At 37.9% G+C, this 412,245-nt stretch overlaps 2 protein-coding genes across 6 annotated transcripts; both read left to right on the forward strand.

Annotated features, from left to right (window-relative positions):
* Positions 1-9,299: 9,299 nt before the first annotated feature.
* Positions 9,300-30,502, forward strand: Rxylt1 (ribitol xylosyltransferase 1). Of its 4 annotated transcripts, none has more exons than XM_063255058.1 (6): positions 9,300-9,596; positions 10,605-10,760; positions 14,302-14,404; positions 24,438-24,752; positions 27,727-27,897; positions 30,075-30,502. In XM_063255058.1, the coding sequence occupies exons 1-6, from the start codon at positions 9,428-9,430 to the stop codon at positions 30,490-30,492; spliced, it is 1,332 nt and encodes a 443-aa protein (XP_063111128.1). In that variant the 5' UTR covers positions 9,300-9,427; the 3' UTR covers positions 30,493-30,502. The 4 variants fall into 4 exon arrangements, with proteins under 4 accessions (XP_063111128.1, XP_063111129.1, XP_023423421.2 ...); XM_063255059.1 differs by having other exon boundaries at positions 9,301-9,596; positions 10,608-10,760; XM_023567653.2 differs by lacking the exon at positions 9,300-9,596 and adding an exon at positions 9,778-10,018 and having other exon boundaries at positions 10,608-10,760.
* A 59,761-nt stretch (positions 30,503-90,263) lies between these two features.
* Positions 90,264-379,203, forward strand: Srgap1 (SLIT-ROBO Rho GTPase activating protein 1). Of its 2 annotated transcripts, none has more exons than XM_003476114.5 (22): positions 90,264-90,455; positions 223,207-223,402; positions 228,198-228,360; positions 253,247-253,309; positions 279,109-279,291; positions 279,772-279,900; positions 293,944-294,165; positions 296,585-296,686; positions 307,962-308,159; positions 308,555-308,639; positions 315,827-315,854; positions 319,318-319,420; positions 323,273-323,333; positions 323,885-323,962; positions 325,868-326,002; positions 336,900-337,005; positions 340,157-340,381; positions 343,062-343,141; positions 350,086-350,266; positions 351,527-351,661; positions 351,799-352,135; positions 374,091-379,203. In XM_003476114.5, the coding sequence occupies exons 1-22, from the start codon at positions 90,389-90,391 to the stop codon at positions 374,466-374,468; spliced, it is 3,255 nt and encodes a 1,084-aa protein (XP_003476162.1). In that variant the 5' UTR covers positions 90,264-90,388; the 3' UTR covers positions 374,469-379,203. The 2 variants fall into 2 exon arrangements, with proteins under 2 accessions (XP_003476162.1, XP_003476163.1); XM_003476115.5 differs by lacking the exon at positions 319,318-319,420 and adding an exon at positions 319,920-319,953.
* The last annotated feature ends 33,042 nt before the right edge of the window (positions 379,204-412,245 follow it).

The raw sequence follows: 412,245 nt of genomic DNA on the forward strand, positions 1-412,245 counted from the left end.
TAAACTTGATCAAATTGATCAAACTTGTAAGAAAATGGACTTAGTAGAGTGTTCTACGCAACAACAATAGAACATACATTCTTCTCAGCTTCACATGGAACATTCTCTAAAATAGACCTTATACCAGCCTGTAGAACATACTTAAGTGAGTGCAAAAAAATGAAATTATCCCATGCATATTATCTGATCATAGTGCTATAGAACTGAAAATTAATGATGAAAGAAACTGCAAAAACTCCATAAACACACAGTAACTAAATATTACACTTCCGAGCAATCAGTAGGTCACAGAAGAAACTAAAAAAGAAGTTAAACAATATCTACAAGCAAAAAATGAAATAATGGAACCTGTGGGAAGCAATGAAAGCAGCCCTCAGACGGAAATTTATTGCAGTGAACTCCCATATCAGGAAAATGGAATGAACAGAAATAAACAACCTAATGCTATACCTCAAACATCTAGAAAAAGAAGAGAAAAATCAAACCCAAAGCCAAAAGAAGGGAGGAAATTATAAAACTCAGAACAGAAGTAAACACAATAGAGACTAAGAAAACAGGACACAGAATGAATGAATCAAAGAGTTGGTTCTTTGAAAGAATAAATCAAATTGATAAGCTCCTAACCAACCTTATTTTTAAAAAAGGAAAGAAAAAACTCAAATTGATTCAATAAGGAATGAAAAGGAAGAAATCACTATGACCCTGTGAAAATACAGAAGATCATCTATATCTATTTTGAAAACCTTTATTCTCATAGATTTGATGACACAGAAGAAATGGGCAGATTCCTAAAAACATATTAATTACCAAAGCTGAATCAAGAAGATGTAAAACTGAATAACCCAATTTCAATTAATGAAATTTAATTGAAACTTACCAACAAAGAAAATTCCAGGTCCTGACGGATTCACAGCTGAATTCTACCAAAAAAAAAATTCAAAAAGACTTAATACAGACACTCCTCAAACTCTTCAATGACATTGAAAGACTTTTTTTAACTCGGTACAGGAGATGAAGCTAAATCCCCAGCCCCTCTAAAATGAAACTGAAAGGGAAGAAATTCTTAACTCAATCCTGGAAGAAAGTATTACCCAAAAACCAAAACCAGAGAAAGACCCAACCAAATAAGAGAACTACTGGCCATAGTGAATCTCCCTAATGAACATAAATGCAAAAATCCTTAATAAAATACTGGCAAGCAGAATTCAGCAAGTCACCAAGAAGATTATACACCATGACGAAGTGGGATTTATCTCAGAGATGTAAGCAAATCCACATAAGCAAATCAATAAGTGTAATATATCACATCAATAGAGTCAAAGACAAGAATCATATGATCATTTCAATAGATGCAGAAAGAGCTTTTGATAAAATCCAACACTTATTCGTGATAAGAATCCTACAGGAAATCGGAATAGATGGTATCTACCTCAATGTAATAAAAGCCATTTATCACAAACCTACAGCCAGTAGGCTATTAAATGGTCATTAACTAAAAGCTTTCACTCTAAAATCAGGAACAAGACAAGGATGTCCACTATTATCATTGCTGTTCAATACAGTGCTGGAAATATTAGCCAGAGCAATTAGACAAGAGAGAGAGAAACAAAAAGAATATGGATAGGAAAAAAAGAAGTTAAATTATCATTATTTGCAGATGACATGATACTCTACATGGAAGACCCCTGAAACTCCATCGAAAGACTTCTAAATGTAACAAGCAAATTGAGTAATGTAGCTGGATGCAAAGTCAACACTCAAACACCAATAGCTTTCTTGTACACAAAAAAACTCACTGAGAGAGAGAGAAATCACACACATTATTATAGCACCCAAAAAAATGAAATACTTAGGAATCAATCTAATAAAGGAAGTAAAAGATCTATTCAGTGAAAAGTGCAGTACTCTACAAAAGAAATCAAAGAGGATCTCAGAAAATGGAAGACATTCTTTGTTCATGGATGGGAAGAACAAATATTATGAAAATGGCCATTCTCCCAAAATTGTTATACAGATTTAATGCAATTCAAATCAAAATATCATTAACATACCTCACAGATCTAGAGAAATCATTCCTAAAATTCTTTGGAACTGGAAAAGACCTAGAATAGCAGCAGTGCTGGAAAAACTGCTTTTCATATGCTGAAAACTAAAACTGGATCCATGTCAATCACCATACACTACACTAAAGTGAAAATGGATCAAAGATCTAAATATTAAAACAAAAAAACTAAATATCCTGAAGACAGAAAGGTCAGCAAAGAATTCATGAACAAAAATCAAATTGCATGAGAAATATTTTCCAGAATCAACAACTAGGATCATATTTTATTAAAAAGTTTTAGCATATAAAAAGAAATCTCCAACACAGTAAAAAGAAAACCCATGAATTGGGAAAAATCTTAGTCAACTGTGCCTCAGACAAAGGACTTCTATCTAGAACATATAAAGAATTAAGAAAAACCAGATCCCCAAAATTCCAAGACCCAGCCCAAAAATGGGCATCTAAAATGAATACACACTTCTCAGATGAAGAAATACAAATGACAAATAAATACATGAAAACATGTTCCACATCATTGGTCATTACAGAAATGCAAAGTAAAACAACTCTGAGATTCCACCTCACTCCAGAAAGAATGGCCATGCTCAAGAAACTACCAACAACAAAAACTGGAGTGGTCGTGGGGAAAAAGGGAACACTTCTACACTGTTGGTGGGTGTGTAGACTGGTGTAACCACTGTGGCAATCAGTCTGGAGGCTCCTCCAAAAGCTGGGATTAGAGGTCTCATTTGATCCAGCTATTCCGCTTCTGGGAATAGCCCCAGAAGAACTGAAAACATCATACTACAGTAATATATGTGCATCCATGTTTATAACAGCATAATTTGTAATACCTAAATCTTAGAAACAACCCAAATACCCATCAACTGAGAAATGGATAAAAAATATGTGATATTTTCAAGTAATGGAATCCTACTCATATAAAGAAAGACCATATTGAGGCATTTATAGGTAAATGGAAGTGACTTGAGACCATATTGAAATAAATCAAACTCACATGAGTAAGTACTATATTGTCTCCCTAACATAAGAAACTGAAAGAGTAAAAAAGATACAAAATCTTCAATAAATATTGTGAGATGTTTAGAAACTGTTCAAAGTGGAAAAAAATAACTAGGACAGGGAAAAGGTGAAAAAAAGGAAGAGAAAAGAAAAAAGAAAATTTGTATATACACTTAAGATTACTAAGCTGGGACTTCCGGGAGAACATGGCGGACAGATAACAGCAACTGCCGGAGGCTCTCTGAAAAACTAGGCTCAGAAGCCAGGTATGGTGCGGACTAAAGAGACATAAGCTGGTGGAGTTATGCTCTGCTGACTCAGGAACGAACTCGGCTGAGAGAAACCAACTTGGAATGCAGTCCTGGTGCTAAAACAGGAACAGAAAAGCCTTGCTGCCGAGGCTGGACCCCGCGCCATTGGAAGCCGCGATTTGGGTTTCCCGCCGCGCGGTGGCTGGCTGCCTCTACATCGGCTCGGCAAGGAGAGAGACGCGCGGAAACTCTGGGAGCGGGAGTCTGCGAACGGAGTCGAAAACAGGACGGGCAGGGAGGCATGTTCTGACTTGTGGCGAGGTGAGTGAGAGAGGCTGACACTCCGCCACAGTTTGAGCCACAGTTTGACTCCAGCGGACTTTCTGGGCCGGAGCAGTCCTGCTGGAGCAGGGCGCGGTGGCGACTCCAGCCACACATTCCCCTCTCGGGCGGGATTGGTGAAAAGTGCCTGGCCTGCGTGACGCTGCTGGCGGATCCCGTAGGCTGTCCCAACCCAGATCCCAGAGCCTGACGGTGGCCGGGAGGGGAGACGCGTAGGCTGCCTGGTCCGTAACTCCCTGGTGCGCAGCGGTGAGCTGGAACACTTAACTGGCGCAATTCGATCAGGCTGTGGCTGACTGGGAGAGAAGCTGGGCCTCTTATATAAGCTTACTTATATAAGGAACAGAGAAGAAGAGGCAGCATGGGAAGAGGCAGCAACAAGAAAGGCTCCTCGGCCCCCAATTCTGAGAATCAGGCAATAGCAGACACCGCACCAATACACATAAGGCGCCATATAGAGAGCCTCATAGACCAATTCAGGAATGAAGTTATCAACGACCTGAAGCTAGAAGTAGGCAAAATAGTTAGAGAAATGCTAAGTACCACCCAAGAAAAAACAGGTGGTGGAATGGAAGAACAGAAAAAAAGGGGAGAATTGTTTGATGGAGAAAACAGAGAAAGCATAGAATACGTGAAGCAGGTTCAAAGGGACTACCAAGATACTAAGAAGTCTATCAAAGACTGGCATAACAGCTTGAAAGAAACTAAGGACAGACTATCTGAACTGGAGGGCAGACTTGTAATATGGGAGAATGAAATGAAAAACTTCTTAAAAATAACAAAGAAACAAACAGCAATAATACAAAGACAAGAAGATGATAAGAGGATCCATAACTTAAGGATTAAGAACATAAAAGAAGAAGTAGGGACACAAACAAGTGAACTACAAAAGCTACTCACAGAAATAATCCAGGAGAATTTTCCTAATTTAGCAAAAGGTAAAGATACTCAGATGTATGAGGCATACAGGACCCCAGCCACCTACAACCCAAACAGAGCAACACCCAGGCATATAATAATAAAAATTCCAGAAATTCAATACAAGAACAGAATATTAAAAGCTGTCAGAGACAAGAAACAGACCACTTACAAGGGAACACCCATCAGAATTACAGCAGATTTCTCTGCACAAACCATCAAATCACGAAGAGCGTGGGGGGAAATAATTCAAGCTTTGAAAGATAATAATCTCCAGCCAAGATTGAGATATCCTGCACAACTGTCCCTGGAAATTGATGGAAAAACAAGGTGCTTCCAGGATAAAGAGGAACTGGGGGAATTTGCAACCACCAATTCAACTCTACAGAGAGTATTGCAGGATATTCTAAAAAAAGAAAAATACAAAGAATCCAGAAATAGTGGAGGCCACAACGAATGGAGCAGAGAACAAAGTGAAGAAGACAAACTGACAGCTACTGACAGAATAAGAGCTCAACAGAAATGAGACAGAGAAGATTGGATGATAGGAACAGCTTTTTTGGAGAAAATGACATCTTAATAGGTAATACTGATTTAGTATCATCTTGTTTTGAAGTCTCATCTAGCTTTTGTCCTTCTGTCTCCAATGGTCTAAATAGGTTGTATCTTACTGGATTTTATTATGTACGATAGTATAAGCAAAAACCTTTTAAAGACAAGGAGATTATACAGAAACCATTGTTCATTTTCTGTTAGTCGATTCGAAATTCTCTGTAATGCTGTCATTCTCTTAAATGGTTTTACATTGTTTTGATATACTTAATGCTACAGTATACGAAGTTGTACTCAAGGATTTCAAGGAAAGAGACAATATGGTAACTACTTTTAGGTCAGGATTATCTGGTGGTGAAACACTATTCTGCGTAAATGGTTATGTTTTGATCTGTGCTGTTTCGTTGTTATGCCCTCTTTTATCTCAATCTCCACTCCATTATTTACTTTTTTATTTTTATCCTTTTAATTAAAGGAAAAAATAGCAGGATATATTATAGTAACCCACTTTGACTTTCCATTACCTCGATTTAAAGCCCTGTATTACTCTCACCATCTGGTTTTTAACTGATGTTCCCCTATTCTGTTTTGCTGGATAGTATCAGGTTCGAAAATTTAGGCATCAGCTGTGAAGATAATGAGATTCATTATAACGCCCATTCTCGTTGACTTTTATCTACTTTTGAAGACCTGCAATGTCTCCAATGTTTTGGTTTTGTCGGTTTTATTCTTTACTGTTTTGTTCAATTGTATTATAACTAATGATATAGGCAATTCTATTAGAGATAGCGGGAGGCATTATGGTAACCATTGTTGATCACCTTGTATTATGTTTTCACATTATCTATTATGTCCACCCTTTTGACTTGACCGATTCTGTTCTGTTATGTCACATTTGGTTTTACTCTCTTCCAAAAAAGTAATAAGAACCGTGGGAGCAATGAAACCCAAAATGTGTAATAGTCATTGTACAAAAGAGAGGAAAAGAAAGTGCTCTAAACTATATAACTGCATGTATATTTAAGTGTATAAGATAAAAAATGATATCACAGAGTTTTATTGGATCATTGAACAGAACTGTTAGCAGTATCATTGTTGGAATGTCCACTCTACAAGCTTTAATTTTGTGACTTGAACAATTATTTCTAAGATGACAATATGTAATCCATTAACTAGTGATTTCCTACTGTTCATTTTTTTTCTGCAAATCTGTATAACTTGTACCCTTTCTCTGTTTTTTTTTTCTTTTCTCCTTAAATAAAAAAAAAAGACAAAAAAAAATTACTAAGCTGATTGTACTACTAATTCTATTAGTTCTTGGGAAAAAAAACAGTTAACATCCATCGGATTATATCAATTTTGCATGACTATGTCTTGTAATTTGAGTAAGAATTTTGATGATAACTATGCAAAACAACAGAATTTGTCATGTTCCTATCACATTGTTTTGAAAGCCTATACTGTTATTCTTTTGAGCTCTGTTATAGTTATTTATTTGATGCTCCTTTCTTGTTTTTCTTATACTTTTGTTTTGTTTTGTTTTGTTTTTCCCTCTAATACAGAAAGGATAGATGTACATGTATAGGTTTATATGTACTTAGAACTTCACCTAAAGAGTTTACAAGAATTGATTTTATTATATATCATGGAATTAACAGCTATATTGAAGAAAACAAGACATCATGGCAGCCATTGATGATTTCCTATCCTTTTGTTTTGAAGTCCCGTAATGCTTTTAGTCTTGGTTTTGGTTGGTTTTAGTGTGTTTTCAATTATTTGATTTCAATATGTATGAAGGCATGGATAGGTATTTTGAAGAAAACAAGCGACATTATAGTAGCCATTATTCATTTTCTAGTGTCTGGTTTAGAAGGCCTGTGAGGCTCTCCTTCTTCTGCTTTGTTTTTATACTATTTTGAGTTGTATTAATTTATTGTGTGTGAAGGTATGGACAACTATTTTGAAGAAAACAAGAGACATTGTGGTAGCCACTGTTGATTTCCTGTTGACTTGTTCTGAAATCCTGTGTTTTTGCATTGTTTGGCTCTTATCTACTTTGTTCTGTTTTGTTTTGTTTTGTTTTGCTTTGTTTTGTTTGTCTTGTTTTATTCTCTTTAAAATTAAAAAAAAAACCTGGATACTACACAGTCTACCCTGAGATAAATAGCAAGGTTATAAAAGTAAAACAACTTCAGAACTGAGTGTGCATTATTGATCAGAAGTATCTACTCTGTTGGAAAAGAAATCTACTACAACGAGTTAATAGAAATATAAATATGTGGAGTTGATGGATATGAACTTCCAACAAGATTTTGTGAGGTGAAGTCAAAATTAATAGGGGAAATATATTATCACAACCACATAAATGAGGTGAGCGAAAGAGATTGAAACATTTTTAGATCACTCCTGGAGCCCACATTGGGCTTCTTTCTCAAGAAGAAATGATGAACAACAGCAGTGAGTTAGAGAGTTAGAGTTACTACCCACACTGTTGCCCACTGAGAAGGGCTTGTCCTATAACAGAGTTCACAGATACTGATGGCACTAACCAATATGTAAGTAATTATCCTAAGTAGCTTTTTACTAAAGCTGGTAGATAGCATGCAATGTATGAACACACTTTTGATGAAATGTCACAGCAGTGATGGATTTGTGTGTAGAACATAGAAGGTAAGGCAGGAAGGGGAGGATGAGAGGAAGACTATGACGCTTACACAGTAATGTTTCAACCCATCCACATCAAGGATGGGTCACCTCAAGGATGTGCTTCACCCTCCTGATCTAATCACTTGCCACAGCTCCCCATCTCCAACATTCAGCTTGGAAAGATTCACCTTCAGAATTTGGACATACGAATCTGAGCAGAGGTGGACCCAAGTATGTTGTCCATAGCAGACATAAGTAATTCATTGTTGTGCTCACACTTTGGGAGTTCCTTTGAAACTACTGTCATGAACTATGCAACATTGTTTTAATATCCTCAATGGTTTTATCTTTCCAGAATGGATTTTATTTGGAAGAACAATCAGATTATTTGGAATCAAATAATATAATTTAGCTGTGTGATTACATTCAATAAAGCTAGATGAAGTCAGCCATAATTGTTGTAATGCAAGAACAGAGAACAGACCTAAGGATTCTACTCCCAGCTCAGTCATGAACAAAGTGTGCAAACTAAAATTCCTTCCAGTTGTAGAATCCTCATCTAATTTACATTTGGAAGACAGAGAATATGACTCCAATAGTGTAAAATGCAGGAAACCTGTATTTTTGCTAAGGAAAGGAAAAGGAAACTTTATCCAGCAGCGTGAAGAGAACTCTGAATCACAGTAGAGCTGAACCAGTCACAGGGTAATTCTGTGGCTGTGTCCTACAAGTTGTCTACCAATTCTGCCAGATAATTTGACAAGAAATTCTAGCTCAACTTCAGGTTTGATATAGAAACTTTATTGAACTACTCAATTTTACAGCTCCTAATTGACAAAAGACTACATGACTATGTGGGTTCTTCTCTTATCACAGTAATAAATTTTTAAAAATTCTTTTGTGGTAAGTTATATACAACAAGTTTGCCGATTGAACTATTCCTAGACACATAGTTGAATGCCATCCTTTATTCTCATGATGTTCTGCAACTATGATCACTTTTTAGGAATACGGATAGTCACTCATCTATCAATGTAGCAACCTTGTTCTAGTGGAATAGGGATTCCGTGTTGAACAAAAAAAGACATGGTCTGTGTCTGCAAGGGCCGTGGTGTTTTTTTCTAAAGTCTCTATGTACACGCAGCCAGGGCCGAAAAATGCAATAGGGTACACCAGGGATCACAGAGGTTCCCAGAGCGCCCCACTTTGGCAAGTCGCACTGAGAAGTCCGCCTTCCTGATCTTTTCCTGAGTCAAGGTTGGCAAGATCTCCACGCCCTTCGCGGGGCGGGATCTGGAGGTGTGGGCGGAGCCTTGTCGAGGGGAGGGGCCCTAAGGCGGGGCCTGGGCGGGGCTCCACTTGAGGGGCTTCTCTGGGACGGTGGTGCGGCGAGCCGTGGCGGGGAACGGGTAGGGCAATGAGGGACGGAGCCCTGCTGTTGCACACTGACCCCGAGGCGGGGCATGGGCGGGACTGTGTGGAGAGGCCGCCTTGAGGGCGGACCCGAGGCGCGCGCGGCGCGGCGCGGCGGGCGGGGAGGTGGTGAGGAGCCGCCCCTCCCCCACGCGCCAGGCTGCGGCGGGGCTGCCAGCCGCGGCCTCGTCCCGCCCGGCCCCGGGGCTGCGGCGGCCAGACCCGAAGCCCGAGTGGGATGCGGCTGACGCGGAAGCGGCTGTGCTCGTTTCTCATCGCCCTGTACTGCCTCTTCTCCCTCTACGCCGCCTACTACGTCTTCTTGGGGTACCGCCGCCGGCCGCCGGCCGCGATCTCGCGGGGCCTAAGGAAAGGGGCGGCTCCGGCGCGGGAGAGGCGTGGCCGAGGTAGGGGAGGCTGCGGGTCCCCGGGTGCCAGGGTCCCCCTTGCCTGCGGCATCCTTGCTGGCCGCGCTGGGCTCGGGGCTGGAGGGTCCCCGCCGCCGAGGCCGAGGCCCGCACGCCTTTGAAACGCGCGCTGAAGCCCGAGAAACGATGCGGGAGCGCTGCAGAGCGCGCCGGCCTGGAAACGTCTGTACACCCAGGAACAATCTGCTGGGACGGTGCACGCTTCTGGAGGCCCTGTCGTCTTATTTTCAGACCGTAGTTCCCGGCCCAGTTTTTGTTTGAGACGAGGTGTTAAGTTGCCCCTGTGCAGTATTTTTCACGTGTTGGTCTCACACTGTTTTATTTCTCCCTTTATTCCCAAATTTGCACAACAGTATCTTAAATTGGTGGACACTATATTCCGAACTAGATGCCCAGGTTATGTAAGTACAATCTATAAAGACTTGCAAAAGTTAAACCTGCCTTGGTGGCGCTCACACTGAGGCCACAGAGACAGGTGCATTTTGAGTTGGAGGACGCCTATGTCAAAAAAATAAAAAAAGAGAGAAACACCTAAATGTAAATTTATCTGCTTATTTTTGTTTGGGGAAGAGTGGAACAGGTTCTTGCTAGGTAATGCAGGCTGGCTTTAAACTCACTGTGTGGCCCAGACTCTCCTTGGACTCCTAATCCTCCTGCCTCGGCCTACCCAGTGCTGTCATTAGGGGCATGTGCCACCAGCCACCACACCTGATTGATCGAGTTATTTTTAAAAGTTTTCTTTGGGAGGAAATACTTGTTCTGTTTCAAATTAACATTTTATTTGTAAACTTTTACAGCAATGGCTTAATAACAATTGCCGATTTATATGAGTCTAACCACCTCAAATTCAGTTGCTTTATCACTGAAAAATTGAAATTAGGATGAAATTAGAATTCAAACATCTCATTTAAATATTAATTTAAATGACTTGAATTTATCTACAATAGCAGTTTACCTTACTGATAAACACTGTTACTCTTTTAAAAGCAGAATCTACTTTGGGAAGTGAAGAATGGAATCCTTGGGAAGGAGATGAAAAAAATGAGCACCGACATAGAGTTAAAACTAGTCTTCAAATACTAAATAAATCAACAAAAGGAAAAACAGACCACGGAGTACAAATCTGGGGCAAAGCTGCCATCGGTAAGACAATATAAGGGGAAAGATGTGAAAAGCATGGTAAGGTGAACTTTAAAATTCATTTTAATGTTTATTTCATCATTGTTTATCAAAGCATCATAACACATTTGTTTTCACATTTTCTCAGTAGTCCTTGCCATTTGATAACATCTGTGTACAAACATTCCATCACTGGTCTTGAGCAGAGCACACCATCATTTGTAGATGCAGAGTAGATTGTGTAACAACATTATATGAAACACATGTGTCACCTGAATTTTCATGAGTTGGTGTATTTATTGGATACTTGATAATCGAGTGCAAGATGTGACCCTGCTGATAATGGCCAAACATTTGTGAGTATTCAGCAGGGGCATATAGAACGTCGTTGACCAAACATGATTGACTGCATAAGTATTTCTGCTCTCAGTGTCATGTGAATCTAGTATTCCAGAATATATACTGTGCTCAGTTAGAAAACAGAGTCTTTGGTGAAGGATGGAAAACTAAAGTTTAGTGAAAAAGAGGGGACTTTATTTGGGTTTTGAACATGAGTTAGGTTTATTACAATAAGGGATATGAATAATTATGTACCAAATAAAAGTAAACAGAACATAGTGCCTGACTCATGATGTTTCTTAAATTAATTTATGCTTAAATGCAAATATACAACCTTAAAAGATTACTACTGACCTCTAAATTTCAAGTACCCAGGCCTGTAATCATCAAATTGTAGCAATTTTTTAAAAAACTAAATGCACTAAATCAATTTCTTCCTTTAATCTCTTCTACATCCCCATTCTAGTTTTTAGTTTTACAAAACTCTTTACAGATTTTCATGTTTCTAAAACTTGCCTTTCAATCCATTAGCACAAAGTAACCAGCTGAATTTTTCCAGTGCTTCTTTATTAAGTTATTCCCAAATACAGTCAGAAGATACCAGTTACAAACATTCCTAGTCAAAAAAGGAAGAAAATGGAAATGAAAAGCAGTTACTAGCCAAGGCAGTTTTGAAATTCAGCCTGGCAAACCCCATGAGGTTTTAAGGCCTGAGAATAATCTCTGGTTGGCAGTTTTGCCTTCTGAACTCTTAACTCCATGCGTGGACTCACCCTGGTTTTTTTGGTGACACCTGATTGTAGCTCAGTAGTTTTGTCATAGGGTACTGGGAGCCCAACAGCCTTCGTTTCATTTCAGCCTCTCTCTGTCACTTGTAGTCCAAGGTTTCTACTACTGTAACAGTCAAGAATTAGTCTCCTGTATATTCCATAAGGATTCACTCAATTCGACTAGAAGTTCACAGCTCTTCCCTGAATAACTCCATCTCTGTTTCTGGCCTCTGCTGAAATGATAAAAAAGATCTATAAATCATACACATAAAGTCTTCTAAGAGCGCTTCATGTGAATGACTTGATCTGATCCTTGTGAAGCACTAGCAAAAATGTTGCCTAGCAACTTGATTGACCTTCCTGATAGTAAGTAAATGTCTTCCCCTGGCAGTCTGGATAATCCAAGAATATTCCAGATCATCAAATTCTGATGTTACTTTTGTGTAACATTTCTTTACTCATTCACTCTGTTCTCTTACCTTTTATAATAAGCACCAAAAAACCAGTTTACATCTTTTAACACTTTGTTTAGAAATCTCTTCAGCTAAATGCACAAGTTTTATCATTTGTAAGTTCTGCTTTACACATAATACAGTACACAATTCAATTAAGCTGTTTGCTCTTATGGGAACCCTCTTTCCTCCAGTTGCTAATGACACATTGCTCATTTCCTTCTGAGCCTTCACCAGCACTGCCTTTAACTACCAACAGTCTGCTTATGACAATTTAGATATTCTCAAAGATAATGTGGGTTTACTTTGTATGCTTTAATCTTGTAATTTGGACAACTGTTTCTAAGATGACAATATGTAATCTACTAACTAGTGATTTCTTACTGTATATTTTTTTTCTTGAAATTCTGTATTACTTGTACCCTTTTACTGCTTTGTTGTTTTTTTTTTTTTCCTCTTTAAATAAAAAAAATACTTTGGGTGAAAAAAAAAAGATAATGTGGGTTTTCTCTACTGTGCTCCTCATTTTTTCTGAGTTTTCACTAGCTGAGTTATTAATGTGTATTTCTACCTTCAGTCTATTCAATGAGATCTAATAATCTAGAACTTGTTTAATCATGTTTAAAATTCTTCTAGCAAGCCGGGCCTGGTGGCATACTCCTATAATCCTAGCACTTAGGCGCCTGAGGCAGGAGAATCGTTGCAAGTTCAAGACCACCCTGGGCTACAAAGTGAGCCCAAGGCCAGCCTGAGCTGCATAGTGAGACCCTGTCTCAAAAAGACCAAAAAAAAAAAAAAAAAAAAAATCTTCTTACCTCTCATTTCTTAATTCCAAAGCCACTTCCACATTTTAAAGTGTTTGCTGTACTAACATCTCATTTCCAGTCACCATACGTAATCTGTACTTTCCTATAGCTGCCAAAACAAATTACCACAGTTTTACTATCCTACTTTTGTAAAGGCCAAAGTTTGACGTGCCCCTTGGGCAATGTTTTGGAAGCTGTGTAGCAGAATCTGTTTCCTTGCGATTTTTCTTTCTAGACTCTACACATGTTCCTTGATTTATGGCCTGACATGACTCTGACCTCTATTTCTCTGTTAGCATCTTCCCTCACTCTGGCCTTCCTGCCTTCCCAGGTGAAGATCTTGATGATAACATACACTGTCCCAGATAATCCACAATAATCTTTCCATCTCAGCATCTTTAATTTATTCACATTAAGAAAATTTTTTTTTGCCATATAAGATAACGTAATTTACAAATTAGAGATTAGGACATGGAAATCTTTGCGAGGAAGCATTATTCAGCCTACCATATTTGGAAAGACAGCCTGGCCAAGTTTTTAAATGTGGCTGTCTGGGAATCATTTAGTGCCAGGTATAATGAGAATGGAGCAAAGTACTCCTTTTTGGTATAATTAAAACAAGGATCTCAGAGGTTTTAGGTGGTTATGGTACATTCTTAAGGTTTTCATTTAGATGAAATTATGATAAAACTTCAGGAACTTCAGGGGAAGTAGCGTTTGTTTGCAAAGGACATGCAGTCAAGGAAGTATAAGGAAAGAGGAGGTATGACATGAATGCTTATCTGTTAGCTCCTCTGGTTTGTTTGGCCCAATTTTAAATCTCTATTTTGTTATAAAAATTGTTCTAATCATAGAGCTTTTTTGTAATGTAATACATTTCATTTTAGAATAAAACATGGAAGTAAAGGTCAGTGATACTAGAAGATTCTCAAATATAGAGGTAAGAGATTATTGTCTTGAATATAATTCACAGTTAGCCGCATTTTACACTGAAAACCCCTGAATTTCTCTCAGACATTAGCTGCCATATGTTGATTTTGAGCATATGTTTGGTAGCACTGCCTGCCAGCTAACCAAAGGGGAAACATCTGTTTCACAGTCAGATATATGAAAGACAAAGCATAAGTTCTTTTTACACAGTTGGGTGTACCAAAAAGTAAATATTTTATGTTTCATATCTTTGTTTTTTGATTACCAGGTTTATATCTCTGGGAGCATATTTTTGAAGGCTTACTTGATCCCGCTGATGTGACAGCTCAGTGGAGAGAAGGAAAATCAATGGTAGGAAGAACACATTACAGGTATTGTACAACAGTAACCTTTGTTATATTGCTCTATTTTATGTAAATGCTATAAGAAAATATATCTTTATAAAACATTTCCATTTTAGCTAGTGAAAATAGAGAAATCTTGTGAACATACATTCATAGTTTAAATTTTAATGAAATTGTATGTTACAAAATACATCTCTTTTTGTCTTTTATTTTTATTTGACTATATGGAAAGTTCATACTCCATGTTTTGTACCATTTGCTTGGCAAGCGGCATTTAACATTTCATATGTCAAGGACTAATACATAAAATTGAAAAGTTTTTTTCATATAATAATGATGTTCAATTTTTATAATATTCAGAAGATATCAAAGCTATTGTCATTTTTTATATTTTTATTTACTAAGTAATACATATGAGTTCTTTAAGGGTTTAATATGGATGACAATTTTTCTACTGTGCTTAGAAATCTTATTTTATTTTTAATTTTTCTTTTAAAGAAAGAAAAATAATGGTACAAAATTTAAAAACAAGATTGTAGAGAGTAACTGTTATGGTTGTGTCAACTTGAGAAGTTTAGAAGTTTAAGGAAGGACTCAGAAAGGAGCAGGATCTTTACTTTGTAAATATCCTCATCATGTGCAAGAGGAGGGTACACAGATTTTGTGAGTGCAACATCTGCCCTGAAGGAGAGAGATGGCCTGTGTACAGTATAAAGGAAGAAGAGGCTTATTCCCCCCTTTTGCTCTGGCTGCTGCCTTAAAGTACTGCCCCAGTGCCATGCCGCCCTGCCTTGGAGCCAACTGAATATGGAATGAAACCTCCACAAACAATGAACTAAATAAACCTTTTCTTCATTTTCGGTGTCACCTGTTTTGTCTCAGCAACCAGAGAAAAGTAATCAAGACACTAACAATGGTTAGTACATCGTGTATTGTTGTCTTCAGAGTAGTTGCTCATATAAGATAGAGGCATGAAAAACTGATCAAACCATATAGGGACAAACCTTTCTTTTAAATGAACTAATAGCAATTAGTAGTATAACTGTCTTATTAATGTTTGTCTGTATGTGTATATATATGCATATATATTTATTTTTCATTTTCTCTCCTTTCTTTTCTCTTTTTCCCCATGCCAGTTTCTCTTTCCTCTGCATGTAATCATTATATGTTACAGACATGCATCATGGGGATTTGGTACATGTGCATGAAACTCTTGATTCTTGTTACTTTGCCTTTCCCTCCAGTTTCTCCCCTTTTCCTGTATCTCTTTGTCCTCTTCCAATTTGAAAAAGCTCTATCTCCCAGTTTCCTGTTATCTTTTTATTTTGCTCTTTACTTATATTTGTGTTTCCACATAAAACTATATTTAAGCCTATGCTTCTGATTTATTGCAGTTGACATTGTCTCAGGGTAGATCCCATTTCCTACAAATAACTCAAACTTATCCTTCCTTGTAATGTATATCATTGCTTTCTTTGCCTCTTCTGATCAGTTTTGGCTTGAAGCTCCTTTTGTTTAAAACTAGTATAGCTACTCCTGCTTGTTTTCAGGCTTCTGTTACATGGAAGATTAGTTTCCATCCTTTGATTTTTTTTTTTTTTTTTTTTTTTTTTTGCCTATCCATGTCTTTTTGGATTAAATGTATTTGTTATATACAGTGTATCAGTGTATTGTTGGATTTTTGTTTCTTGATCTAATCTGGCAAACTATCTTTTGATTGATTGAGACCAATAACATTGCAATATATGTTATTACCAAAAGATATTCATTAATTCCTGTCATTGCTTTATTTTCCTGTTGCTTTTTTTTTTCTTAACTCTCACCCAATTTAATATATTCCTTCCACTGTATTTTTTTGGCATTGTTGGCTTTATTGTGTGTATAATTTTTTGGAGCGTAGTCTTGGTAGTTACAAATTTCCTAAGATGCTGTTTGCCATAGAAATATTTTATTTCTCTATCCATCTTGAAAAATAGTTTTATAGAATATCATTCAGGGTTGGAAATTTTCTTCTGGGGCTCAAAACAGTTCACTCCAGCATCTCCTAGCCTTTAAGGTTTATGTCAAGAAGTCTGCTATAATTCTGATGGCTTCACCTTTCTAATTGATTTATTGCTTTTTTCTAATAGCTTTTAAGATTTTGTCTTGTGTCTAACATCTGTAATTTTGCCTATGATGTGTCATGAGGAAGTTCTTTTCTTATCCTGGATATTTGGCGTTCTATATGCTTCGCTTATTGTGTGATAAATTCTTTCTCTGTAATTGGAATATTTTCTGCTATTCTTTTTTTTTTATTTAAAGAAAAGGAAACAAAAAAATACATGGAGATTTAAAAAAAGGGGTAGAAATAATATAAAATTACAGAAAAACAAATGGTAAGAAATTGCTGGTTGATAAGTTACACATTGTCATCTTAGAAATAGCTGTTCAGGTTATAGAATTAAAGTATTTAGAATGACATTCAAAAAGTGACACTATAAACCGTTCTGCTCTAAGATTAAACAAAAGCTCAGTAATATGGTTATCAGTCCTACACATTTGTTTTACATCTCAAAGAGGGTAAGATTAAACATATCAAAACAGAACAAAACAGTTAAAAAAAAATTTAAAGAAATACAGATTTCAAAGCAAATCCACTGGAGATCTTCCCTGTCTATCAAACTGTCTCTAGTTTCTTACAAATAGTTGTCCCCATCTTCACCCACTTTATATACTTATTGCATATTATAGAACTAATCAAATCATTACAGGATGATGAAGGCTTTTTAGGGCCACAAGTTCCAAAATTAGGGAAGACAATAATAACTACCATCACATCTCTCATTCTCTTTGTGATAGCTGTCCCCATCTCTACATATGCTGAAATTGAACTCAAGAAACCAGCCCAATGTCATTCTAATCAGCGAACAATAGTATTGCTAGAATTTATATCATAGTGCTACAAAATTAGCCTTGGGTTTCTTAGCGTCTCTTCCTCAGAGTATCTGTTCATTACATCTTGCATTATATAATCTGTTCCCATAAATAATTAAAAAAAAAACCCATGTGTGAATTTCTACATATGTGTCTATCCTCTCTGTATTATAGGGGAAACCAAGTCATAGCAAGATAGCAAAACAGTTTCCTAGAAAAACATGCAATGGATAAGATATATAAGACCACTATATAAATGATCTTCCGTAGTTACTATGTTTTCTCTTGTTATTTTCAATAGATTTGTCCACTACACGGGCTTATTATAGTTAAACATAGTATCACCTATTTTTATAAAAACTTAACTTTGACAGCATTGTAGGATTTGAGAGCTGTTACTAGTTAATACCAGTATGGATATCCTTTACATCTTGTCATCTTCAAAGTAGTTGCCTCTACTTTTAGGGTTGATACTAACAAGCATACCAAATTCAAATAAAATCAGCCAAGGCCAACCCATAGTCTTATGATTCAGATTCAATTAAGATCAGTCATAGTAAGACAATGTAAGTAATACAGGATTTCAGTTTAAGTTAATAGGAAAGTAAGGATAGTTACCATGGTATAACCTGCTATTTTGGGGTCAAGATGTCTATGCCCTCAAATCTGACATGAGTGGACAGACCAGAACAAATTAAATTCAAACTAAATATGACGATAAGACTACTGTGTCTTTTAAATCCTTATACACCATTAACAATGACCTCTGCCTTTTTTTTATAGTGTTTCAGAGCTGTCTATACTAAAGACTATAGCTTACTGTCTCTGCCTCATGTCTGCTATTCCACTTTTCTGCTATAATTTGTCCACCTTATTCCCTTATTCCACTGTCTGCCCCATTCATTGAGGCCTCTCTGCCACTGTTGCTGGAATCCTGGTATCCCTTCCTCTCTTTCTCTGTAATGTCCTTCAGCACTCTCTGTAGGGTTGGATTGGTGGCCACGAACTCCCACAGTTCCTCCTTGTCTTGGAAGCATCTTATTTCTCCATTAATTTTGAGAGAGAGTTTTGATGGGTATATGAGCTTTGGTTGCATATTATTTTCTTTCAGGACTTGGAATATTTCTCCCCACTCCCTTCTTGACTTAAGAGTTTGTGTTGATAGGTCTGATGTTATTTTGATAATTTTCCCATTGTAGGTAATCTGCATCTTTTCTCTGGCTGCTTTTAATATTCTGTTCTTTTGGTGGATTTCTGGAATCTTTATTATTATATGTCTAGGCGTAGATCTGTTTTGGTTGTAGGTAGCTGGTGTTCTGTACGCCTCTTTTATCTGGATATCATTTCTTTTTGCTATACATGGGAAATTTTGCTTTAATATATCTGAATATTCTTTGTATTTCATTTTTGGTTGCTCCTGCTTCCTCACTCACATTCTTTATTCTTAAGTTATGTATCTTTTTGTCATCTTCTAGTTTTTGAATTGTTTCTTTACTTGTCTAGCTTATTTTTAAGGTTTGTTTGAGTGTATGGCTACCTGCATCAGCCCTGTCTTCTAGTTCTGACCTGCTCATGTCATACCATTCATGTCTGCCCATACTTAACAATAGAATTTTTTTTACCTCCTGGATTTTGTCTGGTACCTTTTCATACTCTTTGATCCTTTGCTAAACGGGTCATTCATGTTTTGTGTCATTTTGTTTAGTTCAGCTAGCTTTACATTGGTGTCTCATGTAAGCTCACTGACCATTTTATCTATTCAATCCATTATCTGTTTAGTTATATATCATCTTTGAGCTCACTAAGCACCTTTTTGATGTGTTTTGTTTTTTGTTATTGTTGTTTTGTCCCCTCTTTTTATCACTTGATGTAATTCAGTTATTTGGCTTTTGGTCCCCCCCCCCCCCCGCATCAGTCCATCAGTGAGTGTCCCGTGAATCAACTTTAGGGAGTTGGGAATTTGGGGAGGCATTTTGTTGCTTTGATTTCTCATGTTTCGTGTGTGTGTGTGTTTAGGGTCATTCATAATGGAAAAACATTGCTGCTAGTATGAGAATCCCTTTAGTTAGTTATGTGCTCTGTGTGTGGCTAAGTATGGACCTTTGCCTCTATCCCAGGATTGTCCCACTTCCATTAATTTGGGGAGGGGAGAGGGCAGTGTGATTGGCCTCGCATCTAGTTATCCAGAGATGAACCAAAGCATTGTTGACACAAAGACAAGCCAAGTATTGGCATACAGTAAAAAACAGTAACAACAACCATTCTACTATGGCAGTAGCAACAAAATCAACAACAATAACAGATTCAGAGACAAATTGGATATTGACAGATTTTAAGGACCTATAAAAGCTACTACCATACCATTCTTAACACTAGAAACAAGATCCGTAATAACAGTTCAGACCCAAAAACAAATCAAATATTGACATACAGTAAATAGGTACTAAATAAAACAACTATACCACCATTAACAATAGAAAAGAATTCAGTAATATAGAGTCAACTACATGTCTAAGGACTAAGATAGCTTAATAGTAATACTAATAAAAATGGAGGGAAGAGGAAAATTGAAGGAGTAAAATTTTTAAAAAAGGGAAATAGGAAAAAAAGTGAGATAAAGGATCCAACTGAGTAACAGAAAATTAATAGAATTTGATAAAAGTAGCAGAAGAGATGAAGAAAAAGAGCAAAAGAAAAAAACAATGAAGAAAAAGAAATGAGTCCCCAAAGCCCCTCTCTGTTTTGGAATGAGTGATGTCTTTCCATGGTCTGCAGTACTGGAATCAAGCGGATATGAGAGAGGACTGTGAGCCACCATTATGCCTTGCTTTGCTTCCACACTCCGGCTTCTGTGTGTGAGTGCCGAGTCCTGCCATGTATTTCCTCTGGGCATGGCAGTCACTGGTGTCCGTCCTAGAGTTATATTCACTGTAGCTGCTGTCAGCTTCTCTGTCCCTCTGTACCCAAGTCAGTGCTTTTTCCATCTACCTTTGTAGCCTATGGGTTTGTAAGGTGCTCCCGGTGCTCCAAGAGCTCCTCTGCCTGGATGCCACTGGCTACAATGTGGCAGCCATCCAAGCTGATGTGTATCCCTGGTCACGTTGGCAGATAAGAAACCAAACAAACCACCCTGCATTCTATGCTGGGTGTAGACATTGAGGCAGGATAGAGAGGGTGCAGTCAGTCTGGACTTCATGCCAGAACTTTCAGACCCAGCTGTCTCTGAAAACCACATGTGACTGGCCTGGCTTCTCACCTACCAGGGCGGCACCTGACTCCTTCCCAGACTCAGTTTAAACTTCCCGCAGATCTGTGTCTCAGCCTTTGACCTCTCCATGCCTGCCTTTTAAGGACTTCTCCCATCCTGTCACTGACATGGTTACTGCAGAAACTCTAAAGTATAGTCATTCTGTAATTATTTTGTAGCTCAGTCTTGAACTATTTGCCCTTCCCAAAAAAACTCCTGATTAAACAGTCTCAAGTACAGCAGCACAGCAAAGGATTTCTTCTGCTCCAGCCTGCCATACATTCAGAGTAAAACCCCACACTAATTGGCAGATTACAGTAATCACAGACTTTCATGAAGCTAGGACTACTAACCCAGCCAGTTGTTTCTCGTTAGAGTTGCCAACCCTCTCTGGGGTTTACCTTATGTTAGCAGAGACAGGTCCTCCTCCCTAGAAGCCTGGATTGGTGATCCAGACTGCTTTCTTTGCTCTGTATCAGTTTCTCCGCTTCTCAGTAGTTCCTAGTTTTCCTTTCAGCTCTTAATCCCTGGTGATTAGGGATGTCAGAGAGGCTGTACTTCCAGGTCCCAGAGAGGCTGTATTTTGGTGCTGGTCTTTATTCTGCCTGTTTTTCTCTTAGTCCTATTTTTAGACTATGTAGACATTTCCCTTGTTAGGAATTACTGCTCACTTCACCCTGAGGAGTGAAAGCTTTTAAAAATAATGTCCTTGGTTACTGACACTAAATTTAAGACAGATGCAGGTCTCAAAGAAAATTTTCATCAATAACAAAGACAATATAGTTAATTCTTCATAACACCTTGGATATTCTTTTTAACATTAAAATGTTCTTTAAAAGTACAGTTCTGATGGTGCCGACTGAAGTTCTTACTTTGTGCCAATTACCATTCTGTACACTTAGAAAAATTTACAATTTTTAATGTGAAACACTGTTCTCAGTGTTTGACTTTTGTAATCCTCACAGCAGTCCATGAAGCAGCTACTGTGATTATTCTTTTACAGATGAACTGGAGCACTAAAAGGTTAAGTACCTAGGCTCAGTTTACACACTCTAACTTAGTGGGTAGAGCTGGAAGTCAAATACTCTTGACTAAGAGGAGATCAGAGAATTTTTCCTTTTCAACATTTTAAACAGTTGGTGATACTACATTGATTGTCTAAAGATTTCAGGTTTTTTTGTAGTACATGGAATTTTAAAATCCAAAACCTGATAAACTAAATTAACAGTGCCCTCATAACAACTCTTGACTTAACATCTTACCCAACTTAATGTTTAAGATCCTTCTTTACTTGAAAAATACCTCAGTTGGTTTGACAGAAGAGTTACTCTCATTCCCTTTTGTCTCTCATCACTCCTATGAGTGGCCAACGTCTCACTCCACTCCAGTCCATACCGTTAACATAAAGGAACCAGCAATGGGCAGCTCTTGGCCCTTGTACTCATCCAAGGATGAATCAGCACTCAAGCTGCTTAGAAGACCTCCCAGTGTGAGTGAGAATGGCCCCCAGCCTAGTAGAGTGGACACCGAGGTGCCTGGCCTTGTTCCCGCCCATGCTATGAGGGCCTCTGCCTTCTCAGGGCTTTTGTATTTTTAAATGAAAAGAATCCTGAATCAACAAAAGCAAACGGAACTGTTGCTTCCCTTAATTAGCTGCTCTAGCCTTTAGCTATTCTATCTGACCCGTCACCCATACAGTACAAAATATTTTTGTCTGGTTTTTCTGTATAAATATACTTTATTTCTAGTTATTGAGGGACTGTAATTAAAAGGCCTAAGATATTCTCAATTTTAAAAATTTTTTATGAACTAGAAAATACGAAGTTTAACTTTCCTGACTGAATTATAAAATGTCTTAGATTTTTTTACTTAGAATTTTAATTTATGTGAAAATACAGTACTTGAAATTTGCAAGTTAATTTATTATTAAAATTAGAGCTTTTTAAAGATAGATTTATAATAAAAAGACTAATCAGATACGATAATTTGGAATATTCAGAACAAGTGAATTTTTAATAACTTGTAATTCTCTTTTCCTGGAATTCTAAAACTGAAAGTTTTACAGTTAGCATTTTATCATGTCTACTTCTAGGCTCCTTTCTTAAATAAAAGTTTGCTTTTTTGCTATTTTACATACTATAGCTGACATTTATCAAGGGCAACACTGTGCCAGAATGTGTACTGAAGTTTTTTGCAAACTCTTTTATTGCTTTTTTTTTAACTGAGGATTGATCCCAGAGCCTGTACACTAGCTATATCCCAGCCTTTTTGGTTTGTTTGTTTTCTACTTTGAGGTTCTTGCTAAGTCACTGAGTCACCCAGACTGGACTCTAGCACACAATCTTCCTGTATCAGCCTCCCAAAGTATTCCCCGGTGCACTTGGCTTCCCTTGTCTTTATAACCCACTGCTCCTCCTCAGCTACGTTCGCCTGCCTGAATGTGAGCAATCTCATTCTCTGGGCACTTGTTTGGACCCCAAGCCTCTCTACCTCTCTGCCTTCATTCACATTACTTATACCCCAACTGTTACACACTGTCCATGTGCCTCCTTCATGTAAACTCAACGTTGCTGGCACAGGCCATGCAGCTAAAGTCTGGTTTCCCTAACACAAAGTGGGGAAGTAACTCGCCCTGCAGAGTTGCTGTGGGGACAAATGATAACCTGTGTGGTGTTTGTGTGTCGTGTAGAAAAGACATTGAAAAAGCATTAGTTTTTATTCACAGCAATAATAAGCAATAAAACCTGGAGTTTGGTATATATGTGTTAAAAGATTAAGCTTCTTGCAAGATAAAAAGAAATGCTTGAAGAACTTAGCTTTTAAAGAATCCAGGATCATCTAATTTTAAGGTGAATTTAACAGTATTTTTATACTTAATACATATTAAAGATTGTCCCAGACAATATATAATATGAAAATGAGTTATGAAACATATCTTCCTTTTATGAAATTTTTCTAAGTGATAAAAAACAGAAATACAATAAATTCCCACCAAGAACTAGCATTTGCAACTCTGTGTTATTTGCTTTGACATTTAACTTTTCCCTTAAAAGAAATATTTCCAACTGGACATGGTGGTACATACCCATAATCCCGGCACTCTGGGAGGCTGAGGCATGACAGTGCTAAATTCAGACTCATCCTCGGGAACTTAGCAAGGCACTATTTCACATAAAAAGAAAGGGCTGAGGGTGTAGGTCAGTGATCTGCAGTGCCACAGTCAAGTGTTTTCATTAAAAGTAGAGTTCTTTCTTTTGTTCCCCCCGTCCATTTCCTCTTCCCATTTGAGAGGCCATCATCATCATGAATTTGATATGTATCTTCCCTTTCATTTTTTTTTTGTTTTTTGTTTTTTTTCCTGAGATAGACTCTTGCTATGTAGTTCAGTCTGGCCTTGAACTCTGTGTGGCCCAGGTTGGCCTCAAACTTGCAGCAATCCTCCTGCCTTGGCCTCCAAAGAGCTAGGATTATAAAGCATACACTGCCACACCCATTACCATTCAAGTTTTTATATTTATGCTGATACTAGTTATATAAGTATTTGTGTATGTACTTTTCAAATTCACATAAAATTATCACACTGCAGGAGTGTTACAAAGCTTGCATTCTTCCATTTTGAGAACTAACCTTCAAAGAATATTTAAATGAAGTTAAAGAAAAAAAAGTTCTCACATTCTGATGGAAGTTAATCCGTCTCCAACAATAGCTTCCTATTAATCTGCTGCCGTGTCTGATCATCCAAATGTGTTCATAGGAACTTGTATTATAGAAATTTTAATTCTAGAGAGAGAATGCATTAAATGTCATTGTAGATTTCTAAGTAAAATGGCTAAAAACTTAAGATACCAAATACCTTTGTTCTGCTTTTGTTTGTCTTATTTGATTTGTCGTTTTCAACAGTTTCATCACAGGGCCAGCTGTAATCCCAGGGTACATCTCTGCTGATGTGAATAGTGTGGTACTGGTGTTAAACGGAAGAGAGAAAGCGAAAGTCTTGTATGCCACCCAGTGGTTACTTTATGCACAGAATTTAGTGCTGTCTCAAAAACTCCAGCATGTTGCTGTTGTTCTGCTTGGGAATGAGCACTGCGATAATGACTGGGTGGCCCAGTTCCTCAAAAGCAATGGAGGCTTTGTGGAGCTGCTGTTCATAACATACGACAGCCCATGGGTTAATGATGTGGATGTTTTTCAGTGGCCCCTAGGAGTAGCAACGTAAGTATCAAATGTGTTTAAACATTTCTAGACTCTTAAGACATGAATATCTGAATCGGGAAGATTGTATTGTAAATTATAATATATGCAGTTTTTCTGGGATCAGAGACAATCTTTTCTAAAGATGAAACATAAAGTGTCTCATGCTTCAGTGGCAATATTTTTAGAGTATTTTATCCTTTTATAAGAGAGCAGATAACAGTTACTTTTCTTGTTGTAAAATCCTAAGGAGTACCTTAGAGAGATGTTTACTGAAGAATTAATAATGATAGTAGACAGTATATAACTCATAGTTTAAACTTAGTTTTAAGGCAATGTTATAGCAAGAGGATACTATGCCCTTGGATATAGAATGGCCGCATTTGCACAAATCTTTTCTATAAAAGGTTCATTAAATTATAACTAAGCTTTTCTCAATACAGTCTTTCCCTGCTATAAAATGGAAAACATGCCAGGCATGGTAATGCACACCTGCAGTCCCAGCCCTCCAGAAGCTGAGAGGAGGATCTCTGTAAGTTCAAGCTCAACCTGGGATACATAGTGAGTTCAAAGTCAGCCTGCACTACATAGTGTGTGCCTGTCCAAAAGGTGGGGCAGGGGCTTGGATTTAGCTCAGTGGTGTAAGTGCTTTCCTGGCAAGCTTGAGGTCGTGAGTTTGATCTCCATACCAAAAAAAAAAAAAGTAAAACATCTTTTAGCTGTGCTATTAAAAGCTTTTTAAGGAAAAGCAAGTTGACTTTAAGACAAGTTGCCACTAGTAGAAAAAAATACTCCTGAAGACAGGGGGTTTTTTCCCACTCTTATTGACTGTTGCATCCACAGAGCCTAAAATAGTATTTGCACACAGTAGCATTCAGCAAGTCTTTGGTGGATGGACTTATCTCACTACCATGATTTTGAATCAGATATTCATTATTCTGTCACTGATTACCCAGATGTAGTTTTAGGATACTGCCTAGTTAAGCTGCACCAAGCATGCTTTGGAGACACATTCCCAGGCCTGTTTTTACAGTGTCCTGACTCAATAAACTTTCAGTAGGACCAATCATAAAGAGCTTTGTTAAGTACATCCTGCTGAAAGTCCTCTGCAAAATCTATCCTTTGAGAAAAGACCATATTTGTAAAATGTTTTGAAACATTTTACTTTTCCACAATAACACTCGTGTCTATTCATACAGTATAAAATGGAAACTCATGCTAATTCTGCTATTGCTGTACTAGGCCAACATATTTCTGAAAGATCAGTAGTTATCCGCTAGGAGCAATCCTGCCTCCTTCCCAGGAGATATTTAACAACATCTGGAAAAATGTTGACTGTTGAAAGTGAAGGAAGGAGGTTGTCACAACTGGCAACTGAGGAATAGAGCAGAGATGCTGCTAAATACCCACAAAGTATGGGGCAGCCCCCACAGCAGACACTGCTGTCTCAGTGTCAGGAACGCTGAGATTGGAACCCTGTGATAGGCTAATAGTTATTTATAAACTGTGTTCTCATGTGAAGATAATATTTCAGACACACAGGTTGATCCTTCTTACAAATTCTCATAAGAACAGGGCACTTGCAGTAGGCCTGCTTTATGTGGCATACCAGGTTTCTGTTTGGTTGGTTGACTGATTGGCTGGTTTTTAGATAAGGTATCTCTGTGAGTTCAGGCTGGCCTTGAACTCACTGTACCCCAGATTGGCCTCAAGGTCACAGTGATCCTCCTACATCAGCCTCCCAAGTGCTGGGATTACAGGCTTGTGCCACCACATCTGGCTGGGTTTTTTTTTTTTTTTAATCTATTTGAAAAGATCATTTTAGAGAGCTCTTTACTATGGTAACATATATTCTATAATCTTTCTCTTTTTTCTTTTTCGTTTGTTTAATGGACAAATAATGATTATATCTGTGGAATATGTAGTATCTTGGTATGTATTTGCAATACATAATGTTTAAATCATGTTTAAAAAATCCAACAGTTCACATACTTACGTTTTTTGTGGTAAAAATATGTTAAAATCTTTTTACCAATTTTGAAGTATAAAATGCATAATCACAATTGTTTATGATAGATTGATAAAGCATATTCCTATGTGAAACGTTATACCTTTGGATCAAAATCTCCCTTGTTACAAGTATTCAGTGTCTTCCCATTACCAGACTGAAACATTGATTAAACTATGATCATTGTGAAAGCAGATAAACCTTTATATTTTGAAGGTCTTACATTCACCATGCATAATAACTGCAAATGAGTAATATGAGTTGTGAAAATAAATATTTAATTTTTTAAAAAAATTATAATAAAGGACACGTCTCCATTAACTTCACTCAAAACATTCCCTTCACTTTAAACACACTTAGCTCTTCAGTGCCACTTTCTGAAGCAATTCTGTAAGTCCTCTTTCATGAGTGTTTTTAGTTGCACTATAGTAGCTGCCTCAGTGTCCTGAATCAATTGAAAACATTTACCTTTCATGAGCGTTTTGACTTTGAAGAAGAGCCAGAAGTCACACAGTGCCGGATCCAGTGAATAGGCAGGTGAGAACACACAGTGGTGTTTCATAAGCCTGCCTTTCTATTAGACGGCATTCAGCAGCAGCATTCACTATATTTTTTTATCACATCTTAAGAAGACATAAAAGAAAGAACCACTTGAAACAGTGGCAAGGACAATGCAGTAAGTGTGTTCCAAGCAGTTGAGACAACAGTATTTTGAGTGGGGTTAATAGCAATATGTCTTTTATGGTAATAAAATTTTTTTAATTATATGTTCACTATATATTTTGATCAGACCTTGTAGGCATTAAAGAATGCCAAAAACAGAAGACTTTAGGCATGAAATCTTTGATATTTTTTAAAGAGATACCAGTGTGAAAAAGTGAATCATTTTTATGTCTTTTCTGTATACATAGTGCTACCTAGGAAGTTGGGTTATGAAAATTTTGCCAATCCTGTATCATGTAATAACTCATATACTTGTTTTTATAGATACAGGAATTTTCCTGTGATGGAAGCAAGTTGGTCCATGGTGTATGATAAGAGACCATACTTATGTAATTTCTTAGGAACTGTTTATAAAAATTCATCTAGACAGGAACTAATGAACATTTTGAAACAAGATGGGAACGATAAGCTTTGTTGGATTTCACCAAGAGAACAGTAAGTTCTGTGTTTTCTCAATTAATCTATTTTGTTCTCCAGTCTGAGAGTAGCTTTATATGAAAGCACTGAAGGTTTTAAAGAAAAAGTATTCACTCCATTTATACCATTCTTTCTCCAGAAGATACATTGGTAATTAAAACTGTGAAAGACCTTGACTGCATAGGTGTTCATGGGGTGCAGGAAGTCCTGGGAGCTGAACCCAGGGCCTTAGTGAGATGCAGCCCATTTCATTTTTTATTTTGAGACAGAGTCTCACTAAGTTGCCTGGGCTGGGCTCAAATTTGATCCTCCTGCTTTAGTCTCCCAGAATGCTAGGATTATAGGCATGTACCATTATACCCAGTTTCATTTTTTTTTAATCATAGAAGATATTCTCTTGTATGTATAACTCCGTACTCTACTGTAAACATAACCATTATATTCACCCAACATTCATTAAGCAAATACTGTATACCAGAAACTCGTATCCATGATAAATACAACAGTGAACAAAACAGCTCTTGCCCCACTGTCACTTCTGTGCTTATTGAAGGAGGCAAACAAGTGAGATGCATCAGAAAATGATCCATGCCATGAAAAAGAAATTAAGCAGAAGAAGGGCAGAGAGAGAAATGGGAGTTGGGGACACATTAACTGCTGTTTTCAAATACAAAGGAAGATATTAGTTAGAAAGTGACACTTAAGCACGGTGCTAAAGAAGGTGCAAGGGTCATCCTTGTGTTTATTAGGGAGAAGTGTTCCAGGCAGAGGAAAGCAATTGCAAAGGCCTTAGGGTAGGAGTGTGCTTCCTGGGGCAGGGGAGATGTCTGGTATGGAATGAATAATTCAGTGCAGTGCCCCAAAGTTTGGTAAAGGAATACTCTTATTCTTATAACTCCCTCATTCCTTTGAGCCTGAGATCAAGTGGGCATCTTCCTTGCTGCTTATTCTTCTTCCAGACCATTCTTTCCTTTTCCTACCTAACACCCCCAGTTTTCACTCTCATGCTGGCAGGCAAAACTGCCATTACTTTGTTCTCTAAAATCATAGTCTGATCCTTGAGCTTCTCCCACTAGTTCCCTGAAGAGTATAACTCCTGGTACACTCACCCTGTCTCACACTAGCTTGGTCTTAATTCCTGATGACTGAGAAATCTGGGTGTGGTTCTCCCATCATCTTGGTCTTTCATTTCTTTAACTCCTCTCCTCCAGTGAACTGACCTCAGGCATTTCCTATCATACTCATTTTCTAGATCTTTTCATTATGCCTGGACATCTTTTCAGCATGGTCTTAAATTCCAGCATCTCTCTCTCTGTTACCACCATATCTCGACCTTCTAGCTCATTCATGACTGAACCTGAAATGTCCCTAATCATATGTCTCCTTGGCCATGTCTTCTTTCACTCTCTGGAAAACTGTGTCATGCCTTTTTTCTCCTCAACTCTTAACACCTCTTCCCCTAGTCTCTCTTACTTTATGAGCTATTGCTTATTTCACTGAAAATATAAATAAAGGGAACCATTTTTAGTCATAACTAATTCTCAGCTTCTGCCCTTGTCCTGTGGTACTATGTTTTCAACACAACAGCCAAGTTGAAAATGATGAAACCTAAGTCAGGTCACCCTTTGACCAAAGTCCCCAGAACCATTCAGACCTTGTCTTCTGTCAATCCCCTTGGTTCCTTTGCTTCAGCCACCCTGGGCTCCCTCCTGTTCTTGAAGCCCAGTGCTGTTTACTTGGTCTCCTCCCAGATCTGCACGTTGTGTTCCTTCATCTCCATGTCTGCCTGTGCTCACAGACAACTGAGTGAAATATTCCCTAGTCACCTGTTTCAGATCACAGCTCCAAGGCCTCCTGAAATTCTCTCTCCATTTTCTGTTTTATCTTTCTGCATGGCATTTAATACCTTTAGAAAACTTCCTGATTTGATTAGAACCAGAATACAAGTTCCATGCAGGAAGAGAACCAGGCATTGAGAAAGTAGGCATTGAAGTAATATTATTTATTTAATGAATACCACCATATTTTTTAAATCAGCAGCTATAAAATGTTCAAATTTTTAAGAAATCTGATAACTATCATCTCTGATGTTTGTATCATTTTCTATAATTGACATTAAAAGATAAAATATCTCCTTTCACAAAAGATAACGCTTCCTAAAATAAAATCTACAGTTGTTTTTTCTGATATTCTAGGTGGCAGCCTCAGGAAACAAACGAAAGTCTTAAGAATTACCAAGATGCATTGCTTCAAAGTGACCTCACGCTGTGCCCAGTGGGAGTCAACACAGAATGTTACAGAATATACGAGGCCTGCTCCTCTGGCTCTGTCCCTGTGGTGGAGGATGTGATGACGGCTGGCAGATGTGGAAACACATCTACTCAACACAGTGCCCCTTTGCAGCTGCTCAAGTCGATGGGTGCTCCCTTCATCTTTGTTAAGAGCTGGAAGGAACTTCCTGCTATTTTAGAAAAAGAGAAAATTACAAATTTACAAGAAAAGATTCAAAGAAGAAAAATGTTACTTCAGTGGTATCAACACTTCAAAAGAGAACTAAAACTGAAATTTACTAACATTTTAGAAAGGTCATTTTTAATGAATAATAAAGGTTAGCTTAATACGGTTTGTTTGTTTGTTTGTTTTGGGGGTTTTTTTTAGACAGATTCTCACTGTGTAAGTCAGGCTGACCTTGAATTCAGTATGGAGTCCAGGCTGGCCTCGAATTCATGGTAATTCTGCATCAGTCTTCGAATGCTAGGATTACAGGTTCGTGCCCCCACACCTGGCTAATCTTTTGAGATAGATGTGATATTTTAAAATCATTTCTAATGCAAAATATATGGATATGTATGTGTGTTTGTGTGTATTTGTGTCTGTGTTTGTAAATGTTCTTTAAAGTACTTCTCTTACTGGACTAGTCCTGTGTACAGGCTAAAAATGAGGGCAAAATACTGCTCAGATTCATTTCTACCAAGTTGAATGATTAACATTTATCAACTTTCCTCACTCATTTAAACCCTCCTTATGGAATAGTGGTTACCAGGAGCTGGAGAATTTGGGTGGGTAGTTTTAAGAATCAATACTATTCAAAGACAAAATTTCAGTTAGGAAGAATAAGTTAATAAGCTCTATTATACAACACAATGACTGTGTTAATAACAGTATAGCCTTAAAATGCTAACAACAGATACTAAGTGATAACTGCATGAGGTACAGTAGTTTATATGTTAGTTAGTTAGATATGGTCTCTCCACGGTCACACATAGTAGTGCACGTATATAATCCAAGCTGTATGGGAGGCTGACGCAGGAGGATGGCAAGGCCAGCAGCCTTGGCAGTTTAGATCTTATCTCAAAAAGGAATAGATACACCTTAGTGGCAGAGCACTTCTCTAGCATACAAGAAGTCCTGGGTTCCATTCACAGTGTAGCCAAAGGGGGAAAAAAGTACACAATAGTTCATGTGCTAATTTAACTTTTCATTCTGGGAAAGCACCATTATATAGTCGAAAACCTGTACTTTCAGACACAGTGTGAGGTCACTCCTCAAAACTACACAGCCCACCTGGCTGCTTACCACAGAGGGCAGTAACACCATGTCCTTCACAACCTGCTGCTGCTGCAACTTTTCAGGGGATCTCCCACTAACCACGCCTTCCCTGTGATCTCTGACCATCTCCCACCCAGTCTGTGCGGTAGGGTGATCCCCAGGGACCCTGCAGTGACATTCTGTGACTTCTTGCAGAGAGTAGCTCAGTCTTAATAAACTCCTTCCCAAAGTGGCTTCTGACTACATAATTACAGGCAGATAACTTAGGTAGAAATTAGTATATAGTCAGAGGAACTGGACACTCAAGTCAGTGAAAATAAAGATACCAGAATTATGGCTGGAGGCACATCTGAAGAAGGCAAGGCCTCCAGGTAAAGTCACAGTGGCCAGACTTGCATGCTTCCCTAAGGGAAAAGCACAATTTGAGACTACACTATAATTAGTACCACCTAGTCTATTTGTAACATGATTTGAGAAAGTTACCCATGAGAAACTGAGTCAAGAAACAAGTGAGTTTTATTTTAGAGCTGCAGTGGTCAGTAGCAAATTAAAGCAGTTAAAGCTACTGACCTTGATTTTTTGTTGTTTCCTTATATACTCATGTATATGAGTTCACAAAGTAGGGGTTCCAATGGATACCACTTGCAGCACCATCATTGCTTTGGAATGTTATAAGACCTTACACATTTGGTTAATTGACACACAAGATTATAGGCACTGGGTAGTTTGGTCACCTTGAGATAAATCTATTTGTTCTCTTTCTGTAGTTTTTATGGCCAGTTGAGGAAAAGAAGGGATTGGACCAAAGTTCATTTGCTTCTTAAAGTATAACTGCTAGCTAAGCATCTACACTATAATCTGTAGGCTGTAAAATAAATGAAATTTTCAAGAATAAGGGTTGGGGGTTTCAAAGAGAAAAAAAGTAAATAGGATTATGAATGCCCTCACACATTAAAATCCAGATATACATCAGACTCCTGAGTGGGTGAGCAGCACACCTGGACCCATCCTTTTCCCAAATGTTCCTGTCTTAGAAGTCATAGATAAACAGGGTTAATGATGTCAGCCATGTGCCCTAGGTGCTGTGCATCCTTATTGGACCAGTATTAGCTAAGTGGCTATACTTATAATCCTGTAGGTTGATAGTAGTTTAATCCATGTGGCACCCACATTGCAACTTTGCTGTACAAATTATCCCTGAAAAAGGGCCTTGATAGCAACCCACTCAAGACCCTTTCTGTATCAGGAGTTATTCCTAATCCCCAGTAAACCTTTCCTATTCTTAATCTCCATTGTCCTTTGGAATTCATTCTTTGATTTCAGAGGACACAAAAGCTGTACATCTGACATCCAGCAGGTTGGGAGTTACATTTTTCCTATGTCAATACCACTCCCAAGTATGGCAAACACTGAAGTGGGTTTCTTCTCCAACTCTGTCTAACCTGCTGCATGCAAGAAAGCACTTTCAACCCCACTCACAATGGCATGGTGGTGGGGATAGTGCTGCTCCCCGTTGTTTCTCCTTGAAGCTGCTGACCCTCTCTGTACATACCTTGTGTTGAAAGAAACAAGCCCCCTCCCCAGGGTGTCAAACTGTCTTACTCTTTTCTCTTGTCTTCAGTTTCTCTGCAGTTTTTTGGGCTCAATCAGTAATTTTGCCTGGCTTATGTTTTCTCAGGGAATAATTAACTAAAGAATCCTCAAGGCTGTTCTATAGTTGAACTCCTGAAAAGCTAGGGAACGTCAATGTTTCTTTTTCTGATCTCATCATATAATTGGTCCTGAAAAGCTAGGGAACATCAATGTTTCTTTTTCTGATCTCATCATATAATTGGTCATAAATATTGCCCTATACTTTCTTAGATCTTGAGTTCCCAGAAGTGTATCCCTTTATCAGAAGGATAAAGGACCTAGCTTTGTCATCACATTGGAGATTACGGATGCCTGTCCAAGTGTTACCAATTCTAAGGGCACACACTCAACTGATTCCTCCTGCTAAAGGCAAAGGGATAGACCATATGCTAGGGCATGAAGAATGGCATGAGATAGAGACCAGCCAAGACCACCAGGCTTGTGGAAGGGCAATGTGGCATGGACTTTAGAGTACCTGGACATAGGCAGATAGTGAAATGTCCATCTTTAGGGAAAAAAAAGCAATAGGCTTTTTTAACAATAGGGCTTCAAAGAAGACAAGGAACATTAAGCAGAAAGATCTTAGTAAACATCAGTGGTCAAAGTTCTCTAGGTGTTTCATGCTTCAGTGAGCAAAGCCCTTGGGGTTTCTGCTATAAATGTTTGGGTATCTTCAAGTGTCCAGGTATTTTGGAAGATTCCGTGCTCCATCTTACCTCTTTTATGACATCTTGCATTTGCCAAGGACACCGGTGCTGAGTTGAAAACAGTGCCTCTCCTGGCAGAAAAGTTGGTACTGGGAGAGTCATGTCTGAATTGAGCCTTACACAGGAAAGGCACTGGCTGTTTTTTTGTTTTCTTTTTTCTAAAATGGATGATACCATCCAAGCCCCTCTCCTTGAAAAGGTGCCATTAGCAGCCTGCGAGGGGAGAGAACCAGGCCTCACAAGGAGGTAATCCCCACCTGGAAACTAGTGCCATGCATGGACTGCTGCCAGAGTAGGGACAGCCAGACCCAAACTTCTCTGTGTGAATCAGTGCCATTCACAAACTGCACGGGGGGGGGGTGGGGGTGGGGGGTGGGATGAGGCCTCACCAGGAGGCCTCATGGTGATCTGCACCTGGAAATCATATCATTTTCATTGTTTTCTTGGGTTGGATTTTATTCTCTTTTGTTCTGTTTGATTATGTTAAATCTGATGGCATGAGCAGCTATTTAAAAGATAGCAAGACATTATGGTAGCCATTTTGGATTTACTATTAGCTTATTTTTAAATCCTTTATTACATTTATTATTTTGTTTTTATTATTTCTGCTCTGTTCTGTTTGATTTTTACTATGTCTGAAAGTATCTGCAGCTATTTTGAAGAGAACAAAAGACATTATGGTAACTATTGTTGGTTTTGTAAGGTTTTGAAGTCCTATATCACTTGTACTGGTTTATTTTGATTGATTTTATTCTGTTTTATTTTCCTTGGTTTTATTCTCTTTAAAATAAAAAAAATTTAATGAGTAATATACTTTTCCTAAAAATACTCTAAAACTTTTGATGGTTTCTCAAGGATTCACAGCCTGATGGAGTAGATGATTACATAAGTAGGTACAAAATGCATAAAGAATTCCACTAGATGTTTACAAAGAGCTATGGAAATTCAGAGAAAGGACTGTTTAAAAGTACACTTGGTATACTTGTCCTGCATGGAATTTAAAGGTGAACAGATATGGTTGCATCTTTCAGTACCAATAAAAGGACAATGGGGCACCTTTGGGGTTTGTTTGTTCATTTATTTATCTCCTTTGAGACAAATTAAGGCTAAGAACTCCCAGGAATGTTGGTTCAGGAAATCAGAGATAAGAAAGGAGATGAGAATAGGGTGCTCAAACCACTGCCTATGGATCTACAGAACCACAAGTCAATGCAGATGGGGTTTCAGACACTTGTATGCAAGACATATTCCAATATTCCCTGTGGATGCCTAAACAGACAGTACTATATATGCACAACTGTGTATTTTTTATATCTACATTAAAATTGAGAACTTTCTCCTTTCCTTTTAAAGGAAGTAGTCTACAGCTTCTCTTTAGCTTGCCCAGCTTCTTGTTGGCTGTTGCTTTTGGGGCAAAGATAACCAGCCAGTGGACTGTAACTCCTTTTGACTATATAGGTCCCTGCAAGGCTCCATTAGCAAAAAATCAGGCAGCATGGCATGCAGACTGAACAACATTCTCTTCTGTCTAATTTTTGCTGGGATGTTATTTAATAGGGCACATAAATCTATCTTAATTATCCCATGGACAGTAGCATTGGCTACCAATAATTCACCAGTGAAATAGTAATTTTCCAAGTTCCAAACAGTGTGTTATGAGGTATCTTCTTAGGGTCTCCATAAGGAAGAACACATAAGAACAAGATTATCAGATACATTTGTCAATTTAAAGCTTTAAAGAATCATTGGAGGGAACAACAGTCCACTTAACTGTAGGTTGATTGCTGTTGGAGACTGGAACCAGATTGAAGTGGGAATGATGAAGCCAGGCAGGCTTTCCAGTGACTTTGACAGTGGTCAGAGTGCTGAGGACCACAGTGTAGGGGCCTTCCCACTGTGGTTTGAGGGATTCATGGTGATGTCTCTTGATGAGGACTAGTGTCCCAGGTTTCACTGCAGGGCATTCATCTTCAGAGTGGACCACAGGTGGGGGATGTTGTTGTCAGAGTAACTGGTGGATGGAAGTCAGAACTAGATGAAGGGCCTGGAGGGACTTAGCAAGATCTTGATTAGCCAGAGCAGCTAATTTTTCCTCAGAAATCTTAGCAATAAGAGGAGGAGATCTCCCATATAGAGCTTCAAAAGGGGAAACACCTGCAACATAGGAGGTACATCGTGCATGCAAGAGGGCAAAAGGAAGGAGACTCACCCAGTTCTCACCAGTTTCCAATGTCATCTTAGTTATTACCATTTTTAAGGTCTGGTTCATCCTTTCTACTTGTCCTGAACTTTGAGGCCGGTAAGCACAATGGAGCTTCCAATCAATCTGCAAAGCTTTAGTTTTTGAGTTATCTGGGCTATAAAAGCCAGGCCATTGTTGAACCCCATGGATAAAGGGAGGCCAAATTGGAGAAACTGCTATCAGGGGTGACTCAGACTTAGTAGAAAAAGCTTTGACCCATCCAGTGAAAGTATCTACCATTACTAATAAGTACTTATTCCCTTGAAGTCCAGGCTTTTCCATTTCTGTGAAATCTATTTCCCAATGTTTTCCAGGCATAGTCCCATTATAATGAGTGGTTTCCATTTGTTGCAGTTGCTTTGGGTTCACCAATTGGTACTAAGGACATCTAAGGCTCACAGACCGAGTAGGCATCAATAACTGAGGGATAAAGAAATGATCTCAAAAAAGAGCAGCTAGTTTTGATCTTCCTATGTGAGTGGACTGATGAGCTTGTTGAATGAGTTCTCGTCCCAAGGCCTCAGGGAGGAGGACTCGCTCATCAGGGAGTTGGTACCAGCCCCTGGGGATATCAGGCTTCGCTTGCAGTTGAGCTGCCAAATTCAAGTCTTTTTGAGTGCAAAAGGGCTCTGACAGAGTAGATGGAATCAGCAGCAATGCCAGGGCTGTCTCAATCCCTACTAATTTTGTGGTCACTTTTTGGGCAGTGGTGTCTGCTAGATTATTTAATAGCCACCTTCCTTGGCATCCAAATGACAGCTAACAAATCCAAAATTTGGGGAGCATTTTTGCTCTTTTGGCCCCCTGAAGTCAATAAATCTCATTCCTGATAAATGGCCTCATGAACATGGGCAGTAGCAAATGCATATCTGCTATCAGTCTGACAACTTGAGGACCTCAGTGAGGGCAATGAGTTCAGCCCATTGGGACAATGTTCCTGACTCCAAGGTTTGTTCCCACAGAATCTGAGAGTCCATAGTAATGGCAGCTCCCATGACCCACTTTCCTTGATAGATGTAACTGCTTCCATTGGAGAAATACAATGGAACTCTGGATAGTGGCTCATTTGTCAAGTCTGGTCAAAGCCCCATGAGATAATTAGAGGGGCAAGAAGGGGTTATCACCAGGTAGCAGAGTAGCTGGGTTCAAAGCCACTGTCCCCTTGAAACTGATGGTAGCAGGACCCAGAAGTAATGCCTGATAGTGCATGACTTGGGAGTTAGGCAGCCATGGATCCAGCAGATCCTTGATGAAAAGTCTCCAGTAAATGAGAGGAGATAATTAAAAGTTTCCCTCTAAAAGTCAATGCTTTGAGCCTCCTTTACTAGGAGGGCCACCAAGAAAATCACCTGTAGGCAAGGCAGCCATCTAGCTGCCACATTATCAAGTCTCTTGCAAAGATAGGCAACAGGCATTTGCCGTGGTCCTAAACTCTGGGTCAGTACTCCTTTTGCTATCCCTTGCTTTTCATCAACATAGAGGGAAAGAGGTTTTTGCAAATTTGGCAGAGCCTGAGATGGAGCTTCTGTTAAGGCTGATTTCTTAAAAGCCTGGTCTTGTGAGTGTAATCTAAAGCAGGCAATATCCTATGGCTCCTAGAAATTCTCACACTTGCTTTCTAGTCACAGGGACTGGAATCTGTTGGATGGCTTGCACCCACTGGGAGCAAAGAGTCAGTTTTAAGCAAACTCTAATAAGGCTGTGGGGAAAAAGGAACTCTTCTACACTGTTGGTGGGAGTGTAGACTGGTGCAGCCTTTGTGGAGGTCAGTCTGGAGATTTCTCAAAAAGCTGGGATTGGAAGTCCCATTTATTCCAGCTATTCCACTTCTAGGCATATTCCCAGAAGAACTGAAAGCATCATACCACAGTGATATATGTGCACCTATGTTTATAGCAGCACAATTTGTAATCGCCAGATCTTGGAAATAACCCAAGTGTCCATCAACTGAGGAATGGATAAAAAAGTTGTATTTCTATACAATGGAGTATTACTCAGCTATAAAGAAGGATCACATTGAGATATTTATCAATAAATGGGTGCAGCTTGAGACCATACTCATAAGTGAAATAAATCAATCTTGCATGTGTGAATACCAAATAGTTTCCCTAATGTAAGTAATGATTCAAATATATAAAAATATGTGGTAATCATGATTCCCCATTATGTGGCCTTGAAGCCTTATAAAGTTTTCACTTATTAATTGGAAAGGCTTTATTCTGGGCTTCTTGATATGGAAATATTTGAAGCTATAGTATTTGAAGTTTTATTCAAATATTTCAAGGAAAAAGACAGACACTATGGTAACTACTATTAAGTCGGGTTATTTGGTGGTGAAGCACTAGGTTGCTGAAACAGTCCTGCTTTGACCTGTATTGTTATATTGTTATGTCCTGTTTTATCTCAATCTCTCCCTTATTCATTAAAAAATTATTTAGTTATTTCTTATGTTTTTTTAATTAAGGGGAAAAATTTTAAAAATTAGCAGGATATATAATAGTACTTTTTTTTGATTTCCTATTAACTTGTTTTTAAGTCCTGTAAAACTCCCACTATCTTGTTTTGACTGATTAGACTCTGTTCCATTCTGTATGATAGTATCAAGTTTGAGGGTATAGGCAACTACTTTGACGGCAATAAGATTCACTAAGATGCCCATTCTGGTTTGACTATTGTCTCCTTTGGAAGTCCTGTAATGTTTACAATGCTTAAGTTTTATTGGTCTTGTTCTCTACTGTTTTGTTCAACTTTATAATATCTAATGAGATAGACAATTCTTTTTAAGGAAACAAGAGACATTGTTGATAACCATTGTTGATAACCTTGTACTCTGTTTTACATCATGTGCTATGTCTATCCTTGATTTTGACTGATAGCTTTGTTTTGCCATATTTGACTTTATTCTCCCCCCCCCAAAAATAATAAGAACTAAGGAGTAATAAAACCCAAAATGTGTAAATTTTGTTGTAAAAAAGAGCTCTAAAGGATACAACAGCAAGTGTGTTTAGGGGTGTTAAATAACTGACCATATTAATGTTTTTGGTTGGATCACTGAACACAACTGTTTGCAGTCTCACTGTTTGAATGTCCACGTTGTATGCTTTGATACTGTGATTTGAGCAACTATCTCTAAGATGATAATATGTAATCTATTAACTGGTGATTTCTTACTTTTTCTTTTTTTGTAGTTCTGTATTACTTATACCCTTACCGCTTTGTTTTGTTTTGTTTTTTCTCTTTTTCCTTTTAAATAAAATAAAATAAAGCAAACTCTAATAACTAACTGAGGGGCACTCCCTCAAATCTCTCAAGCCTTTGCAATTTTCGCTTAATGTCTGGGGCCGACTGAGTTACAAAGGCAGTATCAATGGCCCTTGCATTTCAGGTGCTTCCAAATCAATGGGTGTAGAAATGTAATAGGCCTCTAGTAATCTTTCCAGAAAACGCTGAGGGGGACTCATCAGCCAGTTGTCTCACTTCTACTATCTTGGACAAATTGGTGGATTTTCTGGCAGCCCTTAAGGGCTTCCAAGAACAACTGGCGATACCGATCGATACCGATCGATACCGATCGATTGATTGTGCCTCCTTACCTCTCTCTGGTTGTCCAGTGGGGCAGGACAAAGGGAAAACATGGTTCTGGCATTCGGGATCAGAGGATGAGTTTTTATCTGGAAAGCATACTGCTTTTTATCTCACAGTGTAAATTTTATCTCTCTCCTCTGCTGTAAACAAAGCCTGCAAAATCTACTGGCAGTTGTCCCAAGTGGGGCCATGAATAAAGAAGCAGATTCCAAAAGAGAAATAAGGCCCTGAGGGTCTTTTGAGGAAGAGGAGTACAAGCAATTCTGGATGCTGATGGCTCCTACTCTGGATGGGACTGAGAATTATAGTCCTTTTTAATTTTTATTTTCATTGGCAAATATATTTTATATATGGTCAACACTGACATCATCATTATATAAACTTGGGATGACAAAGGGCTCCAGTTGGTCCTCCCCCTTTTTGGAATATAATATTATTTTAATGGAAACATTTTTCAGTAAAGGTTTACTGATCCAATTCTGTCAAATTCTGAACACATTTGTTTTTCTCTGTTTTTTACTTATTACCAGTCAATTACCTTTTTTCTGTAGACAACACTAACATTTTTAACAGAATCCTTGAAGTAACTTTCTTAGTAGTCTAAAATATATTGAATCATTTTATGTCTTTTTGCCACCTTAAAATGTCACACTTTAAAAACTGTAGCTTTTAACTGGCTCAATAACAGTATGACCTGGTTTCACTTGGTAAAATTAATGATTTTAAAAACCATAAACATATATATGTGTATAAATATATATGCATATATATATACATCTTAACCAGAAAGAAAAATACTTTTTAAAGGTTGTAAGTAATCAGTTGAGGACTAAAACATTAAACAAGGTGCCACAAAAGACAAGACCAACACTAACGACACAAAGGTTTTTCTGTCCACAGTTCAGCGATGTAAAGGGAAATAAATTTTCATTATGACCTTTAAGTCCAATAAGCCTCATGGAACCTGCAACAGTAGTTTAAGAGAAATAAAAGAAACCTGAATGTTAGTACTGAGGTAACAGATTCAAAAAAGCAAATGGCTCCACAGTAAAAATATACCAAGCACAAAACCAAATGGACAAAAATTCCAAATCACAAATGGGCTATAAGCCCTTTCTCAGAGGGTGTCCAGCTCTGGTGCAGAAAGAGCCAGCCAGGTTCATCTGCATCTTCAAACATGCGCACTCAAATTACAAAAAACAAAATACCCAAATACTTACAGATAGTTCAAGCTGATCAATCATTGAAAAAAAGTGGGGAGAGGTCCCCATGTAATCCTAGACAGGCCTCCAAATATTGTAACCCTAAAAAAACAAGCCCCATGATGTTGTCTGTTGTCAAGAAGGGGGCGGGGGCAAGATGTCTATAAAAGAGTGCTTTATTTAAGATGGTACCCAGCGGCACAGTGCACATGGAGTTTGCAAAGCTGTGCAACTGAGTTAGAATTTTGACAGATTTTTATAGTTCATTTATGATTAGCTCATTGATCATTAAGTACATAGTGATGAGTAATAGAAACAAGGTGGGCCTTTGCTTGAGGTCAGAGGCATTTCACAGTGGTGGTTAGCCAATTCATAGCCCTTGGTCTGCCAATTTCAGGAACATTTGTCTCTCATAAAGGGAACAATGGTTGACACAGTATCATTTGTCTCTTACAAAGGGAACAAAGGTTGACACAGCAAACAGGTTACTAAGGTAATGACACATACAGAACAGCGTAAGGACAAGGTCAGTTAATCTATAACTATGTAGTTGGTGCTTCGTAGTTACTAGGGTAACAAGCACAGCATAGAATGACAATACTGCTAATAACTATCTTTTTAACTAACTATTTTTGCTAGTAATAATAAAATGATATCTTTTTAGCATTTTAGTACAACAGACTTAAATGTTTGATGAGACTTAATTTTCACATTCATCACCAATTATTGACATTTAGGCATTAATTGTGTCTGTTACTGAGAATACTAGTTAAAATATTTTATGAAGGGCAGTAGTTATTTAAGTAAATCAGTTAGATTAAAATACACCTTTGAGTTTTAGACTTTGGAGTTGGGTTGTTTTCTGCAGCAGAAATACAGATATTTTTAATAAGGAATGGCTCAAGACAGAGACCAGCTAAGATCATTGGACTTGTGTAAAGGTAACAAGGCATGAATTTATTGTGCCTGTGCGCAAGTAGACAGAGAGAAAAAAGGCAGTCTGTAGGGAGCAAATAGAAGTGGGCCTTTTAAAACAGAATTTGAAAGAAAACGAGGGACACTAGATCTTACCAAACATCAGTTGTCAAAGTCTTCTGGATGATTTGTTCCTCAGCGGGCAAAGTCTTTGGGGTGTCTGCTGTAAATATTTGGGTGTATTCAAATATCCAGGTATTTTGGAAGATTGTGTGCTCCATCTTCTGTCTTTTATGACATCCTCTGTTTGCTGAAGGCAGTCCAAATGCTGAGTAGAAAATAATGCCTCTGCTGACCCACAAGTTGAGTATTGGGAGAGTCATGTTCAAATCGAGTCTTACATTCCCATCTCTTTGTTATTATAAACAAAAAGGGAAAAGAAGAAGAAGAAGGCAGATGGACACTGTTTCTCATGGCTGCTTCCTGTGTGGTACATGGGTGGAGTGGGCAACCTAGTGGAAACGAAAGCCTTGGGGAACTTTTACATTGAGAGAGAGAGAAGAGCAACAACTGCTGACTGGATAGCGTCTTGTAAGAACTGTGACAGGAGTCTGAAAAGACAAGGCCCAAATAAGATAAGGAGATTATACAGACTGACAGGCCTGCTAAGGGAAGGAGCCGTGAGGCCCAGCTGGAGATTGGTGAGACGGGCTGGAGAGAAGGAGGTCATTTATACACTGCATGAGGTGGGAGACGGATGGGCAGAAGGAGGGCAAATCAAGGCCATGAGCCTGACTGAGGTAAAGGTGAAGAAAGTGTTTGGAAGAGTGTAAGGAAATAGTGTAGAAGGCGTCTTTCAAGTCTAGGACTGAGGGATAGGCAATAAAAGGGAGATAGAAGATAAAAGGGAATATGGGTCGGGTACCAGGAGATGAATAGGAAGGACTAACTGGTTGATAGCATGGAGATCTTGTATTAATCTGTAAGTGCCATTTACTTTTTGGACAGGGAGATTTGGAGTGTTGGAGAGTTGATAGGAAGCGAAAGACCATATTTAAGCAGACAAGAGGTAACTGGTTTTAGTTCTCTCAGAGTCTGATTGGGGACAAAGTATTGGTGCAGGGAAGGATGGTGATACGGCTTTATTGGAATGGCAAGAGGAGTTGGACTGAGACCTAGGGAAGGGGAGGAGGTATCCCAGACCCTAGAGTTTAGAGGTGGGGAGGTAACAGGGGCTTTGGGCAAGGCTGGAGAAGGAGAGAAGAGAAAGGCTGAACTGACAGAAGGGGTCCTGTGAGTTATTTAGGTAACAGTGATCTAATGGGGAGTAAGTCACAGAGTGAGCAGGCATGGAAAGACCAAAGAGCTTTTCAGGTAGGAGATGATCTGGAGATCTTGGGTGTCTACTGGGGTGACTGATGTCTATGTAGCCTGTATTAGACCAGGTGTTATCATTTATCTCATCCTTTGTGGAGTATGTTGGCCTGGTATTTTTTGTTATTGTTATTATTGCTTATCTTGAGGCCTGGCCAAAGAAATAGTTCAGTAAGTATGGGCCAAACAATAAAATCAATAAGACTATAGAACCAACAAATATTTTACTAGGAAGACCCAATAATAACCTTCTATAAAGAGGGTAAGGAGAAGACCCAGGGAATATTAGAATATGATGTGGCCTTAAGTTGCCTAATATCCTAAATAGCCATAGAGATATTAAAACAATCAGAAATAGCTTTTAGCTTTTGCAATGGCACAAGCATCCTCTTGTGCTCTTGTTAGAATGCCTAATTTCATCTAATTTTGGAGGACAACTTGCCTTACTATTTTTTTAATTTAGAAATCAGAGATCAGTTATTGTGTCTTTTACAATGAATAACTGCTTTTGGAGGTCATATAGACACATGACACAAGTTTATTTACTCTTTTGATTGTACTTTTCTGCTGGCTATTTAAATAAAAAATGAGACCTGCGTTAAGAAAATTGGCCTGTTGCTGTCTATCAAGGTCAGGTAACCTCTTTAGACATTACTCTCAGAAACATGTGTGGAGCCTCTCAGCTCCTCTGTCAGTGTCACCTACCAGGATAGGACACAGTCTTGCTTGACCATGTCCTGGTGACCCTCCTTAAGCATACTGCACATCTCACTCATCCCTGTCCTCTGGGATGAGTAATTTTTCTGCTCAGGAGATGGGCAACTTACCAGAGTTGTAGGGTTCTGCAGGAAAAGTTCTCTCATGTCCTGGGTTTCTGCTGATCTGGGAAGGCCAGGGCCAATTGGCTGTTTTCTTAGCCCAGGTTTCTCTCTAGTTTTGGTCTCTGAACTGTAGTTGTTGGACACCAGAAGAGAAGATTAGTTATATTATTCATAGAACAGATGTAGCAGATGCAAAGCATAAATGAAAATTATTTTTGATAGCTATTGTCCTCTAACTTTTTAGAGAGAAGGGTTTAAAGTTAACTTTGGGAGAGTTGCAGAGAAATTGAGATTTTAGGAGTCTGAAGAGAAGGAGCTCAGATGCTGGCTGACCTGGGAGAGGTTGGACAGAGCGGGAACAGGAGGACAAGGAAGTGAGGAGTCTGGACAGATACCATATGCCTGAAGGTTAACAGAAGCAGCAGGCAGGGCAGCCTGAGCCTTTCGGCCTCTGCCTGCAGCACCATGAGCAGCAGTGGCCTTCAAGAAGGCAGCCTTGGGTGGGCTTGGGCTGAGCATGAATCAGTTCACTCATGGAGCCAGGCAGACACAGTGTGGCAGCAGTAGGGAACAGGGGCTGGGGGTGGATTACAGGCCAGCCTGAGGTGCCATGGCCTGGGACCTGGTGCAGGCATGGCCTGCTGCACTCCTGCGGAATGGGGTAGGGCAAGGGGGTCTGCCTTGAAGGCTGGTATTTTTCTTACTTAAGCTGGGCTCAGGCGCGAGGGCAGAGGCTGGGCTGTGTGTACAGGTGCCATGGTCTGTCCTGCTGTGTGTATGAGAGCTAGCTGGATCTTGACTTTTATGGTAGCCCATGTGCCTGCTGTGCCATGTTGCCAGGGCTGAGAGGGCAGCGAGCAGGCTCTAGCTGGGGAAGGCTGGGCATGCCAGGCATGGGTGTTTAGCACTAGGACTGCACAGCCTGGGACCGCCGGCCTGGGACCAGTGCACAGGTGGGGCAGCAGGTGCATAGCAGGCCCCTGGGCTGAGAAGTCGCAAGAGGGAAAAGTTGGGGAGGAATCAGCATGCGAGGGAAGTGAATGGGAGGAAAGGAGGAGAAAAATGAGTTTCTAACCTATTAATAGAGGGAGAAAAGTCCACACCTGTAGCTTGACGCTTGATGGAGGCTTGAGCAAAGGCTGTAACAGCATCATTTCAGGTCACTCTGACGCAGAGGATACTGATGATCACTGCAAGAGTTGTCTTTCACCCTCCTGGGGAGTACAGGGGAAGGTAGATGGTGTCTGCTGATCACCCTTCCAGGCTGTCCAGGGTGAGCTTCCACTGAGAGACCTTTGGGTATCTGCTGGACAGCTGCCCCTCAGTTTTTGCTAGCTCTGTGTAATCAGAAACCTCTGTCTGGAAAGGAATCCAGTTGCCCATCTGGTCAACATTTCACTGGCCACTGGTGTCATGGGCACTGAAGAAACCTGGGCTCTGCTTTGACAGTTGCAGCTGCCCTAAGGACAATCAGTAGCTGGCAGAGTAAGCACTGTTTGGTTTTAGCATTCTATAAAGGACAGATAAAGCCTGAGCTGAAAATAGACAAGATTTTATAAAGACCCCTTTTTCACAATTTCATCAAAGTCCACTAGATGGCACTTTAATATTACTTCTCTTTAGTGCTAAGCTAAGATTAAAAACCACAGAAGTCCCAAGTCAAACAGTTCAAGTGAGTCTTAAATTTAACAAATATAAAACAGAAATATAAGACCTTGTCCACAAGAGTAAAACATCCCTTTAAAGAAACATCATAAAGCGATTTAGAAAAGGGACAAATAGTGGCAAACAAATGACAATCATGAGTACCTAATATAATTCAACAATCAAGAAAGAAAAGCAAACTCTTATCACCTGTGACTTGTATGTTATCTTGCAAAATGGAAAAATTAAAGTGTCATGTTCTGATCCCCGAGAACCACTGTCTAGCAGAGAGCTCTGCCATGCCATATTACAGAAAAGGATCAGCCATTCTGGGCTTCAAATAGGGAGAGAGGTGGAGAGGTTTCAGATCCTGCAGGAAGCCTGCTAGGATGGACGGAGGTGGGTGAAGATGGACAGTTCTCCCCTGGAGTGCAGAGCGGGATGGGAGCGGCAGCTAGATCTCCGGTGGACGTCTCCAAGAAGGACCCAAAGCTGTAAATGTGAGCAAAGCATGTGTCTTTGTGGTTGGTCAGATACTAAAGGAAGGCAGTCTACCTAGAGGGCTTTTCAAGGCCCATGCTAGAGTTTTAAAAGCCCAAAAAGCAGGCTGAGACTCTTTAAGTTCATGGGGGAAAGTAAAAGGCAGGCAGGGCAAAGAAAGAGGGAAAGAGAGGTTGGGGAGCTTACCTGATCTGAAACACCCCATGAGATCTGGCATGGCAGAAGTGGTGGGGGCTGTAGGGGACCAAGGCCTGAGAATCTAACTGTGTGTTCAGAGCTGGGATGAAAGTTTGAGACAGCTTAAAGGGCCTTGGAGAGAGCTTTGTCTCCCTCTTGGGTTTTGGCTCCAGATGAAAGGAATAATACAAGGCATAGACCAGCCTAGACCACGGGCTTGTGTAAAGGCAACATGACACGGAATTTATTGTCTGCCTGGGTGTAGGGAGACAGAGGGCAAAAAGGCAATCTGTAGGACACAAAGAAAAGCAAGCTTTTGAAAGGAGTTTGAAAGAAAGTAAGGGACCAACGCTAAGCAGAAAGATCTTAGTGAAAGTCACTGGTCAAATTACTCTGGATGTTTTGGGCCTCAGTGGGCAAAGTCTTTGGGTGGTCTGCTATAAATGTTTGGGTATCTTCAAACGTCTGGGAGTTTTGGAAGATCCCATGTTCCATCTTCTCTCTTTTATGACCTCCTGTGTTTGCTGAGGGCAGCCCCAGTGCTGACCTGAGAACAAAGCCTCTGCTGGGAGATAGGTTGGATACTGGTACAGCCATGTCTGAACTGAACCTTATATTTTCAAGCTACCATTGATAGGAAACTACATTCTTTCTTTCTGACTCCAAGTCTCCTCCTGAAAAGTCAGTCTCCTTCTAGAAAGACCCACATTTATGTAGAAAATGACGATATTGCCAGAGCAGCTACAACGGGAATATTATGATCGAAGTTGCCAGGAAAACTAGTGAAATAATTTTATTGCAATGGTTCATATATGTCCTGATTTATTTCTAAAATTCTATTTCCTAATTGGAGCACATTATACAAATGAATACAGAACATTTTTACAGTCTAGGATGTGACAAACTTCCACTGAAATTTCACTAAAATTTCACTGGACACTTCTGTTGAATTTCTACTATGTCACAGGCCGCATTTTAGGCAGTAGATCACAGATTCTAGGAATTAATCTCGTTCTCAACCTTTGAGGTTTGCACAAAGTATGTAATATTTTTTAAAAGTCTACCTTAAGCACTTAAGAATGAGAGCCTGATCCTTTGTCTATGACTTGCTTTCTAGAGTATACATTTTATCTCTTCCATTAGGATAACTTTTATCAATCCCAGAGTAACTGAAATATTCTCAGATTGTTTGCTGAGAGAAGGTGAAACAGTTTCACTTTGTCTGTTGGTCAAAATATGCAGATGGCTGCATCAATCTGGTATTTAACCTTGTCTTTAACTAGACTGTGACTCTGTGACTTCTGTGGTCTATCTTGCTTAAAACAGATTTGAATGGCTTTATATACATTGTCTTATTTAACTTTCCTAAAATGGAATGAAAATGGAAAACACAGTGAGACTGAACTTCTGGTAACACCTACACTAAAGTTTTAGTTTCGAGAACCACAGAAGCGACAGAAATTCCCCTGCCAGGCTTCAGGGCTTTCTTCAGCCACCAAACTAGCTCCGTGACCCTTTCCCAAATGTAGGTTAGGCCTAGATTTCTTTTCTTTCTCACTTTTTTTTTCTTTTTTTGGTTTTTTGAGACAGCATCTTGCTAGGTAGTTCAGGTTGGACTTGAGCTCATTATGCAGTCCAGGCTGGCCTCGAACTGGAGATGATCCTCTTGCCTCAGCCTCCCAAGTGCTAGGATTACAGGCCTGCACCATCACGCCTGGCTCAGGCCTAGATTTCTAAAATAGCTCTCATTTATTTTTTCTTTTATTGATAAGCTCTTCTTTTGCAATCTAGTATTTGAGATGCTTAATGTATTTAAAGCCATTAAAAACTCACAAAGAGGGGCTGGGGATTTAGCTCAGTGGCATAAGCACGTGCCTTGCAAGCAGGCGGTCGTGAGTTCGATCTCCAGTACCGATAAAAAGGAAAAAGACAAAAAAAAAAAACCTCACAAAGAAAAAAATACAGCCCATAACAGTGCAACATTAACTCAGATGCAGGCTTCTAACTTACGCTGACCGTGTGTTCATGCATCTTCACTTTGTTTTGCTGAAACTAGCTGTGGTTGCTCTGAGCTGCAGCCTGTTACCTCTGCTGATCCTCTTGTCTCAATTCAAACTATTGTGTTTCTTTTGCATTAATTTTAATGCTTTTTTAAATGATGTGAATATATCACTCACTTTGTTTCCTGCATTATTTGTCACCTGCTAAAATTTACACCCAAGGAGCGTATAACTCTAGTTCTGTGTCGATCGATCATAAGCTCCCTGTGTCTCAGTGGCTTCCAACATTGAACACTGCACTTACTTCTTATTCACATTACATTGAGGTTGTGTATCAGCCGCGGCTCTGTGGGATCAGCCAGTGTCTGCTCAATTTGGCTCCAATGTCATCGCTTTCTAGAACCTAGGATGAAGGAACAGGTACTCACCGGGACATCCCAGACTCATGGTAGAGGGTCAGGACAGGACAGAAACGGAAATTACTGACATATGCTGGGATATGTCCATTTTAAGCTTCTGTCCAGAACTGTTCATGTTCTGGTGGCCAAAGCAGTCACAGGGCCAAACCTGAGCTGAAAGGGGAGGAGGTTTATAACGTCTTCTGAAAGAGCAAAAATCCTGGGACAAATAGTTCAATTTACATCATTATATTTGGTTGAAACTCAAACTCCACTAGAGAGGGCACTGGTTTCCTGGGAGCTATTTGTAAACATTCTGAGCTCGCGTCAGTATTACGTTCCCTGTGCCTTTCTTTTTTTTTTTTTTTTTTTTAATTTTATTTAAGGAGAAAAAGAAAAAAAAGCAGAAAAAGGGTACAAGTTATACAGAATTTCAGAAAAAAAAATAAACAGTAGGAAATCACTAGTTAATGGATTACATATTGTCATCTTAGAAATATTTGTTCAAGTTACAAAATTAAAGCTTATATAGTGGACATTCAAACAGTGAGACCAAACAGTTCTGCTCAATGATCCAACAAAACTCAGTAATATCATTGTCTATCTTATACACTTAAATATACATGCAGTTATATCCTTTAGAGCACTTTCTTTTCCTCTCTTTTGTACAATGACTATTACACATTTTGGGTTTTATTGCTCCCACAGTTCTTATTACTTTTTTTGGAAGAGAGTAAAACCAAATGCGACATAACAGAACAGAGTCGGTCAAATCAAAAGGGTGGACATAATAGATAATGTAAAAACAAAATACAAGGTGATCAACAATGGTTACCATAATGCCTCCTGCTATCTCTAATAGAATTGCCTATATCATCAGTTATAATAAAATTGAACAAAACAGTAAAGAATGAAACCAACAAAACCAAAACATTGCAGACATTACAGGTCTTCAAAAGTAGATAATAGTCAACCAGAATGGGCATCATAATGAATCCCACTATCTTCACAGCTGTTCCTATACTTGTGAACCTGGTACTATCAAGCAAAACAGAATAGAGGAACATCAGTCAAAACAAGATGGTGAGAGCAATACAGGGCTTCAAATCAAGTTAATAGTAAATCTAAGTGGGTTACTATAATATATCCTGCTATTTTTTTATTTATTTTTCCCTTAATTAAAAGGATAAAAATAAAAAAGTAAATAATAAAATGGAGATTGAGATAAAAGAGGGCATAACAGCAAAACAGCGCAGGAAAAAATATAACCATTTAAGCAAAATAGTGTTTTACCACAAGATAATCCTGACATAAAAGTAGTTACTATATTGTCTCTTTCCTTGAAATCTTTGAGTATAACTTCGTATACTGTAGCATCAAATATATCAAAACAATGTAAAACCATTTAAGAGAATGACAGTATTACAGGGTATTTAGAATCAACTAACAGAAAATGAACAATGGTTTCTGTATAATTTCCTTGTCTATAAAAGTTTTTGTTTGAGCTTCCGCGCCTGGCCACAGGTCTGCAGAGGAGGAGCTGGGCAGATCTGGGGTGCCCTCACTGGCCTCGCTGCATGTCTGTAGGACTCTGGATTTCTGCGCCCAGACTGCTGGAGTTCCCTCAGGCTTCCAGGTGCAGTGAAGGAGAGAGGTGGGTTTGAGGCTCCCACATCAGCCTCCCCATTCCCGGCTTCATTTGGAGACCTGCTGAGCTCCCGATAGGTGGGCTGGCCCACACTACCAGCCTAGCCCAGCCTGTTTAGCTGCCGCGCCTGGCCACAGGTCTGCAGAGGAGGAGCTGGGCAGATCTGGGGTGCCCTCACTGGCCTCTCTGCGTGTCTGGAGGACTCTGGATTTGTGCGCCCAGACTGCTGGAGTTCCCTCAGGCTTCCAGGTGCAGTGAAGGAGAGAGGTGGGTTTGAGGCTCCCACATCAGCCTCCCCATTCCCGGCTTCATTTGGAGACCTGCTGAGCTCCCGATAGGTGGGCTGGCCCACACTACCAGCCTAGCCCAGCCTGTTTAGCAGCCGCGCCTGGCCATAGGTCTGCAGAGGAGGAGCTGGGCAGATCTGGGGTGCCCTCACTGGCCTCTCTGCGTGTCTGGAGGACTCTGGATTTCTGCGCCCAGGCTGCTGGAGTTCCCTCAGGCTTCCAGGTGCAGTGAAGGGGAGAGGTGGGTTTGAGGCTTCCACATCAGCCTCCCCATTCCCGGCTTCATTTGGAGACCTGCTGAGCTCCCGATAGGTGGGCTGGCCCACACTACCAGCCTAGCCCAGCCTGTTTAGCTGCCGTGCCTGGCCATAGGTCTGCAGAGGAGGAGCTGGGCAGATCTGGGGTGCCCTCACTGGCCTCTCTGCGTGTCTGGAGAACTCTGGATTTCTGCGCCCAGACTGCTGGAGTTCCCTCAAGCTTCCAGGTGCAGTGAAGGAGAGAGGTGGGTTTGAGGCTTCCACATCAGCCTCCCCATTCCCGGCTTAATTTGGAGACCTGCTGAGCGCCCGATAGGTGGGCTGGCCCACACTACCAGCCTAGCCCAGCCTGTTTAGCTGCCGCGCCTGGCCATAGGTCTGCAGAGGAGGAGCTGGGCAGATCTGGGGTGCCCTCACTGGCCTCTCTGCGTGTCTGGAGGACTGTGGATATCTCTGCAACCAGGGAGGGTCCACAGGTTCCTGAAGCACTGCGGCCTGTGGTGAGTACCCTAACCCGGCTGCGATTGAAGAACTGTGGAGCTTCCAAGGGGCAGGTGGGCGCACAGTGTCCCTGAGGCCCAGCTTGTCTGGAACTGCGGAGTTCTGAGCAGGCAGAGGAGGGCCACTGGTTCTGTAGGCCTAATGGCTTGGAGTAGCGCGGCGCCAGAGTCCCAGTAGCTCCAAACATAGAAGGGGATTTTCAACAGATCCTGAGGAAGCTTTCAAATAACACTTGAAACACAGAAATATAGGAAAATGACAAAACGAAAGACCAAATTACAACCTCAAACCTCCAGCCCATCTCAAGAAACCCTAGGAGCGATGTATATAGAAGAAAATATATCCCATCCACCTCATATATCGGACACAATAGCCACTGAAATTTACAAGCAACTCCAGGAAGCTTTAAAGAAATTCAAACCCGAAATAATCTCCCAGATAAAAGAAGAAATGATAAAAGAAATGAAAGAGATTCTAAATATATCTAAAGAAAACACAGATAAAAAATTGGAGGAACTAAACAAAAAGATAGAATCCCTAGACGAGCAATATAAGAAACAAACAGAATACATAATGCAGATGCACAGAGATATACAGGAAATAAAAAACTCCACTGAAAGTTGTAAAAACCGCCTTAATGAAAGTGAAGATAGAATTTCAGACCTTGAAGACAGGATTGCAGCTAGTGAACAGGAAAGGAAAGATCTTTTAAAAATAACAAGGAACCAGGAAACAACAATTCAACAACTGCAAGACGATGCAAAGAAGAATAACATAAGAATGATAGGGATTAATGAAAGAGAGGGAGACAACATGAAGGATGTCAGGAGGATATTTAGAGAAGTAATAGCTGAAAATTTTCCAAGCATGAGATCAGAAACTGACATCAGGATCAGTGAAGCATATAGAACTCCAAACAGTCATAACCAAAATAAAACTACACCCAGACATATAATAATCACCATCCCAGAAATCCAACACAAGAATAGATTATTAAAAGCTGTCAGAGAGAAAAGACAGATCACTTATAAAGGAAAACCTATCAGAATCACAGCAGACTTCTCAGCACAAACGATTAAGTCAAGAAGAGCATGGAGTGAAGTATTCCAGATCCTAAAGCAAAATGATTTCCAACCAAGACCGATATATCCTGCAAAACTATCATTCAAAATAGATGGTGCAATATGATACTTCCATGACAAAGAACAGCAGAAGAACTTCATGAACACCAAACCAACTCTGCAAAAAATATTGAAAGACAGTTTAGATACACAAAGGAAAAAACCACTAAGCAAAGCAAATAATTAAACAGAACCGAAAGATAAAGATGCAACAGCAGAGAGATAACATTCCCACAATTAACCAGCATTTAACAGTAATAACCATTAATGTAAATGGTCTCAATGCACCAATCAAAAGAAACAGACTAGCAGAATGGATCAAGAAACAAAATCCAACCATATGCTGTTTACAGGAAACCCATCTAACCCAGAAAGATACTCACAGACTGAAAGTCAAAGGATGGAAAACAATTCTTCATGCAGCAGGAATCCAAAAAAAGGCAGGAGTAGCCATTCTGTTTGCAGACAACGTGAACTTTAAACCAACAATGACCATAAAGGACAAAGAAGGTCACTACATACTCGTAAGGGGAAAACTCCAAGAGGAAGAGATAACTATCTTAAATATATACGCACCAAACTCCAGAGCACCCAGTTATATAAAACAATTATTAACAGAAATGAAAACTCAAATTATCAGTAACACAGTTGTAACAGGAGACGTTAATACACCACTGACACCAAGGGACAGATCAACCAGACAGAAAATGAGCAAAGAAATAACAGAACTGAATCATACCTGTGAACAAATGGGTTTGATAGACATATACAGAATGTTCCACCCAACAACATCAGAATACACATTCTTCTCAGCAGTACATGGATCATTTTCTAAAATAGACCATATATTAGCTCACAGAACATATTTAAGCAAATGCAAAAGAGTTGAAATCATCCCTTGCATATTATCGGATCATAGCGCTCTGAAATTAGAAATTAATGACAAAGGATACTGCAAAAATTCCGCAAACACATGGAAACTAAATAACACACTCTTGAGTAATCAGTGGGTCACAGAAGAAATTAAAGAAGAAATTAAACAATACCTAAAAGAAAATGAAAATGCAGATACAACTTACCGGAATCTGTGGGATGCAATGAAAGCCGTTCTGAGAGGAAAATTTATTGCACTGAGTACCCACATCAGGAAAACAGAATGAATACAAATAAATAACTTGATGCTACACCTCAAACAGCTAGAAAAAGAAGAGCAAGTCAAGCCCAAAGCCAAAAGAAGAGAGGAAATTATAAAAATCAGAGCAGAAATCAATGCAATAGAGACTAAGAAAACAATCCAAAGAATCAGCGAATCAAAGAGTTGGTTCTTTGAAAGAATAAATAAAATCGATAAGCCCCTAGCCAACCTTATTAAAAAAAGGAAAGAAAATGCTCAAATTCATGCAATAAGAAATGAAAAAGGAGAAATCACTACAGACCCAATAGAAATACAGAGGATCATCAACACCTACTTCGAAAACCTCTACTCTCAAAAGTTTGATAACACAGAAGAAATAGACAGATTCTTAGAAGCATATGAAGTACCAAAGCTAGATCAAGAGGATATAAAACTGTTGAATAACCCAATCTCTGCTAATGAAATTGAGAATGTAATTGGGTCCTTGCCCACCAAGAAGAGCCCAGGCCCAGATGGATTCACTGCAGAATTCTACAAGAAATATAAAGAAGACCTAATGCCGACACTCCTCAAACTATTCAATGAAATTGAAAGGGAAGCAATCCTTCCTAAGTCATTCCTGGAAGCAAATATTACTCTAGTACCAAAACCTGAGAAAGACCCAACTATAAAAGAGAACTATAGACCGATCTCCCTAATGAACACAGATGCAAAAATCCTCAATAAAATATTGGCACATAGGATCCAGCAAATCATCAAGAAGATTATACACCATGACCAGGTGGGATTCATCCCAGGAATGCAAGGATGGTTCAACATACGCAAATCAATAAATGTAATCCACCATATCAATAAAGCCAAAAATAAGAATCACATGATCATCTCTATAGATGCAGAAAAAGCCTTCGATAAGGTCCAACACTTATTCATGATAAGAACTTTACAGAAAATTGGAATAAATGGTCTTTACCTCAATATAATAAAGGCCATTTATGACAAACCAACAGCCAGCATCATACTAAATTGCCAAAAATTGAAAGCCTTTACTTTAAAATCGGGTACAAGACAAGGATGTCCTTTATCACCACTCCTATTTAATATAGTACTGGAAGTACTAGCCAGAGCAATTAGGCAAGAAAGAGAAATAAAAGGGGTAAAGATAGGAAAAGAAGAAGTTAAATTATCATTGTTTGCAGATGACATGATACTCTACATAGAAGACCCCCTAAACTCCATTGAAAGACTCTTAGATACAATAAATAAATTCAGTAATGTGGCTGGATACAAAATCAATACTCAGAAATCAATAGCATTCCTATACACGAACAACAAAATTACAGAGAGGGAAATAAGAGAAACTGGACTATTCACATTAGCAAGCAAAAAAATGAAATATTTAGGAATTACTCTTACGAAAGAAGTGAAAGACTTATACAGTGAAAATTATAATACACTGAAAAAGGAAATTGAAGATGATCTCAGAAAATGGAAAGACATCCCTTGCTCATGGATAGGAAGAACAAACATTGTGAAAATGGCCATTCTCCCAAAACTGTTATACAGATTCAATGCAATCCCAATAGAAATACCATCAACATACCTTATAGATCTAGAGAAATCACTCCTAAATTTCATCTGGAACCAGAAGAGACCTAGAATCGCAAAGGCAATTCTAAGCAGCAAAGACAAAGCAGGAGGCATCACAATCCCTGACTTGAAGTTATACTACAAAGCAACAGTAGTAAAATCAACATGGTATTGGAATCAAAACAGAGCTGAAGAATAGTGGAGAACATGGCGGACAGACAACAGCAACTACTGAACGCTCTCTAAAGGCTCGGCTCAGAGGCCAGGAATGATGCGGACTAAGGAGATATGAACCAGTAGAGATATGCTCTGCTGACTCAGGAACAAACTGGGTTGAGAGAATCCAACTTGGAATACAGTCCTGGCGCTAAAATAGGAACAGAAAAATCTCGGTGTGGAGGCTCGACTCCGCACCATTGGAAACCGCGGTTTGGATTTCCCACCGCGTGGCAGCCGGCTACCTCCACAGCAGCTCAGCAAGGAGAGACGCGACGCCGAGCTCGGGAACGGAGTCGGAAAGGCGACGGACAGGAAGGAAGGCTGACTGGAGGCGAGGTGAGCGAGGAACTGACTCCCTACCGCAGTCTGACTCCAGCGGAGGATTTTCTGGGCGCGGGCAGTCCTGTAAGAGCAGGGCGCGGCGGCAACTGCAGCCGCACGGTTCCCTCTCGGACGGGATTGGTGAAAGGTGCCTGGCCGGAGGGACGCTGCTCGCGGACCCCCTAGGCTGGCCTAGCCCAGATCCCAGAGCCTGACGGTGGCCCAGAGGAGCGACCGACTTCCGCGTAGGCTGCCTCCTCCGCAACTCCCTGGGGCGCAGCAGTGAGCTGGAACAACTAGCCAGCACAATTCGATCAAGCTGTAGCTGACAGGCAGGGAAGCCGGGCCTCCTGTGTAAGATTACATTTCATAAGGAACAGAAAATATGGGGAAGGGAAGCAACAAAAAAGGCTCCTCGACCCCCAATCCTGAGAATCAGGCAATAGTGGACACTGTACCAATATACATTAAGCGCCATTTAGAGAGCCTCATAGACCAATTCAGGAATGAAGTTATCAATGACCTGAAGCTAGAAGTATGCAGAATAGTTAGAGAAATGCTAAGCACCACCCAGGAAAAAGCAGATGGTGGAGTGGAAGAACAGAAAAAGAGGGGAGAATTGCTTGATGGAGAAAACAGAGAAAGCATGGAGTATGTGAAGCAGGTGCAAAGGGACTATCAAGAAATCAAGAAGTCTACCCAAGACTGGCATAACAGCTTGAAAGAAACTAAGGACAGACTATCTGAATTGGAGGGCAGACTTGAAACATGGGAGAATGAAGTGAAAAACTTCTTAAAAATAACAAAGAAACACACAGCAATAATACAAAGACAAGAAGATGATAAGAGGAGCCATAACTTAAGGATTAAGAACATAAAAGAAGAAGTAGGGACACAAACAAGTGAACTACAAAAGCTACTCACAGAAATAATCCAGGAGAATTTTCCTAATTTAGCAAAAGGTAAAGATACTCAAATGTATGAGGCATACAGGACCCCAGCTACCTACAACCCTAACAGAGAAACACCCAGACATATAATAATAAAAATTCCAGAAATTCAATACAAGAACAGAATATTAAAAGCTGTAAGAGACAAGAAACAGATCACTTACAAGGGAAGACCCATCAAAATTACAGCAGATTTCTCTTCACAAACCATCAAATCACGAAGAGCATGGGGAGAAATAATTCAAGCTTTGAAAGATAATAATCTACAGCCAAGATTGAGATATCCTGCACAACTGTCCCTGGAAATTGATGGAAAAACGAGGTGCTTCCAAGATAAAGAGGAACTGGGGGAATTTGCAACCACCAATTCAACCCTACAGAAAGTATTGCAGGATATTCTAAAAAAAGAAAAATACAAAGAACCCAGAAATAGGGGCGGGGAGGCCACAACGAATAGAGCAGAGAACAAAACGAAGAAGACAAACTGACAGCTACTGACAGAAAAAGAGCTCAACAGAAATGAGACAGAGAAGATTGGATGATAGGAACAGCTTTTTTTTGGAGAAAATGACATCTTAATAGGTAATGCTGATTTAGTACCATCTTGTTTTGAAGTCTCATCTAGCTTTTGTTCTTCTGTCTCCAATGGTCTAAACAGGTTGTAGCTTATTGGATTTTGTTATGTACGATAGTATAAGAAAAAACCTTTTAAAGACAAGGAGATTATACAGAGACCATTGTTCATTTTCTGTTAGTCGATTCTAAATACTCTATAATGCTGTCATTCTCTTAAATGGATTTACATTGTTTTGATATACTTAATGCTACAGTATATGAAGTTGTACTCAAGGACTTCAGGGAGGGAGTCAATATGGTAACCATTTTTGGGTCAGGATTAGCTGGTGGTGAAACACTATTCTGCTTAAATGGTTATGTTTTGATCTGCCCTGTTTCGCTGTTATGCCCTCTTTTTTTTCTCAATCTCCACTCCATTATTTACTTTTTTATTTTTATCCATTTAATTACAGGGAAAAATATAGCAGGATATAATATAGTAACCCACTTTGACTTTCTATTATCTCGATTTGAAGCCCTGTATTACTCTCACCATCTTGTTTTTGACTGAGGTTCCTATATTCTGTTTTGCTGGATAGTATCAGGTTCGAAAGTTTAGGCATCAGCTGAGAAGATAATGAGATTCATTATAACGCCCATTCTCGTTGACTTTTATCTACTTTTGAAGACCTACAATATCTCCAATGTTTTGGTTTTGTCGGTTTTATTCTTTACGGTTTTGTTCAATTGTATTACAACTAATGATATAGGCAATTCTATTAGAAATAGCGGGAGGCATTATGGTAACCATTGTTGATCACCTTGTATTATGTTTTTTATATTATCTATTATGTCCACCCTTTTGACTTGACCGATTCTGTTCTGTTATGTCACATTTGGTTTTACTCTCTTCCAAAAAAGCAACAAGAACTGTGGGAGCAATGAAACCCAAAATGTGTAATAGTCACTGTACAAAAGAGAGGAAAAGAAAGTGCTCCAAACTATATAACTGCATGTATATTTAAAAGTATAAGATAGAAAATGATATCACAGAGTTTTATTGGATCATAGAACAGAACTGTTTGCAGTATCATTGTTGGAATGTCCACTCTACAAGCTTTAATTTTGTGACTTGAACAATTATTTCTAAGATGGCAATATGTAATCCATTAACTAGTGATTTCCTACTGCGCATTTTTTTATTCTGTAAACCTGTATAACTTGTACCCCTTCACTGTTTTTTTTTCTTTCTTTTCTTTTCTCCTTAAATAAAAATTAAAAAAAAAAAAAAAAACAGAGCTGAAGATCAGTGGAATAGATTAGAAGATACAACCACAACTACGAACACACTCAACCACCTTATTTTTGATAAAGGAGCCAAGCAGGTTCACTGGAAGAACGACAGTCTCTTTAATAAATGGTGCTGGAAAAACTGGCTCTCCATTTGCCGAAAACTAAAGCTAGACCCATGTCTATCACCATGTACTAAATTAAAATCTAAATGGGTCAAAGATCTGAATATTAAAACAGAAACACTAAATCTATTGGAAGACAAAATAGGTAGAAACCTTGGAGACATAGGAGTAGGTAAAGAATTCATGAACAGGACTCAAACCGCACGGGAAATACTTCCCAGAATCAATAACTGGGACCACTTCTTATTAAAAAGTTTCTGCATGTCAAAAGAAATCTCCAGCATAGCGAAAAGAAAACCCACAAACTGGGAAAAGATTTTAGTGAACTCTCTCTCAGACAAGGGCCTCTTGTCTAAAACATACAAAGAATTAAAGAAACTCAGACCTCCGAAATTCAAAGATCCAATCCAAAAATGGGCATCTGAGATGAATATGCAATTCTCAGATGAAGAAATGCAAATGGCAAATAAATACATGAAAAAATGCTCATCATCATTGGTCATTAGAGAAATGCAAATTAAAACCACACTGAGATACCATCTCACTCCTGAAAGAATGGCCAGGATCAAGAAAACCGACAACAAATGCTGGAGAGGCTGTGGGGAAAAAGGAACTCTCCTGCACTGCTGGTGGGAGTGTAGACTGGTACAGCCTTTGTGGAGATCTGTCTGGAGATTTCTCAAAAAGTTGGGACTGGAAATCCCATTTATTCCAGCTATTCCACTTCTAGGCATATTCCCAGAAGAACTGAAAGCATCATACCACAGTGATATATGTGCACCTATGTTTATAGCAGCACAATTTGTAATCGCCAGATCTTGGAAACAACCCAAGTGCCCATCAACTGAGGAATGGATAAAAAAGTTGTGGTATTTCTATACAATGGAGTATTATTCAGCTATAAAGAAGGATCACATTGAGATATTTATCAATAAATGGGCACAGCTTGAGACCATACTCATAAGTGAAATAAATCAATCTCGCATGTGTGAATACCGAATAGTTTCCCTAATGTAAGTAATGATTCAAATATATAAAAATATGTGGTAATCATGATTCCCCATTAGGTGGCCTTGAAGCCTTATAAAGTTTTCACTCATTAATTAGAAAGGCTTTATTCTGGGCTTCTTGATATGAAAATATTTGAAGCTAGAGTATATGAAGTTTTACCCAAATATTTCAAGGAAAAAGACACTATGGTAACTACTATTAAGTCAGGTTATAAGGTGGTGAAGTACTAGGTTATTGAAACAGTCATGCTGTGACCTCTATTGTTATATTGTTATGTCCTGTTTTATCTTAATCTCCCCCTTATTGTTTCAAAAAAAATTATTTAGTCATTTCTTATGTTTGTCTTAATTAAAGAAAAAATTCAAAAAAATTAGGATATATAAATAGTAACTCTTTTCGATTTCCTATTAACTTGTTTTGAAGTCCTGTAGTACTCCCACGATCTTGTTTTGACTGATTAGACTCTGTTCCATTCTATATGATAGTATCAAGTTTGAAGACATAGGCAACTACTTTGAAGACAATAAGATTCACTAAGATACCCATTCTGGTTTGACTATTGTCTTCTTTGGAAGTCCTGTAATGTTTACAATGCCTAAGTTTTATTGGTCTTGTTCTCTACTGTTTTGTCCAACTTTATAATATCTAATAAGATAGACAATTCTTTTTAAGGAAACAAGGGACAACGTTGATAACCATTGTTGATAAACTTGTACTCTGTTCTACACCATGTGCTATGTCTATCCTTGGTATTGACTGACAGCTTTGTTTTGCCATATTTGACTGTATTCTTCCCCCCCCCCCCCAAAGAAAGTAATAAGCACTAAGGAGTAATAAAATCCAAGATGTGTAAATTTTGTTGTAAAAAAGAGAGGGAAAAAAAAAAAAGAAAAAGAGCTCTAACGGATATAACAGCAAGTGTGTTTGGGGGTGTTAAATAGCTGACTTTATCAATGTTTTTGGAACATTGAACACAGCTGTTTGCAGTCTCCCTGTTTGAATGTCCACCTTGTGTTCTTTGATACTGTGATTTGAGGAACTATTTTCAAGAAAATAGTATGTAATCTACTAGCAGGTAATTTCTTACTGTTATGGTTTTTTGTTTTGTTTTGTTTTGTTTTGTTTTGTTTTGTTTTGTAGTTCTGTATTGCGTGTACCCTTACGCCGCTTTGGTTTGTTTTGTGTTTTTCTCTTTTTCCTCTTAAATAAAAAAAAAAAAAGTTTTTGTTTATACTATCACATATAATAAAATCCAATAAGATACAACATGCTAAGACCAATGGAGACAGAGGAGCAAAAGCTTGATGAGACTTCAAAACAAGATGATACTAAATCAGCATTACCTATTATGACGTCGTTTTCTCCAAAATAGCTGTTCCTATCATCCAGTCTTCTCTGCCTCATTTCTGTTGAGCTCTTTTTCTGTCATTAGTTGTCAGTTTGTCTTCTTCATTTTGTTTTTGGCTCCATTCATTGTGGCTTCTCTGCCACTATTTCTGGATTCTTCGTATTTTTCTTTTTTAGAATATCCTGCAGTATTCTCTGTAGAGTTGATTGGTGGTTGCATATTCCCCTAGTTCCTCTTTATCCTGGAAGCACCTTGTTTTTCCATCAATTTCCAGGGATAGTTGTGCAGGATATCAATCTTGGCTGGAGGTTATTATCTTTCAAAGCTTGAATTATTTCTCCCCATGCTCTTCGTGATTTGATGGTTTGTGCTGAGAAGTCTGTTGTAATTCTGATGGGTGTTCCCTTGTAAGTGATCTGTTTCTTGTCTCTGACGGCTTTTAATATTCTGTTCTTATATTGGATTTCTGGTATTTTGATTATTATATGTCTGGGTGTAGCTCTGTTTGGGTTGTAGGTGGCTGGGGTCCTGAATGCTTCATACATCTGAGTATCTTTACCTTTTGCTAAATTAGGAAAATTCTCCTGGATTATTTCTGTGAGTAGCTTTTGTAGTTCATTTGTTTGTGTCCCTACTTCTTCTTTTATGTTCTTAATTCTTAAGTTATAGATCCTCTTGTCATCTTCTAGTCTTTCTTTATTGCTGTTTGTTTCTTTGTTATTTTTAAGAAGTTTTTCATTTCATCCTCCCATATTACAAATCTGGCCTCCAGTTCAGATAATCTATCCTTAGTTTCTTTCAAGCTGTTATGCCAGTTTTCGATAGAGTTTTGAGTTTCCTGGTAATCTCTTTGAACCTGCTTCATGTATTCTATGCTTTCTCTGTTTTCTCCATCAAACAATTCTCCCCTCTTTTTCTTTTCTTCCATTGCACCATCTGTTTTTTCTTGGGTGGTGCTTAGCATTTCTCTAACTATTCTGCTTATTTCTAACTTAGGTCATTAATAACTTCATTCCTGAACTTGTCTATGAGGCTCTGGAGATAGCACTTTATGTCTATTGGTGCAGTGTCCACTATTGCCTGTTTCTCAGGATTGGGGGCTGAGGGACCTTTCTTGTTGCTCCCTCTTCCCATATTCTTTGTTCCTTATATATGCAAGCATATATAGGAGGCCCAGCTTCCTTCCCTGTCGGCCATAGTCTGATTGAATTATGCCGGCTAGGTGACTGCACACCAGGGAGTTGCAGACCAGGCAGCCTATGCAGGGCCCGCCCCTCCAGGTCACCTTCAGGTGCTGGGACCTGGGCTGTGCTAGTCTACTGGGTCTCAGCCAGCAGCGTCACATAGGCTCACCAATCCTGCTTGAGAGGGGGATATATGACTGAAGTCACTACAGCGCCCTGTTCCGGCTAGTCTGCCCAGTCCCAGAATGTCCTCTGTTGGGGAGCCTCCTAGATCATGGAAGAGTTTCTCTCACTCACCGCAGGTCGATGCACGGCTCCCCGCCTGTCCTGCTCTCAACTCCATTCACCGATTCCCATTCTCAGAGCTTTTGCGCGTCTGTCTCCCTGCCGAGCAGATTCAGACGCTGCAGCGGTGGCAGGAAACCCAAATCGCAGTTTCCAATGGTGCGGGCTCTAGCCTCCACGCTGAGGCTTTATCTGTTCCTGTTATAGCACCATGATTGCATTCCCAGTTGGTTTCTCTCAGCCCAGTTCATTCTTGGGTCAGCAGGGCATATCTCCTCTCTTGCTTGCTTAGGATTCCTCACTCCACACCATTCCTGGATTCTAAGCTGGGTCTTTCAGAGAGCCTCCGTAGCTGCTGTTATCTGTCCGCCATGTTCTCTCGGAAGCTTTCCCTGTGCCTTTCAACCAGGTATAGCTGCGTGGTTTACTTGACCTGTGAGATATAGTATAGCTGATGTGTTCTAATTCAGCAGATGCTTAAAAGTCAGATTACAGTTTACCCCATTCACTTTTTTACCTCACTGGTTGTGGGAGCTGGGTCAGAAGGACTTCAGTCAGCCTCTAGGGGAGTGAGCAGACACCCTGACAATACACAGGGAATGTGGAGAACCAGACAAACCATTGCTGTGTTAGGTTTCTGAGATTTGAAGTCTATTTCTTATCACAGCATCCCCAGCCTGTCCTGACCAAACATTTGACTTGTTATAATCTGGCATAGGCATTTTTAGAAAACAAAAGATAGCCACTCTTTCCTGATAAAGACCTAGTGGTTCTAATACTGAGCAAAACTCAGGTAAGAAAAAAGAGATTTACATGGAGTATCTCCTCACAATATTCTTATTAGTTACAAAGGAAAAAATAGCTGAAGGTAAGAAATCTGACAAATACCAATATTTGTCAAGTGATCAATACCAATAAAAATATAAATAAATACATGCCTCTTACTAGGATACATTGAGAAAGATATATTATTTCTATACCAATCCAGGTAAACATTTCAGAGTGGAAATCTCTTTCTGAGAAAACACTAGAAGGAAGCAAATTGAAGAGAATTATTAAAACTATCAAGGACAAGAAAGACCAAGATACAAATGAGCAAGAAATACTTATGGAAACTCATGTGAGTCAGATACGGTAGATGACTGGGAAACAGTGCCCTATTGAATAAGTGGTTTGAGGACAGCTACCCCTTTGGAAACAATAAAACTACATGATATCTCTCAACATACACAAAAATAATTTCTACACGGATTAAAGATACACATATGTTAAACCAAAGTATAAGCCACAAAGCCTTTAAAATACTTTTAAGGAAAAATAACTTTATAACCTTGGGTTGGGGAGAAATTTCTTTTAAAACACACAAGGAGCAAAAGCCACAAAAGGAAAAGCTGATACAGTTGACAACATTGAAGTGCAGCATAAGAAGAAAGAAAAACCAGCCACAGATGGAAGACTTACAGAAAGACTGTAACAGACAAAAGAATCAGAATTCAGAATACATCGCTGACTGTGACTCTAAAAGAAAAAAAAAAAACAACCTAGTAGAAAACTGAACAAAAGAAATTATGTTTAGCCAAGAAGAAAAAGATAAATGACCACAAATCTCGTAGTAACTGGGAGATGTGTAATGACTGACAGGTCGTGGCTGGCCTGAGGTATTCACTGCTGCCGGGAAGATGTGGGAGAAAGACTGGCCCCGACACCTGCTCGCAGCCTCAATACCCTCCTGCTCGCTACAAATTCATAATCCGGAAATACAGTTTTTTTAAACTCAAGTACAAAGTGGTGTAAGTTTCAGGAAAAATAAGAAGCAAATGTTAAATGAGAAAGAAAACTCTGAGTCAAATATATGCTTTCATAGAGTAAAAAAAGAGAAACTTCACAAGTGGATATTTCTGTTATTGTAAAAATACAAACACCTGAGGATTATATTGCCCCTTTCTATTGAAGCATTTGACTCTGGTTCAGGGAATTGTCATTCACCCCAAGTGTGTCTTCAAGGTGATTACAAACAAAATCAATTGATTTCTTTTACAAAGCAGAAAAAAATTGGCAGTGAGCCCTGGTGCAGACAGAGTCAGTTAAAATTGACAGCAATGACAGTTAATTATGAGGGAGTCTCTTAGAAACACCACAGTGTTACACACCAAAGTGCGTTCCTTGAACTGGTGAACTCTGTATGCTGCAGTTCTCTCAGGAGAACACGGACACCACTTTCCGGGATGCGCCGTTTCCCACTAGCAACTGACTTGCAGACTGATCTGCGCACGACTGACCACCTGTGATTACTCGCTGTATTCACTTATTCACGCACCTCTCCTACTGACTGAAGTTTATAAATCATTAAAGACGCTCAGCACCCAAACGCCTAGGGATGGCAGGGTAGCAAGACAAAAGCTGTGCTGACCAGGGATTCCAAGCACACTGGCTTTAATGTTTAGCTCTGCCAATAATCAGTCACTTTCCCGGAGCAAGTAACTTAATATTTTCAAACCACAAGCTTCTCATAGGTAAACTGAGTGTGCAAGTTGGGCAGGCAAAGCAAAGCCCAGCCTGGGTTCTCAACTCAGTAGATCTGGGACAAAACTAAGACTATGCATTTCTCTTGGGAAGCTGAGGCAGGAGGATTGCAAGCTTAAGCCCAGGCTATGTCTTTAGCAAGATCTTGCCTCAAAGTAAAAGATAAAAAAGGGCTGGAGATATATCTCAGTGAAGGCCCTGGGCTCAGTCCCCAGTATTGTGAAGAATAAAAAGTCCGCATCTTTGTCGAGTTGGGCAAACGAGGTTTGTGCTTGTAACTCCACATACTAGGGTCGAAGGTGGGAATCTTGTCTCAGAATAAAAAGGACTGAAGATGTGGCTCATGCTACATTGGTAAAGCACATGAGGAGATCTTGGATTCAATTCTCAGTATAGTGAAAACATGAAACTTTTATTGAGGATATTTCCATGTCACAAAAAGTTAGAAGACAAAAGAAAGAAAATAAGTCTACAACCTTACCTATATTTTCTGTATTTGTCTATAGCTGTGTTTATCTATAACAGATGATATAGACTGATATGTCTAGATAAATATACATGTAGGCATATATAAAACACATTAATTTGAAATCTTTACCAATTAAATATAATTCTGCAGTTACAAAGTAGAAACGCAAAAACAACTTCTTTATTCTGCAGTATACCATGATCCTTTTTCAGCTGCAATTTGGACTCCTTCCACTAGAGGGCGCAGGGCCACCGCGGAGACTAACCTGGTTTTCCCGACTCTGCTTCCGGCGTTTCTGATCAAGGTCCAGAGAACTGGAGGACAGAAGCCCAAAGAAAACCTTTTGGGTCCGTCGGTCTCTGGAATGTGCGACTCTCCACGCACAGCAGCGTTAGCAGCTTTAGAGCCGCTGAAAAGAACACCCTGGCGCTGCCACACACAAGATTTTTCCAAATCCCTTTCTTTATGAACTAAGCATTAAATACTTCTGAACACGATCAAAACGGCAGCCTTATTTTTGAAGCTTTTTCATTCCTGTTAAGTGAACTGATTAGAATTCACAATAGATTCATTGTTTAATGAAAAATGGGTTGTGTTATTTGAAGTTTGATTGCAAAATTAGAAATGTAACAAGTAGGAAAGAGTGGTGCACCCTTGTAATCTCAGATACCCTGAAGGCTGAGCCTGGAGCCTATTTTAAGTTATAAGATAAATTGAGCAATTTGTCTACTTCCCTGTCTGAAAATACAACTGAAAAAGGGCCGGGGTGTAGGCTGATAAGGCCTAAGGCCTTGTCTAGCATGTGCAAAGCCTTGGGTTCAATTCCCAGTAGCACCAAACAGAAAAAAGAGAGTCACTCTCAGATCTCTCAAAGCTTCAACAGTTTTTCATTCTTGACATAAAGAAATCAAATAGGATTACTTGTATTTTATTCCGTGAGATTCAATAGGTGTTCAGTACATCCTCGTATAAATTTCATCTTGTTACTTAAATTTAATAAATCCTACTTAGATAACCATGAAGACCCCTGAGGGAGTAATTACAGTTTCCCACGGGGCATTGTTCTGGGAAAGTCAGGATTGGCTCTCCTATATTGTACCATTAGCCAGACATGCCAGGAAGGGGAAAGACAAACGGCCAATAAACATATGTAAACAAGCTCATCACTGCAAGTAATCAGGCAAATGCAAATTAAAAGGAAATGCTGTTTTACATTCATTATATTGGCAAAACTTTACAAGTCAGATTTGAGTTTGTAGGGAAATTGGCGCCATCACCCACTGTTGGAGGAGTTTAAATTAGTCGAACCACATTGCAAAGCAATTTAGCATGTATAATAAAGTTAATGATGCGTGTGCCCTGCAATCCCACAATTCCACTCCCCTTAAGTGAAAATCTGGCTTCCTATTAGACTCATTATCCCAATGGGTTATCACTCGTACACATGTACAGAAGGAACCAAATTCAGATATATTCATTGCAACATTATTTATAATAGCAAACAATTGGAAACAAACAGTGTTTCTCAGTAGGAGGCTAGAGAAATAAATTAAGGTAGAGTCATTCAATGGAAAACTAATGAAGCTGTATAAACTACAGGTATATGCAACAGCATAATTGAGTATTCCTAATATAATTTCAAAACCTAGGCAAAGAACTTCTACAATGGCATTCTATAATTGCAGTAAAAATAAATCAGCTAAACCTTTGTATAAATCTTAGACCAGATTTTCAAGGCTGCTATTTAAAAATTAATAAAAACTTAATGACTTAAAATAAGACAGAATCTTAAATTTTTTTTTACATTTTTAGAGAGGAGAAGTCCAGAATCCAGCTCAGAGGACTATACTCACGGTGCTCTCAGGGCTGCATGCACTTTGGAAGGCTCAGGGGAAGAACCCCCGTCTCCTGGTCAATCCCAGCTTCAGAGGCTCCTCGCACCCTCCTTCTTTTGTGGCCTCTTCCTTTTTTTTCAAAGCTAGCAACTCCATTTCCAAGCTTAGTTAACATAGTCTTAATGTAGGAAAGATATTTTTTCCTCTAGTTTTGTTTGTTTGTTTTGAGACAGGATCTCACTATGCAGTTCAGGTTGGCCTTGAACTCACTATGTAGCTGTCAGCTGATCAGGGTGGTGGGAGAACCCAAGGGAGATTTTTCTCAGGTGAGGTCCCCAGGTTCAAGGATGAACATGGACAAGACAGCAGCAACAGGCAGCACTGAGCATCGCAGAGTGCAAGTGTGCAAGAGCAGCGTGTCTTTATCCTGTGAATCTTACACAGGTTGGTACCTTATATTTACATTCTTACACAGTGCCATAACTAGCACATGCATGTTTATCTGTGCTAAGTCATAGTTATATAACTGTGTCCCACTGTTGGTCTGCACTAGACAAATCACATCCACAAGTGTCCTTAGATGCCCCAAGCTTTGAAGCAGTCTAAGTGGTTCCCCACAATATCCCAGGCTGGCCTCCGACTCACAGTGTTCTTCCTGCCTCAGCTTCCCCATGGTGGGGAGTTAGCTGACTTTTTAAGAAGCAGGAAACGTTTCTTCTGCAATGGAAACCTTCATGTTCTGAAACTCTTGCTTCTTGGCTAACGCCAAAGGAAAGATATCAGTCAAATGTCCTTCTGTTCAAATGTGCCTGAAATCTCACTCTCCACACAACCTTCACCCGATGGTCATCCATGCTTCTGCTTCCAGCTCAAATGTCCTTTCTTTGCAAAGGCCTTTGGTGACCACCCCATCCACGGGTCCCTAACAGTTCATCACAGAACCCTGCAGCGCCTGTCAGGCTGCATGTTAGACACCAGTTTCTCTGCTTGTGTGCTGTCCATCTTCTGCACCAGACTGTAAGCTCCTACAAGGTAACAGCATCCTATGTCTGCTTTATTCATCTACAGATGCTCAGCATTAGCACAACTCATGATACAAGCACATCCCCATAAAGTGAAATCTCCATAAAGATCCACTAAATAAATAATGGGTGAATGGCTTTTCCTCGCACTGTTTGTGACACGCGTTGTCCCTGATCAGTTGCTGTTGGTGTGGATTGAAACGTGATTGGTGTTTCCAAGAGTACACAGGCTATTAAGACTTTTGGATTTCATTTCCATCGTGGCCAGTGGAAAAGAATCCTGGGACATCCTTCAGGTTCCCCAAGTCCTCTTTTTTTCCTTTTTCCTCTCCTCTGAAAAGCCCCTTGTTTTTGTTTTGTTTTGTTTTACTTCTTATGTAAAAGGCTCAATTCTGAGACAAAGGATCACTCTGGCAGCACCGCAAGGGAAAGCAGAAAATTCCTCTTTGTTTTTCCCCATCACTAGCTGCAAGCTTGTAGGCAGCTCTGCTGGACCGTGAGGATCACACACACAGCAACCAGGGCCACGAGAAACCGTCACCAAATCCTCTGGTATGAGATGTAAGCTGACAGTAAGCCAAAAACTCCAGTGAGACACATAAATGTCACTCAGAGAAATGCCCAGGGGATGTGATTTTTCTAGCTGCTCCTGTAGCTACCCTTGTCTAAAAATCTTAAGAAAAACCCTCCTCGTTTCCTTGTGTAAACTTTTCAAGTGTGTACTGTCATCCCAAACCCATGTGTTACAGCATCACACTAATGAGGCTCAGAAGAAGTTCTTATATCTCTAAATTTAATTTCCCCCTCTCTGGGTGGTGTGTGTCCGTGTGTGTGCATGTGCATGTGTGCATGTGTATGTGTGTGTGTGTGACAGAACTTCCCTGTTAAGTTTTTTATGGATCTGTGGGGCCCAGCTCCTATCTACTGTGGCTAATAACAAAAACTTAGGTTACCACAGGTTTCATGTAGCTTGATTTATTTATTTTAAACAAACTCCTGTAAGTCTTGCAGCACAAGAGGCTGCCCTTGGGTCCTGTCCTGTCTTGCAGATCATATCGTCTTGGTGTCAGCGTCTCCCTGCAGCTGTACCTCTAAGAGGTACAGTGGCTCCTGACCTGGCCTAGAAGACTTGGCAATGTGATAAATGGATCAGAACTGGACTCTATTGCTAGGAATAGCTGTGATGGTTTAGTGTCCTCTTCTGGGTAAGGAGAATCTCTCTCTCTGTCTCTGTTCATCTCTGTCTCTCTGTCTCTCTATCTCTCTGTCTCTTTGTCTGTCTGTCTGTCTGTCTGTCTCTCTCTGTACCAGGAATTGAACTCATGATGTCCTCATACTTGCCAGGCAGGCACTTACATCACTGAATTAAATCTCCAGCCCAGGACATTTTTTCTAACAAAGACTTCTCATGCTTAATGCAAGTATTATAAGATCTGCCAGACTTGACTTGGACTCTTTTTTTAAAGTTGCAATTAGATCATAACAAATAGAAACAGAAAGCCATAGACTAGACAGAAGATCTCTGCCCAATATTAGTTCTTGAAACAAGAACACCAAGAATGAAAGATATTATCTACTATGCTGCTGCCCTCCACATTAAGGAATCCAGATGGCCCAGGGCTCAAGACTGGTTCTACTCATGGGTCTTTGGAGACAGTGAGACAGGGGCTGCCCTCTACTGCCCCTGAGCTACTGCCAGCACAGGTGGGTAACCATACAAGACAAGGAAGTGTTAGGGATCGCAAGGGGTGCGGCAGATATCTGGGTCTTTTTCCCCTTCTCCAATAGATGTTGTTTGGCTAATGATAACATCTTGCCACAATTCATTTGTTTAGTTTTTTCAGTCTTGAAGCATGAAACTAGGGCCTCACATACGCTACACAAGTGCCCAAAATGCAGTCCACAATTCTTCTGTTTTATTGGGACCACTGAGGAGGAGAAGGATGATTTCCATCTATAATAGAAATATTAGAAGCAAGCAAACACAACTCCTTATTTTAAAAAAGTGGAGCAGGGAATAATTCCTAAAAGTCTTAACGAATGATCATGTATGCTTTTCCATTGCTAAAATACCAGATGTGTTTGAAAACTATGGTGAATGTTTTAAAATTCTAAAGAAGTGATTACAATAAAAGACACTTTGCCATTAACTCTCTTCAAAACATCCTCCTTGCTTCCATCACAACTTGGGTTTTGCCACTTTCCGAAGCAGCATTTTCAGTTGCACTGTCATGGCTGCCTCAGAGTCCTGAATCAGTTCAAAACATTGACCTCTCATGGCCATTGTGACTCTGGGGAACAGCCAGAAGTCACCTAGTGTCAGAAGTCTGATGGTGCCAGACCTGGCGAATAAGACAGATGAGGACACACCATGAAGGCTTTACAAACCTGCCTTTCTATTGGTTGCACGGGCAAAGCATTGCTTTCACTATACTCTTTAAAATCATGCCACAAAGAGGACTTTTTCAGAAGTGTTTCAGAAAGTGGCAAGAATGAGGGGATGAGTATGTTTGAAGGCAGCAAGGGGATTTGGGAGGATTAATGACAATGTGTCTCTTACTGTAATAATATTTTTTGAATGTAAACACACACTTTTTTTCTTTTCTTTTCTTTTCTTTCTTTCTTTCTTTTTTTTTTTTTTTTGAAACAGAGTTTTGCTATGCAGTCCAGGTTGGCCTTGACCTTTTACTATGTAGCTTAGGTTGGCCTTGAACTCCTGGTGATATGCCTGCCTCAGCCTCCCCAGCGCTAGGATTATAGATGCTCACCACCACACACCCAGCCTCACAACATATTTTTTATCAGTCCATGTATATAAGCATACATAATGGTTAATTAGACTTAGTAGGTGGACTGTCCAGATTCACAGTCCACCTTTTCTGCTTATAATCTATCTTTCTTCAAGACAGAGTTGTGATCATCTGTTTCTTCAACTGGGCATGGTGGTTCACACCTGTAATCCCAACACTTGGGAATGTTGAGATGGGAGGATCAGTTCTCTTTTTTTTTTGACTTTTTAGTTTTTTATCAGTACGAGGGATCGAATTCATGACCGCCTGTTTGCAAGGCAGGTGCTTATGCCGCTGAGCTAAATCCCCAGCCCCCGGGAGGATCAGTTCAAACCCAGCCTGGGCAATTTAATGATTTTGTCAGATTCTGTCTCAAAATTTAAAAAAATTAAAGGCTGGGCAGGTACTCAGTGGAAGGCTCTGGGTTCAATCTCCAGTACCACACAAAATAATAATTATTGGGAGCTGTTGAAACTGGAAATTGAACACACATGCAGGGCTACAATATAAGGTCACAGCTGAGGACACCTGGCCTCCAACTCCAATTAACTAAAGACTGTAGCTGCAGGCCTTTCACTCTGGTAGTGAAATGCAACATGGAGATCTTCTCCCATGATACTTCTCCTAAGTTAGCATAATTTGTTGCTTGGAAAGGTCTCTGAACCACTCCCAAGGTCTGTTTAGTTCCCTTCATTTTCCACTCTAACCTCTTCCTTGTTTGGAAGGAAAATAAATATGAGCCACCCAGGGGCATTCCTTGTCTTAGCCACCAGAATATCGAACTGTGTAGAGGGTTTTGATCTTCCTGGAGCCCGAAGACCACATCACTTATCTCATTTAGTTGAAGCCTTCGTCACAGACTCATTTGGGAGATTGGGGATCTAGGCCAGGTGCTCAATAACTAGCACCAGGAACAAGCACCCGAAATCCTTCGACTAGGCATTTTAGTCCGAATGAGTAAGTTTGCTTAGAGAAGAAAGTGTGGATAACGGAGAAGGCCTTCGCAGGATTGAAACTTCGCTGGAAAGGCCTGGAGAAGGGAGGGAACAACAAGGGTGAGTCTTACCGCTGTGAACAAACCATTTTATCTGGGAGTAACATGGGTCAAAGGACTTCAGTGAAGGAGCAAGGGTACTTACAGCTGTTCCAATGCCTGCTTGAGTGCTCAGAGGCTTATGTGTCAAAGAAAGACAACAAAAATGTTAAAAGAGGTAACCAAATATAATCCATGGTTTCCTCAGACAGGCACTATAGATATTGATTATTGGGAAAGAGTTGGAAAAAATCTTTAAAACGCACATAGTGCAGGAACAGTCATCTCCCCTGAGACGTTCTCAACTTGGAATCTGATTCCTTCAGTCTTGAGTCTGTTACAGAACTCGCAGCCAATGGCTTCTGATTCAGACACAGACCAGGGTAAGAAGAAACAGTGGGTAAGGGACACCTCTCATTTGTGCACAACAGGGGGAAGAAGTGAATAGGTCAATATTCATCACTGGAGTTGATTGATATTGACATCATCAGGTGTAAATCTTGGGGATAAAAACGAGTCCATTAGGACTGGCAGGGGAAAAAAAACAAGCCAGACAGTCTTGAGAAAAGCCAAAGAGACAAATAAGCTTAAAAGAATTGAAAGGGAAAATTGGCTTACAAGAAACCAAAAGGAAAATAAATGTATCGGTGTTACCAGTTGTTAGGCATGGGGCAAATACATTCCAAAGAATCACAAATGTATATGGAACTTTTTGTGGTATGCTTGATTCTAGTATTTGCTCTTCTTTTGTGGATTTTGATTTAGAAGTGTCTTGATGATTGTGGGCTTGTTGGGATGGCCAGGAGGAAACTGGCTTGGAGCAATATTTTAAAATCAAGTCCCAAGCAAGGGAGGGAACCGAAGAGTTCCACTGAGCCGGGAGCTTGGCCGAGACAAGGGAGATAAAGAAACAATGTTGCTTATTTTAGCTACAAAGGGAAATAAAGGTTACAGCTCAGTCTGCTCCAAACACTGTTCAAATCTCCCCAGATTCTTGCTATTACAGATTAAGAACTGGCCGTCAATTTAACACCAGCTGGATTACATCTGCATGGCACTGCGCATAGATGCTCCACCTGAAGAAAGTTGCCAGCATAAATAGAGAGGTGGAGAAGGAGAAGGAAGGCGTTAATGTGTTACTGCGTTGAGGCACTGTGGGTTCTCCTACCTGTTGCTGTCTGAGCTGTTGGTTCTCCTGGAGAACCTCCGGTCCTCATATCCAGCATTGCTTCCTGGCTCTGGAGGAGAAGATGTGTGCCTCTTGGTCTCCAGGATGAACTCATCACGCTGGCTTCCTGGCAGATACTCAACTCTGTTGTCAGAGGAGCTTGGGGCCTCTGTGTTGCTGAGGATGGCTGTGGTGCCTTTCAGGACAGCCCTGGTCTTTGTTGTGAGTATGACTTCTCAGCTCCAGCATAGAACCCTCAACCTACCAGCACAGCTCCTTCACCCCACTGGCATAGACCCTAGCTTCCACCACTGACCTTTGGGCCTTCTCAACAGGGATCTGTAAAAGAGACTGGTGTGAGTCCTTCTTGTGGGCTCTGGACCTCCATTGGACTCCCTGGGAGGTATTGTCATGAGCTCTGGGTTTTCATCTGGACTCATGTGGGACACTGCTGTGGAATTTAGGCCCTTAACTAAATATTCTATGTCTTTTGTATTGCAGATAGATTTCCTCCAGTTTCTTGTGTTAACTCTGGATGACCGTCATAAAACAATATTATAAACTCTATGTCCTGATTCTAATTGTTCTTTGTGTACAACCCCTAAGTACAACACTTGCATTGATCAATTGGTTATTCTTCCCTTGACAAAAATTGAAAAATCTATAAATAAAGAGTACCTCAGGGTTTTGGATACTTATTGGGTTCAACAGATTAAGCAGGACCACCACAAGATAGAATTGATAATTAATGAAAAACATTTAAAGGGCTTTTAGACACAGGAACAAATGCTTCAGATATTTCCCAGTGCCATTGGCCTGTGACATGGCCTCTGGATGTGACAACTACAATTTTACAGGTGTGAGTAATGTTTCTCATCCTAGTAAAACCTGGAGGGATACAAAGTGTCTTTGCTGCTGCAACTGACTTTTGAGTTACCAATTTATGGTCAATTTAGAATAGCCACAAGGGTGTGGAGATTTCCTTCAATGGGTAAGAACTTTCCTTGGGGCTGGCCTGGCCTGGCCTGGCTTGTAGGTGGAGTCCGTGCCTGGAGTCGGGGTTTGCAGCCCATATGCTGAGGAGTGGACTCCTCCAGGGACTGCCAAGCCTATCAGTGCTGGGCCTACCACCAGTAGGCCTGTAGGGCTGGGCACAGGGCTAGGGATTTAGTTCAGTGGCACAGCGCCTGCCTGGCAAGTATGAGGTCCTGAGTTCAATTTCTAGTACCAAAAAACAAAACAAAAAGTGCTGGTAACATGAGTAAGAAACAAAGTTGGAAAATCTTCATACTGGACAATAAAAGCACCCAGTCCAGTATGAATATGGAGTCAAGGGTATGCTTGTGTTTTTCCAGAGAATGCTGAACAGCCTATCTGGGTGCCAGAACACACTGTCTGGCTGTATCATGGACCCAAATCCACAGATAAGGAGTTGATTCCACCTCTCCAAAAGCAGACAGTCCTACAACAGTGATACCTCAGCAACTACATAATTGACAGAAAAGGATAAATCTAAAATAAACCTTAATTGACCCAGGACACACGGGAGATGATAACCAAAAACAAAGCCAAAGGTCTAAATAGTTGTTGAGTGTATAAAGATAACAAAACTGAAAGTTTAATGGAAGAAAGGGACACATAAGTTACTAGTATTAAGATAAAATATAAAAAAATGTTAATCATAGAAAAAAATTTTGTTTTTTACTAAATCCTTTTATATGAGATCTCTAATTGACCTATAACAAATCTGGCTAGTCAATTTATAGTTACAAATTCTAAATTTGTAAAAAAAATTACTGTAATTCAATTTAGCTAAAAATATATTTGAGTTCACTCTGATGTGTAAGATGTTTGTTAGTCTGTCTATGTACCTACTGTCTGTCTGTCCAGTGTTGGAGACCACTACAAAGTATCTCTGAGCAGGATTTAAAATTAATTAATTGGCTTTCTACATTTATCTGTGAATCTGTCCTAGGCCCCTTGCCTGGTGATGGGAGCTGATTCATAGTAAGTGAACCTCTATGAATCATTGGTCCTTGCTGAGGCCTGTAGAGGCTTGTGATGCCAGAGATAAGGCCACAGCTGAAGACACATGGCTCAAACATCAATTAAATAGATAGAGACTGCAGCTGCAGGCATCTCACCCCTGCAGGCTCACTCCTACCATAAATGTCATCGTGGAGATAAGAGGGTTCTCCTAAATTGGCATAGTTTACGCTCGGAGAAATCTTTGAAGTGACTCCCGAGGTCCTGCTCCTCTCCCACACTTTCCTCAGTATCCCCGCTCTTTGTAAATACGGGCAGTCCAGTTAATCTCTTTGTCTTACCCTCATGATAGCTGCAGAGTCAAGAACTCTGCAAAAGAGTTTTGATCCTCCTGGAGCTGTAAAATCATACCAGTTATCTTACTTATTTGAGCCTTCATCGTACACTCATTTGGGAGCTTGGGGATCTAGGTCAGACCCCAGTAGTCCAGTCTATTTGTAAGCAGTTGTTGGGAATCAAATGAGCTAGTGATCATTCACACATGTGGAGTCAAATGTACAAGTGCTGTACAGGAGTGCCCAAGTGGCACAGAATGCCTGGTAAATGTCTGAGGGTATGGAATTCTGGGGGTGAACAGGTGTTCCAACCCCCAAAATATGGGATATAAGAAGTGAGCTAGTTCAACAAAGGAGTATAATAAATAGTCCCCTGGGAACTTACAGTTTGCATGGACATCAACAAGCTGTGTGCTGGTTTGTATGTCTGTCCCAATCTATACAGATCATCTGTCCATATTTGTCCATTTGTACGTTGAACAGCTGTTATTTTGAGCTCAACAATTTTTTCTCTTTTCCTTTTTCTCTTGCATTTATGGATCATTTGTTCAAAGGTTTATTTGGATTACAAAATTACAGAGCATGCTTCAACTCAAATGCAGCCTGGGTTGCCCTCTGGCCCACATGGTGCAAAGATTGATTACTATAAATGTATATTTGTTTATTATTTACTCAAGTCTCTCATTTAAGAATTAATGGATTAAGTGATGTGATTGGGTTTTTCATAAGTCATCAAAGAAATTAAGATGAGTAAGCATCTTAGGGTTGGGATTGTGGGACTCCAATTGATGAATAAGAAAGCAGCTGCCTGGTCACATTTTTAACCAGTTCTTGTTTATTGATCAGAGGCTGCAATAATCTCTCTAGCCTTTTGGGAGATACCTGAACTAAAGTTATGAAATATGTTATTGTAATATGTTCACATTTGTCATCATAAAAGAATGCTTTTTATTTAAAGATGCTCTGATACAAAGGTTTCATATGGCTGTGACAATTGTTGTTAACCTCATGGTATATTAATGTATTCATGCTTCCAGATATACTGGTTTTCCAAATTGTAAAATGGGGGTTATTTATGGTAATAGACTTTTTTTTTTTTTACATTCAGATCTCTGTTAGTACCAAAACTTAGGAGATTCATATTCCACTAAAGGTCAAGAAGTTAGATAAAAGCTTCTTATGTATTAGGTAGGTATGATTGACTAAAAGGGATATTTTATGTCAAAATGAAAATCCAGATATGTTACCAAATGTCATAATTGTCATGCTATAATGTTGTATATGGTTTTGATTTCTGATTTTTTATGTAAAATATGTAACTGTTAACACTCTATAGGTATTCAAATATTAAAATATCCATGAACAGTAGAAAATAAATTTCATTTAACGTTTTAAGGTATTTCATATTTAGCTAAGATAGTAATGTTAGGCTTGCTGCCTCTAGTACACCATATTGTTATCAATCTTTTCTTCTGTATATCCAGCAGATGAGGTTTAGAGACCAAAAATTACTGAAACAAATAGGCTAAGAGGGCAGCCGATATTTTGACCTCAGTCCTTCAAGGTCAATGAGGACTCAGGACATTAAAAAAACCTCTTCTTGCATCATCCATAGATATTCAAATAGTCCCTAGTCTTCTGATCAAGATTATGAGACCACAGAGGAAAGTGACCTTCAATATATGGTGTACCTAAGGAGAGTCAGCAGGAGAAAAAATCTCACAAGCTTTCATGGAAAACAACTTTGTCAAGCAATGGCTGTGACTCATCCTGATGACTGATACTGACTGTAGAGCCAAGAGAATTGCTATGTATGGGTCCAAGGCAATTCCTGAGGAGACCTAACTGACCTTGACAGATAACAAAAACTGATTGTATTTAACACAGTCTCACTTTAACTTGGTAAAATGTTAGCTGTAAAAAAAAAAACTCAAAGCACTAACAATTTCTGACAGTTGCTGGCTGCACTGGTAACTGATTATTGTTATAGACTGGTGGGCTGCACAGGGTTTAAATTGCAGGAGTTCTCCTATCACAGTTTCTCCAGCTTCAACTGATTACCCATCTTGTGAAACAAAAAGGAAGAATATTTTGGAAACTGGAAACTGGAAATTGAACACATGTGCGGGGCTACAAGATAAGGTCACAGCTGAGGACACCTGGCCTCCAACTCCTTAACTAAATAAAGACTGTAGCTGCAAGCCTTTCAGTCATTTAATGAAATGCAACATGGAGATCTCCTAAGATACTTCTCCTAAATCAACCTAATTTGTTACTTGGATAGGTCACTGAACCAATCCCAAGGTCTGTTCAATTTCCTGCATTTTCCACTCTTAACCCCTTGTTTGAAAACTAAAATAAAATATGGGCCACCCAGAGGCATTCCTTGTCTTAGCTACCAGAGTATCAAACTCTGTAAAGGCTTTTGATCCTCCTGGAGCCCTAAAATCATACCACTTATTTATTTTAAACCTTTGCTGTACACTCATTTGGGAGATTGGGAATCTAGGCCAGGTCCCAAACATATAGTAATAATAATTATAGAGATTAACCACGGTTTTATTGTACCATGCTGAATGCCAGGTATCATCAGAGTTCAAGCATTGTAGGTACTCTAGGCAGCAGGCAAAGGCCCGTGGGAGACAACTCCAGTGACTCCCCTTGAATGCAAAACAGTTACTGGGACTTTGATTATTTGATTATTTATTTACTTATACTGATATGTAAAGAGCTGGCTATGGTATTTCCTTCTCTCTTCAGTTGGCTCCAAGCATTGCAAATAAGGCTAGCCTAGGTGCTGGTATGTAAATTCTAAAGCCAACAGACAGTCCTGTTTCCTCACATAGTGTTCTCCATACCTGATATAAACACAGCAGGATATTTAAAGCCAGTCAGCTCCGGAATGTCAACTGGGTATGAGCCTCAAGGTAAAGAAGCTATGACTCCCCAGGGCACAAGAGTTTGCATATCAGAAACTGAAGCAACACCCTCCCAAAACAATTCAGTTGATACTTTAATTAGATTATGTGAATTATCTTTTGCATATCTTTATCTCTGCAATTTACAGAGGTGCCCTTCTCTCACCTGGCCAGCCATTTTAAGTTTTGTAATTCCCACCATTCATACTGTCACTCATCCCTGAGCCATCCCACTTCTTCACAAGATAATAAATTCTGGGAGAGGCCTAGGATCAAGGCCTTTGTCCGCATGACCTCAGGGGGATTGGACTTAGGACCCCTTGGCTGCCCTTCACTTGGAATATGTCTTGTTTTTACTCTCACCATGGGTTTAATTGGCGGTGGTAGTTTGGAATTAGCTTGCTGGGATTCCAATAACATCTCAGTGGGATTACAAATCTAGCTTTTTGGATTGTGAGGGAAAACTAGAAAGGATTACAATACTTGGCTGACTGAACTCAGTATCTGAAATTACAATAAAGGCCAATTGGAGATCATTTCAGGCAAAGGACTTCTCAGGCCCCTTGGGTGATGACTTGCACTGCCTCCTCATCTCAAAAAGCAAAAACACACACAAAAAAAATGTGTGATACTGCTTATATGTAGAATCAAAAAATTTCAGATCACAGGAACAGAATAGAATGGTTATTGACAAGTTTAAGCTTGGATCAAATGGGAAGATGCTGGTCAATGTGTGCAAACTTTACCTGGATAAATATATTCGAGGAATCTAATATCCAGCACGATGACTATAATTAGTAATTATAAACTTGAAAGATAACTATATGAGCCGGGGGTTTAGCTCGGGGGCATAAGTGCCTCCATGGCAAATGTGAGGTCATGCGAGATCCCTGGTACAAAAAAAAAAAAAAAAGGTAACTGTGAGGTGATGGATACATCAAACCAGTTTGATTGTATTGTCTTCTTACATCTCTGTCTATAATATTAAATTATTATTGCCCTTTGATTTATAAACATTTATATCCCACATACCATCATAAGTTGAAGATGTTATAAATAAAAAAAGCACTTAGTGACCTAACTAATGAAGCTTACAAGTAAGCCTTGCCTACTTTTAATGTGCTCAGAATACTTACAAGTTATTTGCAAGTGGGCAAATAACATAAAGTCCATTTTATATTTATAATAAAGTTTTAAATATGCCATTGTAATTAAAATCTGTACTTAAAGTGGAAAATAAAATCACTTTATCAGTCTATTTTTTAAAAGCAATACAGGACTTTAAAGCAAGCTCTTTAGGGAATTAACAATGGATACCCCTTCAGAAGGAGATTCCTCAATAGATATTATATTGCATATTATTATCTTCTAAATAGATGATCAGACTACCAGCTTTAAGCCTGCAAATTCAATAAAACACTAAAAACTACAAGCATTAACTTGTATTGTACTTTGACAGCTATCATCTCAGCCTGTGTTCTCTGAATCAGCTGCTTGCTTACTGCAGGGGAGAAGGGGAACTTGGGCTTGTTTTTGTCTCCCAGCCTATGCACCAGAAGGGGCTTGCTACTGGTTCTCCCTACAGCCCACAAATCCTTTTTAAAAACATTATTTTTTTTTTGTACCAGAGATTGAACTCATAACCTCACACTTGCCAGGCAGGTTCTTATGCCACTAAGCTAAATCCCGATATATTGGTTTATTTTTGTAATGTCATTAAGTCAAAAAATTAGAAGTCAAAACATAAAAAATCAGGACCGTAAAAATAAATGAGGACTGTTTGTAAATGTATGTAAAATAGTTCAGAGTCTACCCATGTATATATAGAAAATAATTAACTGTATATATAAGCACAACTGCATATATTTACCATGTACAAGATACATTCAGTTCTACTTCAGTAAAGCTTAAAAGGTTGTCTGCGTGATCTAATTACTTGGACTTAAGTGTATCAAGGCTGCAGCTTCCTGAAGAGACACAGGCAGTAGACTGCAGTCACTGTGGTCAACACCTTATGTTCTGCCTTTTTCCCAGGCAACTGTATGTGCAAAAGAAGCCTCTTCTCCCAATGTTGGGAACCTGTACTCTGCTGACTGCTGCTTCTGATCACAAAGGTGCTGACACAGGAATGTCATCCACTGTCGCTGTGGATGACCTCAATTGTTACCTCCTGGTCCTTTTGGCTGTGGTGACTTCCAGCAAATTTAAAGGATCTAAAAAGGGTTTTCTCTCTTTCAATTTTTGGTTTTTAAACACCAGGTCATTCAAAGGAGACTACTTAGATGAGGAAAACTAAAAGTGAGCAAGTACTCCCAGGAGAAAACAGTTTCAGAGAAAACTGAGGAGATGTAACGTTTATATATCAGCCTTACCCTCAGCACAGGGGCAGCCTACAACAGGAAAAAATCAAAATATTAAACAGAAGCACTAACAATAACAAAAACAGCAAATGCTGGGGAAGGTAGAAAATCTGATTTCTGGAGTAATCACATTGGTAGATTCAAATGTCCAGTTTTTCAGCAACAACAACAAAATCACAAGGCATAGAAAGATCCAAGAAAGTATGGCCATTCAAAGGGAAAAGTAAATCACAAGATGCTGCCTGTGAAAAAGACCTGACAGCAGATCTAGCAGACAAAGATTTTTAAACAACTGCTTTAAAGGGACTCAGACAACAAAAAGATGTTTACAAAGTCAAGAAGTAAATGTACAAACAAATGAAAGTACCAATAAAGAGATTTAAAACAAACTTTAAAAAAACTGAAAGAAATTCTAAAGGTGAAATTACACTAACAGAAATGAAAAATTCACTAAAGAGATTCAAATTCAGATTTGAGCACCTAGAAAAAGAATCAGCAAACCTGAAGATAATATCATGGAAATTCTCAAGGCTGAGAAACAGAAAGAAAATGTTGAAGAAAAGAAAACACAGCTTAAGGGATGTGTGAAAGACCATCAAGCGAACCAAGACACACATCGTGGGAGTTCCAGGAGGAGAAGAAACACAGAGCGGGAAGAAGGAACAAGCCTATGCTGTTATTTCGGATTTTATGGTTGCTCTGGTAGTTGTTGTTTATTTGTCTCTTTTATTTTTTGTTTTTCTTTTCTGTGTTTTTTTCCTCTTAAAGAATGGTTGAAAACATGTCTATTCAAGTCTTTTGCAATAGGCAACAAAAGAAAAAAGACAAATTAGATTTCATGCAACATTTAAAATGTCAAAAAAACACTATCAACACAGTAAAAAGTTAACCCACAGAATACAATAAATATTTGCAAATCATATTCTCAGGTTATATAAACAACTTCTTAAACTTGACAAGAACAAAAGAGATACTGTGGCTCAGAAATGGGTAAAAGACTTAAAAGGCTTGGATATTTTTCTAAGAAGATATGAAACTGATATAAACACATGGAATGAGAGACATTGCTACTCACCGAGGAAATGCAAATCCACGCTAATTTATTATTTCTCACCTACTAGGATGGTTTTTATAAATAAACACATATACATGCACAAATAATACGCACTGGTTGAGTATGTGAAGGAACTGGAACCCTGGGTGCTGTGGGTAGAAATGTAAACTAGCATAGCAAATAGGGAAACAGTATGACGGGCGCTCAAAAAAAGTTGCCTCGGCTGTGCTCCTCCTGCCTCATCCTCCTAAATAGGTGAAATTACAGGCATGCACCAGCACACCCAGCTCTGTAGCTGGGTTTAAAATTGCTTTTCTTTTTCTTTTGAGGGAACTTTTTGAGCCATGGTCTTACTTTGTAGTGCAAATTTGAACTCAGTTCAAGTATGTAGCTCAGTTTGGCCTCATACCCGTGGAGATCCTCCTGTCTCAGCCTTTCAAATTCTGAGATTGCAGGCATATGCCACCACACCAGTGCTGAGTTTTAACATTTGAAAAGCTTGGGCAAAGGATAGGGATCAGGTGGTGTGTCTGTGCATCTGTGTGTGTGTCTGTCTGTCTGTCTGTGTTTGTGTGTCCATTCAGAACCCAGGTTCAGCATGAAGATTAGTTCATGTTGAAGACATTTGCTGTTCAATACAATGGAATCAGAAACCTCCAAACTTCGCTTCCCTGACTGTGAAACAAAGCTGCCAAGAACTCCTTCAAGGTAGTTTCCTCATCCTGAAGAGGATGGAAAGACTACTTTTTTTGTCATACCAAATATGTATTTTGCAAACTGTATTTTGCTACTGTAACTCACACACTGCCAAGGAATGTACCTCCCAAGACAGAGAAAGTTTTCCTCTATGTTTGAGGCAGGAGAGTGGCACTTGCAGAAGCGTGCAGGTGAGGGAGTGGCAAAATGCATGTGGGGAACAGTTAGAGTCCAGCGTGGCAGAAACAAAGACAGGGAGGGGTTGTGGCAGGAGATGAAGCAGTGTTGCTAGGAAGGTCGGTTGTGCAGGGTCTTCATGGCGATCACAATGTATTTTATTCAAGAAATGTTTGTGCTGCCTCAGAATTCTAAAGAACACCAGATATGGCTGAAAGCAAAGGCAGGTTATATCTATTCCTCTAGATGTGACTTGTATTTATATTTAGGGACCTGCAAACTTTTTCTGTCATAACTTCTAACAGTAAAAAATATTTGAGCATGCAACTCAATATCTGTACATTTGTTTATAACAACTATACACATAAACTACAATGGGAAAGCTTTGTTTACAAAATTATGACAAATTTGAAAATATATGGACACTGTAATGTTGCCTCTCCAAAGTCCAACACCTAGTCATCTTACACACCCCAGGGGTAAAATTCCTTCACTGGACAATACCAGCCTGCTGTATATGCAATAGAATTCATCAGTTCTGAGTGTTTTCATGGAAATCAGAAGATGCAAGGACAACAAAAAAAATTATCTAAAATAAAGGTCCAAGGAGACAATGGTCACACTATCTTGACAGTTACACTCAAATTTTAAGAGTGTGATTCTCAGGAGAAGCTGAATTTCTTCTTGCTTGCTTTGGAGTGAGAATTTGGGCTTTTCTCAGTATTTGGAGGTGGGGGTATTAGCATGTAGTGGGCTAGCGCTTTCCTGGGTGTCCTTCATTGGCCAAGCCAATCTTGCAAACGGAGAATCATCAGGGCATTCATGTCTGTGAAATATTGGTTTAAATTGTCTGAGTCTTGGATTTACTCCATTTTACCTGTTAAAGCCTTTTTACAGATTTTTGATATATAGCCTTTTTACAGATCTTTGATATATATCATTTATACTAGTTTTTATTTTGACATTCATGGATACCTATGTCTTATTTTATGGTCTTATACATCTTGCACGGAATATCCTCTGGTCTTACTATTTCTCATCACATAAATTTATTCTTCATGAGTAACTGCCAGCCTCTTCATTATATAGAATTCAAAACCTCCAGAATTCCATTGTGGGCTCCACCCTAGTGACCTTATCTAATCGTAATTCTCTCCCAAAGGCCTCAGGTCTCAACACTGTCTTCAGATTAAGTTTCCACCACCATAACACCTTGCAACCTAGATGAAATTCAATCTTTAAACACTTTGGGAACACTCAAACAATATCCAAATCAGCATGTGGGTATCTTTTAGGATCGTAAATGAAATGTTATAAAGTATTTATTATAAAAAGTATCAAGGCAGTGAAACTATTCTGTACGTTCTGTCTCCATAGATGTCACTCTTCATTGGTCAAAACCAACGGCGTGTACAACACAGCCACTCCTAATATCAACCATGGGCTTCAATCATAGAAGATATTAGTGTTGGTCATCAGCTGAAACCAGGGTACCTCACAAACACACACAATGTTAACACCAGGAGAAGCAGCAGGAGTGAGAGCACCCACAGGAACTCGGTACTTCTGCCTAATTTTTCTATCTATTTAAAACTTCTCCAAACATGAAGTTATAAAAGTTTAAACAGCAAGCATTGATTCAGACTGGTTTGAGTGTTGCTGCTTTAGAGAAAAACTGAGTTCATAAAACTTTAAACTTACACCAAAAAATTAGGTCAGCTGGTAACTGTTCTCCAAAAACATTCTTTGCTTTACAAAAAGTGATATTATGAGGTTCTTCTAAGTAGCAAACTTCTCTAATATATTTAAGTAGGACTCTACCAATCTTGCACCCTCACTAGTCAGGAGCAGATCTCTGAGGAAAATGAGGAAAAACTCTACAAACTTCTATCTCTGAGAAAATCAGACAACCTCAAAATGTCAGCTGCTGAAGATTAATGGTCAGACAGGAATTTGTAGCTATTTCCTTAGCTGCAAAGATTACAGACACATGTATTCCTTGATACAATAAATCTTTTTGTTACGGTTTGCTATACAACAAATCCATCCTTGATTTTGACAACTGAATTGCAGCTGACATTTCTTGCCTAATTTCTGCTCTTTCCTCTGAGTAATAATGCCACTTTTTATAAGTGATAAGATTTAATACTTCCGTCAGAACGAGCTCATCGAATATTCATATTCTGCTTATTTTGTGTAGCAGCCGCATGGGAAGTCATAGTAGGATTTCAAAAGCAGAAAATAGTAGCTCTGATGAGAAGGCTGATATGTGTGGGTGTGTAGAAATTATGAATATGAGATGAAAGAAAGCAAATTCTGTTTTAATAATGATTTGTGCAAAAGGGAAACAGGTGATTTTGAGCAGATGGCTAAAAATATATAGCGGCTTTTATTTGTAGAAAATTAAAAATCTTAAAATTCTGATTTATTTTAGCTTTATGCACTTCTCTTGAAAATGAGAGACAAGTTGTTTGGGAAGCAAAAGGAGCTGAATGATGCAGTTGAAAATGTAGGAATAATCTCAATCTTATGCTTCTCATGGGCCACTTTTCTCCTTGTGATGTTTTGTTTCTTTGCCTCTTTTTCATCTATCATTCCTCTCTTCCAGTACTCATTACCTTCTCCTGCACTGATCCATCCAGGGCTTCAGCTAAATCCACCTTTCTTGTTTGGCTCTGTCCTCTCCCCTGCCAGGAAAAATGCCTCAGAATGAAATTGGCAAAATCTTTTGACAGCTTGTCTTTACTACCACTGCTGCCAAAAAAAGTGAAAATGATTATTTATATGGTTCATTTCCACAAGCTGCTCTTAAATTATGGTCCAAGTGTCTTTTAAAACAATAATTAATATTTCATGATTGACCACCTGGCCAACCATGCTAGCCTAATCCAATCTGTAAGGGAATGGGATTCCCCTAGAAATATGCCGGGTTCAACACAGCCTGCATCTGTGTATCCTGAAGTAGGTTTTATTGCATTTTGTTGACAACATTCAGAGAGTTTTAGACTATTATTAAACTGAACCATCCAACACTGTTATTTTTGTGTAAAAAATCAAATATCAGTAATAGCATATAGTTGAACTTAACAGATAATAAGTATTTGTTGATTAGAATTGAATACACTTATAGAAATCATTCTATCAAGCATTTGAAGTGCAGAAATACAATAAATTAAAACACTATACAACAAACCAATTAATTCAAAGAAAGTCTCAACATTGCAAGTGCCAATAAGGAGGCAAATAGGAGCTGATTAACAAGCTATAAAGTCCTCCATGATTGCAATGATTTTGCCATGATTTGAGCCTTCGCTTTCTGCACCAAAATAACAATAATGACAACAGCACTGATTAATATTACTTAGTACTTATTACTGGCATTGATGCTAAATGTTTGATGTGCACTTTGCATGTAATCCCTTCCACAAATCTATTAGAGTAACTATCTCCATCTTACAGAAGAAAAAGAATAAAAATTCTTTTTATCTTTGAGAAAATAGTCCCATTTCTTAGAGACACGTTAAATTGAAAAAATCTTAACAATATCCTCAATGTTAATTGAATAACTGTAACAAGCCTTTTATAAGAATATTCTTTTAAAATGGGTGTGGTGCACATGCCTGTAATCCCAGCACTCAGGAGGTTGAGGCAGGAGGATTGTTGCGAGTTCAAGACCAGCCTGGGCTACAAAGTGAGCTCAAGACCATCCTGAACTGCATAGTGAGACTTTGTATAAAAAAAAAACCAAGAAAGAAAGAAAAAGAAAATTTAAAAAAAAGAGAAAAGAATATTCTTTTAATATCTCTTGGCCTTGAACAAAGATTTTCAGGCATGGGAGTGGATATTTTATAGCTAAGAGCTGCCACCAGGTGGAGCAAAGTCACAGAAAATTGGGTGTGAAAATCTAAATCTTGGTCTTCTCCCATATGTGGGTTACTCTGGCTTCCTGGGTTGTAAGTCACAGACATTCTCTGTGTCTACATTTGTAAAGTAAGGTAGGCTCTAAGACAAGGGAAAGATAAAGAGAACTTGAAAAAATATGAAACGAATAAGTCACTTTCTAATTCCACTGATAGCTGGATCAGAAAAGGGATCTTCCAACAACAACAACAGAACACCTAATTACCAAAACACCTAAGTAAAAACACTTTTTACTCTATGTGAACCTGCTGCACAGTTTAAAGGAATCATGAATCCACAGGAAGCAGAATGGAAGACTAAACAAAGCTCTTAGTTGGAAGGCAGCTGTGAACTGGAAATCTGGCCTTGTCAGGCCTTCTGACATTCCCTGAACTTTCTCAGGCTTCAGACTCTCATCTGTAAAATGAGAACAATAATGTGCACTTTGTAGTGTTCCTGTGAGAATGCATGGAAATTCTCACCTTAGTGGGTAAATGGCCAATCTTCAATAAGAATGAAATGTTGGTCTTCTAATATTAATGCATTAATATTCAACATGTTTTATCGACCATTTATTGGACATTAAGATATTTAGGAATTTATATTTGATTTTAAATTTCTTTCTATTAAAGATGATTAAAATTGAGATTATAGCAATACAAATAACCAACATTTATTTACATGATGTGTGCTATAGATTGTAAGCATTTTTTTTTTTGAAATACTGTCTCTCTGTTACTTGGGTTAGTCTTCTTAGTCTTCCTCATAGCTGGAAACAAAAGCCTCAACTATGTGACTGGCTTTAAGCACTTTTAAAAAATCATCTCAGTACGTGCTTATCCCACTCCCAGTAGCTAAGACCTAATCCGTTTAACAGATGAGAAGACTGAGTAGTGAAGCTTGGATGCACAGCTGGATACCCTGTTTCTGGGCTTTTTTGCATGACACTGGCTTAGCTATAGACCCCACCAAATAATTCATTTCTAGGGGCTGCAAACTCTGCTTTCACACTGCACTTCCCAGGTACAAACAGAAAATAAACTCCAGTGACTCCACGGATGATAGGAATTCACATTTAGATTTGAATAAATCGCATTTAGATTTGACTGCAGTTACCACCTAAGTGGACTGGCTGCCTCCGGTCCCTCTCCTCCTGGCCAGCCCACCCTTTCACACTGCCAACTGTTATCTTTATACAACACAAATCTGATGATGACACTTCTCTACTTAAAAAGGCTCCCTGTTGTCTGTAGAACTCTGGCCAAGTGCTCAGCATGGCACAGGAGGTCTCTCCCAGCTGGGCCTGACCTTCCATTCCGTCTTGGCTTTGGACACCAGGCTCTTCACTGAAGCTCTTATGTAACACAACGCTGCACGCAATCAGGGGAGCCCAGGGTGCAGCAATCTAAACTCCAGAGTTGTAAAAGTGAAAAAACTTTTTAAAATGCTTGGAGTTTCCTCCCTTACATTCTATTCTGTTGGTATAAAATAAAAAGACTTGCTAAAAATGGAAGCTTTAAAAGATTTGCAATTAAAAACTGCCCACATACTAGCAGTTGGTAAATTATATAATATGTAATTATATATAATACATGTACATGTCATTTTTCACCTCTCAGAACTGGTATTTGGGTGGAACATATCGGTAACCAAATCTATAGTTTCCCAGGTAAAATGGTTCTTTGCCCTGGAAAGCATTCCTTTTCCTCCCTAAGGAAGTGAACTACTTTCTCTTCATCCTTCATATTTTGGCACTGGGTGTATAGTCAGTATAGAAGCACTCACTAGCATTCACAAGGTCTTGGGTTTGATTTCCAGGACTAAAAACAAACTCACTTAAACCCTGTTCAGGTTCCACTCTGGAGAATCCTTACTCCCCAGCCTCTTGCGCAGGCCGATTTTCCTTGACCAGATCTCTTAAAGCTCTGTACTTAGTTATAAGAGATTCTCTCAGATAGCATTATCACACTGCTTGGAATTATTTATTTATATGTTAGATATATTTGTACAACATTCGATTATACCTTAGAGCTGGTCTCTCATCTCTGAAACCCTAGCTCTTAGCTTGGTGTACAGTGCACATTAAGAATTCCAGCGTTCATCACTGAATGTATAAGTGAATGATCAAAGTCTCAAAGAACTCCCTTTGGATCTCTCTAAACATGCTGATACCAGACACGCCTTTGGACACATCACTGTTATAAATTAGGACCATACTATTTGCCAAGTAATCTGGAAGGTGCTGAGAAAAGTCCTAAGCGGTAAACATCTGCTTAAAAAGGCTACCAACATCCTAGGTATGACTTGCTCCTACCCCACGCCTTTCCCACCATCCTACTAGTTGGTACTTCTAGGGTGGTGAGGATAGTGTTCAAGATGGGTGATTTTCTCCACCTTGACTGAAGAGCTTCGCCTTCCTTGATTTTCAAGAGCCAAGTCAGCCACAATTCCCTATTCAATTTTCCTACCGGTGTAACATCTTGAAGTTCTAGCCCTTTCTATTGCAGGGACACTCTACTCCGGACTTCCCCACTGGATTCAGTGAAGAGGCTGAGTGCGGTCTCCGCAGGAAGGGGCTTTCCAGCCGCCGAGCCGTGGGACTGAGCCCCGCGGACCGAGGCGCAGGGACACCGCCCACGGCCGCCCGGGCGGCTACGGTTGGCCACGAGAGGTGCCTATCTTTCCGGGCAAGCCCAGCGCTTCCTCGCCGCGCAGAGAAGGGGCGAGGGCGGAGGAGGGCAGGGACCCAGCGTCCGGCCCTCCCGCGAGCCCGGCCCCGCCTCGCCGACCCCTGGCGGCCCCCGGCACGGACTGTGCGCGCGCCCTCAACTTCGTGGCCGCCGGGGGCGCGGCTCTCCCGGCTCGTGTGCGAGTGTGCGTGCCAGCGGCGGCCTCCGGGGGGCAGCAGCAGAAAAGGGGACCCGGAGAGGGAGGTATCCTGGGCGTACTGTGGCCGCCGAGGCACAGGACCCTCGCCGCGCCGGCTTTGGAGACCTACACCCCGGCGGGGCTGCTGCGCCCAGGGCGCCCTCGAGCATCGCGGCAACCGCCCTCCGTGTGCAGCCGCCGGGACTCGCGTTAGGATCGCAGTTTCTGCCTGTCCGGGAGGGAGCAGCAGTGTTTGCAGGCGGAGGAGCGGCGGCCGCGGCACCAGCATCCCGGTTGGGTGGACCACTGAGCGCGGAGCCAGCGGCTGGAGGCCGGAAGGGAGGGTCGTGGCGCCGAGGCTGAGTGCCTTCCCGGGCGCCCGCGCTCCGCAGCCCGCCCGGCCCCGGCTGCCCGGTGCAGGTCTCGAACAATGGTGCGGAGCGCCGGCGCGAGCCCCGCGTCCGCCCAGCGGGCGTAGAGGAAGTGGCCGGGCTCCGGGTGGGGTGGGCAGGGAGACGCCCCCCGCCACTCGCTCGCGGAGTTTGCGCGTCTGGCTTCTCGGACCTCGGACCCAGCTCCGGATCACCGACGGCTGCTCACTCTGGAGAGTATGGTGCCGGCGCCCGGGTTAGTCTAGTTCTCCGTGCGCTCCTGTTCCTCGTCTCCTTCCTCCTGTCCCTCCTGCCGGGGTCGCCTCTGGGTTCTCGGCGGCGTGTGGGAGTACAACTCTGCTTCTCCAAGGAGACCGGCTTGTAGCCACCGAACTGAATTTGCCCATTGAAAGCGAACCCAGAACAGCCGGATAATGTCCACTCCGAGCAGATTCAAAAAGGACAAAGAGATCATAGCCGAGTATGAAAGTCAAGTCAAAGGTAAGGATGGGAGCGGCTGCCTGGCTCCTTTTGTGTGGCTCCTTGTCATTGTGCTCTCGGAGTTGCGTTTCTAACTTGGTGTCTGCGTTGGAGGAAGGTAGTGAGGGACAGCTCGAGCCCTGGCCGAGCCAGCTTGCAAGCCTGTCCCAGTTCCGACCCTCGTCCCGTCAAACCCACCGGGACCTGGACGCTGGGTGGTTTCCTCCGGCTGCCTGCCCGCACCTCCAACCGGGAGAGCACTGGCTTGAACTTACCCACCTTCTGCGGGCTGTTTACACGGGGAGGCCGGCAGCGCTCGTGGTTCCTGCTCAGTTACCATCCTCATCGTCATTCTTTTTACGTGAAATCATTGTCACAGCATAATTTTTCTTTGGAGTCGTTTTGTAAAATCTGAACGCCAAGTGGTCCAGAGCTTCATTGAGTGAAGGCTATTTCAGACATTTAAACTCTTCACTATTTAATTTATTAGGGCGAGTTCCTCTTTTATAAAACAGCTCCCTAAAAAGCCAGGCAGTTTGACCCAGCAGTGACTAGTGGAATCTGACTCCTCCTTTATAATAGGCTAGAATTCAGTGCCATCTTTTACACTCACATCAGAATATTGCTTTATCATTTTCTGGAAACCACTGGCATGTAAAATGAAGGTTTGGCTATTTTAGTAGTTTCAGTCCATTTCCATTGTCAGCCAATGAAGGAAACCTAATTAAAACTGATAAAGCATTTTTACTTTCTGTGCCTTGTGGTTTGAAAAATGTATTTTCTCTCCAGTATAATTTTGCTGAAGTGGTTATATATACATAATATATATGCATATATAACACATGTGCATATATATGCTGTTTTTTCCCCTCTTGTGTGGTCTCTGAATTAGCTTTTCTGATGGAGACAATGGGTGGAGTGTTGAGATCACTGGTGTTCTTTGGTGTATTCAATGCAAAGTTCAAAAAGATTGTTATGTCCACACCTGTGTTTGCCTGTATACAAGTCTTATGAAAAGGCTGCTGAGAAAGGCATTACAGTGCTTGCCTTGGGAGAGGCAGGAACTGCCTGAGCTGCTTTTGTGTGGTCAAGTTGTGAAAATGCCTGGGGTCCTGGAAGAGGCGTGGAGGGGGGAGGGGTGCCCCATCACCTGTGTGTGTGAATGTTGACCAGCTCTGGCCATACCAGAGACTTGGATTTCCTTTAGCTTGTCCGGTACAGTGAGGGTAAGCTAAATGTCATTCAGGAAACACACATAATTTCTGCCAGTAATTAGGGTAATTAATTTTAAAAGAAAAAAAGATAATTTATAGTTACAGGAACTTGTTATATTGATATAGAAGTTATATTAGGAAGGAGTAATTATTTCCTTAGAGCCAGATGAACTTTCTGTTGAGGGTAGCTTTTCTTTTCTCAGTCCCATGCAGCCTAAAACCTTTCATTCTAAGGAGATACTCTTGTTCACAATCACCATTTCCACATGGTTCTTTGTGGCAGGTCTTTGAGGGGTGGAGGTCTGGTTTTCTTGCTTTCTGGAGTGCTGATTGGCAGAATCCACTTTGTAGTGCTAGTTGTTATCTCTGCTCTAAGATCATTTTCCTATTAATGAGACTTTATGTGAAAAATGTTTTTAATCAATTTTTTCTAGTGTATGTGTTCTACAGATAAGAGATTATTTGTATATCTGAGGATATAAGGATTCTCCATTGAGTCAAATCAATTAAATGGGATCTGTTACAATGTTTTCATTAAATCTAATTCAAGGTAAAATTATGAATATGGTGAAAATTGTTTCTGAAATTAACTCTTTCCTACAGAAAGTAACCTTTGCCCTCCTCCTTTGCACACACCCAGGAGTTCTTAGGCTGCTTTTGGTCTCCTCCCTGTATCTGCCCTGCCCTGTGGCCAGATGTTGCCTTGACCTTGTGGGCCACTTCCATATCTGGGGGCCAACCTCCATCTTTACATCCCTATGCAACCAAGGGAATAGGGTGAGTGAATGGAGTTGAACTACACATGCTAATTTGCAGAAATTCACCTGTGTCCCTAGACATATCTGAGACAGTGAACAGTAGTGCTGGAGACCAGCTGTGTGATGTGGCCCCTTAGTGAAGATAGCATGGGAGCTAAGACTAGTTTTTTCTTTCATTTCCAGAAAGCCTCTTTAGGGTGAACATCTTACCTCTGCAGACCACAGTCCAGAATCTATAAAGATTTGGGGAGGAATGGGGGGGGGGTGAACCAATCTTTAATTCTAGGCAGCTACTGCACTGGACAATGAACAATAGGAACTGGTCTGTTTGTTCCTGAAGTAAAACTTTGCTGTGTTAGACTCATTAACATATAGGTCTGTTCCCGGTGAAAAACATTACATTTCTTGGATTCCAGTTGGCTTAGGCTTATAGGTAATTCAGGTCATTTTGATTATGTATATGTCATTTTTTCACCTTTTAACTTAAAATCTAATACTCTGGGCTGTTGTCCTTTCTTACTTTTTCATTTTCCTGATAACAATTATGTTTATCTCAGAGTTTCTGAAATAATATTATAATTTTTTCAATCTAAAAAAATGACTTGGTTTTGAGATTTTATCAGTACCTGCAAAGATTTTTGGGAACAGACTTAATGGGGCTGTCCTCAACTGTGTAAAGAACCATCCCTGGTGATGATGTGTAATTTCTGTTATCTAGTTACATGCATCATTGTGGGCAAGTCACTTATCTTCACTGTGCATTTTGGTTTTCTTTTCTATAAGATGAAAAACTTGGATTCTCTCTGTCCTAAGGGTCTTTGAATCTAATTGAAGATGTCATGTGAATTCATATTAATTGCTTCATAACATATTCAAGCATTTCACATTTTTCTCTTGGCAGCTCTATTTGGGGGATAATAATCTTTGCTTGTAGTTTGCCCAAAATCAATTGAGTTTTGCGGAAATTAAAATTATGAAACAATGAATATAGAAAACTACTAATCAAAGCCATGCTCGAATAAGTATAGCACAGTCATAAGAGGGAAACATAAGAATTTCACAAGTCATTAAAGAAGGGGTAAGTTTAAGTCTGAGACAAAAGGACTTAAAGCCATAATTTCAAAAAAATGTGTTAACTTGGAGTACAGAGACTATTTCATACATGTTGGACAGCTTCCCAAAGACACAAAATTGGGAGACATACATCTCATTTGTGTGGACGCTTTAAAAAGCATACTTGTCTGAAACAGTGTATGAAACTCAAACCAGTTGACTGCAGCTTGGAAGCATCCACTGCTGAGGCATGGAAGAGACTGGTTGACAGATCTGTAATTTATGTAATTTATGTAATCTGCAGCAGAAATATTATGGAATTACACATATGGAAACCAAAAGAATTAAAAATTTTTTAATATTTGAACTCACTTTTTATTTCCATCGATTGATTGTGGTCCTGGGGGTGGAATCCGTTTCCCTGAGAGAATCCATAGGTAAGTGCTCTATCAGCTACACTCCAAGCCTAAAAGACATTCTAGAGGTAGAGCTCACAGGTGAGACATTGTGTTCATTGTTAATAATGCATGTTCTTAGTTGCTAAGAATTGATGACTGTTATTTACAGTGTTTTCCTGGTGACAGGCTCATATTCCTCTTCATGCAGTATATACACAAATGCCAAGAAAATACTTTCTTTGATCACTGTACTTCTTGAAATAAAAGAGGACGTTTTGGTAGCAGATGGAGCCTGAAGAAATTCCAGTTAAATTTGAGAGGACCCCTATCGTACCATGGATTTTAATAAAGAAATTAAAGATGCTACAATTGCTGTTATGGAAACCATATTTACTTTTATTGTTTTCATTTAATGCAAAATGGAAAAGGTTACTGATTTAAATTATAAACCAGAACTTTATAGCTGGGAGGTGCTTTAAACATTTCTTAGTCAACTCTTTTGCATGACCCACAGAGGCTTAATAACATGTATAATGTAATTGTACAACTAAGTGTAACACCCTTGGGACTAGAACCTGGGGCTTGTGCTTCTTGGTGGTGATTTGCTTTCAGATAGCAGATAGACTATTTAGTCTTTACATTTATTAAAGAAATTATACCAGAGAATAACAGCTTTAGTCTGTGAACAGGAGTTAATTAAATTAAATACAGCTAAATTTTATTTTTTTACCAAGATAGTTTCAGGGGACTGTAATGCCCAAATAGTGCTCTAACTTCATATTGTGGCTTTTAAAGACCAGAAAAACATTATAATAAATATATGTAAATGTAAAACATCTACTTGATGGTTTGTTGAAACTAATTGCACCTACGACAGTGAGTCCCTTTACCTGATTAGTTTTCATAAACTCTAGAGTATATTAAATAATGATTCTGGAAGATTTTTGTTTTGTTTGGGTTTGGGTTTTTTTCAGACAGGCTGGTCTTGAACTCATGGCGATCTTCCTCCTGGAATTACAGGCATGCCCACCATGTCTGGCTCAGTAGCATTTTTGAGCAGAGCTTGTCCTGCAGCACCGTGAGGGGTGGAGTATACATAATACAGGAGGGCAAATCTCAGCCCGATCATCTGGATTGTTTTGCTGACTACTGTGCTATATCTGTGTTGATGGGTTTAGGAGTCAGACATCTTCATTTCTGTTCCAGACTTTAGAGCCGGCTTCATGACTTTGCCCAGATCCTTCTTTCATTTTGCTCATGCTAGGCCAATTTCACTTAACTTCAGACAAGGAAGAATTAAGATAAATGTAAGGAGAATAAATCGTATGTCTCATCAGGCTGCTTTTGTTGTGATAGTTTGAAGGCAGATCTTGGGATTAGAGACAGTTATGTGAAGGTATTTTTATTCCTGAGTTCAGAGTTCCCTTCTGACTTACTGACAGTGTGTCTCAGAATGGGAAGGAAACAGAGCATAGTGTTTAACAGTGGAAACTTCAGTGTTTCTCTGTCTGGCCTGGCCACTAATTAGATGTGTGACCTCTAAGGCTCAATTTCTTCATCTGTAGAATAGAGATAATAATAGTTCTCACCTTGATGTCTTTGTGAGGTTGCCCGCGGGGCTATCATGGAAAGCATTTATCACAGGCTTGACACACAGTACATACTTAGTAAATGTTAGTCATTGCTATCTGTTTAATTTTGGTTTTCTTTGGAGATCAGCGGGTTCTTGTTACAGTCTAATTTAAATAAATCTTTTGAAATTCAAATACATAAGTGTCAATCTTACTGAGTGGATTCCAAAGTGGACAGACCTTGAATTTCCCTCAGAAAGTGCCCAGACCTTTTTTTTTTTGAATGGATAGAGTTTATAATAGAATTAAAAGGAAAATACTAGTAAGATGGACTCCCAGCCCACTTGCCTATTTATTTAGGACAAGGTCTTGCTCTGTAGTCCCTACTGGCCTTGAACTGACTATGTAGCCCTGGCTAGCTGTGGAACCCAGAAGTCCTCCTGCCTCAGCCTCCTGAGTGCTGGAATTATAAGTGTGTTTCTACCATGTGCAGCTCCCAGCTTCTCATATCATGTTGTTTTTTTTCCAAGTGCAATTAACTAACCCTAAAAGTGTATTTCCTGGGCCTAGGCTGTCATATGTTTGCTTAGAACTTTGGTTTTTAATTTTCTCTTGTCTGTTACGATGCCATGTGGAAAATAAAAACTATAGGCCAGTCCATGGATTTCATTGACCTGTGAATGAAGATTCTTAGGACGTTGCTACAGTCACTGTCTTAGTTACTTTTCTCGATGTTGAGACAAAATACCAAACACCCAACGTTAAATGACAAAAGGTTTATTTAGCTCACGGTTTGTAGAGGTCTTAGCATAGTTGGCTGCTGGCTTCATTGCAGCTCATGGCTTGTCGGACAGCAGGCAGTGAGCAACACACAGAGAAGCAGCAGCCTCCCCTTCCTTTTGTTGTTTCCAGGCTACCCACCTTTCAGCTGATGCCACCACGCCCAGGGGGCCTTCCCCTTTTATTCATACCCAGAATTCTGCCAAACCAATCAGCGGACTAATTTAGTTATCACACATCCTTAATCCCAGCATCTCACACCCTAGATCCAGCTACCTCTGAAAAGCCCCGCCTGTGACCACGTAAGGCTTTGGGGGGACATTTAGTTGTAACAGTCACTGATTTAATTTTATAGTCTTTAAAAATACTGTTTTCATTTAAAGTTGATGCAGCAGTGAGAAATTCATGTGTCACTAACCATTTACTCCCGCTTCCTAGAAAGCACCTTGGTATTAGAAATCATAGTCTATGTAACCTGTCATCCCCTACCCCCAGAGTAGGGCTTCGTTAAATATTTAGTGAGTGAAGAAAGTATTAATTTTGAATACTGATTCTTTTGTAGTGAAATTGATGTGGTGATCATTCAGTGTTATCTAGTGCGCCCAATCAAGTTTTATAACATCGTGTGAAATTGAAATTGTTTATACCTTCTTTAAAAAGTCTCAAAGCTGGAAACAGTCTTAGTGTTCAAGAAAGAAACTGTTAACTAGGTTACACCAGGAAATGGTTAACTCATTTATACACATGGGATATTGTGGAGTCTTTCATGGTGGCTCTTGAAGAACATTTTGTTACGTGGTTAGTTATTTGCTAGTAAGTGAATAGAAAAAGCTTATAAGAAAGATGATGTAATAGTTATTAAAGGTGGTATAACTGCAGCTACCACTATGAACACTCACGGAGAGCAGGCTTGACTGTGACCCTTTTAACCAGTATCCCGAGTTTTACATGACTATAAAGAGCCACAGTGCATGGTAGGAGGAATTTCTATTTGTTTTTCCTGCTTAGTATACCTTATGCTCCGTATATTTTGGGGCCACAGTTACTGAATCTTGGTAAATTTTCAGATTCACCCTCCATGAGAATGGGAATGGGCAAGGAAAATCCAAGCCAAATTACAACTGATTGACATACTTTGGTTTTTGTTTGAGTGAATCTAATGTGGTGTGTGTGTGTGAGAGAGAGAGGGAGAGACAGTCAGAGTCCATCCATCCTCTTCTCTTTTGTTTCCATCCCTTTTCCCTTCCTTCCTTCTGAAATAAAAATCTTAAATGGCTACAAAGAATATTTATTTATAATTAAAAGAAAAACAATAAAATGAAACCCTGGGTACCAGCCAGCCAGCAGGGTTTAAGAATGTTACTAGTACCTTAAAAACACACATTTGCACCTTTTCCAACAATTTCCAATGCCTCTTCCCATTGCCAGCCAAGAATAGTTTTGAGTTTTGTATTAATCACCCTGTTTATGTTATTATACTTTTATAGATTTCTTCACAGTTTTTCTTTACAGTATGCCATATTAATATATTAATATAGTTATTTGAATACATATTGGATTTTTAATGATATTGAAGTGGATGCTTATTTTAATTAAAAAAGTAATAATATTTTGGCTCTTAATCTTTGAAAGAGCCATACTGAAATATTTTTTCTTCATAATAATCTTAGTAAGGGAAGAAGTAGATAGAGATACAGATGAAATAAGATCAAGCATGAATTGATAGTCACTGGGTATATACATTCTTATGCTTAATTTTTTGTTCAGTATTATGTTAATTCATCTACATTAATGTGTGTAGTTGTAATTTTACTAGTACACTGAAATTTTTACTGGTGTATCTTAGTGTATGAAAATACTACAAGCTATTTTTCTTTTAAAAAATTTTTTTTGTTAGTGCATATTTGTTATATACATATTAATCACATTCATCACAGGGCATTTGTACCTGTACATAATATACCTGAGTTCTTTTTTTTTCTTCCCCATTTCCCTCCCCTCCTTTAGGTTATTGTTGAAATTTTTTTTGCCTTCATGAATAATAATATATAAAGTGTTGTAGGTGTTTCCTGGTATACATGTATGTGCAAGAGTTTCTTTTACTATATTTCCTGGGTCAGAGGAACGTGCTTGTTCAACCTTACTGGGTAATGTCAAACTCTTCAAAATTTTTGGTATTTGGAGTCATATCAGCAGGGACTGAGAATTCTACATTCCGAAAAGTGTTTAGAATTAATCAGTGTATTAGTTAAGATAGAGATTAACCTGAAATAAAGAGAAACCAAAAAAAGAAAAATGAAAAGACAAAAACCAGGACTTAAATACGTACAAGTTTCTTTCTTGTTCATTTAACACTCAGGAGATATGCTTGCAATGTAGTCTGCCGGGATGGCTTTGCCCCATTAAATTATTCAGGTTTCTTCCATCTTGTGGTTCTGCCATCTCTTAGAAAACTGAACTTGTCTATCTGTTTGAAATTGGATGTTAAGTATGTTTGTGTTCTAGTTTGTGGCAAAGTGCACATGACCTGAGCTTTGAAAGCCAGACCATTAGTAGTACACACAATTTCCATTGATATATCTGGTGAGATGCTCTCCACAGCGCTACATCGTTCTGCAAGGGATGCTGGGAAATGTAGTCTATTGGGATGGTCCTATCTACTTGGTAGAAGAGAACAGATTTAAGTGGACACAACAAAGCAAAAATAAAAACACAGTTTTTTTTAGAGACAATCATTGAGTGGAATTATTATACTGTATGTTTTTATTTTGCTGTATATCTCTTAATTTCTAGTGAGATAAGAGCGTCTTATATGTTTATGTACCATGTTTTTGTTTTTTAAAGGAGGAAAGTTTAGTTAGCTTATAGTTTGTAGATGATTCAGTCCATAATTGGCTGACTTGAAGGCAGGGTGGCACATGGCAGACTGTTTGTTTTTGAAGTTATACTCTTACTCATATCTTTGCCCATTTATCTGTTGGTTTATTTGGTGTATTGATTTGTAAGTTTTAGTTTTGATTTAGTGTCTTCTTGATACTAATCTCGTCTGTTAAATCTGTTATAAATATCCTTCTCTAGTTTGTAACTTTTATTTTCACTTTTAAAAAAAAGACAGCTCTTGCTAAATAGCTGTTACTCATTTTAACTTGTTCCAGTGTTATCATTTATTTGTTGTTTATATGGTGCCTGCTGTTTCCATCTTGATCAAAGCTTTATAATACATGTGACCATTTCTAGACACTGTTATGTTCCATTGGTTACTTTACTTCTGTACCATTACTACACTATCTTACTTAGCTTTGTAATAAATTTTTATATCCAGTAAACCAAATCTTTCCTCTTTATTGTCATTCAGAAGCATCATGGTGATCAGGGTCTTATGTCTTCCAAATACATTTTAGAATCAATTTGCCTTCCATTAAAAATCCATTGGCATTTTGATTAAGATGGCATGGATTATGACTCGGGGAAGAATTGGTGTCTATATGATATTAGTCCTGTGTACCACGAATATGAATATATTATTTATTTAATTATTTTAAATAATTAGGGGAGTGTATATTAGGGGAGTGTAGCTCAGTTGTGGAGTGCTTGACAAGCATGTGTGAGGCCAGTGCTGCAAAAAAATGCGTTATGTTACTTACTGTCATAGTGATTGTTACTGATATTCATGAGCTCTTTAAGAGTTTTCTAGTTGTTTTTTCAACCTCAGAAATGAAGTATATTTTTGCATATTAGTCTTATATCTAGCCACTTTGCTAATCTGTATTTTGTTAGGACTCAGAAAAATAATGATGACTCAGACCTGACCATATGTGACCTCGGACTACAGGATTAGCCTCAGGTGTTCTCTCATTTTCTGTTCCTCCTTCTACTGTTCTGTCTCCTACTCTGTTTGTCTCCCACATTGTTGGGAGAGTCCTTCTGTCTGAGACAAGTTCCCTTCCCAGAAGAAAAACAGTTGTGAAATTTACCAGGCAAGATTAACTGCCAGGAACAAGAGACTCAGGATCCTTGCTGGAGCATACCCTCCAGACGGACTTTTCATCTATATTCAGAGGACTGTTACCTTGGCAACTTTATCTACATTACAAGAAAATCTTCCTGCACCTCTGCATTTCTTTCTTTGCTCCTTGTCTTGTCCTCTGGAACACCTAAACCCCTAGCTAAGTGATTATCTCTTTCTCCAATGTAGAATGGTATAAACTTCAGCCTTCTAACCTTCTCGGAGGCTCAGGGTTTGTGTGTGGCTGCCGTGGCATGATTTTTACCCTGTGCACATGATTGCGTTTTCATGCCTTTTTCTCCTGTGTCTGTAGCCATAGTCAGGTCATTTCAGCAAACCCTCAGAAGATGGAAGGGAATTTTTTTTTTTATTCTTCTGTAATTTCAAATAATTTGTTTTTAAAAATAAAATCCCATTACTTATAAGGAGCAGTGATTTTTATTTTTTTCATTTGCAAACCCTATAAATTTATTTTTCTTGTATTTTGCTGAAGGCAGAATTTTGATTGCAAATTAATAGAAGTACCTATAGCCTCATTCTTTCCTGATTTCTATTTAAAAGGAATACTTTTTAGCAACCTCCCCCTTTAAGGATGATTGTTTTCATTGTATTATAAACAGTCTTATCAGATTAAATAAAAATCTCTTGTACAGCATTCTTTATTTACTTAAAATTTTAATCATTGGTAGGTGGTTAAATATTATCTTTTAAAAGCTATTGCTATTAGATATATTTCTTTTTAATTTGTCAACATATATTTATAGATTTTCTAATATTAAATCAACTTTCCATAAATCCATCTGCATCATTGTAGTGATATGTATAGTCACAGTTGGTGAAATTTTTCTGTGTTTAGATCAGTATTTTTGTCTCTGAATTCCTGAACAGGCCTATAATTTTACTTTCCTGGTTTTTTAAATATGTATACTGTTTTAGAGGATGAGTTAGAGTATTGCTTATCTTTATATTTGTGGAAGAGTGTGAACTTTGAAATGTTTTTCTCTTGGAAAATTTAGTGGAACTGTTTAACATGAATTTTTAAACTGTTAATCATTTTCTTAGCACTATGATTTAAATACAGTTTGTGTTCCTGAGAGATTCATGTGTTGGAGGCTTGGTCCTTCATGTGGTGATGTAGAGGTGATGTAACTTTTAAGAAATATAATTTAGTTGGAGGCCCTTGGGATCCCTACCCTTGGAAGAGATTAAGGCAGTGGAAGGGGTGAAGGTGGTTTTCATGGGACTCTAGTTAGTTCCAGAGAGGCTTGGAACTAACAGATACTGATATCTGTCTGGCCATGTGATCTTTTTCTCTTACATGGTACCCCCTACCATGGTGATGTCATTTATAATCAATCCTCACATGAGTCCAGTTAATGTTGGTACCATGCCTTTCAGCCTTCAAAACTGTGGACACTTTTCTTCATAAAGTATTCAGCCTCAAGCATTGCAATATAGCAGCAAACAACTAGAACAGCTGGTTATAATACTGTCTGTTGCTTTCTCATCCCTGAAACATGGCACCTGACACAGCTTACAGGAAGGAAGGTTTAGTTTTGCTCACAGTTTAGTCACCTGGCTCTAAGGCAAGGTGTATCATAGCAGAGGGACCAGGCAGACAGGAAGCGTGGTAAGCTCAAGAAAGGAGGGAAGGAGATAGAACTTTCAAGGCTGCACCCGCCATGACCACCTTCTCCAATCAAGCTTCACCTTCCAAATCACATGTAGCTATAAACCCATCAGTAGTGGGACTGATCCACTTAGCCCATCAGTGAAAGTGATAAGGCTTTAGGAGGTCATCCACATATAAACCATAACAAGTCTTATTTGCACTTTCCTGTGTCTTCTGAGGTCATTTTTAATAAAAATATTTTTCTAGAAATTTGTTCACTTTGACTAAATTTTAAGTAGAGTTATATAATATTAATGGTACCATTCTGCTAGTTTAAAAATAGGGGCTGATTATTTTTATTTAAATTATAAATATTTTTACCCTGTTTCTTTTTCTTGTTGAATCTTAAAATGGTATTATTTTTGTTAGTTTTTCTTTTTTGTTGATTCCTGCTGTGATCTTTACTATTACCTTTCTAGATCTTTACTATTACCTTTCTAGTTTTCTTGGAGGTTAGTCTGTCTTACATCCACTATTAAAATTAGATACATAATCCTTTCATTTTTATTCTTTTCTATTATAAACAGTTAAGGCAATAAATGTACTTTCTGCTATAAATGCTATTTGTAATCTAAATATCTTTTAAAAAATGTTTCTAACAGTTACATTTTCTTTTTTTTAACATCAGCTTTAGAAGTACAATTTCTAATAAAAGTATTACTTCTAATGTAAACACTATTACTAGCAAAGCCATCTGTTCTCAATCTCTGTGTCTCTTCCCTTTTTCCTCCATTTCATCTTTACTTTCTCTAGTTTTGGGGCTTTAAACATTCCTTACTGGCTGGGCATGGTGGTGCATGTCTGTGATCCCAGCACTCAGGAGGCTGAGACAGGAGAATTGCCATGAGTTTGAGGTCAGCTTGGACTACATAATGAGTTCAAGACCATCCTGAATTACATAGTGAGACCTTGTATCAAAAAAAACCTAATAAAATAAAACAAAATTCCTTGCATATATGAAAGGTCAGTGGTATGATTAAAATAATACTTTAAAATATTTTATGCAGCATTTCAGCTTTAGCCTGAATGGCCATGCAGGGCTTTTTGTTTTTATTGTTATTTTTGTTTTTGGTGCAGAGAATTGAAACCAAGGCACCACCAAACTATACCTCCAAAACTGTTTAATCTGTTGTGGTTTTTTTTAGCCATCATAAGTATTTTAGATGTATCTAGTATCTAGTTCTGTTTTAGCAAGAGAACTCGTAGTTTATATTGCTCATATTATTGTGAGGTGAGTACATCTGTGTGTTTTTTTTTCTAATGAGAATTACATGGTTTCTTCAGTCCTTGCCATCTAGAATGATGTTTGTGAAACCTCCAGACAGACCTCCACAAAGGCTGTACCAGTCTACACTCCCACCAACAGTGCAGGAGAGTTCCTTTTTTCCCACAGCCTCTCCAGCATTTGTTGTTGTTGGTTTTCTTGATCCTGGCCATTCTTTCAGGAGTGAGATGGTATCTCAGTGTGGTTTTAATTTGCATTTCTCTAATGACCAATGATGATGAGCATTTTTTCATGTATTTATTTGCCATTTGCATTTCTTCATCTGAGAATTGCGTATTCATCTCAGATGCCCATTTTTGGATTGGATCTTTGAATTTTGGAGGTCTGAGTTTTTTTAATTCTTTATATGTTTTAGACAAGAGTCCCTTGTCTGAGTTCACTAAAATCTTTTCCCAGTTTGTGGGTTTATCTAATGAGATAGACAATTCCTTTTAAGGAAACAAGAGACAATGTTGATAACCATTGTTAATAACCTTGTACTCTGTTCTACATCATGTGCTATGTCTATCCTTGGTTTTGACTGACAGCTTTGTTTTGCCATATTTGACTTTATTCTCTCCCCCCCCAAAAAAGTAATAAGAACTAAGGAGTAATAAAATCCAAAATGTGTAAATTTTGTTGTAAAAAAGAGAGGGAGGAAAAAAAAAAGAGCTCTAACGGATATAACAGCAAGTGTGTTTAGGTGTGTTAAATAGCTGACTATATTAATGTTTTTGGATCATTGAACACAGCTGTTTGCAGTCTCTCTGTTTGAATGTCTACTTTGTATTCTTTGATACTGTGATTTGAGCAACTATTTCTAAGATGATAATATGTAATCTATTAACAGGTGATTTCTTACTGTTATGTTTTTTTTTTTTGTAGTTCTGTATTATGTGTAACCTTACACTGCTTTGTTTTGTTTTGTGTTTTTCTCTTTTTCCTCTTAAATTAAAAAAAAAATAGAATGATGTTTGTAATTCAAGAGTTAAATCCTGAGAAGGATACATGTGCAGGAGAGCAAAATAATATTATATGAACACTTAGATTCTTCATTTATAGGATTGTGCAAATGAAAAAATTCAGGCTCTTATTAAGATTTGTGGAATGGAATGTGTAGGGGGAGGGTCAGTGTCAAGCTCTGACACAGGCAAAGCGTACAAAGGTGTGCAGAAACACTTTTCTGAACAATCCAAGATGCAGTAGGGAAATTAATGGATGACTGCAGTCATCCACAGTATGGTTTTGCGGCAAATGCTGGGGACCGCTTTCCTTTTTCTTGAAGACTTTGCCTGTGCTGTCTTCTGATGCTTCAGGCCTGCCTGGAGAGCCTTATGTGGGCTGTGGGGAGATGGTCTGCTCCAGGCTTCTTGGCATCACAGCAGAACAGCTAACTGGGAAAATGATGTTTTCAGAGTAATGCATATTTCTGGACTGTCACTTCTAACTTCCTTCTTAATGGTTCTGTAGAAGATTCTGGACTTCTGCCATTTGGTTTTTTTATTCTGTAGGTGAGGTGTACAAAAACCTCTTCCTCCCACTATCTCCAGCAATTAACATAGAACAATAGGTGTCTGCTTTCCTCAAGTCAGATCATTTTCCCTTTGGACAACTGGCTCTGAAATGAGCATGTTTCAATAGTGGAATGAAACTTTTAAACAGTATTTTCCAGGAAAGAGGAGTAGGTGGAAGTCAGTTGTTCATCTTGTTTTGCATCTGCAGTGGATCCCTGCACTGTCTTTTGCTGTCATGTCAGTGCCACTCACAGAGTTTTTCTTGCAAGGCTCGGTGACAGCTATATTATTGCATTCCTGTTGGTCTCCTGCAGTTCAGTCCAACTCCATGCCATTATCATCCCCAAATGCCTGGAGAGAAAGACCAGAAGGTAGTTGGTCCGAAACAACCTGGTCCTAGTCCTAGAGGACCAGCTCCAGGTGCTGTGAGACTGAAGAAGGAGAGATAGACAGATCTAGAGTAATTCAGAATGTAGTTTATTGGGGGATTATAGAAACATGTCCTGGGTGGCAGCAAGACTAGTTGAATCCCCACTATTTGGGTCAGTATTTATGAATTAAGACAAAAGTGACTTCATCCTGGCTGAAGTGTACCTGGTTATCTTAAGATAGTCAGTTACATCCTGGAGCCATGGTCCAATTGTAAAGCTTCATATACTACTCTGATGGGAAGCTATGCAGGAAAAAACTAGCTAGGATCATTCCTGGGCAGTTATTGTGGTTACCATTCAAGATGGCGGCAGTTATGTCAAACCGAATCCATGTATTAGTGAACCAAAGAGTTGATTATTGGTACAGAATCAAATTCTGCTCATTCTCAGTCTTTAGAGGAGAGGTAGGTAGACCAAAAGCCCCTTATTAGGTAGAGTAGAAATTTAGAATTGGTTTTTCATTGGCTGACTCGAGGGCTTTAAGTTGCTTTCACTTCTTTGGCTGTTATGTGTTTTCACTTTTAACATTATAGACAATGGATGTATTTCTTAGGCTCACACTGTGGTACAGAGGGGATTTAGATTTTGAGAATTTAGAGAATTATCAGTTGTTGTACTTCTAAAAGATTTTCCAAATACAGTGTTCCAAAAAGAGAAAGTTCATGAATGCCTTTTAAACTCTGCCTCCATTGTTAATGGAATTTCTATAGCAATTATATTGATAGTGTTTATGGACACATCTGAATGTGTTACCAAAAGTCTGTATTTGAAGGATTTTCAGACAGAATTTTCCTAGAGTTTAGGGTTTAATTATATACATCTGTCTTTATTCTATAAATTTCTAATCTACAAATAGCTTCTTTGAAGCTGGGAAATCTACTTCCCTATAATTAGACTAGCATTTTAGTTTCTTGTCTGTCAAACATCTCATTTCTTTCAGTGATCTTAGAACTAAACTGTGGAATAATGTACAGAAAGCATTGTGTACCATGTAGTACAATAAAAATTACTTTTATTGCCTTTGTGATCATTCATCTTTTGGATGTTTCTGACATCTTCATAATGGTATATCCCATTTTCAGGTACCATATAGCATTCTGAAACAAACACACTTCATAGATTTTGTATGTTTTATGTCCTCAATTGTTTATAGCATGGCCTCAGGAACTATGATGTGAGGATTTCAATCTTGACTCAGCCATTTTCCAGCAATTTAATTGTGGGCAAATTCTTAATCTCACCTTACCTCACCTTCCTTGCTAGTAAAATAGTGGTATTAATAAAAGTACCAGCTTCTGAGTATTGTTAAAATAGAGTATTGAGTGAACATCTATTACACAAGCAAGACACAAAATATTTTAATGCATTACCACTTTTGTAAACTCTGGCTCTGGAAGCAATAATAGTGAACTTAAGGGCACAAAAGATTTAGCAGCCCAGCGGAGCCCGAGGGAACATTTTGACTAAATGTAGCATGGTATATTCTATATGGGATCCTGCAACAGGAAAAGGATATCAGCAGGGAACTAAGGGACTTTGAAGTCCATAAAATATGGTCTTTAGTTCTTTAAAAAAAAACAACTTAGTAAGACGGAGAGTAAAATGTTTTCTGTTTAAAATATCCCAATCCTCTGCTGGGAAATTTTAACCTTTTTCTTTTCAATCTGAAGGCTCAATCATTTTAGACTAAAATGAACTGACAACAGAGAATCTAGGGGAAAGCACATGCAAATAAACACAGGAACTGTTCACATTCAGTCTGAGACCCAGAAATGGCAAAGTGGCTGCAGCTTATGTAGGGCTGAAGACAGGGATAGAGAGATTTGGGTCTCTAGGAAAAAGGGAACTGGCAGAAGAAGCTGCTGTGGAAGACGGTGCCCAGCAAGTAAGAGTTGTCTTACTATGTGGGTGAAATCCCCAAGTGAAGGCCACTTGTGGCCACTAACTTGTGAGCCAAGTGTCAGAATCCCAATCTCTTTTTTGTTCAGAGACCTATCCTGGGCAGAAAAGGAGGTACCAGATAGAACATCCACTGGCTGTTTACTTCATTAGTGTAAATTTCCTTTATAAAAGGGCAGCCTTTCAGACTTCATCTTCTGGTGCAGAGATCTGCAGGTTCAGGATGTTTGAGAGGAGCACATTTTAAGATCCCACACTGTTGAAAATAGAGAATCGATGAGGCATAAGTGGAAGTTGTCCCCTTTTCAAAGACAACCACTCTGAAGGGTTTGGGGTACATCATTCTAATTGCATCATTTGTATTTATGTCTGTAAGTTTTGGTCTATTTATTTATTCACTGAACAGATGAAAGCACATGTGGAGCTGGGAATGTAGACTTCCTTTCTCCCCAGCCCCCCTAACGATGTGCCATCAATGTGCTCAGATGCAGCCTGTCCTGCGCTGGTCAGCCAACTATTAGTTGCCAGTCCATGAGGAATAAACAACAACAACAACAAAAAAAATCATGACTCTGTCTCTTTTATCCAGAAAGTCTTGCTACAAATCAAGGTCAGCCAACAGTACTAGGTGATGTGATGCTTTAGATTCTGATACAAACTCTTCTCATTGGTGATTGGTAATGAACAGTTCACTGACCTTCGTGTGAGTAGTACTGGTTTGCACCCTTCCATTATAGATACACAAGAGCTGACTTATCCCTTTGGTGGCTATTACTGTTTCTTTTTCTTAATTTAGAGTCGAGGTTGTCTATCAAACGTAATAGTGGTAGTGTGCACCAATCCCGTCTTTGTACTTTAATCTGCATCAGTTTCAGTTTCAGACTCCTTTTGGACAGGTGACCGGTATAGAGACTGAGATCTTGGAGAAACCCAATTCAAATTATGTCTACCCTGTAGCATCAGGTTTTTTGGATTTGTTTTTGTATGTTTGTTTTTTGTTTTGCAGTACTGGGAATTGAACCTAGGGTCTTTACACTGAGATACATTGCTTTCTCTTTTTATTTTTATTTTGAGATGGAGTCTTTTAAATTGCTAACTTGTCCAGGCTGTGCTTGAACTTGTGATTACTCTGTCTTAGCCTCCCAGAGTGTGCTACCATATTCAGCTCAGATCCTGTTTTTTAACCTAAGAATGAATGTGATGACTGTATCTATGTTTTATGAGTACTGTGAATTTTAAAGGAGGTCATATTGCCAATATATGGGGTCCAAGGCAGTCCCCACCAAAAGGAGATGAAGACTTCAACTCTGCCCACCAGCAGAATAGGTTCTTAACTCATTTTAGAAAAGAGTGACAGGATCCAACGCTGAAAGGCATGAACTGGTGTATTAGGCAGAGTTAAACAAGTATGTACACTCTCAGGGAAAATAGAGTGTAAGTGCTTAAGAAAGAGGTACATTATGATCTGGGGCTGGGAGTATTTATGTGTTTGGGGGGTGTTTTCAGAACAGATGGTCTCGGCAGGGATGGTGAACCTTTTAGAAATTGCAGTGACACAAACAGTCCCCTGTTCCATGAAGATTTACCACCACTGGTCTAGGGTGTGTGTATTTCTAATGTCTGTGTGGTAGTGGGCTAGGTTAGGGTGCAAACCGTTTGCATGTGGTTGAAGATCAGAGATGTATTGTATTCATAGTGCTGTTTCCTGAAAGCAGGAGGCTGTGGAGTGTATGGATCTCAGCTATCAGAGGAAAAATAGGAGCACAGGGGGCTGGAGATTTAGCTCAGCAGCATAAGCGCCTGCCTTACAAGCAGGCAGTTGTGAGTTCGATCCCTGGTACCCATAAAAAGGAAAAAGACAAACAACAACAACAACAACAACCCCCCCCCCAAAAAAAAAAAACGGGAGCACAATTTACTGCTGAAAACAAGGGCCCAATTTTACAGGCTTTTTAAGACTCTTAGTTAATTTGAGTGAGTTTCCTGGAAGTAGAAAAAAAGCATTTCTGTAACTTTGTATGGGGGCTACAGGTTTCTTAAAAGTAAAATTTAAAATTAGGGTTTGGGCCTGAGGTTTAGCTCAGTGGCGTAAGTGCCTCCCTGGCAAGTGCAAGGTCATGAGTTTTTTCCTTCTCTCCTTTGTGCATGTTTCTTCTATTCCACCGCAATGCTTGTAAGGACTTTAGCACTGTTTTGCCATTCAATAAGGGCTCAGTAACACTGAGCTCTAGGATATTATCAGACACTGTGGTCCAAATTAGTGATGGTTCATTTCTATTTTTATTTTATCTGAAAAACAATAAAATGAAGGAAAATAAAACACAAGAAAACCAATAAAAAATAAGCCAGTATAAGTGACACAGGACTTCAAAACCTTGTGAACAACAATAGTACCATAATGCCTTTTGTTGTAATAGCTGCACATACTTTTGGACATAGTAAGAATCGAACAGATCCGAATGGAATAGAAACAATAAAGCCCAAACAGTGAATGCAATAAAGGACTTCAAAACAGGCCACTAGTAAATGAAAAATGGCTACCATAATATGTCTTGTTATCTTTCCAATAGCTGCTCATGCCATCAGATTTAGCATAATCAAACAAAACAAAAGAGAATTAAAACCCAACCCAACCAAACAATGAAGATGATGTTTCCCTGTCGGGATTGCTTCCTGGTGAGGCCTGGACCCCTCCCCCGCCTCTGTCCAGGGATGCCCTGGACTCTCCTAGAGAGGCTTGGGTGTGGCTGTCCCCACTCAGGAAGCAGCCAGCGCATGGCACTGGTTTCCAGGCAGGAATCACCGCCTGGTCAGGCCTCTGATTCTGTCCCCCTGCAGCCCGGGAATGGCACAGACTCACGGAGAGAGGCTTGGTGTGGCTGTCCCCATTCTAGAGGCCGCCCGCACTTGGTCCCTAATTTCCAGGCTGATGGTTTATTTCTGAAAAATTTAAAACTTATTTCCCAAGAAGTTGATATTTACTTAACAGATTCAAATCTTACAAAGCAGACAGCAAAAATTTATATTTCAATGATTGTTTAGAAAAGTGGTGAGACACATTTAGCCTCTCACCTTAAGCTGTACTGAGCCCCAGTTGTGGTATTTATTTGTTTTATTTATTTTTGTGGTACTGAGTATTGAACCTAGGGCCTACACATTGAGCTATCCAACCCTTTTCATATTTTTATTCTGCTGAACTGCCCAAGCTGAGCTGGCAGGATCCCCTGTCCCAGCCCCCAGAGTGCAGGAATTACAGGAGTGTGCCATCACACACAGCTTGAGCCCAGTGAGTTGTGCTGGGCTCAGTTAGTTACAGAGGTATAATTCGTTTCAGTGTCTTACATCATTGTTGTCAGAGAGCCTCTAGGGTTAATGAAATCTATTTTCTCTGTGTGTATGATTGCAGCTCTTAAGTGTGGATCTCCCTGAGTTGTTCATTAGGGTTGCCAAAAATAAATCATCCGCCAAACAAATGAACAGAATGCTTAATTATTCCATTTGTCTGTCAAAGACATCAACTTCTTTTTTGCTTCCAAGTAGAATATGTATGTATGGTGTTCTAGACCATTTAGTCTTTCTGCAACCGAATAAGCACAGACTGGGTAATTTATAATACATGTGAAATGTATTGGCTCACTGGTATGGAGGCTGAAAAATTCAAGATGAAGGGGCTAGCATCTGATGAGGGCTTTCTTGCTGTCCCATCCCATGGTAGAAGAACAAAGAGAAAATGTGGGGTGAGGGGAGAGTGTGCAAAGACATTCCCAAGCAGGTGAGTGAAAATCAACTTCACCTTCCCTAAGATGCTCACTCCAGCCATAACAGATCAGGATAAAGACATGCATGCAATCATTCAGGAAGGTAGGGTCCTCATGGACCAATCATTCCTACAGGTTTGGACTCCTAATGCTTGCACTGAGGGTAAAGTTTCCAACACGTGCTTTTTGGGGGGACACATTTAAGCAATAGCATGCGGTGTGTATATACACATTGCTGGGTGTGTATAGTTCATCCTTTCCTTTTGGCAGGGCAGCCCACTTCCTAAGGAACACTCAAAATAGATACTCATTAAATATCTTTGATAGCAACTTACTCTCGTACGCATTCCTTAACTGTGATTTTTTTCTCTGTGTTCACCTATAAGTATTCATGGTGCTAATGAAACTTCTGTACTTTTATTGTCTTCCTAAGAATGAAGCAGAAGAAATTTTAGGTGTAGGCAGGTATTTGTGATCTGATGCAAAATGTGTGTTGTATTTGAACAGTATGTTACCTGGAGGTTATTGCTGTTCCTGTCTTCAGTATCAGTGTCTAATAGTTACCATATGCTCTTTTTAAGGAAGGTGATCTTGGCATCCTATTTCAGGTAGGGAAAGTGAAATTCAAAACTCAGAAACTTTGTAGTTTCTTCAAGGTCACAAGGACCATGAAATTGTGGAGCCACCAGGTTCACTCCAGCACTCCAGGGATCCTGTGGAGGTGTGTAAGGGTGTCACCTTAAAAAATGTAAGATGATTTAATTGTGTGTCATTCTTTCCCCCAATAAACCTGAAGAAAAAAACAAAAAAATGAAGAAGAATGATTGCCATTTTTATCTTCATATACAGAGTTTATATCAATTCAGATAAAAGATTGTATTTTTTGTTGTTCAGTAATTATATCCTAACATTAAGTTGTTTATTAGTTCATTATAGTGCTAGCTCTGTGGGTTCCTTGAGGAGTATCTCTATATGTGCATTGGTGAAGGCAGCTTGGAGCTGGGATGTAGCTCATGGTTAGCATGTTAGTATGCTCCCGGTCCAGGTTTAATCCTCAGCAATGAAGACAAAAGAAAGGGGGGGGGGAGGAGTAAAGAAAGAAGAGCACTTTGGGGAGAAATATTTAGCAAGTCATAAATTGGAATGAATAGCTGAAGTTAGTGCTGTGCTCCTGGGGATAAGAATCACTATCTCAGCTCCTTTGTTGCTTGCCAGCAAAATTTTATAGTTTTCAAATGAAGGGCCCTCTCCCTATCTGGATTGTCTGGGGCTAAAAAACATTGTATCCCTTTAGCTGGTTTTCTTGTTCCTCTTTGCATGGGACCAGGACTTCAGGTAGAACCAATAGCACAGAATAACCCGAAGGGTTTGTTTAAGCATCTTCCCAGGCTTCTCTAGGTCTGGTCTGAAAATTTGCATTTTGGACAGGTTCCCAGGTGATGGGTCACTGTGAGTTAGGGACTGCACTCTGCAGACTATTGCTGTAAAAACAAGGCAATTTTGTGATTTTCTTTGGTTAAGCAGTTTAGATGCTAATTTCCTTAAAGTCTTTACCTTTCTTTTTTGTTTTTAAACTGTTCCCCTCAATTCCTGTGAATGGGTATCCCATCATTGCAATTTAAACTAAGATTATGGACAATTCATGCATCATCCCCTACCTCTTGCTTTGCTTTTTCTTTCCATTTTCATATTTTGTTACTCCCGCAAATTATAAAGACCCTTTTCACATCACACCTGACTAAATTGAAAACTAAAGTGGGAACAAGATGAGCACTTGAGGAATAAAGCTTCAATTTCCCTTTAAATTCAGGGGTGTATTTAAACTAAGGAAAAGGACTGTGGGGCAGTGTTCACGCCGTGGATTCCCATTAACTTGCTTTGGTTTCCTACCATCTCCAGTGACTCTTAGGGTGTCGGTGGACGTGATATCTGACTCTGGAACACCTTAAGTGCCGGTGTTTTGTGGACTGTAGCTATAAGGTAGAGAGGACAGGAGTTTTTCTATAAATAGACATTTTTATTATATCTCATTGAGAACTTTGATTTGACTTGTTTTTTAAATCTTGGTTCCACTACCAATTGATGAAATCACTTTAATAATAGTTACATGGTATGTTAGTCACCTGTTTCTGGAGCAAAGTACCTGACATACACAGAGAGAGGAAAAAAGATTTATTTTGGCTCACGATTTCAAAGACTTCAGTTCATGGTCAGCTGGCCCCAAGGCAGAAACATCATGGCAGAAAGATATGGTGGAAGAAAACTGCTCACATTATGTAATCCAGGAAGCAGGAAGAGAGTCAGAGAAGGAGCCAGAGAGTCTCCAAGGTCACACCCCATGACACACCCAGACACACTCAGAAGTGTGTTTTACTAATCTCCTCGGCATCTCAGTCCAGTCAAAGTGACAGTCAAGATTAGTTGTCATACATGGGAACTATAATGTATGTGAGGACCGAAATCCCAAATCAGACAGTAAGGAGAAAACTTGAACACAGTCACCTTTGAAAATCCTCAAGTCACCTGATGCAGTGATGCACACATGTAATCTTACCTACTGTGGAGGCTAAAACAGAAGGATTGTTGGAGACCAGGAATTTGAAATTAACCTGGCAGCACAGCAAGATCTTATATCAAAAAGAAAAAACGAAAAACCATCCAAGTCACTGAAGACTGCATCCAGGAAAGCTCAAAAGCCAGAGATTAACTTAGTGCCTCTTTACTTAAAGGCTGTGGCCTCATACTTTTCATATGGCCAAGCTCCACTTGAAAGAAAACATGAATGTTGGGGAAAATAAGATTTTCCCTTCAGTTCTTTTCAAGTAAGCATAGGCATGTAGTTAAATTCCAGTAAGTGAAAGGTGCTTGTATTCAAGTAGTTGAAGCATTTGACGCTGGGCCACTGACTTAATTTTTTTTATAGTCATGCTGGATTTAAATATCATACAGTGATTCATGCAATCAATAGTAATTGAACACCACCTTTATCAGACTTAGACTACTTGTCTTTGATTAAGATACCTGATTTGGTTTATAGTAGTTGCTCAGGCAGGTTTTGTTGGGTGAAAAAATTAGTGAACAGTAGCCAGGTATGATGGTGGATAGTCATAATCTGAGCACTTGGCAGGCTGAGACAAGAGGATTGCCTCAAGTTTGTCACCAGCCTGGGCTACTTTGTGAGTTTAGGGGTAGCCTGAACTACATAACTAGGCTGTGTCTCAAAAGAGAAAAATTAGTGAAAAAAGTCCTTATCTTTTTGTGATTCATGTTTCAACTTTAGAGATAGAGAAATAAAGATTAACTATATAACGCATTTTAAGTTTCTTACATTTATGCAAACAGTGTGGAGGAAGAAATTGGTTCTGTGTGGGGGAGTGTGATAGACTCAAGAGAGAGACATTTGAGCTAGACTTTGATGGATGAGTAGGAGTTCTCCAAGACAGGAAGAGCATTCTAGGTAAAGAGGAGGATCCTCCAGTGGTTCAAATATGTTTCCTTTTTAGGGATTTATTCCTTGAGCTGAGATAAGAATACAGAAGTCATACTGTAATGCCTAGCAGTTACTTGATGTGCATCACATGCCTGGTAGTGTAAGTGTACTTTATACGTGAGGCAGACACTACTAACTCCATGTTCCAGTTTGGAAAATAATGGAGAAAGTTTTAATTTTCCAGTGATGGCGTCACTGGTGAGATGACAGCCGTTATGTTATCTGTGCCCTGTTTGAATGCCACGTAGAAGTTTAGGCTTTGTGGGTGCACAGCAGGGAGCCCTTGAGGTGGGTGTAGTCAGATGTGGGTGTACAGCGTAGCCTTAGAAACCCTGAGAGAAAGGAGGGCAGTTTAGACATCTCGTGCTCTTCCGGAGCTTCTCGGGGCTTCAGTTCCACCTTGACCTTGGGAGGAGAAACCTTGAGGGATACAAAGACAACACAAGAGATGAATCGAGAGGCTTGACCCAGGAAAGAGGAACCGACTAATCTATCAGGCTTGTAAGATGGAGAATAAGACAGATGGTGATGTGCTGGAAGGAAGTGGTACCTACCAGGTTCATGTTGGTTTTGGTATATGTACATACGTAAAATCTAAACTACAGAAGTAGATTAGCCTGTGTGCCTGATTTATAAATACAGAAGTTGACACACATTGAAATCATGCTCAGTTTTCATTTATGGGGTACACCGCCAAAGCAATTTGGAGGTACCGATCCAAGTGTAGCCAAGAGCTGTATCATCTCCCCGTGGTCAGTTAGTCACAGGGGTAAGAAGGATTGAAGAGGAGAGGTGAACAGATGATGCACTGTACCTGTGCTTCTGCAGGTGACAGTTTTCTTTCTTACTTTTTGAACCACTCTCTCTCTCTCTCTCTCTTTTTTTTTTTTTTGTATTTTGAAATAACCAGAAAACATCTTTGAAGCTCACAATAAAAGCACTAAGGAACAAGGTGTTCCATTCCTAGGGGAAAGATTGCGTCCTGACCACTTCCTGGAACTGGAGAGTGTTGGGAGTGGAATAGGCATTAAGGGCATCACGTGGCTATTTCTTGCTTCACTTGGAGAATCTCAGCCATGTGGTCATCTGGCTTTTGCTTGAATCCTTTGAGGGGGCGGCAGTTCTTTACAGAAAGTTCAGACAGATGTTAATTGGTAGAGTTCTTCCAGTTACGAGGCACAATTTGTCTCCCAACGTCTAGGCGTTTCCTTCCCTTAAACAGTTACAGAGCTAGTGGTCTTATCTGTGGTGCTTTACAGTTTTTCGAGGCCTCCATCCATGTCATAATTTATGCTCACAACTCTTCTATGGAGTGAGTAGGCATGTATTTTCACTGAATAAATAAACGAGGCAATTGGAGATTATGGTCTAGCTGCTGAGCATTCTGATTATTTTATATACCAACATTTGTCATGCCTGATTTTCATGTTCTATAGAGGAGGCATTATAGCACCGGAAACCAGCTGGCCTGAGTTTCAATTCTGGTTCTTCCACTTTCTAGTAAGGAGACCTTGGAGAAGTTATATTTCTCTGGCTGCAATCTCCGATTCATCTATAAAGTAGGAATAAAGTTCTCCACCTCTGAGCCCTATTGGGATCGTCGTCGTATTTCATTGTAAATGTTTAATTTAAACTAAGTGTGCCATAAATGTGAAAAGCAAGATTGCTTTTCCTATTCTGGTCCAAATAAATTTTTTAACTCTTTGGGCAGCATGATGTGTATTTTTGTTAAATTTTCTATCAGGGGCTCAGTTCCATTGTATCCGTGAAGAAAGGTTACTTTGAAATTTAATTCCGTCACTTATATTTTTTAGATGTCTTATAATCATGACTATCATATTGATTTTGAAAAGGTGAGAAATGTATTTCAAAGTCACTAAAAGATGTATGTCAGAAATTTAAGCTATTTCCATGCTAAGAAAATTGACTCTATTAATAAACATTGAATTAATATGACATGAAATGGGTCATCTTGCTGCCGTGTAACTACATTGGTGCTAAATGAGAAGGAGTGAGGATTGATTTTCTTTTTAATTTGGAATTTTTCCTTCATGCAGTGATGCGACGGTTTGAAATTAAACATAGAAGAAGGAACAGTTCCAGAGAAGTCTTTTATCCCTTCGTTCTTCTAATGTTCTGTCTGGAAGAAAAACATTATTTTCATCATGAGAAATCTGCTACTTTGAGGAGTTTGTATTTTGATTGAAGTGAAGGCCTTTTGATACTTGCTGGCTAACATTTAAGTGTGTTTAATTTAGTCTGCCACACTGAGCTTTCTAAGGACTAAGATCCAGTCAGAAATTTTTGCTGTTATTGGCCCATGGCTCAGTTCCTGGTATTTGTAGTGAAATCGTGGCTGTTAACTGAATTAAATGTTACTGTTTGCTCTATCTGTTGAAATTTAATTTATGTGGATTTTGGGGTACATCATGGGAATTTACTGCTGTATCTTTTAGTCAGAAAAATACATGTCAGATAAAATACATAAATTCAGAAAAAATACTTTTAAAATTTTTTTCACAACTTTTGTGATGCCTTCAATATAGACAGTGAAAATGTATATATATGTGTGTGTGTATATATATGCGTGTGTGTGTGTGCCTTAAGATCTTTTCATAGCTGCTCTTCAGTTTTTATCTAATGTCACGTTTCTCCAAAGGTAAAAGGTTTTGCCACTGTTTGTGTTTTTACATTTTTCCTCAGTAAGATTCACAATCCATTTTCTAGCAACTTCTTTGGCTCTTGAGGGACATTAAGTGTGGAAGAAATCAACACCAGACCCAGCGGTAAGGGTATCTCCAGTTAGGATCCTGGTGTTTTGCCACAAGTAGTAATGAATCATTTGGGAGTGATGGGTTATTAATTCTGTGTCTTTCTCCTGTCCATGGTGCAGTTGCTCATGCATCTGACTTTTGTTAGGACAGGTGCGCTGGTAAATGTCCTGCTCTTACATTTTAGTCACTGTTTCTAAAGCAGTGTGTTCTACACGTTGAATCACTGGTTCTTCCATTTTCCTCCACCACTTTGGCGTTTAGATGCCTCAGCATGAATTTAATCTAAGAGGGAAAACTTTCCTAACATCCTGACTTCAGGCATTTGCATTAGAGAACGCCAGTTTTACTGACTTCTTTAAGTTCTAAAATATATTCGTATATTTGTCACTTAAGTATTTCTCTATAACCCCCCCAATCCAATAAACTATTTTCTTTATAAACGTATTACCTGTCACACAGCTGAGTGTTGTTTGTGCACAGGTGGGCCACACCCAGTGAGAGGCAATTTTATATTTTGAGGGGAATTTTTTTAAAGGATAATCTTTGATGCTTTGAGGATGTGGTATGATAAACATAGTTTATTGCTAGGAATGGAAGTGTAAATTGATGCCATAGTTTTGCAGTGTAATTGGAACCTGTAATTTCACTTTTTGAAGTATATAGAGAGGCCAGGACTATAGCTTAGTGGTAGAGTAGTTCAGTGCTACAGCATGTGCTTAGCCTAAGTGGAGCCCTAGGTTTAAGAATCCCAGTACCCTCCCTCCCGCGGACAGGGATAAGGATATATGCATAACAGTATTCACCATAGTTCTGTTCTGTTGCCTTCCTTCCTTCCAATGTCTTGCTGTGCCCTTCAGGGTGGCCTTAAACTCATTATGTATCCCAAGCTGGCTTCAATCTTGTGGCAATCCTCCTGCCCCAGCTTCCTGAGTGCTGGGATTATAGGCATGTGTCATAATACTTGGCTCATCACAATTTTCTTAATGAAGATTATAAAACACATAGAATAATTAAATCAAATATGGTACATAAAAGTGCTAGAATATTATGGGACCATTAAAAATTGTGACTTTGAATATTATTTGAGTACAAGGGATAAAAAATTATACTGTAAATGAAATATGATGTACACCAAAGTATTACAATTATTATTCCTGAGAAAATGAGATAGGTAATTTAAAAATAATCTTCTTTGTACATTCTAGTATTTTCTACATATTCTCTAATAAAGTTGTGCTATATTGATGATTAAATGAATGAGTACATTTAAACTACTAGTGATCTCTGTTACAATGTTATTTTATAATAAGGAAAATATTTTTAAATTCTGTTCCAGTTGTAATTATTTGTGTAACTGTTTGTTTAATTCTGTTTTCCATAGACTGTGATCCTTAAAGATCATATTTGTTATATATATATGCCAGCTCTGGCATCAAGCATAGTACTTTGCAAATAGAAGGCGCTCAGCAGTATTTGTTTGGGCCCACAAAGACCAGATTTCTGATATTTTCTCTTATAGTTTCTTAGCAGGAAAATTAGCAAGAAGAAAGCTGTTAAAGTGTTAATGCTCCTAATTGAGAATTTCTGTGTTCTTATTAGCATTGGATTGGGAATGCATGTAAACAAAGAAATTGCAAGGTGTTAAAAGATGTGTTGTTGAACCAGAAGTATATTTATTGATATATGTTTTTAAAATGTTTATTATATTATGGTGGCTTTGAGATCTCTTTAAAATTTTTTCCAAAAATTGTAGTTTTCAAAATTTAGAATAAAAATTCAATAAAATTATGACAGAGCTGCTTCAGACATCCTTTTGGACTGGGACTAATGTTGCAATGTTAAGCAAGAATATGCACATTTTTTAATAGCCTGAAAGGCATTTTGGCTATATAACAGGAGTATAGTTGGTTATGGAACAAGCCATAGTTCTATAAAAGGACATAATTTGAATCTGTTGCTGATTATTAGTTTAAAGGTTCCTATAGTACATGAAGTTTCTTAATGTAAATAGTTATTTCCTAAAGCTAACTGATGAAGTAAGGAAACTCAGCAAGAATTACCAGCTGCTGTATGTAAAATCAAATGATAAAATTTGCTTAATGAAAGTAAAGTTTGACAGTACTGTTTACTCTTCAAAACATAATAATCATTGTATCTCTCCTAGACAGCTTTGTAGAGTATTTCTTAAATATACCAGAGGAGATAGAGAATAATGTGTTTTTTCAAAGAAATGTGTGTTTACTGACATGAAACCAACACAAGCAGTTTAAAGATCCCTTTAATAGAGATTTCAGTTTTATAGTTAAACTCGGAAGCCCGAAGAAATGGAAAATAACTATCATTTTTGGAAATTCAAGAAATTTAGAAGCACAAACTAAGAAACACATTTGGAAAAATATTAATATCATGAAATCTAGATCTTGTGAACTTCAAAAGACCTTCATATCTACTTAGTGCTTTTTAGAATCCTAGAAATAGTGTTGAGATAGCATAGGATAGAAAAGAATAATCAGGAAGCTTAATGCAATCAGAACCTCGTAGCCTGTTATGGGAAGCAGCATTTGGCAAAGCCTGCTAAGCTACTGTAAATGAATGTTAATTGTATTTTATCAGCCGCTTGTACTATCTTTATTACATAATTTGAATATTTATGACCCTGGAAATATGTTTAACGGTAAAATTAGAGTGTTTATGGAACTCAAATTCCAAAAAGCATTCAACCCTTTGATGGAGAAGAATTATGTTTAAATGCTACAGAATTTAAGCTGTTTCTACCATTTAGCAGTAGTTTATATCCTTTGGGACAACAGTCTTTCCTGACTTAAAATTCTATGACAAACGGAATAATGTATGAAAAAATTGACTTTGAAGATGAACATGATTTAGATAATTTATTGCTTATGCAAAATAGGTCACCAACTATAGCATTTTTAACTTTTTAGGGCCGGGCACACTTTTGGACATTATTAGTGAACCTTCCCCGCACCACACACACGCCATGTCAGTTGCACTTAGGAACTGAACAACTTCTACTAAAGATCCACTGAACCTGAAAATAATGGATGGGAATGCCTCTTAATTTTGTAATCTGTACTTAAATTCTCTATGTATGTATTTTGGGGAAAACTTGACTCTACTTTCTTCTTTGTAAACATAGACCCACAAAAAAGATATTTTTTTTTCCTTTGGAAGTATTTAAAGCTGCTTGTTTTTCTGGAAAATGTATCTAAAAGGAAAATGCAGTTCATATTAGAACTTTAAAAAGCCTATAATTAGGATTGTCTCAGTTACATTTGTTTTCTGTCTTTTGTTAAAATGGAAACAAAGACTCATTCAAGTAATAAAATTGTGAAAGGTTGTCAAAGACATAGTAATGTTACACCTATTTGGTTACTTTACTTTTAATTGTGTAGAATATTAGCATATTATCATTTTATAGCAGTTGGGTGTGAAATTTTTAAAATATTTTACTTTTGAGGTTAATTTAGTTGTGTGGTAATATTTATTTGGGACACTTGGGAGATGATTAGAAGGGTGAATTTGAGGGCCAGACTATTGAGACCCAGTTCCAGTTCCAGCATCATTTAGCTCACGTTCCTTATCTGAATAATCAGGTTAGTAAGTCTCCTGAATTACCGGATATCTTCACCAATACATGGAAAATATACCTGGAGTGAAAAAAATGTACATTATTACTTAGTTGATGCTAGAACCTCTTTACGTTGTGAGATGCTTCTAACCTTTTGCCTGTCCACCATCCACGTTGGGAAGAATTAGCTGGTCAGTGCACCTTCCTTTAAAAAGTACGAATGTAACTCAGACTCTCTTTGCCAGCCTGATAGTAATGTTAGGGAAGCTTTGTTGCGCTTGATCCTTCGGCCTAAAGTGAGACAGGGTATTTGCTTGTGGATGTCATGCCCTGTGCTGTGGTCTGCTTTATTAGTATGAATCAGCAGTCAGAAAACTTATCCTGTAATGAGCCAAGTAGTCACTGTTTCAGGCTTCACAGGCTGTCCAGCCTGTCATGCCTCTTCCACCACTGTTGCCAAGACGAGTGTAAACAAATGGCAGGTCTGTGTCCCAGTAAAACTGCAGTTGTAAAAATGGAACAATTTGGGGCTGGGGATTTAGCTCAGCGGCATAAGCGCCTGCCTTGCAAGCAGGCAGTCGTGAGTTCGATCCCTGGTACCGATAAAAAGGAAAAAGACAAAAAAAAGGAACAAATTTGCTGACTACTGGTACAGATAATTGAGAATATGTTGTGATACTCTTTTTAAAATCAGATATACATTCTTGCTCGCAAAGGTGTAAAACTGCACATTATTTGGTTCCTCTAAGTTATCTGTAGGAACAGAGTGGGGATGGTAAAGAACCATTGCACAGTTTTAGTTGTAACTGAGCAGATTCTGTGATATATTGGAAAGTGTGGCTTTCCAGTTCATGTCATGCTCTACCTCATTCTAGCTGTAAAGTCCTTAGCTTCTGGTGTGGCTTTTGTAGGGCTAGGATTTCTCATTGGGAAATAGTGATAGTTCTTACCTTACTGAACCCATGTATTGACAGTGAGGGATTCAGTGCCTGAAACAGATGACCCCAATAAAACGTAGTTTTTAAAAACTTGAAAAACAGATACATTCTAAAAGCTAATTTTTAAAAAAATGTTTACTATTTTACATTTTTTTGTTCTTCTTAAGGGGGAAAATGTGCCCCTCTGACTTACATAATCAAAATTATTTGCAGCTGTGTCTTTCAGATTGTGGTGAAAGACTGTTTCATTTTTTTTCCCCAATCTGTCAGGAGTATTTTATAAAATACAGTGAAATGAATTATTACAAAATCGAAATAAAGACATAAAAAGCACATGCACAACCCTCAATTTTTAAAATGAGGTCTAAAAAAACAATGTTTCCAGAGACTGCCAGTTTTTCTGCTTATTCTTTTGGGGCTTCTGGTAATAAACAATTGAAGACTGGTACTGGGCTGCAGGCCACACTTTTAGGAGCAGAGGACTGGGAAGCAAGTTTATGGAAACTCATAATATACCCTTGTCAGGCACGCTTGGATAGAATTAGTTATTAAATTGATGAATCTGTCTCTTCTATAAATGAGTTACCAACTGTGAGTGAAAGTTATTTACTTACTGAAACCCACATTCAACTCTTACCCATTCCTCATAATTCTAGGTTGTTTGGTTTGGGGTAATAGAGTCTTTTAGGGAAAGGGCCTCAGCGGTTTGCACCACACCACGATGGCCGGAGTTGAAGTGTCCCCAAACACGGAGTCGTTCCTGTACTTGTGCGGCTGACCTTGAGGGCCTAAGCTTCACAGCAGAGAAATGTGAGGTCTTCAGTCTCCCCTGTCTTTTGTGTCCTGGTAGCACCTCCCATTAGCTCTGCTAAACTGTGTATTGCTATCATTTTCTCTGACTTATCCACAGACCGGTGCCTTTTTGAGAAGAGGAACTATTTTATTCCCTTTTTGGCTCCCTGGTTTCTGCTACCCACCAGCTTGCTGTAAATGAATGAGTGGATGACACTTTCCAGGCCTCTCACCAGCCTGCCATCTCTTATCTGGGTGCTCTTCACTTTGCGAGGGTCCCTCTCAAAAATATAACCAGATTGGAGGTGGGAGAGGGCAGAGGAAGGGAGGCGCTCCAGAAGAACACATTGCTGTCAACACTTTTTTCAGTGCCCGTAACCCAAACAAGTGCTGTGTATTTTGGGAACGCAACTGTTTTTCTTATCCCTCGGTTTTTGTTGCTGATTGTATAACAGTGTTGTAGGAAAGCAGCCAGTAGTGGTGCTACTACCTTCAAAGCAGTCACATTGTCTTTCTGGAAACCATCAAGGCCACACCTTACCTTAGTTGAAATCCAATGGCATTGAGCTCTTGAGATTATAGATAGTAATTTTCTGGTGTGTGAATGTATGACTGGGCTGGAATGTATCAAAGTGTTGCCTGGGTATCACAGATCACTGATGTGTTACAGTAAACCATTTTTGGATGTTTATGATATATATTCAGAATAATAACTAGATGTAGGGCATAGAGAAGACCATTGGTATTTCATTTGCAAAATATCAATCATTTGCAAAAGAAAAGGATCTTACCAAAAATAAATTGGTAGTATGTAGTAATGGATTAGGGTTTTGATCGTGTTTTGTTTGGGGAACTGGTAAAACCTAATAGCCTGTTGGTGAAACACTGGATTTGGATCAGGATGTCTGGATTTCTATCCCAGCTCTGTGAGTGTGTCCAAGTTACTTAATTTCTTTGAGTCTCACTTTTCTTATTTGTAAGATGGGCTTAGGTTATTGTAGCATAGGTTATTATAAAGACTAAATATAGTAATTCATGCAGAGCACTTAGTGGTGCTAATAGTTCTTTAGCACTTTTTGTTACTATTTGATCTGTGTAGATTATTGGTCAGCATAGTAATTCTTTTGAAAAAAAAAATAACATCTTCCACAGTACAAAAAGCAGTTGCATTTAAAAACCATTTGCATTCATAGAGCTCTAATTTAACATTTCTGCCATTCTGAACAATTGTATATACATTGATGGTTTTTTCAAAATTTAGTTTTAACTTATAAGATACTTCAAATTGAAAAGTAATTTACATTTTACTAAAATAAATTACTAAGGCTCTAGCAAAATAATGAGCCAAATAAAAGACTGAATTCAATGGAATACAGTATAGAAAAGTTATGAAAATTGCTAATATAGAAAGGAAGTAAAAAATCAGAATATAGAGTTGAATATATAGTATGAATAGAATACTAAGTAAATATATGAATTACAAGATGAATAGTTCTTTTTCTGCTCCATTTCCACTATGATGTTGCTGTGAGATGTTTATAATTAAAAATCTAAAATATCAAATAGGCTATTTACTCTAGTTGCTCAGATTGATAATAAAAATAATATTGAATCTAAGCACAGTATATCTTTTATAATAAATGGCAAATTTATCAACAGGCATACAAGATGTTAGTTAAAATCAAGTGACTATGTAAATTAACTGCCTAGAAGGATAAGAAGGAACAACACCTGGCCTTGTAGGTACCCAAATATTAATTGTTACACAGTTTCTGCATTAGCTATACAGGGTCAAGAACAAGTCTCTTGAAACTCTCAGTGTGACACTTGCTAGCTGGTTTATAAAGGGACTTTCAGGCCAGCAGAGCTCCTTTGTACTCCGTGCAGGAGATCCCCCGGGATCACACTGCTTCCTGAAGCATGTGTGGACGGATCCAATTACAACCCTGGCCCAAAGATCTGGCTCATCATGTGACTGCAGTCAGTGGTGACAGCCTGCCATATGCACATCTGCCAAGCAGGGCTTGTGGGCCCACCTGCCAGCCCCATTATTCCCACTTGGGGTCAGGCCAACTCATTTGACCCTGAATGCCTTCATTTTGGTGAAGCTTTCAGAGCAAAATGAAAGACATGGCACAGGATGATTGTGACTGAGTCTACTTCAGCTTCCCACAAGGCAGGACTCTTCCAGGGTTGCAGATGGGCCTCCCCCTCCGCCATCCCAGGATGCCTCCAAAACTTCTCTTGAAACTAGACTCATTTTTATAACAGCAAAGGTAATTGACCTAGGTAGGTCTTTTCACCAGAAAGTGAGAAGACCAAAACTTGGTTTTTTAAAAAAATAAATATTTGACTAAAAGTGGATGCCATTTCACACCTACAAAACTGTTGAATGCCATCAAGATGCCTCTAGTAGCAGCAGATGGCTTCCCACTGAAAACCCTGTCCAGGACTTGCTCGGTGTGCAAGGAACATGCCTCTGTGGTGATGGCTTCAGTCCATGCAGTAAAAAGTCTAGAGAGCACCGGTCACCAAAACTTTTATACGTTGCAGCGGAATATCATTGTTGTTGGTTTTGATTATGTTATTTGAGTAGGTTTTGTAAGTCAACTGAAGTTTGTGGAGACTAACAGGGGACTTTTAGCGTGCTCTGGCTATTGTACTACATAGAGCCATTGACAGAAAATAGCATTTTGCTGTTTGAAATGCCATAGAACCTGAGCTATTTGTGGAATATACATTGTTTGTAGAGAAATGGTCTGGTTCATCAGGTTAGAGCCCGGAGTTCAAGCTCCAGTACTGAAAGTTAAAAAAAAAAAAAAAAGAAAAAAAAAGAAAAAGCTAACTTTTTTCTTTCTCCTCCCCTCCCCTCCCCTCTCCCTCTCTTCCCCTCTCCTCCTTTCCCTCTCTTCTCTTCTCTTCTCTTCTCTTCTCTTCTCTTCTCTTCTCTTCTCTTCTCTTCTCTTCTCTTCTCTTCTCTTCCACCCTTTCCTCTCCTCACCTTTCCCTTGTATCTTCTTTCCTTTTTTTCTTTTTTGGATGGTTTCCCTAAATTGCCCAGGTAAAACTTGAACCTGCAAGCCTCCCTCCTCTACCCCCATAATTCCTGGGTTTCCAGGAAATTGTTGTGCTTTTAATAATGTTTCTTGTCTTTCTGTGTAGAAATTCTTTTCTGTTTTTACCAACAGAAAAATTCTGCCAAAAGCTAAGGGAATTGTTAGCCGTGCATGATAGTACATACGTATAATCCCAGCTACTCCGGAGACTGAGGCAGGAGGATTACAAGTTTGAGGTCTACTCAGGCAGTTTAGGGAGAATTTATCTCAAAATGAAAACTAAAAAGGGCTGGGGAAGAAGGTCAGTCACCCTCATATATAATAAAATAAGAGAATTTCTACTACAGCAGCTATCCCAGGACACACCACCATCTTCATTAATATTCAGGGAAGCTGAGACCTGGACTAACACTGTTAGATGATTGTGCCACAAAGCAATACAGTGTCCCACAGCTTGGCTAAAAGTGCAGCTCAGGGCCCACTTTATAATACCACAGGCTGCCATTGAGCCCATGCAGTCCTCCTGGCCAGCTGTGTCACACCGTGCTGTGATGAACACCAGGCAGGTGTCTGCTCTGAACTGTGCTTGCATCTGGCTGCAGGATGGAGCACTAGTGGAGAACATTCAGGAGGAGGAGGCAGGCCTGGTTCAAGGGGAGCACACGCCAAGCTTATTCATGGCTCTTCCTTTTCTTAAACTTTGCTTTCTGTGGCCCTTAAAGCACATCCTATGCTCCGCATGCATTGTGCTCTATCTTGTAGCCTCCTGCCCTCAGCAGTTGCAGAGCTGGGCCAGACACAGCTCAGGAGCCCGCAAGTCTGCAGAAGGAACAAAGGAATACATGAAAAGAATGACAGAGGGACAAAGCCACATTTGCCGGCCGGCCCTAAAGACTCACACACATCACCCTGCTGACTCATCACAGAGTTCCCACAGGAGAGCTTTGAACTCTTTCCAGGCTTGTGTTGGAAGACAGAGAGGAGAGGGGGTGGCAGTTGTGGCCTGGGTTGCTGATCCCAGGCCCTGCCCCCGCCCCTCTCCTCCCAGAGATTGGAAAGCAGCATATCTTGTGTGAATTCCCCAGTCTAGGTCATAAGTCACAGGAGCAGCTGCTGCTACTGTTAGAGATGGTAATGCCATACAGCTCTGGAGAGGTTTGCTGCATACAAACAATGGAATGCAATGCAGCAGAGCTGATACCACACATACAGCATCAGTGGCCCTGAGGCCCTTAGGGAACAAACAAGGAACTTTGTAAGCTGACAGTGAGTGGATAGGGTGGGGAAGAGCATAGCTAATCACCAACATGAATTTATCTCACGAAGATACAGTGCAGAACAAACCTGTGTCCTATCAAACAGCTGCATCCCGTCCAAGAAGTATATAAATTCTGCCTGGTACATACAGGGTAGGCGTGTAACAGACATTTGTCATATAAACAAATGTAAATACTGTAATTCTTAGTTACAGATCATTGAAAGTATAAGAATGTCTGATGATAGTTGAGTATTTACCATGGACTGATTGTTCATTTGCTCTGTCCACTTTTCTATGCCATGGTGGCCTTTGGTTTATTTCATCTCAAACAACTAGAAGCTCACATTTGTTATGTACCTCAACTTTGTAGGTATTTCTAGTGCACTTCAGGCCCAGAGGAAAACAAAATTAACTCAACCTGAATCTTAGATCAACCCTCTTTCTCCCAACCCTAAGACACCAGCGCTGTTTTACCATAAGAGAGCACAAAGAGCCATGTTTATACTTTGGACGTGAATGCTGATAAAACAAGAAACCACAGAGCCGAAGAAAGTGAGCTGGCAGCAAAGGTTTGGTGAGGGTCTTGTGAATGGATATTTCTCTTTGAGAAGGTGCTTTTCCCTCCTTTGAGCCACTGGCTCCAGGTGCCACTAGTAGAAGTTTGAATTTTCATTCCACCATAGGAAAAACAATTCATTTAAGAGGATACAGTGTTTTTGGTCATGACAATCTAGGGAAGTGGCTGGCCACTGACCATTGAGCTTGAAGCAATTAAGAAGCAGAGGTGGTGTGAGCAGGTGGATAAGCATGGCCAGCTGCAGCTGGGATGAGGAGAAGGAGAGCCATCCAGATGTGAGTGGCACCACCTGAGTTCTTCTCCAACAGTCCTTGTTGAGCACCCTCCCTGCAAAATAAGTTCTTCACCTAGGTTATAGCAGGTCCCAAGACGCACCTCTGCCCTTTCTGTCCACCCAGTTCTCTGCTGAGTGTCCTTCCCTGGGAAGAACCGGTTGCATTATGACTTGCACACCCCAGCCTTTGATCCTTTTCAGACTGCTCCTTCAAGTTCTGTTTCATTACCTTGTCCACTAACCCTCGGGCAAGGATTGCAGCTCCTGTAGTCTTTTTTAGCAGAGCCTCTGGCTCTCCCAAGTGCAAAAGGATAAAGGGCTTGCCTGCTCCTTGTCTCTGATTCCAAACACCTTTCTCCATTCCTTGTGCAGAAGTCCTTCCTCTTCAGAGAGGCTGCTGCCTGCCCAGGTGATACCCTCTCTTGTTCTTAGTGACTTTCACATAGGTGGTTCTGGGGCTCAGGCCTTGGAGACTCTCTTGAAGACCTCTTTATTGCCAAAGCCAGGCTCCCTGCTAACATAGAGCAGAGCTGTCACCCTGTGATTGCTGGAGAAAAACAAGCAAGAAAACTTGCCTAACCATGCTGCAAACCAGGGGCCTGTTTGTCTCTTGAATCCTTTCTCTGCTTTCCTTCTGTCTCTGTGCCGCATGGTCATTAATGCAGTCCTATCTCTTGATGTTATTTTTGACCCTCATCAAAGTCCATCAACCCCAGTCAGGCATGATGTCACATGCTTATAATCCCAGCAGATTGGGAGGCTAAGGCACAAGGATCACAAGTTGGAGCCCATCCTCAGCAATTTAGGAACTTAGTGAGACCCTGTCTCAAAATGAAAAAACAAATGTTGGGGATGCAGGTCAGTGTGAAGGCCCTGGGTTTAATCCCCAGGACTTAAAAACAAAAAACCCCCAAACTGATCACTTCTCTAAAGCCCTTCTTTGGTCCATGTTACTCTTAGTGCTTGTTTGTTTACAGTTTGGGGGTTACTTGTTTCAATTTTTATTGGATTCCTAGTGCCTAGTCAGTCTCATACCACTTACATGCAGGGAGAACTGATTAAAATTGTCAACAGGTAGTTAAAATGTAGAATATATTATTAGTTTTGGAAAAAATATTGGCAAAGGAGGTAAATCCTATTCCCCTCTTGAAAAACATATGCTATAGCTATAAAGTTGTGGGGGAAAAGTTCATCCCAGAAGCTCTGCTGTATAGACTCTTTTCTATCTTGTAAATTAAATAAAAAGCTATTATCAAAGTAATAAACGTACATAATAAAACAAGATTGCCATAAAAGACACCCTTCCTTTCCCTCTGTTCCCCCGGTCCTGAACTAGTAGGTCAGCCAATTTTAAGTGTTCTCTTTTTAGTTTTTCTGGCTATGACTGATGTATCTCTGAATTCTTCAGTTTAATTGCAAACAGCACTAGTGAAAAATACAGTGTCTAGAGACAGTGTCCTTAGAAGAGTTATAAAATACATAACACTGAATTGTTTACAGTGAATCATTATTACCAGTTGCATTATGAAAAATTATTACTATTTTGGTTTTAAATTTATTTTTATTTTTTTGCTACTGAGGATTGAATACAGGGCCTTCATATGACCTACCTTCCGAGGACATACACATGACTTTTTTTTTTTAAATTTTGAGAAAGGTCTCCCTAAATCACTAAATTACTCAGATTGGGCTTGAACTTGTGATCCATCTACCTTAGCCTACCAGAGTGCTGGGACTACAAGTGCACCCACCACCCACCCTGCTCCTTAGTGTGAAAATTATTGAAAAAATGCCTTTAAACCATAATGCTGTTGAATCAAAATGTCCACCTTTCACTCTACCTTTTAAGGTTAGGAAAGGAATTTTTAAAATGTGTATTTAATACAAAAAAGTAGTGTTTTTTCCTCTGCCTACTTCTTTCCCCATGGTCTTTGTGTTTTGTGGAAGACAGTGTGAAAAATCGATAGTACTTGATTTATATAACCATGCTGTGCACCTCCTGTAGCTCCGCCAAGCCAAAGCTCACTGGTCTGAATCTCTGGAGGTGGGCTTAGAAAAGTAGTTACATTCCTACCCTGTACCTGGGTTCCAGGAAACCAGACTGAGAAGGAGTGAAAAAAAGGCACAGTCCATATGTCTCAGTTCAGCTTGCAAAATGGCTGCCTGTGGTAGAAAATAAGTTGGTAGGTAGAGACTAGTACGTTTAATTAAAAGTACTAGACTAAAGGAAATTGTAGCAATTATGTATTATTAACCTAAGTGGTGCTGAGGCTTTGAAGTTCTTTGCTAGGTCCCATTATTTTCCTTGACTGCATACCATCTGAGATGGAGCTGAGCTGCTCAGTTATGCAGTAGATATTCTGAAGAGCCACATGGTAAATCCAAGTATAATATTATGATCTTTTGCATGCTGTTGCTAAGTGAATCCAATCATTTGCTGGTACCATTATTTTTTATGGTGATTCTGCTATTTGCCATGATCTTCTATCAGATTGTTTAGTTTATTAGGAAATTTATGTTATGTCAGCTAAAAGCAGGATATCGTTTTTGAGCTTAGATGCAGAAGCTTTTTATTTCAAACTGAAGTAAATGAATAAAATAAGGAAACTGAAGATCTGAGGACAGAGCTGGACTCATTATCATAAGAAAACTAGGCTTGCCATTTCCGGGCTTTGTAGTCATTCTATATATGGTAGTTAGCAGGGAGGCATCTCTGGCTAAGAGGGCACAGAATTGTACTTTTTAAAATTTTAATAACTACAGGTGGCAAGGGTTTCAAATTCAAAGAGAATCACTTGATCTTAGCCAAAAGGCTAAGAAGCAATCAGTGAAAAGAATAAAATAAGGTTCTGGATTTGATTGTACATTTTTATAGAAATAAAGTGGAAAAGGTTTACTGAGTGCCCATAACATGTCTGAGAGCTAGAATTTGACAGCTGAAAATGACTAGGATTACCTAGGAGTGTGCTTTACTGATATATTAGGCTGTCTTAATCCAGACAGGTTGCCATGCTGGAATATATTGGGACTGTCTAGTGCCTAAGTATACAGTAAATTATTTTTGTTAATAATAGGATGAGGATCTATTGATAATACAGTTACTATTCATGGATGCTACAGAAAACCACATTGCAGAACATTCTAGTTGAATCATGTAGTAGGAATATGAAGCCCAGGTACAAATCCTGAGCACTAAAGGAAATGTATGACTTTAGAAATTTTGAAGCTTCCTAGAGATGAACTGTCTTACTACATCTATAGTTGATCAGCTCAGTTAAGGAAAGAAGCCTGTTACTCTCCATGTTCTCCTGTCTTCTGCATAGGGTCTCAAAGGCAAATAATTGCCTAGGAAAAGCAGGCAGGCAATGCCCATGCATAAAACATACGACAGGTGAGAGATGGTAGAGGGTACGAAGGACTTTGTCCAACTGGTGTGTACCCTAAGTGGCACATCCCATTATCCTAAGTGGTCTCAATCTACTCCTGAGCCTCAACCAATTAGGACTGTGCAGCAGTGAGATGTTACTGAATCTTTGATGTGAAATGTTCAATATTGGCTTAATTTTTGTTTAAAATTATGGATACCAGACAGAGTGTGTCCATGGATAGGAATTGGCCCCTGGGCCACCATATTTTGATCTTTTGAAAGTGACATGTCTCAGCACACCAAGTGACATGACCCTATTAAGACAGCCTAGCATGTGAATAGAGCACACTTGTGTGTGCATCTGGGTGAGTCATGGGGCATGACTTTGAGGACAGGATCTGGTCCTTCCTCTCAGGTGCTTTTCCTGTGTGTTTTGCTTTGTGACCACCATGAAGTGAGGACTTTACACCAACACACTCTTCAGGCATGATGTTTCTGCTTTGGGCCAGCTGACTATGGACTGAAACTTCTGTAACTGTAAGCCAAAAATAAGTCTTTTTTCCTTTAAATTGTAGGTGTCAAGTTTTTGTTCTCAACACTGTTATTAATTTGGAATCCCTTGAAAAGAAGTTTCTATAGTCAAATAAATGTAGGAACCTTGTTTCTGTGACTAGTACATTTAGAAAAGATACTTCACACTGGATTTGATTCGCTGATTTTACTTGGTCAGGGAAGGCTGTGTTGAAAGAATATGTATAGGACCTCTTGTGCTATTTGGCTTGATCTGTATAGGTATAAATATTGAGAAGTTTGCTTTTGTTTGGAATTTAGACTGTTATGCTAGCATAGGAATCTGTGCTGACAAAGTAGAGTACAAAACAGAATGAGAACCAGGACAGATACTGATGGGAATACTGTTTGGACATGTCTACTATACTGTTTCCTACTTCTGCGTTTATTGTAACAGCTTGGTTATTTGGAACAAATGGATATTTTCACTTTCATCAATGAAGTCAATGTCTATGAGAAATACCTGCACTAAAAGGAATTCAGTGAACCTTTTATTTAGGCAGTAACTGTTTAACATGCTCTCAAGAATATCTTCAGTAACAACCTCAATTTACCTTGCCTGCTATTTCAGATATGTCTTAAAATAGCATGATTTCCCAGCCCTGTTGAAATTGTGGTGCTTCACAGTTAGTGAAATGTTTCTGCATTAGATTTCATTTAATTGCATTTTCACATGTCTTTATTCCAAGGCTTAAATTTAATTTGGAGACATAGTTAACTAATAATAATCTTTCTGCCAATTTCATTTTGGTTAGCATTTGGAATTAGGGGAGAGATTTTTTCCTTGTTACTTTTCAAAGGTATTTCTAGATACTGATATAGAAGTCAGAGAATAAGAGAACACAAAAGATTCACTCATCTGAAGCTGAATATATAGCCAAGTACTCAGGAAAAGAAAGGGTTGAGTTGATCAAGTGGCAGTGTCTCCCACCCTTAGCACAGCTGCTTCACTGTGATAAGAAAGCAGAGTTCGATTTACGCCAGTCTTGAGTCTAAGTGAAGTTTACTTTAAAGACTCGTGGGTTGGGAGGAGGAAGAACTTCCTGTGAAATACAGCTAATGTTGGCCTTTCAAAGGGCACAAAATGGAAAGCCGTGAGCCTGACCCATACTTGCAAGGGGACTCCAACAGAATTTCCTGTGCTGGAAAGGAAGCTTGTTGGAAGCCTTTTAATTCATTCAGAAATGTGGAAATCAATATGGCCAAGAGCTTGGTTTCATAGCTACAGAATCTCTCATAATGTCGACAGTCAAGCTCGAAGACATTCCATTTCTAAGAAAAGTATACATTCTGCTCTCACGCTAATCAATCATATTGCTATGTAGAATGAGAACATTTTCCCTTGAGCATCTGATGTATTCTCTTCCAATAATTTCAAAATGTAATTCTGCCGGATACAGTGGTCACTTCACTTGGCACTTTAGTCTTCATTCCAATATAGGAAAATTCTCCAAAATAAAATTTAAATCATGCTGCATTTTAGACTACAAGTGTTGCTGAGACTTTGGGAAATTTATATTGCATAAATATTGTAGAACTAAAGGAGACACAAATAATATAAATAAAAAATTATGATCTATTAGATGTATCTTAATGCTTTTCAGTTCACTCCTTTGGTGCCTTATTTGTCTTTGTCAGATTGATTTTAATTCTTTTTTAAAAAGAGGAAAGAAATTGCCAAGGAAGCCTTCCCTACTTGACTCTGCTCTAAATTGTATCAATTTGATGGTTATTGGAAGATAGTCAATGTGTGTTTCAGTTTTACTGCCTCATTGATCATGTATGTTTTGGTCAAGTTTCAAGTTTTTATCCCCTTATTTGGAACCCTCTGGCTTACTCTGGTTACATTAAAAATTAAGAATGTGTGCTATACTGTACCTTAAAACTTCCTGAATAATGAAGTTTAATTTCTCAAAAATAGAAGCATATTTGCCTCACGATAATACAAGTTACATTTTCACTGGTGTTGCACTTGATTTTTTATTAATAACTATATTCTGTATGTGTATCAGAGTCTACATGTGGAGCCATGAAATTTACATTTAAAGTATCTTTGCTCTAGTATGTCGGGCTTTAGAAAAACTCATTAATAAACGTGAGGCACTGAATTAGATGCCAAAGAAACAGCAACGGCAAAGGACTGTAGAGTCCTTCATGGTGTTATTTAGTCCTTTTATTTGACTTGGGGATTGGGAGGCATGTAGAGGGGAACATGTACTAAACGATGGCCTAAAGTGATATACGAAAGGACTCCCCAGTGTCTCAAAAAGACCATTTTCCCTCTTATTGGTAAATAAATGATGTAGGGCACTCTAGCTGTAACTATACAGTGTTTCATAGCTCCATTTTCTTTTTTCTCTAGTTAAAAATAACTAAATTTAAAGATGTTACTTAGAATTTTGTGCTAGCAAGCCTAAATAGGAAATCATGCATACTAAAGAAGAGCTTAAATATAATAGGAATGGCTGGCGGAGGTCATGAGATGCTTCTTTTGTGGATGTTAATGGCTTGTGAACCTCAATCATACTTATGCACTGTTTTTTAAAATTAGAGACAGTCATGGTCTGCTGGTTCTGGCTGTTGCTGTGTGGTTATTCAGTCGTGTATTTGCGAGGCTTTTTTTTTTGCTTTTGGTGTTTTGAGGCAGAGTCACACTATGTAGCCCAAGCTGGCCTCAAAATTGCAGTGATCCTTGTGCCTCAGCCTCCCAAGTACATAGGCCTGTGTCACCCTGTTTGCGAGGCATTTTGAAACTACTCTTCGCTAGTTACTGTCCTAGGTACTCCCAATTGAAATCCAAGGTACTCAGGATTGGGAGATACATATAATTAAGGTCCCTGCCCTGAAGAAATTTCATAATTGCTCTTGGAAAGCACTATTCCTTGTATGGTTTTTTCTTACTTCACTGTACTAAAAGATAAGGAACCACAGGACAAATAACTCCAATAGTGGAAAAATCCTTACAGAAAAAAAAGAAAGCTATTCATCGTCGAGTTCTGTGTCTCACCCCACATGTTTATTTTCCCCAGTTCTCCAAATTGTAAACTCTTCTTGAGCTCCAGCACAGTGTCTCTGTTTGGTCTCTCTGTGGTCCACTCTGACCTCACCCGTCTTTTTGTCTTTTCTACAGCTTGTTCTCTTTTCTGTCTGCATTGTACTTGTGCTTGAAGGCTGAGCGGAACCTTACTTGGTGCATGGCCCCATGTCTTTGTTTCTGGTTGTTCCTACTCACGCAGAGCTCCCCACAATCCTGACCACCCCTGGTTGGCACCACAGAGTGTAGCACACAATCACATAATGTTCTGCATCGTGGGCTTTCACTGCACCTCCCAACTTGATTATCAGAGCTTTGCTGGAAACTGAATGGCATGAATCCCTAACTGCTTGAGGAAGAAAGCTGGACTGTAGCCTTTCATGGGTGACAAGAAAGCACCCAAGACTTTAAAAACTACCTAGACTAACGTCAAAGACTATAACCCGTATAAGAAATTGCCATAGAGTCGAAGATAGAATTTAAAATTCAAATCATGGATTGATGGTTCCCCTGGAGTCATCTTGTAAAGCTGATTTTTTTGCCTTTTATGATATTTGAAAGAAATCAAGACATTTCACAAAATTCACATCTTTAATTTATCCAACATAACCACTCCTACTGCAGTGAACTCTGGGAAAAGTGAATAGATGCGCTGTTTTTCAAAAAGTCATACAAGAGGCAGATAATAAGCACTGAATGTTTACTAGTTACAGGCACTGCCCGGAGAAAAGTATTAATCCTCCCAGTACCTACACTAGGTAGGCATTGTTGTTACACATATGTTGCCGAGGAGGAAATAGAAGTAGGAAGAGGTTAAGCAGCTTGTGATAGAGCTGCACAGCTTGCAAGTAGTGGAATGGAGGGCCACACCCAAGCAGACGATGACACGCGTCCACCGTCATTGGGCTTTATGGTCTCTTCAGTGGGATTGAAGACATGTGCAAAAGTCTACCCTAAATTGATGAACTAGGAAGGCAGGCATGGTGGTGCATGCCTGTAATCCCAGCACTCTGGAGACTGAGACAGGAGGGTTGCCATGAGTTTGAGGCCAGTGTGGACGACATAGTGAATTCAAGGCCAGCCTGAACTACAAAGTGAGACCCTCCCTCACAAACCAAACCAAACACAAACAAAAATACACAAAAGGAGGATGAAGTAGGTTTGGTTATGAAGTAACAATCCATTTTAATCTATGAAAAGGGAACAGCAACTTTTTTCTATTTCCTCAGTTTTCATTTAACTTGGTTCTAAACTTTGAAACAAAGACAGTAGCTACTTGAAGAAGACTGTAAAAATCTAATTGCTGAAAGTTAGTTTTACATGATTAATATTATTTTGATTAGCTGCTTCTATTTTTGTCACATTTGCTCATTTCCTAGAGTCATGGCAACCTCATTTTTCCTCAAGCAAACCGATTTCTCCTTTGTCTGGATTCTGTCTATACTTCCCAATGTGATCACTCCATTATATCTGTATTATTTTAACTGTCCCTTCCCAGTTGGGTTTTAAACATTTTAAGGCTAGCACAGTTCTTCATTTCTCATGCATGTGTAACATAGCACTACATTTAGGGCAATAATTTTTATAAACTAGATTTTTAACAAGTACTGTCTGTCTGAAAAGATATAAAGATGAAACTGCATGTATGTATATAAAATGTATGTGTGTTTTTTCTGGAAAATTTTGAGCGTACTCAGAAGTATAGAGAATAGTATGATGAATCCCTATATACCTATACCAAGCTTCCATAAGTATTTGTTTAAAAAATTGGGAAATATATACAATGGGTATATATTTATATATCGTGTATGAAAAAAGTAAACCCCATATTGTAATAACCTGGCTTGCAAAATAAAATATTCTAATATTACTAAAGCCCCTGGAATGTTTTCCCTTCCCTCCCGTCAGAAGTTACGCCTACTCTGAATTTTATATTAATCATTTCTGGCTGATCTGGGCACATGTGTTGGTGTATCAATGCACATGCTGCTTTCTCCTTTAGTAATATAATTTCTCAGATCTTAGCTGGACACATGCCTTCCAAAAACGATTTTTCTCAAGTTCCCTTGAATCTATATATTATCATGGAACTAATTTCTTGTGAACAGAAATGATATGCGCAACTTTTGTGTCCTTAGAAGGACCGTCCCCTCCTTTGCTCTGCTTTGTTCTGCTCTGCGGTCTCTCCTTCTCTTTCCCTCTTTTCCTCTTCTCTTTTCTCCTCCCCACCATACTTCCCTCCTCCCCTCTCCAGCCTTTCTAGATGGCAGGAACTGAATCGATGTCTTACAATGAGCTAGAAGCCAGTTTGGAGAGCAAAAAGATAAAAATAGATTTTTTTCCCCACCTCAGAAGCATAGATTATGCACGGCATTCCCACGATCATTTGGCTTCTAAAATGCCTGGTAGTTTTCATTTATAATAAAAATATGCAATTTGGGGGCTGGGGATTTAGCTCAGCGGCATAAGTACCTGCCTTGCAAGCAGGTGGTCGTGAGTTAGATCCCTGGTACCGATAAAAATGAAAAAAAAAAAAATGCAATTTGAAAACAATACTTATTTTGATAATGTCAGAGTCTCATGTCCAAAAGTCAAAAGGTATTAAGGTAAAGAGTAAGAAGTTTCTCTTTTACCTCTGTGACTTGTTACTCTCACCTAAAAGCAAACAGCTCTACAAATTCTTTTAAAAAATCATTCCAGGGAAATGTATGTAGCACTGTGTATTTTAAGTATAGTTAATTAGTGGTAAAATAGTTTTAGTTCCTAAGCAGAAATATATGAGGACTCTGCTTTTGGCCGTGGTTCTGAGTTTCACCTCAAGTGAAAACTCTTTATGTTGTTGACGACTTACTGAAGAGCAGTAAAAAGAATTCAGAAGCCTAGCCCTGCTGTGTTCAGTTGAAAAACAAAATGTTGGGATCATTTGTCAAAGTCTGCTTTGGTTACAGGAGCTGATAGTGGCCATCCGTATCCAGGTTATCTGATGACTAAGCTGTCATTTCTTTAAATTCTGTTTAGTTGATAACAGCTTTGGGGAGTGCCAGTGCAATAATGCTGGGTGGTCCAAGTCCCTGAAGTGCAGTACAGGACTAACATCCTTCAAAAAAGCCAAGTGCATGCACAGAGCTTATATATTCAGCATACTAGGAAGTGAATCTAAAAGCTCTATCAAAATCTCATTTATCTTGCTTTATACACACCCGTAAACTAGCAAGTTTACTAAGTCAGTTTCTGTGTTTTCCGGACAGTGGAGTCAGTACATTGTAAAGAGGGAAGAGGATGCATGCTCCAAACATGCCCATGTTTGAAAGTGTGAAGTCAGAGTAGCCTGGGTGACAGCATAGGAGAAGCTTAAGCAAAGGTAACCTGGGGCCATTTAATGCAGGGCTTAGTCACTCTCACATGCCTCAGTAAGCCCTTTGCTCTGCTGGAATTCTAGCAAAGCAAAATGCAGTAACTCATGTTTATGAGTCGTTTGGGCAGTGTGTTAGATATACTGTAGTTCAAAAGGTGGCATTAAGCAGAACCACGGAGGAATGGCAACTCGTAGCCTTGAAAAGAAAAAATTAATTAGCTGAGAAGACTGACGTGTTCAACGTTTGTTAAAATCGGTAATTTCTGCACTGAGAGAGAGAGACAGAGAGAGAGAGAGAGAGAGAGACAGACAGAGAGAGAGAGAGAGAGAGAGAGAGAGAGAGAGAGAGAGAGACCAAAAGAAAAAAACAAGGGAATCAACAAGACTAGTTTTACTGTTTATAACAGGCAAAGGGTTAGTATTATAACCAGAGATCAGTCCAGAATTTTTTCCAGAAAAAGAGAAACAAGAAGAATCATGCAACTGATAGGACTTTTTTTTTTTTAAAGAAGGAAAAGATTATACTTACAAAGGCTGTATAGCTGCATTTATTTTTAAAATACGTAGTTCTATGGTCTTCACAATAAAGGCATATAAGGCTAAATGAAAGCAGAGCAGAAAAGGCATGTGAGTTTGTATAAGCTCATCAGAATGAGTGTGAGAAATTTCTGATCTGTTTTGTCTTTCTGTATGTGTGCAAATGGGCCCCAGAAAATGTTGTCGAAACTATCTTCTATGGTTGGTCAAAGTTTTCTTCAATAACCATGCAGGAATCCGAGAGATCTCTCAACTTTATAGAAATTTTATTTTAAATACTATAAGAGTTTTCTCTGTAACTGTCAAAGCCACATTTTGATGATCAAATAGTCACCTCCTGAGAGGTTAATTCTTTGTGCTTGCTTTCACTAGTTGTTTATATTCCCTAAAACTCATTCAGCATGTTCATCTTAGCAATCTTTGTGAGTTTGCGGGGTTGTGCAGCTGGTCACCGCCACCCAGGTTTAAAACACGTCCATCATTCCCACACGTTGTTCCTTCTCCACCTTGGGCAGCGAAAGATCTGTTGTCTGTTCATATAAATCTGCCTTTTTAGATATTTCATGTAAACAAAATCAAACAATAAGTGGTCTTCTGTGCTTGGCTTCTTTTACTTAGCATAATGTGTAAGGGTCATCACATTGTGAATTATTAGTTCATGTTTTTACTGCTGGGTAGTGTTCCATTTGTGGACTTCACAAATTGTTTAGTCCTTCAGGGATGGATGGACATTAGATTGTTTTCTATCACATTCACTCTTGTGTTTACAGTTAAATTGATACCAAGTAAAGTAATAATTATAAGATTTCTCAGTTTGAGGTTTTGAGCTATTTCTCAGGGACCTTCAGTATTGAAAGAGTCCTTCCAGTATTCAGACTGAAGAGACACTGTTTAAGGATATAAAGTGGATTGGTAGTACTGTTTTTAGTTACTCATTCATTTTCTAAAGTGATAAATACAGGACCACTGATATAGCTCAGTGGTAAAGTATTTGCTTGGCATATGCAGGGCCCCTCAGTGTCATCCCCAGTACTAACTAACTAAATAAATAAATAAAGTGATAACTATAACTATTTTTGTCTATCTAAATATGCATGGTTTGTTTAAATGCATGACCAAGTGTCATTGAAAAAAAAAAAAAACCCTGATATGTGCCTAGTAAGGTAGAAAAATTTGTTACAATAATTTTTCCATATCATTATATGATCTGTTAGTAAAGAAAAGTTTATTCTATACCAGAAATTGTTTGCAAGAAATTAGTTTATATCCTGTACTTGACCTTAGTAAATCTCATGGTACATATACTTACTCTCTGACTTTCTGTTAATATCCCCAAAAGAATATCTTCCTAACAGAACTGATGTAGATCACTAAAGCAAAGAAGAGAGGAAATTATTAGAATTATAGAATTCTGTAGGTGAAGACAGACTCAAAGAGGGGCGTTAACTAAGCAGGATCCAGGGTAGCTCTGGAATCACAGTAATGAGGATTCAGTGACATTATCTCTCCAGTGCTGGCATTGAAATAACTCCGCATCAGATGCCTTCAATCTCTGTGTGATTCTGCTCAAAGTGAAATTTCTGAAAGGCTGGGTTACCTGTTTGTCCTTGCAGGGCTGGGCGTGGAGAGTGACCACAGGATGCCGGCTGAGGGAGCATCCAGTGACCCTCACTGTACTTCTGCATTTCCAGTAGTACTTTGTCTTGATCACATCTGTGCAAAAGATTTTCATCTTAATACAGATTGATCACCTAACTGCCTTCCCCCACTTTTTCATAGCTTTACTTAGATATTTTCTAATGTATCAGAAAAGTCACTCATTTAAAGTGGTTCAGTGATTTTTATAGTATATACAGAGTTATGCAGCAACCACTACAGTCTAATCTTATGTATTCTTTTTTAATTGGTATATGTTTATAATATAATATATATAATTTACATTTGTTTTGAGAAAGTGGCGCATATGCATGTCTCATCATGGTCATTTTTGGTCTACTTTCCCTCCTACGTCATCCTCTTCTCTCCTTCCACAGTCTAATTTTGCATCATTTTCCACCATTCTAAAGGAAACTCACGCATTAATAGCCATCCTAATTCTTGCTCTGTATTTACCCTGCCACCACTCTGGCCCTCAGCGGTCACTGTGCTATTCTTTATCTCTATGGATTAGTCCATTTTAGACATTCCACATACGTGATTATACAAATGCGTGGTCTCTTGTAACTGGCTTCTCTCACTAAGTCCACATTTCCTGGCCCATCCATACTACAGAATGGATCAGCACCTCATCGCTTTCAGACAGGAATAATATTCCACTGTCACATGGTTCACATTTTTTTTTACCCATTTACCATTTAATGAACATTTGCGTTCTCTCTCCGTTCCCTCCTCCCTCTTTCTCCCCCTCTCTTTCCTTCCCTCCGTCTCATCCCTCTGTCCGTACTGTTGTGAATGGTAAGGCTGTGAAAATTTGTGTCCAAAGTTCTATGTGGGCTTATATTTTCATTTCTCTTCAGCATATATCTGTGAATAGAATTGTCAAATTATACATTTTAGTATTTTGAGGAATTGCCAAACTGTTTTCCATAAGATTGTATGCCTTTACCAGTAGTGTGTGAGGGTGCTAATTTCTCCACATCCTCATCAACACATTATTATATGATTTATTTTAGCAGTTCTAGTGGATGTGAAGTGATATTTCATTGTGATTTTGGTTTGTTTGCCCCTGATAGTTAATGATATGAGCATCTTTTCATGTGCTTAATGACCATTTGTATATTGGTTTTTTTTTTTTTTTTTTTGTCTTTTTCATTTTTATCATTACCAGGGATCGAACTCACGACTGCCTGCTTACAAAACAGGCGTTCATGCCGCTGAGCTAAATCCCCAGCCCCTGTTTGTTTGTTTTTTTTTTTTTTTTTTGATACCAAGGGTTGAACTCATGACCTGGCGCTTGCAAGGCAGGCACTTAGGCCACTGAGCTAAATCCCTAGCCCCTGGTTGTATATCTTATTTGGAGAAATCTCTATTCAGATTGCCCATTTTTAAACTATTTGTCTTTATTGTTGAATTATGAATTCTTTATATATTCTGGATATAAATCTTTTGTGAGACGTATGATTTGCAGATACTTTTATTCTGTGAATTGCCTTTTCATGTTATGAGTGGTGTCTTTTTAATTTTGATGAAGTCTAGCTTGACCTATTTTTTTCATCGTGTCATGTCTAAGAAACCATGTCTAACCCAAGATTATAAATATTTATTTGTGTGTTTTCTTCTAGTTTTATGGTTTGAGCCTTTAAATTTAGGCCTCCTTCATTTAGTGTTAATTTTTGCATAAATTTGAGGTAAATGCCCAAATTTATTCTCTTCCTTAAGAATATTTAGTTATCTAGCATCATTTGTTGAAAAAAATATTCTTTTCCCCATTGAATTGTTTTGATACTCCTATTAAAAATCAGTGAACTATCAATGTAATTGTTGGAGTCTCAGTTCTGTTCTGTTGATGTGTACTGATGTATCTACCCATTTGTCATGATCAGACTATCTTGTTTACTTTATCTTTGCAGTAAATTTTGAAGTGTGAGAGCTCCCCCTCTAAGATATAATTTCTTCATCCTAGATAGTTTGTGCTTCCATATGGACTTTAGGATCGACTTTTCAATTTTTTGGATAAAAAAATAAACTCACTGAGATTTAGGTGGGAGTGACACTGAAGCTGTACTTCAACTTGGAGATCATTGCTTTCCTAACAATATTAGGTTATCCAGCTTATGACCATTACATGTTTTTCTATTTATTTAGATTCTTTAGTATTTTTCAACAGGGTTTTTTTAGCCTTCATTATATAAGATTTCTTCTACTTTAGGAAATATTTCTCTTAGGTATTTATTCTTTTTGATTTGTAATATTATGATTGAGATTCAGTTTTATTGTCAAAAATTGTCATTATTAGCACATAGAAATAAAATTTAGTCTTGTGTTTGACTCTTTTAGCCTACCACATTGCTGGACTTACTTCACTTTATACAACAATAGCATTTATGCCTTCATGAAATCAACAAAAGTTATTTGAATCTGAAATGCATGTAGGATCCAACGATTTTGGCTCTGTCCTCCAGGATCTCACAGCCTTCCTCAATGCAGTTATGATGCTTCTGATCTGTGCGTCCTACTGTATCTTCTGTCACTTCACTATCTGTCCCTGGACCTCAGCCTCTTTTCACTTTATGTTCTATGGGTAGACTTTGCATTTAACATCATTTTTCAATTATGTGTGTTTTTTTCCATACCATGTCACAGATTCCTCATGTGTCCTTTCAAATGCTGACTGTGCTTGCTCAAAGCAGAGATATGTTCCTACTGTATTTTGGACTTGGGATCACTGTAGCCATTGTACACTTGACTAGACTATGTGTCTGAGTACTCTTGAGTGTGACTTGAAAGGCGTCTTTGAATGAATTTCTTCCTACTTCCTATTTGCTTGTAGTTTCTTATAAAAGTGTGTATTGATCATGATTCAGCAGGGAAACAGAATCAATAGGATATATTTTGGCTGGTTGTAGGGCAGGTTGGCAGGTGAGAAACTTGCGCAGGAGCTAGTGTTGCAGTCTTGATCACAGAAACTCTTCAGAAAATTTTAGTTTTGCTCGCTCAGACCTTTCAGCTGAATGAATGAGGCCCACCTTTGTTATGGACAGTAATCTTTATTTAAAGTCAACTAATTTTAGATGTTAATCACATCTACAGATTTTCTTCATAACAACACCTACATTAGAGTTTGATTAACTTTTTAGGTACTATAGTCTATCCCAGGTGATGTTGGATGACATATAAAACTAACCATGGTGGTAAATTTCTGTAGGAAAGAGTCTGTGTCTTCTGTTTCTCTTTTCTTTACACCAGGGAGTCAAGTGTATTGCTACACAATTGATAAGTGTTTTATAAATGCTTGACTGAGTGACTGAATGACTTGAACAAGGTTAAGTCCAAAATCAAACTTGACAATTTGAGAGCAATAATTTTGGCAAGATTATTTCTCTGTAGCAGGTGTTTTTTTTTTTTTTTTTTTTTTAATTGTTAGATATTATTAGCAGGAAAATTTTCCCCCAATCTCTCTGGCAGCCCAATTATTTTAACTAAATACACCATGCCTTCTGTTCTGGGTTTATTCCTACCTCATGTCATTGGTATATAAACTATTGTTTTATTTTTTTTAGTTGACTAAATGAAGCATGACACTATGTAGCCCAATTACTTTCCTACCCTATTCTGCACCATTTTGATCTTGCAAGCACTGGGATGCTCTCTTCAGGCAGTAACACTGGGTGTTCTGACACATGCTAAAATGGTACCTTTTTGTTAAGGGGGAAATTCTTGGAATCTTACAGTAATATTTTAGTGAAATCTTTAAGACATGGTAGAAAGCAAAAATTAGAGGCTAAAAACCAGCCAGACATGGAGGCATATATCTTTAATCTTAGTTCTTGGGAGGCTGAAGTAGAAGAATCATGAGTTCAAGGTCAGCTTCTGATGCCTCCTGAGTTCAAGGCTGGCTTGCACTACGTGGTGAGACTTTGTTTCAACTGTCCACAGAAGGGCTAGAAACATAAGAAAGCAGATATGGGTAGACAGATTCATTGGTTAAAGGCATGGGTACTGTAGTATTTTCTCATGTGCTTCTGTATTCTCTGTAGGTGACAGTAAAAGCCAGTATAACTTTTAGTGTTTAAGGTCCAGTGCCTTTAAGGGAGATAGAAACAGTGAAGAGGGCTTCTCAGCCTGATCTTTAAGAGTCACCTCCAAGCGTGGCATGGAAATGCACACCTGTGATCCTACCATACTGGGAAGCTGAAGCAGGAGAGTCCCAAGTTCAAGTACTGCCTTGGTAATTTAGCAACTTGGTGAGATCTTGTCACAAAAAGGCGGGAGGGTGCTGGGGTTGTACTAGAACCAAAAAACCTCCACCTCCAGGGTTGAAGTGCTCTTTCATTTTCTGCTGACCATGTGGAAGAGAATAGGTCTCAGAAACAATACAGCTGACGAAACATTTGAAGTATAAAGAAAAAACCCAAAGCACCCAACACCTTAATAACTTTGAAGTGCTTTAAAACTCAAAAGTGTGTGAAAACTCTGGCCTCTGGATATTCTGCTGAGCTGCAGGCAGCAACAGCCCCACCCAGTCTCGGTGCATGTATTTGGGTGTTGAGGAGCCCACGTGCCACCTGTGGAATGGTGATGTCCCGTTGTCTAGACTGCTGTGCCCTGAGCTGATCTCCCTGAAAAACATTTGGCTAGATTTGGTTACTGCCCACTCTCCAGCTGCTAAATTAAGATAAACCCTTACATTCCTGACTCAAAATTACTATCTCCTGGCTCAGCCTTCTGTGTGAAGTGGCACCACATTGCTTATTCCACAGTCCCCAGTTGTTGTCAAACTCTTGGTGAACTCTCCACAGCCACCTCAGACTTTAAAATATTTAAGCAGCTCCCCGGTTACTTTCCATTTCTAAGAGGTGCGAAATGTTTTAAATAAAGCCTGTCTAAACAGTCTTGTCTTATTCTAGTTTCCCCTGCAGAGGAAGCATCTTTCAATAACCCAAAACTACTGGCTTCTAATTTTAGGGATCACTAAGGTAGGATCAAGACAGAAAATAAGCTCTTCTGTATTGATTTTCCTTAGTCATTTTACTCCAGGGCCTGTAATTAGCTCTATTTTCTCCACCTGTAATACATGTTTAGGTTTAAAATGATGCTGGAAAAATAGTGGAAGATGTACAGGATTAGAAATTGGAAGTCCAGCTGGCCCCACTTTTAGGTACTTATGTGAATTTTATGGGGGAGGGAGGGAAATACAGAAGCCCTACACTTGTAGGAAACCTTCCAGGACCCCCGTCGGTGCCTCAACCCGCAGATAGCACTGAGCCATGCACTGTATGTATACACGATACTGTGCTTTTCCCATACACACAAAACCACAAAACCTAGTAATAAAATGGAACTATTATTTCAAGCTATGTGAATGTGTGTGTACCTTCCCCCCACTTTGTCTTCCTGGAATTTTCAAATTGCTTGCACCTTGGGCCATTATTAAAGTGAACTAAGAATTACAGTACTTTAACGTAAGCACAGCACCCAGAAGGGTTATATTCACTTGTGAGTATCTTTGGAGTTGTTTGCAACAGCATCTGAAATACCCAGTAGGAAAACTAACTGCATTCTTTTCTCAGTCCTCTCTATGAAATTTAACCAAAGGGAGGCTCGTATTCAGCTTATCGAGGTCCTCCTTAATCTGCCTCTTTTCCTCCCTCACTAGGCAATTACATAGAAATCTTTTCCTTTCCTCCTCCTACCTGGAATGCTGTTCCTTCTGCCCTGAGTATTTTTCAAACAAACCACCCCCCTTCTGATGTTGTTTAAAGGTCATTTTCTCTGCCCAGCTTTTATTAGATTAACTCTCTCTCCCTTTTGCCATAAACTGATAATTTCCTCCAATGTGACAGTAGCATATATAATTTTATTTTAGTACTTGTAACACTTTATTATATTACTTGTGCGTTGATTGCAATGTGTGTTATTGGTCTTCTAGAGAATAAGTACTGAAATTGAAGGTGAGCATTTCGAAATTTCATAGCAATTTCACAGAGTCATTTTATGGACATTGCATTTATACGACCTTTCTGCCTTTTTGCTTCATTATTCTAGGGGGTTTTGTTTGTTTGTTTTTGTTTTTGAAACAGGATCTCAATGTGTATTCTAGACTGGTCTTGAACTCACTCTGCAGACCAGGCTGACCTAGATGTGGAAGTAACCCTTCTGTCTCAGCCTCCTGAGTGCTGGAAGTACAGGCATAAGCCCCTGTGTCCAGATAATATTTTAGGTTTTTGAAAAAAAAAAAATCTCACAAACACATCAGTCTGAGGATGGTTCATATGTGTGTGTGTGTGTGTGTGTGTGTGTGTGTGTGTGTCTGTCTGTCTGTCTGTCTGTCTGCCTACTGGGCTAGACTATAAGCAACAATAAAGGCAAAGGTCTTTATATGGTAGTTTGATATCAGTAATGAATTTGGCACTTGGAATAATGACAGTTCAATAAAACTGTTTTCACACACGTCACTTGTTCCTTTATAAAGACTGAATTACACTGTTTTATGTCTCAGCTTTTGTGCTTGTATCATAATGTAATCATGTTGATGGTTCTGTCTTTCCCACTAAATCCTTAAGGGTGATTGAGACCAGCTTTTTGTCACTTTTCAATTCCAAATGCCAGTGTCTCATCTAAAGTGAATGTCCTATAACTGTTTAATGAATGAACAAATATTTGAGTTTTAGGTGCTTTTCTCTTTTTTAGTGACTGTGCTTGATTCATTAACTCAAGGATTAAGGAAATGTCTAAAACACTACAGAAGAATTAATTTCTGATGTATAACTACAAAAATCTAAATTTAATATCACTAAAAGAATTATGAGCATGAATTTAGGTAGCTTAGATCCCTTACATGGAATTTGCATTATTACCAGACTACCAATAGACCTCCAGATCCCACTGCCAGGTACTGACAGGGCTGTGAACTTGCTGCACAGCCGTGCCCTCCTTTACAGGTGTGAATTACGAGAATTTTCTCTTTTCCAATGATATAGTAACTAAAGGAACAACCACACGTTTCTGAGACCCTTTCCCTATGAATGATTCATTTACATTATTTTTTTCTTTTAAATATATTCCCTATTCATCAGATCTACATAATTAGGACTTTGAAAGCTCTCATAAGAGATCTCTTTTTTAACTTATAGTTTAATTCTATATGTCAACAAAGCATTTGACCTTGCTTGGAGGCTGTTTGTTTTAGGATGTTGCTTTTTAGCTTTTCCTCTTTTTCACAGTCAGTATTTAAATTTTGTTTTAGCCTACTTACCATTTTATGTTCATGAAATAATTCATAGATTTAAAATGCAAATAATGAATATAGGTTGAGCAAAAAAGTATATTTGACTTAATTCTAGTAAAGAAAGGAAAAACATTTGTGTGTATTTCAAATTAATCTTAAAATGCTTGGAACCAAGATCTTGTTAAATAGGCAATGTAAAAAGCCAACCAGGATGGGTGTTTTCATTGTCAGCATTAAGTTTATTCCAGTGCAGATTAGTATTTTTGAAAAAGAAGTAGAAGGGCTGACTGCCATATGAATAATTTACTTTCAGGGAACCAGGAAATGGAAGAAGTATAAATGGTATTCCTAATACACTAGACTGTTCAATGCTATAATCCAAATAAAAGCATTTCCAGAGGAACCAACACAATGAGATACTGTTTGCATACAATATAATGTGATAAAAAATCATGCATTCATACAGAAATAAACTGTGTGAGGCAAAAAACAGCTAATAAAGAGGAGACAAGAGAATAAAAGCAGTGATCTACATTTTAAAGATTTTTAGCTGGGGACACTGAGTGATCATAGCAACCATCTCCAAGGAGACCTGTGGAAATGTAAAAAATGCTGAGGTCACACAGACGCTCCAAGAAATTCCATATGATTAACAACTTCTAGATGTATCTTTCTCTCTTCACCTCCCATGCCTCCAATCTTTTAAACAGCATTTATTAGAAAGATAAAGGAAAACCAAATGGGATTTGCCCTAAAGAGAAAGAGTAATTCTTAGAACAGAAATTCTGCTCAAAACATTGTAAGCAGCCTTTCACTAAACTTCAAAAGCTATTCAGAAACTTGGGTAGTAATGAAGTGAGAAGTCCCAAGGAGTAAATGCAAGCCCTAGTCCTAAGCGGCAGTAGTGGTTATTGTTTTATTGAAAACAGTCGAGCTTAAATTCTGGGGCTGGAAGCAAAGTTCTCAGCAAGTGTTCTCTTATAATTCCTCCATTGCAAACCAAGCAGATGCCCAGAAGTGCAGGGCTCCTTCCTTTTCTGATTTTTCCATCCTGCGGGTTTGGCCAGGCCGTTGTTTAGGTGGATAGTGAGCAGTTATGCAATGGTTATGAGGAGCGATGGTTTCCTTAGTTTATTTGCTCACTAAACATTTATCACATGTCTGCAGCATCTCTGCCAGCTTCATTCCAGGGACTACAAAAAGAAACGATGGGCTCTAGATGCTGAAGGTTTAAAGGCAAGAGAAACAGACTAAAAAAATCAAATGACAATTACACGTTGTGGGAAACATGTACTGTGGTAGAGCACAGAGTAGCTGTAGAGAGAGATGGCAGGAGGATATTTGAGTCAGGAAGAAATTTCAAGTGATTGTGGCTATGTTGAAAGCTGAGAAGAGGAATAAATACTCTGGATGATGTGAACAAGAAAAGGAATTTAAGAAAGATCTGGGAATTATATGCAGTCTGGTAGGCTTGGTGAGAAGACATGGGATGTGATGAAATCTAACCATTCTTCTGTGCCATACCCCCTTCCCATTTATTTCTCCTTGATTAATTCTACATAAATAATTTGGATTGGAGAGAAGGTTCCCCACTTAAAACCATACACAAGAGAATTGGGAGCCACTGACTGCTCCTACTGTGATCGTTTGTATGTTTATAGTGGACTGCTGCTTTCTGCACTGGTCTTACCTTTCCCTTGAAAGGTCAGGCTGCAGGTGGATGACATGCGCTTACTTCTGAGGGGCCTCATCTGTGGGATGTAGTCATATTGTACTCTATAGAGCTATTATGACGATGAAGTAAATAAAACACAATATATATAATTAGAATAAATTTGCCTGACACACAGTAAGCATTGTATCAGAGGTTATTATGGATATTATGATATCATCATCATTATTATTAATCTTGAATCCTCTCAAGTCATCAGAGTCATCAGTTTTCTGCATGGAACCTGGCAGAGTTGTAGATCTTTCAGAAGCACTTAGAATTTTCCCAAAGGGTATGTCCCATCTGGAGAGAGAGATGCTTGGACTTTTGGCTAGAATCTAAGATGGGTCATTTCATGGAGGACTCATTTTTGTTGTGAGTGTGCTGGGGGCATTGTGAACCAACAGTGTTGAAGGGTTTGGTTCATTGAAAGAACAGGTGTGGCCATGCTGATTTTTAGCAGGTTCACAGTACTAACAACTATAAAATAAGGTATGATTGAGGATATGAAAGATTTTGCTTTTTGTTTTGTCTTAAAAGGATGGGTTACAGTTGACAGTACAACTGTTCTCTCAAAATTGCTGATTGCTATTTTAATCTGATTGCCATTCTAGAACATGCATGCGTAGGGCTAAAGTTGAAAACAGTTGACGATAAGCTGTTTTGTGGAATTTCTGTACACACCAACTTCTCAAGCTGGCTGTTAATAAGATTTTTGTGTGTTGGTGATCATGCAGAACACCCTCAAGAAACAGCAGGTCCAGCTTTCACTATTCTCATCCTGCTGCTTTGCTAAGTGGGTGGTGAGGGCAGGGATGCAAGATTGTATTGTACTATCCTCACTAGAAGTTTGGTGGTTATAAGATTTCCCTGGCGGGGGCTGGGAATTTAGCTCAGCGGCATAAGTGCCTGCTTGCAAGCAGGCAGTTGTGAGTTCGATAAAAAGGAAAAAGACCAAAAAAAAAAAAAAAAAAAGATTTCCCTGGCACATCTCTTTAGTTTGGTCAAACTGTGCAGAAATAATTATAGCATTCCAAATTGGTCCATGTTTTAAGTTGGGTGTGGAGGAAATCAGTTATAGAAAAATGCCCTGAAGAATTCAAATAGCTCAAAAGCACCTAGAAAAAATATCTTGTATGAGGAAATTGTGTTGCTGTTGCATAATAACAGTATGCACTGGGCAAAGTGCTAAATACATTCTTTAATCATCACAGCCACCTCATTTCTCAGTTTTATGGATGAGGAAACTGAGATTAAAGTAAGTAACTTGAGGTCATCCAGCTAACAAGACTAATTAGAACTTGGATTTTTAACCCAGAGGAGTCTGACTTCAGAATCTTATACTCTGCTGTTTTGCTTGCATTTACCAAGCCTTTCAATTATGTATTTGTTTATTCCGTAGCTGTTTACTGTATATGCCAGTACTCTTCAAGGCCTGTGGACGCTGTGGTAGACATGAATGTCAAAGATTCCATAGCTAAGGAATTTACATTCTATGGGAAGACATTTGAAATTTGAAAATGAATAAGGGAAAAGGTGAGAGGGGAGAGGTGCAAAGGGAGAGGCAGAATGCAATTGTCATTTTACATAGTCAGCAAGAAGCATCTCAAAAGTTACCAAAAGTGGTACTTTTTTCCTAGTCCCGGTTCAGCTGTTAAAAATTAAAAATTTTTTCTTGTCAACCGTGTGTATGTATTTAAACTGTAGCCATCACAGTACAGTACCTGAGAATTAAACATTTCAAATTCTTTTGCACCTTTCTCTGCTCTACTGCCTTATACCTGCCACAGCTTCCTGTTTTTTAATCTTTCCCTTGCCATTGTTTTTTTTTTAAAGTGTTACACTAAGCCCTATGTATTGTTTAGTATCACTTTTTGTATTGATTTGTAAAAACAGTGTTACTGATCCACATTCCTGCATGTCGATGTAGGTCATTCATTTTAATAGCTAAAATATGTTCAGGGGTGAATATGCAAAATTAATTGATTCATTGCTGGATATTTGGATTGCTTCCAGCTTTTGACTATTTGAACAGTATTGTTAAAAATGTTTGTGTGTCCCTGTTAATGCACACATGTGGGAATTCCTCCATGGCGTGTTTCGGAAGCAGAATTGTTGAGTCATAGCCTAGGATATGCCAGTGCTCAACTTTACAATTTTATGTGAGGTCATTATATTGTTTTCCAAATGGATGATACAAGTTCACATGTCCACCCATAAAGTAACTAAGAGTTAATCTACTTTTTATCAACTCGATATAACACAACTTTATTCTTTCCAGTTTGCTGTGTATAGATCATGTTTTGTTGTTGTCTTCATTGATATTTTATGTTGCCATTGCTGTTTTATTTCATAAGTAATAAGATTGGGGCTCTGAGGAAGAGACTTTGGAGGCAGAAACCTGAATAAAATGAAGGAACCAGCCAGGCATGGCTGGTGGTAAAATAGTCTAAGACAAAGTTTCAGAGAGTGAACTCTCCTGAGATGTCACTAACCAGCAAAAGATCCGTTGTGATTAGAGAGAGGTGAGCTGGGAGATGATGCTGGGAAAGAGGGTGGAGCCTAGTTCTCCTAGAACCTGGGGGCCGTGGTAAACAGTGTACTGTGGACTTGAAGAATTACCTAAAGGCTATTAAAAAAGGAAACGTGATTGGATTAAAATTTGCAAAATAACACTAGCTTCTGTGTGAATAAACCCTAAAGATCGTGAGACCTGGACCATGGAGAGGCAGTGAACATGTAGACAAGACAAGCTTCCTTCATCAGAGTGTTAGTGAGGAAGGTCACTGGTAAGCAGATGGACTCTGGACATAGTTTAGGGTAGTGTGGCTGGTAAGACCTGTTAGTGGTTTGGACAGAGGTATGAAGCAGAAAGGAATTAAGGATGTTATCTTGACTTGGAAGTGAATGGCAGGGAATGTAGGCACATTAACTGAAATAGGAAAACCACTGGGGAAAAGGGCAACGCTGGGGAAAGAGAAGAAGGATCTTTACAATGGAGAATGTATCTTTTATTATATAAATTACTACCCACTTAACATGTCATCTGTTGATAACTCAAAAGCATTTGCCATTTGCATGTACAGAACCGAACAGATACTTTTTTTCCCCACCCTGAACTTCTTTCTTATCTCAGTGAATAGTGGCTCTTGAATATAGTTGGATGCACCGGAAATCTGAGGATTAGCTCTGATACCACATTTGGTTTATCACCATCACCACTCCTTTGCTAGTTTTACCTCTGACGTTTCTCTGGACTTTGTTTAGTTCTCTCCATCTCTGCTACAACTACTCTAGTGCCAGCTACCACCCATTTTTGCCATGATGATGCCATCATTTCCTGTTGTCCCCTGACCCATTGTTCACCTTGCAGGCAACTCATTTTGAACTATGAAGTTTAAATCTCCCAAGGCTTTTAAAATTGTTTTTAGGATTCATCTAAAATATGACCCAAGGCCATGGATGAACAGGCCCCTGTGTATGTCTCTAGTCTTTCCTCATTTATTGCTTCCTCTCCAAGCATCTCTTAGTTCTTTGAAGGTCAGTACCTTCCCTTTTTTGTTCTTTGCTTGGGCAGTTCCTGGAATAGCTATTTGTATATTAGGGATGCCTTGCAGGGAATGAGGTTTTTATTTACACAGTTTGCTACTTTACAAGTGAAACCTTCCAGATACTCAGCTCGATGCACCTAATGGTTCAGGTTTTCACCAGGGTAGATTGTGCCTCCGTGATTCTTCCTAACTAGTTTTTCTAGAATCTTCTCTTGCTACTTCTGTTGCTTCTTCCTGCCCACCCACTTTTGCTCCATTCTTCACATTCCAGTAGCACCAAACTGCTGGAGGTGCCCAAGTTAGATCAGGTGCTCTTCCTCTGTCCTACTATACTGCTCTGGGCATCTGTTGCAAGGTGGATATCCGCTTGTTTCTCCCTATGAAGTGTGAATTCTTCAAGAGAAGAAATAGTGTCATTTCTTTCTTTTATATACTCAGCACCAGTAGGAAAGAGGCTGGTACTCTGCCTTCTATTCTGTGTCTGCCTCTCTCCCATAAGTCATTGGGGTTAGCTTTTGCTTAGAGACTGTCAGACTACATCTCAGTGAAATCCTATTCAGAAGGTAAGTCGACCAAGGGAAACTTTGGTGACATCTGCACTGCATTTGCAACTATTTCTTCCAAGATCTCATCTTCTTAAGTCCGAAATCATGTGCTGACCAATCTATGAACTCAAGCACTCATCCTATCACCCAGAAGTAAACACCATTAGTATTTTGTAATGACTTACCAGTTCTTTCATCTGCGTCTGTATGTATTATTGTCCTAAAATAGGATACTTTCTCTAATGATAGACATGAATAGACCAAGATAAATAGTGCCCATGTTGCTTTATTTTCTTCCATTCTTATAAGCATTTTATAAAGGCTTTTAAATATTTTATTCATACTTTAGTGTTTTAATTTGGCATGTTTTTATTTGAGGGATAATTGCAATGAGGAAATCTTTAAAAATTTTTAAAACTTTTTGTGTAGTTTTACAGAATGCAAAAAAAATTGAGATTATAGTTGCTTGAGTACATAATTTAAGATGGTGCCTAATCTGGGTATGATTGTGCATGCCTAAAATCCCATTACTTTGGAGCCTGATAAGGAGGATTGCAAGTTGAATGTTGCCTGGGCAACTTATTAAGACCCTGTCTTAAAATAAAATAAAAAGGACTGGAAATATAGTTCAGTTCAGTCCTTAGTACCAAAACAAAAGGTATCCAATAGTTATCCTTATTCTTTCTCTCTAATCAAACGTGTACATCTCCAAATAGCTATTTAAAAATATCTTGGTAGTGTATTATAGTCAAGATACTATCCTCTCCTATTAGGCTAAGTGTGACATTTTGGTAATAGTCTCCTTTGAGTGTCTTGATTTTATACTAGAACTGTTTATGATGGTTCTCAAAAACTTGTTAATTTCAGTAGGAAGTTATTACAGAAAAGACTCATTGTAACACTGGCTCTTTGTCTCCTCATTTTTTTATCTTTTATTACTACTAATCTGTAGTACATAATGATTAGGTCCCTCATGGGACCATTGGCTTTTGAGAAATGAAACTAATTGACAACTTGAACACTAACTACATAAGACATTTATACAATTTGATATAAAAATGTGCTATAAAACCCTTGTCTTTAGGTTTAGCCATATTGGTTTTACTTCTGAGGTCCTTTAGTTTGTTAGTCTTCCATTAAGCCTCAGAGAATGTGGGTGCCATCTTATTTTGGTCTGAGTTATTGGTAAGTTGAGTTTCTGTAAAGCAACCCCCAACATTTTCTCTTCTTGTTCAAGGGTAATGCAGATCATAGATTCTCCACTAAATTTTGGTAATTATACTGTGTTTCCTGTGTCCATATTTTAGTAGATCATTTGATTCAGGCATTATCTGAATAGTATTATTTTGGAAGAGCATCAGAATTTTAAAATTGGCAATAGCTGATTTACGGTATGATTTTCAAATATTTCCAATTGTTATATATAAAATACAGGGCTGAGAAAATGGATCCCATAAATTACTTCACTGCTTAAATGACAAGGGCCTTTCATCACTTAACTCTTCTGCTGATACCATCTTTTTTTGAGGATAGAGTAGGGGCCAGTTCGGGGAACTCCTCAGAAGGACTGGGCATCCTCTTAGGGGTCAGATGGTTGCTTTGGGGTTTGGTGGTTGACAACTGGCCCACTTGAGGAAGTGTAACTTATGAAATGCATGGGTTTCTCTAAAACAGTGCTCATCTTTAGGCACCATCTTGCTAGTGTCTGGCAGTACCTGGCACATGATATTTAGGGAAATGCCAAATGAATGATCAAATTAAGGAATGGATTAATTTAAAATTTCTGATTTACAAAATGAGATCACAACTTGAGCCAAGCGTTGCCATCTGGTCGATGGCTGTTTGTACCCCATAAGTGATGTTATTCTGCCATGGCACAGGAGGGGTGGCTGACTGTACTTGATGTGACCCAGGAGTCTGTAATGTTTTTAAGATCAGATGATGTAGAGTGGGCATGATTTGTTACCTGGATCCTGATTCAGCAGCTGAAGTCCATGTAGAGTAATTGAGCCGCCTTCCCTTGGCTCAAAACCAGTGATAGGCCATGTTGAATGAAATAATACCAACATTTATATTCAAGATGATTTTATTTCTGACATTGCTTTTTATTATAAACAATTTGATAAGAACTTTCATGACTTGGTATCTCATCAGGGCAGGTAGATGCTAGACCTTCATATTTTGTGCTCATTTGGAAAAATAAATGAGATGTATAGTATCTTAATTTTGATGATAGCTTTAAGTTAGAAGATAAAATTAATATTTATATATATTAAAACCATCATTATTAAAATTATGCCAATTTGGAGGATATATTTCTGGTCCAGAAATTAAAATTTGTAAGTGACATCATCATACCACTTTATGTGTCCTAGAATTCAAATTTTTGGGGAAGGTATTACAGAAAGGAGATATGGGGTAAAGTGCTAAAATTTACTGTGAACTTATGTTACTTAATGTGTATATTAACACCAATGTGTTAGTATCAAAAGTAGAAAATTCCAGCAGAAAGGAAAAGAGAAGTTTAAATGTGATAAAAAGATAAAGAATAAAAATAATTTTAAAGTCTGTCACCCATCCTCTCACCAAACCCTGTGTATCCTATTCTCTCCAGTCTCTAGTAACGTCTACTTTCTACTTCTATGAGATCAACTTCTTTAACTTTTGCCTGTATTTATCTTTCTATGCCTGACCTATTTCACTTAACATAATGTGTTTCGGTGTCATTTATGTTGCCACAAATGAATAACATTTTATTTTTTTATGGCTGAATAACATTTCAGTGTGTGTATACACATTTTCTTTATCCATCTATCAATGGGCACATAAGGTCATTCCATATCAAAACTATTGTGATCACTGCTACAGTAAACATGAGACTATAGATACCTCTTTGACAGACTGATGTCTTTTGGATGTTAGTTAACTGTTCTTTTCTGTGACAAATACACATCAGTGTAAATCAGTGTAAGAGGAGGGAACATTTCTTCTGGATCGTAGTTTTATAGGTTTCAGTACATTAGTGAATGGTTGATTGACTGTGTTTTTGGACCTGTGGTAAGGCAGAGCATTATGGCAAGGAGTGTGTGGTGGTACAGAGCTGCTCAGCTCTACTGGAAGCCAAGAAGGAGATTGAGAGAGAGAGAGAGAGAGACACCCAGTATTTCCTTCAAGGGAACTCCCCAAATAACCTAAGTTCCTTCAGCAGTGGAATTGCCAGATCATAGTGGCAGTTCTGTTTACAGTTTTTGTTTTGCTTTGTTTTTAGGAACCTCCATACTGTTTGCACAATGGCTGTATAATTTACTTTCCCATAAACAGTGCATGAAAGTTCCCCTTCCTTTGCATCCTCTCAAGTATTTGTTATTTTTTGTCTTTTTGATAATAGTCATTCTTATCAGGATGAGATGATAGCTCCTTGTGGTTTTGATTTGTGTTTTCTTGATAATTAGAGATGTGCATTTTTTTCAGATGACTTTTAACCATTTGTCTTTTTTGGAGAAATATCTGTTCAGATAAGTTGAATTTTTTTTTTTTTTTTTTGTACCAGGGATCAAACTCATGACCTCATGCTTGCCAGGTAGGTGCTTATGCCATTGAGCTAACTCCCTGGCCCTTGTCAAATAGCTTGCAAATGTACTGTCCTGTAGGTCATCTCACTAATCCTTGATCATTTCCTTTGGTGAATAGAAGCCTTTTAATTTTGTCAATTTTTGCTTTACTACCACTGCTTTTGGGGTAATCTTCAAAAAAATTCTTGGCCTAAACCAATGTCCTGAAGCATTTCCCCTCATTTTCTTCTAGTATGTTGTTTCCTAGGAGGATTTCCATTTAGAAGTTTGATCCACTTTGTGTTGATTTTTGTAAGAAATGGGAGTCAATTTCATTCTCATGCATTTGAATATCCAGTTTTTCCATCACCATTTTTTATTTACATGTTTTTTGAGACAAGGTCTTGGTGGATAGCCCAGATTGGCCTCAAACGTTTAGCAATCCTCTGGTCTTAGCCTCCCGAATGCTGGGATTACAGGCTTGTACCACCATTTCTAGCCCCCATCACTGTTTATTGAAGATGCTATCCTTTGTCAAAGTAGGTACTTGGGGACTTTGTCGGAAATCAGTTGACTGAAAATTCAGCTTTACTTCTAGGTTCTGTGTGTTGTTCCATTGGTTTATATATCAGTTTTTGTGCCCATAGAATGCTGTTTTGGTTACTATAACTTGGTAGTATGTTTGGAAATCAGAATTAATGGTGCCTCTGGCCTTCTCCTTCTCCTTCTCCTTCTCCTCCTCCTCCTCCTCCTCCTCCTCCTCCTCCTCCTCCTCCTCCCCCTCCTTCTCCTCCTCCTCCCCTCTCCCTCCTCCCTTCTTCTGAAGATAGACTTAGTTATTTGGGATCTTTTTGACGTTTCACACAAATTTTAGGAGTTTTTGTTTTGTTTTGTATATGTATTTCTGTGAAGAATATCACTAGTGTATTGATAGGAATTGAACTGACTTTTTAGATCACTTGAGTTTGATGTTTCAGCCGCATGTACTTAGTAATGTATAATCTATGTAGTTTTCTCAGAGGTAATTCTTGTTGGTGATGTCTATAGTTACTTCAGTGGCCTAAACTGCAGATATTTTGTGACTGTGATGGCTTAGTGCAGTTCTGCCCAGGGCAGGACCGCCACCTGGATGGTTATTGGGTCCAGCAGGGGTGCCGTGGGTCATCTAGGAGTGTTGTACGGCAGGTTCTCTGGCATGCTGTTTAGCTGGTTGTAGGTGCACATGGATGTTGCAGGTTGACCAGCTATGTAGGTTCACTGCAAGAGAGGAGGGCTGCTCCATGCGGTCATGTGCTCATGGGTTCTGTTGGTCAGTTAGTTGTATGGCAGGCGCACTGGGTGCAGGACTGCCATCTGGTTGATTCTCAGGCCCTACTTACTCATGCAGGCTTGGTGTTATAGGCCAGTTGGCTGTGCTGTGGGCTATTTGGAGGCGGTGGGGCCTCTACCTGAATGTCTGTTGAAGTAGGTGCAGGCACATTTGGGCATGTTGGGCCACATTGGCTGTGTCATCTGTCCTTCTGTGCGTATCTCTGTATGTTGCATGGGAGATAACATACAGGTTTAGAAATCTAAGTCTCTACCCTTCTGCTGGCCTGTATTCTGAACAGTTGGGGTCATAGTTCTACGGCTACCTCTTTGAGTAGGACAGTGTCACTATAAAGTCTCAAGAATGGAGATATAGTGTGGCTCCTAGCCCCCAGAGAGGCCACACTCTAGCAGTTTCAAGTACCTGAGTCATTGAAGCTTAGGTCACAGTTGGCCAGAGATGTACAAAGCAGGATTTTACCCTGGGGCAGTACATATAATGTGTTACCTGGGACAGTAGAGCCCTGTGTGCTCTATGCAACCCTGCAGACTGTGTTTAGGAGGACTGCAGGATTCTTCTACTGTAAAAATTGCAGGTGTAAACTGTTTTCCGTCAGGAAAAGCTCATCTTGGCCTTAAGCCAGTCTGGGAATAGGAACATTGTGAGATAGGGGTCAGTGTGGGAAAAGTAGGGTCCTTCTCATTCATGGGGATCTCACCAGTTTTCTGCTTCTTTCCAGCTTACTTTTCTAATCACTCTAGTCGGAATATAGTCGTTTCTTCTTTGTTGTAGTCCCTTTTTGTGTGTGGGGCAAGTGACAGGCAATTCTATTTGATTATCTTACAGATGTCACTCACAAATAAGTTTTTGTGTGAATATTACAGAAATCATAAGGTGGTCCCTTGTGGCAAGAAAAAAATTACTTTGGACCCAGGAGAAAAGAAAACTTGGCTGAAATATCAAGAGGATTTTCTTTTTGTCTTTTTGTCCAAATTCATAGTGTGATTTCAAATTCTAAAATGACTGGAAAATTTAAAAATATAATACTTTGATGTCATGCTAGTGGTTTAAGGGCTTTGAGTCTCTGTTCCTCACACCATCAATTGTACGGACTTTTTGAACATTCTGAAACATGACCCTTTAAATTGCATCTTAACAACAAGCAAATGTGGTTTTTCAGGATATAAATAATAATACTGGAATGTTACTGAGTCTGAACTGTGTGTTAGATACTTTGCTATTCTGTGTCATTCGGTGTTCATAGCATACCTCTGGGAAATGTGAATACTGTTACCAATCAAGTTTATGGCTGAGGAAAGTGATCGAGGCCCAGAGAGGATGGCTGTTTGGTCAGAATCACCAGTGATGAGCGACTTTGTCTCCCTCCTGAGTCTCAGGTGTCTTCTTTCTAGTAAGTCTGTGTTTCTCTCTGTTTGCTTATTTAAATATAAGTTATCAGCAATTTTAAAACTATTCCACTTGTCATATTGTGTATTAACAAGCCCACACCTTTTAACTAGAGCTTTATTCCATTTCCTTAGCATTTCTTCCTGAATATTTTTCCAGTACAAGTTTTTTATCTCATTACTCTACCTCACTCCCCAAGTATATCATGAGGAAGGGGTATAACATGCTTATTTCATTTTTATATTTGTTAATATTATATTTGGAAATTGTCCAATAGATTTTGCTCTCATGGTTCAAGGATTTTGCATGATCCTGTGTTCTTATTCTTAAGTTCTCAAGTTACTCTTTGTAAGCAGCTGCAAACCTCTGCCATTCTGTAAGTTTCACGAGAGCAGACATTGCATCTGTCAGATTATCACTGTGCCCCCGGATTCTGGTGCATTCTCTGGCTGGCTCGGATTAGTTACTCATAACTATTTATTGATCACTAATTGTTATCTTGAAGCTGTTGCCAAACAGCAGACTAAACATGCAATGGATAGAACATCATCACATGTACATGGCGGATTCCCAAGTCTGACTTTACTCTCCCTTAAGCCATTCACAGAGGTACAGTTCTTTGGGCAAAAGAGTCTGTATGCTTTATACTTCCCATTTTGTCTCTCAGCTCACAATATATCATAAGCCTACAATGAGAACTTTTCTTCTGCCTTCTCCATCCATGTCACAAGTCTAAAATGTTATTGTCCAGCAAAATACTTGCAAAATACTTTCTCCTCCACAAATTATATATTCATTCTTCTCAGACAGGGGTGATTTTTATCTGTGCTTTGCAAAGGCTATAAAATTGGTAACATCATGCATTTCTGTTTTTTATTTATTTCCTTGGAGAACCGATGACCCTTGAAAATAGCTGGGTTAAAAATGATTCAGCAGTTCACTGATTTTCTTGTTGATTCTTTACTATGGGATTTCTCAGAGGCAATGTAAAAGTCAGTATACTGAATGCATTGTGAATCTTCAAGTGAGGGCTCTGTGTTTGTGTGGTGTGTTTTGCTCCTTTGTTTTGTCTGCCTTAATATCTAGAAGAACTAATGTTTTCAAGTACCTATTTGGGATGTTCTGCTCTAAGAGAACTACTTGCTGATGTTTAACTTGTTTCTTTCTCTTTTTTTTTTTTTGTCAAAAAGTCGTTGTCAAATCTTAAACTTCACCTTCTGGATGAATGCACTACAGAACTAGAGCATGCTCTTTCAGGGTTTCAGTTATTAGCAAAGTGCTTTTTGTTTCGGTGTCAGGGATTGAACTCACGACCTTGCATTTACGAAGCAGGTACTTATGATGCTGAGCTAAACCCCCAGCCCCTAGCATGCTCTTTCTAAAAAGCACTCTTGTTGACAAGAATGTTGCTGATAAGAGTATAAAATGGTGCTACACTTCTGAAAAATGTTTTGTTAGTTTCTCTTACAACATTAAATATTCAAGGGTTGAGCAAAAAAATGGAGAATGTTTAATTTTCTAAAATTTACTATAGTAAGAGATACATTGCCATTTACCCTAAAGTACTGCATCTCTCTTAGAAAACTTATTCCATCATTTTTTCCACTTTTTTCCCTGGCTTTTTAAGCCAGGGTCTCACTATGTAGTTCAGGTTGGCCTTGAACTCACTACTTAGCCCAGGCTGACTTTGAACTTGAGTTGATCCTCCTGCCTCAGCCTTACAGGTGTGTACCACCATTCCTAGACGATGTTTGCTACTGTCTGAAGTACTGCTTGAACTGCAGAGGGCCATGCAGTGGGAAGGCAGGCTTATGGAAACATTACAGTGTGTCCTCATCCAGCTTATTCACCAGATTTGGCATCATGCAATTTCTGGGTTTCCCCTAAAGTCAAGATGACCAGGAAAAGTAAATATTTTGAACTGATTCAGGACCTCAAGGCAGTCACGGCAGCACAACTGAAGACACTTGTGAGAAGCTTCCAGATGTTTCAGAAAGTGGCATAAACAATGGGATAAGTATGTTGGAAGCGAAGGGGAGCATTATGAGGGGGAATTAATGACCATGAATGTTTTATTGTAATAATTTTAAAAACTTAAACATACATTTTATCACACTTCATATATATCCTCTAACCTAATAGTTGCATTCTTACCGTTTAACTAAGAAAAAAGATATACATCCTCAAAAGCCTTAAAAAGAATATTTTTATGATCCTTCATAACAACTAAAAATTGAAAATAATTCACAAGTTCATCAATAGTTGACTATATAAATAAATGTTCCTGTACATATAAATATAACAGCCTACTTCTCAGTTGAGAGAAAAAGGAGAGAGATCACTACTCAGTTAAGCAACAACATGGATAGATCTCAGAACAATGAAAGTGTTTTAGATTGGTGGGGTAGTGATTATATTGGTGTAGACTATTATAAAGCTCATTCATTTGAACACTAAAATCTGTCCATTTGATCCAGGTGAATGTTTTTGCGAGAATCAGGCCAGCACTAGTTAAGAGCCTGGAATTTAGAGTCAGGTAAATCCTGGTTCTGCCACACACCATCTCTGGAATCTCTGGCAAATTGCCTATGTATCTGCTTTAGTTTTCTTGTCTGTCAAATGTGAATGAAATAAGATCCACCTTGTAAAGTCATTATGAATATTAAATGTATTTATTTGTGCTCTTCCAGTTCTTCTTAAATAAAATTTAAAGGTAAAAATCATTCTGCTCAAGACAGTACATTTGTGCTCACCAACCTTATCTGCCAAAGAAAATCACCTGGGGATATTTATATTATAACAGTACTTAGGCTCCCTCCCCCAGGATTCTGATATCATCGGCCTGGTGTAGGGTCTGTGTTTGTAGTGTTCTTAAAGCTTGTATGTAAGTATTTTTTTAAACTATGTTTTGATGAGTAGTCCTGTATGGTATAATTATATTCTCAATTTTCTGTAATTATGGCACTTTGTAACAGGTAGATTGTATCCGCTCCATTTCCAGTAGCATTAAAAGCCTTTCCATAGAAAATTAAAAAGATCAATTTAGTAATGAATTTCCATAAGAATTGTTGATGCCTACTCATTTGATTTTCACAGAAATAAGGGAAATCTTCACATTCAAAAGGGAGCTCTGAGATCACTTCTTTGTATTCAAATTAGATTTTTCTTTTATCAGAGACTAATATCAAAGATCTAAAGTGCTTGAGGGGAAAATGGCACTACTCAAGGCTGGAATGATAAAGAACAGAAAATTTAAAAGATGAAAACAGTACACTCAAAATGCAAATCACGAGACTGTTGACCCTGCTATTCAGAGCACTCTAAGTGTTAGATGCTTTCTCTTTTTAGATGTGAATGTAGTCAGTGCTGGAAGAACAAGAATCTCTGATTAAAGTGTAGAAATAGGTCACATCCACTCTGTTTCTGAGGAAAAAAAACAAATAGACCTCTCTTTTATTGAGAATGACTCAGTGAATTGTTTGGGCTTGTATTAATGGAAAAGATGATTTTATTCATCAGGATCAGAAGGAAGAGATTAAGAAAGTGTCAAGAGTGTCAATAATGAAAGAAACGCATATGGCACTAGACTAATAGACACTTTTGGTTACTATTATAATGCTATTTTTACATTAGAAGATGAATATGGCCAGATGAGTTTTACATAAATGTGCACTTTGCTTCTCTTTATAAAACTGTTTTTGTTTGGACTTGCATGCCTCTTAACGAGTTGCTAGTGGACTGCTTTGTGGTTCTCACAATTTAATCCTCATTCGTTACTGTAGCCTGTATATTTCCACCCCCCCCCCCCCGCCACTTTTGTTTTTGAGTGAGAAAGAACCCAGTCACGTAAAAGATATCTTTTTCAATTGTTACAGTGTGTTCCTGTATCAATAATGAAGTTTTGTGGTAGTTTGATTTTTGTAGCTTTTGGCAGATGATTCTCATTTGTACTGTATTTTGGCTGATTTAAAAAAAATCCATAAAAAAAAAATCGTTGGTAGGCAAGATGAAATGAGTCTAGTGCTCCTTGCCTGCCTCTCTTCTTTTTTCTTGGCCTTAATTTTTGCATCTTTAAAATGGATTGAAATTGCCTGTGTTTTGAGCAAAAGAAGATGATTACAAAAGCAATATTGATCAGTTGGTGAAACCATTTCATGGAAAAACATTTTTTCTCTCAAGTGAACTAGACATACCTCTTGTTTGAATGTATTTCCATTCCACAGTTGAAAGATAAACTCATTATATACTGCAACCATAAAGTAATAAAAAGATAGTCAATTTTTTCTATTTTTTCCCTTTTAACAAATATTTACTGAATACTCACTACTATAAATGGGCAGATTGCTGTGTTGAAGCCATGAGTAAGATATCAGTTGAGAAATTTTCTGCCTGCATCACCAGAATTATTTTTGATCTGTTCAACAGACCTTATTGTGCCAACCATAGACAAAATATAATGCCAGGCACTGTGTGTCTTGTTAGATGAGTAAAGCCAAAATGCTGTGTTTAAAAAATAGAGATCCTACTGTAAGGGAGAGAGTTTGAGATAGAGTACTATTTTACAGAATAGAAGACATTTGGATTATGCCTTTGACTAAAGTGACAAGTTTTTTTTTTTTTTTCCAGAGGGGGTGAAGTATTGGGGATCAAACTCATGACCTCATGCTTGCCAGAAAGGCGCTTGTACTGCTGAGCTAAACTCCCGGCTCTAAAGAGTAACTAAGTTTTTGACAAGTACCCTCGGAGAGTGCGTTTTAGGAGGGAGGAAGACATAGGCAAATGTATGAAGGCAAGAGAGCTAGTCTCCTAGCGGGAGGGCTGGTATACACAGGGATGCGGATGGGGTGGTCGGGGGAACAGATTATTGAATGCCTTGATTATTGTTCATACAGAGTTTGGATAAATATCTACTTGTCAGTGTGAGTCTGAACTAAAGTGTTGAATCAGGGACTAGCAAATATTAAGAAAAATTCTTAGAATCTGAGTTTTAAAACAATTGACTATGTCTACTCAGGTACACGATCTATTCTATGTTTATTTGGGATAGTTTACCTTTAGCTCTTCTAAATTTATTTTAGATTGGCAAAAAGACCATACAAAGCCCTGTGGTATACAGGTATGAGTATTTCCCAACATATGTTATATAAATTCATACTCAGTTTCAGTCTTTAGGGGATATGTATGGGAGTCATGCCCAAAATACTGAGCATTAATTCTTTTAGTGGACAAATGGATTCTTGTAATAAAAAATAGTTTTTAAAATTAGCTCTCTTAAAGACTCTTTTGGGTTGTGATTCCAGTGTCCTTGCTTATAGGAACCCTTAGACATTGATAAATTTTAATAATGTACTAGTCTGAAAAAGACTCCCAAAACTTGTTTTTACCTTTGGTATTCTAGATTGTGCTTGCATTATGCTGCCCTGAGTATTTGTGTGATGAGTCCTTGTATTCTTTGCCCCACTCTCATCTCTGAATTCCTTTGCATTTTCTCTGCTGTGACCCTGGTTGAGGTGGGTAATCTAGTGGCAGTCAACAGTGTGCCTGTGTTATGGCTAGAAAGCATACTTGCTTGCAGACAGAAGGATAGCTTTGTCAATCGTAAGAAATCATAACTTAGAAGAGCAGTTCATCCTTTAGTACTCAAATAATGTACAAGTTGAGGGACAGTAGGTAGATGCCTAGATAGTAAGTGTTAGGGAAGCTAAGGGTTCAGGGAAAACCATTTTCCTCCAGTAAATTGAAGATGGGGCGGAAGCATATCAATGCCTGTGAACCTAGATTTTTTTCTGGGGTTAGAAAAGAGGAGAGGGACATGAAAGGAGGGGACAAGAGAGGATAAAGCTAGTATGACCAACTCTTCCTGTCAGTGCTGATGAGAAGACAAGAAAGAAGACAGTATTCTAGCCATTTGGAGTCCATTTAAAGAACTGTGCTAAAAGTTATCTTTTTCTTCCCTTCATTTTGAAAAAGATACACAAGTACACTAAAAGAAAACCATTTAGGACAAAAGCTTGAGTAGATAGATCTTAAATGTAATATGAGAAAATTCATGGAGCTCATAAAACCTTAATCACAATGTTTTAATGAAGTGATCTTGTAATTTTAAGTGAACCAATAATAATTCATAGACACTCTGAGTATTGTATAGGATAAAATTAAAGTCAACAGTATCACAGGAATGTTAATAAAAAGGAGAACATGTACTATAAATACAAGTAATTCTGGTATATTTGAGAAGCTGCCCAAGGAAAAAACCATCACGTCCCTTTAAGACAGCTTTTTGTGCCAAAATCAAGCTTCAGGTTGATTCTGTTGTACCTGATGTCCTTAGAAATATGTCCTTTGGCCCAAGATTTCTATTTAGTTCAGTTGACCAGTGCCCATGCAGAAGTCCTGTACTCTGCAAAGTAGAGTTCCACTGGATTGTGCTGGCTGTCATCTCCTGACTGCCTTTCCCGTTGGTCAGGCTGCTGTTGACCTCCTACCTGAACCCTCCTTCATACTGCCAGCCACTTTTGAATCAGTTCCTTGGATTGGCCTTCCAAAGCCATTCTGCCTCTCCATTTCACCCACACTAAGACACCAGCCCATTAAATCTTTGGAACATGCGCGGGCCCTGAAGTTTTCTTGCTTCCTCTGAACTCATCACATCCTTTACTCTTCCATTTTTTGCCATACACATATCCCATTTTGTAAACACTCCTCTATTTTTATCTAGTCCTATACATAATTTCCCTTTAGTGCGTTGTAAAATCTGATTCTAACAAGATCTAAGCATAAACTTCTCTATGTGTCCAATAAATATCTATAGCTGATGAATTCCCTGAAAACCACAAAGATACAAACTGCAATAAAATAATAGTGAAATAATAGTGAAAGGGAACCTGAGGAATCTTAGCCATTGCCTGACTTTTTTCCTGGACTTTCAGGTGGTTTATGCATATTTTTATACATTTCATGGGGAGGTTCTATTACCCCCCCCCCCTGCATTTTGAGCTTATCCACCCAAACCCACTTTTCTGAAGCTATTATTTTAGTATATAAATTTCTTGTGTTCCTCTTTAAGGTTGTTTGTCATAGTTTCAGTAGTGAAGATGAAGAATAGAAAGGCAAAAATGTGATGCAGAGAACCCGATGCTTTGTCATTGGGGCTTGCTGTTGGGACAGTCTTACTTTCTCAGAAGCCCTCCGGTCATGTCCTTGACTCTCCCCCAGCCTGTGAACCCCATAAGAGCAAGATGTGTCTTGGTTTTTGCCACTCAGTCACACTGGCTGGCTTATAGTCTGGCACATATGAGATATTTAGTAAGTAAATACTTGATAAATAAAAATAAGCGCATGAAGTTCTAAGGATGATTTGAGCAAAGGAAGTTTTATTGTATGGGTCTTATGCCACATAGAATTGTTCCTTCACTTAAGAAAATCGTGTTGGCAAAATCTGAGACCAAATAAACAGGTAAGTTAGTAGGTTATTTATTTTGTAATAATATTTACATTTTATTTCCTTCAAGTAGCTACTTGCTCTAATGCTTTGAAAATGTGATTTAGATATATAGAAGCACTGTTTTGCACAATAGTTTAGTGAATTAATTTATTTATTGATGGATTGATTGATTGCTGCTGGGTTTCAAACTCAGAGCCTAATACATGCTAAACATGCTCTACCAATGAGCTATAAACTCAGTTTAAACTTACTATTTTGAAATGAATTATCTGGGAATCATGCTTCCTAAAGTTATATTTATGTGACCTAGTTTTCTGTCATATCTTTAAATGAAAATATGGTTTTAATTAAAAGTGTAAACAAAATGACCAAACATCATCAGGAAAAATACACAGTATTTTATAGTCTAAAAACATTTACTCATATAAAACAAAATTTTATTGCCAGAAAGTTTAATAAGTTTTAAGTGTTGGTAAAAAGGAACCAATGAAAAAAATCACTGGCTATGTTTTGTCATACTGCTTGTATTATATTTTTTCTTCTTAAAGAAGAAAATTTTTCGTCATAAAGGAAAATAATTTTCCCTCTGTGATTGCAGAAATGTGAATTAACAAGTGCCTTTGAGACATTGTAACTATTATGAGGGACTTTTAAGTGTAGAGAATCTAGCTTCCTGTGGATTGAAATTTTAGTTGGGGAAGCCAAAAACATATATGACAAAACAGAAACAAAAAGATGCTTTCCTCACACATAAACATAAATAAGTAGTAAACAAGGTGAAAGATAATATTCCAAAATATTAAGAATCATCATTCACAATGAGTTATTTTTATCTTTCGTATACTATATTTCTGAATTTGCCTCCATGAGCATATATTAGTAGCAGAATAAAAATGTATTATTTGACAAGGAAACTACTTAGGAGTTTGCATAGCGAGGGATACAGGAATTCACGGCGTACCCTCCCCTGGGCTCTGATACTAGGGATGCACAGGGGAAATGGGACTTGAACTGGCCCTTGGAAAGTAGGCAATACCATACCAGCAATGATACCCAAAGGGCATTATTGCATCAGAGAATGGCTCCTCTGTGAACATTTTCTTTATGGAGAAGAGACCCATCTTACATGGATATGCTAGTTTCTTTTCAGTTAACAGAAACTAGCATAAAACTGGATCTATAACCCAGTCTTGCCCATTAAAACACTAAGAGCACATGTGCTCAGGTGCTTGGGAGAGTTTCTGTAGCCCCTGAAACAATTGATCTTCTCTTCCCTGTGGACTTTTCCTTGTGTGATATAACACCTGGAGCTGCTGCACAAGGAGAACCAGACTTGAGAAAAACAAGTATAGAGAGACAGAGAAAGGAACCACTGTCCTCAGTAGTATTACTAATTAGTGCCGTTACCAGCCACATAAGTAGGCTAATCTCTACTCACAGGTGTGTACGATAACTGATTTCCTGATTTGGACTGGGATTTAATTCTACAAATATATCTAACGTTGATTTTGGTATGAACAGCACTCTGTGGTGTAGCAGAGATGTACACACACACACACACACACACACACACGAAACTGAAGTTAAAACCAAGTTTAATGATCTTAAATCTTTCTGTGTTCTGTATGTTCCTTTAAGTGGAAAGCTCCAAACAAACTGAGAGATGTGTTTACAGTTTGTTAGTTTAGGATTGAACGTCTGCTGTATGCTAAGTGGCAATCTAGGCGTTGAGCATACAAAAAGAAGGAAGGGGAAGAAAAGACAGCCAGTGAAAATGTGCTTGGTGTTTGGCAGATGAATCCTGTGCCAGCTTTCATAGATGCTGCATATGAGTGGCAGGATAACTGGGTCAAACAGTTAACCTGTGCTCAAATTGTGGAGACCTAAGAATTCTAGACTAGAGTTAATTTCTTGTAGAGTGGGGAAAGCTGTGGTATTGATAATATTCCAGAATCAGAACAAAAAGAGAGGAGGCTTTTTAAAATTATTCTTCTCTCACTCACAAATTCTTTATCTCAGTGTATGCCATTTCATATATAATCTATAGAGGAGATGAAATAGTGTAGATCCAGAAGCCATCTAGAACATGTCTTTTGGATGATTTAGCGTTATCCATCCATACCTCAAGTGAAATTTAGCCTGTATTATTTTATGGATTATTTACTTCAAATCAAACGTGGCTATGACATCTGGGCCCCATATGGTAGATTAATTGAAGCAGGGATTCTGAATTTGGATAGTTTGATATCCTCTTCAAAGACAGAGCTCCCTTAGGACTGAGACAGGAAAATCCTGACATTTTGATGTCTCTGTGTACAGGGACCTTTATCATGAGAACAATAAACAGCTTTTTGTAGTTTCTTAATAAGACATGTAGTGTGTTATATTAACACTTGGGAGCTTGCCTAAACTGCTCTCCCGTGCCAATAACTAATAAAATGGGTGAACTCTAAACGCACAGCTACGGTGCTTACTTTTCCTTGATTCTTTTCACCCACGTTGGAAGCCTTTGCTCTTTCTTCATATTGAGTCCAACGCCTTCACAGAGTGTTGAAACAGCAGACTGGATTGAGAAGCATCCTTGGCCTGGTTGTCCTGGAATCTCTGTTATCTCCCATGGGACGGCAGGCAGCCTGTATTATAGGTCAGCCAAAAAGCAAGTCGAGTGTTTTACACATTACCACACCACATATGTGGACTAAGCAATATGTAACAGGCTCCAAGGACAACCCTCTGTATTTTCTGCTGAGAAAAGTGCACCAGGAGAACCCAAAATTGGTCCCATGGCCTGGCACAGGGCCTTCTGAAAGGGCCCAGAACAATGGAGCTGCCCAGGGGATTCAAAGAGGGAGCCACAGGGCCTCATGGAAGCCTGTTATCTAGCAAGTTTTTGTGTGTCTGCGCTAGGCTTTCTGACTTCTCGGCTTATAAGTTTAAATTTACACGTTAAGCTTTAAGTTTAAGCTTACACGTTAGCTGGTTCACATTTCACTTTTCCTTGAGCCATATAAATTATGTAGGGACCTTTAAGAGCTCTGGTAGATGTGGAAGAGCAGATGCCACCCTGGTTGGAGAGAAGTCTGCCAGGTTTGAAAAGGTGTCTGGTTATGTTCGCCTGGCACCTGCTTCCTGCCATGCGGTGTTACACTTACTTTTTTGTTTTTTCGGGCCCAAAGTTTGAGAAAGACCTGTCAATCCAAACCCAGCCCATCCTCATGAGGAAAAAAGAATATTTGATTGCTTTCCCTGTTCCTCCTCCCTGCTGTTCTTCCTTTCTAGTAATATTGTCCAAGTAAAAATGATGACTTGAGCAGTTGAATAGCTGGAAGTGGTATAAATTATTATGCCATTTGCACACATACAGAAATAGAATGAAATAATACTTTTAATCCATGCTGGCATCATGTTTGTGAAAATCCTTGACAATTGTGTTTAAATTTTATTTTTTCATTCCAAGAATTTAAATTTGAATGAAAATGTACCTTAATGGTATAAGGTTGGCTAATGTACTTCTCCATTTAATTTGAGACGTCCTTGACACAAAATAGCAGCACTGAGTGGTCAGTTAGTATGCCTACTATTTTTACTAAAGAAGAAATATATTGTGAGGGAGGTAAGTAGAAGAGTGCAAGTCCCAAGATTGATATCAGACTCAGTGGAACTGTGTGAAGTAGAAGATCATTTAATACTTGACCTCTCTACTCAGCAAACTCCAGTGAGACCATATAAACAAACACCCATGAAATATGCCAAGTTCCTTGGAATGACTAATGTTATCTAATGTCCTTGTCATTTACTGTTTTTGTTCTAGAAGAGTTTAAGAGAACTTGCAAGGATTCATATAATTCAATAGAACAAAAAAGGGTGCTAGAAACAAGGCTAAGGAAAAGCCCCCCGCGTGCTTCCTGGGGTGCAGGTTAATGAGTGAACCCCATGAAACTTCAGTGGAGGTCGTTTCTCCCAGTGAAAAGGGAAAGCTGGTCTGTTAAGCACTTCACAATAACCATGAAGTAAAAAACAAGTTATTTCTCAGGAGAGGGATCATTATTCATAGTGTTAAGGTAGCAGTGTCCCCCAAGGGTGCTCATGGTTAGAGAAGCTCTTATTATGATAACAGCGTGACATTGTGACCCTGGGAAGGTAGTTTAATGGCTCCATGCCTTATTTCCTTCCTATGACATGGAGAAATTGAACTAGAAGGTTTGTAGAGTCACTGCAACTCTCAGATCCAGTCTGTGTGCTCTCCTCTCTGAAGCATTGTTTTTCTTTAGAAAATGAAACATTTTCTTACTTCAGGTCAAGTATCCCTTTTTCCAGAAGTATTCAGATTTCAGATGTTCAGAGTTGGGCTGTCTACACACATACACATAATGAGACATACCGGAGATAGCACCCCAGTCTAAATACAAAAAAATCCATTTATGTTCTATATACACATGATACATCTACCCTCAAGGTAATTTCATACAGTGTTTTAAGTAATTTCATGTGTTTAAGTGTGACCCATCACATGAGGTCAAGAGTGGGCCTTGCCACTTGTGGCATCATGTCTAGGCTCAAGAAGTTTTGGACCTTGGAGCATTTTGCATTTTGGATTTTGGATTAGAGATGCTTAGTCTGCTCTGAGTTGTCATATTTCCTTCATCCCCCACTGCAGTCCTCCTTGTGTTGCTTTGCCTGGGAGTCTGTCGAACTTATCTTTCTCAAATAGCTTCTTATCTATTTTCCTCCTGAAAGGAACAAAAATGCTGAGCAGAAGAGCTCTGACCAGTCAGTGTTTGTGTCAGAGGAGGAGGGGAAGGGCAGGCCTGTGTTGATGGGACAGGAAGCGCTCGCTGGCACTGAGGTCAGCCAGGAAATAGGAAGCAACTTTTCTACTGCCTTTGCTTGCAGGATGATTGAGGATTCTGCTTGGAAGCTTGGCTTCTTGTTTAAAGTATAGGCCACATGGAGAAGTGTCTGCTGCTGAATGGCTAATTGTGCTTCATTATATTCTGTGTTCAGCAGGCCACTAACTACAGTATGAGTTTTAAAACAGTGTTTAGGGCAATTGCTTGTGCCTGCTTTTGTTTCTTACGTTCCACTGTTTTTGTAGTTGGAGGCAATGTACCACAAGGTCACTTGCTGTTGCTCTGGGTGGCATGTGCGTCCCCAATGAATTATGCAGAGTTGGCATATGGAGAGCGGAAGCCACTGGACCCGTTATCATGGCGGTCTTTATGTGTTGCCTTATTGACATGTGATGAAGGCTGCTCTCCTTGAGAGGGAGGCTGTGATTGTTCCTCCCAGGTGTTCTCTGCAGAGCCAGTGTCAGAAGCTAGTGATTGGAAGTGATGTTTTGGTGTCATTTAATGTTACTGGTCTATGAAATACTGGCTTATCATGATAAATAAAATATTTAAGATAGAGTGAATGCCTAAAAATGCTTATTAAATTAGTGAACCTTTTCTTTCACAACCCTTTTTTGCTTATTGTTTGCTTATTTGCAGTTTGGTACATCTGCCAGATTAACTGTAATCTCTTGTCCTTCTGTTTGAATTTTTTAAAAAAAGAATGACTGTTTGCTTTTGTCACCACGCCAAAGTGAACTAATTATCCTTTTTAAAACGGGGACCTGGATAATAGAATAGGGCTTTTGTGGCTAAGAAATATCAGTCAAGTCCATTGGACTTGACATCAGCTCAACTGGTAATGTATCTGGGGAATGTCTGTGAACTGCTTCATCTGCAGCTGATCAATAAGCTAAATACAGAAGGGGTGAGGCTTGTGGTTTTCTTTACACTTGTAATTGGCATTTTATTTCAGAATTTTACTTCAATTTCTCCAAAGTTGTTCCTTTAGCAGTAAAACAACATTCTTTACCCTACATCCTCAAGGTAGTCTGGTATTTTAATAGTGAGATTTATACCTCTGCTTTTTAGTATACCAATTAAAAAAAAAAAAGTTGTTCTTTTGAATGGAAAGCCTTTCCAGCATATTCCTCCCATTTTCTTGCCTGCTCTCTTTAACTTTGCAGAAAATAACTTTAACTCTGTTCTGTGGTGTAATGATGCCAACAAGCCTGGGTTCTGTTGAATGGAATGTCACTTGCTATTTTTTGGGTTTTTTCTCTGCTTTTTAAAGGAAATATATTATCATGTTCTCTTTCCTCATTGTCACTTTCTGACTCTTTCCACATTTAACTTGTCTCCAGTATACCTTTGGGAATCAGATCTGTGAGTGTATTATAATTTAAAATAAGAAGAATTGCATGGTAATAAAGGCCTGAGGGAAACTCTTTGAATGGAACCTGAAATTCTGTGCATTTATAACCACTCCATCAATCTGTAAACCACTCTCTCTCAAAAGCCTCTTTGCTTGCACTCAAGTAAGAGGAGATGCAGGTAGTCTTGTTGAAAAGATTCTCTGTGTGCATCCGTGTGCTCCTAGAAGCCCACAATACTCTGTCACACATTAAGAAAAATCATTGCAGTTCTTTAATGAAAGGCCATGCTTGAGAACAATTTTGAATGATATAACTTAGATGTAGACCTTCCATACAGCTTTATTGGCCCTATGCATATGTCTAAATAAAATGTACAATTGTAAAATAAAATTTTATTTATTGTCTTTTAGTGTAAGCTGCTTTAAATTATTTGTAACATTTGATAATAGTCTGTTGGGTAAGATGAATTTTTTTCAGTACTGTGGACTGAACCTAGGATACTATGCATACTAAGAAAGTGCTCTGCCACTGAGCTATGTCCCTAGCTCTCTTTTTAAAATATTGTTCTTTGCTTCAAATACCTGGTGATATGCTGCTGTTCTCTTTCAGTCTTAGTTGGGCCACAAAAGAGCCCTCCAAAGTAGACAGAAGTCTTAATAGTTATTAGAAAATCTATAACTAAATCTAGCCACTATAAAGAAATGCCATATTGAAGGGGAAGCTGGGAAGATGGTGAATTAATAAGCAGCAAAGTAAAAAGCCTCTCTGAGAGAAACAGCTCAGATGCTGGATTTAGCATCCTGGAGAAGACCAGACGGAAGGAGATGGGTCCTCTCAACCCAGGAAGAAACTAAAGTGAAAAAAAAAGAAAGAAAAGAAAAGAAAAACATGGACAGAAGGCTCTAGCCAGACACACTGTCACCAGAGCTGGTCCCACTGTGTGCAAAAATGCCACTGGATTCCAAAGACTCAAGATCACAGTGAAGTTGGGGGTTGGCAAGTCCAAGGGCCTTTGCTGGAGGACACGGTTGCCAAGGGGAGCGGCAGACCAGAGAACTGCACCAGCTCTCAGTGAGTGTGGGGAACTCAGTCCTTCTGCGGGAGTGGGCGATTGGCCAGGCGACATTTTGGAGTTGGGCAGGATAAGCCCGGAACCAGAACTGCAGTGGCTTCATTCAGCCACTCCTAGTGCGGAGCAGATTGGTGAAAATTGCTTGAACTGAGTCCGCCCTGTGTGTGATCCAATAGCCAAGGCCAAAGTTTCCCTGAAGCTATCCCTAACCAACCCCATCCATTAATGTGGTGAAGACTCCCAATGGTTAAGCAGCTCCTGAGGGAGGGCCCAGCCTGCCCCACCCCTGTTTGTACTCCGGTGGTCACCAGCAGACCCGGGAGAGCAGCAATTCTCAGCTAGCAAGCATCAGAGTAATTGTAACCAATACAGGAAGTGCCAGGGACCTCCACTATCCACTTGTCTGAAGAAACCAGAAACATGACAAGAGGAAGGAAGAAAAAGAAATCTCCAGCCTCCAACCCAAGCAGTACTGGCCCAGGAGAGGTAAACACAGAAGAGATTGGGTGAAGAAACAGCATCCAACATAAAGAAATATCTTCATGAAATTATAAAAGAACTTAAAACAGAAATACTAAACCAAGTAAAGGAAGATATAGGAAAAATAATAAAAGAAATGCTAAGCACCATTCAAGACACAGATGGAAGAATGGAGGAGCATAGAAAAAGGAGAGAAAGTGATGAAGAATATAAAAAGAAAACTAGAATACACGAAACAGGTTCAAAGAGATTACCAGGAAATTAAAAACTCCATTGAAAGCTGGAAAAACCTCTTGAAAGAAACTAAAGATAGACTGTCAAACCTTAAAGACAGGTTTTCAACTTGTGATTGTGAAAGGAAAGATCCCATGTAAGTTATTGGGTCATAGCACCATGAAACTAGAAATTAATGACAAAAGAAACTGCAAAAGCCCCTCATGGAAACTGAATAATACACTCCCAAGCAATCAGTGGGTCACAGAGGAAATTAAAGAAGAAATTAAACAATATCTATAAGCAAATGAAAATAAAAATACATCTTATTGGAACCTGTGGGATGCAATGAAAGAAGGCCTCAGAGGAAAATTTATTGCAGTGATTTCCCACATCAGGAAAACAATAAACACAAATAAACAACCTGATGATACACCTCAAATATCTAGAAAAGCATAGCAAGTCAAGCCCAAAGCCAAAAGAAGGGGGGAAATTATAACGATCAGAGCAGAAATTGATGCAATAGAGACTAAAAAAACAATACAAAGAATCACTGAATCAAAGAGTGGGTTCTTTGAAAGAATAAATCAAATTGATAAGCCTCTAGCCAACCTTATTTTAAAAAGGAAAGAAAAACTCAAAATTCTTGCAATAAGGAATGAAAAGGGTGAAATCACTAAAGGCCTTGTGGAAATACAGAAGATCATTAATACCTATTTTGAAAACCTCTACTCTTATAGGCTTGATAACACAGAAGAAATGGACAGATTCCTAGAAACATGAAATACCAAAGCTAGGTAAAGAAGATGTAGAAATGCTGAATAACCCAGTTTCAGTTAACCAAACTGAAACTGTAATTAAATCCTTTCTAATTAAAAAAGCCTAGGTTAACTGTGGAATTATACAAGAAACTCAAGATTTCATGCTGATACTCCTCAAATCCTTCAGTGAAACTGAAAGGGAAGCAATTCTCCCTAACTCATTCTGGAAGCAAATATTACTCTACTACCAAAACCTGAGAAAGACCCAACCAAAAAAGAGAACTACAGGCAGTCTCCCTAATGAACATAGATGCAAAAATTCTCAATAAAATATTAGCAAATCATCAAGAAGATTATACACCACGACCAAGTGCGATTCATTCCAGGAATGCAGGGATGGTTCAACATACGCAAATCAATAAATATAATCCACCATGTCAATAGAGCCAAAAATAAGAATCACATGATCATTTCTATAGATGCAGAAAAAGCTTTTGATATGGTCCAACACTTACTCATGATAAGAATCTTAAAGAAAAGTGGAATAGATGTCTTTACATCAATATGATAAAAGCCATCTATGACAAACCAACAGCCAGCATCATATTAAATGGCCAAAAACTGAAAGCTTTTACTGTAAAATCAGGAACAAGATAAGGACGTCCATTATCACCACTCCTATTCAATACAGTGCTGGAAATACTAGCCAGAGCAATTAGACAAACAGAGAAATAAAAAGAGTAAGGATAGAAAAAAGAAGTTAAATTAACACTATTTGCCGATGACATGATAATCTACATAGAAGATCCCCAAAACTCCATTGAAAGACTCCTAGTTATAATAAATAAATTCAGTAATTTAGCTGGATACAAAGTCAACACTCAAAAATCAATAGCATTTCTATACACTAAAACAAAATCACTGAGAGAGAAATAAGAGAAGCCACACGATTCACAATAGACTTGAAACAAATGAAATACTTAGGAATCAGTCTAACAAAAGAAGTAAAAGATCTGTCAAGGGAAAATTATAATACCCTGAAAAAGAAATCAAAGACGACCTCAGAAAATGGAAAGACATCCCTTGTTCATGGATAGAAAGAACAAACATTGTGAAAATGGCCATTCTCCCAGAATTGTTATGCAGATTTAATGCAATCCCAGTCAAAATACCACTAGCATACCTCACAAATCTAGGGAAATCACTCCCTGAATTCATCTGGAGCCAGAAGAGACCCAGAATAGGAAAGGCAATTCTAAGCAACAAAGGCAAGGTAGAAAGCATCACAATCTGTGACTTGAAGTTATACTACAAAGCAACCATAGTAAAATCAACGTGGTACTGTAATAAAAACAGATCTGAAGATCAACAGAATAGATTAGAAGATACAACTATAACTATAAACACCTTCAGCCACCTTACCTTTGATAGAGGGGCCAAACATGTTCACTGGAAGAAAGATAGTCTCTTTCATAAATGGTGCTGGAAAAATTGGCTTTCCATATGCCAAAAACTTAAACTAGACCCATGCCTATCACCATGTACTAAACTAAAGTCTAAATGGATCAGAAATGTAAATATGAAAACAGAAACACTAAATGTGTTGGAAGACAAAGTAGGTAGAAACCTTGAAGACCATAGGGGTAGGTAGAGAATTCATGAATTAGGATCAAACTGCATGCAAAATACTTCACAGAATCAATAACTGGGGTTACAGCCTATTAAAGAGTCTTTGCTAGTCAAAAGAAATCTCCAGCATATTGAAAAGAAAATCCACAAATTGGGAAAAAATCTTAGTGAACGGTCCCTCAGACAAAGGACTTCTGTCAACGAATTAAAAAAAAAAAATCAGACTCCTGAAATTCAAAGAACCAATCCAAAAATGGGCATCTGAGATGAATACACAGTTCTCAGATGAAGAAATACAAATGGCAAATAAATACGTGAAAATGTGTTCAGGATCATTGATCATTAGAGAAATGCAAATTAAAACCACACTGAGATTCCATCTCACTCCTGAAAGAGTGGCCAGGATCAAGAAAACTACCAACAACAAATACTGGAGAGGGTGTAGGGGAAAGGAACTCTCTTGCACTGTTGGTGGAAGTGTGGACTGGTGCAACCACCGTGGAAGTCATTATGGAGGTTCCTCAAAAAGCTGGGATTGGAAGTCCCATTTGACCCAGCTATTCCACTTCTGAGCGTATTCCCAGAAGAACTGAAAACCCCATACCGCAGTGATATATGTGCACCCATGTTTATAGCAGCACAATTTGTAATAGCCAGATCTTAGAAACAACCTAAATGCCCATGAAGTGAGCAATGAATAAAAAAAGATGTGATATTTTTATACAATGGAGTACTACTCAGCTATAAAGAATGATCATGAGATATTTATAAGTAAACGGATGCAACTCAAGACCATACTCATAAGCAAAATAAATCAAACTCACATGTAAATACCATATAGTCTCCCTAGTGTAAGAAATGGTAAGAGTATATAAGATACAAAATACTCAATAAATACACTGAAAAGATAAGAATGAAAGGGGAAAAATAATGTCTCAGAGGAAATGAGGAAAAAGAAAAAGGAAGGGAAAAGAAAAATATTTAAAATTATATAAACACACAGAATAGCTAAGATGATTTGCTACAAATGGTATAAGTTCTTGGAACAAAAAGTTAACATTCATAGGATTGGAATAATTATACGTATTATTGTATGGTGATGTGAGGAACTCTTGAAGATCATTATGTAAAATAACAACCCTAGTTATGCTCCTACCACCTTGTTTGGAAGGCCTATAGTGTCAGTGTTTTGGACTCTTGGCCAGTGTTATCTCTTTGTCTTTTTTGTGTCTTGTTTTTCTAGTAATTTGTTTTGTTTTTCTCTCTAATACAGAAAGGATAGGTATAGATGTAGAGACTCATACTAGTGTAGATCTTCTCCTAAACAGTTTATGAGAATCAACTATATAATGCATGATGAAATGAATAGCTACTTTGAAGAAAAAGAGACACGATGGTATCCAGTGCTAACTCTATAGTGTCATGCTGTGAACTCCAGCAATACTATTATTCTTTGTTCAGAGTAATTTTAGTCTGTTTTGTATTGTTTAATTTCAACATGCATGAAGGTATAGGTAGCTATTTTGACGAGAACGAAAGACATTATGGCAGCCATTGTTGACTTGCCAATTGTCTGGGTTTGAACACCTATAATGCCTTCATCATTCTGTTGTGATCAGTTTAATAATATTTGTTTTGTATGAATTCATTGTGGGTGAAGATATGGACAACTATTTAGAAGAAAACAAGAGACTGTGATAGCCATCGATGATCTGTTGTCTTGCTTTGAAATCTGTGTTACTTACATTGTTTCCTTCTGATCTGCTTTGTTCTGTTTTGTTATGTTTAGTTTTACCGTCTTTAAAATAAAATTTTAAAAAATTTTTAAAAAAAGAAGTGGCAGAAAGAAAGCATAGACCTATAGTCCTAGTTACCTCTGGAGGCCCAGGAGGGAGGATAGCTTGTGCTCAGGAGCCTCTCACTCTGTCCTTTCCTCTCTTTTTCTCTCCTTCTTTCTCTCTATAGGTTTATGCATATATTATACTATGTGTACACACACACACACACAAGAAAGAGAGACAGAGAAACAGTACATGTAGTGTGTACAAACCATTGTAGTAAGATCTGATCATGCAAAAGTGAATAAGAAATACAGAACTTCTACAATCAAAGAGAAATCCTTATATCCCACTGAGTTAACAGTAAGAGTAATTAATAGTTCATAGAGTTCTTAGCTATGCCAGGCTGATCCAAGTGCATATATGCAATAGCATATTATTTATTATGGCATCCTACTGAAACAATTATTACTCCATTTTTTACATTTGAAGAAATTAAGGTAAATAGAGGTTACATAATATGATTATGGATGCATAGCATGAAAAGCAATTAGAGCCAGGATTTGAACTTAACTAAGGCTGATTGGCTCTTGGGCCCACACTTAACTATTTTGTATTATGGGATATATGAACTAGAAGAAGAGTAGGTTTATTGGAATAGAGATGGGCAAAAATGAATGCTTTGGAATGTGTTGAGTTTGAGTTACCTGCTACCATCAAAAAATAAGGTACCCAGTGGACCATGAGGTATGAATATCTGCAGCTGAACAGAGAGCTATGGGCCAACATTTAGGTGCTTTTCATAGCATGTGACTGGTATGTGAAGTGCATAAAGAAGAAAGTCTATGAAATGTAGAGGGGATGAAAATATATTAAAAATCTACCTTGAGGGAAGCAGTCCAGGAAGGTACATTGACATTCAATAAAGATATCACTGTAGGAAATTCATGTAAGGTAGATAAAGATAGCAAGGTAAGTAGTCTTTTGGCATTTGGATATACGGACAAGTTAGGTACTGGAACTGAGCTCAGATAATGAGGAAACACAAGTGATAAACATTTTTCTCATTTGGTAATAGCCAACCGTATGTTGAGGGCACAACTTGCCTTAGATTCTCACAATTCTTTCCATAAAAGTGTTATCTCCATTTTATAGTCAAAGAAACCAATGCCCAGAAAATGATGTAATGTTTCAAGATTGCACAGTAGTGAATGGCAGAGCCAGGGTTTTGTCTTAGTTTGGGCTCCTACAACAAGCTGACAGAGTCTGGGTGGCTAGTAAACAACAAATATTTATTTCTCACTGTTCTAAAGGCCAGAAAATCCCAGATCAGGAAGAGTCAGTGTCTGACAAGGCCTACTTTCTGGTTCACTGATGGACATCTTCTCAATGTGACTTTGTATAGCAGAAATAGTAGGTGAGCTAGCTCTGTGTGGCCTCTGGGAGAAGAGCCCCAATAGCCTTTTGACCCAATCAACTCCCAAAGAACTCTTCCCAAACACAGTCACACTGGGTGTTAGGATTTAACCTATGAATTTGGGGCCACAGGGACACACATGATCTATATCCATATTAAAGCCATGGGTTTGTGTCCCTGCCCCTTCTGCACAAAGGAACAGCAGGCCAAAGAAACAGCAGTGGGTATGAAAGGTTTATTAGGGAGATAGATTTGGCAAACAGGCTTGGAGCTCACAAACATGCAGCCAGACATACATGAAGGCCCACAGTCGATTTAGATGGTGCATGAAAGAATGCACCCTGAAAAGAGTTTGAGGACCAGTATAACCAGTGCCCCACTACTCTGAAAAAGAACCCAAGCGCTATGCTAGCAATAGATGATTCCCTTTGGAGCAGGACAGAAACTCTGGTGCCTGCAGGGTGAGAGCAGCAAAGCGCTCTCCAGCCCAGCTTCTTTCTTCCCGTGTCCTGAAGGTGCTGTCATCCTGCCTAGACAGCAAGACCTTGCCTTAGGCGGGCTCCTCTCGTCTCCGTCCTCCCTGACTGTAGAGTGACACGACACGGATGGGTCACTGGGCCACCTCTCCTGAGATCGGTTACTCAGGAAGAAAAGATGACTTCCTGGCAGAGCTCTCAGGAAGCGTCCCCCAGCCCCAGGAAACAAAACAAATACAGCTCTTCCTATTTCCTTCTCTGACATCCTCTTTCTGCCCCACCCCCAACAGACAGCTGAAATTTGGACTCAGCACTCTTATTTTTAACTCTTTCTTGATGTTAATATTAATGATGCACAATTCTTTGGGGCAAAAAACTTCTGCCTTTCTCCCTGACCATCTGTCATTTCTGGTGTTCAGCTAACCTCCAAGTTGGCTACCGCTCCTTATCTCAGCTGACTTATCTTAATCAGTCCCTGTCTGTGAAGAGCTTTTATTTTCATTCTCATGCTATGGAGGTCAAATGCTTTATTATGCCATCCCTTTGTAGCACTCATAAGCTTTTATTTTTGTAGACTCAGCTGTTATTGTTTGTTAATTATAATTATGATAGTTTCTTTTGTCCATTTCAAAATGGTGCTTTCTGGAATGCTTTTCCTTTCTTTGACAAACTTTAGCAAATTCTTCCTTTCCATCTTTACTCCTCTCATAGGCCCTTGTCCATTGAAGAATTTTGGTTTTTTATAGTAAGCTTCCAAGAGCTAGTTAGATTTAGGTCCCTGGGAAACCTGGGGATTTGTGTGCGGGTAGTTTGTTGAGCAGTCCATTGGAAGTAACACCTCTTAACTGGCATGAGATGATCCTACAGGAAACTCTGAACTGGCATGGCCCTAGAAAGAATCCTAGGTGAGGGAGCTCTCTGGGTAAGGGCACTTAGTGCAGCGGGGCTCAGCTGTGAGCAGCCCCCGCCAGCACTCTTGGCAGCTGAGGAAGGTCTTCGGTCCCTGAGCAGTGATCTGTCTGGACAGGACACAGCATCCAGTGCAATTATACCCTCTGTGTCACTTCACTCACACCCTGATATTGCCAGTCTCTGGCTTTTTTTTTTTTTCCTTCCAGAAATCACCTTGGCAATAATAAGGAGATTTATTGAACTAAAAATACCTCCTCTGTTCTACCTTGAACTGCATTATGAAGTGGAGGTCTTTATTCTGAACTACAGAGGCAGCTTAAGAATGGGGAAGATTGAGATTCCGTTTTCTTCTTTATATTGTCATTATCATCTTCATTTTGGCCTTAATTAGCACTATTTGGATTTATGAGTGACTTCTGTTTCCTTGCTCTCCATTTTCCTGTTTACACTTTGATTGTAGTATAACTGACACACATAAGCTCCACATAATATTTAAAGTATACAAGTCAGTGGGTTCTGACACAGGTGTGAAGCCACTAAGGTAGTGAACATGGCTGCTGCCACCACTCCCAATGTCATGCCCTTTTGTAGTCCTCCCCCGGGCCCTGTCTTCCCCAGGTAACTACTCATCTACTATCTTACTAGATTACTTGGTATTCTGGAGGATTTATAAAAATGGTATCATACAGTAGTAGATAAATTTTCTTTTGGTGATGATCTGGCTTCATTTATTTTGTGATTCATCCATGCTGTTGTATATATCCATAGTTATGTAGTATTTCATACTTGATATAGATATATCATGAACTTCTTCATAGATCTACCTGATGGACATTTAAAAGGTTTTCAGTTTTTACTACTGCAAATAAAATTGCTACGAAATTTGTATTCCAGTCAAGGTGTAGACATTCTGTTTCATTTCTCTTGGACATTTAGGAGGCGAATGGCAGAATCACATGGGAGGCCTGTTTAACTTTGTAACAGACTGCCAACATGTTTTCAAAAGTGATAGCACGATTTTACAGTCTTGCCGGCAGTCTCTGAGTTACAGACTCCACATTATCTCCAAATTAGTATTTTGGTTCTTTTAATTCAAACAAATTTGGTGAGTGTGTAGTGGTATCTTATTGTGGTTTTTGCACTTTTGCATTTTTCCTAGCTTAAGATGGATAACTATTTCTTGTCCATCTTCTTCAAAATTTTTATATTTCAGCTCCTACAATGAGGTCTGTGGTCCACTTCAAGTTAAGTAAGGTGTTAGATTTTAGATGTAAGTTCCACCATGTATTCTTTTAACTGTTTAAGCAAAAAGCAAAAGTGTATCCGAGAGTCCTCCTGTATCATCATCCCAAGTGACTATGGAAAATTTCTGCCAGCTGAACAGAATGCCTGGAGGGAAGACATCACTGCATGTGGGACAGGGCTTTAGTTTAGACTTACTTTTTTTTTTTTTTACCTCTTAGAGCATGTGAGTATACAGAGACGAACCCTTCATAGAAATCAAGAACAAATCCATCAGTGTAAACTTATTTCAAGGGTAGAAGTATGGCATAGATGTAAGCCACTTTTTTTAATGTGGAGATACTTGTTTCAATCATATTTATTGAAAGCACTTTACTCTGAATCATTTTGTAAAATCAATTGAATATGTTTCTGAACTCCCCCCCCCTCTCTCTCTCTATATATATATATACATATATATGTGTGTGTGTGTGTGTTAGGCAGGGTGTTGCTGTACAGTTCACTACCTGTACAGTTCAGTAACCCAAGCTGGCCTTGAACTTGCTGTGATACTCCTGCCTCAGCCTCCTGATTGCTGGGATTACAGGTGTGCACCACCATGCCTAGCTGATCTTTATGTTGATGCCGTATCTATTAATGTAACTTTACAGTAAGTCTCAATTATATAGTGCTATATAAATCCTTCAACCATGTTACTTTTTTAAATTGTTCACTATATGAAATGCTCTCTACTTTCCCATTAGTTTTATAATCAGTTCATTATGCAGGCATCTAGTTCTAGCCAGATAGAGATGGTAGAGGTCGTAATCTCAGGGAATAACTTACCTATAAGTATAGGATTTGCTATAAATTTTTCATGAATGTTCATTGTCCCAATGCCAAAGCTTCTTTCTATTTTACTGAGAAATTTTTCATGAATGGCTTTGAATTTTTTAACGACTTTTTTCATTTATTGAAGTGATTATGTAGGTTTTCTATTTTATTCTGCAGACATTGCCTGAGCAATATGAGATTGTTTTAGATGAAATGTCATCTCTTGCCCTAAATTATATAAAGGAATAGAGGTCTTTATAATGTAAGACCAACAATAGCAAAGACTTTAATTCTGTTTTCTCCTTTAGTTTCCCTTCCCACCGTCTTAGGAATCTTTAATTTCGAAAAGTAGACTGGTTTCTTAACTGAATCTCTCAATCTCTCTTCTTTTTTTTCTATAATTTCAGTAAGTCCTTTGGACTTTGTGTTGTTCTCTTAGCAGAATCCCCCCTGATTTTTCATTATCTTTAGAATAAGATTCTTCTGCTTAGTAGAAGAATCTGAGAGCCTCGTAGGGTTCTGTATATGTCTCCCAATCCACCATCGTATATTTACACTTCTGTCTCAAGGGATGTCCCCATTGTTGGATGTGGTGGGCAATAGCTGTCTCAGTGATACAGAGGTATCTTGGGATACCCTTCTTGACTTAGTCTAAATGCAACCTCTTCCCTTATGTATGTTATTATTCCTTTGGACACTTAAATGGTTTATTTTTTCTTCCTCTCCTTGTATTTCATAATTATCACAATCGTATAAACACCCAAGAATTCAAAGCCTATAGTATTTATTTTTGCATATCCAGAGTGCCTCTGTGGGATACACTTTGTGTGTAGCAGACATCTTATGTGTTTATAGAATGAATAGATGAACATAGTTTATACAGTTTCCACAGTATATTTTTAATACCAAATAGGAACTATATCTTTGGTACCAATGGAGACTATTTTGTCACCTCTGCGTTTCTAAGTGCCTTGCAGTTCTATGATAGCTTCTGGATCAATGCATTTTTTGCCCTTGGTTTCTAGGAAACATAGTCTTGGATCAGATATTTTATGTTAAATAATATAATATATTCCAGCAATGTAATATATCATGCACATGAATTTCATGACGCTGAAACAATGTTTCATTTTCTGAGTACTCACAGTTATTGACAATTTACTTTTCTGACTATTACTAGAGGAATCCAATTATTCTTTTGGAGGGAACAAAAGGAAAGGAATCTAAATTGACACATAAGAATTTCCTTCACTCTGATACTGATTGAACCTAATAGCTCTTGTTTTGAATTTCATAATTCTAGAAGAGTTAAACTTGAAAATGTATCTTTAAATAATGGAGCCTCTGTTTCCACCAAAAGGCAGTGATTGTGTTGAGCATTTTAACTGGTTATCAGACCTCAGGCTGTCGGTTTGGAGAGTGAACTTTGGCAATAGGAACTTGGCTCTCAACCCTGTTTTGCAGCTGGCTAGAATGTGAATAAACTTCTTATTGAAAGAGAGACATATCTTCTCAAAAAAGGAGAGAAATAAAACTCTCAACCTAATAACCCTCCTCCTTTCTGACGGCTCCCAGCCTCCACTTACCTTTTTTAAAACCATGTTTGAGAGAGGATTGGGAGGAAGTTTTGAAGTGTAAACTTATAAAGAAAATCAGACCATTGTTTTTTCTTTGTAATTCTCATTTTGAGAGATTTGTTCTTTGTGAAATCTCTACATGGAGAGTTTTTCATTTCCACTTTTCCCTCTTTAAGTAGTTGTGCAAATGCTGCAAACATTTTGTACTTTGCCTAACTCAAACGTTTCCTTGTGGTCTTTGCTGGGATCCATCTGTTTGCAGGCATAATAGTGGTTTAAGTTTGCAGTACATGGTGTATAGGTGGCCTGATGTCACTAGCTCGTGACATACCTACAACTTTCCCCCATAATGGACTTTCAGGCAGTTTCATATCCATCTCTACAAAGATTTACGTCTTCCTCCATTCCCTCTCTTTACCCCAAAACTCTCCATCTTAACTGCAGTCTCTGAATTTTCATGTGAGAAGAACAGAAGCATACAGACTTTGGCAATTGTTAATATTCTGTCGGTGTAACAGAAATATTCCAGATGTGTTGAAAGCTGTGACTAGGATTGGTGATGTCAAAGAGCAAGCCATTCCAGAAGGTTCCTTACACAGTGTTGCTAGAGATGGTGAACCTTTTAGGGCCTTCAGTAATAGCAAACAGCCCACTGTGGCTTGCGTGCTATAGGTTTGCTACCACTCCTGCTCTAGGAGAATCTGCCTGCCTTTAATATGTGTGCAGTTTGCATTATGTGACCCACATTAATGTTTACATGCAGTGTGCTGCCTGTTGCTGCCTTCTCACTTACCCTATAGTATTTGTGCTGGTGAAGCAAGTATATTAATATAGAACGCTAGTTGTCTGATGAATTTTGTTTTTAATTATATGAGCTCCTAGAGGACAGGGAGGAATCCATTCATGATTCTTATTGTATCTCATGTCTGATCTGAGTATCTGATGCACAGTGAGTGCTTAATTCATGTTTGTGAGTGGACCAGTCTATACCATTTAGAACTAGTTTAACTTTTATACTTGCCTCATATGCTGGCTTCAGAACTGTTTGGTTTATCAAAATTTGGGCAGCATTCTTAAGAAGTATTGCCTACTCTTAAAAATACATGCTAAGGTTCCTGTCTTACAAAAGAAATAGTAGGTTTAAAAAGATCTCCATAGGGGATCTACTATGGATCTTCACTTTAATTAGAATTTTTACTTTTTTTAAACTTCACTTTTAGAGTGTTCATATTGATGGAGGGAAGAAGAACTTTCTTAAAATTATAAGCCTTAAAATTGTAAGGCTCCTCGGGGTGCTCCTAGTGCTGTCATTCAGGAGTTCTACATGAGAATAGTGGAGAAGGGATCCGCTTTTTTTTGCTAGTTAGTTAGCTTGTTTCTGTAGGTAATGTGTGATTTAGCCAACTTCGTATGGCTAACAGAGAGTGGGGAGTGGACGGGCAGCTTCTACCCTATTGATATAGAGATGATATAGAACATCCAAATGGTGTAAGGGAAATGAATCTCCCAACCTGTTGAGTATCCCATGTGCTGAGCCCATGTTCCCCAAAAACTGAAGAATAAATTCTAAGGAAAAATGGATGTTGAAAGTAGGCAATACTTCTTAAGGGAAAGATGGATTTGCCTAAGAGAGACAGAAGGGGACCTGAAAGTGAGTTGCCCATGAGCTCACTTCTCAAAGGAAGCACTATAGAGCAAAATCACAAGATGGGTGCAAAATCGCAAGGTGAGCATAAGGTAGGACAAAACTATGGGCAACCAATAAGATATAAGTATAGCTGCTTATGTAGTAGTCATTCAGTGGGGAAGCACGTCAGATAGCAAGCGTGCATGGAAAGGACAAGGACCTTTCCTGGAAGGGATGGGTCAAGGAGGTCTTGGTCCCCCATCCAGGTGACTGATGCCTATGCAGAATATCAATCGTTTATTTATTCCTAAGGGAATTATGTAAGTGTAATCACTTCATCTTTGTCTTGAGACCTGGCCTTCAGTGAGTTTACCTTCACCATCAGTTGTAAGTGTTCTCATCATCTGCACTGACTTCAAGGGCCTAGCTATCTGTCTGACTGCCTGCAGTGTTTCTAACTAACTTAGCTGTCTGTAATACTATGATTTACACAGAAAATCACCTTGGGGCCTTGATAATTTAGGGTACTTATGTAGGATATGGAAAAGTTTCAGGGCTCGTATCCTTCTGCCTGTCCCCCACCCCATGTCACCTTTCTGCTTTCCATAGTGTTGATGGGCCAACATTGCTGGATCAGATTGAATAAATAAGACCTAGACCATTGGGCCTGCATTCTCATTCCTGTAAGAGTTCAGCAGTGTAATGCATTTTGTGCCCCAAATGGTAGTTAGCTTTATACTATTCAATTCAGCGTGCAACAATATAATCATGAGACTTTGAGGATGAGAAATACACAGGTTAAGCCCTTATGAAATCCATACCTGGAGTATTAAATAAAGCTAATTTAAGTGTTAATGGTGATAAGGGAGTGATATAAAAGTTATAAAAACATTTAACTTTATATTGATATAGGGACAAAAGTATGGCCAACCAATAAGATTACATGGGAATCAAATAGGGAAGCAAATTGCATAGCAAGCACTCAAGGGACAAACAAGGACTTTCTTAGATTCTCTTTGTCCTGAGGCCTGACCTTCAATAAATGAAGCTACAGTTGTAATATGTTCTTAGCTTCTTTATTGACTCCGAGAGCCCACCCATGTCTAATTGCCTGTTATAGTTCTAAATAACTTAACTATCTATAATGTTTCCTCCTTTGAAGAGATGTCCCTTGCTGCAGTTAGGGAAGAATTGGTATAGTTTTCATCCAACTGTTTTGAGCTGAGAAGGGTTGGTGCAGGGGCCACCACAGTCAGGGACCTTCTCCAGAGACGTAATCTAAGAGTCCTCCGATAGAATCTTGTTGTAGTTTAGTACATACGAACTCCTTTGCAAGGTTGATTCAGCGGATCCTGGTAAAAGGAGTCTGGCACATTTGTCTTTGGTTCCATCTGCATAATCATTTGGAGCTTGGCAGTATTTAGGAAAAATGAACAAATTTCCAAGAAATTACAGCATCTATAATCAAACCATGGGCACTAGAATAGAAAGGCAGGTTAGAAAAGCCATGTCCAGAAAGTACTCTTAAGGGTCTGGAATAGCGATTCGATTGTATCCCACTGGCTCTTAGACCTCTACTGATGGAAGTTATCTATATATCTGATATTTCTTGCTATAAGTCCATCTAGTTTTAGCTGTAAGAAAATGGAGAATTTGGTGGTTGTGAAGGACAATTGTTGCTAAAGATATTAAAGACTTTTGATGAGCTTTTGTAGCTTCCGTTGTGGTTTTTTTTCACCTCACTGCATCTAACAGTAGTCGGCTACTGGTGTAACTGGAAATTGCTAGGAATGAGCAATTGGAGCCCTTTTTATACCTAGCTTTTAGTTCTATGGTTTTGTTTTTAATATGTCTTCTGGTTGTACTTTTCTTCTGGGTGTCTTAGGCCACATTAAAATGAGATGTGTGTTAACCAAAATTAACCTTTTGCTAGAGACATCAAGGTCAGTTAAGTTTCCTGGAGCATTACTTTTGGAGCCTCTTAGCCCATCTGTCAGTGTCAGCTGTCAGGATGGGTCACGGTCTTGCTTGACCATGTAGCTTTGTATGAAAGCATGGAAGTGTTTTTCCTCTTTGATGCTCTTTGTTAGGTACCCAGTATATTGTTGATTCTTGTTCTCTGGGGTCCAGAAATCCCCCAGCTCTGGAGAATGGGTGATTCACCAAAGTTATAGAATTCTGTGAAAATGGTTCTGTCATGTCCTGGGTCCTCGTTGGCCTTGGAGGGCCAAAGTCAAAATATTGACTGACTTCTTAGCACAGTTACCTTTCTACTTAGGTCTAGTGCATAGGTTTGAGTAAGTTCTCTAAGAGGCCTCAATGTACTTTCTATGCTTTGTTTGATCTGTTTTTAGGTCACTAGGAAAAAAGACACATGAATGTGGGTAGTTCCAGACTCCTCCACTTACTTCCTGTAGGGGATATTGTCCTTAAGGAGCTTGAACAAAATCAGTTAAGGATGGATATAGCCTAATGGAGGCTTTAATTATTGCTGTCCTTGAAGCTCTACTCTCAGGACCCAAAGTAGGGGAAGCCTCAGACTACGTAAGAGTGGACGAGGCTTTGATAAAAATTGTCATGCAAACTTTGTCTTTAGATTCAGTAGTGTGAATGCCTTAAGGTCCAGAAGTGCCTGGTTTTCCTCTGGCTTACATTCCATTCTGAACACAAGTAGGGATTTTCTTAATGTAAAGAAAGTCTGAACATAAGGCAATTCTGACCATTTTCCTCTCTCTTACAGTACGATTCTAGTGTGAAATAGCATCGTAATCAGTACTTCCCTCTGCATTCAATACTGGCATTAAGTTGTTAACAGGCTATGCATGGGTGCAGAAAAATATACTACTACTCTTTCTCAGGATGTAAGGGTTGAACATTTTCTAGTGATTAAGAATACATTACAGAGGAATGAGACATTTTGACATCAAGTATCCCATTTAAGTGAAGAGAAAGAAATTAGCATCTCCTTTAATTTTTACTTAATTTGTATATCATCAAGGCATCTCTGAAGTGACTCGCTCCAGAGCAGATGACTGTGATCTAAAGAAAAGAAAAATCAGGGTCAGACTAGCTACCTTTACTAGCTCAGGTTCTGGTCTTTCTTGGGAACTCAAATTATTATATATTATTATAGCCGGTTTACAAATTATTATAGCCGGTTTTCTTAAAGCACAGGTACAATTGATTTCAGCTATAACAGTCATATTTAACGAAGGAAACATTGTTAGCAAGCCAGTACTTAAGAGATCTAAACCACTGCATCCCAAATCTTTGCGTGAGGCAACCAGATCAAAGGGCAGCACTTTTTAGCTTGCAAAACAGATCACCTCTAGAGTTAGAGTCAAGTAAATAGCTTGGAGAAATTTTTCTGTGATCTCTAGGGTAAAGAAACCTCCAAGGCATTCATGTTGGCTGTCTTACCACCTAGGCAGTCTTCCTTAACAGATAAACAAGGCTGTGGTTTTTCAAGTCCATTTTAAAATTTTTATGTCTCTGAAGTTCCCAGGTTAAATTTACACTCCCATCAGCCAGCAATCACAATTCACATGCCAGTAAAGGCAAATTTGTCAGTTTTGTACATGCACTTGAAAGAAGAGAAAGGCTAGCTAAAATCTTTTACTTCTAGTTAGCATATGAAGTACATACAAACATGAATTGCTCCCCTGATAGTTGCTTTCCTCCGTGAAAGACAGACAGTAGCTGCAAAATGCCAGCCTGATTTCTTGGAGGGAAAGGAGACCTAACTACAAAGTGTTTCTAGAGTTAACCCCCCATGAGTTGGAGTTAGGGGGTTTCTAACTTACTAGCAGAGAGAAAAGTAAGATAAATAGATGGACATTTTTTCTGTTGGTTACCCAGTTGGGCTGTGGGGACCCCGCTTCCACTGAGGAACCTTTGGGTTCTGCCAGAGACCAGCCTTGGCCATGACCCCTCTGTTGTCCTCTAGTTGTCCATTAGTTCCACACAACTAGAGATTTATTTGCAAGCCACTGTTTGAGTTCTGTAAGGGACAGATAAAAGTCTAAGCTGCCTTAAAAATTATATAGCATTTTGTAAGTTTACAACAAAGTCTACAACTTCTTACCAAAAATATTTTCTTCCCTTACACACATAAATGGTGAGAACTAGGTGTAAGGAAGTGGGGGGTGGAGGAGGGGAGAAAGAGACTAGAGATTGTCCCCTTAAACTACCTGTGACTTGGTCCTTTAAATGATGTGCTTAGGAAATAGCTCCTTCTGGTCTCACCCAGAATTGGTTCTTTCCACAGGGTCTCAGGTTGTTTTCTGAGGAAGACTGCTGCCTATAACCCTTAAGCAGGGACACACTGTCAGGTGTGTTCTCCTGGACAGGCAAAATTTTGATGTCTCGTCTGATCCAGAAATGGGGTGTATGTTCCTCATCTAAGATGACTTTGCTGATTTTGATGTTAGCAAATGTTTGTTTTCTATAGGCTCCACTTAAAGGTTCTTAGCTGTTGGACATAAGAGAATGGTTCCTTTTTCTCTGATTTTTACGTGCCTCTCAAAAGGGAAGCGTGGAGTGGCAGGGAAAGATCAGAAATGAGATCAGAAAATGATCTTTTCTTCTCCTGCTCCTGGTGAGTTACTGAAGTAACTTGCTCAAGAAGGATCACTCTCTTCAAAAGACAAGAAGGGGGACTCTCAGGACTAAGATTGCCTCCTCTCTGAAGATCAGACCAGAAAGTAAGCTGAAGCATAACAGGCTTAACATTTCCCTTAGAGTATAGAGGAGCTGTTGGGGCCAGTCTATCTCCCAGTACTTGTCTTCCAAGTCTTAAGAATAGCTGCTGATCTATTATCTTTTAACTTGCAGAAGGACTCCTATGTTTTAAAAGGCGTGTATGTTTATAAATATGAAGTAGATCTCATAAAAAGACCCATTTTACAACATTTTGTATCAAAGTCCATGAAGAGGGTGCTCCAACATAATTCTTCCTAGTGCTGTTGTCTAATAAATCAAACAAGGAACTACAAGTAAATTCAGCAACTAGTCCAAATGCAGCATATACAAAACAGGAACAAACTGTCCCATTAAAGAAGCATTATAGGGGCTGGAGATTTAGCTCAGCGGCATAAGCGCCTGCCTTGCAAGCAGGTAGTTGTGAGTTCGATCCCCAGTACTGATAAAAAAGGAAAAAGACAAAAAAAAAAAAAAAAGCATTATAACCTTTTTATGTTTTCAAATTAAATTTATCATCATGTTTAACAGAAGACAAAGCATAAGAAATAAGGCTTAAGCAGTTGACAAAGATAAATCATAAAGTTCAAGGCATAGGCAATTGATAAAGACAAGGCATACAGTTAAAGGTATATGTAATTAACAAACCAGATTGACAGTTGTTGGTTACCTAAGTGAGTTGCAATCCAGAATCCATGAAACAAAGCAAATTTTTACTTCTGTCCAAATATCTTAGTTGGGAACCTCCAAGTGATATGGGACGTATGATACAGAGATGATATAAGACCTCCAAATAATCCAAATAATATAAGGGAAATATAATTCCTGACCTGCTACATGTGCAGTATGCTGAGTTCATCTTCTCTAAAGTCAAAGAATGAATTTTAGGTGCAATGGAAGTTAAGAGTCGGAACTGTTTATTGAGAGAAGGAAAGCTTCTGTATAAGAGTTACAGAAGGGGGAGCCCCAAGGGGGTGGCCTGTGGAACCTGCTGTTCAAGAAGTTTTATAGGGTAAAACTACAAGGTGAGGCAGATATAAGGTAGAACGTAACTATAGTTAACTAATAAGATTATAAGTATAGTTGCTTAGGTAACATTGATCCAGTGCAAAAAACATGAGGTGGGACAAAACTGTGGTCAACCAATAAGATTACAAGCATAGTCATTTAGGTAATATATTAAATGGGGGTCAAATGGGAAAGCAAGTTATGTAGGAATTTGACGTGGACCGAAAGAAAATATTCCAGGAAGGAGTGGGCTAGAAAGGTTTTGGTCCTCCACCGAAGGTAACTGATGCCTATTTAGAAAAATCAATCACAATTTAAAAAAAAAGAAGAAAATCAATCACTGCTGTTCATCCCTAGGGAGAGGTATATGAATGAGTGTAATCATTTCTCTTTGTGGTGAAGCCTGACCTTCGAAAAATGCACCCCCTGTCACAGCTGTAATATGTTCTTACCTTCTGCATGACTTTTGAGAGCTGGGCTGACTGCCTACAGTCTTTCTTTCTCTCTCTTTTTTTATTTTTTTGAGAGAGGGTCTGGCTATGTTAGTTCTGGCTGGCCTTGAACTTGCTTATGTAACCCAGGCTGGCCTGCAACTCACTTCGATCTTCTTGCCTCGGCTTCCTTCCTGATTGCTGGGATTACAGGTTTATGCCACCATCCCCAACTTGCCTATAGTATTTATAAATAATTGAGCTATCTATAACAGTATCTCAGTTAATCTTTGAAGCAGCATTGAAGGTAGGCATTGTTTCTACTTTACAAAAGAAAAAGTGCAGTTATTGCAAAAGCAAGTGATTTTATCTGAAATTACAGAACTAGTAAGTGGCGTTGGTAAGGTTCAGACTTAGATTTCTCCAGAGCCTGTACTCTCTCCATTACAATGGGTTGCCTCGCGGTTAATTGCTAGTGGCTGTGTACAGTGTGCAGTAAAGGTATGTGAGAAGTGGAGAGAAAGAATGCTCTGTCAACTAGTGACAGCCGCAAGATTGGGAGACATAAAGTGAACCACATGCAGACAGTTTGACCTCATATACTATCTTGTTAAACTTCAGGTTTTCATCTTCAGAAAGAAAGAAAAGATGAAAGAGGTCTTAGTGCTTTTCAAACTCTTTGCCTTATTCTCTTTTGCACAGGGCTCTGTGTAACTCTTGATTGTTTAAAGTTCATGGCTCCATCATCAAAAGTACAAACTATAAGGTTAAATGGAACCCAGGCTTTTACCCTTACCACTGCCACCGAGGGTGTATTAAAAACGGCGGGGAACTGATTTTTGTCTGTGCTTCCAGCAATAATGCTGTTGTTAACAGCATGAATACATGCAGTGACTTTATCATTGATTTATTTTTGAGCCCAAAACTAGACTGACCATCTTTCCAATATTTGATTGTGTGAAAATAGTATTCATTTATTTACTGATAATGTGAAAAACATATATGAAAGTACATATATGAATATATGTATGTGTAGGCACATGTGTGGTTCTGGAGCTTAATTCCAAAGCCTTGTTCATGTTAAGCATGCATTGTTCATGTTAAGCATACCACTGAACCAAACCTCCAGGCTGATCACGTACTTTTTACTATCAACTGGTTTTTCGTTTGTTTGCTTTTTTTGTTTTCGTTATATGAGATATTTCATCAACCACATGTGGTGGTACCTGCCTGTAATCCCATCTATTTGGCAAAGTAAAACCAGAGGATTACAAATTTAAGGCCAGTTTGGGAAACAGAGAGAGAGAGAGAGACAGACAGACAGACAGAGAGAGACAGAGAGAGAGACCTTTTCTCAAAATGAGATAGAAAAAGGGATACAGTTATAGCTTATGATTCCCTGGATTCTATCTGTAGTACCAGAAAAATAAACAAACAACACCATAAATCAAAAAAGCAAAACAACCCAGAAATGTATTTTATTAATTCTTTTTAGTATACTGTGACCATGTCATTACACTAACCTTCATATGTCAGTCTGAATGTTTTTTATATATTTTATATATTCTATATTTTGTAAAAACACTTTTTCCTATTTTATTTTGTTCAGCAAGCTGTGGTTTTAGAGTAGGTCCATAATTTAAAAAATTTCCTCCTTTATCTAGAAGATAAAAAATGTAGCCCTTCATTAATAAAATGCTTTAAAGGCTCAGCATATTAGTAACATGGTAAGTTTGACATTTTAGGAATTTGTTTACATAATTGCTGATTTCCAGAATAATTGTCTTTATTCTTTGTCCAGTTTTAATGAGAGCCCCCATTCATTTCATTAAAAAGGAAAATATAAAGCATTATGTAAGATTAGTTCAGGCAATTTGATTGGATGGAAGGACTTTGGTCCCACATAGGTACGCTTTTTCACAGCAGTTCTGCTTTCCTAGTTTGGAAGGCCTTGAGCAAGTCACTTATTCTCATGGAATCTTGGGCCTTTATCTGTGAAATGAGCATGGTAATTACTTTTAGGATTGTTTAAAGAAAAGGAAAATGTATTTATACATAATGGAGTACTACTTTGCCATACAGAGAGATAAACTTGAGTCATTTGTAGGAAAATGGATGTAGCTTAAGACTGTAATGTTGTGAAATAAATTAGACACGAATTTACAGATTACGTAGTTCTCCTTGATGAGAAACTCAGTGTATAAATAAAGTGCAAAATAAAAGACAGACAATAGGAAAAAAGTTACTGTAACCCAGCATGGACAATATCTCTAAACATGCACCTTGACAGTACAATTGTCTTAGGTGTTTTCTATGCTTTTTGGGCCATTAGTCTGGCTATTAATGTATATATATATTATAATTAGGTTTATAAGGACCTAAAAAATAAATGAATTATTCTGATGCTGATAAAAAGAAGGGGGTGAATGGAGAGGGAAACAAGAGGAATCAAAATGTGTGTACCAATCCCCTGCAATGAATATAATCATGATAGTGTAAATGTGTACTATTTTTTGTGTAAACATGTACTAATTTAAAAAACCTAAAAAGCAAGACAATATATGCAAAATGTCAGTGTTAGTCACCTTTTTATTCCTTCTCTTCTCTGTTCTTTTTAAATTTTTTCTTAAAAAGGGTGAAATTTAAAAATTCCATTTTTAAATTAAATTTTTTTGATTGACAAAAATTATGCATTTATAATGTGCAACGTAGCCATATGTATTGTGGAATGGTTCAGTCTTGTCCTTTATGTGTGTGCCTGTGTCTTCTGAAATATTTGATTTCATTAGACTCAATATCTCATGCCATGCTTTTTATAGGGGGCATTATAAATACTTCCTTGTTAACTAAATTAAAATGAAATTCTGTGAGGAACTCCATTGAGGCATAAAATCAGACTGGAAAAAGGGAAAGCAGTTGTGAATGTTGGTTTTCTTTGGAAGAATCTGGTCTTGCCCCCAGGGATAAAGCAGGATTGCTGTGTGTTCTCTAAGCAAATTGCAATCAATGGAGACGTCAATATTAGGACGACAACTAGAAAACGCACAAAGTTGTGGAAACTGTGCTCTCAGCCAGAGAGTAAAAGAAAAAATTGGAAACTTTTAAATGACTTAGAAGTAAGTCAAAATAAAAACTACACAACAGAATTTATGGGATACAGTAAATATAGTGCCAACAGGAAGAACTTTAACTATAAATGGTCACATAAAAAAATGATCTCAAACAAACAGCCCAACTTTACAACTGAAAAAACTAAGAAGACCAGTTAAACCCAAGACTAGCAGTATGGTGGGAATTAGAGCCAAGATACCAGAACTAGAAAAACAGTAGAGCATGTTTGAAATGAAAAGAAAAGTTTGGTTTTCTAAAAGATCAACAAATTGACAAACTTCAAGTAGATGAAGTAAGAAAAAAAGAAGACAAGATGTACATTACTGCAATTATAAACGAGAATGGGAGGATTAATCTCAATTCTACAGAAGTTTTTAAAAAGCTATAAGAAAGAAGTATGAGGAATTGTTGCCAAAAAATTAGACAACATAAATTAAGTGAATACATACATTGAAACAGAACTCATGCCAAGAATCAATCAGCTGAGATTCTTTTTTCCTGTGTTCTGTTCTGTCCTGTCCTGTCCTGTCCTGTCCTGTCCTGTCCTGTCCCGCTCCATTCCACTCCATTCTGTTCCGTTCCGTTCCGCTCTGTTCTGTGGTATATGTGTGAGTGTGTGTTTGTAAAATAATAATTATTCTTTGATAGTTTTAAGAAATGTAACTACCCTCCCCCAAACACACAAAAGAAAAAGAAACTACTCTTAGCTATTAAAAAGAATGCCTAAGGACCAGGGACTTAGCTCAGAGACACAAGCGCCTGCCTGACAAGCACAAGGTTGTGAGTTCGATCTCCAATACCCTCCCCCCCAAAAAAAATAAAGAAAGAAAAGAATGCCTAAATCTTGAGTTGTATTGTGTTAAAGTCATGAGCTACTTGTGGACATTTGAGTTTGGGATAAGAAAAAAGCATTAGGAATATTAGTAAATTATTTTCTTTTGGTTAGCATTCATGTGTCTTACCCACTCTGTAAAATCAGCTGCAGTTACGCAGCTCGACTGTAAATCATGCCCCAAAGAACTGTGTGTTCTCTCTCTAATGAAGGCATAAGACCCTGGGCGTCTGCATAGTGGCCCCATCCAGAAGTGAGCCTGTGCTTGGGAGTTTGTTATGACTGAGCTGGTGATTGTGCAACAGTCCTTTGACAAGCCACTGATGTCTGTTAGCTCCATTTGCATCACAAAATGACTCTCAGGCAACTTTGCTTTGTAAGAAATGGAAACTGCTAAGAAAATGGTATGATATTTCGCTAGCACGTTACTATGTAGGGAAGAGAATGAGCAGCTCATCAAGGTCAGGGCAAATTGTATCTTAGGACAGTGGGCCACACTGTGTTGACTTCTACACAGGATCCTGTGGGTTTTGAGTAGAGGAGCAATATGGTCTTCGTTTCTGTTTAAAGAGCTTATGATTTTAAATGGACTGTAGGTAGCAGAAATGAGAAAGGACGTCATACTTTACTAAATACAGTTATAGCCAAACATGTGTTTTCAAGAAAGTATCTGAAAAACATGTGAGTTCAAAAAAATTTGCAGTTTTCATTATGCAGTTTATTTAACAAGTTTTGTTGAGCGCGTACTATTTGCTAGGTACTGTGCTCCAGCAGGTACTTACAGGTGTTTGATATGGGAAAGATAGAACTATCAATGAGTTGGCTGGCTGTGGGATTCCCCTGGGAAGGTTTTGTTAAAGGTAAATTCAGATTTACCATTTCTAAAGGTTAAGGAATAAAAGACCCAGTAAAATTAAAGTTCTTTGTTCATTAGGTTTGTATAGTTGATTCCATGTCTTATTGATGGATACAAGTTGCTTGTTTTTTGTTGCTGCTCACACATCATCCATGAACAGGAAGAGGCACGGCCATGTCAATCGAACAAGAATTTGCTCAGTTACATTGCATATCAGGCACTGCCTGACATGGAAAGTGTGCGGGTGATTGAGGGGTAATTCCAGAGTTTGGGCAGAAGACACCCACACTTGAATTTCAACTGCATCAACCTCAGGACAGGCTCTCATGGATAGCCAGATGAAAATGGGCGGGAGGATCACACACCCATTTGGTGGGAGGCATTAGGGTAATTAGGAAGATCACAGAGGGCCAGCATCTATTCTAGTGTGACATTCTTAGATCTTAACAGGACAAAACATTATGTCATTTTTCACAATATTAGGTGTCAGTATGATTTGGCTCTGTTGTAATATCTAAGTAAAACTTGTGACTTTCAAAGATGTAGATGCATAAATTGTAAAGGGAGGCATTAGGGCTGGTCAGAACTAAGGCTATGAAAAAATCAGTTCCCAATAGTACAAACTTATTAAAGAAAAAAAGTCAAGCTGCCTAGTGATGGATAGTAGACAAGTATGCACAGAAATATATTGAAAAAGAAATAAAATAATTTTTTCAATATTACCTCTTAATGCAACAAAATATAAGGAAACTTTCTCCATCTGATCCCGAGTTATGGGCAAGCTCCTATAATTCATGGGATGTACTTGCCTTTTGAGGATTAATAAGCAAGGCACAATTTGCAGGGGTAATAGTTTTATTGTGATTTAATCTATACACCAGTCATCTTACCATTTCCAGCATACAATTTTAGGTTGGTCAGTTTTCCATCAACTTCACAAAATACCTGACAAAATATCAGTTTAAGAAGAGGAAGATTTGTTTGACTCCTGGTTTCAGATGACTCAGTCCATAGTCCCTTGTCTTCATTGCCTCGGGGCCTATGATGGCATAGTGTCCCATGACAGGACACAGGACAGAGGCAGTTCTCACCTCTTGTCAGCAAAGAGAGAAGGGATCAGGGTCCCTAAATCCTCCAGGGCCTGCCCCTCAGGGATGATCTTCTCATTAGGCCTTACTTCCTAAAAGTCCACTGTGTCCCAATTGCACCATAGTTTGGTCACCAAGCCATAAACATATGGGCTTTTGGGGATGTTTATCCAAACTATGCCAAATTAAGTGGTTTTAATTCTATTCTGAGATATGCAGCCATCACCTCAATCAGTTTTCAAAGCTTTTCTTATCTCCCCAAAACACTCTGTACCCTCACTGTGTCACTCCCCATCGTCCCTTTTTCTCAGCCGTAAGCAACCAGGAATCTTCCCATCTTTGTAGATTTTTCCTGCTCTGAACCTGTCCTATAAATAGAATCATATCTGTCCTTCCATGTCTGGCTTCTTTTGCTTAGTGTGGTATTTTCAAGTGTCCTCCTGTTGTACCATGTAGCAATCCTTCACTCCTTTTTTCCCTGAACATGATTCTACCATTTAAATGTCTGTTTCATTTATCCATGCATAACCTGCTAGACAGGTGAGTTGTTTTCCCTTCTTGGTTATGATGAATAATGCTGCTGTGAACACTGGGAAGGTATAATACATTACCAGATCCCATGATCATTGAGGATAATGAATCACAGGCTTCTGCCTACTGCAGTGAAAGGCTGGTGTTCTCATCATAACCCACTGATCCAAGCAAGGAATGGGGCATTAGGCAAGTTAGTGCCAGTGACCTTTCTGGATGTCTCTGTCGTTGGCAATCACATTGGCTGCTCAGGTTGAGCCTTCTGGCAGGATACTACCCTCCACAGAAATAGATGCCCAGAGCTTTACAGAGAGCCTGTATATGTGCCTGCGATAGGTCATCTGAAAATTTACCTGCCTTACAGAAATACAGGAAGAAGCACCCTAAGTCCAGGACATAGCACACCTACAGGGACTTCCCTTAAGGTACCTCTCTTTTCAGACTCACCAGCAACTTTTACAGAAAAAAAGCAAATTAGTGCATGTTCCTGCCCCCACCCCACTCCCAATTTCATATTGAGGAAGAAAAACCATATGGGAGCTGAGAGTGAACATATGGGTGTGAGCTAAAACATACGGGCAGATAGAGACAGGGCTGCAGTGCCCGTCTGCTTGTCTTTGTTACTTGTCTAGTTGCTTCTTAATGTGTTCATTTTCTTTCATCTCATCAATTTTCTTCTTGGAAAATCATTCTGCCTCTTTCTGTCTCTCTCTCCCTTTCTCTCTCTCATCCTCTCCCTCCCTCTCTCTCCCTGTATCCTTTTCTCTTCATCTCTCTTCCCCTGTCTCCCTCTCTCTGTTCCTCTTTCTTCCCTCCCTCCTTCTCCAGTCATCTCTCTCTCTTTCTGTGTGTGTGTGTGTGTGTGTGTTTGTCTCTGTGTCTTTCTCTCTGATTTAGTTTTGAATGAGACGAGTGACAAAAAAAGACTCTGGAAATGATACCCTGCTCAGATCTACATCTCCATTCCTCCATTCTGCATGCCTTTTTGGGTGCCTAGTCTTGCACAGTAATAAACACAGTGGCCATTGTGGAGGAGGAAGGACAGAGGACACCCATCAGCATGCTCAGTGATGACAGCAGTAGTCTCAGAGGGAGAGAAGGCAGAATCTGAGTGACTCCCTGAAGTCTTTGAAGCTAGTTGTTTCTCTGGCTCCAGATTTACGCCAAGAGGGCATTAGCATTAAAGGGCTGAGTTTCCCCAAATATTACAAAATCTATGGCTGGTTCTTTAAAAGAAAATGTTATTCAGTTTTTCCAGAGAAATAAATTTCTGAGTTTAGTGTTTGGAAAATATATTCTAATTCTCAAAATCTTGTTTGTAACGTATCTGTTCCCTCAGGGTGATGTCTAGCTTATAAATTGAGAAAACCTTTGCATTTGTTTTTTTTTCCTCATTCACTACTGATGCCAGGAAAGTTGATTAAATTTGAGGTAAGTTTTACTATGTTTCTTTGAACAGACGAAGCCCAGTGGAACATTAAAGCTAGAATACAAACTAAAGAAATCAGTTCAGCTGGCATTTAGCTGGAAGATTTAAAAATCCATGTCATAGAATATCCACAGTTATTTTATTAGGATTTATGGATAAGTTTCTTTCTGTATTTGAAATCTCTAATTATGGATTTCCAGAAACTATTCAGGAGAGTTGTATTACATTTATTAATAGTAAACAGTATGTTTTCTGATTATGATTCTTCCAAATAGGATTTAACTGATTTTCATTGATGACCTGCACTGTAGTTAGCATGAAATGGGGTATCATTTAATTCTTTCAATTACTTTACAATATTTACTATTACCTTTCATTTTAAAATGAGGATACCAGTATTCAGAGAGTTAAGTTCCTCCACATTTACCTATCCAGTAAAGTGGCAAAGGCAGTATTTGAACCCAGGTCTTTGAGATCTCAGAACCCACAGGTTTACACACTGTACCATACTTAAATGAACCCATCAGATTTATCTCCTGGCTTTAAAACTTCCAAGGCTTTTCTTTGCATTACCCAATGGTCATCCCTTTTTAAAAAGTGACTTGAAGGCCAGGCTGAGCCTCTCGCCTCCTTGTTGAGTCTGTCACATCTACATCTTTTGGTGAATGCTCCACACAGTGTCCACATGCTAGACCAACTTCTAACACTCAGGCTCTGGAAAGTGCCCTTGTGTTTTGGTTTGTGAGTGGAGTCGATGTAAGGTGACATCAGAGGGGTGTGGTGAGCATTACAGTTCTCAGTCTCCTCGTTCCTCCCACCCATAGCCTCGGAGGGTCTGTGGATTCTGTCCCCCTAATAGTTCTCTTTGTTCTTTTTCCTCCTTGCCCACCTCTGCTACCTGGTTTTAGGCCTTTTTCTCCTTCTCCTCTGATCTTTCCTTCCATCGAGCTACTTCATTGGTCTCCTCCAGTCACTGCGTGGAGGCAGGCTCTCTCCTCCACTCACTCATCCATCATAGTGACCTTTCAATGTCCTCTGCTCTCTCTTGCTGTCAGTCTCCTTATCCTATCATGCTCTGTAACCTGAGATGGGTTGAACAATAGGCGCTTAACAATGACCATTTTCTAGTCCCCAGAGTGAATCCCATACAGCTAATGATTAAGGATCTTGAAGTGAGCAGGTGATCCTGGATCGCCCGGGTGGGCCCAGTATAATCAGAAGGGTTCTGATGGGAGGAATGTAGAAAGTGAATGGGGAGATGGTGACAGTATGACAACAGAAACAGAAGTTGGAGTGTTTCTAGTGCAGAGTCAAAGAATGTCAGCAGGCTCTAGAAGCTGAAAAGGGCAAAGAATAGATTCACCCTTAGAATCTCTGCTAGCACCTCAGTGTGAGGCCTGTAAGACTCAGGTGGACTCCTGACATCCAGAACTCCAGCAGACTACACTCCTGTTGTTTTAAACCAAAGTTGTGGTAGCTTGTTTCACCAGTCATAGGAAGCAACTACAAACTTGTTCTGTGATCGCTGACTTTCTTTTCCACTGGCCTTGTGCCACCTAAGGCAGTTGACACGAGCCACACACGGGTGCTTAAATTTAAATTAGAGGGCTGGGGATATAGCTTAGTGGTGTAAGCACCTGCCTGGCAAGTACAAGGTCCTGAGTTTGATTCCCACTACCCTCCCCACCAAATTAGGTACAGAAATTAAAATGATCAGTTCCTCAGCCCTGCCTACCTCAGTCCAAATGCCCAATGGCGACATTTTACAATGTTGGTAGAGAACATTGCTGTAGCTGCATCACACTGTCACCAGTACTGCTCAGGACAGAAACTATGCCTTTTGTGCCTAGATCCACCCCTGACATTAGCAGGGACCAGGCTTAGACTCAGTTGGAATAATTGGAGGTCTGGCTTCTTTCTCTTCTCACCTCTGGTCTGATCCTCATTGCTCAGGGACTTAGTGTATCTGGAATCTGGCCCAACTGCTCTGATGGGAAATTCCAAATCCCCATGGAGGTATGGTTGGTCTTTCGCGTCACAGATTCTGCATCTGTGGATTTAACCAACCACAGCTAAAAAAGAAAAAAAAATTGCATTTTTTTCTAAAAAAACTACTGACTTTTTCTTGTCATTATTTCTTAAACAATATAGCCTAATAATTTTATATAGCACTTACAGTGTATTAGGTAATTATTAGTAATCTAGAGGTGATCAAAGTGGGTAGAAGGGTATTCATTGAATATATGCAAGTGTTTCATTGGTTATGTGGCTATATTTTGTCCATTGATTATGTGTGACGGAATTAAGCACCCTTGGACTTTTATATCTGCGGAGGAGTCTTGGAACCTCTCTCCCATGGTTACTAAGGGACAGCTATATTGGTAGAGGAGGCCCACGTCCCCTGGCCCTCAAGGAACATGAGTTGAGAGCCCCACTTTACCATCCCTTTGTACCCATCATAATGCCTAATGATGAATGGATGGAAGATGGCTGGTATTGGTCAGTGAATTTATTGAAAACCTGTTAATGCCTGCTTTGTGTGAGTATGAGTATTAGTATTTGAAATCCTAATACTCCACAGTGAGTAAAACAAATTATTTATCAAGGCCCTTCCATTCAAGGGGAGAAATAGCAGGTTAGCCTAGAAATAGATGTTATCTTTAGGGGTAGATGAGTTCAGAAAAGGCAGACATAGTAAAGGAATGGGCAGGGGGAGGTTAAGGGCTGCTGGGGTTATTTTCTTTTGGATGCTGGAGGTTGAACCGATGGCCTCTTAAATGCTAAGAACATGTTCTACCACTGAGCTACACCTGCCAGGATTGGGTATATCTTAGATAAATGACTGGATAAAACCTTTCAGGGAAAGAGACATCTGAAGATAGAGCTTGATCAAGTGACACAAGGAACATAGGCCAGGTGAGAAGAAAGGAAAGGAGGAAATTGATTGACACGGGCTTCAGTTCCAGCTTAGAACCTCCCGTCCACCAGTGTGCTCTTCCCACATTCTCTCCAGCTGCTTCGTTTTTTGTGATCCTATTAGGTATAGCACCTATCACGATTGTATTCATCTATATTATGTAGATATGGGAAGTCATGTGTATTTATCTCTATCATCTTTTTTCCAAATGTAGAATTATACTGTAATATTAAATGTTATTTTTCAGAATACATTCTGAAGGGATTCTGATATATGCCTTACCCAATGAGAATGTCCTGTTTACAATTTGAGTTGTTATTTAAATTCTAGTCAAAGGAGACTTTTATACTAAAACACTGTATATTTCTCACACAGTATAGAACTACCAATCTGTTATCATTTTCCCCTTGGCCAGTATGGTGGTGATTGGAGTGAAAAATGGACTGATTTTCTCACCCCTATTTTACTCTCTCTAGAATATGTGGCTTTCCAGGACTTAAAAAGGGAGTCCAAGCCGAAACGGGCTGTCAGGGTAAAATGCACAACAGATTTTTGAAGACTTATATAAGCAATCAGAAAAATATCGTATTATAAATTTTAAACACTGATTACATATTGAAATTATAGGATTTGAATGTTAAGTTAATATATATTATTAAAATTATTCTCATCTTTCTCTTTTCTTCATTTTAATGTTGCTGCTAAAATTTTTTTTAGTTACTTATATGCCCCACATTTGTGGTTCATGTTCTGTTTTTGTCTATTTACTTTCTGAGAGCACTCATCCATAGTTGGGGCCTGTCATTTGGGTGTAATGCCTTGCAGAGAAAATGAAAATGTGGGGAGGAATATTTTCAGCAGCAACCGCAGACCAGGATCTGTAGTGTATAATATTTAACACCACACAAGCCACTAGTTAAGAACCAGGGGTAAATTGTTCAGTAGATTAATGAATTTCTTTGAACTATGAGTGTTATCTATTTTAGAATCCTATCTCCAAGGCATATTATTGCAGTAGTTTTAAAGTTTTCCTTGGAACTGAAATTTTATATTAGCAACTGTTGTTTTTAAAAGCAAAGTATAATGTTTCAGAATGTTGGGGGGAAAGTTTCAATAAGACTCTTAAAATAGTTGTATTTAGTAATTGAAAAGAATTGTAAACCCCTTTAAAATTTTCTTATGAGATTATCTGGTGTGGCTTAGTATAGCATTGCTGAAAAATATGAAAATCATTTTTTTCTTAATCAACAGGTTTGTGAAAATAGCTGCAAGGTTATTTTTCTTGATTTTGTTTGTTTGTTTGTTTCCCTAAGAAAATCAGGTAATTAGAGCCAGCAAAAATTGCTGAGAGAATAGACTATATCTTGGTATTAATCGTTTTCTCTTAGGGGCTCGAGCAGATGTTGTTGGAAGTGAGAAAAAAGGAAGCAAAGGATTTTGGAATCCTCCTTTCCATGTAGTCAACAGCAGTCTGGAGCAAGACTGCCTGACTTCACAGGCTGTCACTTTCCAACCAAGTGACCACGGGCAATTTTGTAACCTCTTTTTTTTAATAATTCAAATTATTTTTATTATTTATAAAAATACATGTTTATAGTATATAATTCCTAACCTCATTTTGTTTCAGTTTACTCATCTATAAAACTGAAATATTACTAGTACATTTCTAATAAAATTGATGTGAGAAATGAGTTAACTCATGTAAGATCAAGTAGTGCCTGATATAATTTATATTCAGTCAAATTTAGCTATAGCAATAGGTTATTGTAATATTATAGTTGTTATTACTATTATTAGATGATATATATTTGGATGAAAAGTTTGAATTCTCTAAGTCCCTTGTCATTTGTACTTCCTGTAATTCGTTCATGACAGCATATGAATTCCTTCACACATTTAACACCTTTGTTTGAGTTCACGAAGGTAGATATTTGTCACACCAGCTCTAAGGATAAAGTCACTTGGGTTCTGCAGGGTCAGCAGCTTGCCCATTGTCACTTAGACATTTAGTGGTAAAGCTGAGTGTGTCATTCAGCTAGGTCTGTGGATTTGCAGTGCATTCTTCCCAGTAGCCTGAGAGCAGAGCTTCTGAAATCCCAGGAAAATCACTGTGCTGTGCCATACATTGAGGCCTAACTCCCTAGTAACATTGTGTGATTTTCCTCTTAAATTATACCCCTAAAATAGCTTACTAGCAATTACTTGCGGATAGGTTGAGGTTGTATTTATTTTACCTAAAGCTCCAACAAACCTTAAATTTAAACATTTCACAGCGGAAGGTTAACTCTCTATTAAAATGATCATGTCTTCATTTATCTTAACTGTATCTGAAGCTCAGCTCATGCCCCTGGTTACTGGGTGACATGGGAGTCGTTTTTGTAAAAAGAATCATACTACGTTGGTCCCAAAATAAGAACCTTGATCAGTTAGTTTTTAATTGTTTTCAGATATAGATCTGTAATTTTACTAGTTTGAGGCTGGTAGAAAAGGAGAAAAATAATATACTTGGGAGCCATACAAAGATGAATTGAAACCTTGTTCTGTCACTTAATGTTTCTTGGTCTTGAACTAGTTGCTTAACCTTTGTGAATCTCAGTTTCCTCCTGCCCAACAGAGCTGTTGCGATGTATATAGTTTGGGACTGTGCTAAAGATTAGACGTATGCTGCTGGAGATCAGGCCCTTAGGAGAGGTTCTGTGATGGTGGCTATTGATGGTCTGGAATTTTTAACCTCTGTAAACCAGAGGGATTCTACCTTCCACACCCAAGACTGTGTGTGAATAAGTCATAGGAGCTGGAAACTCAACTTGAATGTAACCTAGAATTTTGCACATTAGAAAGGTATTGGAAAGGCATACAAAATTTTTTTATCAATATTAGTCTTAGTGATAGAAAACAAATTGTGGAGTTTTATTTCTTGCTGTATTTGCTGTTTACAATATGTATGTCTGTTTTGTAAACAATAAAAGATTGTTTTTGTTGTTGTTACTTTGTTTTTCTGAGATTACTCATTATGTAGTTTAGATTGGCCTCAAAAGCCATCCTCCTGCTTTGGCCTCCTCCGAAGTGCTGGAATTACAGGTATACACTACCACGCCTAATGTAAAAAGCTATATTCAAATTAACCAAATAATTTATTTGTTTATTCATTGAAAAAACTAAGTAATTAGACTATATGAACAAGTATGTTGTCTGGAAGGGTGATTTTCCCTCCTCTACTTTTACTAATATGAGTAAATACATGTGATGATACCGGAATCTGATCTTAGATTCTCTATTTGGAGGTTATGGTTGAGTAAATCTGCACTTCCACAACAGGTAAGAAACTTGGCAACTGTCTTCTTTTAGCCTTTGATTTCTCATTAGGAAAGGACATTAGGTTCCTTTAGTAGAAAGTTTCATATGTGAATAATCATAGGTAGTTATAATTATTAAACCTTTCTGTATTCACTTTCATTAGTTGCATTATATCCTGAGCTTCTTAGTGGGTTAGTTTTATTCTCTCCCTTGAGTGCACTTGCAAAGCACTCTTTGGAAATTTGGTATTTACTTTAAAAATCATTTTGGTGAATTCCTGGAAGGGAGCGGTGACCTAGCTTATTTGAATTTAAAATAACCAGCATGAGTCGTATCATTGGCATTTGATATATTTTTGTTGAGCTAATAGATGAGTTTTTGTTTCAGTGCAGGGAGACTTTTCTAGGGTTGGTTGCTCCGGGAGATAGTGAATTCCAGGCAGCCACGAACTCAGGAATTTGACCACTGTGTAACAGGAGAGAACCCAGTAGTGGCTGAGGCTTGTTGTTAATTTGAGATTCGGTGGTTTCTCTATTTCTCTAACATGTGTCCAAGAAAAGAGATATGAAAAGCTAATTGAAACTGCAGATTATCCTGTAGGGCCTTTGTTGGCAGTGACATTTAATAGACTTCATTCCAGCAGAAGGGCTTTACTCTGATTTCTGGGGTCAGCATGAACAGCCCTCAACTTGAGAAAGAGTTCCAGTAAGAGGACTTTAGGTCCTCATCCAGATTTGGCTTGAATCCCAAGAGAGAATGCAAGGGAGAGAAACTTCTAAAATTTTCAACACTTGGAAACTAGTGTGAGAAGTTTTAGAATAAGTCAAGTCATTTTCATTCAATTTACAGATAATTTACAGGAAATAATGAATTCCCAAAATATGTCACTTCAGATGATTTTAATGGACTTTCTACACCTGTTTATATCACTGCCTCATTCACAAGAGTCCTCAAAATTATTGTTGTTCTGAATTTTCTTCCTCTTATGCTATATTTTTGCATTTAAAGAAAGTATTGATTTTGTCCATAAGCTTAGAATTCTGTGTCAGAGGTAGGGAAATTTTGCACAAAAATATGCTTTGTTTGGCCTGTGTACTAATTTTTTGTCTTAATTTAATTAATTGCTGAAGATCAACATTTTGGAAATTTTACCCAAGAATTCAGATTGCTGGCTTCTCATTCAGAAAAAAGAAATAACCACATTTACCTAAGTGCTTCCTACCTAACAGCTGGTACCTGGAGCTTGGTGGCTACATGAGGCATAAGCTCCCCTCCCCCAATTAAACAGTCATCACCTTCCTGCGTTATTTCATACCCTGTGTGCTTCTCTCATTTATAAGGCTGATTGGCGTCTGAGAACATTTGAATTTGTGATCCTTCATAGGATGCTTTACATATAATGTTCACAGTGAGATCTTAAGACTCCTAGTGACTTATTTCTAGCCTCCCAGAGGATTGCTAACCAATGTATAATGTTCTGCTGGATTTGGGCAGACTGTTCCACCTTTGGGATGACCCCAGGCAGCCAATCATGTAACCAGAGCAAAGAAGAAAAATGTATTCCTCCTGTGCTGCGCTGCTGGCATCAGGACAGCACTGGTCTGGAGACAGGGCCTGTAGTGCGCCGCAGACTGCCTGCTGTCTAAGCTCGTGGTGACTTGGCACCTGTGCTTGGGGAAGCATCCAATGGAGTGGCAACAGGCTCCATGCCATCCATTCAGACAGCTTTCTGAATGCCGGCAGCCAAGAGAACATCAGCTGTGCCTGTGAGTAGTGTGGGTCCTTGCCAGGAACATCTAAACTTCAAAGGGGAAAAAACTGTACTATGGGCTGATGTGCAAGGCTTTTGGAGTTACTGAATTGGGCTCCTTTGTACAGGGAAGGAAGAGGGTGCACAGTGTCCTGTTGGACTCTACCTGTTTTAAATGGCCTTCCACTCTGCCCCTGGAGTGGCAGGATCATTAAGAAACCAGAGTAGCCTCATTGAAAACTTTGGCATGAAAATAAAATGCACACAAAGAATTTCTGTTTGGTCTCACTGCTACCTTAGAGTTAGAGTTCTGGGAAGGAAGATCATAGATGAATTTTAGGCCAGAGTTCATTACGGTGTAGGTTGTACTTCATGATCAGTTTTGATTACACTAAGATTTTTTCAAGGGGTTTAAAAGAAACAGAGGAGAGAGCTTTCAGTGGAGCCACATTTGGCTTCTAAGAGAAAAAGAAACTGTTTTCTGTTTGACCTTGAAATTTTATTCTCACATTGGTCAAGACTGATAAGTCTGATAGCTGGAATTTGCTTAAAACTAAAATCTACTCTTTTAAAAATCTAAGAGCCTGATTATGCAGAAGCTCTCCTCAAATCCCTTACATACCCAGCTGTGATTTTACGACCTTGTCACTTAAATTTTAAATTTGTTTCATTTTCTTAACCTGTCCGTTTTTTACCTAACAACATCCCTTTGTTTGTTTGTTTGGGTTTTTTTGTTTGTGGTGGTGGTGGAATTAGGGATTAAACTCAGGACCTTCTCACTAAGATACATTCCCAACCTCTTTTATTTTTTTATTTTGATACAGGGTCTGGATAAGTTGGCCAGACTGAATTTAAACTTGCAACCTTCCTGCTTCAGCCTCCCAGAGTGCTGGGATTCCAGGTGTATGATCATGCCCAGAATGTTTTTTTGATTTTTAGTTTTTCTTGTCCTCTTGGATTATTTTCCTTTTTGCATTTTTCTTCTTCCTTTTCTGCCCTGTCTCTCCAGCCCGTGGATACACTGTCTCCTGTTTTCACCTTTTTTACTGCATTCATCTTTTACCCAAGACACAGAAAAAGGTAACATGAAGGAGTATAGTGTGGGCAGAGATCTGGGAGGGAGAGATTAAATTAAAGGGCAGTGTTAGACTGTAGATGCACAGCCTGGTGAGAGGTGGTGAGCGCTGTCTGGTGCTGACAATGTGGGTGGAGAAAGGCGGTATTTCTCCAACAGTGCAATAAGGGATGTTTATGCATCTGATCATGTTTAAAAATGTCGTACTTCCAGACAAGATTAGCTATGTAATGAGGGGGGTGTGGCAGAGGCAATAATGCTAATTTTATATTTGAGACCTTACAAAGAGGTAGGATTGTAAGATTAGAAAATGTTAGCCTTTTTACCTGAGTATTTTTAAAATACCATTTTTGTTGTTAAAATGTAATGATATATAATACGTTGTAGTCTTTTAAGAAGCATGCTTTCAAAGTAAATCACAAGTCAAAAGGTCCACAAAAAATAGGAAAGGTTAAAAAAAGTTTAAGATTATTCATAATTTTATGGATCTTAATTCAAAATTTAAATCTAATTAAATTGAGATCCAAGGACACTGCTGACCTTATGGTCATTCTTTATCTTTAGTCTTCTAGTAAATATTGCCGGCACTGCTCTTCATTTCCCTAAATCAGCATAAAACAATGTGAAGAATCTGTTGTCCAGGATTTGGCAGGAAAGGTCATTTCCTGATAATTTCATTAGTTAGGACATGGTTGTATAGCTATCTTTTCTGCATGTGAATAATCTGCATTCGTTTCTAATTTGCTCAAGAAATAAGTTGAAGACCCCATGCAATAGAGTGACAAGCTGAATCAAGGTAACATCCCTTGTCATTTTAGAATATCATATTACAGCCCCCTAATAGTTTTCCTAGCCTGAAAGCCTTATCACTTGCAATGCAGATCAAACACTTATCCTTGTAAACACATTCACTTCTCTGAATATTCACAACCCAGGGCCTTTGCACAGCCACGCTTTGTGCCTATAGTACCCTTCCCAAACCCACTCAACACGGTCAATTCCTTCCTAGTTCCTAATTCCAGTGTCGTCTCAGAGCCTTCCCTATTGACTGGACCTTTGTGTTCCTTTTTCTTCTTTTTTTTGAGACAGGGCCTTACCATGTGGTGCAGTCTATGCCTTGAACTCACTCATGTAGCCCAGGCTAGCCTTGAACTCATAGCAGTCTTCCTGCCTCAGCCTCCCAAGGGCTAGTATTACAGGTGTGTGCCACCGCACCCGGCTTTTCATACGTGTTCTGATACTGCTTTCTTCATACTTCCCTAAAGGGCTCATTACACTTGGTGATAATTATAAAAAATAATAGTTAAATTCCTTTTGTATCTGTAAACTAAGAGCAAGCCTGGAAGGTCCTGAGGGCAAGAAAATGTGGGCTTTGTCTCTCATCCCCAGACCCTAGAACCTGAAAGATGTTCAGTAATAGCTGTTAGATGGTTAATGTAAGTTTTTGTTTTTGTTTTGGAGTTGAACCTAGGACCTTACATGTGCTGGATGAATGGTCTTCCACTAAGTTACATCCTCAGCCTCAGCCTAAGTATTTCTGTATCCACTTGTTCCTTGTTGAGTATAAATTGTTGAATGGTCATGGTTGAATTCAGTTGTTTTTGGATTATGTAACTAAAAACTAGATATTCATGCAGGTCCATAAGTACTATTTATTATAGAGTTTGGCTCATAACTGAGGACAAAATAGAATAGTTACTTTGAATACAGTAGTTTTTTCCTTGGTATTTTGTGGAAATAAATTAGTGAAGAACAAAATTAATATTTTTGACATTTTAACAAAGCTGCTTGGTGTTCATTATTTGGGAAGACCCAAAAAATTTTAAAAGGTGTGTCTGGGTGTGTGCATGTAGTATGTATGTGTGTGTCAGATTATAGATAGGTAGATAGATAGATAGATAAGATAGATAATAGAGATATATGAAAAATACTGTAAGGATTTTGTAGTCTAAACTAAAAAAGCTTTTACTTTATGATTAAACTTGTGCCTTCCAGTTATCGAATGCATGTTTAGGAAATACAGGTAACTACTCTCTGTTTTCCCTTTTATTATTCCACATAAAGCACAGGTTTTGGACCCCCCATTTATTGAAATGCAGCTAAATCAAAGTAAGAAATAAAGCTGACAATACAGTATAAAGTCTCTAACAAAGGTCTAAATAAATTGAGATTATTACTATTTTCATTGATTTTCTAGATTAAGATATTCTTTTACGGGACAACTAAACATATAAAATACATCTTTATTTGTAAGATGTTCAGAATCTTAGAATATTGAATGGATTTAACTGGAGGTTTTTCCATTCCTGACCAAATAATAGTCATTTATGCAGGAAGCTTCACAAGTTTGGAGCCAGAAGGAGCACACGGAGCAAAGAGGAAACCTAGGGCTCTCGTGGGATGGTGGGGGACAGGGAGACTGGGAAGGAGAACCGTTTTGTGAATTAGAAAAATTTGGTTCCTAAGTCCAGAGGTACTTAACTAATCACTCTCTTTACTGAGACAAACATGCCAAAGACAGTGAGTGAGTTCCTCCTGCACACTGTGTGGGAGCTTAGACATGTGTTATTTGAATCAAGGAGTTTATAATTCAGAGCTTAAAACTTTATCATAACTCAGTAAAAAACTTTATCGTAACAATAACAATAATGTAATGATGATTTGAAGCACAAATTAATGACTTATAGTTTCCTAGAAAGCCAAGACACTCAGGAAATACTAGGAAATTATTTTAAGCATTTTGTTATTTTTTGAAAGGTATTTGAATGCTTGTGGGATCTTTTGGTTTTCTTACTGTTAAGTAAATGATACAAGTAGTGCTACATATTTGTCACTTACACTCCTCATTCAGTGTATGAACTCTTTGGTTAATAGCTATACATTCTAATATATTTTAAACATCCCACTGAAATATTCAGAAGTCCAGGCCAGAGCCCCTCAGCTTGATTTGTATGTGAATTGTATGTGAATTGTTGAACAATAAAGTTTTGCATCAAGGACTTTGAAGTCAGGCAGACTTGAATGAGAATATGAGCTCTGTCACCTATTAATTATCTGATTTTGAACAAATTACTGATCTTTCTCTGCTTCAAATACGTCATCTCTGTAATGGAAGGTGCCACATGATAAGATTGCTGTCAGAATTTAAATGAGATAAGCTATGAGCCTAGAACATAGTAGGAACTAAACAAATATTCTCTTGTTAGATGTAAATGGTAAACTGCTTGAATGTTTAAGCAGTTTTCTAGTAAATGATTTAGAATTGTAATTACTGCTAAAGGGAAATAGTTGCTTTAATTTGAAAAAAACTCCAATTTGTAATTAATTCAGTGCAAAGATTTAAACAGGTTTAAAAGTTTTCCATTTTGAAAACTTATTTAGAGAAAAACATGTGTAAGCTTTTGTCTTTACTCTGTAAGACTTCATGTTGAATTATATCAGGGAAGAAAGTCGACTTTTAGAGAATGTCCTGACCCTTGGTCATTCCAAATGTAAATCTTTCTATTCTCTCAGATCAATGATTTCTAACACTGTCTTTTTCTGGTAGTGGAAATCAATCTACTAATAAGGTCTTAAGTGTCCTTGCTTAATTATGGAAAGTTAATGAAACTCTGTCTCTTATGCATTCTAAATAACTGTACCGTGGTGGATCGATCAGGTATGTGCTTGCTTAAACTGCCCTTTTCGACAGTCCAGTTAAACTGCAATCATTGATTGCCTTAATTTATTGCTTTTTATCTCAGGAAGCTTTTATCTGAAAAAAGTGCAAATTTGTTTTCTACACTTTTTCTGAAAATATTAATGGTCCAAAATATAATATTTTGCTTTCAAAGGCTTTGAAAAACTGATGCTTTTGTAGTGAACCCTTACTCTAAAATAATACTGGAGTTAACATCATTTCAAATAAGCTATCATAATGATGACAGGCTTAGAGAAATGAATACAGCCCTTCTTTAAGTGTTAGGATTTTTGTGAACTTTACTTCTCACATTGTGTATAATAAGGATTACTGTATTGAACGAACAGCTTCTTGCCTTATTTTAATCCAAAAGAGGAATTCCTTGTAATTCTGCTCCCCCCATGTATGCAGGAGAGACCATTTTGAGCTCGTGATGAAAGTAACTTGGTTTCATATAGGTCTGTTGTCCTGTTTTCTCTGCTTAAGTTATTTATATCATAATTCAGAAGTAAAAAATGAGCAAATTTAAAGAATCACAGTTTCCTTAATGCAGTAACCTAGAAGGTTACTTTTGGTCTGGCCATCCTGCATTTCCCTTCTCAAAACCAAACCCTGATCCTTCAGGGTCAGGATATCAAAATTAACAGTTTGGGTTAATTTAAAGAACTACATTCCCACCCTCCACATTTGCACATCCTTCCTAATCCTGCCTGTTTTAGAAGGCATTTCAGGGACAGTCCCTCTGACTCTATATCCTTGATGATGATCCCCACCAGTTGTGCAGTGATCTTTTCTTTGCTGAAAGTCCTTTAGCCTGTGTATTCCATTCTATTAAATCTCAAACTTGTATTTTTTGTTTTTATTATATGTTTAATGATAACTGACCAATACAGTGCTTTATGTAATAAGAAGATATTTTCTATCTCATTTCATTGAAGTCTTCCGGTGCATTTGTTTTCTGTTTTCTTTTGTCATTTGTTTGTTTCAGGCAAGGATTCACTACACAGTTCAGTCTTGAACTTACTTTGTGGCCCAGGCTGGCTTCAGTCTCTCAGTAATCCTCCTGCCTCCACCTCCCGAGTGCTGGGATAACAGGTGTGCACCACCATGCTCAGCCTCCCATTACATTTGAAAGGGGAATATGACAGCTGATGGTGGCTGTTTGCAGCTGAGGAAATAAGCTCTACAGAGGGTACTTCTTCAGAGTCACACCTCCTCTCGTTAGAAATAGTGTGCTAATCTTTGCATTTTTTAAAAAAGTTTTTTATTATTTTTATTACTATATGTTTTCAGTACATAAAATTTTCATTCCTTGTGTGGCGTTGGCATGTGTATACAACATATCTTCATTTCTTTTTTCCCCCTTTCCTTTCTTTCCCTCCATCTCTTGATCTCTCCATTTGAGAAAGATCTGTCCCCCTCCTTCTATTATGTATCTTTTATTTTGCCCTTTATTTATAATGTGAATGTCTCATAAAAGAGGAAGTAGGCAATAATTAAGCTTGGGTGTCTGATTTATTTCACTTAATATCATGGTCTCAAGGTGCATCCATTTTCACACAAATGACTCCAATTTATCTTTCTTTGTGGCGCAGTATACTCCATTGTGTGTAAATACCACGTTTTTTGTACCTACTCATTGCTGATGAACACGCAGTCTTCTTACAGGATTTAGGTATCACAAATTTTATGCTACTGTAAGCATGAGTATGCATGTATCACTGTGCTATGATGTCTTTAACTCTTTTGGGAAGACACCTAGACAGAGAAGAGCTGGGTCAAATTGAGATTTTAGTTTGTTTTTATGAGGAATCATCATACTGATTTCCATTGTGGTTGTAGTAGTTTACAATTCTACCAAAATGTAGAATGGCTTCTTTTGCCCCACAGTCTCTCAAGCATTTGTTGTTATTTGAATTTTTGATGATGGTCATTCTTTCTGGGGTAAGATGGAATCCCAGTGTTGTTTTACTTTGTGTGGCCAGAAATGTTGAGCATTTCTTTGTATATTTATCAGTTATTTGTACTTCATCTTCTGAGAAGTGTATCCATCTCATTTGCCCTTTTTTACTAGTGCATGTTTGTAGTATATAATGATTATATTTATCACGGGAAGTTGATACAAGTATATCTTAATTCTTTTTTGGTTTTTTCATCCCCTTCTCTCCTCCTTCCATGTTTCTTCCAACTCGTCATCCCTTTCCCATTTGCAAAAGCTCTACTTTGATTTTTCTTGTTCAATCCCCCCATCGTTTGTTCCCCCATCCATTTGAAGATCTTTCTACTTTATATAGCTATCTTATATTTTACTTGCCCAATTTTTGACTGAGTCTTTTATTTGGGGATCTCTAATGTTTTAAGTTCGTCATATAATCTAGATTGCCTTATATATAAATCTTGTTTTCTGATCAAAGCTGTTCATTCTTGATTACAATTATGAGAAACTTAGTTGCTAGTTCACTGGTATTCTAGGAGGGCACTTTCCAATAGATAGGCCACATTTATAATTCTAGAGTTCTTAAGTAGCTACATTTTAAAAGACAAAAAGCAGGCAAATAGATAAAATTAATTTCAGTGTGTTTTATATGATGTAAAATTATATAACTTCAACATTAATTAAAGATTACTGAGACTTTTACATTTTCTCTTAATCATATTAAGATTTTGGAATTCAACTGTACATTTTATTCTTAGAGTACATCTCAAATCAGATTAACTGTATTTCAAGTGTTTCATGTGACTAGTGAACAATCTGTTGGGTAGAATGGCTCTTACAATTTCTCCATAACATAGTTGAAAATCAGCTTCTACTTCTTTATGAGAAGTTAAGTGAAAATACAGGAATCATTATTTCCACACTAAAATACACAAAGAAATGATTCATAATTTAAAAAATAGAAAGCTTAGGGGAAAACATGGATACCATTCATCCTTGTGAAGATTTGTTTTCCCATTGGTAGTGGTTTGTTTTGCCTAGTAATTTATCATTTGAATGGAAAAATATAAACTTACCCTACTTCGTGAGGTGCAGGATGCATGGAATTTTATTCATTTATGGATGTATGTATCATTTTGGGGAATGTAAGTCTGATTATATTTCTTCCTTGTCTCAGGATTGTTCAGTTCTTTTTCACTGGAGTTTTTGAAAGTTGCCCAGTAAAGACTTACTTGACATCTTACAAATAATCTTCTAATCTGAGTCCTATTATAGTAATAAAATCAAAATATACAGCATGGACAGAGGTACAGTGGTACACAAACTTAATTCATTTCACGATTCTGGAAAAGTTCGCCATGTTTGTGTTTCTGTGTTGGTCATGGTTGTGTTCTCTGCAAACAAACAGAAGAATTGCCAAATGCTTTCTGTTTGCAAACCAAATTGTTAACAAACAAAAGGATTCATGATCCGAAGTACCATTGTAGTTTTAGCAAGTACCCTAGATGATATTTAGCATCAAACATTTTGGGGAAAATGACCTAGGAAATAAAATCTCATTCCTTAAGCTTGTCATATGGGACCCTTTGCAACCTAACCCATGACTAGACCCGTCACCCATCAGCTTTAGACTTCAGCAACATAGCTATGTAGCCCTGCTTCCTCCTTCCAACCTCCTTCAGCCCACAATGCTCTTCTCCACTGTGTCTGACAGCAAACTTCTAGTAAGACTCAGGATCCCCTCCTCTGTGCTTGCCTCTCTGCCCAGCCATGGCCATTTCATCTCCACACTGCCCATTGCCACTTGACATTCTCATGATAAGACAATGAAGGTCCCTAACTTTCACCATCTGTTTACATTGGCAGCAACTCCTCACTGAGAATAGGGCTCTTAAGTTTCACTGTTAATTAGAGCTAAGGAGTCTGACCCAAGGAAGTACTAAATAAAGTACTGTTCTGATGAAAACGATACTAGTAACTGGTAACTGTAACTGGTACTAGTAATGATATGTGTACATCTGTTTCCTAGTAGGTTATGAATGTAATATATTTTTCACTTATATCATCTCATTTCATTCTCATACAGCTTTATGAGGCTGGGATGATTATTTTGCAAGATGAAACTTTGAGAGATTAAGTAATTTGTCCCATGACTTATAATAGGGATACTGTAACTCTGGGCTGGCTTCATACTGATATTACCTAATTCCTATGCAGAGTACAAGAAGCATAAATCTTTCAGATTTAAAATGAAATAGAGAAACAGCCTGTGCTTATTCAATTTATTCACTAACAAAAGTCAAAGCTCACTTTTAAGAATTTTTTTCTGCTTCAAATTTTTAGCCTAAAGAGCACATTTCACAAAATCTACACCTGGCATTAAGTTATGCAGCCATCACCAGGTTGTCTAAATATTCACATAAGCAATGAGTATGTGAATGATCAGTGGAACCAGTTAGAGTCTGATAGGGTTGTTATTCTCTTTAACATATTCCAATGACGCTCCTGCATTTGAGAAATTTCTTTATATGCTCTGAGTAAAGGTATTAACACATCTTCACAGAATGGAGACTCGTTTAATGTAAGAAAAAAGTCACCAAATGAGGAAATTAAGTATCTAAGATGATTTGTGATGTTTTAGAGCTATTATAATACTATTATTTGTTAGAATATCATGAGTATAACATCAGTCATATTTAGTAGCATGAGACAAATAGCAGTCTGGATCAGTCTTTCCGTACAGTGCATCGCAGACTGTGGTCTCACACGAGTTTATTTTAAGAGTTAGTACTTCCCCTGAAAAGAGCAATAGCAAGAAATTCCTCCATTTCTTCCATTTTTATTTTATTTGGTAAATGTTAGTCAGCAGAGTTTTTATAGACTAAAGGAACCATTTCAGTTTCATTTAATAAATTCATTATTTGTTGGAAAGCACAGTCCGGTGTAATATTCTTATTCAGTTGTTGGTTTTCTTTGTGTGATGCTCTAGTAGAATAGAAATGAAATAATAGTCATGTTTTTTAAAACAGTAGTTTATACCCTCCATTAAAACAGCCATTCAGATTACTTGCTAGGTCCTGACTTAAATTTAAATAATAACTCCCCAGATATCACATTTTTCTGCCTAAAGGACATCCTCTTGTTGTGTACAGTTATTAGGAGTCGTGGTGATAAGTTCTTCCTTGTATTCTATTAAGAAAATCTTTTCTATATCATTAGAATTTATAACAGTTAACATGTAGATGTTGCTACCCATGAATAAATTTACTCTCTGGGTCACAAATAAATTTAGATAAAAATAAAATACTTAGGCAAGAGTCATTTTAGGCAGAGATTCTTTTAAAGGGCTTATATGTTTTGTATCTAATTTGACAAAAAGTACCCAAAATACTAAGCATGGAAATGTGAGGTTGATATTATTACTGTTATCATTATTATCAGACATGTACCAACAACTGAAATTTCATGGAATTGTGATATAATTATCCTTTAAAAATATAGCTATTTTGAGATATAATTTACATACCACACTGTTTACCGACTGAATGATTTTTGGTGTATTTAGAGTGTTTTGTAACCATTACCACAGTCAACTTCAGATAATTTTTGTCATCCTGAAAAGGAACCCTGAACTCACTAACTTCCTATTTCTCCCTAAATCCCCCAATTCTTGGCAACCACTAATCTATTTTCTGTCTCTGGGGATTAGTCTGTTTCGTATATTTCATATGAATAGAGTCATAGCCTCCATTAAGAGTAATTTCAGTAACTAACTTTATGTTTTCAGGGTTCAACCATGTTTTAACAGAAACCAGTATTTCATTCTTTTTTATGTTCAAACCGTATTTCATTGCATGCTTATACAACATTTTGTTTAGCTGTTCATTAGGTAGACACATGGGTTATTTCCATTTTTCAGCTATTCTGAATAATGCAGTTATACATATTCATGCACAAGCTTTAGTGTAGAAATGCATTTTCACTTCTCTTAGACATATACCCAGGAGTAGAAATGCCGAATCGTGTAATGATTTATGTTAAGGAACCACCAAAGTATTTTCCAATATGACTGCCCCACTTCATATTCCTACCCGTGGTGTGTGCGGATTTCAAATTCTTGGCTTTCTTGCCAGTATCTATGGCTATCTTTATTATAACAATGCTGATGATTGTGAAATTGTGTCTCATTGTGCTTTTGATTTACATCTCCTTGATAACCAATCACATAGAAACTTTTCATGTGCTGTTGGCTATTTGTACATCTTCTTGGGAGAAGCATCTATTGCAATCTTTTGACCCTATTTTAAGCTGGATTTTTGCATTTTTATTAAATGGTAAAAGTTCTTTATGTACTCTTTATTCTAATCCCTTTTCCATTCTGGGTTAGTTTAAGCTCCTCTTGCCATAGCTTTCCACTACTACAGCACTTGTTGCAGTGTATTGATGCTGTAAGTCTAGGATTTGTCTATCAGAAGCAGTTGTGTCTTACAAAATTTTGTATACCCAGTGTCAGAAACTCTGCCTAACACAAAATAGGAGTTCAATAATTGTTAGGCTAACCCTAACCTGAGTCTGAAAAAAAAAGATTCACATCAGTACTGACCTAAGAAAGTTGACAGGAAGGCCTTTTGTAGACTGTCTAGACTTTGCCACTTGTGTCTTTGCTACAGGATTCGTTGTATGGAGCCCAGCTCATCACAGTCTGCTTTGATCTGTTCTGAACAGTGGACTGAAATTTATACAATCAAGGATTTATTTTATTCATTATTTAAAAAATCTTTACATTAAATCTAGTGAAGTCATATGAATAGAGCTTTGCAATTTGTACAGGGAGGTAATCTAGTGTACTGTGCTGCCTTGTGCTGTGGCTGTGCTCTGCTGTGATCTAACGGATTCCAAAGTTTTCTTTTCCTAACACAGTAATTCCTGTGGTAATAGTTTTTCATTAATTTTTAAACATGATTTTGGTAATGATCATTTTCCTATTTGTCCTAGACTTTTCTAAATTAAAGAAGTAACTGGGTGATTCTTCTTTATTTCTGGAACATATTTTATTTTCTTTCAAAGATTCTGTACATTCTGTCTCTCCATAAGTCAGTATTGTTAAAAATGTTGCAAGTGTCCTATTTTGATCAGAGAAGTATAATGACATGAAATAACGCCTTCTCCCTGTAGAATGAAGATGCAGATTTAATTGTTGAAGCCCAGTCCTTCATAGAGCTCCCTCGTTTCAAATCCTGATAGAAGCAAACAAAAGAAGATATAAAAATGAGACTTAAGAAGAAAGTCCAGATAGTTTCTGTGTAACTTTGATGAGATTTGTATGCGCTTTCTCTCTCTCTTTCTCTGTCTCTGTCTCTCTCTTCCACACACACACACGCACACACACACACACACACGATGATGGGGTAAACTAGTTGAGAGCCAGTAATGATTTATTTTTGCTTAGCATAGCAAGCTTTATTAAAGATTACTTCATCTCAAAAGACTTACTAGAATTCTGGAATGAGAAATTCCCCCACCCTGCAAAATTAGCTCTGTTTTTGGGAGAAAAAGTTTGGCTGGCATGCTGATTTTAATACCCTATTGGAAAACACTGACTAAAAAACATCCTGTTTGTGGTAAACAACTGGGATAGGAGAAAGGAGAAAAGAGAAAGAGAAGGGAAAAGATTGTGTGTGTGCATACAAGATCAATAACTATACTAATCTTTGTTAGTTCATCAAAAAGAGCAGTTTCTGCTTTCATTGTTTGATCTTTTTTTAATGCCTAAATCTTGTAATCTGAACAACTACTTTGAAGTAACAGTATGCAATATGTCAATCAGTGTTAATGTCCTATTATTTTGTTTTGAAATTCTGTGTCATCATTTTTTATTCTTTTGTTTGTTTATTTGCCTGTGATACTGTGTTCACTCTGGTGTGTACCACACTTCTGTGAGGTTAGTAAGGGGATCTCCGAGCCAGCTGTTGTAGTACACACATCCACATCGAGGTACTCATGTGCCTCAGACTGGAGAATTAAAAGTTTGAAGCTATCCTGGGCAACTTAGTGAGACCTTGTCTAAAACTCAGAACAAACAAAACAGAGGAAAGAGGGGAAAGAGGAGGAAGCACCATGAAATTCTTCTTTTTCTTCCTCCAGGACATGCCCCGTCCCAAAAGCAGATTTGCCTGGAGCATAACCTCGTTGTGGTCACAGATCTTGTGTTGTCCTTGCTAAATGTTGATCAGGCACAGCACAGCTACTCAAACATGTCAGCTAGAAGGACAGGAAGTTAAGGGTTTGCTTAGTCAGACTAATAGGTCAGGGTTGGAGGTTGAGGTCCCATTACTGCTGACTAGCTATACGTCCTTAGATAAAGTATTTAATCTCCGTAGACTTCAGTTTACTCTTTGTACAATGAAGCATAATACTAGTACCGTCTGGTAGTAAACTCTGTATTATAAGAAGTTGTTACTAAATTCAACATGTTTCCTGACCATCTCCTCTACTCAGAACTTGACTCCCTGCCTGATTAAACAAGGTCAAGTTCATAAATATAGATCATCAGCTCTGTCCTTCCCTGTTGAAGAGAGATAGTAGGAAGAAACTGATGAAATGTTATTTGAACATTGATTTCCAGTAACTGCATTAGATTAGATACACTCCCTTCATTTATGGAATATGTGTTGACACTGGGAAACATGAAATAAAGAAGTGTTCCAGTATGAAGATTCTTGTCTTTGGAGGTTAGCCTTGGATCTTAGAACAAAAACAAATCAGTAGTACTGTATCTCGTTTTCCAAAATACAAGTTTCTTTGTAACAGCCATTCAAAGATATTTTTGCATGCTACATTTTTGCTGTTAGATTTTTACTAAATTGCAAAATAACTAACCTTCATGTTCCTATTGTACTAAAATTGTCAAAGGATTCTTTCAGGTTTATGTGTCTCCATAAGAATATTACTTTAAACAGTGTATAAAAAGTAAAGGCCAAGTGAACAGGCCTTGATGCTATGAACAGAATAACAAAGTAGAATCTGAGGTTGCCTTGTTATGAATGGGTTATTTGGGTATAGAAAGAAGTTATATTTAGGCATGGCATTCCTATAAACCCCGAAGCTATGTGTTACACAAATGAGAAATTTATGTGCTAAATAAAAATCACCAGATGTCAGTTTCTGTGTGTGCCAACTGGTGAATGTGGAGTGGCTTAGAAATCCAGGAAGAGTGATGCCCATTTCTTTGCTATTAAAACTGAAAAGGGATAATTGAAGTAAAATGCTTTTGAAAAAATTACAATATATTCAGCTACCAAAGGTATCCCGTATTATGAATTGTTATCTGAAAGAATTTATTTTTTTGTTCATAATGTGTTTGTGGCATTAAAACTATGACATGTATATTTACTCTGATTGCATTTGACTTTCCTAAGTCTCATTGCATTCTTTTAAAGTGTCAGCAGATATTTTATTTAAAGAATCTACCTGGACACGGCCCTCTAATAAAGGTCCAGTACACTCTACAGTGCATATAATCTGCAGGCTCCTATCTTATATCTTGCCCACATCAGTTATATTCATGAAATTATCAGATGAATTCTCTTCTTTCTTAGAAATTCGAGCCCAGCTAGTAGAACAACAAAAATGCCTGGAGCAGCAAACGGAGATGCGAGTTCAGCTTCTCCAGGACCTTCAAGATTTCTTCCGGAAAAAAGCCGAAATCGAGACAGAATATTCTCGGAACCTAGAGAAGCTGGCAGAAAGGTTCATGGCAAAAACAAGAAGCACTAAGGATCATCAGCAGTACAAGTAAGAGAGATTTGACTCAAACGCACCTTTCCTCAGTGAGAGTCCTTGTCTTTCTATCAACATGTTGCTTTAGATTTCTCCATTTTTGTGTGAGGAGCTAAGGGTGGGCATATTCTCAGAAGCTAAAGAAACTCTCTGCCCTTATATTTTAGGGACGTTCATTTATCATATTTATACTAATGATAGTCTCTTGAAATCGTTCCAATACAATATTATTATTTATGGATAAACTTGTATAAAGAAGATATGTTTGTAAAATTCTAGGTTATGGAAAATTGGGAGTTGATTTGAAAAGGAAGGTTTTAAAAAGTTGCTTTTTTAAGTAGAGACCTCCAGTTTGCTGTAAAATGATAATAAGGAATATGGGTTACTTGGTTTTTTTTTTTTTTTTTAATCGGTACCAGGGATCAAACTTATGACCTCACACTTGCAAGGCAGGCACTTATACCGCTGAGCTAAATCCCCAGCCCCAATTTGATTTTTTTTTAAACGCATCTCACTCCTGCTCCGCTCAAGGTGTTGGTTGTTGCTGAATTCTAGACTGATTTCAAAGAAGGCCTTTAGAGAAATGCTTATGTGTGATCAGAATTAAACTTTATCATTAATTTTATTTCATTTGTTTATGTAAAAAATAGAGGTTATCCCATTAATGAAATACATTTTATAATTAAATCATGAGTAAGCAGACAGTGCAGTAACATGTACCAGTAAGGCAGAGTGGGCTTAGCATGGGACATGACAGATGTGGCTGTAATTCTTTCCACGGTGGAGGTGGGAAAGGGAAGGTTCCAGAAAGAGAGATATTTAGCAGAGACCTAAGATGGCTTGGAGAGTCAAGAAGAAGGCTACACTGGCAAGCAGACTTCCTGGGTCAGGGGCCAGAGGGCAGATCTGAAGAACAGAAATTACTCCGGCGGGTCTGAGTACAGAGTGGTGCGCTGCATAACTACTGGGCTAAATTGAAGTTGATCATGGAATTTTTATTCCTCACTGTGGGCAGTTTCGATTTTATCCTGAGGGCATAAGAGACTTTAAAGTAGAAGGCCGACCCATTCACAACTGCATTTTAAAATAATGAAAGAGGCCAGAGGTAAGGTAGTGGACTGGAGGAAGGCAGAAGAAGGACACTGAGGGAACTGTCACAGCGATGGTGGAGCCTGCTGTCCTCGAAGCAGAGACAAATAAACCTCTCTGCAAGACAGCACAAAGGCAGGCTGAGTTTCCTTTCTAATAACACAGCGCACCAGATAATCTGGAAAACACTTCTGCCACAAAACTCTTGGAAATGTTGGTTAATATATAATAGGCATGCCTTTTTAAATGTACAGTTAGGTTCAAGGAAATTACAGGAAATTTCCAGGAACAAAAGGAGAAAAGGGAAGTAAAAACCTAGGTTGCAGCACCTGCCCTGCTTTAATACCAAGGGGTATGGAAGAGGAGGTCTGTGCCAGGTGACATTTTGGCTCAAAGAACTTTACTACTGGCTTTCCTGTGACACATCCCAGCAGAGCTCCTAACCCAGTGCAATGGTAACACTTAACCATCCCTCCACCTGCACAAGGGTATGAGAAGGAAACCACCTTCTCGGTGGAAGGAGCAACTGAGGACCATGCCTTTTCTCCACTGCTGGTTTTGCAATTCCATTTTGTACCCCTCCATTACCTGGATCCTACCTGGAAACAAGTGCAAAACTATTCTAGATAAGAAATACATTTCCCTCCCCTCCCCCTCCCCCTCGCTTCACCCCTTCTCCCCTCCCCTCCCCTCCCCTTCCCTTCCCTTCCCTTCTCTCTTTCCTTTTCTTCTCTTTTTTCTTTTGTGAATGAGTTTGACCTCTGGTTTTGTCCAGCATAGAAATCTTAGTGAAGATTCCCAGGATGACCAAATGTCTAGTGTACCTAGAGAGCCTGAGGCTGGAAAAAGGAGACTGGAACCAGTGCTATACTCACATTTATGGCAACTATCTTTTTAAAAGAGCAGTTGCAAATAAGAAGACAGCCCACTCATCTATTCTATACGTATACTGAAGGGCTTTTTTCTGTATAAGTAATTAGAAATTAGTTTTGATCTGAAAATAAGTGGTAGGTCATTGCTCTGTAATCGGTCTCTTAGTCGATCAGATGCCACTTTCTGTTTCTTCAGTTTTATTTGATAGTAGTTTCCTTCAGAAGATGAGCAGCTTAACATTTTCTTTGATTTGAGTAAGTTTATTATTAAATATAAGATTGAAGATGAAATGGGTAAGTCTGTGGAAAGGATAAGCCAGAACTAGGAAAAACTTTTTGTTTATCTTTTTGAGACAGGATCTCTCTAGGCAGTTCAAACAGGCCTTGAGCTCACTTTGTAGCCCAGACTGGTCTCAAACTTGCAATGGTTCCCCTGCCTCAGCCTCCTGGGTGCTGGGATTACAGGTGTGTGCTACTATGCTTGACTGGAAGAACTTTTTTCTAAAAACAGGTTTTATTTAAAGAGTCAGCTGTTTAGTGGTGACTCCACTGTATCTTTGGTAAAGTTTCATACCCTCTCTGAGGCTTGGTGTCAGAACAAGTAACAGGAGAGATTTTATGACTATTAAGTGAGGATCATCACAAAATCCTTGATATGCCTGGTTACTTGGTGTTGGACACAAGCACGCCTCCCCCGATGCTGAGTCTTTAGCATGGCAGTGTTACCAAGCTGGACTCCGGAGTCGGCTTCTATTCAGTCTTTGCTTATTGTGCAGAACAATCTTTGGCCTAAAGTTGCCACTGCATAGTGTAAAGACCAAGGCTTAAATCAGCCAGCCTGAACACAAAGACTCACTTTGACACTAGTGTTGGTCTTTATCAAATCCCCGTGCCTCGTTAAGCTTTAATTCTTTCATTCATGGAAAGGACACAGAATCCCTGCCTTACATGGTTGTGGTAAGGATTAGGTAGAATTAATGTCAGCTTCTTAAGAGCAGCCCCTGAATAAAAATAACTAACTTTATACAGCACAGAGTATATGCCAGAGGCATTATTATGAGCATTTAAAAATACACATTAACTCAAATTACTCTCATAATAATCTTATGAAATAAGTCGTATTATTTTGCCCATTCTGCAAGAGGCACAGAGAGGTTAAAATCATTCGTCTAAGACGCAGTAAGTGCTAACTGGGGTAAGAAGCTGGAATAACTCCAGAGTTCATAATCTTGGCCTGTATCCTACTTCTCATTTTGTGTATGGTAGCTACTATTACCATTATTTTTGAAGTTATTATGACCACTATTACTAGCAGTATGGCAGTAATACATTTACTCAATGAATGAAATAATACTTATTCTTACAATGAGAGAGAACACTGGAGACATAAAGGAGAATAAAATAGTCTCAAGGGATTAACGAGCTGGTTCAATATAAAAGATATACATTAAAGTTAGCCCAAGGTCATGAGTTTGATCCTTGGTATCCAAAAAAAAAAAAAAAAAAGTTTATTAAATTAGGCAACCTTTACCCTGATGCTGACTAGATAAAGAACATCGATAGAAAGGCTCTGGTTACCTGCCACGGAACTATTACTCCTTTCCACATGGTCTCTAGGAAAAAGGGTACTCGGTAGATGGAGGGTGTAATTCTCACTGTCTCATGAGGAGTGAGGGGCTGCCCTGGGATACAGTGCCAGGACCCTGGGTGGTTATCTTTTTCCCCAGCCGTATTTCTACTTCCTGTTTCTTCTAGGGAGGGTTTTGATTGGGTGCTGTATTAAATCCAGAATCTGAGAATAATGACAGAGAAGCCATTTTACTAACTGAATTGCTATTCTGGATTATATATGATCATGAATAATAAAATAACACATCCAATTAAATAGTACTTGTGTCCCTGAGTTACAATACGCATTCTATACCATTTTGAAATTTACAGCTTACTTTTATTTATTTATTTGTTGGTACTGGGAATCAAACTCAGAACCTCATGCTTGTGAGCTATATCCTCAGCCCCCCCAGTTTGCTTTTAAAATAATAAAAAGTTGTACTCTACTTTCTTTTTTAAAGTAGTAACATCCAAATTGTTCGCTGTTTTCACTTGGAGTTTTTCTTTGAGAAAAACTTTGTGTGTGTATGTGTGTGGGGGGGGTGAGGAAGGTTCATAGTGGCTTTTAACTTTATTCTCTACAATAAAATAAGAACCAGTTACAAATCCAAAATAATTTAGTAGGTTTCAGTAGAGTAAGTGACAGGTCACAGGCCAGCAAACTTCTCGCTTCTATTCATAAGCCTTGAGACAATTGTATAAAGTTCTGGTTCCCAGAAACACTTTTGGGGAGGCTGGAGATTGTGTATCAGGGGATTAATAAATAACCACCAAGTTTATTTTCCATGGAAAGCAAAGCTAGCTAAATTTCTTTTCCAGCAGCAGTCTGAACATTCAAAGCAGACATTGTGTACAGTGACAAACCAAAGCCAGTCTCAGACGAGAGTCAATAGATTTTTACGTAAACATACATTGCCCTCTTCAGTGGGGAGATTACAGCTGAAGGGCAGCCCATCTGCTCTGCATGGTAAAGCCCTGGGCCCATGCCAGGAGTGCAGGTTACCACTGGTGTTCTGATCCAAGTATTTACTTCCACCGGCAAGTGGCTCTCTCTGTGCTGTGTATAGACTGAAGGCTGATGCACTGGCTATCAAGTGTCCTGGTCTGCGGAACCCTCAGAGCAGAAAGAATGGTGACAGGACCCATCTGTTGTGGCTCTCAGCTTGCCCGAGTGACTGCACTCAGCTGTTCAGGGCAGCTTTGAACTGGATGTAATTCTGCCCTTCTTCACTTCTCAGGAAAGACCAGAACCTGTTGTCTCCAGTGAACTGCTGGTATTTGCTCCTGAACCAAGTGAGGCGAGAAAGCAAGGACCATGCCACCCTGAGTGACATCTACCTGAACAATGTGATTATGCGGTTCATGCAGATAAGCGAAGATTCCACCAGGATGTTTAAAAAGGTATATTCCGTGAATCCTGACAGCCTGAGCTGTCTGATAACTTATTTACCTGTAATCAAGACTGAGAACAGTGCCTGAAAAAATTTAAAGGAGTAAATATTTTAAATGTTAAGTCCAAACAGGCATACTTATCCTATGTATGTGATTGTGGGTACAAAAGTTTATATAGTATGTTGTATCATTGTATGCTAAAAGGTCTTATATTCAGTAAATTACTGAATCTCTGACCTGAAAAATGTGTGCAAATTTTTAAAAAAGATGTGCCAGCAAAGATGTGCCTCGGTCCCTAGGAACTATGTACTGGTGAAAATCGAAAGGAAGAGGAAAGCTTCAGATTCTGTCTTTTGGGCTCACACATGACCAGACTTGTGAAAAACAAGATTACCATGTGTTCTGCTGCTCTCTCAGGAAAATGTTATCACAGTTTTTTTTCTTAATCCCTCCAGACCAGCAGCAGAAGCTGTGAGAGAATGATGTGAAGGGGGAAAAAAAACCCAGAGGGCACAGAAAATTCAGTTCCTTACACACCAGAGAGCTCCCTCCTTCCCAAACCCATTAAAAAAGATCTGGGGATCGGGACAGAACAAAACAAATCAGAGCAAAACAAAAAAAGGAATTGGGCTTTTAAGGCCTTTTATCATCATTAGTAGCTGCAGCCAACTCTTAGCAAATTTTTGTTGTTTGGACATTTTTGTTGAGAATAATAACAAAATTGGACTATTTCCTGTGCAGAGAATGCAGCTACTTGCTTGGTGAGGCTGTTTTTCAGTTTTTATGTTTGTAGGACAAGAGTCTCCCGTGACCTTTTCAGCTTTGTTCAGACAATGTTTAGTGTCTACATTTTACCTGTGCCTCTCTCTAGTGAGTTATGATTTGTTTCAGAAGGGGATGGGGACCCACCCTGTGGATTAATGGTATATTTATATTTCAAAGGGCCTCTTTAAAACAAAGGCGTACTGTTAGGCAGACCAGCTGGAAAACTTGGTTGTGTTTGATGTATCCACATTAGATTTGATTCTTGACCTAGAAATGGAATTTAACAAGCTCTAAGTTGTACTCAGTTAAAATAGAACAAAAAGTGTTCTGAACAAAGGATAATTTTAAAACTGGAACCAAGAAGTATATGAATTAAAAAGAGGATGGGTAGAGAAATGTCCATTTATCTTGGACAGTAGAGATTGTTTTAAAAATAATTTAAAGTGAGCTGTGAATCTGTGTGCACATCACCAGTTTTCAGTAGTGACCTTCTTGTGTTAGCCATTGTTTCTGGGCATCTCCTATGAGCAGAAGATGGTGATGTTGGCCCTCCACAAGGCCACAGAGATGAAGAAAAACCAGTCCTTGTGCAAAGGAGGTTGCAGGCAATACAAATTTGGGGCTGAAAAATGCTTCCCAGTCCTATGGGTGCTGGCAGTGATTCAGCCTGGGCCTTTAGGACCAGCGCCTCAATACAGATCATGTATTTATCCATTTACAAAGAATCTTTAAATGTCTGGCTGGCAAAGCAGAGTTAAAAGACATGTCCCTGCTTGCAAGGAGCTCATTACAATAATTAAGAACTGCCATGCTAAAGAGATGCATGAGCTGCTGTGGGAGCCTGAAGACTGGGGAGCTTCACTTCACCAAGGGTCAGGAAAGGCTTTACACAAGAGGGAACACTTGACATGAGGCTTTTAGGGGAAGGAGGCATTCATCAAACAGACAAGGACAAGGAGCTCTCCAAGGGAGAGCCAAAGCTTGTGTTCAGGGAGAGGAAAGCATTTCATGTGACCAGACCAGGGGCTGCATGGGAGTGAGTGGTGAGATGTGAGGGAAAAACAACGTCAAATAAGAAGAGATGTGTGTGTCTTGTCGAGATGTAAGGATTGTGTAAGTTAAGGGCTTGATAAAGTTGGTAGAAATCTAAAACTCAGAGTCAAATAGGTTTGGATTTGAATTCCAGCTTTTCTGCTTACTTGCTTTGTGATCATGCAAGATAAGAGAGTCACAGGAATGCCATGTTCTGTTGGAGGGTTGAGCAAGGCAGGATTAGACAGAGGGGAGACTAAACACGTGGGAACCTAAGGCTGGGGTGGCCTTTGGAGCCATCTTATATCCTGCAAGGAGAAACGTGCCGTGCTTTTCAGTCATTGTATTTAGGCTGCTCTGAGGGAGGGTAAGTAGTCCTGGGATGAGGCTGCTGCCTTCCGTGGAGGGTAGTTCCCAAGGGTAATTCCCAGAGTGGGATCACATCTGAGTTTTAGCAGCCAGCAGCAAATATTCCAGTAGTTGGGGGAATGTGTTCCTGGCTCTTGAATAGGGATCTGGGAAATGCACAGTAATTACACAGACAGACACACAGATAGCTATGTCTCCTTGTTTATTACCTCGCATTCTCTACTTATCCAGATTCTCTGAGGTTCAAAGCATTTCCGGTGGCTTTGTGCTGACTTTGGCATTTAGTGGGGGGAATGTTCCATGCTTCCTGAACAGCCTTCTCTCTCTTAGCTGTTGCTGACCAGTTGAAAACTAGCAGTGTTTCCAATGGCAGGCACCAAACTCTACCTTCCTCTAGAGAACCCAGCAACCTGCCTACCTCACCTTTCCATCTGTTATTGTGGGAAAAAGCCAGAGCAACAGAGGTGGTGCTCAAGCGTAGACCAGAGCTTACTGAGGAGTCAGATCAACCTGGAACGCATCTGTCATCTGAATGAGAAGGAGGCAGAGTCCAAGAGAGTCAGGGCCTTCACATTAGGAAGCAACTCTGCCTACACTCCTACCCACCCTGTACCCTTCTCTCCTTCCCTCCCATTTTCTCTCCCTTTCTCTCTCTCTGTCTCTGTCCCTGGCTCTCTGTGTCTTACTCTCTCTCTCTCTGTCTCACTCTCTGTCTGTCTGTCTTTCTGGTGGTGGGGATCAAACCCAGGGCAGTGCCTCTTGCGTGCTATGCTCTCAGCCCCTCTGCCTTAAATCACCAACTTTCCTCTTCTCCAGCTCTTCTTCCACTGTCTGAGTTTGGGGTAGAAGCCTATTTTCTATCAAAATGGGAAGAAGCGCCCTTTGTACCTGTTTTGGAGTCCTTCCTGGCATCATGTTTGTCTTTGTTATTAGAGTAGATTTTAAGGCTTCCTCATTTTTCCCTGTATCTGTAGGTAGATACACATAGATGCTGACTACTAGATAGTTTGGTTTAAACAGCTACATTTTATTTGATTTAGTCAACAGTAGAGAATTCTTTCACCTATTTTGTCAGATAAGGAGTCTGGTGTAGGTACTTCTAGGACTCTCTTTGTCTCCATAGAGATACAATAATTAAGAAGACAGTTGAAGGAATATGTAATTTCATGCACAGTGTTAAAAACAGCTTCAAGGCTATAGTCATAATCACATCCATCATGGCTGCTTTAGCATGTTCAAAAGTTTTTAGCAGGTAATCCCAGCACTTAGGAGGCTAAGGCAGGAGGAGTGCCACAAGTTCAAGACGAGCCCTGGCTACATACTGAGACCCTGGCTCAAAAAGACAAAAGGAAAGGAAAAAGAAAGTACTTACAAAGCAGTAAAAGGGTACAAGTAATACAGAATTTCAAGAAAAAAAATATACAGTAAGAAATCACTAGTTAATAGATTACATATTGTCATCTTAAAAAGTTGTTCAAATTACAAAATTAAAGCATACAAAGTGAACATTCATACAGTGAGATTGCAGACAGTTCTGTTCAGTGATCCAACAAAAACTCAGTAATATGGTTCTCCATCCTACACACTTAAATATACATGCAGTTATATCCTTCAGACCACTTTCAAAAAGAAACTTAACAGGCAGAAAAAGTGAAACTTCTTAAAAAAAAACAACAACAATACTCAGTTCTTCAAATATTATTTTAAGTCTAAATTTTTAAAGTTCTAAATGTAGCCTGTTATGAGAATAATAGTGATTCAGCTTTTAGGATTTGAAATCAGAAATTTTGGCTAAAAGTTTTGGCTTTGCTTAGTGAGGCACCTATCATTGACTATAATATGATTAAGACCATTATCTAGAAGCCGTTTCCTAATACTGCGTGAAATTAAGGATCCCTACAAGTGTCTTCTTGCTTATTGTATCCACTTTAGTCACTATAAGAACTTGGAAGCACTGTGAATGTCTGATGCCTGTTTCTACATCTATATAGTGCAGTAGCTTATTCCACATGGTTTTAGAAGGTTTATGACTCATGTAGGAAGCAACTGAGTCCAGTGTTTGGACTTAAGTCTCAAAATAAACTTTTAGCTAGTATTTACCTTTCTTATCATCTATAGTGTAATCATTATTCTATTGCCCTGTGATAATTATATAATGTGGGATTATGCATTAACCGTACATGAAATAGATGTGTCCTCATTCTAAGGAGGGTATATGCACAACTTTGTGGTAAATAATTCAGATCAGCATATTAGAAAGTTCCAAACCATGTTTATAAACTGACTTTTCAGAAATACCCTCACATCATTGCTTGCACTAGAATGAAAGTTTTTGCCCTCACATTTCAACAGTGAGTGAAGAACCACTGGTGTTGGTTAACACTCCATGCCTCTCAGACTCCCAGCAAATGTTTCACATGGAGAGTCTCAGCTTTGAGGCCTCACTGATTTCTTTACTTCCTTAGTGAAAGGAGTTACTTAACTCCAGACTCCCCCACTCTGTAGATATAGACCATGCAAACATGACGTGCACATAGATGCTGGGGGATTCTTCCTTCCCTCTCAAGTTCTGTTTTACCACTGTAGGAGGACATGAGAGTTTGGGGACTCCTTGTATGTAACGGTTGTCTCATTATCAAGGCTGTCTTTTCACCCAGAGAACAAAGGCTAGCAGTGAGCCTCTTGCTCTGTTTCCCAGCCCTTCTCCTGCAGCTACCCTCTTTCCACTATGCATACTGAAAGAAAGTGTTCTGTATCGGGTTAGGTGCTACGGTCAGAAAGCCTCCAGTTCTTAGGCTATACAAAAGAATTGTAATCAATGTTAGCAGTCCCAGTGGTAGGACAGGCTATAGCTCACAGTTAGTGTTTTATTCGAGTACCTACCCACAAGATTTTATTTACATTTTGAAAATGTTAGTAGAATATGTGGTTTAGAGGGAGAACCATAATACTTTGGCATTTGAATATATTAAATTATTGGTTTTGAATTATTAATGTATTTTTATCTTTATGTTTTGTATAAATATATCTACCAGTATAATTTATTTTGTTTCTTCACCATCAGTAATGGTATCTGTGAGATACCACTTCCTGCATTTCTACTTGAGCTCCTCACACATCCTCACAGCTGTGCAGGAACAGGGATTATAATTCACCTTCAGGAGATGAGGAGAGGAAATGCTCAGAGATACAAGTGACAGTGTCCACATGTTTTAAGTAGTTGATAGCTACTCTGGACTTCTGGTATTTTTTGGTGATAATTGGAGATGTCACTCAGTGGGTAGGGCCATAAACTTCTGACAAATAAGACACTGTTGTTCTTGGGCTTATCATTTCTTCAAAATATCCTGAAGAAATGTATTCCCTGGAGGAGAAAGCAAAATCTGTTAATTATCCATATTATAAACAGGGACTCAGAACAGTGGGACCAGCCCCAGGCCACCAAGAATAACTTTTCTTTGGCATAAATAAATAAAATAAATCCCTAGGTTATCATATCTGAATTTAAGTCAAAGGAGTTAAATCAGCACGCTTTTGGTATTGCTGATTATGTGGTTTAAATTGAAAGGGAGCAGAGATTACTAGTAAGACTCATAGTCATATTCATCACACAGCTATACTCCACTTAGATACTTTAATATGATAAAAGGGAAGATACTCATGGGGGATTAAGCTTTGCTTTCAAATAGAGCTTTTGAAATAAGGTAACATACAAACAGTCTTCAACCAAAGTTAATAAAAGGTAACAGTCAACTTCTAATCCAATCGGCTCTGACGCTGAAAAAAGTCCATAACTATTAAAACATCGAAAACTGATCTTCATATGCATATGAAGTCTGTTTTAGTATAAAAATATATACTCACTATAAAACATAAGAGGTATATTCATTGTAGAAACTTAGAAAGCAGGGGCTGGAGCTCAGCGGCATAAGCGCCTGCCTTGCAAGCAGGCAGTCGTGAGTTCGATCCCCAGTACTGATAAAAAGGAAAAAGTCAAAAAAAAAAAAAAAAAGAAAGAAAAAAAAAGAAAAAGAAAAATTTAGAAAGCTCTCGAAGTTTAAAAAAGAAATAATGATTCTCCATATTAATACTCAAAATATTGAACTCTATCTTTTCAAAAATTATATGTGTACACATATATGTATAGGGTAAGCACATACATATCTATGTGCTTTAAAAAACTGCAGAATCTCACTTATGTAAAAGGACCCTGTATTTTTCAAGTTAAATATTACAAATATTTCTCATTTCAGGAAGTAAGTTTTTAGGATAAGATACTTCGGGGCTGAGGATTTAGCTCAGCAGCATAAGCGCCTGCCTTGCAAGCAGGCAGTCATGAGTTCGATCCCTGGTACCAATAAAAAGGAAAAAGACCAAAAAACAAAGGATAAGATACTTCATGTCCACATCATGCTTCCCTGACTATGTGGCCCTATTTTATTTCTGTGTTACTGCATTTAAATATTTCACACATCAATGATACATTTCTTAATCCACTTTCCTTGAAATAGAGTTTTTGGGTCAAAAGATGACCTTGGAACTCCACATCTTAGATGAAATTCTTATCTTTTACCTTTCTGGATTAATGATCATCTTGGCTATGATTTGCCAATGACTAATTTATTTCCTGAGAAATAAATGTACTGTTTCTTAGCAGAGTATTGTCAGATGAGATTTTGTATGCTTATGCAACAGTGGTAAATAATATAACAAGAAAAACTTTTTCAAAGCATTTTAGTGCAGTGTAGCAGAAGAATTAAATGGTATTCTAGAGGCCTTCAGGGACAAACTTAATTATTGATAGGGCCTGGATAAATAAGTAAGAATAGCTCAGGCTAACACTACGAGCTGCTTCTCTTTGGGTTTTGCCAACATGATGGCTACCTTATTTTCCTTTAAATAAGCCAAGCTTACCAGTTCTTATAATGATATAATTCTTTTTGAAGAAATTTAGAAAATATTTTTGTTTTTAGGGATAGCATAGCAGGATGGCAGGCCCGTAGTAAATAGTCAGTGACTCAGATTTACATTGTTACCTTTATCACTAACAATGGAATATGTATGCTTGGCCTGGCTGTTAATTTAGCTGGTGAGTTACTACGTAAGTGCATTTACCACCTATTCAGAAGTTTTATCAAAATTTCATAAATAGGATATTCAGTAACTACTAGTATATGTCTGTTTCCTCGAAAACTTGCTGTCACAGTAATAAAACCAACTGATATCAGCTAAGTTGAATCTTTTGTTATGTAGCATGATACTTTGGCACAGAACACTCTTAATGTTCATAATTGAACACATAATTGCATTAAGAATATTTATCCTAAAGCACCCAAAAACTTATTTTTGGTTGTGTAAGTTATTTTAAATGGACAGCTCTAAGTCACTTATAATTCTGCCTGTTTATTTATAACTTCTGAAATTTGTGCATGAACATACTGTGTAAGAAGTGAAACAAATTGGATGTGTTGGTGCATGCATGTAATTCCAGTACTATGGAAGGCTAAGACAGGATCTTAACTTCAAATGAAGTTGGGCAAACTTAGCAACTTAGTGAGAACCTGACTTAAAATTAAAAAAAATAATAATAAAGACACAAAATGAAACATTTATTATAAATTAAAACTTGAAAGAAAATAAATTGTTCCAGAGTATACCATTGTTTCGTGTAGAAATATAGAAAAACTTCCAAAAAGATATCCATTCTCAAATCCTGCTTATAATGAAGAATTGGCCTATTTACCAAGTCCAGTTGATAATTACACTTTGAATTTCTAGTAGTACAAGTGAGTTGAGAAGTTATAAAACAAGGGATTTCTGAACACAACAGCAACCTGCACACGAGCTTCGCCTGCCTTACCTCTCGAATTATCTGTGAAATGATGAGATACATAAATAGGTAGAGCTAAAACAATCCTTTTAACTTCAAGTAGATCTCTTAACTCCTGTCGAAACCTTCTAACGGCTCCCACCTCACTCAGAAGAACCTCTGCTCCCCACTTCCCATCCACACCTTTTTCTCTACAGCATTTAAATGTTTACTTATTTGTTCATTTTCTGACTCCCTCAGTTCCAGTGGAAATTGGTGAAGGGAGAGATCTTTTCTTCTTGATGTATGTTGAGCGGCACATAGTAGGTCGCAGCAAATATTTATTGAATAAGTAATGAATAAAGAATGTGAACAACACATCTATTTAGAAGCCAGACAGGAGTGGCATCCACAGAACAGAAATTTTAGAGTATTTCAGCAAGATTCAAGACCAACAAGGCCAGATTTAAGCAACACCATAATGCCCAAACTATTTTCCAAAAAGAACTCAAAGATAGTGTTAGTAACCCACCTTTGAAGTCAAGGATCAGAACAGATGCTGAATATGGCTGTCAGGTTTATTTTAGTAGTTTTTAAGTTTAAGGGGAAAAAATATATTCTTCTTATTAGAAAAGCAATTAAATAGAAACAAATCTTACTAGTTGTTTTGTGAGGTCAACCTAGAAACCTATAAAAATGAAAGATTTTTATACCAAATATGAGGACTATTTAAACTGAGAAAATCCTAATAATTTTTTATAATTAATAACAAATAAATGAAATATGTGTATCATTTTTACTGTTTAAACTTCAATGGTTTTAAGTGAAGACATAGAACTATACTTGGCTAGTGCACTGGCTTTTATTAAACACATCCATAAATTTTTTATTTCTTTATTTTTAAAATGAAAATTGTAAGTATCTCATAAAATAATTAACTTTTATTATTCAACAAGGTCTAATTCTACTGAACAATCATGACTAATTCTTCATAACTTGTATTTCCCTTTTAATTTTTTCTGAAACCTGACTACTGAAATCTACTTTCTTTTTCAAAATAGCATACACATTCTATTTTATTTTTCATTCAACAAACTTTTGTAGATTACCTTTTTGTAATAGGCACAGTGACGGGTGCTAGAATCATAAAAATAACACACAAATCTTCAACTGATATCCTACAGAAGCTTACAATTTAGTAAGTGAGAGAAATGTAGACATGAAAATTACATTATAAATTGAAAACTCTTCCTAGAAAGATAGAACGTAAGACCATGAAAGCTCAGAGGACTAAGGCATTCTGCTGAGAAAAATGTTCAGAGCAACATTTGGTCGAGCTCAAACTTGGTGAGATTGTACAGAAGAATAAGGCAAAGTACATTCTGTACACAGAGACCAGCAAAACCAAGGGCCTAGACTTCCGATCACCCCTCATAAATATGTACAAAATAGTTCTAGGGAAACATGATATAGGCAAGACTCTTATGGTGGCCCCAAGTAGTGGGATTGTAAGGGTGGAGTAGGCATCCTACACCCTTACGCCTGTTAAACAGCTAGGGTTAGACGTGTAACCCATGACCGTGAAGGGTAAATTGTAGGAAATTGTCATCTGAGCTCTAAATAAGAAAGTTGTGGGAAGACACAAGAATTCTCTGAGGAATTGGAATGTGACATATGAGTAACTGTATAAACCACGACAGCTAAGAGAAACATTCAGGCAGAAGTATGAATGCTTTGACTGGTTTTGTTTTTTGAAAACACTGTTAAGGGTAAATTAGAATGGAAAGAAACTTGCCTTGGGGAAGCTACTCAAGAGCTGTTGAATTAGTAATCTGTGTGGTGATATTTACTCTGTCATGTGAGTTACGGCCAAACCTTAGTTCATACTTGAAATGATTCTTTTAAAAGTTCTCATTCGTGCAGATAAAGGATGAAAGGGATGAATCAGATTTTTGTTGTTTTGTGAAATGCTTGAATATTGCTATTCAGTTCATCTAAATCAGTCAGATTTTCTTAAATCTTCTACTCTTTTAACTGATGGCTGTTTAACCTAGTAAAGGAAAAAAATCTAATGATGATTCTGAAATTCTTGGGCTTACAGTAACTACACAGACCTGGGTTTGCAGTGACTGAAAGTCACCATGCAGTACGTGTTGCCTCCTTATCCTTTCAGGTGTAGGTTAAGAAACCTACACCTTTGGAATATGAAGAAGGTGCACTTAATACCCTTGGTGCAACTCAATGAACAGTTAGTTATCTGGGAGGCTAGGGGAATTCATTCTGATTTCTTTAAGCCGTGTCTTGTTAAGGACAGTAAAGACATTGGAACTCTTTACTACTGCGAAAGGAGTCTTAGGTGGGGCACAATAGCATCTTAAAACGTTTGGAGACCTGATACAGAGCTGATAGCACTATCGTGCTAACTCTGTAAGGCTGTAGGTGAGTCAGTTGGTGGCAGTTAAGGCAGGGATGCTTTAACTATGCAGTCTGACATCAGCAAGAGGTTGCAGAATTAGTGTTCTACTTTGCTGTAGTTTATAATATTTTCTGGAAGGGATTTTACCCTCCTAGATAGAGACCACCGTAGAGCATTCCAAAATACAAGCTTTTACTTACAGTGGTGCTTTGGTACTTATTGTTTTTAGTTGGTTCCAAGGGGACATAACAAATCCCAAAAACGATGAGTATCAAATCATTTTGGCTGAAAGCGTAATGAGTCACAAGGCTGTCAGCACTGGCTATTCTAACTTGTGTGTCAGAGTAGCAAACACTTGATAAATACTGGGACAAAATCACCAAATTTGATGAGTTTCAAAGCAGTTGAGTACCAAAGTACAATTTCACATTGAATTGATTATCTAAGAAATTCTGATTTGAAAGTGGATATGATTAGACTGTTTTATCTGTACTTACAAAAACAAAAGGACTTCACAAGATAAAACAAGCAAATGACAAAACCTAAGTTGATAATAACATCAAAATGACAGAAAACTAACATAGACTTCACAGTGTATACCAGTAACAATGTGCATTTCATTTAATTAGTATAACAATACAATAAAATATACAACTGTAATCTCTGTTTTACAGATGAGGAAACCACTCAGGGAGTTAAACATACCTAAGTAGTCTGACGCTGGGCTTATCTTAAGTGTTGGGGATTCTCTCCCTTTCGTGTAGGCTGACAGTCCACATGCAGTCACACTCTAGCCACGCTTGTTTTTGTTTTAACTTTTCTGGTTGTATTCAGTGAGCCAAGTTATTAGTGAAAAAGACAACTAGACCACAGGAATTTCTTTTTCTATTGCTTACCTACCTGTAAGGTCATCCACTGTTAGTTCAGCAGACTGATTAACCACCAGTAGTTCTGAAATGGTACAATCGGGCTAAATATCAATCTTTGAAGGATATTTCTGACATAGGTTAAATTCTTGAAGATGAATTAGTTCATTAAAAAGTTGAGATTTGGCTTAGACTTGAGTAGAAATTTTGTTTTGTTTAAGTTAGTTGAGTAAGCATAATCAGGACTTGGTTGCAATTGTTTTGCTTACTTCCTATATTAGAATATAAAGTTGGTTTTCTACTTGGCACATGGGAGGTACTCAGTACAAAGTCATGGGAATGTATAAATACATGAGTGTGTGAGTGAATGGATTTATATAAATATCTCAGAGTCTCCACCTTTTGTTTGCCAGTTCAATTGATGACTTTCAATTAAGCAAATCTAATACTGATTTATTTTTATAGATAGTCTTTGAGTTTTTCTTACCCATAATGCTAGGAAGATTAGGGTCCTAGATTTCCTACACTGTGTAGTACACTTTGCTTAAAACAGTCTCTACTCCTGACCCCAGCCAGCTGGATCATAAATGTGAGCTTTTAGTCACACAAGGGAACAATGTGACTTAGGGTCTTTGCACAATCATTGATTTGGTTTTAGATAGTTTAGTACACTTAGGTTCATATTATGGAGCAGAGTATATCACTTAGTTGTAGAGTATTTGCCAAGCATGAATAATAAGGCCCTACATTCAGTCCCCAGCACTGTATAAGTAATAAATAAATAAGGAAACATTATGGAAATGATAAGAAATTACTAAAAAGCTGAGTTACTAAATTTTTGTAAGTTCAGCATATTGAAAAATGCTTTTGAAAATTACATTCCTGATTTTTTCTCAATTATATTACAGACTGAGCCAGAATATTATAATTCATTCTGATTTTTATCAAATGTACTTAATTGATTATTCATTTAGTGACACTGAAGACATTCCCAATTTGTTGCCATTTTGAATAAATAACCTTAGTGTGAAAAATTGTTTCTTGAATAATTTAGGAAATGAAAGATGAAAATCGGACTTTAAATTTCAGTCTTGGGTTGTTAAATCTGTTTGGTCTGTTCAAGTGCATTTTATGCCTTGCAGATTTCAAGTGACTTTGAGGTTGTGGACTGCACCATTCATGTTGACACCCACAGACTCAACACAGTAGAAGCAGAGCTTAGCATTCTAGCAGTTGCTTACAAGTTTCCCTTGAGGGTTAAGTTTTGTCTTGCAGAAAGCAAGCTCTTGTTCCACTGTATCTGTGATTCTAATTTTCCTACAATTGCTAGAGTTTATCTACAAGGGTACCTATTATTCTTTTTCCTTGGGATAAAGCTGATAAAGCTAATTTTATGTTTTCATCTTTAGTTTTAATTTTAATAAGCATGAATTCACGACCTTTGAGAGACAGAGGATGGTTATGCATATGTCTTCTGCAGAAACTTGGTTTAGTCCATTAAAACCAACTCAGCTTTCACCATTGGCCATTTAGAAAAAAAAAATTGTTCCCTCTATCTCAGAGTTTACATGAACTAAAGGAATCTACTGTAATAAATTCATATGGACATGAGCTTTGGAAACTTACAAAAACACTAATGTCTTCTTCCTGACCCCTTTAACCAGAATTTAGATCCAAAACTGATTGAGGGAGACTCTGCCATCATTTGAAACACTATCATTAAATATTTAATCTGGCTTTCCTTTTCTTTCTTAGTCCCATTCTGACTCAGCATAACATTAGGATTGCTTGACTGGTGGTCATAACAGATTTACTTCAAAAATACCTCTGTGAGAGGCCACAGGCTTTCTGAATTGGTCCCTTAATCCAACAATATAGATGACTGGATGGACTGCTCAGTATGCTCACATGTGTTGGTATTAATCAGACTTCTTGCTATATTCTTTCTCTCCTTTCAGGGAAGATCTGAGAGCAAGTTTCTAGCTTCCAGCACCAGGCATCTGGTAAAGGCCCTCCAGTGGTGTAGCACTTACTGCAGCTTCCTTAGACAGAGCCCTTGCAGCCTGTGCTGTGGTTTGAGTTTGTTATCTAGTGGCTCATGTGTTGGAGGCTTTGTCCCTGTGTGGTGAGTGTGTGAGGAGTGGGGACCTTGAAGAGGTGGGGGGGCCTCATGGGAGGTTCTTAGGTGTCTGGTGGCACCCTTGGAAGAGATGATGGTAGGTGTCACAGGACTCCTGAGTTCTCATGAGATCCATTTGTTACAACAGTGAACCCACCCCCTGAACCACTGTCTGGCTTCCTGTGTGATGATGTGATTTCTTTCTCCTATTACTATGACCCCATCTATAATGAGGTCCTTTCTAAAGCCTAGCCAATGCTAATTTCATGTCTTTGAGTCTCTAGAACTGTGAACTAAGTAGACCTCTTTTTTTATAAAATAACTGAGCTTCAGTTATTTTTTGTTTCACTACAGCACCCCAAACAGGTTAATACAGCCTGTCTGGCTCCTCTGAAGGTATGAACTCTAGAGGGCAAAAGCCAGGTCTGAATCAACTGTGGGCTCCATTATTCCCCAAACGTACATCCCACACTCACAGTGTGCTGAGCACCAGAGAAGACCTGGCAATATAAAAAGGATTAGGATGTCATCCCTGCTGTCGAATAAGCTGTTTATGAGGAGGGAAAAAGTGTGCTAAGCATAATAATATCTTACATCAAGTGTTTAATAAGGATCGTCTTAATAAGAACCCATCACGTAGAAACTAATAATGTCTTCTATTAGTCTCTCAGAAAACTGTTTAGCTATAAAGCATAAAAAAGCACAGGGATGAGAGAGCTGGAATTGAGGTTGGCAGTGATGGCCAGGCAGAAGGACAAGGCTTCAGATTTGTAGAAAGTGAAGTCGGTGAGTCAGTAGAGGAAATTATGATGAGTTAAGAAATTTAAACTACCCTAACAAAATAGAGCAACCTTTAAAGGATTTTTATCAGAGGAAGCCTGTTTAAGTATTTTTTAAATTCTAATGACACATGTTAAAATGGATCAGCCAGAGTAGATGAGATTGGTGACTTTCCTTCAAGGAGAAACACCAAAGTTTGGATGAACCTCAGGTTTCTGATTTCAGTAACATTGTTGTCATGGAAACAGAGTAAACTCATAATAAACATTTAAAAACTAATCTTCCAAAATGTGTCAAGGATCTTTAAAATGCTTATACTTTTATTGTAGTAATTTCGTGTTCAGAAAGTGGCTTAACACAAAATATAAGATACATCTCTAGACCAGCATTTATGATAAGAGTTCAGAATACTTAAAACATTGGTGAAGTTGAAGGGCCTTGCAGCCTGCCAGCTGAACAGATGTACTCTCTGCTTCCTCCTGGGATTCACCGTGCTAGACCAAAGTGGAAAAATGGTTGACCTCACTCAGCTAATGGAAATGAAGAATTCATGGTGCTTGCTGCCTATGCAACAGTTACTCATTCAAGCATGATGCTTGATGAGCACTGCAGCTGCACCCTATACAATGACAAGGAGTGGTTTAACCAACCCCCAAAGATTGCATAAGCTTTGGCAAAGGACAAAATGCTAAGAAATATGTTTGAACAGATGGCAAGTGCAATGTGTGCACCAAGAACCCACCTGAGCGACCTTGAAAATACTGTTTCATTTCTTGGTATTGGCCTTCTGTATTCACTGAGTGATCCAGTTCTCTGCAGCCATCCTGCACATTAGACTCTGTTGGAGAACAGATCTACACAGAACTGTATATTTACACTGTCTGCAACTAGATAAAACTTTGGCTTTATTGTTATTGTTGTTGGAGTTACTTTTTCAGTGATTTGTAGTTAGTAGATTATATTTGTAAAGAGATTCTTAGAATTCATTACCCTATTGGTTGATTCTAAACTTTCAAATTATAATAAACCACTTTGAATATTTTTAGGATTTTAGGAGGAGAGTAACGCAGAAAATAAGAATTTGGAAGAACCTATTTTAAATAGTATCATCACTGATAACCCTCCTTACTTTATGTGTGTGTGTGTGTGTGTGTGTGTGCTGGGAATTGAATTTAGGACCTTGTGCTCTCCTTATGCCACTGGGTTATATCCCCAGCCCCTTATTTTATTTTTGTATTAGAAATTTAACATAATATTCTCAAGTCTTTGTTTTTTCTTGTAATACTGATATAAATTTACTTCTAAAATTGGAACCATAATGTAAGAGTCATTGTCTTGGTTACTTTTCTCATTGCTTGTACAAAACACCTTCCAAAGCTTAACGAAGGAAAGGTTTATTTAGCTCACAATTTTGGAGATTTCAGTCTGTAATCACCTGGCTCCAAGGAAGACTTGCATGGTGAGGGGCCACAGTTCATGGCTGTAGAAGTCCCAAAAGCAGTAAGACCAAAAAGGGGGCGGGCAAGCCCTTTTCCTCTTTTATATTCTAAGCAGGTTACCCATCTAAACAACTTCTCCTTCTCTTCCTCCTCCTCCTCCTCCTCCTCTTCCACCACCTCCTCCTCCTCTTCCTCTTCCTCCTCCTCCTCCTCCTTCTCCTCCTCCTCCTTCTTCTGTACTGAGAATCAAACTCAAGACCTCGTGCTTGCCAGGCAGGCCTTGAACCACTGAGCTGTAACCCTAGTCCACTTAGTTAAACTTGGGAATTTCTCAACAAAATGAGTCATCCATTACAACATTATAGAGCATAAACAGGTGCCCTAGGGCATGTCCTCTATACCCTGGGATATAGAACTGTGAAGTTAGTTAAGCTTCTAAACCTCTCAAGTTGACACAGTGAATCAATCATAACAATAGTTGATTACATTCGGGGCTGGGGGTTTAGCTCAGCGGCATAAGCACCTGCCTTGCAAGCAGGCGGTCGTGAGTTCGATCCCCGGTACCGATAAAAATGAAAAAGACAAAAAAAAAAAAAAAACAAAAAAAACAATAGTTGATTACATTCACTAGGTAGTTATTGTGACTCGGTTGTGTACCAAGAAATTGTAGTGGTTCTGAAAATTATATAAATATATGAAAAAATTAGAAAAATAGAAATATACTTGACTATCACAGGATAATTACAATTCAGACCTATATCTAATAAACAAACTTGAAAGAAATGTACCAAATCATAATCATGGTCTTTTTGTCTCTTTGTCAATTTTCTAATATTCTTCAATACTTAATTCATTTTCATAAATAAAAAGATAGAATCTTCAGAACTGTTAATATGAAACTTATATTTCAGATCTGAAAGATCAAAGTGGCAATAAATAGTAAATAATTGGAAATCATTAGAATTTAACTCTGGGTTTATATACCAGAGACATTCAATAAATGTTAAATCAAAATTCTAACCATTTTTCTTTTCCATGCACCAGTTTTCCAGAATCCTAATAAAGCATATTAGAAGTGTTACCATTGTTTCAACCTTTGTTGGGACAAGAAAAACAAAAACATTGGGGCCAGGGATTTAGCTCAGTGGGGTAAGCACCTGCTTGGCAAGCGTAAGGTCGTGAGTTCAATCCCCTGTACCAAAAAAAAAAAAAAAAAAAAAAACAAAAAAACATCTTTTTAGCTCTTTTCCCTAATGTAATTAGAAGACTTTTTCTTTTTTTCCTTATAAAAGTAATTTTAGCTAGCTAATCTGAAACAATGTAGAAAATAGTTGGTTTCAAACATATTTTATAATTTTTACACAAAAGGAGCATTCTTTACTTTCCTTGAGTCAGTGTCAATTTTCATAAGTAGCAGTTTTATTCAAGGGTGACAGATCTCCTGTCACTGTTTTGAATTTTTTTTTTTTTGTACTGGGAATCAAACTCAAGGTCTTACACTAACAGGCAGGCACTTGTGCCACAGAGCTCTGTCCTCAGCCCTTGAAATTTTTAATGAAATAGAATCTAGAGGCATCTACATGCTGTTGAATTTTGATAACTTTTAACAACCTGGATATTTTCTAATTAGAAGATTTCAATTCTTTAGTACGCTAACTCTACTAATTGTGTTGTAGTTACTACTTTTTTTGGTTTTAAAATTGCTTCTCAAGGTTCAGAGTATTATTTAAAAGAAATTATTGTTTCTTGTTGTATAGAAACAACCTGACAACATTTAAATTGGTGCTGGGAGTAACATAATATGTTTCTTTTATTGTTTTCATGCTGTGAGGACAGGAGCAGTGACCCCATCATTCAGACTAGCACTTAATATTGTGTCCAGCCCAAGTATCTGTGAATAGCATTGTTTGAATTTGTGTTTCAGACACTAGTTAAATTTGGAGTACAGTCCAGTTCCTTGATAATCTTTTCAGGCTAAAGTAATGTAATGGGAAGAAAACCTGGTTGATTTCTAGGTTACTTGCTAGATCACAGTGTGTGTGGACTATGACTCAAAGTTTCTATAGACAGAAACTTTGGTGCTCTGTCATGAGAATAAGGAAAGAAACTCAACACCAACTTAACAAAATCTAAAATCCTCCCTAGAGCCAAGTTTCTTAAGCACCTCTTTCATGAGTTATTTATATTTTATTATGTTGGCTTGAGGAATTATCCATTTCCTAATGATGTTTCATTCATTCACTGTCATTCATAGAAGGAACCCAAATAAATGGAGCATAGAAAGGTTAGTGTATACAAGGTTAGTATATAGAAAGGTTAGTATACACTGAGAACACAGGGACGTAAGAAAAACCCAAGGATTAACACACAATATATGGGCCTTCAAAGTCAGGGGATACCTGTACCTAAAGGCCCAACGCGTGGGGAAGGGTGTCAAATCAAGCAGTATCTACCAAGTACCTCCTACATGGAAGTCAATGGAATAAGTACCAGAAGTGACCCCTCCCCAAAAAAGAAAATAGGAGGTGGCCCTTCCACTTAAGAGAGTTGTCTAAGAAAGGATTAAATAGCTATCGCATTTATAGAGTATTTAGTGTGTGTTAGATTCCATCTTAACTGTTGTGTATATTTAGTTTCGTTGCTGCTTACAGCAACCCTATCAGATTAGCTCAATGACTATTCATTTTACAGATCAGGGAACTGAAAGATAAGGAATTCCAAAGTCTTTGAGACTTCAGACTAGGCTATCTGTCTCCAGAGTCCTTACTTTTAAGCATTATAATATAGTGTTTCCCAGACAAACTTTAAATGTTTCAGGGCCTCTGGAGAAAAATTAAAGAAAAATAAAAATATATGCTTGGCATAAAACAGCCTATTATGCCAGATTTCCTCTACTTCATTAATTGAAGTCTTGTAAAATATGGAACAAACAAAGAATTGTCTTACTTGTATGATATTTGGCCCAGAGAACCTAGGTTTTTAATCTGACCCTAGATATTCACGGTTGAAGGTTTATTGAACCTAAGGGATTTTTGTTGCTGTTTTTATTATTTTAAAATCTTAGCCAAAAAATGCTTTCTTTTTGGACCTGCTACCTGAAATGTGGGTAGCTGAGCTGAGGTACTTGGTGGCCTTTGATCCCATTAGAGAGTTCTAAATTGATGGTCTGGATCCTTGAATGAAATCTGATACTAAAATAACACCAAGCTGAAGTCATAGGAGATTGTAGTGTAATGTATACATTCAGAATAACCAAGACTTGGGGAAAATAAAATGATTTTCAGTTGGCTTCATTTACCCACTTGTGACTTTCTTTTCCCTTGGGAGTGATTCTTAGCCAACGTGCTCATATATCAGGGACATACCAAGACCTCAAATACCGAACTTTAATTTAGGGATTTTAGAAGCTGTCACAGCTTGGGTGAACAACAGCACTGTCTTCAATATTCAAAAAGGAAAAAAAAAAAAACCCACTTACAAATGCTGGTAATGAATTTGATTTTTAAAGTTCAGCTACTACTCTGATATTGTCCTCGTAAAGTATTTTATTATATACAAATCTTTGACTAATTTCATTAGGTCTTTGCCCAGTGACCTTGTGTTTGTACGTGGCCTCAGTTTCATCTGATTGCCCACTTTTTCTTAAAAGGTGGACTGTGGCTTTTCCTTTGCCCTTTCAGCAGTGGCCAGCAGACTCTAGCAAATGTGACGACTGCAGCTCTGGCGTGCACACAATATCTCAGCTTGTTTTTGAATTAATTCAATGAATGTTTGAAGTTTCTTATGAGGTTTAGGTTCACCAAGGGTAAGTGAAACTAAGTGCCTCCTTAAATTTGTGCCCTAGTTGCCCACTTGCAAGGTAAAGCATGTAAAGTTAAAGATATGCCCCTTTCCCTCAGCACTGACTGTCCAGCGTGAGCACCGAAATGATTCCATTCATCACACTGTAGATGAAGCCACAGTTTTTTCTGTTTCTTTGTACCTGACTACATAATGAACTCAAAAGATGGAAAAAAGCAATGTTTAGATAGCGTTTCCTTTAAAATAACTTACATATTATGCTGAAAATAATATTCAGATATTCTCAGAATATGTCTAGGAAAGAATATTTTAAATACTATTTTATACTCATAAGGGAGGAGAAGTCAACTTCTTTTTTAATTAATGTAAAAGAAAGCAAAAAAATCAGAAAAGCAATACCAGAGTTGAGCCAAACCTTCAAACAAATGGACTTAATAGATGTAGACAGAGTGTTCCACCCGAAAACAGAATTTACATTCTTTTCAGCTGCACATGACTCTTTCTCCAAAATAGACCACATATGAGTGAATAAAACAAGCCTAGGCAAATGCAAAAGAGACAAATTTTACCATGCATCACAGTGGAATGAAACTAGAATTCAAAAGCAAAAGAAATCATAGAAACTATGCAAACATATGGAAATTAAGCAGCATACTCTTAAATAATCAGTAGGTCACAGTGGAGATTAAGAAAGAAGACAGTTCCTAGAATAAAAAGGTAATACCAGTACAGCATACGAGAACTTAGGGGACACTGTGAAAGTAATCTTATGAGAGAATTTTATAGAGGTAAAAGTCATACCACAAAAATAGCATGAGCTGAAATAAATAACCTAATAATGCATTTTAAGGTCCTGAAAAACAAGAACAACCCAAACTAAAACTTTTACAATGAAAGAAATTAAAAAGATCAGAGTATAAATTAATGAAATGGAGACTAACAAAATACAAAGACTCAATGAACCAAAAAGTTAGTTTTTCAAGAAAATAGACAAACTCTTAGCCAGTCTTATTGCTCCCCCCCCAAAGGAAAGAAAAAAACACCAATTTTTATGCAATTAGAAATGAAAATTGTGACCAGGTGTGGTTGTGAACCCTTAATCCCAGCAATCAGGAGGCTGAGACAGGAGGATCACCACAAGTTCGAGGCAAGCTTGCGCTACATAGTGAGTTCAAAACCAGCCCTGACTCTATAGCGAGACCCTGTCTCAAAAGAAGAAAAAAAACAGAAAAGAAAATGAGGACTCAAAATGGAGACCACTGAAAATTATTAGTAGCTTCTTGATAAACACTAATGCCATTCAACTGGAGAACTCAGAAGACATGGAGAGATTCCTAGGTATATACAAATTGCCAAAACTGAACCAAGAAGACTTAAAAATGTTGAACAATCCAAGAATGGGCAGTGAAATTGAAGCAGTAGTAAAAAATGCCTACCAATAAAAGCCCAGAACCTAATGGATTCACAGCCAAATTCTTAACTTAAGCAAAGATGTAATACCAATATTCCTCAAGCTGTTTAATGAGATTGAGAAGAATAGAGTTCTTCCAAACTCATTCTCAAAAGCTAACATTGTCTTGATCCCGAAACTAGACAAGAATCCAACCACAAAAAAAGAATCATAGACCAATTTCTGTCATGAACATCGATGCAAAAATGCTTAACAAGATATTGGCAAACAGAATATGACAAATCATCAGAAGGATTCTACACCATGACCAATTAGGTTTCATCTCAGAGATGCAAGGATGATTCAACACATACAAATCAAAGAATAAAATTCGCCACTGTTAGGGCTTGTATCTACATGTTCCCTCAAAGCCTCATGCACTCATAGATAGATCTTTCCAGAGCTGGCTGGATCTATGACATATGATACTGGAATTAAGGTTATATGGTATTAAATTTTTCCACTGATTGGAATTAGCATAGTTGCAGGTCTGGTTGAATGGATTTACCGAAGATGGAAACCCCCACACTTTGTGGATGGCAACACCCAAAAATCTTGTAGCTTTTAGAATAAAAAGGGAAAGGCAGGCTGACTGCTGTTGCCACCACTACCACATCCTGCTGTGTCTGCCGTGGAGTGTTCCTCCTGAGCTATTCCTCTCTGCTAGGCCACCATGCCTGGGAACCAGCTGACTATGAACTAAAATGTCTATATACTGTGAGCTGGCATAAACTTTTCCTCTGTTAACTTGTTGGTTTAAGGTATATTGCCCTAGCAATGAAAAAGTAACTAAGATAACCTCATAAACAGAAAAAAAGAACAAAAATCACATGATCATTTCCATAGCTGCAGTAAATAATAAATCAATAAAATGTAGCATCTATCATGAGAGAAACCCTGAAAGAAATAGGCATAGAAGGTCTGTATTGCAACTTGGCAAAAGCAATTTATGACCAACCTATTGCCAATATCATATTATATGAGGAAAAGCTAAAAGCTTCCCCTCTAAAATCCAGAACACAAAGATATCCTTTATCACCCCTGTTCAACAAGTTCTCAAAACATTAGCCAAAAAAATCTAATAAGACAACGAAATAAAAAGGACATATTTTGGAAAGGATAAAAAGTATCATTACTTGCAGATGACTTGATCTTTTACTTATCAGACCCAAAATATTTTACCAAAACACCCTTAGAATTTAATAATCAAATTCAGCAGTTTATCAGAACATGAAGTAAGCACACAAAAATCAATAGCATTCTTATATACTAATAATGAACTCACTGAAAGATCCATTAGGAAAACAATACCTAATTCACAATAGTATCAAGAAATTAAACATCTAGTTGATAATCTAACTACGTAAGTGAAAGATCTCTACAAAAAAATCACATAGACTGAAAAATCAAAATGGAAAAATGTCCCCTGCTCCTGATTATATTTCCAAAACTAGTAATCAAATTTAATTCAATCCCAATCAAAACTGTCATTTCTCACAACAATCCTAAAATTTAAATGGAATCAAAAGAGTTCTGGAAGAGCAAAACCAAATAGCCAGCTAGCACACGGACTGGGAAACAAGAACACTCTTCTACCCGCTTAAGCAACCAGCTGATTCAGAGGAACACAGGCTGAGTTGTTAGCAACTGAGGGACATAAATAATTGAATGCTTGTTTTGTTTGATAACTTTGCAGGCCTAAAACCAGTAGTCTGAGCATTTATTAAGAGAATAATACAGTATATAGAAAATATGGGGGATTTCCTTTTGCCTTATTTTTGAAATCCGGTATTGTTCCCACTGTTTGTTTGTTCCATGTTATTGTTTTGTCTTATTCGACGTTTTATTTTGATTGTTTTATTCTGTTCTTTTTTTTTGGTCTTTTTTCCTTTTTACTGGTACCAGGGATCGAACTCACGACTGCCTGCTTGCAAGGCAGGCGCTTATGCCGCTAAGCTAAATCCCCAGCCCCTATTCTGTTCTGTTTTGCTTGATTTTATTATGTCTGATGGTATGAGCAAAAATTTTGAAGATAACAAGAGGCATTAAAGGTAGCCATTGTTGATTTCCTATTATCCTGTTTTGAAGCCCTGTATCACTTTCACTGTTTTGTTTTGATTGGTTTATTCTGCTTTATTTTGTTTGGTTTTATTCTCTTTAAAATAAAATGTTTAAATAATTGCAAAGCAGTTGACATTATAATCCCAGACATGAAGTTATACTATAAAGTTAAAGTGATTAAAGCAGTGTGATACTGGCACAAAGAGGGAATGTGAATCAGTGGAACAGATGAAAAGAAGCAGAAACAACCCAGGCACATACAGCTATTGGGTCCATGACAAGGGACCCAAAAGCATACACTGAAGGAAAGACAGCCTCTTTAATAAATGGTAGTGGGAAAACTGGACATCCATATACAGAAGATGAAGTCTAGACCCATGTATCTCATCATGTACTAAGCTAAAGTCAAAATGGACCAGTGAACTAATATTAAAACAGAAACACTTAATCTGATGGAAGATAAAATAGATACAACTCTAGAAGACATAGGTGTAGGCAGGTCCTTTCTGAAACAGAATCTCGGTAACAAGAAATAATACCAAGAATCAACTAATGGGGTCATGTTAGATTTAAATCTTCTGCACAGCACAGGATACAACCAATAGAATGAAGAAACAATCTACAGAATGAGACAAAATTTTTGCCTGCTAATCCTTGGACAGATTTGCCTGCTATTCCTTGGACAGAGGACTAACATCAAGAATATATAAAGAACTAAAAAAAAAAAATTAGACCACCTCCAAGTAAAAGACCTAATAAATAAACACTTCTCAGAAGAAAAGGCACAAATGGGCAATAAATAAATGAAAAATGCCCAGTATTGCTGGCCATTAGAGAAATGCAAATTAAAACTGCACTGGGATACCATCTTACTTCAGAAACAATGGCTACCGTCAAAAATCTAAAAATAACAAATGCGGGTGAGTATGTGGGCACAAAGGAACTCTTCTACATTATAAGCTAGTACAACCACTATGAAAGTCACTATGAATATTCATCAGAAAACTAAAAACTAGCATTTCCATTTGACCCAGCTATCCCCCTTCCAGGTATCTTCCCAAAAGCACTAAAATCATGTTACAGGGATACACACATACCCATGTTTATAGCAGCACAATTTATAATAATAGATAATAGGTAATAATAGATGAGTGAATAAGGAAAATATGAGATTTACATACAATGAAGTACTATACTACCATAAAGATTAACTACAGAGATTTGTAGGCAAGTAAGTGGGTGCAACTTGAGAGCATAATGTTACATGAAACAAGTCACAAATTATAGATTCTTTTGTTTTTAAAAACATATCATTATATATGCTTTGTTTCATTTATACTAAAAGTTTATAGTTCATATTATATATTTGTTCCCCTTTTTCTAGGAATCTTTTGGGTTTATATCTTGTACTGATCAGTTACTTTGATGATAACAGTACACAATGTAATAACTTGTTATTCTCATTTGGTTATGAAAATGTTTTTTGATAAGTGAAAGATGCAGAGATAGAAATATGTAAATCATAAATGAATTTACTGTCTTACTTCTTTGAAAGAGTTTTCTTAAGACCATAGTCAGTCAAGTTGTTGGATAGGGAGAGTTCATTTCTCCTCTAGATTTTAGGTTAGCATTTTGGGAGTCACAGGGAAAAATTTCCTTGTGAAGGAGACCAGACCCTTGAGTTCATGTTTAATGACTTTAGTCCTGTAGATCGACTTCTAAGGAAACACAAGGCTTTGCCTTGCTTACTTTCTGTCTTTCTAATAAAGTCTGGTACTGGTTATGGAGGCGACCCCAGTCTGTGGGAACCGTTGGTGCAGATCGCCTAGTACTAGATAGGGTTACGCATGCAAAGATGTTTGTTTCTTCACACCTTTTTATTATGCTGTACATACCCCTCCATTTCTAGTCAGCAGGTTTTGGAAACATAATTTAGAAAAAAGTTTCTGTTCTGTTTTTAAATATTCTTAATTTCTTCTTAATTACAGAGCAAAGAAATTGCATTCCAACTTCATGAGGATTTAATGAAGGTTCTTAATGAGCTTTACACGGTAAGCATGTAATCTTTCTTCTCTTGCATGAATTTTTGGTTCCCATTTCACATTTGTGGAAATGCCGCTCATCTTAGCTGTCCTTCACTGTGACACAACACCTGAGAAAATCAACTTGAAGGAGCAGAAATCTGTTGGGGCTGTGCCTGCAGAGGTTTCAGTTCAGCTGACCTCATGGCTCTGGGCTGGGGGTGAGGCAGAACATCATGGCCAGGAGCAATAAGCCCCTGAACTGCACCCTTCAAGGTAGTCAGGAAACAGGACAAAGAGAGCTGGATCATGTACAAAGCTCCTCTCCTCACACTTAATGATACTCAGAATCTGTAAATAAATTAAACCAATCACGAGGCTAGTACTCTCATAATCCAGTCCTCTCTCAAATGCCCCTCTTCTGAACATCTCACACGGGGCACCAGACTTTCCATACATGAACTTTTGGGTGACATTTAAGCACCAGACATTGAAAAAAATGGTTTTTACTTATATCATTTGATCAATTATGCATGCCTGTGTCTTATAATCTGAGCAACTACTTTGGAGATAACAATATGCAATATATTAACCATTGTTAATTTCCAATGATTTTGTTTTGGAATTCTGTATCATTGTGGTTTTTTTCTCTTTAAAATTAAAAAAAAAAAGAACCAAATATTAATACCTCTCAATTTAGAACTTGCTCCAAACCAGAGCATCAATAGATGACATAAACAGTTTATCTATTTGAAATAATAGAATCAATTAGATGAATGCATAATCCTATATTTTCTTGCTACTCTCTCATTTTGAGAGACCTTGTTGAAGTATGTGTGGGGATGGATATAAGCATAGTTTAAGAAACTATTGTACAGATATCACAAACATGTTTTTAACTAGTCATATGGGATCTTTATGTATGTTCAGTACCAAAATACTCTGTTTTGAACTGTTGCCACTCTGGGACTCAAGGAATTTAGAGTTGCTTCATTATGTGTATTTTAATTTCTTTGTGGGGGAACATTTTAGCTCCGTATTATATTAAAGTTACATTTTTGTGGTCTACTTTTTTTTCCTTACAATAGTTTTCTTTTTGTAACTTATATTTTATCTAGGGTATTGGTTATAAGTATAAAATAGATGTAGTATTTTTTATACAGTAGAGTACTACTCAGCTATAAAGAAAAATTCAAGGCTTTTACAGGTAAATGGGCGCCACTAGAAAACATGCTCACAAGTGAATAAATGAGACTCGCACGTGTAAACACCATATTGTCTTCCTAGTGTAAAAAACTTAAAGAGTAAAAAAGATCTTAACCCTACAATAGATATTGTGAAAGGGGAAGAGAGTGCTTAGAGGGAAAGAACAACTGGGATGGGGAAAAGAGAAAAGAAGAAAGGAGGTGGAGCTAGATGTGTACACACACATACAAGACAGCTAAGATAGTTACACTGCTATTCCTGCTAGTTCATGGAAAGAACATGTGAGTGTTTATATTGTTTGATCTGTTTTACATGCCTGTATCTTGTACTTAGAGCAGCTATTTTGAAGATAATAATATGCAGCATAATGACCATTGTCTATCATCTTGCTTTGAAATTCTATCATTTTTTTTGCTGTTTCATTTTTACTGTTGTGTTTTCTTTGGATCTCTTTAATAAATAAATAAGAAAGAAAGAAATTAAATACTTCTAGATGCCTTTGTTTAAAAAGAGCCAATGCCGGTGAAGTTACAAGTTGGAATTAGTAATATGTCATGTAATTTTTTATACCTGCTGACCATATTTTGAAATAAAAATTTCTTTTTGAAGTTTTTAAGTAGTTTTCGTTTCAGAAAAGAATAAAATAATGTACTGAGAAATGAATATTACTAATTTGTACTAATATTTCCATTGTGCAAGGTTATTTGAATTTTTATTTACAGAAAAATTAAACCCAGAACTTATTAAAATATGATAGATGATTTATAATTTCCATTTGTTCTTTAAAAACCGATGCATGTGCAATATGATTTGGTGAATTCCATTTTTAATGCCCCGTGGACACTTGTTAAAGGAATCTATAAATTAAAATTATACATAATAGTGACATCTCTATAAAATGAGCTTTTTATTTTTTTGTATGTATGATACATCTGCATGTTACAAACTTACTAGAACTGTATTTATGCATCAAACTAACAATTTATGTGTTCATTTCTCCTCCAGAAATTTTTCATTTTACATGCAATCTCCAAAAGCCACATTATTAGGCATACATATGTACCAAATACCTAACTGAGTTTTAGATTACAAGGGCAAATTACTTGCATATGCTTCATATGATTTGTTAATTTCTGATAACCCAAGACATCAACCATTTGTAGAAGCCCTGTAATTTAAAAGTTAATTGAGTGTTGTGCCTCTTGAGACTTTTAAAGAAGAAGAATAGCCGAAATTCTGTGTCCTCTTTTATTATTTGTTTTATTTAAAACAAAAATGTCTTGGTACTTTCTTTTCTGGTTCACTTTGCTTGGGCATTGTTTTATCTAAAATAAAAACTCATCGTAAATGCTTTAAACAAACAAGCCTGCTGGTTGTTAGAGCATCATGGACAGAAACCTGCTGGTGATGGCCTGAAAGTAGGTGTGCTCTAAGAATAGCAGTAGCCAAGGTAAACTTGATCTTCAGATACAAGAGAAGTCAGGAGAATGGCATTCGATCTGTATCTTGGTGAAGGCTATGTATAGTTACATTCTCCTAGATACATTCTATTAACTGTACTTAGACGTTTAGCAGATTCTGTATAGTTGGATCAAGTCACATTGTCAAAATTCTCATCAACATCAGTCTGAAAGCCTACAGGTGCTGGAATCTGGAAATGGTTACCAGAGTTTGAGTGAGCTTGTCAGTCTTTAACCTCTTAAAATCAGTAGAGGAATTAAAGCTTAGAGGAGACAGGTGATGAGATTTTAATTATGTCATCTGTAGATTGCTTTGAGCTTCTGGGAAAATTTTTTACTTTAACCAGAAAGCGTGCTCAAATTCAGAGGTCATAGTTCATAGGGAAAAGACTTCTGATCCCCCTTTCTACCCCTGCCCCTCTCTCTCATGAATGTAAATATATTCTTTTGTTCCAATAGGAGATGGCATTTGTTCTCCTTATACTTCATGCTCACATACACAAATTCTGTCTTCTTCAGATGAAATCAATGCATCCTATGCAGTTGATAGCTGGGTATGTAGTTCAGTGGCAGAGCTAGGTGATGGCACGTGCAAGATCAAGGGCTTAATCCCCAGCACCAAGAGCAAACCAGACTGTCCAGTTTACAGTAGGAAACAGTAAAGATGAGATGTGTTTAAACAGTGGACCAGGAGTTGAGGAAGTATAGTTTAGGACAGTGCTGGCAAACTATTTAGAGCTTTCGGTGATACAAGCAGCCAGCCCACTGCAGCACACATGCCATAGGTTCACCTCCACTGGTTTAGGAAATGGTTTATTTTCCTTATGCAAACATTGACTGGTATTTTGGCTATAAATGAATAATCTGGTTGCATTGTGCATAGAATTTTGTGCAATAGAGTGTGCAATAGTCTGATAATAGAGTAATGAATGCTAAAATAGCAGACATAAATTAGGTAACTGAGAATGCTGCTTAATTGCCTTCTCAGATTCGTTCATTCTTAATCTTTGAAATTCCTTGGTAGTTGAAGGTGAACATTTCAGAAGTATATTAACTTCTTTATACCAGTGGGATATTTGGTTAAGTTGCAGTCAACCTTAGCAATAAGTGAGATTCTGATTAGTGGACTTCCAAAATAGGACATCCTAACTGTAGTCTACACAGCGATTGTTGATATTCCTAACATTCCATCAGAAGGCTTTGTTCCAATAAGACATAAATGCCCACGAAGATGAAAAGAAAGAAATGCTTTATGATTATTTATTGTTAGAGTGAACTGAATCTGATCAGTCCATGATGTGATAGCTGTCATATGATAACATGCCAGATAGGTGCTATGGATAGGGAAGAGAATATAAAATTGAGACAGCCTGAAGCCTTGGTCTTAAAGCAGGGGAGGATGATGAGTGGGCTTCCAAAGAGGAGAGGAAAGGCTTTAAAGATATGTAAGTCCTCTTCTGTGTTTTTGCCCTATTTTGATTTTATTTGCAAAAAAACCCGAAAAGGTCTCAAAACAGTTTCAAACCTCCATTTAGATATGGAGAACACAATGAGGGACAGCCTGCAGTTAAGATTTGTTTGACCATGAATTATGGAGGTACTCAAAATAGTGGCATGAATAAGTTGTAAGTTTATATTTTCTTACACATAAGAGAAGTCCAAACTATGTCACCCTACTGCTGGTACTTAGATTACACAGAGCCCTTCAAGAATCAGGCTCCTGTCTATCCACTGTTCAGAAAACCCCAAGTTGCACCATTTGTCTTCACAGTTCCAGGTAGTTTTGTGAAGTTCAGCAATTACCTCCACATTCCTACAAACAGAATGGAGAAAAGGAAGGGCAGGCTCCTTGCCTTAAAAGGAAACTGGATGTAAATCTTTCATTACACTTTGAAATACAGTCCATTGATTCACACTTATAACAGGATCTCAGAAAGTCCCAAAGAAGTCTGGGAATGAATCTTTTAGTTAGCAAGATCATTGCTAAGCATTTTTAAAAATGTAGATTCCATTAATTTGAAAGAAGAGTTATTTATACATAACCAGCCGTGGCTGCTGGAGGAGCTAATGTTTATTGGATGTTTACAATATTTGTGCTAGTACTGTGCTCAGTACACAATTTACATTGTCTCAACTAATACAGTATCATCATGAGGTGTCATCGCTGTCATTATCCTCCTCCAACAGCCAAGGAAACTAAGGGTCGAGAGGGACTTACCCACGGCCGCACAGCTCACAGAAAAGGGAGATCTCGGGCTAGTCCTGGGTCCAGTTGCCTATGCCCTTTACTGTCATCTTGCCTCCCTCCCTCATTTAGGAAATGTTAACGCCACTCCTGCAATACAGAGAAATTAAGAATCGTATCACCTGATCACTCATATTTTTTACAATCAAGGGCATTAATGTTGTTTTAACAAAAATGTAAGTGAAAATTTGAGCATGTGGCACGATGGCAACCTGTACTTCTTAGAAATGTTAATTTAAATATCTAACAGATGGGTTTGTTGGGCTAGAAAGTGAAAGAGTAAACCAAGATCCACAGACTCCCTTGCTGAGTCTAATATGCTCATTCACTTCCTTTTGAGTTGAACATTTGAAAGAGAGCTAAAGGGTAGAATTAGCAAGTTTGAGCATAGGGTTAAGAAACCAGGGAATGTGTAATGCTGTAATGAAACAAAAGTGACTAGACTGGCAGTCAGCAAACCTGTGTTTGAATCTCAGTTTCAGCAATTGCTAGTTGTATGGCCCTGAAAAATTATTTAGCCTCTGTATTTGTCTGGGTTCACCATGGCAACAGAACTGTGTGTGTGTGTGTGTGTGTGTGTGTGTGTGTGTGTGTGTGTGTACACACAAGGTAATTTATTATAAGGAGTTTGCTCTCAATTGTTATGAAGGTTGAAAAGTCCAAAATTCTTTGGTCGGTTGGGAACCTGAATCTCAGATAAGCCAATGGTGTAAATCTAGTCTTGAGTACCAAAACTTTGGAACTTGGTGAGCCAGTGATGTAAAGTTGCACACCAACTCCAGGTCTAAAATCAGCAGACTTTGAGTGCCCCCCTTCAAAGACCAGCTGTGTTTGCTAGAGTTGCATTATTGTGACAAAATACCTTATATTATCAACCTAAAATAGGAAAAATTTATTTTGGGTCATAATTTCAGAGGTTTCAGTCCATGATCAGGTGGCTCCATTGTTACTGAGCCTGTGGTGAAGCAGTTCATCATGGCAAAACAGTGTAGTAGGTCACCGCTGTTCACCTTATGGCACTCAACAGGCAGGGAGAATAAACCAAGAGAGGAAAGGGATAGGGACAAGATAAGAATCCTTGGGTCATATCCCCATGACCCACTCCCTTCACCTAGGACTCACCTCCCAGTAATGTTTCCATCACCTCCCAGTAATGCTGCAAATTGTAAAATCCAATGGGTTAATCCATTGCGACAGTTAAAGCCTTCATGATCCAATCACCTTTTTAGGGCCCACTTCTGAATATTGTGGCAGTAAGAATCAAGACTTCAATCTTTAGGAAACACTTCATATTTAAGCCACAAGGTCATCATACAGAGTCAATTCTCTCTTAACCAGCATTCATGTTTCATGTAGACCATGAATGGATTGAACAGGGTCCAGATACCTTAGGGAGAGCAGTTTGATTTACTCAGTATCCTGACTCACTTATTAGTATCACCCAGAGTCACCTTCACAGGCAGACACAGAGCAGTGTTCCACCAAATAATGGGACACTCTGTGGCCTGGTTAAGTAGACACATGAAATTAGCAGCCGTGGAAGGGTGAGTGCTTTAATCATAGCCCTGTTACTTTCTGGCTGTGTAACCCTTTATCTCAGGTTTTCGTGTATAAAGTGGGGACCATAACAATTTAGAGTAAAGACTAAATGTTGTGAAGACCAGTTGTTTCATTCAACATGTATCTTTTGAATGTCTCTTGAGCCAGGCACTGTTAGATGTACTATAGATATAACTGAATAAAAACACCATGTATTTCCTCTCAAGGCCTTTGTATTCTAGTGAGGAGATAGGTGGTAAACAAGTAACTGTATAATATGGCAGATATAAGTGCTAAGAGGACAAATAAAGCTGCGTTAATACAGATAAAGCATTCAGAACAGTGCCTAGCACATACTAAATGTTTAATAAATGTCAATGTTAGTAGCATCTTCTTTATTATCAGCAAAAAAGGATGTTAACTGCTACTTCTGACTCAGAGTAGAGAGGTAAGGAATGTATATATATATATTTTTTTTTTCAATATACGTGTGTGTATATATATATATATATAATGAATATTTGTTACAAAATAGTAAGAAAGGTAACTTCCTAAGAATGCTAATTCATAGTAAATGTGATTAGGGCTGCTGCACTGGTGAAGGGGAAAGTGAAAAGGCAGAAACAGAAAAATGATGACATAGAAAGTAGAAGAAAACACTCAAAGCAAAAGTTTCAATTCATGGGGAAACAATGATTTCAAGTGTTAAGATTGCCCCCATACTAAAAGCTCAAAAGATTGTACTGTGTTTTAGCTGCACACTGTGTGCCATTATTTGATCTCAGTTAATATTTCTTTACCATCTCTAGGCTTAGTAGCAATTACAAAACAGTTTGCTGTCCTCAGTAAGCTAATTTTAACAGAAATGAACAGACACCATGATAAATACATGACATTGATTGTTAATTGTGTGTAACTGATTATCACACTGTCTGTGCATCAGCGGGACACATAGCCGTCCATTCTCAAGCGCCATTAAATCATGGGCTAAAGAGCTGGGAAAATGAAGGCTTATTGAGTCCTTCCCTTTGTGCTGGCACATTATCTTCCTATTCCTTTCTCACAGCAGCCTTACGAGGCAGGTACTAGTCATAATCCTAGTTTTACAAGTAGGAACTGGGCCTCTGAGCAATTAGCTAAGGATCACACATACAATAAATGACTCATCCAAACTCAACCCAGGCTATTCTCAAAGCCCATCAATGCCCATCAGTGCCCATCACCGGTCTCCCATTAGTCAGCTGCCTGAGGGAAAGCTGTGCATCAGAAAGGAGAGGAGGAAGGGCAGAGCCAATGAATAGATGGAATTCACAGGTGAAGCACTTGTTACTTGTAAAACCTGATCCTGCTTTCCACACCTGTATGTGGATTACAGAATTGATAAACCCAAAGGCTTTGCCTATTCAGCTTTACTGTAGGATATGCGTATTTTGAGTGCCTCTGAAAAAGATTTTTTATTCAGCTTTAATGTTGTATGTGTTGGCACTACCTGTCAGGTGTGTGTTCATATGCAGTAGCTCAGCAAATACCCATTGTCTTGTTCAACATTTTGTCTTGCTCGACTCACCTTTGTGTTCCTTCCTAGAAAAATTCTGATTTGTCTAGCAAATACAAACAGCAGTCAAAGCTGTTCCTAGTACAAACCCAAAGGCTGCTCAGCAGCTTGTCCGAGGAGATGTTTGCAAAATGGACTTGCCAGTGAAGCAGAATCCACGCTAGCCTTGGCATCTTTGGGGTACTTATTTCTTAAAAATATTAAAATGCAGAGAGCCAGTTATTTTTTAGAGGGACTGAGAGGGAAGATGCTGTTTATTATTTTGAGTCCTGAAAATTCAGGCTCAGAGAACAGCAGAAGCCAGCTCTGAGAATCTCTCACAAACCTAGAGCTAGCACTGTCCTCTCTAAAGAAGAAACTCGCCCCAGGCAAGGTGGAAGAGTCTTTGTGAAAGAGCCCCAGAGGCTTGCCCCCTTGTATCAGAAGATTTTTTTCTGAGTGAGCCTCAAAGAAGTTTTTAATTTTTTTTTTTTTTGGCTAAGTATTTATTTTAGCTCAAGGGCATTTTGAGTATTTGAAATATGCATTTGTATAATGAGAAGGAAAATTCATTCCTTGGAGATGGACTACAAAAAGGCCTGAATTAGAACAAAACACAGAATAAAGGGACATACGGAGTAAAGAATATGTAAAAAACTCCCCCAGTGAAAAATCTCTTTTGAATATCACATTCTCCAGGGTGCCACCTGGAAAACTTTTTTAAAAGCTGTCTATTTAGAGCTCTTGGACTGACGATGTGTTCCTGTGTACCCTGCTGCCCTGGACTGATTGCTAGACACTTGGATGGAAAGAAAGAAGTGTCAGGATCATCTGACTCCCTGCCAACAACCTCTGAATTCTAATCTTGGCTTTGATACTGACTTTGGAGATTAGTTAGCAAATTTAACCCACTGCATTTTCCTGGCCAAGTGATGGGATTAATAAAATTACCATTTCAAGGCAATTTTATGATGACAGCTGTTTGATTAAAAACTTTGTTTGTAGATATCTTTCAGTACATCCTGCCGATTAATGATACCAACTGCTCCCTAGCTCCTGCTTGGTCATTTGATTTTCTTAATAAAACCTGAGAATTAGTTATGGTGGGAGCTTTTTTTTCTCCCATGGTTAAATACACATATTTATCCTATATGATTTTTGAAGAGGTTCAATATTAAATGTTTTTACAATTGTATACCTGATCTGTGACTTAAAATATGATTAACATTTTGGTTTATTTTTCTAAAACATAAACGAATTATTCCACGATTTCTATTCATGATGGTTATCTATTCACAAACTTTAGCCATCCACTTGTTACTGACTTTTTTATTAGTAATATTCACAGAACATACTGTTTATGCTCCTCGTGAGGACTTGGCACGTGTACCTATACATATTTATACATCCCCCTTTCCCCCCTTTCTCCTCTCCCTTCATTTCTCGAGCTCACTCCTATTTGAGAAAGAGCAATCTATTTCTGTTATCTGTCTTTTATTTATTTAAACTTGTGTGTCTGATTTCTTTCATTTAACATGATGATCTCAAGGTGCATCTATTTTTCTACAGATGACTGAGTTTATCTTTCTCTGTGGCAGAGCTGTGCTCCATTGTGTGTAAACATTTGCTTTATGCATTTACCTATTGATGGGCATACAAACTGTTTGCAAGATTTAGCTGTTATGAATTGTGCTGCTGTAAACATGAGCATGCTAATTCCTATGAGTAAGCGATTAGAGCTTCCCCTCTTAAAAATTAATTTGGCTAGGAAATGAAAAAGTGTAGTTTCCTAAAACCAAAAACTCTATAAAATGTTTCACTTTAAGAATCCTTAACAATGAAATACTCTGTCCAAACACTACATTCTGAAATACAGTATTGTGACTTTTAAATGATTACAATGCTTTAATAGCAAGCATCTTAATTATATGCTTAATTGTTTATATTTGGTAGTTAAGGTGTGTAGTTTTGTTATCACTACTTAGCAAACCCATATATATGTATATAACATATGTGGTATAAATGTGGGATTAAAGACAGATGGTACTTGCCAAAACACAGAATACATTATGGTCATTTTCTTTGGATTTACTATCTCAAAATCAACCAGAAATGTTACAGAATGGAAATGTTAAAAAAAAAAAAAAAGTCAAGGAAATCAAGATCTAAATCAGGTGATCCAGTTCACATGCTTTCCCAGCTCATCTGATTATCTGACTTTAAGACTCACAGGCTGATATTTTAGCACTAAATGAACCTTTAGAAATTATTGAATAAACAAGAAATAATCAAAGTAACCTCATTTAGAAGAATATCACAATATGCAGAGATATTAAGTGATTCACTAAAGTTTCAGAGCTAATTCGAGGCCAGGTTAGAACTAAAATTTGGATTTTATTTAAATTCAAGGTAGTAGTTATGTTTCTGTGAGGTGCTTGCTGCCAGGCCAGGAGCTTGAGGTGATATGATACCAGTTCAGGAGGCTTTCAGCATAGCGAAAGTGCCAAAGCAAAGGTGGATTATTAGCTGATCCTTCTATTCTAAGCATGTTATGTAATTAGCTCTTTAAATTCATGCAGCAGCCCTATGAGGCAGGTGAGGCACAGAGATGTGAAGTGCCTTGCCCAAGGTTACACCGCTAAGTCTCAGCAGGTTGTCCCACACACTGTACTCCTTTTAACTGATGACCCTAGTAGAAAACAGACAGTTACTGTTAGCCCTGTATACCCATGAGTTCTCCATTTGTGAATACAGCCAAACATGTATCAAAAATATATCATCTGTGCTGAATATATACAGACTTTTTGTTTTTTTCATTACCCCCTAAATGATATAGTATAACACCTATTTACCTAGAATTTCCATTTGATTAGATATTATAAGCAATCTAAAGATGATTTAAGATATATAAGAGGAGATATGTGTAGGTTAGATGCAAATACTGCATCATTTTATAAAAGGGCTTGAGCATTTACACACAGATTTTGGTATCTATGAGGTGTCCCGGGAACTGTCCCCTGTGGGTACTAGGGGATGACTGGTCTGTGCCTATGGATAAATTCAGGTAGAAAGCTTTGGTGATCCAGGGAAGGTTATAGTGAGAATTGAGAAAAATCACAGCGGAAAGGGTCTTAAAAGGACTTAAAGGGACTTGAAAGGACAGCCAGGCTCTCAGTAGTAGGGGCGATGAAAGAGAGGTAAAGGCTTTGAGGCAAAAGGAACAGCGTGAGTCAAGGCATAGAGCTGGAAGAGGCACAGGATACATTCATAGGATTTCCCTTTGGTATCACATCCATACAGGGAGAAAATCAGAAGTTGAATGATTTCAAGACATTTACGCTAAAATGAGATTGTAAAAAATTATAGGCACAAAAATAATGTCTGGGCTCCCAGTCAAAAACAGCTTGAAAAGTCAAAAAGCTTCTGTGTATAGATTAGCAAAGGCCACTTGTATTTTTTTTTTCTTCTTCTTTTTCTTTTTTGATAACTGGAGGGATAAGTATTCAGTTTGAAGCACAGAGGATATGTGTCACATTCTAAACTATCTTTCATTAAAATGTCCCCACACTAGCTTTCCTTTTAATTGAAGCTGCCATTCTAAGAGTATGGAGCTTTTGTGATTTTAAGATCCCAAGTGTCTTGTGTCCTCTCTTTAAATATTTCATATACTAAACATCGTAACTCAGATATCTAATACACACATGCAACATTGAAGAAGTGTGAGACATTTCCCTGAAAAGAACTAAATAGTTAAGCTACAGGTGACTTTGAAAATCTAGTAGTAAACTTGGCGGCTTTTCATTAAATATGCCCTTCAACATAGCCAACTACTTGAAACTTTCCTTTGCTACCGAAGACTCTTGCTTAGCTTCTGCTTCCGCTGTGTTCATTGTGGCCTTGGTGATGTGTACTCCGTGTGCAAACTCTTGGACATATTCTTTCAGTAGATTAAACTTGTATTTCAGTGCCTCCAAAGACTTCATAGGAAAACCTTTTTTGATACAAGACCTTTTTGCGTGACCTTCTTTTTCACTGACTTTCTCTATTGACTTGTTGAGTAAGGATTAAGTCTTTGTGGCTCAGTTTCTTTGATCCAGGAAGCAAAAACCATCCCTTTGCTTCCCAGGTATGTAAAAATAAACAAGTGAGCATTAGCTGGCTGGGCTATTATGAGCTTAAAAGATACTGCCCACGTCTGTTGAGCTGCTGCAACAAAAGACCATAGATATACAAAGAATAAAAAAATTATTTCTCGCAGTTCTGGAGGCTGAGAAGCTCAAGGCTGACCATTAGCAGGTGGGAATGTCTAGGGAGGGTCTGATTCTGGTGTCACAGGCAGCATCTGCTTACTGTGTCCTTGCATGGTAGAGGGAAATGAAGTCTGTCTCAGGCCTCTTTGTAAGGGCACAAATCCCATTCATGATGGCTCTGCTCAATTGGCTAATCACTCCCATTGTATTTTCCTAATCCCATCACCTTGGGGGTTAGGATTCTAAGATATTAATTTGAGGAAACACAAACACTCAGATAGATGTTTTAGATATGATAGAAAGGAAGAGGAAGTTATTAATTATAATAGCATCCACTAAACATGTACAGTGTACCAGTTACCATGGCATGTATTAGTTTATTTTATCTCCACAACAACCTAATAGTACTATTATTCATAATTTAGAGGTGAAAAAACTAAGGAGAAAACAAGGCAAGCCAGACCAGGCAGCCTGACTTCTGAGTTTAATTATTAGATTATTTATATGTTTTATGTATTCTTATTTGGAGAAGTTTGCCCAGCAAATATGTAGAGAGGTGTTGCAAATTGTAAGGTTCTAGAATTTATGGAGTTCAATTCTGTCTGGCCTTTTCCCAAATCTCTGAACTTGCATTCCATCTCGAAGTCAATTAAATGGCAAGTCCTCAGAGCCCTGCGGCTTTTGCTCTAAAATTGTGGTAGCATAATCTCCATTGCATCCAGGTCATGCACACTGAGAGTCTGGAAGTAGTGGATGACTAGCACAGTCCTGTCCTCAGGGAGCCAGGTGGGAGAGAACCCATGTATGGAATAGGGATAGATAAAGAGGTCTTCACTCTCGAGGCTTTCTGAATGCGTGGATACCTGAATTTAATAATAATGGACTGTTGAAAAGGGTGTGTGAGGTATTGTGAGGAAAAACACAGGTGTGTGAAAAAACACTGCCTAACAAAGAGTTCCATGTGTCTTGCTTGGTATTGCAAATCTTTGTTGTAAAAATGAGTAGACTGTTGCACTGGGCTTTCTTAAGATCCTCCCTGCCTTTACGATTCTTTCTGTGCCCCACTGCAATGAAACACTTGAGAGAAAAGAAAGGAAAATAAGTCTTTGACAAAAATAGAATTTATTGAATAAGATGACATCTATTTTTTGTTAGAATTCTGTGATAACTACAAAGTGGGTACATATTAGAAACTATCCTATGAACTAGGCATATCCTATGAAGTAAGCATAAGCTAGTAAAGAATAAAACCTAATCGGCTTTGTAGTGACATTAATGAAGTCATTTAGGAAAAAGCCTACTTGTGCATAGTAGGGGGATTGAAAAATTTTTGCTGAATATGAATGTTCATCAAAACCGATAATCCCTGTGCATGGTTCAAAGCCTTCAATTAGAAACTGCCTCTAGTAACTGCTAAAAATACAATAAACTCAGATTAAGATAAATAAATATAGTTTACTCTTGTTACAAATAGAAACATTTTCTCTTCAATGAAGCATAACATAATTCATCCTCTTTAGGATATACTAATCAATTTTTATTAAATGGTTTTATTAAAATAAAATATTTCTTAACTAATTGTAATTTATGCTGTTTAGAAATTGGTGTTCAGTTTAGCATTTTCAAAATGTCTAATGTCCTGCACAAACTGAAATGTAACAGTTGAAAAGAGAAGGATGTACTATGTCTGTGTCAGGCCTGTCCCTACCAAAGAGTTCTTGGGTTTTCCTCCTTAATGAGCACTTGATGATTGATCAATAATCAGTTGCAGAGCTAATTAAAGTCACTACAGTGATAAATAATGCTAGGCTAATTCCCTCAATGTAACAGTGTGCTAAACAGACTATAGGAGCATTGTTCATTGCTGGATATTTTCCATGAAGTAAAGCAGATGAGTTATGGCCTCAGAGCCTATGAAGAATTCTAAAGGGGTCTTACGCCTACCTGGCACAGTAGTCGCAGGTCAACAGAAGCAGAAGGAGATAATTAGTTTAATTTGTTGCTATATTAGCTTTTCCTTTCAGTGAAAACTGTATCTACCATCTACCCTGACAATGAAAAAAATTCAACCGCATATAATATTCCCCACGTAATAAATTCTTACACTTGCAATATAGTTGTTACATGTCAGATTAATATCTGAAATCCTGTGCTGAATATTAATAGAGTCTTAGAGTTGGAAATGGCCTAAGAGATTACATGGGCCAACCTCCTCCTTTGTAGGGAGTGTGATCACTATACAATAAATGTGTAGACTTTAAAATTTATTTCAGTAAAAACTGTGTTGTCATTGATCACCCTCAAAACTCTTCCTCTCAATTTAAACACATTATTCTTGCCATTTTCTGAAGCAGTTCTCTAAATCCTCTTTTTAAGCATCTTTACAAGGTGAAAAAAAAAAAAGGAAATATATATAATGAATGCAGCTGTGGAAAGACAGGTTCATTGTAAAAACATTACAGTGCATCCTCATCCTCCTTATTCACCAGCGCTGGCACCCTGTGACTTCTGGCTCTTCTCCAAAGTGAAAATGAGCACAAAAAGTAAATGTCAGGGGTCTATTCAGGGGATTGAGGCAGCCACAATAGTGCAACTGAAGACATCAAAGAGAACATCTAGAACTGCTTCAGAAAGTGGCGAGAAAACGGAATAAGTGTGTTCAAAAGGGGAGTGTTTTGAAGAGGATTAGTGGAAATGTGCCCTTTGCTGTGTATAATATATGATTTTTAAAAAATAAGAATTCACTGTATTTTTTAAAATCACACCTGTGTGCTGAGAAAGCTATGGGCCAGAGGGTTCAGGAAAGCTTGTCTGAGGATCCCATAACCATGCACATCATCTCAGGGTGGATTCGGATCCCAGATATCTAAGGTAGGACTCACCTTCCAGGAACACTGAGCCCTACAGATGAAGAAGCAAAGGTTCACTTTTATGCTAGCAGGAATGACAGTGTGGATGCTATTCTTATGTGCAGACAGCCCCTGACTTAAAACAGTTAAGCTTAGGGTATTTTCAATTTTATCATGGTACAGAAACAATAGGCACTTAGAGGAAACCATGATTTGAATTTTGAATTTCGATGTTTTCCTGGGCTAGCAATATGTGCTACCATCCTCTCTTATGATGCCGGGCAGCAGCTGTGGGCCAAAGCCACTGTCAATCACATGATCTGAAGGAGAAACAACCATTCCTTTTCTGTGTAGTGTGTTTCCAGCAGTTTTAGGGTATAGTGTATTGTTTTCACATCCCATCATGTCTACAAAGCATCCATCTGTGAAGTAGGCTCTGTAGTGATGACTTTGCCCAACCATAGGCTGAAGCAAATATTCTGAATATGTTTAAGGCAAGCTAGTTATGATGTTAGAGGTGAGGCATATTAAATATATTTTTAAATTACAGTATCTTCAATATGTAATGAAGCTTATTGGGATGGAACCATAGGGTAATTTGAGGGGCATTTCTCCTATGGCTAAATGTCATCCTGCTCTAGTTTCTCTGAGCTTTATCAAGTTCTTTTTTTTTTTTTAGCTAATCTATTAAAATACTAGAGAAAAAAGCCTACTACACACAGATGTTATGTGATCACTTTTTCCTTCCATGATTATGCATCTATTTTGTCCTTTGTCTTTCATTCCACACTTCTTAAAAGGTATGAGGTGTGTGGCTTAATTTAATTGTGCTTCTGATTTTGGTCCTGTAGGAAGGCCTCATGCCTACTTGTCACTGCTAATAGATGAGACCATGCTGAGGGTCAGAAAGGCTGAGGTTACAAGAGCTATTTTGCAGCATAACGCAGACCAAAATGCAGGACTATTGTTTCATAGACTGAAGCTCTTCCCATTAAAAATACTTCTCTGTGTAACTGCCCCTGAAACAAAATCCTTAACACTGCACTGGATAGAATGTAATTGTGTTCATGATTTTTATTAGCCTTATTTCCTCCCTGGGTGCATGTGCTATTTCCCACTTTGTTTTGTTTATTCTCTGCATCTCCATTGCTCTGTTGTTTGTTTGGTTGGCAGTCCCTAGTCAGCCGGGTCCAGGGTCGGAGACAATGCCTTTTGTGTAAAGCATTTGCTTGAATTATAAATATAATTTGTGATAAATTCAGACTGTTATGCTAATTTCATTTCAATTTAGCCACAATGAACTTCAAGTTTTCTTTGCTAACCTGGCTATAACATCCTATTTGATTATTCATCTTGGTCTATTTGCTCATTTAAAAACTTTGATAAAATTCTTAATATGTACATAGATAGAAATGTGCTGATTTCTCTCCTTTTTAGAAATGTTAATCCTTCCAACCTTGGAGAAATCATTACATATTAAAATGAATTATTTTGTGGTAGTTGTTTTTCATAATTCAGTAGCTGACATTTACTACACAGTTATTATATGTCATCCTCTTTTTTCTGTGTTGCATGTAACATCTTTAATCTTCATAACTACCTTACATAGTGAGTAATAGTGTTTTAATTTACCAGAAAGGAAATTGAGGCACAGAAAAGTTATATAAGGGTGAAAAGAACTTTCTTTCCACACCCTGAACATTCAGTAACTTGAATCTATAGCACAAACTTAAAATAGCCAAATTAATGATTGGATGTACAAATGTATTAATTTACAACTATACAGGAGTTACACTAAATATGAAAACTTAAAATAGGTCTAGATGGTTGAAGCTTAAATCCCATCTTCACAAAGAAGCGATAACTGGTGGTTGTAGGAAATTTTAAATTTTTTAAGTTTTTAAATTTTTTTTTAATTTTAAAGATAGTAAAATCCAACAAAACAAAACAAAGCCAATCAAAACAAAACAGCAAAATTGGTACAGAACTTCCAAGCAGATACTAAGAAAACAATGATAGCTACCATGGTATATCTTATTATCATCACAATAGTTGTCCATTCCATCAGTATAGCAAAATCAAACCAGAAAAAAAAAACAGAAAAAAAAATCAAAACAGAATATTGAATGAAGCAAAACAATCAGAACAAAGCAAAACAGTAAGAACAATATTGGATTTCAAAGACAAGATAAAAAGAAATCCCCCATATTTGCTATATTACATACTGTCATCCTCCCAAGAGATGCTCAAGCCTACAAAATCAACCAAACAATACAAGCATTTAGTTACTTTATGTGCCTTAGTTGCTGTCAACTCAGCCTGTCCTCCAAACTAGTGGGTTCCTTTGGTGGGGTTGAGGGGTGTTGGTTCTCATCCTGTCTGCCTGTAGGCTCACGGCAGGCACTGACTTTTCTCTTCCTGGAAGCCGTGTAGCTTGCATGGCTTACCAGAAAGGCTGGCTGGTTGGCTTCTTGTTGGATCCTCCCAGTCCCAGCATGGCAGATTCTCGGGAAGCGCTAACTTTTTGTAGGAAATTTTAGAAGGAGTAAGTGTTTTTTATAAAACATACAAATGGGATCAAAGAATAGATTCTGGCCAAGTTCATTTAAGTTCTGGGTATGATGTTAGACCCTCAGTCCCTTCTCTGATCTGCATTTAATCTTTCCTGGTTGGTGGAATCATGAGGAGGAGCTAGAAGGCAAGTGTGTTCCCTTTGTGGAATCCAGTGGAGGGAGAAAAGGGAGCTCCTAAGAAAGGGCTTCTCTCCATGTGCTATTCCTCGGGGGCTTTGAGTTACCAATTTAAAATACCATATTTTGAGGGACATTTTTCTGAGCCCTAGTAGTTACTTGCCCAAGGGAACACAGCATGCAAGCACAGAGATAGATTTGATTCTGTGATACAAGTCTGAGCTCTTAGACACCAAGGGCCCTGCCTCTCAAAAAGATTTCTCCTATAAATGTTATTTTACAAATAGAGTTTGTAAACTCATTTTCATTGACTCAGGAAGAGCCATAAAAGCCCAGGGAGAGGAGAGATGGGCAAGTGAAAGCTCATTATTGTGACAGACCTACTGACTGCAGGGATCAATAACATTTCTTCCCCTGATTCCATGATTGAGAAGAAGAAAATACTACCTGGTGTCACTCACAAGCCTTAGGTGAGAGGTGCAATGTGGAAGGCAGAGAGCTCTATTATAGATACTGGCTAAGTAGCATTAATGTTAAGCTTGGTTCCCTCTGTCTTTACATTGTTTATATAAATAAAATCTATTCCCCGTACCATTCTGCCTAAATGAGCATCTGGACTGAACATATATAAGAAGATGAAGACCAAGCCTGGTACTCCTCCACTTAACTTCCCATTCAATCATCAGTAAAGTCCACCACTGCTCCCCCTTAATGTGTTGACCTCTTCTTTGTTTTATCACAAGGATGGTCTTGCTTCTGTGTCTTCACCATTGAGTAGGGATTGCAGCGTCTCTCTCTTGCCCAAAGCCTAGCACAATACCTGGCATGTGGACACTCAGTAGCTGATTGGTGAATGAATAAATGCAAATCAGCATACATTGCTCCCTGAGACCTGGGCTAATGACCACTTAATTTATATTCCAAATGGACTGGAACCTTTTTCTAAGTATGAACATAGGTAATTTTCTGACCATGCAGGTACCTTTGCAGTCATCTCCTTACTCGTCTCACTGGTGTATTTTACTGTTTATAAGTGGTTTGGACAAGTTTGAGTTTCAGCATGAAACAGCTGAAGCAGCCTTCCTGGCTCTGTGTTTGTTTTGCCTCAGATTTCACAGCTGCCTTTGGGAGACAGTAGCCTGTCCTGTCTGCTTAGAGCCTGGATGTAAGGCCAGGTAGCCTGGCCCCAAAGCCTGTACTCTTATGTTCCTGTCACACCTTAGAAACATCCAAGAATGACAGCCACCCATCCTGCTATATGTGTCCATGCATTCTACCATTTGCCCCATTTGGGAGAGGTAAGCTCAAGGAAGTTGAGAAATGTGCCCCATCCAGCAGCTGCAGTGCTGAAACTCAAACTCAGGTCTGCTGGATTGCAGAAGCTCTGTTCTTCGCCAGGATTGGCGTGGTTTCAAAGAGCAAGAAGGCAGGAGATGGTAGGTATGGGCAAGCTAGCAAGCCATGTCTGGAGGGCTCATCTAAAGAGAGTTCTTGCTGCTACCTGATTCTGAAAGAAAAAAAGAACACCCAGAGTCACAGTGTGTCGCAGCATGGAGAGAGAGAGACTGAAGTGGTTCCACCCTTGGGGGAATCTGTCTTCTTCAGTGTAGCTCTAAAGGTTCAGCTGAGGGTATCCCAGTGGCCTTTCCTTCCCCATGCACCTGAGCAGTTCCTGGGAAACAGTAGGAATGAGCTCCAAGCCACTGGTCTTGTTAGGCTATTACTCACAGAAACTCAGTTTAGAGCCCTCTGTATACTGAGAGTAGGAAAGAGATTTTTTCTCAGAAGAGCTTTTCATGAAGGATTTAGGCCATTAGGAGACGCTGTTATGGGAACATGTTACTTTTCATCCCCTTTTCTCACCAAACTATCACAGCTTTCTTATTTTGTGGGGCTATAAATTGCAATTGGTAAAATTGTAAAATGTATTTTACAAATGATTTAAAACTGTCATTCCATTACACAAATCCCAGGTGTTTAACAGCGGTGTCTTTTTGGATGTGGAGAACGATGGAGATAATGTCAGGAACATAGGTACTTAATAAATATTTGTTAAATGCACAGACAGACTGACGATAAAGTGAGTAAAATGAGCTCTTAGCCTTCATTTGTTTCTCACCAAATGTCTATGTTGCCAATATTGTACATAAGATTGTACATAATTATAATACAATATGTGCAATATTAAGGATCTGAAAACACCTATGGTTCTGTTCACAGTGAGTTGATCTTTTAGGATTATTATGGCACTGGTTGGCACACAGACATCTGTAACACATGGCAGAGGGTCTGAAGTGCTATCAGTATTAGCAGAGTAAGATCACTCTGGTAGACTTGAGCTTGTGTCAGATGAGTCTAGACAAAGACAAGTCCTGGGAAAGGGCATTTAAGGCAGGGGCACACTGGCTGGGTGGAAAACCAGAGGAAGAAAAGTGCCAACTTTGACAAAGTAGATAATAAGTGATTGACTGAGAGGTACCAAAGTGTTGTTGCTTGAACAGGCTGAGTTCAATCTGTGAGATTATTAAACATCATGATGGAGAAAGTCATGTCAAGTTTAAGAAAAAGGCAAGGGGAATGATAACTGAGAAAATGCCTTGTTATGATCATTTCGATTCTCTCTTTTGTTCTTCCACACTAAACAAGGCCACTTTGTACCTATATCTACCCATTCTGTGTATCTTCACCAGATTATTGCTAAAATACTACTTTGAGTATGCTATAAATTCTGTACTTCTTAGCTGGAGCTTCAAGGCTCCTGATCTGGCCTCTGCCAACATAACCAGTCTAACCCTTCAGCTCAGTTACCCAAATTGTCCACTTTAAAGCTCTTCCCTGAACCTTTCCTTTGCCATCTTGGTCTGCTCACACCCACTTTGCTTGTGTGAGCCTCCACCCTCACAACCATTGTGCCATTGCTGAGACCATCTTTCAGCTTAAATGCTCTGCCCTTCATCTGTGCCCACCAAAATATTTAAGGCCCAGATTTTACTCTCCAAAAATGTAAACTGTTACAAGATGGGAAATAGATCTTTGTTTTTTAAAAAAGTGCTTATCAATGCCTTACAGGCAGGAAGCACCAAGCAAATGTTGATCACAGGAATGGATCTACAATTGCTAAGTGTGATTATCTTTTATTTTCTTTTGCCTCCTATAACCAAGAGTAATTGTATTCCCTAGATGAAGAGGCCTTCCAATTGTATAATATTTCAGACTTTAAAGATTATGGCACAGCAGTCCAGAGCACTTCATCTGGAGCCAGATTCTCTGGATTCCAACCACTGTTCTGTCGGTTAACAGCTGTGTGCCCTTGAGCCAATTATTTAACTTTCATCTGTGAAATGGGAAAATATCTACCTCACAAGGATTAAATAAATTATTTGTAAATGCTAAGGCAATGTTTAATGGATAGTACGCATACTGTGTATCTGTGGGTGTGATTATATATGGCATACTTAGATATACACATACAAAGGAAGTACTCAGTAAAGTTATGGACACACAATTTAGTATCCACAATAATGTCATAAGGTAAGCAGAGGCATTAAGCAACTTCCTCACACTGAGTGACTGTAGATCCATTCCTGTGATCTGTATCTTCTAACTCCTAACCTAAAAGTCACACCACTGAGCTTCTCCAACACATATTTTTTTACATTCATAGTAATTTTTAACATTGAGTAATGAAATTTACTACATATATTGTAATTATTTTGATTTAAAGTATAAGAGTAGTGTCAGACATGATACAGGTCTTACAGTAAGAAAAAAAATATCCACAGCTTCTGCACAAAAGTGATTATATAGGAATTCCCAGCCCTACAAGTAGAAATGGGTCACTTTCTACTTGATTATATTTTTCCTGTAGTTGGATAAAGATAAATTGAGTCTTTTGAATGGGGTTTATAATGAAGTTTTAATATTGAAGATTTCAAATAGGAAAATATACTACTTACTATATTTCAATGGCTATATATCTGTCTTACTAACTGATATGTAAAGACTTGTGTTTGAGGGAGAAGCTGTTATTTTATAGTATATAATCAAAATGCACCATTGTAAATAAAAGCTTTTTTCACTGCAAAAAAAGAGCTGTTGTTTTATTTTAAATAGAAAGACGAACTGTCAACAGTATACATTTAAATAATGCAATTCCTACTTGAAATCAGTATCCCTCAGTTAGAACAAAAAGATTTCATAATTTTTTGCTGAAGTTTTAAAGTTCACTTATTGTAACTTTTAAGACTTGAAAGAAGAGTGGAAATGCAAAATCAAGTTGGAAAACTGAACAAATAAATTTATTCTCTGGCAGTTAGCGCTAAACTAAGTAGAGAATCTTTCACTATTGTGCTGAACTCCATTGTGAGAAATTAAATCCTTTGCATGTGAGTGTTCAGACTCTAATATTTTCCTTTTAACTTGGACTGTTTAATAAGAAATACTATACTGGCAGTCAGCTTGGTGTATTTCTCTTATTCCAAGGTTTAGCTTATTCACATTACCTGCTTACAGTAACCCTCAGTTTCAAGTAAAACAAGAGTCAGAAGGACAGGTCTTTTCTTTCTGATGAATTGAAAAGAAATATTTCTGAGAGATCCAGGGCTGTGTGCAATGTTTTTGCATCCAAGTGTGGTGGAAGTCCGCTTTCTGCCTCCCTGGCTATTTATTAGCAAGAGGAATACTAACAGCAAAGAAACTCAGTGAGTAGGGCCTGGGTATGCATTTGGGCTTTTTCAACCTGTCTTTAAGGTATAACTGAACGAGGACCTGAATGGTACGTGGTTTGCTTCAGGCAGGGAACATAAACAGAACCAAGCTAGCAATGCAAGTGGTGTAGTAGATTCATTGACCTTGCTGTTTGCCCAGCTGCCGGGTGACTCCCTTCTCATTCCTCAGCTGCCCAGCTGCTTCCTAGTGCTATTTTATTTTTCTTTTAAACTGGAGTTGCCAACCAAACTTCCCCCATAGGTTCAATAATTATTAAAAACAGATAACTTTCCAGTGGCACATGCCCAGAAAAAACTGCAACTATTTTGTCGTTTAGTCTTTAATCAGTTCTTGCTCAGTGTTAGAAGGACATTATCAGGTTATAATGAAATAAGTAAAAGGCTCTCTTCACTGGTCTCGTATTTTACCCTTCAAAATAGTTATCTTCAAAATGTGCCACTGAACTATAACAAAGAATTTTTTAAAATGAAAAGAATAGAAATAAAAGTTTCAAAACAGGCTAATAAGAGAATCACAATAATATAATACATTGCATATCGTTATCTTCATAGTAGTTATTCTGAGTGCAAGGTATAGGCATGAAATATTGCCCAGCAATATTGGCACAAACCTTTCTTTTCAGTGAAGAAACTAGCTGTATAACTATCTTAGCTGTCATGTGTATATATATATATATTTTTTTCCTTTTTTCCTTCCTTCTTTTTCCTGTTCCTCCATCACAGTTTTTCTTTTCTTTTGAACAGTTTCTTCCCAATTCACCAAATCTGTTGTACATTTTGGATCTTATTTACTCATTTAGCTTTTCACACTAAGTGACACAAAGTTTGCACATGTGATTCTGATTTATTTCCCTTATGAGTATGATCGTGAGTTGCATCCATTTACCTATAAAAGTCACAAGTGTATCATTCTTTATGACTGAGTACTACTCTCTCTCTCTCTCTCTCTCTCTCTATATATATATATATATATATATATATATATATATATTTAAAAAGAACACATTTTATATCTGTTCCTCAGTTGATGACATTTGAGTTTCCAAGGTTTAGCTATCACAAATTGTGCTGCTGGGAGTGCACATATTAGTGTACATTTATCGCTGCAGTATGATGTTTTTAATTCTTCTGAGAAAATATCCAGAAGGGGATCGCTGGGTCAAATAGGACTTCTAAGCCTACTTTTTAGAGGAATCTCTACACTGATTTCCACAGTGATTGCATCAGTCTACAGTTCCCCACCAGTGGAGAAGGTTTGCTTTATCCCCACAGTCCCTCCAACATTTATTGTTGCTTGATTTCTTGATAATAGCCATTCTTTTGGGCTGAGATGGAATGTCAGCATTGTTTTAATTTGTATCTCTTGAATGACCAGTGATGTTGAACATTTTTTCACATACTTGTTTGCCTTTTGTGTTTCTTCATCTGCAGTGTATAGTCCTCTCAGGTTCCCATTTTGGATTGGGTCTTTGAATTTGAGGGACCCGATTTAAGAAAAGATATTTTCTACCTTATTTTGTAATCTGTATTTAACTTAATAAATAGATTCATTCCTGTGATACTTTCAAACTATTTTAAAATTTACCTTTGAAATGAGAAAAAAATTCATTACATAAAAACATTACCATAATCTCAGCTTCACAAAAACTATCCTTTAGTTATAAAACTGAATCTGAATAACTTTTGGGCATCTGCAGTAAAAATCTCTCTTCTGTGAATGACAGTGTGACATCACATGTGAGAAAAGACTAGCACCCCAAAGTTTAGGCCTGGGCACCAAGTTCTAGTGTGTTCCTTGATATACCAGTTGTACTGGAGTATCATACTTATGTATGTTATTTCTCTGCGAAGTATTTTGTGCACAAAATACACAGGTTTCAGAATTTTCCAGATGACTACCTCTGCAGTTCACAGCACATTGGAATTTTATTATAAGGCTATGGTTGTCAGGTAAAATTCTGAAAATCTGTACCTGTTATTCTTCTATACATAAAACCACAAAATTAAATGTAGCAATTACTACAAAAGTAAGTGTTCAGTGTCTTTATTCCTTATTTGAGAAGATATTGAGTATGCTATCAGGAGTACATTAAGAGATGACTGTACAGATCAGTTTGGTTTTGTTTTATTTTTAATTAACAGTGTAAAATTGACATTGTTTTTCAAAGCCACAAAAATGTGTATTCTGTAACCCCAAAATTGAAATTCTAGAAATTTATCCTAGGAAATATGACACAATTTTGTGCACAAATATTTTTGTACAATGCTATAACCAATTTTTTAAAAAAACTGAGAATTCATTATATAAGTTTATAATATACATGGAAAGATATATTATAAAATGCTATGTTCCATACTTTACTAAAACAGCAATTAAATACACCATTTCTAAACAGAGAAAAAAGATAAGATATACATGAACAGCTTCAACACTGCTTAATTATAAAGCAAAACAATGATATAACCCTAAAATATTTAATAATATGGAGTTGATTAAATAATTACATCATCATCTTGAGAAATACTATAAAACCCTTCAAATTATATTTTATGGAATATTTAGTGATACAGGAAATTGTTCTTATATATTAAAATGGAAAAGGTCATTAAAATTGTGTACATACAATGATACTAGTTTTTTTTTTAAAGGGAGAAATGATGTCATGGCATTTTATACAATGAAGTATGAATGTGTGTGTGTGTGTCTGTTATGTGTATGCTGTGTACTTTCGTAGGAAAAATATTGAAAAAGTAGATACCAAATCTTAATAGTGGTATTATTTTTTATTTTCTTTTTTTATCATTTGTTTTCTGCTTGGATATGAAGTATGACTTTGCAGTCAGAAAAACAATTTTAAAAAAACTAAAACTATTTATAAACCTTAATATTTACATTTAGTATTTTGGCAAGTGGCTTTTGTACAATAAATTTCCTTTAGTAAGAACTCTACTGGTATGGAATTTCAGTTGGACTAACACTTATCCATGGATAAATAGTTTAGACTGCAAATTAATAGTGCAGAGGAGATTTTATAGATACTTAAGCTTAAGAAAACTTTTCAAGTACATTGAAAAATATGCATAGGATTCAGTAAATCATTTTTTCATCAAAGCCTATCCCCTAACTACCTTCTCCTGGTAGGTAAATTTGCATATTTTTTTGCATTATGTAGAAACAATAGGCCATAATTCTTCTCTTTTACCTGCAATCTGACTTTCTTTGCTAGTCGGAAGGTGATATTTTTACCACACATATCACATGATGATTCCCCTTCACTATATAAGTTACAGGCAGACGTCTTTTAACAATGTGGATCACTTTGTCACAGGTGATGAAAACATACCATATGTATCATGCGGAAAGCATCAGTGCAGAGAGCAAGCTGAAAGAGGCTGAGAAACAGGAGGAGAAGCAAATTGGAAGATCTGGGGATCCAGTTTTCCATATTAGGCTAGAAGAAAGACATCAGCGACGAAGCTCTGTAAAGAAAATTGAAAAAATGAAAGAAAAGGTAAGTAAAAAGTGTATCGAAAAACCCTTCTGTCCTCATTTGAGGAGACAGTACAGTACTAAAAACATATGCAATAAATAGCTTAGAGACATGCATTGTAAATTATTATGAAAAGACATGCACTTCCTCCTATGGGAATGAAAAATGCTTGAGACCTATAAAAATCATGTAGTAACAGCTGGCCATCATTTAGTGTTGAACGCCAAATATTCAGTATAAATGTGGAGAACTTGAATATTAACAAAGAGCTTTCGTTGTAAATGGGCCTGAAGCCCAACCAACTACATTGTTATTCTCCCTAGCTGGGTAATTTTAGTTTGTTATTTAAATCAGTTTCAAATGTACTTTTCACAGAACACTTCAAGGGTCATTTGTATATGTGGAATACATTGCTCGATTAATAAAAATAAATGCATGTTTCTGTCTTATTTTTAAATGATTTTACTATCTTTGCCAATACCAGATCTTTTTCATTTTCAGAGACAAGCTAAGTATTCAGAAAATAAGCTAAAATCCATTAAGGCACGGAATGAGTATCTCCTAACACTTGAAGCAACCAATGCCTCGGTTTTCAAGTATTATATTCATGATCTCTCAGATTTAATTGATGTAAGTACTTAGAGTTTTTATATTTTCTATATTAAGATGGAAATAATAGCAGCTATAGTTCACTAATTGGAAATTATCAGCATTTACTAAAATAATGTTATTTTATGTAATACTCGGGGGAAAAAATACTTCTAATTCAACTGGGCATAACCCTTAGACCGAAAGTTCAGTCTGTAGCCTGTGGGCTGCTTGCTGGACAGCTAGTTTTGCCCGTGCCACAGGATCGTAAACTTGTAACAATGTGTTGAAATGGCTTTTAGCAGTGTTTTTCATGAGTTGAACACGCTCCAGCGTGGACTGCATAGGTGGCGATGGAATGCTCTGCAGGGAAGCGCGCAGATCTGTGCTGCCTCCCACCCACAGCCCACGGTGTATCAGACGTCACCTGTGCTTGTGTGAGTTTGGCAAGCAAAACACAGCAGTTACCCATAATAGTGTGTTAACCAACCTACATGGGTATGCGCCTGTGAAGGTGTGTGTTTATTGTTATTAGGCAGACATATGAGTTTCCTTATTTAATTATTAAACTTGAATGTGTGCTATTTTGTAAAAGAATTTAAGAACTTAAAAATAATAGTACAAAAATATGCCAAACCATATTTTGCTCATCATATTGTTATAATTATACATACAACATCCCTAGTACTAGAGATGCTACAATAAGTTTAAAAAAAAAAAAGGAAGTTTTATTACTTATGTAATTTAACTAGATTATATATTGTCTGTGGGGGCCAAGATAATTCCTCCTCCCTCAGTATATCCCAAACAAGCCAAAAGCTTGGCTCTCACTCTGAATTGTAAGATGCCTGTGAAAACATGTGTCCCTTAAAATCAGTATAAAGCAAATTGTTGAGTTCTAGAAAGATGTAAATGACTGGTAAACTCATCCAGAAAGGTGACCTGCTCATTTTCAAATTATGACATGGCACAGCCCTAAATTCATTGTTTCAAAATATGTTTATTGGGCCTCACTTTTGGGAAATGCTGAGTTTCTGTGAAACCTCATTCAATCCATATTGCGTGCAATTTCATTTAGAGAAGAAAAATACAGGTACTAAGCAATGTTTGTACAAATGATAGCTTTATTAAGGTTCTGGTAAAAACAGGGAAGCAACATAGAGTCTACACTGACCACTTTTATAGACTTAGCTGTCTCTCCTTTTTTGCTAGGATATTATATAAAAAGCAGTAGTTGTGCGCATTTAGAATTCTCCAAATACATATTCACAATTACATTTACCCAGTGTTTACTAAAAAGCACCAAGTACCATAAGAAGACACAGATAAAGGGATCCAAGTTCTGAGAATTACCTACTATAAATTTATTCATACTCTGTATTATTGGATCCAACACTTTTATGATGTTGTTAAATTATATTTTATGACTCATAGTATCTGTAATTAAACATACTGTAGGTTAAAGCAAATTTATTTTTATGGTAAGTCTAAGACTCAAATATTCAGCTGTTTAAATTAGAGCTAGTTTCTAACTTTTCTGAAACAATTGAGAGAGGGAATTAATTCAGCTCACTGATACTCTTGATGTGTTTTTTCCTTTTAGCCTCAAAACAAGTTTAGCTTGTAGAACAATTTCTTTGTACAAGACCATGCAGTAATAAAACCAGGGAAAACTTTTTTCTATTTTCATTGATTACAAGAGATTGCTGTAAATGCAGAAACTTTTGTTGCTGTTTTTAGTACTCATTTTTTCTAGCACTGTGGTGAAAGAAAGGTTTTTCTGTAAGACTGCTAGCAGAATTCCTGAATAAAATATTCCACTAAGTTTCCTGAATAAAATAAAAAGTTTATGACCGCTGTTTTTAAACTCAGATTTATAAGGCCTGTACCAACCATAAAGGATACTAAAAGAATTAGTTCTGTGTAACTTCTATATGTACTGGTTTTGATTTAGAAATTACTTAAGTAATGTTTGGAGTAGTTGGCTAAGTCAGTTTTTGCACAAGGAAAACTCCATGTATTAAAAAAAGTATTTCTTTAATACCTACAAGTTGTCAAAACTTTCTTTATTAGTACAGGTTTGCAATACATAATGAATGCATTCACTGTGGGAAGTAGGAACATATCCTTTCACATCTTGGGCTTTTTCACTTAGCCCCCGCCCATCTGTGGAAGGTCTACCTCCCTATTTCCTGTCTTATAAGGGAAGCCATGCAATATTTAACTTTCTATGTCTGATTCATTTTCCTTAATATTATGGTTTTAAGGTGCATCCATTTTTCTGCATATGACTCAAATGTATCCTTCTTCAGGATTGAGAAGTACACCATTGTGTGTAAAAACCACATTCGTTTTATCCATTCATCTGTTGATGGACATTTAGGCTATTTCCAAGACAGCTATTGTGAGTAGTGCTGCTGTAAACTTGAGTTTGCACGTATCACTTTAATATGATGTCTTTAAATCTTCTGGGAAGATACCCAGAAGAGGTGTAATTGGGTCAAATGGAATATCTGTTTTTAATTTTGTGAGGGCTCTCTACATTGATTTCCCTATTGGTTGTACTAATTTACATTCCCATCAACACTGTGGAAAGGTCCCTTTTCCCCCACAGCCTCACTAGCATTTCCTGTGCTTTGAGTTTGTGGTGAAAGCTGTTCTTCGTAGAGTAGGATGAAATTTCAGCATTTTGATATGTACTTCTTTCATGGCCAAAGATGCTGAACATTTTTTTAATTTACTTATTGGCCATTTGCTCTTCTGAGAAGTGCCTTTTATTTTGAGAAGTATAATTTTTTTTAGTTCTTTACGTATTCTAGATATTAGCCCTCTATCTGAAAAATATCTGGTGAAATTTTTTTGCCAGTCTCTAGATTGTGTTTTCATTCTATTGTTTCCTTTGCTATGCAAACCTTTTTAATTTGTTGCAATCCTGTTTATTGATTCTTGCAGTTATTTGTTGTGCAGTTGAGGTTCTGTGGAGAAAGTCCTTGTCTTTGCCTATCTTCAAGAGTTTTACTTATTTTATCTTCCACAGAGTCACTGTTTCTGTTTTAATGTCAAGATCTTCAATCTATTTTGCTATTTTTAGTACCACATGAGGGATAAAGTGTGTATTCATTGTTCCTCATGTGGTTAATTACTTTTCCTAGCACATTTGTTTAAAAAAGCTGTGTCCTCCAGTTTATGTTTTTGGCCCCTTTATCAAAGATCAGATAGCTGAATGTCCTGGGTTATTTCTGTGTCCTGTCTTCTGTTGCCTCCTCTGTTCTGTCCCACTGGCACATACATCTGTTTCTGAAACACTATTGTTTTTCTTTTCCATTTTCCTTTATTTTTAGTTAAGTTTTTGTTTCAATTGAGATATACATAATGATCCCCTTCATATAGGGAAGCTGCACCTGTACATAATATACCCTGATTCCTCTTTTTTCCCCCATGCCCTCATCTTCCTTCATCTCCTCTTGCCCTCCTTGTTTACAAAGCTTTGATTCTGTTTTGTCCTTCTATTATCTTTTTTTCTTTTGACAATGAGTACCCAACAATGACCACAACACACAACAGAGTCCTCACTGTCATAAAGTTTATGTATATGTTGGGAAATGGACTATAAACAAATTTACACGCATACACATAAATGCACAGATGTATAGTAAGTGACAGTGCCATGAAAAAAAGTATAAAAGACCTATATGGTGGTGTACTTTTGACAGGTGATCAAGAAAAGCCTGATATTTGATTAAAGAGGTGAGCAGGGGAACTACATGGCCACCTGCGGAAGGAACCCACATGCGGGAGGATTAGCTGGGTGAAAGCTGTGGAAGCAGAGGTGTGTTCCCTGCAGGGAGAGGGCTGTCCCCACAGATGGGGGATGTTCCCCGAAGGTGTGATACATTGGCCAGGCAGGGGTGCGTTCCCCAGGCAAAGGAGTGTTCTGCAAGCTCGCCTTTTTTATCATATATCAAAGACTGGTCTGGCTGGAGCTGAGTTAGGAGGGAAGGCCTGGGAGAGAAAGTCAGCATAACACTGATCACTTCGGGTCTTTTAGACAGTAAGTGGGTTTGGATTTGTCAAGGTGTGATAGGAAACTGCTGAGGGGTTTTGAGTAGGAACGTGACATTTCCTGATGTACACTGTAAAGACTCTTGACAGCTGAGTAGAAGTCAGACTGGATGTCAGGCATGGACATAGAGAGCTATATCAAGAGGGTTTGTTTGTTTGTTTGTTTGTGTTTTGCAGCATAAAGATGATGCTGGCTTGGACAGGTGTGGCAGTGACAGGCCTGTGAGAAGTAGTAGAATGCAGAATATATTGAAGATACAGCTTGTAGGACTTTAATACAGGGCATGAAAACAAAAACAGACTAAAAGCCTAACAGAAGACTCCTGGGTTAATGATAGTGTCATTGAAAGAGATATAGAAGAGTAGTTGGTGTTTCATCTAATAAGATTTAGATAACTGAAGGACATTGGTGGGAGATGCATAGGACCATCTGTAATCTTTTTGAAATGTACAGGACAAGGGCTGGGGATTTAGCTCAGCAGCACAGCGCCTGCCTGGCAAGAGCGAGGTCATGAGTTCAGTCCCCGGTACCAAAAAAAAAAAAAAAAGTGAAATGTACAAGACAAAAATCATATGCTGGGATCATGAATGTCACTATTGTCATGAATAGTTTTTTACCTCTTAGTATGTGACAGGCAAGTTTCTTAGCATAATGTCATCTATTTTCAATCTTGTGAGATTAAAAACTGCTTTCTCTAATGTATAGATTAAAAAATGACTAAAGTAAAAAAAATTAAAACTGAGGCTTAGCCAACCTACATAATTTGCCTAAGGTAACAATAACAGTAAGTGATAGGCTTCAGAACTTCATTTTTATAACATCCAGTTCTACTTAACTCTGATCTAAATAAGTAACAGTTGAATGTACCACCTGAATTTCAATTTTTTAAAAGCTTTATATTTTTAAAAGATCAACCTTAAATTTAAAATGTGAATAATTCTCAAATAATACATCTTCAACATGAATTTTGAAAGAAATGACATGAAATTGGTTTACTGTTATAGTCAGCTGAAATTTAGTACTCTTAGTAAAAATAATTGATCTGTTCCTTGATTTGCTTTTAAAGAAATCAACCTGTGACTGTGTACATTCTCAAATGGCTGTTTATTTTGTAGGAATCCAATTTGCATGCATAGCATTGATTGTAAAAACCATTAAGCTTGGCCCTTTCTGGTGAAAAATAAACTGGTTGATTATTATGCAAAGGTATTTTAGACTCCTTTGTGCTCTATAAGTTTATCTGACACAAGACATTTTGTCCTGAGCTAATAATAATGAGAATTTATATGCCTCTAGGGGGAAAAAGTCAAGATGTCTTTAATGAATAGCATTTTGTATGAAGAATGACATCAAAGACAGTAAATGTATCTTGATTAAACCAAGCATTAGAATCATAAAAAGTCATCAAATTTGAGACGTCCCTACATAAACCTCCACTTTCCCCTTAGCATCTGTTCATTTCAAAAGCCCTCTCTTCCCTAGCAATAGATCATGAATGGATCTGTTGCTATCACAAAGAAGTCAGATGTATGTTTTCATAGAACATATATTTTTAAACTATTTATTTTTATTGTATAAGCAGTGCCTGTTGTAGAAAACTAAAAATACTACCAGCCAAAATAAAATGAGCACATTCTTACCATCTGAGGTCATCATTAGCAAAACTCAGTGGGCCCCCCACTAGAATGACGATATATAATCCCACTTTACAGTTAGCTCTGTAACCTACATTCTCTCCATCTTTCTATCTCAGTAGACATTTCAGCTAATAATCATACCCTATTTCCATTTCTGACCCCAAAATATGTTTCACAGAAAGCTCCAGCTTCTGGATTTGCCTAATTGTCTCTTTATTATGTCATTATCTGTTCTGTTTCTCTATCCCCTATGTATTTTCTACACAGTGAACTCTACAAATAAGGAAGGGCTAGATGAACTCAAGTTAATCACTTTACAATAGAATGCATCACAGATGATGTTTCTATGTCATATGTAGCCATGTGACAACATCTGTTTAACTCATCAATAGCAGTACTAAAATTTCAGGCTAAACCTGATGTGACTGATTCCTCTATCGCTTCAGTAACATTTTATCTCTTAAAGGGAGGGGATATGTTTTCTTCTTACCTGTATGCATGGCATACTTCACATTTTAAAATGAAAAATAGGAAATTATAAAAATGACAAAAGTGTACCTTAAATATTTTAACCTAAATAAATCTTACCCATGTACTTACCAATCTTTCGATGTTATGATTTTTATACAGAGTTCTAAGTCGTCTTCCTTTATAGAATCACTTCCATTATGTATAATCTATGATTTCTAGTTTTGCGTTATTTTTTGTAAAGGAGACAATACTCTATATATTTACCGTGTTTTCAGCATCTTACAGAGTTGTCACTCCTTTACTTCATTTGTAACAACTTTATTTATTCTTAAGTGCTCCTTGATACTTATCTTATCAGTTTATTTAACATTTAAACTGTAGTTGTAAATATAAATGCACTGGATGTAGTGGCACACACTTGGGAGGCTAAGGCAGGAAGGTCATTAGTTCAAGTCCTACCTAGGTAACAGTGTCTTAAAATAAAATGTGTACAAGGTTAGGAATGTAACTCAGTGCAAAGACATTGACTCAATTTCCATCAACACAAAAAATTAAAATAAATGTAAGTGTGACAAACTTTGTATACAGATTCATCATTGCAGCAGAAATATATAGGAGTGTTAGCGAGCACCTACTAGCTGAGTGTGCTTACAGTGATATTGAATCCAGTCCCTATACTTTAGCAAGAATATAAACTTCTGAAGAAAGCCAGAAAATAATATTTGGCTTGTGAGCCATATGATCTCTGTCACAACTTTTCAACTGTAATGCAGAAGCAGCAGAGATTATAAGAAAACATGATGGTTGTGTTGCAGTCAAACTTTACTGAATCACAGCTTGTGGACCTTGCTTTAGAGGATGAGCCAACTGTGAAGCCAGTGTCACTTACACAAAAGACTGTTAAGAGGGTTTCTGCTCTGTCTCTAAAGGAAATCCTAAGTAGATTTTAGTTGTAGATAGTTAGCTTTGGAATCAAGTTGAAAATGGGACAGAGTTAACTCCACAATAAATAAGGATTTCAGTTATGTCATTCTAAAGAATAAATGTGAATTGTTAGAAATATGTTGCATATTTTAGCCATAGGAAGTTTTATTAGTTTGAAAAGAAAAGAACATGATTGTAAAGGAAAATAGATTATAGTTTATAAATATTAGATTTAAATATGTAGGATCATTATTATTCCCAATGTTAAGGGCAAAAGAATCTATAATTTGTCGTGTAAGCATCAGGATAAGTACAACTCAAAGAAAAATCATAGGCAACAAATATTTGTAATTGAAAGCTGTGAGTTTCCAATGACTATGATTTACTAAGAGAAATTATTAGAAAACAGTACAAGTCTTAATGCTAAAATCTAAAATCAAATTCACTACTCTGTAACCTTGAAATTCTTAAAACAACTAACATAAAGACTGCAAATCTTGTACTCTACTTTAAAGATAACAATACTCAATGTATTAACTATTGCTTTTCTCTTATTATTTTGTTATGAAATTTTGTTTTCCTTTTTCCATAAGATAAAATAAAATTCATGTATATTTATATATATAAAAAGATTACATCACTAGTAATATAGCCTTATCCAGTCCAGTTCTTCATTTTCAAGTTGAACTCAGAGAAACAAACTCCTCAACAATAAAATCTTTTGATGCTTTGTTGCAGAGTACCTGCCAAGTAATAATAAAGTATTTGTCATCTAGTACAATTTCGTGGTCTCAGATTTCTCCCTATGAAAATTTGCAGGTCATTTTGGAGCTTGAAGGATAAGTCTTTGTTCCAATTATAGAATGTTGCCAGGGAATAATCTCCTACTCCAGCCAGTTCTCTTTATAGGGATATCTGTCACAAGTGTTTTATTGACCATTTATGCAGAATTAGATTGAAATTAGATTGCATCATATATCCCATGCTGTTTTTATGATTTCTGACTAATCAGCTATGTTAAAGCTTTTAGCCTTGTCTTTTTGTCTCTTGGGACATGCATTTAATTAAAAAAGCAACTTATTCAGGGTTCAGAATTTTCTTAATTAGTTTGACTTTTCCTCATATACAGTATTATTAAGATTTATGCAAGAAATCCTGCCAACTTGTAATACTGTATTCCCCATTAGACCTGAAGTCTTATTAGGAAGATTATACAGAGATCATATTAAATGGGTTAGGATATTGTAGTGATCATGTAAACTAATTTAGGTATGGTTTTTTCTGTTGTGGTAGGAGTATTTAAAAACTGAAGTGAGTTACATGACTGAAGTCATTGGCATTTTAAGTTCCTTCCAGTGAGGTTACGATGGCCTTTGCTTAAAGGAAACTGTGCCTACCTATTTTTCTCTTGCAGCACAAATTACTTGTTCTTTCCCTAGTCAGTACTTGCTTGTCTTTCTTGGAATGTTGGAGATGTCCTAAAGGATCATCTTTGACCCTCTGTCTTTTGCTTTATCCCTTTGCTTTGTCCCTTATTTGCAGCCTTGGCCATGTTCATGGCCTCAGATTTTGTATCTAACTGTGTACTGCCCGTCTCTTGCTAGATGTCTAATAGGCCTCTTGTATGTGTCAAACTCCTAAAACAACTTTTTATATCCATTTACCCCTACTGTTAACACCTTACACAAACTCAACTTTCTTCTTCCTATTTTTCATGCCTCAGAAAATAACATCACTTTCCACCCAGCTGCACAAGCCAAACCCCAATTCTGTCACTCTCTACATATAAATGAATCAGAAATTCTATTATCTCTATCTCTCTAAATGTCCCAAACTTTCACTTCTCACTGCCTGCACTGTCTCCTAGACAAAGCTTATCTCTTACCTGCATTGCAATACAGTCCCTGTTCCAAGTTCTCCAAAGACCTCTCATTGTCCTTAGAATTAGATCTAAATTATTTACTAAGGCCCTCTATGAATATGTGCCCACTTGCCCCTCACTGCCAGCTCTCTCAACTCTACCCTTAGTCGCCATATCTCAAGTATACCATCCTTCTGTTCCACATCACTGCCAATGCTTTGGACCTTTGTGCTTTTTGCCTAGAATACTTTCTTCTAAAGCTTTGCCAGACTTAATTCCATCTTCTCAATCATGTTCCACCTCAGCTCCTCTATATAAAAGAGCAACACTCTATTCCTCTCATCCTTTAATTTCTGTATAACATTATAATATGCTCTGTGTTCACTTGGGCTTGCTTTGTTTGTTCTCTTTACTTTCTGTGATGTGACTTAGCACAGTTGTAGAAATTTGGCCAAGAAAAGTCATTATGATATGAGAGATGCACCAACCAATAAATGTCAGTACATTCATTGACTCAGGCATAAGTTTTCTACTTTGTATCTATTTCTGTCACACAGATGTAATATTTTGACCTTTCACTACTCAAAACTCAAAAAGAAGTTTTGCTGACGTTTATCTGTAGTTGTTAAAGTATCAGCAAAAATTGAATTGCCAATTCTCTGTGGACCATCTGCAGCCCAAACCTGAAAACAGGTATATAGAAGTTGCCTGTAGCAGTTTAAACAACCAGTTCAGTCCTGTGAGATAGTCTTTCACTAAATGTGTGTGTAGTTCCTAGGGTTTATAGTTTCTAGGAGAGCAAGAAAAACAGCGAAGGACTAAGAGAGACTTATTCAGAAGAAATCCACTTTCTTCACTGGACCACTGTGAAAAAGTTCTGGACTTACCTTCTTCGGGACCTGTGAAAAAAGATCACACATCTCTCAGACAGAGACTAGAGTACAGAAGTGAATGTAGACTATTTCTAGAACAAGTAACACCTGCCCTCCCCTTTCCGTCATCATAACAACTGCTTAATTCTGGAGTCACGCAGGAACTTGGGGCTATCTTCTACAATCCTGATGTGAAGCTTCTGCCTCACGAGGGCATCTTATGTCATGGAGTTAGTGCAAAAAGAAAAAGAAAAGGCATCCCTCTGAAGAGCTGTGGTCCAGTTACACCTGACGTGGTACTGACCATATAATCTTCAGCCGTCTCTTTGTGCCTAGAATAGATGAAGTATTTACCACAGCCTTTGGTACTTGGATTTCATCTTCATTTTGATTCTCTTTGCAAGCCTCTTGCCTGAGGAAATTAGCCTACTGTGATGAGTTAGTCTAATGAGCTCTAACTTGGCAGCTTTTGGGTATATTAAAAACAAAAATTCACCATTCTGCAGTCTTTCCCCCTGATTTTGATCTGTAATTATGTATTAACTCAGGGTTTTTTTAGTCATCAAAGTAACACTGCTTTGTTTGCATGAAATATTTTATTGTTTCTTAGGTATTTTCATCATTCAGTACACTTGGATTATAACTCAACTCTGTGCAAAAGCTGGCCTTTCCTATCATTCATAATTCATAAGCTCCATAGAATTACTATAGACCTTTTAAACCAAATATCTTAAATCTTAGTATATTCAGTGTCATTTAAGCTTCTAGTTTGGGAGCATAGGGGAAATATGATTCCATGGCCAACCTTGCTGTCTTAAGGGAAATTGAAGAAAAAAATACGCTGCATTTCTTGCTTTTTTTAAAGTTCAAGATAACTTGAAAAACCTAGAGTGTGGAAATGCTGCATATCAGAATTAATAAAAGCATGCCAAGTATATGACCTTACAGACTGATGAGCACCACAGAGTAAGAGAAAGAAACTGCCCATCCAGGTTCATCATAGACACCCCTAGAGCAGTGCTTGTCCAGGAGACACCTGTGCAGAATGTTAAATAGGGTACTAAGCAAACGTGCAAGCTCCTCTCAGCCTGTTAGGAAACCAGGCCTTTCATTGGGTGGAGACTGCCAGCACCCACCTGCTGCGTACAGTATGGAAACAGGGCCCAGTGCTTTCACAAGCTTGGCATTTCTACCCCCAGTATGCCACATTTAGATGTCTGTGAAGTATGCATCTGGGACTCATGAAAACTTAGTAGGCATTTTTCAACACTTAGAGTTAATTGGTAGTTGTAGTTATAATTCCTTATTTTTGTTCTTCCTCTTTTTCTGTCTTCAAATGTAAGAGAATGGAGTTTTATAGGAAGAAAATAGGCTTTTCTTTCTGCTTAATTTGACATACTTATCTGGTCCCACTGGGAATCAATACTCATGAAATAAAGCAGCTTTTTTCATCTGCTTACTTCCAATTAAGTAGAATCTGTCTTCTTTTGGAATAGTAGGATGTTTTTAAGCACTGGTGGGTCTCAAAGAAATGACGCTGTTTCCTCTAAGAATTTGTGTTTTATAAAATACAATGTTATTCAAAGATACAATAATTTTTCAGTCCCTCAGATGTGTGCAAAACCGCTCATAGAACCATTATGAATTGTGAGGAGCAATGGGAATGAAAGAGAGCTTTGTTTATTTGTGACTAGAATTTCTAAATTAACTCAAAATGAATCATTCTCTATATTTCAGTGCAGCTGATATCACTGGAAATGTGTTAATGGTGAGACCGATCACTGCGTTTCACAATTGTATTTTGCTTCTATTTGTCATTGTGATGTCATAGCCACATACTGATTTTTTTAAAGTAAATTATCATTAACCAAGTCCTCTTGCCTGCTTAGGGAAATAGCACTCCTGAAAGACAGGGTTTTAAGGCCCTTTCATTTCTAGGGCAATGCATCAGACTTTTAGTGTGCATATGATTCCCCTGTGGGTCCTGTTTAAAGTCCTGATTCTGAATTCACAGGTCAAGGGCAAAGACCAAGACTGTTTTCTAACAATCACCTGTGCTGCTATTGCTGCAAACTATAGAACTACAGACCAGATTTTAACAGCAAGACTCTAGATATCTTTACATAAAACTTCCAAATTTAATGATTTGAAGTCAAAGAGTAAAGCAAAGGTTGGCATTTGGTATTTCTAAGGACAAATCAAGGACTGAACCTGTACTACACAGGCCTGGTCGTTCCCACCCAGGAGGGTACACCCTTGGTGCAAAGGCTGCATCCCTTGTGCGCCCTCTGCTAGTATTTTAGAAGCAAATTAATGAACAGCTTATATTCAATTTCCTGGAAGATGAAAGTATTTTACTGTATTCCAGTCATAATGTGCCTGGAGCCTAACATATTCCCTGGCACTGAGCCAATTAATGAGTTGCATTGAATTCACTGAATGTCATTAGATCAACATGGAGATGACCTGGTTTGTCCATTTAAGACCACTTGTTTTCTTTTTAAAGAATTTATACTTTTTTATGTTTAAATTTAAAATTATGTCAGTAATTTATAACTAATTTCCAAAGCTATGTACTGCTTTTAAATCATATTTGCTTAAAATGCAACATGAAAATAATATACATACAAATAAAATCAATGGAGACTCAAGAAATCTCAAAGCTATTTTATTTCATGGAGTGCTAAACACAATGCAGTTACAACAAAAGGACTTTAGTAATTATTTCTTATTTAGGAATTTTATTCTGGGGACCAGAGGGAAAGCATTGCAGGACCGTTTTGACAGATTCAAACCTGTTCTGCTTTTGAGAGAGTACAGATTATTCTTGAGTCTTCAATAAAATACACAAACCCAAAAGATTTCAGTTGTATATTTGCAACCTAGGATATGAATTATTGTGATAATTACATTATTGCATCAATGTGACTTGAATGCTATTTGTGAGTATTTGCTTTGCTTTTTAAATTTTTAACAGCTTTTTTCTGCTATAGTCCATATACCATACAGTTCATTAAAAGTTTATAGTTTGGGCTGGGGACTTAGCTCAGTAGCATAAGCACCTGCCTGACAAGTACAAGGTCATGAGTTTGATCCCTGGTTCAAATAAAATAAAATAAAATAAAAAATTTAAAAGCTATAGTTAGCATTTGGTATAGCCACAGAGTCGTGCATCATCACTATTATCAATTTGAGAAGATTTTCATTACCCCCAAAAGAAATCTTACATATATCCCCCTCCGCATTCTTCCATTCCCTCGCAGCCCTAGGCAAGCACTAACTTATTCTTTATTGTTGTAAAGTTGCCTGTTCTGTGCATTTCATATAAATGAACTCATATAATATATGATCATTTATAATGGGCTTCTTTTACACAGCATAAAAATTTCAAAGTACCTTTTGTGACTAAATAATATTCTATTGCATGTTTATACCACATTTTTATTTACCTGTTCATTTGCTGGTAGGCATTTAGATCATTTTACTTTTTGAACTGTTATGAATGAATCTGCTATAAACTTTCATATACAAATTCTTGAATAGGAAACATTTTTAATTCTCTTGGGTGTTTACCTACAAGTGGGTTTCCTGAGTCATATGGTAACAGTATGTTTAACTTTGGGGGGCACTACCAGGCTTTTCCAAAGAGATTGTAACCATTTTACACCCCCACCCATCAGCAGTATATGAGGGCTCTAGTTTCTCCATATTCTCTGCAACATTTATTACTGTATTTTTTCCTGTAACCTTCCTAACGAGTGTGAAGTGGTATCTAATCATGAATTTGATTTGCTTTTCCCCGATGACTACTAATGCTGAGCATCTTTTCATGTGCTTACTATTGATTTCTATCTTCTTCTTTGGATAAATGTCTATTTAGAGCCATTGCCCCCTTTTTAATCGGGCCATATGTCATTGAATTGTTGACTTAATAAGAGTTCTTCATATGCTCCAAATACAAGTTCTTTATCAGATGCATGATTTGGAAAGAGTTTCTCATTCTGTGGGTTGTCTTCAACTCCTTCATAGTGTCTTTTAAAACACAAAAGCTAACAATTTTGATTAAATCAAATTTATTTGGATTTTTTTCACACTTTGGTTGCCTGTACTTTTGATGTCACATCCAAGGAGTCAGTCAGTGTCTAATCTGGTATCGTAAGGTTTATCTGTTTTCTTCTAAGAGTTTTATAGGACTCACATTAAGGTCTTTGATCAGTTTTCAGCTAATTTTTATGTTGTGCTCTTCTGTTTTTTAAGTGCTGTGATCTTGGCTACCATGCAAGCCTGAACAGAGCCCTAAGAACGTATCTCTCTGCGGAGTATAACCTCGAAACCTCTAGACATGAAGGCTTGGACATTATTGAAAATGCAGTTGACAATTTAGAACCAAGGAGTGACAAGCAGAGATTCATGGAGATGTACCCTGCTGCATTCTGTCCACCAATGAAATTTGAGTTTCAGTCTCACATGGGTGATGAGGTCAGAAACTGATGATTTTTAAATTAATGGTCTCTTCATTTATATTTCTCCTCACTGGTTATAACTCAACAGTTGTAAGAATTCCAAGTTGTTTTCTCTCTTCTGCCCTTGTACCAGATCTCAGTATAATACTATGCTAAAATCAGCCACTTCCACCTTTTAGAATAAAGATCAAACATACTTAAATGGCAAACAGAGAAAGGTGTTAATTTGGTTGAGCCATTCCAGTATAATTGGCAAGATCTCCCTCAAAGCATTCAAATTTGAATAAAAATACATTTTGATTACCCAATAAAACCTTTCTGAAGACTCCTTATAACCCTTACTTGAAGATCTCTATACTGAAAAGTATTGTAAATGACAAGAAAATTGGGGGGGGGGGCAAAATATATTTTAAGACTCAAGTTGGTTCCAAAGTGACCAAATGAACATCAGAAATTATATATGGTGTCTTATAGTCTTTATATTAATTTAGCTATCTATCCTATTTCATAAAAACAAATAACATTTGAGATAATTATAAATTATACTTGTTTATACTGTTGTCTATAGGCAGGGGAAAACAAGAAAAACCAAATAATGGAGCAATTATATAGCACTTGATGTCCCAGCTATGTAAATTAAAAGTTCTACCAAAAAAAGCTAAGTTTTTGTTAGTTCATCAAACAGAATAGATTGTACTGTCATTGATTGTCCATTTTTTAGGCTTTAATTTTATAACTTGAATAATTACTTCTAAGATAACAATATGTAATTTATCAACTAGTGATTTTTTACTGTTTTTTTGACTAGTCATTTCTTACTGTTCTTTTTTGAAACTGTAATATTTCTACATTTTATTCTAATTTTTTTTAAAAAGCTTAGTTTTAGCTTATTGGGATGATAGTCTATTATTAAAAGTAGATAAAATTATAATATTCATGAAAGACTAGTACTGTATTTTTCTGAAACACAAAATATTAAGACATGTAAGATATGTGTGTTAGCTCTAATTCTATTCATTTTTGTTTGATAAATTACTTTACTAGAAATAATAAGTACAGATCACATGTCCTGAGCGCAAAAATCTGAAATGCTCCAAAATCTGAAAAGTTTGCATTTTGTATTCAGGATTTTCAGAGCAGTGACACTTAATTGATAAAGACTATCTAAATATTTCCAAATCCAAAGGACTTCAATACTTAGATATTTCTGGCCCCAAGCTCTTCAGACAGAGGAGAAGCAATCTACAGTGTTTATGTCAATGAAGCGAAAATTTCAACAAACAAAATGAATAGCTTATTTCACCGAGTATTAGCCCTCCAAAATCAAATGGTAGCTGCTTTAATTTTTCCATGTGGATGTGTTAAACTCTGAATGATAAAATACCACAGTCAGTGACTTTAATTGCATTTTAGTAGTTATCACTTATATTATCATCTTATTGTTAATTATTTTAATGAAGCATATCCGTTATTCTTATGACCAATTTTGCCAGAAAATGGTAATCTCTGTGATGCTTTGGAACTGCACTAATGAGAGCCACGATCATTTCTATGTCAAGGAAAATGAGAAAAAAAATTGTTTCTGGTACAATTTGGAAAATGGTTTAATCTTATCCCTAGGTGAAATCATGACCAAAATATCTTCTATCAAAGCCTAATTTCAATTGCCCCATTATTGTTCTTTGGGGTTTTTTTATTAGTACATATTTATAGTACATAAATGATCACATCCTCATGGGGAGCTGGTATACGTTCCTCTTTAAATTGATGGTGAATCATACAATCTGGCTGATACTGGCTAGTAACACCGTGGTTGAAAATTGCTGAAAGTAGTCATTCACATTTTCTGAGTTTCTACAGTGTGCCAGATATGCTCAGAGATATATATTTTCATGTCATCCTCACAACAACCTTATACTATAGGAAAATCTTACCCCCATTTTACAAATGAGAAAACTGAGATTTTATGGCTAATCATAGTCACCTGGCTAGTAAGTGGCAGAGCTGGAATTCAGCCACAGTTGGCTGACTCTAAAGCCCACACCCTAACCAGCAAGCCCTGCTGCCTTTCTCCTGCCACCTCTATAGTCCTCTTGGACCATCCTTAGCACTCCGCCCTCTGCCCAAAGGCCATTAAGATGTCACCCGGGAGACCAGCATTACCGCTGTATCTCAGGAGCTGCATGTTATCCTAACAATGCTTCCTGAAGCTTCAGTCCTCCAGTAGGCAGGCCAAGCAACTGCATTCTGTGCTTGCCACTTAAGTCCACATCTCCATTGGAAACTGAAGTTCAGAGGTGGCTGCTAGGAGGAAAGATGTATGGGAATCTCAGGACCACCGTGACTCAGGCAGCATGAATAGAGGAGAACGTGTGGCTCAGAGGCTGGCTGGTTCCGCCCTATTGTAACTGCAGTTTGTTCTGATTCTCCAACAGGTGTGTCAGGTCAGCGCCCAGCAGCCAGTCCAGGCAGAGCTTATGCTCAGGTACCAACAGCTACAGTCCCGACTGGCCACGCTCAAAATCGAGAACGAGGAGGTGAGCATGCTTTCTGCACCACCAGTGACTGAATTGTGATATAAACTGGAAGACATTCTCACACACCCTGAACATCTTACTATTCCAAATGCAGTCACCCCCATAATCCGCTTTCAGCTATCAGGGTTCCTCCACTGTACTCTTTGTAGGAGATAAATGCAAAGATTCTGTATTCATCTAGCAAGTAATGCTTTAAGAGAGCTTTACAATATAATTACTTTCTTAATTTGTATTTCATACTAAAAATAGTTAATGTATTATTTAATTCAACAAATGCATCAAAAAATGTACAGTGGTGTATAGAATGCCCCTGCTGGATAATAATGTAATCTAGCCCTAACTTTTGAAATTAATATTTGTTTTAGGTTTTCACTCTTTGTGCTTTTGTATATTCTCTAAATTTTTGGTACTAAACATGGCATTACTCATAAAATTCAGAAAGCATATTTTGAAATAGTCCTTGGCTGAGAATAGAAAAATATTAATTTGCTGACACTCATATTTAAAAAATAGAATATGAATTGTGAATTATAAATATACATTGAGCCAGGAAGTAATTTTACAATTCAGATGCCTTTTTCTGAAATTAGCTTAATTGGATCCACATTCTCCTAAAACAAAAATGTAAACCACAATGTGTCATGTATTCATCAAGGCTTTCAGCTATAATTTATAAGAACCAATCAAACTTAAATTTATTGTGTCAGGCGTGGTGGCACAAGCCTGTAATCCCAGCATTGGCAGGCTGAGGAAGGAAGATTCCCACGTGTTTGAAGCCAGTTTGGGATACATAGTGAGTTCAAGACCAGCGCGAACTACATAGTGAAACTCTGTCTGAAAAATAAATAAATGAGGGCAGAAAATGTAGCTCAGAAGCACAGTGCCTGCCTGACAAGTGTGAGGCCCTGAGTTTGGTTCCTGGTACAAGAAAGAAAAAAGGAAAGAAAGAAGGTAGAGAGGGAGGGAGGAAGAGGAAGAAGGAAAAGAGAGGGAGGAGGAAAGAAAGTTAACTTAGTGGTCAGTATTTGGAGTAGCATCAGACATCACTGAGTTTGTGGTAGGTGATGTTATCGGGAGCATCCCCGTCTTCCCTTCCTCCTTTGTCTCATCTCTTTGAAGTGATTTCTTTACGCCTGTTGGCAGGTTTTTAGGCATACATTCATGCCTACATGGTCCCTTTAACTTGCCATCTCAACTCATCTCAGCGTCCTTACCTCTGAAGTAAGATCAGTTCCTCACAGGCTGGACTTCACTCTTGCATAGTTCTAGACCAACCATTACATCCAGGAAATGGGATCCCTAATTTTCCAGCCTAGATGTTGCACCATTCATATACAGTCCTGTGACTGACAATTCCTTATCTTGAGATAAGGTATTTCTAGAGACAGGCGATGTCTGAAATGAAGAAATGTGGAACAAAAATCAAAGCACAAACTCATACTGACAAAGTAATTTACCAAAATCATTTTAGTGTTCTATTCCATTTTAATTTTACTTGGATGTTTTTAGAGTGATGTGTTTTTAGGCCGTTATCATTTGATCATAACCCAGTGCAGCTTCCATTCTTACTAGAGGAATAAGCCAGTATAAAAACTGATGTGATGATTTCTAATAAAGCCTCACAAATGAATCTTTTCCTGGGAGAAGATGTTGCTGTCCTCGAGATAGTGTTTTAGAGTATAGGGTTTGGCTAGGTACCACAAAATACTCACCTGATGTGACGTGTTTGTATGTCTGGTGACTTCCAATATTTTTCCTGTTGTTTTATTTGGAAAATATTCATTAAACTCTAGGAAAATAGAGTGCTGTATACAAGGTCAAAACTGGCAGCCCACAGGCTTATTTTGTTTGGCTTCCAAAAAAGGAGGGGAAAGAAATCTAACAACTCTGGCTCTGTGTTGTCTCATGAGGTGAAGAGCAGGAGCACTGAACTCTCCTGCACTGTATTCAGGCAAATCCTTGTTTTCTTACATTGAGTACTCATGCTATTACCGTCTGGCCCGGGCTTCTACTGGCCTTTGAGTTTATGACCCTTTGTATATGCCACCTTAAGCATAATGTGGCAAAGCACAGTGCCCTTACAAGCTGATAGACACAGGCAGTGTTTTGTGAGGGTTAATGTTTTAAAAATTAGCTGTAGAAGTGATTGTCTTGACATTTCTTACAAGCATGACTAGTAGTTTGTGATTTGTTGGATACACAACAAAATTTGTTATAATGAAATGAGATTCCAAAGAAAGAAAGATTTAAATTAGATTTTTGACAATCAAGTAAATTTCATAGGAACTGGGAAAAAAAGGTGTTTCAATATTTATCAGGAACTCTGGGAAAAGAGCAGTTTAGTCGACATCTCGGCTCTTGGGGCGTGAACTAATGATGCAAATGAAACCGTATGCCAAGAGGCTTTGAGAACCACATTGAGTTTTGTCACGGGGTTCAGCTCATTTCAGTGCATAAATATTTTCTGAGAATCTTTGACACCCTAGGTATTTTGCCAAGGATGAATAGTACAGAGATGAAGAGCCTCTGACTAGCATGAACAGATTATAACAAGTAATTTGCTTAAGGACAGCATCGCTATCATTGCTGATCTGGAGTCCCTGTGTGGCTCTTTTCTCTGCCATAAATAAAAGATTTGCCTCTATCTTCTTCTGATAAGAGCAAGGGCAGAAAACTGACACGTTGGAATCAAACCAAGAAATACTTGTGAAGAAATACATGCATAATTCTCTGCCTGTGTACAACCATTAAGTCCAAAATTAAGTGGAAAGATGTCAGTGAACTAGAAATATTTATGATTTCCCAGTACAAAGCTCAATCTTGAGGAGTAGTTTCATCTAGGTACACAAAAGCATGGCCCCCTGCAGTCTAGTAAAGCTTGAGTCTTTTAACCAACTCTTAGACTACTGTTAATTGTACCAACTGAAACAGTAGAAAGTTCCCTTAGAACAGAGTTTCTATGCTAGGAGCCTGCAGACCATTTTTAACTCACAGACACATTTTCTTTCCTTTATAGTATTTCATTTTAAAAAAAAAATTTCTCTCATTTAAAATTTGGAAGTTTTATATAAAAGTATCAGCATCCTGCTCCTAAAAACACTAAAAGATCTGATTGTAACTACACCATTGGCGTTGCTGCAAGATTTGGCAGGTTGGAGCCCAGTGATAGAAGTTTCTCCAGACTCATAATGTGCGCTACCCTTTGCCCCGCTCATCCCTCATCCCATTTGTCCTGGTTTTATTACTCGAGTGCTTTTAAAGATATTTGAGTTTAAATAAATCTCTTCTCTTAAAGAGAGAAGATCAGATGACATCTTTCAAATAGCCTCGGTATACACATAGGTGTTAAGCCAAACATAAGCGTTTGTGAAAGCCTCGATTTGTGGTTGATGGAGATTCAGACAGTGTCACTATGCAGCTTCACAGTTACCTGTTGAACCTTTTTAAAAGAGGTTCCCATTTCATTATGCCTTGTGTTTGCATCCATGGTGCCTCGATCTCCTGACAACCATTCCTGGCCGAACAATGAACATTTGTATGTTCATGTAGGATTAGAGCAAGACCTGCCCCCACATAACTTTCTTTTCAGTTTTTTATTTAATTATGAAAATAACTTCATTAAAAGTAAACACTGATAAACATTAATCTTGAGTCTATATAAATAATCATTGACATCTTTCTCATTATAAACATTTTCAAAACTCTTTTCATCCTAATGTTGTACAGTCTTGTGTCCTGCTTTCTGAAAGTTTATTCAATATTTAGGACAGAGGTTATTCTTTTTGCCGCTTGCTTTTAAAGATCACCCCATACACTGTAGCCCCTTTGCTTAGAGTTCCTCCTTCCTCCCGTCCTCTACATACGCTGAAGAAAGAAGAAAAGTGACTTATATTAAGCAAAGAAACTATGCTCCTCACATTTCTTAGGACAACGATTTTATGTTGCCCATTTTCAGGCCATTTATCCCAGTACTTGAATTAGAAAATATAGTCTTCAGCATGTTTCTGTGGTGAGGAAAGCCTTCTCACATATGAAACAACTAGACTCTTAAATGATACTAGTAGATTTACCACCCTGAGAGGAATGGAAAAAGGAAGGCTGTGATTCCTGTCAATTTGCAGCAGTGTTTAATGAATTGATGGTCTCGTATAAATTTTCGTAGCACCACTTAAAATCCTTTCTCAGCACCCTGCTTAGGAATAGTTCACAAACTATTCCAAAAATATATTCCTCACACAAGGTATTTCAACAATAATGAGCAAGATTTTAAGCAGACACAGAGACAATTTTCATGGCACAGGAACTGAGGAAAACAAGAGATATTTCAGTTATTCTTCCTACCTAGCACAGAAAAGTAGCAGATTTCTCCCAGATTTTCTTGTACTACCAGTGACTTATGATACGATTACCAGGTCATATAAATCAGTAATCCGATCCTGATGGGAAATTCTCAACGTAAAATGTGCCAACTCTTAAAACAGTTTTAACTATTAACACAGTTAATAACTACTTAATTATAATTGCTGTTTCCGATCTCTGTGGCCTTTAACTCCATTTTATATAATTAAGCATCTGTGATGTGCCTACAGCCGTCCATGGTGAGGTGACAGTGAAAACCTAAGGAAAACTACCAGTTATGCCTTATATGATGTCCTCATCCTGCCAAAACTGAAAACAGGATCAGTTGTTGTATTGGTCAACTTTTCCATTGCTGGAACAAATTACCCAGTACTCACAAATTCAAAGAGGAGAGGTTTCATTTGATTCAGTTTCAGAAGAATCCAACGCTGAAGCATCATGGCTGAGCAAATCTGTTTAGTTTATGGTGGGTGGAAAGCAGGTCAGGAGACTGATGCCAAAGAGAAACCCCAAGTTTATATCTGATGCCAGATACAAACCCCAAGGTCAAGTTTCCATGACCTACCCAGACACACCCAGAATGATGTGTGCTTTACTAATCCCTGGGTGTGACTTTAGCCAATCAAATTGACAGTCCAGTTTAATTATCACATCTGTCTTTCGCTGCAACACATTTTTGTATTTTTTGTCTCAGATAAGCTTTAACTCAATAAAGGAAGAGACTAGATCTAAAAGAACCCAAAGGGAATGAAAAAAATTTCTAAAAAAGGCGTTAAAGGCATAGGGCACCTCAGAGAAAATGGGAGTGCTTAAATGACTCGGCAGAGAAACCACACTTTGCTTGTGTGTGCTGACCATTCTTTGGTCTTCCTGGGCTTGAAGGGAATATGACTTAAACGTTCACTTAGCAGTCTGACAGTCTACTGTGGTCCAGGCACTGTGTTAGTCACTGGAGATAAATTCATCTTCCATCCCTGATCCCAAAAAACCCCCCTGCTATGAGTGGAAACATGGAACTCTAAACAGATGCTTGTGCAAGAGGGATTTGGGGCAACTTCAGACCACAGCATGAGGTTCACCTGCATAGGCCAGCCAGTTCAAGGAGACTCTGAGAAAAACGGGTTTTCTAAGAACCAACTGGAGGCAAAAATTTTGTTCAAAATCCTACACAATGATGCTATTTTTTCCCTTGGAATAAGTTGTATTAATGCTAAGAGTAAATTTTGCTCAAAACTCAGATCTCAGCATGAATAAACATCCCATTAAATTCAGGCTCATTGATCAGTGGTGTGAGCTCCTCTGCAATGATGAGATGCATGACAGCAAAGGTTTGGCTTTTCTTTCAGATCTGGTAACACCTTACCCAGCACACACAGGGCATCTCTATCCCTGGTAAGTGACACGGATCTAGGGAACACCATGGAAAGATGTATGTTTCTGCCCTTGCCATCTGTGACCTGTGCTGGCAGTCTGTGTACCCAAGGTTAACTAACTGTGGCAGTAGTCCAAACTCTGGTGGGGGCAGGGGGATGTGCATGTGGTTCTGGTCCTTTTCTGCGAATTTGAAATAATACCATGCTATAATTGAAATACATGCAAGGTCACTGACAGCAAGGAGGAAATAGTTAAGGAGGGAGGAGACAGAAAGGATGAGGGTCACCAGCACAGAGGAATGAGTCTTATAAAATGAATTGGGCTGCATTCAACAAAAGGTTAAAGGTCCACTGCCATAAAATATGATGTGTGTTGTGGCGTGAATTGTGTTCTCCCAAAATCTGTTATGTTGACACTCTAACCCCCAGTGATTCAGAATGTGATCTCAGTTGAAGAAAAAGGTCTTTACAGGGGTCATCAAATTAAAGTGAGGTCATTAGGGTGGGCACTAATCCAATGTGATTACCGTCCTTGTAAAGAAAAGAGGAATTTGAAGACAGACAGAGATAGGAAATCTGTGAAAGGGACCATATTGTGAGAATAGCCATTTACATGCCACGAGGGCCTAGAGAAGCTACTTCCCGTTCAATCCTCAGAAGGAATCAGGGAAATCACACCTCATAGTTGAGGCTACCCGGAGAGCTCCTCAGTGTAACTACATTCCTTGGGTTTTTTCATGAATTCCAGGACAAGATTTTGACCCCTCCTTCTACCAAAGACTAGTGCTTTTTCTGAAGAGCTATTCTGAGCCTCCTATCAGCTAGTGATTCAGTAACAAGGCATATGTGTGTCAGAGTCGGTGTTATTCTTTGGGAGCATCTCATAGGATGCTGCATAATCCCAGCCATAGTGGCTGATGGCTTCTGTCAGATTTTTCATTCTTCCCTACAATTCCAAATTTAACCTTGATACCACTACTTCTCGTGTCAGAAGGAAGGTGAAAAAAACAAAGGAAAACATTGATTTGGCTCTACCTATGTACATTCCGTGGGCGCATATCTAATAATGCTGCTGCCTCTGGCTGGCCTACCTACAGGAACCTGGGTCTAGCGCTCCGAGCACAGCTATCTCATAAACTGAGTGGACGTATGTTCAATGCCAAATTCCAACAAACTTTCAAATTATTTCAGAACAAACTACATACACAGATTTTTATTTTTACTCAGGACAATTTTTTGTTTTACTAGGTTCTATAAACATACCTAAGATATAGGGTAGTCCTTTTTTATTTCTGTTTTTGGTTTTGAAAACCTCTTTTGTCTTTGTTTTAATTTGTTACTGTGTTGTAATGAGAAACATGTCAAAGCACCTTATCATGTCTTACATAATTTTATTCATACACTCCACTGCTCCAGTATCTTAAGAACATAATATACTTTTTTATTTTTTAAATCTCTTGAAGATTTGCTATGCCTTACCTGCTTAGTTATAGTAATGTTTTTATTTCCATTTAAGACACTTTTGTCAAGGAAGATGTACCCTCCACTAGTGTTGCATGAGTGTTTTGTTTTGTTTTGTTTTGTTTGTCTTTTTTCATTTTTATCGGTACCGGGGATCGAACTCACGACCGCCTGCTTGCAAGGCAGGTGCTTATGCCGCTGAGCTAAATCCCCAGCCCCTGCATGAGTGTTTTTCAGATGTGTCCTGTCGTTCTCAGTCCTGATGTCACTTCTCAGACAAGCTCTTATCATCTTAAAGGGACTCAGCTTTCCTACCTTTTGTTTTGTTATGCATCTGTTCTGGACTCTGTTTAGTCTTTCCTTGTAGATAGCGAGCAGCATCTCTCTGTTGATTCTTAAAGTAGTGTGACTCATTAGGCCTTGCTTAGCACATCATCTCGCTACACTGTTAAACTCTTGGATCTGTAAGAGGACAAGGGCTTTTTCTTCCCACTCTTTCTTCTACCTGGAAAACCTGTGTTCCTCCAGTAAATACCAACTCATCCTTCAGCATGTGGCCAGAACTCACCTTCTCAGTCGGTGCCTCCCTGATCGCCTCAGACAACACAGTATGCTCTCTCTCCAGTGCTTTCCTACACATTGTTAAGAGTTGAATTATGTGAAGAAATAATAGTGTGTAATAGTGTTTCGGTTACTGTGTATAAGCTTCAGTAAAAGGCTTTCATTTTCCTAATGTAAAAATAAAATTGACAAAAATATAAGGTAGTCAAATAGCTACTGAGATATTTAGTTATTCACTTAATTATGCATAAATGCTTAAAATTATATATAATAATGCTTTAATGTGGAAGCATTATTTCTCGTTCTCACAATTTCATTATTTCTCATGAACACATTTTGAGCATCAACACACCAGAGTACACCATCTTCACATCAGATGTTTTAGAGATAGTACTTTATGACTTGTGCATAATGCTGTCATTAGAACTTCCCCAAGCCACAAGAACCTAATTGAATAAGATATTGAGTCTTCTAATCCAATATATAGATATATAATCATGACCTTAAAGCTGCTATTCATAGCACTGTTTTTTAAACCGATCTTTAATGTGCTTTTTCCTAAGAATACCCATGCTTTGCATTTCACATACTCCTAGAAATAATGACCAAATCTATTAAACTTTGTTGCCTCTTTTTTTAGTAATCCTATCATATGAGCTTTTGAAGCAGTCAAACTCAGCTACTATTGTTTCTTTCCAAAACAATATGATGCTATTAAAAAAATTTTTTTTTAAATTTCCACTTCTGTAATGGTGGACTGAGTCACTCAGTTGTTTGTTTGTTTGTTTGTTTCAAGACAAAGCCTTGCCATGTAGTTCAAGCTGGCCTTGAACTCATGGCAGTCCTCCTGCCTCAGCTTCCTGAGTGCTGGGATTACAGGTGTGCAAGCACCATGCCTGAGATTCAAGAAGTTTGACTCTTTCATTCAAATGTTTGTCCAAAACAAAGCACATGGCCAAAGCTGAACCCTAAGGCACCAGGAACTTTATCTTCTCACAATGAAAAGCTTCCAGTACTTCAAACAATAAAAAATCCAGTGATCTGATCCACTAGCACTTCCAACAACTTAGGAAAGTAAATATTCTCTTTGGAAGCTAATCTCACTTTCGACCTCAGATAACTCTACAGTTGTCCAACAAAGAATGAGCATGTGAGAAGACAAGACACTATAATAGTAGCTAGAAGAAATAATAACATTGGCACACCTGCAGGAGCTGTAATTATTGGGCTTATCAGAAACAAACTATATAATAACTGTTTATAGTATTGAAGGATATGAAAGTCAAACTTTGACTTCAGCTGGACACAAAGAACATCTTTGGAAATGAACCACATTGGAATTCAAGAACTAAGATTTACACAACCTAAATTATGAATTCATTGAAAGGTTTTAGCATTAGACACACTTGAAGAGTTAATTGTCAAAGTAGAAGACAAATCAGAAGAAAATAATCAAAACCAATGTTGAAAAAATAGAAAACACAGAAGAGAAAAATAAAAGATAAAGACAATATAGTGAAGTACAGTAATTTAATTCCCAATAAATGATAAAAAATAGTCAGTAGCTGAAATTACTGGCACTTACGAAAACGACTCAGATTTAAGTGTCCCCAAATAATCCCAGACATAATTTATTCTTGAAACAGTGAAACTGTGGAAACCTAAAGATGAATAGAAACACTGAAGCAACTAAGAAAGAAATTTCCATTCAAAGTAGTGACAGACTGAAGGGAAATTTCTCACATAACAAGAACAGAGAAGCTATATGAGAATGCCGAACAGGAAATATATCATAATGTAAATTAAGGTGAAGTAAAAGATATTTTTAAGTCAACAAAATATATGCTAAAAAGAATTTGTACAGGGTGCTATTAAAATACAAGGAATGGAGATCAAAGAGTAATGAATATGGTTATATAAAACAGTATCTTATTCAAATTTATTTAAATATTTATCTACATATATTGTTATATTGTTACATTACAAAATTGCATATTAATCAATAGTTGAGTGGAATTGAAATACTCTAAATCCTTTATGTTGTATAGGAGAAAGATAAAACTATCAATTTACATTAGACTTCTATAAGCAAAAGTGGAATATAACCCATGAATTTTTAAAAATGATAAGCTCCTAGAAAACAGGACAGCATCTTTGTGACCATGAGGTAGAAAAATATTTTTAAATAGGACACAAATAGCATTGATAATAAAGTAAAGAACTAATGAATTAATTACATTAAAGTAGCAACTGTATTCATCTGTATAATAAAACAACTGGGCAAAGATGCAGTACAGAATTGGAAAAGATATTTGTAGCATGTGTAACTAGACTCATATCCATATTTACAAATCATTGAGAAAAAGACTCTTAATCCAGTAGAAAACTGAGCAGAGATTAGAGCAAAGCATTCCCACGGGAGATGGTCCAAATTGCTTCAAACCTGTGATAATGTATTCCATTTCATACATCAGAGAAAGGCATGGTGAGACGCTATTGCTTACCTAACACGGTGCTTTAAATTTAAAAGACTAACAATACCCACTATTGGTGAAATGTGGAGTAACAGAAATTCTTCTCCCTGCTCGAAGAAATAAAAACTATACCAGTCATTTTGGGGAAAAGTCAGGCATATCCCATGATCAGCAGTTTCATTCATGTGTGGTGTAACCTGACAAAGTTGTGCTCAAAAAACATGCTTAACTGCAGCCCAAAACTAAAAATAAGTCATATTGGTAATTAAAGGATTCAATTAGGTGTAGTCTGACGGTGGATATTCTGCAGTGAACTACTATGCAAAGAAAACATGGATGAATTTTACTGAGGAAAAGAATCAAGACAAAAATCATACATGCTGTAAGGTTGCATTTATGTAAAGTACAAAAAAAGACCAAAACTAGTATATGATGTTAGAAATCAAAATAATGGAAATAAGTTTGAGGAAGAAAAAAGGTGGTTGGGAGCACATGAAAGGGTACTCATAAGTTACTATTTTTGTCTGAGGTATATTCACTTTTTGAACATCTATCAACCTATATATTTATGATCTACGTATTTTTCTGTATGTAGTTTTGCTTCAGTTAAAAGTGTTATTTAAAGCACAGAAGTAATTGTGAGGGACTCTAATCATCGGTGAAATTTATAAGGACTCAAATGTAAAGTGATAGCCTCCTTAGGATTAAAGCTCCCCTCTTATCAGGAATATGCAATACTGGGATTTTTTTATTGGTACATCTTTAACATACATAATGATCACATTCATCAGAGGGAATTGGTACCTGTACACATTATATCTTTCTTTTCCTCATTCCCTTCCCTTCCCCTCAATCCTGTGATACTGTTGACCTCTCCCCTGATAAATTCTGAGTTCCTCCAAACAAAACAAAACAGTGATACATTCTGAGTTCCCTGGGTACTGGGCTCATGTTTTTCTTCTCCACCTGACATACCAGACTGCTGCTGAGTATGTGTGGGATTCATGAAATAGTGTACTAACATGAGAAATGCATTTCTTTTCTAAGGTTAAGAAAACGACAGAAGCCACCTTGCAAACAATACAAGATATGGTGACCATTGAGGACTATGATGTGTCCGAGTGCTTCCAGCACAGCCGCTCCACAGAGTCTGTGAAGTCCACCGTCTCCGAGACCTACCTGAGTAAGCCCAGCATCGCCAAGAGAAGAGCAAACCAGCAGGAGACTGAGCAGTTCTACTTCATGGTGCGAGATCGCTTCTCTGGCTACTTGTGACAGAGCCCAGATCTGGGCTTCCCTGGTGCTGCTTCTCAGATGACTCGTTTAAAACATAGACTCCTGACCCCCTCAGAGTTTCTGATTTAGACAATTTAGGAGTTAGCTTAGGAGTTAGGACTGCTCTAAAACAAGAGCTTGTTAAAATGTGGGTTCTGGCTGCCATAGGTCTGGGGAGGGAAGGGCCCTGTACTCTGCATCTCATATGGCCCACAAGTGATGGCTGATGCTGCTGGACTACAGATACTGCGTGGGTACCAAAATTCTAGGATATAGGAGATAAAAGTGGCTGGGCTTCAGATCTGTATGAGAAATTCCTTAACATTAAACTTGTTTTTATTAAAAATTGATCTTGCCTTTTGCAGAAACTCAGAGAATATTTGGAAGGCAGTAACCTCATCACAAAACTCCAAGCCAAACATGACTTGCTGCAAAGGACTCTCGGCGAAGGTCAGTTTTTTGGGATAGACGGCTAGATTGTATAGCATGTCATGAATGTGCTCCACTAAGAGTATGAATCATATGTTTGTGACTCAAGCAGAAACATGACATGTTTAGATTTGGTTTTTTTGTGTCTGTGATAATCAAGTTGTCTCCCTAGAACTATTTGTTTTTAAGCATACTAGTGAACTTCAGGAAGAATAGGAGATCTGGGGAGGGCTGAGGAACTAAGTCAGAGCTCACGTGGGCTCTTCAGAGCACAGCGCTCCTAACAGAGTCCGGAGGAGCTGTCCTGTTTCTGTGTTGGATCCCAGCTGCCTTTCCCTTCTCTTCCTGGACTTCTCCACCCTCCCGCACCACCCCTGTTTGTTTTCATGGGCCAGTATTTATTGTTCCCTCTGTCACTTTGTTTTGGACTCTGGATACCAGCTAAACCAGTTTGGATGATGTTTTTTTTCTTTTCATTAGACATTGTTGGTAGTTGAGAAATAGTCCCAAAATATAAGCAGAATGCTGCATCTAATAATAAAAACAATAGCTAGAGTTAATACTTGCATAAGATTTTCCCTGTGTCTAGCATTGTTCTGAGCTATATGTTTAAGTGGGCAATATTAATTCCCTCATTTTTATAAATGAGGAAGCTGAGAAGAAAATGGACGGTAGGAATTATATAAATGCTACTGTTTCTTTTTTTGTCTGCACAAAATTTAAAAGGGAAAAAATATAAGCAAAGTCCCTGTCCTTAAGAAAAGACTTAATGCCTCTGAGTCTGTAATTTTAATTATTCTTTATTCATGCTAGATCCTGCTGTAAGTTATAGAAAAATGAAAGAAAATGCAGAAGGGATGGGAAATGAGAAGAAATGAGTTGTGAGTTACATCAAAAAATTGCCACTCTATATTGTTGCCTTCTGTCACTCCCTTGCCCGTAAGACAATATCTATTTTATGTTGTCCTTCAAAGAATCATCCTCAGAGAATTTGGCCACATGAAGAAAAGTTACTGTCACCTAAGGCTCCATGTCTTACACAGTTCAGGTGGCAGATACCAAGAAAAAAGGCCAGTTTTATCTAAGAAGAAAACAACAGAGACTGAGGCAGGAGGACCACTGCAAGTTCAAGACTAGCCTGGGCTACAAAGTGAGCTTAAGGTCAGCCTGAACTGTACAGTAAGACCCTGTCTCAAAAAGAAAAAGAGAGAGACAGTGGAGGGCGGGTTCGTGAAAGAAACATCATAATTCATATGTCTTGCTGCTGGGAGACTCTGAACCACTGGTGGTACAACACGCGACTGTCCCACCAGGTAGCATGAGGCAGTCCCATCAGGTGATACAAACTACCCAATGGGACAGTCACACATGTGACACCAGTGGTACAAGTTAGTGGAAATGTGTCGAACTATGAAAAAATGTATGAAAAACTAAAATAACCAGAGGCACTGTATCTATGCATCTTCATTAACTTCTGAATCAAAAAGCAAATTTCAAGAGGAATCTCTTTGGCATAGTGGAAAATGTTAAGCAAGGACTATATTAAGTGATATTACTGAGTTCATGTTAATTTTTCTATGTATGATTATGGTACTGTGATTATAAAGAAGAATGCTAACTGAAAAGTCATAATGTCTATAGCTTATGTGATTCTAAAAGAAAGGTATATATATATATATATTGATAGATAGATAGATAGGTAGATAGATAGATAGATAGATATAGATATATATGTGGGAAATGAAGCCAATTTCATAAGTTTGTTTGTTTGTTTTATGGTACGAGGAAGCAAACTCAAGATCTGTGCTTGCCAGTCAGGTATCTTGTCACTGAGCTATATCCCTGACCAATTTTATAAGTATTAACAATTAAGAAATCTAAATAAAGAGTATAAGGATGTTCCCTGTATTATTCTTGTTGCTTTTCTATAGATTTGAATTTTTTAAAAAAGAACCCTTTTTATGTTTGTATATTTTTCCCTTTTTTTCTTTTGGCTTTTTTTTTTAAAGACAGCATCTCACTATGCAGTTCAGACCATCCTTGAAGCCCCTACAGAGCCCAGGCTGGCCTCAAATTCTCAGCAGTCCTCCTGCCTCAGTCTCCCAAGTGCTGGGATTACAGGCATGTATGCCCAACTGAATATTTTTCTTGAGGAATTGGTTTTGTTTTTTGTTTTTGTTTTTTCTCTTTCACTCATAGTTTCTTTTTTTCCTTTTTTCAAAAGTGCCTTATATTTCAAGCGATATCTCTTCAGTCAGTTGCTGGCCTGGAAATATAAATTATCCTCAGTGTAGAAGAATGCTTTAGAGGCACAGAATCCTTCCCTTCAAGAATGGCTACCAGTGTAGAAACTGAGATTGCCAGCATTAAGGGGCGTGCATTCACTCTTGGTGATATGTGCAGATGTGTGTTTATGTGGCTTGGAGCCATGTTCCAAAACGTTTATGGTACTCAAGCATTATAAATTTTCTTGTGTCTCCTAAAAAAAAAGACTCAACAGTTAATGTTATTTTACATGTCATTTTTGGATAGGGCAATATTTTGACCAATTTGCTGAATCTATGTGCCAGATTCTATCTTTTGCTGCTGCCCTGTATAAAACTGTGTTATACTTTGTAAACTCTGAGCCAGGATTCCTTTATCTTGAAGTTTCTTTCAGTGAGTTCCAGTGTGTGAGTGACGCGGCTATGTTCAGGAGCTCAGACCTGCACTGGACTCCATTTACTCTGCAGCAGGAAGTGGATGACTTTCACCTAGTGGCAGCAGCCTTAGCTGGCCCCTGACCACTGGTTGCAGACCCTTCTGTTCCTTGGCTGTGGCCCTCTTGCAGGCTTACAGTACACCAATTGCTGACACTCAGAGAAAAGTTGAGCATGGGAGACATGCCCTACCTTTTAGCTTGATCACTGTGATCCTGCTGGCTTTCCACACAAGCCCTATTCATGTTAATAGGCTTACACCAAAGGAGCCTAGGAGGGCTAAGGACTCCTGGCCCATGGTGAGGTAATCCAATGGTGAGCCCTTAGGAAAGAATCCAAGTCCCTATTTGGTTAAATAAGGTTAGTAGTACATGATTTAATGCTGTGTTTGGGGATAGTCTTGGGTTTTAGATAGAAATCACCTCACTAAATAATACTAGACTCACCGCTGCAAAAACTGCCTTCACATTAAAACAAATAGAGCCTAACCCAGGGATTTAGCAGTTGATCATACACAGCTGAAACTGTAACTACAGACATGTGTTTGGCCTGCCTCGCTGCTCACTTTTGGCAGGCTACCAATGGCCCAGTAAGTTCTTTGATTTATAGCATTGTGAAGCAACTGCACCAGGCTCTTAAAGAAGCACTGTCAAAATTCAGAATCTTAAAGCTTTTGAAATAGAAACAAGAGAGTGAACTGTTTAACTATACTCATCACTGTCACCTTATCCCATCACAACACCCTTGTATCTTCGTGTGGTGCCACTCATTTTTAAATCAAGGTTAAACTGACCCAGTAAATAAGATATATGTCCATAACCCTGGGGCATGGAAAGTTATTTTTCATTTTCAGTAATGAGTCTAATGTTCACTTTGGCTTCTTTATAGGCACCTTTGGAGTTAAGAGGGTGTAAATATCTGTGTAATTTTGCTAAACACAGAAAATCTGACACTGGGAGCTGAGCTCCATATTACGCTGTTTCTTTCTGACAAAGGAATTAAATAGGTTGTCTTTACACAACCCTTTGTTTGTCTTTGAGTAGGAGTACAAACATACTTTCAAAGGAGAAGCTGATTGTGAATAATTAGTTCTTTTTAGAAAAGCACTGCAGTAGTTGGGATTCTTCAGGAAGAAAAAGGGCTGGAGAGTAATGCCAAAAGTCCTCACAGGTCACTCATGAGGGAACAAATCCAGGGTGTCTCTGTCTAGTTGGAGCTATTTATATTTTAAATATTTCCTTTAGCATTTTTTTTCTCAAGTTGCCCCCAAAATTACTTTGATTTTGCCTTTTATATAGAGAAATAAAATGCATTTAGATACAAAAATTAATTCACTGGGTCACTTTTTTCCTCCAAATGGCTTTCATCTGTGTGTATGTGAGGGGATTCTGTTGTTTTTAATATTTAAGTAGGCTCCCAAAGAAAGTGACTGAGATCTAATCCTCATGATATAGGGGAATGAAACTCTAGACCTACTGTGTCCATAAGTTCGTGTTCTCTAAAACCGAAGAATGAATTTTAGGAACAACGGAGGTTAAGAGTAGAATATATTTATTTAGAGAAAGAAAGCTTCTGTCTGTGACAGGGGCAGAAGGGGTCCCAGCGGGTTGCCAAGGACTCTGTCTTTTCCAGGGACTATAAAGAGTAAAATCACGGGATGAGACGGGTTTAAGGTGGGGAAACTGGGAGTTCACAAGGTAGATGTAAGGTGGGACATAACTGTAGTTAGCCAATAAGATTAATAGTTCAGGTAAAACTGATTGAATTGGGGACAAAGCACGTAGAAAGCGGGCATTCTTAGGGAGCAGCAACTCTTCCCTAGGCGGTTGGAATGGTGGCTTCTGACTCCCTCACAGGATAGGGAACTATTTAGAGTATCAGTCCTTAGGATATGGATACATCTGTTTGATCTTTTGTCTTGAGGCCTGGCCCATGGAAGGAGGTGTTTGTCTCCCCCAGAGTTGCGAGTTGTGTGGACTTCTGCTCTGGCTCCATCGAGGACCCAGCCCTGTCTCACTGCCTATAGTAGTTCTAACTAACTCAGCTGCCTGCAACACTCAGACCACTAGAAGCTTTCACATTTCTCTAGGAAGGAGAGTCATTAAGCTTGTGTTGTAGATCTATTAATGATCATACTGATTAAAAAATAAAGCCTCATTTGTCAATTGAGACACACTCAGCACTGTTAACTGAAAAAGCACTGGATGGGGTAGGCTGGTTGTGCTGTGAATGATAGTACTTGCAAAGGTTGCTTTTGGTTCATTATTCGAAATGTACCTTTTATAGGTTTTTAATTTTTATCTTACTATTAACCATAGATGAATGGAATAAAATTATTGGAAGCAATTCTATTCGATCATTTTCTAAATCTAGGGATTAATTAGTTGGGATATTTTAACAAAAACAGTACAATTTCCAGTTTTTAAAATGTTTTATTCCTAAGAAATTATCATTAACATCACTAGCATTGAACCACTTGAAAACAATTAACCTGTTAGTCATATGTACAGATATTTGATACTTTACATACTCATGTAATTTATTAAACTTATTAAAGGCTTCAATATTTTGTGTTTGGCTTTAGCCATGTGAGGTATGCAGAAGTTTAAGACATATATCTTCTAGGATAATTCAAACTATTTTCCAGGAAAAAAAGTCTTTCTATTTTTAAAGACAATACAATGTAAGACTTGGGAGCACAGGTCTGAAACTATAACAAAGCTGGACCATAGTCCCAGATCACCCCAAGGTAGCCTCATGGCCTTGGGCAAGTCATTTTTATATATATGCTCACTTTGTTCTGCAAAATAACTACAATAATAGAAAGTACTTCATTAGGTGATTGTGAAAATTATGAGCTAAAATATTTAACATAGTGTTTAGAATACTTTAGAACACATTACCTAATTAAGGCTTAGAATGTGGTCTAATAAGTATTAAACGTTGTGGCTATTTTTATTGTTGTTACTGATGTGTTTTATATCATATTTTTATCTCATACTAGAGTATGCAGCTTGACCATACAATGCAGCACCAGTTTCTGTATATCACCTGTGGTCATTTTACTGGATCTTCCTAGGCCAGCTCCTATAGCCCTTATGCAGCCTAAATAATAGAGATGCTCAGATCTTTATCTCAAGTGCAGTCTTTTCTCTGGGCCTTAACTGGTCTAGCCAGGTCCTTGATAGACACGTCATTAGAATATCCCCAAGGCAACCACGCCCTGCCAAATTCACTCTCTGTCCCTCTACTTTCCATGCATGAAGAGCAGCATATTTTTCTGGGGTTCTGTGTATACCTCTTCTAAGTAGCAAAAGGCTCCCAAAAGGAAGGGACCTGCAGGTAAATGATAAGTGGATCTGGGTAGGATAGGGAGAATCAGGTTCTTTTTCCCCACATCCCTACTCCATGTCTAGTTAAGAACTGATACTGCCAACATGTACAGTGGTCAGACTATGTTGAGGAAGGTATTCTCAGATGTTATCTGTTGTCCATGGTTTAATAAGTAAATGCTAATCGAATATCTTATGTTACTTATTCTTCAAAAGTGAGTAATAAAGTGAAAGCCTCTGTGGCAGCCTAGGAGTATTCATCCAGCGTTCCCACACGCCAGCCTTCCCTTGGTTGTTACACTGGTCTCGCCCTATAAGTCTTAATCTGTCTGTTCTGATCCAGGGGACTGGCCTCGCCTCTCTGTGCTGGCATGTGACCTTCTGCTCTCCTATTTTCAAGCTCTTTCAGGACCTTGCCATCATTTTGCAAACAAATCAGTTGAATGGCTTAAGTCGCCCACACCTCTTCTCCCTGCTCCACCCTGAATGTAAGAAAGAGCAGACAGCAGCCAGCGACACATGCAAACTTAAAATTAGTGCAGATTGTGAGAGTGCTATAAAAATTCAGCCGTGTTATTTAAAGAAACTCAAGAAGCCCAAATGTATAAAAGCAGCTCATGTTTAAATGACAGAATTCCATGAAAGGCTTTTAGCTTACAAGTTCTTGGAATATAGTATCATTTAATGTCCCCGTATGTTATTATCTGAAAATGTCATTTCTGATTATAGAATGCAACTTCTCTCCCAGACCCTGATTAGAATTCCAAATTAGTCCAAGGGAAAATGAATTCTCTCAACCCCACTTGACCACCTACTCCTCTTAGACAAGTATCAGTCAAAACGGAATAAATAACATTCAAATCTGAAATGTTTTATTTGTATTTTTTGTTTAAATTGAATTATGACCAAGAAACTTTGATTTTTTTAAAACTACCTCCTCAAATTGTCATGTGAAATATAATTCTCTAATCTAGAGAATTCATTAAATGTTATGGATAAATTTTATGAAATCTTGACTGAATTTCTTATCTTCATATGCTATTCTTGTGTTTTCCTCCATAAAATGTGTCAGCTATTATAAACTCAGCATCCTAAAGTAATGAATGGATGATACAAAAGCTTATCAAATATATTCCACTAATTCAGTTCAACTGATTTTCATTTTTTGTTTTTGCAGGTCACAAAGCTGAATATATGACTACAAGGTAGGAAGATACTTTGTCATAATTCATTGTGTATTTCAGTTTCTTTTTTCTTTATCAAGAAGCAACCATTTAAATGGTATAGAAATGAATATATTGGTTAACGTGCATGGAAGACAGTTTGGGCTTGACAGCACATAGCGCCATGAAATGCTTGTGGCCCTTACCACATCGGATACACTATGGTATACCAAAGGATTTCCTATGGGATTGTAGCAAAGACCTAAGTTAAACACAGGCTTGGTTTATCTAATCCAAAGCACATTAAATCTTTAGAAATAGCCTGATTGAGACTTTTGCTTTGATAACTTGGTTAACAAATAACATGATAGATATATCTACTGCGTTTGTATATACAAAGTATTAGTTACATTGTGTTGTAGTTTGTCTTATTTCATATTACTCATAAAAATTACAGCTATATTAAATATTCAGAGGATTTTTAGCTATCTACCACTTCTTATTTCTCTTTTAACTTTTAGTACCAACAATAATATTGCACATTTTTTAATCACTCAGAGAAGCCTTTGTAAGCCATTTTGGAAAAAGATTCTGATTTGAGCAGGGGAGAGTTTGTGGTGGGTGTTACTTTTCTATGACACCATTAATGCAGCATATAGAAATTTTTCTAGTTGACTTAGCAAACCTTCGAACTCGTGAAGTCGAGTTGTGCTTGAGGTCAGAGGCACTGACTGACAACATCTGGCAAGTTATTTTTAAGATTCTGGAGTGTTACTGTGGGGCAATTTATTCATACGGAAGCCCCTCTTTCTTCTTGGTGAACCATTGGGAAGCCAGACCCACTGACTTTTCTAAACTTATTAAAAGAAAAAACAACTGAGGTTTCCCTTCACTTTGTCAGTAACAAAGGATATTACCTCATTGTAGTAAGTAATATAAAGCTAATGGTGCTTTTTCATATGTAGCATCTCTTTGCGTTATCAAGTATTTTTTCTGTTGTTTCTAGAGTATATTTAATGTAAGACACTTTAAGATATTTTTAAAGTATTCAAATACATGAATTTGCAATGATAACTATAATTTTCAAATGCCCTAAATATTCACATAACCCTGGTAGTGCTTCCTCTCATGAGCATCCCGTACAAGAATCCAGCTATCAGGAAGGTGTGTGCAGGGCACAGAGCCAAAAGGAGTCCTATAGTTAGAATGTCACATGGTCAGGTTCTGCTCACCTGCTCCAAGCACTGTGGAGTCAGAAACACTGGCCCACCAGTGCGCCTAACCCCCGCTCTGTGGCGGAAATGACTTCAGTAATCACTCAGGTGGTTCATTGTACTCCCAACCCCCTCTCACAACTTTAGTTTCTTTATATCTACCACATATTTTGGATCCTTTGAGACAGGCAGTTTTCAAGCCTTTAGTAGAAGTAGCAAAAAAATCCATCTCTCCGAGAGTCCCAGCCAAGTATTATTCTGTACCCACCAGCGAAGTAGGACCAAATATCCAGTGCCACTGGAAGCTTTGGCTCCAGCTACAAGATTTGCTTGTTGCATGAATCAGTGACCAAATTCTGATCCCCTTCACTTTTCCTGCTCCAGGTATCACTACATGTAGAACTCTGTTGGACCCTGAATTACCCATATTTTCTAGTCTCATGATTTGATGTTTGTATCTCTTGGGCTTTATGAACCTTGGAAGGACCACCTCTCTTGGGTGAAGCAAATCCTAGAGATAGTAATGACCAGTTTACAAATACACCTTTTACAGGTTTACCAGTTAATCCAGAGCCCACAATCCCAACCACTTCTTTATCAGATTCCCACCTTCAGAGCCACTGTTCCCCTTGACTTTACACCTCACAGGCAGGCACCAGCAGCTAGGAATAGCCGCAGGAAGCCAGAGCCTCCTGAAACCTTTCCGTCTAACCAATGCCGGGTCTGCTTACCCAGTTTCTACCATTCCTTCCAGTGAGAACCACAGTAAAGACTCTGACTTACGTGCTCGCCTCACTCTCTCTCTCCACCTCCTGACCAAGGAACCTGACCTTAGTGGTTCCCCATGTGCTCCTGCCCACTCTCCAGCAGAGCCGCAGAGCTGTTCCTTCCTTATGGAGGAAGTAAACAAACTTTTCAGTAGCCGTCATCTCTTGATCTGCTGGCTTCACCACACCAGAATAAAAATCTGCATTATAAAAATATTTATAAAATCATGAAATCAACAACATATTGTTAAACATCTCCTGCATCCCTTCCTTCCTCCATGAATGGTACTGAATTTAGTGTGTAAAAGATTTCAGAGATTTCTGTTGCAGCAGGTCATGAAATCCTACCTGGTTTACATAGAGGTTTCCGTATTCACTTCTAGATATTTACAAAGACTCCTTTTAAACCCTCAGGTACCATGGGGTTTGAAGTACTATGGGCTGTGTCTTTCTTTAATCATATGACACCACCCACTGGGAGATTCTTAGAATCTATGACAGGTTGTTATCAGTAGATTCGTTCCCCTGTATCTCTTGATTATTGGGCCTTTTGGGGCTTCCCCATAAATTCTTAGGATTTTTATTTCTAAACTACACTTTATGAATTTGAACAAAATGAACTGCAAAGTTACTTCTTTCTAGGAGTCTATAGTTTAAAAGAGCTTTTTGTAATTTCTAGGTGTGGTTAAGGAGTTTAAATCACAACATCTGGAGAGAGGACTCGGGACTCTCCTTCTGTATACTTACCACAGATATAGCAGTTGAGGCAGATACCCACTCTCCAACTACAGGGGAAGATGATGCAGAGTTACCAAATATAGTACATGATGCACTGGCTGTACATATATGAGAAAGACTGGCATATCTACCAACCAGACAGACAGGCAGGCAGGCAGGGAAGGGATGGACAGAGTCCAAATACCATAAATAAGTACATCCTAACACTCTACAAATACTTAGTTTGTTCTACAAAATAATAATTTACACGAGCTGGTGCCCCTAGTCAGAAACAGCACTAAAACCAAACACTATTTTTCTACTTGTGACCCATTAATAGTTACTTTTGCATAACATGAAGTCCAACTAACGTGTTGATGATACTTGCATTGAAGAATTATGTTATACCTGAAAATATTATATTTATTTAGTTTCTCATTTTGGAATCTATTCAGAGGCCTAATTTTATGATCCATGTGACTCATAAGCTGAATCACAAGAACCCTACTTTGTAACACTGGCCAAATAGCTCACAATTCCATTTGGTAATGCTTATCATTTTTAAGCATACTAGCAAACAAATGCCAGCTGTAGCATGTAAGAAAACAGCAATCTAAATGAATGCTTTGTAAGCTTTTTTTATACGTAAGTAAAAATAAATGGGAAGGGGTGGGACCCTTTTCCCCCATGGGCAGGGGTGGGGAAGGAACCCAAAATCCCTTGTTTTGTAATCTGGATGTGACCTATGAGTATTTTATTTATTGTTTGATTTATGCCATGCTCAGTAATTATATTCCCTTCCCTTAGGCCTCCAAATGTTCCCCCTAAGCCCCAGAAACACAGGAAGTCCCGACCCCGCTCACAGTATAATGCTAAGTTGTTTAATGGGGATTTGGAAACATTCGTCAAGGTACTGGCACCAGCCATCTGGGTGGCTGATCTCCACGCTTCTCCCTATAATGGCCTCAGCCTCTCATTGAATGAGGCAGGTCATTATGTCCGAGTCTGTCCTGGGGCTCTTTCCTTTCCCAGAAAATCAATATAATATTTCCTGAAGTCAGAGAGGAAAGAATATTTGGGTCGAGTGTCTTTAGAAAAGGCAATAAATGTGGATGCTATTATGTGAGCAAAAAAGAAACCCTTCTTTATTTTTTTAAAGCCATAATTTTTACAAGGAAAAAAGGAGAAAATATTTTATGTCTGCTTGTACAAATGAGCTAACCCAAACTATGTTTTAAACATCCATTTGTTAGTCACTCTCTGAAGCACAGCAAGAGTCTTGATTTCCTGTGACTTCAGGAATTCATTATATTGGATAAATTGGAAGACCCTGTGGTCTGTACCCCGTGTCTCTGCTGTGTTTATTCTCTGTCTTCTTTTTCATCCTGTCTTTCTGGTAATGCTTCTAGCCGAGGACGAAGAAACTCGCACACGAGACATCAGGTATAGTGCTAGTGGGAGGTGAGGGTGCGGCCTCTTTCACTGCTGTGTCCTTTCTAAGTCACACTCATGCTTGCTTTAATTAGATTTTTGAAGTCTTTAAAAGAAAAATGTTTGCAGTTGAAAATTAGACAGGCTTATAAGTACGCCTTAGGAACTATAGAAATCAAACACTAATTTAAGAGGAAAAAGCAAATAAACTCTCCATTTTTACATTATGCATTTGGTAAATGTCTGAAATTTGAGGGAAGGAATTTTACAAAAGAAAGTCAATGTTAAATAGCAAATACACATTTAACATGAGATTATGGATTGCAATGCAAATTACATTTTTAAAAGAGGACTTTCTTTCTGCTTCATAGCTCACATTTTATGACATGGGCCACAGTGTTCTTGAAGACTAAATTTATATGGGAAACCACATTTTTTAATAACTTCTTTAAGTTGGCATATTTTTAAAATATGTGTCTGTTCATTGAATATGTGCACTATTTTTAAGTAAGCACATGTAAGTAAGTATGTGAATGTATAATATATATGGATAAATACATACATATACATAGCTCTGGCAGCTGTAAAAATGATTTCTAACTTTGGAATTAAGCAAAAACCACTGGATACCTAAATGGTAATCACAAATCCATTGCTTTGAGCCTTAAACCCAGAAGAGCCTTATTAGCTCTAATTTAATATAAAATTATTGTTGCATTTGATTATCTAGTTCCCCAACCCCTGGCTTCTAAGCAGGGGCAAATTAGATGGAGAGAAAGAAAGAAACAATAAAAATGAAACAGCAAGATGTGCTGGCGATGGCCTCGTAGAGAAAGAACATAGGAAGCTCCAAGAAGCAGACATGTAACTGTTATTTTACTGAATGGCTGTTTTAAGATAATAGCAAAGTATGCCTGCTACATTTTAAAAATATTTTTCATTAAGTACATCTAAAGGAGACCAAATGGAAGTACTGAAGAAGGAATAAAGTAGTTATCATGGAAAATACGCTTACACGAGTGCTTCATCTCCCCACATGACACACACGGAAGAATCTTTGGTAGTGACAGTGACACACACAGGGCACAAAGGTATTGCTATGCTTCTGAAAAAGGCTCGTCCAGATGAGATCTCCTCGTCTCACTGGGAGAGAACTAGTGTCTGTAGGGAAACAGACACACCGAGGTTTGTTTGCATGGCCTGGAGCGCAACCTATTGTTCTATTTCTTGTAAAATACTTTCTACCCAGGCATCTGGCATCTATAAAATTAAACTAAAACACACACACACACACTACTTATGGCTACGAAATTCATTATGTCTGAATGAAATGCCAGTCATAGGTAAAAGATTAGCAATCACCTGAATGTTTTTTTTTTTTTGTTTTATTTTTTGTTTTTTGTTTTTGTGGGGTTTTTTTGGTACCTGGGATCAAACTCACGACCTCATACTTGCCCAGGAAGGTGCTTGTGCCACTGAACCAGATCCCCCAGCCCTCACCTCAGTAATTTTAAAAATATTTTTAAATAGTATGAAAACATAATTCTTTTACTTACAATTTTCTTAATGCAAACATTTTTCTTTTAATAATTTTTCCTTTGTTTTTCTTTATGTTTGACTATTAAATTCAGCAAAGGTACAAACTAATACTCTCTTTTCATCCCTTACATTTAAATATGTGTTGCTCTTTTATGTCACAGTGTTACATGAACTGTTTGAATAAAGGTTACTTCCACTAAAATATGCTTGTAATCTTAAAGAAAAATTCCTTTGCACATCAGTAAATTTTAAAATAACATAATGTAATTTTGCTGTGTTGAGCAAACTAGTCCATACTGAGGTGCATTTTTATTCTTAAGGCTCTTCTTTAAGGAATTAATAAAATGTATTCTCCTAAAGCAAATTAATTAGAGAAACTTAATTAATACCTGAGCCATTATGTACTGATGAGATTGTCTTAAAACCTTGAAAATAAAAAAATTCCTTAAGAAATGTATTACCCATTCTAGAAACAATAAGTATTTATATTGCTGAACTGCATTATTCCCAATCTTTACTGCTTAATTGGAAAAGTTAGTGAGTGGTTACTGAGTTGTTCTAACATATAAAGGCAATCAACATGGTGTGTTTCAAACTGCAGTTCCTCATGACTGTATACTTGATTTCAGCTAATCACTTTTGAATCTTTTGCTTTCTTTACAGATTTAATTCCTGAAAGATCAGAGTCTTAAAAATATAAGAAAAATAAATCCAAACTCAGTAACTTTCTTTATAACTCCCTGGAGTGCATGGCATTGACACATATTTAACAATGGCCTCAGCATCTCCTTCATCTCATTTGTCATCCGATACATGTTTAAAAGCACTTCTAGAATTTACATTTATTTAGTAGAGGGCACTGATTATTTTGAGACATGGGAAAAGGAGACCCTCCAAAAAAACCTTACTTCCTAAGAAAATTACATCTAATGGGGCACACATTTGTGCAATTTTTCTTAATCCTAAAAATATGAAAAATCTGTAAGAACAAGTAAGTTGTGATGCAAACCAAGTGAATACATGACACATTTTAATTATCTGTAAAGCAGTTCCCATATCAGGTCCAGTCATCATGTAGGTCATGTACTCTCAAGGACATGGTGGAGAGGATGCAGAGACGGTTGACAGGCTGTCTTGTGGGAGGACCGCAACTCATCAGTCCTCCAGCATTCTTTATCCATGCATTGAAGATTGATCACTTACGTCAGAACCTTGCCAAAGATGAGTTACTCATTTTGATATGTAAACCTAAATATAAAGAAAAGAGATGAGTTAGCTATTGACATCTCTAAGCACAGCAGGCAAGTTGAAACAGAATATTAAATGTGTTTAATTTGGTTTGCTGCAGAACCAAAATATACCTTTGTTTAAATATAAAATTCTTTAGCTTTCTTTAAAGATTTAATTCCTGAAAGATCAGTCTTAAAAATATAAGAAAAATAAATCCAAACTCAGTAACTTTCTTTAACTCCCTGGAGTGCATGGCATTGACACATATTTAACAATGGCCTCAGCATCTCCTTCATCTCATTTGTCATCCGATACATGTTTAAAAGCACTTCTAGAATTTACATTTATTTAGTAGAGGGCACTGGTTATTTTGAGACATGGGAAAGGCAGCTTTTTGGAAGGTGTCTTTTTGGGGAGGAATATCTTACAAAAGATTTTAGAAGGGATGGATTTGGAAATGATCCTCTAAAGGGTTTAAAAGAAGTATTGAACTGTGAGATTTATTGTGATTTAATTTAGACACTTTCCTTAGAAGTCAACTGATTTCCATCTCTTTATTCAGGACTCAGGTCAGGTTATCCCCCTCATAGTGGAAAGCTGTATTCGATTCATCAATCTCTATGGTAAGCCATACAGTACAGAATTCTCACTCTCTCTCTCTCTCTCTCTCTCTCTCTCTCTCTCTCTCTCTCTCCTTACCTCTCTGTTTCTTCCTTCCTTCCTTCCTTTCTTTCTAAATATCAGAATATATTTATTGAGAGAGAAAGAAAGATTCTGTCCAAGAGAGAGATAGAAGGGGTCCTGAGTGTGGTACTGGGGACCCTGCCTTTTCTAGGAGTTTTTATAGAGAAAAACCATAAGGTAAGGTGGGTCTAAAGTGGGGGGAGGGGGATGGGAAATCTCAAAGTGGGCATGGATAGGACAGAACTGTGGTCGTCCATAAGATTCTGAGTATAATTGCTCAGGTAAAATTGATTAAATTGGAATTAAATGGGGAAGCGTGTCACATAGCTAGCGGGCATGAACACAGAATCTGTTACACTACAGATTTCTTACTTAAAAAATAGTGGTGCAGAATGTTTCAGTAAACATGCCTTTTCATCTCACTTCTAGAAAAAAAGAAGACCCAAGAATGTGATGGGGTTTCTCATCCTCTTTCTTTTGTTGCCTTTAGGTCTTCAGCATCAAGGGATTTTCCGAGTGTCTGGTTCCCAAGTGGAAGTAAATGATATTAAAAATTCGTTTGAGAGAGGTAAGTGTTGTCTGTATCTGTAAGCAAGACATCTTTAAAAGTCAGTATTCCATGTTGTGCAGAGGCATACTTACCCTGTATCCCCTGAAAGCCTAGTGTAACCATCGATTAGAATAGCTGAAGAATAAGACCCAAATCGTAAGTCTTTGTTATTAAGGTAGAAAAGCATGTGAGTTTTGTATCCTGGCATTGATCACCCATGACACATGTGTCAAGATGGCCCTGAAAGGCCTCCAAAAGACACTAGGGTGGCCTGGCCTAGTCAGCAGGTGTGTGGGGCAGCTCCTCCTGACTCTGCTTCTATTGTCAGGAGCTCTTTTTCTTCCTCTTCTTCCATTCCCAGACTCCTTCCATGTGATACAGCTCGTGCTTTGTTCATGTTCACTATTGGTTGTCCATAAATCTTACTCAGTCTTCAATTAATATATGTTGACTAGCAAAACCCTATGTTTTAGTGTTATTAATACCTAAAATCAAATCAGAATCTCATTTACTAATAACAGGATTTGAGTCAAGTAACTCAGTTATTACTTGAGTCTCAGTTTCCTCACGCATGATTGTCGAGTATGAGCAGTAAGCATAACCTGTGGAAATGCCTAACTCTTTCATGATAGCCATTAGTTAAAAATTCTCCCCAAATACGGTAATTCATATGGCACCCTCTTCTGGGACAGCTATGCCTTTGTTCATGTATTTGGAGGTCAAGGCAAAGATGCAGGGTGGTCACCCCATGAAGAAGAGCTACTTTTCTCTTCTATTTCCCCTGGTATTAGGGTGCTGTAGAACCCTCTAAAGTTTGAAATCTTGGTTGAAGAGCTAAACTGGAGCGATGTTATTTTTTTGCTGTTCCAGGTTCCCTGACCAATAGGTATTTAGAGCAGAGCTAGATATGGTTTCTCACAGTAAACAAAAAACAACAATAGTAGTAACGCTGATGAGTTCATATTAAGTATGAACTTTCCTGCCCTAGAAATGGAGGGCTCTTCTAGAAATAAAGTACACTTAGAGGCAAGCAGTATATTAAAATACTGTGGCACACTCTGAGAACTTTAGTAGATTTGTGAATTTAAAAATGGAGTTTGATTTAAAGCTACACATTGTGTTGGCCTTTTAAAGGATTTTATCTCAAGTTAATTCTCAGAAAGATGAAATAACCAATGTAGTTACCTATTTTAAAACTGTTTACCACAAAAACATAATTTCATATTTGTGATACATTTTTAATAGCTATTTTTCATAAAAATGCCTTGATACCATTCAAGGTATATTTTTGAATTTCTTTGCCTGATTTCATAATTTCCCACTGTTCAAGCTGGCTTTCAGATGTACTGTGAATACCACCATGCTACTTTAGGAAATACCTGTTATTTAATTATAGGCATTCATAGTTAATGTTTGATTTTTTAATAAATTTGTTGACCCATGTAACATAGCTAGATAGGCCTTTATTGTGTGTTTTTCCTAGTAGGATAAGACACAGAATGTAATTTTTGAAGTCATGTCAAACTGTTACCAATTTTAGCTTCAAAAAATGTTTGGTAAAATTATAAATGCCACAGTATTTTATTTTAAGATTTGGGTAACTTGTGAGGGAGTATTTAGTAGTATAATATTTTTTTAAAGCTTTATTTTAGCTAACTATTTTTAGGTTAATCATGGGGTGGAATATCTAAACCAATTATTTTAATTTTAGTACCATATAATCTTTCATAAAGCATAATTAAAAGATTCATGTGTATATAGAAATAGCAATGTATGTGTATATTTATATATATATATTATATATATATATATATTATATATATATATATATATATATAAGAGAAAGAAGGAGAAGGAGAAAGGGGGATTCTTGTGAGAAAAAAGAGACGGAAGCACTGTGTATCTAAAACCTCTTTTTTCTAGGTGAAAATCCTCTGGCTGATGACCAGAGTAACCATGATATTAACTCAGTTGCTGGCGTTCTGAAGCTCTATTTCCGTGGGCTGGAAAATCCCCTCTTTCCTAAGGAAAGATTTAATGATCTGATTTCTTGTATCAGTAAGTACATTTTTTTCTTAGTTTTTCCACCAGAATTATTTCACTAACCAACTTCCTGGAAAAGGTAGCAGTCCTCCTCCACATACCCCTCCATTACCCCGCTGCCACCATATTTCTGAGGCCATTTGTTTTCTTTCTGGAACCAGTATGAGTCACCCTCCCAGCTGTGGCCTCACCCATAGCTGAGTGGGCTTTGCTGCAGGCTGAAGAACTTCAGGCTCCATAGAATCAGGAGTTGACCACTTAGTTGCCAGAGTGAAGCAGACAGGCAGGTGCCAGCTGCCTAAGAGAGAAGAGAAAGCTACAAACATGGAAGGGCGGAGTCTTTTTGGCTTTTGGTTTTGTATTGTTCTCAACCAGTTTTAAAAGTAGACCAAATTACTCATCTTTGAATGTTACTTCAAGAAAAAAGGTAAAATGGGATGACAGAGTACAGGAATACTAGGTAGCAATTAAGGGATCCCCCAATCATAGTCAGTGTTGCTCTGGAACTGTGTAGCATATATTACAAAACCAATAATCATCAGCAAAGTAAAGCATTGCTGCTTTTTTTAGCAGTGTCTTACAGCAGTACACAAAAAAACACTATATAAGAATGGATTATTAAGCACAATTAGTTTCTGCAACTCTAAAATTGCAGTGCCCCTCTTAAGTCCAAGTTCCCAGGTGAGAGTCCAGGATAACTTCAAGCACACAGGTTTTCATAAAAATCAGGGTTTACTCTTCATGGAGTAAACGCCACTGCCCCGCCCACCACCATCTGGGTTAACAGGTTCCTTGACTTGACTGTAAAGAAATCTCTCTTCTTATCCCTGCTTCATCCCCATTCCCTTCATCGGCTTCCCACTGGAGCTATCACAGTCTCTTAGGAAAACTCCTTAGTTCTAGATTTTGTCCACTCTCCGCAAATCGCAGTCTGCATCATTCCATATTCTCCACCACAACTAAATTCAAAAAGGAGGATGACAGTATTTTCTGTTTCCCCTATTAGAAACCTGTCTCAGTGTTTACCACACTTCTTGGTGTGGCTAGTTTATAAAATGGAATTCCTTCTGCATCTGATCTTTTCTTCCATCTGATCTCTACCTGCTGCTATGCAGGTATCTGGCCTCCCTACCCTATTTTTTGGTAATTTTTAAATATATGGAATAGTATAACAGAGTACACAAAGACCAGGTCCTTTCCTAACTCCATACCTTTGCCAGCTGTTTCCTCTATTACCTAATAGCCATGGACATGTGATATGAAGGCTTAGCCAACATGGCACTTCTCCCAGAACACCCATCCTCCCCACCACCCCGAGTGAATTAATCACTTTCTCCTCTACTGATATTCCATGATGTTCACATCTCTCTGATTCTTCTGATTACCCTACATTATAAGTTTTTGCCTCCTCTGTCTCCTTCCACTAGAGAGTGGGTTTAGGGAAGAGGTCAAGAACATGGGTTCTGGACCAAGACAGATCAAGTTCAAATCGTAGCTCCACCACTTACTTACCAGCTGTGTAACTACAGGCAAGTTTATTAAGCTCTCTGCACTTCAGTGTCCTCATTGATAAAACAAGCAGAACATTGCTTTCTTTTTTATATGGTTATGAGAACTAAATGAGTTAATATATGTACCGAGAAGAGTACCTGGTGTGGTTATGCTCGTAACATGCCCACATTTAGCTCCACAGTCCTGTGAGATCATGATGGCTTACTCAATTTGCTAGCCCTAACCCTTGCCACAGCAAATTCCAGATGCATAGTAAGTGCTCAGTACATAATTGTTAAATAGAATTGCAAGTGAAGTGAAAACTCGAGATTGTATCAAAATTTCTTTTGTTAGCATCTGCGCTTAAAGCCCTATCTTCAGTTGATGTCAATGCCACATTTAAAATTCTCTCCCCTTCATCGAATATGCTGTGTGGAACTTAGAAGTGTGCCTGTGTGTTCACTCCAAAGCTCTTGCATAGCCTGAGTCATCACAGCAGACCTCTGGCTTAGCTGGAAAGAACTGAAAAGGAGGTGTCACACTTCTGGAATTCTCCTTTGGCCATGTCCAAAGAATTCCTTCACATCCTAGCCAGATAAGTTAATTCTGGAAAAATAAGTACTCTATAACATGATTTTCTGGGTCTATGTCAGTTTTAATGTTTATATGCAGTATCAGTTGGACAAAGAATATTGGGCTACATTGTCAGTTCCACTAATAGAATCATTTATGGGTGAGAAACACTATTTTGTTATGGTTATTAATAACCAAGGCCATAGGGTCAGAAATATTTAGGTTCAAGTCCTAGCTTTACCAGCTGTGTAAATTTGCATAAAGATTAATACGTAATCTCATTAAAAGCAGCTATCTCTTCATTTACTTCATAGAGTCTGTGTGAAGAATAAGTGAGATAATCCACTTAATTGCTTAACATCCCGCCTAGCCCTGTAGTAAGCCTCAGTACATGCTGCTGACTGTCATTATTACGGCTATTATAGCTGTTCCCACTGCAAACTCAGGTCACATATGCCAATACCTGGTTTAAACACTTACCAATCTATCTATTCTGGCAAACACATGTTTCTTTGACATAATTCCACCAGCTGCATTTAGAAATGATGATATCGTAACCCGGAAATTGTATTTATTCCAGCATGAGTTTTCCCAATATATTAAATGTTTTGAAACAAAGGTATGTGTTCTCAAAGTTAAAATGAAGTTTAGCAAAATATGTAGGTCATAGAAGAAAACAAAAAATGTACAGAGGTATCTTCCATGGAAGTGGAGCCTGAGATACTGCAAGCACAAATAAAGAAGCTCAAAAAATATTTTTCCCCTTTATCAAAATACTAGAGTAATGCAATCAATGAATTAATAAATTTTCAGTTAACTTGGATGAAAACAGTCTGTATCACTGTTTACAGAACCTGTATCTTGAAAGAAGAAGCAAGAGCCCTGAAATTCAAGGCTGCAAAGATATATACGTCCCAGTTAACTATGGTAGTATTTTTCATAGTATTAAAATATTTTTTTTTTCTTTTTATCGGTACCAGGGATCGAACTCACGACTGCCTGCTTGCAAGGCAGGCGCTTATGCCGCTGAGCTAAATCCCCAGCCCCTGTATTAAAATATTTTTGTTAGTGCTGTAGTTCCAAAGTTTCATAGGTGCTGAGCCACTTGTATCAATCTTATTTTTCCCTGTTTATCCTGTTTTTAGTCTAAGTAGATTGACTTTTTGAGAACTCATTGGCATTAACAACTTCTTTGTTTAATACCTCCTTTATATAATAATCCCTTTCCTTCTAAACTCTAACCTCTTTAAAAAGACCGCAATCCTATTTCTGATTTATCTCAAGGCAAGCGTTTGCTTTTACCAACATGACCATGTGTATCCACATTTCTTCCTAGATTCTCAATACAGTATATCATTTATCATTGATATTACAATGATATCAAATCATTTTGATAATTCAATTAAGTTGATAGATTGTCTACAATATGCAAAAAATCTGAAGACTTAAGAACTTCATTCTTTCATTTAGGAGACTTGAAAACTAGCAGGAAAAAGAAGATATTCATGAATAAAGGCAGTCTAAATTCGTATATTATAGAAACATCAAGAATTAGAAATTTTAGGGGAAACAAATCTCAGAATGTTTTTATCCATGTCATCTTGTAGCATTGCCATAATTGCCCCAGTTAAGGAAATTTCGTGTGATGTTACTTTGTATAGGAAAAAAATCTTCCCTTTTTATCTTTTCTAGAAGGTCAGGTAAGTTCCTGTAGCGTCCACTGCCTTTTGCTTTCCTATTTTTGCATTATTGGGGGGAAAGAAGTGTGTGTGTGTGTGTGTGTGTGTACACGCGTGCACTAAGTTATCCTTTAGGGGGCCATGTTTAGGGGCCATGTTTGTGCCCCTAAATAACGGCATTCTTTGGAAATTTACAAAAAAATACTAAAGGGGACAAATGTAGGTTAGCATTCATTTTTAAAATGAACCATATCCATTCCCCCAATTCACTACAACTGGATGAAAACGTAAGTGTAATCAGCTATAAATTGGCAATGACAAATTTAGTAGTTTCTTATCCAAGAGTTGTTCTGTTTTTTTGCTCTTCATTGTTGCTGGTTTGTTTTTTTTTTTTTAAAACCATCTACTTTATGAATGGTTTTGTGAATGCTCCAGGTCATACCCACAAAGTTTGGGCAGCTTCCAACATGTTCGTGTATCCCAGCTCTGAGATTCCCCTAAGGCGTAAGTCCAAGTAATTACTCAAGTAATTCATGGTTTTTCCTGGCTTCCTCAGAGCCGTGAGCCGAGATGAAACATTTGCACTTCATTTTGCACAACACATTATTATTTAGGTGACTACTTAGGCATGAGAAAATATTTTTATAGGAGATTTTTTTTTCTGATCGCAAAACCAACCTTCAAGTTAGTGGAGGAGTTGAAAAATACACCAAAGCATGTAAGATAGAAAATTGCCCCTCCAGATGTTACTGCCTAAAGAGAACCAATGGTTTTGGCTACATTTGCTTCAAGGCTGTTTTTATATTCTTGTGCACATAACTTTTTTTGAAGCCAATGTGAAACTGTAGTATCCATACTGTTTGTAACATACCTTCTTTTTAACTTTTGTATTAAATAAAGTATCTGTAAAAGAAGAAAGAATAATATGATGGACTCCATATACTCAGTCACCCCTTTAACAATTTTCATTTCTTGGCTCCTTTTGCTCCACTTGTCCCTGTGCCAGCCCTTCAGCATCATCTGATTGATGTCCCTGGAAATGAAGGGTTTGGGGATTTTTTTTCCTCTATCATATTTCATATCACAAAACAATCTGTAGTCATGGTAAAATACTTGAAAAATATTCAAAAGCACATAGAACAAAATGCTATCACCCATCATACCACCACCCACAGAGAAACAATAGCATGTATATATTTTATATATATTACATTTTATGTTCATATACAATATAATATCATTATTATACCTTAAAATTTAAACATGTACTAATAAATACATTTTAAGGAAATAAAAATATGTGTTTTATTATGAAATTAATATATGATCATTAATACATGATCATAAAAATTATTTTTTTTGGTACTGGGGATCACATCTGTATCTGTGCACTTTAAAAGATTTCAATATAATTCTAATAAAATCTATTCATGGAATTATGCTACCACTATCACAATCAGTTTTAAAACATTTTTATTATTCCCAAAGATACTCTAATTAGCAAACATCAGTACTCACTTTCCATTTAACTATAATTATTACCACCCCTGGTCCTAGGCAATCACTAATCTTTCAAAAGTGCCTGTTTTGACCATTTCATATAAATAAAATCATACAATCTGTGGTCTTTTGTGCCAGGCTTTAAGTACAATGTACTATGTATCAATACTTCCTATTATAGCATATATTAGTACTTCATTGCATTTTATTACTAGATAATCTATTATATGAATATATAACTCTTTCATATTCATAATAAAAACATATCATACCAAAACTGATATCATATCCTATGTTAATGGATATGAGTTTCTTTTGGAAGTGATGATAATATTCTAATGTTAATTGAAGTGAGATTATACAACTATGAATTATATCTCAATGAGGCTATTATAAATAAAATTATATCATGCCATACTGACTCATTATAAACCTTTTTGTTTAATTCATGGATGTTAATATTTTCTCAGATCAGTGTTTTTCAAAATCATTTTTCAAAATTCAGCTTTCAGTGTCTGTATACTGGTTTCTATTCCTGTAATAAACCCACTAGTTTTAGAAATTTAGATAGATTTAGTGGTTTGGTAATCAGACAAAATACTGTGATATACCTCTTAGTGCATTCATGTATTTGTTCACTTCTGATTCTTTTATGAAAAATGCTTTTGAAATCTTTTACTTGTGCTGTAGTATATCTTATTGTTATTAAAAATTCTGTCAACTTTATTGACATACACAGTGGTTTTCTCCCTCAATGCTACATTTCTGTTTGATGTCTTAGAATAATGTTCTTACAATTTCTTTTATTTTACAAATATTAATACCTTGGATATCCAAATAGGTAAAACTTTGTAGGCTAAGATTCAGTATCTCTACTAACCTTAATAAGTCAGCAGAACAGGAAACATTATTTACATATTTATTTATGTAGACTGTTATTTAACTAGGAGAAAAAGCCATAGATTGATTCACAGAAGTTTCTGTTACCAGCCAATTATGGAGGTTTCCAAGCATTTATTTCTTACCTTGGAGAGTAACTGGTAACTCATGTCAAAGCACTGATTTACACTGGGACATAGCTCTGTTTTTTGTCTTTGCTTTTCCTATGCACACTAACCATACAAGCAATTGCTCAACACCTTGATATTGTTAGAGTGAACCTAAAATGCTGTGGGACTGTTAAATTTACCTTGAGTGCTACTGGTTAGGCTCTAGAGCTCAGAAATGTTTATGTACCTGCTTTTAAATAAATGGTTTCTCAATGTGATCACCAAGGATATTGTTTCCTTGTCTTCATCCTTAAGTATAAACTTTCATCTTGTGATTTATTGTTTGTTTTCTGGAAATATGAAATTTTCAGAGTAAGGGTCATTTGAACTTTTTGCCATTCTCTGAAGTACCATGCATTTTATGGTGAATTTTCACAGACTTTCATGAAACTGTCACATTCTCATGTTGCCAAGTTAAGATGCTGATGTGAGAAACTTGCATTGTTGGGAAAAGAGCATAATAAATTAACACTGGGAACTTTGACTGAATGATGTCACTTTTACCTAATTACACCAGACCCTGAATTGTGGAAATAAATCCTAGCTTAAAAGATAACCCAAATAAGGGGCTGGGGATTTAGCTCAGCGGCATAAGCGCCTGCTTTGTAAGCAGGCAGGCGGTCGTGAGTTTGATCCCTGGTACTGATTAAAAAAAAAAAAAAAAGAAAAAGAAAAAGATAACCCAAATAAAATACTGACTTCTCCCACTATCAGCTTTTCTGAGGGGAAGAAAGATCCACCCTTACATCTACCGTGAAACTGAAAAATCATGAATTGCCAGCTAGGAATGCACATTAGTTAAAGTGTCATAAATTTTGACCTACTAACTAGACTCGAAAGAGTAAATGAGCCATTTGTCCAGGAGCAAAGCTTCTGCAGGATGTGTGCTGCAGGTAAATATCTCGTCCTGCTCACAGGATGGAGGCCTTTGGGACAGGTAGATTTGCTGCTGCTTCAGAAATGCCAGCAATTCTGTTTTGCTTTGACTTATGTTTATTGTAGTTATAGAGAATATAAGTTACTTCACACAGTTTTAAGTGTCTTTTTGGTATCACTCTTTCATATTGCTGTTGCTTTTAACTTTTAAATCTTTCATTTGCATCCCATAGACTCTTCAAGTGTTTATTTTTTTTGTGGCAAAAGATACATGACATAAAATTCACCATTTTCAGTGAAGAGTTCAGAAGCATTAAGTACATTTACCTTACTGTGCAGGCATCATGATTATCACAGGAATATTTTTTACCAAACAGAAGCTCTTTCCCCATTAAAAAATAACTTGTCATGTCTCCCTCCCCCCAGGCTTTCAATGTCTTTCCTGCTTTCTGTATCCATAAATTTGCCTAGTCTCATATATATAGAAACATGTAATATGTGTCCCTTTGTAGCTGGTTTATTTCACTTCGTCCATGTTGTGTAATATATGTTAGAATGATCTTCTTTTCTAAAGTTAAGTAATATTCATATATATATATATATATAATATATATGACATATTTTGTTTATCTGTTCAGTGATCTATGAACATCTGAGTTATTTCCACCTTTTGGTTATTAATAATGCTGCTATGAAGTTGGTTTAAATGTTGAAACTGCCTTTACAAGGAAGAAGAACTAAGTTTAGAACTGATTGTGGAGATGGGAAGATGGAAAATGTATCTGTGAAAGGGAGTAGAGGGAAAAGATTTTTTTAAAAAGGAAGACAGAAAACTGAGATAAGAAAAGCAAAAGCATTTCAAAATCAGCAAAGGGATACATGCTAATAATTTTTGATATTTTTAAGAATGGATTATAGTATGTGTAATTCCTACCTTTGAGAGTTTTTTTTTACTCCGTTTTAAAGATAGGTTTTTCTAGAAACACGTGTGCTAAATTATTTTTTGCTCTTTAACATAAAACAACAACCACTGTGCTTTTTTAAGCAGTCAGGCATTCTAGGTAATGAACTCTTAACCAGTTACTTTCTGATATGAAATAGTAATCAAACTATATCTAAATATATAGTATCAATACATATAATTCTTCCATTAAATTCCTAGTGAATCACAAGTTCCTTTATTTGCAAGTATTTTATCTTTCCTCTTTTTAGTGGGGGTTCCCAAGTACCTATCACTGAGTGCATGTTTGATCCTTCTAGATAGGACTCAGAAAGTAAATTGAGTCCAAATCTTGATTGAGTCCTTCTGGGTTGAATAAATGTGTATACTTATTTAATAACTTTTTAAAAATCATCTTATTCCTTTTTCAGGAAAAAAGACATTGGCTGGAAGGTATATAAGCAAAATACTTACAGTTATCAGATGTGACCCTAACCTACCTTGTTCATAGTGCATTTTTCCATTTTAAAATACTTTACAAATAAAGACACAGAACACAATGTATCAAATAACTGCTACTACAGTCACAATATTAATTATAAAAAATATACTTTTTGTATATTGTATTCAAAGATTAAAAATGTTACAGGAGAGATGTTTTACTTACACCATCATTAAAGCGTTTCTGAAATCACATTTTCTCAATGGTAACATAGCTATAGTTCCAACTATGGCACGCTTCAAAGTGATGATTTAAACTACTTAACAATTTACTCAGAGCATTACACAGGCTACGCGTTTGTTTATGTGCTGACTGTACCTAGAGTCGCTTGAGCAGGCATCATCTTGCATTGAATAAATTTGATAAAATTATCATTTTTATATTTCCTGTTATATTCTTATAAAAATTAGCAAAAATATGCAATATTTGATCATCCTGTGTTTAAATAATTGGACTGATAGGTGGTTAAATATTCTTTCCCAGGAAACCTGATAAATTATTTGCTGTTTTGCAAATTGATTTGTGGTTGAGCAAAAATATTCCTAATATATTTTTGTAACTTTTCTGCTGTGCAGAGGAAAATATAAAATGCCCAGTTTGATAAGTGGAATGCAGCTGAAACCAGCACTGAAAATCCCACTAAAATGTGTTAGTTAAGACAGTAGTTTTAACCTTGACTGCATAAAAGTATCCTGGGCATCAGCATTTTAAAAAAAACTTATCGAAGCAAACCCAAGTCAAGGTTGAACAGCACTGACCAAGATACACAGGAAAGAGAAATGAGTTAGGAAAGTATTATGGTGGTCCAAATGAGAAATAAAACTTCAGTGAGGAAATTGGCAGTGAGCTATCCAGAGGTACAAACAACCAGACTTCTTTCCCCAGAGGAATCGGCTGGAATGAGTGGAGCTGGGCCTAGAATCTGTCTTCTGTTTAATAAGTCTGGTTATTTTTCTTGGATCTTCAAGGATCTTTATAAGTATAGCTTGGAGCAAAGATGCCATGGTAGCATTGATGATTTTGCCTTTGAGATCAGTTGAAATTGCCATTGAAGAGAACTGGATAGAAATCGCCTGGGGATACCTGCCTTTGTGGGTAGGAGAAAGTTAAAAGCAAAACAAAAGGAAAACCTGTGTAGAATCAATTGACTGTGGTGTCAGAACCTAAGGACTGAGAATTTCCTGCTAGGATTCATCTTTATCTCGAGAGCAATTTGGAACAAATATGTGATATGAAATTGTATGGAATTTCAAAGATATTTTCTAAAGTATATGTTTATTAGTTGTCTTCAAAGCTATACTTTATAAAGATACTTGAAACTCCAAGAAAAATAACCAGACTTACTAAACAGAAAAGAAGTTCTAGGCCCAGCTCCACTGGTTCCAACCAGTTACTCTGGGGTTAGTCATTCCCCAACAGCTTGCTTCTTACTCTGTTTAGTGGAGATGAACTTGCCTTGCCCGCTTGCGTGCACAGGTCCTAAGTTACACAGCAAACTTGAAAATACCATGGTGTAATAGATTAGAGGTAATAAACTTTGTGCTGCTGTTTCACAAGTACATTAGTATTGAAATATTTTGGAGGATTCATATTAACAAAGAGGGAAAACAAAGCTATGAAGTCCTTCCCAGGACTCCCTTTTTCACGGATCTCCCCATCCCACAAAGAATGTGGGACAGGGAAATATATAATCCTAAATGCAAATTTTCTATGATGCAGGAATTGTATCACTAATGCATTCATGTTTAACTCAGTTCTTGGAACCTAGTGATCTCTCCTAAATTGTCTTTGAAAGTTGATGAAAAATTAACATACAAGATAAAAATTCATATGAACAGAATGCTTGGGGTAGTTTTGAGAAATGATTCAAAACCTGGCACATTACTGGAACACAGTAATAGATGTAATAATAAAGACATGATGAATTAATGAATAATGATGGGGGAGAAGTGCTATTTCCCAGAAAGATACTTCAGTTTATATGTAGAAAAGCAAAAAGGTGTGAAACCATCTCAAATGCAAACTTTAGAGTTAGCAGCAAGGGAGAAATTATTTTTAAACCTAGAGGACTGAATTTCTCAATGCCAAGACCGGAAATCAGGGATGAGTCAAAGGAAATGCCCTCAGAAGTGCTGGCACACCCAAATAATCACTTGCACACTGTATCAATTACGACTGCATCTTTCCAAGGGCAAAGTAAATTGTTTAATGTTCAGATGTTTTCCTATAACACACGTGATGCAGTGATCTGCTTTAAATGTAGAAGTTAAACGATGCTGACCATGTCATTTTCGGTCTGCAGGAATAGATAATCTCTATGAGAGGGCGCTTCACATCCGCAAACTCCTCTTGACCTTGCCCAGGTCGGTCCTGATAGTGATGAGGTACCTCTTTGCCTTCCTCAATCAGTAAGTACACTAGTGCTCTGCCAGAATGCCCGTCTAAATTCTGTCTGTGTTCTTGGGTCCTGTCTGTCAGCAGTGGCACACTGGGTTCCATCTGTCAGCAGAGTCAAAGGAAAAAATGATTGACCGTGGACATTTTTTGACAAGGTACATTTTTTCCTCAGCAGAACAAGGTCTTTGTGTGATAGATGAAAGCATTACTCCAGATACACAAATGTGACTGTCCATAAATGCAAAAATACCCAAATGTTACTAAAAATAGTGCTTCCCAGTAAAATGTATGATTTTTTTTCATCTTCCATCCAAAGTTAATAAATGATGCAAGTCACTTTTTCATTGCAGCAAATTTCTATGATTTTAATGTTGTAGTTGAAATGCAGAGAAATCATAAATGAGATTTATACAGAGATCCAAAAATATTTTTCTGCAAATTCACCATGATAAAAAGAAAATATTTCTAAAATATTATCTAAAATGATACATCTTAAATGCACTGCATTTTTCTTAAAGAAAAATTTTACTGTTTGGGTTTAGGCAGTTTGATTTTTTAAATTGTGTTTCTTTCTGATATATGGGCTCCATTATGAGAACATCTTCCCCAAATCCTACCTAAGAGTCTCCTTGCCGTGCAACATTTCAGTTAAGCAGTTGGAAATAAAGAAATCGAAGGAGACAACAAATTGGAGAAGTGCCTTCTCAGATGGCTTGGATTTTCCCTTCCTAAATTTAGGTTATTTTCTCATCTCTGTTTCCCTGGTTTTGCATACTCAAACATCATGGAGATCTACTATAACCCTGCAGACTGGTGCTGAAAGTAACTTAGCCCCAACAAGCAAGCATCATACAGTGAGGAAATGGTGGCAGAAAACCAAACAGCATGGGGCTCTACTGTTCACCCTGTGCTGCCAAACTTTCCCAGATAGCCGTAGGAACCCATTTATACAGAATTCGCCACTGGAAATAAGTGGTATCTAGAAAGATAAGTGTAAACTGCTTAGTTACAAAGCTGCTATACATTTTTACCTTTAAATATGTCTAGTTGCTCAGAAGTTGTAAAGGTTCAGTAGCTTGCCTTTACCTTCGATTGCATGCGTTGACCCCCAAAACCCCACTGTGGTATCCTATGTTGCTGCTGGCTCTCTCCATGCTGTTCCTGCCATAGATCCCTGATGCACCCAAGTGAATGGACTGTGAACCAGTGTAACACAATGGATTAGAAAAACAACCTGTTAATTAGGCAAGTTCTAGAAACCTGAATATAATTCATTGATAATTTCAACAAAATGGTAAACATACCAGAAGTCAGACAGCTGGCATTGCTTCAATTGGTTCTGCTCAAAAATGTCTCCTGATGCTCTCACCTTCCCGCATACACAGACCCAGCCTCTAGGTCAGGAGATGGAACAGGAAGCTTGAAACAAGGTTGAGGGTCTAGAGATGCAGCACAATAGCAGAGCACTGGCCTACCATGTGGAAAGCCCTGCATTCAATCTCTAGCACTGAGATGAGGGAGAGGGAGTGATATTAGCTAGTTTTCATTGTAAAATTGAAACTTAGGAATAATGTTTTTCTATCAGAGCTTTTCTTTTCAAGCCAGCCCTGAATGAGTGACCTAGAAACATGAAGTGTGAGTCTCCCTGCCAAGCTCAAGTGTGTCTTGAAAATTGGATCGTTCTTATCCTGAATCTCGCTTCTCCCTCCTGCTCCCATTTTCAGGATCATCTGTAACACGATCATTTGTTATCATGAACTTTTTTGTAAGACTGCGTGTTTCAGAAATGGCAGAAGGGAGAGACATATGTTAGCTATGGAAATTATGCTTTTGTATTTTCTGCTTTCTAGACTATCCGATTTCTGAAAAGGGGTTAAATATCGAGCCAGGTGGTATCTCAGTTTCTTTGTGGCTGTCACCACAAAAGTAGCTGAATCTCCTTTTTTTTACTTCCATTTGTCATCTGTTCACCTGGATTTTACATTTCCTTTCAAGACTGACATTCTATACACTGAGAGATAACATTTCTGAACTCTCCCTAGAATAGTATACCCATGTGTTAGAAGCATTGCAAGAAAGAACTGGCTGATTTTGAATTGCCTACAAAAATATTTCCTAAATGTTCATTACATTGTGTTTAGAAGTTAGTAGCAGAGGGCTGGGGCTATGGCTCAGTGGCACAGTGTCTGCCTAGAAAGTATGAGGCCCTGAATTTGATTCCCAGTACCAAAAAAAAAAGTGATTAGTTGTAGGTAACTAGAAATCTCTCCCAAAGTTTGTCTGCCTTAAATAGAATGAAGTAACTGGTTTCTCCTCCCCATTTCTTGCACTGAGTGTCTTTTGTGACATAACCTAGTGTTGGTAGATTTACCCAAAAACAGGTAATAAAGCCTGAAATTGTTATCCATTCCCTTTCAATACTTACAAAGAAAATGACCTCTGTTTTCCTCTGAACTTTTTTCATGGCTTGTTAAAGAAAACTGAAATCTAAGGTATTTTTGAATGGTGCAAAAACAAATTTATCAAAGACGTTTGTATAGCTCTGTGGAAATTACACTGTATTTCCCAGAATTTGACTCTGACCATAAAATTTCCTAGTGATCCCGATCTCCATCAACGTGGCTCTTCTATCAACTCACAACTTAGAAAACACCACTTCATTAAGCAAAGAGCACCTGTATTCCCCTCTCAGTTTCTACTGAGTTGAAGATTCTAAGTCATTTTACTTTTTTTAGAGAGCCATCTCTAAGTGTTACCGAACAGGGATCCCTGTACAGTACAGGTCTGGGGCACACAGCAGTAGTTGAGGGGCAGGAAGCAAGTAAACCTTCATCTGTGGTTTTAGCCCCTCGCATGACTCCTATTACCGCCTGAGTTGTGTCTCTTATCAGGTCAATAGCCACATTCGATTCTCCCACCAGCATAAACCCTGCTGTGCGCTGCACAGGCCAGGGATCTAGGTCGCCCGCTTTTTAAAATCATTCTGAACCCTTCCCTGCAATCTACACACTTGCCAAAAAGTTTAGGAACCAGCAAGATAGTATATCATTTTATTCTTCTAGTAAAAATCGTGTTTTCAGAATATGAAATATTCTTAACATGTTTTCTTTTTTTTTTTTTCCTCTTGTTCTTTTACAATTTCTTTCTTGCTTCCTTTCGAAGTCTTTCCCAGTACAGCGATGAGAACATGATGGACCCTTACAACCTGGCCATTTGCTTTGGCCCCACACTGATGCCTGTCCCAGAAATACAGGACCAGGTGTCTTGCCAAGCACATGTGAACGAAATAGTAAAGACGATTATCATCCATCATGAGGCCATTTTCCCAGATTCTAAAGAACTGGATGGCCCAGTTTATGAAAAATGTATGGCTGGAGATGACTACTGGTGAGTCAAGAATTTTAGTTCTCTTTCTGCCAAAAAATAAAATATAAAATAAAATTGTTCATACACACATATCTATAACATAGAGGCACAAATACGAACTGAATTAGGAAAAAGAAGGGAGAAGTATCCATATGCCTTCAGTGCTTCCAGTTTAAAAAAAAAATCAGCAGCAGCAGCAGTAACATTTGAGACAAGGGAGCATGCTGAGATCCGTGGCAGCACAGGTATGCGGTTATGCAAACTCCTGTTCCTCACGCTTCTCTCCAAGGTTTGTGTCTGTTTAGATAAATCTACTTGCATGGCTTCTGTGGAGAATAAAGATTTTGATCATACAGATCTATATTAATTCTTACATAATTCCAGAAAAGATAAGCGGTTAACAGATTTTATTTCCCGTTCAAAATCAGATAGTTTTGATTCCATATAAAGTTAATATTCTCATTCTAAGAGAGCCCTATCAACCAAATGTATTTTATTCCTACCTATTTTCATTTTAACTTTTACTAATGAATATTATCTTGGCCAATATTATTATTATTGAAAAATTCATGATATCAATATTTTTAGGAATACAAATTTTTAAATATAGCAGATATTTACCTCCCATAGAAATCTAAAAATAGGAACACTATCTTCAGTTGAGTAATTTCACAGGTCAGAAACTTTAAAAAGTTTGGTTCACTATTCAATGTTTACTATGTGAATTTCAACCACTCTGAGAAATCATAGATTAAAAGAAGCTTCAATTTACCCTGGTACCGATGAAAAGATACAAAAAAAAAGAAAGAAGAAGAAGAAGAAGCTTCAATTCCTTGAGCCCCTGTTATGTGCTGGACACTCAGTGCACATTTTTTCTTTCATTTATCATAAGCATTCTGCCAAATAAGAAAAGCTAACGAGCCTGCTGGGTGATTAGTAGTAACTGGAGGCAGCCTCGGGTGTATTATGCCATTTTCTATTGCTATGATAGAATATTACAGTCTGGGTAACTTATTTTTAAAAAAACAAAATTTACATCTCACAGTTCTAGAGAGTGGGAAATCTAACACCAAGGTGCTGCCTTTGGCAAGGGCCATCTGGCTGTGTCATAACATGGTAGAAAGCTTCAGACACAAGAGCTAAGGAACAGGTGTGCTCAGGTCTCCCTGCCTCTTCTTAAAAAACTACTAATTCCAGCATGCCTCCCCATCACCTCATCACACCCTAGTTACCTCTCATAGTGCCACCTCCAAATGCCTTCAGCATGTGAGTTGGGGGATTAAGTTTCCAGCACAGGACCTATGAAGGTGCATTCACAGCATAGCCCCAGGTATGCCTGATTTGAAAGTCTACATAAGTCTTCCTCCTCAGAAGCCTCCCTGTGTACCTCAAAAACTGGCTGGGAAGCCAGGATTTGACAGCAGCTAGAAACAGACATGTCTAACTCCTTCGATCTGGATTCTGCTGACGATACTGTATTTCCCCATTTCCTTACAGAGGATTAAGTAGAAGTGGGACAAGAAGCTGATAGGTGGAAAAATACTTTTGTTTTATTTAAACCATAGTATGATGCTTAAGAAAACTGTTATGTATTTCCAGGAATATTGCTTTCCAAATTGACAAGAAAGGATGCTAGATTCAAGTTCTCTAGAGTATCCAGTAACTTTACACATGAAATTCAATTCAGAAATATTTACTGGAATACTCATCATGTCCAAGTTACTGACTAAAGCTTGGCTGTGGCAAGATAAATGAATAAAGCCCAGCCCTCCTGAGATACATAACTTTATTTTCATAATCATTTGTTTTAAGATTAGTGTTGGATGTGTGTTTAGCATCCTCAAATATTAGGGCTCTATTGGTAAGCTCTGCTGTCTTACTCATTTTGTCAAAGACCAAGCGAATTTTTGATCAATATTATTTGATGTGTTGTATTCTAGAACATTGTGTAGTTACAGTTTTTTCCAAATAGAGTAGAAAACTATATAATAGTCTTCTAGCCAGTAATAGTGTGTTCTTCTGCTTATACATAGTATTTTCTTTGAGTATTGCTCATTTTAAACAGAAGATCAATAATATAGTAGTTACCCTTGTCCCCTAACACCAGCATTATAAGTGAGTTTTTATAGTAGTGACAGGTTTGTATTTGTGACCAGTGCATTTTACCAGCATATATTTGAGGATAGATAATGGTAGTATTAAAGGTAAATTCTAAAAATAATGTGTCAGATGTAGAAATGAAATAAACACATATCAAGAAATGATTGAAAAGATGCTACAGTCAGTTCAAAAGAAAAACCAAAGAACCTTAACTTACATCTCATAAAAGAATGATGAATTAAATTCACAAAAACTGATCTGTTTGTAGATCAACAATCCAACATAGTCTATCTTAATTGAACTAGTTTGCATTTCTGTGGATAACAATGATTTGTAGTGCTACCAGTTTCCTGCAGGTTAGCCTCTTAATAGAACTTTTAGCAGAATTGTAAAATAACCTAGTCAAGTCTGTGAGAATAATGCCTATCCTCACAGAACAGAAAATCAAGGGAGAATATGTAGCTTCCTATCCTTGGATTATCCAGTAACTTTTTTTACCATTAAGAGTTTTAGATTTTTCCTTAAAGTAGCATTCATTCACTTTAGTTCTCTCCACCTTGGTTTACAAATTGACTTATAAGTTTCTACTTCTGCTATGCAGTGACAGCCCGTACAGTGAGCACGGTACGTTGGAGGAGGTGGACCAGGAGGCTGGTACAGAACCCCACACCAGTGAAGATGGTAGGACTTGTGCTCTTGCTATTATAAAACCAGTCTCCCTATCCTTTTCTTCCTTTTTTGACAATTCTTTATGTTGAAAACTCAGTAGATGCAAAAGGATGTTTGTAAAATGTGTATGAGGTATAAAGAATTAAATGAACGCCTACAAGTTTAAGGGAAAAAAATTACCTTTGTTGTGTTGCTGATCATTGTCCTTCTTACCTGCCTCTAGGGTAACCACTTCATGTTTGTGTTTATTAATAGTTTCTTGTTTTCTATCTTCCTGAACTTTCTATAAAGGGTCATCATATGTACATATATATATATATATATATATATATATATATATATGTTGATCACTTTTTCTATTCAATAGTATATTCCTGAAATTCACTCACACTGTTGCATTCAATTATAAGTGTTTGCTATACCACCGTTTAATATCCCCATCTATATGTCACTTCTATTCTTAATAAATATGAGAGGCATTTTCTGTTTTTTGCCAATAAGAACAGTGCTCCTATGCATCACTATGAACATTTTGCAACATCTCTTGATGGAAATATATGGCAGTTTTTCTAGAATTATACACTTAGGAGTACTTGTGTCTTCAATTTTACTATGCATTGCTACCCATTTTTGAAAATGGTGATAATAATATTCATGAACAATGAATCAGCTTTCTAATTATACAAGTTCAACAGTACTTTTGAAATATTTTAACCTCTGTTGAAGTTGTCCGTATGGAATGGGATATAGTATGATTTTAATTTGTACTTCTCTGATTCCTAATGAAGACCTTCTTTTACAATATAGCGTATAATGTGGTAATGCCAACAAGTTAGAAAACAGTTACCACTAAAGAGATAATTTGTTAGACTTCCCAAGATTAAGGAAAAAGCCACACTGTAGGAGACCACATAGGGGGTTCTTGAGGTCCACCAGGAGGCAAAATGACCAAAAGGAATTTATTGTGGTTTCACTGGGAAATAATAGTGAGGTAAGGTAAATTGGAGCAGAATTGGCTAGTTTGAATGATTTTCATGTGATCTGGGACATAGTACCACCTCAGATCGTTGCTGTGCGGCTCTAGGGTATTAGAGAAGAGGATAGCCTGGAGTGTGAGAGCCCAACAAAGATGGTGGTTGGAATGTTGGCTTTGGATTGGTTGGTTTGTATTTGAAAAGATTGCTGTGATGAGTTGTTACAATCTCTGGGAATTGGCCAACCCAATGGGAACAGTCCCTCCAGGATTTGGAATGCCCCCAAAGGATTGGTTAAAGAGAATAAAAGGCATGAGGAACATAGATGCACAGATTTTTATATTTTAGATTCTTCTTTTGTGAACTTCCTATCAAGCCTTTCGCCCATTTGTCTATTGAGCTTTCCTATTGGTTTGTTTGGTTTTGTTTAGCTTCGCATAGTTTGACTTTGATCTATCTCTCATCTGGCCTGACTGAAACGTTCTTTCTATGGATTAGAACTCCCCGTCTCTCCCCCTTCCAGCTCTTGGCAATCACTGTTTACCCTTTGATTCTACGAATTTGACTATTTCGGATACCTCATATATGTAGAGTCATGTAAGGTACTGGCCCATTTTACTTAGCAAAATGTTCTCTAGGTCCATGCTTCTTGTCACTTATTGAAGAACTTGCTTCTTTTTAAAGTCTGAATAGTATCGTATTGTATGTGTATATCATATGTCTTTATCCATTCATCTATCTCTGGAAATTTACATTATTTCTATGTCCTCTCTATTGCAGCACTATTCAAACCTTGTGTCTTTAAAAGTAAACCGACTTGAAATGTTCTGAACTTAAATTATAAGGCACTCTTTTTTAGGGGGTGGGGAGGGTACTGAGAATCGAACTCAGGACCTCGTGCTTTCCAGACAGGTACTGTGCCCCTGAGTTATATCCATGACCCATAAGACATTCTTTAAAGTGAGAACTTCCATTTCTATGGTGTTGCTTTGGAAAATTTCTGTGCCCTACCTATGCTACCATGTTTTCTCATAAATGGGCTTCTTTGTTCTCCATACAGTTCATTGCTTTTCTCTGCTGACTTCTCTAAGTGTGCATTTGTCATTTTTCCATCACTGGGACAAAATGTCTGACCTTCTGACCTCTGCAGCTTAATGGAAGAGAGATTTATTTTATCCCACAGTTTCAGTGGATTCAGTCCATGGTTAACTGGCTGCAAGGCAGAAATGGTATGGCAGAGAAAAGATGCACACTGCATGCCAACCAGCAAGCAAAATACAAAAGTAGGATCCAGAAACAAGAAAATACTCTTCCAGGTCACACCCCTAACAATTTACGTGTTCTGACCAGGCCCTGTCTCCAACTAACATAGTCAGCTATGATTTATCAGCAGACTAATCTGTAACTGTTTCCTTTCTTCCTTCAGGGGCAGGAAAAGCCAGGACAAAGCCTCAACCACCTCTTCTCCCAAACAGCTATCTCACCACTGTGCCCTGTGTCAGTTGTTCTTATCTCTAGACTAAGAGAGAAACTTTGTTGAGTACTCTGTTTTGTATCACTTTGATCATGTTCAGCTGATTTTGCTGGAAGAAAAGGGTTGGTTACAAAGGACAGATATCCTGTCACACAGCTAAACTCCAAAATCCTGTAACTAAATTAACTAGAATATTGACTCCCTTTTTGATCGTGGGATTTGCATTTCTTTTCTGTGTCCTCCATACAGTGGAAACAGCAGCTTTCATTTTCAAAAGACAGGCTGTCACAGAACAAAACCATCCTGTACAAGGGCAGGAGGTAATACATGTAGGACGGAAAATATCACAGAACTTAAGATTTCCAAGAGACATGCTGTACTATTTCATATAAAATTACAGGAAATATAAATTAAGACTTGATAGTACTATGCAGTCAGGATATGAGTTCTACTGAACTTTCTTCCTTTTTGCAAAAAATTCTAATAGCCATGATAAAAGCCCTACATCATCATGTTATACTCTTACTATTATTGGTATCAGCACTAGCAGCCTTCTATAAACTCTCTGGAGAATCTTAAGACTCTGGGTTGCTGTATATTAAAGGGGCATGGTGCATCATGCCCTGAGATTGATTTGCCATGCAATGCCTAGATATGTGTAAATAGCTTATTGATTGACACTTGACTATGAAATGGCTCTCAGGGGAGTAGAAAGAGCCAAAATTATAAAATTGCTCAGAATTACTAGTTGATATACTAGGATTGCCAATAAAATATTCTTTGGATTTATTTGGCCATTCTTTATAACCTGCCTACCTCTTAATAAAATAAACATAGTCAGATAATCCTCTGGCTAGTTATTTCAAAAAATAGTAATAAGCAAAAGAAATGATTATTGAAATCATGAGTAAGGAATTATGATAGTGCATACTGTTAAGTTGTCTTAACTAGTTCCTGACCAACATTAGCAGCACATGACTGAATGGCACTAAAGAAAATTTGTGATTCTATCTTCATTTCTCTTTGATTATGGGCTTATAAAAATAGATTGTGCCCCATATCATGTGTTGATGCCTTTTAATTTTTGTTTTATTAAAACCAAATACAGTGGTACCTCAGATCAGGAATTTGTTTTGTTCTATGAGTTTTAAAAACATGACTACGTTTGTATTAGTGCTAGAATAACAGCCACAGTCAGGTTTGTCACCCGATGTAGAATCTGCAAACAAAAACAAAATTTCACCAAATATTTTTGTTTACAAACCACATTGTTCACAAACAAACATGTTTGTGAACCCAGGTATCCTGTATGTGAATATCCAAGAATTTTGAAATTTTATTGTAAAGTTATTTTTAACAAGTTTTTCATTATTCCTTCTTCTGTCCTTTAGAAAGAACTGAAGCATAAATTTTGCTGTCATCTCAGATCAGTTAACGTTGCTTCTTTATCAGCAAATTTATCCCATCCTCTTTGAAGTGGACTTACAGAAGCAAACTGTCATTTGTATTCTTTTACTAAAACATGATAGTATCAGTGAAGAATACCAGAGTGTTATCATGTGGTCTAAAAGTTATACTCGTTGTTGAAAGACTTAAGCTGTATAATCCATGTATGCCAGATTGCAGTTTTTTTAATTCTTGTATGAAATTCATACGTTACCTAGAAAAAGTCAAGGAACAAGAATTTGAAGAGGAAAACAATGTGTTATGTCTATTGTTTTGGGTGTTCCAAAGGCAATGAGGGATTAAAAATTTATTCTTACATGTTTTACACTGCAGATTTTAATGTTTTGGTACTGCACTATGAAATACTACTTACCTCAAACATCATCCACTAGCAAAAAGATGGTGTATTTTTCTTTGCTTTTAAAATATTTTTGCTTAAATTTATCCAACCATTTTATATAAGGTAAAAACTAAGCCTTTCTATTTGTTAGTTTTATGTCTATAACCCAGAGAATCTTGAAGTTACCAAATAAGAAACAATACCTATCTACACAAGAATTCCTCATTCTGGTGTTATAATTTTAGATTGGCAGTGTCCCCCAAAACCTCATGCACTCATAGACAGGACTTTTGGAAGTTGATTGAATTATGAGGGCTATAGCTTATATCAATTTATATTCCCACCAACAGTGAAAAAGGATTCTTTTTGCCCCACAGCCCACCAGCACTATTGGTGGGAATATAAACTGATACAAGCAGTATGGAAATCAGTATAGAGATTCCTCAAAAATGTAGGACTAGTGGTCCCATTTGACCCAGCTATTACCTTTGTACATATCTTCCTAAAAGAGTTAAAAGCATCATACCACAGGGAATAATGCACACCCATGTTCACAGTGGCACAATTTGTAATAACTAAATTTTGGAATCAGTCCAAGTGACTATCAATGGATGAATGAATAAAGAAGATGTAGTGTTTTTATACAGTGGAGTACTACTCAGCTGAAAGAAGGATAAGCTTGAGATATTTCTAGCGAAGTGAGTGCACTTTGAGGTCATCCTCTTTAAGTGAAATAAATCAGACACACGTTTACATATCACATTGTTTCTCTGGGGTAAGAAACCGAAAATGTAAATAAGGATCCAAATGTATAATAGTTACAGGAAAATGGAAAGAAAATGTTCAAATGGGAAGGGGAACAAGGTCGGGGAGAAAGAAGAGAAAAAAGAGACTAGAAGGAATAAATGGAAACAAGGAGAAGAAGACAGGTTGAAGGGTAGAGAGGGGACTGGGAGGAAAAAAGAAGAATCGAGATACATTATGCAGCTGGAGGTGGTGGCACGAATTTGTAATCCTAGCACTCTGGAGGCCAGCCTGACCTGCATAGCAAAACTCTCTGTTAAAAAAAGAATGTACTCGTATAAATTTCTTGCGATGATTGTGATCATTGTATACAATGTACCAATAAAAAATTAAAATCAGTGTGAAAAACATATTGAAATATGAAGCACTAAGTGCAAAAAACAGGTATTGAAGATATTGCAGTAAACTTTGGGGAGAATAAAATTTTAAAATAGGAATATTTGTTACCAAAGGAAATAAAAAACAATTTTCTGAAAAACTTTTGATAGGTTTTAGTCTCTTATATTGTACATATTCAAGAGTATTTTGAAATTAGTATATGCCCAGATTTTAGCAAGTTTGAGCAGTTTACTCACGTATGTTGACAGCACAGATAAAGTTGTGTTGGTGGGTGAGGAAAGGAATCATTGCTTTTATTAAGGATTTTCTTATAGTAAGCTGAATCACAAAAAACATCTCTTATGATACTTCACTCTGTCCTCTTAGTTGCCTTCCATATTTGATCACAATTAAATCAGTGAATTTCCAGCTCCAGGCTTAGAGTTCAATGTATTATATTTTTTTAGCTTTTTATTAAGATCATTGTACATCTGCATGCACTTACAAAAAACAGTACAGAAAGATCCAAAACCCTTCTTGGTGATAATGTCTTACAGAAATGTAGTGCGATACCATGACTCGGAAACTGCTAATACAGTCCATCTATCGTAGACACATTTCATCAGCTTTACATGCACTCGTTATGTTTACTTTACAGTTTTATCGCATGTACAGATTTGTGTCACCACACTCATAGTTAAGATAAAGAACAGCTCCATTGCAAGGATTCCTTACAGTACCATTTACAGCCTGTCAATTCCTTTATCATCTTCCCAACCACAACCCCTGCCAACCACGTATCTGTCCTCCAATTCTATATTTATGTCATTAGAAAAATGCTACTTAAGGGAATTTATGCAGTATCTACACTTTTGAGATTTGACTCTTTCACTTGCTCTTTTTATCTTGAGTATCTTTTAATGAATACGAAACATCATTTTTAATCTGATCTTTTAATTTCAGTAGAGGACAGTCTAAGGTATTCTTGTTTCATAATTAAGATCAAAAATTTGTTATTGAGGCAAAAGAAAAGTTGTCATTACTTTTGCCAGTAGCTTGATGGTTCTATAGTGCAAAAAAATTAGGAAATTAGAGGTATTCAAATAGTATTATTTGGTAATTTTACTTGATTTTTTAAAAATAAGCTAATAAAGTATAAACATCCTAGTGTTTTCTGGGATGTTGCTTTTCATATGCTGTAAACCATAATAACATGTTACAAAGGAACTCTGTCAACGTCAAAAAATATTGGAGCAACTGTGGAGGATATTATAATCAAGGAGGGATTTTATGTATCATATTCCAGAGTTGACATATTTTTATTAGACTGTTGTCATATCTCTGGTGAGAAACTGGAAATGAAAATATAATGTTCAATTTTTCTTTGCCTGAAAATCTGGTGACAGAGAATGTTTTTCAGTATCTCTTTTAACTGCCGGTTTCCTCCTCTTTTATGATGTTTGTTTTGTTTTGTTTTTGTTGCTCTGGTCAGTCTGGTATCAATATGGCCTATTTGTTTCCAAAGCCTCATGTTTTCAGGGAGTGTGTCTTGCCTGTCTGACAACCTTTTCCCTTTCCCTGTTCTGGTCTGTTCTTGCAGAATGTGAGCCAATAGAAGCAATAGCCAAGTTTGACTACGTTGGGCGGTCTGCCCGAGAACTGTCCTTCAAGAAGGGCGCCTCCCTGCTGCTGTATCACCGTGCATCTGAGGACTGGTGGGAAGGCAGACACAATGGGATTGACGGGCTGGTGCCGCACCAGTACATCGTGGTGCAGGATATGTGAGTAGTCCCAGTAGTGGGTTGCCTGGGTGCTCTCAGTAGAGGATGCTACCTGTTCTTCAATGGACACTTTCCAGAAAAGAGCAAAAGAGGTTACAAAGAGAAAACTGAGCTGGACTCAGTTCTTCCCCTTCTCCTGGCTTTGTGTGAACAGTACTTCAGGACCAGCAGGGAGTCATTGCCCAAACTCTGCCAGGACAGTGGGAGACATGTTGTGGCACTTCCATAGGAGAAAGCTCATGTGCAGAGTGTGTGTCTGACAGCTGAAGTGACACTGGCAGTTGTGCAAACAGCAGCTCTCTCCTCTTGATGACTATTTTTTCATTCTCAGGTTCTCAAGAGAGAGGATGCTAACTTACAGTCTAAGGCAATCACCTCTAAGATTTTTGCTGTTGTCTTAAGTATGCTAAGAAAACTCTGATATCAGAAATACTTAAGGATATGGGAAAATGGCCATAATATATTAAGTGAAAGAAATAGGTTACAACATGATATATACTGTATAATCCTTATTTTCTGAGTTATTAGTGTGTTGCCAATCTAAGAATAACTTTTCAAGAGAAAAAAATATATAAAATGTATGAAAGTATTTAATGGTTTAGCATAATTTTAGAAATATTAAAATGAGTAGATCAGAGTCTAGGAAATGTTATGATATATGTGAACATGTAGTCATATATATCTAAACTACCTAAATTATAGATAACCAGAGTATAAATATTATATGCACACAATCATATATATGTATTCCAAGCATAGGAAAAAATTCCAACAACAGTTGTCTCTCACTATTATGGATGATTATTATTTTATTCTTTTTGCATATTTGAAATTTTCAATTTGCCTGCAACAAAATTGAGTAATTTTTAGATAAGTATATTAATTTAAAAAATAAAAACTGGACATAGTGTTGCACTTCTGTAATCCCAGCACTTGGAAGGCCAAGGAGGCAGAGCGTTGCAAGTTCGCGACCAGCCAGGGCTACAAAGTAAGCCCAAGGCCAGCCTGAACTGCACAGTGAGACCCTGTCTCAAAAAAATACATATATACATAAGTGCCAGGCCTTTTTTTTTTTTTTTTTTTTTTTTTTTGCTTTTATTCATCTAGCAAAAGAATTCACTTTTGTTTTTCAGGGTTGTTGTTTTGGGGGCTTTTAGTACCAGGAATTGAACTCAGGACCTCACGCTTACCAGATAGGCGCTGTGCACTGAGCTATATCCCCAGCCCCTAGACCCTCACTTTTGATTCTCACTGTTTCAGGGATGACACGTTTTCTGACACTCTGAGCCAAAAAGCTGACAGTGAGGCCAGCAGTGGCCCGGTCACTGAAGACAAGTCCTCATCCAAGGACATGAACTCGCCCACAGACCGCCATTCTGATGGCTATTTAGCCAGGTAAGTGAAGGCTGGTAACCATGCTCGCAGGCCTCTGCTTCTCCAAGGGCTCTGAGGAGCCCCATACCTCCGCCTTGCCATACTGCTCAGTGTGACAAGCTCTCCTATTTTCTCTCTTTATTTCTGTGGATGTCTAGACAAAGAAAAAGAGGAGAGCCACCCCCTCCACTAAGGCGTCCTGGCAGGACCAGTGATGGCCATTGTCCCCTCCATCCCCCACATGCTCTTTCGAACTCCTCAGTTGACCTGGGGTCCCCCAACCTGGCCAGTCAGCGTGGCCTGCTGCAGAACCGTGGCCTCAATAACGACAGTCCAGAGAGGAGGCGCCGGCCCGGCCATGGAAGCCTGACCAATATCAGCCGGCACGACTCCCTCAAGAAGATTGACAGTCCTCCTATCAGAAGGTCCACGTCATCAGGGCAGTACACAGGCTTCAATGACCACAAGCCACTGGACCCAGAGACAATTGCTCAGGTACAATGCTTTTAATGGAATATTGCATTTTAAATATCTCCACATGACAAAGGTGACATGAAAGATTTACAGTCTACAGCTATGTTTTTTGGGGGTTTTTTTGTACCGGGATCATACTCATGACTGCATACTTGCAAGGCGCTTATGCTGCTGAACTAAATCCCCAGCCCTACAGCTATGTTTTTGTAGAGAGCCAACTAAATAAAACACAAAGGAAATTAGCTCATTCTGTAATTTAAGACCCAGCTGTTAAGTCATATTTGAAGAACTATTTGTTATTTGAAGGACCCCAGCACATATGCTGGTTCATATCTGTTTTTATATTCATTTAAACAGAGACATGGGATGTAGGAATTGGGGGCATTTCAAACCCATCTCTGATGAATACCCAGGAAATTTTTGAAAAAAAAAAAAAAAAAAAAAACAAGAATGAAAAAAGACTAACGCTAGCAGATTCTAAATAAATTCCAAAGCTGGGACAGGGGATCAATACATGGAACACAGTAGAAAGTCCAGAAAGAGAATGATAAAGATGACACTGTGACTTAGGGAATGGAATGATGCGTTAGCCAGTAAATAATGTGATTAATAATAGTTACCATTTGAAGAGCAGCAGAACTGTATCCTGGATATCTTTTGAACACACACATCTTAACTTCGCAATACTGACCGTAGAAAAGGGCACTGTAATTTGTTTCTAATACTTAGACTTGTCAAAGTAAAACAGTAGTAATGTAAGTCCATTGTTCTATCATTTTGCCCTCTGGTTTTTTTTTATGTAGCATAAGCTATCAGAAAATATATTCATGGCTAATACCAGAGGAGGTAAGTTGATGCTGGGTTCAACATTTGAGCAGTCTGAAGCATCTCCCATTCACTCAAGCTTGAAAACTACCAAAATGGATTTTTTTATAGAGAGGATAAATGAGAACTGAATGAAACAAACCTGAGATGAATTACTCTTAATAAAAAGTACCCAAGGAAACCTGCCCTGACATGACATATCTCTAAGCTATTTTGAGTGTCCTAATGAAAAAGATTTCGGATAGCAAATTACAAGTAGATTGTGTGAGGAGTTTAATGTGTTTTTCAAAAATTAAATGAATTTTAAGTGTGCAGCAAGTTTCTCAGCAAGAAACAAAAAGGCTTTTGACCTTTTTGCTTTTTTCTATTAAAGTGCTATGTAAGCCCTTTGAGACAAATTTAGAACCAGTGATACAGCAGAGCTCAATGATTTGAGAATCCATAACCTCATGATGTAAAATAAGCAAGTGAAACATCACTTGCATTAGAGAGGTATTTAGGAACTTGGGTTTAGAAAGACATAAGTTCTATTTAGTGCTTTTGTTTCTAGAACCAAGAAATTCTTTTATTATAGATCATAAAAATTCAATAGCTAAAACAGGCTCTACACATACTCTCTGGGGAAGACACTTATAAAACTATCCATATGTTCAGCAGCAAATGGAAATCGCATATGAAAGTAATCATTTAAAAAGTGATGTCACCCTCACAAAATACCTCCCAACTTTGTCCTATGTTTATCTTTCCATCTCTAGTCTTCAGATTTTCCCATAAAGGCAAGAAAGTATGTCATCATGGTTTGCATTCAAAAATATGCAAATTCTTTTATCAAACAAATCAGTTGAATCCCTAGTGGAGATTTTTTTGAAGGACGCATTACCCATATGTGATCATCATGTTCTAATTTATTCATTGTCAGAGACTAACTTTATATCATATCTGCCTTATTCATTTAACAAACTTATCATTTAGTGTATACCAGGTCCTGTGACAGGTTTTTTAGCAAAAATAGTTAAAAAGTGACTGCATTCCAGCCTGCATAACCATCAGTAGACATTTGTATAAAGAAAATTTGCTATGTATATATAATGTAATACTATTCAGCTATAAAGAATGACAAGTTTGACACATAGGAAAATGGATGCACCTGGAAAATACAATGTCAAGTGAAATGAACCAGACAGATACACAAGCTTAGATACCATGTGGTATCTCTCATTTGAGGAAGACAAAGTACAAGCAAAGAAAATGATAAAGGAAAGTTAGAAAAAGTAAAAGGGATAGATCTCTTGCAACAGAGAAGCAGTCCAAGTGAACAAGAGTGAGGAGGAGGAGAAGGGGAAATGAGAGGAATAAAGCTGTGTGGTGTATGGAAATCTAATAACCCCAATTAATGTAAAACATCAGATGCCATAACATGAGCTAAGACACATAATATCAACAAGTACAGAAAAGGGGATAGGGGATGAGAGGAGGAGTGGGGAGAGGGAGAGAAAAAATGGGGGATTAAAAAAAGTAACAAGTACATGTAACCAGTCCCTGAGATGATTGTAAATTGTGTGAACTGCAACATGTACTCTTAAAAATGTTTTTAAAGTAGCTGCTTCCTCAAAGTGTTTGCAGTATAGTGGGGGAGAAGGATGTAGGAATCAATTACTGTTGTGCAGTGGTAGACCAATTATGCTCCAGGAAGTAGAAGAAATCCTAGGGACGTAGAGAAGAGACATTAAATCATCCAAGGGCAGGTTTTCTACCCCATCTCATGTAAAACTCTGCTTCTTTTATTGTGACTTATAAAAATCGTTTTAAAATTTGTCATCTTAATTATTTTGAAGTATATAGTTCAATAACAATATAGTTCAGCTGGGTATAGTGCCACCTTTCTGTAATCCCAGCACTTGGGAGGCTGAGACAAGAGGAAAGCTATGAGTTTAAGATCAGCCTGCATCACATAACCATATCCTGTCTCAAAAAAAAAAAAATACACATTCTTATGAAACATCTCTCCAGAACTTTTTCATCTTACAAATCTAAACTCTACTCATTAAACAGTTCCCCATTTTCCTCTGTCCAATCCCTAGCAATTACCGCCCTAGTCACCTTAGTGTCTGTTTCTTTCTTTCTTTTTTTTTTTTTTTTTTTTTTTTTTTTTTTACTGGTACTAGGGATGGAACTCACTGCCTGCTTGCAAGGCAGATGCTTATGCCGCTGAGCTAAATCCCCAGCCCCCCTAGTGTCTGTTTCTATGAATTTGACTTCAAATTTTGTGTATAAAAGGGATCATTTGTATGCAAGATTTGTATTATTTGTCACTGGCTTATTTAATTTAGCATAATGTCTTTAAGGCACACCCATGTTACATGACAAGATTTCCTTTTATAAGGCTAAGTGATATTCCATTGTATTTAGAGACCATATTTTACCCAGTTATTCACTGATGGTGCACACTTCACCCTTTTAGGACAGATATTTTGTAATTCCCCCTTTATGATCTGAAATAAATAATTGGTGGCATATCTAATTTGAAAGATAAAGTTCTAAATATAGCATAAAATAAAAGAAATTTAAATAATTCAGTATATTTCAGTTAATTGTTTAATTTTTTTCTTTTTCATGGGGTACAATGTAATAATTTGATACACATATATAATATGTACTAATCAAATAAGGGTAATTAGTATTTTCATCTTTTTATTTTAAAGAGGGTAAAATTAAACACAACAAAACAGAATATAAGAAAGCAATTGTAAGAGACATAAATTTCAAAGCAATACAACTAAAGATCTTCACTATCTATCATATTATCTCTTGTTTTCTTCCAAATAGTTGTCCATTTCTTCATATACAGAAAACTAACATGAACCAACGTAGTATACAACTGATCTGAACAAGATGAGGAAGGCATTTTAGGTCTTCAAAACAGATAAGAGGGAAGTCAACAATGATTGTCATAGTGTCTCTCATTCTCTTCAAAATAGTTGTCCACACTTCATGTACATTAAAATTAAACAAAACAAAACATACTAAAATCACTCTGAACAAAGAATAATAGTATTGTTGGATTTTACCTCATCATGCTACAAGATCAGCACTGGGTACTGTAGTGTCTCTTTTTCTTCAAAGTAATTGTTCATTTCATCGTGCATTATATAATCAGTTCTCATAAACTGTTTATATGTTCTACGCATGCATGAGTTTCTACATGTATGTCTATCCTTTCTGTATTGGAGGGGAAAACAAAACAAATTCCTGTAAAAATATGAAACAAAAAAGTCATATAAAACTGCAATACAAGGTGATCTACAATGGTTACTATGATGTCTCTTGTTATCTTTAATAGAATTGTCTATATCATCAGGCATATTATAATTGAATATAGCAGGACATAACAGTTTAATAACACAAAATGTTGGAGATATTATAAGACTTCAAAAGCAGGTAGTAATCAAACCAGAGCGGGTATCCTAGTGAATCTTGTCATCTTCCATGTAGTTAACTATACTCTGATTTGATACTATCAGTCATAACAGATTCAAATAAAATCAGTCAATACAAAGCAGCAGTCTAACAAACCAGATTCAAATAAGATCAGTCATAATAAGACAGTGTAAGTCATACAGGGCTTCAGTTTAAGTTAATAGGAAATTAAGGATGATTACCATACTATATCCTGCCACTTTCAGGATACTGTCTGTGGCCTCAAATCTAGTACAAGTAGACAAATTGGAACAGAATATAATCCATCTAAACAGAGCGGTGAGAGCACTGTGGATTTGAAATCCTGATACACTATTAACAATATTGTCTGCCTTCCTTTTTTAGACAGTTCTTCCCTCTCACTCCCATAGGATACATTGCACATTTTAGGTCCCACCAACTCCCTCAAATTTTAGATTGGGGAGGCAACCTGCTATTTATCTCAGTGGTTCTAAATCTTCTCACTCCTGGACTTGATCTCCAGTTGTATTCCTTTACCTAAAAAAGCCTCAAGGTTTTCCTTCATTATAGCTGAGTAGTTCTCTACTGCACATAAATTTCATGTCTTTCCAATCTATCTGCAGGTGCTGGACGAGTTGCCTCTATTTCTCTCCCGTTCCCTGTCACATATAGCATTTTTCTCATATTTGATTTTTGGTACATAAACCCTTTTTTCAGGTTAATTATATTTCTTATATAGAGCATCTTGATAGACCCTACTTTCTGATCTACACTGCCTGTGTTTCTTTTTATTAGTGTATCAAGGCCATCTATATTAGAGAGTATAGCCAACCTTCCCTGCCCCATTTCTGCTATGCTATTTTTCTGCCACTGGTTATCTACTTTTCTCCTTCATTCCACTGTCTGCCCATTCATTGAGTTCTCTCTGCCACTGTTCCTGAAATCCTGGTATTTTTTTTTTCCTCTAAAATCCTGGTATTTTTTTTTCCTCTCTCTCTCTAGAATGTCATTCAGTATTTTTTATAAGGTTGGATTGGTAGTCATGAATTCCCCCAATTCCACTTTGTCATGGAAGCATCTTTTTTCTCCATTAATTTTGAGAGACAGTTTTTCTGGGTACATCAATCTGGGTTGGAGGTTATTTTCTTTCATGGCTTAGAATACTTCACTCCAAGCTCTTCTTGATTGATGGTTTATGTCAAGAAATCTGCTGTGATTTTGATGGGTTTTCCTTTATAGGTGATCTGTTTCTTTTCTCTGATAGCTTTTAATATTCTGCTCTTGTGATGAATTTCTGGCATTTTGATTATATGTCTGGGTGTAGTTCTGTTTGGTTGTACATGGCTGGAGTTTTGTATGCCTCATACATCTGAATATCATTCCCTTTTCCTATGCTTGGGAAGTTTTTCCTAATTATTTCTGTGAATAGCTTTTGTATTTCTTTTGTGTTTACTCCTGCTTCTTCACTCACATTTTTTATTCTTAAGTTATAGATACTCTTGTCATCTTCTAGCCTTTGTATTGTCAAGAGATCTTTCCTTTTATGATCAGACACTGCACACTCATCTTCAAGTTTTGTTAGTCTATCTCTAGTTTCTGTCAGGGAATTTTTCCAGCTTTTGATGGAGTTTTTAATTTCCTGGTAATCTCTTTGAGTTCTTTTCATGTATTCTAGATTTTCTTTATATTCTTCATCGAACATTTCTCTCCTTTTTTTGTGTCCCTCCATTCTTCAGTCTGTGTCTTCTTGAGAGGTACTAGGATTTATTTTATTAATCTTCTTATATCTTGCTTTACTTGAATTAATATTTCACTTTTGAGCTCGTTTATGATGTAATGAAGATAGCTCTTTATGTCCACTGATGCCGTGTCTGATGTTGCATGTTTGCTGCCCTCAATTTCTTCTGTATTTACCTCTCATGGATCAATATCCACAAGTTTGTGGGCTAGGGACTCTTTCTTATTTCTCTAGTCATGATTCTGGTTTCTTCCATATAGGTGTATAGTGGAGGTCCCAGCCCCTTTCCTTGTTGGTTATGGTTCTTCTGAAGCATGCTGGCTAGGGATTTCTGCCCTCTCCAGATTGCTATTGGTCACCAAGGTGCAAGCAGGGGTGGCATATGCTGGCCCCTCCCCTCTGAGCCAGTCAAGCTGTGGGGGCTTTCACCACGTTAGTGTGTGCCATGCATATAGAATCGGTTCAGGACAACTCATTGGGTCCTAGTCAAGGGCATAACTGAGGCCAAGAAGATCCCACCAATCTACTCTGGGTAGGGAGCAACCAACTGAAGTCACTGCCATGCCTTGTTCATGCCCAGTCTGCCCGATTCCAACATGTCATCCAGTTGGTCACCCCTTTCCTGTGGGAGGGTCATATTCTGAGCACTCACCACGGATTAGTGTGGATCTCCACGCTGGCTCAATTCTCCACTTGGCTCACCAACCCTGGACTTTAGCGCGACCACAGCCATGACTGTGAGTTTGAGCAGCTCCAGCAAGAGCACCATGGCCTTGAATCTAAGCTGCTCCAATAGTAGCCCCACGTTTGACCAGTTCTTTTCCCTTTAGGTTCTTCCTGAGTCGAGAGGATCCATCTTTCTCTGTCTGGTTCTCGCCAGGATGTTTTATTCTGGCATCTGAGTTGTTTCTCTCAGGAAGGCTCTGTATTTTGCTGCTTACTGGTCCACCCTCTTTAGCTCCACCCAGCATTTCCATTTTCTTAAAATAACATCTTTTTGCATTTGGGTCCTTCGAACTCTTCTAGTTCTTTATAAATATAATAAACTTTTGTGTACTATAGTCACCATACTGTGCCATGGAATACTAGAATTTATTCCTATATATATATATGTTATTATACTAGAAGATAAGTGATACACTCCCTGCACCTATACATAGACTTTCTATAAATACAACCGTTAAAAATATACATTGAGCGGGGCATGGTGACACATCTATAACCCTGGGCTCAGAGAGGCTGATGTAGGAGGACCACAAATTAGTGACTTAGCAAGACCTTGTCTCTAAATAAATTAGAAATAGGCTGGCCATATATCAGTGCAATAACCCTGGATTCAGTACCATAAAAAAATAAATAAATAAAAAGTACATTGATTTGAGAGTGTTAATTCAATAAATTTATATTCCATAAAAGGTGTTCCCATTAATGATGTGATTTTTTCCAACAGGATAGACAATGCTTGGCCATACAGTTCAAATAAAAAAATAATGTATATGACAACTATACCCCTAGAAATTTTTTTTTATTTTATTTAAGGAGAAAAAGGAAAAAAAAACAGAAAAAGGGTACAAGTTATACAGAATTTCAAAAAAAAGTAGGAAATCCCTAGTTAATAGATTTCATATTGTAATCTTAGAAATAGTTGTTCAAGTCACAAAATTAAAGCATATAAAGTGGACATTCAAACAGTGAGACTGCAAACAGTTCTGTTCAGTGATCCAACAAAACTCAGTAATATGATTATCCATCTTATACACTTAAATATACATGCAGTTATATCCTTTAGAGCACTTTCTTTTCCTTTTTTACAATGACAGTTATACATTTTGAGTTTTATTACTCCCACAGTTCTTATTACTTTTTTTTTGAAGAGAATAAAACCAAATGTGACATAACAAAACAGAGTCAGTCAAATCAAAAGGATGGACATAGTACATAATGTAAAAGCAGAATACAAGGTGATCAACAATGGTTACCATACTGCCTCTTGCTACCTTAAAAAGAATTGCCTATATTATCAGTTATAATAAAATTGAACAAATAGTAAAGAACAAAACCAAAACATTGGAGACATTACAGGACTTTAAAGAAGATAATAGTCAACCAGAATGGGCGTCATAATGAATCTTATTGTCTTCACAGTTGTTGTCTATACATTCGAACTTGGTACTATCAAGCAAAGCAGAATAGAGCAAAATCAGTCAAAACAAGACAGTGAGAGCAATACAGGGTTTCAAATCAAGTTAATAGGCAATCAAAGTGGGTTACTATTATATATTCTGTGATTTTTTATTTATTTTTTCCCTTAATTAAAAAGATAAAAATAATAAAAAAGGAAATTGAGATAAAAAAGGATGTAACAACAAAACATCACAGGTCAGAACATAACTGTTTCAGCAAAATAGTGTTTCACCACAAGATATCCCAACATAAAAGTAGTTACCATAGTGTTTCTTTCCTTGAAATCTTTGAGTATAACTTCATATACTGTAGTATCAAACATATCAAGACAGTGTAAAACCATTCAAGAGAATGACAGTATTACAGGGTATTTAGAACCAACTAACAGAAAATGAACAATGGTTTCTGTATTATCTCCTTGTCTATAAAAGTTTTTGTTTATATCACATATAATAAAATCTAATAAGATACAACATGTTAAGACTGATGGACACCGAAGAACAAAAGCTTGATGGGACTTCAAAACAAGATGATATTAAATCAGCACTAGCTATTATGATGTCTTGTTTTCTCCAAAATAGCTGTTCCTACCATCCAGCCTTCTCTGCCTCATTTCTGTTGAGCTCTTTTTCAGTAATTAATTGTCAGTTTGTCTTCTTCATTTTACTTTCTGCTCCATTCATTGTGGCCTCTCTGCCAGTTTCTGGAATCTTGATATTTTTCTCTTTTAGAATGTCCTACAGTATTCTCTGTAGAGTTGAATTGGTGGTTGCAAATTCCCCTAGTTCCTCTTTATCCTGAAAGCACCTTGTGTCTCCATTAATTTCTAGGGACAGTTGTGCAGGATATATCAATCTTGGCTGGAGGTTATTGTCTTTCAAAGCTTGAATTATTTCGCCCCCACGCTCTTCGTGATTTGATGGCTTGTGCCAAGAAGTCTGCTGTAATTCTGATGGGTGTTCCCTTGTAAGTGATATGTTTCTTGACTCTGACAGCTTTTAATATTCTGTTCTTATATTGGATTTCTGGAATTTTGATTATTATATGCCTAGGTGTAGTTCTGTTTGGGTTGTAGGTTACAGGCTGGGGTCCTGTACGTCTCATGCATCTGAGTATCTTTACCTTTTCCCATATTAGAGAAGTTCTTCTTGATTGTTTCTGTGAATAGCCTTTGCAATTCATTTGTTTTGTATCCCTGCTTTACATTCTTAATTTACATTCTTAATTCTTAAGTTATAGATCCTCTTAGCCTTTGTATTGTTACTTCTTGTTTCCTTGTTTTTAAGAAGTTTTTCCTTTCATGCTCCCACGTTACAAATCTGTCCTCCAGTTCAGATAATCTATCCTTAGTTTTGTTCAAGCTGTTATGCCAGCTTTCAATAGAGTTCTTAGTTTCCTGGGAATCTCTTTGAACCTGCTTCATGTATTCTATGTTTTCTCTATTTTCTCCATCAAACAATTCTCCTCTTTTTTTCTGTTCTTCCATCCCACCATCTGTTTTTTCTTGGGAGCTGCTTAGCATTTCTTTAACTATTCTACTTATATCTTGCTTTACTTGGTCAAATACTTCACTTTTGAACTTGTCTGTGAGGTCCCAGAGATATCGCTTTATGTCTATTGGTGCTGTGCCTGATATTGCATGTTTTCTGTCCTCAGTCTCCTTTGCATTTACCTTTCCTGGATCAGTGTTGTCAGGATTGGGGACTGAGGATCCTTTCTTGTTGCTCCCTCTTCCCATACTTTTTGTTCCTTCCATACAAGCATGTATAGGAGGCCCAGTTTCTTTCTTTGTCAGTTACACTTTGTTTGAATCGCGCCAGCTAGGTATTCCTGCCCACTGCAGTGTACTAGGGAGACACAGACCTGGGCAGCCTCTGCTGGGCCCGCCCCTCCAGGTCAGTCAACCTGCTGAAGGCTTCACTGCAATAGGGTGCACTGCCAGGCGCAGGAACCTGGTTTGGGCTAGCCTCCTGGGTCTTAGTCCACGGTGTCACCCAGGTCAAGCGCTCCCCACCAATCCCGCTTGAGATAGGAATATGTGACTGAATGACCCAGCCCGCAGGTCAATCCGGATCCATGGGGCAGTTTCCTGGAGAAGGAATGGGGATTAACAGAGACAGGGCAGGAGACAGAGAGAAGAGGACAAGTTGAGGAAGTCCGATCAAGTCTCATTTATTGAGGAAGTGGTTGTAGCTTTTATAGGGCAAGGGTGGGCCGGTGGGACAGGAAGAGGCTCCGGGGTGATCTCTGATGGGTCATCGTCACATCCGTGTACATGACGTGAGTAGGAGAGGATTATGGTTAATGTAGGTGCATTATGTGCCCATGTGAGGGAGAGGCGGGGAGACAGCAGCGGGGCAGTTGCGCTGCTCCCTACAACTGAAGTCACTGCCAGCGTCCTGTTCTGGCTAGTCTGCCCAGTCCCAGTCCTCTGTTGGAGCCTCCTATTCTATGAAAGAGTCCCCGTTTCTCTTACTCATCGCAGGTCGATGCAGGGCTCCCCACCAGCTCTGCTCTCAATTTGGTTCGCCAATTCCCGCTCTCAGAGCTTTCACATCTCTATCCCTGTTGTGCTGATTCAGATGCAGCAGTGATGGCAGGAAATTCAAGCTGCGGTTTCCAGAGGCGCGGGTTCCAGCTTCGGCCCTGAGACTTTAGCTCTTCCAGTCTTAGCACCGGGATTGCATTTCCAGTTGGTTTCTCTCAGCTTGGTTCATTCCTGGGTTGGCAGGGTGTATCTCCCCCTGCTTAGGACTCCCCACACCATACCATTCCTGGAATCTAAGTTGGCTATCTCAGATGGCCTCCGTAGCTGCTGTTGTCTATCTGCTATGTTCTCCTGGAAGTCTCCCTAGAAAATTTAATACTATGAAAGATATTTTGTGTTTTATATTACAAATAAATAATCAGAGAGACATTTTCCAAAGAATAGTATTTATTTGAGAATAGCAGAACATGGTGATGGCAATGTGTGTGCTGTGATAAATTATGGGCACATTCAAAGAGATTGAGCCAAGGGGACATTTTTAAAGGTGACATGAACTAGATTATATTATTTTGATACAGTTATCCTTGGCTACAAGGGCTAACAACAGGGGTGGGACCAGTCCAAGGTTGAATTGACAGCTGCTGGACAGATGTCCTTGCAAAAGTATTTTTTGTTTTGTGTGAGATCACAGTGGCCTTTGTGCAAGGTTGTGGTTCTGGCAGAGTCTTTCATGAACAATTCTTGTTATCAGACATACATGAACAAGAACCCTTCCTTTAGATCATCTTAGCTTCAATTATTGTTTTGGTTAAAGCTGAACAAAAGTGATTCCATTTGGATTCTGACAGTCTTCACAGACAATCTGAAAAAGAATTACAAATTGTATGAGCATGTTGGTCCTGCCTTTAAAAGGTACCACAATAAAGAGGAATGAAACAACTGAAATCCAATTGGCATTCACTAAAGAATAGGAGAGAAGTGATGTGATCCCTGTAGAACATGAAAAGTCAAGACAGCACCAGAGAGAGGAGAGGAAGACATCCACCTCTCCCATACTGTCCCCCTGCCCAGGTCAATTCAGAGACTAGAACATCTTCTCTTTATACAGAGGAAAGTAAGTTGAGGATTCCAACTGTCCTCAGCTCCTCACAGCTTGAAAAGTTCCCCTAGAGTTCATGTTCAGAATATTGTGGGATGTAATAGACAAGAGGAAACCAAATAGGAAACAGGAGGACTTAATTTTCAGATGTACATTGGCTCAGCTGATAAATCCAGAATGGCTGAGCAAAGTTCAAAGGACAAGTTCCAACTCTTGTACATTTGGAAAAGGGGATTGGTCTTTGACATGGAACTTGTGGGTGGACAGAATGAGAACAAAGGCCATCTGTCAGAGTGTAATAGTTTTGTATCTTGATGGTCATCTGCAAATATAACAGGATGTTAGGGGAACAGAAGATTATAAAATTTCACTTACTGGGATAAAAGTTACTGCTTCATTACCCTCTTTGATGCTTTCTATAGGTGAGTTTTAATAGAGAGCATCATTTATCTCAGAGGAAGAACTATAACAAAAAGGAAAAGAGATTTATATATTGTCCATCTGTCTCAATGTGGGTACTTAAGCTATGGCCATACATTAACTGGTCAGCTTTGAAAGTGACTAGAGGAAGGCTGTTGTTTCTGGTGGTGGTCCAGTCTCATCACAGGATCAGCTGGTTCCAGGGTGGTCTGGATTCCGCTAGCTGATCCACCTGTCCTGGGACATTGGCTTTTGCCTATTGTAGTGAACCTAAGGCACAGTTTTTGTAACTTTAACAGTAGTAGGCGTAACAGAATTACAGTATGAGTTCCATTCTGTATGGACCTCTGAGTAGTTGGAGTTTATTTTTTGATCCAAACAAGTCTCCATGTTTGAATGGGTGTACTGGGTCTGTCAGGCTAATGGGCATTTTTTATACCTAGCCACAGACATCTTGGCATGGCTGTTTCCAAAACCTGTATTTGTCTCATTAGGGTCAATATTTTTTTTGTTTTACTTTACTGCAATCATCCTTAATTTTACCTATGATTGATGGTGGCCAGCCAAACAGGGTGTTGCAAGGCGACTACAGTTTTTCTGGTGGGAGTACCCCAGGCACAAAGGAGGACCGTGAGAAGGACTTCATCCCATCTCAAGTGTATTTCTTGACAATACTTTTTCAGCACTTGTTTGAATATCCACTTCATGTGTTCTACCTTTCCAGAGCCTTGAGACCAGCAGGCCTCATGTAAATTTTATTTTATTTTTTACATCTGTGTGAGCTGAATTACATCAGCCACAAATGCTGACCCTGTGACAGCAAGTGCCTTGAAACATGGAGGCCTCCTAGGCTACAAAGTCTAACTCCTTTGACAGAAGTGTCACTAATGACCTGAGTTAAGACTCCTGTGCTTGTTTTTTTGTTTGTTTGTTATGGATGCATAGGAAGGAAGGCTTGGTTATGTGTAACAGTTCTAAGGCTGGAGCCTAAATCAAGGGCCTTTTTGATTTGTCTAAATGGTTTTTTTCTGATCAGATTTCCAGAAGAAGAGCTATCCGCGCCCCACTGCACCCCCACTCCTGCTCCCCTTTGGTGGCTTATCAGAATTACAGTCTCTCATTGTTGTTTTGTTGTTGTGTTGTTGTTGTTGTTTTGGGCTTTGGCCTGTGCCTAGCTCTTTTGTTGTGTTACCTCTGTAGTTGCTTCTGGGCAGCCTTTGGGTCAGCTGTGGCTGTTGAGCTGCCTGTTGTTTTGTTTACTCCCGCAGGTATTGGGCTTCTTTCACCTTGGTCACCGTTAACCTTGAGTCACTTGACTTTCCCTGGCTGCTCAGCCTTGCACTGCTTTACGGCTTCCTCCTCAGTTGTCAGGCTCTTTTGTATATATTCTTTGGCCTCATAGTGCCACTGTTTTTTTCTCCACTGCCAACCATTGCTTGCGAGCAGCCTTGAATTACACCAATTTCTTGCTGTATGGTGTTTTCTTGGCATTGTTATCGATGTGTCCCAACTCTGGTTCTAGGTCTGCCTTGCTGGCAGTAGCTTTTTCAAAGCTCACATTCAGTGAAGATCTTTTTTATTCATCACCGTAGTCTCAGTCTGTTCTCTGTCAGCCCTTTTGTCACTTAAGCTCATTTTTTGATGTCAACCACAGCTGGGTGAGGTGCTCCTCAGTGTCAGCCTTGTGCTGTGTTGTCTTTGCATTATCCCTGTGGCCCAAAGGTACCTTGGGCCTGTAGTTTTACAGTAGATCCCTTTTCAGTAGAGGAACCAGACATTTTGGAAAATACAGGAACTTATGTTGGACCTCTTTTTTTTTTTTTTTATGATACACCTTTCAGACCAGAAAAATGATCTCTTTGGAGACCCCAGGAGCCCTAACAAGTTACATAACTTTTGGATAACAGCCCAGTGAACAGTGTCATTACCGAGTGTTCAGTCAATGGGCTCTCTACTCTCAGTGATCCTGGGCTTCTGGAGGTCTAAGGAGATGGAGCCTGACCTGGCGTAGTCCTGGTAACCTTCAGTTCCTGTCAGTCCAATGGAGCCAGCATCTGGGGATTTTTCCTGGGGCAATAGCCTTTTTTACAGGCAGCCTCCTAGTTTTACAATTTTTATCATCTCTGTTATCATTTTTGGACATTTATTTTCCCAGTGTCCCTTTTTTTACATCATGCACATTAGTCCCTTTTGTTGACCAGCAGATCTTGGCTCAGGCTTGCTTTTGTCTTGTCAGTGTCCCCCTCTTTGCCCCTTAGTGATTCTTGTCTTTTGTCTTGTTTTGTTTTGTTTTCTGTGAGCACTGTGGTCAACAGATCTGTTTTGACCTCCTATCAGCTTTTTGTTTGGCCTCCTGGTCACGAGTTTATGTCATCCCTCCTGGCCAGGCAGTTACCACCAAAGGAGGGCCAGTGTGTTTTATAAAGAGTTCTGATCCTTGAGCAAGAAGGGTCACACGTCAGCTTTACTTCATAGTTTTACTTTTTTAAAGTTAGCCAACATACATTTTGATGGAGTGGCTGTTGGCCTTTTTTTCTCCCATATCCACTCTGTTGCCACTCAGATCACCTTTTTATTGTATTTTTGTTTTAGGTCATTGTAGGAGTTTTTAGAAGGAACAACCCATGCTTTACCAAACTATAAGTAACCATACATATTTCCCTTGATAAACTACTTCCATAAGCTTGTTTTTTATGTACTAAGCCCTCCAACTTTGTCATACAAAATTCTTTCGTATCAAAAGTATATCTCTTATAGCCTTCTTGATATTTTTTTTTCATTTACTATAAACCCTCTAAAACAAACTTGGCTGCAGCTGCTTGGATTTTGAAGTGTCCTTCTTTCTCTCAGATTGTTAGTTCATAATTTTGGCTGAGTGCCCACAGACCTCTGTGTAACCTTGAGTCAGTGTTGTTATCTTAAATCAGCAGAGAGCAAAGAAAAGAGCAAGTTAACCCTGTAATTGCAATTCAAGAATTGGCAACGTATAAGAAATGTTTTACATTTTAAGTAAAGCAAAAACATCAACTCAAATTAGAACCAGAAGTACGTTTACAATTAGCTAAAATTTGTAATTTGATTCCTCCTTTAAAAACTCCCTTTAGCTCAACAGGACTTTGGCCATTCAGTCCCAGGCCGGAGCTGCTCCAGCTTTCAGAGGCCTGCAGGCAGTGGTAGGCTGGTGACACCAAGCAAGAGCTAGCCTTGGTGTCCCCAAAATCAGGAGGAGACTCCAGGCACTGTCTGTCTGCATATTCCCTTTGAAATGAATCGACCTCTACTTCTCCCCTCCAGTCTCTTCAGACACAGCTAGGCCTAAGTCTGTTGGCCTTGTATCTCCATGAAAGCCCAGCCACCAGACCAGCTGATGGCCCAGGCACTTTTTTAAAATCTTGGTTCCTGTCTGGGCTGGTCCCTGTCATTACCTCATTTCACTGGGTGCTCTTTTTTTCATCCTCTATCAGCCTACCTGCAGCACCCCACCTGTGTATCCCAGCACACTAAAGCTAAGCATCTTTTTTCATGTCTTTGCCCATTGCAGCACAAATTCTTTTTCAGTTACTTTTGTTTTCAAACTGATCAAATCACCTCCCTTCCCCAGTCCCCTACTGAGACCAAGCAACCTTGAACTTACATACTTTACTTTGCTCACTCACAATTATATACTTTCCCCACATCTTTCAGACTTACACACTTCATTCTGTTCACTCACATACTCAGATACCTTTTTCAAGTTATTTTCATCCCCGTGCCAGATTCTCTAGCCCCTCCCAGTGCAGGCCACACCCACAATTCCAGCACTCTGCCAGCTTTCCTTACTGCAGGCCACACCTATATTTCCTGCTTGGGATGTGGGTTGCATCTGACTTAGTCTAGATTGGATCAACCATAAGTTTCTCGTGCAGGCCATTCCCACATCCCTACCACCCCTCTGAGCCAGTTCTTTTTGCAGGCCACTCCTGCTTGGGGAGTCAGTGCCAATTTTGGTCCTGGTCAGATTACACAGTACTCCCATCCCATGGGCCATTCTTACATTTCCTAGTTGGGGTATAGGTTTCATCTGACTCAGTTCACATCAGACTACTAGGTACACTCCAGGAGGTGATCCATCTCCTCTTTCATCCTTAAGGGACAGGTTTTCTCTGTTGGACTCTCAGAACCTTACCACAGCCTTGTAGTGTGCTGTTGTTTCAGAATGTTCCTGAATCCCCTCCAGTGTCATTTGCACTGACAGGAAAGAGGTCTCCAGGCTATGAGGGGGCCAGTTTCCTCTCTGAGCTAGTTTCACCCTTGGCACAGAGGTCTCAAGACTCCTACAACTCAGCCCCTCCATGGCCTGCAGGCAAAGGAGGCAAATCTAAGCAAATCTGTCATCTCCCCTCCCTTATGGTTTCTCAAAGTGTTCAGGACTAAGAGACAAGAGAGACCAAATGGGAAACAGGAGGACCTTATTTTCATATATACATTGGCTCAGCTGATAAATCCAAAGGACGGGTTCCAGCTTTTATACATTTGGTCAAATGAGTTGGTCTTTTACATAGATTTTATGGACAGGCAGAATGAGAACAAAGACAGTTTGTCAAGCTATGATAGTTTTTGTATCTTGGTGGCCATGTGCAAATATAACAGGGTGTTATGGGAACAGGAGGTTATAAAATTTTACAGGGACAGAAACTTCAAGAGTAGAAACTCTCATTATTCACCTGTCAACTTCATGTCCTAAGTTGCTATGGCTCAGATCCTTTTGAAAATAAAACCATCTCTAGAATATATGCTGCTATCAGTGTATTTTTGAGTCTCTGCTGTCATTCCATTATGTTCATGAGTTGCTGTAGCACTTCAGCCTTGGTTTCTCTGAGCTTAAGCCCTGCAGAAAGACCAAGATGCCAGCTTCTAAACCAAAAGTGTGATTTAACCTCTAACAACAAGGGAATCTGTAAAGAGGAGAAGCTAACACACAGTTAGTGGACACTTTCATCTACACTTGGACTAATAGCCACTCAGACAACAGCCCTGCTTTCCTCCTCATAATAAGCTTACTGTACAACCAGCTAGCCTACAACACCCACACATACCCTGCCATGGCCCAACAGACATTGACACACAGACCTTGCCCCTTAGTGAGTTCACTGCACAGTTGCCTGGCCTACAGTGCCTGAACAGCTGCCAACCAGATGGCAGCTTGCCCACTAAAAAAAATCTGCCATGCAGCTATCAGTTCATAGTGCCTGCTTGTACCCACTGTGTGCAAACAATGAGCCAGGTGATGGTCCTACCACCAGAAAAACTGCAGTGTTACCACAGTCACAGATACCTGCAGTCTAGGCCAATGATGTAACCACAGACATTGCTGACAAGGATTATAACTGAAGAAGCTGCATAGGAGTCACTCTACTGTTTCTATCCAGAATCAAAGCTAGTATACAGTATCCAGCCCAAACACTAGCACCATCCATAAGAAAAAGTGTATCTGAAAAGAGTATATAAAATTAGAAAAGGTGACTGTTGTACAAGATGTACCGATATCAACATAGGGATAAAAAAGGAAGAAACACAAAAGTTCAGATAAAACAAATTCCTGAGAAAGAATAGGAACATAGTAATTCTCCAGTAGCAGACTTTAATAAAGAGAATTTACAAAATACCTTTTAAAAAAGTCAAAATAATAATAAAGAAGCAGAGTGAGATTATAGAAAATACAAACTATTCTGTGAAAGCAGAGAAACAATTCAGGGTCTAAATGAGAAATTCAACAGAGACTTTAAAAAAGAACCAAACAAAAATTTTATAGCTAAAGAATTCAATGAGTAGAAAAAAATACCATTGAAAGCTACAAGAGATTAAATGAAGCAGAGGAAGGAATTTATTAAACTGGAATGCAGGTTCTTTGAATTGACCCTGTCAGAGTACAATGAGAAAATTATAAAAAGAGTGAAAAAGCTAATGGGACATCAGATGAACTAATATTCACATTGTGGGACTTCCAGAGGGAAAAGACATGGAGGAAGGTATGCAAAGCATATTTAAAGAAATAATACCTGAAAAGTTTTCAAGTCTTCAGAGAACTATAGTCGTTTAGATCCATGAAATTTAGAGAACCCCAATTAGACTCGATCCAAAGAGGTCCTCTCCAAGGCACATTATAATCACATGGTCAGAAGTCAAAGAGAATTCCAAAACAGCAAGAGGATATCATTAAGTCACATATAAAGGGTCTTTAGTAGATTACCAGCAGATTTCTCAGCAAAAACCTTGCAAGATAGGAAACAATGTTTAAAATGCTGAAAGAAAAAATTTGTTGACAAATTTCAAAAATAAAGCAAAAATAAAATTCATTCTCAAACAAGAAAAACAGAAGAATTGATCATTATGAGACCAGCCTTACAGGAAACATTTAAGGGAGTCCTACATCCAGACATGAAATAAAGATGCCTACCTTTTTAAAATCATGTGAAAATATAAAATTCATTGGTAGTATGTTTACACAAATCAGAAAAAGAGCAATCATACTTTCTTAATATATAATACCACTAAAGCACAAAGATTAACAATAAGAGAGGAAAAAAGAACAAAAAATTATATAAATCAATGAGAACATAAAATGACAGGAGTAAGTACTTTCCTGTTAATAATAACCTTGAATGTAAATAGATTTAATTCCCCAATCAGAAGATATGAACTTACATAGTGATTTTTTAAATGATGACCTAAATATATACTGCCTACAAGAAACCAACCTCACCTGTAAAGCAATACAGAATGAAAGTGTAAGGATAGAAAAGATATTCTATGCAAACATAGTATTATTAAGTAGAAATAGCTATACTTATGTAAAAACAGACTTTATGTCAAAAGCTAGAAAAAGAGACACAGAGGTCATCTTATGACAAAAGGATTAATTAAGAAGATATAATAATCATAAATATATATCCAGTGTGCAGGCAGACAAGAAGAGCCAGCTTTCCTCCTCCTCCCAGCTCCATAAGCAACTGGCTGATTCTGAGAAACACAGGCTGTGATCATAACTAATGAGTTAAAATACAACTTAATGCTTATAGTGTTTAGTGTTTCTCTGTCTTTGCAGGCCTAAAAGCCTGTAGGCTGATCATCTGTTCAAAGGATAACAATAAGCAATGTAGCATCTATGGGAGATCTCCTTCTGAAAATGACAGCCATTGTTAATTCCCTATTATCATGTTTTGAAGTCCTATATCATTTTCATTGCTTTGTTTGGTTGGATTTTATTCTGTTTTGTCTTGTTTGATTTTATTATATCTGATGGCATGGACATCTGGGGCTGGTTGATTTACCTCAGTGGCATAAGCGCCTGCCTTGCAAGCAGGTAGTTGTGAGTTCGATCCCCGGTACCGATAAAAAGGAAAAAGACAAAAAAAAAAAAAAAAAAAAAGATCAAAGATAATGAGATATATTATAGTAGCCATTTTGATTTACTATTATCTTGTTTTGAAGTCCTTTTTTGCATTCACTGTTTTGTTTTTATTGGTTCTATTCTGTTTCTGTTTTGTTTGATTTTACTATGTCTGAATGTATGGGCGACTATTTTGATGACAACAAGAAGCGTTATGGATATATATATATATCCACCTAATACTAGACCCAAATATATAAAGTAAAATATTATAAGACCTAAAGGAAGATATAGTCTTCAATACAGTAATATTTTAGGGCTTCAAACTCCCACTTCTATTAATGGGAAGATTATTCGAACATAAAATCCAACAAAAAAGTCAGATTAAACTGATACCAGTAGACCTAACTTGTTAGCAAAACATTTCATCCAACATCTACAGAAATACATGTTTTTCTTATCAGCACATGGAAATTCTCTAGGACAGATCACGTGTTAGACCACAAAGCCTCAGTAATTTTTTTAAAGAATAAACCATATTTTATTTCTTCTCTGGGCTCATGGAATAAAGTTAAAAATCAACAAGATGAAGAAAGGTGGAAATTATACCCATACAGAATTTGAAACTAAACAACATTCTCCAGGATGACAAATGGATCAATGAAGAAATTATTAGGGAAATTTAAAAATGTCTTGAAAAAAATGAAAACAGGAGTGTAGTATACCAAATCTATGGATTATGGCAAAACAGACTAAGAGAGTAGTTTATAGATAAATACCTATAAAAAATTTCAAATGCACAACCTAACAATGTAATTCAAGAAACTAGAAAAGCAGAGAGAAACCAAATCTAAATATAGAATAGAAGAAATAATAAAAATTATAGCAAAGAAAAAAGTTCACTTTCTGTAAAGATTAAAACAAGCTAGCTAAGAAAAAAAGATATCTCAAAAAATCAAAAACAAAAAGGAGACATTGTAACCAATCTGCAATTATATGAAGGATCATTATGACTTTTATAAGCCACTATTCACCAACAAATTGGAAAACCTAGAAGAAATGGATAAATTGCTGAATGCATATAACCTGCCAAAATTGAACTACGATGAAATAGAAAATTTGAATAGGCCAGGATCAAGTATAACAAGGTTGAAGCATAATTAAAGTCCTCCATCAAAGAGAAACTAAGGACAAGGTACTGTGGCTTCCCAAACTCTGCAAAACATTTAAAGAACTAATACCAATTACTTTCAAGTTACTGCAAAAAAATTAATAGAGAAGGAATTCTTCCAAATTCATTCCATGATTTTTGAATACAAAAAACAGACAAGGACACTATTCATAAATTACAGATCAATATCCCTGATATACATAGATGCAATGCAAATGATTCTATAGAAGTACAATAAAATGAGGAACATGAGGATTGGGGAAATATGGAAGTAGTTTAGAATAAAGGACAATTAAATAGGTACAGATACGCGGTTGCATGGAAGGAATAACATTCTATAGGTACCAGTAGGCAGCTATGGTTGGTGATATTCTATATTCTGAAATAGCTAGTAGAGAATATTCTAAATGTCCCCAATGAAAAGAAACAATAAGTATTTAGGATTCAATCTGATGATTATTCACATGTATTCAGAGGTCACATTTCACTACATAAGTTTATAGAATTAGAAGTCAGTTAAAGTTATTTTAAATTTTTTAAGAATTAGGTTCTAGATTCTGGTTTATTATAAATAGTTTTCACCTGTATATGTATCTGCAAAATACATTCAGAAGCAGAAGAAAATGCAGAACACTGTATGCAGACTGTCCAGGGTACTTCCAAGATATCTAGCCCATGCCCACCAAATACCATAATGCTACCTCATTATGTGACATTTTTTTTAAATGCACCGTATTATAAAAATGGATATGGCAGTACTATATCCATTGAAATCCATTGCATGGTGGCATCAAGAAAAGGTTTAAACTGAATTTTTTAAAACTTCTAAAGTTATACAAGTAATAGTAAATGCTCAAAAATTATTTGTTGAATAAATTAAAGCTGATTTTTCCTTCCTATCGCTATTCATTTCTTTCGGAATTGTTGCAATATAATTTAAACTCTTCCTTCTATATGTTGAAGTAGAATTCTGTGTCAGTGAGTCAGTATGCAAGGTTAAGACCACCAGAAGGCTGCCTAGTATCTTAGGACGACAGATGTTTGATTCAAGGTTCCATGAACCATTGTATCTTGGTCTCCAGAATATTTAGTCAAATTATTTGCATGAGATGGCACGATGTTTATACACTGTACAATCTGTGAAGTTAAATTCATACTGTTCACTGGTCTGTTTTCCTTTTAATTGTGTGGATTTCTGTATATTAGTAATTATCAACCTATTCTTTCTGGTTGTTTTTCAATAGGATATTGAAGAGACAATGAACACTGCTTTGAATGAACTCCGAGAACTGGAGAGACAGAGTACAGCAAAGCATGCACCTGACGTGGTGCTGGATACCTTGGAACAAGTGAAAAACTCTCCTACCCCTGCCACTTCCACAGAATCTCTCAGCCCTTTGCACAGTGTTGCCCTCAGGAGCTCAGAGCCTCAGATTCGACGCAGCACTAGCTCCTCCAGTGACACAATGAGTACTTTCAAGCCTATGGTGGCGCCCAGAATGGGCGTGCAGCTGAAGCCCCCAGCCCTTAGGCCGAAACCTGCTGTTCTTCCAAAAACAAACCCTACTGTAGGACCCGCCCCACCTTCCCAGGGTCCAGCAGACAAGTCTTGCACTATGTAAATACCAGCTGAGCAAGATCATAAGGGGAAGTGATTTTAAAAAGAAAACGGATTAGTGACAAAAGTCAATGATCCATAACTTTCCTTAGTTTTGTGCTTATAACTGGAGATCTTTTGGCTTTTCTATGTTGTCGAATGTAATGTCTAAGACTAGCTAAATTAACACGGGCATTTGTATTTTGTAATTTTTCTAAATAACTGGACATATGTCATTTTAAAGACAATAGAAACACTTAGACTTACTTGAAAATCCAATGCTGCACCACTTGTAATGAAGGCAACACTGCTCACCGTATTGCACAGTGCTTCAGATTTAGTGTAGCCCAGATGAGTCAGAAATATCTTGATTGGAAAGCAGGAGAATCTGATTCCCATGTCTTATTGGAGTATAACCAGTGTTGGAGTGGCACTTGGGGTAATCAAAAGGTGATCAGGGCATTATTGGGAGCTGACTGTAGGCCCTGGTGATTCCATCCAGAGTGAGAGTCCCAACTTCGGCTAATGACTTGCATTTATCACAGTGGGACCTTCTTCTCATGAACTCAGTGGACTGAATGATTGCCTCTTCTATAACAGTCATTCCCTCGGTCCAGCTTAGAACCCCAGTGTTGCTTGAGTTGAACTAAAAGAAGAGAGAGACATCATCTCCAAAGTTCCTGATGTTACTCCATGCATAACTGTAATCAGGCCCTGGAGGATTCCACGTCCACTCCTGCATTTACAAAGGACTCGGACAGTCTATAAGGACTTTCTGGGGCCAGGGATATAGCTCAGCAGCACAGTACCTGCCTAGCAAGTGCAAGGTTCTAAGTTCGTTCAATTCCATTACCGAAAAAAGACTGGTTGCACCACAAACTCCTGCAAAGATCCGTTGCTCTAACTACCTAGAAAATACTTCCATTTCCCAAAAATCGCTATTTTCCTCTGTAGGAAGGATACAAGACATGAATCCTTGATCCAGTCAGTATTCTTTGACTAAATTACCATAGTTCCATTGAATATACCGCAAAGGTCTGATGATCCTAAATTTGAAATCCCAGTTCTCTCCATTTCTCCTTTTGTTCCAGCCCTCAGCTGGCTATGGTACTTGAGTAAAAGCCATAATGGACCATCATAGGGAAGATCACCTCGTGGTTCCAAGATGACTTTCTTCCAGTTGTGTACCTTGGAACCATGACTTTTCCTTTATATTTTTACTTTTTGGCATGTGGTCTCTATATAACTTACATAGTTAACCAAGCTCAATTACAGAGCTTCTTTCTCTGTTATCCAGGCACACAGTTTTTCTTTAGCTCATGTTTTTACTGTGTTTCTCTGCTATCTTGAAAAAAAGTTGTTTTTATTTGGGGCAGCACTGGGTAGTATTGGGGATTCTAAGCACATATTCTACCACTGAGCTATATCCCTAGTCCCCCTAAAATTGTTTTGAATGCATTTGCTTTTAGTAAGGTACAAATAACCACCATCCTACCAGCAGCAGTTGATAACTGTAAACTTTTTATCTATGCTGTCATTGAACTTCCAGATGAAGGAATATGGATTCCTCCCAGCAAATTCCTTCGTCTCACTGTTGACCATCTGTATTTAGTTTCAAACACAGCCAGTTGCAGGCCCACCTAAGAACTGCATGGGATGGACTTCAGTTCATCAACCCATCGGTAAATGCACCATGCAGAAACAATTAAAATCTGTACTAAAACCAAGATCATTACTTTTATCTTTGCCTCAGTTTCCCAGCCTCATCACTGTTCTGCAGAATGAGACTGAATTAGTGAACTCTTGCCTTTCAAAGTGATGCTTGCTTGTGACTTAATTTCATAAGTGGACTGAATAATGGTGTGTCCCCACAACTTCCCAGGCCACAGATGTATTTCCAGATATGGTAAAATTTCAAACCTCTTAATTTTCAGAAATATTCTTTTTGGCCATTTTCAAAAAGAGGCCTAAGTCAGCATCTGCCCAATCCCTGGCCATTTCTTTTGAGTTCAGTGGTCATTTTGACCTTTTGACACCACGGAGACCCAGCAGAACTGAACTTTGATTTAACAGAAACCCTTGTAAATTGTCCCCCAAATTCTCTAGGAAGATTAAATTTTCCTGATCTCCCAGTTCTTTAAAATAATAAGAGTTCTTAAAACCATTTTCCTTCTTTGGGGGAAAAGTAAGATGTTAAGAGGCCAGAGGAAAGGCAGAGGTGTTTTGGATCTATTTTTAAGTGCTCTTTAAAAAGCTTTCACTTTCACTCTTACTCTTTGAAGCTGTTCCTTCAGATATCTGCCTGGTAATCCTCCCCAGGGTGTCTGGTGTTTGGTGTATCCACCTATTCAGATCACTGATTGCCTTTCTAATGCCCAAGACTCTGCTGCCTTGGATGATGGAGGACATGCTGCTTTTGACCTTCAGAGACTGTACTTTCTTTCAGGAAACAGCTGCTAATATTTCACCCTCACTCCCGTAGCTTACTGTCCATTTTTTTTCCCTATAGTCCTATGTCGTCTCCTCCAGATTTTCCCCCATCAACTCCAAGCGAAGGGGTGACCTCTGATTAAGGACTTGGTAAGGGCTTACCTATCCTTACTTTATTTAGTAAAAATATTCAGATTCCAGGACTAAGACCAGGTAGCCACTTCATGAAGGATCCAAGGTAGCATCCATGAAAGCTCATGAACAACTCCAGCAGCTGAGAAGGTTCACCTGGTGGTGCACAGCCTGTAGGGCCACAGGCTCAGCACCTGGAGGGCAGGCAGAAGAAAGAGCTCAACAGTCTTGGAACATTATGTCCTCATTTCAAGGATTTTAGCAGTTTTCATGTGAAGTTTAAGGAGAATCTCATTGAGAAGATGGGTAAATTATGGTTCTACAAGGATTATCTGACTCCACCTACACGAGAATGCATATTCATAGCAGATATAATTGTATGTTCATGTCCCATAGAACACACTAGCATAGATTTATCAAGCAGCCTTTTGGCTTGTGTTGGGGGTTTGGAGAGTGAGTTGTTAGGATAGAAAAGAAAAGTTCCTAGTTTACATTTTCCGATGAATGTTTTGAAAACTATTTCAGTCTGTTGAGTGGACTGTGTAGAGCTCCATGTTCATGTTCAATATCAACACCATTGTTCAACAGTTACGTATGTCCTCACACAAGGTAATCTGAGTTTGGTGCCCCTTAAGCCATCTGTAGAATAAGCTACCGCAGGGTTCCACTTAATGTACCACCGTGGTCAGATCAAGGGTAAAAAAAAAAGCTCCAAGGATCAAATTATGTCCTTTAATAGTTTTCTGTGATTGTACTTTTGCCATTCCCAAAATGTGTTTACAATTTTTTTCAAATAAAAACGGGATGAGTTGCTAGTAGTATCCTCAGCATTTAGAAATACCATCTCTGAAGTCAGTAGTCGAAGAAACTATAATCTGACAATTATGCCTCTGAAATTCTGAATTATACTATCTCTGGGCCTGTAAAGGAGGTCAGAAGATTTCAAATTTGGGTCAGTACTCATTTACTCCTGACCACAGCTGGTTCAGGCCATGAATAGGAAGTGCACGTGGGGCTCAGTCTTGCTGTCAGTTATCCACCACAGACGCCCTGAGACACAGGGCAGCTTGGGCCTGAGGGCTCTATTTGTGTACAGGGCCTTACTCCAGACTACCCCTGAGTAAGCACTCAGCCTCCAGCCGGGCTGGAGCACCAGGCTTTATTCAGGGTGACTTGGAAACAGATGGATAAATTAGCTAGAATGTAAGCTTTCACTTACCCTAGTATACTTTCTTTAAAAAAAAAAAAAATAGTCTACATGGTATAATCCGGATGGATACCTGTATCTTTAAATTACGTAGGGAATTTTGTATGTTTAAATAATTGTACTGGGTTCCATAATGCTTATCTTAGAAACTGTTTAGTAAAAGAAAAATATATAAACTGTGCATTTGTGAATGCCTCCGTTAGAGCATTCATGCAAGTTCAATGTGTAGTGTGATGGTTATTATAGATATTTAAAGTATAGTAAGTGGCTGTGTAACAGGAAAGACTATTTTACCTGCGTACTTAAGGTAACTCCTGCCCACGTAATTAAATCAGTATTGTCCTTTCCTGTCAGTTTGATTATTTGCAGTACTGGTAGTTTCCTGCTTGTGACTGTTACCTAATTGTGTCAATGTACATCTGTAGTATGTACATGTGAAAGTGCCTTTCTATTTTAGAGGAGTTTAGCCTTGCTCTTGTACCGTTGCCCCCTTCTATGCCCCGCCTTCCTCCTCCAAGTTCTTGCTGCCTACCTAAGTGTTCTGCAACTTCCTTCACTCTCTCCTGGCATCCTCTCCAGCCCGCGTTCTGTGTCTCAGTGCTCAGTCCTGTCTGCCTCACCTCCCTGGTGATCATCAGACGTGTCCTCGTAGACCGTGGTTGTGCCTTTCTCACCCGGCAGGGACTCTCCCGAGTCCTCCAATCTCAGCCATCTATGCCCACTCACACACCGCTGCCTGCCTCAGTTTCACCCAGGCTGTGTTCTGCCTCTTACCATTACATTCCCTCCCTTCTGAGGTGACAACAACAACAGGGGCTGCTTTTCCAGTTCCGGGAGGAAAACACGTTTTGTTATTCTGTTGTGACAATGCACTTTTCTGTATAGTACTGTACATGTTGGCATGTCCCATTACAGGCTTCAGTATACAGTCGGGTTTGTTCTTCATGGTGTATCTTTGTAATAAATAAGATAGTTCACCTTTCTCTGCTTATGATGTGTCCCTCTTTTTTTTCTCATCAGTACTTTCCCCCCATGGGGCTGGGTCACATTAAATAATGAGAATTTAAACTTTATAAAAATGTTACTTGTCTCATTTTTTTTCATGCATCTGAAAGTGAGGCATCATGCACAGACTTTCTGAGAAACTGGTTTTTCTGAGTCATGATTTGGACAGTCTGGATAATAAAGGAAAGGCTCTAGAAGAAAATAGTTCTAAACACACACCAGGTTGAAATTTTTCCTTTAGAAGGGCTTGTTAGCATAATAAAACTTTGATCTGATCCTTTCTTTTATTTGAATAAATTGAAATATAATTCTTAGGTAATTACTCAGTTCAGAATTCTCCAAGTATTAATATTTTTTTTCTTCAAACACAAAGCTAAATCTTGGAGTCAAGCAATACAAAATAGTTTCATAAAACTCATCAGTCAGATTGAATATTGTTGAGATGTGGAGTTTAGCCAATCCTGGGGGTGCATACCTGTATTCCCGGCACTCAGGAGGCTGAGACAGGAGGATCACCATGAGTTTGAGGCCAGCCTGGGCTATATAGTGAGTTCAAGGCCATCCTGAACTAAATGGCAAGAGTCTGCTTCAAAAAATAAGTAAACAAATACAGCCAGAGAAAAATATGGAGTTTTAAAAATGGTATGTAAATCAAAATTAGCTTTTGACTGAAGTATAAAGTACATAAAGAAAAGTACACAAATCATTAGTGTATTGCTTTTCACAAAGTAATACACCAGGTTTGGGGATGTGGCTTAGTGGTACAGTCCAAGCTTAGCTTCCACAAGGCCCAGAGTTTGGTGCCCAGCACCCTCCCAAAAGAAACCACTACTGTATATTCCAGCCAGGTCAAGATAGCATATTATCAGATCCCCAAACTATTGTGTTCCTGCCTTCCCAAAGTTAATCAGTATCCTAAGGAATCACACTAAGGTTTGGCTTTGCCTGTCATATTAACTTTCTATAAATGAGCCCAAATAAGTATAGTTTTTGTGTCTGACTCCTTTGGTCGAAATCTGTGTTTGGGTTGAGGTTATAGCTCAGTGGTAAAGTGCTTGCCAAGCAAGACAAGCCCTAGGTAGGGGGCTGAGGGACATCATTTTTAAACTGTTTCCCCATTTTTATTGACCATACAGAATTCTATCACAAGAATATGCTCAATATTGCACTTTAGTATTTCCTAATTAAAATTTGGGTATAGTATGTAGAAAGCTTTAAACCTGAAGAAATGAATGAAAAGGACAACTCCACCTGTAAATGAAACTATTTTCCCAAAACATGATGGAAGGATTTTGAACTAAACCATTGACTAAAAGTCCTGCCTAAAAACAGGTTGGTTACTTCTATTTCAAAAGGGAAAAAAAGGAAATTAGGAAACATTATCCAATCTGGAAATATTCCCAGATGATACTAAGTAGTATAAGATTTATTTGATGGTATAGTTCTTTTATCCAAATAAGTGGGTTTATTTTCAATGCCCACTTTAAGAGCAGAGAGTTGGATTTAGAGGTTGTCCACTAGAGCAAGGCCCAGATCAGCTGTAGAATCGTTCCAGAAAAGACCTGACTTTCCATCTCATTTCCTTCTATCCTGTAAGCCAGGAGGCTCAGCCAGCCATGGCTCTTTGCATGCACCTGCCTCTGCTCATCCCTCACTATGGGACCAGAGTCCCATCAGATGTATCTGGCTGTCAGTACCCACAGTTCATGTGGCTCCTTCTGGTAAGAACCAAAAGGAGTTTTCTGGACTCTATATTAGGTTCTTTGAACATCTAAGAAGAAAATGTTCCAAATTTGATCTAGGATATTGTCAAAAACATATTAGACAGCCTAAAATTATGGCAAATTCTATTCTGCAAGCCCTCTATCCTCATTGGGATTTTTGGAAAATAAAGACAGTATGCATTTGGAAAATAACAGTGGCTTTTATTCTATGTTTACATGCAGGTTAAAAAAATTGCTTCTATTATAGTAATTATTAAAAAGCCATTGTTAAGGTTAGCTCTTACTGGGACTGGGCGGGATATCAGATGTGTGTGACTGGGGTTAGGGAAGAGAAAGGGAAAGATTGTTTTTTCTGGAGTCTAAAACAACATACTTCATTTAGCATGAATACCTTAAAGACAATAAAGGTATAACCCAAGAGATCTCCAGCTATAGGATATTTACAATCCAATCATGGTGAAAGATAGGTACCCTCTTGTAACCCTCATGTCTATCAGGAGTGCTCCCAGGGTGTCTGGCTTCCTTTCAGCCACTTGGGTATACGGCTGAAGTGGAGACTAAAGGTGAGCTTTTCTCCCGTTTGTGATGCATTATACTATCTTTTGTCCCTCACATATCTACGAAATTCCTTGTATAAAACTCATGTTCGTTTAAAGAAACATGAATGTTCTTGTCTGTCAGCTAAGAGAGAAGAAAACATCAATAGCCTGCAGACATATTCAAAACTGAATAATGATTTGACATTAGGTTAAACATGAAGCTTAAGGTTCTAGACTTTTGATGGGTTGCATTCATTTAAAAAAAACTAATATGGTCAAGGTTTAAAATACAAATTACAGTTTGAATTTGTTCTGTAAACAAAATATTATTACTACATTAGTAATAATAACTAAATATTAGCAGATGCAGTAGGGGAAGTGGAATCAAAATTTTAAATAGGCAAAATCTGTTATCCAGTCCTAATTCAAACTCAATTTGGAGGCTCGAATGAATTATCAATCCATGCTTCAAATTTCCAAACAGAAATAATCCACAAGAATGTTTTTACTGAAATTATCTTCTAATCCTTGCACTACATTTATTTTTAGCATAGTTTAACTCATAGTATTTAATTGTGCATCCTTATTGGGTTTTCCTACTCCACAATAGTGCACATTAGAATTCTCAAACTATGAATTCTTAGTCCTAGGGATCCAACCTGGGGCTTTGAGCATGTCAGGCAAGCATTCCACCACTTAGTTATACCCCTAATCCAGGAAATGTAATTTTGAATAGCTTTATAATATTCTAGCATATGAACAAAATCTAATTTATTTGATTGTTTTCCCATCATTGCATGAATCTATTTGGCTTAGTTTTTTCAACTGGGTTTGTGTAAATAGATCTCTATACATTATTATCTGCATTTGGGATTGATTCCTTAGGTTTGACTCCCAAAAAGTGAAAACACTAGATCAGAGAGTATAAGCATCTCTAAGTTTCATGATACATATTACAAACCTGTTTTCCAGGAAGAATGAACAAATTTATGCCCTGCCTGCTACACATAACAGTACACAAGTCTGAAACATTTTTTGTCAATAGAATAGCAGAATGATAGGCAGTCTGTATTAACGTACACACCCAGATTTCTAGGATGCGAAACCCAGTTTTATATACGTTGATGTCCTACACCCCAGATATCTTCCTATCATCTCAGTAGAACATCAGCAAATAGGGAGCTTTCTCAGCAAACTCAAACCACCCAAAAACTGAATCCATTTTCTTTCTTTCCGAAACATTCTGCACCCTCCACACCCAAAATGGTGGCTCTTTTTATTTCCACATTAACCTAGTTCCATGCTTTACTTCCTTTTGCCTCAGTGACCTAGATTAAGGTCCTGGGCATATTGTCTCCCCTTTGCAATGATTTTCTAGACTCTTGCTAATCATCTTTTAAAAAAAAAAAAAAACTAACAATCATTGGAAACATAGCACATACTACACATTATTTTAAATGTCATAAAATAATAGCTAACATATATTAAGGACCAGACTCTACTTCAAATGTAGATTAATTTGATCCTCCCATGAAAGTCAAGAGTGACAGCTAATATCATTCTTGTAAAGGAGAAGAGCCACAGAGAGGTTAAGAACTTGCCATGGCCAAAGAGCTAATTAGTGGTGGAGCCGGTATTCAATTCCCAGCCTCCCAGAGGCTCTTATAAGCACTGTATGTTTGATCCTGTAAAGTACTTATGTCATTCCTCTGCTCAAAAGCCGCACATGGCCCCTCCTTGCTGCAGGATCTGCAGTGTCTCTCATTTGTCTTTGTAGCCTCAAACCTAGCACACTACGAACTAAGCAGCCAATCAATGGAATTAAAATAAAGTTAAGATGTACCATCTCCGGCATTTCCCTGCCTTTTCAGCTGCCTGCTCATCTCTTCTTTCTGCAGCCTCTAGTCTCAGTCATACCAGGCGACGTTTCCCTTATAGCCTGCTGGGCCGCATGCCTCCTCTGCATATCCACTCTTACCCTACACAGTATCTGCCTATTGATGTAACAGTCATCTTTCCAAACTCAACTAAATGTTACATCCTCCATGAAGTGGTCTCCAACTTGTGTTAACTGCTCCCTCTTCTTTGCTTTTGATGCACTTCACTTCGATTCAATCAGGCCCTTTTCTGAAGAGAAAGTTGTGAACAAAATGCGTCAGATTCCTGGTCTCATGAAGTGTCCATCCTAGTTAGATAAAAAGCACTAAACAAGCCAACAACTAAATAAGCAAGATCCTTTCAGGCACTGATAACAGCTATAAAAAGCAAAAGTGAAATAGAACAGGAGATAAAATTGAGTGTCTGGGAAGGGGACAGCCTGAACATCACCTCTAAGTGGCAGGATCTGAGCTAAGATCTGAACGATGAGAAGAAAACAGCTATGTGAAATTAAAGAGAAAGACTCAGCAAATCGGGGAGAATTGTACATATAGAGTGCCATGCTTAGGGTGGTGAAGGAGTCGAAATGTCACTGTGACTTGAACACTATAGGTAACAGTTGCTGAGAGTAAAACTGAAGGTTGGAGAGTGGACAGAGCCCCCAAAAGGTTTGATGGCCACAATAAGGTCCTAAGTGCAAGGAAAGCCACTAGGAAGTTCAAAGCAAGAATGTGACATGGTCTATGTTTTTTAAAGATCATTGCATAAAACCAGAATAAGATGTCACCTTATATCCATTATGATGAACAAAATACTAATAATAATATTGATGATGATAATGTTTTGGAGAAGATGTGAAGAGACTGAGAACTTTGGTGCTATTGGCAACAATCTAAAGTGCTATAATCATCACTATAGAAAATAGCATGGAGAGTTCTCAAAAAAATAAAATTATCATATAATCCAACAATCTCACTTCTAGATATACATCCAAAAAATTAAACCCTAGAAGACATAGTTGCACACATATGATCATTGTAGCACCATTCACAATAACTAAAAGATGGAAGCAATAGAAACATCCATCAGTGGGTAAATTTTAAAATGAAGTATAATAGAGCTAGAGCACTTGCCTTAGCAAGCTCAAGGTCGTGGGTTCAGTCCCCAGTAACTAACACACACACACACACACACACACACACACACACACACACACACACTAGTAGTATATACATGCAATGAGGTATTATTCAGCCCTTTAAAGAAAGGAAATCCTTTTCTATACTATAACATGGATGAATCTTGGAGACATTATGCTAAGTGAAATAAGCCAGTCACAAAGAGACAAGACTGTACTTATCTGAGGTATCTAAAGTAATCAAACTCTTGGAAACAGAAAGTAGATTTATAGTTGCCTGAGGCATGGGGAAAAGGTTTGGTGAGGATAATTGCTAATGGGAATGGAATGTTCTTTGGGTGTGATAAAATGTTCTAAAATGTATTGCGTGTCAGTTGCAGAACTGTGAATATACTAACAACCAGTGAATTTTACATATTAAAGCAGTGAATTGTTTTGACATACGAATTTTCTTTCAATAAAGGTGGCATCAAAAACCTGATTGGAAGCTCTGGTGACTCTTTTAAGTCATAGAGTTATAGGACCTCTTTGTGATGCTGCCTAACTTCATCCTTGGAAATTCACTCCGGTTTGCTCCCTCAAGAGAGTAAATCTCCAGTCTTCTTCTGGAGCAGAGAAGGGTGTATTTTCCTGGTCACATGAATTTCAAAAAGATCTGCCTGCTTCTTGTATCTCCAAATCTTCCTGTTTCATTTCACATCACAAAAGTACCAAGTGCAACCAATTTCTGAGGTGTTTTTTAGAAAGTTTTCTTGATTCTCCATTTTACGATTCAATTTTTTCCAAATATCTAGTTATACTCTGTTTCCTTTTTATTTTCCAAATCTAACATGGTTATTATTACCTCTCCTGTTCTCTTACACATAAACTCACATTGAAGGATTGCACCCAAAGCCTTGCACATGCTAAACACAATCTCTACTACTGAGCCACAGCCCAACCCAGTATCTTATATTAAATGTCATTTATTGTTATTGAGAGAGTGGTTGGGAGGCAGCAAAGGTAAGCACCTGTCTTAAAATCACTACCTTCTAACAGAAGTTCCTGGGGCTGGGGGTTTAGCTCAGCGGCATAAGCACCTGCCTTGCAAGCAGGCGGTTGTGAGTTCGATCCCCGGTACTGGTAAAAAAAATAAAACAAACAACAACAACAAAAAATAACTTAACAGAAGTTCCTCTGTTAGCCTTTTAACAAAATTCTTTCTGCCTATCCCAGCCAGGGGTGGTTTCTGTTGCTGACAACTGCAATTTCTAACTGATACAAATACCATGAATTTCCGTCTTACTATATATTTATTCTTGAGCATAACAGAACCCTAAATGTAAATGAGAGTCAGGACCAAGCTATAGTTTGCCAGGAGAATATCCCAAACTCTTCAGTTCAAAAACTGTATCTATCGCCATCAGCAGGATATAAGCATCCCATTTGCTATCTCAAGAGAAGATAAACTGGGAAAGACAGAATTTATCCTTGCTTTACTTGGTGATCACATTAACATTTAGACTTAAAATGGTAAGAGAAAATATTTCATTTCATCCTTGGAGTATATTAGTTTCCTTTTTTTTTTCAACAAAAAATTTTCTTTAAAAAGAAAAAAGAAACAACAGAAAAATCAACAATCAAACAAATAAAAAAAAAACAATGAAGAACAATAATAGCAATTCACAGATTGTGGGGAAAGAGAGCAAGAAGCCACCAAGAAGCAAGCCCTCCCTGCAAATCAATGCCATGCACAAGCTGCTGTGGGGAAAGCCAGATGCCAGCCCCTTTTGGTGTGTAGGCTGGGAAACAAGAAGAGCCAACACCACCCACCCTGGACATAAGTGACCAGCTGATTTGGAGAAACACAGGCCATAATGATAGCTATTTAGGTAAAATACAATTTAATATTTGTTGTGGTTAGTGTTTCACTGAATTTGCAGATCTAAAGCAAGTGGGCTGATCATCTATTCAGAAGATAACAATATGCAATGTAGCATCTATGGGGGAGCTCCCTTCTGAAGGTAGTAGCCAATGTTAATACCCTATCATCTTGTTTTGAAGTCCTGTATCATTGTTATTGCTTTGTTGGGTCAGGTTTTATTCTGTTTTGTTTTGTGTTGTTTGATTTTATTATATCCAATGACATAGGCAGATATTTCAAAAATAGCAAGATATATTATGGTAGTCATTTTGGATTTACTCATCTTGTTTTGAAGTACTGTATTACATTCATTGTTTTGTTTTTATTGGTTCTATTCTCTTCTGTTTTGTTTGATTTTTACTAGGTCTGAAGGTATCTGCAGTTATTTTGAAGACAAGAGGCATTATAGTAACCATTGCTGATTTTCTATTGTTTTGAAGTCCTGTGTAAATTACACTGGTGCCCCACCACTAATGTTTTGATTGGCTTTGTTATGTTTTATTTTACTTGGTTTTATTCTATTTTTGAAAAAACAACAATAGCTGTATAGGTTTTCAAAATAAGATGATAGGAATTTAACAATGGCTGTTATAGTGTGTATTGTTATCTTCAAAATAGTTGCTCAGGTTACCAGATAGAAGAATAAAAGAAAACAGTGAAACAAAACAAAACATTGCATTTCAAAAACAAAGACAGGAGATCCCCCTCAGTTATTATAATGTATATTCTTATCCTCCAAATAGATGCTCAGATCACCAGCTTTAAGCCTGCAAAGTCAACCAAACAATACAGGCATTGTTATTTTTTACCTCAGTTGCTATCCTCTCAGCCTGACCTCTGAATCAGTTCATTGTTTGGGAAGGAGAAAGATGTTGCTCTTCTTGTCTCCCAGTCCACATATCAGCTGGCTCACAGAAAGGCATGGTTTGGCTTCTTGATTCTCTTCCTATTTCCCAAAAAATATTTTTAAAAGGAAAAAATAAAGTTAATCAGAAATAAATAAAATGTTCTTATCATGGAGTGAAGTACAATGTATAATAACAGATTTTTTTGAATCAATAAACTACCTGACCAAAATGAATAGAAAAAGAAACAACAGTAAACTTCACACCCAGAAGATCAAATACTCCTACTAATATGAGATGGGATAAGGAGATTCCCAATCAGATTCCCAATCAGATTCCCATTATCTGATTATATGTTCCCCCAAATCAACTGTGGACTTTAATAATTTTTGGGGGGTCTTTCTGAAATGGTTTCATCATGCAGTTTTGGTTGTCCTTGAACTCATTTTGTAGCCAAGACCTCAAATTTGTAGTGATCCTCTTGCCTCAGCCTCCCAAGTACTGGGATTGCAAGCATGCATCATCACACGCACCAAGAACAATTTTTATTTAAAGAGATTTTAAAAATGGGAATTCATTTACAGATCAAAAGCAGGTCACAAATTTGAAAATCTTGCTAGAATGGAGGAAAGCATTTTTAGAATGAAGACATAATTGAGTCTTGATAATGCAAAATGATTGAAAGATTCTATAAAATAATTTTAGACGTGGATATTTTAGACGTGAAAAATATTAATCAGAGTGAAACAACAGATATAGTTCAGCCACTCAGTAAAATTTACTCAAGATATTCTAAGAGTTAAATTGCCTGAGTCCCAACCTCCAATTTCCAGGCCCAGGAACATTTCCAGAAGTCCATCTATTCCCTCTAAGTATCTCATTCCTCCTATATGGGACTAGAAGTTCCTTCTTGCTTCCAAGTACTACCTCAGGGGATGCAGCAGCTGCATTGCTGCATCCTGTTTCAATATGCTGGAGGTGGTGGAGAAGACACAGTGAGCAGCTGCTAGCCTTTGAGGGCTGCGTCCAAGCACAAAGCTGGACAAAGTCCCTGCTCTGAGCAGATATGGTGCAGACGCAGCAGGGTGCTTCCACGTAGCAAGTCTAAAAGGGGCAACACTGACACAAAGAAACAGGCTCATTTTGGTACTTGACTGAAATGTCCAGAGTTTCACTGAAGGAGTAAGTATTTCAGTAAAAGCAGAGGCAACATTTATTAATTTATACTCTAGAACTGGGCCTAGTGGATAAAGCAGTACCTCCCCAATTAGCATTTATTTGCTACTTTATCAGGCAGGACAAATGAAATCAGGCAGTCATTTCCAGCTGCTCCATAGAAAGCTCCAGAGAAAATTGACTTAAAAATGAATGCTATTTTAAACTACGAAAGGCATATCACATAACCTTGTTAACATGCAAATTTTCTATCTGTCCCTTTCTATATAATGGATGTAGAAAACAACAGAAAAAAATAACGTTTGCTGAAATTGCATAAACTAGAAAAAAAAATCACTGACTTATTCCTGGGCTTAGGAATCCAGCACCAATACGATGAATGATAAAAAAAAATCATTCCTAAGTTTCTTCTTGCATCTAGAAGCAAAACTGCATTCCCAGTGGTTCAGGGTTTCACTACATAGGAGACTTTTTTCTTTTAATGTATATAGTATGAATCTACGTTGTAACTTTGCTCTAGGCATCTCCCCAACAATCTGCTTGTCTTATTCCCTGCATATCTGCAGATTTCTTAGATCTTTGCTAGGAAGAGGCTTTTAGGGTGGATGTTTATGCTGCACTAAAGAATTTTGTCTGCTTTGATGAGCAAGGACAGTAAAACCACCAAAAAAATTAAAGTCAAAAATTTTCTAAAAAGGAAAAGAACCTCATCTCCTCATTTGCCCAGTTAAACTCTAATGGCACTGTGAACCTTTAAATTAGATAAGCCTTGTATGTAACCTTAGACTCAGTAGTTATATATGAAATACATTTGATTGTTATTTTTTCTTTGTTTTTTATGTTTTATTTTGTTTGTTAGTGTTGGCAACAAATTTACTAACTCTGCAATAGAAGAAAATTTAAAGTATGATTTTAGTGTTTAGGGACAGAGAGAGAATGTCATTGGGGTTGGACACAAGGTAGATCCTCCTGTAACTTTGTCTCTGTCTTTAATAACACGACTTCTCACAAAGCCCACTCCACTTCTGGGGTTCTTTTGTGTCCCCCTCAATCTTATTACTTGCCAAACATACTTTACAAAATCCAAGATAAGAAAATGCATTAATGATTTAAAAATATCTCTGCCAAGTCTATGATTTTTGGAATGACCTCTATTCCTACTTGAGGTGTAATTAAATCCTAATTAAAGCTAATGTTGGTACTGTGTTTTTCTTTGTAAGAGAAAAATCCATTTGCCTTGCCAATAAACACTTTTAAACTTACTTCAAAGAAAAGAATATCCTATTGCTGGGACCCTTGCAGCTGGGAAATCAGTTAAAGGTTATTTTGAACACGGTATTTCCCACTTTTAAAGAGCAAATGGAAAGGACTTAATTTGGTGTTGGAGAAAATTGTCTACCTTAAAGAAAAACTCTAACTCCTTAGTCAGGGAAGTAGTGCTTTACGAAGGGAGTTGCAAGATAAATATTTGGGGTTCCCTAAGACAGTCTCTAGATTATTCCAGAAACTTCATTATCAACTTGTCTGGACCTACGATACCTCCTCCACCCCACCCCCAAGATTCTTATCAGTGATCTCTAAGTGTGAAGACTATAAAAGGTATCAGTGTTTACGTGTGCAAGCAAAAGAAACTGACTGGAAATTTAAGCAAAAGCTGAATTTATTTACAGGCTAATAGTTAACTTATAGGACCCCCCCAAAAAAACAGAGAATAAGGTTTTAAGGTCATTTATCTAGGAATTCTCTCAGAGTTATGCCATGGAAATGATTAGAAGATACCACAGCACCTTCTATGGTCCTTAGGACAAGACTCTGAAGCCCTCTCCCAGAAACAATGCCACCAAGAAGAAAGCAATGCAAAAGTAGAAGAAAGAAAAAAAGAGAAAGAAAGAAAGAACCTAACTACAGCACCAAGCCAGTCAGTGGTGGCACCATGACGCCCTTTCTTCCCTGTAGTGTACGTTGTTGGTGACAGTTTTCTAATAGGTGTGTAGTTTATAGGTTGATGGAATCCCTGAACCCACCCTCCACGCCAGCCTAGTGAGCTGCTGATCTCATCAGTGTCACATCTCCTCCTGCAAGGCTCATGCAGCATGGAGTCACACAGTAGTCATCGGCTTCACCTCCTCTCACTGATGCCCATGTGCCATAGCTTCTTTGAAGACAAAGAAAGCTGTTAATAAAGTCCAAGGAAACTAGCAAGAAATTGGTTCCTCTCAGGAATGTGAGCGCTATTGTCAGATATTCTAACAGAACCTAGAAATCTATATTTTTACAAAAATTTGCAAATTGTTCCAGTCCACGCTTAGTCTTCATTTTGTAATTCCTAAAGGGAGCCAAACACTCGACCCTAGAAGAGGCCTTAAATACATGAATTTTGTCTTATCTGTTCTGTCTTTATGTAATAACATGACTTCTCTCAAAGCCCTCCTAGCGTCCATCACACTAAGCTAAAAAACCCTATGCTCTCAAGTACATTGAGAGTGTGCCCCACTTTCCTGACTGTTCAAGATACTGTCCCTTGTAAACTCACACCCATTCAGACAATGGTGAAGTATTTCTGTCTCAATTTTTTTATTTAAAAAAAAGATTAAGATAAAAGAGGACATGACAACACAAGTCAGAACAGAACAATTTAAGCAACATAGTGTTTCACCACAAGACAATCTGACATAACACTACCTACCATAGTGTCTCCTTCCTTGAAATATTTGAGTATACCTTCATATATTATAGTATCAAACATAAAAAGACAGTGTAAAACCATTCAAGAGAATGAAAGTTTTACAAGGCATTCAGAACCAACTAACAGAAAACGAACAATGGTTTCTATATTATCTCCTTGTCTATAAAAATTTTTGTTTATACTATCACATATAATAAAATCCAATAAGATACAACATGATAAAACTGATGGAGACAGAAGAATAAAAGCATGGTAGGACTTCAAAACAAGATGATATTAAATCATCACTAGCTATTATAATGTATTGTTTCCTTCAAAATAGCTGTTCATACCATCTCAGTTCCATCTGATTTTTAAAAGTTTACTGCAATTTCTTTTAGGTTCTAGCCAGACAGTTGCTGGAAACAACTCATATAGAAAATAATACGGTGTTTTCAAATTGAGAAGAAACTTTAGCCAATTGTTCCTTAGACAAAGGACTTTTATCTAGAACATATAAAGAATTTTAAAAAAACAGGCCCCCAAAATTCAAAGATCTAATCCAAAAAAGAGCATATGAGATAAATACATGGTTCTCAGATAAAGAAATACAAACAGCAAATAAATGTATGAAAGCAATGTTTAAGGTCACTGGTCATTCAAGAAATGCAAGTTAAAATAACACTAAGAATCCACCTCACCCCAGAAAAAATGGCTACCATCAAGAAATCATCCAATAATAAATGCTAGTAGGGCTGTGGGGGAAAAAAACCCTTCTTCATTGTGGTGGGAGTATGGACTGGTATAACCACTAAGGAAATCAGTGTGGAGATTCCTCAGAAAGCTAAAATTAGAGATTCCATTTGACCCAGCTATCTCCCTTATGGGTATTTTCCCAGAAGAATTAAAAATATACTACATAGATATATGTGCACCCAAGTTTTTTTAAAGAGTTTTCACATGCTTTAATTATGAGCTTGTAAGAATCTAAACATCCTTAAAAGTATATCTTAAAGGAATTTTTTTCTTTTTTTTTAATTTAAAGAGAAAAAAGAAAGGAAATAAAAAACAAAGCAGTAAAAAGGTACAAGTAATACAGAATTTCAAGAAAAAATATACAGTAAGAAATCACTAGTTGATAGGTTACATATTGTCATCTTAGAAACAGTTGTCCAAATTATAAAATTAAAGCATATAAAGTGGACATTCATACAGTGAGACTGCAGACAGTTCCGTTCAATGATCCAACAAAAGCTCAGTAATATGGTTTTCCATCCTACACACTCAAACATGCATGCAGTTATATCCCTTAGACCACCTTCCTTTCCTCTCTTTTTTACAATAACCATTACACTTACGTGCACCCAAGTTTATAGCAGCACAATTTGTAATAGCTAAATCTTGGAAATAACCCAAATGCCCATCAACTGAGAAATGGATAAAAAAGATGTGATATTTTTATACAATGGAGTACTATTCAGCTATAAAGAAAGATAAACTAGAGACATTTATAGGTAAATGAATGCAAGTAGAGACCATATTTTCTCTTATCAAACTCTCATGTGTAGACATCATATTGTCTCCATCATGTAAGATACTGAAAGATTTAATAAGATCCAAAACATACCATGGTATTGTGAAAGGGAATAAAACTGCTCAAAAGGAAAAAAAAATAACTGGGATGGGGAAAAAGAGAAAAGAAGGAAAGGAAAACAATATATATATGATAGCTAAGATAACTGTGCTATTGGTCCTGTTAGTTCAGGGAAAGAAACTATGATTGCTTATATTGTTTGATCTGTTTTGTATGTCCATATGTAATCTGAGCAAAATCTAATTTTGAAAATAACAATATGTAATATAGTAATCATTGTTAATTTCCTATCAGCTTGTTTTAAAATTCTATATTGTTTCCATTGTTTTGTTTTGCTTTATTGTTTTGTTTTCATTTAATCTTCTTAAAATAAAAATTTATTTAAGAAAATATGGTGTCTCATATTTTTATGGGCTAAATTGTGTAACTCTAAAATGTATATGTTGAAGCCCCAAGCCCTAGATCTCAGGATGTGCTGTGTTTGGGAATAGAGCCTTTAAAGAAGTGATTCAGTTAAATTGAGGACAATAAGATGAGCTCTACTCCAATCTGACTAGTATCCTAATAAAAAGAAGAAATTTGACACATGAGATGTCAGCAGTGTGCATGCACAGAGGAACGGTTATGTGAGGACACAGAGAGAAAGAGTCATATGTGAGCTAGAGAGGTCTCACAAGAATCCAAATCTGCTGACACCTTGTTGTTGGACTAGCCTCAGATCTATGAAAAAATACTTTTTGTTTTGTTTGGTTTGGTTTTTGAGACAGGGTCTCACTCTGCAGTTCAGGCTGGTCTTAAACTCATTTTGTAGCCCATGCTGGCCTTGAACTCGTAGTGATTCTCCTGTCTCAGCCTCCCGAGTGCTGGGATTATAGTTATGCACCATAATGTCTGAAAATAAATTTCTGCTATTTAAAAAACCCAGTTTGTGGTACTTTGTTGTAGCAGCTGTAGCAGACTAATCCACTGACCCTGGAAGAAAGCACTAAGCAATAAAGAAGAGGAGACTTATGAATAAAAGCCCAGGATCTGCTTTATGCAGAACTGTAAACCTAAACTCACCAGTGTCTGCATTTGGATATAAGAGATATGTAATCTAACAAGACCTCTGAGGCCGTGTGGAGGGACCTCCTGTGATGTGGTGCATCTGTACTGCTGGGGAGTGATGAAGTATACACAATGCTTTTAGAAGGGCCTTCTAAATTCCCAAGCGACTTTCCAGCACAGCAGAGTTTGAAAGTCATTCTAATAAATATCACATAAATATTTTATAGTACCAAACTCTCAAAATAAAAGTGCCCCCAAAAATCTTTCCTATAGAATTCATATCAACAACACAGCAAAAGTAATCTCAAAAATATTGACAGGTCCATGAACTCAGGTTTGTTCCAATGTATTTTCTCTAGATTCTCCAATGAGCACCAAATTTAACGAAACTGTTAACATTAGCATTCTTTCTTTTCCAGACCCAAAAATGAGCAGATGAGTTAATCTCTTAGGGGCAGTAAAAAAAAAAAAGTCAGTGAACTCTGTATAACATGTGAACAATAAACATTCCCTGTTGAGGAGCCCATACAGTAGCCCTTAACAAAGATGCATGAAATCTCCATCAGCCCTAAGAGAAGGAGGCCAGGCTTCTGCTGCTTCACAGAAGGCTCTGTCTCAAAGAATGATTCTAATAAACACATCAGTGAGGGATAGGTGATTGCACTACACTGGTGAAAGACTTCGTTATCATTTACTGTCCATTATACGTATTCTGATCTATTCTGTTTCACACAAGAATAACTTTGGAGGAATGCAATAGAGTTTGCAGAAACACTTTCAGAGGGATAAAAAGAAACCTAGCTGCTTCAGTGTCACTCTTTAATGTGAGCTATAAAAGACTGCAGGAGTAGGGGGTCTCTACTTGCATCATAGAATTGAAAGGACTTAAACCAGGAGATCCAAGAACAAGAAAAGATTATACAAATCCTGAGATGTATTCTGGCAGTATGAAAACAGAGTTCCTTAAAACTTATTATACAACATTGTTAAGTTTTAAGGAAAGAGAAAGACAGGGCTTAATAAATCCACCTCTTCTAAAGAAACTGGTCCCCCAAATTTCCATTTCATCGCCATGACAACTAGTACTCCATCATTGCCATAGTAACTAGCTGAATAGCATTAGGCTAAAGACACAATCTCTGATTGGGTGACCAATGTAAGCTGTTAGGAGTCTCACAACAATGCTGCAAAGGCAATTCTGAAATCACATTGACCTATTTCTAACTTCTAGTATGCTTCAGTTCTCCAATGTGCTTCCCTAAAACCAAGTGTTTGGGGAACTGGATTAATTTCAGGGAGTGTATAATTGTATCCCAATATGCCACTGTTAAATTCAAGAGCTTTTGTTGTCTAATATCCCAGAAGTGTGATGATACATGATAGCCACACCCTCCTCCACTCCCTGTATCCTCTGTGTTATTACAAGAGGGCACGCTAGCCACATCTACAACCAGATGTTGGTTGCTGGTGACAACAAGCTTCTGTCTTTGTTTGATGAGGCCACTGAGAAGCTAAATGAATGGCAAAGAAACTTTGAGGAAGAAGAATGACAATACTGTAAAAATAATGCAATAAAAGGATTTCTGCGTGTGATAGCGCTCTTATTTCTGCACACACATAAACTAATATTTATGAAGTAAAAATAGTATTTTTGAAGGCACAGCTTTCAAAAGGCTGTTGAGCTTTTTAAAGAAAATCATTCTTTCCAGTTAATAATTTTGCTTGGTACTTGCTCAAAGCAAACTGCTTATGTATTCATGAACATTCCTAGAATGCTGCCGAAAGCAGAAATAACTTGGGAGATTTATTCCACCCCAGCCTACCCACTCACTCTGGGTGGTTACACTTCTTCTAGGTATGTGTCACTGGAAAATTTCCTTGAAATGTCCAGCTGTGCTCTCTTAGAGCGTATGTATTGGAACCTACCAGTGGATTTCACTAGCGTTGTTAAAGCGCTGGGTTTGAGAGTATGATACAGGTAAAAAGTGGGAAGTTGAACAAAAGAGGGAGAGAACATAATTGAAACTGGGTTTACCAAAATCATACAACCAAATATTACAGATAAAGAAAAATTAAATTTTCTCAAAATATCTTTATGAATTCTTCTTCTGAGTTCATGCTATGTTATATAGTGGATACTATTGTCCACTATAGTGGCCAAGCGCATTGACACACTCAAAGTATGTCACTGACCATATAAAAACTCAACTTGTGGAGTTTACATTCATATTTTACACAAGATTTGGAAAATGGCAACCAGCTGCTATGTCCAAGAATGTAGCTATTTTGTGTGGGATGATGTAAATTACAGGGAGCTCCAACCCCAAGCATTCCTTGGCGCTACCACTGGTGTGTGTTATGTCCCAGCCTTTGTGCTAAGGGATGGAAATACAAAGTTTAGCAAAAGCCATTTTTGGGTTGTGGCCTCAGGAAGTTTACAGAACACAGAGAAAGAGGGCTGGTCAGGATGAGTGGTCATCCACCTTCAAGGCTCTGAAGGAAAGGAACATTAAAGCCCTCAGTCACAGGAGACTCAGCAAGGCTGGGCTGCAGTTTCCTGATGACGTGGTAGTTAAGATGAAGGCTACAGGTGCAGGGTAGGGGAGGAGGTGCTTTAAAGTAGAAAGTGGTGAAAAGCATTGAAGTCCCTGAAAACAGGGTGAGCTGTTCAAGGAACCCAAAGAGAGCAAGAGAAAAATGGATAAGAGGAGGCTGGGGAATATCCACACCACAGTGTTCAGTACAGAAACATCCTTAGATCGTTAAACTACATGTTGAGACTAATTAATTTAATATGATTTTAGTTTAAATCTAGACATTGAAAACAACTTTTGGTTTTGATTGGGGATTATAATGAAAAGAATTGGTTCAGTTGACAGTAGAATAATGAGAATTTCAATTCAAAAATAGTTCTTGAGTCAAGTACCAGACAAAAAGTGACATAAGGCCCGGGACATGACCCCTCGTGCTCTGGCCATACACATAGGACACATACAAGTCCCTCTATAACTTTAAGAAAGTGACCAAAGAGAGACATATGTCCATGGAGCAGTCTTCACACTGATATTATTTACCACTGGACAAGTGGAGGAAAATGTTAATTATCATTGTTAGTCACGATGTGGGGAACAAGGGTCAAAATATCTACTGGATTACCTAGAAGGGTGCTGCTGTGAACATCAGGATTCTGTTTGCAGGTCTTTTCTGGACCTCCAGAGAAAATTCTGTTTTTCCCTCTCAGGAAAGAATGTAGTAATAGTAGTTTCTTATCTAGCCACAGTAATTGGATCAATTTATTTTAAATGTATACATGAGAACACAATTGATGGGCTGAGGCAAAAAAATAGATACAAGTCATAAGAAATGAGTGAAAAATTTAGTGCTATGCCTTCATTACAGGGTAAAAAATGTGCAGTAGTAATTAAAGTAAGTATTTGCCCAAGGAAAACTCTGACCCAAGATGAGGAATTCTGCAGATAAAATGACTAAAATTAACACACACATTTGATCTCTTCCAAACCATTTAGAAATGAAAAGCACTACATGTAAATATTTATCATCATGCTAATAATTAGTATTTTGCATTTTTTACATTCATTATCTGAACATGATAGTAATGCAATTTATAAGAGCAAAGCAAGATAGAAATACATGATGTGAACTGAAACCTCAGAGCATGCTGTTATTTCAGAAGATAGTGTCTCTGCCAAACAAACAAGACTTAAAAGCACAGTAACCAACACCACCACAAACACAGTTTCTACATGGCGAGAGAGGATGCTGTGGTGTGGATCTGTTCTTCAGTTTCAGAGTTTTCAGTTCAGAAAGAAAGTTATAAGCCCTTGCAAGGTCATCTTCAACTTATACAACTTGTATCTTAGTCACTGAGTTAAAAAAGCAAAAGGAAGGAAGATAAGAAAGATGAAGGGAGGAAGGGATATAAGTAAACTATAATATACTAAAGGCCACAGTGAGTTCATCCTATCTTTAACAATAACACTAGAGTAACTACATCAAAGTTTTTGTAGAAAATACGGATGCAACAAATGTTGGCGAGGCTGCGGGGGAAAAAGAAACACTGCTCCACTGTTAGTGGGAGTGGAGACTGGTGCAGCCACTATGGAAATCAGTATGGAGATTTCTCAGAAGACTAGGATTGGAAGTTCCATTCAGTCCAGCTATTCCCCTTCTGGGTATTTTCCAAAAAAATTGAAAAGGTCATATAACAGTGATATATGTTCATCCATGGTCATAGCAGCACAATTTGTAATAGCTTGGAAACAACCAAGATGCCCATCAACCACAGAGTGGATGAAAAAGATGTGGTATTTTTATACAATGGAATGTTACTCAGCTATAAAAAGGAAGATCTTGAGGCCTTCATAGGCAAATGGAGACAACTTGAGACTAACCTCATTAGTGAAATAAATAAGAATCATATTCATAAATATCATATTGTGTCTCTAGCGTGAAAAGTGATAAGAAATGTAGGAGTAATATAACCCTAAATGTGTAATCGCTATTGTAAAAAAGAGAGGAAAAGAAAGTGCTCTAAAGGATATAACTACATGTATGTTTAAGTGTGTAGGATTGATAAACATATTACTCAGTTTTTGTTGGATCATTGAACAGAATTGTTTACAGTCACACTGTTTGAATGTCTACTTTGTAGAATTTACTTTTGTAACTTGAACAACTATTTCTAAGAGGATAATATGCAATTTATAAACTAGTGATTTCTTACTTTTTTTTGAAATTATGTATTATTTCTACCCTTTTTATGTTTTGTTTTTTTTCTCTTTAAAGAAAAAAGAAAATATAGATGTACCTCCAGAGCTCTGACATATAAGAATTCTTACCAGCACATGGACTGTGTAATTACTATGAGTCAAAAGTTATCTTTCTCAAATTTTGTTGGAGTGCTGCTATGTAACTTACTTTAAAAATATAAATTCTTGAATTGATTAAGGATATATTTCAGTGTGGTAACTGGATGAAAGAAAGATAAAGCCTGTAAAACTGTTGAAGACATAAGCATAAGCAAGGGCTTCTAAACAGAATCTCAGTTGCACAAGCAATACCATCAATAATAAACAAATGGGGTTGTGTCAAATTAAAAAGCTTCTGCACAGCAACGGAAACTACCAACAGAGTGAAGAACAACATAGGAAAAAAATCTGCCAGTTACTGTTCAGAGAGAGGACTAATAACTAGAATAGATGAAAGAAACCCAAAAAATAGGACTCAAAAAAATAAAAGACCCGATCAAAAAATGGGCAACTAACATGAATAGATATTCCTCAGAAAAAGAAGTGCAAATGGCTAATAAATACATGAAAAAATGTTCAACATTTCTAGCCATTATAGAAATGCAAATTAATGCATCATACTCCACAAAGAATGACTATCAAGAAATCAAGTAACAACAAACATCAGTGAGGCAGCAGACCAAAAAATCCTTCTAAATTAGTGAGAATATAAACTAGTACAATAAATATGGAAATGAGTTTGAGGGTTCTCATAAAATTAAAACTAAAATTCCATTTGACCAGTAATTCTCCTTCTTGATATTTTCCCAAAAAAGTTAAAGACATCATATGTGATACATCATCTGTGATACAACAGATGAACAGATAAAATATATTTACATATAATGGAGTACTAAAGAAGGATAAACTTGAGTCATTTGTATGAAAATAGATGTACCTTGAGAGAGTAATGTTTTAAAAAGAGGCTCACAAGTTTAAATATTGCATGGTTTATCTTATATAAAAATTCCAAAATACAACTAAAGAAGCAGAATTTTAAAAATGATAAGAAATAGGGATACAAATTTTTCTGCAGATGGGAGAGGGACCAAGAAATGGAAGGAGAAGAGAGGAAATGAAAAAAAGAAGTAAGGAAGCTGGGGCTTAGCTCAGGGGCACAAGCACCTGCCCGGCAAGTGTGAGGTCATGAGTTCAATCCCTGGTACCGCCCCCCCTAAAAAAAGAATTAAGACATGTTATGTACATGCACCAATTCCTCACAAGAAATGTGACTATTGTGTACTGCAAATGTGTACTAATTAAACATTAAGAAAATATAATAAGAAAAAAATGAAAATTAAGAAAAATCACTCAGGAAGAGTATTATTTGAATAAACTATGCGTTCTCTTTCATCACTAACTTCTATAAATTTCTATCATAAGAAGTTCTCTACTGAAGTTTCTCTTTGACCCTCTCTATGTCCCTCATTTCTTTTCCAAATTAAAAGACATGTTTCATATCTTAGAAGAGTTTACAAACCAAAACAAAAAAGAAGACAGCAGTTCCTTCAGGGGAGTTTGCAGTGTGCTAGCATTTCCAGCAGTGTGAACGGGTTAGCGGGCTGCCTCCCACAGTGAGAGCCGGCCACACTGTACTCCAGCGATGTGATCCAAAGCAGAAAGCTGAACACCGTGAGAGGCATAATCAAATTGAGACAGGAATCCTTGGAGGTGAAGAAATCCTTTCCAACAGGGTGATAGAGGAAAATAATACACAAGGTGGCCTTTTCTTGGGTTTTTCAGGGGACAAATGATTTTGATAGATAAAAATGCATCAGGCAATCATCTATTCCAGTTCAAAGGTTTTCAAAGTGCAAGCCTTGGGCCTATAGCATCAACAATACAGAGATGTTATTGGAAATACAAAATCTTAAAACAAAAACAAAATAAAGGCAAATTCTGGCTTCTGACCTTGATCTATTAAAGCATAAGTGAGTCTGAATAATCTTTTTGGTAACCAGGAGATTATGATACACATTATAGTTTGAGAATCAATTATGTAGATTTAAAGTTCTAGCTTGGGTCTGGGAACTTGGATGAACTTGTATTAAATTCCCTAATCCCTAACAGAAATTTAGCATTTAGCATTCCGTCCTATAGACAAAGACAATAAAATTCTATGCTAATTATTAGGACCAATGATAGAACTTGCTATTTAATGCATTAATAAAGAACATATGCAATATCACAGATTTTTAAATATTTTTAACTTTAAGATAATTGATCCCCTTTAAAATTTTATATTCTATATTATTTTTCACATTAAAAAATTTTGAAACCATGTTCACAGGCATCACACACCATCAGAGATCCTAATACATAAGAAGTATAATGAATTCCTAGTCTAGAAAGACTCTAACAAAACCGAGTAAAAGTTTAGAGGTGAGAAATACAACTAAGACTGTCAAGTATTCCATTTTGACTAAAACATGAGTTAAAGCAAAAAAACAATGGTAGAAAAAAGCAAAAATGTTGAATTTGACCATTAGAAGTAAAAGTTTTTCAACAGACTCTGGGGAGTTACTTGATCAGGATTTCTTTCAAAAAGAAAGCAAGGAGTATTTTATTAAGATAAAGGTAAAAAGGATGGTTGGAATTTTTAAAAATCCAGAAAAACAAAGTGAGAGACTGATTAAGAATCATGCCTTCTAACAAGGCTTGACTAACAAAAACACACAGGAGAGTGATGATAAAAATGGAAAGAAAAGACTGAACATAACAGTCTTCCAAGGATTTAACATTAAATAAGAGAAACGAATCATAGATGACTCCAGAGTTTCAAGCAAGCGTCCATGGAACAAGAGTTACACCAAGAAACGTTCAGGGTGCCAGCTGCAGCAAGTTTGGAATGGTCTATAGGAGAATCAGGTGAAGGCATTCAGTATTTGTTTGCAGGAAGGCATCACTCTTCAAGACATTGTATTTCCTAAAGGTTGTACCTCATCAAGAGCTTCTCCTGAGAGTTCAATGAAGCCCTGAAACTACAATGGCAAATTGTTTGTGCTCATGAGCATTTGTGTAGAAATGAGTACTTTCAATATAAACTCAAAGGGCATTTGCATCCCCTCCCCTCCCCAAAATATAAAGTACTCTACTCATAGCCTTGTAAACACTCAAAGCAAGAAGAGCTAGTTAGCTTTCTGTCATTGTGATAAAATACTAGAGATATACTAACTTAAATGGCGGAAACGCTTACATTGGCACATAATTCAGAGATTTCAGTCCATGGTCAGTTGACTCATTGTTTGGGACCATGGTGAGGCAGAGCGGGAAGCCTCCTTGACATAACTTTCACCAGCTAGGCCTGCCATCCTACAGATTTCCTCCCAGCTCTGGCTACAAAGCATCATAGCACAAGGGCCAGTTGGTGGACTTTTGTGATCCAAACAATGCACAAGAATCCTACCTGAAAATATGAAGAGGGAACATGTGTCTCAGAACAATCAAAGAAGTCTCAGGGAGGAAGTGGCAGCGAAGTTACAGTCATCTATGAATGCTTCTGAGTCAACATAAATTGACCGCATAGTCCTCAAATGAGCAAAGTGGTTGGAATGACTTGGTGAGAATTCGCTGTAGCTTACACTACAGTTTCTGACTCATCCCTTGAGCCAATCCCCTGATTTCCGGTCTCTACAAGTGCAGTCATGACAGTTCCAACCGTAATCACTAAAAGTGAGCATTTTTATAATTACTCGGCATTGTTTAACTTTTCGTTAACCAAAAAAGTCAAAGGGCACAAATTGTGCCAGGTTGAAAACCTAGGAACGGCTAAGGGGCTATGTGTTGCTTTCATGGCGCCCTCTACTGGCTACTTCCGACCTAATCTCATTCCCAATCTTGCCAAAGGATTTCGCAATTACCTTTCCTTTTCTTTCCTATTTCTCCCTCTTAATATTTCTTTTTCTATTTTGCTTTTTAAAATAGAGGTCCACTCTGCAGAGTTCAGACCCCTAAGGATGTCCAGAAATGAAAATTAATCAGGAACTTGCAAAAACAGTAGCAATATCAAAATATCAACACTATAAGGAAAGTACAGAATTAACTAAAACAGTGCATTGTGGATGATCACCAAATATTTGCCAATCTCATATAATTAGGACAACGGATGCTTTTAATGTGATGTGTATGAAATGATAATGAATACACAGAAGATGCCAAGATATTAGAAAGTTCACGGTGGTACAGTGTGTAATCCCAGCATTGCTAAATGTTAAAATGGGAGGATCTCAAATTTGAGCTCAGTTTAGGCAATTTAGTGACTTTGTAAGAGCCTAACTCAGAATTTAAAAACAAAAAAATTCAAGGGATGGAAATGTAGCTTGATGGGCATGTAGTTCGGTGTAAAGGCTAAATGTTCAATTTTCAGTACTAAAGAAAAAGAAGAAAAAAATTTGAAAATTGTGGTCATAGAATGCAATAAAGACTCAGTATCTGGTGTTTTAAAATTAGTTTCCTTTATTTTTAAAATTGGGCGAACACCTCATCTTTGGCTCATCTTGGCATGGAAATTTAAAAGACTGGTCATGCCCAGGCTTTTTCTTCATCATTCCTTTCTGTGTGATCAACCAACATGCACAGATGATAAATGTAAGGTGGCATCACCATCCAAGGAGCAGACTTCTCAGAAAGTTCAGGAGCATGGCCCTAGGGCATCACATCACCAAGCACACCCAAAGCTGCCCCGGATGTGGGAACTCCAGAGACCAGCGATCCTGGGTCACCTCCAAGTTCTTTTATTAGTGAACTTCAAAACTAGAATCCGGCAGGGCAGAGTGGCACACACTGTGGTCTCAGCACTCTGGAGGGCTGAAGCAGAAGGATGGCAAGTTTTATCCCAGCCTAGGCAATTTTGTGACACCATCTCAAAAACTAAAAAGGGTCAGGGAGGATATAGCTCAGAAGGCCCTGCATTCAATCCCCAGTGCAGGAAGACAAAACAAAACTTGAAACCTTGGATTTCAGATAATCAACTTCTGTATGACTACTTTCCTAAAATGGGCCTGTCTGTGAAGGTGCTGTGCAGGGGCAGTTTCTTGCAACTTTTCCTTTAATATTTGCCTTCTTCCTCTATATAAACTAATATCTCATCTGTAAACTTTACTAAGGTGTATTAGGAGACAATTTTCTATGGATTTCATATTTTTTCAGGTCTTCAGAGTAGAGTACTATGTGTCCTTAATTCTGGACTATCTTTCAAGGCTATTTGTACAGCAGGCATCCTTGGAAGAATGTCCTCTCTGGAGGTGGTGTTTCCCTCTGTGGCAAAGGTCAAACATGTTTACTATTATGGATTGAATTTCCACCCTTCAACTCAACATACTATGTTGAAGTCCTCAGAAACATACTTCAGAAAATGACTACTTGGGTTAAGATGAGGTCATACTGGTGTAAGGTGAGTCCCTAGTTCAGTATGATCAGTGTCCTCGCAGGAGGACAGTTATGTGAAAACAAAGACAGAATGCCATTGATGACAAAGGTGGAGGTTGAAATTGCACACCTGTGAGACAAAGGAGAGCCAAAGGTTTCCAGCAAGCCACCTGAAGTTAGCAGAGGCAAGGAAAGATTCTTCTGCTGTTACAGAGGGACGATACCCTACTGTCACCTTGATTTTAGACTGCTCCCTACACAACCGAAGGACCGATCAACTTCTAGTACCTTGTATTAGAAATTAATACATTTACTGTCCAAAATCATTTTTCCTAGAGCAAAATTAAAATGAGGATGTGGAACATTTGCCTAGTTCACACAAGGCACTGGGTTCAGTCCCTATTATGGGGTGAAGGGGTTTGGTGGGGGCAGGCTTATAGATTCTCTGGCAGGGATAACACACCAATTCTTTGCTTTTGTACTTTTAAAATTCTGCCTAATAATTCTCTTCATGCCGCTTCTTAAAAGATGATAAAAGGACTCAGTGTGAAGACTCTGAGTTTAGTCCTGCCAAATAAATAAATAAATGGGGGATATTATTGGGCAACATGCAAAAATTTAGGTCAACCAAATTTAGATAATTTAAGTCACCATAAACACTGTACCTACTCATTTCACTGAAAGATGTATTTTAAATTAAATATAACTTTTTAAGGTTTATTGAAATCTCTAATGTACGTCATATTTGGTCATTAAATTTTTAGAGCCTATGGTAGCCCAAAGAATATTTACATATAAAATATGCCAAGAAGTACTTAACAAGGTGAACAATTATTTTAGATTAAAATTCCATGGAAGTAGAGCAGAGTTCAGGAAGAAAAAGAAGTAATATAAACCTTCCACCTGTTATAAAGCTTGTTAAGTAGTACAAAATATGGAAAATGATAGTTATCAAATCCCACTGGATAATAACAAGATCTCACTGGATATAATTAACATTTATATACTTTAAAGGTTGATATTTAGGGTATATAATAAAATACAGTTTCACAGTTTTGCCAACATTTATAGAGCAAATGCAACACGTTCAAAGGCTGTTCACTGCCATACTGATGGCAGTGGTTGGAGCCAGCAAATTTTACCACAAACACCAACCAAGCAAGGTTCCAAGTTGGTCTTGGTTCACTTATATCACAACCATTAACATAGTTGATGTTTAATAGTTGGTTCCACCTTGTTTTGTTTTTTCATTACTGGGGATTGATCCCAGGAGCACTAAGCTACATGCCCTCCTCTGTAAAATAAGAAGTAGGAGAGAGAGAGAGAGAAAGAGAGAGAAAGAGAGAGAGAGAGAGAGAGAGAGAGAGAGAGTGTGTGTGTGTGTGTGTGTGTGTGTGTGTGTGTGTGTGTGTGTGTTCTGTGACAAGGTCTCAATAAGTTGCCCAGACTGGGCTACAGCTTGACAATTCTCCTGCCTCATCCTCCAGAATAGCTGTTCACAAGTGTGTACCACACTTATCCAGCTTAATAGTTATTAAATGAATGTTGAGTACTAGAAAGGAAACATTCATTTCCTCTGTGTGCTTCTACTTACAGGATAGCTCTATGATATGTACTAGTCTTGCCTCAAGTGACTGAAGTCAGGATGACCCTAGGGACTAAAGGGTGTCCTGCACTGCCCTATCTTGTTACACCAAAAATGAAATTACCCTTGATCTAACGTAGGCAGTCAACTGGCTGAATCATAAATCTCCAACCAAATCAGTCATCAGAATTTCAATTCAACAACATTACAAAATTACTCTGCAGTTTCCAGATTAGCAAAAGCAGAATTAACCCTAAGGACAAAGTTAGCAAAAGTCCCAATGACTATCTCCCTCTCCTAGATCAGTGTCAAATGCCATTCCACATTTTTCTGCTGCACCACTACATGGAAAACAGCTTTCACAATTTTCTCCAATGCAGGTATCTCTCAGGACCACCCTTGAGTTACACCTTAGCTTAGATCCCTGCCGACAGATTCTGACTGTTAGGTAGGGGTTGGAGGAAGGAAAGCTCATTGACTCGCCCCATTTTCTAGAATTGACATCTTTAAAATACCATGTGGTTTGAAATCTAAAGAGTCCCAGAAACAGACCTTGTATAGAAAGTACATTGAAATAAATATGGAGACAAGTCAAAGCACTAGCATTATGGATTTATGCGATAGTAAGTTAAGTCTCCAAAGGCAGATATGTACATCAACCTATTTCTTCTGACTCATTCCCTCAGGAGAAACCACTTACAGTAATTCAGGCAAAAGGCCATGAAATAACTGCATTGGTAACAGGAACCTGGTAGAAAAGTAGGGAAGGAATCACTAAATTAAACTGTACCTATGGAACCTTCTTAGGAAGTCATATGGGGTGTGCTGTCTCCTTCCCTCCTTCCCTCCCCTGACCCCTGGAGGAAAAAACTCTATTTTCTTAAACTTTTAAAGAAAAAAGTCAGAGGCTCATTTAATACTTTTATACACTGATTAGTTATAGCAGACCAAAAAAAAAAAAAAAAGCTTTGCTCAATAAAGCATTACATATTAAAAATATATTTGGAGAGATTTTAGTTTCAAGTAGTTTTTGTTTTGAGGGAGTCTGTTATATACAAACAGCACTGGTTGAGAGTAGCTGGCTAAAAGTAGAGTAGCTGGACACAGAGGTGTCCTTGCAGTGGCTTGGCTTCCTATGGTAAGTTCATGGTGTCAACATCAAACCTTCCCCTGTATCCCCCCATGTGTTCCTGCTCTAGTGCTTGAAAAAGACTAACTGGTTGTAAAAACGATCAGAATGAATACTTTCGCATGCCAGTTTCCCAAACTGGGTGGAGCCATGGGCCATGTTTTGGCTCCTGAGACATGGGAAAAAGTAACAAAAATGAAACAGGTGAGGAGATACCAGAAACTAAGGAAGGGAGGAAGAAAAAAAGAGGAAAGGGAGGCAGAGGGAGAGAGGGAAGGAGGAAGGAGAAAATAGTTGACAGTAAGGAAGACAAAATCAACCAGGAGGAACAATAAAGAAAGGTCATAGGTTTATATAGAAGTATCTCATGGTAAAGAGAAAAATGGTTGCTTTAAATTTAAGATTAAATGTTGAGGCAAAAATCCTTATGAATTCATATACATAGGATTTCTTTAAAAATTCTCCAGGGCGTTTGATAAATGCCATTATTTTGAAAACTGTATTTAGCATTCTTCTGAACTATAATTTGAAGTAACAGTTGGAGCTGAAATTACTCTTTATAGATATAGTCTGGCTAATAAAAGGAAAAATGTAATTATAACAGTATTGCCAGTTTGTAACACTAGTGATACAGCCTAACTGGGCAATGCCAAGGAGAAAGACACAGATCCAGTCATATCTGTAGATGTTAACATGCTCCTTTACTTCTAACGGAGCAATCAGATGAAAATATTAAGCTAGACATGATGGAGGCCAAGACAGGAGAATCTAGACTTGAAGGCCTCTCTGAGCTACATACTGAATTCAAAGCCAGTCTGGATCACATAGTGAGACTCTGTCTCAAAAAACAAAAAACAAAACCAAAAGCAATAAAATCAAAATAACATGCCAAAGACTAAAATTAGGTCTATATCTATCACCATGCACAAAACTCAAAACAGATCAAAAATCTAAATATTAAGAAACACTAAATCTACTGGAAGAGACAGTAGGTAGAAATCTTGAAGACATAGGTGTAGATAGTCAATGAACAAAACAGACTGCGTGGGAAATGCTTCAAAGAATAAACAACTGGGATCTCATCTTATTAAAAAGCTTTTGCATAGCAAAAGAAATCACCAACAAAGAGAAACTACAACCCATAGAGAGGGAAAAAATTTTAGCCAATTGTCTCTCAAATAAAGGACTTTTATCTAAAACATACAAAAAATTGTAAATAAAACAAAACAAAACTCAAACATCCCAAATTCAAAGACCCAATCCAAAAATGGGCATCAGAGATGAATACACACTTCTTAGATGAAGAAATACAAATGGCAAATAAATAAATGAAACAATGGGAGTCTCACAAAGATGGTGGATCAGTAAGCAGCAGCGTACAGAGGCTCCCTGAGAGAGAGAACTCAGATGCTGGAATAAAACATCTTGGAGAGATCCAGACAGAGGGAGATGGATCCTCTCGACCCAGGAAGAAACTAAAGGGAAAAGAGTTGGTCAAACATGCAGTCCTTGGGGTTACCACTGGAGCAGCTAAGATTAGTGGCCACAATGCTCTTGCTGGAACAACCCAAACTCACAGCACCTTGACTTGCACCGCTGCCTCCCCCCAGATCCATAGTCACACTGAAGTCGGAGGTTGGCAAGCCCAATGGAAAACAGAGCCAGTGTGGAGATCTGCATTAACCCATGGTGAGTGCTCAGAATAAGACCCTCTCACAGGAAAGGGGCGACCAACTGGATGACATGTTGGAATTGGGCAGGATGAGCCTAAACTAGGAATGGCAGTGACTTCAGTCAGTTACTCCCTTCCCAAAGCATATTTGGTGGGATCTGCTTGGCCTGGGTTACTCCCCTGACTGGGAGTAAGTTCTCCATAAGTCCTCCCAAACTGATTCTGTATGTGTAGCACACACTAATGCAATAAAAGCCCCCAAAAGTTGACTGGCCTGGAGGGGAGGAGACATCATATGCTGCCTCTGCTTGCATCTCAATGACCAACAGCAAATTGGAGAGAGTAGAAATCCCTAGTCAGCGCCCTTCAGAAGAACCATAACCAACAAGGAAAGGGGCTGAGACCTCCACTATACACCTATATGGAAGAAACCAAAAACATGACAAGAGAAATAAGAAAAAAACCCCAGCCCCTAACCCTGAGAATATTGATCCAGGAGAGGTAAATACAGAAGAAATTGAGGGTAGAAAACATGTAATAGCAGACATGGCATCAGTGGACATAAAGAGATATCTTTGGGACCTCATAGATGAGCTCAAAAGTGAAATATTAATTCAAGTAAAGCAAGATATAAGCAGATTAAGAAAAGAAATGCTAAGCACCTCTCAAGACACAGATGGAAGAATGGAGGAACACAAAAAAAGGAGAGAAATGTTCAATGAAGAATACAAAGAAAACCTAGAATACATGAAACAGATTCAAAGAGATTACCAGTAAATTAAAAACTCCATTGAAAGCTGGCAAAACTGCTTGAAAGAAAGAGGTCCACATAGAGGAAGATGGATCTAAGAAACTAAGGATAGACTATCAAAATTTGAAGACAGATTTGCAATGTGTGACCACGAAAGGAAAGATCTCTTAAAAATAACAAGGAAACAGGCAGTAACAAAACAAAGGCTAGAAGATGACAAGAGGATCTATAATTTAAGAATAAAAAGTGGATAAAGAAGGAATGATAAAAACAAAGGAAATACAAAGTGTCTTAGTTACTTTTTATTCATCAATGAGACAAAATACCTGATGACCAAAGTTGGGAAAGTAAAGGTTTATTTCTTACAGTTTTTTGGAGGTTTGAGTCCATTCTCAGTTGGCTCCAAAGGCATGGTGGCATGGCGGGGCTGCAGTTCATAGTGGCTGCAAACAGCAAGGCAGAAACTGGCAAGAGAGAGAGCAAGACACACCTTCTTCCTGCCATTACATTACATCCTGGCTCCACCCCCAAGCCAATGTAGCACTCACACCCCCAATCCAAGTGCTAGACAATGAACCAATTACAAATGCACAATGCAAATGCATGAGGCCTGGGGACCACCAACATAAACTATGACACAAAGGCTATTCACAGAAATAAGTAAAGAAAACTTCCTAAGGATAGGAAAAGGAAATGATATTCAGATGTATGAGGCATACAGAACTCCAGCCACCTATAACCAAAACAGATCTACACCCAGATATATAATAATAAAGATCCCAGAAATTCAATGTAAGAACAGAATATTAAAAGTCGTCAGAGAAGAAAAACAGATCACCTATAAAGGAAAATCCATCAGAATCACAACAGACTTCTCGACACAGACCATCAAATCATCCAGAGCTTGGAGCAAAATATTCCAAGCTCTGAAAAAAAATAACCTCCAGCCCAGATTGATGTACCCTGAAGAACTGTCTCTCGTAATTAATGGAGAAACAAGATGCTTCCATGACAAAGAGGAACTGGGGGGATTCATAACCACCAATCCAACCCTACAGAGAATACTGAAGGACATTCTAGAGAGAGAAAAAAAATACCAGGATATCAGGAACGGTGGCAGAGAGGCCTCAATGAATGGGCAGACAGTGCAATGAAGGAGAAAAGTAGACAACCAGTGGCAAAAAAAATAGCATAGCAGAAATGGGGCAGGGAAGGTTGGCTATAATTTCTAACATAGGTGGCCTTGATACACTAAAAAAAAAGAAAAAAGAAAAAAAGAAACACAGGTAAAGTAGATCAAGAGGTAGGGTCCACCAAGATGCTCTGTACAGGAAATATAATTAACCTTAAAAAGGGTTTATGGACTGAAAATCAAATATGAGAAAAACAATGCTCTATGTGACAGGGAGCCAGAGAAATAAGGGCAACTCGACCAGCACCTGCAGGTAGGTTGGAAAGACAGGATACTTATGTGCAATAGAGAACTACCTAGCTATAAGGAAGGAAAACTTTGAGGCTTTTGTAGGTAAAGGAATACGACTTGAGATCTAGTCCAGGAGTGAGTAGGTGTGGAACCACTTAGGTAAACAGCAGGTTGCCCCCCACCCCCAATCTAAAAACTGAGCGAGTTGGTGGGACCAAAAATGTGCAGTGTACCTGGTGGGAGTGAACAAGGAGGAATAGTCTAAAAGAGAAGGCAGAGGATATTGTTAATTGTGTATCAGGATTTAAAATCCACATTACTCACACCGCTCTGTTTAGATGGATTATATTCTGTTCCAGTTTGTCTACTTGTACTAGATTTGAGGCCACAGACAGCTATTCCGAAAATAGCAGGATATAGTATGGTAATCATTCTCAATTTCCTATTGAATTTATTTGAAGCCCTGTATAACTTACACAGCTTTATCATGACTGATCTTAGTTGAATCTGGTTTGTTAGATTGCTGCTTTGTATTGACAGATTTCATTCAAATCTGTTATGATTGACAGTATCAAGTCTGAGAGTATAGGCAACCACACTGAAGATGACACAATTCATTAGGATATCGGCTCTGGTTTGATTATTACCTGCTTTTGAAGTTTTACACTGTCTACAATATTTTGTTTTTATTAATAATGTTACGTACTGCTATGTTTAATTATACCATGCCTGATGATACACACAATTCTATTGAAGATAATGAGACAACACAGTACCCTTTGTAGATCACCTTTTACTGTGATTTTATATGACTATTTCATTTCATGTTTTTATAGGAATTTGTTTTTTCCTTCCAATCCAGAAAGGATAGGTATAGAGACTCATGCATGCGTAGAACTATAAATATGAGAACTGATCATATAATGCATGATAAAGTGAACAACTACTTTAAAGAAAAATAGACACTACAGTACCCAGCGCTGATTTTGTAGCGCCCTGATGTGAAATACTATTATTCTTTGTTCATAGTGATTTTAGCCTGTTATATTTTAATTTCAACACACATGAAGGAATGGGCAGCTATTTTGAAGAGAATGAGATACACTATGACAGCATTGTTGACTTCCCTATTGTCTGATCTTGAAGACCTAAAACACCTTCTTCATCTTGTTCAGATCAGTTCTATATTAGGTTGTTTTGTGTGAATTCTCTATATGTGAAGAAATGGACAACTATTTGGAAGAAAACAAGACAATATGATAGATCTCTGGTTGTATTGCTTTGAAATTCATGTCTCCTACATTGCTTTCTTATGTTCTGTTTTGTTAATTTTATCCTCCTTAAAATTTTTTAAAAATGTTCAACATCACTGGTCATTTGAGAAATGCAAATTAAAACAATACTGAGATTCCATCTCACCTCAGAAAGAATGTCAAGAAGTCAACCAATAACAATTGCTGGAGGCGATGTGGAGGAAAATGAACCATTCTCCACTGTTGGTGGAAGTGCAGACTGGTGCTATCAGTGTGAACATCACTGTGGAGATTCCTCAAAAACTAGGCTAAGAGGTCCCATTTTACCCAGCTAGACCCCTTCTGAGTGTATTCCCAGAGCTGAAAATGTTATACCATAGCAATACATATGCATCTATGTTTATAGCAGCACAATTTGTGGTAGTTAAATCTTGGAAACAACCTAAATACTCATTAACTAGTAAAGGGATAAAAAAGATGTTTTTTTTTTTTTTTTACAAAATGGAGTACTACCCAGGCATAAAGAATGAT

The sequence above is a fragment of the Cavia porcellus genome, unplaced genomic scaffold, assembly GCF_034190915.1.
Source record: "Cavia porcellus strain 051 isolate PalLab524CR breed Dunkin Hartley unplaced genomic scaffold, mCavPor4.1 scaffold_8, whole genome shotgun sequence".
NCBI lineage: Eukaryota > Metazoa > Chordata > Mammalia > Rodentia > Caviidae > Cavia > Cavia porcellus.

Excerpts from the sequence above, each read along its gene's own strand:
- Rxylt1 (XM_063255058.1), top strand. The coding sequence starts at position 9,428 with ATGCGGCTGACGCGGAAGCGGCTGTGCTCGTTTCTCATCGCCCTGTAC. Across the intron at positions 9,597-10,604 it reads GCGGGAGAGGCGTGGCCGAG|CAGAATCTACTTTGGGAAGT; the intron begins GTAGGGGAGGCT and ends CTCTTTTAAAAG. Across the intron at positions 14,405-24,437 it reads GTAGGAAGAACACATTACAG|TTTCATCACAGGGCCAGCTG; the intron begins GTATTGTACAAC and ends CGTTTTCAACAG.
- Srgap1 (XM_003476114.5), top strand. The coding sequence starts at position 90,389 with ATGTCCACTCCGAGCAGATTCAAAAAGGACAAAGAGATCATAGCCGAG. Across the intron at positions 279,901-293,943 it reads ATCTCTCAGATTTAATTGAT|TGCTGTGATCTTGGCTACCA; the intron begins GTAAGTACTTAG and ends CTGTTTTTTAAG. Across the intron at positions 352,136-374,090 it reads ACCCAGAGACAATTGCTCAG|GATATTGAAGAGACAATGAA; the intron begins GTACAATGCTTT and ends GTTTTTCAATAG.